Genomic DNA, 562796 nt, shown 5'->3' with positions numbered 1-562796 from the left:
TAACTCAAGCCAGGACAGGTTCCTGCTCTGCCCAGCCGTTTCTCTGACTCAGTGATTCTTAAGGAGTTACTACCATGGTTTGACTTGAGCTCTTAATGACCAGGCTCTCTTCTCTGTCAAATTCACCACTCATGCAGTACTTGCATGAGTATACAGTGTATGTTGCAAGAAAAAGATATATGTGAGGAAGTGTCTATAGTACACAGAGCCTCTCGGGTATGCCTTCTGGGTATGCCTTCTGTTTACCCTCTGCATGGTAGATGGAGAATAAGTACCGTATTTTCTGGCGTATAAGACAACCGGACGTATAAGACGATCGGACGTATAAGATGATCCCCTAACTTTACAGTTAAAACATAGGTTCAAAGGTTATACTGTAATAGACTTCCTCTCTGACGCTGGCCAATCTGAGCAGCCTTTTGACAGTGTAGATTCGGGTCCAAAACATTGTCTAATTTGCATGCATAAAAAGCCTGCTTGGATTGGCTGAGTTAGAGAGGCAGTTCGAACAGCCTTGCAGTGATTGGTGCAGAATCGAGTTGGAAAATTTGTTTCATGGCAATATCCAGACGGATTTTGTTTAGCAGCATGTCAAAACATTTTTCGGAATATACTCGGCGTATAAGATGAACCCTGATTTTCGGTTCACTTTTTTTTTTTCGTTTTAAAAGTCGTCTTATACGCTGGAAAATATGGTAGCAGGAATGAAACAAGGTGGCTATTGTTTTAAGACTTCATTTGGTTTTGACTTTTTTTTGGTTTTGAGGCCACATCTGGAAGTACCCATGTGTTACTTCTGGCTCTGCACTCAGAAATTGCTCCTGGTAAGTTCAGGGGACCATATATGATGCCGGGGATTAAACCTGGGTTGGTCGCGTGCAAGACAAATATCCTACCTGCTGTGCTATTGCTCTAGCCCCTACGAAGCATGCACTTGGGTTATTGAACTGATTGTCTCTTTGACACCCTCCCCCCACTAAGCCTATGGGCCTCTGTATTCCCAGGGGACTCCTACTTAGGTGCCAAGCCTCCTAAGGCTACTGTCAAGTCAGCTTTGTTAACATGAATTGAAATAGACTCATCAACTCTTGCCTTCCCTACTCTTTTCTTCATACCCATGTATCAGCTCCCACAATGAATTTGCATATATTGTTTCAAGTAACTAAAGGGATATGCACAAGGTGTTTGAAACAAAAATAATGAGAAAATTCGATCTCAGAAAGCCCCACCTCTATTCTTGGTTTTTGTTTGGGGGCTACATCTGATGGTGTTCAGGATCCACTCCTGGCTCTATACTCCAGGACCATATCTACATGATGGTGTTAGGGATGGAACTGGGTGTTGTCAGGAAATGCAAGGCAAGTTCCTAAAACCTTGTGCTATCTCTCCAATCCGTAATTCTCCTTGATCATCAGAGATGTTAGTATGTGGAAAGTGCAACTTTTTGTTATCACTTTCTGCTTCCTTATGTCTTTCTGGAAAAGATTTCTAGTCCTTTTAGAAGCCCACTCTTGCAATCCTGTAGTTGTTTAAGAAATTATTTCTGGGGGCCCGTAGAGATAGCACAGCGGCGTTTGCCTTGCAAGCAGCAGATCCAGGACCTAAGATGGTTGGTTCGAATCCAGGCGTCCCACATGGTCCCCCGTGCCTGCCAGGAGCTATTTCTGAGCAGACAGCCAGGAGTAACCCCTGAGCACCGCCGGGTGTGGCCCAAAAACCAAGAACCAAAAAAAAAAAAAAAAGAAATTATTTCTGGACCTAGGAACGTAGCTCAGTGTAGAGTGCCTGCCTTGTAGGCACTATCCCACATGCTGAGGGGCATGTATGCCCGAGTGCCTTGTAGGCACTGCCCCACATGATCCTTGAGGCACTGGGAACTCACTGTCATTTTTGATTTCAGAGCAACAACTAATTGTGACTTCGCCACCAGTGAGCACAGTAACCACAGTATGCAAGTACCACAATGTGTAACTCCCTGGTTAGCAAAACTACAACAGGAAGGGACGAAAAAATCTTTTCAGTTAAGAAATGTGGATTTTCTTTTAAAATTATTTTTACATCTATATATTAAAATTTTAATCACTGTGAATTACTGTGTTCCAAAGTTATTCATTATTAATAAGTTTCAAGCACACAATGTTCCAACACCAACCCCTTCACCAGTGTTCACTTCTCTCTATCAACGTTCCCAGTCCTCCCCACCAAAAAGTCTGCCCTTGTGGCAGGCACTTTCCCCCTTCTCCTAAGTCTTAGTGTTCCCTTCACTAGCTTATCCCTTCAGCCCTATCCCTGTGACAAGCTTCCCACTGAAGCATAATTCTGCTTTGTAAACATGTATGCTCTCTTTTTCTCTTATCTCTCCTTCCTTCCTTCCTTCCTTCCTTCCTTCCTTCCTTCCTTCCTTCCTTCCTTCCTTCCTTCCTTCCTTCCTTCCTTCCTTCCTTCCTTCCTTCCTTCCTTCCTTCCTTCCTTCCTTCCTTCCTTCCTTCCTTCCTTCCTTCCTTCCTTCCTTCCTTCCTTCCTTCCTTCCTTCCTTCCTTCCTGCCCAGTGATTCCTAGGGCTTACTGCTAACTCTGCTCTCTGTCAACCTCCCTGGTGGAACTTACAGGACCTTATGTTGTGCTGCAGCTCAAATCAACTAGGCCCCTTAGCAAGGCAAGTGTCTTAATCTCTATGCTATCTCTCCAGTCCAATAAACATTTCTGAAGAGTTTATGATTTTCCAGAGATTATGATAGGTAGTTTGATGTAAATGTTTCATCAGACCAAAGTCCTTAACTTTAACCCCAAATAGATTTGAGTTAGTAATACTATGATCAAGGCAATTCTTAGTTGAACCCTGGAAGTGAACACTATGCAGTGAAGAACACTAGATTCAATCCAGAGATCTGAATTCTTGTCAGATCTCTGTCATTAACTAGTTGAATAATGATAATTATACTACTAGTAGTATCATTTTATTGCATTTTTATGTTAGGCATTGTGCTAAGTGCTTTATGTAGATTCTCTGATTTAATCCCCACAATAAGAATGGATGGAAATACTATTAGTATTCTCATTTCAGAGAGGAAAAGGAAAGTTACAGTGAGTAAAATGTCCAGTTACCCACTATTATGACTTTCCAGACAGTCTATGAAAGTCAGTGCACCTCTTGTGGCTTTCTTTTCTTTCCTGATATAAAATGAAAATGTATTAGAATGACCTCAAGCATCTTTTCCTAGCACTAGTATTTGATTTCCTAGGATTTCAATGACCTTTTGACCTTAGGCTGCCCTGAACTTCCACTTCTCACACAGATAAATTTGGTCCTGGAACTCCTGAAGAAGATTCATATAATATTCATAAAACATCATCCCTCATATATGAAGCTTACTTCCACTGACCCTGGAACTTCCTCTACGTTCAGAAATCGCCCCCGGCAGGCTCGGGGGACCATATGAGATGCCGGGATTCGAACCACTGTCCTTCTGCGTGAAAGGCAAACACCTTACCTCCATGCTATCTCTCTGGCCCCAATTTCCTCTTTTTATGAGGGGTTCATACCCAGCTGTGTTCAGGGCTTCCTCCTGTCTCTGTGTGTTTGCTCTTGGTGGCGTTCAAGGAACATTGCTGTGCTGGGGATTGAACCACGGTCAGTCACATTCAGGGTTGAAGCCTTATCCCCTATACTATCCAGACCAAGGATATGTGAATCCCTTGGAATTCTTCTGGTAAGATATTATTTAATAATTTCAAATACATAAAAAAGCCTTTATTTTAAAGTTATATGAAAACAATGGCATGATACTTTATGTACTACATCTTCATAATATTGTGTAAAGTACAATAAGTAATAGAATACTACAAAACTGCAATCAGGGTTTACTCCTGGTGGTACTTGGGGGTTATATGCAAGACAAGTGCCATACCCACTGTATTATCAATATGGCACGATTTTTCTTTATATTTTTGCTGTTTACTATGAGTGTGTTCAACTTTTAAAGTAGAGAAAAGGCTTGATTTGAAACCCCATTTACTCCTGCAAATATACAAATGTTCTACAATGATAGAAATGGAATATCAAAACTTTACAAAGAGGGCAGGAGCGGTGGTGCAAGTGGTAAGGCGTCTGCCTTGCCCTTGCTAGCCTAGGATGAATCACAGTTCGATTCCCTGGAGTCCCATATGGTCCCCCAAGCCAGGAACAATTTCTGAGCACATAGCCAGGAGTAATCCCTGAGCGTCACCAGGTGTGGCCCAAAAACCAACCAAACAAACAAACCCCACCAAAACAAAAAAAAATTTTAGAAAGAAAAAAACTCAATATGATGATTTTACAGTAAATGAATATTTTGCAGTTGTCAGGGAAAATAAAATTAAACAATTCTTGTCACCAGCAGACACACAGATGGTCTGGAATGATTGTACAGCAGGTAGGGTACCTACCTGACTTGCATGTGACCAACCAGGGCTTGGTTCCCAGTACCACACATGGTCTCCTGAGTCCCTCAGGAATGATCCTTGAGTTCAAAATCAGGAGTAAGGTCTGAGCACAGCTGAGTGTGACCCAATAGCAAACCAAAAAAGGAAAGAAAAGAAGACACACAATAAATCCTCACGAGAGATAGAGATTTTGCTGTCACTAAATTACTTTTCCTCCCAATTGAAAAGACAGAATTACAGTAAAGAAACATTTTGAAAAAGCAAAATATTTATAATCCCATTGTCCTAATACAATTTTTCTCTTTGCCCATCAACCTATAATCTTTGTAAATGGATTCAAATAATTTTAGAAAATTATAGCTAGGGTCTATATACCAATTTGTGTTCTGTCTTATTTCAATTAACATATTTTAAACATTTTCATATCTTATATTTCAAAACTAATTGATTTTTGCTTTGGGCCACACCCAAATGTACTTAGATGTTACTCTTTTTTATTTTTGGGGGGGGGCACACCCGGTGACACTCAGGGGTTACTCCTGGCTATTCTCTCAGAAATCGCTCCTGGCTTGGGGGACCATACGGGATGCTGGGGACCGAACCAAGGACCATTCTGGGTCAGCCGCGTGCAAAGCAAACGCTTACCGCCATGCCACAGCTTCGGCCCCATATGTTATTCTTTTTTTTAAGGGTTTACTCTTTATTTTTCTCTCAGGTATTAATTACTCATGCAGGGTTTGGAGGACCATACGGAGTGCATGAATCAAAACCAGGTGAACCATATGAAAGTCAGTGTCCTACCCACTGTACTATCTTTCCAGCACTTGAATTTTAAGGTTTATTTTTGCCACACCTGGTGGTGCTCAGGGGTTATTCCTGGCTCTGTACACAGGAATTATGCTGGAGTGCTTGGTGAACTGTATGGGATACCAAGGATCAAATCGGGATCAGCCTGCATGAAAGACAAGGACTCTACCACTGTTTTATCACTTTAGACCCAACATTAAAGCATTTTTGTAGGGGGTGAGCTAATATGGTTTAGGCATGTAACCTTCTGGTGTTCTAACTTGATCTGAGGAAACAACTTAAAATGCTGCCTAAAGGGGTGGATGGATAGAATATCCCTTATAATATATTACATAAATATCTTTTATCATAGTCAGATTTTTGACAGGAACTTAGAGGCTGACCACACCAATTTTCTAAGAAAGGCCAGAATTATTGATACATTTGGTTGTTGACTGAAGCTGCATCCATATGTTCTGTAAGTCAGATGAACAGGTGGTTGGGTGACAGGGTTGACATTCTGGCTTGAAAGTTGAGAAGCCTGACCAGTGGTGTTGCCAGCATGGAAATTTACTTCACATTCCCATGGAGGTAGAGTGCAAGTGCTGCCAGATTTTTCTTCTGAAGCAGCTTTTGTAGCTAAGTTCAATGCCACAGAGGAGTAATTTATGGTCTAAACCATTTTCAAAGTTCATATATCAGGTGACTTGGCATATAAATATTTTAGTGGAATTTCAGCTTTTAGGAGATACAGGGCCCCAGTGTGCCTGCTAGTATGAATTGGCTACAGAATGAGATTTTATGTTGATCATTTGAATTTTGGAGACTGTCACCAAGGAGGACAATTTTTTTATTTTTGTTTTTGGTCTGCACCTAATGATGCTTAGGGGTTACTTCTGGCTCTGCACTCAAGAATCACTGCTGGTGTGCTCAGAAGACTATGTAGGGTGCCAGGAAATTGAACCTAGGTGGGCTACGTACAAGGGTAATTGCCCTACCTGGTGTGCCATTGCTCCAGCCCAGGAGGACAATTTTTTTTACATAAATGATGTTAGCTGTTATTTCTAGCACTAACTTATACAACAAACTAATGGCCTTTTAAGAACTATACCTAAGGGGCCCAGGTATTGGTTCAACTGGAACTTGTCTATCTTGTAAGAATAAGACTGAAGTTCAGAACTCTTTACTCTGTGCCCTCCTGCGAGTTCTGTGTTCATCCTCAACAACCCATAAAGTCCCCTGAACCCACCAGTAGTGATCTCTAAGCTCAGAGCCAGGAGTAATCCCTGAGCACAATTGGGTGTGGATCCCAAACCAAAACCAACTGAGCAAAAAGCATGCTGTACCATGACCACGAGTGAGTGAGTACCAAAACGGAAGCGTGCACCTCTTGCAAGCACTGTGTTCCAGTAGTCCAATTCATGGGGAGCATATGTGTGAGTAAGACTGGTACATAACTATTCTATCTTCCCACGGCAAGTCCTATAACCAAACAACCATAACAAGAAGATTGCAAGTCTCAGTGAGCACAGGTACTAAATGTTTAACTTCTGGTCAACAGCACAATCAAGTGTGGGGGCCCCACAATCAGATGCAGGGAGATGTGCTTCCCCTCACCCTCACCTCCACAGCACAATAAAAAAAAATAACATGGGCAAGGCAGGGGAAAAAAGGTCTACATATAAGGGAAAAAGGAAAAATAAAAGAAAAAGTGCCAGCTATAGAGACAGTCTAGGGGTATGAATAAAACTGGGAACTCTGGTATAAGGAAATAGATATTAATGGAGAGATTGGTGTTGAAACACTGTAGGCCCGAGAGTTAATCATGAATAACTTTGTAATTCATAGTTATTCAATAAAAACAAAACTCTGCACCAAGGCCTGAGAGTGCAGTGGGCAATGTGGGTAAAGTGCTTATCTTGCATGTAGCTGACCTGGATTCAGTTTCAGCACCCCATGTAGTCCTCTTCCCAGCTTGTCAGGAATAATCCCTGAATGCAGAGCCAGGAGTAAGCCCTAAATACTACCAAGTATGTCTCAAAAACCAAATCAGGGGCCGGAGAGATAGCATGGAGGTAAGGCGTTTGCCTCTCATGCAGGAGGTCATCGGTTCGAATCCCGGCGTCCCATATATGGTCCTCCCGTGCCTGCCAGGAGCAATTTCTGAGCCTGGAGCCAGGAATAACCCCTGAGCACTGCCGGGTGTGACCCAAAAACCACAAAAAAAAAAAAAAAACCAAATCAAACACACAGAAAAGATATATGCCCAACATGTGATAAGACTTAGTCAGAAGCCTATATGGTTCCACGAGCTCACCAGGAGTGAGTTCTTATTTCAGAGCTGGGAATAACTCCTGAGCATGATCAGGTGTGGCTCAAAAGCAAAGCAAAGAAAGTTTTGTGTAAGTATATAGATAATTAACAATGTTAATACAAAAATTGAAAAATAAAACAAGCAAAAATGTTTTATTTTATTAATATCATAGTCATGAAACAAGTAAAAGGTGGGGCCAGAGTGATAGCATAGTGGGTTTGCCTTGCATGCGGATGACCTGGGTTTAATTCCTGGCGTTCCACATGGTTCCCCAAGTCTGCCAGGAGTGATTCCTAAGTGAAGAGACAGAAAGTAATCCCTGAGTGCTGCCGAGTGTGGCCCCCCAAACAAAAACAATAAAAAAAATTAGAGAAAGGGGCACAGGGCAGCTCAGTTGTGAAGTACCTGATTCATTGTCATGGAGCTTTGTGTGCTCAATTCTTGGCACATGCCCAGTGTTATCCCTGGTAGCACAACAAAGTGTGTTATCTCCAGTAAGCACCATAAACAATTATTTGAGCACACAACGAAGTGTTTGTGTGTGTGTGTGTGTGTGTGAGAGAGAGAGAGAGAGAGAGAGAGAGAGAGAGAGAACCCTGGTTATTGCAATTACAGTGACAAAGGGAAAGCAAGGGTGAGTATAATAAAACTAGAGCATGAGAAAAAAATTATATATAGTGCAACTATCTTTAGGGTTTCACATTTCTCTTATTTCCACTGTCTTTTACATACTTATATTGTATATGTGTAAAGTCCCGCTTTAATCATTGTGATTAGAAAAAATACATGAGTATTATTTCCATTAAAACATCAATAACATTGGGAGCCTGAGTGATAGCACAAGCAGTAAGGCATTTGCCTTGCACACGGCCAACCTGGGACAGACCCAATTTTGATCCCCTGCATCCCATATGCTTCCCTGAACCTGCTAGGAGCAATTTCTGAGCTCAGAGCCAGGAGTATCCGGAGTTCGACCCGTGTGGCCCCAAACAAAACAAAACAAAAAACCAATAACATTGGAGGCTGTAGCTCTCTGTTAGAATACAAATCTCTAGTGTGAAGCCTTAGCTTCATTCCCTAGCATTCTCCCAACAATAAAGTAGAATTTAGAACACTAGTGAAAACCATTAGAAACTTTAGAAAGAGCAAAAATTCCTTTTGTTCCCTCATATTATTCACCATTACCTCTTCCCTGAAGTTGACATTGTCATGAATTTGATATATATTTTCAGATGTTTTAGAGTACATTCTGAATATAATAATAATAATTATTATTATAATATAATATTATAATATACAATGTTATATATAATATTGCATATATATAGGTTTTGGGGCCACATCTGGTGACGCTCAGGGGTTACTCCTGGCTATGCGCTCAGAAATCACTCCTGGCTTGGGGGACCATATGGGACTCTGGGAGAGTCCTAGGTCCATCCTAGGTCCGTCCTAGGTCAGCCACATGCAAGGCAAATGCCCTACCTCTGCACTACCACTCTATATATACTATATATTTTTTCCTTTTTATTTGTTCTTTTTAATTTTTTGTTTATATAATATATTTTATAGAAAAATTAAAACATTGTATACTTTTCTGTGTAATATGTGATTGCATTAAGCAAGTGTTCTTCCATATAAAAGTGTTTTTGAGATCTAACCTTATTGATGCATCTAATTCATTCCTTTTCATTCTTTATTATAATGTCAAGAAGGCTAATAAGTGTGCTAAATTACTTTTCAAAGTAATTTATGAATACAGACAGGCAAAGATACAATATATACAACTATGAATACAGACAGGCAAAGATACAATCTGAAGTAAAAAAAAATAAAATAAGTCACTTTACAAAGAGAGGGAAAGATGCCTAGTCCCCAGACCACTACCCTATGAGTCTAGACTCACGGTGCTATCCAATAGAACATTCTCTGTTGAAAACACTGACCTATTGTACATACAAAATGTCACCAGGCAATTAAGGAACTGAAGTTTCCATTTAATTTCAATTTACTGAATATGGCTAGTGGCTTTTATATTAGATAGTATTAGACTTGAGCACACGGCAATGGGAGGGGAATCTTTTATGCTACATGGGGAGCTCTAAAATAATTCCATCTACCTTTTAAAAGTCAATAGATGAAGCTCAGGTTTTGATTGAGTCCAAATACATGTTCTTCCTTTAAGCTTAAGTGTCCTTGTTCCTGGTTTCCGGATGGGTTCGATGCATTATCATCCAGAAAAGCCAAGGTTACAGAAAGCCTGTCTTTCTGGGAAATGATTATACTCAAGCCTCATAGAAATTTAGTTCTAATTCAAACGCCCTCACTTGACATTTAATAAACTAAAATCCTCCATCAGTCATCCATTAGTTTGCTAAAAGCTTTATGGATAACACAAGTAGTACACAAAAGCTACATAATAATATAAAAATCTTGCAAAAATGGTATTGGCAGTAAGCCAGCTTTGTTCAGTTAGTTGGGTTGTATGTCACAAATGAGGTTCAGATCCAGAGAAAACTAATTGATGTTCTTATTTTCCAAAAATGCATTTTGGACTTCTGAATCCCCACCCAGATCTCCTTTATAATCAGAAGGTTCCTCCTGAATGTCCCATATAGCCTGCTAAATTTCTAGCTCACATGAGCGTGTGGTTATGCAATTTACTCAAAGTTGGCTCCAAAATGACCAGATCTAGTGTCCAGTTGATCTTCCTTGGCAGCATTGGGGAGATAGAGCAGCATATGTGAGCTGAGGAAATTCAAAGACTGCATCTGGGAGAAATGTTGAGGCACAAGGGAAAAATATATGGATTCATAATATTTAACAATAAAATAACAATGAAAGACATTCTTGCAATAATAATTTTCAGACACAAAAGAGAAAAGAGCTGGAAGTTCCAGCTCACCTCAGGAAGCTCACCACAAAGAGTGATGAGTTTAGTTAGAGAAGTAACTACATTTTGAACTGTCCTAATAATGAGAATGTATGAGGGAAATGGAAAGCCTGTCTAGAGTACAGGCAGGGGTCGGTTGGGGAGGAGGGAGACTTGGGTCATTGGTGATGGGAATGTTGCACTGGTGATGGGGGGTGTTATTTACATGACTGAAACCCAAACACAATCATGTATGTAATCAAGGTGTTTAAATAAAATAAAAAAAAACAATAAATAACAAAAAATGCTATGTCTAATATGAAAGCGTTTCTTGTTATCTGGGTGCTGATTTATAAAAGCATACCTACAATGTTGTCTTTTCCTCCCTTTTCTCAATTCCTATGTTTTTTAAATGTTTATGTTTCTCTGATCTCTTTGCTTTGTTTCTTTCTCCTATCTCTGGCAGTTTTCACTGCTGATTCCCTTTTTCTTTTCCTGAGGCCAGTCTTAGAGCATCCTTGGACAAGGTCATGCTTTCAGTTAATCTATAAGTGGTATCAGCCCATTAAAGATAAAAGTTAAAGAGAAAGAAGGCTCAAACATAGTTCTTTTTAAAGTGTAATTGTGGTCTGGTATCACATGGATTTTTACCTACTTGAATCTTTATTTTTATTATTATTGTTATTTAGAAATGGGCACAATAAAGATATTATTGTACTGCTAGGATAATATTTCTATGTTTAATTTTAACTTTATTTTAAAAAGTATACATTTTTGTACTGTGGTACCTTTCTGCTGTGGTTGACACAATCAAGACTCACATAGACTTGGTTTTAATGTACCAGAGATGACACACTTTCTTGTGTCTTCAAGGGTTCAAAATGGCAGTGCCCTTGGGATAGGACTGAGAGCACTTAGGATGGTACTTGAAGCTGGAATTAGCTGTCTCATGCTTGTAAAATAGGAATTATGCCACTGAGCTATTCCATATAGTTTGTTTTTTAGATAATATTTTTATTGAAATAACATTGCATTATAATGTATTGCAATACTTAAAATTAACATATGTATGAACTACAATACACTCACCACTAGATTTCTAATTTTATGCAATTGTCTCCTGAGACTTTCATTTTCTTTTCTTTGAGAGGGGTTTTGAGTTTGGAGGCCATAACTGTCAGTGTTCAGGGTCTATTCCTGGCTCTGTGCTTAGGGATCATGCCTGGGAGTGCTCGGGGATCACGTGAGAAGCCAGGGATTAAATTTGGGTCAGCTCTGTACAAGGCAAACATCTTAACCCTCATATTATCACTCTAGCCCCTTCTGAGACTTTCATTTTCTTTCCTCTTTCTTTCTTTCTTTCTTTCTTTCTTTCTTTCTTTCTTTCTTTCTTTCTTTCTTTCTTTCTTTCTTTTTTTCGTGTGTTTGTTTCTTGCTTTGTTGGTTTCTTTGTTTATTTGTTTCTTTCTTTCTTTCTTTCTTTCTTTCTTTCTTTCTTTCTTTCTTTCTTTCTTTCTTTCTTTCTTTCTTTCTTTCTTTCTTTCTTTCTTTCTTTCTTTCTTTCTTTCTTTCTTTCTTTCTTTCTTTCTTTCTTTCTTTCTTCCTTTCTTTCTTTCTTTCTCCTTCCTTCCTTCCTTCCTTCCTTCCTTCCTTCCTTCCTTCCTTCCTTCCTTCCTTCCTTCCTTCCTTCCTTCCTTCCTTCCTTCCTTCCTTCCTTCCTTCCTTCCTTCCTTCCTTCCTTCCTTCCTTCCTTCCTTCCTTCCTTCTTTTTTCCAACTAGAGTCTCACACATGTGAAGTGTGAGATCTATCCCTGAATCACAGCCTAGACCCTGCTGAAATTTTCTATTCTATTATGTATTTATTTATTTTTACATTCTATTTTAGATGATACAGACTTTATTTTATATTAGTTTTTTATATTAATACTTTATTTAAGGACTATGATTATAAACATGTTTGTAGTTTGTTTCAGTTATAGAAAAGAACACCCCCCCTTGGGGCCTGCGCAGTAGCGCTAGAGGTAAGGTGTCTGCTTTGCCAGCGCTAGCCTAGGACAGACCGCGGTTCGATCCCCCGGTGTCCCATATGGTCCCCCAAGCCAGGAGCGACTTCTGAGAGCATAGCCAGGAGTAACCCCTGAGCATCACCGGGTGTGGCCCAAAAACCAGAAAAAAGAAAAAAGAAAAGAAAAGAACACCCCCCCTTCACCAGTGCAACATTCCCACCAACAATACCCCCTTTTCCCTCCTCCCCCACCATCTGCCTATATTCTAGACAGGCATTATATTTTTCTCACTCATTACCATTGTCATGATAATTGTTAGTGTAATTATTTCTCTAACTGCACTCACCACTATTTGTGGTAAGCTTCATATCAAGGACTGGTCCTTCCAGTCCTTATCTCTAAAGTTTCTGGGTATTATTACACTAATGTCTTTTCTTTTCTTTTATTGTTATTGTTATTATTATTATTATTATTATTATTATTTGGGTTTTTGGGCCACATCCGGTGATGCTCAGGAGTTACTCCTGGCTATGAGCTCAGAAATCGGTCCTGGCTTGGGGGAATATATGGGACACCAGAGGGTGAAACCACCATCTGTCCTAGGTCAGGGTGTGCAAGGCAAATTCTCTACTTCTACACCAGCCCCTTCTCTTATTTTTCTTTCTTTCTTTCTTTCTTTTCTTTTTTTTTTTTTTTTTTTTTGGTTTTTGGGTCACACCCGGCAGCGCTCAGGGGTTACTCCTGGCTTCATGCTCAGAAATTGCTCCTGGCAGGCTCTGGGGACCATATGGGACGCCGGGATTCGAACCGATGACCTGCATGAAAGGCAAACGCCTTACCTCCATGCTATCTCTCCGGCCCCCTCTTATTTTTCTTAAATCACATAGATGAGTGATACTATTCTGTATCTATCTCTCTCCCTCTGACTTATTTCACTCAGCACGATAGTTTTCATACTCATCTATATATAGGAAAATTTTATGACTTCATTTTTCCTGATGGCTATACAGTAATTCATTGTGTATATGTACCACAGTTTCTTTAGCCACTCATCTCTTGTCAGACATCTGGGTTGTTTTCAGATTCTGGCTATTGTAAATAGTGCTTCAATGAATATAGGTGTGCAAAAAGTGTATTTGTATTGAGTTTTTGTGTTCCTAGGGCATATCCATAGGAGTGATATAGCTGGATCATATGGGAGCACAATTTTCATTTTTTTGAGGAATCTCCATATCGCTTTCCATAAAAGTTGGACTACACAGCATTCTTACCAGCAGTGAATGAGAGTTCCTTTCTCCCCACATCCCTGTCAGCACTGATTGTTCTTGTGGTTTTGTTGTTGTTGCTGCTGCTGTTTTTTGTGATGTGTGTAATTCTTGTGGTGTGAGATGGTACCTCATTGTTGTTTTGGTTTGTATCTCCCTGATGATTAGTAATGAGGAGTACTTTTTCATGTGCCTTTTGGCCATTTGTATTTCTTCTTTGAGGAAGTGTCTGTTCATTTCTTCTCCCCACTTTCTGATAAGGCTAGATTTCTTTTCTTATTAAGTCTGTCAGTACATTTTATATCTTAGATATCAGCCCCTTATCTGATAAGTATTGGGTGAATAGTTTCTCCATTCTTTGGGTGGTGTTTATATTCTAGTCACTATTTTCTTTGATGTGCACAAGCTTCTCAGTTTAATATAGTCTCATTTGTTTATCTCTGTTGCCACTTGTTTGGGGTTTGATTTCTGGTGATGGTGTAGAAAATCATGGTTATTTCCATATATGTTATCCAATGTTCAGGGGTAAATGGTCAATGTCTGATCTTCTGAACCAAATCGCTATGTCAAATGTTCAGGGTGTAAAGCCTCACTGCATTATAAAATTTATGTATTCCTATCTCTATTAGATAAGTGTTGCAATTCAGCCCCTGAAGAGGTTGACTGATGGAGGGATGGAGGATGAGGTCTTTCCCCTCCAGCTTGGAGCACTAGTCTGGACCCTGTTCAGCCAGTGGTTCTGAGGTGAAGCGGCGGGTAAACAGCTCACAGACAGTCAGGCTTGTGGAAATATTAGCTTTATTCGGTGGACAAGACTGAAGTCCAAAGCCTAGCCTCAGTTCCAGCTAAAAGCCCCTCGCCTTCCACAGACCCTTGTTTTTATCCCCCAGAATCAGGTACCACCCAAAGGTGGGATCAGATAACACCCAATGGTGGAAGCAGAATCAGTTACCACCCTAGGGTGGGGGCAGAATGCCAGGTCACACCCTACGGTAGGGCACAATCACTGATCAGGGTAGGGTCAGTAACATAATAATCCCATAAAATGTTTACATACACAACAATTCCCCCGTTTGGTCCGGAGAGATAGTATGAAAATAAGGCGTTTGCCTTTCATGCAGAAGGTCATTGGTTCGAATCCCGGTATCTGCCAGGAGCGATTTCTGAGCGTGGAGCCAGGAGTAACTCCTGAGCGCTGCCAGGTGTGACCCAAAAACCTAATACCAAAAACCACCACCACCACCACCACCAACAACAACAACAAATAAAGAAAAGGTGCTTCTTCTCACCTGCTACACAACCTTTCTGGCGTCTCTTCGAAGATCTATGTACGTCTTAGATTTATCTTCTCAGGAGCTTGTATTTGATTCCTTGATACATGTTTCTGGTTTTAGACACCCTGTATTTAGGTTAGAAGTTTTTCTTTACATTTTCCTGTGATGTGCTTATGCAAACAGCCGCTCTTTTATTATTGACTAGTTTTTCCTTTAATAATTGTAGACAATATTGTTTGTTTACTAAAAACAAACGGGGGAATTGTGTATGCAAACATTTTATGGGATTATTATGTTACTGACCCTACCCTGATCGGTGATTGTGCCCTACCGTAGGGTGTGACCTGGCATTCTGCCCCCACCCTAGGGTGGTAACTGATTCTGCTTCCACCATTGGGTGTTATCTGATCCCACCATTGGGTGGTACCTGATTCTGGGGGATAAAAACAAGGGTCTGTGGAAGGCGAGGGGCTTTTAGCTGGAACTGAGGCTAGGCTTTGGACTTCAGTCTTGTCCACCGAATAAAGCTAATATTTCCACAAGCCTGACTGTCTGCGAGCTGTTTACCTGCTGCTTCACCTCAGAACTGCCGGCTGAACAGGGTCCAGACTAGTGCTCCGAGCTGGAGGGGAAAGACCTCATCCTCCATCCCTCCATCAGTCAACCTCTTCAGGGGCTGACTTGAAACAGATAAGAACTTGTTTGCAAACATAAGATTCCTTTTTTAATGTGCCTATGCAAAAAAGAAACAATGCTACAAGGTATTACTGGTATGGAGATAAAGGTAACAAGCCCAACAGTCCCCATAACCTGGTTCTAACATGAACTCTAAACACTAGAATAATTTATCTACTAGAATTCCCTACTAAACAGATCCCCCAAAATGGAGGAAATTGCAGCTACATACAATATTAAATAAGGGTTATACATACTAAGGAAATACATTTAAAGAAATATTTAAAGGATATATATATATATCCTCTTTACATCTTTTGAAATAGACTGGGAGGGGAAGGAAAATCTGGAGCACAGCTTCAGCCTGTGATTTGGTCTTGTGAAGTCTAAAAAATGTTTCCCAGCAGTCACATATCAGGAAATATTCTCGAGCAAGGGGCTTCTCAGAAACAGACTCTGGTAGCAAGCAAAAGTCCACAATGAAAAGAGATGGGGAAAAAGAGCCACCTAGAGCAAATCAGTAGCAACAGGCTATCAACTTCTTCTCAGGCTGAGAATCTACCTTTTCACTTTGGGAGCTGATTGGTAGCTGGCTGGGGTGGAGAGAATATTCCGCTTTGTGTGGAGTTAAGAACTCAGGGTAAAAAGGTTTAAATGGGGGAGTTAACAGATGTGGGATGAAAGTGTGAAGGGCTAGAAAACAATTTGTAAGATGGTAAGCTAAGGGGGAAGGAATGAGATAGGGAAGAGCTAGAAAAGAATTTATAAGATGGTAAGCAAAGGGGGGAAAGAAGGGTTCTATAATATGGAGGGAAGGACAATGTATATCATAGACTTTTATATATTACAGATGGACATTAGACAGACATTTAGATGGCCAACATATACACTCATGTGCACATATAGACAGACACTGAGGACTGATCCATGGTTACAGTTGAAAAGCTGACCCAGGTGAAATGGACAGAATGCTTAAAAATTATAAAGCCTGCAAGTCAGATGGAAAGGATTTCCATTTTCTAGGCCAATAATGATCAGTGAGGGTAAACTTTACTGAAGAAACGCTTAGTGAGTTAGATTGTGTATAGAGCATTCTTTAAAAAAACATAATTTTCAAGTCTAGAAAACTAAGTGATATGGCAATGACACTGTAAGAGGAGTATATACCATGAAACATCATCTAGCAGGTCTCGAGCATTCAGTTTTCTTTCGTAAAAGAAATCTAAAATTGGGGTTGGTAAGGTGTCTGCCTTGCAAGCACTAGCCAAGCAAGGACCGTGGTTTGATCCCCAGAGTCCCATATGGTCCCCCCAAGCCAGGGGCGATTTCTGAGCACTTAGCCAGGAGTAACCCCTGAGCATCAAACAGGTATGGCCCAAAAACAAATACAAGAAATCTAAAATTATGAGCATTATGGTATATTAAATTCTGAACATTTATGGTAAACTACCTACAACTGAAAACAGATTGCAATAACATATTCAATGAATGAGCTCTGTAACAGGAGTTTATGGCATGCAGTTGCATATTCCATTGCTATCTGTGGACATAAACATTAGATTATATTAACAGGTATAATAGAGTAGAAAATAAATAAATTAGAATTTTTGTCTTGACATTATCATAATGAGCCCTGTTTTCTGAGTCTAATATAGTATAGCATTGCAATGTGAAACTGGGATGACCAACCTATATCTCTAAGTACCACTGTAAACAAAAAAGATCAAGGAGTTATTATAAACGTAGTAAAATTAAGACATTAAAATTACTGATAGTGAGCACTGTAGTGGAAGTCCATGGCTTCCAAATGCATTCTGCACCCATTTCTGTGGATAAAAGCATTAGAATATTATTATAGATATCTATAAAGATCAGTTGATTGGGGGCAGGAGCGGTGGCACAAGTGGTAAGGCATCTGCCTTGCTCGTGCTAGCCTAGGACAGACCGCGGTTCGATCCCACTGCATCCCATATGGTCCCCCAAGCCAGGAGCGATTTCTGAGCGCATAGCCAGAAGTAACCCCTGAGCGTCACTGTGTGTGGCCCCAAACAAAACAAAAAAGATCAGTTGATTGAACACCTACTCAAACTAAACAGCCATATCCATTCTTGATGAGAGAGTTTAATCTATTGACATTTATGGAAGTTATTGACAGAAAGAGCTGTTGTGCCATCATCAATAATTCTTTTAAATATTTTGCTGGTCCCTCATTGAGTGCATATATGTTTAGGAGTGTGATTTCTTCCTGTTTTATATATCCCTTGATTATTAAGAAATATCTATCTTTTTCCCCTATAACTTTTTTAAGTCTAAGGTTTGTGTCATCTGCTATTAATATGGCTATCCCTGCTTTTTAGGGAGTTATTTGCTTGGATGATTGTCCTCCAAACTTTGATTTTGCATCTTTTTTCTGATGTGTTTCTTGTTGGCAGCAGAATGTTGGTTCACTTTTTGATCCATTTTGCCACTCTGTGTCTCTTTTTTTTTTTTTTTTTTTTTGGTTTTTTTTTTTTGGGCCACACCCGGTGATGCTCAGGGATTACTCCTGGCTATGCGCTCAGAAGTCGCTCCTGGCTTGGGGGACCATATGGGACACCGGGGGATCGAACCGCGGTCCATCCTAGGCCAGCGCAGGCAAGGCAGGCACCTTACCTCTAGCACCACCGCCCGGCCCCACACTCTGTGTCTCTTAACTGGCACTTTTGGTCCATTGATATTGAAAGAGATAATTGTCATTAGATTTAGTGTCATCTTTGTGTATGAGTTTGGTGTGTCTTTTTTGTCTGTCTTGTCTTAGAGTAGACATTTTAGTTCATCTTTTAAGGTTGGTTTTGATTCTAAGCTATTGTTTATCCATGAAGCTATGTGTACTTCCTTCAAACATGAAAGTGAGTCTAGCTGGGTGCAGTATTTTAGGTGAAACATTCATTTGTTTGAGTTTTTTCACTATATCCCACCACTTCCTTCTGGCCTTGAGGGTTTCTGCTGTAAAGCTTAAGGACACTCCTTTGACCATAATTTCTCTTTTTGATCTTGCTGCTTTTAGTATTCTATATCTATCGGTGAGACTGATCATTGTGACTAGGATGTGAATTGGGTTGCTTTTTTTCTGTATGTCTTTTAGCTGGTACTCTTTGGGCATGCATGTTTGGTTGCATGCACTATTTAGCTCTGGGAGTTTCTTTGAAGTAATTTCCTTGACTGTTGATTATTTCTGGGTCTCTGGGATTCCAATGATTATTTTGTTGTTTCTGTTGAAATTATCAAAGACTTCTATTTTCATCTGTTTACATTCTTTGAGGATTTTATCCACTGTCTAATCATTTGTTTTAAGGCTCGTTTTTGCTATTTTGTTTTATCTTTGGACCACATCCGGCAGTGCTCAGGGGTTACTCCTAGCTCTGTGCTCAGAAATGGCTCCTGGTAGATTTGGGAGACCATATGGAAAGCCAGGAATAGAATCACCGACCATCCTGGGTCGGCTGCATGCAAGGCAATGCCCTACCACTGCACTATCTCTCCAGCCTCTTGTTTTAAGGCTCTTTTTCAATCTCTTTTGTTTTATGGAGTTGTTATGCTTCTCATCTTCCAGCTCACTGATTCTAGCCTCAGCTGCTGTTACTCTGTTTGAGAGGCTTTCCATTGAAGTTTTCATTTAATCTATTGAGTTTTTCAGACCTGTTATTTTAGTTTGGAGTTTTCCGATTTCGATCTTCATATCCTCTTTTTTTTGTTTGTTTGTTTTTGGGTCACACCCGGCAGTGCTCCGGGGTTACTCCTGGCTGTCTGCTCAGAAATAGCTCCTGGCAGGCACGGGGGACCATATGGGACCCTGGGATTCAAACCAACCACTTTTGGTCCTGGATCAGCTGCTTGCAAGGCAAACGCCTCTGTGCTATCTTTCCAGGCCCCTTCATAGCCTCTTGATTCTTTTGTTTTGTTTCGTTTTGTTTTTGGGGGTCATGCCTGGCAGCGCTCAGGGGTTACTCGTGACTCTAGGCTCAGAAATCTCTCCTGGCAGACTGAGGGGACCATATGGGATGCCGTATTCAAACCACCGTTCTTCTGTGTCTAAGGCAAATGCCCTACTGCTGTGCTATCTCTCCAGCCCCTTGATTCTTTTTTGGGTTCTGTTCAGCTTGATCTTTTCTTTCTTTGAGTTCTATGAGCAATTTCCATATTTCTTCTCTAAACTCCTTATCTGAGAGGCTAAGTAGGTGATTGGCACTTTTCGGGTAATCAGAGCTGCCATCTTCATTCTCCATGGATGGTGTTGGCCTACATTGTTTCCCCATTATTGCACCTGTAGTGTGGTGTTTTTTGTGTGTTGTGCTATGGTTCATTGACTAGGAGATGTTTGCGGCACGGAGTGAAGCAGAGATATCCTGGCCGGGATACTCTGGCTACACCTTTGGGCAGTGACAGCTCACCTTCGATCATGTAGCTTCCACGGATATTTCTAGGTGGGGTTGGTCCCCAAACCTGCAACAGCAGGTCAGGACAGCAGCAGCAGCTTGTAAGGTATTTAGTGGCAATCAGGCTCCCTACATTCCATTTTAAACTTCTAAAAAAGTTCTCCCTGCACTCTTATAACAGTAAACATGTTTATTATTGAAATACATACATTTTTGTTTTGTTTTAGGGTCATATCCTGAAGTGTTCAAGGGTTACTCCTGGCTTAGTGATTGAGGATTTCTCCTGGAGGTGTTTGGTGGATTATGAAGTGTATTGAGGCATGTACTATTTCAGCCTTGGAGCTGTATACTCAGCCCCCAATGTACTCTTGCCAGTAAAAACTACAATTCATATTTTGCTGTTTTTCTCTATGATACTATTTTCCCCTTCTTTATAGACTAGAAATGTTTTTGCAATCACAATCTGTATATAATTTTGTGGGTTTTGTGTATTTCTACCCACTCAACATATAAGAATATTTTCATATGATTACATGGGTCCATAAATTAAAGTGTAGTACCTGTATAATATTCTATCAGTTGGATTATGCACTTTAGCAATTTCTATATATTAGCCAATTTTTCTTGGAATGGTATTAAAATAGAAAGTTACAGAAGCATTAATTGCTATGTTAAGCACATATAGATCATACTAGAAAAAGTAATTGCCTCTATTTTCATAGAAAAATGGTAGGTCAAAGAACGTTATGGGGTGTTTTTTGAGAAGGTGACTCCTGGGGAGACCACTCAATTCTGGGATTTAGTTCAGGGACTTGAGCATGCATTCATCTATCTACCCACTCCTATAAGCTTCAGTATTTCATGTAATAGATTTTTCCATAAAATCTAAGAGTATTTTTTTTTTTGGTTTTCGGGTCACACCTGGTGACTCTTCGGGGTTACTCCTGGCTCTGTACTCAGAAATCATCCCTGGCAGGCTTGGGGGACTATATGGGATGCCAGGATTCGAACTGCCATCCATCCTGTGTTGGTTTCATTCAAGGCGAATGCCTTACCGCTGTGCTATCGCTCTGGCCCCAGAATCTAAGAGTATTTTTGTAGTGAATATTTTATACATATATATGTATATATATATATATATATATATATATATATATATATATATATATATATATAGGTTTTGGGTCCACACATGGTGGTGATAAGGGGTTACTCCTAGCTCTCTGCACTCAGAAATCACTCCTGGCAGGCTGGGGGATCAATATGGGATGCCCGGGATTGAACTCGGGTTGATCTCAGGATGGCTGCATACAAGGCAAATATTCTACCCGCTATGCTTTTGCTTCAGATCCAATTGTAGTTAATCTTAAAAATCAAATTCTCATTTCACCTTGTCAGTGGGTTCTTGAAAATTGTAACTTTAGGTAAAATAAAAACATATAATGAGGGGCCGGGCGGTGGCGCTGGAGGTAAGGTGCCTGCCTTACCTGCGCTAGCCTTGGACGGACCGCGGTTCGATCCCCCGGCGTCCCATATGGTCCCCCAAGCCAGGAGCGACTTCTGAGCGCATAGCCAGGAGTAACCCCTGAGCGTCACCGGGTGTGGCCCAAAAACCAAAAACCAAAAAAAAAAAAAAAAAAAAAAAAAAAAAAAAAAACATATAATGAGGTCAGGTCCTCAGACCACATCATTTTTGTTGAACATACGTTGGAGCATTTCCTTTCCTATTAACATTATAAAGTAACCATGTTGAATAGAATAATGTTATTTTAGAACTGGCTGTATTAGTACCAGAACCTCCCTCTCCATGATAACAGTCTGTTCTGAAATGAGTCTTTCCTTTATTTAATAAGTAATACTTGAGTATTTAGTACATGGAAGTAGCTATAAATATACCAAATAAGAAAAATATGGACTAGAGAGATAGCATAGAATTTAAGGCACATGCATCGAACTCTTGTCCCCTGAAAATTGCCAGAATATCACCCTCAAGGCTCAGAGCACAACTAGGAATGGCCATGGAGATCCCTGTGAACCGTATAGGGGACTTGGTGGTCCCTGAAACTTGCAGGACACAAACAGCAGTCTGGCAGCTTTTTGGTTTTGCCTATTTCTCTTTTTTTAGAGTCACATCTAGTAGTTTCTGAGGCTTCTTCTGGTACAGTATTTGGGTTATTTCTGGTGGTTCTTAGGACCATGAAATATCAGAGATTGAACTTCCAGCACCAGAATGCAAAGTTTGCCCTCCAGCCAATTGAATTTTCTCCCTTGGCTTACCTCCTGTGACTTTTTAAAGTCCCAAGATGAGAATTTCTAACTTAATTTTAGTTGAGTAGTCATGCAGTTATAAAAGTAGGAAACTGCTGATGGCTGAGCAGTAACTGAACCTTCAGGCCTACAAGGCATGATTGAGTAACTTCAGAAGTAGTTCCCAGGGTCTCTGAGTACTGCTTTTAGTTCCCCTGCCCAGCATACCAAATAAACAAGTGAAAATGGGAAATATGCATCATGCTGTTTATTTCAATTTCTAACTTTCTTTCAATATCTGCTTGCTCTTCTTTACCCTACAAAGCATTAGGAGGGAGTCTGTGTATGTTGTATCAAAAGTTGAAGGTTATTTATTAAGAAGCTGTGACATAAAATAAAATGAATTTATTTCCTTTTTTCTTTACCTAGTGGTGCTTAGGGTTACTCCTGGCTCTAGGCTCTGGGTTTGTTTCCAGAGGTGCTTGTGTGTGTCGGGGGGACATGTAATGCCAGGGATTGAACCTGCCCTCCTACATTCAAAATGTGTTAATTTCATTGAGCTATCTTTCCAGCCCCTTTCTTTTTTTTTTAATTTTTTTTATTTTGAATTATGAGAACAAAAGATGCAAAGAAAGAGGACAAGGTAAAGTTACAGTGGAAGGACAATCACCCATAACATAATTCTCAGAAGAAGTCCCCTTGCTGATATCTTAACTTTGAACTTTCAGCCAAAGAAAGTTAAGATAAATAAAAACAAAATCCATGTGCAATTACTTTGTCCCTCAAGTCCCCAGATTGCAGCACATTATAATATTTCTTAACAGCACACAAGGCAATCTAAAGCCATCAAACTTACGTAACTCCTTAAACATTAGAGGCATAGTATTTTTTACATTTCCATGTACGTGCATATTAGCTTAAGTTAACCTCAAATTTTAAGTGGGTGCGTTTTAAGGATTAGAGTCAAAGGAGCACAGTAAAAACGGTGTTAGAGTGGCAATTGTTGTTTGCATAGGCCCACCAAAATATGAGAGGCATGGAAAGGAATAACCTTGTCCAGCCCCTTTCTTTCCTTTTTTTTGATGGGGTGCTGGGAATCAAATTAGGGGCTTCATGCATGCTCTACTACTAAGGCAAGTGCTCTATTATTTAGTGACCCCTGCTCTTGACTTAACAATCTGCCTGTATTATCACTAATGTTCTCTTCCTCTTCTTTTTCTTATTTTCCTTCTCATTCTCCTCCTTTTTATTTGTGAGCCACCCCAGTTGTTCTCAGGACTTATTCCTCTAAGTGCTTGAAGAACTATATGCATTATCTGAAATAGAACCTAGGTTGGCTTCATACAAGGCAAATGTTCAACCTTTGGTGCGATTTCTACAGTCCCACCCACATTCTCTTCTTGACCAGAGAAAATAAAAGGCTGCTTAAAAATGATTTAATCACCATGGTTACAGAGATGTTCATAGTTGGGGTTCAGTCATAGAATATACACCACCCTTCACCAGTACAACTTTTTCATCACCATTGCCCTCATTTCAATCCCCCAATTTCCAGCCTGTCTCTGGAACAGTCATTCTGCTTCTCTCTCACTATCAGGATTGAATGAGAGTTTTTTCTCCCAGCATTTACACCAGTGCTGATTGTTCTTGTTCTTTGTGATGTGTGCCAGTCTCTGTGGCATGAGATGGTACGTTATAGTTGTTTTAATTTACATCTCTCTGATGACTTGTGAAGTAGAGCATTTTTTCATGTGCTTTTTGGCAATCTGTATTTTTCTTTAAGGAAATGTCTGTTCATTTATTATCCCCATTTTTAATGGGGTTAGATTTTTTCTTGTTAATCTCTGTCAGTACTTTGTATATCTTAAACATTAGCCACTTGTCAAATGGGTATTGGGTGAAGTTTCTCCTATTCAGTGGGTAAAAAGACTGATTTTTCTTTATTTTCACCCTGCCCTCTACAGGCTAACTTTTACAGTTTTTTTCCTATCCTCTCTTACCTTTGGTTGAAGCTAAAATATATTCTATTCATTTAGTTACTTAGCAAAAAGGCATTGAGCACAGCATTGTGCTAGTCATTGAAGTAACTAGAGTAAGCAACAATAGACTTGACTTCACAGAGTCTGTCTTTTTAAGGTGCTCAAAAGTCAAGCTTTCAAATAACTAGATCCAATCATTTTTACTCAGTTTTATCCTTGCTTATTTATTGCTCCTTTTATTGTTACTTCTTTCTTTCTTGTTTTGCTTTTGGGTCACAACTGGCAGTGCTCAGGTGTTACTCCTGGTTCTATACTCAGTTATTACTCCTGGTACTTGGGAGACGTATGGGATGTTGTTGTTTGAACACGGGTCAGCTGCATGCAAGGCAAATGCCCAGTCCACTATCCTATCACTGATTCTCTTAACCAATTTCTCCAATCTTACTGTCTTTTACTCTCATATTTCAAGTTTTTGTCTTTTTCATTTTTCATCCTTTTCCCTTAGTGGTTTTCTCAGTCTTAGTATTTGGATCACCATTTCCATGTGCAAGTGTGTTTTAAGCCTTGACTTATTTTCTGAGATGGGAGTTTAATTTCAGCACTTGTCTTCCTCTGGCTGTCCTAACATTCACATTAACAATAACACTTATATAATAATATGTAGTCAAAACATAACCTATGTTCTTGTCTCTAACGTTACTCTTCATCCTGTGCTTCTTTAGTTCATTGATTCCTGATACTGGAAACTTATTACAGAAGAGCTTCATCAGGGCAGTTATGAAGGGTGGATGGTTTGACATTCAGGGAGTTTGGAAGTTCCTTCCAATCCTGTGCTCCTTTTATATTTTTAGCATAATTTTGCCTTTTCTTCCAAGAATCTCATGGTCAAATAGTGAAAAACAACAACAAAACAATGAGTGATAACTGGTCTTAATCTCACACGCAGTGTACATTGTAGTGAGAGATACTAAAGGTTGAAGATTTTGGGGTTGGGCAGAGGACAAAGGGCTGGAAAACTCACCTTGCATGAAGGAGGTCTAGGTTTGATTCCCTATACAATTATCTCCACAGCACCATTAGGAGTAAACTCAAATCACCTCAGGAGTAGCTCCTGAGTACCCCTAGGTGGGTCCAAAAGAAAACAAAACCAAGAAACAAACACAAAACAAAAAATAAGTTGAAACTTTGTCTTGTTTCATTTCTTTCCCCACAGTCCCATTCTCTTCATATTGTAGAAACCTTTAAAGACTTTTTGAATAAATTTGTAATTAATATTGATGCATATCGTGTTCACAGTGAATGCATAGTTCTTTACTAAATGTTACAGAGGTTAATCAAGTTTGATGTAGTTACTGATCTTTTTTTGGTCAGTTGACCAACAAATATTTACCGGAGGCCTATTATTTGCAGTACACCGTGCTAGGCATTACGGATGATAGAAGATGCAAGAGAAAAAGAAGTCATAATTTCTTCCCTTAGGGGGTTTACAGTTAGGTTGGTAAGATGAGACAGAAATGCACACAAGAATTAATAATTAAGAATGTGAATTCTTATTTTTTTAAATGTGAATTCTTTGAATGTTTAAAATTCTTAATTCTATCTAAGAATTCAAATCCTGGGCAGGGGAGGTAGTTTTAAAAGCTGAGTGTATGCTTAGCAAGCATGAAGTCTAGGTTCCATTCCTGCACTGAATGACTCCTGTGTACCATCAGGACTGACTCTAACCACTGCCCTTGTATTAGCCACTAAGACTCCTGGAATGGCACCCAAACAACAACTTAAAGGAATGTGAATCATAAGGGCTGGGAGATAGTATAAAAGTTAGGGAACATGCCTTATATGTTCCAGACCCCAGTTAAATCCCTGGCACCATATGGCACCCAGGCACCAAGGCAAAAGTTGTATAGTACAGTGGGTAAGACGAATGACTTAGGATCTATTTCCCAGCACCCATATGTTCCCCTAAAACCCACCAGGAGTCATCCCTAAACACAAATCCAGGAATAAACCCTGAGCACAGCTGAGTGTGGCCCAAAATTTACAAGAAAAATATGACTCTCCAAGGACTTTAAAGTGGCCCTGGTGATTCCTGGAAGAAATAACACAACCTATTGAATTCTTGCATTAAACTGTTTGGCCTGGTTGGCTGAGAATTACCAGGACTTGTCCCTAGGGCCTCTGAACACCATTTGGGTCTCCCAAATGCAAGCCATGAACCAAATGAACATTACAAGCAATAAGTTTTCAAGAAAAAGTAAAGCACAGATTCTTATAAGCTAGACTGAGATTGAGGCTTTGTGGAGGAGGTGGGGCTTGCTCTATGTTATGAAGTATGAGCAGAAATCAAATAGGATTGAAGTTATCATAGATACTAAGATAAAGTTTAATGTAAAATGTTTCAGACTAAAGACCAAAGATATGAAGAATATCTAGTCACGCTGGAGAGATAGTAAAGTGGGTCTGGCATTTTCTTTGTACATGGCTGACACTAGTTAGATCCCTGGAGTCACGTATGATTCCCCAAATATTGTCAGGAATGATCCCTGAGCACAAATTCAGGAATGAACTCAGAGAACCATTAGTTGTGTACCTGACCAATAACATCTATTCAAGTATAGGGAGCTAACACCAGAATGTTACTGGATAGTTAGTAATGTTCTGCACCTTTCCACTGTACACATTTTTGGTGGGCACACCCGGAGGCACTCAGGGTTAATCTTGGCTCTGCTTATTTCCTGTATGTTTAAAAAAACTTTAAGAGGTGGATTAAAAGTCCCAGGCCTAAGACCTGAGCAATAGCACAGCCAGCAGATAGAGTATACCTTACACATGGCATACTTGTGTTGATTCTTGGCATCCTATATGGTCCCCTGAGCCCGCCAGGAGTGATTTCTGAGCACAAAGCCAGGAGTAGCCCCTGAGAACCAGCAGGTGTGGCCCAAACAACAACAACAACAACAACAACAACACAAATTCCAAGCTCTAAAACAAGACAGATATATCTGGCTAATCAAATCTTGGCTATTACTGTTCTACTTTTTTGCTGTGTGATTTAGTCAGGTTGCTAAAACTATCTTGTATTTTTGGTCTAGAACCTATGTCATAGGATTGTTGTAGAAATTAATCTAAAATAAAAGGTGTTGGGGCCAGAGCAATAGCGCAGCGGTAGGGTGTTTGCCTTGCACGTGGCTGACCCAGGATGGACCTCGGATCTGTCCCTGAGTCCCACATAGTCTCCCAAGCCAGGAGCAATTTCTGAGTGCATAACCAGGAGTAGTCCTTGAGTGTCACCGAGTGTAGCCCCAAAACAAACCAACCAACCAAACAAACAAAAATGAAATATAAGATTTTGGGGCCAGGGTGATAGCTCAAAGTGTTATGCGGGATATGCATATGCAGTGCATATGCAGGATCTTCAGGTTCTATTTCTAGCACTCCAATCACTGTTGGGAGAGAACCCAGAGCACTGAAGGGCATGATCCATCTCTCCCCCTGCTCCGAAAATACAAAGTGCTTTAAAGAGTACCTACACCATAATAAGTGTTCAATAAATGTTAACTTTCACTAAGGGAAGAAGGCAAATTAATTGAAATATTATTATCTTCCTATTTTTTATTGTTCTGTTTGCTTTTGGAAAACACTCAAAAGTATTCAAGAATTACTCTTGGCAGTGCTTGGGGGAACAATATGTGGTATCAGCGATGAAAGCTTTCCAACCATTATGTACTCTCTCCAGATTCTTCCTAGGTTTTACTCTTCCTAGGTAATTTATTGTATAATTAATATCTGACTGAAAGCTAGTGACCCAATTCGTGTCATCCACAGTGTTTCTCAACTTCTATTTTGACCATGGCCCTCTTAAGACCTTGTTTCCATTCAGTGGCCCCCTGTCCTACCAGTTGATTCCCTAGTATCATGCTATGATCCCCCATACTTATGCAACTCTCACCTGTGGCCCCCTTGGACTATCCTGGGAGAAAACAGGGCCATATGGGTTTGATCCTCAGTTGATAAATGCTGATCTAATGGATTAAATCTTTAGCAATAAAGATAAACATGCACAGATGATCCCAAACTTAGGCAATACTACTTTCTTCCAGATTTCCCTCACCCCTATGAAACCTAAAGATACTTAAGTATACAAGTTGAATAGTAAAGGACACTTTATCAGTTAAGAGAGGGAACTGACAACTTTCAAAAGAGGATTATTATTAGGGAGGTACAAGATAAAATTAGGGTAGAATAAATTTCAACAAGAGGAGAAATCACTAATGGTTGTGAGCAGCTGGATAAGTGTGTTTCTAAAGAGAATTGGGCTTCATGGAAAAAGTTAAGATCCCAGAAAGAATCCTCATTCCTTGGCATATATCTATACTTATACACACATATTCCACTATGCTGTTTTGACTTTCCTCATTGCACTGTCTTCACTCCCAAGCCCTGTACGATTACTCCCTACTTGCAATTGTACACTCTCTTGTTTTCCTCCAAACACCTCAACTTTCAGGGGATTTTGGTTTTCTATTTCCTTGAACAGTCCAAATAGATGCTAGAAAGATTTTGTCAGTATGCTTGCATAACACTGAATTAAAAATTATGCAATATCCTTTGGGGAAAAACTAAGGGCAGAAAGAAGAATATGGGTCTGTTTAAGGTACAGTATTGCTTGTGGGTCAGAGTATGAAGTAGTAAGATTTCTTCCAATTTAAATATCATAAATTTCTGTCATGCCTCCCTTTCTACTTTAGCCTTCATTTTAATATGGTTCAAAGTGAAACATGTTCAAAGTGAAACATGTTCAAAATGAACATGGTTAAAGAAACCCAATAGAGAAAAACAGTTTTGTTCTTATCAGGTACTGATGCCACCTGTTTGCCAAGACCCATTCAATTATTGTTTCATTGGGGGTTGCTTGATATCACATTCAGCAATGTTTAGGTCTTGGTCCCAAATCAGTCCAGAGGGGTTGATCCTGGAAATGCTGAGAAAAGCATATTTTGTGCTGGGAATTGAACAAGGGTTGGCCACATTCAAGGTAAGTAAGTACCTTACCTTGCTGTATTCTTTGGCCTCTTTTGTTTTGCTTTAAAAACTTTTATTTTCAGTGCGTAATAGTTGAGGTACCAAGAATAATTACTTTGTAACATCACTTAGTAAATGTGAAATTCTGTGCTTCTCCTGAAGAGTATAAAGGTCTCTGTGTGTGGGAGGCACAGCTATCCCTAATACTCTACTGAAACTCTAGAGTTTTTGACAATTTACGTAATTGTCAAATCTAGTGGCCGTTTCTAAGGATTTTTAAACTTGGTCATTTTGTATTAAACATTGTTAACTACTTATTCTTTTTGTAGACATGTTTTATCCCTCTGTATTAACATCACTATTGAGTAATCTCTGTCCTTAGAAAATTATATTATTATTTTTTCTTTGTTTTTTTTTGTTTTTTGTTTTTTTTTTGGGCCACACCCAGCGTTGCTCAGGGGTTATTCCTGGCTGTCTGCTCAGAAATAGCTCCTGGCAGGCACGGGGGACCATATGGGACACCGGGATTCGAACCAACCACCTTTGGTCCTGGATCAGCTGTTTGCAAGGCAAACGCCGCTGTGCTATCTCTCCGGGCCCTTTTTTTCTTTGTTTAAGGTCCTTACCAGTGGAGATTACTCCTGGCTCACTGCTTGAGAAGTCATTCTTGGTGGTACTTGTGGGAACTAATGGGGATCAAATCTGTATCTTCTGCACACAAAGCATACTCAGTTTGTTGAGCTATCTCTCCTGTCCTAGAAATTTGTTTTAAATGTATACATAGAAGTCAATTTGGCCATTCACATATGAGATCACGTTTTATAATACACATGGCTAAGATACCAATTTTACAAAACATAATTCATTATTTTCATTTTAGTGGAGAGTTTGGGCCTCATTCAGTGGGTGTTTGGGAGACACTGCTGGGGTGTTTTAGGGATCATATTTGGTGTGGGGGATCAAGCTGGGGTCAGCTGCATGCAAGGCAACTGCTTTAGTCTCTTACTACCACGCCAGCCCTAGAATCCATTGTGCTTTTGTAAAGCTTGTCAAATAATTCAAATTGACAAATTAGAAAAAGTGAGTACAAAAATATTTCATTGTGGTGCCAGAGATCTAACCCAGTGTCTCATACATACATGGCTGCACTCTTCCTCTGAGCCACATCCTCAACCTAAAACTTTTACTATTAAAAGCTAGGTTACAAGACTGAAGAGATAGTGCAGTGGGAAGGGCACTTGTCTTGCTTGCAATCAATCTAGGTTTGATCCCTGGGATCCCCTATGGTCCTCAATGTACTGTCAGGAGTGATTCCTGAGTGTACAGAGCCAGGAGTGACGCTTGAGCATTGCTGGCTATGAATCAAAAACTAAAAACAAACAAAAACAAACAAACAAGGTTACATAGTTACTTAGGTTACATAGCTACCAGATTGGGGGGGGGCACACCTGGCTGTGCTTAGGGTTTACTTCTGGATATGAGCTCAAAAATAGCTCCTGGCAGGCTCAGGGGACCATATGGGATTCAGGGAATTGAACCTGAGTCGATCCTGGGTTGGCCACATTACCATATTTTCCTTTGAATAAGTTATAAAAGTGAGGAATCAGAAAGATAGTTCATGAGTATTCAGAGAATGTGCCCCAGATACACAATGAATTAATTTTTGAGAAAGGGGCAAGAAATGCAAAATGGAGCAAGGAAAGCCTCTTCAACAAGTGGTGTTGGCACAACTGGTCAGCCACTTGCAAAAAAGTGGACTCAGACCTCTATCTAACACCATTCACAAAGGTCAAATCCAAATGGATTAAAGACCTTGATATCAGACCCCAAACCATAAGGTACATAGAACAATATGTAGGAAAAACACTCCATGACATTGAGACTAAAGGCATCTTCAAGGAGGAAACAGCACACTCCAAACAAATGGAAGCAGAGATAAACAGATGGGACTATATTAATCTTAAAAGCGTCTGCACCTCAAAGGAAATAGTGCCTAAGATACAAAAGCTACCCACCGAATGGGAGAAACTATTCACCCAATACCCAATCAGATGAGGGGCTAATATAAAAAATATACAAGGTACAGACAGAACTTAACAAGAAAAAAACATTTAACCCCATCAAAAATGGGGAGAAGAAATGAACAGACAATTCCTCAAAGAAGAAATACAGATGGCCAAAAGGCACATGAAAAATGGTCTCATCACTAATCATCAGGAAGATGCAAATCAAAAGCAGGGATGTGGAAAGAAAGAACTCTCATTCACTGCTGGTGGGAATGCTGTCTAATCCAACTTTTATGGAAAACACTATGGAGATTCCTCAAAAGACTGGAAATTGAGCTCCCATATAATCCAGATATACCTCTCCTATGAATATACCCTTGGAACACAAAAACATAATTCAAAAATGCCTTCCTCACACCTATATTCATTGTAGTGCTATTAACAATAGCCAGACTTTGGAAACAACCAATATGCCCTTCAAAAGATAAATGGCTAAAGAAACTGTGGTATATATATATATATATATATATATATATACATATATACATATATATATATATATACAAAGGAATATTATACAGCCATCAGGGGAGATGAAATTATGACATTTTCCTATACATAGATTATGCTGAGTGAAATAAATTAGAGGGAGAGAGATAGACACAGAATAGTCTCACTCATCTATGGGTTTTAGAAAAAATAAATGATATTATTGTAATAATACCCAGAGACAACAGAGATGACGACTGAAAAGACTGGCTCTCAATATGAAGCTCACTACATAGATAGTGAGTTTAATTAGAGAGATGACTACACTATCATGACAATGTTAATGAGTGAGAGAAGTAGAATGCCTGTCTCAAATACAGGCAGGGGGTGTAAAAGGAAGGATATGGGGGCATTGGTGTTGGGAATGTTGCACTGGTAAAGGGGGGATATTATTTTTATGATTGAAACCCAACTACAATCATGTGTGTAATAAAAAAAAAGATAGTTCAGGGGCTGCAGCAGTGACGTAAGCACGTGCTAGCCTAGGATGGATCACGGTTCTATCCTCCAGCATCCCATATGATCCCACAAGCCAGGAGCGATTTCTGAGTGCATATCCAGGAGTAACCCCTGGCATCACTGGGTGTGGCCCAAAAATCAAAACCAAAACAAACAAACCAACAAAATATAGTTCAGTGGTCTGGAGCACATGCATTGCATACGGGAGGTTTAGATTCAACCTCCATAACCACACAGTCCCTTGAGCACTAGTAGGTGTCATACTTGAACTCAGAGCTGTGAGTAGCCCCCACAAGTCCCAAATAAATAAAAATTATTGGAAGTGAATTTTTAGGCAATAGTTTGGTAAACAATATTTAGATATTTACATCAAGAAAAATAATGGCCAGTGCAATAATATGGCAGATGGGATGGGGAGTTACTTGCCTTGCAAGTGGCTGACCCAGGTTCAATCTGTGAGCCTTAGTAAGAGTGATCCCTGAGCACAGGGCCAGAGGTAAGCTCTCCCTGAGCACTACAGGGTATAGCTGAAAAACAAAAAAAGGTTTTAATATATAAAAATAAAATAAAAATGAAAGGAGATGAAAAGTTAGTTCAGAGATTAAGGTAGATGCCTCTCATGTACTCAAAACTGGTTTCATTCCTGAGCACAGCTGGGTGTGTTTCTGAATGCCTTGAGCACTGGCAGCATAGGAGGAATAGTCCCTGGCACTATAGAGCCAGAACAGCATCACATTCTCGGGCTGTCACACTGTATTGTTAGCTTGGTGGGTAGAGAATTGTTGACAGAGACCCCCTGATCACTGCTTGGAAAGCCCAAAAGAAAAAAGAAAACAAAATAAAAAGCTACTCTCCCTGACTCCTGGTCTTCAGTTATGCTCTCCAGAGACAAGTACTACAAGCTTCTTAAGTTCAGCTTTTTTTTTAAATTTATGAACCATGGCTGGCTACTGTAACTTATTTGAAAATCTTCTGTCCTTACTTATTTACATTTCCCCCCTCCATTTCATGTGTTGACCTCCTCAAATGTCTATTTCTAACTCTGTCACACTCTGCCACACCTTTCACTTCCAGTACTTTCAGAAACTGTGCTGGACATCTGAGAATCCTAAGGATAGCCCAGATTTCTCTAAGCTGAATTTATTGTCTACCCCCAAATTTTACTGTTATTTCTGTAATTTTAACTTAATCAGTGGTACAGGTATCCACTTAGTATTCAGCAATATATACCTACCTAAACCCATTGGTTCCATCTTCCTAAATTCAGGGATCTACTTAAACTCAGTCACCTACTTAAGTTAGAAACCTAGAAGTAGATTTAAATGACTTTTCTCTACCTTCAAAAAGTAATAATATCATGAATGATTGCTATTGGAATATATTCTATTTCATTTTATTCATACAGAAGTACTGGAGGGAGCTTTTATTTTTATTGATTCTATTTCACAGATGAGGAAAACTATTTGGATAACTTGCTTACATTTATATACCTAGGAATAAGTGTTTTAAACCAGGTAGCTTCAGATCATGGCCCATATGCATATGCCTTATATTATAGCTAATCAGCGTTTATTTATGTGTGTATTTATATAGCTATTTATTTTTGTTTGGGGGCCACAAATGGTGGTATTCAGGGCTACTCCAGGCTTAGTGCTCAAGGTTTGCTCCTGGTGGTGCTCAGGGCATCATGCAGTCCTGGAATCAGATCTCCTAAATTCAAAGCATGTAGTTCTGTCTGGTTCATAACTTGTATATATTTCATTTTAATTCCTCAACTGAAGTCCTATTTCTTCTTTTTTATACTTTTCCACCATCACCACCTTATTATAAGTCTTATTGTCATGCTAAAGTAAAATATATCTTTCACATTGCCATTAAATAATTATTCTAAAATACAACCTCATAATGCCTTTTACCTATTGAGCACCCTTCAGTGGTTTACTATCACCGATATCATAAAGCCAGAGATTGGATATTTAATATAAAAGAATTGTCCTTGTGGTCCATTTCTAGTCAGCCTGTTTTGCTAAGAACTTTATTACACAATTTGAATTAATGATAATTTCATAAAAATACATTGATGATTCTTAATGACTGCACACACACCTGCACAACATTTTTCTATTTCCACTCCTATTTTTTATGTCTGAGAAATCCAGAAGTATTCCTCTATAGGAAGCTTTCCCCAAGACTTATTCTGTGTTTGTCACATTACATTAGTTTTGTTTGTTTCCCTTTCTACAATGTAGGCAGAGACTCTTCTTATTCAACTCTAGATCTTTAGTGGTTAGCATGATGTGTATCACATAAGTAGTTGCTTAATAGATATATTTAAGTTGCAAAATTCTAGGCCTTATACTCTAAAGAATTTCAGGCATCAGAGATATCGCAAATGCTTTTTTAAGATTTTTATTGCAGTTCTAGAAGTCAACTCAGGGTCTCCACACGTTGAAAACAATTTTACTACTGAATAAATTCTCAGGCCTCAGAAATACTTTCTTGAGCAGTAAAGAGAAGGTGCAGGGTGAAGAAAAGGTGACTCAAACTACACCTAATGGGGGGAGCATAAGCCTTCACGTGGATTATGTGTGTGTATGTTTAAGGTTTTTTGAATTCTAGGTCATACCCGGTTGTGCTAAGGGGCTATATACAGTGCTAGGGATAGAACTCAGGTCAACTGAATGCAAAGCAAGAGCCTTAACCACTGTATAGTCTCTGAGGCCCCATCATTTATAAATTACACAAATACTAGTATTTCTAGAGGTGTTCTCCTTTAGACATGCATTCTGTCTCCATTGAGGATTGCAAGCAACTTCAGAGCATGCCGAGTCTGGAATTCTGCCAGGGAGCAAAACGAAGTAAACAGCTTCAATTTGCTGAGAAATGTAATCTATGAGAACATCTAGATCTAGCCTTTATGGGCAACAAGCAGAGGAGGAACTTATGTCCCAATTTTCCTGAAACGTGCAAACGAGAAATCATCTTCATCTACTGTATTTTCGCTGCTTTTGGGGGCACCGGGTGACGCTCACTGGGTGCTTAGCTGTGTGTGTGTCAAGACTTAACACTCTCCGTGAGCTGTACAAGCGGCTGAGCTGCACTCTAGGTACTGATATTGTGGGAATTCCACTTTTGGGAGAGACCACCCTTGTATTTTCGTGCAGAACACCAATTCACATTCACCGGGCTTCAGTCTATCACAGTTAGTTTGCGGGGCAGTGCGCATTCTGGACGGATATAAAGTATAAGACCATTTCTTGAATTGACATCAGTGAGATGCGGAGATCGCCAGTATGAGCTTTCCAGAATATTGGGTGGGGAGTATTGGCGATACAGATTCCGGGGTGGCCCTGAACACCATCCGGAAGCCTGAAATAAACTGCTCGGCCGAGGGCTCACCGCTCCCTGCTGGGACGTGATGCCGAGTGCAGGGTTCCCGGCCAGCGTAGCCTGCGCGTGCGCGTGCGTGCCGGGCGCATGCGCAGCAGCGCGGCCTCGGGGTTGGCTGCTGATTTTTTGCCAGCGGGAGGGGTCGCGCGCGCGCTCCTGCTTGCAACCTCGGTCCTCCCACCCCCTTTCCCCCCATCCCGGTCTCTTAGGAAAGATGTCGGACACAGCCGTAGCGGACACTCGCCGCTTGAACTCGAAGCCGCAGGACCTGACCGACGCTTACGGACCGCCAAGTAACTTCCTGGAGATAGATATCTTTAATCCGCAGACGGTGGGCTTGGGCCGGGCGCGCTTCACCTCCTATGAGGTTCGCATGCGGGTGAGTTGGAGCTTGCGGGAGACAGCCGAGGGAGGATCGGGGATCGGGTGGCAGCTCGGGGTGGCTGTGCGGAGGCGGCGGGGGTGGGGAAAGGCGGCCCCTGGGGTGGCTAACGGCGGGGTCGTGGGGGGGGGTACGGGCTTACTAGATTTGGGGAGAAGGCTCCAGATGCAGCGGTGGCTCGAGGACATGGCACGCTCGGGGGGACACAGGTCTGGGCCGAGCAAAAGCAGGTGAGCCGAAGTGAAGCTGCTTGGCTGGGGAGGATGGAAATATTAAGAGCGAGGGATTCACGGAAATAGCAACCAGGACTAGGGCGCCAGAAGGAAGAAAGGGAGAGTTGAAGGCTGGGGGATGGAAAGCCAAGGCATTAGGTCGCTGGTGGCTCTAACTGAACTAGATTGGGAGAAGTTAGTCCGAAGAGGGTGGCGAGCAGCCCGCCGCCACCCACTCCCCTTCTCCCAAATGAGGTCTCCCGAGGATGCTGGAGTTCAGCAAAGCCTGGATTCAAAGGTAGATGGGTGCCAGGAGAGACAGAGGGCTTGGCAGAACAGACCTAAGACAGTTCCCTTCAGTCCTAGTGCTTCCCTGATTTGTCTATAGTTATCCTAGAAGGTCAGACATGTTTCATGCTTAAGATTTCACATGCTATGTATCTTCTGGTGAAACCTGGCTTTGTACTGACTTGGCACTGGTCAGTCCTGCTCTTTCATCCTGTGTGTTTTCTTTGGATTGGATTTGAAGTGTTCCCAATTGGAATTTGATTATTTATGGATTCTCACTTGTTTTTTTTCTGTCTGTGAATAAGCTTTTGCCTTTTTAGGTCTCGAAGAACTTTTTTGGATCCACAGTCTGGTCTACAGTTACTTCAATATATATAACATTCAGAGCTGCTTCCAGTAGAACTTCCTTCCAACGTGCACCACATAGGACTATATTGTCAAATTCTTAGTCCACAACACAGGGATGGGATGGGATGTACAGATTATATAATTAATAGTTTCTATTGCTCCAGTCAGTGATTACAGGCAAAAACGTTTGAGAGTTGTTTTCTTTTTCTTTGTTTTTGGCCACACCCAGTGGCACCCAGAGGTTACTCTTGGGTCTCCACTTATAGATTACTCCTGGCAGGCTCGGGGGAGACCATATGGGATGTTAGGCATCGAACCTGGGTTGGCCCTGCCCACGGTGCTAACACTGAGCCCTTGAGAATCTTGTTCTAGAGCTCCTGTGGATTTTTTAGACGATTGGGTCAGAATCTTGTTATTTAAACAGTAGTTGAATATTGTATTTGTGGTTTTTTAGAATGAATGAATGAATGAGAAGAGTTGTGATCTCTTACCTGAGCTTTGAAATTGAATTGATAACTGATTATCAAATTCTAGATATATATCCAAATGGAAAAAGAGAAGTGGATAGTGATTATCTAAAGATGACAAAGGGAGAACAGAGGTACTCAGTGACTTTAATACATGCTTTATATTTAGAAGGCCTGAGTTTGATCCTCAGCACTGCATGGATCCTCCACCCCAGCATTTCTGGGTGTTTTCCTCAACAAACAAAAATCCCTCAAAATATGATAAAAGCTGAGAACTCTCAGGGGTACAGAATTTAATTACCTAAGACTTGTAGCCATAATTTGTTTCGTTAGACTTTGCTATGGGGGTTTGGAAGCACTGTCTTGAAGTATAACCAGAGATTCTTTTTTATTTTTTAATATAAAATCTTTATTTAAGCACCATGATTACAACCATGATTGTAGTTGGGTGTCAGTAATAAACAGAATATTTCCCTTTCATCAGTGCAACATTCCCACCACCAATGCACCCCTCCCTCCTTCCCACACCCTGCCTGTATTTGACACAGGCATTCTAATTCTCTCACTCACAAAGATTGTCATGATAGTTGTTAGTGTAGTTATTTCCCTAACTGCACTCACTGCTCTTTGTGGTGAGCTTCATATTGTGAGCTGGTCCTTCTGGCCCTCATCTCTATTGTCTCTGGGCATTATTACAATAATGTTCTTAATTTTTCTTAAAACGCATAGATGAGTGAGACTATTCTGTGTCTACCTCTCTCCCTCTGACTTATTTCACTCAGCATAATAGATTCCATGTCCATCCACATATAGGAAAATTTCATGACTTCATCTTTCCTGATGGCTGCATAATATTCAATTGTGTATATGTACCACAATTTCTTAGCCATTCATCTGTAGAAGGGCATTTTGGTTGTTTCCAGATTCTGGCGATAGTAAATAGTGCTGCAATGAATATAGGTGTGAGGAAGGGATTTTTAAATTGTATTTTTGTGTTCCTAGGGAGTTTTTTTGGTGTGTGTGTTCCCTAGGAGTGGTATAGCTGAATCATATGGGAGCTCAATTTCCAGTTTTTGGAGAAATCTCCATATTGTTTTCCAAAAAGGTTGGATTAGATGGCCTTCCCACCAGCAGTGAATAAGAGTTCCTTTCTCTCCACATCCCTGCCAGCACTGATTGTTCTTGTTCTTTGTGAAGTGTGCCAGTCCTAACCAGAGATTCTTAGGAATTATGATGTATCAATACTTCAGACATTTTTTTCAGCCCCCCCCCCACTTCAGTCCTTTTTTTGTGTGGTTTTTGGGCCACACCTGGTGGCGCTCAGAGGTTATTCCTGGGTCTGTGCTCAGAAATCACTCCTGGGAGTTTTGGGGTACCACATGGAATGCCAGGGATTGAAACCTGGTGGGCCGCATGCAAGGCAAACACCCTATACACTGTGCAATTGCTTTGGCCCTACTTCAGACATTCTGATAACATCTGGGATGGTTCATTTAGTGCTTCCAGTGTGCCATGAATTGAACTAAAGTTTAATTTTGAGTCCTTATAAAAACCTCCATTTTGCGCAAGAATGATAGTACAGTGGGTAGGACCTTTGCATTGCATGCAACTGACCTGGGTTCAATCCCCCGGTATTCCAAATGGTCTTGTGAGCTTGCAGGAGTGATTTCTGAGCGCAGATCCAGAAGTAACACAAGTGCTGCCAGGTGTGGTTCAGTCCCACCCTCCAAAAAAACCCCAACTCCCCAAACCTCCATTTTACAGATAAGACATGGAAAAGGAAAGCAATTTAAATAATTTCATTCTTGAAATTTATAGTCATGCAGACCATGAAATATACTGTCAGTTCCAGGGCTGGCCTTTGAACTCAGGTCTGACTCCAAAGCTCAAAATAGACCTCCCATTATGTTTGAGTATTTCTGCTAACTCTTAAGAGTAATTTTTTGAGGTTCTAGGGATTGGATTTGTGGATGTAAGGGATGCACTATGCCAGTGGGCCACATCACTAGCACATTTTGGTAAAACTTAGTTGCAAAATTTTAGCATGTACTTTTTTTTCTACCCACTAAGCTTTTCCCTTGTACTTACTACAATTTCTATGTAAATTTAGAGTTGGTAGCAGTTCCTAGTTCTTTGGGTTTGACTTAACTTGCTTTCTTTATATTAATTCATATGGCTATATAAGCTCTCATTAAATCCTGGATTGGGAAAATTTCATAAATTTGTTGTGTTATATTAATTTTTTGGGCCATATATGTTAGCGATCAAGGCTTACTCTTAGCTCTCTGGTCTGGGATCACTCCTGGAGATGCTCAGGGACCATATGAAGTGTTAGGGATTAAACCCAGGTCAGTTACATGCAAGGCAGTTGTCTTACCTACTGTATTATATTGCTGGCCCCTTATATTTATTTTGGTTTTGGGGTCACACCCAGCAGCACTCAGGGGTTACTCCTGGCTCTACGCTCAGAAATAGCTCTTGGCAGGCTTGGAGGAGCATATTGGATGCCAGGATTCGAATCACTGTCCTTCTGCATGCAAGGCAAATGCCCTACCTCCATACTATCTCTCCAGCCTCATGCCCCTTACATTTTTAAAATGATTGATCATATAGCCTTTATTAGGTGCTTAAGACACAGGTGTACTTTACTACTTAGGTATTATATGTGGTAGAAGGGTATGACACTGACTTTATTTCTTTGTTTAATAAATATTTCTGAATTTGTTCTCTTTTCATCTCACTGAAGAAAGAATCTCCCTTCAAGAAATGTGTCTCCAAGATAGTCTCACTCATCTATAGGTTTTAAGAAAAATTAAAGACATTACTGTAATAAGGCCCAGAGACAATAGAATTAAGGGTTGGAAGGCCAGAAGGACTGGCTCACTATTTGAGGCTCACCACAAAGAGTGGTAAACGCTATTAGGGAAATAACTACATTAACAACTAGCATGACAATGTTAAAGAATGAGAGAAGTAGAATGCCTATCATGAATACAGGCAGGGGCGGGGGAGGAGAGGGCATTGGTGGTGGGAATGTTAAACTGGTAAAGGGGGGTATTCTGTTTATGACTGAAACCCAACTACAGACATGCTTGTAATCATGGTGCTTAAATAAAGATTTATATATCAAAAATGTATCTGGAGAAGTGTCATGGTGACATCACATGATGTGTATGGAACTTTTCAAGTGTCACTTGTCCTCTCTTGAACAAAGCTTGAAGTTGGATTATTTCTCAACTTTTTCTTGACTTTGTGTAGATCACTGCCAAAGGCTTCTATATTCTATACAGTTCTGTCTTCATATGATTTGTAGGTAGGAGCTGGAAGATTATTTTAGTATATCTAGCTGCTTCCTTGAATGGCTCAGCACTGTGATAGCAGCCTGTTGTTCTGTGGGAGATAAGGAAAGAATAGAATTTTTGGAAATCAAGCCAGAGTGGTGGCACAAGGGGTAAAGACGTCTACCTTGCCCACGCTAGCCTAGAATGGACTGTGGTTCGATCCCCTGGCATCCCATTTGGTCCCCCAAGCCAGGAGCAATTTTTTGAGTGCATAGCCAGGAGTAACCCCTGAGCATCACTGAGTGTGGCCCAAAAACTGAAAAAAAAAAAAGAATTTTTGTGAATCAAGGAAGAAGTCTACATACAAAATGTCAGTTGGTAGTTTAGTTGTCTTGGAAGAATCTACTTAGCCTCTTTTGTTTTTGTTTTTATTCTGGTGACTTTTGTAAGACCTACTAGTTAAAGATCAGTTGTTAGGGGGAATCACAGAATTTCTAATAAACTCTGGTGGAAACCTAAAATCACATGACACTGAAGAGCTTTTTTCCTTGTAGGATTATTTGTCCCCTGTTTTATTGAGAGATCATTGGTAAGTTTGAGACATATAGTATTGATTTGATTTGATGCCTTATTTTTTGCAGGATTCTAAGGCTATTCTCTCTAAAGTTTTATTTATTTTGATTTTTGTTTTTGGGCCATACCTGGTGACACTCAGGGGTTACTCCTGGATCTGTGCTCAGAAATCACTCCTGGTAGGCTTGAGGAACCATATGGGATGCCAAGGATTGAACCTGGGTCAGCTGCATGCAAGGCAAATGTCCTATCGACTGTGTTCTCACTCCAGTGCCTATAATGCTTTATTTTCAAAAGTTGATTCTTGTACATGCACAAAATTCAAAAGATACTAAAAAAGATAATAAAAGGTCAAATAAAAGGTATTCCTTCCCTCTTCCCCTTCTTTTTTTTTCGGGTCACACCCGTTTGATGCTCAGGGGTTACTCCTGGCTAAGCGCTCAGACCGCGATCTTTCCTTGGCTAGTGCTTGCAAGGCAGACAACCTTACCTCTAGCACCATCTCGCCGGCCCATCCCCTCATCTTCCCCTTCTAAGGCAGTGGTTTTCTTACTAGTGATGACCTGCAATTGTAAAAATGTTAAAAATAAAAAAATAACAGTAATTTCTTAAAAGAAACCACCATTTCTAGTTTCTTGCTTTAAATTTATTTTTAGTCCACAACAGGTGGCGCCCAAGGGTTGCTCTTGGCTCTGCACTCAGAAATCACTTCTGGCAGGCTTGGGGAATCATATTGAGTGCTGGGGATGGAAGACAGGTCGGCTGCGTGCAAGTCAAATGCCCTACCTGCTGTGCTACCACTCTGGCCCCTGGATTTTAATTATTTTGTGTAGGGATTATTAATGGCTTTTACTCAGGGATCAATCCTGGCAGGGCTCTGAGGACCATATTTAGTTCCTGGGATAAAAACTAGATCAGGTACATGCAAGGCAAGTACCTTATCCACTATTCTATCTCTCTGACTCCCACCTTGATGTGCTATGGGCTTATTCCTGGCAGTTTGAGGGATTATTTTGGGCTACTGGGGATTGAACCTTATGTGCAATGCAAATTCTCTAACTGCTGTAATATTTCTCTGGTCCCTTGTTTTTGTTTTGAAGGTCACATCTGGTGGTCTCAGGCTTAATTTTGACTATGCACTCAGGGATCACTCCTAGTAGGGTTCAGGGAGCCATATAGTATGATAGGGATTAGACCCAGCTTGGCTACATGCAAGGCAAGTGCCATACTCTTTTTTTTTTTGGTTTTTGGGCCACACCCAGTGACACTCAGGGGTTACTCCTGGCTGTGTGCTCGGGGGACCATATGGGACACCAGGGGATCAAAGAGGTCCTCCTAGGTCAGCCACATGTAAGGCAAATGCCCTACTGCTGCACCAGCACTCTGTGACATACTCTTAGTATTACCTCTCCCCCTCAAGTTTCTTACTTTTTATTTCTCTTTAGATTTAGTTCATACATTTTTACTTTATATCATCTTCCTCCACATTAGCCCATTGATTTTCCTTGGACTAATGATACTGGGTAGAGTTGTAACTGATAAAAGTTGGCTTATAAGTTGTTGGGTTTTTTTTGATGACGTATACCTATAATTGTGTGTTGAGAAGACAATTTCTAGACTTGAGAACTACAAAGCAAATGTAGTGAGGATTGTATATGCTAAGACTTGAACTCAGGGATTTTACACATGGAGGAGATGCTTTACCACGGAGTCACACTCCCAGTGTCAAGTTTAAAATGTGAAAATATGCACATGATAAACTCAAATTATATAATCAAAAATCTTATCCTGGGACTGGAGCATTAGCACTGTGGGTTGGGCATTTGTGTTGCACACCAGTGACCTGGGTTCCATCCCTAGCATGCCATGGGATCCCCTGAGCCTGTCAAGAGTGATTTCTGAGCACAGAGTCAGGAGTAACCCCTGAGCACTGCTGAGGGTGGCTTCCAAAAAACAAAAACAAAAAAGAAAACTCTTATTTCCAGTCCATTCCAGTCATATTTGAATTATTTATTTATTTGGTTGTTGGTTTTTTGGCCACACCCGGAAACGCTCAGGGGTTACTCTTGGCTATGCGCTCAGAAATCGCTCCTGGCTTGGGGGGCGAATATGGGATGCCAGGGGATCGAATCGTGGTCCATCCTAGGCTAGCGCAGGCAAGGCAGACGTCTTATCGCTCCGCGATAAGCTCCACTCTGGCCCATCTTTGAATTTTTTAGTCATTATTAACAGTACCTAGTCATGAATATAAAATTATACCCTTATATATCTTTTTAAACCAAAGAAAAAAAGCTATATTTATTGTTTTATATCTTTTTTTAAAAAGAAAATAGAGATCTCCCTTGTGGCACTTGGGAGCCTGCAGAACTATACCTGGTACTGGGGAGCAGGCTAGTATTCAGTGTAAGGGACTGAACTTGTGGCCTTGTGAATACAAAACATACATTCCACCCTTTTGAGTTACTTCCTTAGCCCACAGTTAAGTACTTGACTTTAATGTTTGCTATATTTTTATATTGGCACAAATATTCCATGTTTTTCATGGTTGTGTGGTACACGGTTTCATGTTTGTTTAGGTTGTATGGTATAGCATATGATAATTTATTTAGTTAGTTTTCTATTGGTAGAAATTTATTATTACAAATAATTAAAATGCAATGAAAACCCTGTTTAAGTATTTTTGTGCAACTGCAAGTTTTTTGTAGGATAAATTCTAAGTAACAAGTCTGAAAATTCTTTAATTAATTAATTAATTGGGGTTTTTTTTTTTGGTTTTTGGGCCACACCCAGCAGTGCTCAGGGATTATTCCTGACCCTGCACTCAGAAATTACTTCTGGCAGGCTTGGGGAACCATGTGGGATACTGGGGATCAAACCCGGGTTGGTTATGTGCAAGGCAAATTCCCTACCCGTTGTCTATTGCTCCAGCTCCACAAGTAGCACACTTTTATTCACCAGTTTAGAAGATTGGATGTGGTATGGAATGATATTCATCCAGGTATTTTCAAAGTATTATAAAGGCATTGCCCATAGGAGCTAATATGGTTATAACAGGTAGCTCCCTTAGACTGAATATTATGTCTTATTCTTTCTTCCCTACAGACAAATCTACCTATCTTCAAGCTAAAGGAGTCATGTGTACGGCGACGCTATAGTGATTTTGAGTGGCTCAAAAATGAGCTGGAGCGTGACAGTAAGGTATAGCTCCCTTTTCTGTGTGGAACCCTTGGAGATGATCTCGGTAGTCTGAGAGGACATAAGATAAATCTACAAAATCTTGGGGGCTAGAGCTATAGTACAGTGGGTAGGGCATTTGCCTTGAATGCTGTAAATCTGGGTGTGATCCTTGATATCCCATATGATCCCTTGAGCACTATCAGGGGTGATTGCTGAGTACAGAGCCAGCAGTAAACTCTGGGGGGTCAGAGCCATGGTGCAAGCCTTAAGGCGTCTGCCTTGCGTGCGCTAGCCTAGGACGGACTGCGGTTCGATCCTCCGGCATCCTATATGGTCCCCAAGCCAGGAGCAATTTCTGAGCGTATAGCCAGGAGTAACCCCTGAGCATCACCAGGGGTGGCCCAAAACAAAACAAAAAAAAAGAGGTAAGCTCTGAGCACAGCTGGGTATACTCCTCCCAACAAAACTACTCAAAATCTATAAAATCTTGAAGGCAGTGGAGAATTGAACACATTTTATGTAGCTAAACTCAGTTTATTGCATCTGGCTGATACCTGTTGGACCTGATTGGTGATACCCTTTGAAACTGAAACTGAAACTGAAAATTAGTTTATTAAACTTTCTATCTAGTAAAGTCTTAGCACTGTATTAAAAATGGAAGGTCTGGTATCAGGAAAGACCTATGTAAGTTCTTGGATGGTAGGGTTGTTAGAGGAAATTGAAGAATGTTTGGAGACTTTCCTTTGTGGGGACACTCTCAAGTAGTGCTCATGGGGCCTGACTTGTCCCAGTTTCGTTAAATCTAGTGATGCAGGGCTACTTGGACCCATTGATGCTGTGGGTTAGCAGGCCCATATCCTGCAGTACCAGTGAAGGAATGAGTGGTCTGGGGATTGAACTCAGAACCTTACACTTGCTGACATATGTGCCATCCCTTTGAACTATCTCTACATATCCTTATACCTTTATGCTGATATGATAAACCTTTCTTCTCACAAAAATAGAGCTGTATTAATTATTGACCCATGCCATCAGTTCTTATGGTCTTATGGTCAACACAAGATAGGATGAAACCTGTATTTATAAGTAAATAGGGTATACAGTACTTTACCAGTTTATTTGTTCTTTTTCTTCACTCATGTGGTTGATAATTTCTTTCCTATAGATTGTAGTACCACCACTACCTGGGAAAGCCTTGAAACGACAGCTCCCTTTTCGAGGAGACGAAGGCATCTTTGAGGAGTCCTTCATTGAAGAAAGGAGGCAGGGTCTTGAACAATTTATTAACAAGTAAGCCAAGTTTCTGGGGCCTTTTGCACTACTTGTGCTGATTTTCCTCTTTGGTAGTGATGTGGTAGGCTGATATGGATAGTAAAACTCGTTCCTTTTTAGAAGGATTCTGAACTTATTCCTCGGGGTCTGAGAAAATCCTGCATGTTAGATGTGTCTAGAAATTTCCCAACTTCTCTGCTCAGCCTCCAAAAAACTAGGGTTTGAGGTGGAGCACTTGCCTTGTACGTGGCTGACTCAGGTTCAGTATCCCCTTATATGGTCCCCTGAGCCCATCAGGAGTGATCCCTAAGTGTAAGCCAACAATCAGCACTGAGTGTCATTGGATAGCCTAAAAACAAAAATCAAACAAACACTAGGGCTGAAGAAATGCGTTGAGGCTGCCTTCTATTTATCTTGAAGTTTGGAGCTGATTTTGTGTTTCCTCTCCTGTTCCTCCCTCCAAGCCCCTGTGTATTTTTTCTGATACCTAGTACTACCAATAACTCTCTTGATCTTTTTATAGAATTGCTGGGCACCCATTGGCTCAGAACGAACGCTGTCTACACATGTTCCTACAGGAGGAGGCAATTGACAGAAACTATGTCCCCGGGAAGGTGCGCCAGTAGGAGGCCCTCTCACCGTTTGCCCTCTACTTTCCTGCTGAAATGACACTGATTTTTACACTAAGCCTCTCTTTCTCTTTGATCTGAAGTTGGCTGCCCATCCCCTGGCCAGATAGACTTTCTGGCATTGTGCTTCTTGATACCTGACTACACCGTAAACATTCTCCTAGGATCCTCTTCTCTGAGGAGAGGTGGGAAGCTACAGGCAGATGTCCTTTTAGGGGGGTGGGGGTAGGGGTGGGATATTGGACTGAAAGGTAATTTCTTGGGCATTTAATCCATGCCAGAGGGCTAACTTAGTGGGTTGATGTCTTGTGCTGATGAGGCACTTGAGTGCATACTGATGCTGCAAGTCCCGGGGATTTTTCTTACATTTAGATTTAACCAGGAACATTAAGCAGGGAACAACTCTGCCTTTCCTACCTGCATGTACTTTTTCCTTTTGGGGAAGGTGGTAGAGACCCAGAAGCTGTCCTTCTTTGCTCTAGTTTTGCTCCCAGTTTTCTCAACTATTAATTTTGTTGCTGTCTCCTCCCTATGGCTATAATCCTAGAATCAAAGCAGTCTGTTGTGAGGATCAAGTGTGTGGTTTTCTGGTTTCTGCTTCAGAGTCAGAAAAAAGTTATAGGGCAGTAGGGAAACTATGGTCTTCTAGTCTGTCCCCTTTCTGGTGCCCCATTCTGGCTTCCAAATTTTGCTCATCAGCAGGGAATGAGTATGGGCTTGCAGTTCTCCCTTCTCAAGTCATCACTACTTTAGGGATAGCTTTGCAGGTTTGGTGCTCTCTGCAGAGTGAGAGTAGATAATTTTCTAGGTACTTTCTAGTGGCAGGGGATCACCACACTCTTCTTTCCATTTTTCCTCTTCCCTGTGCCATTTAGTTGCTTTTGCCACAGAACAAAAGCATATTAGCAATTCACATAGTTTCTAACTTGTCCAAAGAACTTTGAGCTATTAGATGAGGCTCAGGGGCAAGTGTTTCTGCCTTCCCCAACTGGATCACAGGGTTACTGAACTGACTACACTTGTTTCACTTGGATCGCCAACATTCTTCTCAGAAGCTGAGCTAAAGTTAGCAACTAGGTATTCCAAATTTTAGAGTCAGGAGCAGCTTCTTAATGCTGGGCTGCTCTCTTGCATGTTGATGGGATGGGAGCAAGTTAGTTCTGATATCAGGTGAAAAGTGGGGATTCTTTGCTTAGATTCCCTATTACTTTAAGATTGGAGATCTCTAAACATGCCCTGGGAAAAAGGATTGCCCACACTGAGAAGAACCTGTTGGAGAGACTAAAATTGGATTTTCATAGAATTTTGACTTCATCTAAATGTTGCATTTCCTGAAACAGATCGGTTTCAGATCTCCAGTTGCTGAGCCTGTGCAAGAGAGGCTCTTTTCCCTTTTCTATGTCCACAATGTTGGTATAGTTGCTGCCTTTTTTATTTGTATCTTCTGTTACTGATTTTTCATAGGTTTCTTCTTTGTGCACAGATTCTGAGAGCCCGAGTCCCCATTTCTGCTGTATATATATCCTACTTTGGGGGCTTTTATTTGGCAAACTGTTCATTCTTCTGTCAGACAATATCATATTCAACTCTGTTCATATTAAACCACTGTGAAATAAGTCTCTTGTTTGCCTCCTTCAGTTCATTTATTAATTTTTAGAATCTATGATTTGCTGGGTAATGGGCAGAAATCATACAGTGTTTTTTTTTTAATTTTTTAAATTTTAATTATGACAACAAAGATGCAAAGAAAGAGGACAGGGTAAAGTTACAGTGGAAGCCCAATCACCCATAAACAGAATTCTCGGTAGTCCCATCGATGATATCCCAGCCTTGAACTTTCAGCCAAAGAAAATTAAGAAAAACAAAACTGAACCCATGTACAATACAATTACTGTCCCTCAAATCCCCAGTTGTAGTACATACTATTTCTTAGCAGCACACAATATAATCTAAAGACATTAGACTTATGTAACTCCTTAAACATTGAGGGCAAAGTACATTTCTCTAGTTCCATGCACATGCTTACTAGTTTAAGTTAACCTCAAAAGTTTTAGTGGGTTGTTTTTCTTAAGGATTGGAGTCAAGGGAACATAGTAAAAAACGGTATTAAAGTGGCATTTGTTTGCATAGGCCCACCAAAACATAAGGGACATGGAAAGACAAATTATGGTCTAGGGGCTGGAGAGATAGCATGGAGGTAAAGCGTTTGCCTTTCATGCAAGAGGTCATCGGTTCGAATCCCAGCGTCCCATATGGTCCCCCATGCCTGCCAGGAGCAATTTCTGAGCATGGAGCCAGGAGTAACCCCTGAGCACTGCCGGGTGTGACCCAAAAACCACAAAAAAAAATTATGGTCTAAATACAAGGAGACCCTACCCCTGAAGTTTCCTGGCACAGGACTGACTCTAGGCTCCAGGCAAACTAGTTTGTCCAATTCAAGTCATCGTCTGTAGTGGCAATACACCTCCATTCCTCACGTAGTCTCTGTTGTTGGTATCATGCTTCTGTATTAAAGATCCTGGAGTCTGCATATCCCATATTGCAGTCAGGATGGTGCAGAGCATCCTCTCGTTTCACCTCACACTTAAGGGGCACTAGAGAGAACCATGTCCTGTAGAGCAGGTCATTGTTGTTGTCAAGTCTTCTCAGTGTAAACGGAAGTCTCTTTTAGGAGGCATACAGTGTTTTTAATTAATAAGTTTTTCACTTAAAAATGTAAAATGGGGGCCGGGTAGGTGGCGCTGGAGGTAAGGTGACTGCCTTGCAAGCGCTAGCCAAGGAAGGACCGCGGTTCGATCCCCCGGCGTCCCATATGGTCCCCCCAAGCCAGGGGCGATTTCTGAGCACATAGCCAGGAGTAACCCCTGAGCGTCAAACGGGTGTGGCCCAAAAACCAAAAAAAAAAAAAAAAAAAAAAAAAAAAAAAAAAAAAAAAAAAAAAAAATGTAAAATGGGGGCCAGAGCGATAGCACAGCGGTAGGACATTTGCCTTGTATGCAGCCAACACAGGATGGATGGTGGTTCAAATCCCGGGATCCCATATGGTCCCCGAGTCTTCCAGGAGCGATATCTGAGCGCAGAGCCAAGAGTAACCCCTGAGTGATGCCGGGTGTGACCCCCCAAAAAAGAAAAAAAATGTAAAATGGGGCCTTAGAGATATGATGGGGGTAAGGTGCTTGTTGTGCAGGCAGCCAAACCAGATTTGGTCCTTAGTACCATGGTATGTCCCACTGACCTTTCCTGGGAGTTATCCCTGAATATAGCCAGGAGTAAGGCCTGCACACACTGTTGGGTGGGGTACCAAAAATAATAAAAATTTAGGGGACCAAAGCAGTAGCACAATAGTTAGGGTGATTTTCTTACACATGGCCAGCCAGAGTTCAATCCCTAGCATCCCTATATGTCCCCTTGAGCCTGCCAGAAGTAATTTCTGAAAGCAGAACCTGGAGTAATGCCTGAGCACCACTGGGTGTGGCCCAAAATCTAAAAAAAAAAAAAGAAGATTCCTAGGACTCCTAGCTGCCTGTAGCAGTATTTACCTATCCTTAAAACTTACAACCGATTTTGTTTCAGAGGTAATGTATAGTTATTTGCAGGAAGTAGCCATTAGAGGCTCAGTATCTACATGTGGTTTGGGTCAGAGTTAGTAGATTTGGTTTTTAGGTTTGTGGATTTGTGCTAAGTTGGTGGAATATATTTATAGTTTGTGTATGCACATGCTATATATGTACATAAACGTGTGGGCAAGGGTTTATTCAATAACACCACCTACAAACACTTTCTCTTTCATGGAATTTTTTACCTCAGTTGAGGCATTTTCCCATTTTCAAATATATTTGATGCACGTAGAAAGGTGGGTGAACTCAAGTTGGGCTAGATATTTTCATCTGACCACTTTGTTCTGAAATGGCTTCCTACACAAAGTGGGTTTTGAGAAAGGATTGGAATGAGGAAGGGGGAGTTGTGTCACTTGGAGAGGCAATACTAGTTTCAATTTTACAGCTAAATATGGAAAAAAAAATCACAGAAGGTGATTTAATCAAAATATAAATTAGTGTGACTTTATAAAACAAACAGGTCTAAGAAGAGTAGGCTGAATTGAGGAATTTAAGAGCTTTTCATAGTTCAAGAATTAGAAGGCAAAAGATATCTGAGGGACTATAGATATCTGAGGGAAGAGTAGCTGTTTCTGTGGAATAAGAAAAAGTTAATAGAAATGTAACATTCATGGAAAACCTTGTTAGAGAATGGATTAGAGACTAGAGGAAGCTATATAATAAAATGTCAACATAATTTTGGGCAATTACATTCATTTAATAAGTACTATTATTAGCCTTTAGTGTGCCCAGCCTTATGCTAAAATCTGGGAGTGGTATGATAATCATGCAAATAAAATACATTATTTTGGAGGGAGTACTAGGTATTGAATCCAGTCCCTTTCACGTGAAGTGTGTGCTCCACGGAGACATATGCCTGGCCCCCTAAAATAAAATATTACCTGGGCAGAGAGAATGCTCATGATATAAAGTGTGATTCCATGTTTGTGATCTCTGATACTGCCTTCGTGTACAGGGCCCAGTCCAATACCTCTGCTGTTTGGAACCCCTGGGATAGCCGGTCCACCAAAACTAGGTGTATGTGAGCACAACTAATGTATGTGATGGTTTGTGAGCAGCACAACTGAAGAAGTGGCCATTTTAGCAAGCATGTGACTCCAGGTGAACACGTGTGAGTAGCATAGTGTTTCTCAGTGAGCACCATCATCAAAACGTGTATGAGCACCAGTACTAAAGGAGTTCCAAGCCCAGGAGAGCGCACATCTAAGCACCAAAACTACAAATGAACTATGCAAACACCAAAGTCAAGTATGTATAATTTATTTATTGCAACAGTAGCAACTGTGTACATATGCATTTGTGTGTACATATATATAATGTTTTGTTTCGTTTCGTTTGACGCTCAGGGGTTACTCCTGGCTATGCGCTCAGAAATCATTCCTGGCTTGGGGGGACCATATGGGACGCCATGGGATCGAACCTTTACTCATAGTACAGAAATAGCTTAGCTTCACACTGGGATCTTGGGTGATAGAGGTTAGCTAAACATTTGTATATAATTGCTAGCATTCCAAAGAATTTTACATTCCAGAAATGCCTGATCTACCCTCTGACCCATTCTCTTAGATGAATAATTGAGCTAGCTAAGGTCAGAGAGGTGGATAACATTTAAACTTGGAATTTCTGTTTGATGAGATATCCTGGGTGAAAGAATTCTGTGTTGAAATATATGCTGTAATAATTGAAATAAAATTGCTTTTTGCTGTGAAAGTGTAGATCTTCAGAAAATGGATATTTATTTTATCCTTAAGGGCTATTGAGCCACTTTGGTCATAGAGAAAGTAATAGTTCTAATTTTTTTTCCTCACTGGGCTCTTTTTATTTTAAATCTCTCTGAGGTCCTTAACATGTCATTAAGTTAGAGTGAAAAATTGGTACTATTTAATTATAGCCTGAAGGTTAGGTAGTTATTAGTCCATTTATACATCACAGTATTCTAGTTTACTTTTAAATTTTGAACACTGACTTTTTTTTTAGCTGTGGTTATCTGCCACTACCCCATCCTCCACATATCGGGGTTTTTTTTTTGCCTTATTTTCTTTCTTCAATTTGTCATCTATTCCTTTGAGAACAGAAAACAACCCTAACAAAATAGACATATTTAGGGTTAATTATTTACATTACAAAAAGGATTCTTAAAATCATGGCAGGGGTCCTTTAAATGGGTGCTTCCTATGGTGGTTTTAAGTATTAGTACTTAGAATATAGTAAATACTTAAGTATTAGTATTAGTATATAGTACTGTTACTTGACACAGAAACAAGAGACAGGAGTAAGAGGCATTGCCAGTCAGACTGAGTAAAACAATAGTTGTAAAATTCATAAAGATTTTCCTTTTTTTTTTTTTTTTTGGTTTTTGGGCCACACCCGGCGTTGCTCAGGGTTACTCCTGGCTGTCTGCTCAGAAATAGCTCCTGGCAGGCACGGGGGACCATATGGGACACCGGGACTCGAACCAACCACCTTTGGTCCTGGATCGGCTGCTTGCAAGGCAAACACCGCTGTGCTATCTCTCCGGGACCATTCATAAAGATTTTCTCATGTCATCAGAATGAAGACTTCTAGATGATTTGAAAAGTAAAGTACTTGGGTTCTGGAGCAGACTATGTCATTAGTTGGCTAGAACATCTGAAGCAATTTGCTTCATCATCACTTTGAGCCCCTCTTTTCTGTTTTGTTTTGTGTGGCTACATCCAGTGAGGCTCAGGGGTTGTTCCAGGTGCAGTGATTTGGGGGGGGTGTGGTCACTCCTGGAAATGCTTAGGGAAGTATGCTTTCCTGTGATTCAAACGTAGGACTCTTGTATGTAAAGCATGTGTTTACTCCTTTGACCTATTTCCTCCATCCCATTTTTGTTTTTAATGGGGGATACATCTGGCTGTGTTCAGGGTTTACTCCTGGCTCTGCCCAAAGATTACCCCTGGTTGTTCTCAGTGCTACCAGGAATGGAGCTTGGATCAACACAAGGCAACTTTATCTGTTTTACTACTTTCTCTGGTATCCAGTATTTGTTTGGGATCACACCTTGCCTTCAAGGACTACTCAGTGGTGCTCCTTTGAACCATGTCCCTGTAAACCCATTTTCTCAATGATAAAAGTGGGGAATTTGACTAAATATTACCTGAGTTATTTTAAATTCTAATTGTTTTGATTTTCCATCCTTGTCAGTTGAGTAAATTTTGGAGGTGATGCCACTAAAAAGACACAAGTAAACTTTTTGTTTGTTTTGGGCCACACCCATTAATGCTCAGGGTTTATTCCTGATCCTCAGGGATCACTCCTGGTGGGCTCAGAAGATCATATAGGATCCCAGGGATAAAACCTGGGTTGGCCACATGCAAGATAAGCAGTTTACACACTGAAACTATTGCTTTGACCCTAATAAAAGCAAAATTTTTACCCCTGTGATGGAGTTTACTGAAGAGTTCTGTTTTCTTTCTCCAGAAGAATGAGTCTTATAGCTGAAATTTAAAAATAAACATCAACTCATACTTATATGGAATTATTCTTATTTGAAATATATAAATTAAAATTTAATTGTCCTGATATAAAAATTCCTTATTTATTTATATTTATTTATTTTATTTGGGGGGGGTTGGGGAGTCACACCTGGCAGTGCTCAGGGGTTACTCCTGGCTCTATTCTCAGAAATTGCTCTGACAGGCTTGGGGGACCATATGGTATGCCGGGATTCGAATCACCTTCCTTCTGCATGCAAGGCAAACGCCTTACCTCAATGCTATTTCTCTGGTCCCTTAAAAATGCCTTTTTATTAATAGTTTTTGGAGAGGGGTTTTGTGGTGCTCAAGGACTATTCATGTCTCAGTACCAGGAATCACATCCAGGCCTCTTGCATGCAAAACTTGTACTTTTGCTGTTTCAGCTATCTCCCTGGCCCTTGTTAACATTTTACATTGTGTTCAAATTAAAAGGTGTTTAATGTTAGCTTACAATAGTCAAATCACAAATGTGTAAAAAGTGAAAAATTTCTAAGCTGGGGAGATAGTACAGCAGGTATGGAACTTGGCTTGTATGTGGCCAACCCAAGGTCCACCAAGTACTGCCAGGAGCCATTCTTGGGCATCTCCAGCAAAACAAAACAAAAACAGTGAAATGTCCTGATTTCTTTTCTCCTTATTCATTTTTTCAAGTATAACCTAATTTTGCATGTGTCTTATATGGCCTTTTTTCTCTACACAAATATGCATAATGTATACATTCATACCATCATATATGTATGGCAGTGCTTGGGGACCATATGTGGTGCTGTTAATTAAACTAAGGTTGGCTGCAAGCAAGGCAAGCTCCCTACACCTGTACTATCTTTCTGGCCTCTGCATATTTTCTTTAAACAAAGAGATATATTATGTGTTATATAGGTTTTTAAAAAAATATTTTGGAAAAAAAATATTTTGGACCATCCCTAGCAGTGCTCAGGAATTACTCCTGGTGGTACTCAAAGGACCATAATAATTTGTTAGGGATTAAAACTTGGTCAGCCATATGCAAGGAAAGTGTTCCCTTTGCTATATGTTATGTGCTTTGCAATTTAACTTTGTTTTGGTTTTTGAGCCACATCTCATGCTGTTCAGAGTTAACTACTGGTTCTACTCTCAGGGATCATTCCTGGTGGGACTCTGAGGAATATATGGGGTATATGAGGTGTCACCCCACCCCCATTATTCCTGTAACCTTACCTGCTAATAAGACCTGCTCATTTCTGGTAAGGGTCTTTGGTAGGTAACAAAAGGGAGGAGGGGATTGAGAGGATTTGGAAGATGGATGGAGAAAGAAGCAGCAAGAGGAGGAGATGGCTGAAAAGGGTAGAATGCAGGGCCAATAATGAAAGGTTTAGAGGCCACACATGTGGTGGCTAGGGCCGTGAATAAAGCTGATATTTTCTGAAGCCTGACTGCGTGTGAGTTTTCTACCTGCCGCTATCCTGAAACTTGCAGACCCACCAGCTGGAGGGAGTTGGAGACACGTGGCCTGGGTTGGAAGAGAAAGGCCCCTCCATCACATCCACCACCATCCAGCCCAATTCAAGGGCTATTATTCTACATGGGGTGCTGGGGGTTGAACCCAGGTTAATTGTGTGCAAGGAAAATGCTCTACCCACTATACATATTATCATTCTGGCCTAATAACTTACTTTTCTTTTTTTTTTTGGTTTTTGGGCCACACCCGGCGGTACTCAGGGGTTACTCCTGGCTGTCTGCTCAGAAATAGCTCCTGGCAGGCACGGGGGACCATATGGGACACCGGGATTCGAACCAACCACCTTAGGTCCTGGATCGGCTGCTTGCAAGGCAAACGCCGCTATGCTATCTCTCCGGGCCCCTAATAACTTACTTTTATACTTTGAAATGTATAAGGGACTTCTCACAGAACTTGGAAATAAAAATAATGGTATATTTCTTAGTATGGATGTATCACTCTATATGTGTATATGCAATACACAATTTTTTTGGGGGGGGGCCACACTCGGTGGTGCTCAGAGGTTACTCCTGGCTATCTGCTCAGAAGTAATTCCTGGCAGGCACGGGGGACCATATGGGACTCCAGGATTCGAACCAACGATCTTGGGTCCTGGATCGGCTGCTTGCAAGGCAAAACCGCTGTGCTATCTCTCCGGCCCCATAATACACATTTGTTTTGGTGCCACACCTGGTGGTTCTAGGGGTGATTCCTGGCTCTGCACTCAAGAATAACTCCTGATGATGCTCAGGGATCGTATGTGTTACTGGGGATTGAACCCAGGTGGGTCACATACAAGGCATACTCCCTACTTGTTATGCTATTGCTACAGCTCCATATAAATCCTTTTTATATTCTTGAATCCTCATTTAAAATATTATTTTTGGTTTTTGAACCATATCAGCAGTGCTCAGGGGGTATGTGGTTCAGGAGATGGAACTTGGGCCTCCTGCATGTGAAGCATGTATTTAGCTTATGGAGCTACATCCTATATTTCTCTAGTGTTGGTTTAGGTACCACTCTCTCTAGGAAACTTTCTGGGAACCTTCAACTCTGGCATATGTGACTCTGATTCCCACTGCCCTCAAACGCTACTAGCAGATATCACATTCTATTTCAATAGCTTCATACTTACTTCCATTTTATCCTGACAGCCCCCCTATTTGACAGGAACTATATTTGTGTTGCCTAACTTTGTTTCTGTCCCCATCTCAGTACCTGTTGTATCCTAGTTCTGGAGTATGTAGTCATCAGAAGGATTCAGCCTTAGCGTTGGAGTGATAGTACATGGGTAGGACACTTGCCTTGCATGTGGCCTATCAGAATTCGATCCTGTGCATCTCTTATGGTCCACTGAGCCTGCTAGAAGTAATTTCTGAGTGCAAAGCCGGGAATAATTAGTGAGCACAGCAGGGTGTGCCTTAAAATATCAAACCAAAAACAAAAAAGGTGGGCTAATATGTAAGATGTACAAGGTACTAACAGAACTTAACAAAAAAAAAACATCTAACCCCATCAAAAAATGGAGAGAAGAAATGAACAGACACTTCCTCAAAGAAGAAATACAAATGCTCAAAAGGCACATAAAAATGCTTCACATCACTAATCGTCAGGAAGATACAAATCAAAAACAATAATGAGATATCATCTCATGCCACAGAGACTGGCACACATCACAAAGAACAAGAACAACCAGTTCTGGTGGTGATGTGGAGAGAAAGGAACTCTCATTCACTGGTAGTGGGAATGCCTTCTAGTCCAGCCTTTATGGAAATCAATATGTAGTTTCCTCAAAAAACTGGAAATTGAGCTCCCATATGATCCAGCTATACCACTCTTAGGGATATACCCTAGAAACACAAACAATACAAAAATGCCTTCTGCACATCTATATTAATTTCAATAGCCAGACTTGGAAACAACCCAGTTGCCTGATAACAAATGAGTAGCTAAAGAAACTGGTACATATACGCAATGGAATACTATGCAGCCATCGGAAAAAATGAAGTCATGAAATTTTCCTGTATGCGGATGGACATGGAAACTATTAGGCTGAGTGAAATAAGTCAGAGGGAGGTAGATAGGCACAGGGTAGTCTCAATCATCTATGAGATTTAAGAAAAGTAAAAGACATTATTGTAATAATTCCCAGAGACAATAGAGATGAGGGCTGGAAGGACTGGCCCATGATATGAAGGTTACCACAAAGAGTGTGAGTGCAGTTAGAGAAATAACTACACTAACAACTATCATGACAATGATGAGAGGAATAGACTGCCTGTCTCTAATACAGACAGGTGATGGGGGAAGAGTGAGAAGGGGGCATTGGTGGTGGGAAGGTTGCACTGGTGAAGGTTTTTTTTTATAACTGAAACCCAACTACAAACATGTTTTAATCATTGTGCTTAAAGATATTAAAACAAACAAACAAAACAAAACAAGATTGAGTCTCGGAACACAAACATGTTCATCTTGGCATTTGATTCAGTATCTTTTGGCATTTTAGGTTCTCAGTATGTATCATTAACATAAAAAGAAGGAAAATGAAAGACAAATGAAATAGTGCCTGCATGTAAATACTTTCAAATATCCAAGCTACATGATTCTTAATTTCTCCATTGCCACATTATAATGCCAACTTTCTCATTCAAGGAGTAAACAATAGATGTTTGAAGCATCAATAATTATACTCACTGTGAACAAGAATATATATTTGGTTATTGCTCATACCCAGCAGCTCTCAGGTTACTCTGCACTCAGAAATTACTCCTAGCAGGCCCAGGGGACCATATGGGATATCATGGATTGAACCTTGGCTAACAGTGTGTAAAGCAAACACCCTATCCACTGTGCTAATATTACATCTCATACACGCACATTTTATATATATGTTTGGGTTACACCTTGTGATGTTTAGGGTTTCCTCCTGGCAATGCTTGGGGACCATATAGGATGCTGTTATTCATTGAGGGAGATTTGTCCTTGATCCTCCATCACCCACTTACAAATAATGCAATATATAGCCTTGCTGATATGTTTATTTTTGTCAGATTTTGAGAGATGAAACTGTTGTATTAAATGTAATGTGCATTTTACATTGTATTATTATTTTTAAATTTTATTTTTTAGCTATATCTAGCAGTGCTCAAATGTTACTCCTAATGTTGCTCCAAATGTTATTTCTGGAGTAATGAATCACTCTTGGTGGGCTCAGGAAACCATATAGTATCCTGGGATTAAACCCAGGTCAGCCATATGCAAGGTACATGCCCTATCTGCTGTTCAAATTTTGGACAGCATTTTATTTTATTTCCCCCAATATATATATGGTTTTTGGGTCACACCCGGCCACGCTCAGGGGTTATTCCTGGCTCTGCGCTCAGAAATCATATGGGATGCTGGGAATCAAACCAGGGTCCATCCTGTGTTGACTGAATGCAAGGCAAACACACTACCAGTGTACTGTCACTCTGACCCCTTTTACATATATATATATTTGTTGTTTGTTTTTTTTATGTTTTGGGGGGGTCGTAACAGGCAGAGCTAGGGGTTACTCCTGGCTCTATGCTCAGAAATCGCCCCTGGCAGGCACAGGGGACCATATGGGATGATGGGATTCGAACCACCGTCCTTCTGCATGAAAGGCAAACAAACGCCTTACCTCCATTCCATCTCTCCAGCCCCTTATATTTTTATAGATACTATTAAGTTGCATTTTTTTTGTTTTTTTGGGTCATACCCAGCAGTGCTCAGGGGTTAATCCTGGCTCCACGCTCAGAAATCACTCCTGGCAGGCTCGGGAGACCATATGGGATGCCGGGATTCGAACCATGACCTTCTGCATGAAAGGCAAACGCCTTACCTCCATGCTATCTCCCCGGCCCCCTAAGTTGCATTTTTAAAGAGTAGTGCTACAGCAGATAAGTCTGTTTCTTCACCAAAAGTAGAAATGCCTCTTTCCCCACAAAATTTCTTTGCCCAAAATAATAATAAAATTGATAGTTATCAAAACTATTCAGATAAAATGGTATTTCTCAGGTTTTTTGGGGGGGTCACACCTGGCAGCTCTCAGGGGTTACTCCTGGCTCCACGCTCAGAAATCACTCCTGGCAGGCTTGGTGGACCATATGGGATACCAGGATTCAAACCACCATCCTTCTGCATGCAATGCAAATGCCCTACCTCCATGCTTTCTCTTCGGCCCATATTTCTCAGTTTTAATTTACATTTCCTAGCACATTAATCATAATGATGACACTCTCAGGTTGTAAATAGTATATATATTTTATTCTAGTTTTTCTAAAAGCAGTGCTTATTGATAATTGAGAATCACTACCTTTCCTCATTGTTGATAAACCAATGCTTAACTAAAAACCAAATCTTAAATTTTTTCTAGGTTCCTTTTTACCTGACTTATGAAAAAATTATGCAATTAACTAGGTGTCAAAACAATATTTTCTGAGAATGCTTAGCATTTCCCTCAGGTTGATACTATTTGCATTCAAGTCCAGAGCAGTACTGACAACTCTACATACTCATCTGACCTAAAAGCCAAACTCCTTTGAAATTCAAGGAAATACTTTGACCCAGGTCACCTCCCCTTCAGATTGAACCTTCCTTTAGGTCTTTCTCCTAGATTTTAAACTTAGATTCCAGGTTGGGAAAGGACAAGGACAAGAGACTAGATTCAGGAGACTGAAATAGGAGCTAACCCAGGAGTCATCTATATTCAGATGACTGGAAAAGAAAGTCTGGGTTTTTCTGATAGATTGTTCACAAGTCTATCAGAAATAAGCTTGGAGTCTGTTTGGTGGTACTCAATAAGTTCATCAGCTAAGCGACCTTCGCCAACAAGGATTGAGGCAGGGAAGGAAAGAAAGCATTGTTGCCAGGTAAGCAACCCTCTCCACCAAGGACTGTAGTAGAAAAGGGAGTCTGGTGGTGCCCGGAAAGTGCCAGGTAAGTGATCAACTCCACCAATAATAAGGCAGAAAGGGGAGTCTGTTGGCACTGGAAAGCATCACCATCTAAGCAAACCCACCGGCGAGGACAGGGTCAGAGAAGCATGGCCATGGAGCAAACATAAGCGAATCCCATAATGACACATAGAAAATACCACACTGCAACAATGAAAATGGGGAAACAATGCAGGTCTCCACTATGCTTAGAGAATAAAGATCCTATCTTGTGATGACCTGAAAAGTACAAACAACCTATTTAGCCACTCAGATAAGGCGTGACTTAAAGAAGAAATATGGAGGATGTTCATAGAACTCAAAGAAACTATGGCACAAACTAAAAGAAACAAATAATAATAAGAAATGAAAGAATAAATAAAAACACTTCAAACTGAAATAACAGGACTGAAATGGTTGGTAGGCAAAATTAAAACCTCACTAGAAAGCCTCTTCAACAGAGTAAAAGAAGCTGAGGAGAAAATCATTGAGCTAGAAGATGAGATGCATAACAACTCCATATAACAGAAGAGGTGGGAAAGAGCCTTAAAACAAATGGTTAGGCAATTGAAAAAAATCCTCAAAGAATGTGAACAGACAAAAATAAAATTATTTGATAAACTGAACAAAAACAACATAAAAATCATTGGAATCCTGGAGACCCAGGAAGAAAATCCCTATGAAGAATCAACAGTCAAGGATTTGCAGAGAAACGCCTACAGCCAAAGAGTGCATGCAACCAAGTCCTGCATGCCCAAAGAGTACTAGCCAAAAGAGATCCAAAGCAAAGCACTCCAAGACACATCCTAGTCACTACAATGGATCCCACAGATAAGGATAGAATATTGAAAGCAGCAGATCAAAAAGGGAAATTGCATTCAAAAGAATATCTTTAAGATTTACAACAGATTTGTCAGAAGAAACCCTCAAGGCTCAAAAGCAGTGGTAGGATATAGTGACAAATGAAATGTATGCTTTGCCAAAAGTACTTTACATAGCCAGATGTACATTCAGGTTTGAAGGTAGGATACACAGCTTCATGGATAAATAACAGCTCAAAATTCTACAGATTCAAACCAGCCTTAAAAGATGAATTGAAGGGGTCGGTGAGGTGGCACTAGAGGTAAGGTGTCTGCCTTGCAAGCGCTAGCCAAGGAAGGACAGCGGTTCAATCCCCTGGTGTCCCATATGGTCCCCCCAAGCCAGGGGCAATTTCTGAGTGCTTAGCCAGGAGTAACCCCTGAGCATCAAGCGGGTGTGGCCGAAAAAAAAAAGATGAACTGAAAGGTCTACTTTAAGACAAGTCATACACACGAAATTCTTATAAAAAGATTACACTAAATTCCATGACAATTATTTCTCTCAATGTTTTTAATTGTCTTTATTTAAACACCGTGATTACAAATATGATTGTAGTTTTATGATAACAGTCATATAAAGAACACCCCCCTTCACCAGTGCAAGATTCCCACCACCAATTTCCCAGATCTCCCTCCTCCCCACCCCACCCACACCTGTACTCAAGACAGGCTTTCTATTTCCCTCATTCATTCATTCATTCACATTGTTATGATAGTTTTCAGTGTAGTTATTTCTCTAACTGCACTCATCACTCTATGTGTTGAGCTTCATGTCATGAGCTGCACCTACATGGGAAGATGGGGGGAAATAAGGGTTGGGACTGAGGCAGTAAAAGATTAGATATGAGCTTTGTAGGGCAGTATCAAGGTCAAAATACAAATTGGATATTATGCATATATAAAATATATGCATACAATACTATCAATAGGAGACCAAGGAGAAAAAATTTTCAGTGACTGTCCCAACATAAACCAACATAAACCAGTGCTAGAACGACCCATCCTCCTCTCAAAGCGCATTCCCATTACTGTAGGGAGAGGTAGGGGGGAAGCCTGATGACTTCTATAGAGCCCACCTGGACCAGCGCCCAGGGAAGGCCTGGAGTCAGGGGAAAAAGAGAGGGATGGATGGGGGCCTGCCAAGCATCCCAGCATTCCTCAGGCTAGGGAGAAGGCCTCCGGCATGGGGACTCCCAAAACCCATACCTGGGAAGAGCTGACCTCCAGAATCAAAAGGGAAACCAGAAGCCAGATATTTGCCCACCCTCCTCCTCGGGCACCTCCCCCCTGGAGTACAGAAGGAGGAGGGAAGCCTGAGGACACCTAAGAATCCACCTGAACCCACTTCTGGCCATCTGAGCTGGCACCCTGGGAGGGCCTGGAGTCCAGGGAAAAAAAGAGGGGGATGGCTGGGGGCCTGCCAAGCCTCCCAGCACTCCCCAGGCTAGGGAGAAAGCCTCCGGCATGGGGCCTCCACAAACCCCATACCTGGCACGAGCTGGCCTCCAGAATCACAGAGGAAACCGGAAGCCAGAGATCTGGTCGCCCTCCTCCCCATGCACCTCCCCCCTGGAGTATGGAGGTAGGGGGAAGCCTGAGGACCCCCAAAGAGTTCACTTGAACCCACTTCTGGCCATCTGAGCTGGCACCCAGGGAAGGCCTGGAGTCAGGGAAAAAAGACAAGGACAGCTGGGGGGCCTGCCAAGCCTCCCAGCACTCCCCAGGCTAGGGAGAGGGCCTCCGGCATGGGGCCTCCCCAAACCCCATACCTGGCAAGAGCTGGTCTTCAGACTCAAAGTATTTCTCTCAATGTTAGTGAACTAAATTCACCAGTTAAGAGACACAGAGTGGCAAAATGGATCAAAAAGCTGAATCCGAGAAACCCCACATGCCAGGAGTTTTGTCTGTCTTGCACTGGTGTGTGGTGGGCACTGGGTTGGACAGCTAGCCAAAGACCACCCGGACTGCCAACTAGTCCGGGAGGCCAGATTCCCCCACGCCAGAATGGTCTTCATGGCCAGATCTGGTGACCTGGGCTCTGGGGCTGGGATGGGGTGGAGGAAAACTCCTCCCCCTATGCATTCACAAACTGCAGAGGTGAGAGCTGGGCTCAGAGACCCCACATGCCAGGAGTTATGTCTGTCTTGCACTGGTATGTGATGGGCACTGGGTTGGACAACTAGCCAAAGACCCCCCCCCGAACTGCCAATTAGTCCAGGGGGCCAGAGTCCCCCATGCCAGAATGGTCTTCATGGCCAGATCTGGTAACCTGGGCCCTGGGGGCTGGGATGGGAGGGAGGAAAACTCCTCCCCCTCTGCATTCACAAACTGCAGAGGAGAGAGCTGGGCTTAGAGACCCCACATGCCAGGTGTTCTGGCCGTCTTGCACTGGTATGTGGTGGGCACTGGGTTGGACAGCTAGCCAAAGACCCCCCGGACTGCCAATTAGTCCAGGGGGCCAGAGTCCCCCATGCCAGAATGGTCTTCATGGCCAGATCTGGTAACCTGGGCCCTGGGGGCTGGGATGGGATGGAGGAAAACTCCTCCCCCTATGCATTCACAAACTGCAGTGGGAAGAGCTGGGCTCAGAGACCCCACATGCCAGTTCAGCTAGCCAAAGGAAAATTTCCTTATCCATAGCAGACCCCCTGCAGCAGTGTCTTTTCTTACTGATAACCATTTTCAAATACCCTTTTTAACATTGTCCAAAAATACTCTAATTCTTGACTACTTATAGGAAAGGAAATGGAATACCCTATATATGGAGGATAGCACTCAAATAGATCTCTGAATCAATATCTATTTGAACGTTACTTTCTATACAGTTGTGCAACCTCCCGTGGGAGACCCCCGACCCGCGGGGGTGTGGAAATGAAGGTTGCTAGTTATTAGTGGGTTCACCGGAGCAGAACCGACCTTTAAAGAAGAACTAGAGAAATTAGTAAGAGAAGCCTTCAAGACAACGCATGCTGTTCAAAAAGGGAAGTTTATTGTTGGGGGATCAGCTTTTAAGGGCTGAAACACGTCAGAAGGTGTTACAAGTTTTCCACCAATCACAGTTACAAGCATTCATTAGCATAAACTGGGGCAGGTAATAGGGAGGGGCAAAGAGGTAGACCTGAGCACGTTTTTCTAGAAGGCATAAGATTCAAACAGAGTTCTATAAATTATACTCAACAAGCATAAATAGAACCTCAGCTGTAATCTTAATAACGTTTTGCTAACACAAAGGCAAGTTGCTCTATATCTTTCTTTCTGGCTGGATGTATTGGGCTGCTTTGAATTACTTTATTTGTCTATTTCCTTTGTTCTCAAGGCATAGGCGCCTTTGGTCACGTGGGTGACCAGATTAGGAATTACTGAGGTGTCTTATGTTCTAGGTTTTATCAGCTAGGCTCCCCACAGTTCCCCCTTTACTGTAATAATAAAAGAAGAAGAGCAAAATGGGTGGAGTCGCCTGTCTTAGGTTATTTGGTGGGCTTCCAGTTCTGGACATGGCAACAAGAGACCAAATTAAAAGTTTTTGCGCGCAAAATATAAGGAATGCCATGTTTGCACCCAGACACTGGCACCAAACTATCCCTGTCATGGGCATCTCCACAGCCAGGAGCAGAGCAAGCAGGGGCGTTTAGCCAGATACTCAAAACTCCTTAAAGCTCAGAGGTATATCCAAGGCTTCAAGTCCTTCGGGGTGCATTTAAGAGAGCCACTGATATTGGACCTATACTGAACATTAGGGCAATCTCAGTAACCGGAGTTTTAACAAACTTGTGAGGCGACAGAATGCCTAGGGGCCAAAGGAAAAAATAGCAAAAAGCCAATGAAAGGACCGAATTAGGCAGCAGCTTAGACAGCCAGATGAGGTAGAGGACCAATTTTTATATCAGGACTCATCTTAATCCTTCTGTCTATTTCTATCCTCTAGAATTTCTTCCACAAGTCTAATGTTATCTCTAGCTAAGCCAAGTTTATTTTAAAAAGCAACATTTTACTCTAAGGATGACACAAATTTCCCCCTCCCTCAAAAAAATGTCAAATTTAAACCACGGCAGTTTTTCTGCTCTAATACTGCTAGGGATTCAACAGTTAAGTAGTGTAAACTTTTTTTAAGTTTGTAAACATTTTTAACAACAGTTATAAGGCATTAACAGATTCTAGAGTATGAACCAATGAATAAATTTTTGCGCTCACACCAGTAACACCCAGGCCTCTCAATAAGGCTGGGGTGAAGGCAATGTCTGTTTTTATACTGCAGTGGGAGAGACACAAGGTTATATTTAAGAGGTAATAAGGCAATTTTTGATCTAACAGTCAATTTAGGCATTAAAACAACCAAAACACAGTAGTCCTAGGACTAAAGAAACAAATGTAAAACAATGGGGGAGATAAAGCAGTGAAACAGGCAAAAAACGATGAATTGGGGGCAATTATGAACTGAAAGGAGAAATCAACGACAAGAATTTGATTACAATTTTCAATAGGGGGAATCATATTGGGTACCAAGGGGCAAAGTTCAAGTCCCACCACTAGTTTTAAAGTTAAGCCATGTTGTTGAAGCTTCATACTGCATCGCAGAAGGTTGGTGTCCTTGGTGAAGTGAGGCAGTTCAAGGCAGCAATTTAGGATGGTGAGGTGGGTGAGTAGCAGGTACCGAAGGCGTCTGGGCGGAGGCGTTGATCATGACAAGGATGAGCTGAGAAGAGGAGGGGGGTCCGGAGGACAGCATGGGCTGGAAGGGTGGGGAAGCAGGCAGAGTTCTGAAGAGCTCGGGGCGTGGGAGAGGTTGAGCTGACATTCACGGATGCCAGAAGATCGCCGGATGCCCAAGGTTCTTTGTAGGATCCAATTTTATGAGACACTGTAATCCAATTCGTGTTGGCGGTGGTTGCACAACTCCAAAATTTTCAAACAAAAAATACTTGAGCGATTGCCGCACTTGGAATGAAGTGCGATCACGGTGGTGTCCGGGACAAGCATAAAGGGGACAGTGAAAAAAAAATTCTCTAAAGGTAGGCAGGTCACAGCGGGGGACGCTGGCTCTCTCGTCAAGGTGGTTATCGCCAGTGTGTCCCGGGGAATGGGTGAACGGGCCAGGTCATGGCAAAAATTGATTGGGGGTGGCTCACTCTTCCTCAGCACCCATGGCGAGGGCACAAAGGGCTACTTAAGGATGGGTCAGGGGGTGGAGTGGAGTGGGATGGGTGGGAGGGGAGTTGGCTATGTCTCCAGCACCATTGTAGAACTAAAAGTCAAAAGGGGAGGGGAAGGAACCAGGGGTGTTGTCATCGTCTTGCAAGGGAGAGTCAAGAGGAGCGCGGAGAGGGAGAGTTTTTGAGGTGCTGCGGCAAGGATTGTCAGCTAGTGGTGTCCTTGGGGAAGAGTCGTCATGAGCGGCACCTGAAAGGGAAACAGAAGAATCCTCAGGGGCGTTACCCCTGGGAGGGTTATGGAGTTTGACCAGCCTATCTGGAAGCCAGCGGGTTTCAGAGGTGGTTGGGTTGTGAACACAGGCGTGACCTTTGCCCCATATGAGAACAGGGTGTGGGCCAAGCCATTGTCCTGTACGGACATCTTTCCAAAGCACTTGCTGAAAATCCTCACGAGTGGAGGGGTGCCAGAGTCGATCAGCCGCTGAATGGCCGCTGGAATCCAAGGAGAGAAAATTGAGCACGAAGAGTGCATGATTCAAAAGCAGGCGGTGTTTGCCTTTGCGAGAGTACAAATTCTCGCTTTCTGAAGTGAGTTTAAAAAGTTGTCCTCTCTGACTGCCAAGGCTTTACCTTAAACTATTCATCTATACAATGTATATAGCCCCTCTTATACATTGCTGTTCCACACCCAGAGACTCTTCTACTCTCCTATATCCCAACCCGGATTTGTTATCTCCTCCTTATTTAACCCTCTTTTTCCTCAGTTCTTAACTCGTTAGGCACCAAAACCGATCTCCTTCACCAACAAACCACCATCCAGCTCCTCAATGAAAGACACCCTCTCGATCCCCCATCTCGTGTCTCAGCAAGAAACCACAACCAACACGCCTGCTGACTCAAGCCTGTGACCCCTCTCACCCCCATCAAATTGTGGACTGATGCATGATACCAGAATCAGCTGCAGCAAAACTCCCAGCTCAAGGACATTATAGGACTCTAAAATGCCACAATTCATATCTTAAACTCTAGACCAAAATCTGTGATACAAAAAAGTGCCTTGGCTTTCACTCCCCACAAGAATATCTCAGAAGACCTAATTGGAAGGCCTATATTGCCTATGTAAGCTTAATACCTTTATAATAATGCATCTTAAGATATGTATTCCTAAACATACAGATAGCCTCCCCCATCACTTTCTTTTTTCAAAACCTTTTTTTTCCTTTTTTTTCTTCTCAATTTACCTTTTTATCTCAGTTTTATCTATTTGCTCTATTTTTATATGCATATTTTCTTTATCCTCACCAGTTTTGATGCTGCTTGGTACAAAAACCAAGAAAATATTTTGCCTGGGATAAAAGCTCAGACCACACCAAAGATACTGTATGTGTAGCCTGTCAATACAAAAGGACACCATATGTTTTTGTATAGACACAGTAAATAAGGGGAAATCATGGACTCAGACACAAGATCTTATCTTCTAAGGATAAGAACTCACACTTTTTACACAAGGGTGCCTCCCATCCTGGACATATGTCATGTGGATACAACTCAGTGTCCACGAGATCAGACACTGTTAGTTCAATCTCAAACCCCAGATCCCAGATGTAGAACTGAAACAAGCCCCTGCGACAACACCAGGAACTAAGCTCCATTGGGAGATATACTTGTGCTAGTGTTAATATGACAACGAGGACAGCAAGGAAATGACAACTTGACCTAAGACCAGGAGGTCCTATCACATCACCTAACACTAAGTGGAAATCAGAAGATGTATCGTCCTTTGAACTATGAAAAATAAGAGCACTAACTACAAAAAACTGACTTTGACAACCCTGACTGGGCAGAACTTACCTTGAGACCATTAAGGAAAACCCTACCCTAGGCTATAGCCCAGGTCTCTCACAAAAATCAAGATATCTTAGTACAGAGGCCCAATTCTGGCAACAGAGACTGAGCAGAACATTTGGAACCATAATTTCCTAGACTTTGCCTTAGGGAACTAGCAAAAACTTGGAGCACATGATACAGAAACCTGAACACACCAACAATGTCTGATTTTTTTATTTAAACACCTTGATTACATACATAATTGTGTTTGGGTTTCAGTCATAAAAGGAACACCACCCATCACCAGTGCAACATTCCCATCACCCATGTCCCAAATCTCCCTCCTCCCCACCCGACCCCAGCCTGTACTCTAAACAGGCTCTGCATTTCCCTCATACATTCTCAATATTAGGACAGTTCAAAATGTAGTTATTTCTCTAACTAAACTCATCACTCTTTGTGGTGAGCTTCCTGAGGTGAGCTGGAACTTCCAGCTCTTTTCTCTTTTGTGTCTGAAATTTATTATTGCAAGAATGTCTTTCATTTTTCCTAAAACCCATAGATGAGTGAGACCATTCTGCGTTTTTTTCTCTCTCTGACTTATTTCACTCAGCATAATAGATTCTGTGTACATCCATGTATAGGAAAATTTCATGACTTCATCTCTCCTGACAGCTGCATAATATTCCATTGTGTATATGTACCACAGTTTCTTTAGCCATTCGTCTGTTGAAGGGTATCTTGGTTGTTTCCAGAGTCTTGCTATGGTAATAGTGCTGCAATGAATATAGGTGTAAGGAAGGGATTTTTGTATTGTATTTTTGTGTTCTTAGGGTATATTCCTAGGAGTGGTATAGCTGGATCGTATGGGAGCTCGATTTCCAGTTTTTGGAGGAATTTCCATATTGCTTTCCATAAAGGTTGAACTAGACGGCATTCCCACCAGCAGTGGATAAGGGTTCCTTTCTCTCCACATCCCCGCCAGCACTGTTTGTTCTCATTCTTTGTGATGTGTGCCATTCTCTGTGGTGTGAGGTGGTATCTCATCGTTGTTTTAATTTGCATCTCCCTGATGATTAGTGATGTGGAGCATTTCTTCATGTGTCTTTTGGCCACTTGTATTTCTTCTTTGTCAAAGTGTCTGTTCATTTCTTCTCCCCATTTTTTTTATGGGATTAGATGTTTTTTTCTTGTAAATTTCTGTCAGTGCCTTGTATATTTTAGAGATTAGCCCCTTATCTGATGGGTATTGGGTGAATAGTTTCTCCCACTCCGTGGGTGGCTCTTGTATCCTGGGCACCATTTCCTTTGAGGTGCAGAAGCTTCTCAACTTAATATACTCCATTCTGTTAATCTCTGCTTTCACTTGCTTGGAGAGTGCAGTTTCCTCCTTGAAGATGCCTGTAGTCTTAATGTCCTGGAGAGTTTTGCCTATGTGTTGTTCTATATATCTTATGGTTTAGGGTCTGATATCAAGGTCTTCAATCCATTTGGATTTTACCTTCGTACATGATGTTAGCTGGGAGTCTAAGTTTAATTTTTTGCAAGTGGCTAGCCAGTTGTGCCAACACCACTTGTTGAAGAGGCTTTCCTTGCTCCATTTAGGATTTCCTGCTCCTTTATCAAAAATTAGGTGATTGTATGTCTGGGGAACATTTTCTGAGTATTCAAGCCTATTCCACTGATCTGAGGGTCTGTCCTTATTCCAATACCATGCTGTTTTGATAACTATTGCTTTGTAGTAAAGTTTAAAGTTGGGGAAAGTCATTCCTCCCATATTCTTTTTCCCAATGATTGCTTTAGCTATTCTAGGGTGTTTATTGTTCCAAACAAATTTCAAAAGTGTCTGATCCACTTCTTTGAAGAATGTCATGGGTATCTTTAGAGGGATAGCGTTGAATATGTATTATGCCTTGGGGAGTATGGCCATTTTGATGATGTTAATCCTGCCAATCCATGAGCAGGGTATGTGTTTCCATTTCCGCGTGTCCTCTCTTATTTCTTGGAGCAGAGTTTTATAGTTTTCTTTGTATAGGTTCTTCACATTTTTAGTCAAGTTGATTCCAAGATATTTGAGTTTGTGTGGCACTATGGTGAATGGGGTTGTTTTCTTAATGTCCATTTCTTCCTTATTACTATTGGTGTATAGAAAGGCCATTGATTTTTGTGTGTTAATTTTGTAGCCTGCCACCTTGCTATATGAGTCTATTGTTTCTAGAAGCTTTTTGGTAGAGTCTTTAGGGTTTTCTAAGTAGAGCATCATGTCATCTGCAAACAGTGAGAGCTTGACTTCTTCCTTTCCTATCTGGATTCCCTTGATATATTTTTCTTGCCTAATCGCTATAGCAAATACTTCCAGTGCTATGTTGAATAGGAGTGGTGAGAGAGGACAGCCTTGTCTTGTGCCAGAATTTAGAGGGAAGGCTTTTAGGTTTTCTCCATTGAGGATAATATTTGCCACTGGCTTGTGGTAGATGGCCTTAACTATATTGAGAAAGGTTCCTTCCATTCCCATCTTGCTGAGAGTTTTGATCAAGAATGGGTGTTGGACCTTATCAAATGCTTTCTCTGCATCTATTGATATGATCATGTGGTTTTTATTTTTCTTGTTGTTGATGTTGTGTATTATGTTGATAGACTTACGGATGTTAAACCATCCTTGCATTCCTGGGATGAAACATACTTGATCGTAGTGGATGATCTTCTTAATGAAGTATTGAATCCTATTTGCCCGGATTTTGTTGAGGATCTTTGCATCTGCATTCATCAGCGATATTGGTCTGTAATTTTCTTTTTTGTTAGCATCTCTGTCTGGTTTAGGTATCAGTGTGAGGTTGGCTTCATAAAAGCTATTTGGGAGTGTTTCCATTTGTTCAATTTCATGAAAGAGTTGCCAGGATTGGTAGTAGTTCCTCTTGGAAAGTTTGAAAGAATTCATTAGTGAATCCATCTGGGCCTGGGCTTTTGTTTTTTGAGCAGACTTTGATTACCATTTTTATTTCATCAATGGTGATGGGGGTGTTTAGATATGCTACATCCTCTTCTTTCAACCGTGGAAGATTATAAGAGTCCAAGAATTTATCCATTTCTTCCATGTTCTCATTTTTAGTGGCATAGAGTTTTTCAAAGTAGTTTCTGATTACCCTTTGAATCTCTGTCATATCAGTAGTGATCTCTCCTTTTTCATTCCTAATACGAGTTATCAAGTTTCTCTCTCTCTTTCTTTGTTAGGTTTGCCAGTGGTCTATCAATATTGTTTATTTTTTCGAAGAACCAACTTCTGCTTTCGTTGATCTTTCGGACTGTTTTTCGGGTTTCCACTTCGTTGATTTCTGCTCTCAGCCTTGTTATTTCCTTCTGTCTTCCTATTTTTGGGTCCTTTTGTTGAGTACTTTCTAGTTCTATTAGCTGTGTCATTAAGCTACTCAGGTAAGCTCCTTCTTCCTTCCTGATGTGTGCTTGCAAAGCTATAAATTTTCCTCTCAGTACTGCTTTTGCTGTGTCCCATAAGTTCTGATAGTTTGTGTCTTTATTGTCATTTGTTTCCAGGAAACTTTTGATTTCCTCCTTGATTTCATCTCGGACCCACTGGTTATTGAGTATGAGGCTGTTTAACTTCCAGGTGTTAAAGTTTTTCTTCTGAGTCCCTTTGGAATTCACAAATAATTCAGAGCCTTGTGGTCAGCGAAGGTAGTCTGCAAAATTTCTATACTCTTGATATTATGGAGGTATGTTTTATGTGCCAGCATGTAGTCTATCCTGGAGAATGTCCCATGTACATTGGAGAAGAATGTGTATCCAGGTTTCTGGGGATGGAGTGTCCTATATATATCCACTAGGCCTCTTTCTTCCATTTCTCTCCTCAGGTCTAGTATATTCTTGTTGGGTTTCAGTCTGGTTGACCTATCCAGTGCTGACAAAGCAGTGTTGAGGTCCCCCACAATTATTGTGTTGTTATTGATATTGTTTTTCAGATTTGTCAACAGTTGTTTTAAATATTTTGCTGGCCCCTCATTTGGTGCATATATGTTTAGGAGAGTTATTTCTTCCTGCTCTGTATACCCCTTGATTAATATAAAATGTCCATCTTTGTCCCTTACAACCTTCCTGAGTATAAAGTTTGCATTATCTGATATTAGTATGGCCACTCCAGCTTTTTTATGGGTGTTGTTTGCTTGGATAATTTTTCTCCAGCCTTTTATTTTGAGTCTATGTTTGTTCTGACTATTCAGGTGCGTTTCTTGTAGGCAGCAGAAGGTTGGATTGAGTTTTTTGATCCATTTAGCCACTCTGTGTCTCTTAACTGGTGCATTTAGTCCATTGATGTTGAGAGAAAGAATTGTCCTGGGATTTAATGCCATCTTTATATCGAAATTTGGTGTATCTTTTGGTTAGTCTTGTTTTAAATTAGGTCTTTCAGTTTTTCTCTTAAGACTGGTTTTGAGTCTGTAAAGTTTCTGAGCTGTTTTTTGTCTGTGAAACCATGTATTCTTCTGTCAAACCGGAAAGTGAGTTTTGCTGGGTACAGTATTCTAGGTGAAGCATTCATTTCATTCAGTCTTGTCACAATATCCCACCACTGCTTTCTGGCATTGAGTGTTTCTGGTGACAGGTCTGCTGTAAATCTCAAGGATGCTTGCTTGAATGTAATTTCCCCTTTTGATCTTGCTGTTTTCAGAATTCTGTCTCTATCTGTGGGATTTGTCATTGTGACTAGGATGTGTCTTGGGGTGGTTTTTCTTGGGTCTCTTTTGGTTGGTACTCTTCGAGCATGCAGGATTTGATCACATATATTTTTTAGCTCTGGAAGTTTCTCTTTAATGATGTTCTTGACCATTGATTCTTCCTGGAAATTTTCTTCCTGGGTCTCTGGGACTCCAATGATTCTTAAGTTGTTTCTGTTGATCTTATCATAGACTTCTATTTTCATCTGTTCCCATTCTTTGACTAATTTTTCCATTGTCTGTTCATTTGCTTTAAGTTTTTTTTCCAATCTCTCCTGCTGTATGGAATTGTTATGTATCTCATCTTCCACAGCACTAAGTCTATTCTCAGCTTCTGATACCCTGTCCCAGAGCTTATCCATTTTGTCATTCACTTCCTTTACTGATTTTTTCAGGCCTGTTAGTTGACATGTTATTTCAGTTTGGTGTTTTGTGATTTCTGTCTTCATATTTTCTTGATTCTTATTAGTGTTCTGTTCCACTCTATCCATGGTTTCTTTGAGGTCTTTGAGCATCTTCCATATTGCTACTCTAAAGTCCTTATCTGAGAGGTTGATTAGTTGGTTGGTCATTATCTGGTCATCAGAATTGTCATCTTCATTCTCTATGTCTGATGCTGTCCTGCGTTGTTTCCCCATTGTCATACTTGTATTGTGGGTTTTTCTACGTGTTGTGGTGGTATTCATTGGTTATATGATGCAGGCAGCACACTTCTCTGGCTCCGCCCTTTCTGGATGGGCCGACTTGCCTCCAAGGTAGGGGAGTCCTCCGTGGATGAAGCCTCACACAGGATCAAATCTTAGGCCCGAGCACGCAGCAGAGATGACAGTCTGGAGAGAAATTCTTGCTTCTGTGATCCAACACAGTTCTTAGTGTGGTTTTTTTTCTTCTTGTGATGGTGTTCTTTTTTTAGAAAGAGCGCACGGCTGCGTAGCGTAGTGGAGCTAAGTGCCTTCTGGAGCCTCTTTTCCACCCACTCTCAAGAGGTTCACGCAACAGGATAGTAGAGAGACACACACAGGCAGCACTCAAGGTTTTTCACAGTCGGGCCCCACTGGACAGGCATAGTTTTCACTCGCTTGCTGGGAAGCTTCAGAATGCTGTATTTTTGGGGTTCGCTTCCCAGGACTCTGAGGAGAGCTTCAAGAATTCAGAAAAGACAGGACAGGGCTCCCTTCAGGTCCTCTGTTTCCTCAGAAGAAGCACAGCAGGGTGGAGACTCTGCAGGTAGAGCAATTCGCACTCTGCCTGGAAACCCCTACATCCAGCCATTTCTTACTCACTCACTTGCTGGGTAGCTTCAGTTTTTTTGGGGTTCACTTCCCAGGGCTCTGAGGTGAGCTTCCAGAGTTCAGGAAAGACAGAGAAGAGTAGGACAGGGCTCCCTTCAGGTCCTCAGTTTCATCAGAAGGAGCACAGCCGGGTGGAGACTCTGCAGGTAGAGCAATTCGCACTCTGCCGGGAAACCCCTGCATCCAGCCATTTCTTACTCACTCACTTGCTGGGTAGCTTCAGTTTTTTTGGGGTTCACTTCCCAGGGCTCTGAGGTGAGCTTCCAGAGTTCAGGAAAGATAGAGAAGAGTAGGACAGGGCTCCCTTCAGGTCCTCAGTTTCCTCAGAAAGAGCACAGCTGGGTGGAGACTCTGCAGGTAGAGCAATTCGCACTCTGCCTGGATACCCCCACATCCAGCCATTTCTTACTCACTCACTTGCTGGGTAGCTTCAGTTTTTTTTTGGGTTCGCTTCCCAGGGCTCTGAGGTGAGCTTCCAGAGTTCAGGAACGACAGAGAAGAGTAGGACAGGGCTCCCTTCAGGTCCTCAGTTTCCTCAGAAGGAGCACAGCCGGGTGGAGACTCTGCAGGTAGAGCAATCAGCACTCTGCCTGGAAACCCCCACATCCAGCCATTTCTTACTCACTCACTGGCTCGCTGGCTAGTTTCCGAAAGTAGTTTTTTTGGGGTTCGCTTCCCAGGGCTCTGAGGTGAGCTTCCAGAGTTCAGGAAAGGCTGAGCAGAGTAGGACAGGGCTCCCTTCAGGTCCTCAGTTTCCTCAGAAGAAGCACAGCCGGGTGGAGACTCTGCAGGTAGAGCAATCAGCACTCTGCCTGGAAACCCCCACATCCAGCCATTTCTTACTCACTCACTTGCTGGGTAGCTTCAGTTTTTTCTGGGTTCGCTTCCCAGGGCTCTGAGGTGAGCTTCCAGAGTTCAGGAAAGATAGAGAAGAGTAGGACAGGGCTCCCTTCAGGTCCTCAGTTTCCTCAGAAGAAGCACAGCCGGGTGGAGACTCTGCAGGTAGAGCAATCAGCACTCTGCCTGGAAACCCCCACATGCAGCCATTTCTTACTCACTCACTGGCTCGCTGGCTAGCTTCCGAAAGTAGTTTTTTTGGATTTCGCTTCCCAGGGCTCTGAGGAGAGCTTCCAGAGTTCAGGAAAGACAGAGAAGAATAGGACAGGGCTCCCTTCAGGTCCTCAGTTTCCTCAGAAGAAGCACAGCTGGGTGGAGATTCTGCAGGTAGAGCAATCAGCACTCTGCCTGGATACCCCCACATCCAGCCATTTCTTACTCACTCACTTGCTGGGTAGCTTCAGTTTTTTTTTGGGTTCGCTTCCCAGGGCTCTGAGGTGAGCTTCCAGAGTTCAGGAACGACAGAGAAGAGTAGGACAGGGCTCCCTTCAGGTCCTCAGTTTCCTCAGAAGAAGCACAGCCAGGTGGAGACTCTGCAGGTAGAGCAATCAGCACTCTGCCTGGAAACCCCCACATGCAGCCATTTTTTACTCACTCACTGGCTCGCTGGCTAGCTTCCGAAAGTAGTTTTTTTGGAGTTCGCTTCCCAGGGCTCTGAGGAGAGCTTCCAGAGTTCAGGAAAGACAGAGAAGAATAGGACAGGGCTCCCTTCAGGTCCTCAGTTTCCTCAGAAGAAGCACAGCCGGGTGGAGACTCTGCAGGTAGAGCAATCAGCACTCTGCCTGGATACCCCCACATCCAGCCATTTCTTACTCACTCACTTGCTGGGTAGCTTCAGTTTTTTTTTGGGTTCGCTTCCCAGGGCTCTGAGGTGAGCTTCCAGAGTTCAGGAGAGACAGAGAAGAGTAGGACAGGGCTCCCTTCAGGTCCTCAGTTTCCTCAGAAGAAGCACAGCCGGGTGGAGACTCTGCAGGTAGAGCAATCAGCACTCTGCCTGGAAACCCCCACATGCAGCCATTTCTTACTCACTCACTGGCTCGCTGGCTAGCTTCCGAAAGTAGTTTTTTTGGAGTTCGCTTCCCAGGGCTCTGAGGAGAGCTTCCAGAGTTCAGGAAAGACTGAGCAGAGTAGGACAGGGCTCCCTTCAGGTCCTCAGTTTCCTCAGAAGAAGCACAGCCAGGTGGAGACTCTGCAGGTAGAGCAATCAGCACTCTGCCTGGAAACCCCCACATGCAGCCATTTATTACTCACTCCCAATGTCTGATTTTTATATTATTTTTCTTCTCTTTTTTTTTCCACTTTTTTCTTTTTTTCACTCTTGTGGATATTATTCGGTGATTTTTTCATTTTTTTTTAGTAGTTGATACCAATTTTTTCTTCTCTTTTCCTTTACCTTTTTATCTGAAACAGAATAGCATAACTTGAATCATTCATCCTCATAAATTGAGGGGGGAAAGGATACCAGGACCAGTCATATGAAAATGTAGTATAAATAAAAAATGACCAGACTGGAACACCAAACAGAATAGATACCCAATCTATAACAAGCTGTAAAGTGGAGACCAGTTACACTAGTATTCTAGTGTAGGGGGGTAAAGGAAGGAGATATGGGAGACATGCTGGGAACAGGATTGGAGGGAGGACAACATTGGTGGTGGGAATGCCCTTCATTCATTGTCACCATGTACCATAAATAATTCTGTGTAATGCACTTCAGTCACAATAAAAATTGAAAAAAAAAAGAAATAAAAAAGAAAAGCTGAATCCAACATTTTGCTGCCTACAAGAAACATCTGAATAGTTAGAACAAACATAGACTCAAAAATCAAAGGTTGGAGAAAAATCATCCAAGCAAAAAAGTCCCTTAAAAAGACTGAAGAGGCCATACTAATTTCAGATTACACAAACTTTAGACTTGAAAATATTATAAGGGACAGAGACGGACATTTCTTAATAATCAAGAGGTATGTACAACAAGAAGAAATTACACTCCTAAACATAAACACACCCAATGAGGGACTAGCATAATATTTAAAACAATTGTTGACAAGTTTTAAGGAAGACATAATGACAACACAATAACAGTGGGAGATTTCACCACCCTGTCACCCCATGATAGGTCAACCAGGCCAAAACCTAACAAGAATATACTGGCTCTGAAGGGTGAAATAAAAGAGTGGCTTAGTGTATATATATATATATATATATATATATATATATATATATATATATATATATATATATATATACACACACACACACACATATATAGGGCTCTTCATCCCCAGAAAACTGGATACACATTCTTCTCCAATGCCCATGGGTAATTCTCCAAGATAGACTACATACTGGCCTGTAAAACATACCTTCATAATATCAAGAATATATAAATTGTATTAACTACCTTCTAAGATTATAATGCACTGAAATTAGAAGTGAATAACAAACAGATACAGAGGAAAAACTTTAAAATCTGGACATTTAACAGCTCACTTACTGGACAACCAGTGGGTCAGAGACGAAATAAAAATGTTCCTGTAAACAAATGAGAATGAAGACATCAACTGTCAGAATTTGTGGGACACAGCAAAAGCAGTAATAAGAGAAAATTTTATATACTGCCCTGTGTCCTGAACCTCTGCTGAGTGGGCCGAGAAGGGCCCAGCAAAATCGCTTTCCGAGAGTTGCTTGGGGCTGGAAAACAAAGGAACACGAAGTCTCAGAGTGAAAACCGGCAATAGAGATAACTGGCAGAAAGGCAGGCCCTCTGTCTGTATTGTCAGCCTGGAGAATTCTGCCCCTGTTGAGTGGTTACAAACTGCAAAAGAATGTGAGTGTCGCCTGTGCATGTTTTTCTACTGTCCTGTGTCCTGATCCTCTCCTCAGTGGGCCAAGAAGGGCCCAGCAAAATTGCTCTTTTAGATGCTACAGAGGAGCATGGCTGCTTCACTTTGCATCTGTGTGCTCTTTCTGACAAATGAAAACCACCACAACATGCAGAAAAAATCACACTACAAGTGTGACAATGGGGATATCTCGCAGGCAAACACCATGCACAGAGAATGAAGATGATAGCTGTGATGAGACAAAAAAATCAACCATCTGATTAACTTCTCAGATAAGGAGTTTAGAATAGAAATAGGGAGAATCCTCATGGAAATCAAAGAAAATATAGCTCTAACTGAACAGAACACAAAGACAGAAATCAGAAAACTCCAAACTGAAATAACAGATCTGAAAAACACGGTAGCTGAACTGAAAAACTTAGTTGACAGCCTCTCCATCAGGGTAACAACAGCCAAGAACAAAATCAATGAACTGGAAGATCAAATGCAGAACAACTCTTGACAGCAGAAGAGATTAGAAAAGAACCTTAAGGCAAATGATCATACAATGGAAAAAGTACTCAAAGAATGTGAACAGATGGAAATATAAGTCTTTGATAAACTCAACAGAAACAACATAAGAATCGGAGTCCCAGAGGCCCAGGAAGGGGATACACAGGAAGAATCAACAGTCAAAGACATCATCACAGAGAAACTCCCAGAGCTAAAGATTGTATGCAATCAAATCCTTCATGCCTGAAGAGTACCAGCTAAGTGACTCAAAGAAAAACACCCCAAGACACATCCTAGTCACAATGACGAATCCTACAGATAGAGATAGAATACTGAAAGCAGCAAAATCAAAAAGGGAAATTACATTCAAAGGAGCATCCATAAGATTTACAGCAGACATGTCACAAGGCCAGAAGAGAGTGGTGAGCTATTGTGACAAGACTGAATAAAATGGAGGCTTCACCTAGAATACTACACCCAGCTCGACTCAGGTTTAGATTTGAAGGAAGGACACATACATTCAAGGATAAAAAACAATTCAAAAACTTCACAAATGCAAAACCAGCCTTAAAGGAAAAACTGAAAGGTCTACTTTAAGACAAGAGAGACCAACAAACACACCAACTTATACACAAAGATGACATTAAATCAATCCTATGACAATCATCTCCCTCAATGTCAATGAACTAAATGCACCAGTTAAGAGACACAGAGTGGCGAAATGGATCAAAAAGATGAATCCAACCTCTGCTGCCTTCAAGAAATACACCTGAATAGTCAGAACAAACATAGACTCAAAATCAAAGGCTAGAGGAAAATCATCCAAGGAAACAACACCCTTAAAAAAACTGAGGTGTCCATGTCAATATCTGATGATACCAACTTTAGACTCAGAAAAGTTGTAAGGGTCAAAGATGGACACTTCATACTAATCAAAGGATATGTGAAACAGGAAGAAATCACACTACGAAACATATACGCACCCAATGAGAGACCAGCAAATTATTTAATACAATTATTGACAATCTTGAAAGAAGACATCAATAATAACACAATAATTGTGGGAGACTTCAACACAGCCCTGTCAACACTTGATAGATCAACTAGCCCTGAAAAGAGAAAAGGAAGAAACAGGACTAGTATGTATGTATATATAAACATATATATACATATATACATATATATACATATACATACATATATATGACACTCCATCCCCAGAAACCTGGATATACATTCTTCTTTAGTGTACATGGGTTATTCTCCAGGATAGATCATATGCTGGCACATATAACATACCTCCATAATATCATAGAATATCATAGGATAGAAATATTGCAGGCTACCTCTGCTAAGCAGAAGGCTCTGAAATTAGATATGAACCACAAAGGGACACAAAAGAAATAATTTGACACCTGGAAATTATCCTTAATGGAGAAAAACTAAAAGCCCTCCCTCTAAATTCTGGTACAAGACAAGGCTGTCCTCTCTCACCACGCCTCTTCAATATAGGACTGGAAGTACTTGCTATAGCGATTAGGTAAAATAAAGATATCAAGTGCATCCAGATAGGAAAGGAAGAATTCAAGCTCTCACTGTTTTCAGATGACAAGATACTCAACTTAGAAAATACTAAAGACTCTACCAAAAAGCTTCTAGAAGCAAGAGATTCATATTCATATGTCAGGCTACTAAATTAACACACAGAAATCAATGGAATTTTTATACAACAATAATGATGGGGAAGAAATGAATATTAAGAAGGCAATCCCATTCACATTAGTGCCACACAAACTCAAATATCTTGAAGTCAACATGACCAAAGACGTGAAGGACCTATATAAAGAAAAGTATAAAACCCTGCTCTGAGAAATAAGAGAGGACACGTGGAAATGGAAACACATACCATGCTCATGGAATGATTAACATCATTAAAATGGCAATACTCCCCAAAGCCTTGTACAGATTTAATGCAATCCCTCTAAAGATACCATTGACATTCTTCAAAGAAGTGGATCAAACACTTTTGAAATTCATTTGGAACAATAAACACCCATGAATAGCTAAAGGAATATTCGGGAAAAGGAATAAGGGAGGCATTACTTTCCCAAATTTTAAACTGTATTACAAAAAATTAGAATATACAAGGCACTGACAGAACTTTACAAGAAAAAAACATCTAACCCCATCAAAAAATGGGGAGAAGAAATGAACAGACACTTTGACAAAGAAGAAATACACATGGCCAAAAGACACATGAAAAAATGTTCCACATCACTAATCATCAGGGAGATGCAAATCAAAACAACGATGAGATACCACCTCACACCCCAGAGAATGGCACACATCACAAAGAATGAAAATCAACAGTGTTGGCGGGGATGTGGAGAGAAAGGAACTCTTATCCACTGCTGGTGGGAATGCCGTCTAGTTCAACCTTTATGGAAAGCGATATGGAGATTCCTCCAAAAACTGGAAATCGAGCTCCCATACGATCCAGATATACCACTCCTAGGAATATACCCTAGGAACACAAAAATACAATACAAAAACCCCTTCCTTACACCTATATTCATTGCAGCACTATTTACCATAGCAAGACTCTGGAAACAACCAAGATGCCCTTCAACAGACGAATGGCTAAAGAAACTGTGGTACATATACACAATGGAATATTATGCAGCTGTCAGGAGAGATGAAGTCATGAAATTTTCCTATACATGGATGTACACGGAATCTATTATGCTGAGTGAAATAAGTCAGAGAGAGAGAGAAAAACGCAGAATGGTCTCACTCATCTATGGGTTTTAAGAAAAATGAAAGACATTCTTGCAATAATAATTTTCAGACACAAAAGAGAAAAGAGCTGGAAGTTCCAGCTCACCTCAGGAAGCTCACCACAAAGAGTGATGAGTTTAGTTAGGGAAATAACTACATTTTGAACTGTCCTAATAATGAGAATGTATGAGGAAAATGGAGAGCCTGTCTAGAGTACAGGCGGGGGTCGGGTGGGGCGAAGGGAGACTTGGGACATTGGTGATGGGAATGTTGCACTGGTGATGGGTGGTGTTCTTTACATGACTGAAACCCAAACACAACCATGTATGTAATAAAGGTGTTTAAATAAATTTATAAAAACAAAAGAAGTAACCCCTAAGCATTAAACAGGTGTGGCCCGAAAAAAAAAAAGAAATATTGATTACTAACCCCTCTTGGATTTATATTGCATATTTATTATAAAGGCAAAAGTTTCAGAAGTTATACAATCAAGAATACTTTTAATTTATTTCACTAGGATTACTCTTTCTGTTTTTTGCCAAAAGAACTTTTATAGCAAATCAATTTGTTTTTTTTCTCTCGAATCATAGTGTGAAAGTATTGATCTAGACCAATTTTTAAAACTTTATTTATTAATTTATTGTTTGGTTGTTGGGCCATACCTGCTGGTGCTCAGGGATTGGTTACTCATGGCTCTGCACTCAGAAATTGCTCCTGGCAGGCTGGAGGACCATATGGCTGCCTGGAATCTAACAGGGTCCCTCCCAGATTAGCCATATGTAAGGCAAATGCCGTACCGCTGTGCTATCTCTCCGGACCGATTTTTAATCTAACATTTTTAAAATTATGTTTCTATATTTTAGACACTGTGCTTTACAGATTTGTTCATAATATAGTTATTTCTAGCATTATATATTCCAACAACAATCTTACGATCAATGTAACATTTCCTCCACATTAGACATGAGATTTCCAATCTCCCCCAAACTGTGCTCCTTGTTAGATACAAATAATTTAATTATATTTCTTGGTACAACAAAATGGTAATGGAATTATATAAAATAATCATAGAAAATAATTTTATTAAAAGAAAATTTGTTAAAATTATCATAGCTCACAAGGGGTGCTATGTATGTCATTGTCAGTTGAACATTCTGCTGTTGATTTTATTTGTTGAGGTTAAGTGGTTTCTATGAAAATTTCCCTTTGGGAAATTTATATTAAAATTATGGGTGTATCATGTAGCCACATAAATGGCTGCATAGCCCATCCATTTGAGGATCTGTGGAACTGGGCTGATGAGCTCATGTGGTGATAGAAGTGATTTATAGGGGCCTTCTAAAGAACCCCAGTGTAATTAACTGCAAGGCCAGTATTTCAATGAGTTTTTCCTGCTAGTTTATCCTCTATTTTGAAAATTACAAGAGCATATGTAGTTGAATGCTTGCACAGTTATGGTGGAAGGCTAATGATAGTGAGCACGACTGCTAAGGACTTCTGAAAGTACAAAGGAATCGCAAGAGGTGGCTCAGCATGTTTCCCAAGGCTCCTGGAGATGTCAGCCACAAAGTCAGCAATCCTGTAAAATACTTGGAAAGATTATATTTTAACATTTCATATTTTTAAAATCATGGACTATTCTTGTTTGTACTTTCCAAAACTAAACTCTTCTAAGTTTATTTATTTATACATCTTGCTTTAAAATCTATTTTCCATATCACCAGATCTAGGGCATATTTATGCATATATATAAATGAAATTAGTATTCATTTGAGATTCTTTGAGATTTCATGAATGACATTTTATTCTATTGGTCAAGCTTCAGCTATACCTTTTACAGTCAAATTTCTACACTTCAGTTTACTCATAATAGAAAGAGGAAGGTAAGCACATAAACTAAGGTTTTTTCTCTCTATGAAACTACATTAAACAAAACAAATAAATTTTTTCTTACACTTATATAATTTTGTGGGATATTTTGTATTTAATAATAAATATTCTGTAATGCATTTTAAAAACAAACATACTTTAGAAATGATAAGAATATGTTATGGCAACAAGTGCATTGTATATTGATACAACTTTAATTCCAGAGCCCCAAAGCACATCTGAAATAAAATAAGAAAACTGAAAAAAAAATTAGTTGTTAAAACAGCATGGTATTGGAATAAAGACAGATCCTTAGATCAGTGGAATAGGCTTGAGTAGTAAGAGAATGTCCCCAGCATACAATCACATAATGTTTGATAAAAGGGCAAGAAATCCTAAATGGAGCAAGGAAAGCCTCTTTAACAGGTGGTTTTGACACAACTGGTTAGCCACTTGAAATAAGTGAACTTAGACTCTTAGCTAACACCATGAATGAAGGTAAAATCCAAATGGATTAAAGACCTTGATATCAGACCCAAAACCGTAAGGTATATAGAACAACATGTAGGTAAAACACTCTATGGCATTGAGACTAAATGCATCTTTAAGGAGGAAACAGCACTCTCCAAACAAGTGGAAGTAGAGATAAACAGATGGGAATATATTAAGCTGAGAAGCTTCTGCACCTTGAAGAAAATAGTTCCCAGGATACAAGAGCCACCCACTGAGTGGGAGAAATTATTCACCCAATACCAATCAGATAAGGGGCTAATATCCTAAATATGCAAGACACTGGCTGAACTCACAAGAAGTAAACATATAATCCCAACAAAAATGCGAAGAAAAAAATGAACAGACAATTTCTCAAGGAAGAAATACAAATGGCAAAAGACACATGAAAAGATGGTCCACTTCACTAATCATCAGGGAGATGCAAATCAAAACAACAATGAGGTACCATCTCTCTCCATAGAGACTGGCACACATCACAATGAACAAGAACAATCAGTTCTGGTGGGGATGTGGAGAGAAAGGAACTCTCATTCACTGCTGGTAGGAATGCCGTCTAGTCCAGCCTTTATGGAAAATTATATGGAGATTCCTCAAAAAACTAGAAATTGAGCTCCCATATGAACCAGCTATACTACTCCTAGGGATATACCCTAGGAACACAAAAATACAATTTAAAATCCCTTCCTCACACCAATATTCTTTGCAGTGTTATTTACAATAGCCAAACTATGGAAACAACCAAGATGCCCTTCAACAGATGAATGGATAAAGAATCTGTTATACATATACACAATGGAATATTATGCAGCCGTCAGAAGAGATGAAGTCATGAAATTTTCCTATTCATGGATGTACATGGAATCTATTGTGCTGAGTGAAATAAGTCAGAAGAGAAGAGATAGACACAGAATAGTATCACTTATCTATGGGTTTTAAGAAAAATAAAAGACACTTTTTGTAATATTTCTCAGAGACTATAGAGATGAGGGCTGGAAGGTCCAGCTCACGATATGAAGCTCACCACAAAGAGTGGTAAGTGCAATTAGAGAAATAACTAAACTGACAAATAACATAACAATGTGAACAAATGAGGGAAGTTGGAAGCCTTTCTCAAATACAGGCCTGGGGGAAGGGATGTGGGAGATTTCTGGCACTGTTGATGGGGTGGGTGTTCTTTATATGACTAAAATCCAACTACAGTCATGTTTTTAATCAAATTGTATAAATAAATATATTATTAAAAAGGATGATCCTTTGAATATAATTTCCCTTTTTGACTTTTCTGCTTTTAGTATTCTATTCCTATCTGTGGGATTTGTCATTGTGACTAGGATTTGTCTTTTGATGCTTTTCTTTGGTTCTCTTTTAGCTGGTACTCTTTGGGCATGCAGTATTTGGTTGCATGCCATCTTTAGCTCTGGGATTTTCTCTCTAATGATGTTCTTGACTAGTGATTCTACCTGGGGATTTTCTTCCTGTGTCTATGGGACTCCATTGATTCTTTTTTAATTATTTTATTTATTTTTTGTTATTTATTTAGTTATTCAAATTGACCCGTATTGATCTAAATTTTGTGTTTGTTTTTGTTTTTAAATAATTTTTATTGTGATCAAAGGTGAATAACGATTCTTTTTTTTTTTTTTTTGGTTTTTGGGTCACACCCGGTGGTGCTCAGGGGTTACTCCTGGCTGTCTGCTCAGAAATAGCTCCTGGCAGGCACGGGGGACCATATGGGACACCGGGATTCGAACCAACCACCTTTGGTCCTGGATTGGCTGCTTGCAAGGCAAACGCCGCTGTGCTATCTCTTCGGGCCCGAATAACGATTCTTTCACAGTAATATTTAAGGTACATGGTGACAATAAATCAGACCCAATCCTACCACTAGGGTTGTCCTCACTCCACCCCTTTTCACAGCATGTGTCCCATATCTCTCTCCTTGGGCCCCCGGAGTGCTAGTGTAACTGTTTCTCTCTGTTTATAGCTTGTTGTAGATAGGGTATCGGTTCTGTTGTTTTTTACTTTGGGTTTGGTGTTTATGTCTGGTCATTTTTTATTTCCACTCAATGTTCATACAGCTGTTTGGTCCTGGTACCATTCATTTGTATTTTCTCCCTCAATTCATGATACAGAACAAGATGATTCATGTTGTATGGTTCTACTGGAAGAAGGCAAAAAAAAACATAACAGAAAACAACAACAAACAGTAAAGAAAAACCCCAGTAACTGCCAAAAGAAGAAAAAACACCCAGGAACCAACAATAAAACCACCAAATAATAACCTCAAGAGTAAAAAGGAAAGAAAAGAATGAAAAAAAAAGAAAAAGAGAAAATGAAAAAAATATATAAAAGAAAAAACTAAGAAATGAGTGCTGGTGTGGCAAGGTTTTGTGTTTCTTTTTCTTTCATAGGCACAGTAAGTATTGGGGACATAAGAAAGGGAATTCCCGGGGCCGGCGAGGTGGTGCTAGAGATAAGGTGTATGCCTTGCAAGCGCTAGCCAAGGAAAGAACCACGGTTCGATCCCCCGGTGTCCCATATGGTCCCCCCAAGCCAGGGGCAATTTCTGAGTGCGTAGCCAGGAGTAAACCCTGAGCATCTAACGGGTGTGGCCCCCCCCCAAAAAAAAAGGAATTCCCTTGGCCTAAAAGATTCAGGATTTCTCTGCCCTTGAAGCATACTGCCATGGGAACAACTATTGGCTCCATACATGCTCATTACCACACAACAAAGTCTTTTTATGGTGCCAGGAAATTTCCCCTCAGTTGTAATGATAAAATCAGGCCTCTGTAGCTAGAAATCTTTGTTACTTGCACAGGTAATAGGACAAAGTCTAGGATGGATTCCTTTTTTCTGGTTCTAGAAGTTCTGTTCCATCATTATTGTAATCAGTCTTCTGTAATAAGTGGTCTTGGTTTCTGCTCAAATCTTAAAATAGATTCTTAGGATAGAGTCTTCATTCTGGTTCCAGAAGTTCTGCTCAGTCTCAGTTGTAAAAGTAGGACCTCTGGAAACAGAGATCTTAATTTTTGTACAAGTTCTAGGCTAAAACCTAGGGTAGGGTCTTTCTTATTGGTCCCAGGATAAGTTCTACCAAGTCATGTTTGTCAAATTCAGTCTTCTGTAACTCTTGGTTTTTGCGCAGATCAAAGGACGACATGTCTTCTGATTTCATCTTACTGTTAGGTGATGAGATAGGACAATCTATTCTTAGATAAGTTGCTTGCTGTTTCCTCATTGTCAGGATGTCATATCACAACTGGCACAAGTTAGTGCCAGAGCGATATTGGGAATTTCCTAGGGGGAGTGTGGTTCCTGGTGTTGTTGCAGGAAACTATATTGGTTCTACGTCTGGAATCTGGGGTCAGGGTTGGACGATCACTGTCCAATCTAATGGAGTCTAAGTTGGGTCCATATGACACATGTTCAGGGTGGGAGGTGCTCCTGTATTATAAAAAGTATTAGTTCTTATTCCTAGAAGATCTTGTTTCTGTTAATAAGGTTTCCGCTTTTTTACTGTGCCTATACAAAAGCGTATGGTATCATATTATATTGCTGGTGCATTTCGGGGGTAAGAATGACAGGCTACACAATCTCTGTGCCCTGGGTTTGACCTGAGCTTTTATCCCAGGCAAGACTTTTTCTTCTAGGTTTTTGTACCAAGCAGAATCAAAACAGATGAAATTACAGAATATATACCCATATAAAATAGAAGAAAGAAATTAAAATGAATTAAAAAGTAATTAAAGAAAAAAGTGATGGAGGCTACCTTTATGTTTGGGAATAAACACTCTAAGAGGCATTATTATAGAGATATTAAACATACAAAGGAAATATAGGCATCCCAATTAACTCTTTTGAGATATTCTTGTAGGGGGTGAAATCCAAGGCACTTTTTCATCACACAGCATGATCTTGTTGTGTTTGAGAAATGATTTGCAGCATTAAGGGATCGGGTAGTGTCCTTGAGCTGGGGTGTCCTTCTGAAGTTGAATCCAGTACCATTCAACAGTCTACATTTGGCAGAGTGACAAGGGCCACATAGCATGACTGAGCAGTTGTGTTGGTTGTAGTTTCTTGCCAGGGCATGAGATGTGGAAGGGACTCCAATGATTCTTGTGTTGTTTCTGTTGAACTTGTCAAGGACTTCTATTTTCATCTGTTCATGTTCTTTGAGTATTTTACATTGTTTGAACCTTTGCTTTAAAGTTCTTTTCCAGTCTCTTCTACTGTATGGAGTTGGTCTGCATATCATCTTCCAGCTCGCTGATTCTGTCCTCAGCTACTGTTACTCTCTTGGAGAAGCTTTCCACTGAGTTTTTTATTTCATCTACCTTTGGTAGGGTCTTTAGTGGTTTCTAAATATAGTATTATGTCATCTGCAAACAGTGAGAGCTTACTTCTTCCTTTCCTATCTAGATATACTTGATATCTTTTTCTTGCCTAATCGCTATAGCAAGTACTTCCAATACTATGTTGAGTAAGATTTGTGAGAGAGGACAGCCTTGTCTCATACCAGAACTTAGAGAAAATGCTTTTAGTTTCTATCCATTGAGGAAAATTTTTTGTCATTGGTTTGTGGTAGATGGCCTTAACTATATTTTTTTCTTTTTTTTTAATTTTTAATTTACTTCTCAGGGGAGAGCGTGCACGCAGTCCCCCACTACCATAAATTATGCAGTCGAGTTTCCCACATTTGGGGAAATCACAGGGGTCAGCACACCCAGAGTGCAATGGGCGAGCCTCACTCTGGGGAAACCACCTTCGTGATCATGGAATCGACCCTGCCAGGTAAGTATGGTCTTAACTATATTGAGAAAGGTTTCTTTCATTCCCATCTTGCTGAGAGTTTTTAATCAAGAATGGGTGTTCAACCTTATCAAATGCCTTTTCTGCATATATTGATATGATCATGTGGTTTTTATTTTTCTTATTGTTGATGTTGTGTATTATATTGATAGATTTACGGTTGTTAAACCATCCTTGCATTCCTTGGATGAAACCTACCTGATCGTAGTGAATGACCTTCCTGATGAGTCATTGGATCTTATTTGCCAGGATTTTGTTGAGGATCTTTGCATTTCTGTTCATCAGAAATATTGGTCTACAATTTTCTTTTTTGGCCAGCATCTCTGTCTGGTTTTGGTATCAAGGTAATGTTGGCTTCATAAAAACTATTTGGAAGTGTTCCCGTTTTTTTCAATTTCATGAAAGAGCCTGACAAGAATTGGTAGTAGTTCCTCTTGAAAGATTTGAAAAAATTCATTAGTGAATTCATCTGGGCCTGGGCTTTTGTTTTTGGGTAGACATTTGATTACCGTTTTAATCCTCAATAGTGTTGGTGTGTTTAGATATGCTAAATCCTCTTTATTCAACCCTTGAAGATTTTAGGAGTTTAAGAATTAATGAATTTCTTCCAGGTTTTCATGTTTTGTAGCATAGAGGTTCTCAAAGTAGTCTCTGATTACTCTTTGAATCTCTGCAATATCTGTAGTGATTGCCCCTTTTTATATCTAATGCAGATTATCAAGTTTCTCTCTCTTTCTTTGTGAGTTTTGCCAGTGGTCTATCATTCTTGTTTATTCTTTTTCAAAGAACCAACTTCTGCTTTCGTTGATCTTTCGGATTGTTTTTTGGGTTTCCACTTCATTGATTTCTGCTCTAAGCATTGTTATTTTCTTCTGTCTTCCTATTCTTGGTTCCATTTGTTAATCATTTTCTAATTTTATAAGCTGCATCATTAAGCTATTCAGGTATGCTCCTTCTTCCTTCTGGATGTTGTTTGCAAAGCTATAAATTTTCCTCTCAGTATCCCTTTTGCTGTGTTCCATAGATTCTGATAGTTTGTGTCTTCATTGTCATTTGTTTTCAGAAAAGTTTTGATTTCCTCTTCAATTTCATCTCAGACCCACTGATTGTTCAGTAGTAGTCTGTTTAATTTCCAGGCATTAAAGTTTTTCTGTGTCTTTTAATTGGTGCATTTAGTTCATTGACATTGGGAGAGATAATTGTCATGGGATTTAGTGTCATCTTTATGTCGAATTTGGTGTATCTGTTGGTCTGTCTTGTATTTTTTTTGTTTTGTACACACCCAGCAGTGCTCTGTGGCTCTGTGCTCAGAAGTCACCCCTGGTAGGCTCGTGGGATCATATGGGATGCCGAGATTCGAACTTCTGTCCATCCTGTGTTGGTTGCATGCAAGGAAAATGCCCTACTGCTGCGCTTTCACTCCAGCCTCGATCTTTCTTGTCTTAAAGTAGACCTTTCTGGTTTTTATTTAAGGATGGTTTTAAATCTGTAATATTTTCTGAGTTGTTGTTTATCCCTGAAGGTTTGTATACTTCTTTCAAACCTAACCATCAGTCTATGTGCTGAATTCTAGGCAAAGCATTTATTTCATTGAGTTTTGTCACTCTATCTCACCACTGCCTTCTGTCCTTGAGGGTTTCTTTGAATAGGTCTGCTGTAAATCTTAAGGATACTCCTTGTTGTGTATGTAAATATTTTGGGGGATTACTATGTTATTCACCCTAAACTGATTGGTGATTGTGCCCTACCCTAGGGTGTGACCTGGCATTCTGCCCCCACCCTAGGGTAGTACCTGATTCTGCTTCCACCATTGGTTGGTATCTGATCCCACCATTGGGTTGTACCTGACTCTGGGGGATAAAAGCAGGGGTCTGTGGAAGGCGGGGGCTTTTTGGCTGGAACTGAAGCTGAGTCTTTGGACTTCAGTCTTGTCCACCGAATAAAGCAAATATTTCCTCGAGCCTGACTGTCTGCGAGCTGTTTACCCACCATTTCACCTCAGAACCGTCGGCTAGACAGGGTGGCAGACGCGTGCTCCGAGCTGGAAGAGAAAGGCTTCATCCTCCATCCCACCATCAGTCAACTTCTTCAGGGGCTGACTTGCAACACTCCTTTGAGTGTAATTTCTCATTTTGATCTTGCTGCTTTCAGTATTCTATTCCTATCTATGGGATTCTTCTTTGCAACTAGGATGTGTCTTGGGGTGCTTTTTTTGGGTCTCTTTTAGCTGGTACTCTTTGGGCATGCAGGTTTTGGCTGCATGCACTTCTTATCTGGGAGTTTCTCAGTAATGATGTCCTTGACTGTTTTTCTTCCTGGGCATTTTCTTTCTAGGTCTTTGTATTCCAATGATTCTTAAGTTGTTTCTGTTGAGCTTACCAAACACTTCTATTTTTTAAATTTTTTAAAAAATTCAGTAGCAATTATATTTCTGAAAATTATTGCATCACCAATGAACTCATTAAAGCAATAGCAGAAGGTTTAAGTAATCTCTTCTTTTTTTAAGGATAAGAGTTAATGAAATGCATGAAAAAAGGCTGAGAGTGACAATTGTTGCTTTTTACATAGGCCCAGCAAAATATGGGGGAAATATGGGGAAAACAGAAAGAAAAAGCCTTGGCCCAAATATAGGGAATCCTTACTCCTGAAGTATTCTGGCATAAGACCAACACTAGGCTCCAGGCATACTAGGTTGTCCTACTCCTGAGTAGGATTTTTCACAAATCACTGTTGTTGGTGTTGGGTTTCTGTAGTTAGAGATACTGTGCATATCCTACATCGAAGTTAGGGTGTTGTGGAGCGTCCTCTAGTTTCACCTCATCATTAGAGGGCAATGAAGAGAGACCTGCCCTGAAAGAAGGTTTTGCTGTTGCTAAGTCATCTGGGTGTTAAAAGGGCCCTCTTTTTTTTTTTGTTTTTCGGGCCACACCCGTTTGCTGCTCAGGGGTTACTTCTGGCTAAGCGCTCAGAAATTGCCCCTGGCTTTGGGGGGGACCATATGGGACGCCGGGGGATCGAACCGCGGTCCTTCCTTGGCTAGCACTTGCAAGGCAGACACCTTACCTCTAGCGCCACCTTGCCAGCCCCAAAAGGGCCCTCTTTGAAGTAAGTTGATGCCAGGGCAGCGGTAGGGTCTTCCCTGGTAGAAGTTTGCTTCCTGGTGATGGTATAGACAACCATGGTTGTTTCTGTAGATGGTATCCATCTTTCAGGGGTAAATGGACAAATCCATTTTTCTGAAGCCTAAGCCATGTCATTATGACAATGTTCAGGATGTAAGGCCCCACTGCATTGACAAAGTTTCTGTATTACTATCTCTATTAGATAAAACTTATTTGCATATGTAGTATTTTCCCATTTTAATGTACCTATGCAAAAAAGGAACAGTGCCACAAGGTATTATTGGTGCATATAGGGGCTGAGGGAACAAGTTCAACAATCCCCATAACTTGGTTCTAACATGAACTCTAAACAGAGAGACTTTTCTACCAGAATTTCTTATTAAGCATATCACAAAAAATAAACAATGGGGAGAAATTGTCACTATATAAGAGAATATTCAATAATGGTTATACCTGTTACAGGAACACATCTAACATATTCAAAGGAGATATACGTGTCCCTTTTCACTCTTTAGATAGACGGGAGGGTATGTGTGTAAAATCCGGAGCACCACTTTGATCTGTGATTTGGCCTTGATAGAAACGTCTGAGAAATGGCTCCCAGCAGTCCCATATCAGAAAATGCCTTCAATTGAGGAGTCTTCTTAGAAACTGAGTCTGGTAGCAAGCAAAGGTCCACAGTGAAGGGAGGTGGAGGAAAAGGACATCGTTGGGAGTAATCAATAACAACAGAGTATTGGTTTCTTCTCAGGCTGAGAGTCTATCTTTTCACTTCGGGTGCTGGTTGGCAGCTGGATGGAGTGGGGATAATAATCTGCTTCATGAGAAAATGAGGGTTAGATGTGGAATAATAGCAGGTGGGAGTGAGGAAGTGAAGGACTAGAAAGGAGCTTGTAAGGTGGTGGGCAAAGTGGGGAAGGACAGTATGCATTATGTATATTGCAAACGTACATTAAACAGACATAGGTATGGCGGACCTGCATGCTCATGCACATATATCATCAGGAACTAAGGATTGACCCAAGGGTTACAGTTGAAAAGCTGACCCATATGGAAAAGGACAGAATGCTTAAAAAATAAAATAAAATAAAGCTGGAAAACCTGATATGAAGGTTTTTTATTTTCTAGGCCAGTCATGCGTGGTGAGGGTAGACTATACTGAAGAGAGGCTTCATGGATTAGATTGTTTATAGGGCCTTTCTAAAAGGAATCATAGTATTTGAGTCTTGAAAGTTAAATGATATGGTAATAAGCATTTATGTGAAGTCAATACCATGAAATAGACATATATCACAGAGGACATTGGACAGACATAGGTATGGCAAACACATATACTCATGCACTTATATTGGCATACCCTGGGGATAAATCCATTGGTTACAGTTGAAAAATTGACCCAGAGCAGTGATAAAGGATGCCTTTTTTAAAAGGAAAAAGGTAAATAAGATAAGATAAAATAAAATAAAATAAAAAGAAAAGAAAAGAAAGAATATATATTAAGCCAGCTAGTATGGTGTAATTGTTTTCCATTTTCTAGACCAATTGTGGTTAGTGATAGTAAACTTTACTGAAGAAATGCTTCATGAATTATATGTATATAGAGCATTAAAAAAACAATCAAAATTTTCAAGTTTAGAAAGCTAAGTGATATGGTAGTAGGCTCTTTATGTGGAGTTTCTACCATGAAATACTGTCCAGTGGGTCTTAAACATATTGTTTCATTTCCTAAAAACATTCTGAGATTTTGAGTCCTATGATATCCTATTAAATTTTCTATATTTTAAACAATAGGGCACTAGCCCCCACATGGTTTTCAGAATGGAGAATGGTGGGAAGGAAAGTTGCTGGTGACTTCCCCAAGCCCGACCCTCTTGTGCTGGGTGGGAGTTGGGGAAGGCCTGGGGTCCTCTTTAAACTCCTCTCCAGCACCTACCTCGTTGGACCCCTGGGCGAGCACCCAGCAATGGCCCTAGAGTCCAGGAGGAAGGAGAGGGAAGACCGTTGGAGGCAGCAGGAGACCCGAAGCCCCCCTTAAGCTGGATAGAAGGCATTCAGCATGTGGCCTCTCTGCTCCCCATGCTGGAAAAATCCTCTGGCTTCCAGAACAGAAGAGTTTGACAGTGAGCTGGGAGCCAGAAGTTCGCCAGTCTCTTCCCCAACCCCACCCATCTTGTGCTGGGTGGGGGTTGAGGAAGGTCTGGGGTCTTCTTTAAACTCCTCTCCATCATCCATCTCACTGTCCCTTTGGGCAGGTGCCCAGGGATGGTCCTAGAGTCCGGGAGGGAGGACCGTTGGTGGCAGCAGGATCCCCACAGCCCTCTTAAGCTTGATAGATGGCATTCAGCATGCAGCCTCTCTGCTCCGCGTGCCGGCAAAATCCTCTGGCTCCCAAAGCAGAAGAGTTCAGCAGTGAGCTGGAAGCTGGAAGTTTGGCAGTAAGCTGGGAGCTGGAAGTTCGCCAGCCTCTTTCCTAAGACTGCCCCTCTTGTTCTGGGTGGGGGTTGGGGAAGGCCTGGGTCCCCTTTAAACTTCTCCCTGGCACTCATCTCACTGGCACCCTGGGTGGGCGCCCAGGGATGGCCCCAGAATCTGAGAGGAAGGAGAGGGAAGATTGTTGGGGGCAGGAGGAGCCCCACATCCCCCCCCTGAAGCTTGGTAGAAGGCATTCGGCATATAGTCTCTTCACTCCCCATGCCAGCAAAAGCCTCTGGATCCCAGAACAGAAAAAACCAAAGACTTCTATTTTTGTCTCTTCCCATTCTTTGAGTTTTTTTCCATTGTCTGATCATCTGCTTTATGGCTCTTTTCCAATCTATTCTGTTGTACGGAGTTGTTATGCATCTCATCTTCCAGCTCTGTCTTCAGCTGCTATTACTCTTTTGGAGAGGCTTTCCTGTGAGGTTTTCACTTTGCCTACCAAGTTTTCGGTCTTTATGTTTCAGTTTGAAGTTTTCTAATTTCTATTTGTATATCCTCTTGGTTCTTATTTGTGTTTTGTTCAGCTATCTATGCTTTTTTTTGAGTTCTATGTACATTCTTTATATTTCTTCTCTAATTCCTCTTCAAAAGGCTAAATAAGTGTTTGGAACTTTTTGGGTCATCAGAGTTGACATCATCTTTCTCTATGCCTGGTGTTCTCCTATATTTTTTCTCCATGTCATGCTTCTAGTATGATATTTTCTACATATTGTGCTGGGGTTTGTTGGCTAGAAGATGTGTGCAGCTGCAAAGCATATTGAAGAGGACTTTCTCTTCTGTCTCCAACCTTCATGGGCAGATAGCCTACCTCTGGTGAAGCACCCTTAGGTGATGTTCTTTGATGTCATGCCCTCAGGAGCTTTTCTGAATTGGGTGGATCTCGGTTGTTTCACACAGCATAGCAGACACTGTTGAGAATATCTTCTGTTTCTACTATAATAAATTTTTCCCATAAATCTCACTTATCCCGCCACTATAAGTAAAGCCATTTGGCTTGAAAATAGCCATTGATGCTATTCTCTTGAGAATTAGTTCGTGTATTTCTTTAACATGTATATTATTTGTTGTTTATTATGTAGCTACAGCTTTACCACTTTAGATTTGCCTGTAGAAATTTCTTAGAAGTTTGTATAGATAGTACACTTGGAGTTTTGAATTATTTATTGATAAATAAATAAGTTATTGGAATGATTTGGTTTGTTCTGCCCCAATGTTATTCTGTGGCACAGTTCTTTTTACATGGGCAAATTAAAATTGAAAAAAATATGAGATACTAATAGAAGTTATTATCTAATAGGGATGAGAACTCAGTAATTTCTTGTTATATGGGTCTACCACCCAGAATCTTTGACATAGTGACATAGTGACTAAGGCTCTAGTCATTCTCAGTATTGAGAAAAGTTCAGGAGATGGTTGGGAGACTCCCTCCTACTAGGATACTACAGAGGATGAGAGATCCAAAGCCACCTTACTGCTTATAATATTGACTTGATCTTTGCATCATTACATTGATCAAGCCTGGGTAACTCTGATGTGACAAGGGAACAATAAAGACAGATTGGCCTAGGGAAATTGAAGGTGGACCTCAATCCAGTTTTTTTCATTTTGGACAAGGGATGCTGAAATTTTTGCAATGCCCAAAGGCATTCTGCAGAGGATGTTGGTTCTCAACCTAGTTTTTGTTCTTTGGGGCTGGTCTCTCTAACATGCATGTCCCTCCTTGGTTACTGACTGTGTTTAGAAAGCTGGCTCTTAACCCAGTTTTGTCCTTTTGAGCAGAAAGCATTCAGTTTCATGTCACTCACCCTCTGCTGCAGAGGGAGTTGGTCCTCAATCCTATTTTCATTCAATTGTGTGTGGGTCTATCACCTGTGTGTCTCTCCTGGGGTTTTGGATGCTGCATATGTAGTTGGTCCTCAATCCAGTTTTTGTTCTTTTATTTAGAAGTCACACACTTTCTTCTCATTCCTGGAGTTCCTGCTGTCATGGAGGAGCAGTCCTCAAAAAATTTTTGGGCAGTGGGCACTCATCTGTGCATCACTCTTGGTTTTCTGGCTGACAAGTTAGTTATTAGTATTATAAACAGTTTTTTTTTCTATTTGGGGCATGGGGCACTCACCTCTGATGTACTCCTGGGGTTATGGTTATCATGAAGGGAACTGACCATTAATGCATTTTTTGTCATTTTGAGCTGGGGGCATTTATCTGCTCATGTATCTTGGGGTTTTGGCAGCTGTGGAGAGAGTTGGCACTCAAAACATATTTTGTCCTTTTGGGTGGGGCGATATCTTCGCATCACTTAAGGGGCTATGGCATAAAGAGCCATCCCTCAATCAAAATTTTGTCATTTGGGTGTGGAGCACTTACCCTCATGTCACTCCTCGGGTTACAACTGCCACTGAATCAACTGTAATACAATACACTCCCCCCCACAGTATACTTTTTGTCCTTGTGGGCAGGGGACACTCACCTGAGCTTCACTCTTGAGGTTTATACTGCCATACAGGAGTTGTTTTTAAATCATTTTTTCTGTTTTGGCAACTTTTCCCACTTGTGGGTCCTGGTTGCTGTGAGGGACTTGGTCTTCAATCCAGTTTGGTGATGGATGCTCACTTTTATTTTACTCGTAGTGGTTCTGGCTGATGAGGAGAGAGGTGTCCCTCAAACGAGTTTTTATTTTGGGGGCAGGTATGCTCATATATGTGTTACCTCTAAGATACTGGTTTCCACAGAGGTAGCCAGTCATCAATTTAGATTTTGTCTTTTTACATATTGGATCTCACCTCTGCCTCTCTCCTGGGCTTCCTTCTGCCATAGTTGTCTATACCGAATGTACCAACTATATCCAAATTTTGTCTGGGTATAGGTTACTCACCTACATGTCACTCCTTTGGTTCCCTCTGCCACAAAGGGAGTTACAATTCAATCCAGTTTTTGTCTTTTTGGGTATAGGACACTCACCATCACATCACTCTTATGGCTCTGGCTGCATCAGAGGGAGTTGGCTTTCTAATTTGTTTTTGTCCTTTTGGGATGAGAGACCTGCACAGTGCTTTTGAGTATCTGGCTTCCATGGACGAAGATGGTACTTAATACAATTTTGTCCTCTTGGATGGGCAGTGCTTATAAGCACATGAATTACAGGGGTTCCAGCTGTCACGGAAAGATCTGGCATTAGTTTATGACCACTTGGGCTGGATCCCTCACCTGTGCATTCATCCTGGGTTTCGTTTCTGGATGCCAGAGAAAGTATTTTTTAGTGGTGGGGGCACAGCCTTAAATAATTCTTGGGGTTTTGGCACCTGGGGAGGGATTTGGTCCTCAACTTAGTTGTTGATAATTTGGTTGGGGGACACTGACCTGTGTGTCACACCTGGGTTTTCTAGCTACTGCAGAAATAATTGTTTCTTAAACCATATTTTGTCCTTTGCAAATGGGAATATTCACATGTGTATCACTCATGGGAGTTCTGGCTGCTCTGGAGGAAGTTGGTCCTCAACCCATTTGTTGTCATTTTATGCATTGCACACCCATCTGAACATCAACCTGGGGTTCTTGGTGCCAAATAATTAGCTGGCCCTAAACTCAGTTTTGTCTTTGTGGGCAGGAACACTCAACTTCTTGTTAATTATGAGATTCCTGCTGACACAGAGAACGTGTTTTTCAGAAGAGTTTTGTCATTTGGGGGGGCGCTCAACTAGGTAACACTCCTGGGGGTCTGACTGCTGTGGTAGGAATTGGCTCTCAACCCAACTTTTGTTCTTTTGGGCAGGCCCTCTCACCTGCTCATCACATATGCAGGTTCTGGCTGATGCAGAGGGATAGGCTTCTACCATGTTATTGTTTGGGTGTTTCACACTCACATAGGTGTCACTCATGAGGTCAGATTATATATTTTAAGTGTGGCAATACAGGGCATTTACGAAAACAATGCAGGTCACAACCTCTTTTTATATCCACTCAAGGACCTCCTTGCTCAAGACAAAGACTTAATAAACCAGTCTAAGGAAATTAGGTCAGAGTCCAGTCCCTGGCCCCTCAAAATCAGGGAACCTATTATCAATATTTCAGCTTTCTATCCCAAAGCCAGAGAAGCTGCAGTTTAAGCTCATTAAAGCCTGCAATGTGGGAAGCTGTGGTTTAGATAATCCTTACCCAGAGGACTTGACCCTCATTCCAACTCAAAGCTCTTATAAGAATAGTTCTGGCATAACAGGGCCACTCCTCCAAGGAACTGTGATGGTGATTTTAGGAAGAAGCAGTTTAACGCTCAGAGGAATAGTAATTCACTTGAGAATTATAGATTCTGACCATGGAGGGGAAATAATAGTTCTTGTTTCAATACCCACAGTCTGGACCTTTAAGAAAGGTAAAAAAAAATATAGTTCAATTTTTATTACTTCCTTATGTTATGCCTAGAAAATTAGAACAAATCAGGAAAGGATAGCTTTGCATTGATAGCTTGCACCGCAAAGCTTAAAGAGGAAAATCCAATGTTAACTATTGAAATTCAGGACAGACGGGGCCGGAGAGATAGCATGGAGGTAAGGCATTTGCCTTTCATGCAGAAGGTCATTGGTTCGAATCCTGGTATCCCATATGGTCCCCCAAGCCTGCCAGGAGCGATTTCTGAACATTGATCCAGGAGTAACCCCTGAGCACTGCCGGGTGTGACCCAAAACAAAACAAAACAAAACAAGAAAGCCAGGACAGAAAATTTGAAAGTATATTTGAATCAGGGGCAGAAGTGTCTGTGATTTCTTTAAGTGACTGGCCCCCAGGCAATCTCCACCCACGAAGGGGGAGTCCGATTTCTGCTGTCGGCCTTGGCAAAAAGAAGACATTTTAAAATGGCCACTGATTATTTGCACCTGCTTGCTTTCCTGTCCTATGAGTGTCTCCAGGATGCAGCTGTGAAATCCCCAAGTGAAAAATTCTCTGCCCACATCAACGAGGTAGGCAGTCTCCCTCCACAAGGGATAGCCTTATTCCTGCCATGTGTCTTGGCAAAAAGGAGACATTTTAAAATGGCAGCTGCTTGCTTTGCACCTGCTTGCATTCCTGTCCCCAGCTGGCTTCTGGGATGCAGCTGTGAAAGCCCCAGAGAAAAAAGTCTACATCAATGTCATCACGGTACATGTTATCCACCCACAAAGGGTGGATCCAGAGAGCATAGCTGCTGTTTCACTTCATGGCCATGCGCATCTTCTAGACACCATGCACATCTTCTAGACAATGAACCTCACCGTACCAAGTAAATAAACTAACACTACAAGCATGACAATGGGGAGAAAATGCAGGCCAACACCATGCATAGAGAATGAAGATGGCATCTCTGATGAACCAAGAAGTGCCAAACACCAAGTTATCCTCTCAGATAACGAGTTTAGAGAAGAAATATGGGGGATGTTCATAGAACTCAAAAAAAAAAAAAGCATATATCGAACTGAACAGATTACAAAGATAGAACTCAGAAAACTCTAAACTAAAATAACAGATCTGAAAACCTCACTGGAAAGCCTCTTCAATAGTGTAAAAGCAGCTGAGGACAGAATCAGTAAGCTGGAAGGTGAGATGCATAACAAATCCATACAATAGAAGAGATTGGAAAAGAACCTTAAAGCAAATGATCATACAATGAAAAATACTTAAAAATGTGAACAGAAGAAAATAGAATATTTGATAAACTCAACAGAAACAATGTAAGAATTATTGGAATCCTAGAGAACCAGGAAAAAAATTCCCAGGAAGAATCAACAGTCAAGGATATCATTGTAGAGAAGCTTCAAGAGCTAAAGAGTGCATACAACCAAATCCTTCATGCCCAAAGAGTACCAGTGAAAAGAGACTCAAAGAAAAGCAACCCAAAACACATCCTAATCACAATGAAAAATCCCACAGATAGGAATAGAGTACTGAAAGCAGCAAGATCAAAAAGAGAAATTGCATTCAAAGGAGCATTTTTAAGATTAACAGTAGATGGAGAGAATGCCATTTAGTCCAGCTTTTATGGAAAACAATATAAAGATTCCTCAGGGGCGGGAGAGATAGCATGGAGGTAAGGCATTTGCCTTTCATGCAGGAGGTCATCGGTTCGAATCCCAGCGCCCCATATGGTCCCCCGTGCTCAGGAGCAATTTCTGAGCCTGGAGCCAGGAATAACCCCTGAGCACTGCCGGGTGTGACCCACAAAAAAAAAAAAAAAGATTCCTCAAAAAACTAGAAATTGAACTCCCATATGATCCAGCTATACCACGCCTAGGGATATACCCTAGGAACACAAAAATGCTTTTGGAAAATCCCATCTTCACACATATATTCATTGAACACTATTTACAATAGCCAGACTCTGGAAGCAACCAAGATGCCCTTCATCAGATGAATGGCAAAAGAAGTTTTGGTGCATATACACCATGGAATATTATGAAGCCATCAGGAGAGATTAAGTCATGAAATTTTCCTATACATGGATGTACATGGAATCTATTATGTTGAGTGAAATATGTCTGAGGGAGAGAGATAGACACAGAATAGTCTAACTAATCTATTCTTTTTAAGAAAATAAAATACATTTTAATAATGTCCAGAGACAATAGAGATGTGGGATGGAAGGACTGGCTTATGATATGAAGCTTACTAAAAAGAGTGGTGAGTGCAGTTAAAAAAATAACTACACTGACAACTATGGTAACAAAGTTAATGAGAGAAGTAGAATGCCTGTCTTGTTGGGGACATTGATAAGGGAAATGTTGCACTGGTGAGGGAGCATGTTCTTTTTGTTTTTGTTTTTGTTTTTTGTTTTTTTGGGCCACACCCATTTGATGCTCAGGATTACCCCTGGCTAAGTGCTCAGAAATCTCCCCTGGCTTGGGGGACCATATGGGAAGCCGGGGGATCGAACCGCGGGTGGTCCTTCCTTGGCTAGCGCTCGCAAGGCAGACACCTTACCTCTAGCGCCACCTTGCCGGCCCCCGGGGGCATGTTCTTTTTATGAATAAAACTCAACTACATTTATGTTTGCAATAAGGTGCTTGAATAACGATATTTATTTATGCAAACTACTTAAAAGTTAAATAAATAAAAAGATTCATAGCAGAACTGTCACAAGAAATTCTCAAGGTCAGAAGGTAGCAGTGGAATATAGTGACAAAACTCAATGAAATGAATGCTTCTCCTAAAATACTGCACCCAGACAGACTCACTTTCAGGTTTGAAGGTAGTATACATAGCTTCACAGATAAAAAACAGCTCATAAACTTTACAGACTCAGAACCAACATTAAAATAAAAAATATAAGGACTAATTTAAGAGAAGACAGACCAACAGGCATAACAAATTTCTACACAAATATGACACTAAATACAATGACAATTATCTCTCTCAATGTCAATAGACTAAATGCACAGTTAAGAAATACAGGGTTGCAAAATGGATCAAAAAGCTGAATTCCCACATTCTGCTGCATACAGGAAACACATCTGAGTAGTCAGAACAAACATAGACTCAAAATCAAAGGTTGGAGGTAAATCATCCAAGCAAACCATAAAATCATATCAATGGATCCAGTGAAAGCATTCAATAAGGTTCAACACACATTCTTAATAAAAAAAACCTTTAATCTAGATGTGAATGGAAGAAACTTTTCTCAGTATAGTCAAGGCCATCTACAATAAGCTAATGGCAAACAACATTCTCAATGGAGATAAATTAAAAATCCTCTAAAATTTGGTACAAGACAAAGCTACCCCCTTTCACCACTCCTATTCAACATAATGCTGGAATTTCTTTTTTTTGTCCCCCAATTTACAATACAGACCAGGCAAAGGGCCTGTGTTGAGGTGTATATAAGGTGCATTTACTGTACCTCCTCTTTCTATACAGTCAGTGTAAAGAACACAGCCTGTGGTAAGAATTGGGAGGCCTTATCTTTTTTTTAATTATATATATATATATATATAATCCTTCACAAGTGCAACATTCCCATGACCAATATCCCAAGTGTCCTTCCTCCGCATTCCAGAGGTGTGGGATGCTGGAATTTCTTTTCTTTTTTTTTGGGGGGGGGCACACCTGGCGGTGCTCAAGGGTTACTCCTGGCTGTCTGCTCAGAAATAGCTCCTGGCAAGCACGGGGGACCATATGGGACACCGGGATTCAAACCAACCACCTTTGGTCCTGGATCGGCTGCTTGCAAGGCAAACGCCGCTGTGCTATCTCTCCGGGCCCAGGATGCTGGAATTTCTTGCCATAGTGATTGCACAAGAAAATATCATTGGCATCCAAATAGGAAAGGAAGAAGTCAAACTCTCAGTGTTTGCATAAGACATGATACTATATTTAGAAAACCTTAAAGACTCTACCAAAAAGTTTCTAAAAACAATAGATTCATATAGCAAAGTGGCAGGGTACAAAATTAATACGCAAATGTCAATGGCCTTCTTGTACACCAATAATGATAGTGAAAAAATGGATATTAAAAACAACAATCCCAGTCAGTTTAGTGTCACAGAAACTCAAATACCTTGGAGTCAACTTAACTAAAGAGGTGAAGGACCTATACAAAGAAAACTACAAAACCCTGCTTCAAAAATAAAAGAAGACACAAGGAAATGGAGACACATACTCTACTTATGTTTTGAGAGGATTAACATCATTAAAATGTCAATACTCCCCAAAGCATTGTATAGATTTTATGCACTCCCACTAAGGATGCCCATCACATTCTTCAAGATGGATCAAACAAAACTGAAACTAATCTGTAACAATAAACACCTGCGAATAGCTAGAACAATTCTTTAGAAAAGGAACATGGGAGGCATCACTTTCCCTTATTTTAAATATTAATACAAAGCAATAGTAATTAAAACAGCATGGTATTTGAATAAAGACAGACACTCTGATCAGTGGAACTGACTAGAGTATTCAGAGTATTTCCCAGACATACAATCAATTAATTTTTGATAAAGGAGCAAGGCATGTAAAATGGAGCAAGGAAAGACTCTTCAAGTGGTTTTGGGAAAATGGTCAGCCATATGCACAAAAGCAAACTCAGCTCTCAATCTAACACCATTCACAAAGATCAAATCTAAATGCATTAAAGAGTTTGATATCATACTTGAAACCATATAGTATATAGAACAACATGTAGTTAAAACATTTCATGACATTGAGACCAAAGTCATCTTCAAGGACGAAAAAGCACTATTCAGACAAGTGGAAGTGGAAATAAACAGATGAAACTATATTAAGCTGAGAAGCTTCTGCACCTCAAAGAAAATAGTAGGGGCCGGGTGGTGGCGCTGGAGGTAAGGTGCCTGCCTTGCCTGCGCTAGCCTAGTACGGACCGCAGTTCGATCCCCCGGCATCCCATATGGTCCCCTAAGAAGCCAGGAGCAACTTCTGAGCGCATAGCCAGGAGTAACCCCTGAGCGTCACAGGGTGTGGCCCAAAAACCAAAAAAAAAAAAAAAAAAAAGAAAATAGTAGGATAAAAAAAAGCTACCCACAGAATGTGAGAAACTATTTACCCAATACCCATCAGATAAGGGGCTAAGATATATATATATATATATATATATATATATATATATGATATACAAAGTACTGACAGAACTTAACAAGAAAAATACATATAACCCCCATCAAAAATGGGAGAAGAAATTAATAGACACTTCCTCAAAGAAGAAATACAAATGACCAAAAGGCACATAAAAAATTGTCCCACCCTAATATTCATCAGGGAGGTGCAAATCAAAACAATAATGAGGTACCACCTCATGCCACAGAGACTAGTACACATCACAAAGAACAAGAACAATCAGTGCTGGTGAAGATGTGGAGAGAAATTAACTCTCATTCTCTTCTGGTGGGAATACTACCTCGTCCAGCTTTTATGGAAAACAATATGGTGATTCCTCCAAAAATTGAAAATTGAGCTCCGATATTATCTAGCCATATCACTCATTGGGATATACCCCAGGAAAGCAATAATACAATACAAAAATGCCTTCCTCACGCCTGTATTCATTGAAGCTCTATTTACAATAGCCAGAACCTGAAAACAACCAAGATGCCCTTCAAGCGATGAATGGCTAAATAAACTGTGGTACATATACACCATGTAAGGCAGCCACCAGGAGAAATGAAGTCACGAAATTTTTATACATGGATGGACATGGAAATTATTATTTTTCCGTTTTTTTTTTATTTTGACTTAGAGAAAGGAAGAGAGGGAAGATGGGAGGGAAGGAGAGAAGGAGAGAAGAAAGAGGAAAAGAAGGAGGGAGGAAAGAAAGAAATGAAGAAGTAACAAGGAAGAAGAAATGAAAAGTGAGGGAAGGAGGAAAGGAAGGAGGGAGGAAAGAGGGAAAGAGAAAGAAGGAAGGAGGAATGGAGAGAAGGAGGAAGAAGGGTGGGCATGAAGGAGGTAGGGAAGGAGGGAGGGAAGCGACATGGAAATTATTATTCTGAGTGTAATAAGTCAGAGGGAGAGAGATATACACAGAATAATCTGACTCATTTATGGGTTTTAAGAGAAATAAAAGACGTTATTGTAATAATGCCCAAAGACAATATAGATGAGGGCTGGAAGGACCAGCTCATGATATGAAGCTCACCACAAAGAGTGAGTTAGAGAAATAACTACACTGAAATCTATGGTGACAATGTCAATGAATGATAGAATTAGAATGACTGTCTCAAATATAGACATGGTGAGGAGGTGGTTGTGGTCATTGTTAATGAAAAATTGCACTGGTGAAAGGGTGTGTTCTTTTTTATGACTGAAATCCAACTACAATAAGGTTTGAAATTATGGTTCTTAGATAAAGATATTATTTATATTTTTTAAAAAAGAGATTTTCCCCTGAATTGGACCCTACCATAAAAACAAAACAGTTTGAAAGTAATAGGAGGGGTCTTGCCAGCAAATTTTGTTCTTCAGAGTGTTAAGTATTTGAAGTGAATAGGACCAGAAATTGAAAGATGATATTAACGCTTTATGTAGCTCTGGTTTCTTTGAATCTATGAGGACGTGATTTGCATGAGCAATGGAAAACAGAATATCACATTTCTCGCATAAATACCTCCAAATATGTTAATTCAGAGGCTTCACCTTTTTAATTGGGGCTACTTTGTTAAAGCACCCAGAATCTATTCCAATTTAATGGAAAGCTAATGTTCTAGTCTGGATTCACCAGTAGTCCAGCCACAGCACAAAATTAGAGGCTATTTGAAGCTTAGTAGATGAACAGGTTTGGCTGGGACACATTAAAACCTTTTTTATATTTGTAATTCTCCAATATTTATTATTAAGAAACCATCAGGAGTTGGAGACTTTTAACTGAATTAAGATCTGAAAATTCTCAGATGGTTTTAATGGGTAAGATGCAGAATGTCTTGCCTTCACCAGTAGTCATTCCAAGAGACCTGACTTTAATAGTAATTGAATTAAATGAAAGTTTTATATTTTTCTATCTCCAAAAGAAAGAAAAAGACCTGCCTTTTCAGTTCCTTTTCTTAATAACAAGGCCCCTATGCAGCAATTTTAATGGATAGTTTTGCCTCAGGGCATGGCAGATTCACCCACCAGTGTCAGTATTTTGTTGATGCAGTTTTATGCCCAGCTCATAAAAAGTTTCCCCATGTATATTTGGTTTATTATATGGATGACATCTTATTGCCGGCTCAGTCTCACAAGGAATTGCAATGTGTTTATGAATTTGTCATCAGCTGCTTGCAGGGTTCTGCTTTAACAATAGCCTGAGAAAAAATACAGACTTAACTTCAATTTCAATACTTGGTCTTTGTATTAAAGTGTACTTCAGTGTGTCCTCAAAAGATTTCTTTTTAAAAGAAAAATCTAAGGACTCTTAATGACTTTCAAAAACTCTTAGATGATATAAATTGGATCCTTTCCTCCCTTGGGATTTCAAACTTAGAACTCACCAACTTATTTAGTACTTTAGAAGAAAATCTGGATTTAAATAGTCCCAGGTGTTTAACATAAAAGGCACAACAGGAATTAGATTTTCTCTTGGACTGGCTCCAAAAGTCCTATCTTTTCAGGTTCATACCTAGAGAGGTGTGGCTTTTAATTTTTGCAAGGCATCATTCCCCTACAGGTAATATTGCTCAGCTGTCTGAGCCTCTAGAATGGGTTTACTTACACAACAAGCAAATTTGCGCATTTGTGCCCTATTTGGAATTAATCTCCACAATTATCATTAAGGCAAGGTTCAGAACAATTTCCTTGTTAACATTTGATCTGGAAATAATAGTCCTGCTGATTCCAGAAAAGGAAATAGAATGTATATTACCTCTTAGTGAGCCCCTTCAATAAGCACTATCTAATTTTTCAGGAGAAGTTTCCACCCATTATCCTTCTGGAAATTCCTGTGACTTATTTAAAAGGACACACTCGTAATTTTACTTTTATCTGCTCCTCCCCTATGCCTAACACTCTTGTATTTTACATTGATTGGTCTTTATCAGGAAAAGGCAGACAGAAAAGGCCCTTCTCTGACCACAACAGTGCATACTAATTACAAGTCTGTTTAACAAGTAGAATTTGCTACTTTAAATTATTTATTATCAAAAAAATTATTTATTATCACATGTTTCAGAGCTGTGCAGTGTAGCATACGATTCAGCTTACATAGTAGGATTGTTTCCATGCATAATAACTGCCTCTTTAAATGCTCATAACCCAGTTATTTAAGATTCGCTCCAGAAATTACAAGCCCTTCTTCAAAAAGTTCTGAGACAATATTTATCACTCATATAAGAGCCCACTCTGGCCTCCCTTAGATGATGGCTGTAGGGAATGAAATTGCTTATTTTGTCCATGCCAATATTTAAGTCATCTGTAGAAGAACAAATGCCTATCGTTTGCATGTCCACTATCATATTCTATGGAAGTGAGCCAGATAAATAGTTGATACATGTGCCATTTGTGCACCTTTGAATAATAGAACAAATGTTGCTGTGGCCAACCCCCGAGGTATACAGACTAATGAATTGTGGCAAATAGTTATTACACTTGTTGAATTTTTTTTTCAAAGAAACCCTATCTTCATGTGGTGGTATGTACATATTCCCATTTTATATGGGGAGTTCTAGTGACTTCAGAATAAGATAAAGCACTTTGCACCTTCATTTTTCAGTGCCTTTCTGTTATGGGAGTCCCCCAATCCATAAAGACAAATAATGGCCTAGCCTACATCAGTAAAACTTTTCAATCAATTTGTAAAAAATGGCAAATCAAACACATCACTGGAATCTCATATAATCCACAAGGACAAGCCAAAGTTGAAAGAGCACACAGACAGTTGTATATGAAAACATTTCCATAAGATTATTCTTTGCCTGTTATTCCACCTTGACCTTACAGGGGAGGCGCTGTTAAGAATGGAATAAATAGTTTGGGAGCGAGGTGTTCAGCGTCTTTTGGGAGAGTTTGCTGAGTGGCTCAGGTGTTTTTTTGGAGCTAGCAGCAGACTGACAAAGTACTCTCTTTGCCCAACCTTTTACCCCTTGACCCTCCTGTCTGTGTGGATTATTTGCTGTGGATAAATATTACCAAGATCTCCCCCCAAAAGGGGAGAAAGGGATGGGAATCAATTTCTCATTCTGGGAGCTTTTTGAGGATACACAAATAACAAATAAAGGAGTAAACAGGATCCCACAAGTGGGGCCACAATAGACCTCTAAAAATTCAATCATTAAAGTATAGAAAAATAGGCATGCCACGCACAGACATTTTGTCCTTAATGTTATTTTCACTAAATTTCTTAAATTTACCCCAAAAATAACTTTATACAGTTGCAGAAAAACACTTTAAAGATGTTTAGGTGCAAAATACAATTAATTCATTTATTTGGGTAAAAATTGTTAATAAACAAATTGCTGGTAATCTCATTCAAGGAAAAGAATATGCTTATGTTTCTACAAATGGAAACCCCACCAAGAAACTTTGGGTCCCACTACTCCTTGTCATAATTAGCATTCTCACAAATGAAAAAAACTCAAACACAAATGCATGATAAGAGTGTAAACCTGGGGCCAGCCTGGTGGCGCTAGAGGTAAGGTGCCTGCCTTGCCTGTGCTAGCCTAGGACAGACTGAGGTTTGATCCCCAGGCGTCCCATATGGTCCCCCAAGCAGGCGCGATTTCTGAGCTCATAGCCAGGAGTAACCCCTGAGCATCAGCGGGTGTGGCCTAAAAACCAAAAAAAAAGTGTAAACCTTACCTCAGAAACAACACAGATTATTCAAAAAATGCTGGCAGGAAACAAACAGTGACTTCAACAAGTAACCAAAATAATAAGCTGACACAATACTATGAGACAGAGACTATTGGTAGTGGAAATGACTAGTTTCAGAATCTTAATGCAGTAAATTAGGGAACTGGCCCTGCTCTCACTGGACTTTATATCTTAGGAAATATGTGTTACATGAATTTAGTGCTGCAATGCCTGCATAGTATTCCCAGTTTGACCGGTTACTTTTACTAGAACCATTATAAGAAGGGAATTAACAAGTTAAATCCATTGAGACATAAAGGCAAGGTGGCAGAAGAGTTTTGGTAAGAATATTAAAGTCTTATAGGAAGGGCAACACAAGTATATCAACCCAAAGAACATTAAGAAGACCACTAGAAAGATAATCAGTTTGCAGGAGACAGTCAACAGGATCCACATGAACTACTTCTATTCTTGATGGAGGGTCTTCATCAGGACTTGAACAAAGCTGATATACAGAATAGACATGTAGAGGAAAATAGATCATCTTGTTGACTTAAAAGCTGTTAAACAACCTTGGCAGGGACACAGCAGTTTAATGAGTCTATTATTGTTACACTTTTCCAAGGCTAGATTAAATCTACAACTCAATACCTCATCTACTTCCAGAGAGGACAATATTGGTGGTGGGATTACTCCTGACTTAATGTCACTATGTACCTAAAACGTTACTATGAACGATTTGTAATCCACTGTGGTCAAAATAATAATTATTAAAAAATTGAAGACTTGCTTTTTTTTATATTTAGACTAAAGTAATGCCTGTCCAGTTTTATCTACTATTCGTTGGATGCTATATAAAATACATTTTAAATATGGACAACTCTCACTAGCTTCATACCTTCCACATTTAGTTATGCCTCATCTTGAAAAACAAATAATTATACAGGACTGGTGTTGCTAATTGTCTTACTCTAGAAAAAGTGAGGAAAGTACATTAATTCCTCCATTTCACCATATTGGAAGATGGTTCCTATAGCCCAAGAGTGATTCATAAGAAATCTACCTTTCCTAAGGTAATTGGAGGAGGTGGGTAGGAAATTGGAACTTAAGAACATACGGCTGAGAGATAGTACAATAGGTAAAGCACCATCTTTGCACATGGGTGACTTGGGTTCAATTCACAACACCAAATATAGTCTCCCAATCTCTGTATATATGATCTCTTGAGCACAGTCAATAATAAAGTCTTAGTATAACCAGGTATGGCTCCAGAGAGTTTGCAAGAGAGCACATGGTCTTTCATTGTTCTCATTGCAATATTGTGTTTTATAAAATGTACATTTTACATGGGTTTTCATCTGGTATTCTCTTCCTCATGAATTACTTTGCATGTTGTTTGAAATAAACTATTTTAAAATTTAAAAAAAAAATTGGAGATTAACAGCTGTGCTTTTAATACATTAGAATTTCTTCTTCTATGATGGCAAGGAATGAAAAAAAAGACAGATCTATGTGGACTTTCCTTTAGAAAACCTTGATTTATCTCAGGACATTATAGACTCTAAGAACAAACAAGAAGAATACAAATTATTCTCTGCTTTGAATCACTATGGTGAAATGGAAAAGGGTAATTGCAAAGCCTATTGTAAAAAAATACAGCAAGAAAATGGTTTAAGTTTGTTGACCAAGCAATTTTAGAAATAGCTAACTCATTTATATAATCTCCAGTGGCCTATATTCCTTTTTATATTTCAAAGAAACTTGCTGCTATGAATATAGCTGTTTAAATTAGCGGATGTTTAACTAAATGCTCTTTAAAGAAGTCTATAATAATGTTCTAACGTTTTTACCAACAGAAAAACAGCTGCAGGATGTGGACTCCCACTATAAAGCTCATTATTAGAATGTTTAAGTATCTTAATTTGTTTACACTAATCTTAATGCTTCTGATAATAATGATTCATGCAGCTATAGTTTGGATACCCTAGTTTCACATTACAATGATAATTTCTGTTGATCTAATTCATTGCTCATTGTAATGTCTTAAAAATATTTTGGGGGGCACACCCGGTGACACTCAGGGATTACTCCTGGCTATGGGCTCAGAAATCGCTCTTGGCATGGGGACCATATGGGACACCAGGGGATTGAGCCGCGTTCCATCCTGGGTCAGCTATGTACAAGGCAAACACCCTTCTGCTCCACCATCGCTCCAGCCCCTAAACAAATACTTTAAATCATTCATTTTCTATTTTATTTTATCTGACTCTATCTTTTTTTTTTTTTTTTTATTTAAACACCTTGATTACATACATGATTGTGTTTGGGTTTCAGTCATAAAAGGAACACCACCCATCACCAGTGCAACATTCCCATCACCCAAGTCCCAAATCACCCTCCTCCCCATCCAACCCCCGCCTGTACCCTAAACAGGCTCTACATTTCCCTCATACATTCTCAATATTAGGACAGTTCAAAATGTAGTTATTTCTCTAACTAAACTCATCACTCTTTGTGGTGAGCTTCCTGAGGTGAGCTGGAACTTCCAGCTCTTTTCTCTTTTGTGTCTGAAAATTATTATTACAAGGGTGTCTTTCATTTTTCTTAAAACCCATAGATGAGTGAGACCATTCTGCGTTTTTCTCTCTCTCTCTGACTTATTTCACTCAGCATAATAGATTCCATGTACATCCATGTATAGGAAAATTTCATGACTTCATCTCTCCTGACAGCTGCATAATATTCCATTGTGTATATGTACCACAGTTTCTTTAGCCATTCATCTGTTGAAGGGCATCTTGGTTGTTTCCAGAGTCTTGCTATGGTAAATAGAGCTGCAATGAATATAGGTGTAAGGAAGGGGTTTTTGTATTGTATTTTTGTGTTCCTAGGGTATATTCCTAGGAGTGGTATAGCTGGATCGTATGGGAGCTCGATTTCCAGTTTTTGGAGGAATCTCCATATCGCTTTCCATAAAGGTTGAACTAGACAGCATTCCCACCAGCAGTGGATAAGAGTTCCTTTCTCTCCACATCCCCGCCAACACTGTTTATTCTCATTCTTTGTGATGTGTGCCATTCTCTGGGGTGTGAGGTGGTATCTCATCGTTGTTTTGATTTGCATCTCCCTGATGATTAGTGATGTGGAACATTTTTTCATGTGTCTTTTGGCCATGCGTATTTCTTCTTTGTCAAAGTGTCTGTTCATTTCTTCTCCCCATTTTTTGATGGGGTTAGATGTTTTTTTCTTGTAAAGTTCTGTCAGTGCCTTGTATATTTTGGAGATTAGCCCCTTATCTGATGGGTATTGGGTGAATAGTTTCTCCCACTCAGTGGGTGGCTCTTGTATCCTGGGCACTATTTCCTTTGAGGTGCAGAAGCTTCTCAGCTTAATATATTCCCATCTGTTAATCTCTGCTTTCACTTGCTTGGAGAGTGCAGTTTCCTCCTTGAAGATGCCTGTAATGTCCTGTAGTGTTTTGCCTATGTGCTGTTCTATATATCTTATGGTTTTGGGGCTGATATCGAGGTCTTTAATCCATTTGGATTTTACCTTTGTACATGATGTTAGCTGGGGGTCTAAGTTTAATTTTTTGCAAGTGGCTATCCAATTGTGCCAACACCACTTGTTGAAGAGGCTTTCCCTGCTCCATTTAGGATTTCCTGCTCCTTTATCAAAAATTAGATGGTTGTATCTCTGGGGAACATTTTCTGAGTATTCAAGCCTATTCCACTGATCTGAGGACCTATCCTTATTCCAATACCATGCTGTTTTGATAACTGTTGCTTTGTAGTACAGTTTAAAGTTGGGAAAAGTAATTCCTCCCATATTCTTTTTCCCAATGATTGCTTTAGCTATTCGAGGGTGTTTATTGTTCCAAATGAATTTCAAAAGTGTCTGATCCACTTCTTTGAAGAATGTCATGGGTATCTTTAGAGGGATGGCATTAAATCTGTATAATGCCTTGGGGAGTATTGACATTTTGATGATGTTAATCCTGCCAATCCATGAGCAGGGTATGTGTTTCCATTTCCGTGTGTCCTCTCTTATTTCTTGGAGCAGAGTTTTATAGTTTTCTTTGTATAGGTCCTTCACATATTTAGTCAAGTTGATTCCAAGATATTTGAGTTTGTGTGGTACTATTGTGAATGGGGTTGTTTTCTTAATGTCCATTTCATCCTTATTACTATCGGTATATAGAAAGGCCATTGATTTTTGTGTGTTAATTTTGTAGCCTGCCACCTTGCTATATGAGTCTATTGTTTCTAGAAGCTTTTTGATAGAGTCTTTAGGGTTTTCTAAGTAGAGTATCATGTCATCTGCAAACAGTGAGAGCTTGACTTCTTCCTTTCCTATCTGGATTCCCTTGATATCCTTTTCTTGCCTAATCGCTATAGCAAGTACTTCCAGTGCTATGTTGAATAGGAGTGGTGAGAGAGGACAGCCTTGTCTTGTGCCAGAATTTAGAGGGAAGGCTTTCAGTTTTTCTCTATTGAGGATAATATTTGCCACTGGCTTGTGGTAGATGGCCTTCACTATATTGAGAAAGGTTCCCTCCATTCCCATCTTGCTGAGAGTTTTGATCAAGAATGGGTGTTGGACCTTATCAAATGCTTTCTCTGCATCTATTGATATGATCATGTGGTTTTTATTTTTCTTGTTATTGATGTTGTGTATTATGTTGATAGATTTACGGATGTTAAACCAGCCTTGCATTCCTGGGATGAAACCTACTTGATCGTAGTGGATGATCTTCTTAATGAGGCATTGAATCCTATTTGCCAGGATTTTGTTGAGGATCTTTGCATCTGCATTCATCAGTGATATTGGTCTGTAATTTTCTTTTTTGGTAGCGTCTCTGTCTGGTTTAGGTATCAAGGTGATGTTGGCTTCATAAAAGCTATTTGGAAGTGTTTCTGTTTGTTCAATTTCATGAAAGAGTCTTGCCAAGATTGGCAGTAGTTCCTCTTGGAAAGTTTGATAGAATTCATTAGTGAATCCATCTGGACCTGGGCTTTTGTTTTTCGGCAGACATTTGATTACTGTTTTAATTTCATCAATGGTGATGGGGGTGTTTAGATATGCTACATCCTCTTCCTTCAACCGTGGAAGATTATAAGAGTCCAAGAATTTATCCATTTCTTCCAGGTTCTCATTTTTAGTGGCGTAGAGTTTTTCAAAGTAGTTTCTGATTACCCTTTGAATCTCTGTCATATCAGTAGTGATCTCTCCTTTTTCATTCCTGATACGAGTTATCAAGTTTCTCTCTCTCTCTTTCTTTGTTAGGTTTGCCAGTGGTCTATCAATCTTGTTTATTTTTTCAAAGAACCAACTTCTGCTTTCGTTGATCTTTCGGATTGTTTTTTGAGTTTCCACTTCGTTGATTTCTGCTCTCAGCTTTGTTATTTCCTTCTGTCTTCCTGTTCTTGGGTCCTTTTGTTGAGCATTTTCTAGTTCTATTAGCTGTGTCATTAAGCTACTCAGGTACGCTCCTTCTTCCTTCCTGATGTGTGCTTGTAAAGCTATAAATTTTCCTCTCAGTACTGCTTTTGCTGTGTCCCATAAGTTCTGAGAGTTTGTGTCTTTATTGTCATTTGTTTCCAAGAACCTTTTTATTTCCTCCTTGATTTCATCTCGGACCCACTGGTTATTGAGCATGAGGCTGTTTAACTTCCAGGTGTTAAAGTGTTTCTTCTGAGTCCCTTTGGAGTTCACAAATAATTTCAGAGCCTTGTGGTCAGCGAAGGTAATCTGCAAAATTTCTATCCTCTTGATCTTATGGAGGTATGTTTTATGTGCCAGCATGTAGTCTATCCTGGAGAATGTCCCATGTACATTGGAGAAGAATGTGTATCCAGGTTTCTGGGGATGGAGTGTCCTATATATATCCACTAGGCCTCTTTCTTCCATTTCTCTCCTCAGGTCTAGTATATTCTTGTTGGGTTTCAGTCTGGTTGACCTGTCCAGTGTTGACAAAGCCGTGTTTAGGTCCCCCACAATTATTGTGTTGTTGTTGATATTATTTTTCAGATTTGTCAACAGTTGTATTAAATATTTTGCTGGCCCCTCATTCGGTGCATATATGTTTAGGAGAGTGAATTCTTCCTGCTCTACGTACCCCTTGATTAATATAAAATGTCCGTCTTTGTCCCTTACAACCTTCCTGAGTATAAAGTTTGCATTATCTGATATTAGTATGGCCACTCCAGCTTTTTTATGGGTGTTGTTTGCTTGGATAACTTTTCTCCAGCCTTTTATTTTGAGTCTATGTTTGTTCTGACTATTCAGGTGCGTTTCTTGTAGGCAGCAGAAGGTTGGATTGAGTTTTTTGATCCATTTAGCCACTCTGTGTCTCTTAACTGGTGCATTTAGTCCATTGACGTTGAGAGAAAGTATTGTCCTGGGATTTAACGCCATCTTTATTTCAAAATTTGGTGTGTCTTTTGGGTAGTCTTGTCTTAGATTAGGTCTTTCAGTTTTTCTCTTAAGACTGGTTTTGTGTCTGTGAAGTTTCTGAGCTGTTTTTTGTCTGTGAAACCATGTATTCTTCCATCAAACCGGAAAGTGAGTTTTGCTGGGTATAGTATTCTGGGTGAAGCATTCATTTCATTCAGTCTTGTCACAATATCCCACCACTGCTTTCTGGCATTGAGCGTTTCTGGTGACAGGTCTGCTGTAAATCTCAGGGAAGCTTGCTTGAACATGATTTCCCCTTTTGATCTTGCTGTTTTCAGAATTCTGTCTCTATCTGTGGGATTTGTCATTGTGACTAGGATGTGTCTTGGGGTGGTTTTTCTGGGGTCTCTTTTGGTTGATACTCTTCGGGCATGCAGGATTTGATCACATATATTCTTTAGCTCTGGAAGTTTCTCTTTAATGATGTTCTTGACCATTGATTCTTCCTGGAAATTTTCTTCCTGGGTCTCTGGGACTCCAATGATTCTTAAGTTGTTTCTGTTGATCTTATCATAGACTTCTATTTTCGTCTGTTCCCATTCTTTGACTAATTTTTCCATTGTCTGCTCATTTGCTTTAAGTTTTTTGTCCAATCTCTCCTGCTGTATGGAATTGTTATGTATCTCATCTTCCACAGCACCAAGTCTATTCTCAGCTTCTGATACCCTGTCCCAGAGCTTATCCATTTTGTCATTCACTTCGTTTACTGAGTTTTTCAGGCCTGTTAGTTGACATGTTATTTCAGTTTGGAGTTTTGTCATTTCTGCCTTCATATTTTCTTGGTTCTTATTAGTGTTCTGTTCAACTCGATCCATGGTTTCTTGGAGTCTGTTGAGCACCTTCCATATTGCTAGTCTAAAGTCCTTATCTGAGAGGTTGATTAGTTGTTCAGTCATTATCTGGTCCTCAGAATTGTCATCTTCATTCTCTATGTCTGATGCTGGCCTGCGCTGTTTCCCCATTGTCACATTTGTATTGTGGGTTTTTCTACGTGTTGTAGTGGTATTCATTGTCTATATGATGTAGGCAGCACACTCCTCTGGCTCCTCCCTTTCTGGATGGGCTGACTTGCCTCTAAGGGAGGGGAGTCCTCCGTGGATGAAGCCTCACACTGGGTCAAATCTTAGGCCCGAGCATGTAACAGAGAAGACAGTCCAGAGAGAAATGTTTGCTTCTGTGATATAGCGCCGTTCTTAGTGTGATTTTTCCTTCTTGTTGCAATGGAGTTCTTTCCTTAGAAAGAGTGCACGGCCGCGTAGCGAAGCGGAGCCGTGCTTCTCTGAGCCTCTTTTTGCCCCACTCACAAGAGTTTCACGCAAGAGGACAGTAGACAGACATAGACAGTTCACACTCACAGTCTTTCACAGCTGAGCCCCACTGGGCCGGTGTACTTTCGCGGATTTTCCCCGCCTGGTGTCACACACAGGGAGCCAGCTTTTGCCTGACTCTATCTTTTAATATTTCTCTCTACAGATATCCTTGGACAAAATATCTGAAAGTCATAGACTCTTTTTACAGTGCTTGTCATCATATCACTTAGTATTCTAATCATAAATATTATGATTGTTTTAAGAATGTTCTCTGCATGTTCTAAATCATTAAGCCCTTTCCAGCAAAGTTTCCCTCCATCAATGCTGATTACACCAAAGAAGTAGAAAACTTTTTCCACCTGACTCGTTTTATATTTTAAAGTGCTTTGACTCATTCTACCTGGTTCAATTTTTCTATGGATCGATCCTTTTGTCCCTCTAGGTGTGAGTGTGTGCGTGGTGGCTACCTCTATGTTTAATATTTATCCGTATTATACGTAATGTTCGTTTATATTGTATTTAGCTCTTCCTTCTTGTATATGACCATTTATTTTTCCAGGGAAGAAGATGATGACACTGCTGCCACAGCAGTCATACTGGCCCATGATACCACTCTGATATGTTATTAGGGTATATAAATCAACACAGCTGAACTTGCTGTGGACTGCTCATTGCATGGAAAGTGGGACTGAGGCAGCACCATTGGCATGTGAACTGCTCATGATCTTCTTCAGTAGTTCACCCACAAGAAGGTCTCCTGCTCTATGTCATCACTCTGGCTGCTGTTGCTGTTGGAGTCAGTAGAGTGTTTGAACTGCGAGTTATCCTCAAAGAAGACATGCACACCACTGTTACTGATGTATTCTCGGTGGTCAATTTTTACTACTTCATTTCACCAAAGACTGTTGCTCACAACTGGTATTATTGAGAGATCTTCAGATCTAAGACATTTCCTGGTCTGTGAATGCTGTGAACCATTTTTCCAGACTCCACAAGACTGCATTGCAGACTGCTTTTGGGATTCAGAATTTATCTAGTCTCCTCACCTATCTCAAAAACTTAGGGTATATGTATAACCTCTTTGTACACTTCTTAAGTGTACCTCTTTAACATGTGTATATTCTATTGTGTATTCTGCTTTCCCTTTTTGCGGGGTCCTAGAGCCCCCCAAAGGGGCCCGGCCAGCGGGAAGAGGCTGGGGAAGCTCTCTGACGTCCGCACCTTTATTTTGCTGAGTTAAAAGAACAACCACACCTGTAAAAAATCTGAGAGAGGTTAGTAAAGAAGACCCCAGGCGAAGTTCCAGTCAGAGGCAAAATTTATTGGGTTCAGCAACTCTTATATAGAGGAGGAGAAATGGGCAGGAAAAAGAACATGTCAATCATACTTTTTGGCGGGAAGGTTTTTAGAACAAAGGGCAGTAAAATATTCAGAAGGGATGGAGACCTTATGTCTCCAAAGTGGGATCTGCAGCCGCTTATCTGGGCTAACATCAGTTTGTGAAGGGGGCAGGTTTTTGAAGGTAGCTATTAACTCCGGAAAGAAGCTAAAGGGAGTGGTCTAGATCTGGATTTAGCATTGGGGGTGTTCACTTTTCCTTTGGCTTCAAAGAAAAAATCTCCTTCAGCTGTGAAATACCTTTCCTGTTAGTCCAACAGCTTACAGCAAAATCAGCAGATGGGCAGCCTTAGGTAAAGGCTGCATAAAAGACAGAAGACAGAAAAATTGATCCTCTGACAGGATACTGTCTCCAACATCTCCCCCTTTCTCTTCTAATAAAAGAAGGAAAGTCGTGCGTGGGTGGAAGACCCTGTCTTAGGCGTGCAGGGTTTGACCAGGTCGGACATGGCCATCAGCCGCATTTAAAATGATGGCTACGGACGCGGTGGGTGTGCACGGAGGTCCGAATTATACGCCGTAGCCTTTTGGGGCCATTCCCTAACTGGGACCCTACTAATCCCGTCGTAGGCATCTCCACAGCCGAGAGCACAAAGACCGGAGCGAGCTCCGTCTGTTAGCGATGCGCTCAATCTCCTGGAAACTTAGTGGCTGGAGGGGCGGCTTGGTGACTATAGCCAAGTTTTCACAGGAAGCACGTGGGGCTAGTTGGCAGTGAACCTGAACAGAGGTTTTTTCCTTATCATCTGCCAGATTTTTAACAAGGTCCGTGAGTTTGCGTAGAGCCCATGGGCCAAGGGAAAGGAGCAGCATGAGGCTAATGAGGGGTCCCAAAACAGTGGACAGTATAGTGTGAAGCCAAGGAGAAGAGAAAAACCAGCCCTGGTACCAACTTTGTTCTTGATTAAAATGGCTCAGAAATTCATTCATACCATCACCAATGTGTTGAACACTGTTCCTAACTAGTCCAGTCTTGTCTTTGAAAATACAACATTGTTCCTTAAGGGCTACACAGACTCCCCCTTCTTTCATAAGGGCAAAATCTAAAGCACGGCGATTTTGAAGGACAACATCAGCAAGGGAACTAACTGTGTCAGTGAGAAATTGTAAACTGGTTTTGATTTCATTAACATCTTGTTCTACTGCCTGAGTAAGGAGACGAAAGTTGGATTGAGAGGAGACAAGAGAGTAGATTCCTGTGCCAGCGCCGGTAGCGCCAACAGCAAGAAGAACTGCAAGTGAAACAGTGATAAAGGGCTCACGACGTCGGCGGGAGAGGGATGGAAATGAGAAGGAATTGAGAGATGTACCAGAAGAGGGAAAGATATGTTCAGAGTGAATGGTGATTTTTGGAATGAGAATAACAAGAATGCAATAGTCATGAGAGAGGAGAAAAGAAGAGCGAATGACAAAGGGAGTAAGGCCAGAGGCACAGGCAAAGTAAGTGTCATTGGGTGCTAGCAGATAAGTGTCAGAAGAGGAAGAATTGGAGATAGTCACAGTATAGTTGCACACATCTAGCAGCTGGCTAGGGAGCAAGGAGTCAGCAGGCTTGATGCAAAGTCCAGAGCCTACGACTTGACCGACTGTAATGCCATGTTGGGGATGTGTGTTCCAGCGTAGACGGGAGGGGTCTGAGGTAGATGAGAGGTTGCCAAAAACAGCAACACCTTCATAGAAAGGAGGTTGAGGAGAGAAACAAAGCCAACAGCGTTCATAAGCAGGATCTGTAAGGGCAATAGCAGAAGCATTCATAAGGTTGAGAATAACTTGAGAGGATGGAGTGGGACCGGAGGGCAAAGTGAGTTGACGAAGAGAAGCAGAGGTAGAGGGGGGAGAGGGAGGAGGGGAAGGAATTCGAAAAGGGGTACCTAGATTGGGGTGAAAAAAGGCATTGGGGCCTACAACGAGGGGACGAGAGACCGGCAACTGTTTAAGCAAACGAAGGGAGAAAAGAAGACCATGATCGGTACCCTGAATGTAAAGTCTGAGACCCCATTGTACAGCTTGAGTCCAGTGATGTTTGCGGCCAGCGGCAGTGAAGTTGATGAGGATGGGGTTGCACCAGCCACGGGTGGCCGAGGAAGCATCGCAGTCCAGATGAGGCAGAGGGGGGCGTGAAACAGTGATGAAGTCCCAGGAGGAAGAGGGATGCCAGTAGGCAGTGCCAGTGGTTTCGCAGCCCCAGGAGGCGCAGAAATACTGTTCATGAAATCCGCATTTGACGTCATCGTAGCGGGGACGATGATGGCCAGGGCAGACGTAAAAGGTGGTGGTAGGGTGGCTCAGAATGTCTCTGCGGATGACGGAGTTACAGCCTCCAGCGGCAGGGGCGTAGTAGTCGTAGTGGTCGACAGCATGGGGTTGAGGTAGGCGAAAAGCGGAGGTGCCCCAGAACGAGCTCGCACCCATGGCGAGGGCACAAAGGTCGACTTGCAGGACAGGCCAAGGAATGGAGGTGGAGAGGATGGAGGTTTGATTGGCGACGTCACCAGCCTCATTGATGATCTGCCAGGTATAATTGAAGACTCGATAGCGGTCATTGGTTTGGGCTGGGCAGGCGGTGGGGAGCAGGAGCAACAACAGCAACAAGAGGACGGACATGTTCAGCGTTGATTTCAGGGACATCAGCAGCAGCATCAACGGGGTCGGGTTCTGGAAGAGAAGGGGGAATGGGGTTCTCAGGGCTAGGGGCCCTGGGCGGATTATAATGTTTGACCAGCCGGTCTGGAAGCCAGCGGGTATCACCAGTGTCTGTGTTATGGACACAAGCATGGCCTTTGCCCCAGATGAGAACTGGGTGGGGCCCTTTCCAGAGTCCCGATCGAACATCTTTCCAGAGGACAGACTGGAAACCATCGGCAGTGTGTGGATGCCAATATCGATCAGCCGCCGAGCGGCTTTGAGGATCTAGAGACAAGAAATTGAGCACAAAAAGTGCATGGGCAAGCAGAAGGCGGTGCTTGCCTCGGCGAGCGTACAAGGTTTCACTTTCGCCTGCGAGCTTAAAGAGCATATTTTTCAAGGTTTGATTAGCTCGCTCAACAATGCCTTGACCCTGGGGGTTAAAGGCTATTCCCGTTTTGTGCTTAATGCCAAATTTAGCACAAAAGTCTTGAAATTTTTTGCCAACATACCCAGGGCCATTGTCTGTTTTAAGAATTTTGGGCACTGCTAGAGTGGTGAAGCAGTGAAGCATGTGGGCGATGACATCAGCAGAAGATTCTCCAGTATGTAAGGAGGCACAAATAAAACCACTAAAGGTATCAACAGTGACATGAATATATTTGAGCTTGCCAAATGCTGAGAAATGCGTGACATCCATTTGCCAAAGTTCACCGGGCACTATGCCACGGGGGTTAACTCCAACGTGAGGTTCAGGGAGAAGAGAAAGACAGGATTTACAGGAGCGAACAATTTCTCGGGCTTGTTCGCGAGTGATAGCATATTTAAGACGTAGAGTTTGAGCATTGAGGTGGTGGAGGCGATGAGCGAGAGAAGCTTGCTGCAAAGGGGATTGTGAGGAGGGAGGAGTAGGGTTGGAAAGGAGGATGGAGACGGAGGAGGGGGTACGGGAGGCAGCATCAACAAGAGCGTTGCCAAGAGTCAGAGGACCGGGCAGACCTGAGTGTGCTCGAATGTGGGACACATAAAATGGATTGGAGCGTTGTAAAATAAGCTGTTGTATATTAGAGAAAAGGGTGAAGGCGGGAGTGGAGGGTTTAATGAAAGGCACTGTTTCTAAAAGGGGGAGAGAGGATGCAATGTAATGGCTATCTGTATATAGGTTAAAGGCCTGAGGGACAGAGAGAAAGACTTGATGCACGGCCTCTAGTTCAACAAGTTGGGCAGAGTTGTGGGTGGTTGGTATAGTTTTTTGGTTGCCATCAACTGAAAAGGCAGCCGTCCCGGTAGAGCTCCCATCTGTAAAGACAAGGGAGGCAGTGGAGATGGGTTGATGTTTAGTAATTTTTGGGAAAACAACAGGATGCTGGTTAAGAAAGTGTAAAAGTTTGTCGGCTGGCATGTGTGTGGAAAGGTCGCCTTGAAAGTAAGTGAGAAAAAGGAGCCAGGCTTGGTCCTGGTTTGCAAGCCAGGATAACTGTTGTGTAGAGTATGGGAGAATGATGAGATCAGGATGTTTAGCAAAAAGTTTGAGAGAGATATCGCATCCTTGGTGCAGAAGTTGAAGAATAGAAGAAGGGTATGTAGAAAGAACTTTAGAAGGGGAGGAAGGAAGATGAACCCAATAAAGGGGGGCAGTTTGCCAGAGAACTGCAGTGGGTGTAAAGGCAGTGGAACAGACAATGAGCTGCAGGGGGATAGAGGGGTCATAGTAGGTAATGAATTGGTTCTGAATGGCATGATCAACAAGAGTGAGTGCATCACGAGCTTCCTCAGTAAGCGAACGGGGGCTAGAGGGGTTGGAGTCTCCTTGGAGGATGTCAAAAAGGGGTTTAAGATTTCCTGTGGTGAGCTTAAGATAGGGGCGAAGCCAGTTAATGTCACCAAGGAGCCGTTGGAAATCATTAAGTGTCTTGAGGTGCTGGGTACGAATTTGCACCTTCTGTGTTTTCACTTGGGAGGGCAGAAGTTCAAAGCCTAAAAATAGCTGGGGTGGAGACACCTGGACTTTATCTTCTGAAATATTAAAGCCTTTGGAGGATAAAAGAGAAATGAGATCAGAAGAGGCAGAGCGTAGGAGAGATTCATCTGCACAAGCGAGAAGGATGTCGTCCATATAGTGCAAGATATAGAGGGAGGGGTGCAAGGTGCGAAAGGGGTCAATGAAGGAAGCAACATATCTTTGACAGAGGGTTGGACTGTTGGTCATTCCTTGAGGCAGGACTGTCCACTGGAAACGAGGACAAGGACCTGCGCAGTTAGAAACTGGGAGGGAGAAGGCAAAGCGTTTGCAATCATCAGGATGAAGAGGAATGGAAAAAAAACAATCTTTGAGATCAATAACCATTTTAAAAGTGTTAGAGGGAATGGCGGACGGTACTGGAAGGCCTGCCTGAGTGGCTCCCATGGGGACCATAGTCTTATTAATAGCTCTTAGGTCATGGAGAAGGCGCCACTTGCCGGACTTTTTGCGAATTACAAAAATGGGTGTATTCCAGGGGGAGGTGGAAGGTTCTAAATGACCAGCTTCAAGCTGTTCCTTTACAAGTGCTGAAGCAGCCTGTAGCTTTTCAGCGGAGAGTGGCCATTGCCCTATCCACACAGGTGTGTCGGCGTGCCATGTGATTTTTTCCGCCGGGGGTGCCGGTGTGGAGCTAACTGACATGGAGTACACAGAGTGGTAACCAAGCCCTTGGCGGCCGGGATTGGGTGTTGGCTGAATAGGCTTAGGGATGCCTTGTAAATTTTTTCCCAGGCCTTTGGAAGGCGTATAGCCTTGATGCATCATTTGGGACAGAGCAGCAGGGTTTCTGCATTTGACAATATAAACTCCCATTTGCTCCATAATGTCTCGACCCCACAAATTAATGGGCAGGTCTGGGATAATGTATGGGCGGACAAGGCCAGTGTCCCCATCTTCATCTTGCCAGACCAATTTATTGGCACTGATGAGGACTTGCTTTACTGTACCTGCGACTCCAGAGACAGCGTCAAAGGAGGCAGTCGTGGGCCAATCGGGAGGCCAGCTAGCTGGAGAGAAGCAGGTGGTGTCCGCTCCAGAGTCAAGAAGGCCCGTGAAGGGCATGCCCTCAATTGTAATCACAAGTGGGGGTCTAATTTTACACATGGCACGAACCCAAAATATGTCAGAGGAGCCGGGATCTGAGTTGCCACGGATTTCGGGGAGAGAAGGCAAAGTGGCATTGAGGGGGAGCGGAAGGGCTTGCGCTATACGCTGCCCAGGCAGTACTTGGACAGGGTAATAGGGGGCGACTGCGAGAAGTATAATTTCTCCAGTATAATCATTGTCTACTATGGAAGGTTGTATGATTAGACCTCTGATAGTCATGGATGCACGCCCAATAATCATAAAGAAATGTCCGGGTGGTGGCGGACCAAAAACACCTGTGGGAATCTGACAAACACCATGCTCAGGGGTTAATACGTGTGGGGAGGCGGGGTACAGGTCCAGTCCTGCGCTCCCCGGGGTTGCCCTGATAAGGGAGGCTGCTGAGGTGGGAGCATTGAGGGGGGGACTAGTGGCTGATGCTGGCAAGGCTGCTGTTGCTGCTGGTAATATGCCTGGGGAGCTGGGGTGGGTTGGACCGGCTGGCTGGGCTCCGAAGCCGGAACAAAGCGTTGAAATTGACGGCTCGGGGCCCGGAGCTGGCCCCTGGTGGATTTTCCCTGACCCGAAAGGCGGTGGTTAGGCTGCAGGGGATTGCCATCTATGTCTTTAACGGCATGGCACTCCGCCACCCAATGGCGGCCACGGCGGCAGCGTGGACAAAATGGAGGACGGGGTGTAGCTGTACCTGTCTGCATGACAGGGGCTAAGCGCTGAGGGCATTGAGAGGCAAAATGTCCAGGTTGTCCACACGAATAACAGACTTTGCCTGAGGATTGGTTTTGTATGACAGCCATAGCATGGGCAACTCGGTGGGCAAAGGGATCAACATCACGACAAAGGTCGATCATATCATGTATGGTTTTGTTAGCCATGCGTCCCTTTAAGAGGGCTTTGCAAGAAGCATTGGCATTCTCATAAGCGAGCTGTCTGACTAGAGTATTTGTCATTTCAGAGGGAGAGGAGCCTGCAATTCTCTCAACGGCCTCTAGGAGGCGACTGATGAACGCATTATAGGGTTCATCTGGTCCCTGTGTGATTTGGCCAAGCGGGGCGTTTGCATCGCCTTCCTTGGGCAAAGCTCGCCACGCTTTCATAGCGGCAAAACCTGTGTTTATTAAATAATCAAGGGGCAATGAGCGTTGTTGCTGTGCAGAGTCATACGGGGGAGAGCCGGAGAGCATAAGCCGACATGTTTTATCTCCCCGAGATAGATCTCGACAGGTTTTATAAAAGTCAGTCTCCCAGAGCAAGTACTGCTTACGCGGGAGTGCATTGGAGACAACACGTTTCCATTCATAGGGCAAAAGGGCACCACCATTTCCCAGCGATTCAAGACAAGATATAGTATAGGAGGCTTGGGCACCGTAATTCTTAACTGCTTGAAGCAGTTCATTGAGGTCCCTTTTATTAATAGCCTCGTAACGGAAATTTATCTCACCCTCCGGAGGTCTGTTGTTGCTGGGTTGGGCTTCCTCTCCGTCCGAATCTGAGTGTTGAGAGCCCGAATCCATCGCCACTTCTGCTTGAGCTTGAGCCGCGGCTTCCGCGGCCGCTTGCGCCTCGCGCTCACGCCGCACCCGCGCGCGGGTGCGGGGGCCTGCGGGCGGCGGGGGGGGGGGGCGGTAAGTGTGGAGCGGTGGGGGTTGTTGAGAGGGGGGTGGAGGAAGGCTTTCTCCATTAGGAAGGAGAACAGGGAAAAAGGATTGTGAAGTTGGATTTATTTTATGGACTTCATGAGCTAGTTGGGAGATCATGGAGGTAATTGTGGTGAGCTGAGTGTCTAGGGCGGAAGGAGGAGGAGGCAGAGATGAAAGACATGGGGGGGCAGGGACAGCGTAAGGTGGAGGTTTTGTAGTGGAAGAATCTTGGCAGAGAGCTGCTTTCTCCCTTGGGGCTAGAGCGTCTGTCCGGTCGGGTTGCTGGGGCGGAGCTGAAGCCAGGGAGGGATAGAGGCGGGAGATGCCGGAAAGGTCTCTGAGAGCAGTTTGTAGCATAGAGGCAAGGGAAGGGTTAATCGTTTCAGGCATCGCCGCAGTGGCGGCGGGAGCTAAAGAGGAGGGAGATAAGAGTTGGGATAGGGAATTCGAGCGGGTGGCAGGCCTGGAACACTCACGGGAAACTTGCTCGAGATGCGTTTCGGCAGCGCAAACAATTTCTTTGGCATTTTCCTCAGTATTTTTAGCTACAATGATGTCACGCAGCAGGCTCCAGTATTGTAATACAATTTTCTCTGTTTCGGGTTCCTTGTTAACCGTAAAATGAGCACTCAGTTCGTTTCCTATTTTGTCCCAAGTGGACGCAACAATTTCTGGACAGGTAATCACGAACCACGGACATACATTATGAATATATATTAAGAAATTACAAATATCTTTTTTGGTAACCTCTACGTGTCTGTTTTTTAACTCAGACTGTATCTCTTTAATGAATTTAAGCTCGGTACTTAGCGTGACACCCATGGCGTTTTCACTGGGTGAAGCCCCCAAAAGCCAATTAAGGGGCGGCGAGGGGGACGACGAAAATACTGCAGTTTATTTTGATCAAGGGCTGACTGTTTATACGCTTACCTTGGTGAGGTCCTTTTTTGCGTTTTACAAAACAGCTCCGGACTCGCCCGGCTCTCTTGGTCGTCCGAGTGTGGTGGTCTTCGAGCCCAGCGTTGGGCGCCAAAATGCGGGGTCCTAGAGCCCCCCAAAGGGGCCCGGCCAGCGGGAAGAGGCTGGGGAAGCTCTCTGACGTCCGCACCTTTATTTTGCTGAGTTAAAAGAACAACCACACCTGTAAAAAATCTGAGAGAGGTTAGTAAAGAAGACCCCAGGCGAAGTTCCGGTCAGAGGCAAAATTTATTGGGTTCAGCAACTCTTATATAGAGGAGGAGAAATGGGCAGGAAAAAGAACATGTCAATCATACTTTTTGGCGGGAAGGTTTTTAGAACAAAGGGCAGTAAAATATTCAGAAGGGATGGAGACCTTATGTCTCCAAAGTGGGATCTGCAGCCGCTTATCTGGGCTAACATCAGTTTGTGAAGGGGGCAGGTTTTTGAAGGTAGCTATTAACTCCGGAAAGAAGCTAAAGGGAGTGGTCTAGATCTGGATTTAGCATTGGGGGTGTTCACTTTTCCTTTGGCTTCAAAGAAAAAATCTCCTTCAGCTGTGAAATACCTTTCCTGTTAGTCCAACAGCTTACAGCAAAATCAGCAGATGGGCAGCCTTAGGTAAAGGCTGCATAAAAGACAGAAGACAGAAAAATTGATCCTCTGACAGGATACTGTCTCCAACACCTTTTTATTTAAATTTGCTAGTAGAAATTCTTAGAAGAAAGTAGAGATAGCTCCCATGAAGTCTTTGTGCCTTTGATAAAAACCAGGATAGGAATTGTTGCTTTATTATCTTCCCCTTAGGCCGCAATAGTATTCTGTGGCACTGTTTCTTTTGCATAAGCACATTAAAATCAGAAACTATTAGAAACTAAGATGAATTATTATCTATTAGGGATTAGGACTCAATAATCTCTTGCTACAGGGAGCTTTCCACTCTGAACATTTGCCTTAGTGACTTGACTTGGACATCAGCCGTTTTACTCTGAACCTTGGGTCCAGCATGTTTCTCTGAACCCACACCAGGAATTGACCATCTACTAGTACAGACCCTGTATCTGCACCAACTGGCCAGAGTCTGGTCTCTCCTCTCAAAATCTAGAAAATTTCTGGAAATTGGAATCTCTTTTAACCCTGAGGAGGGATGTGACAAACCTCCTTCTAATAAGACACTCCTACAGAGGATGAGAGTCTCAAGACCACCTTCCGGCTCAAACTGTGTTTGAGGAGAACCTTTTCTGGGAACTTGAAGAAGGACTATGGGGATAGACAGATTGGTGTGCCTAACGCCTGCAGGATACTTCATGGGTAGGAATACCCTGTTTTTAGGCCAATTTTTTATGTTTTCCCAACTTTTGCTGCACCTATGCAAAATATTGCCAACCTTTATCTTTAGAGGAATATGCCATAATCTTAGTATCATGGGTTGTGAATTATTTTTTTCTATAAAGTCAATTAGGGGGAGATGTTGGTTTACTGGTTCTACCCTAATCAATATTCTTACTCCACCCTAGGGTGTAATTTGGTTATGGGATATTGGGTTATTCCCTACATGGTTTCTCTCTCCCTAGAGTGTGGCCTGATTCTTGTCAATAAAAGCAGGAGTCTGAGGAAGGCATGGCTCATTCTTCGGTCTTCTTCCACTAAGCTGCTTTCCTTCTTTTCTTGGGGGGGCACACCCAGTGATGCTCAGAAATTGCTTCTGGCTCGGGGAACCATATGGGACACTGGGGGATCCAACCATGGTCTGTCCTAGGTTAGCCACATGCAAGGCAAATGCTCTGCCGCTTGTGCCACACCTCCATCCCTGAAGCTGTGTTCCTTCTTACAAACAGAAAGCTTGGGTGGTTGAATTTTTTGCTTGAGTGCTGGATTTTCTGGATTCATTCTTGTACCTCTTCACTGTGTGGATTATTTTCTGTGTCAACATTTGCTTCCAGATCTGCATTTTGGAGCCCAAGGCTCCACTAACAAGATGGCTGTCACATAGGTGTGAAACCTGGGTTTCTGCTGCCAAGCTGGTCCTCAACCTAGTTTTTGTCCTTTGTCCAGAGAACACTCAACTGCATATCATTCTTGGGATTCTGGCTGCTGTGGAGGGAGCTGTCTCTCAAATCATTTTTTTTCCTTTTGGGTGGGAGAGCTCAACTTTGCTTCACACCAGGAATCCTTCTGTTGTGGAGAATGTTGGTTCTCAAACCAGTTTTTGTACTTTGGTTAGCAGGCTCTCACATACACATCACTCCTGGTGTCACAGAGAGAGATGGCCCTCAACCAATTTTTTTCCAAAAGGGCGAGGTCACTCACATGAAAATCACTCCTGATTTTATGACTGTCAGAATGGAGCTGACTCTTAACTCAATTTTTGCCCTTCTAAACAGGGAGAACTCACCTGCTCTCACTCTAGTGGCTTTAGTAACCACAGAGGGAGTTGTTTTTCAACCGAGTTTTTTTTTTATCCTTTTGGGTGAGGGTGCTCTCACCTGAACATAAACCACAGGGATTCTCACTGCTGTGGAAAGATTTGTTTTTCAACCCATTTTTTGTCCTTTTGGGCGGGATGCTCTTACCTGAACCACATTCAAGGTGATACTGGCTGCACATAGAAAGCTGGGCACCAACCCAGATTTTGTCCAGTTTTGCAGGGGGTGCTCACCATCACATCACTCCTTTTCTTATATTTTCTGTTAATGAGCTAACTTTCAAATCAATTTTTGTCCTTCTATGGAGGGGCACTCATCATACCTGGGGTTCTGGCTGCCATATAGGGAGTTTCTTCTCAACCCAGGTTTTTGTTGTTGTTTGTTTGTTTGTTTTTGCTTTGGTCAGAGGTCTTTCAACTGTGTGTCTCTCCCAGGGTTTCATCTGCTGTGAAGTATATTGATCGTCAACCCAGATTTTATTCTTTTGGGAGGGAGTCACTCACCAGACTTCATTCCTAGGGTTCCTGCTGTTGTGGATGGATTTGCTCCTCATCCCAGGGAGGCACTCACCTGGATGTCTCTCCTGGGGATCTTTCTGCCATGAAAGGAGTTTCTCTTTTACCTACTTTTTGTCCTTTTCGGAGGGGGCACTCACCATCATGTCACTAGAGATTCCTTCTTCAGAGATTACTTCTTCAGAAGTTCATTATTAACCCAGGTTTTATCCTTTTGGGTGTGGGTCATTTATCTGCATTTCACACATGCTGGATCTGACTGCCTAGGAGGAAACTGGTCCTTTATCCAGTTTTTGTCCTTTTGGGCAGTGTGCACTCACCTTCACATCATTGCTGGGGTTTTGCCTGCTGTGGAGAGAGGTGGGCTTCAACCCATTTTTATAATTTTGGATTGTAGGCACTCACCTGCACATCACTCCTGGTGTTCTGGCTATCAATGAGTGAGCTGGCCCTAAAAAACAAGTTTTTGTCCTTTTATGTGAACGTCCCTCATTACTTCTGGGATTCCTGGTGCGATGGAAAGGTAAGAACTCAATAGAATTTTTTCTTTTGGTCAAGGGGTGATTAATTTTTATATCTTCTGAGGTTCCAGCTTCTGCATTAGGAGTTTGTTCACAAACCAGTTTGTGTCTTTTTTGGGAGCATCACTCTCACCTTTGCCTCGTTACTCCAGTTCTAGCTACCAAGTGGGTAGTGGGTCCTCAAACCAGTTTTTGTACTTTTGGGAGGGGGCACTCACTCACATGCTTTTCCAGATGCCATTGAGAAAATTGTCCCTCAACCCAGCTTTTGTCCTTTTGGGTGATGGACACTCACCTTCACTTCGACCCTGTGGATATGGTTGAAGCTGATGCAGCTGGCCTTCAACCCACTTTTTGTCTTTCTGTGCGTGGAGCACTCTCCTATGAGTCACTTCTGGGATTCTGTATGAAATGGAGGGAGTTGTTCTTCAACCTTTTTATTTCCTTTTGGCAGGGTCACCAGTTGAGTGCCATACATGAATTTGCCAGCTGACTTGGAGGGAGCTGGCCCTCAACCCAATCTTTATTCATTAGAATGGTACACCTGGGGTTCTGGCTGCAACAGAGTGAGTTGGCCCTCTAGTTTTTGTCTTTGACCAGAGGGTGCTCAACTTTGTATTACTCCTGGGGTTCATAATGTGATGCAAGGTGCTGTTCCTCATCCCAGTTCTTGTCATTTTGGACAGGAGATACTCATCTGCACATCACACATGGGGTGTCTAGGTGCCATGGAGGAATATGGCTCTCAACACGTGGGGGGCACTCATATGCATGTTAATCGAGGGTGTTCTGGCTGCTGCAGGGTGAATTTGTTCTCAACCCACTTTTGTCTTTTTTCATGGTGGGCATTCACATGCTTATCAATACTGAAATTCCTACTGCAACTTAGGGAGTTCATTCTCAACCCATTTTTGTATCCCATTTTTGTAGATTAAGTTGTGGGGTGCTCACCTGACATCATTCAGGTTTTATCTGACCTACAAGGAGAAAACTGGCACTCAACCCAGTTTTTTTTTCCTTTTGGCTGGAGGGCACTTAACTGTGAATCATTCCTGTGTTTTTTGCTAACATGTAGGGTTTTGATCATCATCAATTTTTCTCCTTTTGAGTAGAGGTCGCTTATGTGCAGGTGTCTGTATGCTGTGAAAGGAGCTGGTCTTCCACCCAGTTTTGGTCTTTTGGGTGAGGGAACTCAACTACATGTCACAATTGTGAATCCTGCTGATGCAAAGGAAGTTGATCGTGGGGCCGGGCGGTGGCGCTGGAGGTAAGGTGCCTGCCTTGCCTGCGCTAGCCTAGGACGGACCGCGGTTCGATCCCCCGGCGTCCCATATGGTCCCCCAAGAAGCCAGGAGCAACTTCTGAGCGCATAGCCAGGAGTAACCCCTGAGCGTCACAGGGTGTGGCCCAAAAACCAAAAAAAAAAAAAAAAAAGGAAGTTGATCGAGCCAATTTTTGTATTTTGGGACAGAGGCCACTCACCTGCACATCATTCCTGGGGTTCTGGGTGCCACTGGGGAAGATGATCCTTAATTAAAGTTTTATACTTTTTGGAAATGAAGATAACTGCAATTCAGTCATGGATTTCCAACTGCCATAATAAAGTTGTTTGTCAACTGTTTTTGTCCTGAATGGGGATACTCACTTGCTTGTCACACCATGAGTTCCTGCTGCTGTGGAAGGAGTTGGTCTTTAATCCAGTTATTTTTCCTTTGGGGTGGGGTGTTCTCACCTGCACATCACAGCTGGAATTCTGACTGCCCTGGAAGGAGTTGGTTCTCAACACATTTTTGGTTCTTTTAGGTGAAGTGGGCTAAACTTCCCTCACTTGTGTGAGTTCTGGTTAACACAGGAGCTGGTTGAAACCAGTTTTTGATCTTTTGGGTAGGAGATACTCACCTTCGCATCACTCATATGTTCTTTTTGGTGTAGAGCGAGCTGCTCTCCAACCCAGTCTTTGTTAATTGGTGCTGGAGCACTCACCCACACAATAATCCTGGGATTCCAATTGCTGTTGAGGAAGATGTCACTTAACCGAGTTTTGTTCTTTTTTCCTTCCTTCCTTCCTTCCTTCCTTCCTTCCTTCCTTCCTTTCTATTTTTTTGTTGTTTTGGGTCACATCCAGTGATACTCAGGGGTTACTCCTGGCTATGTGCTCCTGGCTTGGGGACCATATGGGATGCTGGGGATCAAACCAAGGTCCATCCTGGGCCAGCCTCATGCAAGGCAAATGCCCTACCACTGTGCTATCTCTCTGGCTCAGTTTTTGTCATTTTTATTGAGGTGTTGATTTGCACATCACTCCTCAGGTTCCAGCTGCATAGAGGAATCTGGCCTTCAACTCAGTTTTTGTCTTTTTGGACAAAGGGTAATCACCGGCATGTCTCTCCTGGGGTTCCAGCTGCCATGAAAAGATTTGTAACTCAACCCAGTTTTTGTTTTTTTGTTCATGGGGTGCTCATCTTCACAATTACAACTGGGGAACCTTCCATTAAGGAAGTTGGTTCCCAAACCAGTTTTATTACCTTTAGGCAGTGGGCACTCACCAGGGGTTCTTTCTGCTATGGACAGAATTGGCCTCAACCTAGATTTTGTCCATTTTGGGTGCATTGTGCACAGCTGTGTGTTATAGCTAGGGTTCAGAATTTAGTTGAGGAAGATGACCCTCAGGCCATCTTTTTGGTGGTGGTCTCTCACCTGCACTAATTCCTGGGGTTCCAACTGCTGTGAAGAGAGTTGTTCATCAACAAAGTTTTAAAATTTTGGATAGGGGAAACTCCCTTGTACATCCCTAATGGCTGGTGTGTCTGCCATATTAGGAGTTGTTCTTTAACCTAACTGTTGTCTTTTTTGGTGGGGTGCACTCACCATCTCATAACTCATAGGGTTTCTCCTGCTAAGAGGGATAAGTGCTCAAGCTAGTTTTGTCCTTTTGTTCAGGGTGCACTCACTTGCACATCTCTTAGCTTTTCTGGCTACTGAGGTAGGAGTTGGTACTCAACATTTTTTCTCCCTTTGTACAGGGGTACTTAACTTTGTATCACACCTGGGAAACCTGTTGCCTTGAAAGGAGTTGGTTTTCTGTTGTCCCACCTGTGGGGTCCCGTTTACTCCTTTCTTGGTTATTTGTGTATCCTCAATGAGCTCCCAGAATGAGAAATTGATTCCCATCTCCTAGTCCTCTTCTAGAGGGATATCTTGTTAATATTTATCCGCAGCAAATAATCCACACCAACAGGAGGGATAAAGGGTAAAAGATTGGGCGAAGAGAATCCTTCGTTCGCCTGCTGCAAGCTCCAAAAAACACCTGGAGCCAGCCAGAAAACTCTCCAAAAGACCCTGAACACGTCGCTCCCCAACTATTTATTCGGCTCTCAACCGCGCCCCCACCTGGAAGGTCAAGGTGGGACAACAGGCAAAGAATAATCTTATGAAAATATTTTCATATACAACAGTTTTCAACCCAGTTTTTGTGCTTTGGGGAATGGAGTGCTTACATGGGAGTCAATTCTGGGTTTTCATCTGCTGTAGAGGGAGATTGCAATCAATCTATTTTTTTTGTCCTTTTTGTTGGAGCTCTCAAATGCACTTTTGGGGTTTCAAGAGCAGTGGAGAGAGTTGTTTCTCAATCCAATGTTTGTCTTTTTTTGGTTTGGGCACACACAATTCACTTCTTGGGCTTCAGAAGTTGGGTAATGACTTAGTACTCAACCCAATTATTGGCATTTTGGGTGAGGGATACTCACCTGTGCTTCACTCCTGGGGGGTAAGCTGCAGAGGTGGGAGTGGGACTTCAACTCACATTTTGTCCTTTTCTAATGGAGGTGCTCACCTGCTCACAGAGGTTCCTGATGCCACAGAATTAGTTGGTACTCAATGCAGTTTTGTATAGTATTGCATGGGGAGCTCACATGTCTGAAATTAAAATGTTCTATATAAACACCTTTGAATAGCTAAAGCACTCCTTGGGAAAAGGTATATGGGAGGCATTACTTTCCCCAACTTTAAACTGTATTACAAAGCAATAGTCATCAAAACAGCATGATGTTGGAATAAAGACAGACCCTAGGATCAGTGGAATAGGCTTGAGTACTCAGAGAATGTTCCCCAGACATACAATCAATAAATCCAAAATGGAGCAAGGAAAGCCTCTTCAACAAGTGGTGTTGGCACAACTGTTTAGCCACTTGCAAAAAATTGAACTTAGACCCCTGCTAACATCATGTACGTAGGTAAAATCCAAATGGATTAAAGACCTCAATATCAGACCTGAAACCATAAGGTATATAGAACAACACGTAGGTAAAACACTCCATGACATTGAGACTAAAGGCATATTCAAGGAGGAAACTGCACTCTTCAAACAAGTGAAAGCAGAAATTAACAGATAGGAATATATTAAGCTGAGAAGCTTCTGCACCTCAAAGTAAATAGTGCCCAGGATACAAGAGCCACCACTGAGTGGGAGAAACTATTCACTCAATACCCATCAGATAAGCGGCTAATCTCTAAAATATAGAAGGAACTGACAGAACTTTACAAGAAAAAACATGTAATTCCATCAAAAAATGGGGAGAAGAAATGGACAGACAATTTGACAAAAAATAAATACAAATGGCCAATGGCACATGAAAAAATGCTCCACAGAACTAATCATCAGGGATATGCAAATCAAAACAACTATGAGAGATTGGCACACATCACAAAGAATGAAAACAAGCAGTGTTGCTGGGGATGTAGAGAAAAAGGAACTCTTATCCACTGCTGGTGGGAATGCCATCGAGTCCAATCTTTTTGGAAAGCAATATGGAGAAATAGACACAGAATAGTCTCACTCATCTACAGGTTTTAAGAAAAATTAAAGACATTATTACAATAATGCCCAGAGACAATAGAGATGAGGGCTGGAAAGACCAGCTCACAATATAAACCTCACCACAAAGAGTGGTGATTGCAGTTAGGGAAATAACTATACTAACAACTAGCATGACACCACTTGGCATATACCCCTGAAACATTAATTTGAAAGGATATGGGTACCTATATTCACTGCAGTGATTAGTACAATAGCCAAGATATGGAAACAGCCCAATTGCTCAATGAGGGATGAGTGAGTCAGGAATTTGTGGTATATATATATATATATATACATATATAAACAGTATAATACTGTGAAGAAAGCACACAATCATACAATTTGCCATGCATGAACATAATTAGAGGGTATCATGTTAATTGAAGTCAGTCAGAATAGAAGGGATAGGAACTGGCGTGATAACACAGTGATAGTGTGTTTGCCTTGTATGCAGTCAACCTGAGATGGACCCGGGTATGATCCTCAGCATCCCATAGATTCCCCTGAGCCTTCCAGGAGAATTTCTGAGAGCAAAGTCAGAAGTAGTCCCTGAGTACTGCTGGATGTGGCCCCAAAACAAATAGAATTTAAAGAAAAAAATGAATAGATACAAAATGATCTCTTTCATATGTGATACATCAAGGTACACAGTAAGAAAGCAAAAAAAAAAGAACAATTAAATAAAACAAAATGGAATTTGAAGGACAGAAATATGTTGCATGAGTAATTGAAAGAAAGGGGCCTTCCATAACGTGGGGGGAAATGTACTCTGGTGAAAGATGTGGTTTTAGATTTATATTCACATAAAATTATCATTAGAATATTATAAATCACAGCACTAAGGTCATAAATTTGTTCAGGGGCTATTTGTAAGTTTAAATGCATTTAGTGCACTTAGAATAATGCCTGGAAAAAGCATGACCTGTTGGCTGTTGTAATGATGACAAAAATTCGGTGGGCATCTATTATGAAAAACTACACTCAGTTAAGCTAGAGAACACAGAAGAAATTGACAGATTTAGGGAAAAAACTATCTCCAAATATTTAATGAGGATAAAGTGGAAAGCCTAAACAGGCCAGTTACAAGTAAAGACATTGAAATGGTAATTAAGAAACTCCCAAAAATCAGAAGGCCAGGACCAGATGAATTTACAGGTGAACTTTATCAAGCATTCAGAGAAGAATTATTACCATTGATACATAGACTCCCCCAAAATATCAAAGATACAGGAACCCTCCCAAATACCTTCTATGAAGCTAATATCACTCTTATTTCCAAAGCTGACAAAGATACTACCAAGAAAGAAAACTACAGACCAATCTCACTAATAAACATGGATGCAAAAATCCTTAAAAAAAATTTTAGCAGGGGCTGGAGAGATAGCATGGAGGTAAGGTGTTTGCCTTTCATGCAGGAGGTCATCGGTTCAAATCCTGGTGCCCCATATGGTCCCCCGTGCCTGCCAGGAGCAATTTCTGAGCCTGGAGCCAGGAATAACCCCTGAGCACTGCCGGGTGTGACCCAAAAAAAAAAACAAAAACAAAAAAAAAAAAACAAAAAAAAAACTTAGCAAACCAAATCCAGCAACATCATGACCAAGTGGATTTCATCCCAGGGATTCAAGGATAGCTCAGTATAGGCAAATCAATATCATACACCACATCAGTTAAAGGAAGAATAAAAACCACATGATCATATCAATTAATGCAGAGAAAGCATTTGACAAAATCCAACACCTATTCATCATGAAAACTTTCAACAACATAGGTGGAAATGGAATATGATCCCCCAAGTCTGCCAGGAGTGATTTCTAAGTGGAGAGCCAGGAGTAACCCCTGAGCACTGCTGGGTGTGACCCAAAAACAAACAAAAAAAGGAACTTTTTCCAGACAGTAACAGCTATCTATGAAAATCCCACTAAGGTCTGGCATGAGGCAAGGATGTCCACTATCTCCACTCTTATTCAACACAGTATTAGAAGGCCTAGCAATAGAAACCAGACAAGAGAAGGAAATCAAAGGAATCCTAAATGAAATATATATTAAAGACCATAAAGAGTCCACAAAAAAGCTCCTATAAACTATAAACCAATACAGTAAAGTGGCCAGCCAGAAAGTCAATACAATAAAGACAGTTGCTTTCCTTTACACAAATAATGACTCAGAGAAGAAAGAGATCAAAGAGGCTATTCCATTTAAAATTGGGTCCAAAGGGGCCGGAGAGATAGCATGGAGGTAAGGTGTTTTGCCTTTCATGCAGAAGGTCGGTGGTTCAAATCCTGGCATCCCATATGGTTCTTCGAGCCTGCCAGGAGCGATTTCTGAGCATAGAGCCAGGAGTAACCCCTGAGCACTGCTGGGTGTGACTCAAAAACAAAAAACAAAAAACAAACTAAAAATTTTATACAACTCAGTCTCCACCAGATTGCACAGTGTTAGTTCAATTTCAAACCCCAGATCCCAGACATAGAACTGAAACAGCTCCCTGCAACAACACCAGGAACTAAGCTCTATTGGAAGATTTACTTGTGCCAGTGTTAGCATGAAGAGGACAGCGAGGAAATGATAACTTGACCTAAGACCAGGAGGTCCTATCACATCACCTAACACTAAGTGGAAATCAGATGTATCATTCTTTGAACTATGACAAATAAGAGCACTAACTACAGAAAACTGACTTTGACAACCGTGACTGGGCAGAACTTACCTTGGGACCAATAAGGAAAACCATACCCTAGGCTGTAGTCCAGGACTCTTAAAAAATCAAGATTTCTTAGTACAGAGGCACAATTTTGACAACAGAGACTGAGCAGAACCTTTGGAACCATAATTTACTAGACTTCAGCTTAGGGACCGAGCAAAAACCTGGAGCACATGATACAGAAGACTGAACACACCAACAATGATATAACAGAACCTCTAGAACCGTAAAGACTATCCTAGACCCTGTCCTAGGACCTGCGCAAATACCAAGATTGCTTGCTACAGTGGCCTGATTTTTCTCATCCACAACTGAGAGGAGTTTCCTGACACCACAAAAGAAACCCTGGGACATGGCAATGAGTATGTATGGAGCCAGTGGTTGTTCCCATGACAGTATGCTTCAAGAGTGAAAAAACCCTGAATCTCTTAGCCCACGGGAATTTACATCCTTCCCCAATACTTACTGTGCCTATGCAAAAAAAAAAGTGGAGGGAACACCAAACCCTGCCACTCCAGCATTCCTTTTTATTGTTTAGTTTTGTTTTGTTTGTTTTAGATATTATTTCCCTTCTCTTTTTTGTTCTACTTTTTTCTTCTCTTTCACTCTTGTGGATATTATTTGGTGATTTTTTTTTGGCTGGGTGAATTTTTTGGGGTAGCTGATACCAATTTTTTCTTCTCTTTTCCTTAACCTTTTTATCTTCAACAGAATCGCATAACTTGAATCATTCTGCCTCATAAATTGAGGGGGGAATAATGATACCAGGACCAGTCATATGAACATGTACTGTAAATAAAAATGACCAGACTGGAACACCAAACCCAAAGTCAAAGACAACAGAATAGATACCCAATCTACAACAAGCTGTAAAGTGGAGACCAGTTACACTAGTATTCTGGGGGGAGGGTAATGGAGGGAAATATGGGAGACATGATGGGAACTGGAGTGGAGGGAGGACAGCATTGGTGGTGGGAATGCCCTTCATTCATTGTCACCATGTACCGTAAATAATTCTGTGTAATGCACTTCAGTCACAATAAAAAATCTTTAAAAATTGGGTTCAAAGCTATCAAGTACCTAGGAATCAACATAACAAGAGAGGTGTGACTCAGAGGAGAAAGAGATCAAAGAGGCTATTCCATTTAAAATAGGGTAAAAATATCAACTACCTAGGAATCAACATAACAAGAGAAGTGAGAGACCCATATAAAAAAAACTTCAAAAAATTCATAAAGATATCAAAGAAGACCTAAGAAAATAGAAGAATATTTCATACTCATGGATTTGAAGAATAAATATCAAAATGACCTCATCTTAACTAATATAGATTCAATGCAGTTCCTATTTAAATTCAGACAATATTCTTCAAGAACTTAGAACAATCAATTATAAAGTTTTTGTGGAACCACAGAAGACCTAGGATAGACAAATCAACACTGAAAAAACCTGGAAGATATCTTGTTACATAATTTGAAGCTCTACTACAAAGCCATAGTGATCAAAACAGCATGGTATTGGAACAGAAACAGATTTTCAGACCAATGGATCAGAATAGAATAGCCAGTCACAAACCCCCAAGCATGTGGTCAACTAATCTTTGACAAGGGAGCCAAGAAATATAAAAGACAGTCTCTGTAATAAATGGCATTTGAACAATTGGATAACTATGTGTAAGAAATTAAAAATCAATCCACATCTCTTACCTAACACCAAAGTCAATTCAAAGTGGATTAAATACCTTGGGATTAGACACAAATCCATAAAGTTCATTGAGGAAAATGTTCATTGAGGCAGAACACTGCAAGATGTAGGCTTTCAAGTAGTCTTCAATGATAATATGCCAATGGCAAGAGCTATAGCATCAAACATAAATAAATGGGACTAAATAAAACTTAGAAGGCATCTAACTAAATGGGAGAAAAATTTTGTACTCAACACATAAGATAAAGGTGATATCTAGCATATAAAAAGTACTCATAAAGGCTAACTCCACAAGACCCAAAAACTATCAAAAATGAGAGGATATTAACAGGCACTTCTTTGAGGAAGACAATAAGATAGCCAACAGATACATGAAAAATGTTCATCATCACTTATCCTTAGGGAAATCCAAATGAAAGAAACTGGCCTAGTAGATACATATAGGGCACTCCAACCCCAGATATCAACAACAATGCAATATCATCTTACACCAGTGAAGATGGCATATATCAAAGATATTAGGAACATCCGGACTCACTTTCAGGTTTGATGGAAGTATACATAGCTTCACGGATAAAAACAACTCAGAAACTTTACAGACTCAAAATCAGCCTTAAAATAAAAATTGATAGGTCAACTTGAAGACAATACAGAACAACAGTCACACCAAACTTCTACACAAATATGGTACTAAATCCCATGACAATTATCTCTCTCAATGTCAATGGACCTGTTAAGAGAAACAGAGTGGTAAATGGATCAAAAAGCTGAATAAGGGGAGTCTAGCAGCATGGGGAGGCCTTCTTAACCAGGTGGGGTGTGGGACTTGGGTAACCCCAGCACCCCTCTACTGCCTTGCTCCAGATCTCCAGGGCTTCCCCGGGCCACATGCCTGGGCAAGCCGGTGAGTTGGGCCCCTTGGTGGAGCTTGAAGTTACCCTAGGCTTCCCCCCATTATCCATTTGGCTCCTTAGGGAGGGTCTGGGTGGGGCTCCAAACTTCTGGCCTCCCAGCTTCTTGAAGGATCTCTCCCCTTCCTGGGAGCAGGGAGTCTAGCAGCATGGGGTTCGGCAGGCCTCCGCCATGCCGGAGGCCTTCTTAACCAGGCCTAGGGGGGGTGAGGGACTTGGGTAACCCCAGCACCCCTCTACCGCCTTGCTCCAGATCTCCAGGGCTTCCCCGGGCCACAAGCCTGAGCAAGCCGGTGAATTGGGCCCCTTGGCGGAGCTTCTTGAAGTCACTGGTAATCTCTTTCCAGTCTATATTTTCAAAATCACACACGGGCTAGTACTCACTATCATTGAATTATGTTTTTATGTATGCAGAATGTCCATTTTGTACTCTGCCCTTTTGCATACCCCTACAAAAGATCGGCTTACGGCCATGTCCGACCTGGTCAAACCCTGTAGCCTAAGACATGGCTACTCCACCCACTCACAACCTTCCTTCTTTTATTAGAAGAGAAAGGGGGAATGTTTCTCTTTAACTTCCTTAACCCCTATCATCATTACTCCTCATTTACCCTTTCTAACTTAAGTACTGTAGAGTCCTAAGTCACAGAACAAAGTGGTGCCCTGGAGTTAACACCCATCCAACTATTCCAAAAGGCATAAAAAGGACACGTATGTCTTTTCAACATTTTATGGGTGTTTTCTTTGACGGCTATAACTTTTGCTGAATATTTTTTTATACAGTGATGATTCCCCCCCCTTTTTTATCTTCTCTTTGTGAACTTCTCAATATGGAATTTGGTGTGAAAGAATCCCTCAGTTTAATGCTTATGTTTGAACCAAGTCATGGGTATTTTTGGACGTGATCTTATGCCCCCATATACTCAGATAATGCCACGTGGCTTTATTTCTTGTTTGCTTAGGCACACTAAAATGGGAAAATACTATACATACCAATAAGTTCTTATCTAATAGAGATGGGAACACACAAATCTTGTAGTGCAATGGGACCTTACACCCTGAACATTGACATAAAGACCTGGCACAGGCCTCAGAAGAATGGACATTCTCCATTCACCCCTGATCTAGAGAAGACATCTACAAAACATCCAAGGTTGTCTATAACATCACCTGGAGGCAATCCTCTACCAGGGAAGACCCTACAGCTGCTCTGGCATTGATCTACTCAAAAGAGACTTCCCTTAACACTGAGAAGACTTAACAAGAACAATGACCTGCTTACTGGACAGGGATTGCTGTATTGTCCCTTAATTGTGAGGTGAAACTATAGGATACTCCACACCAGCCTGACTTCAATGTAGGATGTGCAGATTCCAGGATCTTTAATACAGAAACCTGATGGCAACAATAGGACTGTGTGAAAAATAAAACTGTATTGGCACTACAATGACTTGGATTGAATAAACTAGTTTGCCTGGAGCCTAGAGTTGGTCTTATGCCAGGAAACTTCAGGGGTAGTGGTCTCCTTGTATTTAGACCAAGGCTATTCCTTTCTATGACCCCCATATTTTGGTGGGCCTATGCAAACAATATTTGCCACTCTAACACCGTTTTTACTGTGCCCTTTTGACTAACCCTTAAAAAAAACCTCTTAAACTTTTGATGTTAACTTAAACTAATATGTATGTGCATGAATATATAAAAAAACTATGCCTTCGAAGTTAAGGAGTCACACAAATCTCATGGCTTTAGGTTGCTTTGTGTACTGCTAAGAAATGTTATAATGTACTACAATCTGGGGACTTGTGGACAAAGTAATTGTACATGGGTTCTGCCTTATTTTTCTTAATGTTTTTTTGACTGAAAGTTAAATATTTATGCGTCAGCAACGGGATTTCTTTTGAGAACTCTGTTTATGGGCAATTGTTCTTTCACTGTAACTTTACCTTGTCCTCTTTGCAACATTGTTCTCATAATTAAAAATTAAAAATTAAAACAAAGCTGAATAAAAACTTTACTGCGGGCCTGGAGAGATATCACCACGGAGTTTGCCTTGCAAGCAGCCGATCCAGGACCAAAGGTGGTTGGTTCGAATCCCAGTGTCCCATATGGTCCCTCGTGCCGGCCAGGAGCTATTTCTGAGCAGACAGCCAGGAGTAACACCTGAGCACTGCCGGGTGTGGCCCAAAAACCAAAAAAGAAAAAAAAAGAAAAAAAAACTTTACTACCTACAAGAAACACATCTGAATAGTCAGAACAAACATAGACTCAAAATCAAAGGCTGGAGAAAAAACATTCTAGCAAACAACTCCCTTAAAAAAGCTGGAGTGCTCATATTAATATCAGATAACACAGACTTTAGACTCAGAAAAGTTATAAGGGACAAAGATGACATTTCATACTAATCAAAAGATATGTACAACAGGAAGAAATCACACTCTTAAATATATGTCACTCAATGAGGGATCAGCAAAATATTTAATGGTTGACAAATCTGAAAGAAGATATCAATAGCAACACAAAAATTGTGGGAGACCTCAACACTCTCTGTCACCCCTTGATATGTCAACCTATCTCTGAAAAGAGAAATGGAAGAATGTGACCTGGTAGATACATATAGGGCACTCCAACCCCAGAAACCTGGATATACACTTTTCTCCAATGCACATGGCTCATTCTCCATGAAACATATCTCCATAAAGTCAAGAGCATATAAATTGTACAGACTGCCTTCTCAGATCATAAGGCATTGAAATTAGAAGCATAGTACAAAGGAACACAGAAGAAAAACTTTAACACCTGGAAATTAAACAGCACATTAGATGAAATCAAAGAGGAAATTAAAACATTCCTGAAAAACAAATGACAATGAAGACACAAATTATCAGAATTTATGGGACAAAAAGCTGTACTAAAAGAAAACTTTATAGCTTTGCAAGCACACATCATGAAGGAAAAATGGGCCTACATATATAGCTTAATGACACAGCTTATGAAATTAGATAATTATGAAGAAAAAGAACCAAAATATGTAGGCAGAAGAAAATAACAAAACTTAGAGCAAAAATCAATGAAGTGCAAATAAAAAATCAATCAATAAAAGCAAAAATTGGTTCTTTGAAAACATAAACCAGCTTTATAAACCACTAGCAAAACCCAAAGAAACAGAGAGAGAAACTTAATAAAAACAAATTAGATATGAAAAGGTAGAGATCACTACAGATAATGCAGAGATTCAAAGCGTAATCAGAGGCTAATTTGAGAAACTATATGCCACAAAACATGAGAACCAGGAAGAAATGAGTAAAATTTTAGTTTTTTGTTTGTTTTGGGGAGGCACACCAGGGTATGCTCAGGGATTACTTCTGGCTCTGCACTCAGAAATCTCTCCTGCTTGGGGGACCATATGGGACACCAGGGGATTGAACCATAGTCCGTCCTAGGTTAGCTGCATGCAAGGCAAACACCCTACTGCTGTGCCACCGCTCAGGCCCCAAAATGGAAAAAAAATTGGATTGTTATAATCTTCCATGATTAAAAAAGGACGATTTAGCATATATAAGCAGACCCATCACTACTGACAAAATTAAATGGTAATCAAAAGTCTCCCCCCAAATAAAAGCCCAGGCCCAGATGGATTCACTAATAAATTGTTTTTTTGGGTTTTTTTTTTTTTTTGGTTTTTGGGCCACACCCGGTAACGCTCAGGGGTTACTCCTGGCCATGTGCTCAGAAGTTGCTCCTGGCTTGGGGGACCATATGGGACACCGGGGGATCGAACCGCGGTCCGTCCAAGGCTAGCGCAGGCAAGGCAGGCACCTTACCTTTAGCGCCACCGCCCGGCCCTTCACTAATAAATTGTTTCAAACCTTTCAAGAGGAACTACTACCAATCCTTTTCAGGCTCTTTTATGAAATTGAATCAGGAACACACCCAAATAGTTTTTTATGAAGCTAACAACATCCTGATACCAAAACCAGACATAGATCCTGCGAAAGGAAGGAAGGAAGGAAGGAAGGAAGGAAGGAAGGAAGGAAGGAAGGAAGAAAGAAAGAAAGAAAGAAAGAAAGAAAGAAAGAAAGAAAGAAAGAAAGAAAGAAAGAAAGAAAGAAAGAAAGAAAGAAAGAAAGAAAGAGAGAGAGAGAGAAAGGAGGGAGAAGGAAAGAAAAGAGGGAGGAAGGAAGGAAGGAAAGGAGGGAGGGAGGAAGGAAGGAAGGAAGGAAGGAAGAACTGGGGCACTAAAAAAAAAGAAAAAAAAGAAAAAGAAAAGACATTTTTGCAATAATCCTCAGAGACAAAAGAGAGGAGGGCTGGAAGGTCCATCTCACGACATGAAGCTCACCACAAAGAGTGATGAATGCAGTTAGAGAAATAGCTACATTGAGAACTATCATAACAATGTGAATGAATGAGGGAAGTAGAAAGCCTGTCTAGAGTATAGGCAGGGAGGGGTGGGGAGGAGGCAGATTTGGGACATTGGTGATGGGAATGTTGCCCTGGTGAAAGGGGGGGGTGTTCTTTACATGACTGAAACCCAACCACAATCATGTTTGTAATCAAGGTGTTTAAATAAAGAAATTAATTTAAAAAAGAAAGAAAGAAAGAAATAAAGAAAGAAAGAAAGAAAGAAGAAAGAAAGAGAGAGAAAGAAAGAAAGAAAGAAAGAAAGAAAGAAAGAAAGAAAGAAAGAAAGAAAGAAAGAAAGAAAGAAAGAAAGAAAGAAAGAAAGAAAGAAAGAAAGAAAGAAAGAAAGAGAAAGAAAGAAGAAAGAAAGAAAGAAAGAAAGAAAGAAAGAAAGAAAGAAAGAAAGAAAGAAAGAAAGAAAGAAAGAAAGAAAGAAAGAAAGAAAGAAAGAAAGAAAGAAGGAAGGAAGGAAAGAAGGAAGGAAGAAAAAGAAAGGAAGGAAGAAAGAAAGAAAGAGAGAAAGAAAGAAAACTACAGATCAATATCCATGATGAATACAGATGCAAAGATTCTGAACAAAATACTGGCAAAATGACAATGTTAAAGAACGAGAGAAGTAGAATTTCTGTCGCAAATACAGGGGTGGGGAAGGTGGGGTCATTGGTGGTGGAATGTTGCACTGGTGTAAGGGGGTATTCTGTTTATTACTGAAACCCAACTACAAACATGCTTGTAATCATGGTGCTTAAATGAAAATTTATATATAAAAAAAGAATCTACCTTGTGTTCACAAAAAGTGACTAATTTGAGCTATGCATTTATATATACATTCCACACCATTCAATAAATAAAGATTATCATATAAAGATTTACCTCAAAAAACAAAAAACAAACAAAATTTTGGCAAATAGGAACCAGCACCTCATCAAGAAAGTAATACACCATGACCAAGTAGGTTTCATTCCAGAAATGCAAGGATGGTTTAACATAATACACCAGATCAACAAAAAGAAAAATAAAACTCATATGATTATATCAATAGATGAAGAGAAAGTATTAGATAAGGTTCAACATCCATTCTTGATAAAAATTCTCATCAAGATGGGAATGGAAGGAACTTTTCTCAACACAGTCATGGCCACTACAACAAGCCAATGGCAAATATTATTCTCAATGGAGATAAACTAAAAGCCTTTCCTCTAAAATCTGGTACAAGACAAGGCTGCCCTCTCTCACCTCTCCGATTCAACATAGTGATGGAAGATCTTGCCATATCGATTAGGCAAGAAAAAGATATCAAGTGCATCCACTAAGGAAAGGAAGAATTCAAGCTCTCACTGTTTTCAGATGATATGTTACTATATTTGGAAAACCCTAAAGACCTAAAGACTCTACCAGAAAGCTTCTAGAAATACTAGATTCATATATCAAAATGTCAGAGTACACAATTAACAAGCAAAAATCAATGGCGTTCTTGTACACCAATAATGATAGAGAAAAAGGAAACATTAAAAAAATACATTCAGGGCCGGGCGGTGGCGCTGGAGGTAAGGTGCCTGCCTTGCCTGCGCTAGCCTAGGACGGACCGCGGTTCGATCCCCCGGCATCCCATATGGTCCCCCAAGAAGCCAGGAGCAACTTCTGAGCGCATAGCCAGGAGTAACCCCTGAGCGTCACAGGGTGTGACCCAAAAACCAAAAAAAAAAAAAAAATACATTCAGGGCCGGCCTTGGTGGCGCTAGAGGTAAGGTTCCTGCCTTGCCTGTGTTAGCCTAGGATGAACCTAGGTTCGATCCCCCCGGCGTCCCATATGGTCCCCCAAGCCATGCGCGATTTCTGAGCTCATAGCCAGGAGTAACCCCTGAGCATCACCGGGTGTGGCCCAAAAACCAAAAAAAAAAAAAATACCATTCACATTAGTGTCACACAAACTAAAATACCTTGGAATCTACTTAACTAAAGAGGTGAAGGACCTATACAAAGAAACTAAAAAAATCGCTGCTTCAAAAAATAAAAGAGGACACTTGGAAATGAAGACACACGCCCTGCTCATGGATTGAAAGGAAAAACATCATTAAAATGTCAATATTCCCCAAAGCATTATACAGATTTAATACAACCCCTCTAAGGATACTCATGACTTTCTTCAAAGAAGTGGATCAAGATTTGGGACATTGGTGATGGAAATGTTGCACTGGTGATGGGTGGTGTTCTTTACATGACTGAAACCCAAACACAATCATGTATGTAATCAAGGTGTTCAAATAAAAAAAAAGAAGTGGATCAAACAAACCTGAAATTTATTTGGAACAATAATCACTCACGAATAGCTAGAGCAACACTTGAGGAAAGGAATGTGGGGGGGGGGGGGATATTACTGTCCTCAACATTAAATTGTATTTCAAAGCTATAGTCATTAAAACAGCATGGTATTGGGATAACAACAGACCCTCAGAATAGACTTGAGTATTCACAGAATAGAATTTTCACCAGACATCCAATCAATTAATCTTTGATTAAGGGGAAAGAAAAGCAAAATGAAGCAAAGAAAGCCTCTAAATAAGTGGTGTTGGGGAAAATGGTCAGCCACTGGAAAAAAAAGTGAACTCAGACCTCCATCTAACACCCTACACAAAGTTCAAATGCAAATGGATTAAAGACCTTGATATCAGCCCCTAAACTTTCAGGAGTAATGAATTTTTCTATACATGGATAGAAAACTGTCATGCTGAGTGAAATAAGCCAGAGAGAGAGAGAGAGAGAGAGAAAATAATCTCACTCATATATGGGTTTTTAGAAAAATAAAAGACATTATTGTAATAATGCCCAGAGATGAGGGCCTGAAGGACCAGTTCACGATATGAAGCTCACCACAAAGAGTGGTGAGTGCAGTTAGAAAAATAACTACACTAACAACTATTATGACAATGGTAATGACTGTGAGAAATATAATGCCTGTCTCAAATACAGGAAGTGGGTGTGAGAGGAGGGAGATGGAGGGCATTGATTGTGGAAATGTTGCACTGGTGAAGGAGGGTGTTCTTTTTGTGACTAAAACCCAACTACATCCATGTTTGTAATCATGGTGCTTAAATAAAGATATTATTAAAATACTGGAAAAGATCTCTGTTGGCAGGAATGTGGTGAGAAAGGAACTACCCTCTATTGCTGGTGGGAATGCTGCCTGTAGAAAAAAATATGAAGTTTTTACTAAACTCAAAATTGAGCTGCCATATGACCCAGCAATCCTTTTGGGTATCTATTCCCATGACAGAAAAACATTCATCCAAAAATGTATGCAAATAGCTATTCATTGTAGCACTTAGTAAAATAGCTAAGATTTGGATAAACCTAGATGTCCAACAACAGATGAGTGAATCATGAATATGTGCTACATATGTACAATGGAATACTACATAGCTGTAAGGAATGATGTAATCATGCAATTTTCAGCAACATGGATAGAACTAGAAGATATTATGTTAAATGAAGTAAGCCATAAAAAGAATAATAAATACAGGGGCCAGAGAGATAGCATGGAGGTAGGGCGTTTGCCTTGCATACAGAAGAATGGTGGTTTGAATCCCGGTATCCCATATGGTCCCCCGAGCCTGCCAGGAGATATTTCTGAGCATAGAGCCAGGAGTAACCCCTGAGCGCTGCCAGGTGTGACTCAAAAACCAAAAGAAAGAAAGAAAGAAAGAAAGAAAGAAAGAAAGAAAGAAAGAAAGAAAGAAAGAAAGAAAGAAAGAAAGAAAGAAAGAAAGAAAGAAAGAAAGAAAGAAAGAAAGAAAGAAAGAAAGAAAGAAAGAAAGAAAGAAAGAAAGAAAGAAAGAAAGAAAGAAAAAAGAATACAGTATAAAAACACTTATATGTGGTATTTAGAATAACTGCACGAAGCAACACATTTATCTAATTGATAGTTGCCTTGAACACAATTAGCTCCATAGTATAGCTAGAAGAAAACGAACTGAGTAAAAGAGGAATAACATAAACATTTATATTATTTTCTGTACTTCAGAGAGACCTTCATTTCTTTTGTTTAGATTGAACAGATGTCCAATCAACTGCTCTTTATAGATATCTATAATAATGTTCTAATGCTTTTATTCACAGAAACTGGTACAGAATGTGCTTAGAAGATATGTACTTCCACTACAGTGCTCACTATCAGAATTTTAGTGTCTTAATTTTATTTTTATGGCTATATTTGTTTTTATTTTATTGAATGATATGAGAAAACATAAAATAAAAAAATAAAATGTTATTAATTAGAAAGATTGGGGCCACTGGAAGGCTCAAAGTGGATGCTTAGGGATAAAACCCAGTTCAACCACTTGCAAAGAAAGTGTCCTACCCACTCTACAATGAATCACTCCAGACAGTCCCTAAAATGGAGTTTAAAAAACACAATTTTGGCAGGGAAATGTGTATTTTATTTTCTATATTTTTAACTTTTATATTAAAGGAAACCACTGCTCTTGTGAAGCCTGAAAATAATACTGCTACTGATTGAAATCCTGTATCTACTATAGCTGGTGGGAATGCTGACTACTCTAGCTTCTATGGAAAACAACATGGAGGGGCCGGAGCAGTGGCACAGGGGTAAGGCTTCTGTCTTGCCCGCGCTAGCCTAGGATGGACCATGGTTCGATCCCCTAGTGTTCCCCAAGCTAGGGGCAATTTCTGAGCTCATAGCAAGGAGTAACCCCTGAGCATCACCAGGTGTGCCCCCCCAAAAAAGAAAAACAATATGGAGATTCCTCAAAAAACTGAAAATTGAGCTCCCATATGATCCAGCTATACCACTCCTAGAGATATACCTAGGAACACAAAAACGCAATACAAAAACCCTCTCATTGGAGCACTATTTATAATACCCAGACTCTGGAAACAACCAAGATGCCCTTCAACAGATGAATGGCTAAAAGAGACTGTGGTACATATACACAATGGAATATTATGCAGTCATCATGAGAGATGAAGTCATGAAATTTTCATATATGTGGATGAACATGGAAACTATTATGCTGAGTAAAATAAGTCAGAGGGAGAGAGACACACAGAATAGTCTCACTTATTTATAGGTTTTAAGAAAAATAAAAGACATTATTGTAATAACGCCCAGTGATGAGGGTCGGAAGGACCAGCTCATGATATAAAGCTCACCACAAGAGTGGTGAGTGTAGTTAGAGAAATAACTACACTAACAACTACCATGTCAATGTTAAGGAGTGAGAGAAGTAAAATGCCTGTCTCAAATGCAGGCAGAGACTGGGGAGGAGGGTGATGGGGGGCATTGGTGGTGGGAATTTTGCACTGGTGAAGGGGGTGTTCTTTTTATGACTGAAACCCAACTACAATCATGGGGTTTAAATAAAGATATTATTTAAGAAATAAATTTATTCAGGCAAAAATAACAAATAAATAATTTGTAATACCAATAAAATAAAATAAAAAGATATCATGTATCTAATAAAAATTTTATATTGAAATTGAGTTGTAAAAGTTTCTTATATAGCTTTTAAATGCACTTCAAAGTTATTTTGCTTTAGGCCGCCATGCTTTTAAGCTGGTTGTGTGTGTGTATGTGTAAATTTCCCAAGTTTATAAAAAGCAAAATAACGTGGCAATATTAAAAAAAAGTGTGCAGAAGTTAGCAACATAGATCTTTGTGGGTGGTAATTTTTAAAGATGCCATGTATTTTTTAATATTTGTGGGTTTTTAACAGTTGTTTTATTAGATGTGAGCATGCAAAAGTATATCGCTTATTTTTATACATACAGATATACACTAATTCATACAAGTTGTGAGAATATTAGAGCATGAATAGTAGATCACCTGGGATCAAATCTAGGTATGGATACATATAGTTATCTGCTCTAATTGAACCAGATCCCTAGCCTCCTCCTCCTTTCTTTTCTCTTCTTCATTTTTCTTTCGTTCTTTCTCCTCCTCTTCCTCTTTTCATCTTTCCCTTCTTTTCCTCTTCTCTCCTTTCTCCTCTTTCTCTTCTTTTTCTTCTTCTTTTCCTTTTCTCTTACTCTACATCAGGGGTCTTAAACTCGTGGTCCGCGGGCCATTTGCAGCCCTCTGTACAACATTTTGTGGCCCGCGGCTTGCCTTCAAATATCACAGTATTCGCGATTATTCACTTACCGAATAATCGCAATAAAAATCACATTAGTAAGGAAAAAAATCGCATTAAACATTCGCATACCCCGAGCAGTTCCATTCAGAGTATGCAAATGTTTAATGCTATTTTTTGCGATTTTTTATTACTAATGTGATTTCTTATTGCGAATATTAGGTAAGTGAATAATTGCAAATACTTTGCGCCTATCGCAGACATCATTTCCACTGCTCCTTCCCGCTGTCCCTTGCATTACCTGAGGCGTAAGGGAGAGAAGTTTATTACAGAATTAGATTTTGTTATACCTTCATCATGACTTCATCAAAGCCTGCAGTGAAGAGAAAGATTGATGATGAGCAAAAACAATTTCAGGAAATGTGGGAGACACAGTATTTCTTTGTTGAGCACAGGGGCATCCCCACATGTCTTATTTGCTCAGCAAAAGTTGCAGTGCACAAGAAATACAACTTGAAATGCCATTATTCAACTAAACATGCTGAGGAATGTGCAAAATATCAAGGAAATGAGAGAGCCAAGCGGGTTGCCAGTCTTAAAGCATGTTTAATGAGGCAACAAGATTTCTTCAAGAAAGCAACCAAAGAGAATGTTGCATCAGTTGAAGCTAGTTACATGGTTAGTGAGATGATTGCTAAGGCAGGGAAACCATTCACAGAAGGAGAGTTTGTTAAAAAATGCATGTTACAGGCTGCAAATATTATCTATCCGGAAAAGAAAGGCCAGTTTAGCAAAATCAGCCTTTCTGCCAACACGGTGGCAGAGTGTATTTCTGACATGTCAAGTGACATTTATCAACTGTGTGAGAAAGCCAAATGTTTTGATGCATACTCAGATGCTCTTGATGAGGGCACAGATATAACAGACACTGAACAGCTCACAATTTATGCCCGTGGTGTTGATTGCAATTTTGAATTGACAGAGGAGCTGCTCACAGTAATTCCAATGCATGGCCAGACCACCATTGAGATATTTTGGCATCTGTGTGATGCCATTGAGAATGCAGGTTTGCCATGGAAGAGGTTTGTTGGAATAACAACCAATGGAGCGCCATCGATGACAGGGAGAAAAAATGGACTGGTGGTACTCGTTCAAAAAAAACTTGAAGAGGAAGGTGTAGAGAAGGCCATTGCTCTTCACTGCATTATCCATCAGCAGGCCCTTTGCAGTAAATGCCTGCCATGTGACAATGTGATGTCTGTTGTTGTGAAATGCATCAACCAAATCAGATCCAGGGGCTTAAAGCACAGGAGGTTCTGTGCTTTTTTAGAGGAAATGGAGTCAGAATATGGAGATGTGCTCTATTTCACCGAGGTATGTTGGCTTAGCAGTGGAAATGTCCTGAAAAGATTTTTTGAGTTGGGAGAAGAAGTGAAAGCCTTCATGGAGAAGGATGGGAATGCTGTTTCTGAGTTGAGTGATCACAAATGGCTCATGGACTTAGCTTTTCTTGTTGACATCACACATAAGCTGAATGTACTAAACAAGATGTTACAAGGCCCGGGGCAGCTTATCAGTGCTGCCTATGACAACGTGAGAGCATTCTTCACAAAACTTGTGTTATAGAAATCCCAGCTCTCTCAGACAAACCTCTGCCATTTCCCAGCATGCAAGAAACTTGTGGATGCAGGCATACCATTCAGTGATGAGAAATATGTTGATGCTATTTTTAAGCTAGAGAAGGAATTTGATCACAGACTTGCAGACTTCAAAAAGCACAGAGCCACTTTCCAAATTTTTGTGAACCCCTTTTCCTTTGATGTGCAAAATGCCCCTCCTGTGCTTCAAATGGAGCTCATTGTCCTGCAATGCAACTCTGATCTCAAAGCCATGTTCAGGGAAATTAGTGGAAAAGCAGACATGCATGGGCAATTTTTGAGAGAATTGCCCCCCCCAGCTTCCCTGAGCTTTCCGGAATGTTCAAGCGCACCATGTGCCTTCTTGGGAGCACATATTTGTTTGAAAAGTTATTCTCCACATTGAACTTCAATAAGTCAAAGTACAGGTCTAGACTTAATGATGATCATCTTCAAGCCATACTGAGGGTCTCAACTGCTTCCTCTCTAAAGCCAAATGTGGTTCAGACTTGTGAGAAGAAGCGCTGTCAAGTCTCTAGCAGCAAGGAATAGGCAAAAGATGCCATGTTCAGAAGAATTGTTCATGATCTTAGCTCAATGTTCTATTCATGTTCAGAAGAAATAATTAAAACTGTCAATAATGACGTTTGAAGACCTTTTTTGTAAAATTCCTTATGCGGCCCTGCCTCACCCCAACTTTGCCTCTTGCGGCCCCCAGGTAAATTGAATTTGAGATCCCTGCTCTACATCTTCCCCTTCGTTATTCACTTCTTCCCCTTCTTCTTCCTCATTTTATCACTTTTTATCCTCATTTTATCCAACTCCTCTTATTATAATTATCTTCCTGGGACTCCAATGATTCCTATATTGTTTCTGTTGTTTATCAAAGACTTATATTTTCATCTGTTCACATTCTTTGAGTAGTTTATCCATTGTGTGATCATTTGCTTTATGGTTCTTGTCCAATCTCCTCTGCTATATGAAGTTGTTCTGTGTCTCATCCTCTGGCTCACTGACCCCGTCCTCAGCTATTACTCTTTTGGAGAGGCTTTCCATTGAGGTATTCAATTCATCTACTGAGTTTTTCAGACATGTTATTTCAATATAAAGTTTTCTGATTTCTATCTTCATATCCTCTTGATTATTATTTTGTGTTCCATTTAACTCAATCTAACTCAATTCTTTGAGCTCCATGAACATCCTCCACATTTCTTCTCTAAATACCGTATGTGAGAGGATAACTAGCTGGTTGGTACTTTAAGGGTCATCAGAGCTGCCATCTTCATTCTCTGTACATGGGGTTGTCCTGCAGTGGTTTCTCATGGCCACTCTTCTAGTGTGTTTTTTAATGTGCTGTGGTGGGGTTCATCAGTTAGAACAGGGGTCTTCAAACTACGGCCTGCGGGCCACATGTGGCCCACAGAGGAGTCTGATCCAGCCCGCCAGCAGTGAGCGCTGTTTGGTTGCCAAGATACCTGCCAGCATATACACTCAGTGTCACAGTTTCTCAGGGGCGACGTCAACCGCCTCTGCCCACAGCGTGTTATGTGTTGGGAGGGTGGGCGTGAGGGTGGTATTGGAAGGAACACTGATGCGCCCTTGCGCCTGGCTCGCATGTTGCTGATGACATCACTGGAGGGCACCGGATGCTGCATGGCGAAGAGTACCACATGTGGGTGACTATATGATGTAAAAAGGCGCCTGCTCCACCCCCAGGCAACGTGGTGTCTGTGTGCTGTGCCTGCCTATCAGTGAGGTTTTCCTCCACTTCCTCCACTGCCAAAGGTCAGTCAAAAGTGCCATAGAAATAAATTTTTGCCAGATGGGGGGTTCTGCCCGATTGGGCTGTGGGTGACTCATATGAAAATTCCCCTTTAGGGGTGGTGAGGCGTTCAGTGCTGAAATCAAAGTTAGTGGGTGGGTGGTGGTTGGGAGGTTAGGGATTCGGTGCTGAATTGCCCATGTGGAAAATTAGGGGTTCGATGCTGAAGCATTTTAAAGGGTTACATTGAAAATTTTATATGCATTTTGCAATTCCTTTTCAGTGTTCACATGCTGATTCTGAACATACCAATTTGGGCATTATATAGGGAGATATAACTGAACTATCAGGGACTGAGCTGGTCTGCTTAGAAAAGCCTGCAAGGAGTAAGTGTTCACATCAGGGACTAATGGGGGTTCATACACTGTGTGTATATATACACACATTTGTATTTCACTAATATCAGTTTGGAATCCCTAGGAAACAATGGTGTCAAGAAAAAGAAAAATTGATGCTGAGTGTAGGATATTCAAAGAACAGTGGACTTATGATTACTTTTTTATGCGGTACAAAGAAAAAGCTGTGTGTCTGATATGCCAGAATATAGTTGCTGTGCTCAAAGAATACAATTTGCGACGCCACTATCAAACTCAACATAAAGATAAATATAATTGTTTGGTTGGAGGAGAAAAGATAAAATATTACAACTGAAACATACACTGACAACTCAGCAAAATACTTTTGTGAAGCAGAAGCAGTTAAATACTTCCTCACTGCGGGCAAGTTTTCAAGTTGCCAAGCTAATAGCGCACAATGGCAAACCATTTGTGGAGGGAGAATTTGTTAAAGAATGCCTTATTTCTGTTGCCAAAGAGATGTGTCCAGAGAAGGCCGATTTATTTAGTACAGTGAGCCTTTCAGGAGTTACAATGACACGAAGGATTGAAGAAATGGGAGAAAATTTGCTGCTCCATTTGCAAAACTCTGCAAAGAAACTTTGCTATTTTTCCTTGGCACTTGACGAAAGCAATGATGTTCGTGATTCTGCCCAACTTCTCATTTATATGCGTGGGACAAATGAGTATTTTGAAGTCACAGAAGAGCTTGCTGCACTGCAAAGTATCAAAGGTACAACCACAGGAGTGGATATATTTGAAAAGGTTTGCCAAACTGTGAATGGTTTGAAGCTGGACTGGGTTAAACTAGTCAGTGTAACAACTGATGGTGCTCCTAGCATGGTGGGGTCTAGGAAAGGAGTAATTGCTCACATTACACAAGAGATGGACAAACATAACCATCCTCATCCAATTGCCATACACTGCCTCATCCACCAACAAGTGCTGTGTTGTAAATCACTAAAGTGGAACTTTGTTATGAAAATTGTGGTATCTTGTATTAATTACATTGGAACTCATGCACTAAACCACAGACAATTTCAGGAATTTCTATTTGAGGTAAATGTTGCCCATGAAGATGTTCTGTACTACACAGAAGACCATTGGCTGAGTAAAGGAAGAGTTTTGAAACGTTTCTATGACTTACTTCCGCAGATTACAGCTTTTCTACTTTCAAAGAACCAAGAAGTACCAGAGCTCAATGATGCAGAATGGAAATGGCACCTTGCCTTTCTGACAGATATAACAGAGCTACTCAACAGTTTCAATCTGCAACTTCAAGGCAAGGGGAAGCTCATCTGTGATATGGTATCGCATGTGAAAGCATTTGAAGTAAAATTAGGCCTTCTCATCAAACAAGTACAGGAGGAAAACTTCAGTCATCTCCCAACAACTCAAAACCTGTCAGCGGACAAACCATTGGTTGCATTCCCAAAGGAAACATGTCTGGCTTCACTAGAATTGTTGCAAAAAGAGTTTCAATTTAGATTCAAAGAGCTTCATCTCCATGAACAGGACATACAGCTTTTTCGTAACCCATTTTCTGTTGAGATTGAAAATGTCCTTACAATTTACAAAATGGAACTGGCTGAACTGCAGTATTGTAACTCTCTGAAAGACGCATTTAAGTCAAGTAACCTTTTGAATTCCTATGCATCTCTCCCCTCTGAGACATATCCAAATATCAGGAACCATGCACTCAAAATGGTAACCATCTTTGGTAGCACTTATGCCTGTGAACAGACTTTTTCAAGAATGAAACATCTGAAATCTCCAACCAGATCAAGATTAACTGATGCCCACTTGCATCACTTGTTACAGCTGGCAGTGACAAATATGGAACCAGACATTGACCATCTCACTAGCCAAAAGCAGGCCCACAATTCCCGTTGAAATACTGGTGCGTGATCTGTTTATTTATAAATGGTTTTCATTTTACTTATATAAGATATGTGCAGTGTGAGTAGGAATTAGTAGCTCATATAGTCCGGCCCTCCAGCTCTCTAAGGGACTGTAATCTGGCCCCACTTTAAAAAGTTTGAAGACCCCTGGGTTAGAAGATTCTCTGCTTCACTCCGTGGCTGTGCTCCTCTGGCTCCACCCATATTGGGTGGGTACAGCTTACCGGGTTTGGGCCCTAAAGAGACTATGTTGGCTGGTGTCTTCTTGGCTGCCTCAAGCAGAATAACAGGCAGGTAGCAAGGCAGCAGTTCTTTACACTGGCACTCTTGTGCCCAAACACATGGCAGGAATCAGCACCCACCTTTATTGAGTGGGAGAGCCTACTGGGTTTGGGTCCTGAAGAGATTATGTTGCCTGGGAACTTCTTGGCTGACTAATGGAGAAAAGCAGGCAGGGAGCATGCAGTAGTCCTTTATAATGACTCTCTTGTGCCCAAACACATGGCAGAAACCAGCACCCACCTTTATTGGGTGGGGAAAGCCTACAGGGTTTGGGCCCTGAAAAGATTTTGTTGGCTGGCATTTTCTTGGCTGCTGCATGCAGAAAATCAGGTAGGGAACAAGTCAGTAGTCTTTTGTAATGGCTCTCTTGTGCCTAAACACATGGCAGGAATCAGCACCCACCTTTATTGGATGGGGACAGCCTACCGGGTTTGAGCCCTGAAGAGATTTTGTTGGCTGGCGTCCTCTTGGCTGCCTCATGCAGAGAAGCAAGCAGCAGGTGGTAATATTTATTAAACAGATGGAAAGAAGTATTTAAAGTAATATTTTCTATGACTACTAATCATGTAAAAGATAATTAAAATTTTAAATTATGATAAGAATTCTAAGAATTGACTTGATCTATATTTAATCTTTGAAAGGATATAAAAAGTATATAAAACTGAATATGCCGTTCTTTTGATAGTTCACTTATGTCTCCTTAAAAATAGCATTTTTTGTATCTTACATTAAAAATTTAGGTTTAGGACTTTATATATTATCAATATTAAAAATAAGAAAATTATAACTGAGTTAGTTAAATATACTTTGTTTTTATTATTTTCCCACGTTAACTGTATCATGTCTATGACAACACCCACACCAAATATTTCTAGGGAGTTATTCCTCTCAAAACAAGGATTTCTTTAGGAGGGCTTTACCTACATGTTGTTCTATGTACCTCATGGTTTTGGGTCTTGTATAAAGGTCTCTAATCCATTTAGATTTGACCAATGTGCCTGGTGTTAGATGGAGATTTGAGTTTACTTTTTTTCATATGGTTGACGAGTTTTCCCAACACCACTTATTGAAGAGGCTTTCCTTGCTCCATTTTGCATTTCTTGGCCCTTTATCAAATATTAATTGTATGTCTGAAGATTCTCTGAATACTCAAGTCTATTCCACTAATCTGAGGGTCTGTCTTTATTCCAATACCATATTTTTAATATCATCTTTAATTAAGCACCCTGATCACATACACCATTTTAGTTGCGTTTCAGTAAAAAAGAACACACTCCATCACCAATGTCCCCAATCTTCCTCTTCCCCCATCCCCTGCCTGTATTTGAGACAGGCATTCTACTTCTCTCACTTATTGATATTGTCACCATAGTTGTCAATGTAGTTTTTTTCTCTACACTCTTTGTGGTGTATTTTATATCCTAAAACAGTCCTTCCTGCCCTCATCTCTATTGTCTCTGGGCATTATTACAGTAATGTGTTTTTTTTGTTTTTCTTAAAACCCATAGAGGAGTGAGACTATTTTGTGCCTATCTCTCTCCCTCTGACTTTTTTGACTCAGCACAATAGATTCCATATATATTCATGTATAGGACAATTTCATGACATCTCTCCTGATGGCTGCATAAGATTCCATTGTGCATATGTACCAAAGTTTCTTTAGCCATTCATCTGTTGAAGGGCATTTTAGTTGTTTCCAGAGTCTGGCTATTGTAAATAGTACTGAGATGAATATAGGTGTGAGGAAGGCATTTTTAAATTGTATTTTTGTGTTCCTAAGGTATTTCCTTTGGAGTGGTATAGCTGGATCATATGGGAGTTCAATTTCTAGTTTTTTTTGAGGAATATCCATATTGTTTTCCATAAAAGCTGGACTAAACAGCATGCCCATCAGCAATGAATGATAGTTTCTTTCTCTCCACATCCCCTCCAGCACTTATTGTTCTTGTTCTTTGTGATATGTGCCAGTCTCTGTGGCATGAGATGGTACCTTGTTGTTGTTTTAATTTGCATCTCCCTGATGATTAGTGATGTGGAGCATTTTTTCATGTGCCTTTTGGCCATTTGTATTTCTTTTTCGAGGAAGTGTCTGCTCATTTATTCTCCCCATTTTTGATGAGGTTAGATAGTTCTATCAGTATTTTGTATATTTTCAATATTAGCCCCTTATCTGATGGGTATCGCATGAATAGTTTCTCCCATTCTGTGGTGGCTTTTGTATCCTAAGCACTATTTCCTTTGAGGTGCAGAAGCTTCTTAGGTTATATAGTCCCATCCGTTTATTTCTGCTTACACTTGTTTGGAGAGTGCTATTTTCTCTTTATAGATGCCTATAGTTTTAATGTCATGGAGTGTTTTACCTACATGTTTTGTATACCTTATGGTTTCAGGTCTGATGCAGCTTTATATTTTCTCCTAGACTGCTTGATGCTGGATCCCCAAAGAACTCCCAGAACGGGAAAGAGATTCCCATTCCCCTATCCCCTGGGGCGGGATGTGATCTTGGTAATATTTATCTAAGGCAAATAATCCACACAGACAGGAGGGTAAAAAGGCAAGAAGGTCAGACGCAGAATCCTTTGCCAGCCTGCTAGCAGCTCCAAAGGGCCAGAGCCTGTCAGCTAACTCCTCAAAAGACCCTAATCTCCTAGCTCAACACCTATTTATTAGGATCTAAACAGCGCCCCCCACCTGGAAGGTCATAGGTAAGAAAGCAGGCAAACGGATATTGAAGAGAAATATTATAAAGGCTTCCATATATTTAACAGTCTGATATCAAGGTCTTTTATCCATTTGGGTTTGACCGTTGTGCATGGTGTTTACACAAGCCAAGAAAGGTCCCAGTGGACATAATCTCTTCAAGTCTCTGTAAAAGTTAGGCTGACTCCACCCATGAAGGATGGAAGCTGATTCCTGCCTTGTGTTTGGGCACAAAAAGATATAAGGTCGCTGCTTTGCTCCCTGCTCGATGTCTTTCTTCTTTCTTTCTTTCTTTCTTTCTTCTTTCTTTCTTTCTTTCTTTCTTTCTTTCTTTCTTTCTTTCTTTCTTTCTTTCTTTCTTTCTTTCTTTCTTTCTTTCTTTCTTTCTTTCTTTCCTTCTTTTTTCTTCTTTCTTTCTTTCTTTCTTCTTTCTTTCTTTCTTTCTTTCTTTCTTTCTTTCTTTCTTTCTTTCTTTCTTTCTTTCTTTCTTTCTTTCTTTCTGTTTCTTTCTTTCTTTCCTTTCTTTCTTTCATTTCTTTCTTTCTTTCTTTCTTTCTTTCTTTCTTTCTTTCTTTCTTTCTTTCTTTCTTTCTTTCTTTCTTTCTTTCTTTCTTTCTTTCTTTTTTTTTTTTTTTGGTTTTTTGGCCACACCCAGTAACGCTCAGGGGTTACTCCTGGCTATGTGCTCAGAAGTTGCTCCTGGCTTGGGGGACCATATGGGACACCGGGGGATCGAACCGCGGTCCGTCCAAGGTTAGCGCAGGCAAGGCAGGCACCTTACCTTTAGCGCCACCGCCCGGCCCCTCTTTCTTTCTTTCTTTCTTTCTTTCTTTCTTTCTTTCTTTCTTTCTTTCTTTCTTTCTTTCTTTCTTTCTTTCTTTCTTTCTTTCTTTCTTTCTTTCTTTCTTTTTCTCTCTCTCTCTTTCTTTCTTTCTTTCCTTCCTTCCTTCCTTCCTTCCTTCCTTTCTTTCTCTTTCTTTCTTTCTTTCTTTCTTTCTTTCTTTCTTTCTTTCTTTCTTTCTTTCTTTCTTTCTTTCTTTCTTTCTTTCTTTCTCTCTTTCTTTCTTTCTTTCTTTCTTCCTTCCTTCTTTCTTCTTTCTTTCTTTCTTTGTTTTCTCTCTCTTTCTTTTTTCCTTCCTTCCTTCCTTCCTTCTCTTTCTTTCTTTCTTTCTTTCTTTCTTTTTCTTTCTTTCTTTTCTCTCTCTTCCTTCCTTCCTTCTTTCTTTCTTTCTTTCTTTCTTTCTCTTTCTTTCTTTCTCTTTCTTTCTTTCTTTCTTTGTTTCTTTCTCTCTTTCTTTCTTTCTTTCTTTCTTCCTTCTTCCTTCCTTCCTTCTTCCTTCCTTCCTCTTTCTTTCTTTCTTTCTTCCTTCCTTTCTTCTTCCTTCCTCCTTCCTTCCTTCCTTTCTTTCTTTCTTCTTTCTTTCTTTTCTCTCTTCCTTCCTTCCTTCTTTTCTTTCTTTCTTTCTTTCTTTCTTTCTTTCTTTCTTTCTTTCTTTCTTTCTTTCTTTCTTTCTTTCTTTCTTTCTTTCTTTCTTTCTTTCTTTCTTTCTTTTTTTTCTTTCTTTCTTTGCATGAGGCAGCCAAGAAAGACCACAGCAGACACAATCTCTGTAGGGCCTAGCACAAGCCAAGAAAGGCCCCAGAGACATAAGCTCTTCAAGGTTCTGCACAAGGTAGACTGACTCTGCCCACAAAAAAGACAGAAAGGGAGATAGCATGGAGGTAAGGTGTTTCCCTTGCATGCAGAAGGAAGGTGGTTCAAATCCTAGCATCCCATATGGCCCCCTGAGCCTACCAGGAGCAATTTCTGAGCATAGAGCCAGGAGTAACCCTTGAGTGCTACTGGATGTGACCCCCCAAACGAACAAACAAAAAGGACATAAAGGACGCTGCTTTGCTCCCTGTCTGTTTTTCTGTTTTTCTGCATGAGGCAGCCAAAAAAGGCCCCAGCAGACATAATCTGTTCAGGACCCAGCATAAGCCAAGAAATGCCCCAGCGGACATAATCTCTTCAGGGCTCTGAAAAAAAGTAGGCTGACTGCACCCACACATCCTCTAGCATCCGCACACATCCTCTAGTCCATGAATCCCACCACAACACGTAATAAAATCCATGCTACAAGCATGTCAATGAGAAAACAATGCAGGACATCATGCATAGAGGATGAAGGTAGCAGCTCTGATGACCCAAAAAGTACCAACCACCTAGTTAGCCTTTCAGATAAGAGTTTAGAGTAGAAATATGGAGGATGTTCATAGAACTCAAAGCATAGATCGAACTGAACAGACCACAAAGATAGAAATCAAATAACTCCAAACTCAAATAACAGGACTAAAAAACTCAGTAGATGAAATGAAAACCTCAATAGAAAGCCTCTCCAACAGTAACAGCAGCTGAGGACAGATGAAATGCAAAATAACTCCATACAGCAGAAGAGATTGGAATCTTAATATGTCTATAATGATCTGTTGATCTTTTTGTCCACAGTGGTACTTGGAGATAGAGACTAGTTAGCTTAGTTTCGCATTGCAGTGCTATATAATATTAGACTCAAAAAACAGTGCTCATTAAGATAATGTCTTAACAAAACTTCTAATCTATTATTGTCCATTTGATTACACCTGCTAATATGATCTGTTTATGTCCACAGATAACAATAGAATATGCAACTGCATGCCATAAACTCCTGCTACAGTACTCATTCATTGAGTATGTTTTGTAATCTATTTTCAATTTTAGGTAGTTTAGTTTACCACTATACCACAATGCTCATGAGTTAAGTTTGCTTTCAGGGAAGGAACCTGGATGCTCAAGACCCTCTAGAGTCTAGACAATACTTCATGGTGTAGACTCCTCTTACAGTGCTCATTACAATATTGTTAACTTTCTAGACTTGAAAATTATGATTCTTTTAAGAATGCTCTATACACAATCTAACCTAGGAAGCCTTTCTTCAGTCAAGTTTATCCTCACCAATAATGATTTGCCTAGAAAATGGAAACCTTTACATCTGACTTGATGGTTTTATATTTTCTAAGTGTTCTGACCCATTCCTCCTGGGTCAGCTTTTCAACTGTAACCCATATCCTCAGTGTCTATGTCTGTATGACTGTGTGTTGGCCACCTGAATGTCTCTGTCTGTAATATACATAATATTGTCCTTCCCTGTTTTATATAACCTTTCTTTATATAACCCTTCTTCCCCCTTCCACTTACCACTTTACAAATCCTTTCTAACCCTTCACTCTCTCACCCCAGATCTGTTATTTCTCCTGTTTAACCATTTTTACCTCAGTTCATAACTCCTTAAGAACCGGAACGTTTTCCTCACCCCAACAAGCTGCCAAACAGCTCCCAAAGCTAAAAGACAGATTTCCAGCCTGCCTTGCCTCAGCCTGAGAAGCTGCCACCTCTGCTGCTGCTGATTTGCTCTCAGCAGCCCCTTTTCTCCTACCTTCCTTCTCTGTTGACTTGTTCGCTACCAGATTCAGTTTTTGAGAAACCTTCCAGCTCAAAGACATTTTCTGATTTTTGACTGCTGGGAGCCATTTTTAGAATTCACAAGACCATGTTGCAGGCTGAAGCTGTGCTCTAGATTTTACCTCCCCCCCAAGACTATTTCAAAATAGTTAAAGAGGTTGTGTATATTTCCTTCGTATATTTCTTTAGGTGTGTTTCCTTATGTAGAGGTAGTTTTCCCCATTCCTTTTCTTGGGATCTGTTTAGTAGGACATTCTAGTAGATGTATTTCTCTTGGGCTATGAATTCATGTTAGATACAGGTTGTAGGAATTGTTTGGCTTATTATTTTTACCCCCATGTGCACCAGTAATATCATGTGGCATTGTTTCTTTTTGTATAGGCACATTAAAATGGGGAAATCTTACCTACAGAAAGCTTTTATCTAAAAGGGGTAGGAACTCAAAATTTTAGATTGCAGGGGGGGCATTCACTCTACACATTTGTCACAGTGATTTGACGTAGGCTTCAGTTGATTGGACATTGGCTATTTCTTCCAGAACCTTGGATCCCATCTTTGGAACCGTCGCAGTTTTCTGCACCAGGACCAGGAATCCAACTTCTAGCAGGGAAGGCCCTAATGCTGCCCTGGCACCGAATTGCTCCAGAGTGGAACTTGGAAACAGCTACAATTTGCTTTCAGGGTAGGATTCCCTGCATTGCCACCTAGTGGTGAGATGAAACCAGAAAACACTTCATGATACTAACTTCGACACAGGATCTGTGCAAAAAACAGGATCTCTAAATACAAAAACCTGACTGTGACAAGAATGATTGAGAAGAACTTTTACTGAGACCACAAAGAAAGTCTTTGGGGTTAGACAACTTAGTATGCCTGAAACCTGCAGTTGGTTGGTCTTATGGCAGAATACTTCATGAATAGGGTCTGCTTTTTAGGCCAAAGGTTTTTCCTTTCTATTTTCCCCAACTTTTTCTTCTTTTTTTTCTTATCTTTTAAATAGATTCTCCCAACTTTTTAATAGAACCTTGGGACATGGTTTACATTGTTTTACCACATATTTATGCATTTTTCTATAAAACTAAGAAGGAAAAAAGAAAGGCTGGGGGCCACAGGCCAAGTAGTCTCAGGTGCATTGGTGGAGGAAAAAATAAGGACAGAATTAAATAACCACGCCAAAGTCAACAATAGAATCAAGAGACCTAAACTTCAACAGCCTAAACTTAAATGGCCTGTTATACTGGCAGGCCAGGGCGGCAAAGGATGATAGAATAGGATGTGCTCTGGGTTCATTGGTAGAGGGAAGTCGACACTGGTGGTGGGAATGCCCTGATTTACTATATATCTGAAACTCAACTATGAAGCACTTTGTAGATCACAATGGTTTCAATAAAATATACTTTTAAAAATTCTGTGGGCATATAATAGAGCACAAGTAAGAGACTAGTTAGTGCAACCTATGGGGTAGAAGGGAAGAGGTGAGCCAAGAAAGGTAGCAGAGGAGGGAAAGTCTTAAGTGGTGTGGAGTAGTATTAATTAAATAATAATTAATAAGCAAGATAAGGTAATGAAGATGGGGTGAAAGAAAGGGCATTTTAAGTTACAAAATCCATGTGAGTAAAAACACAAACAAAGTTTGGGAGATAGCTCAAAGTGCTGGAATACTTTGCCTGTGGGAGCTGTGGGTTGCTTCTCAACATCGCATGGTCTTCTAGTGTGGCCTAAAACAAAAACAAATGATAAAAAAAGGACAAGATCTGATGGTAGATATGCCATTGTAAACTGTTAGGACATCTTCCTTATAGAAATCTCCAGGCTGTCTGGAGGTTCAGGATATGTTGTGTCAAATTCTGTCAGCTACTCAGGGGATAACTGTAACAATAGGGAAATCAGTCAAGAGAACATTTTCTGAAAGCTCTTCACTAGAGTGTGCATCTACTTCCATGTCTTTTAATTTTGTTTTGCTTGTCCCTCACCTGGAACCTTAGACAGCTAATGGAGCAGTGAGGATCACCTCAGCTCAGTTACCAGGAATTAAGCCCAAAGCCTCAAGTTCTTTCTCACTAAGGATCCCTGTCAAGATAGCACAAGGTTTGAAATTTCAGTCTTGCATTTTACAGGCAAGCACTTAAACATATTGGTGCTAGCTTGTCATTTGTGTTAATTGACATTCAAATGTAAGCTACCAGTCATACATTCCAGCATCAACATGTTAAATCCTTAAGCCACTTCTCATGCATATCCAGTCCTTCAGAGTAAACTTGCTACTCTGTAAGTGTGTTGGTGAAATAGCATGAATGGAATCCATGAGTGGGTAAGAGGATCCAGTGTGAAAATCACCAGGTGTCGAACTGCAACAAAGGGCTCAGGTCTGATGAGTCTAGTGATATGCAGACCTCATTGAAGAAGAAACTTATTCTCCAGTATGCTCCCTAAAAAGAAACTCAGGTGTTTGGGACCCAGTTCTGTAATTTCTACATATAATGGGGAGAAAGGGCTTTTGAAGAAATTGATTTTCTTGTTTTGTTGGGAGAGGCACGCCCAGACATGCTCAGAAATTATTCTTGGCTGTGTGCTCAGGAATCTCTTTGCAGTGCTTGAAGAACTGCATCTGGTGCTGGAGATCTAACCTTATTTGGCCATGTGCAAGATATCTTAACTGATGTACAAATTTTCTGGCCCCTTCTGGGGAAATAGGAATTGAAGTTTTGGAAGCTATTTGCAGAGATAATAGAATGTTCCAGAGAAACTATTTTGCGGAGTGAAATAAGTCAGAGGGAGAGAGATAGACACAGAATAGTCTCACTGATCTATAGGTTTTAAGAAACATAAAAAGTATTATTGTGATAATGCCCAGAGACAGTAGATATGAGGGCTGGAAGGACCCACTCAGGAAATGAAACTCACCACAAAGAGTGGTGAGTGCAGTTAGTCAAATAACTACACTATCAACTATCATGACAATGTTAATGAGTGAGAGAAGTAGAATGCTTGTCTCAAATACAGGCAGGGATGGGGGAGGAGAAAGTTGGGAGGGCATTGGTGGTGGGAATGTTGTACTAGTGAAGGAGGGTGTCTTTTTTATGACTACAATCATGTTTGCTTAAATATATTATTTAAAAATGTTCCAAAGACACCATAGTGAGGTGGCAAAAGAATTTGGAGAATCAGAGGTCAGAGATATAGTACAGTAAATCCTTATACTTGTCTTGCATGCAGTTAGCCAAGGTTCCACTGCATATGGTCCCCAGAACCCCTCCAGGATTCATCTCTGAGCTAGGAGTATGTTGTGGCATAAAGTCTTGGGTAGGCAAAGGGAAGGACAAAAGGGAATAGTTCAGTAAAGCCATAGACATACAGATGGCACTTTTAAATTCAACATTCATTTGTGGCTCATTTGAGAAATCAAAGAGCTCTCTCAGCACTCACAATATAATTTACATAAAGTTCTCTAAACCATGGGCTTCCAGGTGGTAAGCCAAATATGTAGTCTTCTTGGAGAGAGTTCCTGTCCTTTAGTAACTTTCTGCTTAACTTTTGCATCTCTGTTCAGTCCCATCCTTTTTTGGCTTGACCTTGACCCCCTCAAGTCATTCCTCTTTGTGACATAAGAACAGAGGAAGAGAGTCAGAAGCATGTTGGTGATGAACAGGTACAGTAACTTTGTACATCAATACCATTTGAACACTATTGTAACCATCTTAACCAGTAAGAAAAAATTCAATAATTCTTTTAAAAAAAACCCTCCCAATCTTTCCATCTTAGTTGCTTTCATTCCCAGAGTTCACTTCTGCTTCTTTAAAAAAAAAACCCTCCCAATCTTTCCATCTTAGTTGCTTTCATTCCCAGAGTTCACTTCTGCTTCCCTACTTGGTTTAGCATTGAACATCAACTCTTACTCTAGTGCAGATAGTTTACTTTCAAAAAAGATGGGATATATTCATTCAGTGAGGTATAGTCACATCAATGTTTCTTTCATTAGCTAATTTCTAAAAGCAAGTTCACCTAATTCTACTGTTACCCACTGTATCTGAACAAGCATATTATAATAGGCATAAATATTTGCTTGTGAATGTTTTAAAGTCTGTTAGTAATGAAGAAAAGGAGATTTTACTAGCTGTGCTAGCTGCAGAAGAACTTGGAGGATCCCAGGTTTTATTCCTGGACAGTTGGGATCTAGACTTCAGACCATAATCATCTCAAAGATCAGGGGTTCCTGACCCCAGTGTTCAAATTGCTTGGTATCAGCCCATTCCATAACTGGATTTTCTTTTTTTTTAATATAACTTTTATTTTGATCATAGTGGCTTACATATTGTTGACAATAATATTTTAGGTACATATTTACATAAAATCAGGGGGGATTCTCATCACCAAATTGTCCTCCCTACACCTCTGTTTTTGTCCTACCTCCCATATCCTCTTCTCTCACCCCCAGGGCTGCTAGAATATGTGGTCCCCTCTGTATCTAGCCTACTACTTAGTAGTCTTGCACCTGTTTGGTCTTGGTGCCTCCCTTATTTCCCCCTCTAACTGGGAGGCAGGACTAGGTAGTTCAAGTTGTGTGGTTTTGTTTGAAGAAAAAAATAATAAACTTGGGTAAGAGTCTAATATGCCGAAAATGGGCGGAATCCTTCTAGAGGCTCTCATCATCGATTTGAGAGATGAAGGAGAAAAAGAAGGTGAAACACTCCACCAGTACAAAAAGAAGTGTCAAATATCCAGTGAGGACTTCAAAAATAACAATAAGCACCACACACACATACACACACACACAAAACATGCCATGGTCTTGAAATAAGAAACATGGCATAGCACATAAAGAAGGAAAAGAAAGGAAGAGAAAACTATAATAAGTATAACTGGGGACAACACTTTCAATAATCACCCCCAAACAGAGAAATCGACCAAAAATAGATAGGTAAATAAAAATAATAATAAATGAAGATAAAAAATATATAAAAAATAACAAAGGTTTTGTGCTTTTTTTTTTGTTTTGTTTTTTCCTGCCCTGGCACAGTAAATATTGGGGTCATTCAAAAAGGAATTCACTTGACCTAAGAGATATGGGGTTTCTCCGTCCTTGGAGTATATTGTCACGGGATATAACTGGATTTTCTTAAGTGGCAGATCCTCTAAGGGGGAACACAGCTATGAAGACAGCCTTAACTCAGGATAATTAGCCAGTCCTTCATTCACTTTGCTCTTAGAGACCTGAGACATTGTACAAGACTGTAGGTACTTACCTTGCATGTTGCCAACCCCACTTCAATCCCCAGCACCTTCTAGGGTTTCCAAATCTCACCAAGAGGGAATATTGAGCAGAGTCATATGTAACTCTTTTTTTTTTTTTGGTTTTTGGGCCACACCCGGTGACGCTCAGGGGTTACTCCTGGCTATGCGCTCAGAAGTCGCTCCTGGCTTGGGGGACCATATGGGACGCCGGGGGATCGAACCGAGGTCCGTCCTAGGTTAGCGCAGGCAAGGCGGGCACCTTACCTCCAGCGCCACCGCCCGGCCCCTTTTTTTTTTTTTTTTTTTGGTTTTTGGGCCACACCCGGTGACGCTCAGGGGTTACTCCTGGCTATGCGCTCAGAGTCGCTCCTGGCTTGGGGGATCATATGGGACACCGGGGGATCGAACCGCGGTCCGTCCTAGGCTAGCGCAGGTAAGGCAGGCACCTTACCTTTAGCGCCACCGCCCAGCCCCTCATATGTAACTCTTAAGCACCATAAGTTTAGCCTCAAAAGCATTCATTTTGCACTTAGGATCTAAATTTCTTCTACCTTCCATTGTTGTGCCCCTTTCTAATAATTCAGATAATGTAGTGAAAAAATATACCATAAACCTTTAGATAACACCAACAGCCCATGCATATTCAGGCTATTTTTTTCTTCCATCTTTTCTCTTGACCTTGATTCTGGCCATTCTTCTGTAGTCTTCTTCACACAGTGATGGCAAGCATGTCCCACCAGCATATCTCTAAGTGTGCAGCTTCCTCTCTTCCCAGGGCTGCAGCAAATATGGCCAATGAGGCCCCTCCCACTTTTTCCTATAGTAAGTTTGCTGCTTGCTAGGTGATGGTCATGGGAATGATTGCATACAGACCAGCTTCTCTCTTACCATTCTTATTACTCAGTTTTCACTGTTTCAGCAGGTATTTTTGCTGCAGCAGGAAGGCACCTCCCATCTTATGTACCTTTGTGGAAATGTCAGTATTTCAGTACCAATGATGTAGATATCTCTCTCTGTCTCTGTCTCTCTCACACACAAATGGTTCTATGGGAAGCAGTTCTGAGGGTTGTATTAGAAGACTGAACAGTTCTGTAATTTCTATGTGTAATGGAGAAAGAAAGGCTTTTGAATAAATTGACTGTTTTGTTTATTTGGGGAGGTATACCCAGACATACTTAGAGATTACTCCTGGCTATGTGCTCAGGAATAACTCTTAGCAGTGCTTGGAGAACTCTATCTTTCACAAAGGACCCGCTTCATTAACAGGTATCTAGAACAAGCCAGTAGCACACAAGTTTTAGTCTGTGGATTGTCATTTGAGATTCTTGGGATTCATCCCCTAAACAAAGGTTTGTTATATTCCCCCCCCCCTGCTTCTGGCACCTGGCCCTCCCTTCTGAACAATAGTCCAAGAAAGTCTCTGAGTCACAGTTCATTGCAACTATCCTTTATTAAAAAATATATGTCTCCTTGGAAGGAACACTTGTAAACCAACTAGTGTCATGCTTACTTTGAGTCTTTACTTCACTGGGAGGGGGAGAAGGTGGAGCATCAGTCAGACATCATTTAGTTAAAATCCAAGAAATTGGCACTCCCTGAACACCCCTCCTTACCATGTTTATAATCAGTAATCACTGTACCCTCTTTGCCTTCAATTCAGTGTACTGTCCACATAATTCTATTGCCCTCTAGCCTCATTGTGGGCCTCACACTTCACAGTTAGCCTCTGTGTTAGAGGCTGTTAGAACTGCTGACACGTTTCCTGAATTTGGCTAGTAGTGTTCCTAGTGATTTCTATACGGCATCATTTGCTCTGGTCTATGGAGTGGGCTAGTACTCATCAGAACAACCCTGGGGCCAAGTCTGCCATGCTCTTCTTCCCACTCATGCCTCTCCTGTGTCTTGGAAGCAGGAGATTTGTGGCAGCCTTTAAGGAGCTACCTGCATCTATGCAGGGAGAAGAACTCTAACCACAATCACTGCCATCAGACTCTTGGAAAAAGCAACAAGATTTCACATCTCACTAGTACGTGAATCTTACACAGTTTCACAGTTCAAATTGGCAGCAATAAAATCTACTTTCTTCTGAAGAAACATGAAGCTTGCAGCTGAGAGTGAGGTGGTTCAGGTAGGGCATATAAAGCAGCTGTAAAAAAAAACCCAAATCAAATTTCACACCATGAAGCTGGCCGAGCCCCACTGTTGTCCTTTTGTCCTGGCAGAGCTGGAGGTAATGACTTCCTGTTCCTTCTACAGACAGGGTCCTAGGAAGGTCCTCAGCTGAGCACAGGGCATTTGGCAGCTGAGTGAAGGAATACACTGTGATATAGAGTGCCAGCTTCTGCGCTCCGTCCTCACAGACTCTCATGCCACTTTGGCTAGCTAAATGGCCAAGCCTGGGTCACCTACTCTATCACAAACAAGGCCTGGTGCCTCTAACATCATGAGCCTTTAGAACACTGTCAAGCTGAATTCTACGCATTCACTTAAACAGTAAAAGGAAAATTTGGAATCATGAAAAGGCTGACACAGTAGCACAACATGGTTTTGGTTTAACAGCAGCTTAAAACATGAACAAAAAGGAAACCTCTCATGCAGACACACCAGGTGGCATGAAACATAGGCAACTGAATATGGAACACTGTTAGTCATTCTCTCTTTTGCCACACACAGGACTGACTATACCTCAAGGGCAGCAGCTGCTTGAGAGTCAAGTCTCCAACCCTCTGTCCCCTTTACCCAAAAAAAGTTCTTTTGTGAAAACCTCTGGCTATCCTCCCCTCCTTGAGAAAATGCCAGCTCTAAAGAGAATGATCAAATGCAAGTGCCCTTGATAAATCTATAGCACTTATTATAATTTTCAATCCCTCTCCAACCAGTTGGGGTATAAGATGCCATCTGGAATATGAAAATTAAAACATTTCTCTAAATACACAGTACCATTGACAAAGTCTCCAAAGATTTTCTAGACCAAATGTGTGTGCATATATATATTATATGAGAGTGTATAATATATATAATAATTTCTATATATATTATATAAATTATATATATAAATAAGATACCTTCTACCGTATTTATGTTGCACCATTCAGAACTGCAAGATAGCAATACAAATAGGCAGAAATGCCCAGGAGCATCTCCTCACATGGTGCACAGAGCTCACTTCCCAAACCATGTAGCTGTCTGGAATTTGTCTTGCCATCAGTCCGCCTCTCTTCTCTTCACTTCTTGGATTAGATGAAAACAATGACTCAGATGGATTTGCACCTGTGCTAGCGCTTGGGAAAAGTTCATGCAGGAATGGGCACAGTCAAAGGACGAGTGAGATGGCATCATCCCAAAAGTAAAGTGAAACAAAACAGAATTTTTTTTAAAAAAGAACAGGACTAGAAAACTCAATTTTTGACATATCTAAAAAGGGGGCAGAACAGTAGTCATTTGTTCTTCCAATGGGACAGGAATGAAGAGGGAGGAGGGAAAAGAGACTTGTTTTCTTCTGTGAACAATAGAATAGTTGGATGGGGAATCTTCAGAGTTTTTCAGGGGATGGGACCCAAATGTAGTGCCCAGACTGGTCCTCAATGATTTGTTTGATTTTGTTATAAATCTCTTCCAGTGAGTCACCCTGTACAATGGCTAAAGTGAAGAAGAAAACAGAATTATTACTATGATTCAATGCAATCCCCAATTCCCCATCAATCAGCCTATCTTGACAATCCTAGGGCTTAGTCCTCATCTATCTGTTTCATTGTCTGCTGCCTGGAAGCCTCACATACAAGGAAGCCTCGCAAGGGCTCCAAGTTTAGGAGTTGAAGTCAGTAAGGTGACACAGTAAGAGAGACTAAATATCAGTGTATAGAAAAGTGTGTTGTTAAAATGCTGTTCTCCAAGTATCCACCTCTGTATTCTAGGTATGGCAGCTCATCTTATTCTTGGTCAATATGAAACCAGCAGCCACTACTAATTCTACAGCAGCCTTAGCCTGACTAGAAGATTTGGAAAAACTTACACGCAATGAAAGAGCTGAAAGCCACAATTTCTAAGAAGGGGCAGTGCTCTAGGGGTCAATACATCTGTCTATGCCAAAGGTTAACCTGAACAAAGACTTGGGTACCAAGAATAAAGTGAGCTCCACCTAGAGTGCACAGTATACATGCAGTAGTGTAATACTTCCAAATTCCATAATAGCAACAGCCGGATTAGATGAGAAAGTAGTACAGAAACCAAGTAAGCTCAATAAACAAAAACAATAACACAGAAGGCTGAAATAGCAACAGTAAACCCTCAAACAATGTTTTCAATGATCCCATTGTGAGACATAACAATTTTCACAAATGTTCTTTTACTGAGCTACTTTTCTTTTCATTCCAATAGCTATTTTGTTGTAACAAGCAAAATAAAGTAAATTATTCTGTGCCTGCCAAAGGGACAGATTTGGAGGGGTGGGAAAGTGAAGTGTGGACAGTGGTGAGGAGAAAGTCATACTGGTTGTGGGATTGTGACGGAACATCGAATGCCTGAAATAAGTGTAGAATGAACAACTCTGTAAGCCATATTGTTAAATAAAGTTAAAAAGGGAGCTTCAGAGTTCTGGTAATAGTCCTTTCATTGGGGAACCTGGACCTGGTAGCTAGAGTCTGCTCCATTGTGACCTCAAATTTTCACTGCATTTTAAAAGGTAAGCCATATATCAGTCAGAAATATTCCCAGCTATTTAGGAACTGACCATCTAAAGTAGGTGACCACATAAAAGCATGCACATATTTGCACACACTGACAAACAACTTAGAATCACACCAACAAATCATGGAGAATAAAGGTTTATTCACTACCCAGAACAGGTGAGGCTGAGGGTCAAATGAGGGATGGATTATTAGGAAGGAAAAGAATAATGTAATAGGAAGCATCAGTAATATCTTGGGACACAGAGACAAAATAAACAAACCTATCAAAGGCTGCAGTGTTCAGTGACAGTGGAGTTTGCTATAAACTGGATAAAGTGTTCTGGCAGAAAAGAACTTTACTTTGGAAACAGTGAAGCTCAGAAGTTCAAAGCAACAAGAAACATGCAATGTAGCTAATCCTCTTTCAGACTCACATACTTGGGTGTCTAGCAGGTCCCCATAACTGGGGTGGAGTAGCAGGGAATTCTTACCTGTGAAGTACTCTCCAAACTCCTGCTCCAGCTTCATGGCTTTGTCATAGATCTTATTTGCTTGTTCGTATGTCTGCCTTCGGTTCATTTCCCTGCCAAAGCCACAGCAGAAAATATTACCAAATTCCAAACTGTATTTTTATTTGTCTAAAGAATTGTTCCAGGATCCCTGAAGAGTTGCTACTCTGCCCTCTCTGGAGTACTGTGGCCCAGAGCTCAGCTCCTTCCCTCAGATCTTCCAGATTCACTAGCCCAACCACAATACAAGCAATGGCTCAGAAGGCAATGTTGCCAACCTGAGCTAGGACCCAGACTTTAATTTCTGTCTGGTCTTGTCCATGCCCAACAAATCATTTGATTATACATTTCCTTTACAGGGCCTTCTCCTAGCTTGGAGTACCTTGATCATGGCCAACACTTACATAAGCGCTTCAATGGACTTGGGCTTGATGAAAATGGCAATAGGGTAAAGTTGTGCTTGCTGCAGCCTCTTGATAGCATTGCCAGAAACATCTAAGATGCAGTGCTTGCCCTGAAAAATTAGAGACTTGCATCAGCACCACACACCTGTAAACACAACCTTAAGGAGATACAATGGTGACCCAAGCATTCATTTAGGAGTATGGGGGACCCATAGCCACCCAGGGATGTAGAAGATTCTACCCCTAAGGGATTGTGGCTCAATATTTTGCTCCTACAACCCAGAAAAGGTCAGGTCTATAGAGGGGTCCCTATGTAGGTAAGTAATGTTCCAGGTTAGAAACCCATGCAACAGCTATGGCATTGGTCAATGGCACTACCAAGCAGGCCTGGAGTTTAGCAATCGAGACTCCAAGCAAAACAAAGCCAGGAGTATTTAGCAGAGCTATTTAACAGAGCCATCTAATCTTATATGCTTACCCTCTCTGCAACTGCCCGCACTGACTGTATGCTGGTTCCATAAAGATTATCATTGAATTGACCAGCCTCAATGAACTTGTTGTCCTGAATGTCCTTCTCCATCTGTTCCCTAGACACTACAAAGTGGTAGTCTTGCCCATCCACCTCATTATCACGTCGAGGCCGTGTAGTATCTGTGGGAAAGAAAGCACTGTATGGTCAGTATTATGACCTGTCTGTCCCAAGGCAAATGAGCTGACTTTCTTCTCTACTCCTGGAACACAGATGGGGCCACTACAAATTTTTCCAGCTCAGGGGGAAAAGCTTATGGGAAAATTTCTGTTTTGCCTATTTTATTTCTGACTGCCTGTCTCTCTTCTCTCTTTCTTTTATTTCTTTTCTCTCTTCTCCCTCTCATACATACAGAGCCATTTACTTTAGTTTAAACAGGATTAGGAAGGTGAGTTTTCCTGGGCTATAGCTTAACAGAGGATGCCAAATGGAACATGGAGGTCAATGACCCTCACAAGCTATCCATCTGGACTCATAAATACTGGGCCAACCCCAGTCTATCTACACACTACCAATCCTAACCTCTCAAACTTCTCTCAAAGGAAGCCAGCAGTCTAAAATTAGTTCTTAAGTTCTCATGGCTCCAGCAGTTTAGCAGAAATATGTGGTGGGCCTTAGAGTCTTTTCACAAAGCAACAGAATGATGATTCCCAGGGCCCCAATAGCTTTCCTTCCAAAGCCCTCCCAAGAACTTACGTGGCACACAGGACCCAAATTTATGTGGGAACTCCGAGATGAGGTCATCATTGACTCGGTCTTTCATTGGGCCCAGAATGATGACAGGCCTTGCATAGTGAACTGCATAAGGAGAGCACAAAACCAATGAGCAAGGTTCCCACCAGAGTACCTCTTCTGCCTCCAAGTCTTCCATGTACTTGGGAATCTGCAGCTACCATGTAGACAGGCAAGAGTGACCCCGGAATATTCTCAAGCTTTTAACTACATAGATATCAAAGAGCCATTTATCTGAGATATCTAAGTGCAGGGTTTAATAAAAAGCAATAGCACCGCCACCCTTCCATTCAATTCAAGAAAAATCCCTCCATTAACAGAGAGTTCAACAAGATTTGTTTAGAGCATCTATCAAAGAGGGGTTCAGGGGTGAGGACCTCTCTTTTAGCAACAACACCACCCATGAAAATCTGCATTTTCCATCCTGGTACATCTGTCTAGTTTTCAGAAAGCAATCCGGCAGCTAGCAAAGGTGTAACAAGGGACACACCCTGGGTGGCCTCCTCCCATTCTCTATCTCACTAGGAAGAAGTAGAAGAGAAGGTAGCACCCTCGGGCTGGTGGTGTACCAGCCCAGCTTTCCTGCTGCTAAGGCTCTGCGCCACAGTCAACAGCTGCTGTGCAGTCATCACCAGGAGACAGGCCTAAAGGTAAGATCCTCGGAAGAGGGCTTACTTTCTTGCCGTGTCACTGGCTCATATGATAAAATAGCATCCTCTTGTCCCTCTGTAACAAGAAAAGGAAACATGTTAGCACCTGATAATCTTCCTGCCTATGTCCTTCTCTCCCTATCCTTAGTCCTAGCTCTTAGAGAAAGCAGCTCTGTCATAGTAGACTTCCTAACTCTTATAACATTTCTGCTTCCCACTAGCAAGAAAGGGAGTGTAGGGAGCCTTTAACCACCTCTGAGTCAATGGAGAGAATTGAGAATACTCTTCTTCAGAAAAATATGGCAAAGCATAGAGCTAAGACTCGGAGGCCATGAAACCACAACCCCTCCTTGCCTATGCCATTCCAAGTTTCTCAAGAATCATTTTTATAGGCAATGTTCAACTGTGCTAACGCAATCTGCAAGGATTCACAGGTAAGCTCCCAATAATTGAGATTCAATGACCATGTAACATCATCTGTAGGCAAGGAATTCAAGTGAGACCCCAAAGCAGTGGCCCTTTTATTCTAACTTGGACTTTTAATAATCTGCTTATTCTTTCTTCACTAGAGGCATCCAGAAAAATACCACACAGCTGGACTAAGGTCCCAGTGAGCCCTGAGAGCAACAGTGTACTCTGCTTTCTCTTGGGCACAGCAGAACAACAACACCTCTTCCACACAATCATGAGTTTTTCTTAAGCACCAAGTCACTTGATGCTGTGGGTGTGGAGGAACCGAAAAAGCCTTGGGGAAGCAATATCAGGGAAGAGATCAATATTTGCACTGAGCCTATAATGCCTGCTCATAGGCTTACTTAGAGCCTAGCCAGTGCTCCGAAAGTTCCAGGGCTTTGATCTGTGGCTTTTCCAGTTGGCTCTCAGGTTCTCAGAAAGAATATGGAGCAGCGACCCACTTGCGTCCCTCTAGCTAAATAGCAAGGTCACCAAGTCTTAATAACCCAGGTCCTGGTGACCTGGAAAAGTAACCATTGACAATATCCCAGAGAGCCATCTTTCTTTTGATCTCTATGTAAATCTATCCAACTGACTCTACATACAGCCCACAGAGCTATGGTAGAGATGTTTCTGTCAGTAGCTTATCCTTCTTAGGGCCCAGGGATGTTTTAAGTCAGGATCTGTCCAAAAATTTTAGGGTTTATGCTTTTCTCTAATTCACAACCTAGACCCCTTCCCCATCCTGCAAAAAAAGAAGGTCAAAATGGCCACAGCATTTCCAGGGTCTCCAAGTGTACATGGCTAAAAGAAGCACCAGTCTCTGAACAGAAATGGAAGCTGTGTGTCACTGGCATGAGTATGGTTGGGAAATGTGGTGGAGCTACACATCATGGGGGTGAATGACACACACTTACTGGAACTGCTTTCGCTGTCACTGGTGTTGGATGTCACTCCCTCTGCAAGCCAACAAGAAAGAGACTCTGATTCAGAACACTCCACTGAGAGGTCACACACAGCATACAACACAAATACTACAGGAACAAAAACACTGAGCTACCAAAAGTCAGACCCCAGAAGGCCTGCCAAAACCTGGGCATCAACTGGGAGGCACCACTCTAACCCTAAGGACCTCACCACCTCAAACTTATTCCCAGAGCCCTGCCTGCCAGGTTACTCCCTGCATATTACAAATTACTTTGTAGGCAGCATGCTTTTTGGATGAAAAAAAATGACTGGTGTCAGAGTGATAGTACAGTGGGTAAGGTGCTTGCCTTGCATGCAGTCGACTCAGGTTTGATCCAAGCAGTGCATATGGTCCCCTGAGCCTTGCCAGTAGTAAATGCTGAGTGCAGAGCCAGAAGTGAATCCTGAGCATGGTTGAATATGGCCCAAACTCCCCCCACTTCCCTCCCAAAAAGACTGGTTTCTAAATTCTAGCTCAAAATGCATTTCCCAAGGCCAACAAAATAAAAGGAAAGACAGGGACAATAGTCAAGTCCAGGACCAAGCTGCTGAATTTCGTCCCTAGAAAAAACCCATGAGGCACACAATCATATGTTGCTTCAGAATGATGAGGCAAAGCCCTCTGCTACAACTCGTTGGGCCAGGCCTCTGTAGTGAGAGTCCTCCACCAACCAGATGACAGGCACAGCAAAACACAGAGAGACAAATACTCAACCAAGCAAAGGCACTTGGAGGACAAAACTGTAGGACTATGACAACTTCTGTGTGCTGGAGGAGCACTTATAAGAAGGCCCCAGACACTTTCTGGCCCTAACGAAGCATAGTGTCCCCAAAATGACAAGTAGATGAATATGAGATGTGGACAAGCCATCAAAGGATAAATATGCTGCTTGTTTCAGCCAAGATGCCACTGAACCAGACCGTGAAATGCTGTGGCCCCAATCCTGCCTCCAGAAAGGACTGGCTGTCAGGACTGTTTCTGAGCAATTCTCTAAGGAAGCTGATTCTACCTTCATGCCTTTAGCCCATATTGAAAAACAAAATACTATGACAGTCTAGAACCTCCACATTTGTGCATGTACAGAGGGACACTGAGGTCATAGATCTCTTTACTTTTCACCCTGGAATGATTTTCCAGGGAAGAACGATTAGCCAAAATTTTGTGCAGCTAAAGCAAAAACATATCTAGTCCTGACATTGCTGGGTTCCATCTCTCTACACTATTTCCCCCATTCCAGTTTAGTCCAAACAAGGCTCTGTGGGAAGGTAAGATTCTTGAACCTGCTGGTACAGCCAGCAGGTTGGGCAAAAGGTTTCAATGTATCCTTGTCCCTAGTTAGAGAAATGGAAGCAGCCCATTTTTAAAGCCTATTTCTTTAGTGCTCTGTCACTGGAGAACTATCTAATCAACTGGCTCTCCTTACCTTAACAAAAGGCTAGGGGGATCACCCCTATAATAATTCTTGTTTATCTTACTGTGATATGGGATATGAAGATGACTCCCCAATCCTTCAAGGCACACAAGGAAACAGGTTTCAATGGAGATCCCAAGCAAATGAGGGACATTCAGAAACACTTCAATGTTTCTCCTGCTATGGTGTTTGAGTTCCCACCAACACTGCCCACCACCCTGCCCATTACCTTCACCCATGTCCTCTACACCTGCAGCCCCAGCATCTCCAATTATGCCCAAAATACAGTGAATGGTATATACATTTGACTTACTCAGGTTCTTTACTCCATAATATTCGTCACTTAACCCAGGAAAGTCCTGATTCCACAGACAGCAAGGGCAAGAAGGGAAGGAGGGGAGAGGGAGGGAAAGAATCAGGAACAAGAGAAAAAAACGGAGCAAAAAAGACAAGGGGAAGGAAGAATACAGAGTCAGGTAAATATTAGTGACAGAAGTATGAAAACCTACAAAGACCTAGAACTATAATGAGGTTAAGAACTTTGTTACAGAAAGAATGTCCCAGGTCAGCTAAGCTCCTTGGACTTAATTCTGCTTTAATCAGTTGCTAGTAGTCTTTGTAGGGGCCACTCTTTCTGAAGTATTCTATTGATTGATGGGACAGGTGATTTTTCAATACTTAGAGCACCTGCCTTGGAGCAGTTAAATTAAATTTGCACTTCATTGTAGTAGGGTCTGTCTCTCTGCCTTGCCCTTGATATCACCACTTCCCTCAGAAGGTACAAGAAAGAGTAAACATCTTTGTGTCATATGTCAGCAGACAAAATTATTATCCCCAGGTGCATTTGCCTAGTTCTGGTTCACTCTATCCAAACTCTTCTGGTCAGGCTCCATGCACTCTGAGGTGTTTCTATCAGTGTTGACCCAAGTGGGGTAGGCCACAAGTGTTCAACCATCTCACATCCAATGAGCTTACCAGCTCTTGTCATACACTGGACCATGGAGCAGCAATTGGAACCACTACGGTGGACCAGTGGTTTTCAGTCTGGCCAGGGTCCACAGACCAGCAGTTGAAAAGCACTGGTATAAACCATAGAGAATAAACTGAGCTTCTGGAAAATATGCACTGGGCACTTCCAATTTTTACCCAAGATGTGTACCTATAACCCCTCCAGACCACTGAACACAGAACTCTCTCCAGGTTGGAGTCAGCACAGAGATTTTAGAACTTATTTGGTGGACAGAGCAGCTGTTACCTCAGGTTTCTGATTCAAAATATTTCCTACTGCTGATGAGCAGAACCAGATGTATCTCGTACTTCTTACACAGCTACCTCAGAATAGTGATCCTTAACTTCCACCTATGTGAAGGCACCCTTGTTTTATAAGCTATTACCCCAGAGAACAGTACCATGGTCAAGTGCCAGGCTGGCCTAGGAATAAAGATATTCCCTATTTGAACGTGTAATTCTTCTGTGAATCCTAAAAACCCAAGACCTCTATTGGTGAAATAGAAAAGAAGTGTACAATTCTTCACGAGAGAGAAATATTTCATCACACACCTAAGCTGGTCTTTAAGGTTAAATTTAACATTGGAGTCATATAGAGACTATTTCTCAGAATTCAATTGGTTCCTTACATTTAATTTGGCATACTTTTACAATCTTTTCTACAAAATCAACTTTGTGTTTCTTAGCAAGTCTTCCTTTGAAAATGCTGAGTAACCCTCTCTCCTTCCATGTCAATTCCTTTCAGCAGGAAAGCGTTGATGCGGCAAACTGGCTCTGTTGTCATTTCTGGGACAACAGTGAGTTATAGAACTATGTTCATGTCCTGTGTCCATATGCACAAATACATGGTTCCAGAAGCATATTCAACTTCAAGTATCCAGAGAAGAATAGGTTCTTCTCCAAACATAATGAATGAAGTGAAGAGAAAGAAAACACAAGAGGAAGAAGCCAGGAGAGCATCATCAAGTCCTCAACCTTGCAACCCATTCTTCTAAACCACACATGGTAGCTGAGAGCTCTTCAGCACCACCATTGTAGTTCTCAGTCTGGAACTCTCAATAGCAGAGCCAGGATCTTTCAGTAGGGCTGGCCTTGTCAATACATTAATTTCTGAGCCTCCACCAATCTTTCAGAGTGAGGAGATAAATAAAAAGATTCAATATCTCCCTACACAGATCAACTTTTACCAGCTAAGCTAATGTACATGCATTCACATGCACATGTGGGACACACACACACACATACACACACACGCTTTCCCCATATTCTTATAAGGAAAGGCACAAATGAGGAGAGGGTGAAGTTGTGGGTGGTCTGCTCTCTTGACCCTGCTGCTACTTACGTTCCTGTATGCTGCTCTCCTGGGCCATGTTTTCTTTGCTCTTATAAAATGGAAACTTTCGAGAGAGGCGGAAACTCTTTTTACGTTTCGTTTTGATCGACTGTGAAAGAACATGAAGATGGGTGGGAAAGGACAGGAAAAAAAATAGAACAATGGATTTTATAGCATGCAAGAAAACACAAAAATGGAGACAATGGTGTACTAAATCAAAGACTGTTTATCACGAATGAAGTCTATGAGAATAAATGAAGATTGATGTGAAAGGAAAATTATGTTTACAGAAAAATGCAGGGATGTTAGAAGTGCTGACCTATTCCAGACTCATAGCACTCATTGTAAAGGGGAAAAGGTCCTGGAGCTTCTAGGACACATGCCCTAAGAAGCCACTGATACATCTACTTCAAGTATCTCATCCCTCTACAGTCACAGGAGTATTTTTGCAGGAGTGTTTTCATCTGTGAAGTTTATAGAAGAAAAGAGGAAATGAAGAGCACCTCATGCTTCATTTGGTCTGAAGGAAAGTTGAAGCTCTGAGGCTGGACTTTCCGGTTGGATGGTGAGGCCAGGATACACTTGGTGTCCCCAATCTCCAACAGGGTTGTGACCAAGGAGACACATACAAGTGGTTTTGTGAGACCTGAACAAGTCAGCCTTCCAGAAAGTCCAAAATATCTTCAAGAGCCAGTTATCAGGAGGCAAGAAGAACAGACTGGCCATATATTTTGAGTATCCTAAAAAGTAGTCAGCATTCTTCTATGACAGAGTCAGGTCCCTAAGAAAGCAACATTCTCTTTGCTCTCCAGTTCTTTTATCCAACAGACTCCAAGTTTATTATTCTCTGCACAAATTTGCTGACTTTTTTAGGAATCCCCACTTACCCTATTAGACTCAATCATCCCCGTCCTGGCATGGAATTTCACTGTTTTCAATCGAGCTCTCTCTTTCTTTTCCACCCTGTTTTAGAGTCAAAAAGAAGTGCTGTTACTGCCAATACATGGTCTCAGCTAAGGATGTGTTATTTTAATATATAGAAACAGTCCATGTGTGTTGGGAGAGGCCTTTCTCAACACTGTGCCTCCTGGCCCCTCAGCCTTGGGGTCTGAAGATTGCAGGGTGACTGACAGTGGGGAAACTCACAAAGCAGTCAGATGAAGTTCCAGGAGTCATCCTGCTTTTGTCATGGTCCTAACTCCCATGTTCATTTCCTTACATGGCTTCAATGCTAAGCCTTTTCCAAGCAGCCACTTTTCTGCTCCTTCTCTGGCTCTCTCTGACCCTCTCTTCCTTTCAGCTGCTCTGCAAACTTCCTTGCTGACTGACTCTCTTTGCTGACTCTCCTTGCTGATTCTCTTTGCTGATTCTTTTTTCTGATTCTCTCTTCTCTAACTCTCCTTCCTATCCCTCTCTTCCCCCAAGCAGACTCCTCTTCCTGCCCATTCCAGGTGTGGGTGGTTCTGATCATTCCGGTACTTTCTATCCAAAAGGAAACAATACTAGAGAGAGGAAGGAAAAAAAATTCTTAGGATAGTGACAACTCACCTCTTCTTACTGGGGATCACACCAATTTGTTCACTTTCTCCATGTGGGGTTACCAGTCTTGCCTGCCACCATTCATCATCAGAAGCATTAATAACATGCAAGATGTCACCATAGGAGAAGCTGAGTCCCTGGCTTGGCAGGCAGCTGTCTCGAGTCCGGTCATAATCAAACAGAGCCCTGAAACAGAGAGAAATGAAGTGATTGTCCTATCCACCCCTAAATGCCAGAGGAATGTTACCTGGGAAAAATGGCAGAAAGCAAACCAAATAGTAACGACCTAGTGACCTCACAGCAGATCAAAAGGTATTTTCCTAAACTATCCTTCTCTGATTGTGGAAAAGGTAGAGACCAACATGATTGTAGATGGAAGTCAGAGGAAATACAAGTGGAAATAAGGTGGGGCAAATTTTAGAAGCTCTTTAATATCAGCCCTCAAGAGTTGAAAGTAGAGAAATGATATTAATCCATCTTCATATACAATGAAATAATGTGTGTGGGGTAAATAAATGAAAAAATTAAACCATTATTACACTACAATCTTTCAGAATCCACTAGTGGGGCTGGAAAGATAGTACAGTGGGTAAGGTGCTTACTTTGCATGCGGCTAAACCCAGTTCAAATCCCAGCACCATATATAGTACCCCCCAGATCAATGCCAGGCATGATTGAAAGCTGTTGGGTGTAGTCTCAAAAGAGAACAAATGAACAAACAAAAACTAGAATCCATTGGTGATTCTGGCTCTAGTGAAGCTGGCTCTTTAAAAAAAAAAGAACTCTTTTCTCAGGGTACAAATTTATCTGCATGAAAGTTTTCTCATCCACTTGATCTCTTTTTATATGGAGTCACCACAAATGGGTGATTTCAGTAAAAAGTCTGTAACCAGGTTTTACTTCCAATCTAGGTTCTAACTCTCTTCATAGTTTCTGTATAAACCTTTGCACTCACAGCCCAGTGAATTTCCCAGAACTAGCTCCAAGACTTACGACTTCTGTCTGCAAGATGGTAGTCTGTAGATCAGCTGGAAGCTGCAAAGTAAAGCAGACTATTTCCTCTACATTACCAAATTAAATGAATAAATCAGAGAGTGTGGCAAATGAAATACCTATCTACTTGTAAACTTCTTGAAATAGAATCCTTAAAAATATCAGTTCCAGGGGCCGGAGAGATAGCATGGAGGTAAAAGCGTTTGCCTTGCATGCAAAAGGATGGTGGTTCAAATCCTGGCATCCCACATGGTCCCCCGAACCTGCCAGGGGCGATTTCTGAGCATAGAGCCAGGAGTAACCCTAAGCGCTGCTGGTGTGACCCAAAAACAAAAACAAAAACAAGACCAAAAAAAATATCAGTTCCAGGGGCCGGAGCAATAGTACAGCACATAGCGTGTTTACCTTACATGCAGCCAACCCAAATTCAATCCCCAGCATCCCATATGGTCCCATGAGCCTGCCAGGAGAGATTTCTGAGCAAAACCAGGAGTAATCCTTGAGCACCACCAGTTGTGGCCAAAAACAACAAAAAATCAGTCGCAGGCAATTTAAAAATGAAAATACCCGCCAATGCACATGAGACCCCTTACCTATCTCTCCTCATTTCATATGTTGTTCTCCTCCTCAACTCAATTTCTTTCCTTCTCCTTATTATATTCTGGGGCCTAAAGTGTTTTTGACAACCCCCATTTAAGCCACTGAATTTCTTCATGCAGTTATTCTAAATACTACATATAAGTGATATGATCCTGTATTTATCGTTCTTCTGGCTTCATTTAACATAATATCTTCCAGTTACATTCATGTGGCAGCGAAATTCATAATTGCATCTTTCCTTATAGCTATGCAATATTCTAAATATATGTGTACCACATCTTCATGATAGACTCCTCTGTTGTTGGACATCTACAGTGACTCCAACTCTTAGCTATTGTACTGAGTTCTGGGATGTTGACACGTGGTGAAACTGGTCCTGAAACATTATATGCCTTAAACCCAACTATAAGTAATTTTTTTAAATCACATTGTTAAATTAAAAAAATTTAAAATGGGGCTCGGAGAGATAGCACAGCAGTGTTTGCCTTGCAATAAGCAGCCAATCCAGGATCAAAGGTGGTTGGTTCAAATCCCGGTGTCCCATATGATCCCCCGTGCCTGCCAGGAGCTATTTCTGAACAGACATCCAGGAGTAACCCCTGAACACCGCCGGGTATGGCCCAAAAACCAAAAAAAAAAAAAAAAAAAAAAAAAAGAAAGAAAATGCCCAAATTCTGACAAATCCTTTTATTTCCTCCAATTTGCCAATTATAGCAGTAAGAAGACAGGCAGAGAATGAGAGGTTCAGGAAAAGGTCAGTTGACCAGGTTCATTCATTCCTAGCTCGGTACAACAAAATCAAGTCTGAATCTATGTGTACTGCATAAAACACTGTTTCCATCTTCCTAAACAGTGTTATACAACATTTTTTCAGTTTGAAAAAGAAGCAATATTGTGAATGTCCTCATGATTGTGGATAATGATGTGCATCCACGCATTTTCCTTAGTTTTACCTCAGATGAGCCAACCATGTCCAACTCTTAAGCAGAAATATTTCTTAGCCAGGTACACATAAATATATTTAAAAGATGACAGCTATACTTAGAATCTTGAATCAATTTTCTTAGAATGCATCACTAATAATCTGTAACTTACAGCATTTTAATGGGGTGACAGTTTGGGTGGGATAGAAGATTATTCAAACTCAAAATCTATGACACAAATGATAATCATTTTGATCAAAAACAGAGATTGTCTAAGCTTATAATTTTTACTTTTTTGTGGTTTTTGGGTCACACCCGGCAGTGCTCAGGAGTTATTCCTGGCTCCAGGCTCAGAAATTGCTCCTGGCAGGCACGGGGGACCATATGGGGTGTCAGGATTTGAACCAATGACCTTTTGTATGAAAGGCAAATGCCTTACCTCCATGCTATCTCTCCAGCCCCCTAATTTTTACTTTTATAAGGACAGTAACCATATTTGTCTTATCATTATAACTTAAAGGCAAGTAGAAAGTGACCCTAACAAAGAAGTTATGCACAATACATATTTATTAAATTTTTGAAAAACTGTTTCCTAAAGCAAGGCATATTTTCTTCTAAGAAGATGCACACATCTTAGTGATCTAAGTGATAATGAAAAACAATAAATGTTATTATGTGCTTCAAATATGAAAATAATTGCAGTAAGGAAATCAACAGAACTGGAATTAAATGCAAATTAATTAGTGTTGGGAAGGAAGGGAGGGAGGAAGGGAGGGAGGAAGGGAGGGAGAAAAGGAGAAAAAAGGAAGGGAGGAAGGAAGGGAGGGAAGAAAGGAGAAAAGGAAGAAAGGGAGGGAGGAGGAGAGGAAGGGAGGAGGGGAAGAAGGGAGGAGGAAAAAAGGAGGAAGGAAGAAAGGAAGCAAGGGAGGAAGGGAGGAAAAAAGGAAAGGAGGGAGGGAGAAGGAGAGGGGGAAGGGGGAAGAACGGAGGGAGGGAGAGAGAAAGGAAGGAAGGGAGAAAGGGAGGGAGGAAGGAAGATGGTAAAATGGATTAAGAGATTAGCATATGGCCCTAGAAGAGTAGAATGGTGAGTTCATTGTTTAAAGTTTAAAATACAAAAGGGGATATCCAATATACATTTTCATACCAAAGTAGCAATAGCCATAGGAGAATGAAGTGCATATGGAAAAGTTGATGCAAACTTAATTTCTTTATGTTAGGACTTCAATATATATATATTGGTTTTGGGGCCACACCCGGTGACGCTCAGGGGTTACACTTGGCTATGCGCTCAGAAATCACTCCTGACTTGGGGACCATATGGGACACCACGGGATTGAACCCAGGTCCATCCTAGGCTAGTGCGGTCAAGGTAGATACCTTACCCCTTGCGCCACTGCACTGGCCCCTAGGAATTCAATTATTAAAAACATTTAAACATCTGAGAGATGTTTTACTTTGGATTTTATTGAGGCCACACTTGATGGTGCTAGAGGTTAATCTGATCCCAGTGTTGAGAAACAGTGAAGTTCTAGGGATGTAGAACTTAAGTTATCTCCTATTACCCAGAATCCAAGATTTAAAACTAATATGTTGGGACAGATACACAATACATGGGTTAAGGTGTTGCCTTACATATGGCTGATCACAATTCTATCCCTTGTATAATTTCCATCCTCCAAGAACTACTGGGTATTACTCAATGCCTCCCTCCACCAATAAAAGACTTAAAAATGAATATAATTTGCTAGTTTACCTCTGAGATGAGTTTCAGGTACCTTTCAATATTAAAATGCATGTAAGACAAACAATAAAAAATAAACACAGATCACAGCCAAGAAGAATAATGCTAACAGCTACCACTACAGACTGAAAATGACAATGCTTCATTTTTTTAAGCCATGTAACCAAATACTCCTTACAACTTCCAAAAACTGTAAGTCAATTTAAAAAGAAAGTGGGTAAATTTATATATCAAACCCCTAGTGAATCACTTACTTCAGATTGTGAAACTTGCAAAAGTTAACAGCCGCCATACCTGAGTTGTTTTGAACAAAGACAATTCCCATCTAAAAGCCAAAATTAGAACTGCCCAAAATTAGGGTGATGTATATATGTATATATATGTATGTATGTATGTATGTATGTATGTATGTATGTATGTATGTATGTATTATGTATGTCACAGCCTGTCAGGATATCCTAAATGTCATGAGTTGTTTATTTCAGGTATGTTCAGAAAGAGCAATTTTACCTCAGAAGGGGCATTTCTTGGATGGGTTGTAAATAAGAGATAAGGAAAACAACTCATGAGAAAGGGGAGCAATTAAGACACCCTCATAAGTTAGATGTTTCAAACCTCTACAAGTAATCTATGATACCCTAACCTCTGTGACCACTCTATACATCAGTGAGGTAGGAATGTGGCTTCCTGGCACTTGAGTAAAAGGTATATAAAGTATATGCGAAAGTCTGTTGGGATCTAAGGTCTCTTTGGCTTGGGATCCTCAGTACTAAGCTATCTAATGAACTTTCTATTACTTAACTATCTCTGATGTCTTTTTTTCTCTGTGGTTCTGGCCTAACTAGATGAGGAGCATGCATGGTTCCAAATTACTTCAAAAACAAGACAATTTTTCAATAATTACCAAGACTAACTAAATTTTGTGTAATGAGTATATGAATGAGAAATACTCATTGAACAAAATGAATTTTTATTAAACTCTCATTTGGAGGCAGCGGCATATTTGTTTTTATTAAAATTTATCTTTAATTGAGGCAACATTTTTACAATAGTGTAAATGTTTATATGCTTTAGGGATACAATATTACCATACCATACCCATCACCAAAAAGCAAATATACTACTATCATTGTCCATAAGACCCTTTCAACATATTCCCGGCCCACTTGGAAAATTCAATTTTGTGCTCAGTCTAAAGTCTTGTCTTTATTGGTCATTGTCCACTTTCATTGATCACTGTATACTCCTTGGCTTTGTTTCTTTATATACCACATAAGGGATTCAGATAATATTTTTCTTTCTCATCCTGATATTTAACTTAAAATGATACCCTCTAGTTCTGTCCATGTTGTCACTAAAGTAAGAAGTTCATGTTATAGTTGACTAAGCATTGCAACTTATATATGTCTTTCTGTACATCTACCACAACTTCTTTATCTACCTGTTTATCCTTGGGTACATAAGTTGTTTCCAGATCTTGACTACTGTAAATTCAGAATGGATTAATACTTGATATTCTGAACTACATCTCAGTTAAAAATGTATTTGAAAAAAATTTCTCTCCCATCAGTCATAAATGCAAGTTGAGAAAAGCTTTACAGAATATTGGAGCCATAGAAGATAGCTCACTGCCTTCATATCTAATTAATAAAATTCCAGCACCAATATTTACTGAAAATTGGTCTTCTACACCAGGCTAAATATTCCCACCTATTTTGTAATAATTTTTATGTGTTCCAAATTCATAATGATCCATTTTCTTTTCTAAGTAAACTTTACTGCAATAAAAAGGGGAAGATTACTAAAGGTAATATAGAAATTCAAAGGGTAATCGGAGACTACTTTGAGAAATTCTACCACAAAACAAAAGAACCTGGAAGAAATTGATAAATTCTTGGACACTTATAACATCACAAGATTAAATTAAAGTGATCTAGCATATCTGAACAGATCTATCACGATCGAATAATTTAAAATAGTAATCAAAAGTCTTCCCAAAAACAAAAGCCCAGGCCCAGATGGATGATTCAATAATGAATTCTTTCAAATCTTTCAAGAGAACCAACTACCAACCAAACCTTTTTAAGGTCTTCTCAGAAAATGAAGAAATATAAATACTCCTAAATAGTTTTCACAAAGCTGACATCACCCTGATACCAAAAGCAGAGATGTCACAAAAAGAGAACTACAGACCAGTATCCCTGATAAACATAGATGCAAAGACCCTGAACAAAATCCTAGAAAATAGGATCCAACACCTAATCAAGAAGGTCATACACCATGACCAAGTAGGTTTCACTCCAGAGATGCAAGGATGGTTTAACATATAAAAATCAATCAATGTAATACACTGTTGTTTAAATATAAATTAATAAGTCTTAGAGTTGCTGTGGTGAGGCCTTTCTCTGTTCGACCTGGCACCTGCAGCCCCTTTGCCTGGCAGGTCTGTATGTTGCAGGGTGAAGGCGGAGAAATGCACAAAGCAGTGAGATGACATTTCAGGAATAATCCAACTTTATTACAAGGCCCCAACCACCATGTGCCACATGGCTTCTAAGATAAGCAGCCTCGTTTCTGCTGCCTCCTATCTTAGCTGTGCCTGCTCTCTCTCTACTCCTCCCCTCCAGCCTCTCTATTATCCTCTATCCCAAACAACAGATGCTCCCAGGAGTGGGTGGGACTAACTACCCAGGAAAGATTAGCATATGGCATTGGGGGAAGGGAAACAATCCACCATATCAACAAAAGGAAATATTAAAACTATATGATCATATAAATAGATGCAGAAAAATTATTTGATAAGGTTCAATACCCATTCATGATAAAAACTCTTAACATATGGAATGAGAGGAACTTTTCTGAATATAGTCAAGGTCATTTACCACAAGCCCATGATAAATATACTCAATGGAGATAAATTGAAAGCCTTTTCTCTAAAATCTGGCACAAGACAAGGCTGCCCCATCTTGCCACTGCTATTCAACATAGTACTGGAAGTACTTGCCATGACAATTAGACAAGAAAAAGATATCAAGGGCATCTAGATAAGAAAGGAAAATGTCAAACCTACACTGTTTGCAGATGACATGATACTATATTTAGAAAACCCTAAAGACTCTACCAAAAAGCTTCTAAAACAATAGATTTGTATGACAAAGTGGCAGGCTACAAAATTAACATGCAAAAATCAATGGTCTTCTTATACATAAATAATGATAGAAAATAAATAGACATTAAAAACAATCCCATTCACAATAACAGAAACTCAAATACACTGGAGTCAACTTGACTAAAGAGGTGAAGAACCTATACAAAGAAAAGTACAAAACACTGCTTCTAGAAATAAAATAGGACATAGGAAATAAAACATATACCCTGCTCATGGATTGGGAGGATTAACTCATTACAATGGCAAAGCATTGTACAGATTTAATGCAATTTCTCTAAGGATACCCATGACAGTCATCAAAGAAGTAGATCAAATACTCCTGAAATTCATTTGGAACTATAAGTACTCAAGAATAGCTAAAGCAACCCTTAGGAAAAAGATGGAAGGCGTCATTTTCCCAAACTTCAAAGTGTATTACAAAGCAATAGTCTATAAAACAGCATGGTACTGGAATAAAACCAGACTCTCAGATCAATGGAACAGACTTGAGTATTTAGAAAATGAACTTCAGACATACAATCAATTAATCTTTGATAAAGGAGCAAGAAATGCAAAATGGAGCAAGGAAAGCCTCTTCAAAAAGTGGTGCTGGGAAAACTAGTCAGCCACATGCAAAAACATTCTTATAACGAGCACTGTAATTAGAGTCTATCCTATCCAAATTCCATTTCCATAGACTTCCGTGGATAAAAACATTAGAACATTTTTGATGACATAATTTGAAAATAAGATGCTAAATAATATACATAATCAAGCATTACACAATTGGAAAAATTCACTAAGATAGCTGAGAACTATCTTTAAAAATTAAAAATTTAAAAAATAACATTAAGCAGGCCCGGAGAGATAGCACAGCGGTGTTTGCCTTGCAAGCAGCCAATCCAGGACCAAAGGTGGTTGGTTCGAATCCCAGTGTCCCATATGGTCCCCCGTGCCTGCCAGGAGCTATTTCTGAGCAGCCAGGAGTAACCCCTGAGCACTGCCGGGTGTGGCCCAAAAAACAAAAAACAACAACAAAAAAGTAACATTAAGCATTTCCCTGGAACTATGCAAACTAATATTAAACTATTAGAGTTAGATACATTAAGAGCTTTATTTTTATTTTTATTTTTTTGGGTTTTTGGAAAATAATAATTCTTTTTTTTTTTTTTTTTGGTTTTTGGGCCACACCTGGCGGTGCTCAGGGGTTACTCCTGGCTATCTGCTCAGAAATAGCTCCTGGCAGGCAGGGGGGACCATATGGGACACCGGGATTCGAACCAGCCACCTTTGGTCCTGGATCCGCTGCTTGCAAGGCAACCGCCACTGTGCTATCTCTCCGGGCCCAGCTATTAAGATCTTTAAAGGTAGAACACACAGTTTAACCAGCAATATAGTAACTGATATAAATAAGATCAAAAGTGCAATTTAGTGTAAAGTTAATTTTTTTCAAAGTGACCCAGGCGCAGGAGGTTTTGAAAGCAGCTTCTCAGTTGGGCTTTGGCTGGGCTTGGTTTCTTCATCTTCACCTTCTGTGCTAGGCTGTCTGGTAGGATATACACTAGGAACACAAAAAAGACAATACAAAATGCCCTCTACACTCCTATGTTCATTGCAGTACAATTTACAATCACCAGAAACAACCCAGGTACCTCACAACAGTTGAGTGGCTAAGGAAACAGTGGTATATCTACACAATGGAATACTATTCAGCTGTTAGGAAAAATGAAGTCATTAAATTTTCTGTACATGGACGGGCATGGAGATTATTATGCTGAATGAAATGAGTCAGAGGGAGAGAGATAGATATAGTCTCACTAGGGGCCGGTGAGGTGGCGCTAGAGGTAAGGTGTCTGCCTTGCAAGTGGTAGCCAAGGAAGGACCGTGGTTCGATCCCCTGGAGTGTAATATGGTCCCCCCAAGCCAGGGGCAATTTCTGAGAGCTTAGTCAGGAGTAACCCCTGAGCATCAAACAGGTGTGGCTCAAAAAACAAAAGCAAAAGCAACAACAAGAATAGTCTCACTCATCTGTGGGATTTAAAAGAAATAAAAGTCAGTATGGTGATAATACCCAGAGACAACAGAAATGAACGCCAGTAGGACAAGCCCATGATATGAAGCTTACTGCAAAGAATTGTTGAGCGCAGTTAGAGAAATAACTATATCTTCAATTATCGTGAAAATAATAGTGAGAGAAAGAAATAAAATGCCTGTCGTGAAGACAGGCAGAGGTTGCGGGAAGAGGAAAATGGGGAACATTAGTGGTGGGATAGTTACACTGATAAAGGGTGGTATACATTTTATGATTAAAACCCAACTACAGGGGCCGGGAAGGTGGCACTCAAGGTAAAGTGTCTGCCTTGCAAGCGCTAGCATAGGACTGACCGCGGTTCGATCCCCCGGTGTCCCATATGGTCCCCCCAAGCCAGGAGCGATTTTTGAGCGCATAGCCAGGAGTAACCCCTGAGCGTCAAACAGGTGTGGCACAAAAACCAAAAAAAAAAAAAAAAAAACCAACTACAAACATTTTTGTAACCATAGTGCTTAAATAAATTATTTTAAATAAATAAATATAAATAAATAAATAAATAAATAAATAAATTTTACTTGTTCAATTAAAGTTTTACTGGAACAAGAACTAAAATATGTCCTTGTATCTGATAAAAAAAAACCATGCTCAGAAATGCCATTCTCATTAAGAATTGGTCAACTCTCCAATCATGGTCAACTCTCAGATCAGGACTTAAATCACAGGAAAATTACATGATGTCAAAATCATATTAATTTTCAAGAGGGGGACCAGAGCAATAGTCTTGTATGTGACAGACTCAGCAGAATCTCCAGCAATTCCATATGGTCCTCTATCCTGCCAGGAGTTATTCCTGAGCACAGAGCCAGGAGAGTAGTGCCAGGTGTGACATGTGGCTCATAAAAGAGAGATAGAAACTAATTGTCTACTTTGCTATATTATGTCATGGGCTGGAGAGACAGTACAGAGGTTAAGGTATATGCATTTCAATGCAGCCAATTTTAGTATGAGAATCGATCTTAAATCTCTGACATGCAAATGGTCCAGAGAACATCCAGGTGTCACTCCTGAGTACAGAGCGAGGAGTAACCTCTAAGCAACTAGTGTGGCCAACCCCCTCCACCAAAATAAAACAAAAGAAAATACCTTTAGTCTATTAAATACGCACTGCATCTACTTTATTGGGGGCTATTGTGTTCAATAGCTTGACAACCCAAAAGCAAAACAAGACTATGGCCTTGTATATAGTGCTTTCTTACTGAGCATGTTGTAATGAAATGGATAATGATAGAACAAACTAAGACCTAAAATAATTCAGAGCAAGCATAGATCATATCAAATTGAAAAAATCTGTGAGAATGTATAAACCTTTAAACCAGTTCTCAAAAAAGGTTCAAAATTTCAGGATGTAGGGCCAGATTAATAGCACAGTGGTAGGTCATTTGTCTTGCATGCAGCTGACCAGGGACAGACCCAGGTTTGATCTCCAGCAACCCATATGGTCCTCTCAGCCTGTCAGGAGAGATTTCTGAGTTCAGAGCCAGGAGTAACCCAGGAGGGCCTCTGGGTGTGGTCTAAAAATCAAAAAAAAAATCAGCATGTAGAGTTGGGAAGAGGTCTTTAGGCTAGAGTATGTAGGAACAAGGGATGGGACACAAGCGTCCCTAGTGTATGTCAGGATCAGCACCATACCCACATTTATCTGAGCCACAGACACCTCAGGCATACTGGGGCTTGTCTGTGGATAACCTGCAGTCCAACTAACAAGTTTCATATTCATATAGTAGACCTCTGGCATAGGCTCTCATTTCTTTGTTTTTCTTTTCCATCATCACCAGCAACTTTCAAATGACATTATTTTAGATAATAACACTGCAACATAAAATATCTCAGCCAGAGAGAGTACACCTTTTAAACCACATGTGTTGTACACAACCAACCCAGGCTCAATCTCCAGCATCACATAAGATCCCAGCCAGAAGTAATCTCTGAGCACAGATTCAGGAATACACCCTGAGCACAGCTAAATGTTATCACCTCAAGATAAAAAACAAAAACATATGTAAATTAGACCTTAATAAAATTGAAAGGCTATTGACTATTTACTTAAGAAGCACAAAAATCTGGTCAAGTACCAAATCTGGTCAAGAGTACCAAGCTCTCTTAGGAACAACCTGGAAATCCAATAACGTGACCAGGATGAGCATCTATTATCAATACCTCAGATTAGGTCTAGTAAGGGATAAAAGCTTTATCTTTAATATGGACATGTGCTCCTGTCCTCTTTTCATCCTCAGAGCAAGAACTAGAGAAAGTCAGGGCAAGGCATTTGAAATCAAACTAAGACTAAAATCTTACACAGGTAAGATCCAGATGTCACAGACACAATCCTTTAAAGCCTCTGACTCAAAAAGAGTCAAGCAAGAAAAAAGAAAGCAACAGATATTTGTCTCTAGACAACAAAAGAAATCCTATAATTAATCATTTGGGCCCCAGCCCTGTGTATGAACTTATAATGCCAACATGGTATGTTGGGAAATCAAGAAGCTAACAGAAACCCCTATTCTTGCCATGTATAGATTAAAACAATTTTTGGAAGATTCAGGTTAATGACTGGAAGGAAATATTTGGTTAGGAGAGAAAAAATCTTACAGAACTGTAACTATTAACTGTGTAAGATCACTGTGAGCGAACTACATGAAAAAATATTGGTAGACAAGGTACGGTGCTCAGAGGTAGAGTGCCTGCCTTGCATGCGTGAGGCCCTGGGTTTGATTCCTGATGCACACAGAGAGAAATATTTATTAATCTGCAATGTGTTCCTCTTCAGTTATGGCCCTCGTAAAAAAGAAAACCAGATAATGGGTTTTCCTGCAACGTCTACAACCTTATGGCTAGGCCAAAAATAAATTCTGATTTACAAAAGCAGAAAGTAAAGCATGAATCCCAGGGAAAAGGTGGCATATCATAGAAAACTGAAAGTGGGAAACAAAGTCTTCTGGGGCCAAGTTACACCAGCACAAAAAGAAGTTTCTCATCTTTGAAACAGTGGGATTACTGATACAAGTACTCTGGGGATTTGCCTAATCTTCCTTTCATTGGGGACCTCATTTTCAGCTAGAAAAGCAAGACTATGAGACTAGAGTGATAGCAGGTACGGCATTTGCCTTGCACTTAACTGACCTGGGTTTGATCCCACATGATACCTGAACCTGCCAGGAATAATTTCTGAGCACAGAGCCAGGAGTAACACATGAGCACCACCAGGTGTGCCCCAAAACTAAAATAACAAAAAAAATTAAAAAGAAAATTTTAAGAAAAGAGAAAAAAAAAGCAGGGATATTATCAGCTCAAAGAAAACAGGTCATCAGACAAAAATCTTTGCAGTTCAGGTACCAAAGAGATTGTACAATGGGTAGGGCACAAAAAGTAGGGTACTTGTGTTGCATGAAAGCAACCCAGGATGCATCCCCAGCATAGATTATGGTCTTCCTGAGTCCTCCAGGAATGATCTGTAAGCAACTAGTCAATAGTCCTGAGCACTTTGGACTGCTATATGTGGTTTGCAGTTCAGATCCTAAATTCTAAGGTTTGGGTCTCAAGGAGCCAATGCAATCATTAAAAACCTGACCTTACCATGTCTTCCTGGTAAGCAAGAATGCAAAGAAACTGTCAAGGAGCTAGGAAGCTAATCAAGTAAGTTTCAGATAGAACTTCAGCAATACCTCCTCATAGGAAAGTGGCTGTTTCCTCCTCACTCAGTTCGCTTGTATTCTTCTATATATTATGCTGTGGCCCTAGCCATCTGTCTAGTGGGAGGCTTTGTCCCCGTGTGTTCAACAGCTCCTCTTAAGCCTATTCCGTCACACCTACTTCTGTGACCCTTGTACCCTCCCAGCTTCCTTATTACAAACTCTTATCTGTACCCTTTCTTTATATGGTCTATTTCTTGCTACTATATTGCTCTGAAAACTAATGTCATGTCATATGATTGGGAAAGCCTGGACAGGGGCTGGGGATACACAGGACAATTTCTTAGTCATATCCAAATGACAGTCTTCGAGTACTTAGGGTCTAGATACAATGCTGGGATCAGAGAGACAGTACAGCAGATAAGACATCAGATATGGGGGTCGGGAAGGTGGCACTAAAGGTAAGGTGTCTGCCTTGCAAGCGCTATCGTAGGACGGACCGCGGTTCGATCCCCCGGTGTCCCATATGGTCCCCCCAAGCCAGGGGCGATTTCTGAGCGCATAGCCAGGAGTAACCCCTGAGCATCAAACGGGTGTGGCCCAAAAAACAAAAAACAAAACAAAACAAAAAAGACATCAGATATGTTTCCCCAAGTATTGCTAGAAGCCCTGATTAAGCACTGCTGGGTGTAATCAAAAAATAAATAAATAAACAAATATAGTTCTCTTGTTTGGTCAGTTCTATGGGCTGAATGCATGTATGTATGTCTCCCATTCAAATTCATAAATTAAAGTCCTAATCCCTGTGTGGAGGCAGGCCCCCAGGAGTTAGGGTCATATGAGGTCATAAGGAGGAAGCAATCATCCAGATTACTGTCATTCAAGAAAAACAAAAGATGGAAAAAGGGGGGGGGGGCGATAGCACAGCAGTAGGGCATTTGCCTTGCATGCTGCCAACCTGAGACAAACCCAGGTTCGATCCTTGGACTCCTGAGCCTGCCAGGAGCGATTTCTGAGCACAGGACCAGTAGTAAGCCCTGAATTCCACTGGACGTGGCCCAAACACCAAAATAAAAAAATAAAGAAGAAAAAAAGCGAGGAAGGAAGGAAGGAAGGAAGGAAGGAAGGAAGGAAGGAAGGAAGGAAGGAAGGAAGGAAGGAAGGAAGGAAGGAAGGAAGGAAGGAAGGAGGAAAGGAAGAAAGAAGGAAGGAAGGAAGAAAGGAAGAAAGAAAGAGAGAGGAAGGAAAGAAAGAAAGAAAGAAAGAAAGAAAGAAAGAAAGAAAGAAAGAAAGAAAGAAAGAAAGAAAGAAAGAAAGAAAGAAAGAAAGAAAGAAAGAAAGAAAGAAAGAAGGAAGGAAGGAAGGAAGGAAGGAAGGAAGGAAGGAAGGAAGGAAGGAAGGAAGGAAGGAAGGAAGAAAGAAAGAAAGAAAGAAGGAAAGAAAGAAAGGAAGGAAGGAAGGAAGGAAGGAAGGAAGAAAGAAAGAAAGAAAGAAGGAAAGAAAGAAAGAAAGAAAGAAAGAAAGAAAGAAAGAAAGAAAGAAAGAAAGAAAGAAAGAAAGGAAGGAAGGAAGGAAGGAAGGAAGGAAGGAAGGAAGGAAGGAAAGAAGGAAGGAAGGAAGAGAGAAAGAAAGAAAGAAAGAAAGAAAGAAAGAAAGAAAGAAAGAAGGAAGGAAGGAAGGAAGGAAGGAAGGAAGGAAGGAAGGAAGGAAGGAAGGAAGGAAGGAAGGAAGGAAGGAAGGAAGGAAGGAAGGAAGGAAGGAAGGAAGGAAGGAAGGAAGGAAGAAGAAAGAAAGAAAGAAAGAAAGAAAGAAAGAAAGAAAGAAAGAAAGAAAGAAAGAAAGAAAGAAAGAAAGAAAGAAAGAAAGAAAGAAAGAAAAGAAAGAAAGAAAGAAAGAAAGAAAGAAAGAAGATGGATCTCTCCTCTCAACAAACCCCATCTCTTTCTTCTTTCCTTGTGACACCATATCACACAGCAAGAAGGCAGTCAGAAGGGATACCTCATTAGAACCCAAATCTACCAGCACCTACATTTTTGATTTCTCAATCTTCGGCACTAATAGGGTGCCCAATCTGTTTTGATTTTTTAAAGCAGACCAAGTTGAAACAGTCATAAAATACCACTAAAAAGACACAAATTTTTTGAAAACTCAGCAGCCTTGTTCATCTGAAGCCTAAACAGAAAGCAATAAAGCAGCAGTCACAAATCACCCATGGATTAGTAAGAGTGTTAAAATTTTCCATCATTTTCTTAAAAGCATTCTAAAAGATGCAAGTTGAGTACTCAAGTAGACACAAGACAGCCATCACAAGAGAAACACGAGTAACCAGCAGTGGGCCGAAGAGATAGCATGGAGATAAGGCCTTGCATGTGGAAGGATGGTGGTTCGAATCCCAGCATCCCATATGGGCCCCCCCGAGCTTGCCAGGAGCAATTTCTGAGTGTAAAGTCAGAAGTAACCCCTGAGCACTGCCAGGTGTGACTCCAAAACAAAAACAAAAACAAAAAAGAGTAACCAGCAGTGAGTCAGGCCACCTTGGCATACTTTAAAAGTAAGAACAGGGAAATGAAATATTTTCTTAGACTTCAATGCCACAGGCTTGAGAGGGCAACTATGAAGCTACAGAAACATTCAAAGACCAACCAGCCTCAAGTGTATAGACCACTTGAGGTTTGAAGCATCAATAGATAACTGGACTAGCACAGAGGTTTATTCATTTTAAATATCTACTACTATCATTTTAACACTATATTATTTGTGGGAATAAGCTTTCAGAGGACAGAAATTCCTTTACTCCTTCTACACTCTACATCATGCCACCTTATTTAAATGTGTCCAAACTGTTTGTCCTGTGCTTCATTACTTACATTTTTCTGTTTGTTTAGAGGCTATAACCAGCAATGCTCGGGGTTACTCCAGATTCTGCATTCAGAATTACTCCTGAAGGTGTTCACGGGAACCATATGGGATGTGAAGAGTCAAAACTTGATTGTCCATGTGCAAGGTAAGTGCCTTATCTACTGTATTATCCCTCTGGCCCTGTGCTTCACTGTTTTCTGTGTGGCATGAATTCAAATAAGCATAAGGTTCAGTTGCTCAAGTTAAACCAAATTAAATGTCTATTGTGACATCTAAAAAATATTTTTCAGCATTCTGATGGTTTGTTAAAACATTTCCCCCAAATCTGTTAAATACAAATCAATAAAAGATATAATCTGTATTTTACCAGCATAAAATACAATAAAATCTGTAGTGAACCAGCATTGCATCTTGTTTCTTTAGTTGTAGGTCATACTCTATGCAGGGGTCCTCAAACTTTTTAAACAGGGGGCCAGTTCACTGTCCCTCAGACCATTGGAGGGTCTAATTATAAAAAACAAAACTGATGAACAAATTCTTATGCACACTGCATATATCTTATTTTGCAATGAAGAAATAAAACAGATACAAATACAATATGTGGCCCACGGGCCATAGTTTGAGGACCACTGCATGGTGATTGAGGGGGTCTCACTCTTGATGGTACTTGTAGTGCTTGGCCTTCTGTTTCCATCCCTTTGAGTCATCTCCAAGTCCAAAAGCTGATTGTTATCAGCAGGTTTTGGAAATACTAAAAGAATCATGCTTTAATTAGGTTAAAATTCTAGTTGTGGAACTTCTTTTTGTTCGTTTGTTCTGGGACTACACCTAGCTTGCTCTGGGCTCTTCACTCAAAATCACTCCTGGTAGGGCTCGGGCAACTACATGGGATGCCTGAGATCAAATCTGGGTTGCCCATATGCACAGCAAGTGTTCTATCTTATATATTTCTTCCCTATATATCTGCATTATAACAAATATTAGAACAAATCTAACAAATCTGTCAGAACAAATCTATTTTTCACATGAGAGGGTGATGCAATTAATAGATTTAAAAAGTAAGGGAATCCACTTTGAATATTACCTGTCCAAGGTCCTGAGAAGACAATTTAATGGCTGTGTCCAGAAAATTAGTTCTGGAGCTCAGAAAAGAGAACAGCAATACCATCTCAAAATTTTCTTGATCCATGGGGCTGGAGCGATAGCATAGCGGTAATGCCTTGCATGCGGCTGACCTAGGACAGACCTGGGTTCAATCTCCAGCATCCCGTATGGTCCCCCAAGCCAGGAGCAATTTCTGAGCACATAGCCAGGAATAACCCTTGAGTATCACCGGATGTGGCCAAAAAAAAGGGGCCCGAAGAGATAGCACAGCGGTATTTGCCTTGCAAGTAGCCGATCCAGGACCAAAGGTGGTTGGTTCGAATCACGGTGTCCCATATGGTCCCCCATGCCTGCCAGGAGCTATTTCTGAGCAGACAGCCAGGAGTAACCCCTGAGCACCGCTGGGTGTGGCCCAAAAAACAAAAACAAAACCAAAAAAAATTTTTCCTGATCCTGGCCCTCTTCTGACCTTATTTCCTTCCTGTGTCTACTCCACTCCCCTGTCCCATCCTACCATTTGGCTCCCATTTATACAAGTTACATCTGTGACCACCTGAATATCCTGGGGACTCATAGGGAGCCATATGATCCCCAGTTGAGAAACACTGATATGTACACAGGATTAAAACTTATGAAAATTAATTATACTACCACTTTAGGAGGCTGAACTGATGAGTGATATTAAGTAATAGTTAATGGAAGAAAGAGGATCTAGGGACTGGAGAGTTAGTACACAGAGTATGACACTGGCCTTGCACACAGCTGACCCAGGTTTGATTCCTAGCATTCTCTATGATTCCCTGAGTCCACCAGAAGTGATCCCTGAGTGCAGAGCCAGAAATAAGCCCTGACAACCACTAGGTTTGGCCCAAACTAAACAGAAAAGAATCTATAAAAAATCTGGGTAATTCATGAAAAAATAAAGTGACATCATCAGTGATGAATTTCATAATTCATCTTCAGCTTCTCCTTTGCTTACAAACATAACACCACACTAAAAAAAGTAGATGATCACTTCCTTTCCCACCAAAGGTGAAGTGATTAAGAAATATGAAATAGCAAAATGAAACCAGAGAGATAGCACAAAAGTTAAAGCACCTGCCTTTAACAAAGTTAATCCAGGTTCAATCCCCAGCATCACATATGGACCATCAAGCCCTGCCAATGATCCCTGAACTCAGAATCAGGATTATATCCTGAGAACCACCAGATATGTTCTAAGAAACAAAATAACAGCAGACTACAGATATATAGTACAAGGCTTAAGGTGCTTGATTTCCAATGCAGCTAACTCTGCTTCAATACCTGCCACTGCCATTCCCTACTTAAGTATTACCAGGGGTCACTGAGCACAGAGCCAGAAAAAAACCTGAATACATCTAGGAATGTCCCCTAAATCCATCAATACATAAGTAGTTATAGAAAACAAAGTAACTTCAACCTAGGTGTTCAAACATGTTTCTCCAAATAAGGCCCCTTGTATAGTCAGTCCCCTTCTGAAGAGTAACCAGAGTAAAGAATTTCCTCTTTCGGGACAGGGGCAACAGAGAGGGTGTTTGCTTTGCATATGGTCAACACAGGTATGCTTTTTGACACCTCAAATGGTCCCTTGTGCACCAGCAGAAATGACACCTGAGTGCTGAGACAGGAGTTAGCCCTGAGCACTGTAAGGTGTGGCCTATACAAAATATTTCTCTTTCGCCCTGCATTTGTCTAGCTTAATCACTGATTTTTCACAAAATACTTAGTAACCTTGTAAGAAACTACTGTTTTGTGGCACATAGTTTGGCAAATGTGATGAATAATCAGGAGCAATAAAATTTGAAGGGGTTATTTGTATCAAAGTCATTTCTTTTTTTCAAAATGAAAGAAAGGCTGGAGAGAGGGCAAGGCACCTGCATTGCACGTGGCTGACCCTGGTGTGATCCACAGCACTGAATATGGCCTAAGAGCATTGCCAGATGTAGACTAAAAAGCAAAATAAAAATCCTTTCTCTAACCACTCACAGATACTAAAAACTAATCAAAAGTATTAGAAAGACAGTAAAGGGGCAAGGCTCTTGCCTTGCATGAGGCCAACCATAGTTCAATCCCCAGAGCTGACAAAAATGATTCCTGAATACAGAGCCAGGAGTAAGCCCTGAGAATCACCAGGTGTGGCCCAAAAGCCCTACCCTCCAGTCAAAAAAAGGAGATGAATATGTGATCTTGATTAAAGTTAAAGGTAGATTATGTAAACTTAAGTCTCCCCCCTCCTTTAGGTAAAACGGTAGACTTACCACCTCCTTCTTTTTCAGGACCAGATCGGAGGGTGTTCCAGGTCTTCTAGCCCAGGTGCTAATGTCCCATTCCCCCTGCCCAGGCAGGGAAGGCTCTAACACAGGATAGGCTGAGTGGGGAAATCTAAAAATAAAGCTCTCCACAGAAATTGTCTTGCCTAAAGAGCTTCCCACGCACACTGGAGCACCACAGCTGCGGGGGCTGAAAGTACAGAACGGAACAAATCTGACCAAGTCACGTAAGTATTACCCTTTTGGGAGGAGTGATAAAGCACATTTCAGATTTTCCCCAAGAGTCTAGACTGTAGTTCTGGAGCAATGTTTTACTGACACAAAACAGTAAATGGAAAAAAATACTGACAGAGACTAGTTCAATCTTCCTTCCATGCTTAGCCCTTCACAACAGGAGCTGAGTACAAAACTGAAAGAAAGCTACTCCTAACACAAGAAGTGAAGTTCAGTATTTAGTTTTTATTTATTTATTTATTATTTATTTTGGGTTTTTTATGGTCACACCTGGCAGATCTCAGGGGTTACTCCAGGCTCTACACTCAGAAACCGCCCCTGGCAGGCTCAGGGGACCATATGGGATGCCAGGATTCGAACCGCCGTCCTTCCACATGCAAGGCAAACACCTTACCTCCATGCTATCTCTCCGGCCCAAGCATTTAGTTTTTAAATAAACCAAGAAATGTTCTCAAGGGATTTTAGGCTCAATGCTAGACTACGAGGGCCAGAAAATATAGTATAGGAGATAAGGTGCTTGCCTTGCATGGGGCCCACCCTGGTCCAAATCTGGGTACCACATATGGTTCCCAAGCACAAACAGGGGTTACTCCTGAGCAAACCAAGTATAGCTCCTAAGTACTGCTGGGTGTGGCCCAAAAACAAACCAAAAAAAGAGGCTGGGCTCCCTAAGTTCTTCTCCTTGCAGTAGGGCAAGAAACTGTCTACTCCTAGTAACAGCTAAGTAAAACAGAGTAAAGATATCAGCTAGCAAATGAGAAAAATGGCAATTTGCAAGCACATGTGTTCACATATCATCATCTCAAATCCAAAAGCCAGCAGTTATCCCTTTGCCAAGCAGTTAGTTGACCTCCATCCCTCAAGCAGGTATCCAAGGCCATTAGAAAAAAAGTTCAACCCACGAGTTTGATAGTATCCCATACCTAAGCTAACATACAAATGCATCGCCTCTGGCTCTAAAGAGTAATTCTACCACATTATTAACTAAGGATTTCAACTGTGTATTTCATACAGTACCTTTTCAGCAAACTATTGCTTTGTCAAGAAGCAAGAAATCATACCAAAATTCTACCAAGAGGGGTAAAGAGTTAGCACAACGTGTAGGGTAGAAAACCCCAGTTAGATTTCTGGCAGCCCAAATGGTCCCTGGATTTGAGAATCCCAAATGCAGAGCCAGAAGCACCACCTGAGTACCAACAGGTATGGCAAAAATATCCACCAAAATTCTACTAGGAATCCAAACTTCTCAGTTAGCAATAAAGTTTATACTCTGACCTAACAAAGAATTACAACATGACTCAAAGTTCAGAAACTCACCTTTGAACATTAACTCCAAATAGCTTTCACAGCAATACACTCCATGATATATATTTGTTCCTTCCATCCCTTCTTCCTGAGGAAAGTCCACCATCCTGTCCCATTATTCAGACAGCAGACCAGAGCAGTGGAGAGTAAGGCAACACAGTAATAAATTAAAGGACAGGGCCCGGAGAGATAGCACAGCGGTGTTTGCCTTGCAAGCAGCCGATCCAGGACCAAAGGTGGTTGGTTCGAATCCCGGTGTCCCATATGGTCCCCCATGCCTGCTAGGAGCTACTTCTGAGCAGACAGCCAGAAGTAACCCCTGAGCATCGCCGGGTGTGGCCCAAAAACCAAAAAAAATAAATAAATCAAAGGACAGAACGTAGCAACCCATCATTCTTTGGTCCCTGATAAATGACCATTGTTGTATTGGAAATATAGCTCAATGGTCTGAGCACCAAGCTTCACATGAGAAAGCCCCGCACTCAAGCTAGGTGACTCCATAGCTCCAAGCACTGCTAAGTGTGACAAAAAAAGAGAAGAAGAAAAAAGAGCTAGAGGGCCAATGTGACAGTACAGCGGGTAGAGCATTTGTCTTGCACACGCTAGCCCAAGTTTGATCCCCAGCACTGCATATGGTCCCACAAGCTCCTCTCCCTCAAGTGACCTCTAAGTGTAGAAGCAGGAGTAAGACCTGAACACCTCCAGGTGTGGCCCAAGAACAAATAAAATAAAAAGAGAGAAGAGAGACAGACAGAGATCTTTGTACCAGAACATAATGATAGCTGCTCTGCTTGTATACAAATCGTGGTGTCTATTATGCATAAGTGGATAGAAGATAGCCAAGTTTTTCCCTCAGATCACATTTTGCAACCAAAGCACTTTGAACACTTGAGTGCTATTTGATTGCTGACTAGCAACAATCACCCAACAGTCTTTTACTATTAGAGCAAACTGAAATTTTCCCATACTGAGTCATTTGTGAGCTTAAAGGAAGATGCCAGCTTATAAAAGGGAAGAGAGATGGGGCCGGAGAGATAGCATGGAGGTAAGGTGTTTGCCTTTCATGCAGGAGGTTATCGGTTCAAACCCCGGCATCCCACATGGTCCCCCGTGCCTGCCAGGAGCAATTTCTGAGCCTGGAGCCAGGAATAACCCCTGAGCACTGCCGGGTGTGACCCAAAAACCACACAAAAAATAAAAATAAATAAAAGGGAAGAGATGCTGACCATTAAAGTATACAACATCAGCATACAGTGTTAAGTGTTGCTTTAGTATTGGGAGTACACATTAAGGAAGATCCACCATCCTGTCCCATTATTCAGACAGCAGACCAGAGCAGTGGAGAGTAAGGCAACATAGTAATAAATCAAAGGACAGAATGTAGCAATCCATCATTCTTTGGTCCCTGATAAATGACCATTGTTGTGTTGGAAATATAGCTCAATGGGCTGAGCACCATGCTTCACATGAGAAAGCCCCACACTCAAGCTAGGTGACCCTAGCTTGACTTAAACAAGAAGAGCTGGTTGGCACAGAGCTCTACCCCCTTCCTTCCCACAGCACAAGGTCTGGAGTTAAACATGTAACTTACCGAACATACAAAGACCTCTTCTCACTTGTTCGGAGGGACCCAGACCCAGAGCTCATACTGCTGTTCATCATTTGTTCTCGCAAGTCATGTATCTTTGATTCAAAGCGACTGTACTCTGTCAGGGAGACAATGACAAGAATAATGAACTCAAGGAGCCACACCAAGTCTGCAGACCAGTGGCCCAGGAGACAAGAGGCCACTGGGCTCCCAAATAATCCAGTTAACCTTTGCTTTCATAATTAAAATCCCTCCTCCACAGACAGAAACATACTTCTTCCCCCAGAAATATTATGCCTGAAAAAGGAGATGTTTGGGTATATCAAACAGGGTGAGGCCTTTATCTGCCTTAAAGGTTCACCAAGCCTTAAAAACAACTGTAAATACATTCAACTGCACCTTTCATAAATCTCTGAAGCAGGCATTAAGGAGAACAGATGAGAAAGAAAACTTTTCCCAAAAGTAGATATCAAAGAACAGATGACTTGAAGACACAGGATGGGGACTGAAAAGGACCTGCAGCCATTATATTACTGTAAAGCAAGAAAGACAATTTGTTTCTAGATGAATTTCATATGAAGGGGGTGGTGGTGGGAGGGTAATTAAAATCTAATACAAAGATAAAAAGTTAACCAATCAAAAACCTCACAATCAGATGAGCTCACAAAGTTTTTGTGAGTTATGTCCCTTTTAATAGTTTCTTTTGCTTCACTAACAATTAAAGTAAAACATAAATATGCCCAAATAGTCTTGCTGACACCTCTTGCCAAAATCATATCATCTCTAGGTCCTCAATCTATGCCCAGCTTCTGGAAAAGTGGCTACAAATTTAATTTAGAAAAATATGATATCTTGGGGGTGGGCCTGATAAGTTTTCCCCTAAAACATAAACATTAGCACTCCTGCAAACTAATGTTCCCCCATAAATTAAAAAAATACGTATGTAAAAATCTGATTCAGAAATCTGATTCAGAAGATGAACTCTACACACACAATTATAAAAATATATTTTCCTAGGGCTTCTTTGCTATAATTCTCCTAAGCTATAGTATTCATATTGAATACATATATTTATTCACCATTTTAGATCTATAATTGCCTCATAAAAATGAATGATAGCTGAGGCAAGGTTGTACAAAATGGCAGAGACAGGTATTCTTCATTCTAACAAGCTGATATTAAAGAAAGCCAAAATTTACACGCAAGTTTGATGGTTGGAGAAATGTTTTAAACATAAATACATTTTCAGGGGCAAAAATTTCTACAGGAATATTTCATGAACCACAAGAGGTAGCATAAAGTATCCCTAATGAGTATGTAAACTCTACAGGCTGAAAACAAAATACCTGTTCCAACATCTGACATGACCACTCCCTTTCCTCAGTAAAGAAACCTGGCCATCAGCTAGGTAAAAGGGAAATATTAAAAAGTCTAAGGGGGTGGGGCCGGAGAGATAGCATGGAGGTAAGGCGTTTGACTTGCGTGAAGAAGGACATCGGTTTGAATCCCGGCATCCCATACGGTTCCCCGAGCCTGCCAGGGGCGATTTTTGAGCGTAGAGCCAGGACTGGCCCCTGAGCGCTGCTGGGTGTGACCCCCCCCCAAAAAAAAGGTATAAAGGGGAGGAAATAGAGTTCTAACTTAGGCAAATAACCTCTTCTCAACAATTTTTTTTTTGTACCAGTGAAACCAACTGTCAAATTCATGTGTTCTTTCATGGTGCATTGATATTAGGTGATTTTTTCTTTTTTTTTTTCCTTTTCTTTTTTTTTTTTTTTTTGGTTTTTGGCAGCGCTCAGGGGCTACTCCTGGCTCTATGCTCAGAAATCGCCCCTGGAAGGCTCGAGGGACCATATGGGACGCCAGGATTCGAACCACCAACGTCCTTTTGCATGCAAGGCAAACGCCTTACCGTTGTGCTATCTCTCCGGCGCCAGGTGATTTATTTTTAATTATCAACTCCAGGGTCTGAAATCCAACAGGAAGCAGTTACTTCCCTAACTTATCCATTAATAATGCCAGGGAGAAGGGGAAAGACAGCAGCTGGACAATGTCCCTGTTCTGAGTTAGAAGGCAACATATCTCTTTCCTTCCTGGGAGCCGAGCCGGGAGGTCCTGCCAGCATGGCGTTTGGCAGCCCTCCGCCATGCCAAAGGCTGCTTTAACCAGGCCTAGGAAGGGGGTGGGGGACATGGGTCACCCCAGCAGCCCCCTACCTCCTTCCTCCGGTACTCCAGGGCTTTGCCTGGCCACATGGCGGGGCAAACCAGCGAGGTGGGTCCCTTGGAGGAGTTTATTGGTGTTCCTAGGCTTGCCCCATTTCCCTCCCACCTCCAAAGGGAGGGCCTGGGGGAGGGGGCTCCGACCTCCCAGCCTTCAAGCTCGGGAAGGACCTCTTTCCTTCCTGGGAGCTGAGCCGGGAGATCCTGCCAGCATGGCATTTGGCAGCCCTCTGCCATGTCAAAGGCTGCTTTAACCAGGCCTAGGAAGGGGGTGCGGGACATTGGTCACAATAGGTTCTGGCATTAGTACTTATCAGGGAAGTTTCCTTATTAAACCTGTCCATTGAGAAACCGCGCCTAGCACCCGCGCGGAACATTATAAGAAATATATGGATATCATTGTGTTTCATCTGCTAGTCATTTTCTGAACATTGTCCATGTGCTCCTTTTATTCCTTTACTCTCTCACTCCTATCTCTTATTACCACACATCTAACCATCTTCTGTACTAATGATTTTTGTTTTGGCCAAGGTGGATTACATATCTTTCACAGTAATTTTTGGGTGGAGTCTGAAGCTTCAGCAGGCAATGCGTCACAGCAAGGTTTCATGCTGTAGGCTTTTTGGCCAAGATAAGGTGAAGATGCAGCCTCGGTTGCCCCCCACAACCTTCTCCCTCCTTCCTCCCCATCCCAGGGTAATTCCTGGGCACCTGCGCAGGGTCCCAGCAAGTCGGTTCCAGTGAGGTGCAATTTAAAAGAGACCCCAGGTTTCCTTGCTCATGCAAGGGGCTGGGAGGGGACTGCTGAACTCTCAACTTCTAGCAATTAGGAAGCAAAAGCCTCTTGGGGAGTCAGAAGCTTCAGCAGGCAACAAGTAGAGGACATGGCTCCATGCTCTCTTCGTTTGTCCAATCACAGACCAAAGTAGTGTCTCAGAAGCACCCCCCTCCCTCTTGACTATTTCTAAAACATGAAAAGGGTCACGCGTATCTCCTTTGTATATCTCAGATATATTCCCTTAACATCTATAACTCTTGGGGCCGGGAAGGTGGCGCTGGAGGTAAGGTGTCTGCCTTGCAAGTGCTAGCGTAGGATGGACCGTGGTTCGATCCCCCGGTGTCCCATATGGTCCCCCCAAGCCAGGAGCGACTTCTGAGTGCATAGCCAGGAGTAACCTCTGAGCATCAAACGGGTGTGGCCCAAAAAACCAAAAAAAAAAACAAAAAACATCTATAACTCTTTTTGAATATCCTCATATAGTGACAATTTTGCCCACTGGATTTGTTATTTGATTGTTTGATTTTCCCCCTTTGAGATCTGTTTTATAAGCAATACTGGTAGAAGAGTATCTCTGTATAGATTTCGTGTTTGTACCAAGTTATGGGGAATGTTGGACTTTATTCGTCAGCCCCCAGATGCATCAACAATATCTTGTGGCATTGCTTCTCTTTTGCATAGGCACATTAAAATGGGGAATAATACATATGCAAAGAAGTTCTTATCTAATAGAGATGGGGACACAAATTTGGTAATGTAATTAGGCCTTTTACCCTGAACATTGGCATAATGATTTGGCTCAGGCCTCAGAAGAATGGGCATCGCCCATACACACCTGAACAATGGACACCTTCTATGGAAACAACCACAATTGTCTTTAACATTACCAGGATCCAAGCCTCTACCAAGGAAGACCTACCACTGCTTTGGCAGTGACTTACTCCAAAGAGTGCTCCCAACACCCAGACGACTCAGCAACAGTCTGCACGCAGGGCAGATCACTCCACATTTAATGGTATGCTGAAACTAGAGGATGCTCCACATCAGCCTGGCATCGATGAAAGAAATGCATAGAATCCAGAGTCTTTAAATATAAGAATCTGATACCAACAACAGCTAAAGTGTGAAAAAGTTTCACCGGGACCTTGAGAATGACTGGAGTTGGACGGACTGGTTTGCCTGGAACCCAGAGTCTGTCTTATGCCAATAAACTGAGGTGAGGCCTTTTTAGTAATTAGGTCAAGGATTTTTTTTTATTTTCCCCATTTTTCTGGACCTATGCGAACAATGGCGATTGCTACTATCACACCTTTATTTTTTTTTTTACTTTTATCCTTTAAGGAAAAAAAATACAACTTACTGAACTTAAAAACAATTGTAGTAGAATGCCTGTCTCGAATACAGGCAGGGGATGGAAAGGGGGAAGGGGGTAATGTTACACTGGTGAAGGGGGGTGTTCTGGTTATGACTGTAACCCAAATATAATCATGTTACTTAAAAAATATATTAAAAAAAAGAATGAATGAGGGAACTGGAAAACTTGTCTAGAGTACAGGTGGGGGGGTGGGATGGAGGGAGATATGGGACATTGGTGGTGGGAATGTTGCACTGGAGATGGGGGGTGTTCTTTACATGACTGAAACCTAATCACAATCATATTTGTAATCAAGATGTTTAAATAAATAAAAATATTAAAAAAAAGAAGGCAACATATCAGCATCAATAAAGTACCCAATCTAAAGGTGGAGGGCAATGACCAGTGTCACACAAAATCTGCACTTACCAAGACAGAAGCAATGGGGCTCAGCCCTCAACCATGACCCTCTACGTAATTCCTTCATGATTTAATTCCATATTCACTGGCTAACAGGAGACCTGGGTAGGAAAATATTTCTAACCAGCAATGCCTTACTTAGGGAAGATTAAGTTTAAGGTAGAAAGAGACACTGATCCATGGATGGAAAATATATCAAATCAAACCTTATGCCATGTTCTTTCTCTCGCATTTGTTTATATATTCCCTTCTTTGGAACTGTCTTTTCCATCGAACTTCAACTTAACAGCAGTTAGGGCAGCTGTTTAGATTCTTTAAAAAATACTTTAAAAGGAGCAGGAGCGATAGTACATTTGCCTTGCATGCGGCCAACCAAGGAACCCTAGTATCCCATATGGTCCCCCAAGCCTGCCAGGAGTGATTTCTGGGCTTAGAGCCAGGAGTAACCCCTGAGCACCGGTGGGTGTGACCCTAAAACAAAAAATAAAACTTAACCAATATTGGAGGGGGTGTAGAGACCTGGGAAAGGGAGTGGGCAAGTGAAAGAGGGACCCTGGGGCAATGGTAAAAGGAAACCGGGACAGTTGGTGAGATGGGGATGATACTGGAATGTTGTACTGAAGAAAATCTATCATTGACAGTATTGCAAAATTGTAAGTCATGTGGCTAAAATTTAAATTATTTCTCTTTTTGGGGGGTGGTCACACCCGGCACTGCTCAGGGGTCACTCCTAGCTCTACACTCAGAAATCGCCCGTCAGGTACAGGGGACCATATGGGATGCCAGGATTCGAACCACCGTCCTTCTGCATGTATGGCAAATGCTTTACCTTCATGCTATCTCTCTGGCCCCCAAATTTAAATTAGTTCTAAAAAAACCCCAACAACTACCAAGCCACCTGTTCCCTCAAAGCTCCTAATCCATGGTTGATAACACTGGGCCAAAAAGCACCCTTAGGGCCTGGGGATGTGGCTTGCTGATGAATCACAAATCTTGAATGTGAAGGACTTGGTTTGGATGGATCCCTGACACTGTACATACATGCACACTCAAAAAATAGAATTCAGAAAAAATATAGCATTATAGATTTAAGGATTCCATTTTATTTTCTACATGCTACTAAGATGTAAAAGCTATTAAACTGTCTTTCATTTATTTTCCCCTAGACTCCAGGCCTCTAATTTTTTTACTTATAGAGTTATCTAATATCCAAAAGGCACAGAGTTTCCTCTGAATAAATGACTGTTGAGTAAATAAATTAGAAACTGGTCCCAAGTCAAAGCTTCTGTTCTCAAGCTAATAAACCATATGATTTATTTAAGTGAATGTAGTCAGCTACAAGTTCTACTGAGAACTTGGAAAGACAGTTAAGATATAGTCTAATTTAAATTGTTCCCAAGGTTAAGTTTGGAAGCAGTCCGGATCCATGCTTTTCATATATCCTTTTGAATTGGGGTATCTGGCTAACAGATTTTGTATATAACAAGCAAAAAATAATTCTTACAAAAACTGCTTAGAAAGGTCTTAAAAGAAACAGCACTGCACCTGAATATTAGAGGCCTACTTTTCTAAGAACAAAAGCTTCACTTAAGGACCCAGGGCTCAATAGTGGTAAAGTTCCTGATTTGCATGTAATAGTTTGTAAGTTGGACATCCCCAGACTGCCCCACATTAAAAGTTCTTTCCCCACAAAATGTATATTAAAAGCATGTGAGGGACAGAGTGATATGATAGTATAGAAGGTATGGTGTTTGCTTTGCACACAGCTGACCCAGATTCAGTTCCCAGTACCCCAAATGGTCCCCCAAATCCACCAGGAATGAACCCTGAGCACAGAGACAGAATTAAGCTTAGAGCAATGCTGGGTGTGGCTCCAAAACAAAAACCTAAAACCATATGAGGCTGGAAAACTAATAGTGTGCATACTTTGTAAGCAGCCTATCTGGGTTTGATCCCCAGCACCTCATATAGTTCCTTGATCCCTGCAAAAAGTAATCCCTAAACTCAGAGCCAAAAGCAAGCCTTGAGCACAACTAGGTGTGGTCAAAAGTGCCTCTGGGGGCCAGGCGGTGGCACTAGAGGTAAGGTGCCTGCGCTAGCTTTAGACGGAGATCATGGTTCGATCCCCCAAGCCAGGAGCGACTTCTGAGTGCATAGCCAGGAGTAACCCCTGAGCGTCACCGGGTGTGCCCCCCCCCAAAAAAAAAAACAAAAAAAATGCCTCTGAATTCTAAAACCTCATAATTAGCCATGATCCCTCGCTTCTCCCTTTCCATGTACTAAATTATCTCTGAAAAAGTATCTCCTTGGCCAAAGTCACTGCCTAGGATGCTCAACTAAACATCATTGAACCCAAAGGTCTCATTTCAATAGGTTACCTTACAGCTCCTGGCAGTACTGGGGGAGAAGGTTCACCAGACCCGCATCCAGTGATGTAGGACTGAACTCAATGTTATTTATAATTTAAGTCATTTTCAGAACTTTTTATAGGCTATTTTAAATTTTGCTTTGTTTGGGAGCCACTCCTGTTCTGTTTCCAGCTAAAGGCTTGAGGTGTCACTCCCAGCAGTGAAAGGAGACTATGCAATGCTGGGGATCAAACTCAACTTCCAGCATGGATATATATTATTTCCAACCTCAGGATCAAATGAAAGAAATAGCACTTATTAAAATCTCAAATCTATAGGGGCTGGAGAGATAGAACAGTGGGTAAGGCACTTGTTTTGAATGCATGCAATCCCAGCATCCTTTGTAATCTTTGGCATTGCCAGGAGTAATTTCTGAGTGCAAAGCTAGGAGGAGCCCCTGGGCTTCACCAGTTTTGATTCCTCCCTCCCAAAACACAAAACCTCAGGTCTAAGGCTGGAGCCATACTGTAGTGGTTAAAGTGCTTGCCTTGCATGCAGACTCATATGGTCCCAATAGTGATCCTTTAGTGCAGAGCCAGGAGTATGACTGAGTGCTGCCAGGAGTGATCCAAAAAACAAAAAAAATCTCAAGTCTACATACACTGTGTTTTATTCAACTTTTTAAATTCAGAATAACGATTTCAGATATCCAAAAGTGAATCACCCTGTCTCCTTGGTTGTCAAATAGAAGAGAGAAAGGAAGTCCTAAGGAGATAGAACAGTGGTTAAGATACTTGCTTTGCGGAAACTACACCTGCCCAGTGGGGACCGACTGTGAAAAATTGTGAATGCTGCCTGTGTGTGTCTGTCTACTGTCCTCTTGCATGAACCTCTTGGGAGTGGGCCGAAAAGAGGTTCCTGCAGAGCACTTTGGCTCAGCTTCGCTACCCGGCCTTGCGCTCTTTCTAATAAAAAAAACACCATCGCAACAAGAAGAAAAAAATCACACTAAGAACTGTGCTGGATCACTGAAGCCCAGCATTTCTCTCCGGACTGTTTTCTCTGCTGCGTACTAGGGCCTAAGATTTGATCCTGTGTGAGGCTTCACCCACAGAGGACTCCCCTCCCTTGAAGGCAAGTCAACCCATCCAGAAAGGGCGGAGCCAGAGGAGTGTGGCTGCCTGCATCATTTAGCCAATGAATACCACCACAACACGTAGAAAAACCCACAATACAAGTGTGACAATAGGGAAACAATGCAGGCCAGCATCAGACATAGAGAATGAAGATGACAATTCTGATGACCAGATAATGACCAACCAACTAATCAACCTCTCAGATAAGGACTTTAGATTAGCAATATTGAAGATGCTCAATGAACTCAAAAACACCATGGATCGAGTTGAACACAACACTAATAAGAACCAAGAAAATATGAAGACAGAAATCACAAAACTCCAAACTGAAATAACATGTCAACTAACAGGCCTGAAGAAGTCAGTAAACGAAGTGAATGACAAAATGGATAAGTTCTGGGACAGGGTATCAGAAGCTGAGAATAGACTTGGTGCTGTGGAAGATGAGATACATAACAATTCCATACAGCAGGAGAGATTGGAAAAAAAACTTAAAGGAAATGAACAGACAATGGAAAAATTAGTCAAAGAATGGGAACAGATGAAAATAGAAGTCTACGATAAGCTCAACAGAAACAATTTAAGAATCATTGGAGTCCCAGAGACCCAGGAAGAAAATTTCCAGGAAGAATCAACAATCAAGAACATCATTAAAGAGAAACTACCAGAGCTAAAGAATATATATGATCAAATCCTGCATGTTCGAAGAGTACCAACCAAAAGAGACCCCAGAAAAAATACCTCAAGACACATCCTAGTCACAATGACGAATCCCACAGAAAGAGACAGAATTATGAAAAACGTAAGATCAAAAAGGGAAATTACATTCAAGGGAGCATCCTTAAGATTTACAGCAGACCTGTCACCAGAAACACTCAAGGCCAGAAAGTAGTGGTGGGATATTGTGACAAGACAGAATGAAATGAATGCTTCACCTAGAATACTGTACGCAGCAAAACTCACTTTCCGGTTTGACAGAAAAATACATGGTTTCACAGACAAAAAACAGCTCAGAAACTTTACAGACTCAAAACCAGTCTTAAGAGAAAAACTGAAAGACCTAATTTAAGACAAGACTAACCAAAAGACACACCAAGTTTCAATATAAAGATGGCATTAAATCCCAGGACAATTCTTTCTCTCAACATCAATGGACTAAATGCAACAGTTAAGAGAGACAGAGTGGCTAAATGGATCAAAAAACTCAATCCAACCTTCTGCTGCCTACAAGAAACGCACCTGAATAGCCAGAACAAACATAGACTCAAAATAAAAGGCTGGAGAAAAATCATCCAAGCAAACAACACCCATAAAAAAGCTGGAGTGGCCATACTAATATCAGATAATGCAAACTTTATACTCAGGAAGGTTGTAAGGGACAAAGATGGACATTTTATATTAATCAAGGGGTATGTAGAGCAGGAAGAAATAACTCTCCTAAACATATATGCACCAAATGAGGGGCCAGCAAAATTTTTTTTTTTGGTTTTTGGGCCACACCCTGTGACGCTCAGGGGTTACTCCTGGCTATGCGCTCAGAAGTTGTTCCTGGCTTCTTGGGGGACCATATGGGACGCCGGGGGATCGAACTGCGGTCCGTCCTAGGCTAGCGCAGGCAAGGCAGGCACCTTACCTCCAGCGCCACCGCCCGGCCCACCAGCAAAATATTTAATACGACTGTTGACAAATCTGAAAAATAATATCAATAACAACACAATAATTGTGGGGGACTTCAAAACAGCTTTGTCAACACTGGATAGGTCAACCAGACTGAAACCCAACAAGAATATACTAGACCTGAAAAGAAAAATGGAAGAAAGAGGCCTACTGGATATATATAGGACACTCCATCCCCAGAAACCTGGATGCACATTCTTCTCCAGTGTACATGGGTCATTCCCCAGGACAGACTACATGCTGTCACATAAAACATACCTCCATAATATCAAGAAGATAGAAATTTTGCAGACTACCTTCGCTGACCACAAGGCTCTGAAATTATTTGTGAATTCCAAAGGGACACAGAAGAAAAACTTTAACACCTGAAAGTTAAACAGCCTCATACTGAATAACCAGTGGGTCGGAGATGAAATCAAGGATGAAATCAAAAGGTTCCTGGAAACAAATGACAATAAAGACACAAACTATCAGAACTTATGGGGCATAGCAAATGCAGTACTGAGAAGAAAATTTATAGCTTTGCAAGCACACATCAGGAAGGAAGAAGGAGCTTACCTGAGTAGCTTAATGACACAGCTAATAGAACTAGAAAGTGCTCAAAAAAAGGACCCAAAAATAGGGAGACAGAAGGAAATAACAAAGCTGAGAGCAGAAATCAACGAAGTGGAAACACAAAAAACAATCCGAAAGATCAACGAAAGCAGAAGTTGGTTCTTTGAAAAAATAAACAAGATTGATAGACCACTGGCAAAACTAACAAAGAAAGGGAGAGAGAGAAACTTGATAACTCGTAGTAGGAATGAAAAAGGAGAGATCACTACTGATATGACAGAGATTCAAAGGGTAATCAGAAACTACTTTGAGAAACTCTACGCCACTAAAATGAGAACCTGGAAGAAATGGATAAATTCTTGGACTCTTATCATCTTCCACGGTTGAAGGAAGAGTATGTAGCATATCTAAACACCCCCATCACTATTGATGAAATTAAAGCGGTAATCAAATGTCTGCCGATAAACAAAAGCCCAGGCCCAGATGGATTCACTAATGAATTCTTTGAAACTTTCCAATCCTGGCAAGACTCTTTAATGAAATTGAAGAAACGGAAACAATTCCAAATAGCTTTTATGATGCCAACATCACCTTGATACCTAAACCAGACAGAGTTGCTACCAAAAAGAAAATTAAAGACCAATATTGCTAATGAATACAGATGCAACGATCCTCAACAAAATCCTGGCAAATAGGATTCAATGCCTCATTAAGAAGATTATCCACTACGATCAAGTAGGTTTCATCCCAGGAATGCAAGGATGGTTTAACATCCGTAAATCTATCAACATAATACACAACATCAACAACAAGAAAAATAAAAACCACATGATCATACCAATAGATGCAGAGAAAGCATTTGATAAGGTCCAACACCCATTCTTGATCAAAACACTCAGCAAGATAGGAATGGAAGGAACCTTTCTCAATATAGTTAAGGCCATCTACCACAAGCCAGTGGCAAATATTATCCTCAATAGAGAAAAACTAAAAGCCTTTCCTCTAAATTCTGGAACAAGACAAGGCTGTCCTCTCTCACCACTCCTATTCAACATAGCACTGGAAGTGCTTGCTATAGCGATTAGGCAAGAAAAAGATATCAATGGAATCCAGATAGGAAAGGAAGAAGTCAAGCTCTCACTGTTTGCAGATGACATGATACTCTAGTTAGAAAACCCGAAAGACTCTACCAAAAAGCTTCTAGAAACAATACACTCATATAGCAAGGTGGCAGGCTATAAAATTAACACACAAAAATCAATGGCCTTTCTATACACCAATAGTAATAAGGAAGAAATGGACATTAAGAAAACAACCCCATTCACAATAGTGCCACACAAACGCAAATATCTTGGAATCAACTTGACTAAAAATGTGAAGGACCTATACAAAGAAAACTATAAAACTCTGCTCCAAGAAATAAAAGAGGTTACGCGGAAATGGAAACACATACCCTGCTCATGAATTGGCAGGATTAACATCATCAAAATGGCAATACTCCCCAAGGCATTATACAGATTTAATGTGATCCCTCTAAAGATACCCATGACATTCTTCAAAGAAGTGTATCAGGCACTTTTGAAATTCGTTTGGAACAATAAACACCCTGGAATAGCTAAAGCAATCATTGGGAAAAAGAATATCGAAGGAATTACTTTCCCCAACTTTAAACTTTACTACAAAGCAATAGTTATCAAAACAGCATGGTATTGGAATAAGGACAGGACCTCAGATCAGTGGAATAGGCTTGAATACTCAGAGAATGTTCCCCAGACATACAATCACCTAATTTTTGATAAAGGAGCAAGAAATCCTAAATGGAGCAAAGAAAGCCTCTTCAACAAGTGTTGTTGGCACAACTGGCTAGCCACTTGCAAAAAATTGAACTTAGACCCCCAGCTAACATCATGTACGAAGGTAAAATCCAAATGGATTAAAGACCTCAATATCAGACCCAAATCCATAAGATATATAGAACAACACATAGGAAAAACACTCCAGAGCATTGAGACTACAGGCATATTCAAGGAGGAAACTGCACTCTCCAAGCAAGTGAAAGCAGAGATTAACAGATGGGAATATATTAAGCTGAGAAGCTTCTGCACCTCAAAGAAAATAGTGCCCAGGATACAAGAGCCACACACTGAGTGGGAGAAACTATTCACCTAATACCCATCAGATAAGGGGCTAATCTCTAAAATATACAAGGCACTGACAGAAAATTACAAGATAAAACCATCTAATCCCTTCAAAAAATGGGGAGAAGAAATGGACAGACACTTTGACAAAGAAGAAATACAAATGGCCAAAAGACACATGAAAAAATGCTCCACTTCACTAATCATCAGGGAGATGCAAATCAAAACAACGATGAGATACCACCTCACACCCCAGAGAATGGCACACATCACAAAGAATGAGAATAAACTGTTGGCGGGGATGTGGAGAGAAAGGAACTCTTATCCACTGCTGGTGGGAATGCCGTCTAGTTCAACCTTTATGGAAAGCAATATGGAGATTCCTCCAAAAACTGGAAATCGAGCTCCCATACGATCCAGCTATACCACTCCTAGGAATATACCCTAGGAACATAAAAATACAATACAAAAACCCCTTCCTTACACCTATATTCATTGCAGCACTATTTACCATAGCAAGACTATGGAAACAATCAAGATGCCCTTCAACAGACGAATGGCTAAAGAAACTGTGGTACATATACACAATGGAATATTATGCAGCTGTCAGGAGAGATGAAGTCATGAAATTTTCCTATACATGGATGTACACGGAATCTATTATGCTGAGTGAAATAAGTCAGAGAGAGAGAAAAAAACGCAGAATGGTCTCACTCATCTATGGGTTTTAAGAAAAATGAAAGACATTCTTGCAATAATAATTTTCAGACACAAAAGAGAAAAGAGCTGGAAGTTCCAGCTCACCTCAGGAAGCTCACCACAAAGAGTGATGAGTTTAGTTAGAGAAATAACTACATTTTGAACTGTCCTAATAATGAGAATGTATGAAGGAAATGGAAAGCCTGTCTAGAGTACAGGCGGGGGTCGGAGGGAGATTTGGGACATTGGTGATGGGAATGTTGCACTTGTGATGTGTGGTGTTCTTTACATGACTGAAACCTAAACACAATCATGTATGTAATCAAGGTATTTAAATAAAATATTAAAAAAAGACATAAAAAATTGTAAAAAAAAAAAAAAAAAGACACTTGCTTTGCAAGTGGCCAACCCAGGTTTGATTCCCTACACTACTTGAGTACCACCACTGGGAATAATCCCAAAGAACATAGACAAGGTACCTCTAGTCTGTCTGCAAAATCAATGAGAGGGCGTGCAAGAAGAAAAGAGAAGCACAATTAGAAATGAGCATTTAAAACAGAAATTCTCTTGAGACCAGCGAGGTGGCGCTAGAGGTAAGGTGTCTGCCTTGCAAGCACTAGCCAAGGAAGGACTGCGGTTCGATTTCCCTGGCGTCCCATATGGTCCTCCCAAGCCAGGAGCAATTTCTGAGCGCTTAGTCAGGAGTAACCCCTGAGCATCAAATGGTGTGGCCCGAAAAAAAAAAAAAAAAAAAAGAACACACACACACACACACACACACACACACACACACAAACAGAAATTCTCATGGATCACATAGGGTACCTCAGAAAAATCATGATTTATTGGTTATTTTATTTGTTTGAATTTGGGTGTGGGAGGCAAACACAGAAGTACTCAGGCTTTACTCCGGCAATACTCCTGTCTATGCACTCAGAAATCACTCCTGGCAGGAGTGTGTTATCACCCACTGTGATATTACTTCTGCCCCTGGTGTCTTTTTTTAATGGTTTGAGGCCACCTCCTGCAGGGCTTACTCTGTCTCTGAGGTCAGGGATCACTCTTGATAGGACTCTGGGGATCATAAGCAGTGCCAGGGATCAAACCAGGGTAGGCAGTATGCAAAGGAAAGATTTGAACTTTTCCCCAGATACACTGACTCTACCTACTAAGTAGGCCCAGGATTCAGCATTTTGAATAAATATCAAGGTTATTCTGATGCTCAGTAAAATTGAAAACTGCTAGGCTTCACTTGCAAAATTGAGTAACTACAGATAAAAGATAAAGTAACCAACAGTGTGTCTCAAAAAGGAACGTAGGACAATGGGTGTTGGAAAGTTCCTCCAAAAAATTGACAATACTAATAAAATAGCAATTTACAATGGAAACAAAGATGCTACAAAGGGCTCTTTTCAATGTGCCTACCTAGACAATGAGTTTACAAGTTTTGATGTTTGGTCCTTCCAGTAATCCTACATGAAACTTCATGTCTGAAGGTCTCTCCTGAAAGCACTTAAAGGACCATGGGAAATCAGGACTTCTACATTTCAAGCACACACTATAGTCCTTTGTGCTATCTCTCCAATCCTAGTCTTAATTATGAGTAGTTATTTTTAATTATGAGAGTGCCACATAAAATTTAAATCTCATTTTCTCTTAGACATTCTTCTATTGTTTCCCCAGCACTCTCCTTTAAGTAACTGTAAAATTTTAGTGCATTTTTCTAGATGCGCTTCCATGTTCATGCTGTTTAAATATCCATACTCACAACACATGGATTTATAAGCACCTCCTTTGTTCATTTTGATTATGTCATGAAAATCCATCCAGGTCTGTGTGCAGAGATTTATCTTATTCTACTTAATAACTTTATTATATTCTATATAAACAGACCATAGTTTATTCGGTCATATGTTATATATGGAGCCCCAGGCTCCAAAACAGGATCTGAGACACAGATATTTAAAATAAAATAAAATAACAGTGACGAGATGGTCGTAAGTGCAAGGGGTCACTAAACAGGTAGGTTGTTAAGCGAGGAGTATCTGTATATACATCTTTAAGGCACATTCACTAATTTATTTATTTAAACATCCACTAATTTAAACAGCTGCATTCATACCAGCAAGTTTTTTTTTTTTTTTTGGTTTTTGGGCCACACCCGGCAATGCTCAGAGGTTACTCCTGGCTGTCTGCTCAGAAATAGCTCCTGGCAGGCACGGGGGACCATATGGGACACCGGGATTCGAACCAACCACCTTTGGTCCTGGATCGGCTGCTTGCAAGGTAAACGCCGCTGTGCTATCTCTCCGGGCCCACCAGCAAGTTTTTTAAAGTATAAAAAAGAATATAAGATGCTGAAGATTTTGTAACAAACAAGTTAGCTATTTCTGAAATTTCTTGATCATCAAATTTAAACCAAAATTAAAATGTCCGTGGGTGGCATGATCTTTTTAAAATATTCTGTGCAATGACCCTTTCCATTTCACCATAATGGTTTAAAACAGAGAATAATTTGTATTCTTCATAGTTGTTCTTAGAGTCCATAGTGTACTGTGATAGATCAAGGATGTTTTTAAAGAAATGTCTACGTAGGTCTATAGTTTTTTTATCTTCTTGCCGTCATAGAAGAAGCGTTTCAAATGTATTAAGAGCACAGGTAGTAGTTTTCAAATTTCTGTCCTTTTTAAGGAATCCTGCTGTGTGTCACAGTGGTTGCAATAAACCCTATTATTGTATTTTAGTTCTTTAAAAACACTTTAAGGCAATCTTACAACCTGCATTTGTCTGCAGATGTCAAAGAAAAGATAAATGAGTAATGATCTCTGATGTCTGAGATTCTTGGTGACACATGAGGCATTGAATTGTAAATTTAAGCTAGTTTTGGGAAAGTGTAGCAATAATAGTCTCATTAAACTGCTGAGTCCCTGCAAAGCTAGTTTTATAGCTTTTGAGTCAACAAGTTCATCTCTATTTTCCTCTATATGTCTGTTCTGCTTATCAGCTTTGCTCAAGTCCTGATGAAACCCCACCCCACCAAGAACAGAAGTAGTTCATGGGGATCCTGTTGACTGTCTCCTGCATTCTGACTATATATCCAATGGTAATCTTAAAGTTTTTAAGGTTAATATGCCTGTACTCTCCTGCCCATAAGACCTTTATAATCTTACCAAACTCTTCTGCCACCTTGCCTTTATGTCCCAATGGATATGACTTGTTAATGTCCTTATAATAGTTCTGGTAAAAAGTAATCATTCAAACTGGGAATATTATACAGGCATTGTGGCACTGAGTTCATGTAACAAATGTTTCCTAAATTATGAAGTCTGATGAGAGCAGAGCCAGTTCTGTCATATACAGTATTGAGATTTTGAAACTAGTCATTTCCACTCCCAATAGTCTCTTCCTCATAGTGTGGTGTCAGCTAATTATCCCATTTACCTGTTGAGATCACAGTATGTTTCCTGCTCACATTTTTTAAATAATCTGTGTTGGTTTTGAGGGAAGGTTTATACTTTTATCATGCACTTGTGTCTAAATTTTTTCATTTATGAGAATCCTGCTTCAGACAAGGCATAGTGGGACCCAAAGTTTCTTAACAGGGTTGCCATTTGCAAAATATAAGCTTATCCTTTTCCTTGAATGAGGAGATTAATAGCAATCCATTCATTATCCATTTTTACTTAAATAGGTGAATTGTTTTTGTACCTGAACATTTTTTTTGGTTTTTGGGTCACACCCGGCAGCGTTCAGAGGTTACTCCTGGCACTATGTTCAAAAAATCGCCCCTGGCAGGCACAGGGGACCATATGGGATGCTGAAATTCGAACCACCATCCTTCTGCCTTATCTCCATGCTATCTCTCCAGCCCCAGCATGATCTTTCTATATATTTTAATAGTTGAGTTTTGAGAAATCTGTGAGTTATTTCAACTATGGCTTGTCCTTGTGGGTTACATGGAAAGCAAGTGATATGTTTGATTTGCCATCCTTACAAAATGATTAAAAAGTTTTACTGGTATAGTCCGGGCAATTGTCTGGACTACAGACAAACTGTAGTCCAATCTCCCAATTTACAAATTGGAAGATGCTCATAACAGAAAAGCAACATGATGGGTTCTTTTGGGGGGGGGGGTTTGGGGGGGTCACATCCAATGGCACACAGGGGTTACTCCTGGCTCCGCACTCATAAATTACTCCTGGCTGGCTTGGGGGACAATATGGAATGCCAGGATTTGAACCAATATCCATCCTGAATCAGCTGCATGCAAGGCAACCTGGTGGGTTCTTAATAATAAATACTGGAGACTTCCAATTAGAAAAAGAGGTTTCACAACCATGGTTGTTTGTAACATCACCAAGAAGCAAAGCTCTATCAGGGAAGACCCAACCACTGCTCTGGCATCGACTTACTCCAAAGAGGGTTCTCTTAACATTCAGATGACTTAGAAACTGAACAACAGGGCCCGGGGAGATGGCATAGCGGCATTTGCCTTGCAAGCAGCCAATCCAGGACCAAAGGTGGTTGGTTTGAATCCCGGTGTCCCATATAGTCCCCCGTGACTGCCAGGAGCTATTTCTGAGCAGACAGCCAGGAGTGACCCCTGAGCACTGCCGGGTGTGCCCCCCCCCCAAAAAAAGAAAAACAGGGGCCGGAGAGATAGCACGGAGGTAAGGCGTTTGCCTTTCATGCAGGAGGTCATCAGTTTGAATCCCGGCATCCCATATGGTCCCCCGTGCCTGCCAGGAGCAATTTCTGAGCCTGGAGCCAGGAATAACCCCTGAGCACTGCCGGGTGTGACCCAAAAACCACAAAAAAAGAAAAAAGAAAAAGAAAGAAACCGAACAACAACCTGCTTTCAGGGCCGGGCTCTCTGCATTGACAAAAAATTTTTACTGGAACCACAGAGAATGACTCAGAGGTTGGACAACCTAGTATGCCTGGAGCCCAGAGTTGATCTTTTTTTTTTTTTTTTTTTTTTTTTTTTTTTTTTGGTTTTTGGGCCACACCCATTTGAAGCTCAGAGGTTACTCCTGGCTATGCGCTCAGAAATCGCCCCCGGCCTGGAGGACCATATGGGACACCAGGGATCGAACGCGGTCTGTCCTACGCTAGCGCTTGCAAGGCAGACACCTTATCTCCAGCGCCACCTTCCCGGCCCCCCAGAGTTGATCTTATGCTAGAAAACTTCAGGGGTAAGATCTCCTTGTATTTAGGCCAAGGCTTTTGCTTTCCATTTCCCCCATATTTTGCTGGGCCTATGCAAACAACAATTGCCACTCTCACACCATTTTTAATGTATTTCTTTAAGTCTTATCCTTAGAAAAAGAAGAGTGTACTAAACCTTCTGATAGTGCTGTAATGAATTCATTGGTGATTCAACAGTTTTCAAAAATATACTTGCTAGGGACCTTACACCCTGAACATTGACATAACGACCTGGCACAGACCTCAGAAGAAAGGGCATTTCCCTGAACCAGGGAAGCCATCCACAAAACATCCAGGCTGGTCTATAGCATCACCTGGAAGCAATCCTCTACCAAGGAAGACTCTACACTGCTCAGACATTGTCCTGCTCAAAAGAGACTTCTATTAACACTGAGAAGACTTAACAACAACAACGACCTGCTTACAGGACAGGGCTCCCTGCATTGCCCTTTGATTGTGAGGTGAAACCAGAGGACACTCCACATCCTGACTTCAATATTGGATATACAGATACCAGGATCTTTAATACAGAAGCTTGATACCAACAACAGAGACTGTGTGAAAAATATAAGTGTGTTGGCACTACAGACAATGTCTTGGATTGGACGATCTAGCTTGCCTGGAGCCTAGAATTGGTCTTGTGCCAGGAACCCTCAGGGGTCGGGTCTTTTTGTATTTAGGCCAAGGTTATTTCTTTCCATGTCCCTCATATTTTGGTGGGCCTATGCAAACAACAATTGCCACTCTAACACCATTTTTGCTGTGCTCCTTTGACTCTAATCCTTAAAAAGAACCCAGTTAAGATTTGAGGTTAACTTAAGCTAATATGCATGAATATGGAAATGTAAAAAAAAATGCTATGCCTGTAATGTTTAAGGAGTTATGTAAGTTTTATGGCTTTAGATTGCCTTGTGTGCTGTTAAGAAATATTATAGTGTGTTACAATCTTAATGTTCTTTGGATGAAATTTCAAAGTTGGGATATCAGCAAGGGGACTTCTGAGAATTATGTTATGTATTGTCCTTCCACTGTAACTTTACCTTGTCCTCTTTCTTTGCATCCTTGTTCTCATAATTAAAAATAAAAAATTAAAAAAAATATACTTGCTACTGAACTTTTTCTTCTTTCCTTTCTCTTACATCTCTTTAGATTTTCTTTCAATTTTCTTTTCTTTTTTTTTTCTTTTTGTGGTTTCTGGGTCACACCTGGCAGTGCTCAAGGGTTACTTCTGGCTTTATGCTCAGAAATCACTCCTGGGCCGGGCGGTGGCGCTGGAGGTAAGGTGCCTGCCTTACAAGCGCTAGCCAAGGAACGGACAGCGGTTCGATCCCCCGGCGTCCCATATGGTTCCCCCAAGCCAGGGGCGATTTCTGAGCACATAGCCAGGAGTAACCCCTGAGCGTCAAACGGGTGTGGCCCAAAAACCAAAAAAAAAAAAAAAAAAAAAAAAAAGAAATCACTCCTGGCAGGCTCAGGGGACCATATGGGATGTTGGGATTTGAACCACTGACCTTCTGCATGAAAGGCAAACGCCTTACCTCCATGCTACCTGACCGGCCCCACAATTTTCTATTTTTTTCTTAATAACTTTGCTTTTGGTCTTCCTGAAACAAATGTATTGTGATCAGTTATGTCAACTATGTGATGCATTTTCTTTAAATAAATTTAATAAAATAAAAAAAGGTTTCTATGTGTCCCAGCCTCAACTGTTCATTTACTAAATTTCTAAGTGCCTCTAATTTTGTGCTGTGGATGGGCCACTGGAGAATCAAGATTGGAACATTGAATTTTCATTTAATGGGAATGGGCTCTGAGTGCTTTAACCCAGTAGCCCCAATTAAAAAGGCGAAACCTCTGAATTAACATACTGGGAGGTGTTTTGGTGATGGATGTGATATTCTGCTCATTGCTTATGCAAATCATGTCCCTATAGGTTCAATGAAACTGGAGTTACATAAGATATGAATATCGCTTATTGCCTTTCCAGTCCTATGCACTTCAAATACCTAGCACTCTGGAGAACAGAATTTGGAGAGAAGACTGCTCCTATACCTTCCAAACTGTTTTGAATTTCTTTAAGGATCCAATTTCAGGGCCAATCTCTTAAAAAAAAACACAGATACATCTGCTACAGAATCAAGCATACCTTCAAATTTTCTGCCCTGAATTTCAAGAGTTAACATTAGATTTTCCTCTTTAAGCTTAGCAGTGAAAGCTATAAATTCAGAAGACTCCTTCCTGATATGTTCTGATTTTCCAGGCATAAAATATAAGTAATAAAATTTGAGCTATATTTTCACCTTTCTTAAAGATCCAGACTGTGGGTACTGAAACAAGAATTATTATTTCAGGGCCAGAGAGATAGCACAGCAGTGTTTGACTTGCAAGCAGCCGACCCAGGACCTAAGGTGACTGGTTCGAATCCCAGCGACCCATATGGTCCCCCATGCCTGCCAGGAGCTATTTCTGATCACATAGCCAGAAGTAACCCCTGAGCACCACCAAGTGTGGCTCAAAAATCAAAAAAAAAAAGAATTATTATTTTCCCTCCATGGTCAGAATCTATAATCCCCAGGTGAATTACCTATTCCTTTGAGTGTTATACTGCTTCTTCCTAAAATCATCCCGACGATCCCTGGAGGGAGTGACCCTGTTATGTCAGACCTAATCTTATAAGGACATTGAGCTGGAAGGATGGTCAAGTCCTCCAGGCAGGGAATATCTATACCACAATTTCCTGAGTGGCAGGTTTTCATGACCTCAAACAGGAGTTCTCTTGGACTGGGAAGTTGAACTATTGGTGAAAATGTTCCCTGATTTTGAGGGGCCAGCGACTGGCCGCTGACCCAGTTTCCTGAGAATGTTGATTATTGTCTTGGTCTCAAGGGGTTGGGTCCTTGAGATGGTACAAAAGAGAGGTTATGACCTGCATTGTTTTTGTACATTCTCCATATTGCCACACTTAAAGCATATGACCTGTCTTTGTGATATAGGCTTTGGAACCCTCCCCCAGTTGCTAGGAAGACAGTTAGGTACTGGATGACAGTCACTTGCCTAGTGAAATCCCTTCCTACACCACGGTCAATGACCAGGTGGTTTCCTTGGATGACAGCCACTGATCTGGTTTCCTGAAGTTTGCATTTGAATCACATGTTGTTAGAGGTGCAGGGCTGGGGGTGGAGGAGGATTATTTTAAGACCCAGCATTTCTACAAGCATGTAGAAATCCCATGACATCTTTTCTATCCCTCATAGGGCATAAGATAGTCTGAGAAGCATTGTCAAAGGCTAAACTTTTCATCAGGAGATTTTGAATATGTCTAAGTTGCCTTTTAATTGCCTCTGTCAATTTCCTCACAACTTCTGTATATTGCTCTGTATCTCCCTGAATAATTTCTGTATAGCTACCCTTAAACTCAGTATCTGAGTCAATCTTTTCCCAAGCTTTCAATGCAAGTTCCCTGACAAGCTTTAAAACAGCATGGGGTAGTCTTGCCTGCCTATTTTTGTGTACTGTCCTTCTCCTATAAGCACTTTGTAAGATAATGTGACTCCTGCCACCGTCCTTTCAGAGAGATCTAGTGTATTGATTTTACTCTTAGAATTTTTTCAAACCACATTTTCTATTGTAAACATTGAGAAGCACTGGAATAGGTCTTTGCTACAGTGTTAAAGTCCTGTTGGGTCGAACACCCACTATCACTCCAGGTACCAACATATTTAACACAAAATGAAGAAAGAGAACCATGCTCTGAGCACATTTCTTAAATGTACCAAGGTAATCCATATACAAACTCTCATAGTTTAAAACTTTATTATTTTCCTGATGGGGAAAATTTATTTCTGAAACTGTGTTATTACTAATTTCCCTAAGAACTATCTCTTGTTGGGGAGGCAGGTTTGGTCTATGCTCTCTAAAATGCTGAAGTGGAGGGTGGGTGGGTGAGAATCCTATAGATCCACCTTCTGATTGGGCCATTTCAATATCCTTTGATTAACTTTGTAAGCCAGTATCATCAATTAAAACAGTCCAGAGCTCTACAGTCCTAGCGCCAGTAGGGACAGCAGAAAATGAACCTCATGGCTTTGGGCTTGGCTACATGTGGTCATTGGAAATGTCTTTCCAATATTTGGCTTTATAGGTCTTTCAAAACTGGTAGAAAATGCTTCAGAAACTCTTAGAGTAAGGTTAGAAATATCAGCCCATGCTTCGGTTAATTTAAACATGAGTTTAAAGAATTCAGCCCAAATATTTTGATTCTCACGATACATACAAAATGAAAAAAAAAAAAACAAACAAACAAGGAAAGCCACTACTAATGCAATTTACATGAGATGCCATGATCCTTCAACCAAAGCCCAAGTAAATGACATCACACTGAACCAAAAGTTGTAAGCTTAAAACCCCAGAATGATGAAATCCACCTGAGAATCAACAAATTTAACATCTCACCAGACTGTGGCAGCGTCTCTTTTTAATTCCCTGTTACAGTTTCAGGTTCAACTTCAGGCAACATCTATAAGTGGATCCCCATGTTCCGAAACAAGAATCTGACGAGATACGGGTCTGGAAGCAAATGTTGATGCAGGAAATAATCCACACAGTGAAAAGGTACAAGAAAGAGTTTAGGTCACAGGGGTCTCAAACTCAATTTACCTGGGGGCCACAGGAGGCAAAGTTGGGGTGATCCTTGAGTGCAAAGTCAATAGTAAGCCTTGAACATTGGGGGGTGTGACTCAAACAACTAAAACAAAACAAAACAAAAAAAGATTCCTCTGAGGTAGGGCCACAAAAGGTTGTACGGAGGGCCGTAAACAGCCCACGGGCCGTGAGTTTGAAACCCCTGGTTTAGGAAATCCAACACTCAAGTCAGGAATCCCACCACAAGAGCCTTCTGCTCCTAAGAAGGAAAGCAGCTTAGTGGAGGAAAATTGAAGAATGAGCCTTCCTAAGCCTCCTGATTTCATTGACAAGAACCAGGCCACAGCATATGGTGGAAGAGGAATACCAAATTGGAAATAATCCAATAATCCCCTCACTAGAACACAGGTTGGAGTTTTACTACTGATTAAGGATAGATCACTAAACCAACAATATACCAACTTGTGGCCAGAGAAATAGTACAGGGGCACTGAGCACAGTCTCATTCCAATATCACACATACAACTAGAGTGCCCATTTCACTCCACCAATATCCCAAATACCCCTCCTATCTTCATCCAACCAGATATGCCCAGTTTTGCAGGCTCTTCAATTATATTGCCTCTGGCCATTTTTGGCTTCCTTATATATTTCTTTATATCCCACATATGAGAGCCCATTCATTTTCTGTCTGACTGCTCAACATAATACCTTCTAGTTCAATCTCATCTCAAGCTTTATGTGAATATGTTTTTGAAAAACAGTGTGATGTAACCATAATGTGAAGCCCCTTTCCCCCTATTTGTGTTAGTTTACTTAAAAATGGGTCATAAATAATAAAAATAAATAAAAATGAGGCCGGCGTGGTGGCGCTAGAGGTAAGGTGTCTGCCTTGTCAGTGCTAGCCTAGGACGGACCGCGGTTCAATCCCCTGGTGTCCCATATGGTCCCCCAAGCCAGGAGCGACTTCTGAGCGCATAGCCAGGAGTAACCCCTGAGCGTCACTGGGTGTGGCCCAAAAATCATAAAAAAATCAAAATAAATTAAAAATGGGTACAACAATTATGTAGTAAGTAAAGGCAGTCTTCCTCTCAAAGAGCTGGATTTGTGGTACATGAATAATGACTTCTAAATAATCACTTGGCATTTCTGCATTTGCTAACTTCATCAAAAACCTTCCTGTCACAGTAAACAGCACACCCTTTTCCCTGCACACAACAGTGATTCCTAATTGCTTCTTCAATCCCTCATTTTTTTTTACTCTCTCTTTCTGTTTCATACTGCCTTACTGATTATTTTGTCTTTTTATTTTCTCCTATTTTGTCCTTGTATTCAGTCACATCTCTTCTCTGGATCATTGCTATATAGCCTTAACTGGTCTTCTGCTCCTAGGCTTTCAAAATGTTAATAAGTTTAGATCTTTGTTTCTTTTTGGGCTACATCTAATGGAGCTCAGTGCTTCTCCTGGCTCTGTGCTCAGATATCACTTAAGGTGGAGCTTGGGATATTATACCATGATTGAATCCAGTTTGGCTGTAGCAAACTAAGTGCCCTACTTAATGCACTACCTCTTCAGCCCTCAGTTTATATTCTTTTTGCAAAGTCTCCCTAAAATTTCCATTCATGTCTGTAAATGACACTGTTCAAGTCAGATCCCAAGATGCAGAAGTCACTAGTGAGGTGTGATCCCAGGCAAGTAAAGCACTCAAAAGAAGCTAGCCACTTCAGGAAAATATTGTAGGTGGGAAATGAATATTTATATTAGAGGAGAGTAGGGTGTGGACACTGTGTTAGACAATCAGGTAGGATGTGAGAGGGGATTAAAACAGGGTGTGTACTTCTGTGTTTGGTGGAGACAGGGTAAGGAGATTAGGGAAAGCAGGGTGTGTGCTCTGGTGTTAAAACAGGGTGTGTGCTTAAGTATTGTATTAAATATTAAAAAGAATCCTTTATGGTGGTGGATGATGGTGGATGGATGGTGGGGCCTTTCTCAGGCAAGACAGACGCCTGCACCTCCTTTCAGTCAGTGGGTCTGTAGGTATCAGGATGATGGCGAGGAAATGATCCACAGGCAGTCAGTAGAAGTCAGGAGACATAAAGCTTTATTATAAGGCTCTAACCACCATGTTTGTTTGTTTGTTTGTTTGTTTTGTCACACCCCGCTGCTCAGGAGTTAATCCTGGCTCTGCACTCAGAAATCGCTCCAGGCAGGCTCGGGGAATTTGAACAGCCCTTCAGATTTGAACAGCCCTTCAGCTGCATGCAAGGCAAACGCCCTACAGCTGTGCCTATCTCTCAGGCTCCACCATGTGCATATCTTACATGGCTTCTCATGGGTTTTTTTTTGGGGGGGGGCCAGGGGTTACTCCTGGCTGTCTGCTCAGAAATAGCTCCTGGCAGGCACGGGGGACCATATGGGACACCGGGATTCGAACCAACCACCTTTGGTCCTGGATCGGCTGCTTGCAAGGCAAACGCAGCTGTGCTATCTCTCTGGGCCCCTCCGCTAACCTTTTAAGCAGCCTCCAGCATCTATCCAGTCCTCCTCTCTTCATCCAGCCTCCTTCTCCTCTCCACCCCTCCACTAGGCCCCTTTAATTAACAACCACAGACCCCTCCCAAGAGTGGGTGGGCCTGGCCATCAGATAAGATTAGCATTAGGCCTGAGGAGGGGTAACACTTAAGTGATTAGCTACAATATCCTCCACTATAAGTACATCCAATAATTCCTCTAATAATTTAAAAGCAGTAAGGAAGTTTAATGTCATAAATGAATTTTCAAAAAGTGAAATAACTATTTTGCCATTTCCAGACAATCTATCTCATCTCTTGTGAAATATCTTTTGAAGTAACTTGTTTGGAATTCTTATACACAGCTTGTTCATTCTTTTAGACTCTTCTGGAATTTCTACCCTAGTTGACATTAAACATCCTTTGTGTTGTTTGCCACCTTTTTATACCAGGTGTTTTATTGACTCACTTTTTTTATTCCAACATTTATCCTGTGAGAGCTATTGGATATGTAAGGACAATGAAAACAGTTCCTAGGACCATAGGAACTCAACCGAGTGAGTGCATTATTTGGCCCCTAGGAACAGAATTAGAAGTAGCCCCCACCACTGCCAAATTATGACATCCAAAATAACCAAAAAATCCCTAGAAATTACAATCAAGGAACAAACAACTATTTCATTACAATTTTAATTACAATTGGACAGTTGCTGGGAACAAAGTGCTAAGAGAGATTTAAAGGATAACCTCACCTACTGATGTGGTCAACACTGGTGAGTTATTAAAGTTTTTCCATAGAAAATAATATTTAAGTTGAGCCTTTTTTGGGGGGCACATCTGCCAGTATTGAGATATGGACTGGTGACACCCTATGCACTGTGTTATTGCTCCAGCCCATTAAGCTGAGCCTTTAAGAAGCTATGGGCCAGAACAATAGTACAGCAGGTAGGGTGTCACGTCACAGCTTGCTTATGACTGGCCAGGATTCATTCCCTGGCTTCTCATATGCAGCAATTCCTGAAGAGAGCTGGGAGTAACCCCTGAACATCACCAGGTGTGGCCCAAATACGAAACAAAACAAAACAACAAAGCTTATGGGGTGAGTGAGAACTATAAAAGAAGATAAAAACATATAAGTGTGTAAAATGTGTGGATCACAGTGCAAAGGGTATTAGCAGGCAAGACTAAGAAGTTAGTCAGGGGTTATCTAATACTTATGGTATCTTACGCACTATGATAGAGGGTTTTTGCTTTCATAATAGATGTAATGAGGGAAAACTCATTAAAAGATTAAGTAAATTATATTACCAGGGGTGTGTGTATATATTAGTTTGACTACTGTGGGGATGAAATGTAGTTTCTCATATGTAGTAATAAGTAGTAATAAGTTTCTTGAAAACAGAGGATTAAGCTTTCTTTTTGTTTAACGCAAGTTTCAAATGCAAGTAGCCCCCGTTTTTGCAGCATCAAAACAATCAAGCCCACTCAGCCCCGTCAAAACACGTTCAAAGTTATTAAATTCTCTAATGATTATTAGTGTCTGATTACGCCTTATTTTACCAAAAACAAAGTTCATCCCTAGTTTATTTGTATCTGTTTGTTTACAACTTAGTTTCACCCAAAACAAAGGTTGTCTTATATGTAAACCTGGGTGGTACAGGCTCAGGATAGCTGCCCCACCTTGGGATGATCTCTCTTCTCAATAAAAACGGTAGTTCTGGCAGGCAGTCGGTGCTCCATACTAGGTAGAAGCCAGCCAGACTACATGTGTTTCACCCTGAAACTGGTTTGGATTATTTCTTGTGCAACCCTGATTCACATTAGTTCACCTGGGCTTGGAGATATCGTGCATGAGATGATTTTACAATTAGTGAGTTGAGGGTCAAATCTTCTGCCAGTTGGTTCTAACTGGTCTCTAAAGCAATATAAAATATAACTTCAGTTTAAATAAGCCAAAGCTAGTGAGTTTCGTAAAGTGCTTATCTTGAACACTACCAAATGAAGCTCAGTAACCCCATATAATGTTTTCAGTTATCCCCAGAAGCCCATTTGGTCTCCCAAACCCACCAGGAGTAATCCCTGAGCACCTTCAGGTGTGGCCTAAAAACAAAAACAAAGAGCTGGGAATACCTGGGACAGGTTTCCCTTCCACTAAATAAGAAAAGGAGGACTGTAGCAATAAGAGAGAGAGGGCTGGAGCAATAGTAGTACAATTGGTAGTGGACTTGCCTTGCACAAGGTTAACCCAGGTTCAACCCTAGGCACCCATATGATACTCAGATGTGATGCCTGGGCACAGAGCCAGAAAAAAGCCCTAAAACAAGCAAACAAATAAGAGGAGAGGTGATGGAAGAATTGGAGGCCAGGGGCCGGAGAGATAGCATGGAGGTAAGTCGTGTTTGCCTTTTATGCAGGAGGTCATCAGTTTGAATCCTGGCGTCCCATATGGTCCCCCCGTGCCTGCCAGGAGCAATTTCTGAGCATGGAGCCAGGAATAACCCCTGAGCACTGCCGGGTGTGACCCAAAAACCACAAAAAAAAAGAATTGGAGGCCAGATTATACCAATTTTAGCAAGGGCCAGAAAGACAGTACAATGAGCAGGACTCTTGCCTTGTATGTAGCTGACACCATTTAATTTCTTGGAACTGCACGTGGACTCCCAAGCATTGCCAGGAATGATCCCTGAGCACAGAGCCAGGACAAAGCCCTAGTGAGCACAGCTGGGTGCGACCTCCCCAATAAAAAATAAAACTAAACTGAAAAGAACTTGAGAAAATTTTTCTTAGTTTACTATATGAACCAATGTTAATTGTTTAAATGGTGAAGTATTATAAACTATGCCAGAGTGCTGGATTATGACTCAGAGTTTAAAAACTTGCCTGAAAGTGTAAGGCCTTGGGTTCAATTACTGGTTCTGCAAAAAAAAAGTAAAAATGAACCAAAAATAAGTAGAAGGTAGAGATTATTCTGAAATTATAGAATGGATGACAAAAAGATAACAAAAAACCCGGAAGTTATTGTAACCTCAGAGGCTTGACAGTTAGTAGGAGGCAATGGAGGACAGAAGAAAGAGATACATAAAAAGAAACTAGGGGTAAAAGGGACACTTTTTTATTTGAAGCAGTGATTTACAATACTGCTAATGACAGGATTTCATGCAATCAATGTTCAAACACATCCTTCACTAGAGTGTCCACTTCCCCCTACCATTGTTGCAGCATTCCCTCCCAATTGTCCCCTGTGCCAAACCTAGAAATTATAATTCAGTTATGTAAATCAGTTCTCAGGTTCTGGTTATTTTTTTTACCATTTTTATTCCCATATTGTTTCTTTATATCCAACATATGTAGAAGAGATACCATATATATCTAATTTTCTCCAGTATATCAACCATAGTAGAGAATGTTCTCTAAATTCAACATAAGTACTCTCTTCTCCAGTCTAAATATAGTTACTTTCTTAACAATTCTTCATCTATCGTGTTTTCCAGAACCTCAGTAACCTCTTCCTTTTTAAGATCTAGAGTTTGTGATGATGTCATTTCCATTACAAATCTATAAGCATAACTTGTTTCTTTTTTAATGTTTAGCATGAATCCGTACCCCTGTTGACTCAACAAAATTTTATTTAGTTTCTATGTTTCTATACAAATCTTTGAAAAGACAAGCTTCATCTCTAAAATTTTCAGGTTGTGGGTTCTCAAAACTAATGTAAGATAAAAGATTACAAACTTTCTTCAGGGGCAGAGCCATTACAGCTGATGAGACAGTTGCTTTGGCCAAGTTTTAAATAAAGGCAAATGCTGAAATCTTTTGTTGTTGTTGTTTTGGGTCACACATTGGCGGCACTTGGGGGTTCTCCTGGCTCTGCACTCAGAAATTGCTCCTGGCAGCATGGGTGACCATATGGGATGCCAGGAATCGAACCAGAATCCGTCCTGTGTTGGCTGCGTGAAAGCAAACGCCTCACCGCTGTGCTATTGCTCCGGCCTCAAATGCTGAAACCTTAACCCCACAAATCCCTCATTTGTCATTGCTGAGTTGTCCCAAGTTCAAAGTAATCACCATCATTAAAATGTACAGAACTCTTGTGAAAATGAATTTACAATCTCATGAGACTTAGATTTTATAGGAATATAATTTAAATATGTAGGCATATAAGACATACCTAAAATCTATACTATTCTAAAATAATTTAATAATAGAAGTAAATAATCAATAAAGTATAAAGCACAAATGTTTGATTCTATTGTTAATAAAAGAAATGCAATTTGAATACCATAACCAATAAAATTTGCAAGTATCTAAAAACCATTAGAATAAATGGTAATGGGTAAATTGGAAGGATACAAAAATAAATATAGAGACCAAAGCAATAGTACAGAGATTAACGCATTATCATTGTATGTTTCCAACCTGAGCTCAATTCCCTGAACTCCTTTTTTTTTTTTTTTTTTTTTTTTTTGGTTTTTGGGTCACACCCGGCAGCGCCCAGGGGTTACTCCTGGCTCTATGCTCAGAACTTGCTCCTGGCAGGCTCGGGGGACCATATGGGATGCCAGGATTTGAACCACCAACCTTCTGTATGCAAGGCAATTGCCTTACCTCCGTGCTATCTCTCTGGCCCCTCCCTGAAGCACTGCCAGGAGTGACCCCTGAGCCCAGAGCCAGGAGTAATCTCTGAGCATAGCTAGTATGATCCAAATATCCTAAAAAGGTCAATTTACAAAAATTTGTTACATTTTGGGGGGAGGTAAGGATTGGGCTAGTGACACCCAGGGCTTACTCTCAACTCTGTGCTTAGATATACTTAGTGCCAAAGATAGAAACAGGGTTGAAATAGATAAGCCAAGCATCTTAGCAACTGTGTTATCTCACAAGTCCTTTGTATTTCTATAAGCAAAAATAAATACATTTTTCTATTTTCTTTTTTTTTTTTTTTTTTTTTTTTTTTTTTTTTTTTTTGGTTTTTGGGCCACACCCGTTTGATGCTCAGGGGTTACTCCTGGCTATGAGCTCAGAAATCGCCCCTGGCTTCGGGGAACCATATGGGACGCCGGGGGATCGAACCGCGGTCGGGTCCGTCCTACGCTAGCGCTTGCAAGGCAGACACCTTACCTCTAGCGCCACCTTCCCGGCCCCACATTATTCTATTTTCACTTAATAATTTTAATTGAATCACCACGAGATACACAGTTACAAAGTTGTTCATGACTGAGTTTCAGTCATACAGTTTCCCAAGGGCATTACTTTCACCATGGCATTTTGCCCCTAGGTCAGTTCATCAACCAGCAACAGCTAAAACCCTAGAAGGTCCTGGTTATATTCTGAAAGGCCCCGCTCCAGGTCCCAAAACCTCAAAGTTAGAAAAGCATGCTCAGAATCAAGCCATTTAACACCAGGTCAGGACACCCTCCTCCAAAAGCACACATTTTTTCACTTCATCCTATCTCACAGAGAAGATAAATTGACATTCTAAATCTAGTCACCTATTCTAACAATAACACACAATAAAATACCTTGATGCAAAAATCAGAACGGGAAGGCAATGCAGAGCCTCAACATACTTATTGAATAAAGATGGTGGCCTTGAAGACTTAGCCAGTAATTACTAGTAATATGACCCATCTGATAAAGACTTCAGAAAGGAAATGTTGAAGAGCTCAAAGAAAAAAATCTAAAGGACATCCAATAAAACACAAGAGAGTATATGAGTAGAAATGATAAGAATATAAACAAAAGTGACAGAATTAAATAATTTGGTAGGGTAAGAAAATCACTGGAAAAAATCAGCAGCAGAGTAACCATAGTTGAAGAAAAACATCAGAGAGCTGCAGGATATGATGCAGACAACCTAAAGATAACCTCTAGACAACAGCATAAGATGGAAAAAAAGACTCAAAATAAATGAACAATAAACAAGAAAACTCTGGAATGAATTCAAAAGGAACAACATATGAATCAACAGGGTCCCAGAGGGAAACAAAGGCAACCTTGATAAAGAGGGTCAAAGATATCACTGCAAGAGAAGTGCTCAAAACTGGAGAACACATGCACCCAGATCCAGAAGACCCAAAAGGTACTAGCTGAAAGAGATTCAAATAAAAATACTCCAAGACACATACTAATAAGAATGACAGCAATTATGAAGATGTAATTCTGAAAGCAGCAACATTTAAAATTTTTCATACAAATAGTACAGAGGTAAGATGCTTGTCTTGCATGTAGCTGACCCAGGTTGATCCCTGGCATCCATATGGTCAGAGCACTACCGGGAGTAATCCCTGAGTAGCCAGTAGTCCCAGAGCACTGACAGGTACGGCTGAAGGGAGGGGAAGAAAAGAAATTACATAAAAGGAGTGCTAATAATATTCACAGCATTTTTATTATACAAGACTACAGCTTTGAAGAGAATGGTAAGAGAGTTTATAAAAACTCAACAAGGGGTCAGTAACATAGTAGAGCTGGTAGGGTGCTTGACTTGAAAGCCACCAACCTGGGTTCAATCATGGCATCCCATATGGTCTACTCAGCACTGCCAGAAGTGATTCCTGAATGTGGAGTCATGACTAACCCTTGACCACAGCTGGGTGTGGTTGAAAACCAACAGCAATAACCAAAAAAAAAAAACCTTGAGTGGAATGAATGCCTCAGTAAGAATACTTTATCCAGCCAGACTCTCATTCAGATTTGAAAGAAATATACAGAACTTCATGAATAAACAACAATTGAGGGGGCCGGAGAGATAGCATGGAGGTAAGGCGTTTGCCTTTCATGCAGGAGGTCATCGGTTCGAATCCCAGCGCCCCATATGGTCCCCTGTGCCTGCCAGGAGCAATTTCTGAGCCTGGAGCCAGGAATAACCCCTGAGCACTGCCAGGTGTGACCCAAAAACCAAAAAAAAAAAAAACAATTGAGAAACTTCAAAGACTGGAAAACATCTTTTTTTTGTGGTTTTTGGGTCACACCCGGCAGTGCTCAGGGGTTATTCCTGGCTCCATGCTCAGAAATTGCTCCTGGCAGGCATGGGGAACCATATGGGATGCCGGGATTCGAACCGATGACCTTCTACATCAAAGGCAAACGTCTTACCTCCATGCTATCTCTCCGGCCCTGGAAAACATCTTTACATGAAATAAAGGGACTATTTTAAGACAAGACAAATCTCATAACTACACTATTACTCAGCAAAGAAACACTGGATTTAAAGGCAGAAATGGAAGAGAGGAGCATAGTAGATATATACAGAGATTATAAATTCCCCAAAGGAGAATACACTTCTACAATGCACACAAAACATTCTCCATGATAGACCACATGCTGGGCCACAAAGCATACCTCCATGTTGATGTATGGCAGTTGGACTTGGACATGCCCCTTGATATCCCCACTGTAATGACATTGAACCTGTATATGCCCCCTGAACACACCCCTTTGTCATGCTGGGTATAAAAGGAAAAGCTTGATCTTTGCAGGGGGGGGCAGAATAGTGACCAGAACAGTGTCACAGAATAGTGACAGAACAAAAGTGCTGGCTTTTGAGGGTGTGGGGGGCATGGAGATAAAGCATCAGAAAGATGCTGCCTGTTGCTTTGTATCTATTCCTTTTTCTTTCTTGTACCAGAGCTTCTACACTACCCCCAACCCCCACTCCACTCCACCAAATCTGGAGGGTGAATTTCCATCTATATCTCCCTGTCTCCCAGAAGCCCCCAGGCAGCAGTGGCTGACTGCAGACTTCAGAAGGAATAAAAAAAAGTATAGTTTCCATCTCTCCATCTCTCTCTCTGTCTCTCTCTCTACCTTACTCCCTCCCTCCCTCCCCCAGATGGGCGGTACCAACTACATGTTGGTATTCCTGGGTGGGCACGAGGCCCCACCTGGAAGCCTTGGGCCTGTACAGCCCTGCAGTCCTGGCAGCTTTGGCCATTGCAAATGGCGCCCTTAACAGGTCAAGTGAAACCTGAACCCTGGTTTCTACAAGGATTTCAGAAAAACAAAGAAAAAAGTATAAGTAAAAAAAATGAAATGTTGAAAAGAGAAATCGAATGAATGAAAAAGAGAGAAATGAATGTAAGAGAGAAAAAGTGATTAAAAAAGAGAAATTGAGGGCCAGAGAGATAGCCTGGAGATAAGGTGTCTGCCTTCCAGGCAGGACAGTGGTTCGAATCCCGGCATCCTATATGGTCCCCTGTGCCTGCCAGGGGTGATTTCTGAGTGTAGAGCCAGGAGGAACCCCTGAGTGCTGCCGGGTGTGACCCAAAAAACAAAAAAAAAGAGAGAGAAATTGAGAAAAAGAGAACAATAGATTTATTATATAGATTAAAAAAGATTTAGACACAGAAAAATGAAGTGAAAATGAGCAAAAACGTTTTGTTACATAGAGAGAAAACAGAGTTAGACAAAAAAGACGAAAGAAAATGAGCAAAGGAGATTGTTTTTACAAGACCAGTGCTCGAGCTGGCCACTGTTTTTTAGAGAGAAATATAGTTAGACACAGAAACAAAGAAAATTTTCAAATAGAAGATATTTTTGTTTGTTTTTGTTTTTTGTTTTGGGGCCACACCCATTGATGCTCACAGGTTACTCATGGCTATGCGCTCAGAAATCATTCCTGGCTTGGGGGGACCATATGGTACACCAGGGGATCGAACCATGATCCGTCCTAGGCTAGTGCTTACAAGGTAGACGCCTTACCTCTAGCGCCATCACTCTGGCCCCTCAAATAGAAAATATTTGCCCCACAGATAGAAAAACAGATGGATAGATGGATAGATAGATATAGAAATAGATAGATAGAAATGGAAAGTGAAAAACTCTGATAACCCTACAAGCATCTCCTATCAGCAGGAAGCAGCTAGAAAGAATTCCTCTCCCTTTTACCCTAAAGGATTGGAGTTTTTCACTTTCATAGACTAGGCATAGGTTTGATAAAAAGTTACAAAGTTTGTTTCTTTTTTTAATTTTCTTTTTTATTTTTGGGTCATACCCGGTGGCACTCAGGGGACATTTCTGGCTCTGCGCTCAGAAATCGCTCTGGGCAGGCTCAAACCCGGGTCCATCCAAATTTGGCTGCGTGCAAGGCAAACACCCTACTGCTGTGCTATCGCTGTGGCCCAGTTAATATTTGTTTCTTAAATACTATTTCATTTCTTCCCTACATCTGCCTCTTGGCTTTGGAGCTTTTAAATGAACTATCAAGAAGAGACATGTAACTGACAAACACTATGGCTTTTGCAAAGACCATCACCTGACTTAACTCTACTGACCACTGGGATAACTCCATATAATTAAAAAAACCCACATAACATAAAAGGTGAAATGTTGATGTATAGCAGTTGAACTTGGACATACCCCTTGGATAGCCCCACAGTTGACCCTGTACACACCCCCTGGACACGCCTCTTGGACACACCTGCTTGTCATGCCTGGTATAAAGGGAAAAACTTGGACCTTTGCAGGGAGGGGCACCTAGGATAGTAACCATAGCAGCGCCTGTTGATCCTAGAGGGAGCCAGAGATAAAGCATAAGAGCAATGAGGGGTGGTGGGGAAAAAAAAGAGCAATGGTACCTGCCTTGTATTTGTTCCTTTCTCTTTCTTTTTTGAACCCACCTCTGACTAGTGAATTTCCATCTCTCTCTCTCTCTCTCTCTCAGAAGGGTGGTCACTACATGTTGCCCTTTTCTGGGTGGGCACAAGGCCCCACCTGTGAGCCTTTCAGCACCGGACCCTGGCAGCGTTGGGCCTCTACAGCCTGCAGTCCCACAACCCTGGCAGCCGTAGGCCTTTGGACCTGCATAAAGTCAAAGGGATAGAAATTGTATCAACTACCTTCTCAGACCACTATGCTATAAAATAGAAATAGAAGTTAACCACAGAGAAACAGAGAAATAACTCAAACACACAGAAGTTAAGCTACTGAACAAACAGTGAGTCAGAGAAGAAATCAAAAGGTTCCTGGAAATCATCAAGAATTTATGGGACAGAGCAAAACCAAAGTTAAAAGAAAAATTCCAGGGGCCGGAGAGATAGCATGGAGGTAAGGCGTTTGCCTTTTATGCAGAAGGTCGGTTGTTCGAATCCTGCCATCCCATATGGTCCTCTGAGCCTGCCAGGAGCAATTTCTGAGCATAGAGCCAGGAGTAACTCCTGAGCGCTGCCAGGTGTGACCCATAAACCAAAAGAAAAAAAAAAGAAAAGAAAAATTCCTAGCTGTGCAAGTATCATTAGAAGGAAGAAATGATGTATAAAATAACCTACTATGACAGCTCAAGAAACTGGAAAATGAAAAACATAAAGAGCCTAAAGCAGGCAGGAGAAAAGAAATTATAAAACTAAGAGTAGAAATTAAAGAAATTAAAAGATTAATAATACCAATAAGTGATTCTTTGAAAAATAAACAAATTTGATAAACCACTAGCAAGACTCACAGACAATCCTAACCAATCTGAAATGAAAAGATGTCATAACAGATATTAACAGAAATTCAGAAGATCAGATATTACTTTGAAAATCTTTATGCCATGAAATGAAAGGAACTAAAAGAAATGGATACATTCTTAGGCTCCTTTAACTACCCAAGGCTGAACCAAGATGATTTGGAATACCAGAATAGACCTATCACTATCAAGAAAATTAATATGACAATCAAAAGTCTTCCCAAAAACAAAAGCCTAGGCCCAGATAGATTTAGTAGTGAGTTCTTTCAAACCTTTATAGAAGACCTTCAGCCAACACTTTTCTGTCTCTTTCAGAAAATAAAAAAAGAAAAGAAACACTAACAAACTATTTCTATGAAGCAAACTTTATCCTGATACCAAAAGCTGGCAAAGACAGCACAAAAAAGGAAAATTACAAACCAATATCCATGATGAATATAAATGCTAAGATCTTCAACAACATATTAACTAATCAAATCAAATAACTCATCAGAAAGATCTTAAACCATGATTAAGTGGGATGCATTCTAGGGATGAAAGGATAGTCTAACATACACAAGTCAATCAACATAATATACTATATCAATACAAGAAAAATAAAAGTAATGTGATAACATCAATAGATGTAGAGAAAACATTTGATAAGATCGTGTAGAGAAGGCAATTGACAAGATCATTTATTATTTTTAAAAACTCAATAAAATAAGAATTAAAGGCACTTTCCTCACATAGTCAAAGCTATCTACCACAAATACATTATAATCAATTGGGAAAAATGGAAAAAATTAATATTCTTCCTTCCAAGTTCAGGCACAAGACATGATTGCACACTCTCACCATTTATATTCTATATAGTATTGGATGCACTTGCCATAGGAATTAACAAGAAAAATTAAGGGCATCTGGAGAGGAAAGGAAGAAGTTAATCTCTCACTGTTTACAGATGGCTTGATACATATCTAGAAAACCCTAAGGATTCTACTAAAAAGTTTAGAAAAGATTTGTAAAGTGGCAGGCTACAAAATTAAGATGTAAAAGTCCAAGGATTTGGCCCCGGAGAGATAGCACACCCTTGCAAGCAGCCGATCCAGGACCAAAGGTGGTTGGTTCGAATCCCGGTGTCCCATATGGTCCCCTGTGCCTGCCAGGAGCTATTTCTGAGCAGACAGCCAGGAGTAACCCCTGAGCATCGCCGGGTGTGGCTCAAAAACCAAAAAAAAAAAAAAAAGTCCAAGGATTTTCTATATGCAAATAATGAAATGGCAGAGAGAGAAATTTCAAAAGATCCAGTGGCCACAGCTATAGGTAGGACAATTGCCTTGTACACTAATGGCCTATATTTAATTTTACACATCCCATATTGTCCCCCAAGCAATATCAGGAATAAATCCTGAGCTTAAAGGAATAATCTCTGAACACTGCTAGGTATAGATCAAATTCCCCAAAAAATCAAATTCAAAATTGCCCTTCAGAAAATAAAATACCTAGAAGTCAACTTAACTAAAAAGGTGAAAGACTTATCCATTAAAATTACAAAACACTACTTCAACAAATAAAAGAGGAAATTAGGAAATAATCATATCCCCACTGAGGTTTAACATCATTAAAATGGCAATACTCCCCAGAGCATTATAAAGATTCAAGGCAATAAGGATACCCAGGGCATTTTTTCTCTCAAAGAAACAGAGCAAATAGGGGCCGGAGAGATAGCATGGAGGTAAGGCGTTTGCCTTTCATGCAGGAGGTCATCGGTTCAAATCCTGGCATCCCATATGGTCCCCCGTGCCTACCAGGAGCAATTTCTGAGCCTGGAGCCAGGAATAACCCCTGAGGAAGGAAGGAAGGAAGGAAGGAAGGAAGGAAGGAAGGAAGGAAGGAAGGAAGGAAGGAAGGAAGGAAGGAAGGAAGGAAGGAAGGAAGGAAGGAAGGAAGGAAGGAAGGAAGGAAGGAAGGAAGGAAGGAAGGAAGGAAGGAAGGAAGGAAGGAAGGAAGGAAGGAAGGAAGGAAGGAAGGAAGGAAGGAAGGAAGGAAGGAAGGAAGGAAGGAAGGAAGGAAGGAAGGAAGGAAGGAAGGAAGGAAGGAAGGAAGAAAGGAAGAAGGAAGAAAGGAAGAAAGAAGAAAGAAAGAAAGAAAGAAAGGAAGAAAGAAAGAAAGAAAGAAAGAAAGAAAGAAAGAAAGAAAGAAAGAAAGAAAGAAAGAAAGAAAGAAAGAAAGAAAGAAAGAAAGAAAGAAAGAAAGAAAGAAAGAAAGAAAGAAAGAAAGAAAGAAAGAAAGAGCAAATACTCTGGAAATTTGTAAAGAACAATAAACACTTCTGAATATCTACAGCAATCCTTGGGTAAAAGAAATGGGCGGTATCACATCCACCAAATTCAAACACTATTATTAAAAAGAAATAATTAAAACAACATAAGGGAATAAAGGCATACTCTCAGATCAATGGAAGAGAACAGAAAACTCAGAAACATATCTCAAATATACAGTCAATCTTTAATAAAGGAGCAAAAAATACGGAGTGGAATAGGAAAGCATCTTCAATAAGTGAGACTGGGAAAATTAGTAGGCCAAATGTAATAAAAATAAACTCTTGGGGCCGGAGAGATAGTACAGTGGTGTTTGCCTTGCAAGTAGCCGATCCAAGACCTAAGGTGGTTGGTTCGAATCCCAGCGTCCCATATGGTCCCCCATACCTTCCAGGAGCTATTTCTGAGCAAATAGCAAGGAGTAACCCCAGAGCATCGCTGGGTGTGGCCCCAAAACAAAACAAAACAAAAAAACCTCAGATTTCTTTTTAATGATGTGGACAAAAGTTAAATCAAGTTAGATTAAAGACCTAGATATCAGGTCTATTAATTACATTGAGGAAAATACTGGTAGAACTCTCAATGACATCAAAGCTAGAGGTATATTTTCTTTACTGTTTTGGGGACACACTCAACAATGATCAGGGGTTATTCCTGACTCTGCACTTAGGAATCACTCCTGAAAATCTTGGGATATAATATGGGATCCCAGGACTTGAACCTGGGTCCCTCACATGCAAAGCAAGCATCATACCTACTGTACTAACACTCTGGCCCTTCAGGCATCTTTAAGGATAAAACACCACTGAACACACAGGTAGGAGCAAAGAAAAACAAATGAGGCTTCTACAAATCAAAAGACAGCCCACGGACTAGAAGAAATTATTTTCCACCACTCATCTGACAAAAAGTTATTATCCAAGACATAAGCACTGGTTGAACTCTAAAAGAAAACCATCTAATCCTATCGAAAATGGGGAGAAGTCATGAACGGGAACTTCTTCAAAGAAATACAAATGACCAAAAACCATATGAAAACAATGCTCTCTATCATTAATCAGGGAAATGCAAATCAAACAATGAGATATTGCCTCAAACCACAGAGACTTCACTTACCAAAATAACAGCGATCAGCATGGACAAGGATGCAGGGCAAAGGGACACTCATTCACTACTGATGGGAATGTTGGCTGATCTACCCATTCTAGAAGATGAGTTGATCTTCTATATGGCCCAGTAATTACACTGATGGGAATAGATCCTACGAAAATGGAATATAGAACCACAAGCCCCTCAAATAACCACAGCAATTCTGAGAATAGAGAAAATGGAGGGGGTCGAGCCACAGAGATAGTACAGCAGATAAGGCTTGCCATGTTGTCTAAGCCTTGTATATTGCCAACTGGGGGTAGATTCCTGGCACCAGGAGTGATCTCTGAGAGCAGGGCCAACAGTAAGCCTTGTACACTTCCATGTATGGCCCAAACCCCACACTCCAAAGTATTACATGCTGACTTCAATGTATTCTACAAAGCAGTGTGAAATTGGAACAAAACAGACACACAAATTAAGAGAACAGAACTGAAAGCCCATAAATTAGCTGATATACATTGTACAACAGCCTACCCCCACTCCAAAAATAGCCAAGAACATAGGTTGTAGAGATAGTATAGCATGTGGCCAACTCAAGTTTGATACCTGGCACCCCATATGGTTCTACAAGCCAAACCTGGAATGATCCTAGAATACAGACCCAGAAGGAAGTCCTGAGCACAGCCAAGCGTGGCCTCTCAAAAAAAAAAGAGTGGTGAGTGCATTTAGGGAAATAACTACACTAACAACTATGCTGACAGTTTTAATGAGTAAGAGACGAATGCCTGCCTCGAATACAGGCAGGGGTTGAGAAGGAGGGAGGGGGGGCATTGGTGGTGGGAATGTTGCACTGGTGAGGGGGAAATCTGTTTATGACTAAAACCCAACTACAATCATGCTTGTCATCATGGTGCTTAAATAAAAATTGTATATAAGGGGCCGGAGAGATAGCATGGAGGTAAGACATTTGCCTTGCATGCAGAAGGACGGTGGTTCGAATCCCGGCATCCCATATGCTCCCGAGCCTGCCAGGAGTGATTTCTGAGCATAGAGCCAGGAGTAACCCTTGAGTGCTGCCGGGTATGACCCAAACCCCACCCAAAAAAGATTGTATATAAAAAATAAGAATTTGGGGCCGGAGAGATAGAATGGGGTAAGGCATTTGCCTTTCATGCAGAAGGATGGTGGTTCGAATCCCGGCATCCCATATGGTCCCCCGTGCCTGCCACGGGCGATTTCTGAGCATAGAGCCAGGAGTAAGCCCTGAGTGCTACCAGGTGTGACCCAAAAACCAAAAAATAAATAACATAAAATAAAAAATAAATAAATAAAAATAAGAATTAGAAAAGAGGAATGACTAACATTTCAAAACTAGAATATTTTAAAGTATAGAAAAATTAAATCCAGGAAAATAGGGACAAAGAGGTAGCAAAATTAAAAGTATAAATTAATATGAACACCAAATATATCAAAATATAAATTTACACATCTGAAAATCATTGGGCCAGGGAGATGACTCAAAAGGCAGGAGTGCGTTCTTGGGTTCAGTCTACTGCAAGACCAAACTGCAGAGCTCCAAGTTATCCCCAAGCAGCCAAGATATATATCTGATGTATTGCACGTGTGGCAAAAATTTCCAAACATACAAAATATGTAAGATAAGTACATGAATGATAGATAAAATGAATCGTTTTACAAATAAAAATAATTTTGTTCCTAAAATTTTTTTAATGTGCCTCTTAAAAATAAAGATTTCTTTTAAAGTGTGGGAAGAAGGCTCAGTGTTTTGCATGTAGGAGGCCTGAATTTGATTTGTGGCACCACAATTATCAGGAGTGGATCCCAAGTGCAGCATTACCAGGAGTGGATCCCAAGTGCAAAGCATGAAATGGCTCTTGTTATGGTGCCACCCTCCCAAATTGTTTAAGATTAAAAAGAATAAAAAAGTCATTGCATATGGGGCCGGCGAGGTACACTAGAAGTAAGGTGTCTGCCTTGCAAGCGCTAGCCAAGGAAGGAGCGTGATTCGATCCCCCGGTGTCCCATATGGTCCCCCCCAAGCCAGGGGCAATTTCTCTGTGCTTGGGAGTCATTTCTGGTGGTGCTTAGGGACCATAGGGTACCAGTCCTCCTTCATGCAAACTATGAGCTCAGCTCCATTAAAGTATGGAGGTATCTTTTTGGTCCTGCTCTTTTTTGCTGGGGTGGTGGGGTTATTGCACATCCAGTGGTATTTAGGGCTTACTTTTGACAGTGCTTAAGGGATCCTATATGATGCTAGGGATCAAACCCATGCTTGCCACATTCAAGGCAAGGGCACTATCCACTATACTATCTCTCCAGTCTCTGCTCACTTATATTAATGATTTAATTTTATCTAGTGGAAAATTCCCAAAATATTTGGAGAATGTTTTTCAAAAGGTATTTGTTATTTAAATATAAATTGACAGTCCACGTGTGTTGGGAGGGGGGTGGTGAGGCCTGCCCCTATGGCCTGGCGGGTCTGAAGGTTGCAGGGTGACAGCGGAGAAATTCAGAAAGCAGTTAGATGAAGTTCCAGGAGTCAGCCAGCTTTATTTCACAGTCCCAACCGCCATGTACATTTCCTCACGTGGCTTCTATGCTAACCTTTTCCTAGCAGCCACTTCTCTGCTCCTCTCTAGCTCTCTCTGCCTGTCTTCCTTTCAGCTGCTAACTGACTCTCTTTGCTGACTCTAACTCTCTTTCTTATCCCCTCTCTCCCCCAGGTAGACTCTTCTACCCATCTACTCCAGGTGTGGGTGGTTCTGATCATTCTGGTGAGATAAATAAGAATTTGGGGGAGGGCATACCCACAGATATTTAAATTCAATAAGAAGTAAACAAAGGTCCATTTCAAGAGGATGTAAGTTTAATCATGTAAAAGGACATTATCATTATTAGTTCGAGAATTTGATTCAGTATGTGTACTATAGGAATCTTAAAATTTTGGGGAACCATGGGGCCAGAGCATTGGCCAGTGGTAGGGCATTTGCCTTGCAAGCGGCTGACCTAGGACAGAACACGATTCGATCCCCAGCATTCCATGTGGTCCCCCAGCCAGGAGAGATTTCTGAGCACACAGCCAGGAGTACCCCCTGAGCATCACCATGTGTGGCCCAAAAACCAAAAAAAATTTGGGGGGGGGAACCAGGGGCTTGAGCAATAGCACAGCAGTAGGGCATCTGCCTTGCATCCAGCCAACCTGGGACAAACCCTGGTTCAATTCCTGTTATCCCATATGTTCCCCTGAGACTGCCAGAAGTGATTTTTGAGTGAAAAGCCAGGAGTAACCCCTAAGCGATGCTGGGTGTGGCCCTAAAAAAAATTGAGGGAAACTTGTAAGTTCATTTTATTTTCACTTATCTAACGTAAGATTTGAGTTAGAAAAACACTAGAAATCATTTTACATAGTCTTTTCATTTAACATACCAGAAAAAGTTTGGTGGGCCAGAAAGATAGCATAGCAGGTAAAGCACTTGGTTAGGGTTCACAAATACCTGACTAGGTTCAAATTCCATGCATCAGATATACGGTCCCTAAAGATATATGGTCCCCTCACTACTCTATGCAAGAGCCAAGAGTAAGCCCTGAGCACAGCTAGTTGTGCCTCACATACACAAACTCACAAAACCTGAAGCATGGGCAGATGTGGGTCAGTGTTAGAACACATGTGGAAGGCCCTGGGTTTGATCTCAAGCACCAAAAGAGAGAAATTAAACTAGTACCAGATTATTTAACTAAAGATTAAAGTCATAACAAGAATTCAGGGCCTATGTCCCTGGTCAAAAATAAGTCCCATAAGATCTAGTTCACAGACACATACACACTCTATAGAGAAATATAGTGGTATATTAGTAAAAAAAATTTTTTTCTAAGGATCACTTTAGCAGAGTTCTAGAGGTCCAGAGCCATTGCTGTCAACGATAAGCATGATAGTTGATACAATGCTGCTCAGCCCAATATGCTGAGCAAAGCCATGCCCAAAATCCTGAGGTGGGAGGTATGGCAAGCATGCAGTGCTTGAGATGGGATAAAACTCAAGGCCTCCTGAATGTTAGGCATGTGCTCTACCACCTGAGCTATATTCCAGTACCCATATGTATATCCTTAATATAAAGTGAGCAAAAGCAGGACTTTGGGGCCCGGAGAGATAGCATAGCGGCGCTTGCCTTGCAAGCAGCCGATCCAGGACCAAAGGTGGTTGGTTCGAATCCCGGTGTCCCATATGGTCCCCCGTGCCTGCCAGGAGCTATTTCTGAGCAGACAGCCAGGAATAACCCCTGAGCATTGCCGGGTGTGGCCCAAAAAAACCAAAAAAAAAAAAAAAAAAAAAGCAGGACTTTGAAACCTTAAGGATGATTATTATACTAGTCCTGTATCTCTAAAGCAGTTTCTCTATTGTGGATTATAAAAACCAAAGCTTTAAACAAAACAACAGGTAGGGGCCAGTGAGATAACATGGAGGTAGGGCATTTGCCTTGCATGCAGAAGGACGGTGGTTCAAATCCCGGCATCCCATATGGTCCCCTGAGCCTGCCAGGAGCAATTTCTGAGCATAGAGCCAGGAGTAACCCCTGAGCGCTGCTGGGTGTGACCCCAAACCACCCCCCAAAAAACAAAAAAAACAGAAGCAATACATTTAAAAAGAAATCCTGGGCTGGAAAGATAGCATGGACGTAGGGCATTTGCCTTGCATGCAGAAGGATAGTGGTTCGAATCCCAGCATCCCATATGGTCCCTCAAGCCTGTCAGCAGTGATTTCTGAGCAAAGAGCCAGGAGTAACCCCTAAGCGCTGCCAGGTATGACCAAAAAACCAAAAAAGAAAAAAGAAAATAAAAAGAAATCCTATACCTATGTGAAAGAAATTAAAGATCAATCCAAATATCACACCTTACACAAAAGTCAATTTAAAGTGGATCAAAGGCCTTGAGATTAGACAGGAATTCATAATATCCACTGAGGAAAAAACAGGCAGAATACTCCAAGACTTAGATCTCAAAGAAGTCTCTGATGATTGGGGCCGGAGCAATAGCACAGCATTAAGGCATTTGCCTTGCACGTGGCCAACACATAATGGACCATGGTTCGAATCCCGGCATCCAATATGGTCCCCTGAGCCTGCCAGGAGTGACTTCTGAGCACAGAGTCAGGAATAACCCCTGAGCACCACCAAGTGTAACCACCCCCAAAAGAAGTCTCTAATGATAGGATGCCAATGGTAAGAGCTATAGCAACAAACCTCAATAGATGGTACGACATCAAACTAAAAACTCCTATGGCAAAAAAAAACAGGCCAAAATTAAAACATAGCTATAACTGAGTGGGAGAAATTAGCACCCCACATTAGATAAAGGTTTGATATTTAGGATATATAAAATAAAAAGATTAACTCCACAAAACTAAAAAACCATCAAAAAAGGGAGAGGAAACTAACAGACACTTCTCTGAGGAAGACCACAAGCACTGAATCAATGCTCATCAACAGGGCCAGAGTGATTTACAGCAGGTAGGGTGTTTGCCTTGCATATAGCCTACTTGGGTTTAATCATTGGCATCCCATATTGTCCCTCAAGCCTGCCAGAAAAATCTTCTGAATGCAGAGCCAGAAGTAAATCCTGAGTACCACCAGGTGTGGTCCAAAACCAAAAATAAAATATGCATCATCACTTATCATTAGGAAAATCCAAATCAAGACACCAATGAGATATCATTTTACACCAGTGAAAATGGCACATATAAAAAAAACTGAGAATAATTTGTGTTAGAAGGTTTATGGTGAGAAAGGAACTCTCATCCACTGCTGTTGGTAATGTTGCCAGTCCAACCCCTATGGAAACCAGTATGAACAGTTCTCAGTACACTAAGAATCAATCTACAAAATGACCCAGCAATTCCACTTTTGGGTATCTATCCCTAGGACAGAAAAACACTGACCCAAACATATAGATACATACCACAATTCATTGTAGCACTCAGTACAATAGCTAAGAGATCTAATCAACTTAGATGTCCAACAACAGACAATTGGATCATGAAGATATGGTACATATGTAAGGGAAGTAAGGAATGATATAGTCATGCAATTTGCAGCAAATGGATGGAACAGAAAGATATTTTAAATGAAGAAAGCCAAAAGAAGAGTAAATACAGAATAATATCACTTATATGTGGTATAACTGCATAAAGTAACACAATGGTCTAAATGAGAGTTTTCTTGAGCATTCTTGGCCCAGCACAGTGAGGAGAAGAAAAGAAATCAAGTGGAGGATGAAAAACACAAATATGAAATAATGGAGGTCAGGGGCCAAGTGGTCTCAGATGTATTGGCGGTGTTAAAAAGGACAGAACTAAACATCCAAGGAAAAGTCAGCAATGAAATCATGAAATCCAAACAATCAAAAGTTAAAATGAGCCTGTTATACTAGCAGGCTGGGGGCAAGATAGTAGCATGGGATGCATTCTGGCAACATTGGTGGAGGCAGGTCGAAATTGGTGGTGGGATTGGACCTGAAACATTGTATTCTGAAACCCAACTATGAAGAACTTTGTAAATCATGTTTTTGATAAAATATTTTTAAAAATCCTAAAATATTGATGACTAAATGAAAATAATTTTATTATAATTTATTATTCAAATATTTCTACCCTGTCTTGAGTACTGATGTGTTACAAATACAGAAGTTACTAGTATTTTGTCTCAAACCATCTAATAAAGTTAAGAAAGCACCTGTCTAGCTAGATCCAAAACACTTTGTGAACTCTACATCCTTCAGCTACAAGGAAGACAGAAATACCGTATCCTTAGGCTACATGAAAAACACAAGCCCAATATAAACATACACTACCACAAATGAAATTCAGTCTCAAGAAATACTAAAGTTTTTGTTCTTATTTTTTGGTTTGTTTTTGGGTCACACCCGGTGAGGCTCAGCCGTTACTCTGGCTATGCACTCAGAAATTGCTCCTGGCATGCACGGGAGACCATACAAGATGCCGGGATTCAAACCACTATCTGCCGTGGATCGGCAGCATGCAAGGCAAATGCCATATGGCTGTGCTATCTCTCCGGCTCCAAGTTTTTGTTCTTATAAGCTTACACAAAACAGGATAGCTCAAAAAGACAGCAGGAGCCAGAGAGAATACATAAGGTAAGGTGCTTGCTTACCTTGCACACAGCCAACACAGGTTTGACCCCTGGTACCACATAGGGTACCCCAATCCCTATCAAGAGTTATTCCTGGGCCCGGAGAGATAGCACAGCGGTGTTTGCCTTGCAAGCAGCCAATCCAGGACCAAAGGTGGTTGGTTTGAATCCCGGTGTCCCATATGGTCCCCCGTGCCTGCCAGGAGCTATTTCTGAGCAGACAGCCAGGAGTAACTCCTGAGCAACGCCGGGTGTGGCCCAAAAACCAAAAAAAAAAGATTTATTCCTTACTACAACCATGTATGGCCCAAAATCATAAATGAAATGAAATAAGGGACTGGAGTGATAGTACAGGGTATGCAGTTCTTGTCTTGGAAGTGGCTGACATGGGTTTGATTACCAGCACCACAAATTGTTCCCTGAATACTGAAGAAGTGATTCCTGAACACAGAACCAGATGTATAACTAATAAATAAATGAAGAATGCAGTCACTCTGGAATACCTGGAAATTCCTCAAATAATATTCAATTACCTTAAGACATGACAATTCCATTCCTATAGACATATATATATACATATATATATATAGAGAGAGAGAGAGAGAGAAATATACATAATATACAGCAGGTAGTGCTTGCCTTGAAGATAGCTGACACAAATTCAATCTGTTATCCCAAATGTTCCCTAAGTCTCACCAGGGGTGATCTCTGAGCTTAAAACTAGGAGTAAGCTCTGAGTACTTTTAGGTGTGACCAAAAATCAAAAAGAAAAACAAAAGAAAAAGAAATATAAAAAAAAAGAAAAAGAAAAAGAAATATGACTAGAGGCTGGAAGGATAGAACAGCAGGTAAGGTGCTTGCCTTGCATGCAGTTAACCTGAGTTCTGTTCCCAGCATCTCATATGGGCCCTCAATCACTGCCAGCAGTAACCCCTGAGCATTGCTGAGTATGGCTCAATAACCATAACCACCACCACCAACAACAACAACAAAAACTAAATCAAAACACAACTCAGCCATAAACGTTCACAGTAGCAGTATTTATAATAGTCAAAAGATATAAAAAGCAGGGGTCGGAGAGATAGCATGGAGGTAGGGTATTTGCCTTGCAGGCAGAAGGACGGTGGTTTGAATCCTGGCATCCCATATGGTCCCCCGAGCCTGCCAGGAGCGATTTCTGAGCACAGAGCCATGAATAACCCCTGTGCAATGCTGGGTGAGACCCAAAAACAAAACAAGAAAAGATAGAAAAATCAAATATGCATCAACTGAAGAATGGATAAATAAAATGTGGCACAATCATGAGATAAACTATTACTCAGCCTTAGAAGGAAATACTATGAGTAAATCTTGAAAACATTATGCTACAAGAGAAGGCCATGATTCCATTTACTTGAACTTGTCAGAAAGGCTAACTTTGTAGAAACAGAAAGTAAATTCGTGTTTGTCTAGACAGGCTAGGAGAGATTAAAGAATGTCAGTGGTGGGGCCGGGCAGTGGCGCTAGAGGTAAGGTGCCTGCCTTGCCTGCGCTAGCGTTGGATAGACCGAGGTTCGATCCCCCGGCGTCCCATATGGTCCCCCAAGCCAGGAGCGACTTCTGAGCGCATAGCCAGGAGTAACCCCTGAGCGTCACCGGGTGTGACCCAAAAACCAAAAAAAAAAAAAAAGAATGTCAGTGGTAAGGGGACAGTGCTTCTTTCTGGAGTGAGGAAATATTCTAAATTGATTGTGGTGATATACGTACCATTCTAAACATTCTAAAAACCACTGAATCGTATACAGTAAATGAGTGATTTCAGGAAATATGAAAAGGCTAATTTTTAATGTGGGCCCTATCATTTGTATCAAGTCACCATTTCTAGCAAAATCTGTCTTCACTTAGCCCTTAAACAGTTCAAGGACACGGTGATAAAAGTAAAATGCTATCTATCATCCTACTTCCTTTTAATCATCTGAGTAACAATCTAGTATGAACACTTGCTCTCTCAGGTTTCAAGTCAATTTGCACAGAGTGCAAATCACAACAGGGAACCAAGCAAAGAAAAATGAAATGGAACACTATAAGTACACAAATAATGATACACACACCATTAGACATCAGGGAGATATAAATATAAACCACAATGACATAGCATTTCAATTCTACCAGTACAGCTAAAACAAACAAACATAAAAGCTCACATTGGGACCAGGGAGGTAGTACAAAGGGCTAGAATCCCTGTTTTACATTCTGAGACCCAAATTTGGTCCCTAGCACCTCCTGGTTGTTCGAGCACATCACTGTGAACGACTGCTGAATACTGACTGAATACAGGTACAGAACAACTTCCTACATTGACTGACATTAACCTGGAAGTTCAGATTCTACTCTGAATGCAAAAGGGTTTTCCAGAAAATTGCAAGTTGGATTTACAAAACTGATACAGCTCCTCCTAACACCGCCAAAAATGACTGACCAGGGCTATCCAGACTACGGGAAAAAAAGGAAGCTCAGGGCTGGAACGATAGTACAAAGGGTATGGCTTGGCTAACCAGATTTGATCCTAGGAATCCTATATGATACTCTAAGCACAGCTGGAAGTGATCCCTGAGCAGAAAGTCAGAAGATCTGAGCACTGGCTGGTGCACGCATCCTCCCAAAAAAAACCCTAGAATATGGAACCCTCACACAGCTGATGGGAATGTAAAATGAAATCTTTTTTATGAAAAACAGCCTCAAAAGGTTAAATTAGCCAACTGTCTCTCAGGTCATCTCTGGTTTGTCTGCAGAGAGAGCCTCTGGATCCTCCCACCCAAAGCAGCCAGTGCCACCTCCAAATACTTCCCCCAATCTGCATACACGTCCCACCACCACTCCTGACCTCCCTGCCCTCTCTCACCCCAGCTCAGGTTTGTCTGCAAAGGGAACCTCTGGTCCCTCCTATCAACCCTCCTCTTCCCAAAGACATTTCAATCTATATCAGATATTTCCATGCAGAATAGACCTAGCACTTCTTTCACTTAGAAAATATACAACTCAAAACTCAGTTGAAAAAACAATGAATTAGTTGGTAATATTTTTTTATCATACTTAAACCTTGCGTGTTTAAGAAAATAACCTTGGGGACGAAGAGATAGCATGGAGGTAAGGCGTTTGCCTTTCATGCAGGAGGTCATAGGTTCGAATCCCAGTGTCCCATATAGTCCCCCGTGCCTGCCAGGAGCAATTTCTGAGCACTGCCGGGTGGGACCCAAACACCACCAAAAAAATAAATAAATAACCTCTAGGGCCCAGAGCTATAGCGCAGCGGTGGGGTGTTGCCTTGCACGCGGCAGACCAGGACGGAACTCAGTTAGCTCCCCGGAGTTCCATATGGTCCTCCAAGCCACAAGCAATTTCTGAGCACATAGCCAGGAGTAACCCCTGAGTGTCACATGGTGTGCCCCCAGAAAAAAGAAAAAAGAAAATAATCTCTAAAGCAGATTTATCTCTAGCCACTTTTTTTGTTTGTTTGTTTGGCTGGCCACACTGTGCAGGACTCAACAATTATTCCTGACTCTCCACACAGAAATCACTTCTGGCAGGCTCGGGGAACATATGGGATGCTGGGAACTGAAACCGGGTCTGTAGGGCACATGCAAGGCAAATATGCTATCTCTCCAGACACCAATCTAGCCAATTTTTAAACAATAGATTCAATGGGGCCAGAGCAGTAGCGCAAGTGGTAGGGCATTTGCCTTGCACGTGCTAACCTAGGACCGACTGCGGTTAGATTCCCTGGCATTGCATATAGTCTCCCAAGCCAGGAGCAATTTCTGAGCATAGACCCAAGAGTAAACCCCTGAGCATCAACGGGTGTGGCCCAAAATCCAAAAAAAAAAAAAAAGCAAAAACAATAGATCACTTTCTTTTATTTAATAATTTCTTTATTTAAGCACCATGGTCACAATATGTTCATAATTTGTTTCAGTCATAAAAAAATCTTTCCTACCACCATTGTCCCCTATTTCCCTCATCCCCCATTCCCTGCCTGTCTTTGAGATAGGCACTGTATTTCTCTTTCTATTATTGTCCTGGTGGCTGTTAGTGTAGCTATTTCTCTAACTGAATTTTCCACTCTTTCTTGTAAGCTTCATATCATGGGCTGGTCCTGCCAGCCCTCATCTCTATTGTGTCTGGGTATTATCATTATACTGTCGTTTATTTTTCTTAAATTCCACAGATGAGTGAGACTATACTGTGTCTATCTCCTTCTGAATTTTCTTATTCAGCATAATAGTCTCCATGTCCATCAATGTATAGGCAAATTACATTATTTCATTTTTCCTAACAGCTGTGTAGTATTCCATTGTGTGATGTACCACAGTTTCTTTAGCCATTCATCTATTGTTGGGCATCTGTGTTGTTTCCAGATTCTGGCTATTGAAAATAGCGCTGCAGGGGCCGGAGAGTTAGCCTGGAGGTAAGGCATCTGCCTTCCATGTGGAAGGATGGTGGTTCGAATCCCATATGGTCCCCTGTGCCTGCCAGGGGCGATTTCTGAGCATATGACCAGGAGTAACCCCTGAGCGCTGGTGGGTGTGACCCCCTCCAAAAACAAAAACAAAAACAAACAAAAAAGTGGGGCCAGAGAGATAGCATGGAGGTAAGGTGTTTGCCTTTCATGCAGAAGGTCGATGGTTCGAATCCCAGCATCCCATATGGTCCCCTGTGCCTGCCAGGGGCGATTTCTGAGCATAGAGCCAGGAGTAGCCCTTGATCGCTGCCAGGTGTGACCCAAAAACCAAACTAAAACAAAAAAAAGCACTGCAATGAACATAGGAGTGTAGCGGTTGGACTAGACAGAATTCCCACAAGCAGTGAATGAGAGTTCCTTTCTCCCCACATTCATGCCAGCAGTGTTTGTTCTTGTACTTTGTGCTATGTGCCAGTCTCTGTGGTGTAAAATTATTTTTTGATTTGCATCTCACTAATTATTAATGATGTGAAGCATTTTTTCATGTGACTCTTGGACATCTGTATTTCTTCTTTGAAGATATACCTGTTCATTAATTCTCCCCATTTCTGATGGGTTAGATGATTTTTCTTGTTAAATTTTGTTAGTACCTTGTATATCTTAGATATTAGCCCTTTATCTGATGAGTATTGGGTGAACAATTTCTCCTACTGAGTGGGTGAACTTTTTACCTAGTTGCTATTTCCTTTTAAGTGCAGAAGCTTCTTCGTTTAATGTAGTCCTGTTGGTTTATCCCTACTTCCACTTGTTTAGACAGTGGTGTTTCTTCCTTGAAGATGCTTTTGTTTTCCAATTCATAGAGTATTTTGCCTATATTTACTTCCATATCCCATATAGTTTCAGATCTGATATCAAGGTCTTTAATCCAATTTGATTTGAACTCTGTGCATGGTGTTAGACAGACATCCCAGTTTTTTTTCTGCATATGGCTGACCATTTTCCCAACACCACTTGTTGAAGAGTCTTTTCTTGCTCCAGTTTGTGTTTCTTGCACCTTTGTCAAATATTAATTGATTGTATGTCTGGGGATCATTCTCTGAATACTCAAGTCTATTCCATTGATATGAGAGTCTGTCTTTATTACAGTGTCATGCTGCTTTAATGATTATTGCTTTGCGGTACAATTTAAATTTGGGGAAAGGAAAACCTTCCATCTTATTTTTCCATAAGAGTTGCTTTAGCAGGGCCCGGAGAGATAGCACAGCGGTGTTTGCCTTGCAAGCAGCCGATCCAGGACCAAAGGTGGTTGGTTCGAATCCCGGTGTCCCATATGGTCCCCCATGCCTGCCAGGAGCTATTTCTGAGTAGACAGCCAGGAGTAACCCCTGAGCACCGCTAGGTGTGGCCCAAAAACCAAAAAAAAAAGAGTTGCTTTAGCTATTCTTGGGCATTTATTGTCCCAAATTAATTTCAGGTGTGTTTGAGCCACTTATTTGAAGAATGTAATGGGTACAACATTTGAAATTGAGTCTGTGTTTGTTCTGGCTATTCAGATGTGTTTCTTGTAGGCAGCAAAATGTTGGATTCAGTTTTTTGATCAACTTTGCCTCTCTGTCTGTTAACTGGTGCATTTAGTCCACTGACATTGATAGCATTTTCTTTTTTTGTTTTGTTTTTTTTTTTTGCTTTTTGGTCACATCCGGCAGTGCTCAGGGGCCACTCCTGGCTCTACGCTCAGAAACCGCTCCTGGCAGGTTCGGAGGCCCATATGGGATGCCGGGATTTGAATCACTATCCTTCTGCATGCAAGGCAAACACCTTACGTCCATGCTATCTCTTCGACCCCAGATAGCACTTTCTTAAACAACCTGAAACTCCAGCATTCCAACCCACTAAAAGCAAAGTACAATGGGAAAACTAAGGAAGACGACTGCAATTGGAGATATGGAGAGAACTCCTGGCAAACTTCCAAGCTCACCAAAACACCTCAGCCTTATAGAATAGGACCTAAATTCAACACTTAATGTTTCTAAAACAGAAATCAAGGAGGCACTAGCCTGCAAAATTAAGCAATCTGTGGTCGGAGAGATAGCACAGCGGTAGGGCATTTGCCTTGCATGCAGATGATCCAGGATGGGTGGTGGTTCAAATCCTGGCATCCCATATGGTCCCCTGAGCCAGCCAGGAGCGATTTCTGAGTGCAGAGCCAGAAGTAAACCCTGAGCACAGCTGGGCGTGACCCAGAAACCAAAAGAAGGAGGAGGAGGAAGAGGAGGAGAAGAAGAAGAAACGCTTTTTTAAAAAGTAATCTATAGATGAACAATTCAACCAACTCAAAGAACTCTTTCAGAAGATGAGAAAATCCAGGCAAATGGAATTGAAGGAATTAAAAATCATGTTAGTTATCCACATAGCACAAGAATTACACAAGTGGATAATCGCATAAACTTAATTACAAATTACAAGCCAGTACTGATAAAGAAACCAAAAAAGAAAGAAGAGACAAAACAATGGAATAAAATATAAGGCAAGTAATGAACAAAAAACAAAAGAAATCATCTCTGAATTATAGGAATACCAGTAGGGGTGGAAAAATGGAAAGGGGAAAAACAAGTAATGTGGGAGTTAATAGCAGAGAACTTTCCCACTCTCTGGAAAAAGGTTGCTGTACAAATCCAAGAGACAAAAAGAGTGCTAAACATAATAGACCCTAACCAGAACAACACCAAGACATAAAGTAAACCCAGTGGCAAAAAAACAAAGAGAGATGTACTCTTTAATGCAGTAAGGGAGAAGAAAAACCTTAAATATAAAGAAAAGAACATAAGATACAAAACAGATCTCACATTTGAAGTAATGCAGGCAAGAACAGTTTGGAATGAAATATTCAAACTACTAAATGAATGAAATTTTCAACCTAAAGTCCACTACCCAGCAAACCTCTCATATGTGAGAGATAAAAACATTCTTAGACAAAAAAAGAATGTACAATATTCACACTAACAAACTACTTAAAGATCAATTATATAAGCCAAATACCTAATTGTAACAGCAACAATCTTACAAAATATAATGGCACAACAAAGTTTTCTATCAATAGTTTCCACAAATGGCAATGGACTAAACTCTCACATCAAAGGCACAGAGTCACAGATTGGATCAGGAAACACAACTCTACCATCTGCTTAGTGCAGGAAACACACTTAAAATTTCAGGATAGACACAGGCTCAGAGTAAAAGGGTGGAAACAATTATATAAGCTAATGGAAAACAAAAAAAGCTGGGACAGCCATACTTATCTTGGACCATATTGCATTCAACCTCAAGAAAGTACTTAGAAACAAGGGTGGAGACTATTATTAATCAGGGGAGCAATAGGCAAATAAGTACTAACAACATTTATGCATCATATGTAGAGTCAGCAAAATATGTAAGGATTTGCTAACAAAACTAGAGAAACATATGGTCAGAAAACATGATAGTATTGGGATATTTCAACACATCACAATTGCCACTGCACAGATTCACTATGCAGAACACTAGCAAAGACATAAAAGCAGAGAAACTAGAAGTAATGAAGCTACTAGATATAGGGCCATTTATACTCAAAAAGCTGAATACAGACCCTTCTCAAGTGCACATAGAACCTTCTCTAGTACATACCACATTTTAGGACACAAGTCTAACTTACATAAAGTCACAAATATAAGAAATTAGGGGCTGGAGAGATAGCACAGCGGTGTTTGCCTTGCAAGCAGCTGATCCAGGACCTAAGGTGGTTGGTTCGAATCCCGGCATCCCATATGGTCCCCCATGCCTGCCAGGAGCTATTTCTGAGCAGACAGCCAGGAGTAACCCCTGAGCACTGCCAGGTTTGGCCCAAAAAAACAAAAAGAAAAAGAAAAAAAGAGAAATTATACCAAGTACCCTATCAGACCACAATGCCATAGAGATTAAGATTGACTATAATAGGGGGCCGGGAAGGTGGCGCTAGAGGTAAGGTGTCTGCCTTGCAAGCGCTAGCCAAGGAACGGACCACGGTTCAATCCCCCGGCGTCCCATATGGTCCCCCCAAGCCAGGGGCAATTTCTGAGCACATAGCCAGGAGTAACCCCTGAGCGTCAAACGGGTGTGGCCCAAAAACCAAAAAAAAAAAAAAAAAAAAAAAAAAAAAAAAAAAAAAAGATTGACTATAATAGAGAAAATCTAACACCTGGAGACTAAAAGACATGATGCTCAACAACAGTAAAATCAAAGAGAAAATCACAGGAAAAAATAAAGATTCCTTTAGACTAGTAATAATGAAGAAACAAATTACCAAATCTATGGGACACAGCAAAAGCAGTAATTAGGGGGAAACTCAGAGCAAGCACTAAGGCCTCCTTTTGAAAAGAAAAAGACAAAATCAACAACATAAAGGCACATCTTAAATATCTGGAAAACCAACAACAAAGGAACCCAAATACAAGCAGAAGAAAAGAAATAATAAAAAGCAGAGCAGAAATCAACAATATAGAAACAAAGAAAATAAAATGAAGAATTGATGAAACCAGGAACTGTTGTTTTGTTTTGTTTTTTCAGAAAATAAACAAGATAGACAAATCTTAGCAACACTCACAAGGAAAAAGAGGGAAAATACTCAAATCAGATTAGAAAGGAAAGGGGAGAGATTACAACAGAATCCCAAGAAATCCAAGACATCATGAGAGCTTATTATGAACTAATGTACTCTGTTAAGCTACAGACCAGAGTAGTCAGATTTCTGAAAAAATATCTCACAATACTGAGTGAGGAGGAAGTAGAAAGACTAAAGAGGCCAATCATAAGGAAACTGAAACTGTAAGTAAGAAACTCTCTGAGAATAAAAGTCCAGGACCAGATGAATTTACAGGTGAATTTTATCAAGCATTCAGAGAAGAGTTACTACCATTGATCCTTAGACGCCTCCAAAATATCAAAAAGACAGGAAGCCTCCCTAATGCCTTCTATGAAGCTAATATCACACTGATTCCCAAAGCTGACAAATATACCACCAATAAAGAAAACTACAGACCAATCTCATTAATAAATATGGATGCAAAATTCTTAACAAAATCTTAACAAACTGAATCCAACAACACATCAAAAAGATTAGACCTCATGACCAAGTGGGTTTTATCCCAGGGATGCAAGGATAGCTTAATATATGCAAAACAATCAACATCATTCACCATATCAGTAAAAGGAAGGATACAAACCACATGATCATATCAATCAATACAGAGAAAGCATTTGACAAAATCCAACACCCATTCATAATGAAAATCTTTAGCAAAATAGGTGTGAATGGAACCTTCCTCAAGACAGTAACAGCTATCTATAAAAATCTGTAAAAATCCCACAGCGAGCATTCTTCCTAATGGCAAAAACTGTCAAAAAATGTCTAGTGTCTTCACTCTTATTCAACATAGTATTAGAAGGCCCAGCAATAGAAATAAAACAAGAGGGGGCTGGTGAGATAGCACAGCAGTAGTGCATTTGCCTTGCATGCCGCTGATCCAGGACAGATAGTGGTTCAATTCCCGACATTCCGTATGGTCGTCCATGCCTGCCAGGAGTGATTTCTGAGCACAGAGCCAGGAGTAACCCCTGAGCACCGCCAGGTGTGATCCAAAACACAAACCCCCCCCCAAAAAAGAGGAAAAAATCAAAGGAATACAAATCAGAAAAAGGGAAGTAAAACTATTTCTATTTGCAGATAACATGATGATATACATTGAAGACCCTAAAGAGTCCACAAAAAAGCTCCTAGAAACAATAAACCAATACAGTAAAGCGGCCAGCCATAAAGTCAATACACAAAAGACAGTTGCAATCATTTATGCCAATAACGATTCAGAGGAGAAAGAGATCAAAGAGACTGTCCCATTTAAAAAAGTCCAAAACTGGGGCCGTAGAGATAGCACAGCAGTAAGGCTCAGACGCAGAAGGACAGTGATTTGAAGGACGGTGATTCAAATCCTGGCGTCCCATATGGTCCCCCAAGCCTGCCAGGAGCGATTTCTGAGCATAGAGTCAGGAGTAGCCCCTGAGCACTGCCGGGTGTGACCCAAAAAAAAAAAAAAAGTCCAAAACTATCAAGCACCTAGGAATCAACCTAACAAGAGAGGTAAGAGAGCTATATCAAGAAAACTTCAAAACACTTCAGAAAGAAATTGAAGACCTAAGGAAATGGAAGAACATTCCATGCTCATGGATTGGAAGTATAAATATCATTTAAATGACCTTCTTACTATCTAGATTCAATGCAGTCCCTATTCAAATGTGGACAACATTCTTCAAGGATTTAGAATAATGATCAATTATAAAGCTTATTTGGGACCAGAAAAGACCTAGGATATCTAAATCCACATTGAAAAACAAGGAAACTGGGAGACATCTTTTTACCTAATTTGAAGCTCTACTACAAAGCCATAGTGACCAAAACAACATAATATTGGAACAAAGACAAACTTTCAGACCTATGGGTCAGAATAGAATATCCAGTGACGGGGCCGAAGAGATAGCATGGAGGTAAGGCGTTTGCCTTTCATGCAGGAGGTTATCAGTTCGAATCCTGGTGTCCCATATGGTTCCCTGTGCCTGCCAGGAGCAATTTCTGAGCCTGAAGCCAGGAATAACCCCTGAGCACTGCTGGGTCTGACCCAAAAATCACAAAAAAAAGAATATCCAGTGACAAATCCCCAACTAATTGTACTAATTGTCAACTAATCTTTGACAAAAAAGCCAAGAATTTGAAATGGAATAAAGACAATCTCTTCAACAAATGGTGTTGAAACAACTGGATAACCATGTGTAAGAAATTAAAGATTGAACCATATCTCACACCTTACACAAAAGTTAATTCAAAGTGGATTAAAGACCTTGAGATTAGACGCTAATCTATAATGGTCATTCAGGAAAACACAGGCAGAACATTCCAAGACCTCAAAGAATTCTTCAATGACAGGATGCCAATAGCAAGAGCTATAGCATCAAATCTAAATAAATGGGAATATATCAAACTAAAGTTTCTGTATGGCAAAAGAAACATAGACTAAAATTAAATGAAAAGATAGCTAAATGGGGTCGGAGAGATAACATGAAGGTAGTGAGTTTGCCTTGCATGCAGGACAGTGGTTTGAATCCCGGCATCCCATGTGGTCCCTTGAGCCTGCCAGGAGCGATTTCTGAGCATAGAGCCAGGAGTAAACCCTGAGCGCTGCCGGGTATGACCCAAAAACAAACAAACAAAAAAAAGATAGCTAACTGACTGGGAAAATATTTTCACTCAACACATCAGATAAAGGTTTTGTATATCTAGGATCTACAAAATACTCACAAAGATTAACTCCACCAAACCTAAAAACCCCATCAAAAATGAGGAGAGCCACATGAAAAAATGTTCATCATTACTTATTATTAGGAAAATCCAAATCAAGACACCAATGAGATATCATTTTACACCAGTGAAGATGACAAATATCAAAAATACTGGGAATAATTTGTGTTGGAGGGTTTATGGTGAGAAAAGAACTCTTATCCACTACTGCTGGTAATGTTGCTGGGTCCAATCCCTATGGAAACAAATATGGAAGGTTCTCAGTAAACTAAGAATCAATTTACTATATGATCCAGCAATTTCACTTTTGGGGTATCTATTCCCAGGACAGAAAAAACACTGACCCAAATAGATGTATGCATACATCATTGCAGCACTCAGTACAATAGCTAAAAAATCTAATCAACCTAGATGTCCAACAACAGACAAGTGGATCATGAAGATATTGTACATATATACAATAGAATACTACATAGCTGTAAGGAATGATGCAATCATCAATTTGCAGCAACATGATTGGAGTGGAAAGCTATTATGTTAAATGAAGTAAGCCAAAAGAAGAAGAAATACAGAATAATATCACTTATATGTGGTATTTAGAATAACTGCATAAAGAAACACAATGGTCTAAAATGGTAGTTGCCTTAAACACCTTTGGCTCCAGAGAATAGTAAGAAGGAAAGAAACTGAGTGGAAGAGGAGAAACAAAAATATAAAAGTCCAGGTACCAGGGGCCAAGTGGTCTCAGGTGCACTGGTAGTGTTAAAAAGGGACAGGTTGGTTCGAATCCCGGTGTCCCATATGGTCCCCCATGCCTGCCAGGAGCTATTTCCGAGCAGACAGCCAGGAATGACCCCTGAGCACTGCTGGGTGTGGCCCAAAAACAAAAAAAAAGGGACAAAACTAAATATTCAAGCCAAAGGCAACAACAATGAAGGCATGAGACCCAAACTTTAACAATTTAAACTTAAAATGTTTCTGTTATACTGGCAGACTGGGATGCAAAAAGGTGTGGTATGGGATGCACCTGGGAAACATTGATCGAGGAACACTGACACTGGTAGTGTGATTGTCCCTGATTCATTATATATCTAAAACACAGCTATAAAGGACTTTGTAAATCACAATGGTATCAATAAGATTAAAATTAAAAAGGTTAAATATAAAGTTGCTGGGCCGAAGAGATAGCACAGCGGTAGGGCATTTACCTTGCATGCAGCCGATTCAGGACTGACGGTGGTTTGAATCCTGGCATTCCACATGGTCCCCCAAGCCTGCCAGGAGCGATTTCTGAGCCCAGAGCCCAGAGTAACTACTGAGTGCCACTGGGTGTGATAAAAATAAAATAAAAGTTTCTGTATAATCCAGTAGTGTGTATACACTCAAGAGAAAGAAAACTCGTGCCATACAAAACATTCATATATACACATACATATACACATACATATATATTCAAAAAATATTATTCCATTAGCCAAGAATTGGAAGCATCCAAAATTTTCATCAACTGATAAGCAAAGTATTTTAATTAGTAAGACTAATAGAATACAATTAGTAGAATATTATTCACTCATAGCAATGAATCATTATACATGCTAGAACAGTGAATCTTGAAACAAGTGAAAAGTGCAGATCACAACAGCCCAAATATGTGTACACAAACTGTCCAAAATTGGCAGATCTAGAGAGAAAACTAAATTGCTGTTTACCTAGCATTGAGGCCGAGAAGCAACACCTAAAATTAAGTAGTTTCTTTTTGGAGGGAGTGAAAATGTTCAAAATAAATTGCTGTTCCAGAAGTATCAAAGTAGGTAGAAGTGGCTCACATGTTCTCTTCTATGGTAAGGGGTAGCTACAGTCTAATATTAAGAGCTGTGTCTCCCTAATTCTGAGAAAATATGACATTCCCTTACTGGATATGTGCCTTTATGTCATTCAACTTCTCTATTCTTAACTTCATTTTTTTTTTTTTGGTTTTTGGGCCACACCTGGCATTGCTCAGGGGTTACTCCTGGCTGTCTGCTCAGAAATAGCTCCTGGCAGACACGGGGGACCATATGGGACACCGGGATTCGAACCAACCACCTTTGGTCCTTTGGTCCTGCAAGGCAAACGCCACTGTGCTATCTCTCCGGGCCCCTTTATTTTTTATCGGCAAAATGGAGATCTGACCTATCCTATAGGTATCTCCTTAAGATTGTTTATGAAGTAATGAAAAACAGAAAGATACTCAATAATTCAATTCAAGGAACTATATGCAAAACTTTGAACTAGGTGCAGAACACAATGAATTCAATATTAGTTGTCTTCAAATTGTTCAGTGTTGAATGTCCCTATGTTAGCCTTCTCTTAGGATGATATAGAAGTTTCCAGACTGATTTTCTGCCTTGATAAGCCTTCACCTCGTGTTCTCAAGAAAGATCATGCTGCTCAGGTAGCAGCTATGTTTACTTTCTTCATTCTTAAGCAGGAGACAGGATAAACCATTTGCATGTTACACGGGAAATATCCTTTTTATGTTTTCATATTATCACCAAAAATACTTAACTCTTCCAGAATTTACCTAAAGATGTGTCATGATGAAAGTGTGCTTTATCAGCACTTTAAAATATATAAACATAAATAAATAAACATGAAAACACTTATGCTTTCTTAATCCCTGAACCTTTAATTTGTCTAGATTCACACTCCCATTGAAAAGAATGACCACAGAGGATCAGTTCCCAGTTTAATTTCCTTGTGAATCAAATTCTGGCTTACTCTTTGTTTAGAGCTTCAAATTCTACTCAAAAATACAAAAGCTTTCCAAAAAATACTAGCTGGGTTTACTGAGACTGATACAAAATAACTAGAAGGGGAAAGTAGAAGATAGGCTTCTAAATCAAAATGTAACAGAAAGCCCACCCTTCCTTTGGTAGAGCAATTCCTAAGTCACAGAAAAACATTTTTCATTTTAGAATATATTGGAAAAGGGTCTTTGCCAAAAGCTAGCTGCTTAGAATTTTTTTTTAATTTATGGACCACACCCAACAGCTCTCAGGGTTTTCCTGGCTCTGTGCTCAGAAATTATTTCTGACAGGCTAGGGGAGACCATATGGGATGCTGGAGATTAAACCTGGGTTGGCCTCATGCAAGGCGAATGAATGCCTCACCCACTGTACTATCTCTATGGCCCACAGTTTAGATTTTTTACTTGAATTTTAAGTAGAATTATACATATCCAGAATAGCACACTATTTTTAGCTAATAGCTAAGATTGCTGTGTCCACAACAGTTTTAAAGCAAACAGGAGTAAAACTATTAAACAGCATCTTTCACTATGGTACTATATCACTTCTAGTTCTGTTTTAATATTTTCTGAAGCTTCACTATAAAAATAATTGCAAAGTACCCATGTTAGTCACAATAGAAAGTTCAAATAGACACCATTTCAATACATTATCATAGGTTTAAGCCACATCAATTTGGCAGAGTACATATATACAAGCTTGAGGTTAGAACATTCTCACCGAACATTCCCACCAAACAGCCATCCAGCCTTTGTATGTGGAAGATAGAGGAAGCAATAGTTCTAAGTGTATCACCCTTCCAATGTTCATATACTTTCTATGTATATTAAAGGTATATTAAAATGTCATGAAACTTGACTGTGATCTGGATGTAAAATGCTGAGAATAAATGAAAAACCATAGATTTATATACGAAAACAGGTGAACTGTGTGGTAGTGTGTTATATCTCAATTAACCTGTTTTAAACTAAAAAGGGAGAAAATGTGTTCTTAGTCTGTGCTAATTAATTAGTCAAAGCTGTTTTCAAGCTATCCTTCCAAATATCTAGCTAAAGTCTACACTGGATAACTGTCTAATGGCTGTTTAGGATATCTATTTAGGATGTCGAGCTAAAAGCTTTACTGAATTTAGGAAAATCACACTAGCCTGCACCCTCCACATACCTCTTTTGCTAGTCTTCTGTGGTTTTTCTGGCTCCTTTTCTGTTGTTCCTGTGCTCTACCTAGGTCTTAAGGTCCCGGGTATTCCCAAGCATGATTTGTCTCAAATCAGTGGCCTCAGGATGAGACTGATTATTGACCCTCAGCAACTTTCTTATCATGACCTTCAGCAAGTCAGTCCCTAGCAATCCTGTTGCTGATCTGATCTAAACAATAAAGGTTTGAAGAACCTTGTGATTTTTTCAGCTCTTAAATTCTGTGTTGAAAAAAATCCAATAATGATTATTCACTTAGCCAGTAACATGTGCTGTCTTTGCCATTTAGCCAACAGACATATATTTGGATTATTCATTTTGTAAATACCCACATGATGCAATCTTCCAAAGCACAGTATTTCAGATATTTATGAAATGAGCAATATGAAGTCCTTCTTTTAAAAACTAGCTGTTTATTAAAGAAAATTAGAGTGAAGCACAGAATGCTTTAGAGCCCCTCTGCACCTGTCTCTAAGGTCTCATTTTTTTGAACGAGAAAAAAAAAGCTTATGCATGTTAGGGTCTTGATGGATTTTCCAAAGCAAAGATGGAAGTGGCAGAACCTTTAAAACAGAGGTAGAACTAAAACCGACGAGGAGGAAAAAGGCTTGTTTAGCGAGTGATATAAAGATCTCATATATGAGTGTCTCCACAAAGCTTATAAGCTCTCAGAAACATGCACAGAGCCATGAACATCGCAGAAATCTCTCCACCCTGCACAACTTGCCACTTTTTATGAAAACCGGTTACATTTCCCCCAACAAGTTCTCACAGAAGTATGTAGTCAACCGTTTCTACCAAATTTCTAGTATTGTTTCCATGTGCACATCAGAACAAAACCGAAAGAATCCGTCATTTTCTCTTACACAAACGCGCACGTGCGCGCGGGCGCACGCACACGCGCGCACACACACACACACGCGCACACACACACACACACACACACACACACACACACACAGTCGCGCGCAAAATGTAAAAGAAACCATTTTCTTCCGCAGAGCCTCTATTTTTCTAAGTTGTGGGGCTTCCGTGAATAAATGTTGGTGGTAACTAAAAATCAGATGGCTTGCTTTACTGAGAAGTAAACGGAGCACATACGGAAAAGCAATCACCCTACGGTAAGTTTCTTGCTATTGATCTGAACACAAAACGAGGAAATAAATGACCCCAAGCGTTCCTTTACATCGCTCTCTCCCATTTATTACCTGAGTGTCCCCACATTTCAGTCCCCTCAAAAGAACATAGTCCGAAGGGGGGGGCAAGCCCCTCTTCTATTTGTTCAGCCTCTTGGCCTGAGTCCAGAACAAGAGTTGGGGTGAAGGAGTGAGGAAAGGACTGAGCTAGGTGCTTCCATTTCTTTCCCCTTTCATACCCAGCTCCCAGCCTTTCCTTCGGGTCAGGGAATCAGAGCACCTGTAAGGGGGGCTCCCCTGCCCCGAGGGACAAAGACCTTCCAGGCAGGGGACAGAAAACGTGCAAAGAACCCGAAAGCCCTCGCAAACAAAAGGGGGAGCGAGGAGCCTGCGTGCCAGCGTGCCCAGAGGTGGCCACATTTCGCGAGTTGCTGTGTGCGTGCGGAGGGTGGAGGATATCGAAGAGTCCTCTAAGGTTAGGGATTCGAGAGCTGCTGGAATGCAGCTGCACGCAGGAAGGAGGCTGAAAGGAGGAGTGAGGCCCTACTGAAAGCGGGGGGCACAGTACCTGGGTGGAAGAGGTGACGGTCAGACCAGGCCCCCCGAGAAGGGCGAGAGGTGCCCGGCCCGACCTTGTGCAGGTGCTTCCAAGCCAAGCGCCGCGCGGGCGGAGGGCACGAGGTGCAGGGATTCGCGGGCGCGAGCAGAACTGGGGGTGCAGTGTTGGGAAAACAGCCTAAGAGCAGAACTAGAGAAAGGCGAGGGGGAGGGACTCCGAGGGGACCTGAACCTCCGTCCGCCCACCTCACCTGGAGCCCGGTCGGAGTCAGTGCTGGGGGCTGAGAAAGCGCCAGCTCGGTGGCCCCCGGGTTCCGCGGAGCGACCACCGGCACAAAGCGGGGTCGCGCGGGAGGAGGGGCCGGAGCGCAGGAGAAGGCTGATGCGCGCCAGGGGGGAGGCGGGGCGGCCGCAACTCTCCGGCGGGGTCAGGGGGCGGGGCCTGGGGGGAGGCCACTGTGCTCGGGCCGCCAATGGCCACGCGCGCCGGTCCCAGGCGGAGAGCTCACCTCGGCACCTGGGCCTCGGCCGGCTCCCGCCAATCAAGAGTCTTGATTTGCATACTCCGCCCCGCCCATCCACATCACTCCGGGACAGCTCTCAAATATCACAAAAGGACGCAACCTCCCAACACACACACAGCCAGGGAGGGGAGAGGGTGCACTACTGATACCCTACCTCTAGGGCCTAGCGACACCTTTTCAGCTTGCTTGTTAGTCTTTCACTAGCACCCTGATATAGGGAGGGGACTGAATATTATAAATGTCTGGTCCAAACTCTTAAGAGATCTGGTCTGTTCTCCCTGAGGCCTTCTAACCAAAATTAAAGGCTCCAGCACCAAATTTTTAGTCCACCTCTGAGCCCTGCACCTCAGCCAGCCCCTTCTGTTTTTCTATTTGCTCCAATCTTCTGTAAGCTGCAGCCCACTACTGGCCTTCTGCTGCATTGTAGCCCTAGTGGGCTGGCTCTGAGAGGCCAGGCTGCCCCTTTCTCGAAAGGGAGGAGCGATGAGGAAAGATTATTTCATTAGGGCAGAAAGGATCTGATATAATTTCTTATGACGCCAAAAGCTCAACACTGCACAAAACTAAACTCCCCATATCATCTCTCACCACCTTGTTTCTCCTACCTTCAGGTCTGTACTGGGCCACAATAGTGACTGACTGACCAGCCCGTTTCAGAGCAGCTGCAGCCTGCTCATGTGTTGCATTCCTCAAGTTCACGCCATTCACCTGTCCAAAGAAAGGCACAATGAGTCACCCCCAAAACAAAAAGCAGTGGTAGCAGTTAGGAGAGGGAGATGAGTAACCCCACCGGAGGCATGGACCAATCTCTCTCAATATCCCATCCTTGTCCCCAAGAAAGACCAAAGGATAGAGCTACCATGTAATATTGATTTTTTTTAAATTTTATTTATTTATTTTTGGTTTTTGGGTCACACCTGGCAGCGCGCAGGGGTTACTCCTGGCTCCACGCTCAGAAATCGCTCCTGGCAGGCTCGGGGGACCATATGGGATGCCGGATTCGAAACAATGACCTTCTCCATGAAAGGCCTTACCTCCATGCTATCTCTCCAACCCCATAATATTTATCTTTGTAGGAGTCAAATGCCAAGCAAGATTACATCCCAGAGACACTCATTTCTCCTCAAAAATCTCTTGTCTAGTTGGTCCCATCTTCCTCATTAAAGGCATATATAAAGAATTTCTCTTCTTCAGTTCTTAGTCTTTGCTCTGTGGCAAGAAGCGTTGCTTAAAAGAAGCCACATTTTCCTTTTCCCCCCTTTGGACTACCACAGTCCCCATTCTCCCACCTTTCTTTTGTCTCCTCACCGATAAGATCCTGTCTCCCCTGCGCAACTCCCCACTCAGGTCAGCTGGGCCTCCTGCCAGAATGAAAGAGACAAAAATGCCTTCTCCATCCTCTCCTCCTACAATGTTGAAGCCTAGGCCTGTGGAGCCTTTGTGCAGGATGATCTTGCGAGGCTCTCTGGTGGGAAAGAAATGGTAAAATAAGGATAATATAGGTATAATCTATTTTGCCTGTGAAGGTCAACCAGGAACAAGGAACATATTGCTTTAGAACAGAGGTTACCAACTTATTTGCCTTACTGACCCCTTTTCAGAAGAAAATAATTTCATATTTCCTGTATACCTTTCTTCTTTAAGCAAGCAAAGCACCCTCCCAAACTGTATTTGAAGATAAAAAGTCCCCTAGATAATTCTAGCCCCCCACAGAACAGTATCACTCTTTGGAAAACTTCTCTACAAGGATCTGGGTCCCCCAGCTTGATACCTTTTATCTCCTGAAAGCTACTCAGCTATTATTTCCTGCCACATGCCAAGTTTGTCCCTTTTTCCTATCTTTTTCCTATGTTAACTTCCTGTGTGGTGATCCACTAATTTCTCAGACCAACAAATCCATAGAGTCTTGGGCTCTAGAGAACATGCCTTAGAACCTATTCACTAGTCCGCTTTGTCTCCACCTTCTGTTCTCCCGATCAGTGAGATGAGCACTGGATCATATGGAGGGGAAATATTTCAGAGCACCAAAATCACCATGGGTTTGAGTGCTCTTACCATAAAAAACTAAGCATACTGAGACCCAAAGATAGTCCAGTGTATAAGGCACTTGCCTAGCACAGGACTGACAGAGTTCAATCCCTGAGCACATAAGCACTGCTGGGTATGGCCTCAAAACTGAAAACAAACAAAAATGGGAATACTTGGAGCGATAGTAAAGTGGTCGGGTGTTTGCCTTGCACATGGCCAATCCAGGACTGACCTAGGTTAGATCCCCAGCATCTCATATGGTCCCATATGGTCCCCCAAGCCAGGAGTAATTTCTGAGTGCATAGCTAGGAATAACCCCTGAACGTCACAGGGTGTGGCCCAAAAAGCAAAAAAAAAAAATGGGGATACTTTATACATGCTCCTCTGAAGTCTCAAAATGCCACTCAGTAACTTTGATCTCTCTCTTCCTCCACAACAGACTTAGTCACCAACTACCACTGTTATGTGGGCGACCAGAATAAAGAGATTTCAGTCCCCCAAAGGAGCTTGGGGGCCAAAGATGAGGAAATAAGTCCAGGAAAACACTGACTACAATCAATTATATATCTGAGAACCCACGGTTAAAACAGTCACAGAGTCAATTGAAAAGAGGAACAGTCATTTATGTCCATACAACTGACTCCCACCTCACTTTCCCCAGCTGGCTGCCTTCCCTTTCAACATCTTTCATCAAAAAAGCTCCAAGTCCAATAACCCTCCTTTCATGCTGACAATGCCTGGTATGAGAAACCCTCCCTGAGTAGCTGATGTTTTGGCTGGCAACCTTCCTCTCCTCCTACCTGGCATCCCCTCCAGGCTGCAGGGAGCGGAACGGCCAGGCCCAATGCTGCGACGCTCTTCTCCAAGCTGAAGCTGAGGCTGAGCCCAAACCCAGGGCCAAGCCAGAGCCCGAGAACTTGTGTGCCCTCTCCATGGCTCCTCCAGCTCTCCCCTAACTGGCCTACCCTTCCAGCTCCAATACAATTGAACTGGGCCCCACCCCACAAACCTGTCCCCTAGAACCCAGGCCGGCCCAACCAGTTCCACTGCTGCTGCTGATGCCACCACAATGAGCCTGGGCGGATCCCTGTGAAGTCAACCTACCGGGTTTCCCACCTGCAGCTGAATTGTGGCACTTTGCTATAATATGGGGTAACTATAGCAGTTGAGGGGGACAACCATGGTCTCGGGGCAAGAAATCCCTGTAGTCACCATTGCCTCATCTCTTTAGAGCCACATACTTGGCACTAACTCCTTGATGGTAGAACTTGCCCCTATACCTGCCATTGCATCTCCCTAGGACTCCAAGTGATTAGAGAGAGTAAGAAGTCCCCAAGATGAAAACACTGAGCAATTTTCTTTTCTATACCACAAGATGGCCTATAGTCACCCACAACCAGATTACCTTCCTCCACATTCCTAGAATAGTTGAAGGAGGGAGAAATCTTACCTGGTAAAGTCCTCCTCAGCCAGCATGTGTCGGGGGATAGGAGAGTAACATGCTGGTGGAACTTGAGGAGGAGCAGGGTAGCTGACCTTGCTCTCCACAGCCCCAAGATAACCCAGGTTGGAATTATGGCTTATGTGGTTGTCAGCCAAGGAAGTGAAAGCTGGAAGAAAGGAACATTTTGGAGAGCCTTCCATGCATGAACCCTACCCCTTACCCCACACTCCAACTTATATACAAAGAAAGCCAGGGATGCTTATTCCTCAGGTTACCTCCCCACTCCACCCCCAGGGTTCCTCCTGCATAGTCTCTTCTAAATCCTGAAGACCCTGTGAGTCTTAGAAAGAGCTATTCAGTCTACAAAGAACATGATTAGAAGTGTAACTAATAATAATCCCTTCACATCTATATAGCTTAATACAGTCTTCCAAGGGTTTTCTCATTCATGATCTCATTTAATCCTGCAGCAATCTTATGAAAAAAGGCAGCATATATATTTTTAGCTCCTTTTATCAGAGAAAACAAAAAAGGAATATGTCTAAGGTCACCCCCACTGTAAGGGACAGAGTTGGGATTTGAACTCAGAGCTCCTGAGCACTAGTTCTCTAATTGTTCTCTCCCTCTCTTGCTTGCTCTTACTCTCTTTCTCTCCTGTTCTCTTCCCTCTCTTTCTCTCTCACCACTGCCTCCTCTCTGCCTCTAATCTCCATCACCTCTTTTCTCCTCTCTGTCTGTCTCCCTTCTGGAGTATGAACTTTTCCAGAAACCAAAGGGGAAGGAGCTTCAGTCTCGAGGCAGGTGTCGGGGGATCTGGATACGTACTGCTGGAGTAGTCAGGGGGCGCATACATGTCATTGAGGTTGAGGCTGCCTGGCTTGGCCACCTTCAGATAGACCATATCAGATGTATTCTTCAGGGAGGCCACAGCTTCCTCATGTCTCACATCCTGCAGATTGGTGTTGTTTACCTAGAAGAGCAGAAGCCTTGGGGCTAGCACATAGAAGACCAGCAGATATCACATGGTACTCTGAGCTGTGCCCTTTCTATGAAATTCAACCATGCTTTAATGAAAGTCCAAGAACACTGCAGCAAGGATCGGGCGAGTCATGGAAATAACAGAGAGCTAGTGCCATTCTATCTAGGAACACACAACTTAGATATGTCCTCAACATACCCTGTGATACATAATTTCTGAGGACAGGTCAGGTGGAGTGAGCGGCTGCTGGTGCTCTACCTCCCACCCTGCCATTTGGGCCAGCTCACCGCCAGCAGTCTATCCCCGATCTGTAGGCGTCCATCCTTCTGAGCAGCACCTCCTTCAATGATCTTGGTGATGTAGATGCTGTTGTCTCCTGGGATGTGCTGGTTGCCAATGCCCCCAGCAATGCTGAACCCCAAACCTGGGAGGAGTTGACAGGCAGAGGGAAAGGGCTATAAGGAAGAGTCAGTTCATTCATCCAATCTCAAGCCCACACACATGCTACCCAAACCCCAGATGTTCCTCCCAGGTACACGAAACTACTAGGCTGTCAGCCCAAGGTCAGTGAAGGTGAACACGTAAAGTTGAGAAAGAAAGATAAAGAGAGAATTGGGAACTCTGGGAAGAAGTTAAGTCATTGCTGTCCTTTGATTAGGGGACAGCCAGGGGACTCTGGCCAGACCACAGAAACACAGAGGGCAATACCTTTAGGTCCTTTGAGCAGGTTGACCTCCATGATGGTTTCAGGTGGGGGTTGTCGCCTCCGTACCACCAATCGCACCACTGGGCCTGCCTCCTTCAGTGCCTCCACAGCCCGGCTGTGTACCACCTCTGATACGTCTACCTCATTCACTCGTAGTACACAGTCATTCACCCTATGGCGGAAGCCCAAAACACATGACACAGCCCTGTAGTGTCCCCACCTCTTCCTTCACTTCCCCTGCCCCTCTTCCTCCCTCCACCCTGACAGGTGACCTGCCTCCTCTTGTCACCCTGTTATGCCTACTTGGCCCCATCTTGGCCCCAGAAATGCTCCCAGGCCACCTTACCCCAGTCTTCCATCCATGGCAGCTGCTCCACCAGGGATGATCTTAGTAATAAAGATGCCTGGGTCATCAGGGACATGGGGGTTGTCAATGCCACCTGCAATGCTGAAGCCCAGGCCAGAGTTGCCCTGAAGATGGCGGGCGGTGAGGCAAAGAAGAAAGATGGTGAGGCACACAAGGAAAGGTTCTAGACAACCCTTCTCTTCCAATCCCCGAGAGCTGGTTCGCCAGACCTTAGAAAGAGTCGTGGCTGGTTCAAGTGCATTAATCAAAGCCTGTCAGTTTCTCAACCTACTCTAACCATTGTGGTGGGCAGGCCTCATCAAAGATATCTGCTCCCCAAATACTCAGGCTCCAGTAACAAAGGTCAATTAATGTTTGTACATTGCACGACTGATTGATGTCATTCTGCAGCCTCAGTGGGTGCTATTTCCCCAAGGCAGGATCCCATCAACAACACCATTATGAGTCTAAGACAGAGACTCATGTTCTTCACCTCCAGTGGCTTGAACCCTCAAATCCTCACCAGTTCACTCACCCGTTCAAGTACTATCTCCTCATACTTGAACATGCCATCGCTGCCATTCACCTAGAGAAAGACACAAAAAGTTTTCTAAGTGTCTACTCTCCTCCAAGCTGCTTGTTCTACCTGGTCCTCACAACTCCATAATAAAAGTGCCCAAATGAACTGAGGATACCTCTTGGCAACAGAAAGAGTTAGAATGATCTTGACCACAACACTTCCTTCCAGTTGCTTGCACTGTATCAGGGCAAACCCAGCTGCTCATAGAAGCCATATTGTTGTCCAAACTGAGTTGGCCAATGAGGTACTCACCAAGCAGTTTGACTCCAGGGCCTTGGTGTTCAGGGTTGACATGAGGGGCATGGAAAAATGGATTTGGCAGACAAGTCATGCCACACTAAACATCTGAGTCACTCTCTCCCTGACTTGGAGATCACACTGCCAAAGCTAGAAAAACAGTAAGACATATCAACCAATCCTTCTTTTCTATTCCAGAAGGTAACACTGAAGCCTAATGAGGAAAAATATTGAGCCTATGAGCAAAATGGGAAACTAGTGGCAGAGTAAAGGGAAGAGCCTGGAACTCCAGGGGCTATTTTATATGTGTGGTATCAGGGATAGAACTCAAATAGTCACACATAAAAATCAAGTGCTTTACTGCTGAACCTCATCCATGGGCCCTCCAGGTGCTCTTCTGATTAACACAATCTACTGACAGTTAGGCCACTCATCCCCTTTCCCTTAAAGAACTCGTGGGAAAAAAGTGGAAGTTGTCTCCTTCAGAGGAGCCCATGTAATCTCATTTTTCATTCCTTCCCTGTTTCCATTAACCAGTTTCCCAAAAGGATAGAAGGAGCTAAAGTCCTATTCCATGTTCTTTATTCATTTTTGCTCCTTTTATGGGTTTAAGAGTTACAACTGGCAGTTCTCTGGGTAACAGGTGATCTTGAGGTCTAAAGTGGGGTTCCAGAATAAACAACATGTACGCCAATCCTTTGGGTTATCACCCAAATTCATTTTCTTCCAGGATGACTTTGATTCTGAGCTTTTCATTTACACCACTGAAAGAGCTAGATAAAATCTAGTTAGGAGTCAAAGCAAATTCAGAGAAAGGACAGGGTCAGAGTGGAGAAGATTCCTCAAAGGGGGGAGATTGACAGGCAATAATCTGACTTTCTTTCTTTCTTTCTTTCTTTCTTTCTTTCTTTCTTTCTTTCTTTCTTTCTTTCTTCTTTCTTTCTTTCTTTCTTTCTTTCTTTCTTTCTTTCTTTCTTTCTTTCTTTCTTTCTTTCTTTCTTTCTTTCTTTCTTTCTTTCTTTCTTTCTTTCTTTCTTTCTTTCTTTCTTTTTCATTTTGGGTCATACTTAGTGGTACTTATAGTTTACTCCTGGAAGGTTGAATACAGGTTGGCCAAGTGCAAGGTAAGTGCACTACCTGCTATACATACACTCCTGCCCCCACTCTGGCCTTTCAATTTGCTATATCTATGGAGCAAGGAATGGTTGGAAACTGGCTGGTCTGACCAACCGACAGAGATGGCTTCTCAGACAGGGATCTAGTTTAGTGGTGACTACTGACAAGTAAAACTAATTCCAGAGGGGTACTAATTAATTCTGGGGGCTGGAGCAGTAGTGCAGTGGGCAGGGAGCTTGTCTTGCATGCAGCTGACTTGAGTTCAATCCTGGATATCCGATGTGGTTCTCCAAGCACCACTGAGAGTGATTCCTGAGTGCAGAAGTTTGCTAATTTTAAACCTCTAACTCCTACTCAATCCCTAGAATGGAGGGTCCTTCTGGACTATTTCTTTAGGCATTTTGTGTTGCTCCTTTCCTGACCTCTGACCTCCCACTCAGGAGAAGAGAGCTGGAAACCCAGGTTAGAGACTCATTTACAGACCCTGTCCTACTGCTCCCCTCCCAACTCTACCCCACACAGCTTGTGTTCTATAGACTGAGAATAATGGGAGAAAACTGGATTGGGTAGGGGTGAATGATTACTCCTTTCTGAGCCTGGCCATAAGATTTTCCACTCCACAGCCTCTACAGCCCTAGTTGTTAGTGGAATAACTGTACCTGCAACTACATTCTGCTACCTAGTCCCAGGAAAAATAAGCAGTGACTCTTTAGGACCCCCAAAACAATACAATTTTATAAAGTAGCACTTAACAGACATAGAGGCAGAAAGACAGCATGCAGCCCTTGCATCTGCTGTACTGGGGGTACCCACATGTTATAAATTAGGTTTTAATCCTATCTGCAGTAAAATCTAGAGACCACCCCAGCTGTCATAATCCACCCTCCAATCTCCCACTGCCTCCCTCCACACTTTCAGGAACCCTGATCCCATGGTCAGGAGCTATCCACAAATCAGTGTACGCAAAGAAACCCTAGCCAACTGACCAGCCTCAAGATTGTCACTTGTCTTCCAGCTAAGCAAGACAAGCCTGAGAGAGTGTTTGCAAAGGTAGTGGCCCAAGACAGAAGGAGAAAGGAGAAAGAAAACTCACTGGTGAGGTAAGGGGCAAGGGATAGGGGAAGCAATAAGTGTGGACAGACAGAAAGTCAGGGCTCCTCTTGTCAGGAAGCCCCTACCTTTGCTTCTGAGTATGTCCTATTCCCAGCGGACAGAGACAGCCAGAATGATCACCAGCTTAGAACATTTAGTGCCTGCCCTCAACAACAAAGCCTTCTCCTCCTCTCTTCCTACCCTGGGGGCTGCAGACTCAAAGAAGTGAACAGGCCCTCCACCATGCATGCCAGGAAGCTGGCTCTTCTGGCCCAGCCTCCATTTTGCTGCTTCTCCCACGGATGCTCCTTCCATTTTCTAAACTGGCAGTTTAGGCTGAGAGTGGAAGCCGGAGTTATGTTCAGCACCCAAGGTTTCACAAGCTTGCCAAGTCAGGTCTGAGGGGGTAAGTTCTCTTGTAGATGGGGGGTCAAGGGTGACATGTCCCAATAGGTCCAGTTCCTGCACCATGCCCCTTGCCTCACTCCAGGCACTCTGCCTGTTCCTAACCAGGAAAGCTTGATTTCGTCCACCCACGTATACACACACCCCTAAGTGCACACACACACACACACACACACACACACACACACACACACACACACACACACACACACTTTCAGAACTGCTTGGACAAAAGATTCCATCCTATGGAGCCTCTCAGACTTGTTTGGGATGTGGATCTAGCCTTTTCTACCTCCCCTTCCTTGACTGTCAAGGGCTTCTCACCAGGGACTCCATAGATACACACATGCAGGCACATGCTTATATATACATATATATACATACACATGTATCCACATGCACAGGCAAACACAGTCATCCCTGCAGCTTCATCTACAGAGACACCTTCGTATTCAGAAAAAATATGTGCTCATATCTCTCTGCATGTTCATGTGCACATTCACACACAAAGGGACTGGGACTAGAGAGAGGCTCATTGCAGCGATGGTTGAGGGTTGAAGCTCAACAAGCTGGGCTCCTGGGCTTCTCCAGAGAGATGGACAAGAAAGAACTCCATTGCCTTTCTCGACACACCTCAACATACACACACATGTCCCCCCTACGCAAAGCACCCGTCCCCCTCCTCCCCTCCTGTGGAGACACACCATGCACAGCCCCCGCAAAACCTCCCGCCTCTACCAGACAGAGACACTGTTAAACCCTTGCACTGAGACAAACCCAATTCTCCCCCACAGGAAAATGTGCCCCTCCACCATGCCGTCAACCCCTGACACACACAGCTTCTCTCAAGCCATTCCAAATGGAAACCCCTACCCCAATTAGACACACAGAGAAGCACAAAATTTCCACCAAAATCCATCTTGGCCCTGCTGCAGTGCTGGGACTCGGGATCCAGTGGGTAAGAGCCCCCAAGAAACCCTTGCCTGTACTCCAAGCCTCTAGGCCCCCAATCCAGCCCCTGTGGGCTTCCCCACAGCCCCACAACCTTCTGCTGGTCCATACCTGCTCATACCAGTCCCGGTTGGTACAGGTGCATTCAGGCCACCAGCTGGGGCCGCTGCCGTTGAGTTTGGGGTTGCTCTTGCCTGGGACTGACTTGGGGGGCACTGGCCCCACATCCCGGCCAGTGGGGATGAGCTTGGCCTTGCTCCGGGAGGTCGGGGTGGCACCCGCCTGCGAGGGCAGGGTCTGCGAGCTGTAGCCCCCATAACCTGTGCTGGCTCCGTTGCCTCCATTTGGCCCATAAGGATCAGGCACCTGCCAGTCCCCATAGCCCGGAGGCTCAAGGCGTCGCAGGGCGGCCAGGCGGGTCACCTCGTAGCACTCGGGGCACTTGCAGCAGTGCTGGTGCTTGTGCATAGCACTGCTCCCCACGGCCCGGATCCCCCAGCCCACGCCGCTTTCCACACCACCACCGCTGGGCTCCCTGGCACACTCGCACTGCTCGGACCAGGAAGGAGGGGGCACCCGTGGGGGCGCCCTGGCAGAGCGGGGCCTGGGACCGGGCGGGCGTCCAGGGGCCTCGGCCCCCACGCTGCCCCTCACCCATGGCTCCCCCTCCAGCACTGGCGGCTCCGTGTCGCCCGTCTTGGCTCCTGGACCAAGGCCCAGCTGCAAAGGAGAAGTGGGAGCCTGAGCAGAGACTGGGTGCTGCAAGCAGCGCTCCTCCACTGGTCCCCAGGAAGGATCTGAGTGGAGTCAAGAGCATCACTCCCTGGCTCCCAGCTCAGTTGATTCCAGCCAATCAGCGCGCAGCGTTAGGCAGTGGTGGTGGTGGTGGCGGCGGCAGCAGCGACAAGAATGCTAAACAGCTGCTCCTTAAAGGCACAGAGGCAGTGGATCCCCAAAACTTATCTCCAGCTCTCAAGATCTCTGGGCTACAGTCAACATTTAGGTAGGGACAGGGTCACAAACAGGTCCAACATCTGATCACATGCCCCACCTTCCCGCTGTCTTCACGAGCTCTGCCCTTCTTTCAAGAAGGAGTTGCAGAGAGATGCTTATTGGGTCCGTGGGGTTTGCCACCAGAAGTAAAAGACTTGGGGAGGCAGAATGGATTGAATGGACACTAGAGCCGGTCGAGGGGGGAGTGTTCACTCCTAACAGGGGGATCACAAAAAGCAGGCAGCTTAGGCGGCTGCACTCCTGGAAGGGCCTCCTTCTCAAGATTATTGTTCTGACAGACTCTAGGCCTCGAGGTGACCACAACCTCACCCTTGGCCTGCTTCTTGCAACAGTGAGGGATGAATGCCTAGAACTAGCAGAAAAGCCCTTATCCCTAGACTCCAATCTCCTGTCTCCTCTACCCCCCCAACACACTCTCCCCCATGGTTACTTTGGGAAATGAGCTGCAAGACACCAAGAGGAAAGACAGTCCAGGGATGGAGGGAAGGCAAGAAGAGATCTGAAATTGTAACCATTTGATAGTCTGAGAAAGAATTCAGAACACTTGTCCAAGGCTCTGTCCTTAGTAACCCCAGTTCAACCTGTTAGAGAATGGAGGAAGAGTGCATTCTGGAAAAATAATCTCTATTTATGGTCTGGCTTTATCATTAGCTACTAGTCATGTCTTCTAAAAAACCTAGCACTTTACAGGGAAACACCAAAACGGCCATGGTGATACTATTATGTTTTGCTTTTACCAAAGAAAAAGTGAGACTCAGTTATTAACACGGCTTCTTGAATCATCTGGAAATTTTGGCATCCACCAGCAACTCCTGAGCCCTTGCTGTGAACCCCTCTAACTCTATTACCATTGTCTCTTCAAAGTTCTCTCCAAAAAATTCTCTCATATGACCACAATATTATTATGATATGTAATAATAATAATTTCACATCAATTAATATAATTTAATGTCCAGTTTATATTTAAACTTTACATTTTTAAAACAACAAAGTATCTCACCTTGTGTTTGTATCTTTCTTTTTCTTTTTTGTGGTGTTAGGAATACAATTTAGTTCATTTTTGATCCACTTTTAATCAAAAACAGCCTAAATAGCTGCTCTTGTTCTAGAGCAATACCACAGCAGGTACAGGGCTGGAGCGGTGGCACAAGTGGTAGGGCATTTGCCTTGCACGCACTGACCTAGGATGGACGGCGTTTGATCCCCCAGAGTCCCAAGGGATTTCTGAGTGCATAGCCAGTAGTAACACCCTGAGTGTCACTGGGTGTGGCCCCAAAACAACAACAACAACAACAACAAAAACAAGCACAGTAGGTAGGGCATTTGCCTTGCATGTGGACAACTCAGGTTCCATCTCCAGCTCCATGTGCCCCCACAAACCTGCCAAGAATAATTTCTGACTACAGAGGCCCAAGTAACTCCTGAGCACCACTGGGTGTGTCCCCAAAACAAAAAGAAACAATAAGCTTCTAGATATAGGGCCTGAGCAATAGCACAGTGGGTAGAGTGTTTCATTTGTATTCAGTTCAATCACATATGATCCCCTGAGCCTGACATTTCTTTTATTTATTTATTTATTTGTTTGTTTGTTTGTTTGTTTTTGTTTTTTTGGGTCACACCCGGCAGCACTCAGGGGTTACTTCTGGCTCTATGCTCAGAAATCACTCCTGGCAGACTCGGGGGACCATATGGAATGCCGGGATTTGAACCAATGGCCTTCTGCATGAAAGGCAAACACCTTACCTCCATGCTATCTCTCTGGCCCCAGCCTGACATTTCTTAGCTCAGAGCCAGGAGTAATGCCTGAGTGAAATTGGGTGTGGCCCCTAAACAAAACAAAACAAAAAAATTCCAGCTTGGATCTTTTTAATTAATTAATTTATTTATTTATTTGGGTTTTCGGCCACACCTGGTGATGCTCAGGGGGTTACTCCTGGCTAGGCGCTCAGAAATCGCTCCTGGCTTGGGGGGCCATATGGGATGCCAGGCGATCAAACCACGGTCCATTCTAGGCTAGCACATGCAAGGCAGAGGGCTTACTGCTTGTGCCATCTCTCCGGCCCCATAGCCTAAATCTTTAAAAAAATTTTTTGGGGGGAAGAGGCACAGAGACAGTACAGGGGCTAAGTTTCTTGTATGAAGCTGACTGGTTTTGATCCCTGGGCAACTACCACATATGGTCCCTCAAGCACTGCCAAGAGAGACCCCTTGAGCACAGAGCCTGGAGTTAAGCCCTGAGGACAGTGTGTCCTCCAAAATAAAAAATTAAAGTATTTTTTCTTGAAAGAAAATTTCTTATGTATTATGGGGTCCAGAGAGATAGCACAGCAGCGTTTGCCTTGCAAGCAACCGATCCAGGACCAAAGGTGGTTGGTTCGAATCCCGGTGTCCCATATGGTCCCCCGTGCCTGCCAGGAGCTATTTCTGAGCAGACAGCCAGGAGTAACCCCTGAGCACCGCCGGGTGTGGCCCAAAAACAAAAGAAAAAAAAAACAAAGAAAATTTCTTATGTAATACAAAGAAGCACCCATTACCTTTCACCAAGTTTACTTCATTGATTACATCTTACATAATTATAATATAGTATCAAAACCAAGAAATTGACCAATACATGGATGTACAGTTTTGTCATTTTTTATATATTTATTTATTTATTTATTGTTTTGGGGTCTACACACAGCTGCGCTCAAGGATTACTCTGGCTTTGCATTCAGAAATCACTCCTAGCCAGTTCTGGGTTATATGGGATACCAGGGATTGATCCCAGGTTGGCCACATGCAAGGCAAATGCCCTACCCACTGTACTATCACTTCGGCCTCCATGTTCTGTCATTTTAATACACTAGAGATTCCTGAAATGACCACTATAGTCAAGATTAAAAAACTGGGGAATGAGGGCTGGAGCGATAATACAGAAGGTAGGGCAATTGCTTGGCAATAAGACAACCCAGGCTAGATCTTCAGCATTGCATTTGGGCCGCGGATCACTGTTAGAAGTGATCCCTGAGCACAGAGCCAGGAGCAAGTCTTGGTCACTGCTGGTTGACCTACATTTTTTAAATAGATATAAGGTGTGGAGGAATGTTAGAGACTTAGGGACTTAGACTACTTGTCGTGCAATTGTATGGCCAAACTCAAATCCGGGGCATTCCACATGCTCTGAGTATGATCCTATCAGGTCTGTTGTTTGATCCTGGCAATACTGTTGTCTGCCATTCCAACATTAGAAGAAATTTCTTGCTATGCCACAGCCAAATGTATTTGTTACCACAAAAGGGATTCAACCCTCAGTGAGCATCTCCACAAAAAGGGATGTACATGGGTGGTACAACGGGTCAGCCACTTCCTTACATGCCACCGACTCTAGTTTGATCCCTGGCACCACACATGGTCCCTAGAGGCCTACTGAGACTTTGAACAGAGTTATGAAACACCCTGAGCACCACTGGGTGTGACTCATAAATTAGGGAAAAAAGGAAAGTATAATTACCATGGTCAGGACAAGTGACGTCTAATGAGCACCATAACTCTTATTTATGTACATCAACCAAGAATGCACATACAAACCTGAGGTTCTTTCAATTATTTTGGTCTATTTTCTATCATTATTCACACTGGGAAATTTCTAGTGCTCTGTTTTTAACTTTCTTTGTTCTATCCATTCTGGAAATGAGTCCATCCCCATCCACTGAGTTTTTTTAGTTTGGTTACTGTGTTCTTCTGTTATAAATGTCTATTTTATTTTTCACCATATTATCTATTTTTTTTGCTGACAATCTTTTTGTTTTTGTTTTATGGACCACATGTGGTGGTGCTCAGGGGTTATTCCTGGCTCTGCATTCAGAAATCACACATGTTGGTCTTCAGGGAACCATGTGGTATGCCAGAGATTGAATTCAAGTCAGCCTCATAGGGCAAGGCAAGTTGCCCTACCCTGTGGCCCCCAAATATTTTTTAATTTTCTTTTAACCTTATTTATAATATCTCATTGAAGTCTCTGTATATGTGTTTTGGGGCCACTCCCAGGGGTGCCCTGGAGTACATACGGCTGTCTTTAAGGATAGTCCTGACTCTGTCATGGCAGTGTTTGGGTAACCAGGAGATGCCATGAATTGAACCTGGACATTTCACATGCAAAGAATCCGTTTAGCCCTTTGATGAATCTTTTTGTTCCCATTTATTGTAGTGCCACAGATAAAACACAAGGCTTCAGTAATGCACTTATGCAAAGTAAGTGCTCTACCACTGAGCAACATTCCCAACCTGAAGCATCTTTTTTATGGTGGTCATTTTATTATATATATATGTATGTGTATATATGTATGTATATGCATATACATATGTGCATATACATATATACATATAAATATATGTATACATATGTGTATGCATATGTATCTATCTTGGGGCCATATCTGGTTGTTCTCAGGACTTACTCATTGCTCTGTTCTCAGGGATCACATCTGACAGGGCTCAAGGGACCATATGTGGTGCTTAGGATGAAACCAAGATCAGTCTTATCCTTAGTACTATCTCTTCAACCCCAATGTTGGCCATTTTAGAAACCTTATCAGGTCATTAAAATTCTTCTGTAATCTCAACATTTGCATCTGTTTATTGTATCTTTCAGGTGGGGGTTCTTCAGATTCACAGTATGAGTGTTTTTTTGAGTCACACCCAGCAGCGCTCAGGGGTTATTCCTGACTCCATGCTCATAAATCGCCCCTGGCAGGCACAGGGTACCTTATGGGATGCCGGGATTTGAACCAATGACCTTCTGCATGAAAGGCAAACGCCTTACCTCCATGCTATATCTCTGGCCCCAGTATGAGTGTTTTTGTTTTGTTTTGTTTTGTTTTGTTTTTTTGGTCACACCTGGCAGCGCTCAGGGGTTACTTACTCCTGGCTTCACGCTCAGAAATTGCTCCTGGCAGGCTCAGGGGACCATATGGGATGCCGGAATTCGAACCAATGACCTTCTGCATGAAAGGCAAATGCCTTACCTCCATGCTATCTCTTCGGCTCCAGTATGAGTGTTTTTTTTTTTTATCATTCATAGTATGAGTGATTTCATCCTATACATTTTGAAATATTATTTTTCTAGGAGACTGAATTTGATTTAAATATTTTGGTCTTGGTAAGGCTTTTTGGACACTTTTTCTTTAGAAGAAGGGGACATAACATACACATTTATCTCCAAGGAGGGGTATACGTTGAAGTTCTTGCCTTTGTCTCAGGTGATAGCCAAATTGGGGTTTCCTTCCTTACTGCTGGCAGGAATAGAAGTTCCAGATCATGACTTGTCCTTCAATAACACCTGAGAGTGGTTGAATTGTTTCTTTCCTGTTCTGCTTGGGTGCAGGTGAAGCTGCATGTGGAATATCCCTTTACAAATCCCCAAGATTTTGATGGTTCCTTATTTAAAATAGTCTAGGTGTTTAAAATAATATAGTGGGGTCGGAGCAGTGGCGCAAGCCATAAGGCGCCTGCCTTGTGCACTCTAGCCTAGGATGGACCGCGGTTTGATCCCCTGGCATCCCATATGGTCCCCCAAGCCATGGGTGATTTCTGAGCACATGGCCAGAAGTAACCCCTGAGCATCACTGGCTGTGACCAAAACAAACAAACAAATGAACAAAAAAGATAACAGAGTAGCAAACTGCACCCAGGAAAGAATAGAATAGACAAGACAAGACAAGACAAGAATAAACAAGGAAATTGTCCTGACTTTATACTTTATACTTTTTTCCTGCTGATTGGCTATGTGAAATATGACAGCCTCTGCTCTTATGTACCTGTTAAATTTTGTTTGGTGTGCTTATTAACTCCCCTTTTTTAAAATAAATACAACTGTGAAGGATTTGTTATTCTTATTAACTCTCCTTAATGTTTATGTCAACTTATATAGCTCACATGTTGGGTACAAGTGAAGAGAGAGCAATATTTCGGTAAATAAATAACCTTCCTGTGAAATCACTAATGCTGCTCAAGTGAACCTAAAGCTTGGAAAGTCCTTGTCTGTTTATTTGTCTCATTTTGTATGATAGACACTGCTGGACAGAGGTCAAAGGTGCTAAGCCAATTGACTTATTGTGATAAATTACAAAAGCAGAGGGTGCTAGAGAACTGGGGTATGGAAGGAAGAAGAAAAGAGCAACAGCAAAGGCCTCTCCACTAGGCCTAGTTTTGTCACTCTGCTGCCACTGTATGGGAAGGAAGGTGAGCTTTACTCTCCAGCCTTCTCTGACACCATGGTGGCACCTAGAGATAGAGTGTGGGTTTCTATTGAAATTGCTAGAGTATATGGGGCTGCAGTATTTTCTGTGCCATTGGTTATAGTCGAGTGGATATTGTCTAAGAAATTTCTATCTGAATTTCCCATTTCTTGATCTTTGAACAAGAAAAACCAAGCTATTCTTGAAATATGTCATTGTTTTTCATTTGGTAGCCACCAACAGTACTCAGGGATCACTCCTGGCAGTGTTTAGGGGACCACATACAGTGTCCAGGATATGAGTCAGTGTTGACCACATATAAAGCCTTAACCCCTGGATTATATCACCAGTCCCTCCTTGACACTTTTTTCCTTTGTGCCCATTGACATGTTTAGGTGGCTGACTCTCTAGCACCCGGTATGGATTATATGAAACAAGAAAACCTAAGTAATTCACTCTCACATATTTAGGTCACTGGAGTTTCTAGTCAGTTTCTGTTCCTTTTATCCTTATAGTATTAAGGTTTTTCCTAAAATATGATGTTCAGGAGCCCATCAGAGAACAAAATATAGTGAATAAGTTGCTTGCCTTGGATGTGGCAGAGCCCAGTTTTACTAATCCCCAGTACCATCTGGATCCCCAGTACTATTAAAGCAATCCAGTAACCTGTGAGCACTGCCATTGTGACCTGAAAACATAATAATAATAATACTAATAATAGTGATAAATAAAAAATAATGTGCAGGGTTTTAACTGTCCTTATTTAGTTAGAAAAATACAAAGAAGTCTATTTTGAGTTGAAAACTAAAAGTGTTTATCACTTAAAAATAATTAATGAGGACCGGAGAGATAATGCAGCAAATAAAGTATACCACATGAGGTCCAGTGAGCCTCAGCAGGAGAGATCCCTGAACTCATAGCCTGTAGTATGCCCTGTGCACTGCCAAGTGCCCCAAAACGAAAACTAATAAAAATGGTGTTATCTCTAGGAAGGGGCACACCTGGTGATACTCAGGGGTTACTCCTGGCTCTGTATTTTAGGAATCATACTTCAGTGGTGCTTGGGAGATCATGTAGGATTCCAGGAAATGAACCTTAGTCAGATACATGTTAGGCAAGTGTCCTACCTATTTATTATTTTGGCCCCAGTTTATCTCTTTGAAGATTACACATTAGATTTTTCTTAGAATATTCTACAATTTGGATTTGTATGGCTTTTCCCTCATGGTATAGTATTATTTATCTAATTCAGTGGTTCTCAAACTATGGCCCGCGGGCCACATATTGTATTTATATCTGTTTTGTTTCTTTATTGCAAAATAAGATATATGCAGTGTGCATAAGAATTCGTTCATAAGTTTTGTTTTTACTATAGTCAGACCCCTCCAATGGTCTGAGCGACAGTGAACTGGCCCCTTGTTTAAAAAGTTCGAGGACCCCTGATCTAATTCTTCTATATTCTATACTATAAATTAGAAATTAGAATACAGACCATATAAAATAGGTTGCCCATGTGAATGAAAAACATTTAAGCAAAGAGTTGGACCAGGAAGTAAAAGAAGTGAACCATAGGAGTGAGGAGATGATTCAAAGGGATGGAGTAGATGTTTTTCATGAGGGAGGGTGTGGATTTGATCCTCAACACCTTTTGGTCTCTCAAACACTGTGGGAATAGATAGCACTGGGAATAGAATTCAAGCATTGCTGGATTTGGACACAAAACCACAATCCCTCAAAAAAAAAGTGAGCCATGCAAAAAAATATGCCCAGTAATCAGAGAGACAGTATAAAGGTCCTAGGTATGAAATGTACCTGACTTGTTTAAGAACAGCAAGGATGACCAAGTAGCTTGAACAGAATGATGGGAGGAGTATTGGGGTGGTTAGACAAGAAATTTTGTAGAAGGCTATGTGTAGGGTCTTGTAGGCCATTGTAAAAGTTTTTGAGAATGAAAATAATGTTTCACTTATCTTGTCCTCCCAAGTATACTAACAGGAATATAATATGTATGCTGAACCTTTAGACTTCAGAGGATCAGCCCACAGGAGAATTTATTGGGTCACTCTGGTATCAACCAGCCCTTTTAAAAATAGACGTCCCCATTCTTTTCTACATAAATTGTTTTTTGTGACCATGAAGGTGCCATGGTTCTTTAGGACACAGATTGCCATTTTCCAACTTGCCAACTTGTTGTTAATAAAGCTTTCTTTATCTACCATATTGGCTCTTGACCGATGACTCCCTCAAGAGGCAGAGAAATGAGCCTTCATGGCTATAGAAAAAAGGATGATTCAAAGACAAATTTCACAAAAGAAATGATGGTTAGTTTAGTTTTGAAGGGTAAATCAATGTTCATTAGGTAAAGAAAAGAGAAATATTTTCATTTTTGTGGGGTTTTGGTCAGGGTGTACACACCCAGTGATACATAAGTATTATTCCTGGCTCTGTGATCAGTAATTACACCTGACAGTGCTCAGAGTATGTGGTGCCAGGATTATTATTATTATTTTTTTTTTTTGGTTTTTGGGTCACACCCGGCACTCCAGAGTTTCTCCTGGCTCTGCACTCAGAAGTCACTCCTGGCTGGCTCAGGGGACCATATGGGACGCTGGGATTTGAATCGTGGTCCATCCTGTGTTGGCCTCATGAAAGGCAAATGCCTTATCGCTGTGCTATCACTCCAACCTCACGGGGAATTTAATATATCTTGACATCATACAGGACAAGTGCCTTAATCACTGTGCTATCATTCCAACCCTAGTTTTCTTTCCTATATTCTTTTTCTTGTTTGTTTTTTTTGGGTCACACCCGGCAGCGCTAAGGGGTTACTCCTGGTTCTATGCTCAGAAATCACTCCGGGCAGGCTTGGGGACCATATGGGATGCCGGGATTCGAACCACCATCCTTCTGCGTCTAAGGCGAATGCCTTACCGCTGTGCTATCTCTCCGGCCCCATCTTTCCTATATTCTTTTTTTTTTTTTTTTTGGTTTTTGGGCCACACCCAGCGTTGCTCAGGGGTTACTCCTGGCTGTCTGCTCAGAAATAGCTCCTGGCAGGCACGGGGGACCATATGGGACACCGGGATTTGAACCAACCACCTTTGGTCCTGGATCGGCTGCTTGCAAGGCAAACGCCACTGTGCTATCTCTCCGGGCCCTCTTTCCTATATTCTTAAACCCTGGAACATAGTTGTTCCAATCCAGTCTTATCCATTGTTACTAGCTGTGTAATCTGGCACATTAATTTATTTCTCTGAGCTTCAATTTTTTTTTTTGGTTTTGGGGTCACACCCGGCAGTGCTCAGGGGTTACTCCTGGCTCCGCGCTCAGAAATCACTTCTGGCAGGCTCGGGGGACCATATGGAACGCCGGGATTCGAACCGATGACCTTCTGCATGAAAGGCAAAAGCCTTACCTCCATGCTATCTCTACGGCCCCTCTGAGCTTCAATTTTAGTGAAATAGAAATAATTCATAAAGTTTTGAGAAAATTTAATGAAAATATTTAGCATGTCACCTGGTATATGATAGTTTAAAGATAATTATTGTTGTTGAATGACTCAGGAACTTAACATCATTTATACGCTCAGCACTTTGCAAATAGAAAATGCTAGATTATTTTCATACGCCCCATCTTTGTTCTCTCTCTCTGTCTCTCTCTCCTCTCTCTCTCTCAATCTCTCTCTCTGTCCATGCACACACACGTGGTCCCCAGAAGCAGATTTCCTCTTCTTTCTGCTCTCTGTTCTCTCTGTTCTCTCTGTTCTCTCTGTTCTCTCTGTTCTCTCTCTCTCTCTCTCTCTCTCTCTCTCTCTCTCTCTCTCTCTCTTTCTCTCTCCCCCCCCCATGCACACACAGACACACATGGTCCCCTCAAGCGGATTTCCTCTCCTTTCTCTTTCTCTTCTCTGTCCTCTCTCATCTCTCTTTTTCACTTTTTAATGGGTCTCAGTAAAATCCCTTTTGATTTCTTGTGAGCTGCTTCTCACCTCCATAGACCTTCTAGAAGAGACGTCAGCAACCCCGAGATGCCTTTTATTCCCCTCCCAAAATCCTGAGGCTCCCAGGGAGGCAAGCGCCCCCTTCAGACCGAAAGCAGCACCATGCCACTGCATGTGGTAATGGTTGCTTGGCAACTGGAGGCCTGTGCTGAGACTAAAACAAATGAGGAAATAGAAGGGATTTGGGAAGAGAGACCATTTCTCTTCCCATTCATCTCTCCAGATAGGATTTGGATGGCGCAGCCCAATGCGATCTGATAACCTGGGCTGGGCAGAGGGAAGTGTATGGGAGGCTTCATTTGTCTATCCTGGTCTCTGTGTGAGGAAGAACAATGGTAGTTGCCCCAAAGCTTTCTGGTTTTACCTGGGGGCAGAGACCTCAGTTGCTGAAGGCAGGATCTTTGGGAAGGGGAGCTGATATGGATGTATGATCTGGTTAAGTAGAATTTCTAGTAAATTTAGTGTGATTGGTACCATTTTGGTGATTAGCCCAGTAAGCAGGCAATATTTTCCCACCATTCTCAGTGTGTCAGTTATAAATCCTTACTTGTGTTTATTGTTTTTGGGCCATGCCAGCAGTGCTCAGGGGCTACTCCTGGATCTTCATTCAGGAATTACTCATGGCAGTAAAGTGCCAGAGATCGAACCCAGGTTGACTGCATGCAAGGCAATCACCCAACTGTACTATCTCTCCAACCCCATGAAATCTTTACTTTAGTTCATAAAACAATAAAAGGCCTGGATCGGAGAGATAGTATAGGAAATAGGGCACTTGTGGCCATGTGCCTCGCCTTGGTTCAATCCCCAGCTCCACCTACATTCCTCTATCCCTGCCAAGGATCACTCCTGAACACAGAACCAGGAATATCCTGTGAGAACCACTCGATGTGGCTCAATACTCCAAATATATCTGAATCAAAAAGCCACACATTAACATCAACATATACAGGATCATTCATACTTCCAGGAAGACAATTTTCTCTGGCTTCCCTGAATTGGGTTTCTTTCCCCCTTTTGGTGGGGTATCAGTTCTCAGGTATACCCCCAGTGTTCAGGAAACGTGGTGCTGAGGATGACATCCGGGCCTCTTGCATACAAAACATGCACTCTACCTCCTTCAGCTCTCTCCCTGGTCTCCATATTAGGTTTCTTTACAGCGTAGAAAGAGATCCTGCGGTCTCTTGATCCACGCCTAGAACAGAACCCTGAAAGAGGGAAAGAAGGAAAAACAATAGGAGGGGCTAAACACACTTCAGTTGCTCCCTAATGTTGTGTCTGGTTTAAAACGGACACATTCCTTAGTTTGCAGCTCCTCTGTTGGGAGGCTGAAGCACCCTGTCCTTGATAAGAGACTTCGTAGAGCAGAATTCCACAACCCTCTCTCTGGGTGGCCCAGAAGTAAAGCCAGGCAGCCACAGCTGAGGCAGTAATAACCCCTCCCCTCGATACTCCCTTTTTCCCCTTCAGCTGTTACCACAGAAGCTTCCTCATGGCCAACTTAGGGGAGCTCTGTGCCCAGGGTCACCTTGTAGGCTTTCCCTCAAGAGTTCTAAGGTGAGAAGGTAGAGGCAGCCAGAAAACCTTGTAGGCTTTCCCTCAAATAGTTCTGAGGTAGGAAGGTACCAGTGGGGAGTTATAGACAGCCAGAGAGCATCTGATCCAGCCAGTGCTCCAGAGGGCATCAGGATGGGGAGGCTCCTTACTCAGCATGTGCCCAAACTGAAGTGGGTCGGGGCTTTGCCTGTGTTCTATTAATAGCTACCCCCCAGCCCAGCCTGCTAGCCCCAAAACCGAAGCCAGGAGCTGTGAGTCAGCGGCTGAAAATAGCAGAACCCCAATGAGCAGCTCCTCCTAGCCCCCACGCCTTCAAGTTTCTGTCAGTCTCCAGAACCTCAGTGAGGGGAAAGGCACCAGTTCTCTGGGCAAGAGAGTAGGGCTTTGCGGCTGCAGGATCTGGTAGTCAAAGTCTCCAAGACTAGGGGGTGTTGGTGCTGAAGGACTAGAGTTCTGGCTTTCTAGAGGGGTCTGGATGCAGAGGTGGGCGGAGAAAACCTAGGAGCTGGGAGGTTGTCCCTTCAGCAGCTGGAAACCCTGAGTTGTCAGGGTTAGATCAGGAAGAGAGGGAGAGGCCTTAGAGGTGCCAGCAACTGGGGGGAGGGGGTGTGTAGAAAAGTGTGGATGGCAGAAAGAACATGCTGAGAGCAGGCAGTATCTAATAGCTAGGCGCCCCACAATTGCGAACTACAGTAGGCCTGACGGAAGAGCGGGATTGGGAATAGAGGCAAGTAAGACTATGTAGCTGGCAAAGAAAAGGTGGTGTGTGAAGGAGACCTAGGAGGTGGCGGGGCCAGAGGCCGGCAGAAGCCAGAAACTAGATAGTGGTCGTCCTTTTGTCCCCAGAGCGCCTCGGGTCTCCGGTTGCATCTCCGTCTGTGCCCCCAACTCCCCACCCAACCCCCCCACACTGCTCCAGCTGCAGGTCAGGTATGTTGCTGTGGCAGAGAGGAGGTGTTGGTATTTGCAAGGCTGTGCATGGCGGGGGAAGGGTGCAAAAGAAGGGAAGGGGCGGTATTCAGGAGGAAGGTGGGGGCGGGAACATGAATTCAAACGCAATCCGCCAAGCCTTGACGCCGGAAGTTGCCAGGGCCATTCTGGGAAATGTAGTTCCTCAAGTCGCCTCGCAACCAAGCCAAGCTGGCAGCACGTGTTGAGGGACGGCGGGGTGGGGGGTGGGAAGCGCATGCTCGCCAGAACCGAGCTGAGAACCTAGCCTCCAGACTTTGCCGGTGCCTTTATTCGGTTTTCTCTTTGTGTGGAAACACAACCCGGGGCTAGTGGGGAATTATAGAGTGAGCCACTGAGCTCTCTTCTATATCACACCTTTTAAAATACAATTTGGGGGGGGGTTAGGTCACACCCAGCAGCGCTCAGGGGTTACTCCTGGCTCCATGCTTAGAAATCACTCCTGGCGGGCCGGAGAGATAGCACAGCGGCGTTTGCCTCGCAAGCAGCCGATCCAGGACCAAAGGTGGTTGGTTCTAATCCCGGTGTCCCATATGGTCCCCCGTGCCTGTCAGGAGCTAATTCTGAGCAGACAGCCACGAGTAACCCCTGAGCACCGCCGGGTGTGGCCCAAAAACCAAAAAAAAAAAATCACTCCTGGCATGCTCGGGGGATATATGGGATGCCGGGTTTTGAACCGATGACCTTCTCATGGAAGGCAAACGCCTTACCTCCATGCTATCTCTCCGGCCCTTAAATACAAGTTGTTTTTTTTTTTTTTTTTTTGGTTTTTGGGCCACACCCGGCGGTGCTCAGGGGTTACTCCTGGCTGTCTGCTCAGAAATAGCTCCTGGCAGGCACGGGGGACCATATGGGACACCGGGATTCGAACCGACCACCTTTGGTCTTGGATCGGCTGCTTGCAAGGCAAACGCCGCTGTGCTATCTCTCCGGGCCCTTAAATACAAGTTTTAAATCAGTTTTTAAATCAATGACTTAGTCCCTCGTCTTTTGCTACCATACTCCTCATCCTAAACCAGCACTGCATTGATCCCTTTAGCTGCTAAGTTCAGGGTTTCATGAGCAGCAAATGCACTGGGGAAGTTGCTTCTCAAGGGGCTGGTGGGGTCTGCAACCTGACTAGGAAAAGGGAAACCAAGAGGATATCGGACCATGCCCTCAGAATCCTGAGTTAAATACACCAGTCGCTAAGCAGTGCTAGAAAGGAAGGTTTTAACAAATAACATCACAGTGACGACCAAAGTGGCTCGCCCCTTGGAGGAGATGGCCACCAGATGGAGCTACAACGCAAGTCTGCACAGTGAGACTTGGCCACGTGGAACAGTCCCCCTTCCCTCCTCACCCCGCCCCCGTGACACCTCCTCTCCTCTCGTATTCAATGCCCTACAGGTACACCTCCTCCCACCCCCAACCCACACATCTCCCTAAAGTCAACAACGTGTTATATACAGCCCTAAATATGTCTTCTGCCCAGCACTGGTACTGAAAAGATTAGACAGGGGCTGGAGCAATAGCACAGTGGGTAGATGTTTGCCTTGCATGCAACCAAACCCCGGGTTCAATTCCCAGGAACCATATGGTCCCCCAAGCCTGCCAGGCGTGATTTTTGAACGCAGAGCCAAGAGTAACCCTAGCGCCTCTGAGTGTGGCCCAGAAACAAACAAAAAGAAAAGATTAGATTGTGATAAAATGAGAATTACATTCATTGAATAACCACAAACCAACAGATTAACACCCAATACACAGGAATCAAATTTTCTCAGAAGAAAATGCTGAGCATAGATAAAATGCACCTGTAGGCATGGAATTACATGGATAGATGGGATCTTCCATCCCTCTTCCAGCCTCTGGTTAGAAACACAGTTAAATTGTGGCTTGGGGAAGATAGTGAATGGAGGATTGGTGTGTCCATCATTTTACAGTTGTCCATTTTTCATCATCTTCAATCATTGTTCCAAGCCGTCCCATACCCGACACACTCATGGCTTTCACAAAATAACACTTGCATACAGGTTTGAAACATTATCTTGGCAATCACCTTTTCACTTATTTTGTTGTAGTTAGTTTCAATTGAGAAGCTTCTTATGCGTCACTGTCTTCTTCAGGTAAAACTATCTCAAAGAGAGCAGATTCCAGTTAAACATACAACATGCGGCCCATATGAGTAGAGGGCCCTCAGAAGGTCAGAAACTCCTATTGACAAACTCTCCTGAACCCTAACTCCACCAACCTAAACATCCCAGTCATTCTCCCTTTCTTGCTATTGACCAATGCAGACAACCTTTGCTTTTTGGCTGGTTAGGGCAAGATTAGGACATTCACTCCATCATGAAATGGTTGACCCTGGTCAGCAGTACTGTAGTTTCTAAGCCTGGATTTGGAGGAAAAAGGAAGGACATTATGTGGATTCAGCACAGGGAAGACTAGAAGGGGAGAAAAATTAAGGAAAACAAAAACATTCTTACCAGTTCTATCTCTCTCCTTAGCACATCTCCTGTAGGGAGAAAGTTCCCATGATTAGTTCAGCTGTCTTCAAACATAACCTTTTATTTTTATTTATTTTTATAAAATCTTTATTTAAGCATCATGATTATAAGCACGATTGTAGTTGGGTATCAGTCGTGAACAGAATACCCCCTTCACCAGTGCAACATTACCACCACCAATGTCCCCCCCTCACTCCTCCTCCACCCCTGCCTGTATTCGAGATAGGCATTCTATTTCTCTCAATCATTGACGTTATCATGAGAGTTGTTAGTGTATTTATTTTCCTAACTGCACTCACAACTCTTTGTGGTGAGCTTCATATTGTGAGCCGGTTCTTCTGACCCTCATCTCTATTGTTTCTGGGCATTATTACAATAATGTCCTTAATTTTTCTTTTTTTGTTGTTTTTTGGGGGGGTCACACCCAGCAGTGCTCAGGAGTTACTCCTGGCTCTATGCTCAGAAATCGCTTCTGGCAGGCTCGGGGGGCCATATGGGATGCCGGGATTCAAACCACTGTCCTTATGCATGCAAGACAAACACCTTGCCTACATGCTATCCCTCCGGGCCACTTTGATTTTTCTTTTTTTTTTTTTTTTTTTTTTGGTTTTTGGGCCACACCCGGCTTTGCTCAGGGGTTACTCCTGGCTGTCTGCTCAGAAATAGCTCCTGGCAGGCACGGGGGACCATATGGGACACCGGGATTCGAACCAACCACCTTTGGTCCTGGATCGGCTGCTTGCAGGGCAAACACAGCTGTGCTATCTCTCCGGGCCCACCTTAATTTTTCTTAAAACCCATAGATGAGAGAGACTATTCTATGTGTGTCTCTCTCTGACTTATTTCACTCAGCATAATAGATTCCATGTACATCCACATATAGAAATATTTCATGACTTCATCTCTCCTGATGACTGCATAATATTCATTGTGTATATGTACCAAAGTTTCTTTAACCATTCATCTATTGAAGGGCATCATGGTTGTTTCCAGAGTCTGGCTATTGTATATAGCGCTGCAATGAATATCGGTGTGAGGAAAGAATTTTTGAATTGTATTTTTGTGTTCCTAGACCTAGGGTATATCCCTAGGAGTGGTATAGCTGGATCATATGGGAGCTCAATTTCCAATTTTTTGAAGAATCTCCATATTCAAACATAACCTTTTTTGGGGGGGGGCACACCCGGCGGTGCTCAGGAGTCACTCCTGGCTATCTGCTCAGAAATAGCTCCTGGCAGGCATGGGGGACCATATGGGACACCAGGATTTGAACCAACCACCTTTGGTCCTGGATCAGCTGCTTGCAAGGCAAACACCGCTGTGCTATCTCTCTGGGCCCCAAACATAAGCTTTTAATTGCAGGTTTAAGCATTTCCTAGGTTCAAACCAATTTTGTTTGTTTATGGTGATCAGGGGGTACTCCTGGCTCTGTGCTCAGAAATCACTCCTGGGGCCGGGCGGTGGCGCTAAAGGTAAGGTGCCTGCCTTGCCTGCGCTAACCTTGGACGGACCGCGGTTCGATCCCCCGGTGTCCCATATGGTCCCCCAAGCCAGGAGCAACTTCTGAGCACATAGCCAGGAGTAACCCCTGAGCATTACTGGGTGTGGCCCAAAAACCAAAAAAAAAAAAAAAAAAAAAAAAAAAAAAAAAAAAAAGAAATCACTCCTAAAAGCCTTGGGGTACCATGTGGGATGCCACGTGCAAGGCAAATGCCCTACCCTCTGTACTATCACTCCAGCCCCTTAAGCCAGTTTTAATGGAGATGTCTGAGGAACTCAAAGAAGCAAAGCACACTGGAGCCAGAGGGATAGCACAGCAGTGGGGCATTTGCCTTGCGTGCAGCTGACCCAGCACAGGCCCGGGTTCGATTCCCGGGCTCCCATACAGTCCCCTGAGCCTGCCAGGAGTGATTTCTGAGGGCAGAGACAGGTGTAACCCCAGAGCGCCACAGGGTGTGGCCCAAAAACAAAAAAAAGAAAGAAAAGAAAAGAAAAGAAAAGAAAAGAAAAAAGAAAAGAAAAGAAAAGAAAAGAAACAAAGTATACTGAAGTCCAAAGCACTCCCCAAACACTGGCAGCTACCATGTGAGTGTGAACTGGAACCATGGTAGACAGAATGCCTAAAGAACTGAGCCCCTGCCCCCAACACTCACCCTTGGAGGAGGAAGGTCCACAAAAGCAGAAAAGTGGAGACACAATTAGTAACAATCCACATCATTAGGTAAGTTTTAGGTGGCTGTAGGAATAGGAAAAGTCCTTGTTAGCCAGTTTCAAAGGTAGTACAAAAGGGGAAATAAGGGAGGGAACAGGTTAGGGAGCCATAGGTATGGGAGAACAGGGGAAGGCTAGGGACAGCCCCAAAGTCCTCACAATAAGCCAGACAGGAAAATGCAACTGCTGCAAAAGTTGGCAGTCATTGGTGGTGACTGAATCCACTCCAGCACACCAGATTATCGAGAAGAGCCAAGCCTTGTTTACTACAAATAGGTTCACTGAAACATTATCTTGGTGCAGAGTCCTGTGGAGGTGGAAAAGAAATGGGAACACCCAGAATCATGTGTCAAAAGAAATGAGAGGCAACTCCTTAACTGGGCTTAACTCTGCAATGTTACTGTCAAAGACCAATGTGCCCCACCTTTGTTTCACAACCTGAGTGAAAATGATCTTATCTGTTTCACTGAACTTTGTAACCTAGTGGCTGTGCTTTCTGGGGCCACACAAATGGATTCCCCTGTTATACCATTTCTGAGGACCCGGAACAATGACTATGTTATGCTGTATCTTATATTGCCCAGGCCCCAATGGTTCCTAACACCAGAACATTGAGGATCTGGGGCATTATTCTCTTTAACACTGGATTTCTCTAATCTGGCCTCAGTATAGTTTATTCATATTTTTTCAAAGTATGGGCCTCAGTCAAACATATCTCAGATGGGCTTGAACCATCCTTGAGCAGAGCCAAATTCCTCCTGCTTCTGGGTATGCTGCCTACATGAAGGCATGAGTGTCAGAATCCAGTTAACCTTAAGCAATGTTCCTTGCCATTGATGACTCATTATGCATACAGTTCCATTGAACTCTAGTCTTTTACACATGTTCTTGTCCATGCCAGTGTCTCTTCTTTTCCCTTTTTACACATGAGCTTATGGAGGTTCTCAAATATAGGAATCTATATCTACCCCTGCTGCACTTCATTTAGAACAAATGTCATAGACCTTGCAGATCCCAAATTTATTCTTAGTGTGTTCATTATCAATTCATGTCTTCTTGAAAATTAATCAACAGTTGATTGCAGTTTGTAGGGACTGCTCAGAGGACAAAATGTTGTTGGAGATAGAACTGTGGATGGCTGTATGCAAGGCAAGTGCCTTATTTTCTGTACTATCTTTCCACACCTCAGTCCATATTTTCTTTTTGCACAAAGACATTGAAAGAGAAATTTACAATCATGTGTTTGGAAGTCCATGTGTTATCTTCTGAGGCACAAACTTCTATCTGGGCTTCTTTCACCTCACCTCCCTAGCCGCTAGTCACCTAGCTCTATATTTTGTTGCATGCACCTCTTGAGTTTAGAATGAAAAACTAAATTTCTTTTTATATCCAATTTGGCCTTTGCCTTCCTCTCTAATCTTTTGCCTTTTCCTTGCTCACTCAGCTACTGTACCTGTTCTGTAACTTCCAATTGTTATCATACTATATGTAACCTCTTAGGCCTCAGCTCAAATACCACCTCTACAACTACTCTTCCTAATGTGGTTGAAGACCCTGACTCTCAGCTGCAATCACTCCTACTGTATTTCCCTGATTTATTTGGTCATATCACTTATTTTTTCAATTTGCATATATTTCATTCAGGAATTTATGAATGACTTCTTTGATTCACATACCCGATGCCTGCAATACATCACATTCAAGGCATAAGATATTTGATCAAGAGTTTGTTGCATGACTAAATGAATGAGTTATTTTGCTACAATGATGCTTCCCTACCATTAAACCTTATGCTCCCCCCTTGGATCTTTTCGATTGGCACTTACTTTATATCCAAGTATGGCAATTCTTGATAGGGTAGGTTGAGAAACAGGGTTGCCTCAGTTCTGTTGCCTCTACGTTGTCCATATATCTGGCGCATTTGGGGTGCTCGTTGTTGGACATTAGCTCGATCTTCATCTGGTAGCCAAAGGACCTGTGGTTCAGGGAGATTGGACATGATTCTGGGAAAGGTCTGACCAGGGACAGGGATAGAAAGTTTGGGGGTTATTTCAGTTGGGGTAGGGCCCTGGGAGTAAGAGCAACCACTATAGCCCAGAGAAGGGGACGAATGCAAAAGAAGGTAACTTAGGGTTCTAGATATATCACCATGGCTTGGGGCACCCTTGACCTCAGCACAGTTTCTAACGTCTGGTTCACAAAAGTGTTGTAGTATGTGTGGTTTCGTGGAGGACGGCGCAAGTCAAACATGATCGAAAGGTTGAGAGCGTCAGCTTCTTTCAGTAGCTCTTCCAGTGTTGGTATTGTCTGATTCCCAGCCTCTATCTGATCATGGACTGATAACTGCTTGGCTTCCCAGAAGGGGTTTCTCTATAAGAAAGGCAAGATTATTTCAAGCCCTCTAGGGTATCTATTCATGCACACCATCTTCACTCATTTTCCCACTAGGTGTCCGTTTTCACCTGCCAGGGTCTTTCTCCAAACTGTGACCTTCTTCAAGACCCTTGGTGGGGGGCTGAAGCGATAGCACAGCGGTAAGGCATTTGTCTTGCATGCGGCCAAAACAGGATGGAGCCCAGTTCAAATCCTGGCATTCCATATGGTCCCCTGAGCCTGCCAGGAGTGACTTCTGAGGGCAGAGCCAGGAGTAATCCCTGAGCTCCACTGGGTGTGGCCCAAACTCCCCCCCACCCAAAGATGACTTTACTCTGAGATCACCCTCCTAATTTCTTAACTTCTCTTCTGTGGCACTCAGGGATTACTAGCTCTGCACTCAGAAATCACTCCTTAAAAATAAAGTTTAATTATTTGAAGAAAAAAGAAAGAAAGAAATCACTCCTGGCAGGTTCGGGGGACCATATGGGATGCTGGGATTTGAACCAGGGTCTGTCCTGTGTTGGCCACATGCAAGGCAAACGCCCTACTGCTGTGCTATCTCTCCGGCCTATATTTCTGGTTTTAACCCCAATTCCTCATGCCCTGTCTGGTGGTACATCCTTACCTGGGACTAGCCCCAGACTAAATAACCTTACCAGAACTTTCAATTATTTCCTACCCCACTGGCCCTATATATCCAAAACTCAGACTATGTTCTGTAGTTTATCCTTATTTTTTTGTGGGGGGGCACACTTAGCTGTGCTCAGGGGTTACTCCTGGCTCTCTGCTAAGAAATTGCTCCTGGCAGGCACTGGGGACCATATGGGATGCTGGGATTCGAACCACTGTTGGTTCTGGGTTGGCCGCTTGCAAGGCAAATGCCCAACTGCTGTTCTGTCTCTCCAGCCCCCTGTAGTTTATTTCCTTTTTTACACATAGAATTTGTGGTTGGGGGGCCAGAGAGATAGCATGGAGGTAAGGCATTTGCCTTTCATGCAGGAGGTCATCGGTTCGAATCCCGGCACCCCATATGGTCCCCCGTGCCTGCCAGGAGCAATTTCTGAGCCTGGAGCCAGGAATAACCCCTGAGCACTGCCGGGTGTGACCCAAAAACCACAAAAAAAAAAAAAAAGAATTTGTGGTTGGGGGTGCTGAAGCCTTGCCATGACAAAACATGACACATGCAATGTTGGCACATAGTCCTGTTTTTTGCATCAATTGCCACTTGGACATCTTTTTATGCTGTTCTCAGTTTGCTCCCTCTCCCATCCTTTCTATTTCCAAATTCAGAAACTCTAAAAGGAGAGTTGTAATTATTGAATAGCCTTAATTTCTACTCAGAAACCATGGAAAAGTTTGCTACCACTTTTTTTTTTTGGTTTTTGGGTCACACCCAGCAGTGCTCAGGGGTTACTCTTGGCTCTATGCTCAGAAATCGCTCCTGGCAGGCTCAGGGGACCATATGGTATGCCAGAATTTGAACCACCGTCCTTCTGCATGCAAGGCAAGAGCCCCACCTAATGCTATCTCTCTGGCCCCTGCTACCACTTTTTAAGTATTTATTGTACTCCAGGCAGTGTTAGTAGTACTCTGTGCAATTTGATTTATATATTCCTTCCAATAATCCTACTAAGTAGATATTATTCAAATTTCTATGTTTTAGATGAGGAAAAGAAAATAGAGAGAGAATAAGGAATGTTGGCTAGGGGCAGAGAGAAAGCACAGACATGGGGTGTTTGCCTTGCACATAACCAATCCAGGATGGATGGTGGTTCTAATTCTGGCATCCAAAATGGTCCTCCATGCCTGGCAGGAGTGATTTATGAGTACAGAGCCAGGGGTACCCCAGAGCACCGCCGGGTGTGACCCAAAAAGGGAAAATAAGGGAATGTTGCCCAGGTTCAAAGAGCTAATAAGGGATAGAGTTAAGATTAAAATTCAGTGTCTGGATAGATAATACAGTGAGCAGGGAGCCCTCCTTGCATGCAGCTGACCTGGGTTAGATCCTCAGCACCACATGATCCCTTTCATCCCACTAGGAGTAATCCCTGAATTTAGAGACAGGAGTAAGTCCCGAGCATTATCTATTGTGACCCCCAAACAAAAACAGACCAAAAAATTCAAATCTAGGGTCAGGGATATGGCTCCACAGTAAAGCACGTGTCTAGCTTGTATGAGTACTTGGTTTAACCTTCAAGTAAGATTCACTGGGCAGGGCCCGGAGAGATAGCACAGCGGCGTTTGCCTTGAAAGCAGCCAATCCGGGACCAAAGGTGGTTGGTTCAAATCCCGGTGTCCCATATGGTCCCCCCGTGCCTGCCAGGAGCTATTTCTGAGCAGACAGCCAGGAGTATCCCCTGAGCACCGCCGGGTGTGGCCCAAAAACCAAAAAAAAAAAAAAAAAGATTCACTGGGCTGAATTACAGGAGTTAAGGCACTTTCCTTGCAATGGAGCCAACCCTAGTTAAATTCTTTGGACTACATGATCTAGTGAGAATCACCAGGAGTGACTTCAAAACATTGATATTGGAGTAGCTCTCAGCACTACTAGGTGTTGTCAAACCCCTTACCAAAGATTCATATTCATACATCCCTTGTTCTTAATCATTCTTATATATAATCAATTAGTTAAAGGGGCAGAATCAAGGTGCTAAATAATGTATAGTGATTGTATATGTGTGGACACAAGAATGTCTACATATGTAGTTCTGTGTATATATGGATTATATGACCAACTATCAATGGTGACTATCTCAAGGAGTTGGATTATGGGATACTTTGTCATTTGTTATTTATAATTTATTTTTATTTAATGAAAAAAGCAAGGAAGGGACATGTATTAATGTTTGAAGCAGTACAGTGTTCAGGGTTTGGTCCTGGCAGTGGTGCTCAGGGAAATATGCACTGCTGAGAACAGGATCTGGGGCTCTTGCATGCAAAGCATGAATTTTGGCCTTCAAGTCTCATGCATTACTTTTGCAATTACAAAAAAATGGAGGGGGCTAGAGTGATAGCACAGCAGGTAGGGCATTTGCCTTGCACATAGCTAACCTGGGATGAACCCAGGTTTGATCCCTGGCATCCCATATGGTTCCCAGAGCCTGCCAGGAGCAATTTCTGAGCACAGAGCCAGGAGTAACCTTTGAGCACTGCTGGGTGTGCCCTCCCAAAAAAAGGGAATAAAAGAAAAAGAGAGAAAATGGAGCCTAATAAGTAAAATATCCTTTCCATATTTTTCCATCATTAATGGGTGAGTCTGCACTTGTGGCCATCAGAGATTGGTCCTTTGCCCTCCTGGCCAGCTTCTCCTCCCCTTCCCTTCCTCCCTCTTTTCTTCTTCCTCCTACTCCTCCCCCTCCTCTTCCCCCTCCCCCTCCTCCTCTTCCTTCTCTTCCTGTTGTTGGGCCAGAATTTTTCCTTTTGCTTTGGAGGCCAGACTTGGCAGTGCTCAGAGGTTATTCTGGGCTCTGTGCTCAGGGGACCATATGGGATGCTGGGTATCAAATTGGGGTCAGCCGCATGCAAGGCAAATGCCTTCGCTGCAGTGCTATCACTCAGGATCCTCTTATTTTTTAAATTTAATAAATTGGGAAGGGTGCAGGAGATAGTACATGCTGCCAAAGCAGATTCAATCCCCTACACTCCATAAGGTACCCCAAATCCCACTAGGAGTATCCTTAAGTGCAGACCTAGGAGTAATCTCTTAGGACCACCAAATATAGTCCTAAAACCCAAAGAAATGTTTTAAATTTTTGTGTTTTTTTAAGGGCTTTGGGTCACACCCTGTGGTGCTCCTGGCTTACTCCTGGCTCTGCACTCAGGGACCATAAGTAGTACTGGGGAGTGAACCCTGGTCATATGCACACAAGCCCCAGTTTGAACTCCCCTTCTTACATTAATTTGATCCACCATTTCTATGGCACTACATTTTGTTCTCCAGGAATACTTTTTCATTTTTCAGGGTTTTAAATATGCTCTAGGATATCTGTTTCTGCCCAGTATATCTCAAAATCACTCTCACTTCATATGCTGCTTAGGCATATCACACCTCCACATCCTCTCCCTACATCCACACTGCCAGTGACTTTTCTCTTTCCCTACCAAAGAAAGTGTTATCACGCTATTATGCTGATAGCCTGTTGCTTAGGAGGAAAGATGAGAATGAAGAATTGTATCTTGTTACCCAGCACGTGGCTCAGCAAATGCCATATTTATCAATGAAATCAGCTCTGAGTGCCTCTTCCCTGAAGGGACCTCACCTCTAGAAACCAGGTCCCAGCATTGAGTCTCTTCAGTTCAGCACAGGAGAAGTCGCTGCTGTGGGTGGTAGTTCGGGTTGGAAATACAGAGGCCACATTTGTGGTCCTGCGCAGGTGCTCATCATGCATGAGGAAGGGAACTCCATCAGAGCTGAAGGCACAAGAGGTTTCAGAGGTCCAAGCTCTGAGATTGCTCATCATTGCCAGAACCTCTGACTCTTGACTTTTTGTCCTCCCAGCTTCCCTCACCTGACCATCACGTCAGTCTCAAACACAGTAGCTCCACATTCTGCAGTCTTCCGTAGAGACATCAGGGTGTTCTCGGGGGCCAGCTGGGAAGGAGGATTATAAACAAAGGATCAGAGATGAGCATTTAAAATTGAGAACCCACAGGCCTGGTTTCCACAACCCTATACTGCCATCATTCTGTCTACACTCACCATGGGGGCCCCTCGGTGTCCCACCAGCCCAGGTTTGGGGGGTAATTTTCTGGGTTCCATGATACAGGGTGAGGTGATACATAGGGGAGCCAGGTAGATGGCCAAGGAAATTCCAAAAAATATGAGCAGTAGCAAACACTTTAGACCTGTGGGAATTGGAAGAACAGGCTATGAGAGAGGGATACAAATGAGCTCTAGAGGTGCAAAGCAGCGTTAATGGAGGCAAGAGACCAAGTGGCAGGAGACAAAAACATGTGCAGCTATTGGTAGGGTGTGTGTGTGTGTGTAGGGACAAAGCTGGCACCTCTTCTCTGGATGCGGTAGTAGGTATCAGCCACAGGCCAAGCCAGGAAGGTGATTCCTGCAACTGCTCCAATATGAAGGAATGGGGCTGTGGCCTGTGAATAAGAGATGGTCAGGAGAGATCTGCTTTCTAATGTACCCTACCCACCCTCCACCTCATACCCAGTTTTTAGAGCTCAGAGCAATGTGCAGTCTGGGGACACCAGGGGAAAATCTATATTCTGCCGGAAAAACTCCCACCTAGACATGAGTTTGACCACTTACCTGCAGTGACAAATGTAAGCTATACCATTCCTGTCTCCATTGAAAGTTCAGTCCCATAAGACCAGTAGCCACAAGAAGCAAAATAAGCAGCAGCAACACCTGAGAGCCACAGATGAATGGGAGACCTTGGCAACCTGGGCTCATGACTCTACCCCCAATTTAGGCATATAGAGATATTTTCTTTTATAGATGCATCTGATTTTCTTCTTCCATTCATAAATATTGGGGCTGGAGATTTAATACAGCAGGTAGGAAGCTTGCTTTGTACACAGCCAACCCCAGGATCTATCCCCAGCATTGCATATGGTCCCCAACACCTCCAAGAATGATCACTGAGTATAGAGTCAGGGCACAGCCCTGGGCACAGCCAGGTGTACCCCTAAACCAAATCAAACCAAACTACAACAAAACAAACTAAATACCCCAAAGCTTTAGACCTGAAGTTCATGTGAAAGAAAGAATTGTGTGGTCTTCTGTCAACTAGCCAAGTATGGAGTTAGTGCTCCCCTCCCATCCCCACTGTACCTTATGGACACTGTGAAGATGTAGAGGCTGGCCACAGAGTCTCAGGAACAAGGCTAGGAGCTGGAGGCAGAGGGGCAGGAATAATGACATACCGAGAGGCCACTGAGTGAAGAGCACAGTACAATACCACCCCTAAAAACATCTCTTCCCTCAGTGGCCAGAATAGACTTGAACAGTAAGGAAAGGATGATTTGATAGTTAGACTTCTGTAACCCACCAACAGCAAGGATGCATATGTAACCAGCAGAGAGATGGTCAGCAGGAATGCCAGGGACCAATCCATCCAGTGTCCCCAGTGGTGGAATAGGAATCTGTGGAGGCATAAAGGGAGGTGTCTGAGGTGGGACAAGCTTACTACCAGTGGCCTAAGGGGTGTTGGTGGGTGGTGGATCTTGGTGGAAAATGGAAAGGAAGTGAGGGAAACCCTTCCTTGAGCTTGGGACTCAAAGGAGTGGGAAGACTTCAAGGAATACTTTCCTGAAGGGGTTGGGGAGTGGGAGAACTGGGAAGGGCTGGGCACCCAGCCCTGATCACCCAGGGGTTCTGGGCTGGGGAGGAGGTTGCCAAAGAAGGGAGGGGGGGAATGACACACTCATTGAAGTTGTGCAGGTCATTGAGAAGGATGAGCCCGATGTACAGCCAGCCCAGGGAGAGGAGGAAGGTGAGGAAGAGCAGGCCAAACCAGAAACAGTCACACTGCAAAGGGCAGGAGAGAAGCTCACGGCTGGTGCCTAATTCCAATTCGTATCCCAATGGATGGCAGCTCAAGGTGGGGGAGGGCGCTCACTGCCAGGTGTGGGATTGTGCTGCTTTACAGGCAACTCTTCTGTACTGGCGGGAGATTTTTCTTTCTGAGGAGAGAAAGCCCCTCCCCCAGCTGCCTCTGAGCACTTTGTGTTCCAAACCCTCTAACCAGGCTCTGCCTCAATCTTCCAGCTCCCTCCCATCCCTACTCCACCTTGCTGGTTTGCATTCTGTCTTTGGGGCACTTCTTCCAGCGGCAGCTATAGAGGCAGTGGAGGCAGCGGGCCCACGTGGAACTGGAGCCGGGGTACTCAGCCATGTTGAGGGCCTGAGGGAAGATACACTAGCCATCAAGGCCCCTGACAGAAGGCATACTCCAGTTTCCTTCTTCATGTCTCTGAGGAGCCCCAAAGAGGAGCCCTGCTCACTAATGTTCAATGGTGGACCTTGAATGTCAGATTGTTTTTGTTTTTAGGTCACACCTGGTGATGCTCAGGGGTTACTACTGGCTATGCATTCAGAAATCGCTCCTGGCTTGGGAACATCGGGGGATCTAACCGCAGTCCATCCTAGGTCAGCCGTTTACAAAGCAAAAGCCCTACTGCTGTGCCACAACCCTGGCCCCAAATATCAGATTTGATTAAGTGGCAGAGGGGGAGGAGAAGACTGGAAGATGTCTAGAAGGCCAGTAGAGCATTCATGGGCTTCTCTGCTGGCTGGAGGTATGCCTCCCCCCCAACTCTACCCCATTTAACTATGTCTTACCCTGAGCAGAGGACTGAAGTGCTTGCCTGGGTTGGGGACTTGGAGAGACTGCCCAAAGTGGGGAAACGATTCAGCAAATCGATGAGTTTTCTGACTCAAGAAACTAAAGGATCAAGAAGCGAAGCAGCTTCTAGTTCTGACCCAGGGGCCAAGAGAAGCAGAGTAAACTGTCATGTTGCTATGGCTACAGAGATTGCAGACATCACAAAACCTAGGCAGGAAGTTTCTCAATCTTCACCTTGGTGGGAAGGTCGGTAGGAGTGACTGCAAATAAGAGGAAAACTCAGGGGAGCAGGTTGCCTGGGTTACAACTAATTTTCTAAAGAAAGCTTTTCTGTCAGTACACACATTGGAAATCCAATCAAGTCATGTCAGTTCTGTCCCTTACTAGTCACCTGTCCAGACACGTCTCCCCAGAAACTCATTCCTGGTTTTATCCTGTTTCAGGGGTCCTGCCCTCTGAGTTCACTTTGGTGAAAGTGTAACATATGTGGGCCAAAGGTGTGTGGTTGTCATGGAGCAGGATATCCCTATATTCTGTACTTTGGTTTCAGTTGAGTACCTGTTGGCTTACAGATCTCAACCTGGGCTGACTACAAGAGATTCTATGTACTAGGCATGCCATAAGTATCAGCATGTGGGTTTCTAGAGGACTTTTGAGTTTCTAGGGGTGTCCCTGAATTTGCCTAAAGTGTGTGATCTCGGGGCCGGAGAGATAGCATGGAGGTAGGGCGTTTGCCTTTCATGCAGGAGGTCATCGGTTCGAATCCTGGCGCCCCATATGGTCCCCTGTGCCTGCCAGGCTCAATTTCTGAGCCTGGAGCCAGAAATAACCCCTGAGCACTGCCGGGTGTGACCCAAAAACCACACACACACACAAAAAGTGTGTGATCTCCAGAGGCATGAGGTCTTATGGTGGGTTCTTCCTACAGGTTGTGGAGTCTCGGAGTTGCACAGTGACAGAACCCCTGAAACAGGATCCCTGAGGGTATAGCTACTCCTAAAATTGCTTTCATTAGCCAGTCCTTGCCTTGGGAAAAGAGAGATTTTAGGGTAGGGAATGAAGAGGTAGGGGATTGGAACTAGAGGAAGGAACACTCTTCCCTTCCTGAGCTCCCTCCCTGGGAAAAAGGTATCCCAAAGGGATATAGGACCCTGATTGTTCCCTTCTCAATGGGGAGCTGCAGTGGCCTATCCTGGGCCCTCCCCATGCTACCCACCTCCCCTCACTCACTTCTGCCTTTGGAGCACAAACTGTGCCTTCCAGAAGCTATCTGTAGAATGAGATCCGGAGCTGAGCAATCTGCAAATCCCACTCAAGGGTCCTGAGTCTGGGTACTGCTCAGGCCCTGGCTGGGCCCAGGCTCTGCAGGCTGGAGTCTATCCCCAATCACCTCCCCCATCCCTGTAGACCCCTACCTCTTCCCAGCTCACACTTTTTTCAGCGGCTGGCAGCTCCACTCTGATCTCTGCTTCGCACTGTACTGCTGCTTCCCAGATTTTCTCCGAGTTGCTTGCCTCCTCCTTCTTCCTGTCCTTAGCTCAGCCTCACCGGTCAAACAGGTGGCACTGTTGCCATCTACAGGAAGCCCTGCAGGTCCTCTCCATGCAGGTCTGCAGCTGCTCCAAGGCCAGTGCCCAGTGGGAAGATGGGAGGGAGGGGGGTGGGGGAGCAGAGCTGCTGCTTTACTCACAGTCATCAGGGGGCCCTGTGGAAAGGAATTCCTTTGTACAGACTTTCTCATCCCTGTCCCTCCCCCAGCTCCCCTCTCAGCCACTGCGTGGGTATTGTCTTGGCTCAGGGAGGCAAGAGCTAAGGGCACGGGAGGGCAGTGGGAGGGGAACTGGCAGAGGCAATCCTACAACTTTGTAACTTAGCAGGGAGAAGAGGCCCTCTCCGTACCATAAGGCATTTTATGTATATATAACTAGCAATGTGTGTTTGAGTGTGTGTATGAGTTTAAGTTAGCATCTACGCTCAAGGTCCCTGGGAGGACAGCCTTGATTTTTCCCTTTTGGGATTCTGATGTTCACTTTTTAAAAACTTCATTATTTATGCCGATGTTCACTTTTCTAAGGAAGGTACAACTCGAAGAGGCAGAGTGGCAAGCAGTTTTCTGGGCAGCAGGTAATCCTATGTCTGGACCAGGGGTTCTTTTTTTTCCCTAATAGTATCTTTATTTAAGCACCATGGTTACATACATGTTTGTAATTGGGTTTCAGTAATAAAAAGTACACCCCCTTCACCAGTGCAACCTTCTTCCCACCAATGCCCCCATCTCCCTTCTCCCCTACCCCGTCTTGTATTCCAGACAGGCATTCTATTTCTTTTCTTTTTTTTTTTTTTTTGGTTTTTGGGTCACACTCGGCGGTGCTCAGAGGTTACTCCTGGCTGTCTGCTCAGAAATAGCTCCTGGCAGGCATGGGGGACCATATGGGACACCGGGATTCGAACCAACCACCTTTGGTCCTGGATCAGCTGCTTGCAAGGCAAATGCCGCTGTGCTATCTCTCCGGGCCCCAGGCTTTCTATTTCTCTCACTCTTTACCATTGTCATATTTGTCAGTGTAGTTATTTCTCTAATTGTGCTCACCACTCTTTGTGGTAAGCTTATTATAATGGGCTGGTCTTTCTGGCCCTCATCTCTATTGTCTCTAGGTATTATCGTCATACTGTTTTATTTTTCTGGACAAGGGGTTTTTAAGGGAGTTGTGGATCCTCGGTTTCATTAGCAGCCTTCCCCTCCCCCACTAGCCCAGACTGGAGCTGCTCCTTCCCAGGAGCTGAACTGAGGCGTCATTCCTGCCCAAGGCAGTGGAAGACTCTTTAAGAATCATTTAAGGTATGTTTCTACGATGCTAGGGTCAGTGTAAGAGGCTTTTGGGAAGAACAAATACAAGATGCTGTGACATGATCAGCAAGACAGTTAGTTGGCAGGTTATAATCAGTTTAATGTTAAAACACATGGCTTTACGGGGCTGTGGGCTGAGTTCTGATTTGATTCGTCTACCACTATTTTGGCTAATGCAGTGGCATGAAGTAGATTTGGAAAGGCTGTTTTCTCTGGAAATACTCATCCCCCCTGCCTCTATGCCCTGTGTAGCCCCCCCCCCACAAAGCACTGGCTTTGGAACAGTGGGAAAGAAGACTCTCTAGGCCGAGGTGCTCTCTACTCCCCCTGGCTTTCTTATTGTCTCCAGAAGCTCTACTTGGCAGTAGTAGAGGTTCTTTTGCAACCTCCACATTAAAATGCAAAGAGAAGCAGGGCTGCTTGCTGGCAGGAGGCCAAAAGGAACTAGTAGGTCACCTACTCCTCTTGCAGGCTTCTAGCTAGCATGCTATATTTTAATTTCCTTTGCTTGGGAATTCCTCGTGAAACACTGTTGGCTGTGTGGAGCTGAATTGCGGGGAGTCTCTTGAGAGAGGTAGGGATTGGCATTTAGAATACAAATACAGACCAGAGTTTGCATATTTAGAAAGATGAAAGGTCAGCTGGAAGGTATTCCAAGGCTGCTCCTCACTTTAGCTTTAAGCAGACTGAGAATCCTGATTTTTAGTAAGAAGAAATAGCACTCATCCCTCTTTTCAAATTAGAAAGCAGGCAGATTGTGCTGCAGTGAGGTCCGATACTCATGCTATGGCAATCAACTCCGGCGCTGCTCAGGAATTACTCCTAGCTCTGTGCTCAGAGGTCGCTCCTGGCAGGCTCAGGGGACCATATGGGATGCTGGGATTTGAGCTGGGTCTGTCCTGTGTTGGCCCCGTGTAAGGCAACTTTGAAAGCAACTTTTTTTTTTGGTTTTTGGGCCACACCCGGCGGTGCTCAGGGGTTACTCCTGGCTGTCTGCTCAGAAATAGCTCCTGGCAGGCACGGGGGACCATATGGGACACCGGGATTCGAACCAACCACCTTTGGTCCTGGATCGGCTGCTTGCAAGGCAAATGCCGCTGTGCTATCTCTCCGGGCCCTGAAAGCAACCTTTTTTTGGTGGTTTTTGGGTCCACCCGGCAGAGCTCAGGGGTTATTCCTGGCTCCATGCTCAGACATTGCTCCTGGCAGGCACAGGGGACCATATGGGACGCCGGGATTCAAACTGATAACCTTCTGCATGAAAGGCAAATGCCTTACCTCCATGCTATCTCTCCGGCCCCAAAAGCAACTCTTAATATTGGAAAGACAGTGCCAAAATGGCTTGGTCTTAACCAAAGTCATTATTAAATGTGCTTTGCATGAACTGAGCATCATGTTGTCTATTGCTGAGTCTTGCATGGGGCACAACACATTTGACACATAGATCTTGCAATCTAGTAACAATATGAGATCTAATGTATGTTTTTTGTCAAAGATTCTATTTCTGATACAATTACTAAGACAGATGAAAAATGCTCTACATCACTAATCATCAGGGAGATGCAAATCAAAACAACCATGAGTTATCATCTCACATCACATCACAGAGACTGGCACACATCACAAAGAACAAGAACAACTGGTGCTGGCATAGATGTGGGGAAAAAGGGACTCTCATTCACTGTTGGTGGGAATGTAGACTGGTCCAACCTTTTTGGAAAATAATATGGAGATTCCTTAAAAACTAGAAATTGAGTTTCCATATTATCCAGCAATACCAATATATAACTTAGGAACCCAAAACACACAATGCAGAAAAGCCCTCTGCATTCCTATGTTCATTGCAGCATTCTTTTTTTTCTTTTCTTTTTTTTTTTTGGTTTTTGGGCCACACCTGGCAACGCTCAGGGGTTACTCCTGGCTATGTGCTCAGAAGTCGCTCCTGGCTTGGGGGACCATATGGGACACCGGGGGATCGAACCACGGTCCGTCCAAGGCTAGCGCAGGCAAGGCAGGCACCTTACCTTTAGCGCCACCGCCCGGCCCCCAATTGCAGCATTCTTATCAATAGCCAGAATCTGGAAACAACTCAAGTCCATGAGAAACCATGGAATATTATTCCAATATTACACAATGGAATATTATGCAGCTGTGTTAGGAAAAAAAGAAGTTACAAAATCTGCTTATATAAGGATAGAGATGGAAAATATCATGCTGAGTGAAATGACTCAAAGAAAGAGGAACAATCAAAATTATTGTATTCATTTGCAGGATATTTAAAAACATAGTATGAGAGTAATACCTAAATACAACAGAAATGATGGAGGTGAAGTACAGTTAAGATTGAAAAAAGGAATAAAAAGAGAGCATGGGGCTGAAGTGATAGTACAGTGGGTAGGTTATTTGCCTTTCATGAGGCCAACCCAGGTTTGATCCCTGGTATCAGATGTGGTACCCCTAGCCTGCCAAGAGTGATTCCTGAGTGCAGAGCTACTAAGGCTAGCAAACACTGAGCACTGCTGGGTGTGGCCCACAAAACAAACAAAAATTTCCTCCATGATAAGCTTCTCTTACCTCTATTGTGACTTTCTGGATTAAGAGTCATAAAAATCCCAGTTTTCAGGTCACACATTGGATACAATATGGATCAGCACCAAGCCCTAACACTCATTTTATTAGTTCATTTATCTTCTTTAATCTTGGTCTCGTGAAAAGTAAAGCATGGATATATCTAGGTTGAACTTTGTTGGTTTGTTTTTAGTTTTAGGGCCACACCTACTGGTACTCAGGGCTTACTCTTGTTTCTATCTTTACTGGAGAGGCTCTGGGGACAATATGATGGAACTCAGGTTGGCCATGTTCAAGATGAGCACCCTGCCCATTGTACTATTGGTCCAGCACAAGGCTGGACATTTGTGGGGAACAAATTAAACTGTGCCAGGCACATGGAATAATGTGGTTTCTCCCAAATCTGGAGTGTTCCCAGGTGCTACAGTACACTGGACTTGCTGGCACTACTCTAATTTCCTAAGGCAGCAAAGTAGCATGCAGATACAAATAGTGTTTCCAACCCCCTTGGGAATAATGAGGATCCTAGGCACAGGCGCTTGCAGTACTCCTTAATAGTTTACCTGGGAGCTAAGGGATCCAAGTTAACATTTTATTTCTCTTTGAAGTACAAAAAGATATTTCTAAACAGTAGATAGTTGACAATTTATTTAATTAACATTTTAAAAGATTTCACTTGCTTCAGCAAGCAATAGCTAAGACAACCGAAAGAACAGTTAAAGCATTTATCTATAGACAGTCAAGAAAAAGAAAGATCCCCTTCAACCCTATTACTGAGGTGGGGAGAAAGATGAGCACCAAACCTCCATCTTAGGGAGGAAGCTGAGACTACTTATAGATAAGAAAGTTTCAGCCTCAACCCTGCCTAGGGATACCCCTAAAATGCTCACAAGAAAGTCTGATTTAACTGGGGATTCACTCCCACTAGTCAACAGTTGGCCTTTCTTCAGTAAGCTGTTAAGCACATTTCTGGTGAAGAGAACAGTAGTCTGGGGCTATAGACTGAGTGTCAAATATCATGCAGGTTCCATCTCTTTCAGTGATATTCAGTCTCTTTTCTTCCCATGTAAGAAACCTGACATCATAGAAATAATTAAAAGCTCCTTCTGGCTATAATCTGAAAGCCACTCCAAAATCACTCTTGGACCGAGATGAGAAGTCTAGATTCAGTGGGTCTCTTGGACAGTAGGGGAATTGCCGGAGAAGAAGCTGGTATTGCTGGCCAGAGCACGCTTCTTTCTCTTGCCTGGAGCTTTATTTTCTTGGGCTTCTGTTGCTGTGTTGTTAGATTCTGGGAGGTCAATGTAAGAGGCAGCTGGAGCTGTCTCTTTTAACAAACTCTGCTCTTCCACGTCACACATCTCCTTCAGGTTCTATAAAGGACAGAGACAGACAGGTATCATTCCATCTTGTTTTTTTCTCTTTGGTTTTTGGGCTGTACTAAGTGGTGTTCAAGGCTTACTCCTGGTGGTGTTCAGACTATATGGAATATATGCAGAATATTGAAATGAGACTTGCCATGTACAATGCAAACACCCTGTACTGTTTCTCCAGGTCCTATTATTCCATCTTGGGTAAGGGCAGCTCAGTCCTGCCAATATAAATGCTCAGCATATCCCCATCATTGAAGGTGTCTAAGACTGCTCTAGCCTATGCTTTATTGCCTCTTCCCCTCTTCTTCCCACTGTTTTCTTTCATGATCAATGTAGAGAGGGATGCTAATGCAGCTGGAAATGCTTGTCTTTCACTGCACCTACATTGCTAGTGGTAGTGGCACAGATGCTGCTGAAGAAGCTTAATCCTGGGGTGACCTCTGTGGGATCCTCCAGTTTGATGGTGCTTTCGGAATCCTGGGTTTGCTCAGCAGAGCCCAAGCTATCCTGAGAATCAAGCATACAGATATATTAGAAATATAACAACCAGAGTTCTGAGGCAGGCAGGCAGTGAGGCCCTCTCCATGGTAATGAGTGCTTAGGACTAATAAAAGTTCTTGAGAGTAATAAAATCATGAGATGCCTGAACTTAAGTTGCTAACAGCATTACTGCTAGGACCTACCTTGTGGATACTGTAGCTAAGATCTGAGAAGTCTTTTACTTAGAGACACTGCAGGCATAGAGAAGTCTGGACCCTTTCCTGAGAGAAGCTTCAGGAGAAAAAAAAAGGCCAGGAAAGGAATGTCAAATAAGATTCTTGGGGCCGGAGCAGTGGTGCAAGCAATAGGCCTTGCATGTGCTAACTTAGGACGGACCACGGTTCAATCCCCTGGCATCCCATATGGTGCCCTAAGCCAGGAGCGATTTCTGAGGGTATAGCCAGGATTAATCCCTGAGTGTCACCAGGTGTGGCCCCAAAACAAAACAACAACAAAAAAGATTCTTCTCCCTGGCAATGAACTCTTATCTAGGTAGAAAGCCTCATATGGGGAGGTTGGGAAACCCTAAAAAAGACAACTTAGAACAAAGGAACTGCAGACATGTGTGCTGCCAGCTCATGCTCATGGTGCCTCCAAGGTCATCTCCCCTCTTGAGATGTGTATTTTCATACTTTTTTTAAACAATTTTATTATTTTTTTTTGGGCCACATCCGTTTGATGCTCAGGGGTTACTCCTGGCTAAGCACTCAGAAATTGCCCCTGGCTTGGGGGGACCATATGGGACTCCGGGGGATCGAACAGCGGTTCTTCCTTGGCTAGTGATTGCAAGGCAGACACCTTACCTCTAGTGCCACCTCTCCGGCACCATACTTTCATACTTTAACACTGGGATGTGTATGTATACTGGGACTCCTCTCTATCTTGAGAAGCCCCTGCTCTCTACTGAGCATGTTACTCTTAATTTCCCTTACTTTGCTCCCTTCCTCAGATTTTCAAAATAAAGCTACTTCACTGCTAGTCTTCTCCTGAAATTCTGTTCTAAGAGAAAGGTGATTTACCTGAAAGGCCTGAGTAAGGTCTAGGACTGACTTTCCTGCAAAGAGCAATTTCTTGCTCCAGCCAGAGTTATGTCTTCATGAGAAATCTAGTGGTAGGAATCAAGTCTTGTACTGGGCAGAGCAAGAGGGCATTAGTATAGCTTTACAGCTGCCTAGTGGGTCTGGCAGGACATGAGGTCTGTGCTGGATAGAGGCTAACTGCAGACTTTATCAGTCCTATAATTCCCCAGTTGCTCCCAAGGTGGCAGAAGAGGACAGCCAGAAAGCAGTAATTTCTTTCTAGGGGCTGCTGCCTCTCTCTCCCCACTTCATTTAAGTCACCTGGGGATCTCCCACCTGCATCAGTTCCAAACTCATTCTGTTTTCCTTCAAGCAGGATGGGGTGCCACCTCTCTCAGTATAAGTGATCTTAAGGAGGATTGATTTAGAGAAGTTACAGTGTTTCATGCAGCTCAGAGGGCAAAAATGGGTGGCTCAGTAGAACAGGACAGACACATAATGAGGCAAAGTTCCAAACAATAAATTTGGGTCATTTCTTTGTATATTCTTTTCTCTCACTAGGCTGCAGTTGGTCTTTTAGCAGCCCTAAGGGCGCTGTCTAAGGTAGACTTCCTGTTAGAGAAAAACTGAGGCCAGGAGAAAGATAACATATAACAGAACAGAACCAAGAGGCAGGATACCTGGCATCAAATCACAGTAATCATGAGTGCATCACTAAACTTATCTCTAGGCCTTAGTAAATAGGAAGCACTGGAAACACTGGAAGCACTGGAAAAATTGTGATTCTTTTCAAGTGAAATGATAAAAGAAAGGATTTGAAAACAAGAAAAGATGGGGGCCAAAGAGACAGTATAGCAGGTAAAGCACTTGCCTTGCATGAGACCAACCTTGGTTTGATTCCCAGTACCACATAGAGTCCCTTCAGTACCAAGAATGATCCCAGAGTACAGAGGTAGGCATAAACCATGAAAACTTCCAGATGTGCTCCCCAAAACCCAAAACACACACATACAAGAGCAAGTACTTTGATTGTGGTGGTAACAGATATGTAGATCACATGCAAGGCAAGTGGTAGCCATCTCTCCAGCTCCTAACATTCTTATTTAGCCCTATCTCTAGTTTGCCACCTTAGTCCTCTAATGCCTAGCTACCTGCCTGATAAGTTTCTCTGTTCATCTGTAGAAAAAAATTCATGAGTAATCATTAGCCGAAAGCTTGCTAGAATTACTGTTTATTATGTAGAAATCTATGGTACTGGGATTTCTGCCTCCAGCAAAGACAGGTTTATGTAAGCATGAGAAGCTGGTTTGCTTGGTGTTGCCCTTCTTTGGGATAATTGTTATTTTCCTGGGAGCAAAACAAAGGAGGATAGCTACAGTTCCCTTGGTTCAAATCAGTGACCAAGTTCTCGTGTATCTTTTCCCAGACCATGGAATAGCAGGTTCCCATGGAGAAGGTCTAAGTAATTCATGCCTCAAGATGCCAGAAGGATTAACTTCCTTCTTGAAACTGGCAACTGTGCACATCACGTGGGTTCCTACTCTTGATTCATACCTGTGAATGTCTGTTTTTCTGTTTCTAGTTTATGCCTCAGAAAAAAACCCACTTTACAGCCCAAGTTGCAGGAGGTTAAGAGGAGGAAGGGGAAGATCAGATTCCTTAAAAATCTCCTGTGTGTGTGGGAGGAGAGGGCCTAGGAGAAAGGAAGGACTGAGGATCAAAATATCTCTTTCTAGTTGCAAAGGGAAGAGAAAGAATGGCAGGAAGAAATGTGCAGAAACTTCAGATTGCAGAATGGAAGAAGAGGGTGGAAACTAGTGGTGGGGAATAGCAGTTATCCTACCTTGCTTTGCTGCCGGTTCCTACATTTTGTGGAGTCACAGCTACAATCTACACTGCAGTCCGACTTCTGTTTCCTGCATCCACACTGCCTGTTCCCACACCAGCCCTTGCAGAAACACTGCAAAAACAGATTTATAGACAATACAGAAAGGGTTAGAAAACTGAATACAGAAAGGGTTAGAAAACTGATTTGAGGGCCCGGAGAGATAGCACAGCGGTGTTTGCCTTGCAAACAGCCGACCCAGGACCAAAGGTGGTTGGTTCGAATTCCGGTGTCCCATATGGTCCCCCGTGCCTGCCAGGAGCTATTTCTGAGCAGACAGCCAGGAGTAACTCCTGAGCACTGCCGGGTGTGACCCCCCCCCAAAAAAAGAAAACTGATTTGAAGGGTTTTCTTTATTTGCAATAAACCCCCCCCAAAACCAAAGTACTATTAACTCTACCAAGCTCCCATCTCCTTAGTCCTTTCAACTTTAGTAAATCAATGATCACCAAGAATCATCATGAAATTTGTCATGTCAGACAAATCTGCTTTCTCTTGGGGATAGTAAACTTTAAAGACAGATAAGAAGGGGACTAAGCGATATTTATAATGGGTAGGGTATTGCCTTGCATGTGGCTGAAAGGGTTTGATTCCTGGCAGCCCATATGGTCCCAAGGCCACTAGAAATAATTCTTGAGTGAAGAGCCAGGAATAATCACTGAGCACTGGAAGATGTTTCCCCCAAATAAAACACAAAACAAAACAATGATAGATAAGAGGGATATAACAATAATGCAAGAAAATTAAGTCATTTTATAGGCAAAACAAAGAACTCAAAGCCTGATGGTGGTAGAATTAGACATATTTTTTAAAAGAAAATTGATAAGGTTTTTTATTATTTTTGTGTGGTTTTTGAATCACACTTGGCAGTGCTCAGGGGTTATTCCTGGCTCCATGCTCAGAAATTGCTCCTGGCAGGCACGGGGGATCATATGGGATGCTGGGATTCGAACCGATGACCTTCTACATGAAAGGCAAACACCTTACCTCCATGCTATCTCTCCGGCCCCAGAATTAAACATATTTAAGGACTAATGATATTCTTAGATTATATCAGCTGTACTTTCCATAACACTTTAATCATCCCATATTTTAATAAATCATCAATATAAAATCATTTACATTTCTATAGCACCATACAGCTTTCAGAGTACTTTCATATATATATATGAAAATACATATATATATATATATATATATATATGAAATACAAAATCTCATTTGAATCTCATAACTGGTCTACAAGGTAGACATAATATATCAGCTGTAATAATGAAATAAAACTGGAAGGATGATTAATAATAATAAACTGGAAGGTATTAAAATAAAATTCAATCATATTGCAAGGAAGTAAAACTATTCATTAAAATTAGAAACAGGGGGCCGGAGAGATAGCATAGTGGTAGGGCAAGGGCATTTGCTTTGCACGTGGCTGACTCTGGATGGACCTAAGTTTGATCCCCGGCATCATATGGCCTCCCAGCCTGCCAAGGGCGATTTCTGAGTACAGAGCCAGGAGTAACCCCTGAGCATCCAGAAAACACAATCAATCAATCAGTCAATCAAGTTTTAGGGCTGGAGAGATAGCACAGCGATAGGGCAGTTGCCTTGCATGCAGCCAACCCATGACAGATGGTGGTTCAAATCCTGACATTCCATGTGGTCCCCCAAGCCAGCCAGGAGTGATTTCTGAGCGCAGAGCCAGGAGTAACCCCTGAGTGTCACCAGGTGTGACCCCCAAAACAAAAACAAAACAAAAAATATTAGAAACAGGGGCCAGAGTGACAGCACAGCAGGGAGGGAATTTGCTTTGCATGTAGCCAACACAGGTTTTATTCTCGACATTCTGTATGGCTCCCCTAAGCCTGCCAGGAGTGATTCCTGAGTGCAGAGTCAGGAGTAACTCCAGAGCATCGCTGGGTGTGGCCTAATAAAAAAACAGAATGCAAAGTTACAACAGGATAAAAGTTATAAGCTTGGTGTTTTGGTTCCCATCCAAATCTATATACAATAGATCTGGCTTAAGTGTAGTTAGGCAGAAATTGGAAATTCAGAAGTCACGGCATCAAAGTGCCCCATTTGAAACACTGCATTCTATTTTAGGCGGGGCATGTAGTGTTGTTCCCAGGATTCATAACATACAATTTAAAAAATCCACACATGGGGGGCTGGAGAGATAGCACAGCGGTAAGGCGTTTGCCTTAGACGCAGAAGGATGGTGGTTCGGTGGTTCGAATCCCTGCATCCCATATGGTCCCCCGAGCCTGCCAGGAGCAATTTCTGAGCCTGGAGCCAGGAGTAACCTCTGAGCGCTGCTGGGTGTGACAAAAAAAATCCACACATGGGGCTGGAGCGATAGCACAGCAGGTAGGGAGTTTGCCTTGCATAAGGCCAACCTGGGTTTGATACCCAGCATCCCATATGGCCCTCTGAGGCTTCAGGCGTAATTTCTGAGTAACCCTGAGTGCCTCCGGGTGTGGCCCCAAAACAACAACAAAAAAATCCACGCATGTTCCAAAATCCAACTTAAGCTATTTTACTGCTTCTCCATGTATATCTTTAGTTTTTATAAGAAAAAAAAGAAATCATCTTCTACATTGTTAAAAGTTATATAATTAGTATTTTATAGTTAAAATAATTTTAATTCTATGAACATGCCATAATTCATACATTCTCATAGTTATATTATGACATATACCCCACACTTACCAACAAGGCTGTAATAAAAGTAAATGACACTAATGTGTTACAGTCACTGTTATGAGTATTTTCCACATATTAAAAACATCTAAATGAAGATATTAAGTAGATACAGGTGATCATCATTATAAGAACTTATGTTCTTTGTTTTTGGTTTTTGGGCCATACCTGGCGATGCTCAGGGGTTACTCCTGGCTCTGTGCTCAGAAATCGCTCCTGGCAGGCTATGGGGACCATATGGGATGCTGGGGATCAAACCTAGGTCTGTCCTAGGTTGGCCGCATGCAGGGCAAACACCCTACTATTGTGCTATCTCTCTGGTCCCAAGAACTGATGTTTTAAGAGAAATGGTGGAAGAAAGCAGGACAGTTTGGCTTGTAAAAAATTAAGTGGCAGAACTCAACAGAGTGAGTTGAGTGATAAGAAGACAACTCAGGGGCTGAAGAGATAGCACGAAGGTAAGGCATTTGCCTTGCATGCAGAAGGACAGTGGTTCAAATCCTGGCATCCCATATGGTCCCCCATGCCTGTCAGGAGCGATTTCTTTTTTTTTTTTCGGGCCACACCCTTTCGATGCTCAGGGGTTACTCCTGGCTAAGCGCTCAGAAATTGCCCCTGGCTTGGGGAGACCATATGGGACACCGGGGGAACGAACCGTGGTCCTTCCTTGGCTAGTGCTTGCAAGGCAGACACCTTACCTCTAGCGCCATCTCGCCGGCCCCCTGTCAGGAGCGATTTCTTTTCTTTTCTTTTTTTTTGTTTTTTTGGGCCACACCCGGCGGTGCTCAGGGGTTACTCCTGGCTGTCTGCTCAGAAATAGCTCCTGGCAGGCACGGGGAACCATATGGGACACCGGGATTCGAACCAACCACCTTTGGTCCTGGATTGGCTGCTTGCAAGGCAAACGCCGCTGTGCTATCTCTCCAGGCCCAGGAGCGATTTCTGAGCATAGAGCCAGGAGTAACCCCTGAGCACTGCTGGATGTGACCCCCGCAAAAAAACCCAAAATAGCAAAAAGAAAACAAAAAAAGAAGACAATTCAGCAACCACTTTAAGACTGAATTGTTATATGAAGCTGTTCTCTCTCTCCATCTCTGAAGATCTGTTTATCCTGGGATAATAGTTTCTATATAATTTTTGGTGGGGTGGTACTCTACATATAAAGAAGCTCTCTATGTAACTCCTGACCCCAGAACCTGAGTGGGCTATCTAGAATGATATGCAAGCATTTAACCTTTAAACATAATATTCAAACTCTGAACATAATTTTCACTTCCTATACCCCATTCAAATTTTTCCAAGTTAAATATATCTAGTTCTCAATGAAACATGAGTTTCCATGAATCCCCACCACCTTAATTATACATCAATTTGTCCAAGTTCCTCTTTGTGATATCTTGAAATGAACATAACTTTCTAGATGTAGCATGAAGATTATTGAGACAAATGCTTCCCGTGTAATGGATATATCAGTCCTATTAATGAGGCCTGGCCTATTAAGATCATCACCTCTTTCTGTAGTTTTGAGTCTAAAAGAAGTTTTTTGATTACGAGAATAACAAATTACACTTTATAAAAGATAGTATTTCTTCATGGGCATATGCCAATTTACTAAACCAGTTCCCAAAGTTAGATATACTGGGACAGTGGTTTATTTTCTGTTTGTTTTGGTTTTGAGCCATACCTAGTGGTGTTCAAGGCTTGCTACTGGTTCTGCACTCCGGGTTCACTCCTGGCAGGCTTGGGGGACCATATGTGACGGTTGAGATCGTAAACTGTGTATAATACCCACCGTATTATTGTCTGGTTCCTGGAATTTTTTTCCTTTGTTTTTGTTTTTTGGGTCATACCCAGTGATGCTTATGGGTTACTCCTGGCTCTGTGCTCAGAAATTGCTCTTGGCAAGCAAGGGGGACCATATGAGATACTGGGATTCAAATCAACCTCCGTCCTGGATCAGCCGCATGCAAGGCAAAATGCCCTATCGCTGTACCATCTCTCCGGCCCCTGTGCTTTATTTGCACACTAGGAGTTTCCTCATTGATGCTCATGGGTCTGGGAGACACTATGTCAATACTCAACCCAATGGTGTGGGCTTGACTGTTTGATGCTTGGCTGTTGGTGAGAAGCTTCTTGGGTTTGTTATGCACAGCAGACCTCTCCTACTGCACTGCTCACAGAATGTTCCCGGAGGTGCAGAGGGTGGAGGGAATATGGGGCCCTAGGAGCTGAACATCTCTACACTAGCTTCTTTAGTGTTATTTTAATATAGTCACTGTGAAATTACAAAGTTATTCATGACTAGGTTTCAGGTATACAATGTTTCAACACTAATGCCTTCACCATTGTCCACTTTCCACCACCAATGCTCCCCCTTCTCACCCCCCCCCCGGGCTCCATTTGCCTTCTATCAGTCTGCTTCGACAAGAGGCACTTTTTTTTTTTTGGTTTTTGGGCCACACCCGGTGACACTCAGGGGTTACTCCTGGCTATGAGCTCAGAAGTCACTCCTGGCTTGGGGGGACCATATGGGATGCCGGGGGATCGAACCGCGGTCCATCCTACGCTAGCGCTTGCAAGGCAGACACCTTACCTCTAGCGCCACCTTCCCAGCCCCAAGAGGCACTTTTTAAATATAAATTTTTGCACGGTGGTTTACAGTACTGCTATGGATACACTAGCCTTTTCAGCCAGCCCTTCCCTAAGATTGTTTTGAAAAATAGAAGCCATGTTACAGTGAAAAACCCAGTAAATAGATATACCGTATTTCCCGGTGTATAAGACCACCTGGGTGTATAAGACGACCGCCTAATTTACAGTTAAAACATAGGGTTAGGCCTTTATTCGCTGTATAAGACAGTGTTGCAACTGTATGTAACACAGTGAGCTAATCACAGCAAGCAAAGGTTCAAAGGTTATACTATAATAGACTTCCTCTCTGACTCTGGCCAATCTGAGCAGACTTTTCACAGTGTAGATTTGGGTCCAGAACATTGTATAATTTGCATGCATAAAAAGCCTGCTTGGATTGGCTGAGTTAGAGAGGCGGTCCGAGCAACCTTGCAGTGATTGGTGCAGCATGGAGTTGGAAAATTTGTTTCGTGGCAATATCCAGACGATTTTCGTTTAGCAGCATATCGAAACCTTTTCGGGATATACTCGGCGTATAAGATGACCCCCGATTTTCAGTTGACTTTTTTGTTTCAAAAGTCACCTTATATGCCGGAAAATATGGTAATCTAAATCCTTTAAATACAACCTAATTCAATACAGTGATTGGCAAGGACCCACAACCTACCTATTCTCTACCTGAGGATAAGTTATCCCATTCTGCACTACAGTCATTTTGGTTGCTATTCTAGAAATGTAGCTCATTCTTGAACCCAAAAGTTTACATTTGCCATTCTTTTTGCTAAAATGTTCCTATCCTGATCTACTTCTTCACTTTGTTTAGAGCTAAGGATCTTTAACTCATAGAGGCCTTTCCCAAGCATTTGCAAATTCTTTCCTTACACATCATTCTCTTTATTCTATTTTATAATTTTCTTTTATCATCATCTAAAATTGTATTTTATTTTTTTTTGTGAAGAGAAACTTCTCTTCACAAGAATATATTCAGTTTCACTAGGGCAGGGATCTTCTACAAACGGAATGCTACAGGTGCTGAAAAATTGATGTTGATTGAATAAGTCTTTTTATATACCAATGAATATTTCTATAATATAAATTTCAATGCATATGGTTATTGGGCTATAGGATAGAAACTTAGAAAATTAAGTTATAGGCTTGATTCCTGGCACCATAAAGGTCCCCTGACCAACCAGGAGCAACCCCCAAGCAATGGCCAGGAATAGCTGAAGTGGGTATTGTACATGGCCCAATTTATGAATTTATACTACCACTAATGTGCCAAAAAACATCTATCAGTTTTTATGCCATTTCTAGTACATCCAACTTCCATCCACCTATAATCTCAGTTCTGATATCAAGAGTCCAAAGATTTGTTCTCATTTGTCATTTTTCATTCCATTTATTTCTTTATATACCTACCATATGCATGAAATCATACAGTATTTGTTCTTCTGCTTAGTTTGCCTAATACGACACCCTCTACTTCCATCCAGGATGAAGAAAAAGGTAGAATTTCCTCTTCATTATGATAAATACCATTGCATATGGGTATACACAATAATTTCTTTAACCACTGATCTACTGGGTTATTCACCATTTAGGGCTATCCAGACCTTGGCTACCATAACAGTATTGTAATAAAAAATGCCTACACAAATTAAATGTTTTTGTGTTCTTGGGGTTGCATATGGTAGTTCTGGTTTAAATATTTTGTCTCCATACAGTATTCTAGAGAGGCCAAATCAGACAACAGTTCCACCAACAGTGAATGAACTTTTTAACCACATTCTCAGTGGTGAGAGGTGAAAGTTTACTGTTATTTTGATTTTTATTTCCCTAATGACTAGTGTCAAAAAACACATTTTCTCTGGTTATTGGGCCATGCCTGGTGACGCTCAGGGGTTACTCCTGGCTATGTGCTTAGAAATCGAGCCTGGCTTGGGGACCATATGGGATGCTGGGGGATCGAACTGTGGTCCATCCCAGATCAGCTGTGTGCACAGCAAACACCCTACTGCTGTGCCACCACTTGGGCCCCGAAAAACACATTTTCATATACCTTCTGGCCACCTTTGTGTCTTTTTGAGAAAGTGTTTATTCATCTCCACTCTCTATATATTTTGGGAGGGTTTTGGTTCACACCCAGCAGCGTTCAGGGGTTACTCCTGGCTCTACGCTCAGAAATCACTCCTGGCAGGCTCAGGGGACCATATGGGATGCCAGGATTTGAAACACCGTCCTTCTGCATGCAAAGTAAATGCTCTACCTCCATGCTATCTCTCTGGCCCCTCCACTCTATATTTTTAATAGTGTTGTTTGCCTGAGTTATGTGCATGCTTTCTTATTTTGGATATAGTCCCTTTGTTAGATATATATAGTATGTAAATATATTTTCCCATTTGATAGGCTTTACATATATACATGTACGTGCAAGCATATGTGTGTATTTTGTTTTTTGGGCCACAACTGGTGGTACTCCTGACTCTGCACTCAGAAATAACTTCTGGCAGCCTCAGGGACCATATGGGATGCCAGGGATCAAACTCAGGTCAGCTACATGCAAGGTAATCACTCCAGCCCCTATATTTTAATGTTATCCATACTGTCTTTCACAGTGAACAAAGTTTTTTGGTTTGCTATAGTCACATTTGTTCATGTCTGCTTTTTTCCCCCCACCAGATGGAATCAAATTATTGAAGACCTCTAAAGTTAGTATCATGGAGTATTAGGTTACACCTTATTTTACCCAAAACAGTGATCATCTACTTGTAAGCCTGGGTGCAACTGGCTTAGGATAGCCTGAGCTATCTGTACTTACTGCCCCACCCAGGGGTGTTCTTTGTACTCAATAAAAAATGATAATTCTGGCAGGCAGATGGCTCTCCATACAAGATAAAAGACTGCCAGACTACACCTCCAGCCTGGTTTGGATTATTTCATGCGCAACCCTGCTTTAGACTCATCACCTGCGCTTGGAGATACGGGACATGGGGTTATTTTACAATGGAGAATTCTGCCAATGTTTTCCTTGGTATATTTTATGTATATGGATATAATATTGAGGTCTTTATACCATTTTGGAATTTTTATGTAGTATGAAATGGGGCTTGAATTCATTTCCACCAACATTTGTTGAAAATTATTTCAGGGTATTGTTTGGTTGTGTTGCTTTAGGGCCACACCCTGTACAGGGAGGTGTGTTCCCTGTAGTGCTTGGGGAAGCATGTGGTACTAGGTATTAAAACCCATGGGCGCCACATATAAGTCACATCCCAAGTTCAGCTTCAGGATATTTTTAGGGTAATTTTTGGTGTGTGTATATTTTGGGGATCAAGTCCAGGTCTCGTGCATGCAAGGTACATGTTCTAAAGCTAAACCGTATTCCCAACGCAGGATAAGCACATTTTTGTTTTGGGTCCCTAATTGGCAGTTCTGGCATTACTCCTGGTTCTGTGCTAGGTTGCTTATGGTGGTGCTTGGGAGACGACATGGCACTGCAGATGAAACTTAGAGCTCCTATATGTGAAGCCTGTATTCAGCCTGTTCAACTATTTCTCCAACCTGATAGAAACATTTTTAAAATTTGGGCCACAAATGGCAGTGCTTAAGACTTATTGCTGGTCCTATACTCAGGAATCATTTCTAACAGGTATTAGGGGTAATGGTGATCGAATCCAAGTTCTATGCAAGTAGAGCATCCTACCTGCTTGCTCCTACCCTCTAATAGAATATTTGAAGGTTTTTTATTATATATTTCAAGTTGTCTCCCAGGAAGGCATACTAATTTACATTCTTTGTGGCAACAGAAAGAAATACTTAGTCAACCTTGATAACACTGCATATTGTAATAAAAAAAACTTTGCTTCTGGGGCTGGAGCAATAGTACAGTGGATAGGGTGCTTGCCTTGCACAAAATCAATCTGGGTTTGATCCTTAGCATTCCCTATGGTCCCCTGTGCTCTGACAGGTATAATTCCTGAGTGCAGAGCCTAGAGTATAACCCCTAGGCATTGCAGGGTGTCGCCCCAAACAAAACATTTTGCTTCTTTAACAGGTTGAAAGACAGTTCTATGACACGTCATTGAGATACCTCACCAGGATGACACCAATCCATTGATAGTTATAGGCTGAGTATGGTCTTTTACTCATTTACGAATTCATCTAAATACCTCAGAAACCTTCTTACCATGTCAGTGTGTCTCTATTTTATCCAAAGGAATACGAAAGCACACCTGAAAGTCTGTCAGAAGGGAGATTAATACATAGCTAAGATCCACTGGTGTAATTTATAGGATGGCACATTTTTTTTTAGGATGGCACATTTTATGTCAACAAGAAACAACTTTCTTTTTTTTTTTTTTTTTGGTTTTTGGGCCACACCAAGTAACGCTCAGGAGTTACTCCTGGCTATGCACTCAGAAGTTGCTCCTGGCTTGGGGGACCATATGGGACACCGGGGGATCGAACCGCGGTCCGTCCAAGGCTAGCGCAGGCAAGGCAGGCACCTTACCTCCAGCGCCACCGCCCGGCCCCAAGAAACAACTTTCTATCTATTAATGGAGGACAATGCACTATCATGTGAGATGTTGTGCTTTCTCCTATTAGAAATCTGCAAGTAAATAGAGGACAGATAAACACCTGCTACTGGTATTATAGAATAGTCATAACACACATAATAGGTATATTCATATAAATATGTCATATAAATATGTGTCAGTGCGATTGCTGTGTGATTGTTGGCAACACACCATTATGTCCCAACTGCACTGCTATAAACAACTGTGTTAGAGAGATTATTTAGAGTTAAAAGCAGAGCTGAAAAGACTTCTGGGGTTTCTACAAGTTGGTCATTCTCAATCCTAACTTCTCATCAGAAATCTTTGGGGGAGCTTTTCTAAAAGGCTAGGTCTGGGGCCAGAGTGATAGCACAGTGGTAAGGTGCTTGCCTGGCACAGAGCAACCTGGGACGAACCTGGGTTCAATCCCTGGCATCCCATATGTTCCCCCGAGCCTGCTAGGAGTGATTTCTGAGTGCAGATCCAGGAGTAACCTCTGTAAGTTGCTGGGTATGACCCCAAAACCAAATAAGAAAAAGGTCAGGTCCTACCTCAGACCAATTAAGTCAGAATATCTGGGGGTGGGGCTCAATAAGGATTGAGAACTATTACTTTAAAGTCTAATATTCTCCCAATGATTTAAAATGTATAAAAACCATATCTCAGAATAATAAGAGTAATAATGAATGATATTTTTTGGCCACATCGAGTGATGCTTAGGGGTTACTCCTGGCTCTGCGCTCAGAAATTGCTCCTGGCTCGGGGACCATATGGAATGCTGGGGATCAAACCAAGGTCTGTCCTGGGTCACCCACGTGCAAGGCAAACGCCCTACTGCTGTGCTATCTAATAGCTGTGCCAGCCTCTAATAAATTATTTTTAAACAAAGAATACCAGGCTGAGAATTAGGAGATTAGGCTCCTCCTCCTATATATATATATTTTTAGTTTTTGGGTCACACCCGGCAGCGCTCAGGGGACCATATGGGATGCCGGGATTTGAACCACCGACCTTATTCATGAAAGGCAAACACCTTACCTCCATGCTATCTCTCCGGCTCCCCTACTCCTATATTTAACATATGGTATGATCATGGACAAATTACTCTACTCAAGGACATCTCCATTCTTATATTACTAAAGTAAAAAAAAGGGGTAGAGAATGGAGAAAAGTATGAGTGAAGGTTTGGGAGAGAGTATGCTTGCATTTTTACAGGAATAGATGCACAACCAGACATTTAAGATCCAAGAAAGTGAGGGAAAAGAACCATTCAGCATCACTGTGAACCAGGAGATGAATAAAAATATTTTCCAGAAGTCAGAAAAGTATTGATCCAAATTAATACTGGTAAAACACCAATCACTATATTTCTAGCTGTGATTGTCATTTCTTTTGGCCAAATGACAATGCCATCACAACTTCTAGTTCTTACTTGATTTTTTGTGGTGCTGTGGCTTTATAGGACTCAGCTCTCCATAGGGTACAATATTAGTTAATGAACCCAAGCCCACTTACAGAAGTCTAGCAAGGTCCATTTGTAAACTGCTTATTTAATGCAAAAAAAAAATAGTTGAAGGGAGTAGAAAACTGGTACCTAGGAAGTTGATGCTTTGACATAAAATATCCAGATTTGATAATTTCATAGGACTGTCATTGGGTAAATAAAGTATACTTCAAAGTCATTCTGTTCCTAACTTTGGGTGTATGATCTTAATTATTAGCCCTTTCTTTCCCTTTGTCCCTTAGTCCAGTGAGCAAATCATTCTTATGTGAGGAAGATAAAGTTCCCCACTGAGCTTCTGGGATGATTAAAAAATTTTTTTTGGAATGCTGTCTTAATGTCATGAACATGGTGTGGTAGAAAGAGATAAATTAGAGTTTTGTAATATTTGTTTCCAATCCAGACTTCTACCTGGTTTTATGTTTTATGACAAGGTCATATCTCCCCTGTGGGTATCAGATCCATCTGTAAAACGAAAATAAATATCTCATGGAACCCTTGTGTTGATTTAAAAACATACAAGAGAATGGTTTATATACCACAGAATTCTATAAAAAAAGTGAAGAATCGGGGCCGGAGTGTTGATCTGGGTTTGATCCCCGACGTCCCATATGGTCCCCCAAACCAGGATCGATTTCTGAGTGCAGAGCCAGGAGTAACCCCTGAGCGTCACTGAGTGTGGCCCAAAAATAATACAAAACAAAACAAAAAGTGAAGAATCACCTTCAAATCAGCCTCAGTAAAATGGTATAGAACATTACTACCTATTCATATTGCTAAGTATCTGAAAATACAAGGGGAGCCCCTTTTGTAAATGCAGGTAGGCCTTTCTATTTATCTCAACTTCCACACAGAGCTAATAAACAAGTATACCTTAATGGAGTCCGTATCTATGAATGAGATCGGAGGTTCATGTATAACCCCACTGGCAGTGAAGACTAAAGATTAGAACCCCTACGAAAGATGAAAACTGCCTCTTACCACTTGGATGTTTTTCTTGGACACCTTAACTAATTTGGTTGGCGTCCATTCTTCATCATTATCAGTCTCACGATCATTGACCTCAGGCTCATTTACAGAGTACTCTGGATTATATTTTAGGTCCTCAACGTTCATACTTTGTTCCAGAAACTTCTCTTTAAAACGTGACGGTCTTGGCTTTGAAAAGAAAAAAAGGTTTAGAATGGTTATTTAAAAAATTATAAAATATCGTGCTCGCTTCGGCAGCACATATACTAAAATTGGAACGATACAGAGAAGATTAGCATGGCCCCTGCGCAAGGATGACACGCAAATTCGTGAAGCGTTCCATATTTAAAAAAATTTATAAAATATCAATAATAACAAAATCAAATGGATCTCCTTCTAGTAACTGCTGCCAACTAAATTCTCAGAGCAGGTAAGGTATTTGTCTTGCATGTGGCTGACCCAGGTTTTATCCATGGCATCCCATATGGTCCCCTGAGCATGCCAGGAGTGATTTCTGAACACAGAGCCAAGAGTAATCTTTGAGTGACACTGGGTATGGCCCAAAAACAAAATCAAATACAAATAAAACATTTCAAAGAAGAGATTTATTTGTGGTTTTTGGGTCACACCCGGCAGTGTTCAGGGGTTATTCCTGGCTCCAGGCTCAGAAATTGCTCCTGGAAGGCACGGGGGGGACCATATGGGACGCTGGGATTCGAACCGATGACCTCCTGTATGAAAGGCAAACGGCTTACCTCCATGCTATCTCTCTGGCCCCCAAATAAGAGATTTTAGATTCCCTCAATTACACCCCTCTTAGAATTTTTGTTTGCTTTTGGGCCACACCTGGCGGTGCTCAGGGGTTTCTCCTGGCTCTGTGTTCAGAAATCATTTCTGGCAGTCTCGGGGGTCCATATGGGATGTTGAGGGAATAAACCCAGTTTGGCCATGTGCAAGGCAAATGCCCTGTCACTGTCCTATCGCTCCAGCCCCCAGTTAGAAATTTTGTTTTAGTCTTTGGCCTTAAGTCTTTGAAAAGATTGAAGACTGGAGAGACAGTGTCTGAGACATCTGAGTGAGGAAGAATAGACTCATACTGCTATAAGATTCTTTGGATGGGGGCTGGAGAGAGAACACAGCGGCGTTTGCCTTGCAAGCAGCCGATCCAGGACCTAAGGTGGTTGGTTCGAATCCTGGCGTCCCATGTGGTCCCCGTGCCTGCCGGGGCTATTTCTCAGCAGATAGCCAGGAGTAACCTCTGAGCACCACCGGGTGTGGCCCCAAAACAAAAATAAAAACAAAAAGATTCTTTGGATGGACTACTCTTTCTTCTTGCTCTCCTTTTCTCAGTTGTTTATAAGGCCTATACATTGTCAAAAATTAATCTTTTGGGAAAGGAGAATGCCTACTTTTCCTAATATCATACTATAGTCTTATCTGGGAGCCAATGAAAATCAAAACACTAGAATTTGGGGATTTTAACTCTAGGTCTCTTATTAAAGGCACTTTTAGGGTAGTAGAGTACATTGGGCAAAGAGATAAGGTACTGCACACTGTACTGCATAAGGCCCCTTCAACACTGCCAGGAACAATGTCTGAGTATAGTCAAGATTAAGCACTGCGGGCTGGAACGATAGCACAGTGGTAGGGCATTTGCCTTCCCTGTGGCAGACCCAGATGGACCTGTGTTCAAAACCCAGCATCCCATATGATTCCCTGAGCCTGACAGGAGTGATTTCTGAGTGCAGAGCCAGGAGTAACTCTTGAGCGATGCCAGGTGTGGCCCACCCCAAAATGTTTAAGCACTGAGCACAGTAGGGTACACCCCAAACAAAACAAAAACAAAGCAAAAAACCCAAAACTGAAAGAAAAAATAAAATGAAACAAAATAAGATTTTAGCACCTTCATCTCAAATGTGGGCTAAGTCACATATCACATTAAATAAGCCATTTACCTTAGGTGGGATATATTCGAAAGAAGAATCTCGAGATAAAAGGGTATCCTGAGAAAGATGAGGTTTCTGTTTGCTGACAACTTGGAGAAGGGCCAGTTCCTGTTTGAAAGAAGTGATAAAGGTGTATAATGAAAACCAATTTCTGAGTGTTTATGGCTAAATTATAAATATTGTAGACTTAAGGTAACTCAATATTAAACCTAGCAAATTTAAAGCCATAGTAAAGTGAGGCAGATATCAGTAGAGAGGAGGGCTAGCTTTATAACATCAGTCTTATATGCAAGAAACCAAGACACTTAAAATGTGCTGAATTGGGGGCGGAGCGGTAGCAGAAGTGGTAGGGCATTTGCCTAGCACACACTAATCTAGGATGGATCTCGGTTCGATCCCCCAGTGTGCTCAAAGCCAGAAGCGGTTTCTGAGTGCACAGCCAGAAGTAACCCCTGAGTGTCACTGGGTGTGGCCAAAAAAAAATGCTGAATTGATGGCTCAATGGCTGGAATGCCTGCTTTGCAATGCAGAAAGCCCTGGAATCACACAGTCCCTTGAGCACTACACAGTGTGCCTTCAAAGCAAAAACAAAACAAAAACAAACAAACAAAAACATCCCATGGGGGCCTGGAGAGATAGCACAGCGGCGTTTGCCTTGCAAGCAGCCGATCCAAGGACAAAAGGTGGTTGGTTCGAATCCCGGTGTCCCATATGGTCTCCCGTGCCTGCCAGGAGCTATTTCTGAGCAGACAGCCAGGAGGAACCCCTGAACACTGCCGGGTGTGGCTCAAAAACAAACAACAACAAAAACATCCCATGGAAACTCAGTAATATAGACCTTATAAAATAGATCCAACTCATCATACTCAGGAACATTCTGACTTCAGTTGTATCAGGGCTTTCCAAGTCTTATTAAGTGGGTAGCAAGAGGTATTACCTGCTTCATGGCTTCATTTTCTTGGAGAAGCTGCTGATTTCGTGTATATTCTTCTTGCATCTTCTCAATTTCTTCATCCTATTTCCAGTTAGTGGGAGTGATAGGTGGGGTTATTTTGGGCACTACATGAGGGCTACTAAATAACTCACAGAGATAAAAACACAGTGCTTACAAACTGCTGGCAGCAAATGGTTTTTGCACAGCATGTACTGGCACCCAGAATAATGCCAGAATTCCAACACTTCCTTGGTATCTAGAATGCCACTTCTATTCTAATACTCCAAGCATTACGAACAGCACTTGGAATCGTGGGCTCCACTATATAAACCCTCGTTATTTCTCTCGATTTTCTTTTTTTCTTTTGGTCACACCTGGCGGTGCTCAAAGGTTACTCCTGGCTCGGTGCTCAGAAATCGCTGCTGGCAGGCCTGGGGGAACCACATGGGATGCTGGGTTTCGAACCACCATCCATCCTGAATCAGCTGCAAGCAAGGCAAACACCCTACTGCTGTGCAATCTCTCTGGCCCCATTTCTCTCTAGTTCGTTTTCTTTTCTTGCCAAACCTGGTGGCACACAGGGGTTACGCCTGGTTCTGCACTCAGAAATACCTCCTGGCTTGAGGAACCATATGGATGCCAGGGATGGAACCGGCATCTGTCCTGGGTCAGCAGCGGGCAAGGCAAACACCCTACCACTGTGATACCACTCTGGCACCCATTTCTCTCTATTTTCTACCCTCACAAGTCTTCTTTACATTCAGATTAAGAAATCCCCATAAAGAAGTCTCTGAAGACTACAGGCAATTCTTTTAAATTCTTTTCAAGACCAAACAGTTTATTTGCTATGTTAATATGTTTAAATAAACTTAGGGGTACTACAGATCACTGGATTAAGGACTACAACCTTAACTAGTTTGGTTTTGTTTTTGGTAAGAGATGGAAACCCTAAAAGAAAACAAGCCCATTGTCACTAAAAAAGATTAAACGTTGGATAAAATAGTGTTACAACCTGCTACTGAAGTGTGTGAAAATCCAGCTTCTGTAAGAAGTGTAGACTCCAGGCATTTAAGAACAGGATAAAGAAGAGGCAACTGAATGACACTGTGATTTTTACTTTCTAAACTCTAGAGCCTGAGCTTCAGGATTGAAGCAAATAATCAAGATATTTCAATGTGTAGTATGGGGGCTGACGATACTGTTTTTTATATTTTATTTAAACACCTTGATTACATACATGATTGTGTTTGGGTTTCAGTCATGTAAAGAACACCACCCATCACCAGTGCAACGTCCCCATCACCAATGTCCCAAATCTCCCTCCTCCCCATCCGACCCCCGCCTGTACTCTAGACAGGCTTTCCTTTTCCCTCATACAGTCTCATTATTAGGACAGTTCAAAATGTAGTTATTTCTCTAACTAAACTCATCACTCTTTGTGGTGAGCTTCGTGAGGTGAGCTGGAACTTCCAGCTCTTTTGTGTCTGAAAATTATTATTGGAAGAATGTCTTTTATTTTTCTTAAAACCCATAGATGAGTGAGAAATTCTGCGTTTTTCTCTTTCTCTCTGACTTATTTCACTCAGCATAATAGATTCTGTGTACATCCATGTATAGGAAAATTTCATGACTTCATCTCTCCTGACAGCTGCATAATATTCCATTGTGTATATGTACCAGTTTCTTTAGTCATTCGTCTGCTGAAGGGCATCTTGGTTGTTTCCAGAGTCTTGCTATGGTAAATAGTGCTGCAATGAATATAGGTGTAAGGAAGAGGTTTTTGTATTGTATTTTTTGTGTTCCTAGGGTATATTCCTTGGAGTGGTATAGCTGGGTCGTATGGGAGCTCAATTTCCAGTTTTTGGAGGAATCTCCATATTGCTTTCCATAAAGGTTGAACTAGACGGCATTCCCACCAGCAGTGGATAAGAGTTCCTTTCTCTTCACATCCCCGCCAACACTGTTTATTCTCATTCTTTGTGATGTGTGCCATTCTCTGTGGTGTGAGGTGGTACCTCATAGTTGTTTTGATTTGCATCTCCCTGATGATTAGTGATGTGGAGCATTTTTTCATGTGTCTTTTGGCCATTTGTATTTCTTCTTTGTCAAAGTGTCTGTCCATTTCTTCTCCCCATTTTTTGATGGGATTAGATGTTTTTTTCTTCTAAATGTCTGTCAGTACCTTGTATATTTTGGAGATTAGCCCCTTATCTGATGGGTATTGGGTGAATAGTTTCTCCCACTCAGTGGGTGGCTCTTATATCTTGGGCACTATTTACTTTGAGGTACAGAAGCTTCTCAGCTTAATATATTCCCATCTGTTAATCTCTGCTTTTTTTTTTTTTGGTTTTTGGGCCACACCCAGCGGTGCTCAGGGTCTACTCCTGGCTGTTTGCTTAGAAATAGCTCCTGGCAGGCACGGGGGACCATATGGGACACCGGGATTCGAACCAACCACCTTTGGTCCTGAATTGGCTGCTTGCAAGGTAAACGCCGCTGTGCTATCTCTCCGAGCCCTAATCTCTGCTTTCACTTGCTTGGAGAGTACAGTTTCCTCCTTGAATATGTCTGGTCTCAATGTCCTGGAGTATTTTCCCTATGTTTTGTTCTATATATCTTATGGTTTCGGGTCTAATATCGAGGTCTTTAATCCATTTGGATTTTACCTTCGTACATGATGTTAGCTGGGGGTCTAAGTTCAATTTTTACAAGTGGCTAGCCAGTTTTGCCAACATCACTTGTTGAAGAGGCTTTCTTTACTTCATTTAGGATTTCTTGCTCCTTTATCAAAAATTAGGTGATTATATGTCTGGGGAATATTCTCTGAGTATTCAAGCCTATTCCACAGATCTGAGGGCCTGTCCTTATTCCAATACCATGCTGTTTTGATAACTATTGTTTTGTAGTAAAGTTTAAAGTTGGGGAAAGTAATTCCTCCCATATTCTTTTTCCCAATGATTGCTTTAGCTATTCTAGGGTGTTTATTGTTCCAAACGAATTTCAAAATTGCCTGATTCACTTCTTTGAAAATGTCATGGGTATCTTTAGAAGGATCACATTAAATCTGTATAATGCCTCGGGGAGTATTGCCATTTTGATGATGTTACTCCTTCCAATCCATGAGCAAGGTATGTGTTTCCATTTCCGCATGTCCTCTCTTATTTCTTGGAGCAGAGTTTTACAGTTTTCTTTGTATAGGTCCTTCACATTTTTAGTCAAGTTGATTCCAAGATATTTGAGTTTGTGTGGCACTATTGTGAATGGGGTTGTTTTCTTAATGTCTATTTCTTCCTTATTACTATTGGTGTATAGAAAGGCCATTGATTTTTGTGTGTTAATTTTGTAGCCTGCCACCTTGCTATATAAGTCTATTGTTTCTAGAAGCTTTTTCGTAGAGAATTTAGGGTTTTCTTTTTTTGTTTGTTTGTTTGGTTTTGGGCCACACCCAGCGATGCTCAGGGGTTGCTCCTGGCTGTCTGCTCAGAAATAGCTCCTGGCAGGCACGGGGGACCATATGGGACACCGAGATTCGAACCAACCACCTTTGGTCCTGGATCGGCTGCTTGGAAGGCAAACGCCGCTGTGCTATCTCTCCGGGCCCGAATTTAGGGTTTTCTAAGTAGAGTATCATGTCATCTGCAAACAGTGAGAGCTTGATTTCTTCCTTTCCTATCTGGATTCCCTTGATATCTTTTTCTTGCCTAATCACTATAGCAAGTACTTCCAGTGCTATGTTGATTAGGAGTGGTGAGAGAGGACAGCCTTGTCTTGTGCCAGAATTTAGAGGGAAGGCTTTTAGTTTTTCTCCATTGAGGATAATATTTGCCACTGGCTTGTGGTAGATGACCTTAACTATATTGAGAAAGGTTCCTTCCATTCCCATCTTGCTGAGAGTTTTGATAAAGAATGGGTGTTGGATGTTATCAAATGCTTTCTTTGCATCTATTGATATGATTATGTGATCTCTATTTTTCTTGTTGTTGATGTTGTGTATTATGTTGATAGATTTACGGATGTTAAACCATCCTTGCATTCCTGGGATGAAACCTACTTGATCAGAGTGGATAATCTTCTTAATGAGGCATGGAATCCTATTTGCCAGGATTTTGTTGAGGATCTTTGCATCTGTATTCATCAGCGATATTGGTCTGTAATTTTCTTTTTTTGTAGCATCTCTGTCTGGTTTAGGTATCAAGGTGATGTTGGCTTCATAAAAGCTATTTGGAAGTGTTTCTGCTTGTTCAATTTCATGAAAGAGTCTTGCCAGGATTGGTAGTAGTTCCTCTTGGAAAGTTTGAAAGAATTCATTAGTGAATCCATCTGGGCTTGGGCTTTTGTTTTTCGGCAGACATTTGATTACCATTTTAATTTCATCAGTAGTGATGGGGGTGTTTACATATGCTACATCCTCTTCCTTCAACCGTGGAAGATTATAATAAGAGTCCAAGAATTTATCCATTTCTTCCAGGTTCTCATTTTTAGTGGCGTAGAGTTTCTCAAAGTTGTTTCTGATTACCATTTGAATCTTTGCCATATCAGTAGTGATTTCTCATTTTTCATTCCTAATACAAGTTATCAAGTTTCTCTCTCTCTCTTTCTTTGTTAGTTTTGCCAGTGGTGTATCAATCTTGTTCATTTTTTCAAAGAACCAACTTCTGCTTTCGTTGACCTTTTGGATTTTTTTTTGGGTTTCCACTTCATTGATTTCTGCTCTTAGCTTTGTTATTTCCGTCTGTGTCCCTATTTTTGGGTCCTTTTGTTCAGCGCTTTCTAGTTCTATTAGCTGTGTCATTAAGCTACTCAGGTAAGCCCTTCTTCCTTCCTGATGTGAGCTTGCAAAACTATAAATTTTCCTCAGTACTGCTTTTGCTGTGTCCCATAAATTCTGATAGTTTGCGTCTTTATTGTCATTGGTTTCCAGGAACCTTTTGATTTCCTCCTTGATTTCATCTCGGACCCACTGGATATTCAGTATGAGGATGTTTAACTTCCAGGTATTAAAGATTTTCTTCTGTGTCCCTTTGGAATTCACAAATAATTTCAGAGCCTTGTGGTCAGCGAAGGTAGTCTGCAAAATTTCTATCCTCTTGATTATGGAGGTATTATGTGCCAGCATGTAGTCTATCCTGGAGAATGTCCCATGTACATTGGAGAAGAATGTGTATCCAGGTTTCTGGGGATGGAGTGTCCTATATATATTCAGTAGGCCTCTTTCTTCCATTTCTCTTTTCAGGTCTAGTATATTCTTGTTGGTTTTCAGTCTGGTTGACCTATCCAGTGTTGACAAAGCCGTGTTGAGGTCCCCCACAATTATTGTGTTGTTATTGATATTATTTTTCAGATTCGTCAAATTAAATATTTTGCTGGCCCCTCATTCGGTGCATATATGTTTAGGAGAGTGAATTCTTCCTGCTCTACGTACCCCTTGATTAATATAAAATGTCCATCTTTGTCCCTTACAACCTTCCTGAGTATAAAATTTGCATTATCTGATATTACTATGGCCACTCCTGCTTTTTTATGGGTGTTGTTTGCTTGGATAATTTTTCTTCAGCCTTTTGAGTCTATGTTTGTTCTGACTATTCAGGTGCGTTTCTTGAAGGCAGTAGAATGTTGGATTGAGTTTTTTGATCCATTTAGCCACTCTGTGTCTCTTTACTGGTGCATTTACTCCATTGACGTTGAGATAAAGAATTGTCCTGGGATTTAACGCCATCTTTATATCGAAATTTGGTGTGTCTTTTGGTTAGTGTTTTCTTAAATTAGGTCTTTCAGTTTTTCTCTTTAGACTGGTTTTGTGTCTGTAAAGTTTCTGAGCTGTTTTTTGTCTGTGAAACCATGTATTCTTCCGTCAAACCGTAAAGTGAGTTTTGCTGGGTATAATATTCTGGGTGAAGCATTCATTTCATTCAGTCTTGTCACAATATCCCACCACTGCTTTCTGGCATTGAGTGTTTCTGGTGACAGGTCTGCTGTAAATCTCAAGGATGCTTGCTTGAACATAATTTCCCCTTTTGATCTTGTTTTCAGAATTCTGTCTCTATCTGTGGGATTTGTCATTGTGACTAGGATGTGTCTTGGGGTGGTTTTTCTGGGGTCTCTTTTGGTTGGTACTCTTCGAGCATGCAGGATTTGATCACATATATTCTTTAGCTCTGGAAATTTCTCTTTAGTGATGTTCTTGACTGTTGATTCTTCCTGGAAATTTTCTTCCTGGGTCTCTGGGACTCCAATGATTCTTAAGTTGTTTTTGTTGAGCTTATCATAGACTTCTATTTTCATCTGTTCCCATACTTTGACTAATTTTTCCATTGTCTGTTCCCATTGTCTCTCCCACTGTATGGAATTTTTATTTATCTCATCTTCCACAGCACCAAGTCTATTCTCAGCTTCTGTTACCCTGTCCCAGAGCTTACCCATTTTGTCATTCACTTTGTTTACTGAGTTTTTCAGGCCTGTTAGTTGACATGTTATTTCAGTTTGGAGTTTTGTGTTTTCTGTCTTCATATTTTCTTGGTTCATATTAGTGTTCTGTTCACCTCGATCCATGGTTTCTTTGATTTCTTTGAACATCTTCCATATTGCTTGTCTAAAGTCCTTATCACAGAGGTTGATTAGTTGTTTGGTCATTATCTGGTCATCAGAATTGTCATCTTCATTCTCTATGTCTGATGCTGGCCTGTGTTGTTTCCCCATTGTCACACTTGTATTGTGGGTTTTTCTACGTGTTGTGGTGGTATTCATTGGCTAAATGATGTATGCAGCCACACTCCTTGGCTCCGCCCTTTCTGGATGGGTTGATTTGCCTCCAAGGGAGGGGAGTCCTCCTTGGATGAAGCCTCACACAGGATCAAATCTTAGGCCCGAGCACGCAGCAGAGAAGACAGTCCGGAGAGAAATGCTGGGCTTCAGTGTTCCAGCACAGTTCTTAGTGTGATTTTTTTCTTCTTGTTGCAATTGTGTTCTATCTTTAGAAAGAGCGCACACAGGCAGCACTCGCAATTTTTCACAGTCGGGCCCCACTGGGCAGGTATAGTTTCGTAGATTTTCCCAGCTTCAGCTGGCGATATTGTATAGTGGGCACAGCACTTTCCTTGCAAGCAGCAGACATGGATTTGATTTTAGGCACTCTATATGGTCCCAATGAGCACCTCTAGAAAAGATCTTGAATGCAGAGACAGGAGTAAGCCCTGAGCACTGCTGTTTTGTAGCCCAAAACACCAACCCCCCCAAGTAAACAAAACAAAATACACGCCAAAGCTCAAGGTGTAGTATGGAGTATATACAGTCATTTTTATGCCTCAGAGTTCTACAAGGGACTACATTCAAAATATCCTACATTAATAAAATTATGTTAGAGGTCAGTAGATGTTATCATCATGGCAGACTTTTCCCTAGTAAAAGTCTGTCAGGCCTGGGGAACATATCTCTGACCACTGCCTTATCATCCTACCTGATACTTCATTGTGCTCAGCAACTGTTTTTCCTTTATAATGATGGACTCCTCTAACTTCTTCTCTGTTACTTTGCTTTGCTGCAGCTGACTGAGAAGGTACAGCACCTAGAAAAGACCAAAGGAATAATAGCAAGCAAAACACTGTCTATATCAATCTGTGACCCAGGTAATTCCTCTATCATATAACATAACTGCTCTAAACCATGTATTTCAGTCACACTGCTTTATCAGCACGGAAATTTTGGTATGAAAGTGGAAGCTAAGAGCCCCTTTCATAAGTACATATAAAGTCAGACAAGTTATTTATCTGTTTCAGATTTTTTTTTGGTCACACCCGGCAGCGCTTAGGGGTTACTCCTGGCTCTATGCTCAGAAATCACTCCTGGCAGGCTCGGGGGAACACATGGAATGCCGGGATTCGAACCACTGTCCTTCTGCATGCAAGGCAAATACCCTACTTCTATGCTATCTCTCCGGCCCCGAGTGTTTCAGATATCTTATTCGCAAACTTTGGAAAAAACCTGGTATTTTGAAAGACATTTCATGCCTCCTACTGGTTTTTCAAATTAATAGTAAAAAGCAATCACATTCTTGAGGCTGGGGTAATATTACAGTGGGTAGTACATTTGCCTTGCATGCAGTCGATCTGGGTTCAATTTCCAGCATTCTATATAGTCCTCTTAGCCTGCCAGGAGTGATTCCTGAGTGCAGAGCCAGGAGTAAGCACAGAGCACTGTGGGGTGCAGTCCAAAACAAAGAAAAAAAGGCAATTGGTTTATAGGAGAGCTTCTTGGCTTGAAAAATTTTTACCTTTTCTTGGTGCTGTTGCTCCACTTTGACCAGCTCTGCCTGTAAATCTGTCTGTATTTCAGCAAAATGATTTCGTTCTTCAAACAGCATCTTCTGCATGTCGGCACAGCTGGCCTTGTTCTGTTTCAAGCTGCTTTCAAGTTTGCTGATCTGTATTTTGGAGGAAACCAGCTGCAAGGGATAAAAGAAGATCAATTTATTTGGAAAAAGGTCAACTTTCTCTCATTCATTAGGCAGGAAATGTTAACTTTTCTGAAAATGAGAAAATTTCTTCTAAGTCCATTCTTATATTTTATATGTCATATAGATTATATCAAATCTTGAATTAACAAGAGTAATTACCCAATAAAGAGCCTGTATTTCTGTTAAGAAATCATTGTTATAAAGAAATTTAACCTCTTGCTATACTCAAGGCAGAATAAACCCAACACCAATTGTCTAATTCCAAACTCTGATATTTAATAAGTTCTTCTTAAATTTATTTATTTATTTGGAATGGGGTCTGAGCCACATCCAAAAGTGATTGTAAACTATTCTTTTTTTAATAAATAATATCTTTATTTAAGCACCATGGTTAAAACATGTTCATAGTTGTGTTTCAGTCATTAAATGAACACCCTCTTCACCAGTGCAACTTTCCCACCACCAATGTTCCCCATTACATTCCTTCCCCACCCGTGCCTATCTTTAAAACAGGCATTCTGTTTCTATTTCACTAACACCGTCATTATAGTTGTTAGTGTAGTTATTTCTCTAACTGCACTCACCACTCTGTGGTAAGCTTCATAACATAAGCTGGTCCTTCTGGTGCTCATCTCTATTGTCTCTGGGTATTATTAACATACTTTCATTTTTCTAAAATCCCACAAATGAGTGAGATTATCATGTGTCTCTCTCCGTCTGACTTATTTCACTCAGCATAATAGTCTACATGTCCATCCATGTATAGGTAAATTTCATTACTTCATTTTTCCTAATAGTTGCAAAGTATTCCATTGTGTATATGTACCGCAGTTTCTTTAGCCACTCACCTGTTGTCGAGTACCTGAGTTTTTTTTTTTTTTTGTATTTTTGGGTCACACCTGATATCTCTCAGGGATTATTTCCAGCTCTGCACTCAGAAATTGCTCCTGGCAGGCACAGGGGACCATATGGGATGCCAGAATTCAAACCACTGTCTGTCCTGAATCGGCTGTGTGGAAGGCAAACAACCTATCACCACACTATCTCTTAGACCCCTTCTGGGTTGTTTTGTATTGTGTTTTTGTGTTCCTAGATTTATCTCTAGGAATTGTATTACTAAATCATATGGGAGTTCAATTTTCAGTTTTTGAGGAATAGCCATATTGTTTTCCAGAAAGGCTAAACTAGACAGCATTCCACCAGCAGTGAGAGTTCCTTTCTCCCGATATCGCCACCAGCACAGATTGTTCTTGTTCTTTGTGATGTGTGCCAGTCTCTGAATGTGAGAGAATATCTCATTGTTCTGATTTGCATCTTGCTGAATTAGTGATGTAGAGCATTTTTTCATGTGCTTTTAGGCCATCTGTATTTCTTCTTTGAGGAAATGTCTATTCATTTATTCTGTCCATTTTTTGATGGGGTTAGCTTTTTACTTGTTGAGTTCTGTCAGTACCTTGTATATCTTAGATATTATCCCCTTATCTGATGAGTATTGGGTGAATAGTTTCTTCTATTCCGTGGTGGCCTTTGATATCCTAGTCACTGTTTCCTTTGAGTTGCAGAAGCTTCTCAGTTTAATGTAGAGCCATTTATTTATCTGTTTCCTCTTGAAGACACCTTTAGCCTAAATATCATGGAGTGTTTTGCCTATGTTTTCTTCTATAGACCTTATAGTTTCGGATCTGATACCAAGGTCTTAAATCCGTTTTGATTTGATCTTTGTACATGGTTAGATAGAGGTCCGAGTTGGCATTTTTGCATGTGGCTGACCAGTAGTCCCAACTCCACTTGCTGAAGAGGCTTTCCTTGCTTCATTTTGTGTTTCTTGCCCCTTTATCAAAGATTAGCTGATTGTATGTCTGGGGGAACAGTATCTGAGTATTCAAATCTATTCCATTGATTTGATGATCTTTATTCCAGTATCATGATGTTTTTCTTTTTGATTTTTGGGTCACACCCAGCAGCGCTCAGGGGTTATTCCTGGAAGACCCTGGGGATCATATGGGATGCTGGGATTCGAACCATCGACCTTCTGCATGCAAAGCAAACGCCTTACCTCCATGCTACCTCCCCGGCCCCCGTATCATGATGTTTTAATGACCATCTCTTTGTAATATAAGGCATCTTTATAAGATGCCTCCCATCTTTTTTCCTAAGGGTTGCTTTAGGTATTCGTGGGCATTTATTGTTTCAAATGAGTTTCAGGAGTATTTGAGCCACTTCTTTGAAGAATGTCATGGGTATCCTTAGAGGGATTACGTTAAATCTGTACAATGCTCTGGGAGTACTGCCATTTTAATGATGCTAATTCTTCTGATTCATGAACAGGGTATGTCTCCAATTTCTTGTGTCCTCTTTTCTTTCTTCTTTCCTTTTTTTTGTTTTTTTGGGCCATACCTGGGGTTACTCCTGGCTCTGCACTCAAAAATTGCTCTTGGGGGCCCAGAGATAACACAGTGGTGCTTGCCTTGCAAGCAGCCAATCCAGAACCTAAGGTGGTTGGTTTGAATCCCAGTGTCCCCCATGCCTGCCAGGAGCTATTTCTGAGCAGACAGCCAGGAGTAACCCCTGAGCACTGCCGGGTGTGACCCAAAAACCAAAAAAAAATTGCTCTTGGCAGGCTTGGGGGCCATATGGGATGTTGGGAACTGAACCTGGGTTGGTCCCATGTTGGCAGCTTAGAAGGCAAGTGCCCTGCCACTTTTTATTTCTTGAAGCAGTGTTTTGTAGTTTTCTTTGTGTAGATCCTTCACCTCTTTAGCTAAGTTGACTTCAAGGTATTTGAATATCTGTGGCATTATTATCAATGGGATTGTTTTTTAAATGTCTATTTCATCTCTATCATTATTTGTATATAAGAAAGCCATTGATTTTTGTATGTTAAATTTTGTACCCTGCCACTTTAAATCTATTGTTTCTAGGAGCTTTTTGGTAGTCTATAGGGTTTTCTAAATATAGTATCAAGTCATCTGCAACAGGGAGAGCTTGACTTCTTTTCTTATCTGGATGCCCTTGATATCTTTTTCTTGCCTAACTGCTATGGCAAGTACTCCCAGAACTATCTTGAATATGAGTGGTGAAATTGGGCAGCCTTGTCTTCAGCCAAATGTTAGGGGAAAGGCTTTCAGTTTTTCTCCATTGAGTATAATATTTGTCATGGGTTTGTGATAAATTGCCTTGACTATACTGAGAAAAGTTCCTTCCATTCCTATCTTGAGCGATTTTATCATGAATATGCGTTGGACTTTATCAAATGCTTTCGTTATATCTATTGATGATCATATGATTTTTTGTTGATATGGTGTATTACGCTGATTGATTTGTGTATGTTAAACCATCCTTGCATCTCTAGAATGAAATCTACTTGGTCATGGTGTAGAAACTTCTTGATGAGGTTGAGGTGTTTGATTCTATTCATCTGGCATATTGGTCTGTAGCTCTCTTTTTTGGTGGCATCTCTGCTTTTGGTATCAGAGTGATGTTAGCTTCATAGAAACTATCTCAGAATGTATGTTTCTTCAAATATTTGGAGGAGCCTGAAAAGGATTGGTAATAGGTCTTCTAGAATGGTCAGAAAGAATTTGTTAGTGAATCTATCTGGGTTTGGACTTTTGTTTTGGGGGTTTTTCTGATCACCATTTTAATTTCCTTAATAGTGATGGGTCTGAGCTCAGATATACTAGATCATCTTGGTTTCAATTTATGAGGTTATAAGTGTCCATGAATTTATCCATTTCTTCTAGGTTCTCTTGTTTTGTGGCAAAGAGTTTCTCAAAGTAGTCTGATTACCCTTTGAATTTCAGTAGTCCCTTTTCTTTTTTTTTAGGGCTTTAGGGTCTTTTATTTCCTTTTTTGGGGGGGGCACACCCGTTTGATGTTCGGGGGTTACTCCTAGCTAAGCGCTCAGAAATTGCCCCTGGCTTGGGGGGACCATACGGGACGCTGGGGGATTGAACCGCAGTCCTTCCTTGGCTAGTGCTTGCAAGGCAGACACCTTACCTCTAGCGCCACCTCACTGGCCCCTGGGTCTTTTATTTTTAACTGCATAAAAGGAAGAAAGAATTCAAGAAAGGAAGATGAGCCCGCCAACTGCCCCTGACACTTCCACCCCCTCCACCTCGCCATTCTCACCTTTTTCATTTCTAATTTGGTTTACTAAGTTTCTCTCCCTTTCTTTTTGATTTTTGTGAGTTTCTCTGTGAGTTTCTTTGTGAGTTTATCGATCTTGTTTACTTTTCCAAGAATTAACTTTTTTTTCATTGATCTTCTAGGTTGTTTTTTTGGATTTCCAACCATTTATTTCTGGTCTAAGCTTTATTATTTTCTTCTGTATGCCTATTTTTGGTGTATTTGTTGGTCACTTTCTAATTTTATGAGTTGTGACATTATTATGTAGGTCCCTTCTTCCTTCCTGATGAGTGCTTGCAAAGCTATAAATTTTCCTTAGTACCGCTTTTGCTATGTTCCAAAAATTCTGATATATTTTGCTGTCCCACAAATTCTGTCTTGGTTCCCGTTTGTTTCAAAGAATCTTTTGATTTTCTCTTTGATTACCTCTCTTACCCACTGGTTGTTAAGTAATCGACTGTTTAATTTCCAGGTGTTAAAAGTTTTCCTCTGTGTCTGTAATTCACATCTAATTTCAGTGTACCTTAAAGGTAGTTCGTACAATATCTATCCTCTTTATGTAGTTGTTTTACATAACTAAATATGTATTATGTATGTATGTATTACATAACTAAATATGCATGTATTACATATGTATGTATTACATAACTAAATATGTAAACTAGACCATGTTTTAGAGAATGACCATGTGCATTGGAAAAGAATGTATCCAGCTTTCTAGGGATGGAGAGCCCTGTACGTATCTATTAGGTCACTTTTTCCATTTCTCTTTTAAGAGCTAGTATATTCTTGTTAGGTTTCAGCCTGATTGGCCTATCAAATAGTGACAGGGTGGTGTTGAGATCTCTTACTATTATTGTGCTGCAATTATTATCTTCCTTAAAATGTCCATATCTGTCCCTTATGAATTTTTTTAAGTCTAAAGTCCGTGTTATCTGATATTAATATGGCTACTCCAGCCTTTTGAAGGGAGTTGTTTACTTCGATGATTGTTCTCCAATCTTTGATTTCAGTCTATATTTGTTCTGACTATTACAGCAGTATAAAAATATCAATAAGTGCCAAAGAGGCAATACAGAGGAAGGATGCTTGCCTTGCATGTAGTCATCCTGAGCATAAACACTGGTGTTTGTGATTGATGTTATTATTTAGATCTGGGCTATAGTGAATATAAAAGCTGTCAAAATAAGACATAAATCTAGCCTGAAGATTCAGATATGCAATCGCAGCTGTCTTAATCTATGAATTCTGATTCTGAAATAGTATATAAGTACTCATGAGGGTATATCTTTTGGGTTTTCTTTTAAACTAAGGAAGAACTGGAGCTGGAGAGAGAGTATAAGGGTTAAAGCACTTGCCTTGCATGCATCTGACCCCTTTGACTTGGTTTCCTGGGCACTTCCATGAGGAGCCCTAGAGCATAATCAGGAATTGTTCGACATCAATGTGGGTACCATCCTGAGCCACCAGTGGCAACTGGACCTACATCGCCTTGAGCGAAGCCCACGAATTACACATCAACAGAGGTTAGCAAACCCTGCCCCAAAGAGCAGAGCCACAGGAGTGCAGTCACTGAGTGGAGCATTAGCCCCATAACTCACCTGTTACCCACACATGGGGTGATCCTATTCTTCTCAATAAAGACCTCAGGTCAGGAGACTTCTTCCAGTTTTGGTCCCATAGCTAGCAGACCGATACCCTTTTGCCTGCTTGCAGATAGCTTGTGGTGGAAATATATGAACCCATTTAATCTCCCTAACCTGTGTGGATTATTTCCTATGTTGGCATTGCTTCGAGACCTGTGTTCCCCCTGGATAGAGGTATGAGGCTTCCACTACAGCCCTGCAAGAGGCTGACCAGAGTTCAATCCCTGTCACCCCATATCTGGCCTTCTGAGCCAGTCAAGACTAATTCCTTTTTTTTGTCACACCCAGCAGCACTCAGGAGTTACTCCTGGCTCTATGCTCAGAAATCGCTCCTGGCAGGCTCAGGGGAACATATGGGATGTCGGGATTTGAACCACAAATCTTCTGCATGCAAGGCAAACACCCAACCTCCATGCTATATCTCTGGCCCCAGGAGTAATTCTTGAGTGAAGACCTAGGAATAACACTTGACCACTGCCAGGTGTGGTCCAATAATTAAATCAAAAGACTAATATCAGTTTCTTTCCATGGAAATTGACATTAACTTTTACAGTACTCCATCTTACTCAGTTTATCAAGTTAGACTCTGAATTGCTGGTAGGAAGAGTAATGGTTACCTCTCCAATTAAATATTTCAGTGCACACTTGGCCTCTGGAATGGTAGCAATAGTCTCCCAGCGGTGCTTTGGTCTATCTTCACTTTCTGCATCCAACAGTTTCTGCTGTAGGTCAGCAATCTGAGCACTCCTGCAAAGACAGAGAAAAGTCCTTAGTTTCAACATCAAGGGGCAAGGAAGAGCTCATTTAATTTACTTAATGGAAGTATCATTTAAAGATCATGTAAATAAGGATTAAGTCATCTGATTAAAGGTTTTAAATCATGTGTCCTGCTACAAGATGGAGTCTTGTAGCATTGATTTCTTACAAGATGAAGTCTTGTAGCATTTTTGAAATAACTAAGTCACAGAGTAGAGAGTTTGGAAACAATGATTCTTTTTTAAGAATTTTGTTGTAGTATGTCAAGTATAATTTGATTTCATTTTTGGGGGGTTTGGGTCACACCTGGTGGTGCTCAGGGGTTACTCCTAGCTTTATGCTCAGAAATCGCTCCTGGCAGGCTCAGGGAACCATATGGGATGCCGGGATTTGAACCACCGTCCTTCTGCCTGCAAGGCAAACGCCTTGCCTCCATGCTATCTCTCCGGCCCCTATAATTTGATTTCAACTGAGTGTAGTGAGACAATATAAGTTCAGATATCGATACAGTAGCTAGGCAAGACTAAGAGTCAGGTTGGATACCTGAAGAAAATAATCCCCAAAGACAAATAGAAGATGTTTGATAGAATCAAAGAACTGATATCTATTGTGGGGTTATGAGACCTTTTGGTTTTTTGTCTAGGTCAAACCTGGCTGTGCTCAGGACTTAGTCCTGGCTCACAGGTCAATCTTGGCAGGGACTCAGGGAAGCATTAATGGTTCTGAGACTTGAACCAGCAAGGCAAGCAATTTATCCACTTTACTTCCTCTTGAATCAGAGACTACATTTTATTTTTACCTTTTAGGTAAAAATGCTAAAGGTAAAAACTTTTAGGTAAAAAGTGCTAAAGCTGACATACAAAATTACTATAATCCAATATCAACAACATGCTTGTGAATGTCACCAGTGTTTCTATGCCAACTCATTATTTTTCAATAAGAATTATAATCTAAGGTTTGTCATTGTTTGATAGTATTCCCTTGTTTTCTGTTTAGATTCTATCATCCACTCCTTTATCTCCCCCACTCTTATTTTGTTTTTACGTGATAACTTCCACTTCCATCCAACTTGCTGTGAACTATATTATTTCTTTCTTTCTTTCTTTTCTTTCTTTCTTTCTTTCTTTTTTTTTTTTTTTGGTTTTTGGGCCACACCCGGTGACTCTCAGGGGTTACTCCTGGTTATGCGCTCAGAAGTTGCTCCTGGCATGGGGGGGACCATATGGGACGCTGGGGAATCGAACCGTGGTCCGTCCTAGGCTAGCGCTGGCAAAGCAGACACCTTACCTCTAGCGCCACCGCACGGGCCCCTATTTCATAATTTCTTACAGGCGCATATTATTCCACTGTATAATAAATATATCAATCATAATTTCTTTAAAAAATAACACTTTTGGGGCCGGGCGGTGGCGCTGGAGGTAAGGTGCCTGCCTTGCCTGCGCTAGCCTAGGACGGACCGAGGTTCGATCCCCCGGTGTCCCATATGGTCCCCCAAGAAGCCAGGAGCAACTTCTGAGCGCATAGCCAGGAGTAACCCCTGAGCGTCACAGGGTGTGGCCCAAAAAAAAAAAAAAAAAAAAAAAAAAAAAAAAATAACACTTTTACGTAAAGAACCGTGATTTGCATAGTTATTGATAACTGAGTTTTAGGCATGTAACATTTCAATACTAATTTCACCACCAGCATCAATTCCCATTTATCAGTGCTCTCATACTCCACACATTCCTCTGCCCCACATCCTGGTTGCCACTGTGAGAGGCTCATTATAGTGTTTGGTGGTTTCAGATTAGATATTTTGTCTTCAGTGTTGCTGAATCTGTGTTTTGGATTTATAGCTATGCCACTCTCTTAAATTACCAGTATAACTGAAGGCTAGAACCCTGTTCCCCCATTATTTCCCTTTTATTTTTTGAGTCACACCTGGCAGCGCTCAAAGGTTACTCCTGGCTCTATGCTCAGAAATTGCTCGGATCGGGGGACCATATGGGATGCCGGGATTTGAACCACTGTCTTTCTGCATGCAAGGCAAACGCCTTACCTCCATGCTATCTCTCCGGCCCATATTTTCCTTTCTTATCGTTTTCCTTCCCACCTTGATTTCTTTACTCTTCTCACTGTCTCCTACTTAAGTCCTGGGGTTAAGGGATATCTAGGCATCCTCCATTGCTTCATCTAGTTTAGGGCTCTCAAACTCAATTTACCTAGGGGCCACAGGAGGCAAAGTCAGGGTGATCCTTGAGTGCATAGTCAGTAGTAAGCCTTGAATATTGGGGGGTGTGACCCAAACAACTAAAACAAAACAAAACAATAAAGATTCCTCTAGAGCAGGGCCACAAAATGTTGTATGGAGGGCCATTTGCGGCCCGTGGGCTGCGAGTTTGAGACCCCTGAGTTATTTTAAATACTACAGATAAGTGAGATCATCCTGTATTTGTCTTTCTTCTTTTAGATTACTTTACTCAACATGGGATCTTGTAATTTCAATGAGGTTACAGAAAATTGTATGACTTTATTGTTCCTTGCAGCTGCATAGTATTTTATTGGTTATATATACCACAGTTTCTTTACCTACACATCTGGGTTGTTGTAAAAAACTATGCTGAAATGCTGCCACAGGATTGAGAAGTCTAAGACTAAATACAATACATACAGCTTCCAGATACTTTATTTTTTATTTTATTTATTTTTTTGGGTCACACCCAGTGGCGCTCAGGGGTTACTCCAGAGACTGACCCCCAGGCACATGATTTATTAGTCTTTGATAAAGGGGCACAAATATGATGTGGGGCAAGGAAAGCCTATTCAACAAAGTATTGGGAAAACTGGTCAACTACATACAAAAATGAACCCAGACCTCTTTTTAACACTGTGCTCAGAAATCAAATCAAAATGTTTTAAAGAACTTGACCTGAAACCATAAGAGGAACACTTAGGCAGAGCACTCCATGACATTGACGCTAAAGGCATATTCAAGGGTGAAATAGAACTGGCAAGCAAATGGCAGCAAAGATAAACAAATGGGACATTAAACTGAGAAACTTCTGCACCTCAAAGGGAATGATGACTAGGATACAAAGACAACCCACAGAATGGGAGAAACTATTCACCCAATATCTATCTGCTGAAGGGTCAATATTCAAGACATATAAGGCACTGGGAAAGCTTAGCAAGAAAAACATCTAACTCCATCCAAAAATGGGGAGAAGAAATGAACAGACATTTCCTCAACAAAGAGATTCAGATGGCCAAAAGACACATGAAAACATGTTACACATCACTAATCATTAAAGAGATGCAAATTAAAACAACAATGAGATATGATCTCATACAGCAGAGACTGACACACATCACAAAGAACAAGAACAACCTGTGCTGGTGCAGGTGCGGTAGATAGGGTCTCTCATTCACTGCTAGTAGGAATGCTGAGTAGCTCTACTTTTGAGAAAACAATAGGATACTCTTCAAAAAACTAGAAATTGAGCTTTCATATGACCCCTCAATTCCACTCCTAGGAATATACCCTAGGAGCATAAAAACACCACACAGAAAAATCCTCTATATCCCTATGGTCATCACAGCACTACTCACAATAGTTAGAATCTAGAACTTTGGTCAGCTGTGTGCAAGGCAAGTGCCCTACTGGCCTTACTATATATCTCTAGCCCCAAGGAAGGAAATTTTCTTCAAACAAACAATACAAAAAGCCACATTCACTTTACTGTGATGACTGAGAGATACACACTTTAGTTGTGGTGCTGGCACTACTAATGTTTGCTGGCAGTAGCACTATTAGTTTAATTGCTCATGCATAGCCTGGTTTGAATCCTTGCCAGAGGTGGTACACCCTAGCTGCCATGCGCCCCAAACAGAAATACTGGGATTGTGGTTGGCAATGATAGGGGGAACAGTGCCAGGCACCAAACTAAATATTTCATGCATGCAAGACAGGTGCTCTTGCCACTAGGTTTTCTCTGGGCACTAAGAATCATAGTTTTTCAAATAATTGTTGAAATTGTTCTTTTAGACAACATCAAACCCCCTAAAGTTAAAAAGTTAGTTTTAAAGTTCCTTAAAATGGTAGTTTGGAACACTGGTGGAGGGAGGTCGATACTGGTGGTGAAAATGATGCTAAAACATTTTATGTCTAAAATGTTTTTATTCAACTATGAGTAACTTTGTAAATCACCATATTTTAAATAAAAAGTCAAGTTAGTTGAAATGTGGAATCTGAATTCATTATTAACAAGGATTTCTTAATCTATATTTTTGTTTTTGGGCCTTACCCACCACTGTTCAGGGCTTACTCCTGGCTCTGAACATAGGAATCCCTCCTACTCAGGGTACCATATGGAATACCAGAGATCAAATCCAGGTGCCCTACCCACTGTACTATTAATTGTTTTTTTTTTCGGGCCACACCCGTTTGATGCTCAGGGGTTACTCCTGGCTATGCGCTCAGAAATTGCCCCTGGCTTGGGGGGACCATATGGGGTGCCGGGGGATCGAACTGTGGTCCTTTCCTTGGCTAGCGCTTGCAAGGCAGACAACTTACCTCTAGCGCCACCTCGCTGGCCCCCTATTAATTGTTTTGACCCATAAACTTTTCTTACATTTTTCTCGGGGGGGGGGGGCACAACCGGCAGTGCTCAGCTGTTACTCCTGGCTCTGTGTGCAGAAATCACCCGACAGACTTGGGGGATCACATGGGATGCTAGGATTCAAACCCAGGTCTGTCCCGGGTCGGCTGCTTGCAAGGCAAACTCCTTACCAGTGTGCAATTGCTCCAGACCCATTTTACTTTTATATTAAAGACAATTGATCTCTATTGCAATCTGAATGAAGTGTTCATGCATACGTGTTTATACAACATGACATTTTGACAATACCGAGTCATGCAAAACATTTAAATATGAACACATTTTATTTACAATACAAACAGTATGATTGTTAGTATTACTACTTGGTATCATCAGAAAAGTTAAGAAAATTTATTGCGTTCACTGGCTTATACCAATTTTCCAAAATACTAATTTTTGCTTGAAGATTAGATTTTTTCCCTTCTGTGACAAACACTATCAGTTGTTTTTCTTGAAGTGAAAACTCACTCAAGTTTTTTGAGAAAATGTCTACCAAGTACGCAGCTCTGAAAAACTGTAATTTTTCTGTCAGTTGTTCTTTCAAGTAAAATGATGTTCCATGAGAAAGGGGAACCATTGTGTTCACAACTCAAGCATTAAGGAGGCTGGAGGGATGGCCGACCTGGGAGGGACCCGGCTTGATTCCCAGTGTCCCGTGTGGTCCCCCAGCCTGCCAGGGGCGATTTCTGGATGTAGAGCCAGGTGTGACCCCTAAGCGCTGCTGGGTGTGACCCAGGAACTAGTCAATCCGTCAATCCGTCAGTAAGTCAATCAGTCAGTCAATCAATCAATCAAGTTAAAAAAGCACAATTCAAGCATTCACACAAATGCTTTTCTCCCAGACAACTATTATACCTCAACATGCCACAGAGTAATTTATGTATTCTTCCCATTCTAATACACAGCTTTTTTCTTTTTGTGTGTGTGTTTTTTGGGTCACACCTGGCAGTGCTCAGTGGTTACTCCTGGCTCCATGCTCAGAAATTGCTCCTGGCAGGCACGGGGGACCATAAGGGACACCGGGATTTGAACTGATGAACTTCTGCATGAAAGGCAAACACCTTACCTCCATGCTATATCTCCGGCCCCAGAAAGGTTTTTTAAAAGATCTCAGGGACAAAAGAAAATTATGGTTGTGAGCATGGTAAGTTTCTCCAGTCCCTGAAGGTGGCAAGCAACTGGCTCATGGTCCATTAACCTGAAGGCGGCAAATGACCTGCATTGGTGGTCCTAAAGAAGACCAGCAGGAGAGCTGACCAGTGGTGTGGCTCTAGTTAACGAACCCAAATATTTCACTGCAAGTAAAATGGATGTCTCCACTATAATGGAAAGCATAATCCAGATGTGTCTTTTGGCTTTCCTGCCTAATTTTCCCCAAGAAATAATTCAGCCAGAAGGCCCATCAGTGGAAGCCAATCATAACCCCTGCGTGGATTACTGGCTATATTTCTGACATAGCTGTGACATTATTTATCTCTTTACTTTTATTTATTTGGCTTTGCCTCCCTTGCTAAATTACAGATATTCGGCCTCAGTTATCCTGCAATCTTATAGAAATTTTCAGCACCAAGACTGCTAAATTCCCCGCTGGCTAGTATATTTGCAACTCAAAGGTTGAGCCAAGCCAGTTCCCAGAAACTTGCTTTTTCCTGCTCTCAGCTTCATGGTGCTAACAATAGCTTCTGCCTTTCTTAAATTCTTCTTTCCGGAGACTGCGAACTTCTTGCAAACCAGAACACCTCCGTCTCATGTTTCGCCTTACCTCTAGCAGTGCTCTTTCTCAACTACATCAAGTAGTTATTTGATATGTAGATTCTAGGGTCTGGTACCATTGTGTTGTCCCTCCTAACGATCCTCTGCCCTTTGTTTCCCTGAAAATACCTTGCATACCAGAGTTGTGCTTAAAAATGTCATCAGCTGGGGCCAGAGAGATAGCATGGAGGTAAGGCGTTTGCCTTTCATGCAGGAGGTCATCGGTTTGAATCCCGGCATCCCATATGGTCCCCTGTGCCTGCCAGGAGCAATTTCTGAGCCTGGAGCCAGGAATAACCCCTGAGCACTGCCGGGTGTGACCCAAAAACCAAAAAAAAAAAAAAAAGCCATCAGCTGAAAAGTAAAGTTTGTCTCTCATCTCATAGATGTGGGTTCCCATACTTTGTGTGGTCTCAATTATTTCATATTTCATATCCGTCCACTTGTGTTACCTGTTTTCCTCCATGAAGTACTATGACCCACGAGAACTGCTGAGACGCAACATGTCTGCAGCACAAATACCATGTGTAGAAAACACCACACTGCAAAGAACACAATGGGGAAAAATGCAGAACACTACCATACTTAGAGAATTATGATGGTAGTTCTGTAGACCCATAAAGTGCAGATCAGCAATATATCCTCTCTGATATACTTTACAGAGTAAATATGGAGAATGCTCAAAGAACTAAAAAAACTAATGAAATGAACCTAAAGAACCACAAGAAGAATCACAAGGATATGAAAGTAGAAATAGGAAAACTCCAAACTGAAATAACAGGACTGAAAAATTTGGTAGGTGAAATGAAAACCTCACTGAAAAGCCTCCAGCAGAGTAACAGTGGCTGAAGATAGAACCATTGAGCTAGAAGATGAGATGCATAACATCTCCATACAACAGAAGAGGTTAGAAAGAGGACTAACAACAAATGATCAACAACTGGAATAATCCTCAAAGAAGATGAACAGATGAAAACAGAAGTCTGGGATAAACTAAACAAAACAACATAAGAATCATTGGAGTCTCAGAGGTCCATGAAAAAAAATCCCCACGAGGAATCAATTGTCTAGGACTGTGGTCAGCAACCTGTGGCTCGTGAGCCACATGTGGCTCTTTTTACTATTAATTTGGCTCTTCTGTGTGCCAGGCGGCTGCTGCAGGAGTCAGGACTCTGCTCCTAGCCTCTGTCAGTGCGCGCCCTGTGTGGCTCTCAAAATAAAATTTAATCCTGGTTTTGGCAAGATTTGGCTCAGTTGAAAAAAAAGGTTGCCAACCACTGGTCTAGGACATTGAAAAGAAACTCCCAGAGCTAAAGAGTGCGTGCAACCAAATTCTGCACGCCCAAAGAGTACCAGCTAAAAGAGATCCAAAAAAAAGCACCCCAAAACACATCCTAGTCACAGTGACAAATAATGTCAAATACTGACAAATACTGATAGGGATAGAATACCAACAGCAGAAGATCAAAAAAGAAAATTACATGCACTGAACTACAGGGTATCACATTAAGCAAAATAAGCTGGGAAGAATACTGCATGATTTTATTCATCTATGAATAACAGAGAGATAAAACAATGAAATAAACAGTACATTATAATAAAAAGATTACAAAGCTTATAAACAAAATGTGAGGGTAGCAGTAGGGGAAAGAAAAAAATCACACTGGAGATAATACAGGGCTAGTAGTGGAGTTACGTGGGCAAATGGTGATGGATAGGTGAAATAACTTAGTAAATTCTATATTGATATATAGAATTTAACGTTATTATAAGTTAAATTAAAATATATAAATTGTGACTCCCTTTAATTTTTCACTAATAAAGCTTTAAAAAGTAAGGTTTTTAAATGTTTTTTTTCTTATTTTTGGGCCACCTTCAGTGGTGTTCAGGGAGGTAATTTCTAGTACTTCACTCAGAAATCACTCATGGCAAACTTGAGGGAACATTAGAGATACCAGGAATTGAATGTGGTTCGACTGCATATAAGGCCAACACTGTACCATTTCTTTGATCCTTTTGAAAATATTTTGTTTTGGGGGCCACACCTGGCAGTGCTCAGGGGTTACTCCTGGCTCTGGTGCTCAGAAATTGCTCCTAGCAGGCTTGGGGAACCACATGGGATGCTGGGAATTGAACCTGGGTCCATCCTGGGTCAGCTGCGTGCAAGGCAAATGCCCTAACGCTGTGCTATTGTTCCGGCCCCTGAAATGTTTCTAAAGTAATTTTATACAGTGAGAAAAGTACACTGGATAGGGTCTTGCCTTGCACTCAGCATACCTGAGTTTGATCCCTAGCACCACACATGGCCCCCTGAGTACCAACAGGAATGATTCCTGAGACCAGAGCCAGGAATAAGGAATAAGCCTTGAGCACTGCTGGATGTGGCTCAAAAAAAAGCCATAAAAATAATTTATTGAAAGTACATAAATATTTTAAAGTTAAAAACTGTTAAATTAAAAATTGCCTTAGTAATTTTGGTATAGGAACCAGGCCAGCTCCACAGTGGTTTAAAATATTTTACAGGTGTTGGGTGACCATCAATATAAACCAACATAGGCATATGATAACCACTGAAAATCTAAATTGTATCCTTCACCATACAAATGACCCTTGAAAATAAAGATTTCTGAGTCACTAAAGTCACTATTTTGATTCTAGGCATCAGTTTTACAGTGCCTGAGAGATAAACCCATTACCTGAGTTCCATTTCAGTCTCTAGGCTTTCAATCTGCTTTGTGATGGAATCCTCTGATGCAGAAACTGGATGACACTGATCAGCACGTGAGAAAGTACGCCTCTGTGAGGGTGAGAAAGTAAATGAAATGAAACTAATTCTCAAAAGTCGGGAGAAACTATAGCTTGTGAGTTACATGTGGCCCACCAAGGACATTTATTGTTCCACCAGGTGCTTTTGCCTCTGCTGCCTGTCCTGCTTAGCAGCCAACTTGTTTCATGCCTGCAGTATACATGTGTGGGATTTATGCTGCACTCTTCTATTTCTTTCTCTCTGTCTCTCGATTCCTCCTCTCGGTCTTGGCAGGGTCCTCACACTATGGCCCATCAAAAGCAGGCTCCTAGTTCTCAATGAAATACAGTTAAATTCGTTGATTCAACTTTATTTGTTCTTCATTTTAAATACTGTATTTGTTCCCACTTTTATAAACTTCAAAATAATATATGTGCAGTGTGCATAGGAATTTGTTCATCGTTTTGTTTAAATTATACTCCAGCCCTCCAATGGCCTGAGGGACAGTGAACTGGCCTCCTTTGTAAAAGTTTGAAGACCCCTGCTCTAGCAGGAGGGCAAAGACTAGTTTCAGAGGATACTCACCCTGAATTTAGGAGGGAGACTCTCCCCTGATTCCTTTTTCTCTTTAAGTTGAGCCACATCCTCAGCAAGAATTTTCCTATCTTCAAGAAGGTCATTCAGATGGCGTTTGGCTTCTTCGGTACTGACCAGAACCTCAATTTCATTTCCAAGCCAATTCTAGAAGAGAAGTGATATGTGGGTGAGACATGAAAACTCTTTAATTCATGACTATATTTCATACCAGATTTTATCTTACTTCAACCAGAGCCCAAGTAACTAGAAGTGAGACTTTCATTTTTGCCTAATCTCACCAAAAATTCCAATAGTACTTGAAGAATAATGAACATGGCACCTACACTTTCCAATGGAGAGGAGAACCTGGACCAAGCTTATCCATTTTCCTTCATTCCTGGGGTTGCTAAAAGTATGGAAAGATTAGAATTCAGGGGTTCACTGTTGACTATGCCACACTCATCACCAAAGCACCAAAACCTTCTACCATTGTTTATATGACCCTTCCTTTGTCACTCAGTGAAAAAATTGATATTTTAAGATAAAATTTTATACAAATCTATCTTTAAATCTAGATTTTAACACTATATTTAGATTACACATATCCTTTTTTTTGTTTTTTGGGCCACACCCGGCGGTGCTCAGGGGTTACTCGTGGCTGTCTGCTCAGAAATAGCTCCTAGCAGGCACGGGGGACCATATGGGACACCGGGATTTGAACCAACCACCGTTGGTCCTGGATCGGCTGCTTGCAAGGCAAACGCCGCTGTGCTATCTCTCTGGGCCCAACACATATCTATACTTTCTGCTAATTTTTAGAATTTACAATGAGCTAAATTTTTTGGAAATAGTTATTAAATACATGCCAAACAGATAATTAAATAAACTCCTATGTAGAAAAACTGAACACTCTGATGATACTTGATTATTTAGATTTTGAATCCCAGATGAAATTGAATATATATAAAGGATTCACATAACTCAAAAACAGAAAAAAAGACCCCCAATCAAAAGAGATGGGGTGAAGGCTGGAGAGTTAGCTCAAAGGGCTGAGTGGATGCACAGCATGAGGGAGACACAAGTTTAATTCCTCAAACCAGCATAAGAACCAATAGTAGCAACTAAACACTATTAGGTATAGCTCCTCCCAGGGGTGTATACTGGGTGTATTCCCTCTTCCCACTCAAATAAAAGATGGAATGGCTGAAAAGACATTTCTGCAGTGGGGCCAGAGTAATAGTACAGTGGGAAGGGAACTTGTTAGCACGTGGTGACCTGGATTCAATCCCTGTGTGCAGCAGAGTAAGTCCTGAGCACTGCCAGGTGTGGTCCAATCAATCCACTCTCAAAAGAAGACACAGAGATGGCCAATAAAAAACCTCTGATTATCAGGGAAATGCAAATTAAAATTGCAATGAGATATCTTATACCACTGATAATGGCCTAAATTAAAAAGGTGAAGGCCAGGGGCAGGAGTGATAGCATTTGCCTTGCACATGGCCAACCTGGGACAGACCTGAGTTCGATCTCCAGCATCCCATATGGTTCCCCTAGCCTGCCAGGAGCAATTTCTGAGCACAGAGCCAGTGGCACTGAACGCCCTGGGTGTTGCCGAAAAACAAAACAAACAGCAAACAACAAAAAAGGTGAAGGCCATAGCTAGAGGGACAGTACAGAGATCGAATTGCACGATCAATACTGAGCACCAGTTAAAATTCCCTAAGTATGGTCAGAAATGACCCCTAAGTACAGAACCAGAGTAGCATTTGAGAACTACTGAGTGTGGCCCAAAGCAGCCTCCCCCCACCAAGACCCAAAGACCAAGGCCAGAAACAATAAATGCTGGGTGAAGACATAAGAGAAAAAAGAAACTATGGGCTGGAGCGATAGCACAATGGGTAGGGCGTTTGCCTTCCACGCAGCTGACCTGGGTTCAATCCCCAGCATCATCTCACATGGTCCTCTGAGCCTGCCAGGAGTAACTTCTGAGTGCAGAGCCAGGAGTAACTCTGAGTACTGCTGGGTGCACCCCCCAAAATAGAAAGAAACCAGTATTCAAAGTCAATGAGAATGTAATTTGGTTTAGCCTCAATAGAAAATAAAGAATTTATGAAAATTACAAATACAATTACCATATGACCTAACAATTCTATTCCTTAATGGTCCAAGAACAATAGAATATTAAATAAAAAAGACTGCTTCATTGTGATACCACAATAGACAATATCTGGACTAACAAAACTGCTCAGTATTACGTGGCTAAGAACACAAAGATATATAAAAATGTGTGTGTGCGTGTGTGCATGCGTATGCATATATATACATATTTGCTATAAAATAAAATCTGTTTTTGCTAAGGTTTCATTGCCCCTTGAAGTCCAATAAAATGAGAGACAGGTAGAAATGGCTTTACTCTATATACAGTAGAATGTTGGAAGATGGTAAACTCATGTCCTCCAAGCAAACACCTGGTCTACATGGGGTTTTAATAGGGAAAGAACAGAGAAGAAAAGATTAGCTACAGATCAGCACCTAAAGAAAGCAAATAAGTAGAGAAGGGTAAACTGAAGTTAGTATGTCCTTATCTTTATGCTTTAGGACAAGGATAGTTGTCCTAGTCTAACACTGATCTTTGGGCCAAGTTTCGGGACCTTTCACCATTTTCTTACATGGTCAGGGATGAAATAAAATTAGCAATGCTCAAGATTTACTCCTGATTCTGTACTCAGAGATCCATGTCATGCTTGGAATTGAATGGGGGTTGGTTACATGAAAAACAAGACCCTCAATCCCTGTAAATGTCTCTCAGTCCCTATGGTGCTATTTTATTTTCTAAAATTATAGAAAATACAAAACAAGTCAGGGCTGGAGTACTAGTACAGAGGGTGGGATATTTGCCTTATACATGGCCGACCTGGGTTCAATCTCCACCATCCCATACGTTCCCCCAAACACCATGAGGTGTAATTTCTGAGCCCTGAGTGCAGAGCCAGGGATAACTTCTAAGCATCATTGGGATTTTTTTTTTTTTTTTTGGTTTTTGGGCCACACCCGGTGACGCTCAGGGGTTACTCCTGGCTATGTGCTCAGAAGTCGCTCCTGGCTTGGGGGACCATATGGGACTCCGGGGATCAAACCACGGTCCTGATCCTTGGCTAGCGCTTGCAAGGCAGACACCTTACCTCTAGCGCCACCTCGCCGGCCCCGCATCATTGGGATTTAAAGCAAAATAAATGAAAGAAGAACAAGTCTAAAATGACTCAATATAGATTAACCGTTACCTAAAGTTGGGGGATAGAGTAAACATGAGAGGGCAGAGATAGATTAAAAGGAGTACAAAGAAAGTTTTGGCTCTGATGGACACTAATATTATCTTGATTGGTAATGACTACACAGGCTGTATCTGTGGCAAGACTTATTAAATTATACATATCAAATATGTAGGGATTATTTAATGTTAATTACAACTAAACAACACTACTGATAAAAACAGAGGGCCAAAGAAATTGTTCAGGAGTTAAGGTATGTGTTTTGACTGTACCCAATCCCAGTCTGATCCCCTGCACCATATGGTTCCCTGAACTTCACCCATCTTTGGGTCCTCGTACTGAACCATAGACTGAGTTGGCAGAGAAGCACTGGACCCTAGGATCCCTGAGCAGTACAGCACATTAACCCCTCCACAGTAACATAAAGTTATAAAGCACACTGCAATAAAAACATAAACAGAGTTCAATGGGTTGTAGTACATATAAGAGACACAGGGTCTATATGAGACACCATAGTCATGCAAGCACATCAAGATGCAGACTAAATTCCAATCAACCAAACAAAAACAAAAACAGGACCTCAGTGAGAACAGGGATACTGGGGGATTCATTCACATTTTGAACAATCATTCAAAGATTTCTTTTTGGTTTTGAGACCAAACCCAACTGTGTTCAGGGCTTATTCCTGGTACTGCTCAGAGGATATAATGCAATACCAGGGACCCAGGTTGGCTGCATGCAAGGCATTTACCTTATCTGCTGTGAAATCTGTCTGTCCCTCAAATATATTTTTTGGCCATCTATGTAGATCCTCAGGTGTTACTCCAGGTTCTGCACTCAGGAATCACTCCTAGCAGTGCTCAAGAATCATAATGAATATTGGGAAAAGAAACTCAGGTTGGCCTCATGCAAAGCAAATGTCCTGCCTTCTGTACTATCCCTTTGGCCCCCTCAAATATATTCTTTATCTTTATGAAAAAGGCTTATATTAAATGTTATAATGTACTACAATCTGGGGACTTGAGGGACAAAGTAATTGTGCATGGGTTTTGTCTTATTTTTCTTAATGCTCTTTGGCTGAAAGTTCAAAATTAAGGTATCAGCAAGGGGATTTCTTCTGAGAATTCTGTTTATGGGTGATTGTCTTCCCACAGTAACTTCACTTGTCCTTTCTTTGCATATTTGATCTCATAATAAAAAATATAAAAAAGGCTTTTAAACATAGAATTTCATATTCAGTAGTGTTTACTTTTCTAAATAAAATATATTTCCCCCTACACTCAATGTACACAAGAGAAATAGCAATTCAACCATACCTTCATTCGAGCAGCAGTACCTTCCCTCCCACGGCTCTGAGTCTCTTTGTGTTTATTTGCCACCTCCTGTTGTTTCTGAAGAGCATCCTTAAGACGCTTGTTGGCTGCTGCTGCCTAAACATAAACAGCTCATAGTAATGCAGAATTTAATGATAAAAAAGAACATCATCATTCCTGTATGTTTGTAAAGGAAAAGTTCAATTGGTTTGAGTTCCTATATGACCTGAATTTGTAAATCTTCCATGTACATAATAACTGTAAAAATTACTCTTTAGAGCCCAAGGTAGACAAACATTTCAAGAAAAAACTTCACAATAGAAGTACCCAGAAATATCACCGATCAAAATTACCCTGAATTTTTTTTGAAAGAGTAAGAAATCTTATTTGAACAGTTATATTTTGTCCATTTAAAATTTGTTCATAGTTCATGACAAATAAACAAGATTTAATACTTAGGAATTACTGGCCGACATAGTTAGCATTGGCTTCTCAGAACATGGGTTCATTGAATAGATAGACTACTTTCTCAGCATATAAACACTTGGCCCAACAGATGGAATTTCTTACCTCCTCAGTTTTACGTCTGAGCACATTAGACTGTTTCTGGAAATTTCTTTCAAGTTTGAGAAGTTCATATTGCCTCTTACGATCCTGAAAAGAAAAAAAGTCAAATTTCTTTAAAATTTTTAGGACATACCTAGCAGTGCTCAGGAGGCTATTCCTAACTGTGGTACATCATAGTGATGTTCAGGATTGAATCAGGGTTGTCCTGCATATAAGGACAAGTCCCTTGGTCAGTATACTGTCTCTCTGGTCCTTGCTGCATTATTTACAACATATAAAATATGAAGTAACAAGTTCTCATTCATAGAAAATTGGATAAAAAACTATGTTATCTTTATTTTGGGGTCAGACCTGGTCATGCTCAGGGTTTACTCCTGGCTCCAAAGTCAGAGATCACCCTGTCAGTCTCATTGGACCATGAGGTTCTGGGGTTGGTTGTATGAAAGGCAAGTGTCTTTCCTGTTGTACAATCACTTTGCTCCAAGAACTTGTGGTATATTTTGTACCATAGAATTCACTACAAAGGGGCTGGGTAGGTGGCGCTGGAGGTAAGGTGTCTGCCTTGCAAGCGCTAGCCAAGGAAGGACCTCGGTTCGATCCCCCGGCGTCCCATATGGTCCCCCCAAGCCAGGGGCGATTTCTGAGCACATAGCCAGGAGTAACCCCTGAGCATCAAACGGGTGTGGCCCAAAAACCAAAAAAAAAAAAAAAAAAAAAAAAAAAGAATTCACTACAAAAAGAAGAAATTACGCCATTTGAAACCAAATGAACAAAGAGAAGGAGCACAAGGGATGTGATGCAAAATAAGGAAAAAAACCTAGTATTTGGATGATTTCCTCATTTTATATAGACATATAAAATAGATAAATAAAACAAGGCCAAATAAAAATTAAAGAAAAGAAAAACCAATAAAATTGACAGTACAACTAAAGTTACCTGAAATGGGATATTAATATAGACTATTACTAAAACAGAAAACAATTATAATAATTGCAAATCCTTATGATAAGAATGAACTGGACAAAGGTTTTTCAAATCTAGAGAAACTGTGTTCTTTTCTGAAAACATATTTTCTCCTCTCACACATTAACTAAACTTCTTTAAATAAAGACTATTTTTGCTTCACTAAAATAGATGTTTATCAAAAAATTAGATTTTAAATGTCTAGTCAGCTAGGTAAAATAAAACCATACAATATAACTAAAGAATCTTTCAATGGTACAGTCATTATGGAAAACAGAACAGAAGCTTCTCAACAAAGTAAAAGTAGAACTGCCACATGATCCAACATTTCTAGTATTGGGCATATAGTCAAAGGAATTAAATCACAGTTTTTAACAGACACTTGCATTTACTTATAGTAACTAAGATATAGGGGAAAAGTAAATGTTTATGTTTGCTGAGAGATGAATGTATTTAACCCCCCAATATTTTTCTTAAAATTATTTATTTATTCATTGATTGGTTTCTGGGCCACACCCAGCAAAGCTGAGAGGTCCTTTTGGCTCTGCACTCAGAAATCACCCCTGGCAGGCTCGGGGATCATATGGGATGCCGAGAATCAAATAGGGTCCTTTCCAGGTCGGCCACATGTAAGGCAAAAAGCTCTACTGCTGTGCTGCCTCTCCAGCCCCATTTCTTTTTTCTTTTTTTTTTAAATTTTTATTTTGATCATAGTGGTTTACATAGTGTTGACAATAATATTTTAGGTACATATTTACATAAAATCAGGGGGGATTCCCATCACCAAATTGTCCTCCCTACACCTCCGTTTCTGTCCTACCTCCCATTTCCTCTTCCCTCACCCTAGGTTGGCTAGAATATGTGGTCCCCTCTGTATCTAACCCACAACTTAGTAGTCTTGCACCTGTTTGGTCTTGATGCCTCCCTTAGTTCCCCCTCTAACTGGAGGCAGGACTAGCTAGTTCAAGTTGCGTGGTTTTGTTTGAAAAAGAGAAAAGAATAAACTGGGGTAAGGGTCTAATACCCTGAAACTGGGCGGAATCCTTCTAGAGGCTCTCATCATCGATTTGAGAGATGGAGAAAAAGAAGGTGAAACACTCCACCAGTACCAAAAGAAGTGTCAAATATCCAGTGAGGGCTCGAGCTATATCGATAAGCACCACAAAACAACAACAACAAAAAAACAGGCAAACAAACAAACAAAAAAAGCAAAACAAACAAAAAACAAACAAAAACAAACAAACGAAAAAAACACGCCATGGTCTTGAAATGAGAAACATGGCATAGCACATAACGAAAGAAAAGAAAGGCAGAGAAAATATAAGTATGATTGGGGACAATTTCAATACTCACTCCCAAACAGAGAAATCGCCCAAAATAGATAGGTGAATAAAAATAATAATAACAATAATAAATGGAGGTAAAAAAAATATATAGATAATAACCAAGGTTTTGTGCTTTTTGTATTTTTATTTTTTCCCTCCTGCCCTGGCACAGTAAATATTGGGGTCATTTGAAAAGGAATTCACTTGGCCTAAGAGATATGGGGTTTCTCCGTCCTTGGAGCATACTGTCATAGGATCAACACTAGACTTTGCTCAGGAACCTTTACTCTCCCGGTGGTGTTTTTTTTTTTTTTTTTTTTTTTTTGGTGTGTGTAAGACTTCTGTTCTGTGTTTAGAGGTCTCAGTATCTGCACAGATCCTGAGGTGGGACTTATGATGAAGTCAGTCTTTGTGGTTCTAGAGGTTCTGTTACCTCCGTGTTTTAATCCATCTTCTGTGGTTGGTGATCTTGGTCTTTGCACTGATCCTAGGGTGGCACCTAGGATAGCGTCTTTCTTTGTGCTTCCAAAAGCCCCGTTCCGTTACAATTTTCTCTGCCGGACCTTTGGGACTGGGGATCCTGATTATTGTGCAGGTCATAGTTCAAACCCTAAACTAGGGCTTTTTTTTTTTTTTTTGGTCCCAAGATGTATACCGTCTGGTCGTAGTTCTAGCAGCCAGTCATCTATAAATCACGATCTTGGCTTTTGGACCTACCAAAGGGTGCCAAGACTTCTGGTTTTGTCTTGTCGTTAGCTGGTAAGGTAGGTTAATCTGCTCTAAGGTCAGGATGTTCGCATTTTCCTCATTGTCAGGATATCATGTTAGAGTTGGCCCTTGTTGTTGACCCCGCAGTATTAAGGCTGTCCCGGCTGAGATTTGTTTCTTGCCGCTGTTGTGAAGAACTGTGCCGTTTCTATGTTCCAGCCCCATTTCTTAATGAGATGTGAATATATTGGAAAAAATGGGTTGTTAGGTGTTTTTGTTTGTGTGAAAATCACAGAAATGCAGGAGGAAGGCTGGTGCGGGTCTCAACAACTTTACTACAGTTACAAAGTCTCTTATAAGAATTAAGAATTTAGACTAGGGGCCGGCGAGGTGGCGCTAGAGGTAAGGTGTCTGCCTTACAAGCGCTAGCCAAGGAAAGGACCACGGTTCGATCCCCCGGTGTCCCATATGGTCCCCCCAAGCCAGGGGCAATTTCTGAGCGTGTAGCCAGGAGTAACCCCTGAGCATCTAACGGGTGTGGCCCAAAAAACCAAAAAAAAAAAAAAAAAAAAAAAAAAAGAATTTAGACTAGGGCCCGGAGAGATAGCACAGTGGTGTTTGCCTTGCAAGCAGTGGATCCATGACCTAAGGTGGTTGGTTTGAATCCCGGTGTCCCATATGGTCCCCCGTGCCTGCCAGGAGCTATTTCTGAGCAGACAGCCAGGAGCAATCCCTGAGCACCACCGGGTATGGCCAAAAAAACAAAAACAAAAAAAAAGATATGTGTAATCTAAATATAGTGTTAAATCTAGATTTAAAGATAGATTTGTATAAAATTTTATCTTAAAATATCAAGGAACCTTTTTCAATATAGTTCAGGCCATCTACCACAAGCCAGAGGCAAATATTGTCCTCAGTGGAGAAAAACTGAAAGCCTTTCCTCTAAATTCTGGCACAAGACAAGGCTGTCATCTCTCACCACTCCTAGTCAACATAGCACTGGAAGTACTTGCTATAGCGATTAGGCAAGAAAAAGATATCAAGTGAATCCAGATAGGAAAGGAAGAAGTCAAGCTCTTGCTGTTTGCAGATGACATGATACTCTACTTAGAAAACCCTAAATTCTCTACGAAAAAGCTTCTAGAAACAATAGACTCATATAGCAAGGTGGCAGGTTACAAAATTAACACACAAAAATCAATGGCCTTTCTATACACCAATAGTAATAAGGAAGAAATAGACATTAAGAAAACAACCCCGGGGCCAGAGAGATAGCATGGAGGTAAGGTGTTTGCCTTTCATGCAGGAGGTCATCGGTTCGAATCCCAACGCCCCATATGGTCCCCTGTGCCTGCCAGGAGCAATTTCTGAGCCTGGAGCCAGAAATAACCCCTGAGCACTGCCGGGTGTGACCCAAAAATCACAAAAAAAAAAAAAGAAAACAACCCCATTCACAATAGTGCCACACAAACTCAAATATCTTAGAATCAACTTGACTAAAATGTGAAGGACCTATAGAAAGAAAATTATAAAACTCTGCTCCAAGAAATAAGAGAGGACACGTGGAAATGGAAGCACATACCCTGCTCATGGATTGGCAGGATTAACATCATTAAAATGGCAATACTCCCCCAAGCATTGTACAGATTTAATGCGATCCCTCTAAAGATACCCATATTCTTCAAAGAAGTGGATCAGGCACTTTTGAAATTCATTTGGAACAATAAACACCCTCGAATAGCTAAAGCAATCATTGGGAAAAAGAATATGGGAGGAATTACTTTCCCCAACTTTGTTTTTTTTTGTTTTGTTTTTGGGCCACACCCTGCATTGCTCAGGGGTTACTCCTGGCTGTCTGCTCAGAAATAGCTCCTGGCAGGCACGGGGGACCATATGGGATACCGGGATTTGAACCAACCACCTTTGGTCCTGGATCGGCTGCTTGCAAGGCAAACGCCGCTGTGCTATCTCTCCAGGCCCGTTTTCCCCAACTTTAAACTTTACTACAAAGCAATAGTTATCAAAACATCATGGTATTGTAATAAAGACAGGCCCTCAGATCAGTGGAATAGGCTTGAATACTCTGAGAATGTTCCCCAGACATACAATCACCTAATTTTTTTGTGGTTTTTGGGTCACACCCGGCAGTGCTCAGGGGTTATTCCTGGCTCCATGCTCAAAAATTGCTCCTGGCAGGCATGGGGGACCATATGGGACGCCGGGATTCGAACTGATGACCTTCTGCATGAAAGGCAAACGCCTTACCTTCATGCTATCTCTCTGGCCCCACAATCACCTAATTTTTGATAAAGGAGCAAGAAATCCTAAATGGAGCAAAGATAGCCACTTGCAAAAAATTGAACTTAGACCCCCAGCTAACATCATGTTAAATCCAAATGGATTAAAGACCTCGCTATCAGACCCGAAACCATAAGATATATAGAATAACACGTAGGTAAAATCATATTAAATCCAAATGGATTAAAGACCTCGACATCAGACCCAAAACCATAAGATATATAGAACAACAAATAGCTAACATCATGTTAAATACAAATGGATTAAAGACCTCGATATCAGACCTGAAACCATAAGATATATAGAACAACACATAGGCAAAACACTCCAGGACATTGAGACTAAAGGCATCTTCAAATAGGAAACTGCACTCATCAAACAAGTGAAAGCAGAGATTAACAGATGGGAATATATTAAACTGAGAAGCTTTTGCACCTCAAAAGAAATAGTGCCCAGGATACAAGAGCCCCCCACTGAGTGGGAAAAACTATTCACCCAATACCCATCAGACAAGGGGTTAATCTCTAAAATATACAAGGCACTGACAGAAATTTACAAGAAAAAAACATCTAATCCCGTCAAAAAATGGGGAGAAGAATGGACAGACACGTTGACAAAGAAGAAATACTAATGGCCAAAAGACACATGAAAAAATGCTCCACAATACTAATCATCAGGGAGATGCAAATCAAAACAAGTGTGGGGTACCACCTCACACTCCAGAAATTGGCACACATCACAAAGAATGAGAACAAGCAGTGTTGGTGGGGATGTGGAGAGAAAGGAACTCTTATCCACTGCTGGTGGGAATGCCATCTAGTTCAACCTTTATGGAAAGCAATATGGAGATTCCTCCAAAAACTGGAAATCGAGTTCCCATACGACCCAGCTATACCACTCCTAGGAATATACCCTAGGAACATAAAAATACAATACAAAAATCCCTTCCTTACACCTATATTCATTTCGGAACTATTTACCATAGCAAGATGCTGGAAACAGCCAAGATACCCTTCAACAGATGAGTGGCTAAAGAAACTGTGGTACATATACACAATGGAATATTATGCAGCTGTCAGGAGAGATGAAGTCATGAAATTCTTCTATACATGGACGTACATGGAATCTATTATGCTGAGTGAAATAATTCAGAGAGAGAAAGACGCAGAATGGTCTCACTCATCTATGGGTTTTAAGAAAAATGAAAGACATTCTTGCAATAATAACTTTCAGACACAAAAGAGAAAAGAGCTGGAAGTTATAGCTCACCTCATGAAGCTCACCAGAAACAGGGATGAGTTTAGTTAGAGAAATAAGAACGTTTTGAACTATCCTAATAATGAGAATGTACGAGGGAAATAGAAAGCCTGTCTAGAGTACAGGTGGGGTTTGGTTGGGGAGGAGGGAGATTTGGGACATTGGTGATGGGAATGCTGCACTGGTGATGGGTGGTGTTCTTTACATGACTGAAACCCAAACACAATCATGTAGGTAATAAAGTTGTTTAAATAATTAAAAAAAGAAAAAAGCAAAGAAAAAAACACTGTATGGTTTCATTTATATATGGGAAAAACTGAACCTACAAAGTCAGAGAGTACAACAGCACAGGGTGGGAAAAAGAGGAAAAGGTTGATTGAGATCTGCTGATAAATGATTTCATGTATTCTAACTATACTGACAGTGGTAACTATATAAAATAATGAATGTGTTGATACCAGAAAATGTAAAATTTCCAAGTTTATTCTTTTTTCAAAATTCTTTACATTACTCTGGGTACTTTCATTTTCTTTTAAAAAAATTTTATTGAGACCATTGTGAATTACAAGTCCTTCATTGTTGTATTTTAGGCATATAGGTTGATCAGAGAAGAGTAAGTAATTATTAAGTAATTATTAGTTACTTACTCGCTCTTTCAACTGTATTACTTCTCTGTCTTTTTGATGCTTCCATTGTCTAAACTTCTCACCATCCTCTTTCATCTGACGCATTAACTGTACGCGCTGGCTTTTCATCATCTAAAGAACAAATACAAGTATTAGTTTTCTATTTTATTTTAGGCTGATGTACAGCTGGATAAACTAATGAGAGAAAACTTATAGCTAAATTGGATTGGACAAACTAGTTTACCTGGAGCCTAGAGTTGGTCTTATGCCGGGAAACTTCAGGGGTACGGTCTCCTTGTATTTAGGCCAATGGTTTTCCTTTCCATGTCCCTCATATTTTGGTGGGCCAATGCAAACAATAATTGGCACTCTAACACCATTTTTACTGTGCTCCTTTGACTCTAATCCTTAAAAAAGCAACCTACTTAAACTTTTGAGGTTAACTTAATTGTCAGTACACATAACCCATAATCACCTCTTTGCAGGTGTCAGGAACTTAACATTCAATATATTCCAATTTTTCCAAAATGCTTGTGAAATCATTTCACATGATTATGGAAGTGGTCACTCACAAAATATTAAGATGATTTTTGCCCTTTGGGTTCAGAGAATTTAACAAACTACGCATGTCATGTAAGATTTGAGGTAACTACCAGCACATTCTGCAAAAGGGACATTTGTTTCACTTGTCAAATATTTACTACTATTCAATCACTTTACAGCTTTTGATAATAATGGATTACAGTGAAGAAAATCATGACAGATGACATTAATTTAGCATGCACACTCTAAGAAACAAGCACATATTTCTATACTTAAAGAGATTATATTTTTAAGTTACTCCTGAGCACTGCAAAAAACCAATCAATCGTTTTTTTTTGTTTTTGTTTTTGGGCCACACCCAGCAGTGCTCAGGGGTTACTCCTGGCTATCTGGTCAGAAATAGCTCCTGGCAGGCATGGGGGACCATATGGGATGTCGGGATTCTAACCAACCACCTTCGGTCCTGGACCGGCTGCTTGCAAGGCAAACGCCGCTGTGCTATCTCTCTGGCCCTAATCAATCGTTTTTTTTAAAAATGTACACAGCATTAAATACAGTTCTAAGTTCATTTTTTTTTTGGGGGGGGGGGTTGGGTCACATCCTGTGGCGCTCATGGATTGCTCTTGGCTCTGCGTTCAGAAATCACTCCTGACAGGCTTGGAGGACCATATGGGATGCCGGGATTCAAACCACCATCCGTTTTCATGCAAGGCAAAGGCCCTACCTCCATGCTATCTCTCTGGCCAAGGAATGAATCTATTTGGTCATGGTGTATTATCTTCTTGATGAATTGTTAGATTATGTTTGCGGGTATTTGGTTGAGTAACTGTACATCAATGCTCATTAAGGATACTAGCCTGTAATTCTTTAGTTGATGTTGTTGTTTCTCTGTCTGCTTTTGGTATCAGGGTGATGTTAGTTTCATAGAAATTCTTTGGGAGTATTTGTTTCTTCAATGTCCTGAAAGAGCCTGTGAAGGTTTGCCAGTAGGTCCTCTTTAAGTATCTGTAGTGATAACCTCCTTTCATTTCTGATTTGGGTTTATTAAGTTTCTCTCACTTTTTTTTTTAATTTTTGGGCCACACACCATATGGGATGCAGGGGGAATCAAACCGCTGTTCATCCTAGGTTAGAGCTTCCAAGGCAAACGACCTACCATTTGTGCCACCACTCGGCCCCATCTCTCTATCAATTTCTTTTTTTTTGGTTTTTGGGCCACACCTGGCGTTGCTCAGGGGTTACTCCTGGCTGTCTGCTCAGAAATAGCTCCTGGCAGGCACGGGGACCATATGGGACACCGGGATTCGAACCAACTGTGCTATCTCTCTGGGCCCTCTCTATCACTTTCTTATGAGGTTTATCATACTTGTTCATTTTTTCAAAGAAAGAACTCTTGTTTTCATTGATCTTTTGGGTGTCTAGTTCATTAATTTTTCCTTTAAGTTTTATTACCTTCTTCCTGCTTGCCTTTCAGCTAATTTTGTTGGTAAGTTTCCAATTTATTTTTTTTCTGTTTTTTTTTTGGGGGGGGGCACACCGGGTGACGCTCAGGGGTTACTTCTGGCTATGCGCTCAGAAGTCGCTCCTGGCTTGGGGAACCATATGGGATGCTGGGGGATCAACTGCGGTCCATCCTAGGCTAGTGCTGGCAAGGCAGATGCCTTACTGCTCCATGCCACAGCTCTAGCCCCCAGTTTCCAATTTCTTAAGCTGCACCATTAAGTTATTTATGTAGGCCGTTCTTCTTTCCCATTGAATGCTTGCAAAATTGTAAATTTCTCTCTTAATATCACCTTTGCTGTATTCCACACATTCTGATAATTTGTGTCTTCATTCTCATTTCTTTCCAAGAATCTTTTGATTTCCTCTCTGCTCCATTGACTGTTCAGTAGTGAGTTGTTTAATTTCCAGGTTTTCAAGCTATTTATCCATTTGTTTGTAATTCCTTTCTATTTTCGGTACATCGTTGTCTGAGAAGATAGTTAATATAATTTCTATCCTCTTGATTTTCACTGTTTTCTGACCTGAAAATATCTCTATCGTATAATTCTAAATGAAACAGTTGTGTTTTGAGTTTTAACAAAGAAAATGCAAATGAGAGTTTATTACCCTTATTTCCTGATTCAATTTGGAGACAGTATGCTCTGTGGATTCCTTCAGTTTCAGAAGTTTGGACTGTTCATTTAATTTCTTCTTCAGCTCAGCTATTTGACCCTCTAATTCCTGGAGATGTTTACGGCGGCGCTCACTTAACCTAAACACAGATGTGGGGAAAATGAATATTACTGGCAGCTAAGCATGGTTTTAAAAAACATAATATTGGACTCATTGGCTTGTAATTATTATAAATAAATTATAATTATAAATAAAATATAAAAACAATGCTTCAATTAATAGTAACTTAATACAAAGAGTATAATTGTGTTTTGGTGCAACAATGCAATTGCCTCAATACACAAATCCCTCAAAACTCTATGTCAAAAGGATTGTTCTCTGAAAACCTCTCACTTCAGTTTAGCTGCAAAGAATATCTCTGATTCTTACACAAACTGAAACAGAAAGAAAACGAACATTCACCATGACTATTAAGAACCCAAGTTGCGGGGCTGGAGTGATAGCACAGTGGTAGGCCATTTGCCTTGCACAAACTTCAGTCCCTGGCATTGCATACAGCCCCAGAGACTGCCAGGAATTATTTCTGAGAGCAGAGGCAAGAGTAACCTGACGGCTGCTTGGCATGACCATAAAACCCATAACCCAATGCCACCCTAAAAAAAAAGAACCCAACTTTTTTTTTTTTTTTTTTTTTTGTGGTTTTTGGGTCACACCCGGCAGTGCTCAGGGGTTATTCCTGGCTCCAGGCTCAGAAATTGCTCCTGGCAGGCACGGGGGACCATATGGGGCGCCGGGATTCGAACCGATGACCTCCTGCATGAAAGGCAAACGCCTTACCTCCATGCTATCTCTCCGGCCCCCAACTTTTAAACTCAATACTTTAACATCAAAAGAGCCACAAAGTGAAAAGAAAGTAGGATAGTCAATAAAACCCATATCTGAAGAAAATGGAGGACATTTTGATTATCTGTCTTGGTTTTACTCCTAATTAGGTGGTGTCTAGATGTAGTCTTGTTTTTAGCCTGTACAGTAATCTAGTCACAGTTATTTATCATTAAGTGCTGAGACAAGCAATCTGATCAAAGCTTTCCTTGACCTGAACAGATATTGCCTGCATCAAAACATCTGCGCAATTAATGTCTAAGGAATTTATTTGGCTACTCATGTTAAGTTGTACACAGAATTCTTTAACTATCATCATGAGAATTAAAAATACCCAAAATAAACGTTTTTAAAATTTAGATATATTATCCTTACTAAATTGAAATACTATGAGGATAAGAAATGAGTCTTCATCAGTTGAAGAATGAATGTGCAGATATTCTGCATACAGAATATGCATTACTACTCTACAATAAAAAGAAATAAACTGGTAGAATGTGTAACAATATGGTTTACTCTCACACTGTTATGGAGGGAGGGATTAGAAAGAGGAAAATAAGGTACCTTATTACAGAGGTACATATTACCTCTGAGGTACCATATTATAGCCCTAATTTGCATAAGTGATCTGTTTGATCATTCTTCTTTATTTGGATGAGTTTAGGTGACATATGATATGCCCATATAATGCCACGTGCTATCTGATTGTCATCCTGCAATAAACCCTGATTTACATATAAAAAAAAGAAATGAGTCTTTCACTGCATTCCCTCTAAGGCTACTCACACAGTGGGGGCTTATATATATTAACTTTATTCTTACTTGGCTTGATTGATATCCTTCTTTGCTGTCTGAAGTTCAAGTACCAATTCTTCCTTTTCTTTTTGCAGATTGATAACTTCCAATTCTAGATTTTTAATATTATCCTGAAAAATAGTATTGGTAAGAAAGAAAGTATTACAACTGCTTCTACCTTCTGTATCTTAATAACCATGCATTCAACCATATCTCTTCATTTGTATGCTAAAACATTTGTATTTGACTTGATAAAGTTTAAATTTATTTGGTAGAAAAAATATGAACTTGAAATCCAAAGCCATGGAATTTAAATCTCAAGTTCAGACTTATTATGTACATGCCTTAAGGAAAGTTACTTATGTATTTTAATCTAGTTTTATGCAAAATAGTTATTTTATATCCATCCTAAGGCTAATATTCTATTTCATTACAAGTTCTGTTTATAAAAGAAAAAAGTACTAAAAAGTTCTGTGTCCAAGACTGGCTCTTTCTTTGTGCCTGGGAACTTGGAATTTTGTTGGATTTTTGCCATTTGCTAGCCTATTATATTGAGGCACTGTATTTAATTGGTATAAACAATATGGTTTTTCCTGTATACATCTGTTCTGGAAGTCTAGAACTATGACTTCTGGAGATTTGAGAGATAGTACAAGGGATAAGGCTTTTACCACACATGCAACTGACCCCTGCTTTATCACCAGCACAGCATATGGTTACCCAGTACCATCAGGGGTCATACACTCCAGGGTATGTTTCATTGTTTCTACCTCTTTCCCCTCAAAAATAATGACCTTGGGTAAAAGTCCTGATCCTTCACTCAAAGGGACTTCTTGAGACAAAATACTTCACATAATTTGGAATAGTACCTCTCTTAGGGAAAAAGGCCTGATTTCCTTCAGACTTTTTTTCATGATCTTGCTTATTTTTCTCTGCATTGTTTCACTATTACAAATCTTAGCTATGACTTTAACTATGTGATAGACCCTGTGAATCTTCCTCATTGGGGTACTTAGAGGTTGTCTTGGAAATCCCCAAGAGTTTTCTGATCTGTGCAAAAACATAACAATAACACTTACCTTAGAGCATACATTGGTAAGATGAAATAAGAAAAAAGTTAAAACATAAACTGTAAATGGCTGCACAAACATTTTTACATTCAGAATTTCCAACATATATATTCCATAGCATTTAGGAAATTCAAGAAACAAATTCAGCATGCATTTAGAAAATAAGATACTGAAGTTTGATAGTTTGCAAGATTGTGAAAATTCAGTGAACTAATAACTTCCTATTCTCATAATTGAAAAAAAATAAAGGTCACACTGGAGGAATAAATCTCTGGCAGTTAAAATTATATATACATTTTAGACCAGTATTAAAATGATATGCAAAGAAACTTAGGCAGGTTAGGTGGGACTTTAATAGAGAATCTTTCTGAATAGGGAAGACCTGTGTTTTTTTTTTCTTCTTGGTTTTTGGGCCACACCCGGCGGTACTCAGGGGTTACTCCTGGCTGTCTGCTCAGAAATAGCTCCTGGAAGGCACAGGGGACCATATGGGACACTGGGATTTGAACCAACCACCTTAGGTCCTGGATCAGCTGCTTGCAAGGCAAACACTGCTGTGCTATCTCTCCGGGCCCAAGACCTGCTTTTTAATGCTGAACTACTTCTATATACTTTAAAAATAACCTTATTGCATTATAGCTACCCTAAACATTTAAACTCTTCCAAATATTATGTATATATATATAAATAATAAATGAAAGTATTATTCAAAATAGTCCAGAAAATAAATATAAAGGTAAATTCCTTTTGATTATGCACTATTGCCAATAATCTAGTCTCTTCTCCAGAGAGAACTAGAGAACAATTACAAATATGGTTCAGATTTACCAAACATATTTTTTATAAAATCCACATAGTATATATCTGGACATAGGCATAGCTCGAACATTTATACAGATATATGCATATCTAGAATACATGTGTATATAATTAACATAATATTGTGGAATATATTTAAAATACAGGCATATAAATGAAGATATAACAGACAGATAATGTAGGGGCAATATCTATTGTGTATATGTAGGGGCAATACCTATTGGTGCTAAGGGGTCCCTCCTGACTTGCATGAGGGTCTCTTCCAATGGTACTAAAGATAAAATGCGGTCTCCTGTATACAAATATATAATAAATGTATATAGGGCCCGGAGAGATAGCACAGCGGTGTTTGCCTTGCAAGCAGCCGATCCAGGACCAAAGGTGGTTGGTTCGAATCCCAGTGTCCCATATGGTCCCCCGTGCCTGCCAGGAACTATTTCTGAGCACACAGCCAGGAGTAACCCCTGAGCACCGCTGGGTGTGACCCAAAAACAAAACAAAACAAAACAAAATAAATGTATATAATGTGCCCTAACACATTGTATTTCTTTTCTTTCTTTTTTTTTTTTTGTGATTTTTGGGCCACACCCGGTAATGCTCAGGGGTTACTCCTGGCTATGTGCTCAGAAGTTGCTCCTGGCTTGGGGGACCATATGGGACACCGGGGGATCGAACCGCGGTCCGTCCAAGGCTAGCGCAGGCAAGGCAGGCACCTTACCTTTAGCGCCACCGCCCGGCCCCCACACATTGTATTTCTAGCTTGAAAACTTGCCTTTCAAAATATTATTGGGGCTGGAGAGATAGTGTAGCAGTAGGGTGTTTGCCCTGCATGCTGCCAACCCCGGCCCGAGCTGGGTTCGACTCCTAGCATCCCACATGATCCCGAGCTTGCCAGGATCGATTTCTGAGCATAGAACCAGGAGTAACTCCTGAGCACCACCAGGTGTAGCTCAAAACCAAAAAAAATCATTATTCTTGAAGTACCATGGTCGTTGAGTTTGGTGTAATAAGTTAATGCACTGGGGGGGGGGGACTTAAAAAATAAGTTAATGCACTGCTAGCATTAAATGACCAAAATGCCTCCATTATTGTCGTTAAGACACTTTTAGTATGCTCTTCTGCAACCCCCTCCTCCCACTTGGTAACCTTAGTTCTCTTGCCAGATTACAAGGGTTTGTTTACACTGGATACTGTTTGTTCCCTTGCTTTGTTATTTTAAGTGTCCAGGAAGAATGAGATCATTTAACATTTATATTTCTCTCTATGACCTTGTTTAAATAGTTAATGTCTAGTTCCAACTAGTAGCATAAGATAAGATTTCATCTTTATTTCTGAGTAGAATTCCATTACTCTTTTATTTGGGGGGAGGGCTGGGCCATACCTGGCAACACTCAGGGGTTACCCTGGCTCAGAGCTCAGAAATCACTCCTGGCTTGAGGTACTATATGGGATGCCAGGGATTGAATCTGGGTCTGTCCTGGGTCAGCTGCATGCAAGGCAAATGCCCTACTGCTGTGCTACCACTCGGGCCCTCCATTGCATTTTTAACCATAATCAATTCTTTATCTAATCATCTATCACAGCACTGGATTTTTTTACAGTTCTTAGCTATAGTAAACAGTACTGTGATGAACAAAGGTGTTCATTTATATTGTGAAGTTAATATTCATGGGATAGATGCAAAGGAGAGGGAATCATGGGAGTAATACTTCAAATATTTTGAAAATTCTCCATGCTACTTCTGTTTGTTTTATTTTTGGGCCATACCCAGCGGTACTCAGGGTACTCCCTGGCCTGGCTCTCCTGGCTCTGTGTTCAGAAATCACTCTTGGAAGGCTCAGGAGACCATGGGATGCTGAGGATAGACCCCATGCCCATCCCTATTCAGCCGTTTGCAAGGCAAATGTGCTATCATTCTATCCCCTCCATGCTATTTTCTACCAACAGTGAATGAGGGTTCCATTTATATCATATCCCACCAGACCTGATGTTTCTTTTCCCTCCCTCCCTCCCTCCCTCCCTCCCTCCCTCCCTCCCTCCCTCCCTCCCTCCCTCCCTCCCTCCCTCCTTTCCTTTCCTTTCCTTTCCTTTCCTTTCCTTTCCTTTCCTTTCCTTTCCCTTCCTTCCTTCCTTCCTTCCTTCCTTCCTTCCTTCCTTCCTTCCTTCCCTCCCTCCCTCCCTCCCTCCCTCCCTCCCTCCCTCCCTCCCTCCCTCACTCCTTTCTTCCTTCCTTCCTTCTTTTTTTTTTTTTTGGTTTTTGGGCCACACCCAGTAACACTCAGGGGTTACTCCTGGCTATGTGCTCAGAAGTTGCTCCTGGCTTGGGGGACCATATGGGACACCGGGGGATCGAACCGCGGTCCGTCCAAGGTTAGCGCAGGCAAGGCAGGCACCTTACCTTTAGCGCCACCGCCCGGCCCCCTTCCTTCTTTCTTGTTTTGTTTTTTTTTTTGGGCCACACCAAGCAGAGTTCAGAGATTACTCCTGGCTCTGTGCTCAGAAATTGCTACTGCATAGTTGTTTAAATATGCATTTTAGGGGCTGGAGAGATAGCATGGGAGGTAAGGCATTTGCCTTCATGCAGAAGGATGGTGGTTCGAATCCCAACATCCCATATGGTCCCCTGTGCCTGCCAGGGGTGGTTTCTGAGCATAGAGCCAGGAGTAACCAACCCCTGAGCGCTGCCAGGTGTGACCCAAAAACCAAAAAAAAAAAAAAAAAAACAAAACAAAAAAAAAAACCCATTTGCATTCTATGACAATAAATGACAATGAACTTTTTTTTATATCTTAGTATTTATTCAGCTCTTTGCTCAATTTATTTTTAAATTGAGTTGCATTTGTGCTCAGGGGTTACTCCTGGCTCTATGCTCAGAAATCTCTCCTGGCAGGCTTGGGGGACCATATGGGATGTCGGGATTCGAACCACCGTCCTTCTGGATACAAGGCAAATGCCTTATCTCCATGCTATCTCTCCAGCCCCCACATTTTTTTAAGTTTTGTGAGTGATTTAACTCACTTGAATATTACTGTTTTGTCTTATGTATGGTGTGTAAACAGTTTCTCACATTAGTTAGAATGTTTTTTATTTTGCCCAATTGTTTTTGCAATTTTTTATTTGATTTTATTTGATTTTACTTTTGCTTATTTAATTCGCCAAATGGTGTTGAATTGTAAAAGACTTCTTTGAAGTAAAAATCATAGGGTTCAATGTTTTCCTCAATGAATTTAATAGACTAGAATCTGATATTGAGGTCTTTCTTCATTTAGGCCCACACCCAGCAATGTTCAGGGGTTACTCTTGGCTCTGTACTCAGAAATTACTCCTGACAGGCTCAGGAGACCATATAGGATGCTGGGGATCGATCATAGGTCAGCTGTATGCAAGGCATGTTGGTGTTAGCAGCTCCACCACACAGAATGGCTAGCCAAGATGGTGGCTTCCCCCTCCAGCTTTCCCAGGGAGTCTTCATTGGGAAAACAAAGTGAAAACCGGCTAACACCAGCAAGGCAAATACCTTATCCACTGTGCTATTGCTCCATCCAGTAATATCACTTTCAAGTAATGTGTTTGTAGGGGCTGGAGTGATAGTATAGCAGGTAGGACATTTGCCTTGCACTTAGCCAACCTAGCTTCAGTCCATCATTCCACATGCTCCCTGAAGCCCACCAGGAGTGATTCCTGAGCAGAGTCAGGGTGTAACCTCTGCGCACTGCCAGGTATGCCTCTCCAAAACAAACAAAATGTTAAGTATTTGTGTGTTTTTGGTATTAGAATGTTAGTCGCATAGGAGCTATTAGAATAAATTTGTTTTATTGATTATGTTGAAGAATAAGAAACAGTTAATTTTTCATATTTGAAGGTTTGGTAGAAATGACTAGGTTTGATAGAACTAGTGAAGGACTAGTGAAGAGTTAATTGAAGCTACTAGTAAACCAATTTGGTAAAACTCACTAGTGCAAAAATGGCATGAATTGAGTTGACACGGTGACACATGGGCTATTGCATACCACTGCAATACATGGGCAGTGACATACGTGTATGGTAATTCACAGACTACTGCAAGCAAAAGAGTGATGCATGAGCTGCCACTGGGCTTATATTTTGGGCAATTTTTATTTTTGTTTTAATTTCCAGTAATACATCTATTTAGGTTTCCTACATCCTCTGTCTTGGGAAGTTGTATGAGTCTAAATGATTTTTTTCTATTTTTTCTAGATTATTGAATTTAGTGGCACTGTGTTTTTTCCAAAGTAATTTCTTAATAATCTTTTTGTCTTGATTTTTATTTTGTGGATTTCAAGTAAGTTTTTTAAGTTCCTTCTTTCCTTCTACTTACTTTAGATTTCACTTGTTTTTCTTTCTCTAGTCTTGAGATTTAAGGTTAGATTATTTAAGCATTATCTTGTTCCTAATGTAAGCTTCTGATAGCTGATATATTCATTCTCTTGTTTCTGGGAATCCTTTGATTTCCAATTTTGTTTAAGGTCCTAAATGTTTGAACTTTTCTCAGGTTTCCTTTTATGGATAAGTTCTATCTTTATAGCACTATGCTCTGAAGGACCTAGATATTTCTATGTTCATAAATTTATGGACCCTTGTCTTCAAAAAGTACTTATTTGTTCTCAAAGATTAATGTATATAATTGCAAACAAATATATGGCTGATCTTTATTTCTTTTTGCCTCAATAAAATATTTTTTTCCTTTTAGGCCATGCCAGCTATGCCCAGGGGCTATACCAAGCCTGTTGTTCTACAAACTATGCAGAGCCAGAGAGCAATCTTGGGCTTCCTGTATGTAAAACATGCAGTCTAGTCCTTTGAGCTATCTTCCCCACCCAACAGAAAAAAATTCTTGTCCATCCATGTTAGGGCAGAGAGAAGTGAAAAGAATAGGGTACCTATTTTCAATTTTAATAGATATTGCCCCATTGGAACCTGAGCAGCTCACGAGAAATCCATTTTATAGAGATTTTTAATAATTATTTTAATTTAGTTACTGTGAAGTCATAGAGTTATTTATAAATAAGTTTCAGGCATTAATGTTTTAACACTAGTGTCTATTTCCCTTTACCAATGCCTCCCACCCCCATCTGCCTCTCACTTACCAGTCTGCCTAATTTTCAACAGGATTTAGGTATCTGACTGATAAATATGAATGGACAAAGTTAACAGGAAATTTGAGGAAAGGACATCTAAACGCAGGAAAGAAAGGAATTTGGAGGAAACAGGCAAAACATCAAGAAAAATAAAACCTGATAAAAAACAAAAATGAAGGCTACAAAAAGAACAATTAGAAGATTAACAATTAAAATCTTTTTTTTTGTTTTTGTTTTTGGGTCACACCCAGAACGCCCAGGGGTTACTGCTGGCTCTATGCTCAGAAATCGCCCCTGGCAGGCACAGGGGACCATATGGGATACAGGGATTCGAACCACTGTCCTTCTGCATTGAAGGCAAACGCCTTACCTCCATGCTATCTCGCCGGCCCCAACAATTAAAATCTTAATCGTTACCCTGCTAAGATTAAAATCTTAGAAAATAATAGGGAAATTAAAAATTCACCAAAGGGATAGGATAAAATATTTCACAAAGCAGATTGAAAACATAAAGAAATAAGATAGAGCAGAATGATAGTACAGCAGGTAGGGTGCATAAGCCCAATTTGGATTTGAACTCCAGCATCCCATATAGTCCCCTGCACTCCATCAGTTTCAGAGTTCAGAGTCAGGAGGAATCCCTGAGCAATACCAGGCATGGTCCAAAACCCTTTGAAAAACAACAACCAAAACCAAACAACATTCCCCCTCAAAAAAACACCACATAATAGGAAGGAAGAGATAAGAGGAATAGAGACTGATAGATTCAATGTCTGATGAAGATTGATACAAGAAATGATTGAGGGGATTATTAAAGTAATAATAAATGAAAACTTACTCAAGAAAAGAATTCACATTTCTAGAGGTCAGTACAACAGTATAGCAGGTAGGGCTGTTGTTAACTTGCATGTTTCTGACTTGAGTGCAGAGCCAGGAGGAAGCCCTGAGAACTGTTGAGTGTGGCACCCCCACAACAGAAAAAAAAACCTCGCAAGCTTCTATATTAAGTGAACTACACACACTGCTAAAAAAAAACGTACAAAAGCATGTATTGTAAATTTAACAACAGAAAAAGTTTAAGTTTCTAGTGGGAGAAAATATAGATCAAATAAGAAGAATCAAAAATTATAAAGGCTATCTTAATATCACAATGGAGCAAAGCCTCCAAATTCAGGAAAAATTATTTTAACTGTAAAATTTAACCAACTGTCAAATCCTAAACCCAAAGGAACAAATATTATCATCATCATGACAATGAGGAAGAGAACAATAATAGCAAGATGGTTTGCGCATCAAGGCCATATTCTCCCTTGAACACATATCTCTCCTGCTTGTTTCTATGTCTCTTTGCTTACTTTTTACACTCTGGAGAAACCTGCATTCTCTCCTGAACATATACTTTCTCACTTGTCTCTCATATCTTTATAATTATGTAAGCTTTGTTCAGTAAAACTCCTCTGGTTTTACACACATAAAAAAGAATAAAACAAACAAAAACAAGAAAATCAAACTATTTTCAAGCACTTATGAGTTAAACATATTTTCTTTGATGTCTACTTTCTCAGAAATCTACTGGATCTGTGTCCACCAAAACAAAAGGGTATATACCAAAGGGCTGGATTCGCAGTAGAATAAGGCATTTCCTTACATGTGGCTGACCTGGATTTTTATACCTGGCATCCCATATGCCTCCCCACACACCACCAGGAATAATTCCTTAGTGTAGAGGTAGTAATAACCCCTGAGTATGCTGGATGTGGCTCCCAAACAAAAACAAATAAAGGGTATACCAAGAAATAGTATAATACAAAACCTGTTTCAACAGGTCCTCACCTGTTGAGACAAGAAAGGTAAAGCAAATGCCCAGGATGATGGTCCTGGGGTGAGAGAGTAGACAGAGAAAACAAACAGAAGATTCTAGAGGGTTGTTTTCTAAAATGAAACAGATTGATATATTATGTGGCATGCTCAATTTATATTGACAGTAATTTCAAAGTTCTGCTCAGAAGCTTAGAGACAAATCATAAATAAATACATAAAAGATTAAATAAATAAAAAAGTGAGACTCACCACAGGAAATAAAAGTTATGCAAGAATATAACACAGTATAACAAATTACATATTATACTATGTGGCTCAGCTGGAAAAACTATTATTTGTTAATATTTGTTTTTGTTCAGTAAGTCATTTGCCAGACAAGTGTCTTAACCCTATTCTACTATTTCTCTGAGCCCTGAAATCTATTTAAATGATCATTTGAACACTGTTAAATACTGTCAGTAAAAATTATTATATAAACATTTTGAAAGACAGGGGTGAGACAGTATGCCTGGGTGGTTATATATAAGAACTGCAGCTTCATCTTCCATATCTGGGAAGTCAACTGATAAAGTATTAAAATTTTAATTGAATTGTATTATCAATTCTCACCAAGCAATTTAGAGGTAAACTTCAAAATCAAGAGATTAAATAACAGAATAAGCCTAGGCAGTAGAGGAAGTGGTATCATGGTAGAAGACTGCTTTAATTTTTCTTAGTACTATAATACTTTACTTTAGAAATGTATATACATAGGTTTGTTAGATATATATATTAAAAGTAAGGGAATATGTCAAAACTCTACTGAAAATTTAGTTACTACTTTGGAAGCAACTTTTACATTTGGGAGAAAAGGGTGAAAATGATTTAAGAGTCAGAGAGGTTGTATGTAAGAGCTTGCCTGCATGCAACCAACCCTGGTTGAATCCTTGGCACCCACAAAAGGCTCACGGAGTACTTGTAGAAATGATCTCTAGGCTCAAAGCCAGGAGTAACCTCTAAGTACCACATGATATGACCAAAAATATTTTAAAAGAAATGAGGAGAAACACTTCTTTCACAATTAAAGCTTAGGGGAGTCTGTGGTAGAAATGCACTAGTAATATAGAAACTTCTCAATATAACATATGTAGAGGATTCTGAAGATGCAAGGATGTAGATAGTTGTGAAATCAACTCAACCTTCTATGTATCAGACCTGAGGCTTTATCTCTGGAAATATTGGCTATAAGAGACAATGAGGTCTACAACAAAGGTTAATTTTGGGGTAACCTGAAAGCGAAAGAACAGCCATTAAGTAAACATTAGAAAGGCTACTTAGAAAACTACATAAAAAGTTTGTAAATCATGTGATACCCATTACAAGGCTCTTCATATTTCACTCTATAACTCAAACCAAGTAAGGAAAGCGTCTTTATTAGAACCCTGGCAGTTATTAGAAAAAAATTCTCCACAAGCCAGGTCACACTTATTATAACATTATCAAACTACTTATTAAATAAGTGATGCAGCACATATAAAATTAAACAGAATAAAATTACAGGTTTACTATACTAAATATATCTACATTTTAAAACAAACAGTATAATTCTAGTTGTACCTGGAATATTATTTTGTCTTTTTGTCACAAAAATGCTACGCTATTTTATTCCCCAGCTCAATTATGTAGATATGGTTTATATGAACAACTGATCCCCTCGTAAATATTTTACCTGGTACTGGAACTGAATGGGCTGTAGTTGGTTATCATTCTGAGTAATCTTCCTGGCTAGGGCTTCTTTTAGTGCAAGGGCTTTATTTAACTCAACAAGTTCCTTAGACATCTGGGCTTGACGTAGAGCATGCTGAGTGATGAAAATATCGGAAGATCTATTTGTCTGTGGACTGTTATCCTCTTGCTGGAAAAGATTAGGAAAATGATATTAAAAAGAGCAACAGCAGTTCCTTAAGGACTGCTTCATTAAGTATCACATCAATATCTCCATTAACAGTACTTTGTATTCTTTAACTGTGACTTTTTACCTAACATTTGCTTTAAACATCTAAAATAAATTGAGCTAGCACATTTCCCTTCTTTACAGGCAACTTATGTTTGACATACTTAAACGGATTCTTCGATAGCAAGCTAAGATTACTAATCTTGCCAACATTTCTTTTTTTTTTTGTTTTTTTGGGCCACACCCGGCGGTGCTCAGGGGTTATTCCTGGCTGTCTGCTCAGAAATAGCTCCTGGCAGGCACGGGGGACCATAAGGGACACCAGGATTCGATCCAACCACCTTTGGTGCTGGATTGGCTGCTTGCAAGGCAAACGCCACTGTGCTATCTCTCCGGGCCCCAACATTTCTTATTTTATCTCATTCTAAGGGGTACTTAGAGAAAATAGGGCCATGAAACTGACATTCTGGATGGTAGTAATGAAGAAGATGCTTCATTCATACCTGATCTAGATCTTAACTCTCATCTTTCAAAATATAAAAATTATTGACTTATTATGATAATTATTAAATTATTATGCTTGTTTTAGGGTAAAATGCTGCTTCAGGCAAACCACTGTTCAGTCTTTCATTTTCACTTTGCTCTATAATCTTTAATCAATATCTAATATTTATCCTTGCAAATTGAACATTCAAAATGATTCTTTTCGTTTTTAACTTAGAACTCTTACCTATCCTATCCACAGAAAAAGTCTATGGTGAGGGAAAAAAAACCTCTTTCCATTTCTTTTGTAATGCTTGTTGATTTTGTCAAACAATTTCTTAATTTCCGAGCCTCCTTATTTGAACATGTTAGATAGCTGATGGTGAATACCAGTGTGTAAAAAGAAATCAGTAAGCCAGAATACAAGTATAGAATATTATATTCCTGAAGAGACGTCCAAAACTAAACAGTTTTACTATTAAAAACAGATATTAGCTAAGACCTATTGGAGAAAGATTTTATTCAAGATAAAAATTTACAAAGCTACGATCCAAACAAAAGATTTTGTAGATTTTTCAGGGCATTCTATGGAGAATGATAGCAATCAGGGATTCTTGTCTTTGGCTGAGTGGTAAATGGAAGAAAATAGGATAGTTAAAAGTTCAAAGTTTTGGCAGTTGCCATGTTTGAACCAGACCATCTCTATAGATTCTCTTTTTAGCTCGAATAAGAGGTAAACCAGGCATCAAAATAGGTCTCTCACTTCCTGTTAGGCTGATTGCTAGGTACTTGATAATTTTGGACACTATTTTAAATGGGACAGCTTCTTTTATCTTTTTCCCCTCTAGTCGTTATTTGTATAAAGGAGTGCAACTATATTTTGTGTACTGACTCCGTAGCTAGCCATTTAGGGTCTTTAATGTATATCATCATGTCATCAAATAGAGATAGTTTAACTTCCTCGTTTTCAATTTGGATTCCTTTGATTTTCTTCTCTTGCCTGATTCCTATTGCTAGGACTTCTAATACTATGTTGAATAAGAGTGGAGATAAGGACATCCTTGCCTAGTGTCTTACATTAGTGGAAATGCATTCAATTTTTCATTATTAAAAATGTTAGCTATGGGCTTTCCATAGAAAGTTGTTCTATCTTGAGCAAAGTTCCTTCCATACCTATTTTGTTGAGAATTTTAATCATGAATGGGTATTGGATCTTGTTAAATGCTTTGTCTGATCCATTGATAGATCATGTGGTTTTTATTCTCCTTTTACTAATGTAGTGCATGACGTTGCTTGATTTGCATATATTGAACCATCCTTGCACCCTGATGAAACCCAGTTGGTCATAATGTATAATCTTTTCAAGTGTTGTTGGATTCAGTTTGCTATGATTTTATTAAAGATTTTTGCATCAATGCTCATAAGTGATTGATCATAAGCATTGATCTGTAGGTTTCTTTCTTGGTAGTATCTCTGTCAGCTTTGAGGATGAGTGTAATGTTAGCTATGTTTTTTTTAAATAACTTTGCTTTCAGTTATGTGGAAACAAATGTGTTTTGATCAATTATGTCAACTATATGAACCATTTTCTTTGAATAAATATGAAAAGTTCAAAGTTCTACACACTAATGGGCTGTTACTTACAGATTCTGACTCTTCTACTGTATCCATAGTGGTAGTCATGCAAGCAAAATTTTCATCCTGCAATAACAAAGATGTTTCAATTAATAACAGATTTTGAAGTTCACTAGTTTTCAAAAAATTTCCCCAAGGTATAGAGATGATATATTTATTATTTTGCTTTTGCATGGCAGTGCTCAGGGGACCATATGGTGTTGTGCATGTAAACATTTTATGGGATTATTATGTTACTGTTACCTGATCGGTGATTGTGCCCTACCCTAGGGTGTGACCTGGCATTCTGCCCCCACCCTAGGGTGCTACCTGATTCTGCTTCCACCATTGGGTGGTATCTGATCCCACCATTGGGTGGTATCTGATTCTGGGGGATAAAAACAGGGGTCTGTGGAAGGTGGGGGGCTTTTGGCTGGAACTGATGCCGAGGCTTTGGACTTCACTCTTGTCCACCGAATAAAGCTAACATTTCCACAAGCCTGACTGTCTGCGAGCTCTTTACCCGCCGCTTCACCTCAGAACCACCGGCTGAACAGGGTGGCAGACGCGTGCTCCGAGCTGGAGGGGAAAGACCTCATCCTCCATCCCTCCATCAGTCAACCTCTTCAGGGGCTGACTTGCAACAATATAGTATGCTGGGGATAAAATCTGTATTAGAAGAATACTATTTTTTGGCCCTATAGGTATTAAAGGGCTATAACTATTTTGTTGTCAAATGCCTATGTTTCCATTTTCATCCCTCAAAATCAGCCTTCCTTATAATAGATTGTGCAGTTTTTGCAAAGAAATAAGCTTATTTGGTAATATTTAATGTACCTCTCTTGCTATGTTCAGAGATCTCTGGTCCAAAAGGGCACCAAAAATGCTCCACCCAAAAATGCTCCACATTGCTAATCAGAGAGATGCAAATCAAAACAACAATAAGATATAATTTCAGGGGCCAGAGAGATAGCTTGGAGGTAGCACGTTTGCTTTGTATGCACAAGGACAGTGGTTCGAATCCCGGCATCCCATATGGTCCCCCAAGCCTGCCAGTGGTGATTTCTGAGCGTAGAGCCAGGAGTAACCCCTGAGCACTGTCAGGTGGACCCCCCAAAAATAGACATAATTTCACACCACAGAGAATGACACACATCACAAAGAACAAGACCAACCAGTGTTATCGTGGATGTGGGGAGAAAGCACCATTTACTTCTAGTGGGAATGGCCGTCTAGTACAGCCTTTTTGAAAAACAGTATGGATATTCCTTTAAAAACTGGAAATTGAGGGGGCCAGAGTGATAATACAATAGTAGGGCATTTGCCTTGCATGTGGCCAACAAGGAAAGCACCTGGGTTCAATTCCCAGCATCCCATATGATCCCCCAAGTTTACCAGGAGTGATTTCTGAGTGAAGAGTCAGGAGTAAACCCTGAACAACACTGGGTGTGCCCTCCCCCCAAAATCCTGGAAATTGATCTTCCTTATGATCCAGCAATAACACTCTTCGGAATATGATGTAAGAACACAAATACACAATACGAAAATGCCCTCTGCACCCCTATGTTCATTGCAGCACTATTTACAATAGCCCAAATCTAGAAACAACCCAAGTACCTGACAACAGATGAGTGGCTAAAGAAACTGGTATATCTATATAATGGAATACTATGCAGCCCTTAAAAATGAAATCATAAAATTTTCTTATACATGTATGGACATGGAGACTATTGTGCTGAGTGATATTAGTAAGAGGGAGAAGGATAAACACAGAATAATCTCACTTATCAGTGTAATATAAGGAAAATAAAAGTATGGACATGCTATCCATAGACAACAGAGATGAGGATTAGGCAGACCAATCCATGGTAAGAAGCTTGCCACAAAGTACGGAGAATGCAGTTAGAGTAGAGAAGGGTCTACCATGAAAGTGACATGCATGGCATCCCTTCATTAACAGTAGTGCAAACCAGTGTCAAAGAAGAAAAGAGTGAAGTAAAATGACTGCTCCAGAAGTAGGTGGGGGAGAGTACAAGAGATGGAAAAGGGCATTATGGAGGATGAGAGGGAAACTTGAATTTGGTGGTGTGAAATGAACACTGAAGGTTGTTGTACATTGTATGACTTAACTCAATCATGATCAACTTATCTATGAAAAATAATGTAGCATGAACAACCTTGTAACCATGGTGTTTAAGTATAAAAAAGAAAAAAGAGATCTCTGGGCCAGAGTAAAACAGTCACTTTGATATGTAAAAGGCTTTACTTTTATGTTTTGGTTTGGAAGCCACACCTGGAGGGGCTTTGGTAGAATCAGGGGAGCATGTGGTACCAGGGATTTAAGCTTCTGTATGCAAAGCAAATGCTTCAGCACTTTGAGTTATCACTCTGTCATTCCTTCACCCTCCACAGATCAAAGTTTAACCCATTTTAAAGATTCTACATTTTATTTTTGATAAAAGGATTTGAACCTAGGGCCTCACACTTTAATAACCGAGTCACATATCTGACTCCTCAACCTTTTGATTTATGCTATTACTACTGATTCCATCTCAAATATCAAGTTGTTAGTGAACATACCTATTCAATTATAGATATAACAAAGATAATGTATCAGAAACGTGAGTAAAATGAGGTTATTTTTTCTTTATTAGTAAGTCAAATCTAGTCTACTTTAGAATACTCAAGAACTGGGACCGGAGAAGTGGCGCTAGAGGTAAGGCATCTGCCTTGCAAGCGCTAGCTAGGACAGACCACAGTTCAATCCCCTGGTGTCCCATATGCCCCCCCCCAACCAGGGGCGATTTCTGAGTGCATTGCCAGGAGTAACCCTTGAGCATCAAACAGGTGTGGTTCCCCCAAAGAACAACTTATGAAAAATTATCAGGCAGTTATCAAGTTAAAATTGCACCAAAGTTACTGGGCAAGAATCAGGAAAACTGGAAAAGCTTCCAACCAAAATTTTCAAAGCAGTTAACAACAACAACAACAAACTCCAAGAACTGCTGCCTGAGCCAGACCAGAAAAATATGCTGCCCTGTTTACTCTGGGGAGTAAAGCTCCCCCAGAGATCTCCTTGGCAGTAAGGGGCCACTGAGAGCAAAGTGGAAAAGACTCACTCACAGACTAAAAACAACTATATTTAAGCAGGGCAGAAATGCACCTGAGTAGTTGACAAAAATTGTAACCCTGAAGACCCGGTTAGTAACAATCACCAATATAATCTCTCTGAAAAGAACTTCAAAGTGGAAATGCTTATGAAGATGAACAAACTGAAAGAAACCATGAAACAGATGCCATGAGTCACACTCAATCCTGCTTTCATTCAGGGAGTTACCCAGGGTTCAGGTGTTTCGAGCACACTGACTAAATTGAACATCTGAGCCACTAAATTACTTTCTATTGCTGTTAGCAGAATATTTGGCAAGGTTTTTTGTCTTTGTTTTTGTTTTTGTTTTGGGGCCACACTCAATGACGTTCAGGGATCACTCCTGGCTATGCGCAGAGGGACCATATGGGACGCCGGGGATCAAACTGCAGTCTGCTAGTGCTGGCAAGACAGACACCTCATCGCTTGCGCCACGGCTCGGCCCCATATCTTGCAAGGTTTTATAGTTAGTAGAAGAACTGGTTTCAAACCAAGGTCTGTCTAGCTGTGAAATTCAGATTCTCAGTTACTATAGTCTGTTAAATGAACTGTTACCCCCCCCCAAAAAAAAAAAAACAAACAAACAAAAAATACACTCAGAAATCGCTCTCAGCAGGCTCGGGTAACCATATGGGATGCCGGGAATTAAACCATGGTCTGTCCGGGTTTGGCCACGTACAAGGCTTATCTACCACTGTGGTCTCTCTCCAGCCCATACATCATCAAATTTCAAAAAACATCTCTAGTCAAGAACTATAATAAATAACAAGGTTATATAGATCATAACTTCTTTTATTTTGTTTATGTGTCACACATGGCTATGTGACATGGCTTATTCCAGGCTTTGTGCTCAGGTATCATTCCTGGAGCAGTTTGGGAGACCATATGTGGTGCCAAGAATTGAATCCAGGTCGACAACATTTAAGGCAAGAACAATGTACTGTCTATAAAGCCTGAATTTTTTTTGGGGGGGTCCACACCTGGTGGCGCTCAGGGGTTACTCCAGGTTATGTTGTCAGAAGTCACTCCTGACAGGCTCGGGTAACCATATAGGATGCCGGAATTCGAACTGGTGTCTGCCCTGTGCTGGCTGCGTGCAAGGCAAATGCCTTACCACTGTGCTATCTCTCCAGCCCCCTCTAAAGCCTGTTAACTTCTTAAGTAACCACTAACCTTTAACAAAATATGATCTCAATTAAAAAAGCATATATAGATACACCAAAATATATATACATATACACAGCAGTATATTTATACATCTATCTAATCTTACATAGACACACATCAAAAGATAAAAATAGACTTTTTAGAATGATAGTAAAAGTTTATTTGGAAAGAAAACAATCACCCCTCCCTAGTCTACCCACAACTACTACAATTGTTCTAAAAGTAAACTAAAATGGAAATATATATCAGAACAATCGTTCAAATTACTTTATTACAGGCTATGAAACAGAGCTATGGTACTTCCAGTTTTTTGTAAGCTATGTATTAGAATCCAGCTCATGTAAGATCAGGGTATGTTACAGGCCTCTTACTAAGTTAGTCTATGTTAAAGAGAAAGCAAATCAATAACAGCTGCTCCAGTTATCCAGACAATTTTGCAATACTATGTTGCTGCTTCCAGTGTTTGATGAGAAGAATTGAAATATTAATGTATCACTACATGTACATGGAGAGTATTCTACTATAACAAATTTAGTATTCAGGTCATATCCAATGATCCATGGTCTTTATCTTTAAATAGCCCATCAAAGGTATAGAGTCAGACAAATTAGTGTGCATCAAGAAAAAAAAAAGCAATATGCCTATATACACTGCTTCTACTTGTCTTACCGATAGCTGGGTAATGACTTGCTGTAGGTTACGAATTGTCTCTACATTTTCTTTCAGTTCCTGGCTTTCCAAAGTCCCCATTAGTTTATGAAGATCTACTTTGCAGCTGAAATTCCAAGCAAAGGAACCAATTGGGTTAATCACACTGTGAAAAATGGAAGATCCATGATTATACACTAAAGGGGTATAGGTGCTACCAAACGCTGGGGAGGAAACTTACGCTGCATGTTTCCTGATCTCTTCTAGCTTGGCGTTCATTTTTTCATTCGCCTGTTCTGTCTGCAACAAAGACCCAGGATATCATCAATGGCAATGCCTGGCAGTATCACCTAATTATGCCCTCTCACCTATGTATTAATATCTAGGTAAGAGAGGTTGCAACTTTGCTATAAAAGAATTTATTGGTTATTTAGTGGAAATATGTTTTAACAAAGTGGTAACATGTACTAGTAAAAAATCAGAACATTTGTGTCTATGCTTGCCATAAATGTCAAATTATAGGGTGAATTGTAAAGGTTTGATTCTGTAGGGAGTTTTGCAACTGGGCGAAATAGATGAGGGCCAATATTTCCTGACAACCTACTGCCTGTTTGCAAAACAAAAACTAAAAAATAGACACTTATTAATAAAAATAAACTACTTGAATTGCTCTGAGAAACAGTTACAAAATTGCTCATGATTGAATTTCAGTGATACAATGCCCAACACCCATCTCTTCACCAGTGCATATTTTCTATCACCAATGCTCCCAGTTTCCCTCCCCCTTTCCCTTGGTAATCCTCCTTGCCTTCCCTACTGACTGCCTCTGTGGCAGACATTTTTCTTCTCTCTGTGTCTCCCCTTTTTGGGACTGTGGTTTGCAATATTATTACTGAAGGGGTATCATGCATATCTCTTTATCTCTTTTCTGTTTTTTTTTTTTGTGTGTGCCACATCCAGCAGCCTCAGGGGTTACTCCTAAACCACTTGAAACAACCTCCTAAACTACACTATTCCCTAGCCTCAGAATAAGATCATTTAAAAAAACATAAAAAGGCTTCACACTGCAGATTTTTACAAGCTCTGTTACCTGATATGGTAGGCTCCTTTACGTGCAAAGGAAAGCAAGAGGCAAAAGAATGATGGCAGAAAAGCAAACAGTACAATACAACTATATTGGCAAAGGGAATTTATAGTTTCCATTTTATTTTCGGTTCAGCATCTGTAAGATGGTGGGTGCTACAACAAATTTGGAATGGACAATTTATATAGGACAATTGGTTGTACTTTTTAAGACATTCTGACAGAACTTCAAGAATAAACCCATTGGGCAGTCAGTCACTGTAACAATCTTATAACGGGCAGATGGTCAAGCCAGTAGAATAACAAGATTAGGGCCTGGAGAGATAGCACAGCGACATTTGCCTTGCAAGCAGACGATCCAGGACCAAAGGTGGTTGGTTCGAATCCCGGTGTCCCATATGGTCCCCCATGCCTGCCAGGAGCTATTTCTGAGCAGACAGCCAGGAGTAACCCCTGAGCACTGCCGGGTGTGGCCCACCCCCCTCAAAAAAAAGAATAACAAGATTAGGTTATGTTAGCCACACTCACATAGATGTGAAACACATCTTCTAGAATCACTTCAAAGGTATAAAATGCAGTTCTAGAAGTAGAAAACTGTATATAAAAATTTACTAGATTCGGGGCCGGTGAGGTGGCGCTAGAGATAAGGTGTCTGCCTTGCAAGCGCTAGCCAAGGAAGGACTGAGGTTCGATCTCCCGGCGTGTCATATGGTCCCCCAAACCAGGGGCAATTTCTGAGCGCTTAGCCAGGAGTAACCCCTGAGCATCAAACGGGTGTGGCCCAAAAAACCAAAAAAAAAAAAAAAAAAAAAAAACCTACTAGATTTCATTTCGACCATATGCTAGTAAAGAACAGTGCAATACTCATGAAATTTGGCAACTTTTTTGTTTGTTTGTTTGTTTTTGTTTTTGGGCTATACCCAGTGACACTCAGAGGTTACTCCTGGCTATGCGCTCAGAAATTGCTCCTGGCTGGGGGACCATATGGGACACTGGGGGATCGAACCCAGGTCCATACTAGGCTAGCATGGGCAAGGCAGACACCTTATCGCTTGTGCCACTGCTCCAGCCCTGGATTTTGCAACCTTTAAAGAAATTTTTACGTAGTTTACCCTTCTCTGATGACAATGAATAGCAACACATGAAGATGTAAAACTTAACAGTTGTTCAATTACTTTTTGGTGGAAACTACTTTCTCTTCTGGCAACAGTTGTGTTATCAAATTATAGGTATACTACTAGAAAACCATTAGTGACAAAATCAGTACACGTTGATTCGAGGAGGTTATTATCAGACAGGTAATAGGATACAGAATTGATGTAGTAAGTTACAAAGTGATTAATTACCTAAAAACTAACCATTTGTGTAAGAAATTAAAATTAATTTCTCAGATGTTCTGTCTCATCCTGTTAGGCTAATATATGAATGCAACATTGGAAGAGGAGATATAGGATATAAAGCCCGAATAAAAATTACTTAGTATTATGGATAAAGGTTAGGCAGGACTTGAGATGATAAATAAACTTGGTTCTATCCTCTCTGGTATTTTTGAGTATTTGGGGAGGACTGCACCAAGCAGAATTTAGAAACTACTAACAGCTCAATGCTCCGGAAGGGTCATAAAATTCTAGGGACTGAACCTGAGGCTCCAGCATGCAAAGCATACATTCCAGTCTTCTGAACCACCCCTTCAGACCTGAGTAAATTTATCTTAAAATGTAATTCAATAACAAAAGTTAAAAGATAAATAAAATTTGAACTATGGGATCAAGGATGTAGCTCAGTGGTAGAGTGTATAATAAGTACGAACTAAATTTAATAACCAAAAAGAGATCTGTATAAATTATTTGTAGTATATATAAAAATGTTCACTACACAATTTTTTAAATTTTTCTGTCTATTTGATTATAAGATAATAAATTTAACTCAAATGGGTTTCCTGGGGGACATGACAATACTAATCAATTTCTTCCCATATAGTATATCTATGCATGTTAAAAATAATTTTAGAATCAAAAGCTAGTAAATATTTAAATTGTTAATGTTAGTTTAGGGTCCTCACCAAAATGATCCTCTCCAGCATCTGGGCTGTCTGACCAGCTGCATCACTTAAACCACGACTTAATTTTTCATTCTCTTCTGACAGGGACTGATTCTTTACCATCAATGATTGTAGATTTTCTGATGGCTCCACACTAAAATGTAAAGTATTAGAAAAATGCTTAACAAATGCCACCTAAATCAAAGGTGAATAAAAATATAACTGATAGGTCATTAGGGTGGGGGAGATTAACTTAAAATTAACCTCCCAAGTAGTCTATACTCCCAATTACATAGTAGATTGGATGAAAAAGAAACATGCTTCAAATACTTTAATGGTTTAGAACAAGTCTTCTATTTTTTCCATTTATCACTCTTTCACTGAGAATTTTTTTTTTTTTTTTTTTTTTTTTTTTTTTTTTTTTGGTTTTTTTGGGCCACACCCGGTAACGCTCAGGGGTTACTCCTGGCTATGCGCTCAGAAGTCGCTCCTGGCTTGGGGGACCATATGGGACGCCGGGGGATCGAACCGCGGTCCGTCTCCTAGGCTAGCGCAGGTAAGGCAGGCACCTTACCTCCAGCGCCACCGCCCGGCCCCACTGAGAATTTTTTTACACAATTTCATGTATATAGGTATAGAAATAAAACTGGTACTGATTAATAAATCATGAAGAAAAGATATATGAAGGAATAAAAATAAGTTACTGGAGTAAGTCATATAAAGAAATTTATTTTAAAACAAATTTATTTATTTGTTTTGGTTTTGGGTCATATCCAGTGGTGCTTAGAAATTACTCCTGGCTGCAGGCACTCAGGGTTCATTCCTGGTAAGAATTGGGGGGCCCTAAGGGGTGTCAGGAATAGAATCCAGGTACAATTTAGCCACTGTATCTATTATGCTTCTGCTCTGATCCTAAAACAAATTTTAATTTTTATTGGTTCTGAGGCCACATCCTATTATTCTCAAGAGTTACTCCTGGCTCTGCACTAAGGAATCACTTTTAAGGGGGCTTGTGGAACCATATGGGATCGAACCCAAGTCAACTATATGCAAGACAAGTGCTCTACTCATTGTACTATCTCTCCAACCCTAAAAATAACTTTTTTTTTTTTTGGTTTTTGGGTCACACCCAGCAGCAGTCAGGGGTTACTCCTGGCTTCATGCTCAGAAATCGCTCCTGGCCGGCTCGGGGGACCATATGGGACGCCGGGATTCGAACCGATGACCTTCTGCATGAAAGGCAAATGCCTTACCCTCCATGCTATCTCTCCGGCCCTAAAAATAACTTTTAAAATCCTACATGACCCCATAGAGCCACAATTTACTGTTATGAACATCAGTTCAGGAGCCATAAAGATAGTACAAGGATTAATGTGCTTGCCTTGCAGGCACAGGTTCAAACCCTAGCATCTCATATTTTCTCCCAAATACCAACAGGAGTGATCTCTGACCAAAGAGCAAGGAGTAAACCATAAGCATGGTGGGGTGTGACCCAAAAGAACAAAAATGGAAAGAGCTTAGGTTTAGAACAGAGGCTCCCAAACTGATTCAGCATACTCCCTCCTTTATTAGTAAAAAATTACTCAGCACCTCTAGTCCTAAAAATTTACCATGAGGCTGGAAAGATAGTGCTGGGTTGACATTGGTTAGGTTATCAGTATCACATGTTTCCATCAATACTACCAGTAGTGATCCCTGAGTAAAAAGCCAGGATTAAGCCCTGAGCAACACTGGTTTGTGACCTCAAAACAAAAAGAGTCTACCTTCTTTAAGCCAAGAAACAAAGTACCATCCCAAATGCATCTAAAGGTACCACTACCTCCTAGCTTGTTTAGTGCCACTACCTAGAGATGTAGCAATATCATTTACATTGGGGAAAACTGGGTTAGATGCTAACAACAGAGTCTGAAAAAATTACCTTATCAAATTATCACTGATTTAAAATTTTGTGAAATTCCAAACTAGATCAATATATATGTATATGTATATATGCACATATATATATTTGTGTGTAACTATCTCCACAATAGAAAAGAGAGATATAGCTCAAATATGAGATAAAAAAAGACATAGTATGGGAATAACAAATGGTCAAATTCATCAGAACTAAAGGTTTTGTCAGTGGAACTTAGCTTATATAGGAGTAGGGTAGAGTAGGTGCAAGTGGCTCCTGAAGAAGCAGGCTCTCTGGTGATGTATGTGGTATTGAAATGATATATAAAACTGTTTTTAGACTTACTACTTTTGTGTTACCCCCACCCCCCCAAATAATAAAAATAGCTCCTATCAGGGCTGGAGAGATAGCATGGAGGTAAGGCATTTGCCTTGCATGCAGAAGGTCAGTAGTTCGAATTCCGGCATTCTATATGGTCCCCCAAGCCTGCCAGGAGCGATTTCTGAGCATAGAGCCAGGGGTAACTCCTGAGTGCTGCCAGGTGTGACCCAAAAACCAAAAATAAATAAATAAAAATTAAAAAAATAGCTCCTATCAATCAGTTGGATATGATAGCTATATTTTTAATATTTGAAGTCCCTCAATACTATTTTTCATAGTGGTCACACCATTTTACAATTGATCCTGTAATGTACAAAGGATCCAAGTTTCACACAACCATGCCAACCTGAGACTGTTTTATTTTTTGAGATAACAAATATCCTAATATGTGTTAGGTAATATTGCATTGTGGTTGTTGGTTTTGATTTCACTTTAATTTCTCCAAATTTAACTTTATTTACTTTTTTGTTTGTTTTGGCCAAACCCTGATGTGTTCAGGGCTTAGTTCTAGCTCTGCTCTCAAGGATCACACCTGCTATATGAGTGCCTGTTATCAAACCTGGTTCAGAAGTGGGTAAAACAAGTATCTTATCTGTTATACTATCACTCTGCCATTTGCTTATCTATTTTTGTATAACTCTGTCTTATGGGTTCATGTTTTTCTTATACCCTTTACATATCCAAAAATATAAACAATAAAAACCAAGATGTGTGGAGAACCCAAAGTGGAATAGAAACAGTAATTCTCAGAAATGGTGGATCATCTAATCCCCAAAGCAAAAAACAAAAAACAAACAAACAAAAAAAACAAAACAAAAACCTAAGGAAATGCTGCAAACTAGTTCATAAAGTTGTTTCTCCGGCCAGAGGAATACTGAAGTCGGTAGGATGCTTGTCCTGAAGGAGGTGATCATTCAATCCTTGGCAACCCTGATTATGTCAGGAATAATTACTGAACGCATAGCCAGGAGTAACCCTAGAGCCCTTGAGTATTGCCAAGTATTGCCCTTAAAGCAAAAAAAAAGTGATTCTCTCAGGGTAGGAATTCTGAAATCATTTTATGTATAGAATAGAATTGAAGAATAGTAAACAGTTTGCAAATAATGAGAACTGGTTTCTTGCTTGGGAAATTTTTATAAAAAAGTTGGGAGAGGGGCTGGAGTGATAGTGCAGCAGTAGAACATTTGCCTTGCATGCGGCCAACCCTGGATGGACCTGGGTTCAATTCCTGGCATCACATTATGGTCTCCCGAGCCTACCAGGAGCAATTTCTGAATGGAGAACCAGGAATAATCAATCCCTGAGCTTCACTAGGTGTAATCAAAGAACCAAAAAAAAAAAAGAAGTTGGAAGAAGTAATTAAAAAAGGAGAGGAGTCAAATAGGGAACAGAAGTACCAGTATCAATTATAATTTGGCAGTGCTCAGGGGTTACTCCTGGCTCTATGCTCAGAAATCGCTCCTGGCAGGCTCAGGGGACCATAAGGGATGCTGGGATTGAACCACCGTCCCTCTGCATGCAAGGCAAATGCCTTATCTCCATGCTATCTCTCTGGCCCCAAATTATAATTTTTAATAGAAAATTTTGTCTGTAGATCTGAATTTGCGTGGGAGAAGGCGTGACTGAGTAAAGTCCTTGGGACACTGGTAGGAGGAAGTGGGAAATCTGGTGACTGATGTGATGGCGAAAAGACATATAGATAAAATAAAATTAACAGTACTGTAAATACTGGTATTTCAATAAAAATGGTAAAACTATATTGATAGTTATAGAAGTATTGTATGGATGTGTGTTCTTATACCTACAGCCTAATTTCTAGCTCTTCTACCTGGTCATAAGTCTACAAGTAGTGGCACCAAAATAATACTTTGCACTATAACCTGAGAGTCTCAATCTGGTTCCTAAACACAATTTTATATAATACAAGAAACCAAGTGTCCTAAATTATGAGATTGATTGCAGAACTGAGGAAGTTCATACTGGCAGAGAATGTCTTATAGTAACGCTTAAAAACTTTAGTACATGTTAAAGAACTCTAAATGGAAAAAGGGAGAATTTCAAAAACAAAACAAAGGACAGCGCTGATATTTACCCAGAATAAACACCATGAGTCTATATGGGAATACATAATAACCATAGAATATCTTCAAGAGACATTTCTTCCCCATAGGAGAATTCCATTAATAAACTTCTGAAGAAAGAATTCATGCTGTATCTACGAAATCTAGATAACTAGCTGAGTTCCAAAGATAACTGAGTTCTAAATGGTCAGCAAGTTTTATAACAGACACACCTTACCACCAAGTGCTACCCAGAAACTTTAGTATATTAGGAGAAAATAACATCTTCTATAATACACACTTAAATTAATCTATGACTCTTACATTATATTTCCAGGTAGTGTACCACCATGAGCTTGTAGCAATAAGACTTGTAGCTGTTGAACCTAGAAAAAGCAAAAAAAAAAAACCCATTCAGTTTTCACCCAAAAGTTACTTAATCCCTTATCAGTGAAACCATCAAACTCAGTGCTAATGTAATTTTAATTGTAGCCTAAAATTTAAGGTATTAATAATAGTATTAGGGTGATTAGCAATTATTAAAAATTAGCATTTACAATCATCTAGTACTCAGAAGATATGTGGTTCCTTTGACTTAAGCCTTTAAATGAGGTTGTTTGTTTTTGGGCCATACCTAGCGGTGTTTAGGGGTTGCTCCTGGCTCTGAACTCAGAAATTGCTCCTGGCTTGAAGACCATATGGGATGCCGGGGATTGAACCAGAGTCTGTCCTGGGTCAGCCGTGTGCAAGACAAATGCCCTACTGCTGTGCTTCCACTCCAACCCCTCCTTTAACTGAGTTTTAACTGTGCAACAATTAAAAAAGTCACTCAATAGTGGATTAAGCAGTGTAGAAGGAATGTAAGATGAAGCTTTCATTGTGTATTTCTCAAGTTTTCAATCTAGCTGATGAAGATAAGCCAAACCATGAAATAGTAATAAATGATATAGGAATCAAGTAAAGTTAACTCTACAGTTGTGAGAAACAGAAATATGAACATGAGGGGCCAGCGAGGTAGCGCTCGAGGTAAGGTGTCTGCCTTACAAGCACTAGCCAAGGAAAGACCGTGGTTCAATCCCCTGGCGTCCCATTTGGTCCCCCCAAGCCAGGGGCAATTTCTGAGTGCTTAGCCAGGAGTAACCCCTGAGCATCAAACGGGTGTGGCCCGTAAAACCAAAAAAAAAAAAAAAAAAAAAAAAAGAAATATGAACATGGGTCGAGGGAGGTAGGGGTTGGGAGGGAAAACAGGTCACATCAGTGACGGAAGGGTGAACTGGTGAAGGATCATGTACACTGTATGACTGAAACCCAACAATGAACAATTTTGTAACCACAGTGCTTAAATAAAGCAATTAATAAAAACAAATAGAGGGAGGCTTCAGAATACAGACCTTAAACCAGTGTACACATGAAACCATCCTCCCCCAATCTTTAGATCTCAACTTCCTTGCCAACAGATGAATCTTTTATTTGTCATCCCTGTTCTATTACATATATCTTCAACTTGCCCCTTTCTATGAAATCCTTCTTATTGTGGTCAAGTCTGTCTTTCCCACCTTAAAATAAATGCAGCTTCTCCTATCTTGCTAACTCTTTAGGCTAATTTAATTCCTTCAAAATTGAAGTTGGAAGGAAATAACAGACTGCCACTATTTCCTTTTGCTCATCTTTTACATGCTTTTCAATCTACTGCTTCTTTTAAATTTGGAGACAATAATTATTTTACTTAAATTTTATTTTAATAAAGAGTTGTGACTGGGGCCATAGAGATAGCACAGCAATAGGGTGTTTGCCTTGAACATGGCCAACCCAGGACAGAAGGTGGTTCAATTTCTGGCATTCCGTATGGTCTCCCGAGCCAGCCAGGAGCAATTTCTGAGTGCAGAGCTAGGAATAACCCCTGAGCACTGCTGGGTATAACACAAAAACCAAAAAGAAAAAGAAAAGAAAGAATTGTGACTTATAAAGTATTGATATCTGAGTTTGAGTTTTAGCCATAGTATCCTATCATCAATCCCATCACCAGTATCAACTTACCTTTATCAGTGTTCTTAAATCCCCTTCAATTCACAATCAGAAGCTCAACACAAAGAGTGGTGAACTCTTTTAGGAAAATAACTATACTAACAACTAGCATGACAATGTTAAAGAATGAGAGAAGTAGAATGCCTGTCACAAATACAGGCAGGGGTGGGGGAAAGGGATCATTGGTGGTGGGGTATTCTGTTTATAACTGAAACCCAACTACAAACATGCTAGTAATCATGGTGCTTAAATAAAGATTTGTATTAAGAAAAAAAAAGAAAAGCCAACGTGGGGGGATCCCCTTCAACCTACCCTGCAGTCTGCCACTTTGACAAGTACTTTAATCTATTCTAATCTGATTTTTGTCAATAACATCCATTCCACTGAAATAAGTTTTACTGAAAATATCACCAATACTATATCACAATACTGTAAATTCATTTCCCTGTAGTCATTAATTTGACTAGTATTACTTAATTTATCAACATCTTACTTTTCTGTTTTCCTTCTACTCATCTACATCTTCTTGTATTATCTTAGTTCATTCTTTTTGTGTTGGTGAAATAAGACAGTTTTAATTGGATTAACTTATTTAGAAAGATGTTAGAAGTGGAGCCGGAGCAATTGCACAGCTGTGGGACTTTGCCTTGCACGTTGCTGATCCAGGATGGACCTTGTATCAATCCCTAGCATCCCATATGGTCCCCCAAGTCAGGAGTAATGTCTGAGCACATAGCCAGGAGTAACTTCTGAGTGTCACCGGGTATGCCCCATCCAAAGGAAAGATGCGAGAAGAAAGAAGAATACATGTTCAAGGGGGGATGCATATAAAAGCAACCAATGACAGAGACAAGGAAGACGTGTTCTAGGGAGAACACGGGTTTGAAAAACAAGCCTAAAATAGTTCATTCTTGTCCTATTTATTTTTCGGTTTTGGTGGTGCTCAGGGGATACTCCCAGCTTACTCTGGGCTGTGCTCAGGGGGACAATGTGATACTAGGAATTCAACCTGGGCCTCCCACATGCAAAACATGTACTCTAGCCAGTTGGTCTAGCTCTCTTCCCACTACTTGTCTTTTAAATGATAAAGTTCTTCAAAACTCTTTGTCAATATTATTTCATAATCTAGACTTAATGTCTTATCTCTGCTTATTGTCTTTTTTTGGAGGGGTCACAACAGGCAGAGCTCAGGGGTTACTCCTGGCTCTGTGCTCAGAAATCACCCCTGGCAGGCACAGGGGACCATATAAGATGCTGGGATTTGAACCACTGTTGCCTTTAGAAATTGGTAACACCCAACTCCCTGGGTTTGAGCCATTATTACCTCTAACTTGAATCACTGTAGCAACTTCTTTTTGGGGGGACACAACCAGTTGTATACAGGTCTTACTTTTGGATCTGTGCTTGGGGAATCAGAAGTGGATCCAGGGATAAAAATTGGGTAAGCTTCATGCAAGTCAAGCACCTTAGCCACTGTACTACTATCTCTTAGGACTTGTAGTAACTTTTTAATGACCTCTACGAATCTATTTTTGTTCTTTCATAAAACATTTCCAAACCATCTTTATTGTTTATTTAAATTCAAAACACCCAAAACGAAATTAACTTTCCTCCTTACCTCTCTTGCCTCATATATTACTGACCATGTTTTCTTTATTAGGCACCTTCAATGGCACCACTCTATATTAAATAGGACAAGTATGTCAAGGGGAGATACTTTAAGATTTTCCCAAACTAATAATACTTAATTGGAATAATATCTATTAAAGAAGCCAAGAAAAATAAAGTTTACCACTCACAAACTAAGATTTTATTCCAATAAATTAAATTTCTCATACCTGTTGCTTCAGATGATTAATTTCAGCTCTCTGGGGATCAATATTTACAACAGGTTTGTTCTTGATTTTTCTTGCCCTGTCGGCGTAGCGAAGTGTGTTTAATGTTTCCTCTAGATTGGAGTCAGCAGGACTCACACATGCTATCATAAGAGTATGACTATTACCTCCTAGAGAATCTGAAAAAGAATAATGGAAGAAAATATAATCAAATAAGTATTATGAAATAAAGCCGCCCAGTGAGTGAGTTGGTGACTTTAAAATTATATCTATAAAGAAAAACAATGTTTAAATATCTACAAAGTTCTTATATGGTAACAATAAAACCATTAATATTTATTCTTTTTTATTTTTGTTTTGTGTCAAACCTGGCATGCTAAGGGATGGGTTTGGGGGAAACACATGGGTGGCTGTGAATCAAATCTGAGTTAGATACATGCAATGGCAAATGCCCTACCTAGAGCCCCAAATACTCTCAGGTTTTTGTTAGATTTTTGTTTTGGGGTTATACCCAGTGGAGTTCAGGGCTTACTCCTGGCTCTGTGCTAAGGGATAACTCCTAACAGAACTAAGGGGACCAAATGGGGTGCTGGAGATCGAACCTGGGTCAGCAATATGCAAGGCAAATGCTCCGCCTGCTATGCTATCACTCTGGTCCAACTTTTCTGGTGTTGGAGATGATATTACTTAGAATCCCACGCATAAATTTCATTCTTTAGAAAGATTGAGATTTCAGCTAAAACTCATATCAAAATATGAACCGGGGGCCAAGGAGATAGCATAAGTGGTAGAGTACATGCTTCATATGTACTAAGCTAAGTTTGATCTATGGGCACTGCATGTACTGGATATGTATCCCGTTTAACAAAACAATACAAGGTGGAGCTGGAGTGAGAGGACAGTGGGTAGGGCACTGGTTGCTCTGTACGCAGTTTGGGACCTGGGTTTGATCTCAGCATCCCATATAGCTCCCTGAGCGTGCCCAGGTATAATTCCTGAGCTCAATGCCAGGAATAAGCCCTGAGCATCAAAGGTTGTATCTCAACACACACACACAAAACAAAACAAAACAAAACAAAACAAAACAAAACAAAACAGGGGCTGGAGAGATAGTATAGCAGGTAAAGGGCTTACCTTGCATGTGACAGACCAGGTTCAATCCCTAGCATCCTACATGGTCCCCCGTGAACAGCCAGGAGTTAATTCCTGAGTATGGCCAGGTGTGCAACAACAAAACAAAACAAAATAATAAAAAAATCCACAAGTGGGGCCTGGCATACGTAATTAGGAGTTACTTTTCAAATGAACTGTTCATAGGATTCCTTCTAAGGGCATTTTTTAGGGGGGAACCACACCCAGTGATGCTCAGGGATTACTCCTGGCTATGTGCTCAGAAATCGCTCCTGGCTTGGGGGATCATATGAGATGCTGAGGGATCAAACCGTGGTCCGTCCTAGGTTAGCACAAGCAAGGCAGAAGCCCTACTGCTTATCCACCCCTCCGGCCCAAAGGACATTTTTTGATGATAATAATAAATACTTTAATTATTGGGGCCGAAGAGATAGCATGAAGGTAAGGCATTAGATAATGCAGAAGGAGGGTGGCTCGAATCCCGGCATCCCATATGGTCCCCTGAGCCTGCCAGGAGCAATTTTTGAGCATAGAGCCAGGAATAATCCCTGAGCGCTGCCGGGTGTGACCCCTCCAAAAAATCCTTTAATTATAAATGTTCTCATATAGAAAGTAATGGGCTAAAATGTCAAGGTGCACACAAAGAAAAGATCCATCAATGTGAGACATTCTTCAAGCATGAAAACACAGATGGATTCCAAGAAAAGACTGGGAAACATATAACCAAGAGAATTTACCTTCAGAAATTCCAAATGGTTCATATTGTAATTCCTTTTATTTTCTGAATTCTGAAGTTCCCCATGGCTTAAATCTCACACTTTTATAAAAATTTACTATTTCATGTAAACCAAAGGGCACTTTTAATGTTATGGGGGAACTCTGCTTCTAATTAAGTAACAGTAACAAGAGTTCATTATCAGATACAAATTACTAAATATATTTGGCATTCTACAGGTATCTTTACCCTCAAAATCATAAATAAGACCTCTTTCCATTATCTTTAAAGTTTACTGCCAACAGGTTTCTCCTGTATTTATCAAATATATAACCCTATATATGATTAACCTAAATATCTGGCTTTTACCTCTTCTACCATTGCTTTCTCAGCACTATCATTTTAAATTACCTTTATTTTAAGAGGCACTTTGGTCTTACCTTGAAGCAGTCTTGTCAACTTGGAATCTCTGTAGGGTACAAAGCCACTTTTTTTGTCATCTCCAAGAGCACTTATTACATTTCCCAAGCACAGGAGACCTCGGTTAATATTAATACCTAATATCAGAAAACAAAATATAATTTGCCTGGTAAAGCATCTAACATAAACATACATTTATCTTGAGAAAGAGGAAAGGAATAAAAATCCTATGAACCCATTGAATCATCAATCTCAAGGAAAATTTATTTTTTGTTTTTGGGCCACACCCAGTGTTGCTAAGGGGTTACTCCTGGCTCTACACTCAGAAATCGCTCCTGGCAGGCTCAGGGGACAATATGGGATTCTGGGGATGGAACCCAAGTCAGCCACGTGCAAGGCAAATGTCCTACCTTGCTGTGTTGTCACTGTGGCCTCTCAAGGAAAATTTTTTATCTGTTCACTTTTCTGAGAGGACCTCTTTGAATAGAATTCAAATGACAAAGGTCCAAATGTTAGATAAGCACAATTGTGTCTGGTGGTACTTCTTTTCTTTTTTCCAAGGAGATAAATAACATCACTATGATAACAACTATTTTACAGTCATTTACTTTTTACATTCATTATTACACTTAAGGCTTAAATTAAGGTTATGAAATTAGATAAACAACTCTTCATTAGCATATTACTATTACTGTCATTCTCATTTTACAATTAAGAAAATTAATATAGGTTTAGGGATATGGCTTCGCAGAAAAGTACATGTTTTGCATGTATGAGATCTGGGTTCATTCTCTGACATTATTAAAAATGAGAATACAGGGGGCCGGGCGGTGGCGCTAAAGGTAAGGTGCCTGCCTTGCCTGCGCTAGCCTTGGACGGACCGTGGTTCGATCCCCCGGTGTCCCATATGGTCCCCCAAGCCAGGAGCAACTTCTGAGCACATAGCCAGGAGTAACCCCTGAGCGTTACCGGGTGTGGCCCAAAAACCAAAAACCAAAAAAAAAAAAAAACCCACAAAAAAAATGAGAATACAAATTAAGCAAGAAGGTTAAATCAATGGTTCAAGAAGTACTGCTAGTTTGCAGATGCACAAGTTGTAAATTGCTAATCTACTTTATTCCACTTAGAACAATGTTGACAAACAAACATTTGTCAACCCTTTAGTAGTAGAACCTGGTCTGCAGGTATAAAAAAGATTACAAACCACTGAGTTAAAAGTGGTAAATAGGGGGCTGGAGAGGTGGCGCTAGAGGTAAGGTGTCTACCTTGCAAGCGCTAGCTTAGGACAGACCCTGGTTCGATTCCTGGCGTCCCATATGGTCCTCCTAAGCCAGGAGCAATTTCTGAGTGCATAGCCAGGAGTAACCCCTGAGGGTCAAATGGGTGTGGCCCAAAAACAAAAAAAAAGTGGTAAATAGGGGTGGAGTGATAGCACAGTGGGTAAAGCACTTGCCTTGCACGAGGCCAAGTGATGATTGAACCCTGGCATCCCAAATGGTCCCCTGAGTCTCTCAGGAATGACTCCTGAGAACAAAGGCAGGACTAATCTCATAGTGCCATCCACCAGGGATGGCCCCCAAACTAAAAAAGTGGTAAGTAGTGGGATTTCAGTCCTATCCTCTATTATTCCATGCTATAATCAGCTTTCTTCCTGTTGCCTCAAAAAGTGTAAAGATGGGTCTGGAGAGATAGCATGGAGATAAGGCGTTTGCCTTACATGCAGAAGTGGTTCGAATCCCGGCATCCCATATGGTCCCCTGAGCCTGCCAGGAGCGATTTCTGAGCCTAGAGCCAGGAGTAAGCAAAACAAACAAACAAACAAATAAAAGTGTAAAAATTCTTTTCCACTTCTTTGATTCCAGTATTTGTTTTTAAAACATTGCAAAAAAAGCCTGAAACTTCTGTAAGGCCTGTGATCTTCCCTTGGTTACATTTACTAAGAAAATTCTATGTAGTGCACATAATTAAAATTACATGAGTTTTTTTTTGTGTATCAGATAGATCTAAGTTCTAATTCTGGCTCTCTAATTGACTAGCTATAAGACTTCGGATAAGTTCTTCTATAAAATGAAGTAAATCTACCTACTTTATTGGGCTGTAGTAGGAAATTATGTTAAGTTACTTTATACAAAAAAGGTTAAATGATAAATGATATTATTAACATACTTTCAGTTATTTAGACTTTAAACTCCCTTATAAACTGAAGTAAGATTCTAAATTCTAAAGTTCTTTTTTTTGGGGGGGGGGCACACCCGGCATTGCTCAGGGGTTACTACTCCTGGCTGTCTTGCTCAGAAATAGCTCCAGGCAGGCACGGGGGACCATATGGGACACTGGGATTCAAACTAACCACCTTTGGTCCTGGATCGGCTGCTTGCAAGGCAAATGCCACTGTGCTATCTCTCCGGGCCCTAAAGTTCTTTTCTTACTGCATCCTCCTATTCATTTTTCTTAACCCTTAATTGTGACTAACTTACTGACCCTTTCAGATACTTCCAGTATACAAGAGTATAGTCTCTTGGACTTTAAACTACCTATTATTTACTCTATTGTTTACCATTTGTTTTCTCAAGCACTCACCTTCTGCTTTACAGAACAAGATGACTTTTAGTCATAGGTTAGACCAACTCTGTGTGTGACATTTCGCCAACAGCATTGCCAAAGAATGTCAAAAATATTTGGTGTACTAAATTCATCCCTCATAAAACATGCTATCTGACTATATGTTTATTTGAAAATCTTTCTTTCCTACTTCACCCAAAACAGCTATCCTAGAAGCTTGTGATCTTCAAGACAAAATTTACTTTCACTTTATTAGCATATGATTTCAACAAATATACTAAAGATAAAAATTATTCTTAATATCTTTATAATATTTCCTCTTATAACCTCATGGTCGTTGCTATACTTCTTAATCTTTCTTGTTTAGAAATATAACATAACCACTTTCATATTCCCCTTTTCTCATGTTAATGCTTTAAGTCTCTATTTTTCTTTGAAACCCTAAATCTTTTAAACTTTTCCCACTCTCTTGGACTTTGATTTTAGTTTCTTCACCAATTCCCTTATTTCAGTCTATATACATGCTCATCTCTCTATATTAAACAAAAACAATTCTCTTAAGCACCCCTCTCTTCCTTCCTTCCTTCCTTCCTTCCTTCCTTCCTTCCTTCCTTCCTTCCTTCCTTCCTTCCTTCCTTCCTTCCTTCCTTCCTTCCTCCCTCCCTCCCTCCCTCCCTCCCTCCCTCCCTCCCTCCCTCCCTTCCTTCCTCAATCACAAAGGATATTTTTCAGGGCAACTTATCTTACACCAGTGGTTCTCAAATAGTGGGGCATACCCCCCAGGGGGGTGCGAGGCTCCGTAAAGGGGGGCATGTTTGACCTTGGCAAACCTTAATAAAGATACTATTTACAGTCGCACGGGGGGCTCAAAAAGTCCTGGGGGGGGCATGACAAAAAATAATTGAGAAGCACTATCTTACACAGAATGTGAAGGCAAGCCCACTGACAATGATCAAAACTGATTCTCAACCATGCTCAATTGTCCCACTTCCTCTTAGCAAAAGATAACACTGCCATATTGATAGCACATATCCCAAAGTTTTTTAAACTGGCTGAGCAAAATTTTTATCTCTAGCTTCATAAAGGAACAATGACAAAGTAAGTCTGATTATTTATTTATTTATTTCTCTATTTATTTATTTATTACAGTGCCTGAGATTAAACTCAGAGCCTCACACAGGTATGGCAAGTGCTTTGCCACAAAGGAAAATAAAATAATTCTAGAGAGACTGAATCAATAGTACAACAGCAGATAGGTTTGACTCCTAGCACCCCATATAGTTCCTAGAGCCCTGCCTGGAGTTATTCCTGAGAAAAGAGCAAGAAGTAAACCCTGAGTGTCACTGGAGTTGGCCCAAAAATAAACAAAAAATTTTAAATGAACCTGGCTACTATAATCTAAGCAAGAGTTATAGACTTAAGAATAAAGAGTGTGTTTTTCTCCTCTACAAAAAGCTGGAGCTTTTTATAGACTCAATAACACTGAAAACAAGACCTCTAAAGCTTCAACCATCAAACTTTATAATGTGCCTATCAAGGTGGCAGTCAGGGATGATGAAGCATATAAACACTGGTGGAGGGGAGTGGACACTGGAAGTGGGATTGGTGTTGAAGTATTATAAGCCTACTTGTTGCCCCATTTTTGGGTCCTGTTTACTCCTTTGTTGGTTGATTGTGTATCTGCAAAGAGCTCCAAGATTGAGAAATTGACTTCCATCCTCTTCTCCCCTTTTGGGGGGAGATCTTGGTAATATTTATCAGCAGCAAATAATCCACACAGACAGGAGGGTTAAGGGGTAAAAGGTTGGGGGAAGAGAGTTTTGTCAGCCTGCTGCTAGCTCCAAAACACACCTTGAGCCAGCACTCCAACTCTGGCAAAAGACCCTGAAAAACCTCACTCCCAAACTATTTATTCGGCTCTCAATAGCGCCCCCGCCTGGAGGGTCAAGGTGGGACAACAGGCAAAGAATAATCATATGGAATTATTTTCATATAAAACACCTACTAAAATTCAACTATGAATAACTGTAAAGTATGGTTCTTTAACCATATAAAAATTAAAAAGAAGAAAATTGAAAACTTTAAAGTAAAGAAGGGAAATGTACAAAAATCATTAAAAACAGGATTTAGGGCTCTGGAGTGATATAGCACAGCTGACCTGGGACAAACCAGGGTTCAATCCCTGGAATCCAAATGGTTCCCGAACTGCCAGGAGTGATTCTGAGTGCAGAGCCAGGAGTAACCCCTGAGTGCTGCCAGGTGTGTCCCCAAAACAAAAGCAAACAAAAAACACAAACCAAGCAACCCAGGATTTTGTTTCCTGTTATTAAGAGATTAAAACAAGTTCTTGTTGCAAAGGTATGCAATTAAATCCTTTGTTGGATGTTTGTGAATCCCCAGATAGTTCCCAGAATGAGAAATTGATTCCCATCCCCTTGTCCCCTTTTGGGGGGAGATCTTGGTAATATTTATCCACAGCAAATAATCCACACAGACAGGAGGGTTAAGGGGTAAAAGGTTGGGTGAAGAGAATCCTTGGTCAGCCTGCTCCAGCTCTGGCAAAAAAAAACCCCTGCACACCTCCTCCTAAAGCTATTTATTCAACTTCCACAGCGCCCCCACCTGGAAGGTCAAGGTGAGGCAACAGGCAAAGAATAATCTTACGGAAACATTTTCATATACAACCATTAAAAGAATAATCTTATGGAAATATTTTCATATGCAACAGTTTTCTCTCATTTGAGGCTCCAACAGGGATGTTCAGAGCAGATTCTTGGCTCTGTACTCAAGGGTCCTTCCTGGCAATGCTGGGCATATGCCTGGTGCTGGAGATTAACCCTGTATTTGCCACAAGCAAGGCAAAGAGTCCTACCTGCTGTACTTTTTCTCCAGATCCCAAAACAATTTCTCAACTTGTATCAAATACAATTTCTAAAGACTAGAGGGAATACATTTTACAGAAACTTTGTAATCAATAATGGCTATAAAGCTGGAGCAATAGCAGAACTTACAGGGTGTTTGTCTTGCACATGGACAACATGGGTTCAATCCCTGACATTCCATATGGTACCCTAAACCTGCCAGGAGTGATTTCTGTGCAAAGAGTCACTCCTGAGCACCACTAGTGTGGCTCAAAAATCAATAAAAAGGCTATAGAAAAAACATTTTTCTAGATAAAATTATGTTTACAATAGTATAATATATGCTTTTATGTCTAAGTCCCTGGTTTCAATCACTGGATAAAATCATAGAAATAATCCTTTACATCTATGGATAGTTACTTTATGGCAAATAAGCCAATGATGTAAAACGAAGAAACGAAAGCCTACAGCGGTGCTGGAAAAATTGGCTCGCCACATAAAAAAGAATGAAATTAAATAACTATCTTACAATATGCAAAAATCCAACTCATAATGGATTAAAGATTGAAGATCTTAGACCTGAATCTATAAAATATAAAGACAAAAACATAGACAAAACAGATCATAAGAGTGTCTCCTTAAGTAGACACTACAATAGTAGTTTCTTTAGTGATTCAAAACTACTGGCAAGGAAAACAAAAACAATGCTTAATAAATAGGATCACATCAAAATGTCTGTAATCGGGCCCAGAGAGATAGCACAGCAGCGTTTGCCTTGCAAGCAGCCGATCCAAGGACCAAAGGTGGCTGGTTCAAATCCCGGTGTCCCATATGGTCCCCCGTGCCTGCCAGGAGCTATTTCTGAGCAGACAGCCAGGAGTGACCCCTGAGCACTGCCGGGTGTGGTTCAAAAACCAAAACAAAAGTCTGTAATCATGGTGCTTAAATAAAGACATTATTTAAATAAAATATAATAAAATATAAAATATCTAATAATATAAAATAACTAATATAATAAAATAAATATATTATTTAAAAGAAAGAAAAGCTGTGCTCAGAAAAACATTACCATTAAAACAAAAAGACAAGGCCAGAGAGATTGCACAGTGGTAGGGCATTTGCCTTGCACACAGCTGACCATAGGACGAAATGTCCCATATGATCCCCCAAGCCAGGAGCCATTTCTGAGAACACAGCCAGGAGTAACCCCTGAACATCACCGGGTGTGGCCCCAAAACAGACAAACAAAGAAAACCCAAAAGACATCCTCCTGAATGGCAGAAAAGATTTGCACACCATACATCTGGAAAAGGGCTAATATCCAAGACATAAAACATTCACTAAATTTAATAAAAGCAATGCCATAAAATATAGAAAAAAAGTGAACAGACATTACTCTAAAGAACATATACAGATGGCCTACAGGCACATGAAAAACACACTCATCACTAATCATCTGGGAAATGCAATTCAAAATGACAATGAGATATCAATCTACCTCAGTGAGAAAGGACTATATAAAAAGCACTTGAGGGGACTGTGAAAAATTGTGAGTGCTGCTTGTGTGTGTCTGTCTACTGTCCTGTTGCATGAACCTCTTGGGAGTGGGCCAAAAAGAGGCTCCAGAAAACTTGCTCTCCCAGAGGCCAATTCTAGGGCAGGAACGCCAAGGAACTACTCCATAAAGTGAAAACCGGCTGTAAGCAGTACATTGCAGAAGCCAGGTCCCCTGTTTGTGAAGTTAGGCTGGGAAAATCCACAAAACTACGCCTGCCCAATGGGGCCTGATTGTGAAAAATTGTGAGTGCTGCCTGTGTGTGTCTGTTTACTGTCCTATTACGTGAACCTCTTGGGAGTGGGCCGAAAAGAGGCTCCAGCAGAGCACTTTGGCTCAGCTTAGCTAAGTGGCCGTGCGCTCTTTCTAATAAAAGAACACCATCGCAACAAAAAGAAAAAATCACACTAAGAACTGTGCTGGATCACTGAAGCCAGGCATTTCTCTCCAGACTGTCTTCTCTGCTGCGTGATAGGGCCTAAGATTTGATCCTGTGTGAGGCTTCACCCACAGAGGACTCCCCTCCCTTGGAGGCAAGTCAACCGATCCAGAAAGGGCGGAGCCAGAGGAGTGTGGCTGCCTGCATCATTTAGCCAATGTATACCACCACAACACATAGAAAAACCCACAATACAAGTGTAACAATGGGGAAACAACGCAGGCCAGCATCAGACATAGAGAATGAAGATGATAATTCTGATGACCAGATAATGACCAACCAACTAATCAACCTCTCAGATAAGGACTTTAGACTAGCAATATGGAAGATGCTCAACGAACTCAAAAAAACCATGGATCGAGTTGAACAGAACATTAATAAGAACCAAGAAAATATGAAGACAGAAATCACAAAACTCCAAACTGAAATAACATGTCAACTAACAGGCCTGAAAAACTCAGTAAACGAAGTGAATGACAAAATGGACAAGTTCTGGGACAGAGTATCAGAAGCTGAGAATAGACTTGGTGCTGTGGAAGATGAGATAAATAACAATTCGATACAGCGGGAGAGATTGGAAAAAAAACTTAAAGCAAATGAGCAGACAATGGAAAAATTAGTCAAAGAATGGGAACAGATGAAAATAGAAGTCTATGATAAGCTCAACAGAAACAACTTAAGAATCATTGGAGTCCCAAGACCCAGGAAGAAAATTTCCAGGAAGAATCAACGGTCAAGAACATCATTAAAGAGAAACTTCCAGAGCTAAAGAATATATGTGATCAAATCCTGCATGCTCGAAGACTACCAACCAAAAGAGACCCCAGAAAAAATACCCCAAGACACATCCTACTCACAATGATGAATCCCACAGATAGAGACAGACGTCTGAAAACAGCAAGATCAAAAAGGGAAATTACATTCAAGGGAGCATCCTTGAGGTTTACAGCAGACCTGTCACCAGAAACACTCAAGGCCAGAAAGCAGTGGTGGGATATTGTGACAAGACTGAATGAAATGAATGCTTCACCTAGAATACTGTACCCAGCAAAACTCACTTTCCGGTTTGACGGAAGAATACATGGTTTCAGACAAAAAACAGCTCAGAAACTTTACAGACTCAAAACCAGTCTTAAGAGAAAAACTGAAAGACCTAATTTAAAACAAGACTAACCAAAAGACACACCAAATTTTGATATAAAGATGGCATTAAATCCCAGGACAATTCTTTCTCTCAACGTCAATGGACTAAATTCACCAGTTAAGAGACACAGAGTGGCTAAATGGATCAAAAAAGAAACTCAATTCAACCTTCTGCTGCCTATAAGAAACGCATCTGAATAGTCAGAACAAACATAGACTAAAAATAAAAGGCTGGAGAAAAATTATTCAAACAACACCCATAAAAAAGCTGGAGTGGTCATACTAATATCAGATAATGCAAACTTTATACTCAGGAAGGTGGTAAGGGACAAAGATGGACATTTTATATTAATAAAGTGATACGTACAGCAGGAAGAAATAACTCTCCTAAACATATATGCACCGAATGAAGGGACAGCAAAATATTTAATAAAATTGTTGACAAATCTGAAAAATAATATCAATAACAACACAATAATTGTGGGGGACCTCAACATGGCTTTGTAAACACTGGATAGGTCAACCAGATGAAACCCAACAAGAATATACTAGACCTGAAAAGAGAAATGGAAGAAAGAGGCCTAGTGGATATATATAGGACACTCCATCCCCAGAAACCTGGATACACATTCTTCTCCAATGTACATGGGACATTCTCCAGGATAGACTACATAATGGCACATAAAACATACCTCCATAATAACAAGAGGATAGAAATTTTGCAGACTACCTTCGCTGACCACAAGGCTCTGAAATTATTTGTGAATTCCAGAGGGACACAGAAGAAAAATTTTAACACCTGGAAGTTAAACAGTCTCATACTGAATAACCAGTGGGTCGGAGATGAAATCAAGGAGGAAATCAAAAGGTTCCTGGAAACCAATGACAATAAAGACACAAACTACCAGAACTTATGGGACACAGCAAAAGCAGTACTAAGAGGAAAATTTATAGCTTTGCAAGCACACATCAGGAAGGAAGAAGGGGCATACCTGAATAGCTTAATGACACAGATAATAGAACTAGAAAGTGCTCAACAAAAGGACCCAAAAATAGGGAGACAAAAGGAAGTAACAAAGTTGAGCAGAAATCAACAAGTGGAAACCCAAAAAACAATCCGAAAGATCAAGTAAAGCAGAAGTTGGTTCTTTAAAAAAATAAACAAGATTGACAGACCACCGGCAAAACTAACAAAGAAAGACAGAGAGAGAAACTTGATAATTCATATATGGAATGAAAAAGGAGAGATTACTATTGATGTGACAGAGATTCAAAGGGTAATCAGAAACTACTTTGAGAAGCTCTACGCCACTAAAAATGAGAACCTGGAAGAAATGGATAAATTCTTGGACTCTTATAATCTTCCACGGTTGAAGGAAGAGGATGTAGCATATCTAAACACCTCCATCACTATTGATGAAATTAAAACGGTAATCAAATGTCTGCCCAAAAACAAAAGCCCAGGCCCTGATGGATTCACTAATGAATTCTTTCAAACTTTCCAAGAGAAACTACTATCAATCCTGGCAAGACTCTTTCATGAAATTGAAAAAACAGAAACACTTCCAAATAGCTTTTATGAAGCCAACATCACCTTGCTACCTAAACCAGACAGAGATGCTACGAAAAAAGATAATTACAGACCAATATTGCCGATGAATGCAGATGTAAAGATCCTCAACAAAATCCTGGGAAATAGGATTCAATGCCTCATTAAGAAGATTATCCACTACGATCAAGTAGATTTCATCCCAGGAATGCAAGGATGGTTTAACATCCGTAAATCTATCAACATAATACACAACACCAACAACAAGAAAAATAGAAATCACATGATCATATCAATAGATGCAAAGAAAGCATTTGATAACGTCCAACACCCATTCTTGATCAAAACTCTCAGCAAGATGGGAATGGAAGGAACCTTTATCATTATAGTTAAGGCCATCTACCACAAGCCAGTGTCAAATATTATCCTCAATTGACAAAAACTAAAAGTCTTCCCTCTAAATTCTGGCACAAGACAAGGCTGTCCTCTCTCACCACTCCTATTCAACATAGCACTGGAAGTACTCGCTATAGTGATTAGGCAAGAAAAGGATATCAAGGGAATCCAGATATAAAAGGAAGAAGTCAAGCTCTCACTGTTTGCAGATGACATGATACTCTACTTAGAAAACCCTAAAGACTCTACCAAGAAGCTTCTAGAAACAATAGACTCATATAGCAAGGTGGCAGGCTACAAAATTAACACACAAAAATCAATGGCCTTTCTATACACCAATAGTAATAAGGAAGAAATGGACATTAAGAAAACAACCCCATTCACAATAGTGCCACACAAACTCATATATCTTGGAATCAACTTGACTGAAAATGTGAAGGACCTATACAAAGAAAACTATAAAACTCTGCTCCAAGAAATAAGAGAGGAAACGTGGAAATGGAAGCATATACCCTGCTCATGGATTGGCAGGATTAATATAATCAAAATGGCAATAATTCCCAAGGCATTATACAGATTTAATACGATCCCTCTAAAGATACCCATGGCATTCTTCAAAGAAGTGGATCAGGCACTTTCGAAATCCGTTTGGAACAATAAACACCCTCGAATAGCTAAAGCAATCATTGGGAAAAAGAATATGGGAGGAATTACTTTCCCCAACTTTAAACTGTACTACAAAGCGATAGTTATCAAAACAGCATGGTATTGGAATAAGGACAGGTCCTCAGACATTGGAATAGACTTGAATACTCAGAAAATGTTCCCCAGACATACAATCACCTAATGCTTGATAAAGGAGCAAGAAATCCTAAATGGAGCAAAGAAAGCCTCTTCAACAAGTGCTGTTGGCACAACTGGCTAGCCACTTGCAAAAAACTGAACTAGACCCCCAGCTAACATCATGTACGAAGGTTAAATCCAAATGGATGAAAGACCTCGATATCAGACCCGAAACCATAAGATACATAGAACAACACATAGGCAAAACACTCCAGGACATTGAGACTAAAGGCATATTCAAGGAGGAAACTGCACTCTCCAAGCAAGTGAAAGCAGAGATTAACAGATGGGAATATATTAAGCTGAGAAGCTTCTGAACCTCAAAGGAAATAGCGCCCAGGATACAAGAGCCACCTACTGCGTGAGAGAAACTATTCACACAATACCCATCAGATAAGGGGCTAATCCCCAAAATATACAAGGCACTGACAGAAATTTACAAGAAAAAGCATCTAATCCCATCAAAAAATGGGGAGAAGAAATGGACAGACACTTTGACAAAGAAGAAATACAAATGGCCAAAAGACAAATGAAAAAATGCTCCACATCACTAATCATCAGGGAGATGCAAATCAAAACAACTATGAGGTACCACCTCTCACCACAGAGAATGGCACACATCACAAAGAATGAGAATAAACAGTGTTGGCGGGGATGTGGAGAGAAAGGAACTCTTATCCACTGCTGGTGGGAATGCCATCTAGTTCAACCTTTATGGAAAGCGATATGGAGATTCCTCCAAAAACTGGAAATCGAGCTCCCATACGATCCAGCTATACCACTCCTAGGAATATACCCTAGGAACACAAAAATACAATACAAAAACCCCTTCCTTATACCTATATTCATTGCAGCACTATTTACCATAGCAAGACTCTGGAAACAACCAAGATGCCCTTCAACAGACGAATGGCTAAAGAAACTGTGGTACATATACACAATGGAATATTATGCAGCTGTCAGGAGAGATGAAGTCATGAAATTTTCCTAGACATGGATGTACACGGAATCTATTATGCTGAGTGAAATAAGTCAGAGAGAAAAATGCAGAATGGTCTCACTCATCTATGGGTTTTAAGAAAAATGAAAGACATTCTTGCAATAATAATTTTCAGACACAAAAGAGAAAAGAGCTGGAAGTTCCAGCTCACCTCAGGAAGCTCACCACAAAGATTGACAAGTTTAGTTAGAGAATAACTACATTTTGAACTGTCCTAATAATGAGAATGTATGAGGGAAAAGGAAAGCGTGTCTAGAGTACAGGCAGGGGTCGGGTGGGGAGGAGGGCGATTTGGGACATTGGTGATGGGAACGTTGCACTGATGATGGGCTGTGTTACTTACATGACTGAAACCCAAACACAATCATGTATGTAATCAAGGTGTTTAAATAAAATATATAAAAAATAAAGATGTTTAAATAAAAAAAGAAAATAAATCACTTGAGGGCCTAACTCATTTCTGTAGTTGTCTGACCAGTATGCAAAAGGGGAGAAATCAAAGTGTATTCTGGGTATGTTGGTTTATGCCCCCACCTAGCACCTCAAGTTGCCCGAGTGGGTATCTCACTTTGCAGGAACAGAGTGGTCTGCTCTTTAGGAGATCATAACTCTTTATAAAAAAAACACACACAATTTCTTTCTTAATACACCTCTATTACCAGATCCAATGTACTGTCCTCCCAAGCGCAGAGAAAAGACATTTTATTCTTCTGGTTCCAATCATGTTCTCTCTTTTCATATTTACAGACTGACAGCTCTGAAACCCAACAAATTCACTGCCTGGGCTACATTAAAATTAAGAGAGCTTGAGACTTTTACCCTTTAGACAGGTAGGGTATACAGTCCATTTGTTCAGGGATAAAGAAATTACAGAAGATTGAATTTCACCCACTGACCCCTTAAAATATTTTAAGATAGTGAAATCTCTAGGGGGAATATGAGGCAGGCTGTCAGGCAGGCAAGAAAGAGCTTCTTAAGGGAATGAATTCTTGAAATTTAATAAAACCAAGAGCGGGGCCAGAATGATAGCACAGTGGCAGGGCATTTGCTTTGCACGCTGCTGACCCAGGACGAACCCAGATTTGATCCCGAGCATCCCATATAGTCCTCTGAGCCTGCCAGGAGCTATTTCTGAGTGCAGAGCCAGGAATACCCTGAGCACTGACAGGTGTGGCCCAAAAACCACCACCACCACCACCACCACCACCACCAACAACAACAACAACAAAAACCCAACAAAACAACAAAAAACTACCAATAAATCAAATAAAACCGAAATCCAGTATTTGGAGGAGTTAGATGCTTATCAATGGCAAAGTAAATCCTCCAAATACTGGCTCTTGGTTTTATTTGATTTATTTTATTGATAAGCATCTCACTTGGTGCAGCAGGCCTAGAGAAGACTGGATCCTGAAAAAGAGAATCTAGCAGGAACAAAGGCCAGGAATAGAATGTCAAAAAGACCATCAACTATCCCCAATCCTTCTCACATGGTAACCACCCTAGCATCAGGATTCTTGCCTAGGTAGAAAGCCTCAAATGTGGCAAGTTGGGAGAAACCAAGTCATCTTGGAACAAAGGAAGGGCACATATGTGTTGTCTGGGTACTTGGTACCCTCAAACACATGTCACCTTCATCTCACCTCTTGAGATGTATACTTTCATGCTGGGATGTATATGAGCATATTACTCTCTTATCTTCTCCCTCCCCTTTCTCAGAAACTCCAAATAAAACCTGTTTTGAACTTTAAAAAAGTTCTAAAATAAATTTTATAGTAAAGTGATAGCTACAAAATTAATATACAAAAATCCATGGCTTTTTATACACAAATAATTAAAAAGAAAATATTTTAATATTTCATTCACAATTGTGCCTCATTAAATCAAGCTCAGAATCAACTAAAGAGGTGAAAGACCACAGGCCCGGAGAGATAGCACAGCAGCGTTTGCCTTGCAAGCAGCCGATCCAGGACCAAAGGTGGTTGGTTCAAATCCCGGTGTCCCATATGGTCCCCATGCCTGCCAGGAGCTATTTCTGAGCAGACAGCCAGGAGTCGCCCCTGAGCACCGCCGGGTGTGGCCCAAAAACCAAAAAAAAAAAAAAAAAAAAAAAAAAGAGGTGAAAGACCAAAACAACCACAATAAAAAAAACAACAACTAGAAAACATTACTTCAAGAAATAAGAGGACATGAGGAAATGGAAACAACCCCACTCCTGTATTTGGAGAATTACCGTTAAAATGGCAGGGTTTCCCAAAACACTGAACAGAATCAATGCAGTTCCTATAAGGATGATTGCAGGGGATGGGGGGGGGGCATTGTTTGTTTGTTTTGGGGCCACAGGTGTTATTCCTGACTGCACTCAAATTATTCCTGGTGATTCTCAAGGAACCATATGGGATGTCAGGGAAGAAACCTAGGTCAGCTGAATGCAAAACAAACTCTCCAACCACTGTACTATCACTCTGACTCCTTTCCCCAGTATTATCCCAGGAATGTTAATAACTGGCACCATACAATGTGAAACTAGCCTCAGTGTTCATCAATAGGAGCATGGGATCATAAATAAAATGATGAATCTATATAATATATGGACATGAAAAAGAACATGATGGAACAACCTCTAATACATCACGTAGTAGAGAAAATAAAGGGCATGTACAACATATTACACAGCATGTCTCCCTTTTGTATAGAAAAAAATTATAGGTATGTGGTCTAGACTTGGGAAAAAAGAATAACCTTTCACTTCTTTTTTTTTTTGTTTTTTTGGGCCACACCCATTTGATGCTCAGGGGCTACTCCTGGCTAAGCACTCAGAAATTGCCCCTGGCTTGGGGGGACCATATAGGATGCCGGGGGATCGAACCGTGGTCCTTCCTTGGCTAGAGCTGGCAAGGCAGACACCTTACCGCTAGCGCCACCTCGCCAGCTCCAGAATAACCTTTCATTTAGCTGCACTTTAAAAACACTTCATTTTGAAATAATAGCAAATATAAAGAAATTGCAAAAAATAGAGAAAGTCTTGTGCACCTTTCACCAAGATCCACCCCCATGCTGATACCTTACATAACTATTGTACAAAAATACCCCTAGAAATTAACATTGGGGGCCCGTAGAGATAGCACAGCGGTGTTTGCCTTGCAACCAGCCGATCCAGGACCAAAGGTGGTTGATTCGAATCTCGGTGTCCCATATGGTCCCCCATGCCTGCCAGGAGCTATTTCTGAGCACACAGCCAGGAGTAACCCCTGAGCACCGCCGGGTGTGACCCAAAAACCAAAAAAAAAAAGAAAAGAAATTAACATTGGCACAATTACCAGAGATTCAGATATCACCCATTTTTACTTGCATAGTGTACATATGCATTTATGTGTAATGTTATTAAATATATAACCTCATGTAAACACCATCAAATTCATTTGTTCTATTACCACAAGGTTCTATCACTCCCTTCTCCCCAAATCCCTATCTTGACATTAATCTAACAACAAATGTTTGCCCTCAAAATATTTTTTTTTGTTTTTGGGCCACACCCAGTGGCGCTCAGGGTTTACTCCTAGCTCTGCACTCAGAAATGACTCCTGGCAGGCTGGGTTGGGTTGGTACATATGAGATGCCAGAGATTGAACCCAGTTAGGCCATGTGCAAACCGAATACCCTACCCGCTGTGCAATTGCTCCAGCCCCGACTAATATCCCTGACTAATTTTTTTCTTTTTAGTGACACATGACAGTGACACAAGCTTACTTCTGGCTTAGGGATCTCAGCTGAGGACAATGTGTAGTGCCAGAGATCAATCCTGGCTTGGCCACATACAAGGCAAGTAAGCATCTAACCAGCTATAATATATCTCTGGCCCCTCTCCCTAATCATTTTATTCCAACAATGTCAATAAATGCATCTTGTACTTTTTTAGAGTAGTCTTTCCCCACCCCATATACTCACTCATCAAAGTTGTTGCCTATATTAATAAATTAAATTTTTAGTTCTGAGAATTATTAAGTGAAAGAGATGTATAATAGTTTAATCATTCATTTGCTAAATTTTTGGTGATTAGAAATAGAGAAGTTACATACAAATTTATATTGCTTGATGTTTTTATTCCCTTTGGTTTTTGGGGCCACACCTGGCTGTGCTCAGGGAACAACTCCTGGCAGTTCTTGAGGGAACATAGGTATTGCCAATAATTTGAACTGCTGCGCACAAGGTAAATATCTTATCTCCTGCACTATATCTCCAGCCTGTTTACAATTTTTGCATGAACATGAACATGCCTAACAATATAAATGAAATACCCTTCAATAAGCACATTCTTAGCTTTATAAGAAATTATTGAAATATTTTTAAGAGGGCTGGTAATTTTGTAATAGTTCCACTATCAATGGTACACTAAATTTACCCAACTCCTTTCCAGTATTTACTAGACTACTTAGGGTGGTGGTGAGATGGGGTATGAAAAATGTGCCAAGCAAAAAAAAATCTAGGCTAGAACATAAACTAAATACCAATATGGGCAGATGAAATGAATCTGAGAAAGAATCCTCAAAAAGAGAAAATTTAGGAGAGTAATGTCAGAGCAAATGACGAACCAAAAAAAAAAAAAAAAAAAAGGAACAGCATGTCAAATACTGCAGACTCATACAAGAGAAGGACAAAAAAGTCTAATAGATTCAAATTGTTCAGGCCATTGAGAAACCTTAGCAGGAATAGCTCTAGTGAGATGAAGCCAAAGCTGGCAAACAAAACAAAATATACCATACAATAGCAGGATAAAGGGAAAAGGGGAGAGAATAATAGTCAGAGGATGAAGAATTTAATTTTGTTTAAAAATTGGAGAAGTGTATTATATATATTAAGAATATATATGAATAACTTAATTTTGATTAAAAATTGGAGAAGCGCATCAATGAGTTCAATATACAAGAGGAACAGGTACTGTGTACTGTACTGAACCAGGTTTTAAAGCAGTAGGGAGAATAATAACTTGCAGAGTTATTATTCAATACAACAGTACCGAGATCTGCAACAAGAATGCTGTTTGGAAAACAGTGACTGCTATGGCTGAAGAACAATGTCTTTCTTTGGCACCACAGAATTAAGAGGAGAAAAAGTATTATTAGGTTATGACATAGTTACAAAAGGCAACAAGGCAACACTATAAACTCAAAATTTAGGGTGGATCTTGAAAGGAAGATAAATTATAGACAGTCTGAATGGGGAGGCATTCTGGGAGAGAACAGAGGATGATTATGAGGAATGTGCACAAGAGTCAGAATTAGCAGAGCATGCTGTGGAGGCGTGGAGCTGGATGAGGCAGGAAAGTTGAGAAAAGAAGTGAGGAGGTAGGATGAGATCAGACTAAAAAGGATCTAGAAGGCCTATCTATGGTTATAGACGTCATTCTGTATGTCGTGATGTGCCATTTAAAATGGATGTACCATGTAGAGTGGTATATTATTTATTTTGGCATTGGGGCCATACCTAGCTATGTTCAGAGCTGACTCCTGGCTTTACACTCAGGGATCACTCCTGGTAGGGCTTGGGGGACCATATTGGATGCTGGGGATCAAAACTAGGTTGGCCATGTGCAAGACAAGTGTTCTACCTATGTACTATCTCTCCGGCCCCACTAAATATATCCCCCCAAGCCCGCCAAGAATGATTCCTGAGTGAACAGTCAGGAGTAACTCTTGAGCACTACTGGGTGTGGCTCATCCATACCCAAATCTATGTATTCTAGTTTTTCATGGTTTGTTCAGTTTGTAAAAATTCAGCTAATGATACTAGTTTTGTATGTGTGTATGTCTGTATATACAAAATTTGGACATAGAAAATATTTCAGATTCTAAGACTAGAAAAATATGTCATGTCATTTCTACAAGTATAATTATTGAAATGTTAAAGTATCAAATAAATGATGAAATGTGTACACAGAGTTGGAGGACTTTATTTGACTTATTAGGATACAGTTCTCAGAAAAAGGCCAAGGCACATTTAAGCATCTGCATATTTAAGACTGAAGGAGCAATGCTCATAGTATTAAAGGATAAAAGTTTTAATAAGTAAGGGTGAGACAACTGAGTTTTTGTTTGTTTTTGGTCACACCCAGGGATGCTCAGGGGTTACCTCTTTCTCTGCACTTAGAAATCACTATGGCAGTGCTCAGGGAACCATAGTGGATACCATGGATTGAACTTGCATAAGCCAGAGAAAAACTCCTTACCTGCTGTACTATCACACTGGCCCTAGGAGTAAATTTTATATAGAAAAACAAAATTGGAATCACATTACTATATGGATTAATAATTAAATGTAGAAACTGTCAAAAATAAGATACAGTTTAAATAATACAAAGTATTTTCAAAACCTTGAGCTATTGAGGAAGAAAATATTTGCAAAACATACACCGTTACGAGTTTTGTAATAACTCAACATTGGGGCTGGAGTGGTGGCATAGCGGTAGGGCGTTTGCTTTGCACGCGGCTGACCTTGACCGAGGTTCGATTCCTCAGCGTCCCATTTGTTTTGTTTTTGTTTTTTTGGGGGGGGTTTTGGGCCACACCCGGCGGTGCTCAGGGGTTACTCCTGGCTGTCTGCTCAGAAATAGCTCCTGGCAGGCACGGGGGATCATATGGGACACCGGGATTCGAACCAACCACCTTAGGTCCTGGATCGGCTACTTGCAAGGCAAATGCTGCTGTGCTATCTCTCCGGGCCCTCAGCGTCCCATTTGATCCGTCAAGCTAGGAGCGATTTCTGGGAGTAACCCCTATGTGTCACAGGGTGTGGCCCCAAACCAAAATCAATCGATCAATAAATAAAATAATTGAACATCAACTAGAATCTATTGTATATAAAAACTACTTTAAAAATCAGTAATAGGGCTGGAGAGACAGTGCAGCAGTAGGGTGTTTGCCTTGCATGTGGCCAACCTGGAGAGAGATCCAGTTCAATTTCCGGCATCCTAGATGGTCCCCCAGCCTACCAGGGGCGATTTCTGAGTGCAAGGCCAGGAGTGATCCTTGAGCACCGCTGGGTGTGGCCCCCAAACCAACCAATCAATAAATAAGTCTAAAAAAATAAAATAAAAATCAGTAATAAAGAGGCACAATAGAAAATGGTCAAGACTAGAACAAGCAATTTACTAATTTTGACCATTTGTTTTTGGGCTGCACCAGCAAAACTCAGAAACCTGTCTCTGCACTCAGAAATTATATGGGATGTCAGGTATTGAATCCAGGTTGGACATGTGCAAGGCAAACAACTTGCTTGTACTAGAACAAGTGTTTTAAAGAAAACACACATGAGCAATAAATATAGAAAAACGATGAATTTCTTTAGTCACAGAGACAATGGAAATAAAACCTCAGTTAGAGGTTTATCACTTCTTTCACCCTCCACTAGATTGGTCAAAGTTTAGAATTCTGACAAAAAAGTGCTGGAAAATGTGAACACGGGCTCTCATACATTGGGAAACTTCAGAAAGTAGTTGGGTATATATGTACCCTACAACCTAGTGATTCTAAATCTGGGCATATACCCTAGAAAAATTCTATATAGAAATAGTGAAATATAATAGCAAAATAAAATCCCAGGACTTGTCTTCCACATGGCCATCCTCAGTTCAGTTATAGTCACTGAACACGACAAGAACTGCTGGGTGTGGCCTCAAAACCAACCAAACAAAACAATGGAAATAACAAAAATAGTGATACAGTTAAGCATGGAATACTATACAAAATCAGAAGTAAAGCAATAAGGTACATTCAATAAAGACAAAAATCTTTCCCAAGGCAGCGCCGCAGGAGCCTCAGTGGGCCCCGGATAGTAGGTTCCCTGCCGTCCCTGCAGGTGGTCCGCTCGACTGAGGAACCGGGGTGTGGTCAGAAAGGCGGCTGCCCCCTTGCCCATAGCTCATTGCATGGCCCCTGGTGCTAAACCATTCATAGACGACCAGCTTCTGGGTCAGGGTTTCGTACGTAGCAGAGCAGCTCCCTGGCTGCAATATTGAAAGTCAGCCCTCGACACAAGGGTTTATATTTAAATTATTAATTTTAAAAATTAAGAAAAAAACTTTCCCACGGTGTTGAATGGAAGATTCCAAATATACAAGATTACATATATTATGATTTCACTGGTAAAATTTATAATTTGACAAAACTATACACAGAGGTGTCATGACAAGGAAAGCAAAATTCCAGAAATCAAGAGGGAAAAGAGGGTGTCATAACCTGAAAGGTATACACACATGGTGATGGAAGTGCTTTGTTTTGCAACTTCAGTGGTAGTTTCATGAGATGTCACTTGATAATTATTTACTGAATTATATTTCATGTCATTTTCTGTACATATACCCTATTTCACCAAAAAAGTATGAATCGCATGTGCAAAGAATTGTAAATTTTATTCATTTTGGAGCCTCACCCAGCCGAATCTAGGGCTTCCTACTCGCTCTGAACTCAGGGATCAGGGGCCCATATATGGTGCCAAGAATTGAATCCAGGTTGCCTCATGCAAGGCAAACACCTTGCTGTACTATCACTTTAATGTAAATTTTTAAAGGATCTTGATTCCAAAAGGAAGATGATAGGAAATTTGTTAATGGAAGATTGGTACTAAAGAATTTGCATTCATATGTTCATCAAAATACATATACAGGGTTTATAGTAGAATTAAATGGAATATAAATATGAATAAAATATAAATGGAAGTTGCCAAAAGGCCTATTCAGCTATAGAAAAGATAATAAAGTAGAGCACATTCATTAAAAGGATATATACTGTAATGCAAATGAATGAATTAGCTTACATACATTAATAAAGATGAGTCTGACAAGCATTGTGTTGAGTTAGGTTTACCAGATTTAGCAAATCAAGAAAATACAGGATGTCCAGTTAAATTTAAATTTAAGATAATGGATGAATCATTTTTAATTTAGGTATGTTACTTGAAAAAATGATTCATCAGTTATATGAAATTCAGGTTTATTTGGGCATCCTGTATTTTCTCTGGAGATTTATACTGAATGAAAGAAGTCAGACAGAGTTCACTGTTGGTGAAAACTACTAACTGGAAGTAGATCTAATTAATACTTCAGGGAAACCTGTAATATTTTCTTGATCTGGGTGCTAGTTACCTGATGTATTCACTCTGTGAACATTCATAAAATTGTATGACTTGCACACTTTTCTGTATATATGTTATGCTTTAATTCAATAACATTACATCTGTCATCATCTGTAAACCACTTATAATCTATTGGCAGTGATCTATGTTTAATATTCAAGATCCAACAGAAAAGGATAAATTTAATAAGAAATGTACAGTAACCACAAAAACTAAAGGAAAATGCCTTGAGTGGTTAAATTAATCCAGAATATAAATGGCATATATGTGATTATATATACTTATATAAAATAATGCTCAACTTCACTAATTATATAAATAAAAATAAGATAATTTCCACTTAAAATTGGCAATAACAGTAGTTAAATGAGAAAACTTTGAAAAAGTTGGGCTGGAGTGATAATACAGTAGGTAAGTGCTTAATTTGCCTGGAGTAGATCCATGTGCAATCCCTGGTACTACATACAGGGCCTTAAACCAGAAGTGATTCCTAATCACAGAGCCATAAACAAGTTGTGAGTACTGCCAGGTGAACTGCCTCCAAAATAAAAGTTAAATTGATGCCTTTACAAAATTTGGTAGTATATATATTTGGAGGTAGGGATTTTGCCACACCTAGTGGTACTCAGGACTACTCCTAACTCTCTGCTCATTCCTCACAGTGTCCAAGATCAAACTGGGGCACAAAATATGTAATGCATAGTATGTACAAGGAAAGTGCCTTTCATCTGAATGGTCTCTCCAACTCCTGTCCTTACTTTAAAATGCATACTTTTATTGGTTATTTTGAAGATCTTAAAGATTTTTCAATTTAATTACTTGATATTTTAATTTCTAATCATTTTATACTGTTCATGTGTACATTTGCCTAAATCATAAGGCTCCACTTTTAAATAATACTTTGAAATAAGATTTCACTAGTTATTGACAGAACTTTACAAGAAAACAAATCTAATCCCATCAAAAATGGAGAGAAGACATGAACACTTTGACAAAAAAGAAATACAAATGGCCAAAAGGCACTTGAAAAATAGGTCTACATCACTAGTCATCAGGGAGATGCAAATTAAAACAACTATGAAGTACTATCTCACACCACAGAGATTGATACACATCACTAGAATGAGAACAAGCAGTGCTGGCAGGGATGTGGAGAGAGAGGAACTCTTATTCACTGCTGGTGGGAATGCCATCTAGTCCAACCTTTATGGAAAGCGATATGAAGATTCCTTCAAAAACTGGAAATTGAGCTCCCATACGATCCAGCTATACTGCTCCTAGGAATATACCATACCATAGGAAAACAAAAATACAATACAAAAATCCCTTCCTCACACCAATATTCATTGCAGCGCTATTTACAACAGCCAGACTCTGGAAACAGCTAAGATGCCCTTCAACAGATGAATGGCTAAAGAAACTGTGGTACATATACACAATGGAATATTATGCAGCCATAAGAAGAGATGAAGTTATGAAATTTTCCTATGCATGGATGTACATGGAATCTATTATGCTGAGTGAAATAAGGCAGAGGGAGAGAGATAGATGCAGAATAGTCTCACTCATCTATGGGTTTTAAGAAAAATAAAAGACATTCTTACAATAATTTTTAGAGACAAAAGAGAGGAAGGCTGGAAGTTCCAGCTCACTATATGAAGCTCACCACGAAGAGCAATGAGTTTAGTTAGAGAAATAACTACACTGAGAACTATCCTAACAATGTGAATGAATGAGGGAAGTAGAAAGCTTGTCTAGAGTACAGGCAGGGGTGGGGTGGAGAGGAGGGAGATTTGGGACATTGGTGATGGGAATGTTGCACTGGTGAAGGGGGGTGTAATTTACATGACTGAATCCCAACCACAATCATGTTTGTAATCAAGGTGTTTAAATTAAAATATTAATTAAAAAATTTCACTAGTTATAAGATGCTACTATAGGGCAAAAAAAAGTGAAATTAGAAAGTATATATATATATATATATATTTTTTTTTTTGTGTGGTTTTTGGGTCACACCCAGCAGTGCTCAGGGGTTACTCCTGGCTCCATGCTCAGAAATTGCTCCTGGCAGGCACGGGGGACCATATGGGACGCCGGGATTTGAACTGATGACCTCCTGCATGAAAGGCAAACACCTTACCTCCATGCTATCTCTCCGGCCCCGAAAGTATATATTTTATTTAAGTTTATTTATTAGGCATTGAAAATCATTCTGAATGTATAAGCCAACAAATCATTGAACATAATGTATCTAGAAAATAAAAATGTGTGGGGTCGAAGAGACAGCATAGAGGTAGGGCATTTGCCCTGCATGCAGAAGGACAGTGGTTCGAATCCCAGCATCCCATATGGTCTCCCGAGCCTGCTAGGATCGATTTCTAAGCGTAGAGCCAGGAGTGACTCCTGAGCACTACCGGGTGTGACCCAAAAACCAAAAAAAAAAAAAAGGAAAGAAAAGAAAAGAAAAGAAATGCGGAATACTTTTGATTAAAAAACTATGTACGCGGGGCCGGGAAGGTGGCGCTAGAGGTAAGGTGTCTGCCTTGCAAGTGCTAGCATAGGACGGACCGCAGTTCGATCCCCCGGCGTCCCATATGGTCCCCCCAAGCCAGGGGCGATTTCTGAGCGCATAGCCAGGAGTAACCCCTGAGCATCAAACGGGTGTGGCCCCAAAACTAAAAAAAAAACAACAAAAAACTATGTACAGTTCGGGGGCCGAAGAGATAGCACAGCGGCATTTGCCTTGCAAGCAGTGACCCAGGACCTAAGGTGGTTGGTTTGAATCCTGGTGTCCCATATGGTCGTATCCCCCCCCCCCCGTGCCTGTCAGGAGCTATTTCTGAGTAGATAGCCAGCAGTAACCTCTGAGTGGCGCTGGGTGTGGCCCACAAACCAAACCAAACCAAACAAAACAAAACAAAAATTATGTCAGGGCAAACACCTTATTTCCTGTACTAGCTCTAGACCAGGTAGTATATAAACACATATAGATGTTTGGGAGTTGATAAGGTTAGTTAAATCAGGATTCCTTCTATTTCCAGGGGAAACAATTACTCTTATTCAGTTTTCTCATCCATCTATTCTGTTCTTGAGCCATAAGTATGGAGGTGAGCCAAGAGAGTGAGGTTGTAAGATAGTTCTGACACTTGAGAGAATGGAGTGATGCAGGGTTTTTCATCGTGTAACAGCTAAGAACCTTAGCCTAAGGTTAAGGTTATGCCAAAAGGCCTGCAGTTTGATGTAGTAGAACCAAAGTGCTGGTTTGAAACATAACTTCCAGTGAAAGTTTGACTTAGTGGAGGAACCTCGGTATTGCCTATGTAACTGAGTATTCCAAGTTTCCCTGACCTATGAGTGCTAAGAGGAAACTAATGAATTGGGTTGGATTCTCTCTAATTTGACAAGAAACAGGATCACAGAGGTCTTGATGTCTCCCAAGAGTGTGATAAGTTGACTGAAAACATGCCTGTAGCCACAATGTTGACTCAGGTAAAAACAATTAAGAATTTTCTTGGGTCTGAGCGATAGTACAGTATAGGTAGGGCATTTGCCTTGCACAAGGCTGACTTGGGTTAGATCCCTGACATCCCACATGGTACCCTGAGTCTGACAGGTGTGATTCCTAAGCACTCAGAAATCGCTCCTGGTTTGGGGGACCATATGGGACACCGGGGCAGTCTGTTCTAGACTAATGCGGGGCAAGGCAAATGCCTTATCACTTGCACCACCGCTCTGGCCCCTAACTGATACATTTTTATACCAAAAAAAGTTGGGGCTGGTGAGGTGGCGTTAGAGGTGCCTTGTAAGCACTAGCCAAGGAAGGACCACGGTTTGATCCCCCGGCGTCCCATATGGTCCCCCCAAGCCAGGGGCAATTTCTGAGCTGTTAGCCAGGAGTAACCCCTGAGCATCAAACCGGTGTGGCCCGAAAAACCAAAAAAAAAAAAGTAAGACTTGTTTTAATAAAGCTTTAAACAATGGATTAGAGATAGTACAGTGAGTGAGTAAAGCCTGCACAAAGTTAATCTGGGTTCAGTCCCCAGTACTAAATGGTCCCCCAAGAACTACCAGCAGTAATCCCCAAGGCAGAAGTAATTCCTGAGGAATCCCAGGTGTGGCTCCCAAAACAAAAACAAACAACAAATTCAAACAGAGCTATATGTATAAAATTGAATGACTCACAATGTTGAGGCAAGAAATAAATCAGTAACTATAGAACACACTTTGAACCACTGAGAAACAAGAAAAATACCACTCCTCTGGAGCAATACTACAGTGAGTAGGATAATTGCCTTGCATGCACTACTCTGGCTTTGATTCCCAGCACCACATATAATTTCCCAAGTACAGCCAAGAGTGTTCCTTGAGCACTGAGCCAGGGCAAGTCCTGAGCACCACAGGGTACAGTGTACGTATCGGTACACCAACAGGTACAAAATTAAAACAAAACAAAACAAAACAAAAACAACCCAAAAAACCACTCTATATTAAGGGATATAAGAAATTACTGATAAAGGCTAATACCACATTCAGAATGGTAATGTGGTTTTCAGTAGGTAAATTTACCTATTGATGTAATGTAACCTATCCTAATTCCTTAACACTGAAAATAGCATTGCTCTGGCAAAGATTACCAAAAATCTCAATGACTGATCCATTTCTCTGATGCCTGAGTCCATTTTAAAGCATTTACAATGGAATCCCTTTTCCCCTAGAAACTCATTTTTATCCTTTAGTAGTATCTCTTCAATCTCGTTATAAGCTCCTTTATTATTAACTCTCAAAATATGAGTGCTTTTCACTAATATTTAGTGTTGGCTCTCTCATTACTTAGTTGTTCTATACACAAATGTCCCTATACAACAACACCACAGATTCTACGTTATTTATTTCCATCCAGGTGCTGCTTTTAACCTTTAGTTCAGAACTCATTTTTCTTCCTGAACATCCATATAAACATTTCAAATGTAACACATCTAAAATCAAACCCATTATCTTTCCCACCGCTATCATTTATTGTAATGGCACCAAATGCCATATTTTCACCCAGGGAAAGAGGATATGAAGCAAGAATCATGCAGGAAAAATTATGCAGGAAATAATCTAAAGAATACACATGGCTGAATAGAAATCTGTCTTGTCAAGCAGAGAGAGCTTCGTGCCAGAACTGCCATTTTTGTTGAGTACAGAGACCACCCCTGGCCTGGGTAGTATGGACAGAAGGCTTATCCTGAGCCAGTCCCACCCAGGTTTGCTTTGAGATATGTATAATATGACAAGTAGGAACATCATTATTTTGTGTGAAACCAAATTGTAAATAAAGAAATACAAAGAAACCAGGGTTAATCTTTATTCTGGATAAAACCAAGTTTTAAGTTGTAAATGAACAAGTTATATATACATATTTTCCATTTTTCTCAGAAGTTTGAATTTAGCTAATAACATAACACTTGATCTAAGACCCAAGCATGACTCTGTAAGTTTGTGTCACACAAATATAATCTGATACTTGATTAGAGATCATTCCTCCACCCCTACATAATGATGTAAAACAAAACCCTGAAGAGCAATAGCGAACCTGACATTACTTCAGAGGACTAATAGTAACTTTCTTAGCTCTCTGTAAATGAAACATGATTCCCTTGGATGGAGGGGGTGGTTCCTGACTCTGGGAATGACAATATGTTAGCTAAAGAAAATGAATTCTTCTGGTATATAACTCACAATCCTATAAGCTTTCTCCACTTTCAAAATGTTGTTCAATGTTAATAAGCAATCTAGCAAGCTCCTAGACTCAAGGCCAGTTGAGCTTATGTAAATATCATTAGGGTCCCTATAATCCTCATTAACCATCACTCAGAACAAGGAAAAATAGAGAAGATATTATTAAAAGGATGTTATTATCCAAGACATATATGCAAATATAACATATGTCTTCTGATGGAAACACATTTAAAATTAATTTTAATTTAAAAATTGGTAAATCCCTAACAAAATAGCTAAAACATCTTGGATCAGATGAATTTTAATCAAGGGAACTATATACTTTCAAATGACAATACTAAAGCTATATAAATCACTGATATTTGAAGAATCATGGAGTATATATGATCTTCCAAATGACTAAGAAGATATGTAATGTTAATTTGGGGAGGGGGGATAAAATTTCATGTTGGGGTGATAGAGGTAGTATGGCACTTGCTGCCTTGCATGTGGCCAATCAAGTTTCAATCCCCACCATTCTATATGCTTTCCTGAGCTCTGCCAGGTGTGATCTCTAAAAAGACCCAGGAGTAAACTCTGAGCACCTCCAAGTGTGGTTAAAAAAATTAATTTCATTATATACAAAACAGTAATTTTGATATAAGTTGATTACTACAGGGAAGAATGTTAGAGAGGATTGTTAAATCCTGAGACCCTAAACCTATAGCCAGCCACAATAAGCATGTATAATCTTATAAGGTGAGAATAAGCAGTTGTCAAACCCCATTTTTGAAGAAGGGGCCAGCACAGTATGTTCTCACCAAGATGGCCCAAGATGTAGGCTAGTGCCCCTCAGGAACACCAAAAGAACAATGTTCCCATCAATATGACCAGCCATGGCAAAAATAGTTAAACAAGGGGCCTGTGTGGTGGCGCTAGAGGTAAGGTGTCTGCCTTGCCAGCGCTAGCCTAGAACGGACTGTGGTTCGATCCCCCGGCGTCCCATATGGTCCCCCCTAGCCAGGGGCAATGTCTGAACGCTTAGCAAGGAGTAACCCCAGAGCATCACCGGGTGTGGCCCAAAAACCAAAAAAAAATAGTTAAACAATAAGAGGATAAGGTCATGACATAGGTTCCAAAAAAACCTACAAAGTGTGTTTAGAATAGATAGCTGGTGGCAGCTTGACAAGTAAGTGAATGTTAAGATTGTAACCATATATATACTGCTTGATATTTGATTTGGGGTCCTTGTCAAAGGTCCACTGCGTTGGATGGGCAAGGACCCCAGCTAGCTGAAAATTAAACCTCCTTTTGCTATTACATTATCAAGGCTGGTTTCTGAGTTCCGCGCCATGGAGAAGCTTGATTCTGGACCTAACAATGACTTTCAAGGAATTATAAATGAAAAAAAATTAGAAGCCAGCTTGAATTAGTAAATTCACTAATCCTTATTTCTTTTTGAACTATTAGTTGGTAACTATGAGAAATATGATAGGCACAGTGTAGCTGGACTTGAGCAAGGCATTTGACAAAACAATTTTATTTTTGCTTTTTGGGCCATACTTGGTGATACTCAGGAGTTACTCCTGGCTCTACACTCATAAATAGTGCCTGACAGGCTTGGGGGCCATATGGGATGCTTGTGATCAAACCCAGGTCCATCCTGGTTCAGCTGCATGCAAGGCAAATGCCCTACTGCTGTGTTATCACTCTGGCCCTAACAAACTTTTTTAAAAAGAGAAACAATCCGTTTAATTCTCTTTTTTCTGTTTTGGGACCACACCTGGCGATGTTCAGGGGTTACCCTGGCTCTGCGCTCAGAAATCACTTCTGACAGGCTCGGGGGACCATATGGGATGCCTGGGATTGAACCAAGGACTGTCCCGGGTCAGCAGCATGCAAGGCAAATGCCTCACCCGCTGTGCTATCATTCCGGCACCAGAATCTGGTTAATTTTTTAAGAAAGATTTTTTTTTGGTTTTTAGGTCACACCTGGTGGTGTTCAGGGGTTACTCCTGGCTGTCTGCTCAGAAATAGCTCCTGGCAGGCATGGGGGACCATATGGGACACTGGGATTCGAACCAACCACCTTTGGTCCTGGATCGGCTGCTTGCAAGGCAAACACCGCTGTGCATCTCTCCAGGTGGGCCCAATTTTTTAAGAAAGATTAATAATTGCTTGAAGAATCATTCCCAAAGTATAAATATCACAAAGTTATTATGCTGAAGCTTATAAGTGACATTTGGGAAGAATAATAAAAACTTGAGAGGATAAAATCAGGATCATAATTTTATTATAAGTAGTAGTAATCTACTACTTATAATAGTAAATAGTAGTGGTAAACAAAATGAAACTAAAACTAAAACTTGCCTCTACCAGGTAAAATCAAACCAAAGGCCAGATCCAAATCTCATACCTATATCTGAAAATGACATAATAAAAAAAAAGTGTTTCAGGGCCAGAGCAATGACACAGTGGTAGGGTGTTTGCCTTGCACGCGGCTGGCCTAGGACAAACCACAGTTCAATCCTCCGGCGTCCCATATGGTCCCCCAAGTCAGGAGCAATTTCTGAGTGCATAGCCGGGAATAACCCCTGAGTATCACTGGGTATAGCTCAAAAACCAAAATAAAAAAGTTTCACCTTACCCAAATCAACCTCAAACTTGAATTGTACTACTGAAATGTGATGTGAAATATCCCAATCAAAAATAAGCTGAAATATCCCATTATAAAGCACAATGCCAATAAATCTTAAGCTACGACTGTGCTCTTAATTACACTCACCCTCCTTTAAACGGTCTCCTTCAGCTTTAGTTTTTTTCTGTCTTTCTGATCCAGCAAGGTCTACTAAATGAAGCTTGGAGCGAAAGCTGCTATTCCTATAATAATGAGAGGAAGAACCAAGTTAAAATGGTATACAAGCTTAAGGTTAGCACAGTATAAAAGCTGACCTGATGACCTTTGTTTTATTTCAAGTCAAAATGGCTTCATTAATTATAGTTCCCAGAGTATACTGCTTTGTCAAGTCAATAAAAGAAAGCAGGCTTTAGTAGGAATGTTATTTAAAAAACCTTTGACCCCTTGAGCAGAAGAGACAGTAAAAACAAGAGATAAAACACTTGCTTCCCATGAGACCCATCTCATTGTGATTTCCAGGTACCATAAATTGTCCTCTGAGTATAGTCACATAGTGCTCTGAACACAAAGGCAGGAATAGCCTTTGAGAAACACAGGGTATGGAATATCTTGCCCCCTCCCCAAAAGAAAAACCCTTAAAATTGCAGCTTACATGTCATTTTTCTTCCTTTGCTCTATGGAGATGGTAAAGATGGCATGGGATCGGGATGACTGAGAGTTCATAGCTGTGGAGGCCACAGTCCTTGAGTTGTTTCCCTGCTCCAAACAGGAAACAGTATCCAGTGCAACAAAAACAGTCTTCTCTGTGAGACCCACAATCTAATTAAGAGAAGAAAATTTCTTATGATTCACACTTCAAATGCTCGATCAGAAATACAGTTTGAGGGATACAAAATAAAGCAGCTATGATACATATACGCAATGGAATACTACTCAGCTAAAAGTAAAGATGATTTGTAGCTATGCAAATGAGGGATCTAGAGTATCATGCTGAATGAAGTTAGTTAGAAGGAAGACAGATAAGAATGATCTTCATTTATATGTGACATATAAATCACATAGTAAAGAAACAAAAAATACTTAAAGATAATAGAAACTGAGAACTTGCTTTGAATAGTAAAGCAAGTTTTTAAACTTATAAAGCAAGTATCTTTGCAAGTATACTTGCAAGGAGAGTGGAAGATTATGATAGCAGGGGTGGGAGGGACATATGACACTGTCAGATGGTGGGGGGAAGCTGACACTCCATGCCATTATCAATATTGGAAATCATAGTGCCTAAAATAAAATGAAAAAAAAAAATCACTACTAAAGGGCCAGAGTGGGTAGCACAGCTGGCTGGACGTTTGCCTTGCAAGAAGTCACCTTGAGTTCAATCGCCAACATCCCATATAGTCCCCAAGCCCACCAGGAGTGATTCCTGAGCGTAGAGTCAGGGCCCCGTTGGATGTGACCCCAAAATAACAACAACAAAACAGTATAAGAAATATAGTAGTGGTTAAAAATAAAAATAATGCCTGAACTAGGAAGATGGTTCAATGAACTGAGTACATATTTTGCAGGCAGGACGTCTGAATTGGATATCTTTATCCAATTTCCAGCATGGCATGATCAGCAAGCACAAAGACAAGGAGTGGCCCCAGAAAAACACTGGATGTGGCTTAATAGCTGTCACCAAAAATAATGCCTCAGCAAATCTCAATACATGGTCATGGTGATGAGAAATATTTTAACTATCAATTCCACAACTACTGCAAACCATAGTCTCCGATTTTCCCACAAGAACTTCTAAAACAAGAATGAGAAGTCCATATTAGAAAGGATCTTAAAAAAGAAAAGATAGAGATCTTAGTACAGTATATCACAAACAGGTGCCTTAGTTTTCATTCTATAAGACACACCTGACCATAAGACACACATACTTCTTTAGACGAGGAAAACAAGGAAAAAATACTATAAAACAAATGGTGCAATACAAGATGCTGTCAGGAGACTGCAGCTGGGGACAACCAACCTGCGAGGCTGAAGTATATTTACAATACACCAGTCCACAACTGGTTAAACACATTTACCTAACCTTTTTTTTGGGGGGGGGCAGGGTTTGGGTCACACCCGGCAGCGCTCAGGGGACCATATGGGATGTCAGGATTCGAACCACTGTCCTTCTGCATACAAGGCAAACATCCTGCCTCCATGCTATTTCTCCTGCCCCTTAATTTTCTGATATAAAAAAATAGGTAGGTAGGGCCAGCCCCTAATTTCCTGATTAAAAAAAATAGGTAGCTTGGGCCAGAGAGATAGCATGGAGGTAGTGCATTTGCCTTGCATGCAGAAGGACGTTGGTTCGAATCCCAGCATCCCATATGGTCCCCGGAGCCTGCCAGGAGCAATTTCTGAGCATAGAGCCAGGAGTAAGTCCTGAGCGGCACTGGGTGTGACCCAAAAACAAAAACAACAAAAAAAGAAAATCAAAAAATAAATTTTAAAATACTTTTTTGTTAGTATAAAGATAATAAAAGTCGCAGCAACGATCAAATAGTCTTAAACGAAAGCTCTCTATATGTGACGGTGAAAGTGCCTTAACCTGATTGCTCGTACTATGTGGTATGCCTGTGCAAAAAAGGGGGTACAACGCTGCGGATGTCAAATGGTTAGTATATGCTTTCCTCCCCTGCACTCAGGCTTCAGCTCCAGGTGGCATTTGCTCCATTAGACACACAGACATTTCCCACCAACTTTTTTTTTTTGGGGGGGCTGTCTTATGACACAAAAAAATACAGTAAGTGCCTTCCAGGGAGCACCAAGTAAAAGTAAATTCTGACAATAAGAGCAATCCAAAGAGTCACAGTAATTCTTGCTACTTTCTTCTCTTTGTGATTATTATTTACCCTGTGTACCTCAAATCTGTTTTATACTACATTTCACTAGGGTAAAGGACATGGTACAGATTCAACTAGATTAAGAAGAAAAATAGGGTCCTAGGTACTATGTCTACCTGCAAGAATTAGTACAAATTAAGGGGCCGGAGCAGTAGCGCAGCAGTAGGGCTCTTTTCTTGCATACGGCTGACCTAGGATGACAGACCTAGGTTCGATCCCCGGTATCCCATATGGTTCCCCAAGCCAGGAGCGATTTCTCAGCGTATAGCCAGGAGTAACCCCAAAGCATCACCAGATGTGGCCCAAAAACAAAACAAACAAACAAACAAAAAAGAATTTGTACAAGTTAAAAATCTCTTAAGCCTCTCAATATCAAGCTATATAATAAAGTCTCTTCTAGCCCTAATATGCTATGATTTTATCACTGTACAACTACCAAATCTCATTTGTGGTCCTAATTTCTTATATTTTATTTCTTTTTCTTTTGACTTTTTTTTTTTTGGTTTTTGGGCCACACCCGGTGATGCTCAGGGGTTACTCCTTGCTGTCTGCTCAGAAATAGCTCCTGGCAGGCACGGGCGACCATATGGGACACCGGGATTCGAACCAACCACCTTTGGTCCTGGATCAGCTGCTTGCAAGGCAAACACCGCTGTGCTATCTCTCCGGGCCCTTTATATTTTATTTCTAATTCACTGCTACTTACAAACTGAAACCAGTAAATTCTATATATCAAATTAATCTTCTTCCTTCTATAATATTTCACTACTTTTCTATTTCTTTTTTTTTTTCAGAAGGGAGAGAGCATAGTTGGGTTATATTATACTCTGCAGCATTGGAGGTGGGAGCTCGTCCTATAGCTCTGTCTTGGGGGAGAAAACAGTGCTGGGAATTGAATCAGAGATCATCGCATGCAAGGGAAGTTCTTTACCACTTGTTCTATCTCTTCTGTCTCTTCTGTTTCTTTTTTTTTTTTTTTTTTTGGTTTTTGGGCCACACCCGGTGATGCACAGGGGTTACTCCTGGCTATGTGCTCAGAAGTCGCTCCTGGCTTGGGGGACCATATGGGACGCCGGGGGATCGAACCGTGGTCCGTCCTAGGCTAGCGCAGGCAAGGCAGGAACCTTACCTCTAGCGCCACGGCCCGGCCCCTCTTCTGTTTCTTTTATCTCTATATAAATAACCTAAGTTCACTGTCAACCTCTATTTCTTTTTTTTTTTTTTTTTTTTGGTTTTTGGGTCACACCCAGCAGCACTCAGGGGTTACTCCTGGTTCTACAATCAGAAATTGCTCCTGGCAGGCTCAGGGGACTATAAGGGATGCTGGGATTCGAACTACCGTCCTTCTGCATGAAAGGCAAATGCTCCACCTCCATGCTGTCTCTCCGGCCAAAACCTCTCCTATTTCTATAGAGCTCATCTATCACTAATTCCTACTCTTTTTTTTGTTTTGTTTTGTTTTTGGGTCACACCCATCAGCACTCAGTGTTTATTCCTGGCTCTATGCTCAGAAATCACTCCTGGCACACTTGGGGGACCATTTGGGATGCTGGAATTCGAATCACCGACCTCTGCATGCAAGGCAAATGCATTACTTCCACGCTTTCTCTCCGGCCCCAATTCCTACTCTTTTTAATCCAGTACATATTTTCCTTTCTGCATCTTCTTGCCTAGTCCAGATCCATCTTCCTTCATGCTTAAAATATAAGGTTTCTCCAAATGACCTTCCTCATACTTTTCCTTTCCAAACCATTTGTTTAATCTTTCTAAAATCCTACCTCCTAAAATATCACCAAACTAGACAGATTTGAGATGTAAACACAGAAGATAAAAACATGAAAATAATTTATTTGGGAATGGTAGATCTTCCAATTTTCTCCCTAGACAGAGCAAACATTCTGTTTTTTCCTTAAACAAAGCTCATGTAATGATTTCCTCCTAAACAGAGTATATATTTTGTTTTTCCCTTAAACAGTGATTTTATCCTGTTCTTCGCTTTTTCCTCCTAATCTGATTGGCCAAGACATATAAATATCCCATCACACCTAAAATAAAAGGTTATTGGGAGTTATTCCCTGTGAAGTGGCTCATGGTTTTGAATCTGTAAGTTCTCTACTTGCCTGGGATCTGACTTCACCAGCCTCACAATAAACCCTTGATCCCCTTGATGTACAGAGCTCTCCATATACTAGTCCCTCAATAAAGGGATAATAAGATGATGAAGAAATGATGATAATGTAAATGAAAATCAAGGACCAATAATTTACAATGTTTTGACTGTAATGTTTCGGAGACTATATGTTGCCAAAGAACACTATCTCAAGTATCAGCAATTCTCCAACACTGCAGCAACAGCCTTTTTGCTGACTTGCAGGAAATTTCTGCGATTTGCACTAGCCAATGTACTGGCACTTATTGATCACTGCTTCAGATCAATGATTGGGTCTGGTCAGAATTAAGGAGGCATATTTGCAAGGACAAGGGCTTTGATGGAAGCTGATCACTTCAATCAGGAACTAAGGTGTAGGAAGCTCTCTCTGGTAAAAATAGCTAAGAATGTCCTTACCAGCTCAGTCAGGGAATAATCAGTGGCTGTCCTCATCTCCCTAAAAGTCCTCAGAATTGTTATCTAAAGAGTAGTGCTGAGCCCGGAGAGATAGCATCACGATGTTTGCCTTGCAAGCAGCCGATGCAGGACTTAAGGTGGTTGGTTCAAATCCCAGTGTCCCATATGGTCCCCCATGCCTGCCAGGAGCTATTTCTGAGCAGACAGCCAGGAGTCACCCCTGAGCACCGCCGAGTGTGGCCCAAAAAAACAAAAACAAAAAAAAAGAGTAGTGCCATATTATTGGGTCCACTTTGACTTCATTTTCCATGAGAGGATGTGAATTCTCACAAGGGAAGTTGTTATTCAGACCTCAACAAATTAGTGCCTTTGAGTTCAGCAGGGAACAATAATTAAATTACTGAAATATGTGTTCACTAGATATCAAGTGAAAATTGATTTCCAACCTTTAATTCTGGCTTCACTGAATTATTAGGGAGAACAGTAGTAACTACAATTGTTCATTGCACCCCTCACTGTAGACTGTTGCTTGCTACTGGATTCGGCTCTGGAGAGACCCTCAGCCAAAGAACATTACCTGATCCCTGACTTCTGTGAATCATTTCTCAGACTTCACAACACCATGGTGTGGGATAAACATGTGCTACGGATTTTATCCCCCCAGACTAACTCAAAGATTTAAAGGGGATATCTATATTTTTGTAAGGTTCTGTACATGTATTTCCGTAATAGTTATAATTCTTAGTATTTATTTCCATATGTAGAGGTGGTTTCCCTCATCCCTTTTTGGGATCTGCCTAGTAAAAATTCTAGGAGAAAAGTCTTCTGTGGGTTCCAAGCTCAGGTTAAAACCAGTTTATAGAGATTGTTTAGCTTGTTATTTTTAAACCCATATGCACCAGTAGTATTGTATGGCATTGTTCCTTTCTCCGTAGGTACCCAAAAGAGGGGAAATATTATGTATACAAAGAAGTTCTTATCTAATAGGGATAAGAACTCATAAATTTTATAGTGCAGGGGCACCTTTCACTTTGAACATTTATCATGGGGCCCGACTTAGGCCTCAATTAATCGGACATTGATTGTCCATCCCCAAGCATCAGATCCCAAACCAGCACAGTTTTCTGCACCAGCACCATGAATCAAACTTCCCCTGGAGGAGACCCTAATGCTGCCCTAGCACCAACTAGCTCCAAGGTAGGTTCATATGACACCCTGATGAAGAGGAAACAGCAACAGCTTGCTCCAAGGTCAGGTTTCTCGCCTCACCACCTAACAGTGAAATGAATTCATACTCTGTAACACCCTGGCCTCGAACTACGATCTGTGCAAAAACCAAGATATCTAATTACAGAAGACTGGCTATGACAACTGTGACCGAGTAAAACTTTTCCTGGTGCCATAAAGAAAGACATTGGGGTTGAACAGTTAGCATGCCCGATGCCTGCAATTAGTCTTATGACAGTATTCTTCATGGGTAGAGACATCCTGTTTCTTTTAGGCCGAAGGTATTTTCTTTCTAATATCCCCAACGCTTATTGCACCAATGCAGAAAAAAAAAGTAGCCTGCCATACCTACCCCCACTTTTCTTTTTAATTTTATTTATATTTTCTAGATAGGGGCACCCGCCTTTTTCATAGAACCTTGGAACATATATTATTTTGTTTTACCTCATATTTCTACATCTTTCTACAAATTGAGAAAAAAAAGAAGAAAAGTGGATGAGGCCCAGGAGCCAAGTTTGATTCCCGGCATCCCAGATGGTCCCCCAGCCTGCCAGAGGCGATTTCTGGGTGTGTTCAGGAGTAACCCCTGAGCACTGCTGGGTGTGGCCCAAAAACCAATCAATCAAGTAATCAATAAATAAAGTTAAAAAATTATAATACCTGAAACATTAAAATGTTCATAGATGTTTAAAACCATAGAGTGAGGGTAGGACAACAGGAGGGTAACTGGGGAGTTTGGTGGGAAGGAAATAAGCACTGCTGTTGGAACACTGTATGACCAAAACCCATATATTGACAACATTTTAACTCTACTTCACAGTGATTTAACAACAATTTAAAATAAAATAAAACCTGAAAGAAAAAACAGTGGCAAATAGGGGAAGGGAAGTCTAATGCTCAACATTTTCTTGAAAAACATCAAATGAAGAATTGGTACAATGCATTTGTGGGATATAAAAAAGATAGTATAGTAATAATATCCAAAGAAAAAAGAGACAGAGCAAGGAGGACCAGTCCATGGTAGGAATTTTGTCACAAAGAGCAGAAGAGTGGAGTTAGGGAAGAGAAGGGACCACCATGACTATGATAATTGGAAATGATGCCTCTAGACAGAAATGGGTGCTGAAAGAAGATAGTGATATGCATGTCTCTTAACTAACAATATTGCAAACAACAGTGTCTATTGAAAAAAAGGAGAGAGAGAGGAAAAGAAAAGAGAGAAGAAAAATATCTGCTATTGAGGTAGGCAGGGGAGAGGGAGAGAGGTAAACTAGGGACACTAGTGGTGGGAAATGTGTACTGGTGAAGGGATAGGTGTCAGACATTATATGACTGAAACACAATCATGAACAGCTTTATAACTATCTCACAGTGATTCAATTAAAGAATTTATCATGAAGTAATCCAGAAGGATAGAGAATGATACCACTTATAGGTAGCATTAGAAGCATGAAGAAATGCAATGGTTTAAATGGGGCTGTCAAGAACACTCTAAGCCCCAGTATAGTGAGAAGGAAAGAAACTGAGTAGAGGAGAAACACAAATGTGAAAAGATGGGGGCTGAGGGGAATAAGGTGCATTAGTGGTCTTAAGAAAGAACAGGGGCCAGAGAGATAGCATGGTGGTAGGGCATTTGCCTTGCATGCAGAAAGTTGGTGGTTCGAACCCCAGCATCCCATATGGTCCCTCAAGCCTGCCAGGAGCGATTTCTGAGCATGGAGCCAGGAATAACCCCTGAGCACTGCTGGGTGTGACCCAAAAACCACAAAAAAAGCAAAACAAAAAATTTTATGGGGGCCGGCAAGGTAGCGCTAGAGGTAAGGTGTCTGCCTTGCAAGCGCTAGCCAAGGAAGGACTGTGGTTCGATCCCCGGGCGTTCCATATGGTCCCCCCAAGCTAGGGGCAATTTCTGAGCGCTTAGGCAGAAGTAACCCCTGAGCATCAAACCGGTGTGGCCTGAAAAAAAAAAGAAAAACAAAAAAATGCTTAACAGACAAGAAAGGACAGGGGCCAGAGAGATAGCATGGTGGTAGGGCATTTGCCTTGCATGCAGAAAGTTGGTGGTTCGAATCCCGGCATCCCATATGGACCTGCAAGCCTGCCAGGAGCGATTTCTGAGCATGGAGCCAGGAGTAACCCCTGAGCTCTTCTGGGTGTGACTCAAAAACCAAAAACCGGGCCCGGAGAGATAGCACAGTGGTGTTTGCCTTGCAAGCAGCCAATCCAGGACCAGAGGTGGTTAGTTCGAATCCTGGTGTCCCATATGGTCCCCCATGCCTGCCAGGAGCTATTTCTGAGTAGACAGCCAGGAGTAACCCCTGAGTACCACCGGGTGTGGCCCAAAAACAAAACAAAAAAACAAAAACAAAAACCAAAAAAAATAAAAAAAGAAAAAGAAAGAAAAGATAAAGAATTAGACAGTAGGGGAAAAAGAAAGGACAGAACTAAATATCCAAGTCAGAGTCAACAACAATAAATCATGAGACTCAAACTTTTAACAATCAAAATAAAAAATGGGTCTGTTATGTTGGCAGGCTGGGGGGTAGGAAGAGGCGTTAGCATGGGATGGACTCTGGGAACATTGGTGAAAAGAGGTTGACACTGGTGGTGGGATTTCTCCTGAAACTTTATATATATATGAAACCCAACTATGAATAACTTTGTAAATAAAATATTTTAAATAAAAATTTAAATAATGTATTCATTAAAAATAAAATAAAATGATACTAAAAATAATTGGAGCAATAGTACAGGGAGTAGAGCGTTTGCCTTGCATGTAGCTAACCTGGGTTCATTCCCTGGCACTCCAAATGGCCCTTGAATCTGCCAGGTTTAATCCCTGACTACAGTTCTAGAATTAAACCCTGAGTATCACTAGGTATGGGCCCAAAACAAGCAAATAAATAACATCAAATGAGAGACAAATGCACCTTTATGCCTTCTTTAGGATCCTCCCGTATATTTATCTGAGGTGCTTTCTCACGCGATGAGCAAAGAAGATCCAAAATTTCTTCATTGTAAATCTGGTATTGTTAAAAACAAAGTGGCAAAAGCAAGATATTATCAACATTGTTAATCTCCAGGTAATAAAATCATTGAAAGGTTTATCATTAAAAAGTACATTACAAAATTATACTTTATATTCAATGTGTATTACACATACATTTAAGTGAAAAACTTTCACACTGCACATAACCATTTGATATTTCATGAATTCAAGCATTATTTCTAACAAAAAAGGAAATGACTCCCTTAAAACGAGAGAGAGAAGGGCCGGAGAGATAGCATGGAGGTAGAGCATGTGCCTTGCATGCAGAAGGACGGTGGTTCGAATCCTGGCATCCCATATGGTCCTCCTAACCTGCCAGGAGCAATTTCTGAGTGTAGAGCCAGAGTGACCCTTGAGTGCTGCTGGGTGTGACCCAAAAACCAAATAAAATAAAATGAGAGAAATAGCAAGCATAGTAAAAACAACAACAACAACAACAACAAAAACTCTCCTCTATCCAGATATTGTGATAAGTGTTATGACAGGAATAATCTTCACTAAGTTTGTTAAAATGTTCATAGGTCTTTCATAGGTGGAAGTAAGAAACAAAAAGGAGAACTAACAACCAACACTTTAAGTACTTAGAACAGTATTCAATAAATATCCCGTTTGTTATTATTATTGTTATTTAATACCATGTCTCAAGTTATCTTGTTTGCTTTGGTTAAAACAAGAGAATTAAAAGGCTAATTTTTTTCTTTTTAAAAGGACCATAACAAAGCCCCCTAACTACCAGAAATTATGCAGACAGAAACCCTATAGCTGAGAAAATTGCAGAGGTCAGCACATCCAGGGTACAATGTACCAGCCTTATCCCGCTATGGAAATCAACTAGTTAATTTACTAGAAACCATAACTTCCCAAAAGTGTTTTTGGTATCATGAAATCAAATATATCTAGTTAATCAAACTGAATGCCCATATACTCTAGAATGAAAACTCTCACATGAACAGGAATTTTTTTTAAAAAATCTGTGTTTAGTGTGCTAATGAAATAAGGACAGACTCTCTGACCAATGGGTTAGAACAGAATATCCAAAACAAACCCCAATAAATATGGTCAGCTAAGTTTTGATATAGAGCTGAAAGCCTGAAATGGAATAAAGACAGCCTCTGCAACAAAAGTATTGGGAAAACTGGATAACAACAAAAGGTATATTAAAGCTGAATCCATATCCCATACCTTATACTATCCCATACTATACCTGGAACTACACAAACTGAAGTTTCTGTATAGCAAACTAAACATGGGCTAAAACGAAAAGACAGCTGAATGAAAGATAACATTTGCACTCAATATGACAAATAAAGAAAGTGTTGATATCCAGGATAGACAAAATACTCTGAAACAAAAAATCTAAAAACTCCATAAAATGGGGAGAGAAAATGCACAGACACTTCTCTGAGGAAGCCAAATTGCCAACAAGCACAGGAAAATGATAATTATCTCTTACTTTTAGAGAAATCTAACTCAAGATGACAATGAAATATCATCTTATACCAGTAAAAATAGCACATATTAAAAATACTTGGAACAATCTGTGTTGGTGGAGATGTAGTGAAAAAGGAATTCTCATCCACTGCTGGTGGAAATGTTGTCTGCTCCAAACCCTATGGAAAACTGTATGAAGGGTTCTGAGTAAATTCAGAACCGAGCTGTCATACAATTCAGCAATTATACTTTTGGGTATCAATCCCAGGATAGAAAAAGGTTCATTCAAAAGACATATGCAAACCATTACTCACTGCAGCACTCAGCACATTAACTGAGATTTGGAATCAAACTAGATGTTCAATGACAGATAAATGGATCATGAAGATGTGGTATATATACATAAAGGAACACTATCAGATATAAGGAATGAGAAAATTATACAATATAAATGGAACTGGAAGATACTATGCTAAATGAAGTAAGCCAAAAATATAAACACAGGACAATACTTACATGTGATATTTAGAATAATTGGATGAGGGAATGCTATGGTTTAAAAGGAAATGCCTAGATCACACTTGGACCGTGAATAAAAAGATAGGTAAAGAAATCAAGTGGGCAGTGGATAGAAGTAACAAAATGAGCATCTTACCAAGACTCCTATATAGATTCAATACAATCCTATTCAAATTCAGACAACATTCTTCAAAGTCTTTGAACAATCAATTATAAAATTTGTGTGGAAACATAAAAGACCTAGAACAGCCAAATCAATACTGAAAAACAAGGAACTGGGAGGCATCTCATTACTTATTTCAAAGCTTTATTACAAAGCCAAAGAAATCAAAACAGAATGGTATTGGAACAGAGACAGATTTTCAGACCAATAGGTTAGAATTGTTTACCCAGTGACAATCCCCCAAATATATGGTCAAATAATCTTTGACAAAGGAGCCAATAATTTGAGATGAAATAAAGATAGTCTCTTCTACAAATGGTTGTGGAACAATTGGATAACCACGTATAAGAAATTATTGGGGCCCGGAGAGATAGCACAGCGGTGTTTGCCTTGCAAGCAGCCGATCCAGGACCAAAGGTGGTTGGTTCGAATCCCGGTGTCCCATATGGTCCCCTGAGCCTGCCAGGAGCTATTTCTGAGCAGACAGCCAGGAGTAACCCCTGAGCACCGCCGGGTGTGACCCAAAAAACCAAAAAAAAAAAAAAAAAAAAAAAGAAATTATTGATTGATCCATATCTCATACCTTACACAAAGGTTAATTCAAACTGGATTAAAGACCTTGTGATGAGATCCAAATCCACAAAGTTCACTGAGGAAAACATAGACAGAACACTCCAAGATTTAGATATCAAAGAAGTCTTTGATGATAGGATGCCAATGGCAAGAGCTATAGCATCAAACCTGAATAAATGGGACAACATCAAACTAAAGTTTTTGTATGGCAAAAGAAACACGGGCTAAAATTAGAAGTTAACTGAATGGGATAAAATTTTGCATGAAACACATCAGATAAAGGTTATATATAAAAGTTGACATCTAGGATATACAAAATACTCACAAAGGTTAACTCTGCAAAACCTAAAAACCCCATCATAAAGTAGGGAAAGAAGGGGCCGGAGTGGCAGTACAGCGGTAGGGCGTTTGCCTTGCACGCAGTCCACCTAGGACAGGCGGTGGTTTGAATCCCAGAACCCCATATGGTCCCCTGTGCCTGCTAGGAGCGATTTTTGAGCACTGAGCCAGGAGTAACCCCTGAGCACCACTGGGTGTGACCCAAAATCCCCCCTCAAAAGCACTTAAAATAGATATAAATTACAAGCAGAAATGGAGGAATAATTTGAAAACCTGGAAATAAAACAGTTTACTACTGCACACTGAAAGTAAGCAGGCGGTAGGGAATAATAAAACTTAGAGCAGAAATTAATGAACTAGACACCCAATAAACAATTCATTATATCAATGAAAGCAAGATCTGGTTCTCTGAAAAAATAAACAAGATTGATAAACCATTAGCAAGGCTCACAAAGAAAGGGAGAGAGAAAAATAAGCAGAATCAGAAAAGAAAGGAGGAGGTCACTATAGACACTATAGAAATTCAAAGTGCAATCAGACTACTTTTAGAATCATTCTGCCACAAAATAAGAGAATCTGGAAGAAATAGATACATTTTTGGACTCCTACAACCTTTCAAGTTTGAACCAAGATGATTTGAAATACCTGAACAGACCTATCACTATTGAGAAAATGAAAGGTTAATAAAAGGCTTCCCTAACTCAGAATCCCAGGATTTACTAGTGAAATATTTCCAACCTACTGCCAATCCTCTTCAAGCTCTTCCAGAAAATTGAAAACAATAGAAACATTCCTAAATAGTTCCTATGAAGCCAAAATACCCTGATACCAAAAGCAGACAAAAAAAAACCACCACACACACAAAAAAAGAATTATAAGCCCATCTCCTGAAGAACATAGATTCAAAGATCATCAATAAAATACTAGCAAAGAGATTCCAAACCTTATTAAGAAATTTATTCAACATGACCAAGCAGGATTCATTCCAGGGATGCAAGTATTGTTTAACACACACAAGTCAATCAATAGATTACACAATATCAATAAAAGTAAAACAAAAACCATATGATCATATCAATAGATGCTTAGATAAGCATTTGACAAGTCCAGCACCCATTCATGATTAAAAACTCTCAATAAGGGGCCGGCGAGGTGGTACTAGCCAAGGATCAGGACCACGGCCCCCGGCGTCCCATATGGTCCCCCCAAGCCAGGAGCAATTTCTGAGCACTTAGCCAGGAGTAACCCCTGAGATTCAAACGGGTGTGGGCCAAAAACCCACACACAAAAAAACCAAAAAACCTCTCAATAAGGGGCTGGAGCGATAGTGCAATGGTAGGCCATTTGTCTTGTAAGTGGCTGACCCAGGACGAACCTCAGTTCTATCCCTAGTGTCCCATATGGTCCCCCAAGCTAGGAGTGAATTCTGAGTGCATAACCAGGAGCCTAAGCATTACCAGGTCTGGCTTCTCCCAAAACAAAACAAAACAAAACAAAACAGAACAAAAACCTCTCAATAAGACAGAAATTGAAAGAACTTTTCTCAATATTGTCAAAGCCGGGCCCGGAGAGATAGCACAGCGGTGTTTGCCTTGCAAGCAGCCGATCCAGGGCCTAAGGTGGTTGGTTCGAATCGCAGTGTCCCATATGGTCCCCCGTACCTGCCAGGAGCTATTTCTGAGCAGACAGCCAGGAGTAACCCCCGAGCACCGCCGGGTGTGGCCCAAAAACCAAAAAAAAATATTGTCAAAGCCATTTATCACAAATCCGTTGCAAACATAATACTCAATGGGGAAAAAAGAAAGCTGGGACTAGAGCAATAGCACCATGGGGAGGGTTCTTGCCTTTGACCTGGCCAACCTGAGTTCAATCCTGGCATCCCATATGGTCCCCTGGTCACTGCTAGGAATGATGCTTGAGCATAGAGCCAGGAGTAACTGGAGTGCTGCTGGGTGTGGCCCCAAAACCAAACCAGCTAACCAAACAAACAAATAAATCAACAAAAACCCTAAAAGCCTTCCACTAAGATCTGGCACAAGAAAGTTGCTCTTTCTTGCCACTTCTATTCAATATAGTACTGGAATTACTTGCTGTAGCAATTAGACAATAAAAAAGATATAAAGGGCATCCAGACAGGAAAGGAAGAAGTGAAGCTCTCACTATTTGCAGATGACATGATATACTATATATAGAAAATCCTAAAGACTAAAAGAAAAGTTTATAGAAACAATAAACCTGTATAAAATTCATGGCTTTCCTATATACAAATAATGAAAAAGAAAAAGAAATTAAAAAACATTCCATTAAGAATTGTGCCTCAGAAAATCAAGTTCCTTGGAGTCGACTTATATACAGATGTGAAAGAGCTATATAAAGAAAATTACAAAACATTGCTACAAGAAATAAGATAAGGAAATGGAGACATATTCCCTGCTCATGGATTGAGAGGATTAACCAAAGTAAAATGTCAATACTTCCTAAAGTATTGTATAGATTTAATGCAATCCCTATAAAAATTCCCATGACATTTTTTACAAAATGTAGATCAGAGACTTATGAAGTTCATGAAAAGAAACATTCATAAATAGCTAAAGCAATTCTTGCCCCAAAAAATAGATGGGAGGAATCACTTTCCTCAACTTAAAACTGTACTATAAAGAGGTAGTTATTAAAAAAGCATGGTATTTACAATTGTCTATAACATTACCAGGATCCAAAACTCTAACAGGGAAGACCTACCACTGCTCTGGCATTGACTTACTCTCAACACCCAGACAACTCAGCAACAGCCTGCTTGCAGGGCAGATCGCTCCGCATCTAATGGTGTCTCAAACTCGTGGCCCTCCATACAACATTTGGTGGCTCTGCCCTAGAGGAATCTTTTTTTGTTTTGTTTTGTTTTAGTTGTTTGGGTCACACCACCCAATGTTCAAGGCTTACTACTGACTTTGCATTCAAGGATTATCCCGACTTTGCCTCCTACGGCCCCCAGGTAAATTGAGTTTGAGACCCCTGATTGATGCTCCACATCAGCCTGACTTCGATGAAAGAAATGCATAGAATCCACAATCTTTAAATATAGGAACCTGATACCAACAACAGCTAAAGTGTGAAAAAGTTTCACGGGGATCACGGAGAATGACTCAGGTTGGACGGACTGATATGCCTGGAGCCCAGAGTTGGTCTTATGCCAATAAACTTCGGGTGTGAGGCCTTCTTGTAATCAGGCCAAGGATTTTTTTTTCCGTTTTCCCCATATTTTTCTGGGCCTATACAAACAATGGCTATTACCACTGTCTCACCTTTACTATTTTTTTAACCTTTAAGAAAAATAACAATTTACTGAACTTAAAAACAAATAACTGTAGTAGAATGCCTGCCTCGAATACAGGCAGGGGATGGGAAGGGGGAGTGGGAAGGTTACACTAGTGAAGGGGGGTGTTCTGTTTGTGACTATAACCCAACTATAATCATGTTACTTAAATAAAAAATATATTTTAAAAAGCATGGTATTGGAATAAAGAAAGATCTATATATCAAGTGAATAGACTTGAATATCCAGAGATAGAAGCACAGATTTATGAACAATTAGATTTTGATACAGGAGCAAGAAATACAAAGTGGAACAAGGAAAGCCTGTTCAACAAGTGGTGCTGGGAAACCTTGTCAACTGCTTAATACCATGCATTAAGGTCAAATCAAAATGGATTGTTACAAACCTTGATACCTGACCTGAAACCATAAAGGAAAATGTAGGCTGAATACTCCATGACACTGAAGCTCAAGGAAGAAACACCACTGGCCAAGCAAGTGAAAGCAAAGATACTCAAATGGGACTACATTAAACTCAGAAGCTTTTGTGCCTGAAAGGAAATAGTGACTAGGATAAAAGACTATACACAGAATGGGAGAAACTATTCACCCAATTAACTTATCAGATAAGGTATTAATTTCTTACATATCCAATGATTGAAATTTACAAGAAAAAAATCTAACCCCATCAAAAATGGTGGAGAAAAATGAACAGATATTTCCCTAAAGACAAAACAGAGATGGCCAAATGGCACATGAAAAAAATGTTCTTCAACATAAGGGAGATGCAAATCAAAACAACAATGAGATACCATCTCACATCAGAGACTAGCACACATGTGGGGAAAAAGGGACTCTCATTCACTGCTGGTATGAATGCAGACTGGTCCAGCCTTTTTAGAAAACAATATGGACATTCCTCAAAAAGCTAAAAATTGAGCTTCCACATGACCCAGCAATATCATTCCTAAAGTATACATACCCCAGAAACACAAAATCACAATACAAAAATGCCCTCTTCACTCCTATGTTCAGTGCAGCACTATTTACAATAGCCAGAATCTGAAATCAATCCAGGTGCCCAACAACAGATGCGTAGCAATAGAAACTGTGGTGCATATACACAATGAAATACTGTGCAGCTACTAGGAAAAATAAAGTCATGAAATTTGCTTACACAGGGATGGACATGGAGACTATTATGTTGAGTGAAATGAGGAGAGAGAAAGGGGTAGACAGAATTATCTCACTCATTTGTGCGATATAAAAAATGAGATAGTATGATAACAATACTGATATTTATTCACTGTTATAACCCACAAACCTATGCATAGGTGATCTGAAAGGCCTATTGAATTAATATATTCGAACATACTTACTCAATCAGCTTATCCAATTTTTAAATTATTATTCATGAAGCACCCATCAATATTATCACATTAGCCTCAAACCACTTATGGGAAATAAAAAATTGACAAACTAAAGAAAATCAGTAATAGAGGCCAAACTGAAATCAATAAACTTCTATCACTATGTCTTATAGAGCAATGTAACACCTCAAATAATCAGATTATGCGACAACATAGAAAGAATAACTGATGCACCTGATAGTAAGTTTTCTCTATCAATTTGCTATAATGCAAATTGCTAATTTGAGTTTGGCTATGAAAATTTGACTTAGATGCCTGCCCACTGATTAGCTTGAATTCAAGACAAAGATAAAACATTTACCTCTAAGTATGACACTTTCAGGAAAAATTCAAAGTCACTCCTTTGATCAATTTCTTTGAAAAGTAGTTGTATTACCCGTGGAATAATTCCAACTGTTGATTCATTCACTTGTTCTGCAGTGAATGTGCTTCCCATTGAATAGGTTTTTCCAGAGCCAGTCTGTCCATAAGCAAGGACAGTAGCATTGTAACCTGGTAAAATAGAAGACACAAGCATAGTAGTGCATAAACACATAAAAACTGAATCAATATACTGTTTTCTTCAGCATGTATTTGTAACAAAATTTACATTACTCTCTTAAGATTGGGTCTTACAGGATTTGCAGGAATAACGAAGTTTTATGGGTGCCATGATAATCAAAAGAAAAAAAACTGGGGCCCGGAGAGATAGCACAGCGGCGTTTGCCTTGCAAGCAGCCGATCCAGGACCTAAGGTGGTTGGTTTGAATCCCGGTGTCTCATATGGTCCCCCGTGCCTGCCAGGAGCTATTTCTGAGCAGACAGCCAGGAGTAACCCCTGAGCAATGCCGGGTGTGGCCCAAAAACAAAAAACAAAAAAACAAAAAAAAACTAACTCCAGAACTGATGTCCCTCCTGATAGCACTTAAAAGCTTTGGGGTCTCCCTTTCTGAGTAATTTAAATCATGGGTATTAAATAAAAGCCTTAGAAGCAACATAAATAACAGGGATTCCAGTATACATTCAATTAATAGAATCTTCATTTCACAAGACAACAAATGTTGCTTTGGGCAGTGAGAGGATCTAAATTTTCAGATGATATCTGAACTTTATTATTAGGCTCTCACAGAACTATTATCAAGAATAATTCAACCAAGGAACCAGAGCAATAGCACAACAGGTAGGGCATTTGCCTTGCATGTGACCAACCCGAGTGAGGATTGATACTTGGGCATCTCATATGGTTCCTTAAGTCCACTAAGAAAAATTCTTGAGTGACCACTGCCAGTGTAGTTAAAAAAAAACAATAAAAGAATAATTCAGAATTGTCTTTGCTTTGAAATACTATAAATATATAAATTTTTTGTATATAGTTTATAGAAATAAGATCAGTTAAAAATAATTGTCAGGAGACTGGAGAGATAGTACAGGTGCTAAGGTGCTTGCCTCGCATGTGATCAATCAGGGTTCAATCCCTACCATCTATATCCCTTGAGCTCCATCAGGAGTGATTCCTGAGTGCAGAGCCCTAAGTATTTCCAGGTGTGACCCAAAAACCAAAACCCCCAAAAATTGTTAGGCTTAAGTAGTATAAGAAAAGAATAAATGGTTATACATTATTAATATTGATATTTAATAAGATAAAAATCTTTTCGTGCAATTTTTGCAAGTGTCTGGCCACAATAGATCTTAGGAGTACTACAGAATACTAGGGACCAAACCTGGGGTTCCTGCATGAAAAGTGATAAAGCACTCTAAGCTATGTTTGTAGCTCATGTCTGTAGCTATCAAGAACTAGAAGCATGACACTAAGAAAAAACTATAAATGCAAAATTATTTGAAGGTGGAAGAAACATGATCTCAGGGAAATCTGTCACTTATTGGAGTGGTAATAGACATGGTTTTTTTATTTTGGTTTTTGGGTCACACCTAGCAGCACTCAGGGGTTACTCCTGGCTCTATGCTCAGAAATCGCTCCTGGCAGGCTCAGGGGACCATATGGGATGCCGGGATTCGAACCACCGACCTTCTGCATGCAAGGCAAATGCCTTATCTCCATGCTATCTTTCCGGCCCCAATAGACATGTTAAAAGGAATGTATTACTTAGGGCCCAGAACTTGTCTTAGAGGTAGAATACCTACCCAGTCTGTGTGTGTCCCATGAGTTGAATCTCTGCAATGTTCCCAAGTCATTGAGCACTGCTGGTTTGGTCCAGGTGCAGCACTGCCAGTACAATCTCTGTTGTCACAGTATAGCCAGAACACCCCACACAACCCCACACCAATAATCACAACATAATCATGTGTGAAAATATTGTAGCTAAAGTGTGTGTAACCTGTGGTGTTCCGTGACCAACGGTGCAGCCTCTAGACTGCAGCACTAACAATGGGAAGGGAAAGAAAGACAAAGGAATACAGACAAACTTTCTCTGTTAAATGAACATCAGTGTTCACATCAACACTATTTTTGGGGCCAGAGAGATAGCATGAAGGTAGTGCTGATGTTCTGAAAGACATGATGTTATACTGAAATTTTCACTGTAACTGACTACTAGTATCACCTGGCATAACTTTAGAGCATGAGAGTAACATTCCATTACCTTCTTCAAAACCAAGATAGTGGGTAAAACAAATTTCCGCACTTTCTACAAACTATTCAGGGCTCTGTAGTATTAGGGTTTGTGTGTGAAGCAGGTACTGCTTGAGTTAGCTGAAAGTACTACCGTAGTTTTGCCTTTTAACCAAGGGCAGTGTTAACCAAAAACATATAGATTAGTGTGAATAAATCCATGCTCCATAATCTCACAGGGTTGGTTCCTCTGGTCTTCTGGGCTGCCAGTGAAATACCACTACTCTGATTGTGGAGCCAAATGCCCACCCATGTGCCGGGGACAGTGCCAGGGTAGCACATCTATCAAATAATAAGGCAAGTGTCCTAAGGTGAGCTCAGGGAGGACAGAAACCTCCCAAGAAGCAGAAGGGCAAAAGCTCACTTGATCCTGATTTTCAGTATGACTAGAGACCATAAGAGCGGGATATCATGATCCTTCTGACCTTTGGGGTTTTAAGCAGGAAGTATTAGAAGGTACCACAGGAATAACTGGCTTGTGGTGGCCAAACACTCATAGTGACATCGCTCTTGTTTTGTTTTGTTTTTGGGCCACACTGGTTTGATGCTCAGGGGTTACTCCTGGCTAAGCGCTCAGAAATTGCCCCTTGCTTGGGGGGACCATATGGGACGCTGGAGGATTGAACCGCAGTCCTTCCTTGGCTAACGCTTGCAAGGCAGACACCTTACTTCTAGTACCACCTCGCTGGCCCCAGTGACATCGCTTTTTGATCCTTCAGTGTTGGCTCTTCTATCATTGTGAAGCAGAAATCACCAAGCATTGGATTGTTCACCCACTAACAGGAAACATGAGCCAGATTTAAACCATTGTGAGACAGGTTAGTTTTACCCTACTGATGATGTGTTGCCATGGTAATCCTGCTCAGTGTGAGAGGAACCAGAGGTTCAGACATTTGGTGTATGTGCTTGGCTGAGGAGCCAGTGAGTCAAAGCTACCATCTGTGGAGTTATGACTGAATGCCTCTAAGTCAGAATCCGACCCAGGCGGAACAATCCAGCAGAGTGGCAGGAGCCTTGGTGGGCCCTGGATAGCTGTCCCCGCTGTCTCTGCCCACGGGCTATGCCTTCTAGCCATCCCTTGCCTCACTTCAGGACCAAGGTCCAGTGAGGAGAGCCGCTCACCTCAGACCCCCTTACCCCTGGCATAACTTAAGTTTGTAGCGAACCTGGTTGTAAACTGTTCACAGGTGACCTGCTTCTGGGTCAAGGTTTCATACAGAGCAGAGCACTTCCCTTGCTGCAATCTATTGAAAGTAAGCTCTAGACACAAATGTATGTTTGTTTTATTTGTTTTTGGACCACACCAGGCAATGCTCAGGGATTACTCCTGTTTCTGTGCTCAGAAACTACTCCTGATGGGATTGAGGGACCCTAAGGAATGCCAGGGTTCATGAAATCTGGGTCAGCTGTGGGCTCAGCAAACACCCTCCCCACTGTGCTATTGCTCTGGACCCCTCCTAGGTCTGTATTCAAAAATCACTCCTGGTGGTACTCAGAGGAATACTGGATGCTGGGGTTTGAACCCAGGTCGGCTGCATGCAAGACAAGCACCCTACTTGCTGTGGGTCTTTCATATGTAAAAGAGAAAGCCATCATTATTAAGGCCAATATGGCTATATTGTTTAGGATGAAGGCTGGTTAATTCAACAGATTAAAATCCCTTTCTACAGGGCCAGAGCGATAGCACAGCGGTGAGGCGTTTGCCTTGAAAGCAGCTAATAAGGACAGGCATGGGTTTGATTCCCAGCATTCCATATGGTCCCCGAGCTTGCCAGGGGCGATTTCTGAGCACAGAGCCAGGAGTAACCCTACGAGCCACCAGGTGTGCCCCCCCCCCAAAAAAAAAGAATCTCTTTCTATTTTGTTTCCTCTAAAACTGTATTTTAGTTCTCAATTTCTCAAATTAAAAATATGAAATTAGGGGGCCAGAGAGATAGCACAGCGGCATTTGCCTTGCAAGCAGCCGATCTAGGACCTAAAGTGGTTGATTCCAATCCCGGCATCCCATATGGTCCCTGTGCCTGCCTGGAGCTATTTCTGAGCAGACAGCCAGGAGTAACCCCTGAGCACGGCCGGGTGTGGCCCAAAAAGCAAAAAAAAAAAAAAAAAAAAAAAAAAAGAATATAAAATTAGGAGCTGGAGTGGTAGCACAGTGGTAGGGCATTTGCCTTTCATGTGGTTGAGCCAGGATGGACACCGTTTCAATTGCTGGATCCCATATGGTCCCCAGTGCCAGGAACAATTTCTGAGTACAGAGCCAGGAGTAATCTGAGTGCCGCCAGGCGTGGTCCCCACAAAAAATGAAATAGTGTTGTGTAGTGATATGAAGATATATTCTAAGAAAGATGACTAGATGGCAAAGGTTCTAGAAAACAGATTGTTTCAGAAATACTTTATTTTGGTTTGTTTTGAGGCCACATCGAGCAATTCTCAGAGGTGACCTGGCTCTGTGCTCAGGAATTACTCTGGTATGAGATGCTGGGGATCAAAAGAGGGTCTGAGGACTGGAAGGCACACACCCTACTCACTGTCCTATCACTCTATATTTCACTATATATATATCACTATATTTCCAAAATATTTTAAAGGAACTGAACAATGGTTATTTAGATTTAGATTAATATGATGTTTCACCACATATGTAATTAAAAATTATTACTTTAAGTAAAAAATCCTATCAGATAACATCTTAATAAGATGACCTAAATAAATGGAGATCAGAGGACAGTAAAGTGACAGGGTACTTGCCTTGTGTATGGTGAATCTGGTTTGATCCCTGGTATCCCATATGGTCCCCTGAGCTCCACCAGAGGCAATTCCTGAGTACAGAGCCAGGAGAAACCCCTGAGCATTGCTGGGTGTGGCCCAAAACCCAAAAGGATTCTAAATAACATCAAAAGTAGTGGAACAATCAAAATATTTTTAGTATGTTAGGATTCAATGAGAATAACAGATCACCACTTCTGTGACATCACTGTTGAAAACAACCTAAATTTAGGTCATAAACACCGAAAAAATTGAGAAACATTCAATAAAATAACTGGCTTATAATCTTGAAAAGTGTCCTCTTCATTAGAATTAAAAAGAAAAAGTCCTGGACCTGTATCAATAAGTATAGCAGGTAGGCACTTGCCTTGTATACAGCCAGCCTGGTACCTCAGATGGGACCCTGAACACAGAGATATCAGTAAGCCCTGAGCACTGCTGGATGTGCCTCCATCAAAAAATAATACAAGAGGCCTATATGTTAGAATAAAGGTGGCTACAAATGGCAGCATAATAAAATACAACCTGTGACTCTGTACACAATCCTTTTGCTCTAAATAACATTAAAACAATTGGTGAAACTTGAATGGGTTTAGAAACTAGACAGTAGTAATACAGCAATGCTAATTCGAAGATTTTTATGATTACATTGTGTTTATTTTGTGTTGTGTATGGGACAAACTCCTTGTTTGTAGGAAATATACACTAAATTATAGGGAGGAATCAGGTCCACACTCAACTTGCTCAAGAAACAGATTTTATAATTTTCTCCTAATATTTCTCTAAGTTTGCTTTAAATTTAAATTGTTGAAGAAAATTTTCAATGTAGAACTAGAGATATAGTACAGAGGGTAAAGTATTCATAGGTATTGCCCATGATCACAGAGCCAGGAGTAGCTCCCAACTACCTCTGGGTATGATCCAAACTCACCCTAACCCCTGAAAATTTCTCAATGTGCACCAAGATATGAATAATAGTCACTGTACTGCTAATAATCAGTGGTACACTATATAAAACTACAATGCTAAATTAGTGTTGTACACTGTAATAGAATAATAGATGCCTCTCAGACACTGCTTTTTTTCAGAATTGTATGGTCTTCAAAAACATAAAATTGAGCACAGTATTTAGGGACTTGAAGAAAGACAACCAGGAAATAGTGTACATACCATTAAAGAGTTGTCATCCAGGTTCCCTATGCTGTGAATTTCACTTCAAATCCATTACTGTAGTTGGTTTTCTGTGTGAAGCCACAGAACTGCTTACTACATACATATTTTTACTTTAATTTTTTTTCTTCAAAATCCACATTTGAAGGCTGGAGTGATAGCACAGCGGTAGGGCATTTGCCTTGCACACAAACTGGAACAGATGCAGGTTCAATCCCTGGCAACTCATATGGTCCCCCAAGCCTGCCAGGAGGGATTTCTGAGTGCAGAGCCAGGAATAACTCCCTGAGCGCTGCCGGTGTGGCCAGACAACCCCTCCAAATCCACATTTGAAATATTTCCTATGTACAATTGTGCATGTAGTCATCTATTTCCACTCTTGCCCCTGAATTTTGAACTTTTCCAAAGCTCTTAAGCTATATTCTTCTGCATGTTTTTCAGTGCCTGGGTCCCCAATAAGATGATCACCAGCTGTTTCCATAATAAAACTTAAGAGACTAACCCCAAAAGTATGTTCAGGTCAAATATAAGAACCACAGAAAGGACAGAAAATGTAGACAAATGACACTGGGTCAGATCTTAGGCTGTAAGCACTTTTGAAGGCAGGACTCATGCTTCACACACTCCTGTATCTAAGCATAATCTCTGATAAAGTATATGCTCTGGAACAGTCTTAAGAATGAAAATATTTACCTCTAAATATGTCTTTGATGAGTGGCGCAACGGCTGTATTGAAGACTTCTTCCTGTTCAGTTGTGGGGTCAAACACAAAATCGTAGGTAAAAGATTTGTCAGTGCCAACAACCACCTGGGAAGACGAAACAAGAAATGAGAAAAAAGAGGCTGTAAGGCCCCAACATTGCAGATCGGGTCTGGCTGGGAACAGGCCCTGGGCTCGGTTACCCACCTGGGGTTCCCCGGGTACGAAGGAAAGGCACATCTGGCAGCCCTCGCTAATCTCTTTGGAGACCAGAGGGCGACATCGCAGGGCTACTTTGACGGGAATCCCCTTCACGTCTTCCTTCATGATCCAGCTTCAGCAAGGCCTCTGCGGGGTGCGGGCGGGGGAGGCAGAGGAGGAGTCTGCAGGCCAAGGGGGAAGTCAAAACCGGCTGCGGTCGAATGTGGGGGGATCGCGGCAGTGGCGAGTCCGGGCGGTGGCGAGCTATGGAATCGAGCGCTCGCAGTTTCCTCTCCCAGCTGAATCGCAGCGTCAGGACTCACTTTCCTCGACTCGGCCACGGCCGGCCAGCTCGGCGCTCCCACGCCGAAGAAAGCGGAACGGCACTGAAATGCAAACGAGCTAGCGACCTGGAAAAGAGAGGCTAGGAGCGAAGAAGCTCCCACCCCTTCACTCCCAGAAAGAAGGCGCCTCTGCCTAGTCTCCCGACGTCGCGACGCGAACCTAGATTTTAACCGCCAAGTTTTAAATGAGCCCCAGAGCAGCCGGCCAATCGGAGCGCGGGCGACCTGGAGGCGGGACACGCACAAGGCAGCGTGCACAGGAAGAAGCGCTGGGAAAGGGCGGGACGTGCCTGACGCACGCACTCCGCCCCTGGGCGGCATCGGAATATCCGGTTCCGGCTCTGGTTCCCAGCTCGAATTCGCTGGGAGCGAGCGACCTGTGGGCCGGTGGAGCTTTGCGGACCGAAGACTTGAGAGTTTTGCCGCTTGTTGGCCACTGAAGTCAGGCAGACGACAGGGTAGAGACTGAAAGGTAGTGAAAGGTGGCGCCGGGGACTCCCACCATTACGGATTAATAGGCACTGTGGGGTTTACCTTGCCCACCACACCTGTATATACCTGTGAATACTTTTATTCCTATGAATAATTGGAGCCAGCATTTTTTGGGACTTCTACAGTAGATCTTTTTAGACTTAGTCCTGATTTCCATTTCTGTTTTTGGTTGGTTTGTTTTGGGGCCACACCCGGAGGTGCTCAGGGATTACTCCTGGCTCTGCGCTCATAAATCGCTCCTGGCAGGCTCGGGGGACTATATGGGAGGCCGGGGATTGAACCCTGGGTCAGCCACATGCAAGCCAAGCGCCCTACCTTTGTGCTATCACTCCAGCCCCAAGATTTCATTTTCTGTAGAAGGAAAACAGGAGTATCTGTTTCGCAGGATTGTTGTGAGAAAACAATCTATAGAATATCTGAAATTTTTAGTGTCCAGGAGTTCAGCAGTTTATCTTCTTTTTGTTGGTTTTTTTGGAAGGAGGGCAAGCACACCCAGCAATTACCAGGGGTTACTCCTAGCTCTGTGCTCAGGAATCACTCCTGGAAGCCTCTGGGGACTATATGGGATGCCAAGCATTAAACCTGGGTTGGCCGCGTGCCAAGAAAGCACCCAACCCCTGTACTAGCTCTCCAGCCCCCAGAGGGTTTTTTTTTGTTTGTTTTTTTTTTCTTATAATGTCTTTTTCATCTGCAAATCTGGAAATGGGCTGGATTTATAGACAGTCTTGGGATGGACTGAAGCTGTCCGATTTCAACCATTTTTGTCTGCATTATTGATTGACTAACCTTCCTTGTCAGGGCCCTATCCGAGATGGATGGCCGGATTCCTTATGATGACTATCCAGTGGTTTTCCTGCCTGCTTATGAGAATCCTCCAGCATGGATTCCTCCTCATGAGGTAGGAACACTCCCAGGGGTCTCAAACTAAATTTACCTGGGGGCCGCAGGAGGCAAAGTCAGGGTGATCCTTGAGTGCAAAGTCAGTAGTAAGCCTTGAACATTGGGGGGTGTGACCCAAACAACTAAAACAAAACAAAACAAAAAAGATTCCTCTAGGGCAGGGCTACAAAATGTTGTATGGAGGAGTTTGAGACCCCTGCCTAGGAAAGAGTTTTTGTCCTGGTTACTGAGTTGATAAAGGTAGGAGAATTCCGGATTTTGAAAACTCATTGGAATGTGAATCTTGGCCCTTGTTTGCGTTATATCATATAGTCAAGACTATTGGGAGCTTTTTAAGGAATCCTCCTACCAGAGACTATTCAGCCCAGAGAATTCTGAAAATTCAGGAACCCACTATCCTTTTTATTGTGGTAAAGAAGTAGAGTGCTTTGGGCTATTTGCATGTCCCATGTTACCCATGTGAACAGTATTATCTGTTGTACTTAAACTCAGCCTATGCCTTTAGAGTGATGTATTTGCTTTTCAAGTGGAGTAGGTAAAGTCTTAGTCTAACAGTGAGCTCTCTCTTACAGAGGATATACCACCCAGACTACAATAATGAATTGACTCAGTTTCTACCTCGAATTGTCACACTGAAGAAGCCCCCTGGAGCTCAGGTGTGTTTATAGAAAAATTATAGTTTTCTTTATTTTGGGGGGACACACCTGGCAGTATTATTTGGCTCTCCTGGTGTGGTGCTCTGAAGTTGCTCCTGATGGTGCAGGGAGACCATGTAGGTATTGTGGCCCCAATTGTTCCTATTCTAGTGTAGATATGTACATACCAAGCCAAGAAGTTGTGAAAGGTTGGGAGATGAATTGGGAAGTAAGGGAACTTTTCCTCTTATGAGAGTAAAAGCTGAAATGCTACTTACATAACTAATGACTTCTCTCTGAGAGACATATAATACTAGATATTCCTGTGTTCCCTCTCTATATTAACTCCCCATTCTATATTCTCTTAACAGTTGGGATTTAACATCCGTGGAGGAAAGGCATCTCAGTTGGGCATCTTCATCTCCAAGGTGCGTGTACCTAATAGGCAAAATGGATAGCTACTTATTTTTGTTAAGTTATTAAATTGCTGAATTCTGATTTCCTGCAGTCTAGATGAGGGATGATTCAGTAGACACAGAAGTGCATAGTGGGACATCCTTTACTGCGTGAAACTTTCCACCTGGCAATCTATCTTCCATATATATTCTTTTTTTCTGCATTTCATTTGGGCCACACCCATTGGTGCTCAGGCATTACTCCTTGCTCTGCACTCAGAAATCCCTCCTGGCCAGCTCAGGGGACCACATGGGATTCCAGGGATCGAACCCAGGTCGGCCACTTGCAAGGCAAATGCCTATCCATCGTGCTATTATTCTTGCCCTCCCTATATACTCTTGAGTTCTATCTTTGTCTCGCTCACATTCATTCCACTTGCAGGCTTGGAAATGATCACACAACAACCACATATATTATTTCCTTACCAATAGGTGATTCCTGACTCTGATGCACATCGAGCAGGACTTCAGGAAGGAGACCAAGTTCTAGCTGTGAATGATGTGGATTTCCAAGATATTGAACACAGCAAGGTGAGTATAGCACATGGACTGTGGTAAGTCAACAAGCCATCCCAGATGAAACAGATCGGATATGTTTAGCTTTATCTCTAACTTGATAACTACTCTTTTCTGATGAAGTAGACAAGAAGGAAGGTGCTTTTTATAATACAGAAGGTTTTAGTGACAAACTCCATTCCATTGTTAGCATTCTTTACTAGATCATGCCTCTTCATTTGTACCAGATGCTATGTTTTTTACAGGCTGTTGATATCCTGAAGACAGCCCGAGAAATAAGCATGCGTGTTCGCTTCTTTCCCTACAGTAAGTATTGTGTATTATCCCTCGTCATTAATTATCTGGAAGGACTCTGGATAGGAAATTTGTAACTACTGATTGCAATTCTCACAAATTGAAAATGGGGAGTTAGGAACACAGACTTGAAAATAACCTGGTTTCCCACTCCTTTTCTTTTTCTTCCTCACAGATTATCATCGCCAAAAAGAAAGGACTGTGCACTAGCATTGAAACCTTCAGCCTTCCACATGGAATCTTCTAGAACAAGCTAGCTTGACCCTGGGGAACACTCAGGAAACTACTCTCAGTCTCTCCATTATATAGTTGAATGGGGAGGTTGGGAAACAGTGAAGCCCTTATACTAAGATAACTAAATAATTTCATTACCCAAACTATACCGCACTTTTTATTCCCTAGTTTTTATTGTGGGTGAACCATACCTAGCCATGCTGGTGTCTATTTCTGATTCTGTGTTCAGCTGAGATACTTACATGGTCCTAGGGATCAACTCAGGGTCAGCAATAATGGCCACATACAAGGCAAATGCTTTAACTCCTAATCCTTCCCCCATCCCCTAGTGTTGTTGTTTTGGATCCACACCCAGCTGTGTTAAAGACTACTTCTGACTCTGTTCAGGGATCACTCCTAGGGAATTCAAGGAACCTTATGGGGTGTCCAGGATCAAATCCAGGTTGGCTGTGTGCAAGGCAAGCACAGACCCACTCTACACTCTCGCTGGGCCTATTCCCTGTTTTTCAAAGTGAGCTTTATTTCCTGAAACAGGAATAAGGGTGATGAGAGCTAAGTATGCTCCAGCCTGTGGAGAACCCTGCTAGAAAAGGCAACAGATAGTTATTGAACACCATCTGTTAGGCAATTACATATACCTTATTTTTCATACCATAAGATACACTTTTTCCCCAACAAAAGATGGGGGGAAATGTCTGTGCATCTTATGGAGTGAATGCCTCCTGGAGCTGAAGCCTGAGTGCAGGGGAGGAGAACATATACTTATCACTTGACATCCGCAGTGTTACACCCCTTTTTCTGTGCAGGCATACCACATAGTATGAGCACTTTCACCGTCACATATAGAGTTTCATTTAAGATTATTTGATCGCTACTACGACTTTTATTTTTTCATATTAACAAAAAAGTATTTTTATTTTTTTATTTTCTGATATTAAAAAAAGTTAGGTAAATGTGTTTAACCAGCTGTGGACCAGCATATTATAAATATACTTCAATATATTTCAGCCTCGCAGGCTGATTGTTCTCAGCCACCATCTCCTGACAGTGTCTTGCGTTGCACCATTTGCTTTAGAATATTTTTTCCTTGTTTTCCTTGTCTTAAAACTATCTGCCTCTTATGGTCAGGTATGTCTTATAGAGTGAAAAATATGGTATGTTATTAGTTTCAATAGAGTATAAAAATTAGTTTTGGGGGTCAGAGAGATAATAGCAGTAGGGCATTTGCCTTGCACGTGTCCAATCCAGGATGGATGGTGGTTCAAATCCCAGCATCCGATATAGTCCCCTTTCTGCCAGGAGTGATTTCTGAGCTCAGGGCCAGGAGTAACTCCTGATTGCTGCCAGTGTGACCTAACCCCCCCCCAAAAAAAGAAATTAGTTTTTTTTAAGAATCTTGGGACCTAACATCAAATCTGATCATACTTTTCTTTCTTTTGATTGTTGGATTACTCCTAGCTCAGCACTAAGGGATCAATCCTCATAGGGATCAGGAGACCATATGTGTTGCCAGAAACCAAACCTTGGTCATGTCCATGCAAGGCAGGTGCCTTACTGTACTATTAATCCAGCCCAAGCCTCAATATCTTATCTCAACTTTATCCCAACTTTATACTACTAGTCTTTAACATGCTTGGAGGACTATGAATTACCCTCTTGCTCCTATCCTTTACTCCCTGTAGTAAAACCCAATGCTGAGGAAACTGACTTTCAAATGACATTGGGTATAACATGCTATTGAGACAAAAGTTAAACGCTCTCATTAATAGTTCTTCTGTAGGTCAAAAGAGGCAATTTAAGAAGGAACATAGTAACTCAGTTGAAAGTAATCGCAACACTAGACAGTCTTCACAACTATCTGCTCAGATCAATTGGGAAGCTCAAAATCCATAGCTACAGTATAATGGGAGAATGGGAAAGGAATATTAGAGGAACTAGTGCCTACCCCCATGAGCTTAGAAGATTTCTCTTCAAAGCGAACTATTGTAGTTTTCTCTTCTCTTTTTACAGATTCTTTGATTGAATATAAACTGTAATGGAGAAGTTTAGATGTATTTCTTTTCAGGGGCAGCAGTAAGAAAGTTTGTTTTTAGCTTTTAGGTTGTAAGGTACTGCGAACTTCTCCATTTCCATCTTCCAATAACCTACTATATTTCAATTTCTTAGTTGCCAATTCAGTTTTGAGGATTTAGTCATGTTCAAAATTCCTTTTCAGATTTGAAGTTTTTCTTGTTTTTGGTTGAGGGGGAACAGCTGGTTATGGTCAGGGCTCACTCCTGGCAGGACACAGGAGACCATATAGGGTACCTGGAAGAAAACACATGTTGGCTCTATGTAGGGCAGATACCCTATAAGCTGTACTATCATGTTGGCCTCAAGATTTGAAGTTTTATGAGGTAGGGGATAAATGTACCCATGATAACAATCTTAAATTTTCTTTCAAATAATTCTGGGAAGGTTGGAGATCCATGCATCTCAAGCTGAGATGTATAGTCTCATCTCTCCCCTTTGAAAACACCTGTTTTCTCTCTTGAACACTTTTCTCTCTCTCGCTCGCTCACCATACTTCTCTTAAATAAAACTTTTTTTTCAATAAAAAGAAAGAATTTTGGGAAACTTAAATATTTATTTTCAGGCTCTTTCATAGAGAAAGATTTTATTTGTCTGAGTCAAGCACCCTACCTGCTGTACTTTCTCTCTGGCCCCAAGTACTAATATCTCTTATGAACAGAACTGGAAATAGAATTAGTTTAGCTATTTCTTTTTCATTTTTGGAGGGAAGGGTGGGAGCTGAGGATTACTCCTGACTTTGTGGTCAAGGACTATTACTACTGGGGTTTGGGAGACTGAGGTGCCAGGAATTGAACCAGAGGCAGCTGCAAGTGCCTTATCTCCTGTAGTATCTCTCCAGCCCATAATGTAGCTATTTTTAATGCTTGCTGGGAAATCTTCCATTTCTATACTTCTCTATTGCCCTCTGTAACTAACAGAAGACACTATAGGCTTCTACAAGTGTATTTTTAATTTGGGGGGGGGTTGGGCCGCACCCTGTGATGCTTAGGGGTTACTCCTGGCTATACGCTCAGAAATTGATCCTGGCTTGGGGACCATATGGGATGCCAGGGGATTGAACCATGGTCCATCCTAGGCTAGTACCAACAAAGCAGATAGATGCCTTACCACTGCGCCACTGCTCTGGCCCCTCTACAAATGTATTTTGTGATGTAAATTAGGTAATTACTGAGTCTTCTGATGTTGAGGATAAGAAGCCCTATGTATAACAGGTTTTTCCCCTAAAGGAATATTTTTTATTAAATTACCATGAAATAGTTCAAAGTTCATGATAGTAACGTTTCAGTCATACAATGTTCCAATACCCACTCCTTTACCAGAGTTTATTTCTCACCACCAGTTTCCCCACCCTCAGTTACCCTCTACAATCTACCCTCACAGCCTACCTCTCTGAAGATATTTTTCTTTTCCTTTCCCCCACTTTTTCCTTTTATGCACTATGATTTGCAATTTTGTTACTGAAGGGGTATCATATTTTATTTCCTTTCAATTCCCAGTTCTTGTCCATAGGTATCATTTTCAACTATTATTGTCATAGTGGGCCCTTTTCTGTCCAAAGTGTACTTCCCCCCACCATTTCTATAGCTTTTGATATTATTTTCAAGCTGTTTTGGGGGGTGGTCCTCACCTAGTGGTGCTCAGGCGTTACTCCTTAGTGAAGAGCCAGGAGAAATGATATAGGACTGAGGATCAAACCCAGGTCAGCCACATGCAAGGGAAGCCCTGTTCAAACCCTCAGCTGTCTTTTTTAATATCCTGCAAATGATAAAGACAATTCTATAATGCAGAATTGTTATCTGCAGTCCTATGTTCATTGCAGCGTGATTCACAAAGGCCAGAGAATAACTGAAAATAATAACTCAACTGCCCCCAAACAGATGAGTGAATAAGGAAATTATACTATATCAACACAGTAGAATACTATGCAGCTGTTAGGAAAATGAAGTCATAAAACTTGACTATACATAGAGACATGGTGATTATCATGCTGAGTGAAATGAGTCACAGGGATAAGAGGTAACAAGTTTTAAAGGAATCATTAAAACCTAGTCAAGATACAAGCTTGAAACCATCTAAGAATGCAGCTTGCCTTAGCCCTAAATTTGATCTCATTCTAAGACACTTGAATGGTCTAGGACGGTCATCAGCATAATGCAATTGCATTGTGGAAATAATAGGTACAGTATGGGAGAACGCACAAAATAAACTGAGTAAAAGACCAATCTTTTGTTGCAGTTGTAAATAAGAGAACAGGATAATAATAGGTCTTACAAGAACTTTCCACTCAGCACCTATGGAATGCAACAAGGAAAAATAGCAGTTTCTGATAGGGGAGAGGACTAGTACTTAAAAACATAAGTGGCATAAGTTGATCACATTGGGCAGATACTACCTTAGCAATCAGTAGGAGTAACAGCATTTGATGCCTGGTGCACTGGTCTCCAATTGAATATAAACTGCACTGAATGAGTTAAAGTTGACTAGGAAAGATGACTAGAGTTCAATTTCAACTCTCCGGTGAAACTTAGGAGCTAAAGAATTCTAATCTTAGGATCTCATTCCCCTAAAGGCAAATACTGAGCTAAAGTGTATTCAGTTAAGTGGCCAATGTACTCATAAATTTTCGTGGCATGGGACATGCTTAACATCTCTTTTGAGAAAATAGTCTATAGGGCTAGATGGGCGCAGACATGGCAACCTAGTTCATCTTTTGGCCCCTTCCCCAATAGCCAAGTCAAAAATACCCCTGGAGCTCTGAAAGAAAAATTGGAGGGCATGTGGTAAGGAATGAACAAGTTTAAGAGAAAAGGGGTGGGGCCGTGCGGTGGCGCTAAAGGTAAGGTGCCTACCTTGCCTGCGCTAGCCTTGGACGGACCGCGGTTTGATCCCCCGGTGTCCCATATGGTCCCCCAAGCCAGGAGCAACTTCTGAGCACATAGCCAGGAGTAACCCATGAGCATTACTGGGTGTGGCCCAAAAATAAAAAAAAAGAGAGAGAAAAGGGTAATTGGGGCAGGAAAAAGGAAAAATAGAAGACTGCTTGCAAGAGAACAGGGAGGTACAGGAAGGGAAAGGAAAGCTGGAAAAGTTAAACTATGTTTCCTCTGCATTACTAAAAAGTACACTGTAGTGGAGCTCTTTACATGTTTTCATGTCATAAAATACTAGTGAGATAGCTAAGGAACTTGGCCTCTTGTTTTGGGGCAACACTCAGCAGTTCTCAGGGGTTACTCCTGGCTCTGCTTAGGAATCACTCCTGGCAGGCTTGGGGACCACATGGGATTCTGGGGATCGAACCAGGTCGACCATGTGCAAGACAAACATCCTACCCACTGTGCTATCGCTCTGGCCCCTGGCCTCACATTTTCTATTACCTAACCACTTCTGTAGTAAGCAGGAGGAGGAAGGAGATAAGAAGCTGAAGCTTAGATAAAGGGTTCTTCAGTTCCCTGAAGTAATATATCTTGTTACTCATCCTTCCTTTCTAACAGCCCCTATACATATCCCTTGTAACCTAGGGATGCAATCTGCCTCTTTATATACAGTTGCAATCCAAACTGTCAATCCCACAGCCATGAGATCAGAACTGCATGGTTACAGCCCTCAGGATCAGTTTCTGAGTCTATCTGAGCTGAATCTGTCACTATGAGGTGGCTTTTGGATGCATTAGACTCGGCAGCTTGACATCAACAACACTACAAGAATCCCAAGGCAAGTTACATATTCCCTGTCAAGTCTATTTTCTGGGGGCCGGTGAGGTGGCACTAGAGGGAAGGTGTCTGCCTTACAAGCGCTAGCCAAGGATCAGAACCGCGGTTCGATCCCCCAGCGTCCCATATAGTCCCCCCAAGCCAGGGGCAATTTCTGAGCGCTTAGCCAGGAGTAATCCCTGAGCATCAAACGGGTGTGGCCCGAAAAACCAAAAAAAAAAGTCTATTTTCTGAACCCCTCTCCTTGTGTTTCATCCCTTAGACTCTAAGGCTTAGAGGTTCGACTACTGTCTTTACTCAGTTCTTTGGTTGCCTTTCTCTGTATCCTTTCCCTTGTCCCTTTGTTTACCTTCTTACCAATCTCTTACCAGACTGTTACATTCTCTAGGCTGTTGCGAATAAAATGACTCCCTAAAATTAGAAATGGGGGGCTGAGGAGATAGCACAGAGATCAGGAGTGCACACTTTGTATATACAAGATCATAATTTTATTTTTTATATATATAATTTGATTCTTAACGCCACATGCCCTCCTGGAGCTTTCTGATAGGCAGACACTTGAGAGGCTTGGGAAACACTTGAGTAACACCTGTGGTGGACCTGGTGACCTGTGGCACCACAGGGCTTGAGCATATTGTCTTCTTTTTGTTTGTTCAGGTGGGCACACAGCCAGTGGTGCTCAGGTATTACTCCTGGCTCTACATAGAGACCACTCCTGGTGATGTTCAGAAGTCAAATGACCAATTATTAAAAAAGATTATCAATGAAAGTGGCAACTTGATTTTACTTAAGAATGAGATCATTAGAGGCCGCAGTAACAGCAGCTGATCTGGGATGAACCCGCTTTTGATTCCTGGCATCGCATATGGTCCCCTGAGCCTGCCAGGAGTGATTTCTGAGTGAAGAACCAGAAGTAACTCCTGAGCGCTGCCGGGTGTAACCCCCTCCATGAGATCATTACCCTACTCAGCTGAGTGTGAGGGTTTTTTTTTTGTTTGTTTTGATTTTGGTTTTGGTTTTGGTTTTGTTGTTTGGGTCACACCCGGTGACGCTCAGGGGTTACTCCTGGCTGTGTGATTAGAAATCGCTCCTGGTTCGGGGATCAACCGAGGTCCTCCCTAGGCTAGTGCACGCAAGGCACTCCCTGCGTTACCGCTTTGGCCCCCGAAAGTGAGTTTTTGGAAGGGACAATGGTGTGCTCACTGAGCTCCCAAGTTTGAGAATCTGAGAATCTGGTCTTGAAAGTGGTATGGGGATCAACTTGATTGAGTCAATGCAGCTAGAAGAAAAGCACATTGGAAACAGACGCTGTCCAGACAAACCCTGAATCCCCACTCACTTTCTACAGAATATAATCAGGTTAACTCTTATTTTGTAGGATACCAGCCTTTACTACAGCTTTTAGTTGATTCCAATACTAAGACTAGAACTAGAGGTAATAGTATTCACTGGTGTGTGACTGGAGGACTTGGGGGGTAGTCATTAATTCAAGCCCCTAGTCCATTTCTGTACCATGTGTTTTCTCCTGGGTTCTAAGGTCTCTTACTCAAGGAGAATAGTTCCTCTTCCTAAAATCCAATTTTACCAAGTCACCCTCTGTTCAAGAGCTTATCTTACACTGTTTAGCTTCAATGATTCTTAAAAATTGGCTCCACCATGCCTCTCTTTTTCTGCCCTAATTCTCTAAGGCCTGGGATATGACATACTAGTGGTCGGCAACCTTTTTTTTTCAACTGAGCCAAATCTCGCCAAAACCAAGATTGAAATTTATTTTGAGAGCCACACAGAGCGTGTACTGACAGAGGCTAGGAGCAGAGTTCTGAGTCCTGGAGCGACCGCCTGGCACACAGAAGAGCCAAACTAAAAGTGTAAAGAGCCACAGGTTGCCAACCAGTGAGACAAATTTGTCCTCGGTGTTCAGAACATGCCACATGGATACAGACCTTCTAGCCCTTACCCATGCTGTACCCCTATGAAATTTGTTTCTGTTGCTACCTAGATCCTACATGCTCTTCAAGATATAGTTCATTCTATTTTCTGTAGGAAGCCCATTCACTCCATGCTGTCTTTCTTATGTTGAATTTCTAATTTGAATATCATGTAGAAACCATTAGATTTCATTTATGTTCCTCTTTACTCCACATCTAGACCATAAATTGGCTTAAGACAGAAACTACTTTCTTTTCTTAAATTTTGGTTCATACCTGATTGTGCGAGGGCTTACCCCAGTTGTTCTTAGGGCTTACTCATACTCATACACAGATATTGCTCCTGATTAGCTTAGGGATTTATATGGGGTACTATATGCTATACTACTCTGGCCCCCAGCAGAAACTATCTTAAACCTTCTTTGTATCCTCTCACATTGTTTAGCATTGTCATGAGCATGCTCAATAAAAACCCACTGATAAATATGGTCAAAATAAAAATTATAAAATAAAAAATATATAATAAATGACCCCAGACTGTAAAAAAAACCCACTGATAAATAAGACGGAAAGTTATATGATATTACGAGAATCTGTTACTTTGGGTATCTGTCCCTTTACAAAATAATGCTGCTAGGATTATTCATATAGATGTTTTTAATTATTTTATTTCTGGTACAATAACTACATGATCGATAAGATCTGAGGAGAGGCAGTCTTCATAAATGATGGTAGGTGGTTATTGGTGTAACCAAACACTGAGGTCCTCAAATTCATAGGACAGAAGTAATTGAAATATATTTTCATCAAATTATGTCTAATTTCTAATGTACTAGTAATTATTTCCAGTCCTGTCTCCATTGGAATAGTTTTTAAAGTATGAGATCAGTAAGACATAATAGAATGTTTCATCTCTGCTACTTATTATCTACTCAAGCTTGGATAAGCTCTTTTTTTTCTTTTCTTTCTTTTTCTTTCTCTTTATCTTTCTCTCACTCTTTCTCTTGCTTTCTCTCTTTCACTTTTTGTTTCTTTCCCTCCCTTCCTTCCTTTCTCCCCCTTCCTTCCTTCCTTCCTTCCTTCCTTCCTTCCTTCCTTCCTTCCTTCCTTTCTTTCTTTCTTTCTTTCTTTCTTTCTTTCTTTCTTTCTTTCTTTCTTTCTTTCTTTCTTTCTTCCTTCCTTCCTTCCTTCCTTCCTTCTTTCTTTCTTTCTTTCTTTCTTTCTTTCTTTCTTTCTTTCTTTCTTTCTTTCTTTCTTTCTTTCTTTCTTTCTTTCTTTCTTCCTCCCTTCCTTTCCCTTCCCTTCCTTCCTTTCTTTCTTCCTTCCTTCCTTTCTTTCTTCCTTCCTTTCTTTCTTCCTTCCTTCCTTCCTTCCTTCCTTTCTTTCTTCCTTCCTTCCTTCCTTCCTTCCTTCCTTCCTTCCTTCCTTCCTTCCTTCCTTCCTTCCTTCCTTCCTTCCTTCCTTCCTTCCTTCCTTCCTTCCTTCCTTTTTCTCCCTCTCACAGCCGGCAATGCTCAGGGGTTACTTTTAGCTCTGCAGGGAATCAAACCCTGGTTTATCCCAGGCCATCACTGTGTAAGGCAAACACTTTACTGCTGTGCTATCACTCTGTCCTCCCAAACTATTTGTTTCTGAGTTTTAGGGTCTTAAATGTAAATGGAATAAGAATATCTATACATTCTACTGTAATGTGTAATACTTTGGAAGATAAAACATAGTCCATATGTAAAGCTTTTGCAAGTAGCACTTAAGCCTAGAGCAATCTTGAAAAATTGCCCTAGGGATATTTTAAATCATGGGTTTCCTTACACAGAACTGTTTTTATTGCATGAAGGCTGGATTGGAATAGAAAATGGAAATCCGGGGTTACATTTGAGTTTACATTATACCACATATTGCTTGACGTTACCATGTATATCCAGGCACTGGTTCTGATTATGACAGCCAGCAGCAGCAGCAGCAGCAGCAGCAGCAGCAGTAGTAGTAGTAGTAGTAGTAGTAGTAGTAGTAGTAGTAGTAGTAGTAGTAGTACTTCAAAGCTCTTAGAGAAGATAAATTTAGCATATACTGTCTCTGCAACAATATTTACTTATTTTTATTTCAATTAAAATATTTAAACCATTGTGATTTACAAAGTTATCCATAACTGGGTTTCAAACATACAATGTTTCAGGACCAATCCTGCTATCATTGTTAATCTCCCTGCACCAGTGTTCCTAGATTCCATCCCCTGATACTACCCCCTGCCCCTAGCCTGCCAGGATAACAGCCCATTTCTTATTTTGGTTGTTAAAGTTTGGGTCTAATGATTTCATTGTTACATTGTTGTTGACTCTGGCTTGGATATGTCCTTTGCACTTGAGACCCGTTGGCCTAATCCCCCATACTTTCATATTTATGTTTCTCTTCTTCCACTCAATTTATTTCTTTCTCACTATACTCTGGGACCAAGAGTGTTCTCAGCAGCTCTCATTTAATATTTCTTCATGCTGTCATTCTAAATACCACCACATATAAGTGATATTATTCTGTATTTATCCTTCTTCTGGCTTTCATCATTAAACAAAATATCTTCTAGTTCCATTCATGTTGGAGAAAATTGCATGATTGCATCATTCATTACAGCTTTATAGTATTCCATTGTATATATGTGCATCTTCATGATCCATTAATCAGTTGTTGGACATTTAGGTTTATTCCAACTCTTAGATATGTTACTGAGTGCTGCAATGAATAGCAGTGAGAATATATTATTTTAGATCAGTGTTTTGGTGTTCTGGGGATAGATACCCCAAAGTAGCATTGCTGGGTCACATGATAAATCGATTCTATTTGTTTTTTTTTTGTTTTTGTTTTTGTTTTTTGTTTTTTTGGTTTTTGAGTCACACCTGGCAGCGCCCAGGGGTTACTCCTGGCTCTATGCTCAGAAATTGCTCCTGGCAGGCACGGGGGACCATATGGGATGCCGGGATTCAAACCACCATTCTTCTGCATGCAAGGCAAATGCCCTACCTCCATGCTATCTCTCCAGCCCATAGTAGATCAATTCTTAGTTTACTGAGAACCCTCCGTATTATTTTCCAGAGGGTGGACCAGGCAGCATTTCCGTGAGTGGTGCATTAGAGTTCCTTTCTCACCATATCCCCACCAACAGAGATTGTTCCCAGTATTTTTGATTGAACTTTATATATTCAGGTCTAATCTCACGATCTTTTATCCACTTTGAAATGACTTTTGTTTAAGGTGGATTAATCTTTAATTTCTTACATGTGGTTACCCATATATCCCAATGTCATTTGTTGAAGAGACTGTCTTTATTCCATTTCATATTGGATCATTGGTCAAAGATGTATGACCCATACACTTGGGGGGTTGTAGAAATGCCCCTTGTACCATATCATTCTGTATTCATCTGAACAAACTTCAGACACGCCTGTCTTCAGTCTGATATCACCAAGGCTTTTTGGAATGAGTGTAGGTACCCTTCCCCATAGCCTGTAGCATTCTTCTTCTGGGAAGCCTGACAGCTGTAACCACACCCACAACACAGTCACATGTTCCATCTGGGCTAATGCCATAGACTTACTCTTTTCTCAAATGAGAAGTAAACTGAGCCATGAAAGATCATGAGTACACTGGCCTACGCAGTATAAGCTGGACATCTCAGGCCAAGCTCCTACCCTGCTGAAGCCTCACCTGAAGTCTATCACCCAGAACGCCTATTTTCCATCTAACCCTGCCTTATCACCTCCACAATTCCCTTCTTGGTCACCAATCTGAACAAACTTTAGGTATGCCAGTCTTTGGGCTGATATCACCAGGGCTTTTGGAGTGAGTGAGGGTATCCCTCACCTGTATCTTCCTTCTTCTGGGAATACTGGCAGCTGTAACCATGTCCACAAATGCAGTTATCATGTTCAAACTGGGCCAGCTCCATAGACTCACTCTTTTCTCGAATGAGATTTAAACCAAGCCATGAAAAATCATGCCACACAGTGGAAAGCTGGCCATCTCAGGAGGAGAGAGCATGCCAAGCCTTTGCCCCACCAAAGCCAAACCTGCTGCCTCCATCACCCAAAATCACTGTTTTTCCAGATGGCCCTGCCTCATTATCCCTTTATGATTCCCTTCAGGGACACAAATCTGACCAAACTTTGGATACACTGTATTGGGGCTTATCACCAGTACATGTCCCTAAAATAACAGTATAAGTAACAGTGCTAGAATTTCTGGACAACTTTGTTTGATGCCGTCATCCGTATAAGAACACACCAATTTAACAGAATAAAAAACTAATATCAAGAGCTTACAAAACCTTCTAATGTATTTATGATTTCAATGGAGATACAATAATTTATACAAATATGAAACTGAGAGGTATCTCATTACCTAACTTTAAGCTTTACTATAAATCCATAGTGATAAAAAGAGCACGGGTATTGGAAGAAAGACAGACTTTCAGACCAAAACGTTAGAATAAAATATTCAGTTAACAAACTAGATTTAGAACTTAGAATAACAAACTGGAATAGAATATCCTGCTAACAAACCCCTGTTAGGTTACACGGTTTTTTAAAAATCTAAAATAAAGATCATTTCTGGTATCTTTGTATCTGTTCTTTTACAACTTGGTTTCACCCAAAACAAAGATTATTTTACATGTTTCAAGGAAATGTGGGAGTGACTGACTCAGGATAGCCAATGAACTGTGATGACAGTTCAGGCAGGCAGCTCACTTTCAACATAAAGTAAAAGATTGCCAGGCTACACATGTTTTACCCTCAACCTGGTTTGAATTATTTCATGCGGTAAAATTGTATGAGGGTGATGAGGCAGGGCTATTGGAAAAACTGTGGTTCTGGGTGATGGAGGCAGCAGGCATGGTTTCCGTAGGACTGGGGGCTTGGCCCGCCCTTTCCTCCCTAGATGACCAGCTTTTTACTTCATGAACCAGTGTACCCATGATTTTTCAGAGCTGTTTTTACACCTTGTTCGAGAAACAAGTGAGTCTATGGAGTCTATGGAGTGGTTCAAGCATGACTTCTAATTCTTTAAGCATTCTGAAGTGTTCATGATACCAATCTCTCACTTCTTTTTTGTTAGGTTGGTTCCTAGGTACTTGAATGTTTCTGTCACTGTTTTTTTTTTGAGCCATTATTTATATAAAGGAATACAACTGTCTTTTGTGTATTGACTTTGTAGCCAGCCACTTTGCTGTATTGGTTTATTGTTTCTAGGAGCTATTTTTGTGGACTGTTTAGGATCTTCAATGTTTATCATCATGTCATCTGCAAATATAGATAGTTTGACTTCCTCTTTTCCAATTTGGATTCATTTGGTATCCTTCTCTTTTCTGATTGCTGTAGCTAGGACTTCTAATACTATGATGAATAAGAGTGGAGATGATGGATATCCTTGCCTTGTGCCTGACCTCAATAAGAATGCTTTCAGTTTCTCACTATTAAGAATAATGTTGGCTACGGGCTTTTTATAGATAGCTGTTACTATTTCGAGGAAGGTTCCTACCATTCCTAATTTTTTTTTGTTTTTGGGCCACACCCGGCAGTGCTCAGGGGTTACTCCTGGCTGTCTGCTCAGAAATAGCTCCTGGCAGGCACGGGGGACCATATGGGACACCGGGATTCGAACCAACCACCTTAGGTCCTGGATAGGCTGATTGCAAGGCAAACGCCGCTGTGCTATCTCTCCGGGCCCACCATTTCTATTTTACTGAGAGTTTTAATTATGAATGGGTATTAGATCTGCCATCATTTTTTCTATGTATTGATTATATGATTGTATAATTTTTAAATTTTATTTATTTTTATTTAAAAACCATAATTTCAAGGTTATTCACAATACAGTTTTTTCCACAGATAAAGTTGTTCACGATTGAGTTATAGTCATACAATGTATAATGACCATGAGGAGTGCACATTTTCCACTAACAATGTCCTATTTCCCCTGCACACTCCCTGATAACCTTTCCTTTTCCTGTACCTGGGCATATATTTTCTCGTTATTTTTTTTCTTGCCTGACTGCTTTGGCAAGACTTCAGTACTATATTGAATATAAGTGGTGAATGACTTCAACCTTGTCTTGTGCCATATCTTCGCGGAAAGACCTTAAGGTTTTTCTCCATTGAGTGTAATATTTGCCATGGACTTGTGGTAAATGGACTTGACTATATTGAGAGAAGTTCCATTCTCATCTCATTGAAAGTTTAAATCAAGAATGGGTGTTGGATCTTTTCAAATGCTTTCCCTGAATATATTAATATATGATTTTTACTTTTCTTTTTGTTGATATGGTATAACACATTGATTTACATGTGTATGTTAAACCATCCTTGCACCCCTGGAATGCATCCTACTTGGTTATAGTGTATAATCTTCTTAATGAGCCATAAGGATTCTATTTTCAGTATTTTGTTGAGAAATTTTACATTTGTGTGCATTCTTAAGGTGATGAACTCCCCCTTTTATGTTTTTAAACAATAATTAAGTTGGTTTGTTAAGCACAAAAATAGAGAAGGTCTAGATAAGTCATGTTAGATTGTCTTCCTCTAGAAACTGGAACCCTAAATCAGAGCTTACAGAAAAGTGTTAAAAAGTGGCTTCTATTTTGCATAGGCACAGTAAAAAGCTGGGGAAAAGTAATTTAGTGGCAAGTAATATGGTGAGAAAATTTTAAGCCAGTATTTGTAGGAGCTAATTTCTATGAATCACTGCTAGTGAGGGTAGATTTGGCTGTAGAAGCATGATAGGTCAGACTGTGTATACAACATTCTCAAAACAATCAACTTTTCTAAATTCTGTCTTAATCTACATCACAACTTTTTTCATAGGCTTCTATGTACATAAAAATTAGAACCTTTCGGGGCCGGGCGGTGGCGCTAAAGGTAAGGTGCCTGCCTTGCCTGCGCTAGCCTCGGACGGACCGCGGTTCGATCCCCCGGCGTCCCATATGGTCCCCCAAGCCAGGAGCGACTTCTGAGCGCATAGCCAGGAGTAACCCCTGAGCGTCACCGGGTGTGGCCCAAAAACCAAAAAAAAAAAAAATTAGAACCTTTCAAATTAAGATATACTTAGTTTGAAAACAAGTTCCTAAACATTCTTACACCTAGCACTATAACATGAGTCTAGACCATCCAAATTCCTTTTCCATAGACTTCTGTGAACAAAAACATTAGAACATTTTTGCAGACATACTTAATTTGAGAATAATTTGCTAAATTATATACACAGTCAAGTATCATAGTAATTGGGAAATATTCACTAGGATAACCAAGAACCATTAAAAATTCAACAACCGTTTGCATTTCCCCAGAACTATGAAAACTAATATAAAAGCACTAGAGTTGGATACATAACTTTTTCCAGTGGGACTTAGAACAGAAGAGTAGCTTTTAATATCTATACTTGTAGAACACACAATTTAACCAGCAATATATTGATCGATGCAAATAGGGTCAAGAGATTAACATGGAAGAAATTTAATTTTTGGAGGTGCAGGAGGTGCTGAAAGCAGCTTATCCTCTATTGGGCTTTGGCTGGGTTTGGATTCTCCATCTCTACCTTCTTTGATAGGTTGCATGAGGTCACTTGGTATGGAAAGGCTTTCCGTATCTGGTCTAGAATCTGAGTGTGGTTGTGGTGGTGGGAACCGGCTTATCTTCTTGCTGTTGGTCTCCCTCTAATGTGGCTTTTTATTTAGCCTATACCCCATCGGTGACTTTGATAAGCTCCTGCAGGTTGGGGGAGCAAGATCCTCACACAAAATGTCTTTGATAGAAGAAAGTGAATGGGCATGGGCATCTGTGATGCTGCCTAGAGTCTTCAGCTCTCTCCTCTTTACTGACTGCTTCTGTCCTGCCTGGGTGGACCTCTGCTACCATGAGTGGTAGGGCAGCTGAGTGAGATTGGGGGAAGCATCAGCAGAACCTGTGTGAGTTCGGAGCATATCAGCTACCTTTTCCTGTCACTCCACGAGGTCTGGAATAATTAATAGCTTTTGGACCCCTCTTCCCTTTCATGACATAAACTCCACCCTCTGCTACATACATAGAAAATTCCTGGGATAGTTTTTCTTAATAGCTTCCCAATGAATGATAACACCTTTTTTGGTGTCAATTCTGTTGATAAATCTATAACCAATGTGGACATTGAACCATCTGACAGTACCCAGGACTTGGATTGCTGGGGTGTGGGTGTATCTTTGGTTGAGCCATTTCATACTCTGCAGAGATGGCAGGCAGCTCATTATCCTTGGGAGAACCTAGAATCTAGAATTTCTCTGGTTTAGTGCCCATAGTTAATGATACATTATAAGCCCTGGAAAGGCCTTTAGATTGAGAACTCATCATCATTGGAAAGACACCCTTCCCCTTTAGGGTCATGTGCAAGGGAAAACCTCTAGGGAGCCTGGTACGTACAGTGCAGAGTGAGAAATTTAGGTAAATAGACCAGAGAAACAAGAAGCCATTCAGAACAGGGGCCATGTGCACCAATGTTCCAGTGAGAGGTACAGTGCATTCAGTCCAGCTCGAAGGGGCTGTCATGGTGATTATCCACCAGAGGGTCAATTCATTCATCATCATTGGGGGTCTTCTAGGGTCCCTGGGTCCCTGGGCTCAGTTGTAAATGACACTAGTGAAGTCATATCCCAAGACGTAGAAGTCACTGGTGAGGTCAGATCCCCATATGTAAAGTACTCACAAAGAAGCACCAACCAACCACTTTAGGAGAGTAACTAAGTTTATTGTAGGTGGGAAATGGGTATTTATATTATGGTGTGGACTCTGTCAGCCAATCATATAGATTATGACAGGGGACTAAAACAGGGTGTGTGCTTCTGTGTTTATGGAAGTCAGGGTCATGGGATTAGGGAAAGCAGGGTATGTACTCTGGGTTTTAAAGCAGGTGTGTACTTAAGGTAATTAGCTACAGCTGATGTTGATTGGGTCTTAATAACTAGCATCTATAGTCACAACTTGAGGTGGAGTTCTGCATCTCTCTCCTATTGTAATCTTTGTAGTGTAGTTCTGTTTTTTATGTGTTGTTGTGTGGCTCCTTAACTAGAAGAAATGTTAACCTTGGAGACAAGAAGAGTGCCACACCCTTGGCTGGGCTCACACACCTCAGTTCAATTCAAAATGACACTCTTTTTTAAGTTCAATCTCTGCCAATATGCTTTGACTAGGATCAGCCACCTCAGTTCAACTTAAATCAGTGCTTTTTTTTTCCTTCCAAATTCTGCCCACAGCCCACAGCTGCTCTCACCGCTATGTCAATAGTCTGTTTTTCCCCTCCAACTACACTATTGGGTGGACTCACATAGCCCATTCAAATTTTACTCCAATCTCTGCCCACAATGTATATTTGCTCCCACTGCTATGATCTTAGCTGGGATTACCCATCTCAGTTCAATTCAAAAGGGTGCAAATTTTAGTCCAAACTGCCCACAGCTAACAGCCTTTCCACAGCTATGCTCTAGCCTGGGCACACCCACCTAAATTCAGTTCAACATGGCACATTTTTGGACCAAACTTCACAAAGAGCCCATAGCCTTTCTCACTGTATGCTCTTGACTGGGTCACACACATCACTTCAATTATAAATGCCAGATATTTTAGTACAAACTCTGCCCACAGACACTCCTGCCACTATACACTTGGTTGAGCTCACCCACCTTGTTTAAATTCAAAGTGGTACTTTTATTTAGTCCAAACTTTCTCTACAGTCTCAACTGCTCCAGCCACTGCTGGTCAAGGGCTACACTCTTGGCAGGGATCAACCTCCTCAGTTAAATTCAAAATATTGCTTTTTTTTAGTCCAAGCTCTGCCCACCGCCCACGGACACTCCTGCTGTAACATTCTGGTCAGGGCTCAAACACTTTATTTCTTTTCAAAATCGCGAATTTTTTATTCTAAACTGTACATAGCCAATCCTACCACTATGTTATTGGGTGGTCTCACACATCTCTATTCATTTCAAAATGACTCTCCCTTTAGTCCAGACTTTGCCAACAGTGAACAGCCTTCCCTTCCTCTATGCTTCTGGTTCGTCTCACACACCTCAGTTTAATTCTAAGTGGTGCTTTTTGTAGTCCAAATTGCCCATGGATGCTCTTGTCAATATGCTCATGGCTGAGCTCACTCACCTCAGTGCAACTGAAAATGGTGCTTTATTTTAGTCCAAATGCTGACCACAGACCAGAGAAGTTCCCTCTGCTGTTGGTCAACAGTCCATTTTTGTTTGGTTTTTCTCTTGGCTAATCTTGGCTTGGTTCACTCACCTCAGTTCAATTCAAAATGGTAATTTTTTAGTTCAAGTTCTGCTCACACTCTACAGACACTCCCACCCTAATCTTTTGGTTAGGCTCACCCACGTCAGTAAAATTCAAAATGGTGCTTTTTTTAGTCCAAACTCTGCTGCTCCCACTGCTGTTTGTCAACAGTCCTTTTCCCCCCTCATAACTATGCTCTGACTTATCTCAATCAATTCAATTAAATTCAAAATAGACCATATTTTTTCTTACTATATCTTGGGGTCTGGTTGAATTAGAGAACTTTTTTGAATCCTCTTGAGGAGAGTGGATACACGGGCGGCAAAATATGAAGGAAAAATGAGAGCACACAAAGTGTGTGGAGAAACAGTGTTCTGTTTAATATCCAGACTAGGTTTTTTATGGGGTATATTGCCATTGTGTGTGTGTGTATATATATATATATATATATATAATGTATATATATTGTATATATGCATATATAGTATATGCTTACAATTACAAAGCATGGCTTAACAATAAAATAATACATCAGGCTAGGGAGTTACAAACCTTAGCATAGAATACAGTTCAGTTAGGAGCCCAGAGGATAAAAGGAAGGGAAATTTTAACATCTCAAAGTAGTTCCTCTAGGTCCAGACCCTAGGTGTCATACTGATGTAAATTAAGAGATTAGCAAGAAGCCAGGTTTCCTTATAACATTTCCTTTTCCTAACCTAAGGGAAGGTTTTTAGATCTAGGGGATTCTAACAAATGACTAACTTCCTAAGGTCTGATTTTGAAAGAGATAAATAAACTTATATGAAAGGGGCACAGAATCTATACCTAGTAAAATTCAATAGCCCAATGCTATCATGGCCAAACCTTTTGGGAGTTTATATTAGTTATCAGGTATTCAAAATGTCCAAGGGAAGTCCCTGAAGAAAAGCAATCTTTTCTGTTACAAACTTCTATGGCATTCAAAGACAAGGAAAAAAAGAAATTGTTTTTGATGCTGAGTCTTCTAGGTATTTTGTCTGTAAATACACAACAGAAGGGAGAATTAATTTTAAACCAAAATAAATGTGAAGGAAATATAATGTCAGTACCATAACATGAATCTCAAAAATAACTCTGAGGAATTTCACCAACTCTCCACGTTGTGTTTCCACAGCGGGCCTTTTGGTGAAGATCCCTTGGGAGTAAACAAATAGCTATCCATGCTAGGAATGACTTTTGGTGGGCCTTCTGTTTATTCCACTAATTGAAATATAGAAATTCCTATTAATGGTGCAGACACTATGTTTTTATCTTTCCTTTTACTGTTGTGTTGTCTGATGTTGATTAATTTGCAAATATACAGAAGATCCTTGCATCCCCAGGATAAAACACACTTGGACATGGTGCATAAATTTTTGTTATGCTGTTGATTCAGTTTGCTAAGATTTTGTTGAGAATTTTTGCATCACTGTTCATCAGTGAGATTGGTCTTTCATTTTCTTTATGGTAGTTTCTGTCAGCTTTGGTAATCAGCATAATGTTTGCTTTATAGAAGATATTATGGAGGGTTATCTTCTCAATATTTTGGGAAAGTCTAAGAAGCATGGTAGTAACTCTTCTCTAAATGTTTAAAAAAACTCATCGTAGAGCCATCTGGTCCTGAGTTTTACTTTTTGGGAGATTCTCTTTTTTTTTCGAGGGGGCAGTTCACACCCGGCAGCGCTCAGGGGTCACTCCTGGCTCTATGCTCAGAAATCGCTCATGGGAGGCCCAGGGGACCATATGGGATGCTGGGATTCCAACCACCATACTTCTGCATGCAAGACAAATGCCCTATCTCCGTGCTATCTCTCCGCCCCGGGAGATTCTTTTTTTTTTTTTTTTTGGTCGCACCCGGCAGTGTTCAGGGGTTACTCCTGGCTCTCTGCTCAGAAATTGCTCCTGGCAGGCACGGGGCACCATATGGGATGCTGGGATTCGAACCACTGTCCTTCTGCATGCAAGGCAAATGCCTTACTTCTATGCTATCTCTCCGGTCCCCCTTTTTGGAGATTCTTTTCTTTTAATAAAATCTTTATTTAAGCACCATGATTACAAGCATGATTGTAGTTGGGTTTCAGTGATAAATAGAACACCCCACTTAACCAGTGCAACATTCCCACCACCCCATCTCCCTCCTTCCCAACCCCTGCCTGTATTTCAGACAGGCATTCTACTTCTCTCACTATTCTAGATTGTCATGATAGTTGTTATTGTAGTTATTTCCCTAATTGCACTCACCATTCTTTGTGGTGAGCTTCATATTGTGAGCTGGTCCTTCTGGCCCTCATCTCTATTGTCTCTGAACATTACAATAATGTCCTTAATTTTTCTTAAAACAGATGAGTGAGGAGGAAATTTTTGAATTGTATTTTTGTATTCTTAGGGTATACAAAAATTGGCATTCAAAGACAATTCTGGGTTTCCTGAGTCCAAAGCTATTGCTACTTAGTTACTAAAGCCACATAATTCTAGCCTAACCTGCTCTGGACCATGAAGATCCCAGATTTTAATCCTCTCTACCCTTTCAGCCTTCTGGTCTCCACTTGATTGTCACTGCCAGTGTTTCACAAAGTGATTGATACTGCCCCATGGTGGAATATTAGAACAATTCAGGGGGGCTGTACTAGAGTGAAGTCAAGCCCCACCCAGAAGCCATTGCTGAAGCTGTGTAAGCAGAGTTAAGCCGGAAACAGCAAAACAGGAAGGAGCCTGTCTGCTGCCACTGATCACCACTCAGCTGGATTATATGAGAGTTCACTTTTTCAGTTTTTGTATTTGTGGGTCAGCTGCGTCATCGCTCTGGCCACTATTTATCTTTTCTTAATGCAATTATTTCTTTTCTTTTTTAAATATCTTTATTTAGACATCTTGATTACAAACATGATTGCAGTTGGGTTTCAGTCATGTAAAGAACATCCCCATTCACTAGTGCAACATTCCCATCACCAATGTCCCAAATCTTCCTCCTCCCAAACCCCCCACCTGCTTGAGACAGACTTTCTACTTCCCTCATTCATTCGCATTGTTATGATAGCTCTCAATGTAGTTATTTCTCTAACTGCACTCATCACTCTTTGTGGTGAGCTTCATGTCATAAGCTGGACCTTCCAGCATTCATCTCTTTTGTCTCTGAGAATTATTGCAAAAATATCTTTTATTTGTTTTTAAAACTCATAGATGTGTGAGACTATTCTGCGTTTATCTCTCTTCCTCTGACTTATTTCACTCAGCATAATAGATTCCATGTATATCCACCTATAGAAGAATTTCATTTCTCCTGACGGCTGCATAATATTCCATTGTGTACATGTACCACAGTTATTTTAGTCATTCATCTGTTGAAGGATGTCTTGGTCGTTTTCAGAGTCTGGCTATTGTAAATAGTGATGCAATGATTATAGGTGTGAGGAGGAAAATTTTTAATTGTATTTTTGTATTCCTAGGGTATATCCTTAGGAGTAGTATAGCTGGATCATATGGGAGTTCAATTTTCAGTTTTTTGAGGAATCTCCATATTGTTTTCCATAAAGGCTGGACTAGATGGCATTCCCACCAGCAGTGAATAAGAATTTCTTTCTCTCCATATCCCTGCCAGCACTGATTGTTCTTGTTCTTTGTGATGTGTGCCAGTGTCTGTGGTGTGAGATGGTACCTCATTGTTTTGATTTGCATCTCCCTCATGATTAGTGATGTGGAGCATTTTCCATGTGCCTTTTGGCCATTTGTATTTCTTCTTTGACAAAGTGTCTGTTCATTTCTTCCACCCATTTTTTGATGGGGTTAGATGATTTTTTTGGTTAAGTTCTGTCAGTAGCTTGTATATTTTGGATATTAGCCCCTTATCTGATGAGTATGGATGAATAGTTTCTCTCATTCTGTGGGTGTCTTTTGTATCCTAGGCAATATTTCCTTTGAGATGCAGAAGCTTCTCAGCTTAATATAGTCCCATCTGTTTATCTCTGCTTCCACTTGTTTGGAGAGTGCTGTTTCCTCCTTGAAGATGCCTTTAGTCTCAATGTCATGGAGTGTTTTACCTACGTGTTGTTCTATATATCTTATGGTTTTGGGCCTGATATCAAGGTCTTTAATACATTTGGATTTGACCTTTGTGCATGGTGTTAGATGGAGGTCTGGGTTGTTCTCTTTTTTTGCAAGTGGCTAGCCAGTTGTGCCAGCACCACTTGTTGAAGAGGCTTTCCTTGCTCCATTTTGGATTTTTGCCCCTTTATCAAAGATTAGTTGATTGTATGCCTACAGAACATTCTCTGAATACTCAAGTCTATTCAGCTGATCTGAGAATCTGTCTTTATTCCAATACCATGCTGTTTTTTGTTTGTTTGTTTGTTTTGTGGTTTTTGAGTCACACCCAGCAGTGCTCAGGGTTTTTTCCTGGCTCTGTGCTCAGAAATTGCTCCTGGCATGCATGGGGGACCATATGGGATGGCGGGATTCGAACTGATGACCTTCTGCATGAAAGGTAAACACCTTACCTCCATGCTATCTCTCCGGCCCCACCATGCTGTTTTTAATAACTATTGCCTTGTAATACAATTTAAAATTGGGGAAAGTAATGCCTCCTATATTCCTTTTCCCAATGATTGCTTTAGCTATTCGTGGGTGTTTATTGTTCTAAATGAATTTCAGTAATGTTTGGTCCACTTCTTTGAAGAATGTCATTGGTATCTTTAGATGGATTGCATTAAATCTGTACAATGCTTTGGGGAGTATTGTCATTTTAATGATATTAGTCTTGCCAATCCATGAGCAGAGTATATGTCTCCATTTTCTTGTGTCCTCTCTTATTTCTTGAAGCAGGTTAACATCTTAGATATTAGCTCCTTAGCTGCTGGATAATGAGTGAATAGCTCCTTCAATTGTGTGGGTGGCCTTTGTATCCTAATCATTGTTTACTTTGAGGTACTGATAGATCATAACAAGAAAAAACATCTAACTCCATTAACAATGGGGAAAATGTACTGACAATTCCTCAAAGAAGAACTACAAATGGCTAAAAGACATATGAAAAAATGCTCCACATCACTAATCATCAGGGAAATGCAAATAAAAAAATGAGGTACCGTCTGATGCCACAGAGACTGGTACACATCAAAAAAGAACAAGAACTACCAGTGTTGGTAGGGATGTGGGTAGAAAATAACTCTTATTCACTGCTGGTGGGAATGTCTTGTAGTTTAGTCTTTATGAAAAACAATATGGAGATTCTCAAAAAGCTGGAAATTGAGCTCACATATGATCCAGCTATACCACTCCAAGGAATATACCCTACAAACACAAGAATACAATACAAAAATGCATTCTGTATACTCTATTCATTGCAGTGATATTTACAATAGCCAGAATCTGGAAACAATCCAGATTTTCCACAACAGATGAGTGACTAAAGAAACTGTGGTACATTTACACAGTGGAATACTATGCAGCTGTCAGAAAAATGAAGCCATGAAAATTTTCTAAATATGGATGGACATGAAAACTATTATACTGAGTGAAATAAATCACAGGGAGACACAAAATAGTCTCAGTCAATTATGGGTTTGAAGAAAATAAAGGACATTATTGTAGTAATACCCAGAGACAATAGGGATGAGGCTGGAAGGACTGGCCCATGGTATGAAGCTTACCACAAAGGGTGGTGAGTACAGTTAGGGAAATAACTACACTGACAACTATCATGACAATGGTATTGAGTGAGACACATAGAATGCCTGTCTAGAATACAGGCAGAGGGTGGGTAAGTAGGGAGTTGGGGGGCATTGGTGGTGGGAATGTTGCACTGGCTATGGGAAGTGTTCTTTTTTATAACTGAAACACAAATATAAACATTTGTAATCATGGTTCTTAAATAAGGATATTAAAAATATAAATCAATTTTGGAAGAAAGATGGAAAGGGAAGTAATGGGGATCCAGTGTCTGGGCTTCAGTTGTGTTGGTGATATGGGTGAATGGTATAGCTATAAATACAAAACAAAGATTCAACAACACTTTAACATGAGCTCCAAGCTTTTGTGTGTGTGTGTGTGTGTGTGTGTGTGTGTGTTTTGGTCACACCCAGTAGTGCTCAGGGGTTATTCCTGGCTCTGTGCTCAGAAATCACCCCTGGCAGGCACGGGGGACCATATGGGATGCCGGGATTTGAACTGCCGTCCTTCTGCATGGAAGGCAAACACTTTACCTTCATGCTATCTCGCTGGCCCCATGAGCTCTAAGCTTTAACGACCAAACTTAGTAATATTCTTGCCAAGGTGGCAGGCAGACAGTGGTGGATGGGTTTTCTGTGTAAAACGATGGTTAAGGGAGCACTGGTGATGGTTTTTGGCAGCTGTTCTGTGACTGATGTTGATATATGCCTAAAACCACTATCAATAGCTTGTTACAACACAGGTTTTTAATGAGATGAAAATATTTATATGTCTGAAACTCAACTATGAATAAATAAAATCACAATCTTTAAAATAATGTAACTTATTTAATTTTACTTCAAGACTGGTTTTATTCCCGCAAATTTCTTAAGTTGTTGTGTGTTTTGAAAGCTTTGTTCCATCAAATATATGATATTCTAGCAGGTAGACTATTCTAGGTGTCCTGTTAATTTCGTTGATATTTTGTACTATATTCCTCCATTCTCTTGAAACTCATAGTTTCACTTGATAGATCTTCTGTGAATTATATGGGATTTCCTTTTTATGTAAGTTCCCTTTTCTTATCTTACTGTTGTCAATATTTTATCTCTGTCTTTGCTGTTGTCATTCTGAGCAAAGTGTATCTTAATTTTTTTCAATTTGAGTCTGTTTTTTGGGGGAAGTTGCCTATATCCCTCAATTCAAAGAAGTTTTTATTCATGATTTCTTTAACTATAGTATCTTTATTAATTTTCCTGTTCTCAGTAATTCCAATGACTCTTATATTGTTCCTCTGGAACTCATCTTATAGTCTTCCACTATGTTCTTTATTTCTTTTCTGATTTATTTCCCTCTCCTATTGTTTTTTATGCATACCATACCTCATCTTAAAGATCACTGATTCCCCCCCTCCAGGTTCTGTTATTCTGTGCTCATACCTTCTGTTTACCTTTATATATTACCTATCATAATCTTTATTTATATTGTAGTTTTCTCATTTCGACACTCATAGTTTTATGTGCTTTGTTTACTACATGTGCCATAATTTTTTAAATCTCATTAAACATCTTAACCTGAATGTCTCTTAATTCTGAATATATACAGAACTGTTTTGTTTGAACTTTTCATGTTACTGTTTCCTCATTGAACTGGTGGGATTTTATGTGTCTTACTTATTGTTTTTCTTGTGTTTGTGTGTTTGCACTGTGCCAACCAAGGGTGAATATTTGTAGTTAGTACTTTTGGGGAGATATTGAGATATTAATATATGGAATGTTCCTGTCCTTCCTTGCCTATGTCTACTTTCACCCAGTGACTGTGAAATTTGATGAGGTTCAAAAGATGTGGCTGTTTTCATAAAAATGATTGGGCTAGTATTTTATTTAATCAGTTGGAGGCAACACCAGAGAGTACTTAGTTACTTATAATAATTATGTGCTTGTGATCCATTCTGGTGAATGTATATAATGTTTGTGACAGAACTGGAGTCAGCTGTATGCAAGGCAATTGTGTTAATCTGTGTACTATATCTCTGATGCTTTTTCAAAAATAAAGCATTGTCATTTGCTCCAACATTGAATTGGATAGGGAATAATGCCAAAGGACTAGCTGTAACTATAAAATCCTAGAGTTATTAGTTTCTCAAAACCTCAACAGACCAACAGTCTTTTTTTTTTTTGGTTTTTGGGTCACACCCAGCGTTGCTCAGGGGTTACTCCTGGCTGTCTGCTCAGAAATAGCTCCTGGCAGGCAAGGGGGACCATATGGGACACCGGGATTCGAACCAACCACCTTTGGTCCTGGATTGGCTGCTTGCAAGGCAAACACTGCTGTGCTATCTCTCCGGGCCCAGACCAACAGTCTTTTGCCCAATGATTTTATTCCCACATTTTGGAGAAGGTCCAGGAGGTAGCCTCAAATATACATGGTTTGGAGGGACTCTATATTCTGTGCTGATATCCTGGTCCTCTAGTCTGCCTCTGTACTGTGTAGGCCTCAAGGCTTTTTACACATGCCTGATGTGAGATAGAACCTACATTCCAGCATGCTTTCAGATAGTCCATAACATCTTCTCTCTCCCTAATTGGGTGCAAAATTATTTGGCAGTCCTTGTTGGCATTTTCGAAGGCCAACTGCATTGTTAGATGTTGCTGCATCACTTTTCCTCTCACTTGTCTTTGCAAAGAATTTGTTAATTTTCTTATAAATTGGGTATAAGGCTCTGTGACTTCCTGGAAGATATTTGGGTATCTTCCCTTTTATTTGGCAGCTCTATGAAACCTCACTCATTTGCCCAATGCTATCTCTCAGACATGTAACAGAATGGCATGAGGCAGGGTAACTTGATTTTTGTTTTTCTCATTTTCTCATTCACCTATCAATCAGCGTGTCATACATCATTTGGACATTGCACAGTCTACTGCCATATGACCTGGGGGCTGTTTTTGTATTGGCCTCATCATTCTACCACATTCTCCACTGAAAGTACAGAGAATTAGGGCCTTGGTCCATGAAGGGATTGTGGCTTTCATCCAGAGGATTATAATTTTGATACCCCAGCGGATCATTACTCACTGCCTGTTCCAGGCACTAAATGTCTGTGCTGGAACAGTAGGAGAGGCAGCAAAATGTAGCCGGAGTCCAGCAAGCAGTTTTTCCATCAATTCATCATTGACCATTCAGTCAAAACAATCCTGAAGTGGCAACGGTAGCTAGGGGTACTTATGGCTGACCAGGGGCCATAAGACTGTTTCCTTGGATACGGGAGCACCCGCCCTGACAACGCGGGGGACTGTAAGGTTGAGCCTGTGGCCTTTGTGACTCTCCTCTTACTGCCGGGGCCTGTGCGGCCTGCTCGTCTCTGGCCAGTCGCTGCCGCAGCCTCCATTTCCCACCCCTCCTTGCCACACATACGGTCCCACCCATCATGGATCCAGGCAATGGAGGAGGCGGTGGAAGCAGCGACTCGGCGCACAACTGCTGGGACCAGGTGAACATGGACTTGCCCGGGCCAGGCTCCTCAGTGGCGGCCCCCGAGGCCCAGCGGGAGCACCCAAGCGTGGCCTTCAGCCGCCAACTCAATGTCCACGCCAAGCCCTTCGTGCCCAACTTCCACACCGGTGAGTTCATGCCCAACTTATACGCCACTGAGTTCGTGCCCAACTCTCACACCACCGAGTTTGTGCCCAACTTACACGCTGCCGAGTTCGTGCCCAACTCACACACCACCGAGTTTGTGCCCAACTTACACGCCACCGAGTTCGTGCCCAACTTACACACCTCCGAGTTTGTGCCCAACTTACACGCCACTGAGTTCGTGCCCAACTTACACACCACCGAGTTCGTGCCCAACTTCCACACCACTGAGTTCGTGCCCAACTTACACGCCGCAGAGTTCGTGCCCAACTTACACGCTGCCGAGTTCGTGCCCAACTTACACGCCGCAGAGTTCGTGCCCAACTTACACGCTGCCGAGTTTGTGCCCAACTTACACGCTGCCGAGTTCGTGTCCAACTTACACGCCACCGAGTTCGTGCCTAACTTACACGCTGCCGAGTTTGTGCCCAACTTACACGCTGCCGAGTTTGTGCCCAACTTACATGCCACCGAGTTCGTGCCCAACTTACACGCTGCCGAGTTTGTGCCCAACTTACACGCAGCTGAGTTCATGCCCAATGTCCACGCTGCCGAGTTCGTGCCCTCCTTCCTGAAGAGCCTAGTGCTCCCCTCCGCGGGCACCCACCATCACCACGCAGCAGTGGGCAGCGACAAGGAAGGTCCCATGGCACCCGGGGACCCTTCTCAAGAGGAGCCGCCATTGTGTGAAAGTTCAAATTCAGCTGGTAGCATGGAGCTTTCAGAAACGTCCTCAAAAGAATCAACGGAGCATAAAGAAGAAATCAGTGAAGTGGAGCTGAGAAGCGGTGGTTCTTCAGGAGATGCGATGCCACCAGAGGAAAATGCCCAGGACATTATGGAGGAGGAAGAGGAGATTCTCAAACCCAAATCTGTGGTTGTCCAGCCAGGCGCTTCCAAAAAGGAACATGTAAACGTGGTCTTCATTGGTCATGTTGATGCAGGCAAGTCTACCATTGGAGGACAGATAATGTATTTGACTGGAATGGTTGATAAAAGGACACTTGAGAAATATGAAAGAGAAGCAAAAGAGAAGAACAGAGAAAGTTGGTACTTGTCCTGGGCCTTAGACACAAACCAGGAAGAAAGAGACAAGGGTAAAACAGTTGAAGTTGGTCGCGCCTATTTTGAGACAGAAAAGAAACATTTCACAATTCTAGATGCCCCTGGCCACAAGAGCTTTGTCCCCAACATGATTGGAGGTGCATCCCAGGCAGATTTGGCAGTGCTGGTCATTTCTGCCCGCAAAGGAGAGTTTGAAACTGGATTTGAGAAAGGAGGGCAGACTAAAGAACATGCCATGCTGGTGAAGACGGCAGGAGTCAAACACCTCATTGTGCTCATTAACAAGATGGACGACCCCACTGTGAATTGGAGCAATGAGAGATATGAAGATTGTAAAGAGAAACTCGTGCCATTTTTGAAGAAAATTGGCTTCAACTCCAAAAAGGATATACACTTCATGCCGTGCTCGGGGTTGACGGGAGCAAACCTGAAGGAGCAGTCAGATTTCTGTCCCTGGTACAGTGGATTACCATTTATTTCGTATCTTGATAACTTACCAAATTTCAACAGATCAGTTGATGGACCAATCAGGCTGCCAGTTGTGGATAAGTTCAAGGATATGGGCACTGTGGTTTTGGGGAAGCTCGAATCCGGATCTATTTGTAAAGGCCAGCATCTTGTCATGATGCCAAACAAGCACAACGTCGAAGTTCTTGGAATTCTTTCTGACGATGTAGAAACAGACTCGGTAGCCCCCGGCGAAAACCTCAAGATCAGGCTGAAAGGAATCGAGGAGGAGGAGATTCTTCCAGGCTTCATACTTTGTGACCCCAATAAGCTCTGTCATTCTGGGCGCACGTTTGATGCACAGATAGTGATCATAGAGCACAAGTCCATCATCTGCCCAGGCTACAATGCCGTGCTGCACATTCACACCTGCATAGAGGAAGTCGAGATCACAGCCTTAATCTGCTTGGTAGACAAAAAGTCAGGAGAAAAGAGCAAGACTCGACCTCGTTTTGTGAAGCAAGATCAAGTGTGCATCGTGCGTTTAAGAACAGCTGGGACCATTTGCCTTGAGACCTACAAGGATTTCCCTCAGATGGGGCGCTTCACCCTAAGAGATGAGGGTAAGACCATTGCAATTGGAAAAGTTCTGAAACTGGTTCCAGAGAAAGACTAAGTATTTTCTTGGTGACCCTGCACAATACTGTGAGGAATATTGACTGCAAATGCCTACTTAACATTGCTTTCTCTTTTTGCCCATTGACAAACTTCTCCCCATAATTTGCAAAGAGAAAATTCACAGCAAAAGTCTACATTATGTCAGCTTCCTCATATTGAGAGCTTGCTATGCCACTGTTGAAGTTTCCCCAAGATTTCCCCCCACTCCTTTCTCCCCTCCAATTCTGTTTCCTTTGATAGATTTGGCCATAGCTTTGTGAGTGATGTGGACAGAATTGCTTGTGATGATGAAATCCTATTGGAGTTTAAAATTTTCCATTTTCTCTTTAGGCATCCTTCTCATTCCTCATTCAGTGTTTGTGCACACATTTCAGAAACAACTACCAGGTTAATAAAATATTCAATTTGAAACTCTTCGGCAAAAAAATAGATTCTGTTTCCTTATTATATAATAAATGTATCACATTGACAAAATATTCATTGGAGGGTAACTTTAGGTATGAGGTAGGAGGAGATAAGGTAAACTCTGTACATTGTATTCAATTTTTGTATAAATGTAAGACTGGTTGAAAATGCAACATCCACACTGGTGGGCTCAGGCTGTGCCAGATAACCTTGGATAACTTAGATGACTGAACACCGAAAGATAATCATCTTAACATTCTAGTTCATTTTACTGCCCCTTCCTTTAAATGGAATGCTAAGTTCCCATCCCCCTTTGTTAAAAGACTATTAAAAATATAAAAATAATTTAAAAATATAAAAATGTTTCAGCATTCTCTGGAATGTTTAAGGAGACTCCTATCATACTCTAGACATTCTCACCTTTCTTTTTCATTAATTTTTCTTACTTCTCTTAAATAAAATCTCTGAATTTGATCACAAAATTAAACAAATAATTAAAAAAATCAATTTCATTAATTAAAAAATTATACCCCCCAGAAAAAATCTAGGCACTTGGAGTTGACCTTATTTTAATTTAATTTTAATTTAATTTAATTTAATTGACCATATTTTAACTTTTCATGATGAGCGTGATAGTTGCCAGATACTCTTAAATTACATGCATTGCCTCATTTTCTCAGCCTAATTTCTCCTTCCTTCCTTTCTTCCTTCCTTCCTTCCTCCCTTCCTCCCTCCCTCCTTCCTTCCTTCCTTCCTCACTATTCCTTTCTTCATCTTCCTTTTTTCCTTCTCTCCCTTCTCTGCCTTCTCTTCCCTCCTCTCCCCTTTCCTCTTCTTCACTTCTCTTCACTCCCCTTTCCTTTCCTTATCTTCCTTATTTCTCCTTTCTACTCATCTCCCCTTCTTTCCTTTGTCCATCTTTCTTTTCCTCCTACCCTTCTTTTCCGCTTCCCTTCACTCCCTTTCTTCTCCCATTTTTCTCCCCTTCCCCTTGTCCTTCCCCACACTTTTCTTCCTTACTAAGTGAAATCTATGCATTTTATTGTTTTCATTTTGTAGTTCCCAAGAGTACAGAAAACATTGTAGAGAAACCATCAAGAGATTGTTGAAGATATAGAGAAATCAAAATATTTCTAAATATCACCTTTAAGAGGTCACGAGAGGGAAAACTAGAAAAATTAAAGGGGTAGAGGAATATAAGTCTACCAGCAATAGTGTTATCCATATATCTTATTTATATAGGGGAAATAAATTAATGTTTCATTATAGTTTATATGAGATGGTTACAGTTGTGTTTAAGTATTGCTATACAAAATTACTGCAACTTCCAATATGAAGATTTCTCAAAATATTAAACACTATGCAACTCAGAGTCCCACTTTTTGGCATCTACACCAAAAAATATTAGTTAGAAAAATATATGTAGGGGCCAGAGCGGTGGCCAAGCAGTAAGGCGTCTGCCTTGCATGCACCAACCTAGGAAAGACCTCGGTTGGATCCCCTGGCGACCCATATGGTCCCCCAAGCCAGGAGCAATTTTTGAGCTCATAGCTAGTAGCAACCCATGAGTGTCATCAGGTCTGGCCCAAAAACCAAAAAAGAAAGAAAAAAAAAAGAAAAATATATACATCTATGTTTATTGTCACACTCAATGTAAAAGTCAGGATGAAGGAAACAACCCAAATGTCCAATGCAAATTGGATAAACTAAATTCTACATGTTAATGAAATACCCAATTGGGTGAGTGATACAAGAAAGAAAATGTATAAGACTTAGATTATGGATGTGGTGATCATTCAACAAAATATTATTAAGCCTTTCATTCACTCAATGATCTTTGAATGCCTACTATGTAAAGGTACCTATTTTCTTAACTCATGATCTGTTGATTTGATCAACTTTTTTATTTTATCAACTTTTAACTTTATTTACATTCAAAGTCTTTTTGTCAAAAGGACATTAAATTTGGAGAAATACTCAGAAAATATATTATAACCTTGTTGAGAAGGACCTGGAAAATACTGGTTGCTTATATTCAGGGGACACTGAGTATGTGTGGAAGAACTGGAAGAACAAAAACACAAATGAATATAATTATAGTCTTTGGAAGGTACTATAACCTCAGTAGAAAGAGAACATATGAGTATGAGAAAAATTTGGTCATTAGAATGAATCATAACTCCTTTAACATGTTTATAGTGATGTAACCCTAATTTTAATATAAATTATAAGTTAAATCTTGAGTTGATTTTAAAATTGGGGAGCATAGAAAGAAAAAGAATTCAAAAGATAGGGAAGAGGGGAAGTGGCTTTAGTAGTAAGCCTTGAGGGGAAACGTTTGCATTTTGGGAAATGAACACAAAAAGGAAACAGAAAGGAGTCAGGAGGAACATTCAGCGGATTAGGAGTTCCAGAGTAATGCTATGTCATGGAATGCGGCAAAGAATTTCATAGAACACAATAATGTCTTCTGCCAACTTTTCATATGACACAAAGTCAATTCTGAATATGAGAAATGGTTGGAAAAGGGCCTTTCCTGAAGCAACCACTGGGTGGCAGTGGTGGTTACAACGGCCGATACAGTGGTAGCCAAGGCCTAGTCCACAAGACATCTTCAGGCATTGACTCAGGCCTCGCTTCTCTAACCAAGTAGACACTGGAGCATTCCCTTGTGTCTACACCCATATGTGGGTATATATTTTTATTCAAGTCACGTCTTCTCTTCTGGCAAGGCTAATTTCATCCCTGAAAGCAAAGTAATGATAAAAATGAAAATTTGCATCATTTTATGATTTATAGAGTATTTTCACATCTGTTAAAGAAGACAATATCTAGGAAACTCTATGTAAAGTAAGATTTAAAAAACTGAATGTATGATGGAAATGTGGGCCAGGGAGATAGCTGAATCACATAGTTTGCACGCAGGAGCAGAGGTTCTACCTGAGTTGTTTTTATTAGCCAGAATTTAATATGAATCAACTCAGGGGTAGGGTGCTGTGCTAATTAACTCAGAAAAGGTGAGAGGAGAAAAGAAAAAGTAATGATTTTACAGGTATTTATAATTTTACAGATGACAAAAGAAAAGGTAATAAAGATTGTAAAAGGAATAGATCAATCACTGATAAAGGAAGTATAAATATTAATATATAAAATTAATAAAATTATAGTCACATGAATGTAAAAAATCATGTAGAAAAAATAAAAATAGTCAACAAGAAGCAAAACTGTTCTTTTGGAAAGGGTAAAATTTAAGTGCAATCAATACCCAATAGGACATATACACATTGTTATATTTGATCACCACTGAAAGTGGCCAAAACCAAATTTTTAAATAGTTAAACAAAAGGAAAAATAGAGATGAGCAATGGTGTAGTATTATGATATATTTTGTACCACTGAACTGTATATAAAAAGATGATCAAAATGGTATGTTTATGTGATGTATTTTATAATAAAGAAAACTGGAAAATTAAAATATTCAGGAAACTGAAAAATTGGTTTAATTTACCATTTTATTGTGAGGTTACTAAGGTACAAACTCAGAGTCACACAATTAATATATACAAAAATCTACTTTGCATCCACCACCATGGCTTCTTTACCCAGTTTGGCCATAACCATATCATTTCCCTTCTGGTAATAGTAGTCTATTGTCAAAATATAAGTTTGTTTTTGTTTCGTTTCATTTGTTCATTTATTTATTTTATTAAATCACAGTAAAATTCAGAATTAAAAAGTTATTGATAGCTGAGTTTTAGTCATACAATATTTCAACATCCATAACTTTACCACTGTTTATTTCCAGTCACCAATTTCCACTTTTCTCCTTGCACCAACTGTGTGTGCTTTGTGCTTAACATGAAGAAGTAGCAATGTGTATATGTCCTATTGCGCTTAAATTTTAACCTTTCCAAAAGAACAGTTTTGCTTCTCGTTGACTCTTTTTATATTTTTCTACATTATTTTTTATATTCGTGCAATAATAATTTTATTAAATTTATATTTTAATATTTATACTTCCTTTATCAGTGATTGATCTATTTGTTTTGCAATCTTTATTACCTTTTCTTTTGTCATCTGTAAAATTATAGATACCTGTAAAATCGCTACTTTTTCTTTTCTCCTCTCACTTTTTCTGAGTTAATTAGCACAGCACCCTTAATTATGACAAACTTACCCTCAGGTGCTTTATGTTAAATTCTGGCTAATAAAAATAGCTCAGCAGGAGAAGCAGAGGTAGAGCAGGACAACATGTAGAAGAGAACAGAACAGCATGGAGAACAGCAAATAGAACAGCAAGAAAGCAAGAGTCTAGAGGCTGTTTTATCCCCAGGGCATTTTTGCACCTTCTTTCGGGACACCATTTCTTTCTTTCTCCTGTGACACCCTTTGCTGCTCACCTGTCCATCCCAGGATTGGCATGAATATGAACATGGCGAATACCAAAAACTGCAGACCACTGAAAGCAAGCTGCAGGCAGCAACCTCCAACCCCCTGAAAACCAACCAACCAGTTAGCCCCAGAATTCCCCCCACACTTTTCCAGTAATTTTTTTCATATGTATATTTTCTTGAGTTAGTTCTTACTTCCCTTTAGTTTAGAGAAGTTCTTTTAATGTTAGATAAGATTGTTTGTCTTGGAAACTCCTAACCTCTCTTCCAATTCTGAATATTGTCAGATATGCCCTTCTTGGCTAGAATTTTTTTCCTTTGAACACCTTGAGAATGTCTTGTGACTCTCTTATGATCTTTAAAGTTTTTGTTGAAAAGTCTTGTGATAGATTTGTGAGTTTTATTTGTATATGAGAAATGGGTTTTTGTCTTGCTTTTCATACCATTTTATTAACTCCTGTCATTTTAATTACAATATATTTTGTTGTGGATCTATTTGGGTTCCTCTTATGTGGAACTCTGGGCTTCCTATACCTGGACATCTACTTCTTTTTCGATTTTGAAGAAGTTTGTGATCACTATTTTCTAAAATATATTTTTGTCCTTTGCTCATTTTCTGGAACACTTATATTATAAATATCATTTCTCTGGTATTTCAGAGACCTCCTAATTTACCATGATTCTTTTTTATTTGTTTTGGGCTACACTAACAATGCTTAGAAGTCATGCTCAGGGAACCATATGGGGTGCCAGGGATCAAACTTGGCCTAATACACTTTTACTTATTTTTTAAATTTTGATGCCCCCTCTGGGTCAGGTCTATTTCATTATCTCCCAGTTCACTTATATGTATCTCTGCTTCATTGCAACTGCTATGAAACACTTCTATTGTATTTTAATTCTATTCTATTCTTCGGCACTATAACTTCTATTTGGGTCTCCCTTACATTTTGTAAGTTATTAGTTCTTCCTTCCCAAATTTACTTTTTTTTTTGTTTTTGTTTTTGGGCCACACCCGGTGACGCTCAGGGGTTACTCCTAGCTATGTGTTCAGAAATCGCTCCTGGCTTGGGGGGACCATATGGGATGCCAGGGATCAGACCGCAGTCCTTCCTAGGCTAGTGCTTGCAAGGCAGACATCTTACCTCTAGTGCCGCCGCTCCAGCCCCTTCTCTCCCAAATTTAATGAGCATATATATATAAGCAGTGCTTTGAACTCTTTATCTGGTAGTTTCCTTCCTTCTTTTTTTTCTTCCTTCCCTCCTTCCTTCCCCTTCCTTCCCTCCCCCCTTCTTTTCCTCTCTCCTTCCTTCCCTCCCTCCTTCCCTTCCCCTTCCTTTCTTCCCTCCTTCCTTCCCCTTCTCTTCCCTTCCCCCTTCCTCCCCTCTCTCCTTCCTTCCCTCCCTCCTTCTCTCCTTCCCTCCCTCCCTCCCTCCTTCCTTCCTTCCTTTTCTTTTTTTGGTTTTTGCATTTTGGAGGGACACACCTGGCAGTTCTCAGGATTTAATCTTAGCTCTGTGCTTAGGATTCACTTCTGGGATGTTGGAGATCAAACTGTGTCAGCTGTATGCAAGGCTAGCACCCTACTCATTGTACTAACTCTACGGTCTTGTTTACCTTTATTTCTTTTCTTTCCTTTTTTTTTTTTGGTTTTTGGGTCACACCCAGCAGTGCTCAGGGGTTACTTCTGGCTCTACGCTCAGAAATAGTGCCTGGCAGGCTCAGGGGATCATATGGGACGCTGGGATTCGAACCACTGTCCTTCTGCATGCAGGGCAAACGCCCTACCTCTATGCTATCTCTCCGCCTTCCCTTTTATTTCTTTAAAAAGTCTTTTTTGGGAGCTTTCTTTTGCCCTTTCATTTGTGACTTGTTTTTCTGCCTTCCCATGCTGCCTGATCGAGTGTGTTTACCTCTATATATATTGAAATATGTGTGCAAATATGTGTGATAGCTCATGGAGTTCAGGAGCAAAGTTCCCTGGATGTACCTGTCTATGGTCATATTGTAGTTCCAGTGTAGGAGCTATTGGCTCAGCTCTTCTATGTCATATGGTTGGACTATGTGACTGTCATTTGTTGAGTAGGTGGTGCCAGCAACCCAGCCCACTCTCAGCCTTCTGCCACTGATGTGTAAGAGAATAGAGCTGCTGTCATATTTGGGCTATGCATGAAGCTTGTGACCTGATGCAGGCAGCTGGTAACCTGGAATAGGCTTATGACACAGTTCTCAGACACAGCTATGATGTACCTCTAAGGCCTGTAATAAGCATCTTGAAAATTATAGGCTAAAATATCTGCTGATCTTTTTCCACATCTGATCTCATTTAGCTTTCTTTATCTTTGTCAACAATGACTTTGTTATTCCAGTTGCTTAAGGTAGAAAACTTGGGATCATTCTTTACTTGTCTTTCTGGTATCATTTGCATGAATAGTTATTGCCTATACTTTCAAAAATTTACCTGAGTTTGGTCACATTTAGCACCTCCAACATCTTCATAAATAATAGCTTCTGAACTAGTCCTCCTTCTGTACTCAGAGGTCTTCAGTCAATGCTCAACAAATACCCAATTAATGTTCTTATAGAATGTAAATCAGATAATATTCCCTTATAAATCCTTGGTCTCTTACAATTCACCAAAAGAAAAGGCCAAGGTTTTCTCTAAAATTTCATGTTCTCCCTCGAACATGTATTTTACTTGTTTGTTTTGTTGCTTGATATTTCCACTTTGCAGAGGCCCCTTTTCTTTCTTGAACACATATTTTCCCTCTCTCCTCTTATATCTTTCTAAGCAAGTTTTGTTCAGTAAAAATTACCTTGCTTGGGGCCAGAGCGGTGGTGCTAGAGGTAAGGCGTCTGGCTTGCCAGAGCTAGCCTAGGATGGACTGCGGTTCTATCCGCCATTGTCCCATATGGTCCCTCCAAGCCAGGACCGATTTCTGAGTGCATAGCCAGGAGTAACCCCTGAGTGTTACCGGGTGTGGACCCCCCCCAAAAAAAAACCAAAAAAAATTACCTAGCTTCACTAAAAAAATCTTACAATGAAATCTTACAATAGTCTCCAAGTACCTTCATGATTTGGTCCCTCCAAAACTATCTAAACTTATCTTTGCATTCTTCCTTCCACAAAATCAATTGTATTTATTCCCAAATCCCCAAAAGTCATCTTAATACTTAAAATAACAATCTTTCCTTTCCCCTTTCCTTCTTTATCTATTCTTCCATCTTCAACTTTTTTACATAACAGTGATTATAATCTATATATTTTACTTGTGAATGTTGCTATTTTTTCTTTCCACTAGTATATAAACTCCATCAGAGTGGGAGTTCTTTAATCACTAACAGTAATTTACCACTGTCTAAAATTGAACAAAGCACAATGCTTGTCAATAAATATGTGTTTATCCTTTCCTGGATTGTGATCAATGACTTAGGGAGGCAACAAAATACATGATGCTAGAGATGAACTCAAAGACAAACCTATCTGCACCTACATTTTGAGGGGGACAAACCAGTGGTGCTCAGAGTTTAACCTGGCACTGTGCTCAAGAATCACTGCTGAGAGTGCTCAAGGAAGTTGGGGATCGAACCAGGTCAATAGTATGCAAGGCAAGTGTTCTCAGTGCTATACTAATTCTCCAGCCTTCTAGGTTCAAATCTTGACTGTAACTCTTTTCTTTGTTATTTGGTCACACCCAAAAGTACTCAGTGATTACTTCTGGCTCATGCTCAGGGGTCATTCCTGGCAGTGTTCAAGGGGGGCCTTTCAGGTGCCAGAGATTAAACCTGGTTCTGTTATGTGCAAGGCAAATACCCTTTCTACTTGTGTTCCCTACTCTAGCTCCTTGGTCCTATGTCTAATTAGAAAAATACTTAGACTCTTTGTACTTTATTTTTATCATAAACAAAGTAGAGACAATAATTATAGGCATTTCATAGTCTGTGGTAAATATAGAGTCCTTAGAAAAATTCCTTTTCCGAGAATTGGGTTGCTTCTAGCCATGCTCAGGGCTAATTCCTGTTCTCACTCAGGGATCAATCACACCTGGTAGTGCTCAGTGGACCATATGTGGTGCCAGAGATTGAATCCGGATAAACCACATGCAAAACAAGTGCCTTACCTGCTATGATATCACTTCAGCATAGAATACTTCCTTTCTGTAAAAGTTTCTTGCTATAAGGCACTTACATAAGTGCTATATAATCATTTGTTATGATTATATAGATATGAGCTTAAGATTTTTTAAATTTTTTATTTAATAGTAGTTTAGATTTTAAAACTATCTTTCTTTCTTTCTCTCTTTCTTTCTTTCTTTCTTTCTTCTTTCTTCTTTCTTTCTTTTCTTTCTTTCTTTCTTCTTTCTTTCTTTCTTTCTTTCTTTCTTTTCTTTCTTTCTTTCTTTCTTTCTTCTTTCTTTCTCTCTCTCTCTCTCTCTCTCTCTCTCTCTCTCTCTCTTCTTTCTTTCTTTTTCTTTCTTTCTTTCTTTCTTTCTTTCTTTCTTTCTTTCTTTTCTTTCTTTCTTTTCTTTCTTTCTTTCTTTCTTTCTTTCTTTCTTTCTTCTTTCTTTCTTTCTTTCTTTCTTTCTTTCTTTCTTTCTTTTTCTTTCTTTCTTTCTTTCTTTTTTCTCTTTCTTTCCTACTTTCTTTCATTTCATTTTTGGGCCACACCCAGTGGTGCTCAGGAGTTATTTCTGGCTCTGTGCTCAGAAATTATCCTGGCAGGCTCTGCGGGGATTGACCTCGGATCAGCCATATACAAGCAAAGGCCCTGCCCACTGTGCTATTGCTCTAGCATGAGATATTATAACTCAATATGTTATTTTACACTAGACTCTTTGTTAACATTTATTTCTCAATGATTTTGCCCACTATAGATTCTATGATCTTCCTGCAGTTTCGGTTGCTTTTGTGGACACTTTCTTCATTTATAAATTTAAACCTTTCCTAGTATACTTTCTCCTACAACCAGGCAAAAACTGTTAGATACTAATCTTATTAGGCTCCAGTTTTCTGTTCTATTCAGTGAATGGGTTGGACTAGATAATCTAGCTCTGACTAGATTACTACTGGGACTGGATGAGTTGGGAGGAGGAAAAAGCCCCACCTCCAACCGCACCTCCCTGGATATTCCCTCGGGCTAACAAAGAGAAGGGTGACAGTCATCTGGGCTCAGCTTCAAGAGGACCAGGTAGGAAACATGCCAAGTTCTTTGGGTAAGGGTGGTAATGGGATTTTTGGATTTGACTAGTCTGGGGGTAGGAGTCAGAGGTAACAAGCATAGTGGCATAGACACCTGTCTGTGTGAGCAGTGATGGAGGCACTATGCATAAAGATGCTTTCTTTACAGATACACTGCTGACATAACAAGCTAGGAGACTATTTGTGTCTGAGAATCTTCCCACATTAGATACTCCTGGTAGCTAGACTTTTATTCTCTTAACATAGACAGACTCTAAAGAGCAAAATCAGTAGCAGAATGAAAATATCCCTAACCCACTGACAGCCTTTCTGAATTCCAGCACTGTCTGCTGAAGTGCCCAACCCCTGACCCCCGACCCCTCGGTTCAACCTGAGTTGTACCTACATACACATCTCTTAATTCTGCTAATACTTTGATACTTCATCCATTGCCTTTCCATTGTCAGCTTTTTATACCCCACAAAGTCAGGGCCAGGGAACAAGAATCATACAATCACTCTCACATTTGCACCTTCCACCTCTAGGGGGACCATGGCCAGTGCAAAGTCCTTGCTGTCTGCAAGCATAAGTCCCACCCCAGATTCTGGCAACACTGACGTGGAACATGACTGTTGGTTTAACGAGGATTTCAAGTTCATCTTGCTTCCTGTGAGCTATGCAGTTGTGTTTGTGTTGGGCCTAGTTCTCAATGCCCCAGCACTCTGGCTCTTCCTCTTTCGTCTCCGACCCTGGGATGCAACAGCCACTTATATGTTCCATTTGGCCTTATCAGACACTTTGTATGTGTTGTCATTGCCCACTCTCATTTATTATTATGCAGCCCAAAATCACTGGCCCTTTGGCACTGGGGTATGCAAGTTTATTCGCTTTCTATTCTATTGGAACCTCTACAACAGTGTTATTTTCCTCACCTGCATCAGTGTGCACCGCTACTTGGGCATCTGCCACCCACTGAGGGCACTGCGCTGGGGACGTCCACGCCTGGCAAGTCTTCTCTGCCTGGGAGTTTGGTTGGTAGTAGCTGGCTGTCTTGTACCTAACCTGTTCTTTGTAACAACCAGTACCAAAAATAATACCATCCTGTGTCATGATACCACTCGGCCAGAAGAATTTGACCACTATGTTCACTTCAGCTCAGCCATAATGGGGCTGCTTTTTGGTGTGCCCTGCCTGGTGATTCTTATCTGTTATGGGCGCATGGCTCAGCGCCTGTATCAGCCGTTGCCAGGGGCTGCTCAGTCGTCTTCTCGTCTTCGATCTCTCCGCACCATTGCTGTGGTCCTGACTGTCTTTGCAATCTGCTTTGTGCCTTTCCACATCACCCGCACCATTTACTATGTGGCAAGGCTGTTGGAAGCTGACTGCCGAGTGTTGAACATTGTCAATGTGGTATATAAGGTGACTCGACCTCTAGCCAGTGCCAATAGCTGCCTGGATCCTGTGCTCTACCTGCTCACGGGGGATAAATATCGACGTCAACTCAGTCTTCTTTGTTGTGGTGGTGTGACCCAGCCACCGAAAGCGGCTTCTTCTCTGGCACTTGTGTCTCGACCTGATGATAGCAGCTGCAGATGGTCAACTCCTCCACACGACAGCAATTGTTCTACCCCTGAGATAAATAAACCATAGCTTTGGAAACCTAGATGCAGGAGAAAAGGGGTGAGTTTAAGATAGAGGTGAGGAAACCTAATAGTGACATTTGATTTGACTGCTTCCTTTTCCAGATTCTGGAGAGAGACCTGCACTCTGAGAATTAGTGGAATATGAGAAAACAATGAGTGACACTGTATATCAGAAACTCTCCAATTTCTCCTTTTTTTAATTAAATTCAGTGGTAAATACTCCTATAAACTTCGTTCTTATTGTTAATTTCCCCTTCCTGAGGGCATTTGTTTTGTTTCTTGATCTGATAAGGAATCCTGGAAATTTTTCTAGTTCTCTTCCTTTCTCTTTTTTTTTACGCTTATCCTTGTGTGCATGTTTTTTTTTTCATCCAAACCAGAACACTCAACTGGAGAGGTTGTGAAGCTAGGATAATTTCAGGACTGGCTCAACTGACAGTAAAAACAGAATCAGGAAGTCAGGCACTATCTTATCTTATATGGCCTGAAAGACAATTCCAGAACTTTTAAATAGAATAGCAAATTTTGGAAGGGCCAGGTCTGAAGACAACAGCCTGAGGAGCCCATAAATTAGGTAATCTAGTGTAAGAGCTTTCCTACTTCAAGCTGCTGGAAAATGGGGTTATAAAGGAAAAACCCACAAGAGAGACCATCTATTACAGAAAACTGGTTGCCAAAAATTCTGAGTAGTTGACATTTAAGTGTTAAAATTAAGTGTAAATTTTCCCTCTATCTTCTTCTGCAAAGGTTGATAGAAATGTCTTAACTCTTTATAATTTCCTATGCATAGTTTCACGAAAGCAGTGATTTTAAGAATGATTTAAGAACAGCATTTTTAAACTTTTTTTCTCTGTAACAGGCATTGGTCACTGTTGCATTTCCCACATTGTCACTTAATTTCTGACATCACTGTTATTCCCCTTTGGACTGATCTAGTCTATCTTCAATCCTTGGAATTTTTCTCTATTACGTAGATGTCAAGGATGTGACACACACATATATGTATAAATATATATGTATATATATATTTATATAACACCCAAATCCATTTCTTGGTTTCTCCTTAAAGATAGTATAGTCTTGCCTAGTGAATTACTGAACTAGGGCATAATCTCAGCAACTCTGAATGCCATATTTAATGGTAATGTTGAATTTTAGCCATGAGGTAGAATTAAAGTTCTTTTCTCCTTTGCAAAGTCCTATTACTTTCTTATAGAATGAGGACACTTAGAAGCCTTAGGAAGTCAGGGCCTGAGCTGATATTAGTCTTTGAAAGGGAAGCATTTTTAACATTTCAACTACAGTTTATGAGAGGAAACTTGGATAGATCAGACTGAAAGAGAGGAACAGTTGTGTCCATGATCATGACATATTTTCTGGCACTAAGGAGTAGAGCAGGTTTGTACAGAGTTTGAGGTGGTGACAGGAATTGACATCCAAAGCTGGCTCTATCTTTTCTTAAGCACTGTCCTAGATAAATGATAAATTAGCCATCAGCTCTTTCAGATCAAATTTTAGGACTTTGAGGCTAGGTTCAGGTACTAGGATTAGAATAGCTCTCATGAATTTTCCTACCTGTTCACTCCTGCTAGAACCATTTTAGTGCTTACAATAGGGATATAGAAGTGGAATGGAACTTAGGGAAATCAACTCCTCCAAGTCCTGGGAAGCATGAGTTTGGGGAAAATTGTTAATGAGATGGGCGGGCTCATACTTTTAGGCACTCTGCCTTTGTTGTTTCTATGATCACACTTTGTTGTGCTCAGAGCTAACTTTCTGACTCTGTGCTCAGGGGAGCATATTTGATGCCAGGGGTTGAAATCAGGTCATCTACATGCAAGTTCTTTATCTGTTGTATTATCTTTCTAGTCTCTAGGAGTCCACTCGAAATTACCTTCCAGTCTGTTGACTTTCTGAATTTATAGCCTTCATTTTATATTGTTTGTTGGCTTATAGGAGTCTCTTAGAATTAGTAATATTGGGACTGATGTGCAGCAAAATAAAGTTTTAATGCCCCTGAACACCTCTTTTTATTCTTTAAGATATTCCCATTTTTCCTTAGATATCCAGGTCTTACCTGGTACTTAAGACCTCTTTCATTTGGAATAAGTGAACTGAAGTTCTTGCTTGTCTCCTAGTCTCAGTACCACTGCCCAAACTATTTAATATTTCATTGCTCAACTATAGTCTTCCTCTTATTCCTGTGGCCATTATTTCCCTTTTTATCATTTATTCTGCCACCACCTACTTCTAGTGGGCTTGCTCTATCATGACTAGCCCAGATTTCTCTGTAACTTTGATATATTTAACTTCCATTTGTTTATTTATTTTTTTACTTTGAGGAGTCACACCAGTAGTCTGTACTCAGGGATTATTCTAGACAAGATTTGGGGGACCAAAGTTTGGGATGATAAGAGATCAAACCCAGGTCAGCCATGGCCCAGGCAAACACCCTACCAGTGTAATATTGCTGTGGCCAAAATTGCATGTTTATTTTTGATCCATTGCCAGATTTTGGGGGGTTGCTACTTTAGAACTTTAACCATCATTCCTCTTAGTCTGCTGAGTTCCTAGTGACCATTAAAGAGTGAATGTTTTCTGCACTTCCAAAATACTCAAAACTCTAGCTTCATCTTACCTTATCTATGTTTTTTTTAAGTCTATGATTTATTAAGAGTTATCTTGTTTAGGGCCAGAGAAATAGCTCAAAAATCTGAAGTACATGCTTTTCATACAGGAATCCTGGGTTTGATACTTCACATGGCATGGTCCTTCATCACTGCCATGAGGGAGGTCAGGGAAAACAAAATAAAACAAAAATACCCCCTAAACTTTGCCTGGTATTCTGAGGATAGCTTAGTTTGTACTGTGCCTGTCTTTCAAGTGTGAGGCATCATCTCACAGTTTAAGTGGGTTCTGGTGGTACTGCCATTTGGGATTCCTGGTATCAGAATGGAAAGTATGATCTCTAGCATATGCCAGCTAAGAGTGTATGAGCACCAGGTTTACAAAAAAAAGCTCATCTCTTACAAAGCTGAGACTTATAACTTCTACTTAACTCATGATAACTCAACTTAATACTGTCTTTTTCCATTTCTTCCTTACAGTCATAGAATAAGATTTTATTCTCTTTATTTTTATTTAGAACATTTTATCATTTTGATCTTTTACATAATTGATTTTATCGATGTTTAAAATTACAATCAAACAAAAAATTTACACTTACAATTTGAATCTACTGTCCATTATCATTACATTTCTACTCATCTTACTCATATCATTGCAAAATTTATTTTAAAAATTACAATAAACCAGGGCAGAGTGATAGCACAGTGGTAGGGTGTTTGCCTTGCATGCTGCCAACCTGGGACTGACCTGGGTTTGATACCTGGCATCCCATTAGGTATCCTGAGCCTGCCAGGAACAATTTCTGAGTGCAGAGCCAGGAGTAACCCCTGGGTACAGCTGGATGTGGCACCCAAAACAGTTACAATAAACCTCATTTTCTCAAGACAGTCACCCTTTGATTCCCTGAATCTGATTTTCTTCAATGGTTACTTTTCTGTATCCAGAATTATACATATTACCTCACAAGCATAACCTACATCTTATTTGTCTACCTACATCTTATTTGGCTTATCTAGTTAACTTGTCATTCTTTTAAAATATAACCACTTGTAGGGCCGGAGAGATAGCACAGCGGTGTTTGCCTTGCAAGCAGCTGACCCAGACCTAAGATGATTATATTTTAGTTTTTGGGCCACACCTAGTGGCGCTCAGGGGTTACTCCTGGCTATCTGCTCAGAAATAGCTCCTGGCAGGCGCGGGGGACCATATGGGACACCGGGATTCGAACCAATCACCTTAGGTTCTGGATCTGCTTGCAAGGCAAACGCCGCTGTGCTATCTTTCCGGGCCCATCTACTTGAAAAATTTTAAGAGGCCACTACAATAAGTAGGATTTGCCTTTCACAAAGCTAACCCAGATTTGATCCCTGATGTTCCATATGGTCCTGCAACCCCACCAGTAGTGATCCCTGAGAATAGAGCCAGGAGTAAGTCCTCTGCAGCATTGGGTGTGGCCCAATATTTTTTCAGTAAGAACATAAAAAAATCACAATGATGGACTGGGTGAATAGGGCACTTGCCTTCATGTGACCAGTCTGAGTTTGATCTTCAGTATTCCATATGGTATCCCAAATACTGCTAGAAGTGATCATGACTAAAGAGCTGGACTGAGCCTGGAGCACTGCTAGGCGTGGCCAAAAAAGAAAAAAAACCCAAAAAGGAAAAAAGTCACCATGACAACACTAAAGGATAATTAAAAGAAAACAAACATTGGGGCCCGGAGAGATAGCACAGCGGTGTTTGCCTTGCAAGCAGACAATTCAGGACCAAAGGTGGTTGGTTCGAATCTCGGTGTCCCATATGGTCCCCTGTGCCTGCCAGGAGCTATTTCTGAGCAGACAGCCAGGAGTAACCCCTGAGCACCACCGGGTGTGGCCCAAAAACAACAACAACAACAAAACAAAACAAAACAAAAAAAAGAAAACAAACATTCACTATTTCCAAACCCTGTTGCAAGTCTTTCCTATGGAACATTTCAATGCTCCCATAAAAATTATATCCATCTGGGGCCGGAGCCATAGCACAGCGGTAAGGCGTTTGCCTTGCACACGGCCAATACAAGATGGATCCCGGTTCGAATTGTGGCATCCCATACTGTCCCCGGAGCCTGCCACAAGAGACTTCTGAGCTCAGAGCCGAGTAACTGGTGAGCGCCGCCGGGCGTGACCAAAACAAAAGCAAAAACAAAAAAGGGGCCGGAGTGGCGGCACAAGCGATAAGGCTAGCCTAGGAAGAACCGTGGTTCGATCTCCCGACTTCCCATATGGTCCCCCAAGCCAGGAGCGATTTCTGAGCACATAGCCAGGAGTAACCCCTGAGCATCACTGGGAGTGGCCTCAAAACAAACAAAAAAAACCCCACCAAAACCAAAAAATTATATCCATTAGTATATTCTAATTTATTTCACCATTCCCAGAGTATTAGATATTGAAGTATTTTGAATGTTTTTGTGCTTTGAGCATATTAATAAGTATTACTTGTTCTTTGTATTCTGTTCCTAGGACAAGTTCCCAGATGTGGGATAACCAGATGTTTTCATGCATCTTGATTTCCAAAAAGACTGCACAAATATCCAATGCCACAAAGACGAGTATTTCAGATTACGTTAGATTCTATTGTTAGACTTTATTATAAATCTTTATGGTAACTCAGATATTAATTTGTTAATTTCACTTTTTGATTTCTCACAAGATTAAAGAATTTCCTATGTGTTTGCCATATGTATTTTCTATGTGTAAGCCTTCTTATAATTCAAATGCTTTTTACTTAACAAACATTTTAATTCTCTTTCATATTTAATAGAAAATTTCTTCCATTTATTATACCTTTCTCATTGTTTTATCCCCTCACTTTATAATTAATCTCCTTGATAAAATAATTTTATTATTTCCTTTATTTCTCATTTGCTGCCTGCCTGTTCTTTTACTCTCTTAGGGAGTAAAATTTGTAAAATCGGTCACAGTCATAGGGGATAGGGGTTGTTTAATCTCTCCATCCCTTTTGACCTTTGATTTTCTTTTGGAAAGACCATATATGGATTGAATATAATCCAGTTGACTCAGTTATTGAGAATACTTTGGAGATTGTCCAGAACCTAGGCACAACTCCCTATGAACATACTCACTTTATACAGGAGGAAACCAATCTAGAGAGATGATTTAGTTAAATTAGTGACAGAGTGGGAACATTAGGTCCCAAGATCCCTGAATCCCAAAGATACAACTATTATGTCTGATCAACTCAATTCAGAGCCCTACCTTTCTCCAAAGTTATACTACCTCTATTGCTTTAATTTGTCTACTTCACAATTTTACTTGACTATTTCATTATTACTTCCCACCAAAATGTCAAAAACAAAACTCCTTGAACCAATTTCCCTGCATCTTGCTCATTTCTATTTATAGAATTTTCTTTTTTTAAAGTCATCTAAGAATTCTCAGATAATCTTCATGGTCTGATATATATTATTGCATCATGTCCATTACAATTGGCTTTTTTATGATTATTTTTGTTTTTTGGGGGGGCACATCTGGTGGTGCTCAGGGGTTATTTCTGGCTTTGCACTCAGAAATTGCTCCTGGAAGGTTCAGAAGACCATATGGGATGTCAGGGATTGAACCCGAGTTGGTCCTGGGTTCGCTGCATGCAAGGCAAATGCCCTATCACTGTGCTATCTCTTCAGCCCTTCCCTTATAATTCTAATGTTACTATTATCATGCCAGATATTGCCATTTTATTCACGATTGACTGAAAAACATCCTAACTCTACATTCTTTTCTTCAGGTTTCCTTCACATAGACACATCCTATTACATTTTTCCAGTTTAATCAGATTAACCAGTTCATACACTGCTTTTCAATTTATTCCCTAATTAAAAAACCCTTTCATGTTTCTTTATTGTCTATAGAACAAGTAGAAATATTTTTATGCAAAAGTTAAGACTATTCAATCTTTTATTTCTATCCCCAGTAAAAGTCTCTTCTCTCTAGATAAATTAATAATTTCACTTATATGCCTTTTCTTGTGTACCTTTATTCTTCCACCTGCCCCAACTTTTTCTCTCACTATCATTTTTTTCAGGCCATATCTGTTTGATGCTCAGGGGTTACTCCTGGCTACATGCTCAGAAATTGCCCCTGGCGTGGGGGGACCTTATGGGACGCCAGGGGATGGAACCACGGTCCTTCCTTGGCTAGCGCTTGCAAGGCAGACACCTTACCTCTAGTGCCACCTCGCCGGACCCCTCACTATCATTTTTATACTCAATTTATAAAGCCAAGTATAAGACCTGTTTCCTTGTTGAAACTTCTCTGCCAACTGACCCATAGTTGGTCACTCCCATGGTAATTATTGTTTATATTAATAATTTAGCACATTTAATGTCTTTTGACACAGTTTAATTATACTATCTTGAATTCTCATTTAATTATTTAAATCTGCTCTCTTTTGAATTCCTGGCTATAAATGTATCAAAGGTTTTGTAATAGAAAACAAAGAACATAAAACTGAAAATCAGGAAATTCGAGTTTGAATCCTGCTTGTGAAAATGGGGCTCAAATGGGTGAGTCATTCTGATTCTCTGAGTTACAGCTTCATTATTTGTAAAATAAGGATCATAAATTTTACCTTTAAATATTTCTTCAGATTGTGGTGAGCCAGGCAATGTAGTTCAGTGGTATATATAAGGACCTCAATTTGAATCCCAGATTAAAAAATCCAATTGTGGGTAATAATTTGTAAATCTACAAAGCTAAGCAAATATAAGTGGTTGTTACTATGTAATCCCATTTGTCATGTTTAATAAATATTTGAAGAGTGATTACATGCTGATAACTCAGTTCAATGTTTCTTCTCCTAGGTTTATTTTCATGTTAAAAGGCCACAGGAAACTTGAACATAAAGATCAAGGGGCATATTAGGGTAAGGAATGATAGGAAGGGCATTGAAAATATTTTTAAGGAAAGTAGGTCTAACTATTATTAGGGTAAAGAAAGATAGGAAGGGCATTGAAAATATTTTGAAGGAAAGTAGGTCTAACTATTATCTCTCATCTACTACTACACTAGCTGCTCAGTACTTGACTTATGTGTGAGAATAACATGTGAAAAGCAGGGAAGATGGTATATTTAAACTTTTACATTACTCACATTTTCTCTTTCTTATTATGCAGTTTCCAACTGCTTTTTGTTTTGTTTTGAGATATAATTGGTGGTGATCAGGACTTACTCTTGCCTTTGTGCTCAGGCACAAATACCTGGTGGTGTTTGTGGGACCATATGTATGGGGCTCTGAGTATCAAATCTAAGTCAGCTATATGCAAGGAAAGTACCTTGCTATACTATCTCCAGTCCCTCCAACTGTTAAGCTGACTGTTTCACCTATTAAATTTTACTGAACTAATGAGAGTCAGGACTTTTCTTAAGGGAGCTGATGAAGATTAGTAATGAGAGTCATTTTAGTGACATTACTATATTTAGTTTTGAATCCTTGAGCATACCACTAGCATACCAATCTTAGATATGCTACTTAAACTTTCTGAGATTCAGTTTCACCACTTCTGGAAGTGCAGTCTGTAGGGAGCATGGAGTAGAGAGGTTGTAGCAATGAGAGAGAGTGAGCCATGGAGAGATAGTTCAGTAGATAAAGTTCTTACTTTTGTGCAGCCTACTCAAGTTCAATCCCTGTACCCCCTATTGTCACCTGAGCTATACCAGGACTGATTCATAAGTGCAGAACAAGTAGTAAGTCTTGAGCAAGACTAAAAGCATTAAAAAAGAGAAGAAGAGAGAATGAGAGTGCTACTACTCTTCTTGACCTCACCGGTAATGTAAAAGTCCAGGTAGGACAGGAACAGTACAAGTTTAACTTGATCACTTACATTGTGTAGCACTAAGAACCTACCAGCTCTCACAAGGTAGCAGTCAAATAAGCCAATGGAAAATATTACTCAATGGATAAAAACTGAAAGCTTTTCCATAACATCTGGCACAGGCAAGGCTGCCCTCTCTTGCCACACCTATTCAACATACTACTGGAAGTACTTGCCATAGCAATTAGGCAAAAATATATCAAGGGAGTACAGATAAGAAAGGAAGATGTCAAGCTCTCACTGTTTGCAGATGACAGGATATTATATTTAGAAAAGACTATCAAAAGCTTCTACAAACAATAGATTTGTGTATAAAGTGGCAGGCTACAAATTTAAGACTCAAAAATCCATGGTGTTTTTATATACAAATAATTAAAGAGAAGAAAAGGACTTTACAGAAACAATCCCATTCACAATTGTGCCTCAGAAAATCAAGTATCTTGGAGTCAACTTAAGTAAAGAAGTGAAGGACATGTACAAAGAAAACTATAAAACTTTGCTTCAAGCAATAAAAGAGGACAAAAAAATGAAGACATATACCTAGTTCATGGATTGGGAGGATTAACATAATTAAAATAGCAATAATCCCCAAAGCATTGTACATATTTAATGCAAGTCCTCTAAAAATACCAATGACATTATTCAAAGAAGTGGAAAAAACACCCCTGAATTTCATTTGGAACAATAAAAGGACAAGAATAGCTAAAGCAACACTTAGGGAAAAAAAGATGAGGGCATCACTTTCCCCAACTTTAAATTGTACTAGAAAGCAATATTCATTAAAACAGCATGGTACTGCATAAAGACAGACTCTCAGATCAATAAAAAAGACTTGAGTATTCAGAGAATGACCCAAGACAATCAATTATTCCTTGGCAAAGGAGCAAGCAATGCAAAATGGAGCAAGGAAAGTCTCTTCAACAAGTGCTGTTGGGACAACTGGTTAGCCACATGCAAAAAAGCAAATGCGGAACTTTATCTAACACCATGGAGAAAATACAAAGTATATCCCAAAGCAGAATCCCAATTTCCCAGAATGAGGAAAGAAAATGAAGGTAATATCTGTAGGCGCATCTCAGAAGGGGAGTTGCAGGTAGTGCATACTCACCTCTTTCTTTGCCAGGTTAGTTTATATAGTTTCTTCAAACTGCTACCTCTTTTTCCAGGGAGTCAAGCTATTTCTTTTCCTAGGAAGCCCTCTTGGACTTGGCCTGGAAGTCTCATTGACTCATTGAAAGTCTCATTGATGTTTCAGGCTCATGAGATGGGGTTTTGTGCGAAAGCCCTCTTAGATTTTCAACAGTTTTTCCAGCATACATTACAAAGTGACCCCTATCATCTGACCTCCCACCTGCACTGCCAGGAGTGATTTCAGAGGACAGAGCTGAAAGTAAGAACTCAGTGTATATCTGTTGTGACTCCCCAAACAAACAAGCAAACAACAACAAAGAGTCTTATCAGGACTCATTTACTGCATATCCAAAAAGGCCCAAACTTTTCATTTGGGAGCTTAAAACAGAATAATTTATTTGTGTTGTATTCTCTCTGTTCCAGAAAACTGTTTGGTAGACAGGACCATGGTAGAGTATTTGTTCCAGGGGGCTCTGTAGAGTGATTGTTTGGGGATTCTCCTTGAGAATGAAAGCTTTGGAGACACCACTGCACCAGATATGGGAATGGATAGCACAAAGAGAGGCAACATTCTTTCATGATTAGTGATTCCTAATTGGGCTTGACCTTGAGCTACCCCTCCTCCCTCACTAGAGTTCTGGTTAAAGAAGTTAAACTAGGTCACACCGGACTGTTCTGGGCTTACTTTTGATTATGCTCTGGGTTCACTCCTGGCTGGTTTCAAGGGACCACATATGATATCAGGCTGCCAGATGCTAATTAGAAATGACAGGAACTAGGGGCCAGAGAGATAGCATGGAGGGTAAGGTGTTTGCCTTTCATGCAGAAGGTCATTGGTTCGAATCCCGGCGTCCCATATGGTCCCCCGAGCCTGCCAGGAGTGATTTCTGAGCATAGAGCCAGGAGTAACCCCTGAGCGATGCTGGGTGTGACCCAAAAACCAAAAAAAAAAAGAAAGAAAGAAATGAAAGGAACTGGGAACGTTGCTGGTGGATGGAGAGTGTGCACCGGTGAAGAGATGATGTTGAAACATTAAATTCAGTGTCCAGATGTTTCAGAATCCAAAATGGAGGAAAATGTGCATGAAAGTGGAACATTGAAAAGAAAAAATATATAATTTAGCATTGGTGATATAATGGTAACATACAGGGCTCAAGGAATAAAAGCTTTCTTTCCTAGAATAAAAAATGAAGATAAGCTATATTGTTTGAGGGTTACTTCTAAGTCCCATTGTTCAGGCTCCTCACTTACTACTCATCATCCTTGGCTATATAAGCATTGTTGGTAGGGATAAACTGTCTCAGGTCATCAGCCTGGAGAAACATCATGGATGGGGGCTGGGGGAAAACACATCCTCTATCCCTGAATGCACTGGGAGGAGGAAGTTTATTCTTGCCAGCCAACAGTGTCAGAATACATTGTACATCTTATTTTAATTTTATTACTTCCCAAAACTCACTACCAAGAACTTTTCTACCTGTCTAAAACTACCTGCCTGATTCCACTGAGTATATCTATTTCAGCAAGGTTATTGTGACCAGCCAATAGATGAATAAATATAACTTACAGTTATCATGATGGGAAACACCTTTCAATACTTTTCAACTGTAGTTTTAGATTGGATCTGGTGCTAATTAGAAATCAAAGTTAAGACCTCAAATGATAAATTAAGAAGGAGAAGACTAAAAACTGAGAAGTGATCATACTGATAAACTGGGAGGAAACTCACATTGAAGAAGAAGAAATTGTAATTAGTGGGAAGGACACACCTGGAGGTGCTCACAGCCTACTTCTGGTACTGTGCTCAAGGGATCACTCCGGAAGGGTTCTGGAGGACCAGATAGGTTGCTGAATATTAAACCAGGATCAGATGTGTTCAAGGTAAGCACTTTTATTTCTCTAGTCAAGGAAAAAAATGTTTTTTTAAAAAAGATATTTTAGGAGGCAGAGAGATAGCACAGTGGTAGGGCATTTGTCGGGTGTACCCAAAAACAAAACAAAAAATAAAAATAAAAAGTGCTTTTTAAGTTAATTTTTTTGTCCTTTATTTTTTTATTTTTTTAAATTTATTTAAACACCTTAATTACATACATGATTGTGTTTGGGTTTCAGTCATGTAAAGAACACCACCCATCACCAGTGCAACATTCCCATCACCAATGTCCCAAGTCTCCCTTCGCCCCACCCGACCCCCGCCTGTACTCTAGACAGGCTCTCCATTTTCCTCATACATTCTCATTATTAGGACAGTTAAAAATGTAGTTATTTCCCTAACTAAACTCATCACTCTTTGTGGTGAGCTTCCTGAGGTGAGCTGGAACTTCCAGCTCTTTTCTCTTTTGTGTCTGAAAATTATTATTACAAGGGTGTCTTTCATTTTTCTTAAAACCCATAGATGAGTGAGACCATTCTGCGTTTTTTCTCTCTCTGACTTATTTCACTCAGCATAATAGATTCCGTGTACATCCATGTATAGGAAAATTCATGACTTCATCTCTCCTGACAGCTGCATAATATTCCATTGTGTATATGTACCACAGTTTCTTTAGCCATTCGTCTGTTGAAGGGCATCTTGGTTGTTTCCAGAGTCTTGCTATGGTAAATAGTGCTGCAATGAATATAGGTGTAAGGAAGGGGTTTTTGTATTGTATTTTTGTGTTCCTAGGGTATATTCCTAGGAGTGGTATAGGTGGATCCTATGGGAGCTCGATTTCCAGTTTTTGGAGGAATCTCCATATCGCTTTCCATAAAGGTTGAACTAGATGGCATTCCCACCAGCAGTGGATAAGAGTTCCTTTCTCTCCACATCCCCGCCAACACTGTTTATTCTCATTCTTTGTGATGTGTGCCATTCTCTGGGGTGTGAGGTGGTATCTCATCGTTGTTTTGATTTGCATCTCCCTGATGATTAGTGATGTGGAACATTTTTTCATGTGTCTTTTGGCCATGTGTATTTCTTCTTTGTCAAAGTGTCTGTTCATTTCTTCTCCCCATTTTTTTGATGGGATTAGATGTTTTTTTCTTGTAAAGTTCTGTCAGTGCCTTGTATATTTTGGAGATTAGCCCCTTATCTGATGGGTATTGGGTGAATAGTTTCTCCCACTCAGTGGGTGGCTCTTGTATCCTGGGCACTATTTCCTTTGAGGTGCAGAAGCTTCTCAGCTTAATATATTCCCATCTGTTAATCTCTGCTTTCACTTGCTTGGAGAGTGCAGTTTCCTCCTTGAAGATGCCTGTAATGTCCTGGAGTGTTTTGCCTATGTGCTGTTCTATATATCTTATGGTTTGGGGGCTGATATCGAGGTCTTTAATCCATTTGAATTTTACCTTCGTACATGATGTTAGCTGGGGGTCTAAGTTCAATTTTTTGCAAGTGGCTATCCAATTGTGCCAACACCACTTGTTGAAGAGGCTTTCCCTGCTCCATTTAGGATTTCCTGCTCCTTTATCAAAAATTAGGTGGTTGTATGTCTGGGGAACATTTTCTGAGTATTCAAGCCTATTCCACTGATCTGAGGACCTATCCTTATTCCAATACCATGCTGTTTTGATAACTGTTGCTTTGTAGTACAGTTTAAAGTTGGGGAAAGTAATTCCTCCCATATTCTTTTTCCCAATGATTGCTTTAGCTATTCTAGGGTGTTTATTGTTCCAAATGAATTTCAAAAGTGTCTGATCCACTTCTTTGAAGAATGTCATGGGTATCTTTAGAGGGATGGCATTAAATCTGTATAATGCCTTGGGGAGTATTGCCATTTTGATGATGTTAATCCTGCCAATCCATGAGCAGGGTATGCGTTTCCATTTCCGTGTGTCCTCTCTTATTTCTTGGAGCAGAGTTTTATAATTTTCTTTGTATAGGTCCTTCACATATTTAGTCAAGTAGATTCCAAGATATTTGAGTTTGTGTGGCACTATTGTGAATGTGGTTGTTTTCTTAATGTCCATTTCTTCTTTATAACTATTGGTGTATAGAAAGGCCATTGATTTTTGTGTGTTAATTTTGTAGCCTGCCACCAATATGAGTCTATTGATTCTAGAAGCTTTTTGGTAGAGTCTTTAGGGTTTTCTAAGTAGAGTATCATGTCATCTGCAAACAGTGAGAGCTTGACTTCTTCCTTTCCTATCTGGATTCCCTTGATATCTTTTTCTTGCCTAATCGCTATAGCAAGTACTTCCAGTGCTATGTTGAATAGGAGTGGTGAGAGAGGACAGCCTTGTCTTGTGCCAGAATTTAGAGGGAAGGCTTTCAGTTTTTCTCCATTGAGGATAATATTTGCCACTGGCTTGTGGTAGATGGCCTTCACTATATTGAAGAAAGGTTCCCTCCATTCCCATCTTGCTGAGAGTTTTGATCAAGAATGGGTGTTGGACCTTATCAAATGCTTTCTCTGCATCTATTGATATGAGCATGTGGTTTTTATTTTTCTTGTTATTGATGTTGTGTATTATGTTGATAGATTTACGGATGTTAAACCAGCCTTGCATTCCTGGGATGAAACCTACTTGATCGTAATGAATGATCTTTTTAACGAGGCATTGAATCCTATTTGCCAGGATTTTGTTGAGGATCTTTGCATCTGCATTCATCAGTGATATTGGTCTGTAATTTTCTTTTTTGGAGCGTCTCTGTCTGGTTTAGGTATCAAGGTGATGTTGGCTTCATAAAAGCTATTTGGAAGTGTTTCTGTTTGTTCAATTTCATGAAAGAGTCTTGCCAAGATTGGCAGTAGTTCCTCTTGGAAAGTTTGATAGAATTCATTAGTGAATCCATCTGGACCTGGGCTTTTGTTTTTTTGGCAGACATTTGATTACTGTTTTAATTTCATCAATGGTGATGGGGGTGTTTAGATATGCTACATCCTCTTCCTTCAACCGTGGCAGATTATAAGAGTCCAAGAATTTATCCATTTCTTCCAGGTTCTCATTTTTAGTGGCGTAGAGTTTTTCAAAGTAGTTTCTGATTACCCTTTGAATCTCTGTCATATCAGTAGTGATCTCTCCTTTTTCATTCCTGATACGAGTTATCAAGTTTCTCTCTCTCTCTTTCTTTGTTAGGTTTGCCAGTGGCCTATCAATCTTGTTTATTTTTTCAAAGAACCAACTTCTGCTTTCGTGATCTTTCAAATTGTTTTTTGAGTTTCCACTTCGTTGATTTCTGCTCTCAGCTTTGTTATTTCCTTCTGTCTTCCTATTCTTGGGTCCTTTTGTTGAGCATTTTCTAGTTCTATTAGCTGTGTCATTAAGCTACTCAGGTAAGCTCCTTCTTCCTTCCGATGTGTGCTTGCAAAGGTATAAATTTTCCTCTCAGTACTGCTTTTGCTGTGTCCCATAAGTTCTGATAGTTTGTGTCTTTATTGTCATTTGTTTCCAGGAACCTTTTTATTTCCTCCTTGATTTCATCTCAGACCCACTGGTTATTGAGCATGAGGCTGTTTAACTTCCAGGTGTTAAAGTGTTTCTTCTGAGTCCCTTTGGAGTTCACAAATAATTTCAGAGCCTTGTGGTCAGCGAAGGTAGTCTACAAAATTTCTATCCTCTTCATCTTATGGAGGTATGTTTTATGTGCTAACATGTAGTCTATCCTGGAGAATGTCCCATGTACATTGGAGAAGAATGTGTATCCAGGTTTCTGGGGATGGAGTGTCCTATATATATCCACTAGGCCTCTTTCTTCCATTTCTCTCCTCAGGTCTAGTATATTCTTGTTGGGTTTCAGTCTGGTTGACCTATCCAGTGTTGACAAAGCCGTGTTCAGTTCCCCCACAATTATTGTGTTGTTGTTGATATTATTTTTCAGATTTGTCAACAGTTGTATTAAATATTTTGCTGGCCCCTCATTCGGTGCATATATGTTTAGGAGAGTGAATTCTTCCTGCTCTACGTACCCCTTGATTAATATAAAATGTCCATCTTTGTCCCTTACAACCTTCCTGAGTATAAAGTTTGCATTATCTGATATTAGTATGGCCACTCCAGCTTTTTTATGGGTGTTGTTTGCTTGGATAATTTTTCTCCAGCCTTTTATTTTGAGTCTATGTTTGTTCTGACTATTCAGGTGCATTTCTTGTAGGCAGCAGAATGTTGGATTGAGTTTTTTGATCCATTTAGCCACTCTGTGTCTCTTAACTGGTGCATTTAGTCCATTGACGTTGAAAGAATTGTCCTGGGATTTAACGCCATCTTTATTTCAAAATTTGGTGTGTCTTTTGGGTAGTCTTGTCTTAGATTAGGTCTTTCAGTTTTTCTCTTAAGACTGGTTTTGTGTCTGTGAAGTTTCTGAGCTGTTTTTTGTCTGTGAAGCCATGTATTCTTCCGTCAAACCGGAAAGTGAGTTTTGGTGGGTATAGTATTCTGGGTGAAGCATTCATTTCATTCAGTCTTGTCACAATACCCCACCACTGCTTTCTGGCATTGAGTGTTTCTGGTGACAGTTCTGCTGTAAATCTCAGGGAAGCTTGCTTGAACGTGATTTCCCCTTTTGATCTTGCTGTTTTCAGAATTCTGTCTCTATCTGTGGGATTTGTCATTGTGACTAGGATGTGTCTTGGGGTGGTTTTTCTGGGGTCTCTTTTGGTTGGTACTCTTCGGGCATGCAGGATTTGATCACATATATTCTTTAGCTCTGGAAGTTTCTCTTTAATGATGTTCTTGATTGTTGATTCTTCCTGGAAATTTTCTTCCTTGGTCTCTGGGACTCCAATGATTCTTAAGTTGTTTCTGTTGATCTTATCATAGACTTCTATTTTCATCTGTTCCCATTCTTTGACTAATTTTTCCATTGTCTGCTCATTTGCTTTAAGTTTTTTGTCCAATCTCTCCTGCTGCATGGAATTGTTATGTATCTCATCTTCCACAGCACCAAGTCTATTCTCAGCTTCTGACACCCTGTCCCAGAGCTTATCCATTTTGTCATTCACTTTGTTTACTGACTTTTTCAGTCCTGTTAGTTGACATGTTATTTCAGTTTGGAGTTTTGTGATTTCTGTCTTCATATTTTCTTGGTTCTTATTAGTGTTCTGTTCAACTCGATCCATGGTTTCTTGGAGTCCGTTGAGCATCTTCCATATTGCTAGTCTAAAGTCCTTATCTGAGAGGTTGATTAGTTGGTTGGTCATTATCTGGTCCTCAGAATTTTCATCTTTATTCTCTATGTCTGATGCTGGCCTGCGTTGTTTCCCCATTGTCACACTTGTATTGTGGGTTTTTTCTACGTGTTGTGGTGGTATTCATTGTCTATATGATGCAGGCAGCACACTCCTCTGGCTCCTCCCTTTCTGGATGGGCTGACTTGCCTCTAAGGGAGGGGAGTCCTCCGTGGATGAAGCCTCACACTGGGTCAAATCTTAGGCCCGAGCATGCAACAGAGAAGACAGTCTGGAGAGAAATGTTTGCTTCTGTGATATAGAGCCGTTCTTAGTGTGATTTTTCCTTCTTGTTGCAATGGAGTTCTTTCCTTAGAAAGAGTGCACGGCCGCTCCGCTTCGCTACGCGGCCGTGCTCCGCTGGAGCCTCTTTTTGCCCCACTCACAAGAGTTTCACGCAAGAGGACAGTAGACAGACATAGACAGGTCACACTCACAGTTTTTCACAGTTGGGCCCCACTGGGCTGGTGTACTTTCGCGGATTTTCCCCGCCTGGTGTCACACACAGGGAGCCGGCTTTTGCAAAGCTTAGCCGGTTTTCATGCTCTGTAGTCCCTCCCTGAAAATGGCATTTGGGCGAGCGAGGTTTCTGGAGCCTCTTTTTGCCCCACTCGCAAGAGTTTCACGCAAGAGAACAGTAGACAGACATAGACAGGTCACACTCACAGTTTTTTCACAGTTGGGCCCCACTGGGCCGGTGTACTTTCGCGGATTTTCCCCGCCTGGTGTCACACACAGGGAGCCGGCTTTTGCAAAGCTTAGCCGGTTTTCATGCTCTGTAGTCCCTCCCTGAAAATGGCGTCTGGGCGAGCGAGGTTTCTGGAGCCTCTTTTTGCCCCACTCGCAAGAGTTTCACGCAAGAGGACAGTAGACAGACATAGACAGGTCACACTCACAGTTTTTCACAGTTGGGCCCCACTGGGCCGGTGTACTTTCGCGGATTTTCCCCGCCTGGTGTCACACACAGGGAGCCGGCTTTTGCAAAGCTTAGCCGGTTTTCATGCTCTGTAGTCCCTCCCTCTCAAGTTTATTTTTTAAAAAAAAGAATTTTTGAGCAGAAGAAAAATGTGAAATGTTAAGTCCTATGGGAACTCAGGGAGGATAAGACTTTCAAAAAAATAAGCAAATATTTGACTTCCTGCCAACCTGGATTTCTGTATGTAAAACATGCTAGCCAATAAATTAATTAAAAGAAGTTTATCTTAAGCAGCTTTTGTAACCATAATCTGTTTACATACATTTATACTCCTCATTTTTTAGTTCCTAAGTGCCTTTCTTTCTAACAATTTTATAATAACTAGTTTGACAGTTGCCTGCTTTAGAGCTGACATGACCTGTGACTAAAAACTATAAAAATACTTGAGGACAACAAGAATGGTATCTTGGTATATGAAAGCAGATATATTTAGGTTACAGAATGGGAAGAAAAATTATTCTTTTTTGAGTCAGAATTGTAAGTTATTAAAATGTTTCTTTTTTGGGTCACACCCGGCAGCGTTCAGGGGTTACTCCTAGCTCTGCGCTCAAAAATCACTCCTGGCAGGCTCTGTGGACCATATGGGATGCCAGAGTTAAACCACCAGTCCTGAATCTGCTGCATGCAAGGCAAATGCCCTACCTCTGTGCTATCTCTCCAGCCTCATAAAATATAGGAATTCTTTAAAGAAATAGGTGATGGCTTCTTTCTAGATGTTACTGTTGTGAACCAAAGAAGTGCCATCACAGTTTGGGTCTGAAACTAGGATAACAAAATGGAAACCATGCCTACCTAAAGTCACCTAACAACTGTTGTTGAAAATGAAATATAAATGATGAAATTGAAATATATTAATAATGCTTCTGTTTCTGTGCTTCTGCTCACTGGATTTGTTTAAAGTTTAACTAGATTCCCAAAGCCTGAGCAATGGACAGGACATACCAAGTCAGCCAGGCCTCAAACCTTGGGCAAAGGTCAGAACCTAGGCAACTAAGGATGTCTTACCTGTATCACTTATTAAACTAGGCATTGTCCTAGGTATACCATGAGACAAACATGAAAATAGTTAAAGGGGCAATAAGCGGATATACATGGAATGCTGGTGTGATAGGAGAGAATACTACTTATAGTTAAAGTTTGAAGGAATTATTGTTTCAAAATTGCTGCTTGATGATTTATTGAATGACATATGTAAAGTTTCAGAAACCCTATAAAGGTTGTAATAACTAGCACTCAGGGTTCACAGATCAGCCAACTTCATCAGGAGACTCTCGGACCACTGGGGCACCCAGGTATTAATAAAATCCCAATGGTATTGGCATCACCAATTGGCAGTCTCTGTCTATCTGGGTTTGGGGTTGATGGGCAACCCTTTGGCTTCTCTGACTCTAACACTGTAAAATTCGGAAAGACAAATAAGATATATGTTTAAGGAAAACTTATATGTTAAGTAATATTAAACTTATGTTAGAGAAAAACTTATATTTTAAGTAAGTTAAGAAGAATAATTGATCTTTGTCATACTCCTGGTAATTCTAACATCCTGGTTAATCAAAGACTGCATTGGGGATCCAAGAAGAATGAACCCTAGATGTGAGTAAAATGTAATCTTTGAGATAAGAATTTAATATTCACAAGGCTAGAATAATAACACAGTGGATAGAGTGCTTCCTTTGCAGGTGACTGATCCTGGTGCCCCATATGGTCTCCCAAACACTGCCAAAATTCCTGAGTGCAGAGCCTGGAGAAACTCTGAACATCACTGGGTGTGGTTCCAAAACAAACCAAAAAAAAAAAAAAGAGAGAGAGATTTTAACATTCTGAGTGAAGCAGTAGGCAAGGAAGGGGCCCCCATGACAGTGGGTTTTTAGATTCTAATAAGTTCTTATGACATAATAAAACCAAGAGGTGGAATTTGAAAAGTGACTGTTGTCCCTAGAGCTAAGGCTAACATAACAGGACACACCCTGTGGATACTGTAACTAAGGTCTGATAAGAGAAACTACAGCAGGAACAAAGGCCAGGCAGGAAAGGAAGATCAAAGAAGACAACTGATCTCAATCCTCCCCACCCCTGGCAACCACAACAGGGCTCTACTGGGGCAGTTTGGGAAAACCCTATATAAACCACTTGAAACTAAGGAGATGTGCACATGTGCTCCCTGGGCCCATGCACATGGTGTTTGCATGCACATGTCTTCCACATCTTCTCTCTTGAGATGTGTACTTTCCCACTTTCATGCTGAGTTGTATACCATGGCTCTCACCACCTTTGGAGAAACATGAATTCTTCCTTGACCATATTACTTATCTTATACCTCCCCTTCCTCAGTGCCATTTTTTTCTTTTTTGGTTTTTGGGCCACACCTGGTGACACTCAGGGGTTACTCCTGGCCATGCGCTCAGAAGTTGCTCTTGGGTTGGGGGACCATATGGGTTGCTGGGGGATCGAACCATGATCCGTCCAAGGCTAGTGCAGGCAAGGCAGACACCTTACCTCTAGCGCCACCGCCCGGCCTCTCCTCAGTGCCTTCTAATAAAACTTTATTTTTATAAAGCTTTTAAAAGTTTATTTATTTATTTATTTATTTTTGTAATTTTTATTTTGACCAAGTGGATTACATATTTTTCACAGTGATATTTTAGGTACATATTAACATTGAATCAGGGGATTACCATCACCAAAGTTGTCCTCCCTTCACCCCCATTCCCAGCTTGCATCCCATATCCCTCTCCCTTACCCCCCGGGCTGCTAGTATAAGCGGTCCCCTCTGTGTCTAGCTTGTAGATTGGGCATCGATTCTTTTGTCATTGGCTTTGGGTTTGGTGTTAAAGTCCGATCATTTTTATTATTACTTAGTGGTCTTACAACTGCTTGGTCTTGGTACCCTCCATTCTTTATTTTTATAAAGTTTTTAAAAGCTTTTTTAAAAAAAGTATTTTTAAACTTTTATAAAGTTTTTATAAAAATTTACTTTACTACTGATCTTCCTATGATATTCTTTCCTGTGAGGGAAGTTTATGGCCCAAAAAGTGTGAGTAAGATCTAGGACTGACTCTCCTTTCCTGCATGAGCAATTCCTTGTTCCTGTCTGAGCCCATGGTTCCCCCATGTTTCCCATGCCAAACAGATCAAGATGCAGTGAAAGCCTATGGTGGGACTTGAGTTCCATGCCATGAAGTGACTCATCACAGACTTTATTGGTTCTAGATCTCCCCCTCTGTTCCCAGGTGGCAGAGGTGGAAAGAGAAAGTGGCAGATTCTCATATCAAGGCTGCTTGCCACCTCTCTCTCCATTTAATTTAAGTTGCCTGGGACTTCCACCAGCATCAAGGGGCTGAAGAGAGCACATTGGTTTAATGCCTTATATATTGAACCTTAACTTCACATATACTCCCCAAAGCATCACCAGGAGTGATACTTGAAGACAGCCAGGAACAAATCGTAAATATAAGTACAACTGGGTGTGTTCCCTCCCTTCAAAAATAATTTATTATTTAGATTAGAATATACATTAAAAGTATTTCAGGTCAGTTGTTAGGAGTCTAACAGAGGAAGCTGGAAATATGAATTGGATGGGTATTTCTTATTCCTATGTTTTAGGGCATGTTTTCTCCTTTCAAAATAGCTCCTTTGAGCAAAATCACTATTTCCAATAAAATATATATATACTGATATTTGTAAATTTCATTGTTTTTTTATTACTTCAATAACACTTTTTCTCCAATGTGGATAAAATGTTTCTGTACCCACTGATTCTTTGTGGGTTTGTGGCAGTTTTTTTTTTATTTCTTTTTTTTTTAATTTTTATTTTGATCATAATGGCGTACATATCTTTCAGAGAGAGAAATTCCAATGTATATGTAGTTGGAACAGGCAGGATATTCCAGTCGAAGATAAAGTCACATTAAAGTAAACTATTTGTCTTTTGCAGGCTTATGGCAATGACTAACATTCAGGCAGTGTTAGATGAAAATTTATAAAATAGATATTATAATAACTCAGATATGTGATAGATGCCTGTTAAGCCTTTCTCTGCCCCGCCTTCTTGATCCTCCCTTGATCTGGTATTTCACCGTGAGGCATCAACAGCCTGCTGCCATCAGCCAACGCTCCTCCTAAGAGGAACTTGACATATTTGGCTAAGAAATGAACTTCTGCTTGCTCCTCCCAAGGTTCTCACCTTTTCTTTTGAAAAAGGACAAGTTCGCCGTCTGATTGGACATTGCGTTTAAACCTGGAATAGGGATAGGCCTAAGATTCCTTGAACCTATAAAAGACACCTCCCTAGATTACCTGGGGCTTCCAGTTTCAGTCCACATGGCTGTCCCCGGAGCCCCAGAGCTCTTGGAATAAACCCGCTTTGCTTTTGCATTCTCTGAAGTATGTTTCGTGGTCTTTAATGAGGTAATGGGGTTTCCTGGACCTTGGGCTCCCCACTTGGGCCTCGGTGCTGTCCGGAATCGTGGATTTCCCCAAGCCCTAGGCTTCTTGGTCCCTTTAGTTTTTGGGCCACACCCGGCGGTGCTCAGGGGTGACTCCTGGCTGTCTGCTCAGAAATAGCTCCTGGCAGGCACGGGGGACCATATGGGACACCGGGATTCGAACCAACCACCTTTGGTCCTGGATCGACTGCTTGCAAGGCAAACACCGCTGCGCTATTTCTTCGGGCCCCCCTTTATATTTTTTACCTGCTCTTCTCTCCATGTCCTGCCTCATACCTACTACCCACTGCTAGGGGCAGGATTTGGAGTGTCAAGGCTTTGTTCTGGGCCCTGCTTATTTGTTCTTTAACTCTTTTCTGAAATTATTCACACATCAAAATGAAAAACAGTGAGGCATGTAATCTATTTCTAGTGACTCAGATCAAAAGAGAGGAAGCACTCCACACATACCACTGTGAGACCTCAGCATTTATGATCTAAGAAAGATGACTGGCAGGTAGATGACTGTGGGCTTGCGTACATTACATAGCAGTACCTTAGAGCTATCCCTCTATTGAGACTAATTGTCACTCTAAGACAACCTGATTTGGGACTGTTTTTCTCTTAATTTCTATAATAAAAATTTCCCAAACATAAAACAGAAAATTCCACAATTTTTCATTGAGGTGTTCATATTTTAGGTTCATATTAACAGCAATTAACACTTTGTCACGTTTTGATTCATCCATCTTCCCACTCAACATTTTTAGTAGGGGGCACACCCAGTAGTTCTCAGGGTTTTCTACTGGCTCTGAAATTAGGTCTCCTGGCTTGGCTTAGGGGGGGGCTATAAATAGTGCAAGAGATTGAACCTTGGCAAGACACATGCAAGGCAAGATCCCTACCTCCCTACTATAACTTCAGTACCCCACTCATATTCTATTGGATTTAAATTGTAATTACATAATTTCATTCCTAAGTATTTCAATATCTGCTACAAAATATGAATATTTTATTTCATAATTATAATGTCATTGTTATTCTAAGCACATTTAATAATTTTTGTTTTATATGCAGTCCCTATTTCAACATCTTCTCATTACTTTATTTAAACACCATGTTTACAAAATTGTTTAAGATTGAGTTTTAATCATACAATGTACACCACTGGTGTATATTTCTCACCACCAATGTCCCCAGTTTTCCTCCCACCCTTCCTTCTGCTTCACTCTGGGGCAGACATTTTACTTCTCACTCTTTTCCTTTTATTTCATTTTAGACACTCTGATTTGCTCCACTGTTAATGAAGGGGTACCATGCATATCACTTTTTCTCCTTTAAGTCTTGTCTTCCCTAACTGCACTGCTCCACTATTTATGGCAAGCTTCCTAACATGATCTGGTCCTCCTGGCTATCAGATCTAAATATTGTTATTATATTATCTTTTTTATATCCCACAAATAAATGTGATCATTCTATGGCTATCCTTCTCCCTCTGACTCATTTCACTCAGCATAATACTCTCCTTATCTATACATATATAAGCGAATTTCATCACTTCATTTTCCCTAACAGCAGTGTAGTATTCCATTGTGAAGATGTATAGGAGTGTCTTTATCCACTCTTCTGATCTTGGGCACTTAGGTTATTTCTAGATTTTGGCTATTATGAATAGTGTGTTTTGATAAACATAGGAATTCAGAGGTCTTTTCTGTATTGTGTCTGGTATTTTTAGGATATATCCCTACGATTGTTATTGCTGGATAATATAGAAGCTAACTTACTAGTTTTTTGTAAAATATCCACATTGTGAAATATCTGTTTTTTAGAGCTGGCTTATTGAAATCAGGAGTCATAATATGTCCATTGATTGGATTTGGATATGTTAACTCAAGTTTCTTATATATGTCTTTTTCTAATTTTTGTTATAAAAGAAAATATAGATATAATTATACCTGGTTATTAATTATCAGAAGGTAACATCTTGTTATTACCGCTGAGCAAAAGAAATTAAGAAATTTCTCACACAACCTGGAGATTCTCAGCTTACTGATCTTTAACACAACTCTGCCTTCTTTTTTTTTTTTGTGGTTTTTGGGTCACACCCGGCAGTGCTCAGGGGTTATTCCTGGCTCCAGGCTCAGAAATTGCTCCTGGCAGGCACGGGGGACCATATGGGATGCTGGGATTCGAACCAATGTCCTCCTGCATAAAAGACAAACGCCTTACCTCCATGCTATCTCTCCGGCCCCCTGCCTTCTTTTTTTTATTAAATTTATTTATTTTTATAATATCTTTATTTAAACACCTTGATTACAAATATGATTGTAGTTGGGTTTCAGTAAAGAATACCTCCCCTCATCAGTGCAATAGTCCCATCATCAATGTCCCAAATCTCTCTCTACCCCACACTACCCCTACCTGTACTCTAGACAGGCTCTCTACTTTCCACATTCATTCACATTGTTATGATAATTCTCAATGCTGTTATTTCTCTAACTGCACTCATCACTCTTTGTGGTGAGCTTTATGTCATGAGCTGAACCTTCCAGCCCTCATCTCTTTTGTCTCTGAGAATTATTGCAAAAGTATCTTGTTTTTCTTAAAACCCATAGATGAGTGAGACTATACTGCATCTCTCTCTCTCTCTCTCTCTGGCTTATTTCATTCAGCATAATAGATTCCATGTACATTCATGTACAGGAAAATTTCATGACTTCATCTCTTCTGATGGCTGCATAATATTCCATTGTGTATATGTACCACAGTTTCTTTAGCCATTCATCTGTTGAAGGGCATCTTGGTTGTTTCCAGAGTCTGGCTATTGTAAATAGTGCTGCAATGAATATAGGTGTGAGGAAGAAATTTTTGTATTGTATTTTTGTATACCTGGGGCCGCGATGGTGAACCTATGACACACGAAGGCCTTGCAGCTGGCATACAGGAAGGTCCACAATTAATAAGTTTATAAAATTTATAAAGAGTTTTTAGATACTAAAATCTTGTTATTAAGGTTTAATTGACGTGCTGGCACTTTGAGAAAATTCTTTGGTTTTGTGTGGCAGTTTGGGCACTAGGGATCAAAAAGGTTAGCCATCACTACCCTAGGGTATATACCTAGGAGTGATATAGCTCGATCATAGCGAGCTCAATTTCCAGTTTTTTTGAGGAATCTCCATATTGCTTTCCATAAAGATTAGACTAGAGGGCATTCCCACCAGCAGTGAATAAGAGTTCTTTTCTCTTCACATCCCCGCCAGCACTGCTTGTTCTCATTCTTTGTGATGTATGCCAATTTCTGTGGCATGAAATGGTACCTCATAGTTCTTTTAATTTGCATCTCCCTGATGATTAGTGACATGGAGCATTTTTTTTTTCATGTGACTTTTGGCCATTTGTATTTATTCTTTGACAAAGTGTCTGTCCATTTCTTCTCTCCATTATCCATTGAAGACTGTTATTTGTAGTAAGCCAGCCTCCTCAGACCTCAGCAAAAGTTTCCATATTCTAGGAGGGTAGTGTGGAGCCTGGTTGCTAGGTGAATACTTAATATAGGTAAAAATGGAATGAGGGAAACAATTCCATCATTCCTTTCTTTAATACCCATCTTTTTCTCATTTTTTTGAGGGTAGTGGCCATATTCAACTGTGCTCAGGGATAACCTAAGTCAGAGATCAGGTGATATAAGCAGTGCTAGGGATTAAACAAGCATTTGTGTCATGCAAGGCAAGTTCCTACCTATTATACTATGTATATGGACTCTAATATTTATCTCTAACCTTCCAGTAATGCTATGCTCATAGAAGCAAACAAAGTTGAGGGCTTTTTTTTCATTATCTATTTGTTTGTTTGTTTTTGGGTCACACCCGGCAGTGCTCAGGGATTACCCCTGGCTCTACACTCAGAAATCACTCCTGGCAGGCTTGGGGGACCATATGTGATGCCAGGATTTGAACCACCATCCTTCTGCATGCAAGGCAAACGCCCTACCTCCATGCTATCTCTCTGGCTCCAGGGCTTTTTATATATATTTGGTTTTTGGGCCACACCCGGCAGTGCTCAGGGGCTACTCCTGGCTGTCTGCTCAGAAATAGCTACTGGCAGGCACGGAGGACCATATGGGACACCGGGATTCGAACCAACCACCTTTGGTCCTGGATCGGCTGCTTGCAAGGCAAACGCTGCTGTGCTATCTCTCTGGCCCCTTTTTTATATTTTTGTATTTGTATTTGTTTTGCTTTTTTGATGGAGTCTCCATCCAAAAATCTGTGCTCAGGTGTCCCTCCCAGAGTTTCTTACAACCGAACTGGTGGTTCAGTGTGCAAGTCCAAGGATGTGGTACTACTTGAGACTTGTGGTAACAGGATCAACTTGGTATTGCTAGGGATCACCTATGACTGTACTAATAATGTTTGAACCAGGACAGGACACATGCAAGGTATGCCCTTTAACTTCTTAACTTTCTTGCTCCTATGCTTTTGTTTTTTTGTACCTGAAGACTACAAGTTTTTAAAAGCTCTTGGAAGTATGTCTTACTTGTCAGTTCATCAGCCCTAATACCTGAAAAAAACCAGGTTGTCAATATTAGTCAATGAGTGGTCTAGTTTGAGGTCTGTGTTCAGGATTTCCTACAGGTAATGATATTATAGCAGCCCTATTGATGAATGTATCCTGGGAACATGAGTCGATGGACAAAGGACTATACAGAAATGAAGGATAACAGACATATAACAAAAAGGGAGAAAAAAGAAGGGACAGTACTTACCTTTGAGTTCCTTTGACAAAGGATAAAGTTATGAATACTTTCCCTCCTGGATAATTAGAGGCTTCTTTCTTTCTTTCTTTTTTCTTTCTTTCTTTCTTCTTTCTTTCTTTCTTTCTTTCTTTTCTTTCTTTCTTTCTTTCTTTCTTTCTTTCTTCTTTCTTTCTTTCTTTCTTTCTTTCTTTCTTTCTTTCTTTCTTCTTTCTTTCTTTCTTTCTTTCTTTCTTTCTTTCTTTCTTTCTTTCTTCTTTCTTTCTTTCTTCTTTCTTTCTTCTTCTTTCTTTCTTTCTTTCTTTCTTCTTTCTTTCTTTCTTTCTTTCTTTTCTTTCTTTCTTTCTTTCTTTCTTCTTTCTTTCCCTCTTCTTCTTCTTCTTCCTTCCTTCCTTCCTCCTTCCTTCCTTCCTTCCTTCCTTCCTTCCTTCCTTCCTTCCTTCCTTCCTTCCTTCTTCCTTCCTTCCTTCCTTCCTCCTTCCTTCCTTCCTTCCTTCCTTCCTCCTTCCTTCCTTCCTTCCTTCCTTCTTTCTTTCTTTCTTTCTTTCTTTTTTCTTTCTTTCTTTCCTTTCTTTCTTTCTTCTTTTTTCTTTCTTTCTTTCTTTCTTTCTTTCTTTCTCTTTCTTTCTTTCTTTCTTTCTTTCTTTTCTTTCTTTCTTTCTTTCTTTCTTTCTTTTTCTTTCTTTCTTTCTTTCTTTCTTTCTTTCTTTCTTTCTTTCTCTTTCTTTTCTTTCTTTCTTTCTTTCTTTCTTTCCTTTCTTCTTTCCTTTCTCTTCCTTCCTTCCTTCCTTTTTTCCTTTTTCTTTATCTTTCTTTCTGCCTTCTGTATTTTCTTAACAGATTTTTATGGTCTTAGAACTTCCCCTTGATTCTCTCTTTTTCTTGTAAATTATTTTTCTTATGACTTTTGTGTTAATTTTTAGTAATGCACGTCTTTGATTTTCCGCTTTTATTTTCTTATTTCTTCCCTGTGGAAAAAAGTAGGTATGTTGTTGAGAAGACACTAACTACAAAGAGTTAAATTATACATATTCTTTTCTTTTTATTTTTCCCAGCCACATTCAATGCTACTCAGGGCTTACTTCTGGTTCTGTGCTTATGACTTACTAGTAGCAGTGTTCACAGAAATATTTTTTCCTTTTAGATAAATATCTCATCCCTTGCCTTGGTGTTTTAATGTGGAGTGAGTTTGAGTCACACCTTACTCTCTTTTGGGGGTCACATATTACTCTTTCAGTTTGCTCAATCTTTTTTTAATTTAAGTCTACAGCACCCGGTATTCCCAGGTGGTCTCCCATCCAAGTACTAACCAGGTCCAACCCTGCTTAGCTTCCGAGATCAGATGAGATCGGGCATGTTCAGTGTGGTATGGCCATAGACAGTTTGCTCAATCTTTACTCTTGACTCTGTGCACAACCATCACTCCTCGTAGTGCTAGGGATAGGACGCAGTAAGAGACTGGAGATTAAACCTGCATTTATTGCTTGAAAAAAAAAAAAACATTACCTCGTAGCCTTTACTAGAAATGCCTTACTATATCGCCAGTCTTAATTTTTAGTTTAATAAAATTTCAGCCGTGATAATAGTCGTATTTAATGTACATTGAGAAACATATAATAAACTAAAACACTTTCGATGCATATTATGAAAGTATGCATCACTGAACTTCGCTGGATCTCAGATGCCAGCACCCTTCTGCCTCTCTACTCTGCTGTCCTGCATTTTCGGCCTGATTTCACCCTTGATGCGGCTCATCAGCCAGCCTGCCTTCCTGTGAACTTTCCGGGGAGTCTGCCTTCCCGTGAGCCTTCCGTGGAGGTGAGTCGACACGCCCAGAAAGGGAGGAGCCACTGAACTTCGCTGGATCTCAGATGCCAGCACCCTTCTGCCTCTCTACTCTGCTGTCCTGCATTTTTGGCCTGATTTCATCCTGGGTGTGGCCCATCTGCCAGCCTGCCTTCCTGTGAGCCTTCCGTGGAGGTGAGTCGACACGCCCAGAAAGGGAGAAGCCAGAGGAGCATGGTTGCTCCGCTCCCCTTCGCGACGGTGCACAGCATTTAGCCAATGAATACAATCACAACACGTAGAAAAACACGCAGTACTAGTGTGACAATGGGGAAACAACATGGGCCAGTGCCAGACATAGAGAATGAAGATGGCAACTCTGATGACTTGAACATGATCAACCACCTAGTCAGTCTCTCAGATAAGGAGTTTAGAGTTGCAATATGGAACATGTTCAAAGAACTCAAACAAAGTATAGAAGAGAAAACTAAAAAGAATCAGGAGAATATGAAGATAGAAATGAGAAAACTCCAAACGGAAATTTCAGATCAAATAACAGGTCTGAGAAACTCAGTAGATGAATTGAAGAAAAACATGTTTGAGATTTCCCACAGGTTAACAGCAGCTGAGGATAGAATCAGTACACTGGAAGATGAGATACATAACAATTACATACAGCAGAAGAAATTGGAAAAAAGCCTCAAAGCAAATGATCAAACAATGGAAAAATTACTCAAAGAATGGGAACAGATGAAAATAGAAGTCTATGATAAGCTCAACAGAAACAACTTAAGAATCATTGGAGTCCCAGAGACTCAGGAAGAAAATCTCCGGGAAGAATCAACAGTCAAGAACATCATTAAAGAGAAACTACCAGAGATAATGAATACATGTGATCAAATCCTGCATGCCCGAAGAGTGCCAACTAAAAGAGACCCCAGAAAAAACACCCCAAGACACATCCTAGTCACAATGACGAATCCCATAGATAGAGACAGAATTCTGAAAGCAGCAAGATCGAAAAGAGAAATTACATTTAAGGGAACATCCTTGAGATTTACTGCAGACCTGTCACCAGAAACACTCAAGGCCAGAAGGCAGTGGTGGGACATAGTGACAAAACTCAATGAAATAAATGCTTCGCCTAGAATACTGCACCCAGCAAAACTCACTTTCAGGTTTGAAGGAACAATACATAGTTTCACAGACAAACAACAGCTCAAAAACTTCACAGACTCAAAACCATTCTTAAAAGAAAAACTGAACAGCATACTTTAAGACAAGGCTTACCAACAGACACACCAAACTTTAATATAAAGATGGCACTAACTCCCAGGACAATTCTTTCTCTCAATATCAATGGACTAAATGCACCAGTTAAGAGACATAGAGTGGCTAAATGGATCAAAAACCTCAATCCAACCTTCTGCTGCCTACAAGAAACGCACCTGAATAGTCAGAACAAACATAGACTCAAAATTAAAGGCTGGAGGAAAATCATCCAAGCAAACAACACCCAAAAAAAAGCAGGAGTGGCCATACTAATATCAGATGATGCAAACTTTATACTTAGGAAAGTTGTAAGGGACAAAGATGGACATTTTGTATTAATCAAGGGATATGTACAGCAGGAAGAAATCACCCTCCTAAACATATATGCACCGAATGAGGGGCCAGCAAAATATTTAATACAACTGTTGACAAATCTGAAAAATAATATCAATAACAACACAATAATTGTGGGAGACCTCAACACGGCATTGTCAACACTAGACAGGTCAACCAGACTGAAACCCAACAAGAATATACTAGACCTGAGGAGAGAAATGGAAGTAAGAGGCCTAGTAGATATATACAGGACACTCCACCCCCAGAAGCCTGGATACACATTTTTCTCTAATGTACATGGGACATTCTCTAGGATAGACTACATGTTAGCACACAAAACATATCTCCATAATATCAAGAGGATAGAAATTTTGCAGGCTGCCTTTGCTGACCACAAAGCCCTGAAATTATATATAAACTACAAAGGGACACAGAAGAAAAATTTTAACACCTGGAAGTTAAATAGCCTCATACTGAATAATCAGTGGGTGCGAGATGAAATCAAAGAGGAAATCAAAACCTTCCTGAAAACAAATGACAATGGAGACACAATTTATCAGAACCTATGGGACACAGCAAAAGCAGTACTGAGAGGAAAATTTATAGCTTTGCAAGCACACATCAGGAAAGAAGAAGGGGCATACCTGAATAGCTTAATGACGCAGCTCATAGAATTAGAAAGTGCTCAACAAAAGGATCCAAAAATAGGGAGGCAGAAGGAAATAACAAAGCTGAGAGCAGAAATCAATGAAGTGGAAACCAGAAAAACCATCCAAAAGATCAACGAAAGCAGAAGTTGGTTCTTTGAAAAAATAAACAAGATTGATAGACCACTGGCAAAACTAACAAAGAAAGAAAGAGAGAGAAACTTGATAACTCGTATTAGGAATGAAAAAGGAGAGATCACTACTGATATGGTAGAGATTCAAAGGGTAATCAGAAACTACTTTGAGAAACTCTATGCCACTAAAAATGAAAACCTGGAAGAAATGGATAAATTTTTGGAATCTTATAATCTTCCACGATTGAATGAAGAGGATGTAGCATATCTAAACACACCCATTACTATTGAGGAAATTAAGAAAGTAATCAAATGTCTGCCCAAAAACAAAAGCCCAGGCCCAGATGGATTTACTAATGAATTCTTTCAAACCTTTCAAGAGGAACTACTACCAATCCTGGCAAGACTCTTTCATGAAATTGAAAAAACAGGAAAACTTCCAAATAGCTTTTATGAAGCCAACATTACCTTGATACCTAAACCAGACAGAGATGCTACGAAAAAAGAAAATTACAGACCAATATCGCTGATGAATGCAGATGCAAAGATCTTCAACAAAATCCTGGCAAATAGGATTCAATGCCTCATTAAGAAGATCATCCACTACGATCAAGTAGGTTTCATTCCAGGAATGCAAGGATGGTTTAACATCCGTAAATCTATCAACATAATACACAACATCAACAGCAAGAAAAATAAAAATCACATGATCATATCAATCGACGCAGAGAAAGCATTTGACAAGGTCCAACACCCATTCTTGATCAAAACTCTCAGCAAGATGGGAATGGAGGGAACCTTTCTCAATATAGTTAAGGCCATCTACCACAAGCCAGAGGCAAATATTGTCCTCAATGGAGAAAAACTGAAAGCCTTTCCTCTAAATTCTGGCACAAGACAAGGCTGTCCTCTCTCACCACTCCTATTCAACATAGCAGTGGAAGTACTCACTATAGCGATTAGGCAAGAAAAGGATATCAAGGGAATCCAGATAGGAAAGGAAGAAGTCAAGCTCTCACTGTTTGCAGATGACATGATACTCTACTTAGAAAACCCCAAAGACTCTATCAAAAAGCTTCTAGAAACAATAGACTCATATAGCAAGGTGGCAGGCTACAAAATTAACACACAAAAATCAATGGCCTTCCTATACACCAATACTAATAAGGAAGAAATGGACATTAAGAAAACAACTCCATTCACTATAGTGTCACACAAACTCAAATATCTTGGAATCAACTTGACTAAAAATGTGAAGGACCTATACAAGGAAAACTATAAAACTCTGCTCCAAGAAATAAGAGAGGACACGCGGAAATGGAAGCATATACCCTGCTCATGGATTGGCAGGATTAACATCATTAAAATGGTAATACTCCCCAAAGCACTGTACAGATTTAATGCGATCCCCCTAAAGATACCCATGACATTCTTCAAAGAAGTGGACCAGGCACTTTTGAAATTTATTTGGAACAATAAACACCCTCGAATAGCTAAAGCAATCATTGGGAAAAAGAATATGGGAGGAATTACTTTCCCCAACTTTAAACTTTACTACAAAGCAATAGTTATCAAAACAGCATGGTATTGGAATAAAGACAGGCCCTCAGATCAGTGGAATAAGCTTGAATACTCAGAGAATGTTCCCCAGACATACAATCATCTAATTTTTGATAAAGGAGCAAAAAATCCTAAATGGAACAAAGAAAGCCTCTTCAACAAGTGGTGTTGGCAAAACTGGGTAGCCACTTGCAAAAAATTGAACTTAGACCCCCAGCTAACATCATGTACGAAGGTAAAATCCAAATGGATTAAAGACCTTGATATCAGCCCCAAAACCATAAGATATATAGAACAATACGTAGGTAAAACACTCCAGGACATTGAGGCTAAAGGCATCTTCAAGGAAGAAACTGCACTCTCCAAGCAAGTGAAAGCAGAAATTAACAGATGGGAATATATTAAGCTGAGAAGCTTCTGCACCTCAAAGGAATTAGTGCCCAAGATACAAGAGCCACCCACTGAGTGGGAGAAACTATTCACCCAATACCCATCAGATAAGGGGCTAATCTCCAAAATATACAAGGCACTGACAGAACTTTACAAGAAAAAAACATCTAATCCCATAAAAAAATGGGGAGAAGAAATTAACAGACACTTTGACAAAGAAGAAATACAGATGGCCAAAAGACACATGAAAAAGTGCTCCACATCACTAATCATCAGGGAGATGCAAATCAAAACAACGATGAGATACCACCTCACACCACAGAGAATGGCACACATCACAAAGAATGAGAATAAACAGTGTTGGCGGGGATGTGGGGAGAAAGGAACTCTTATCCACTGCTGGTGGGAATGCCGTCTAGTTCAACCTTTATGGAAAGCGATATGGAGATTCCTCCAAAAACTGGAAATCGAGCTCCCATACGATCCAACTATACCACTCCTAGGAATATACCCTAGGAACACAAAAATACAATACAAAAACCCCTTCCTTACACCTATATTCATTGCAGCACTATTTACCATAGCAAGACTCTGGAAACAACCAAGATGCCCTTCAACAGACGAATGGTTAAAGAAACTGTGGTACATATACACAATGAAATATTATGCAGCTGTCAGGAGAGATGAAGTCATGAAATTTTCCTATACATGGATGTACACGGAATCTATTATGCTAAGTGAAATAAGTCAGAGAGAGAGAGAAAAACGCAGAATGGTCTCACACATTTATGGGTTTTAAGAAAAATGAAAGACATTCTTGCAATAATAACTTTCAGACACAAAAGAGAAAAGAGCTGGAAGTTCCAGCTCACCTCAGGAAGCTCATCACAAAGAGTGATGAGTTTAGTTGGATAAATAACTACATTTTGAACTGTCCTAATAATGAGAATGTATGAGGGAAATTGAGAACCTGTTTAGAGTACAGGCAGGGGTCGGGTGGGGAGGAGGGAGACTTGGGACATTGGTGATGGGAATGTTGCTCTGGTGATGGATGGTGTTAAAAAAAAAAAACCAAATGAATTTTTGAGTTATTGAGATAGACTACTTGTCACTTTTAAATTGCTTATAAATATTAAAAAAAAAAGGTTTGGCCTTTCATTATAGGACACTACCAAGCCAGTTCTAGTAAAAAAAAAAAAAAAGAAAGTATGCATCGTGGCATTTGATTAAATTCATATGTACAAGCATATTGCCTAAAGATAACTGTACTCTTAATGTCATGGAGTGTTTTACCTACATGGTTTTCTATATACCTTATGATTTAAGGTCTGATATCAAGGTCTTTAATTCATTTAGATTTGTCCTTTGTGCATGGTGTTAGATGGACATCTCAGTTAGCTTTTTTGCAAGTGGCTGACCAGTTGTCCCAACCCCATGTATTGAAGAGGCTTTCCTTGTTCCATTTTGCATGTATTGCCTCTTTATCAAATATTTATTGATTGTATGTCTGGGAACATTCTCTGATTACTCAAGTCTATTTGACTGATCAGAGGACCTGTCTTTATTACAATACCATGCTAGTTGAAGTTGGGTAAAGTGATGCCCCCTATATTTTTCCCCAAGTGTTGCTCTAGGTATTCTTGGGTGTCTATTGTTCCAAATGAATATTAGGAGTGTTTGATTCACTTATTTGAAGAATGTCATGGGTAGCCTTAGAAGGCTTATATTAAATCTCTATAATGCTTTGTGGATTATTGACAGTTTAATATTAATTTTCTCAACTCATGAGCAGGGTAGGCGTATAAATTTCCTTGTGTGCTTATTTCTTGAAGTAGGGTTTTGTAGTTTTCTTTGTATACATATTCACATCTTCAGTTAAGTTGACTCTAAAATATGTGAGTTTGTGTGAAACTAAAGTGAATGGGATTGTTCCTTAAATGTCCATTTCTTCTTTATCATTATTAATGTACAAGAAGGCCATTGATTTTTACGTGTTAATTTTGTAGCCTGCCACTTTGCTATATGAACCTATTGTTTCTAGAAGTTTTATTGGTAGAGTCTTTAGGGTTTTAATAATATAACATTGTGTCATCTATAAAGAGTGAGAGCTTGACTTTTCTATCTGGATGCACTTGATATATTTTTCTTGCCTAATCACTATGCCAAGAACTTCCAGCATTATGTTGGATAGGATTGGTGAGGAGTGGCAGACTTGTCTTGTAACAAATTTTAGAGGAAAGGCTTTTAGTTTATCTCCATTGAAAACAATATTTATTATTGGTTTGTGGTAGATGGCCTTGACTATACTGAGAAAAGTTCCGTCTGTTCCCATGTTGATGAGTTTTTTTTTCTTTATATTTTTGTTCCTTTTTCATTTTTTTCTTTTTTTCTTTAAACAACTTTATTACATACATGATTGTGTTTGGGTTTCAGTCATGTAAAGAACACCACCCATCACCAGTGCAACACTCCTATCACCAATGTCCCAAATCTTCCTCCTCTCCACCCAACCCCCGCCTGTACTCTAGACAGGCTTTCTATTTCCCTCGTACATTCTCATTATTAGGATAGTTCAAAACATAGTTATTTCTCTAACTAAACTCATCCCTGTTTGAGGTGAGCTGTTACTTCCAGCTCTTTTCCTTTTGTGTCTGAAAGTTGTTATTGCAAGAATGTCTTTCATTTTTCTTAAAACCCATAGATGAGTGGGACCATTCTGCGTTTTTCTCTCTCTCTGACATTTCACTCAGCATAATAGATTCCATGTACATCCATGTATAGGAAAATTTCATGACTTCATCTCTCCTGACGGCTGCATAATATTCCATTGTGTATATGTACTACAGTTTCTTTAGCCATTCATCTGTTGAAGGGTATCTTGGCTGTTTCCAGAGTCTTGCTATGGTAAATACTGCTGCAATGAATATAGGTGTAAGGACGGGATTTTTGTATTGTATTTTTGTGTTCCTAGGGTATATTCCTAGGAGTGGTATAGCTGGGTCATATGGGAGCTCAATTTCCAGTTTTTGGAGGAATCTTCATATCGCTTTCCATAAAGGTTAAACTAGACGGCATTCCCACCAGCAGTGGATAAGAGTTCCTTTCTCTTCACATCCCCGCCAACACTGTTTGTTCTCATTCTTTGTGATGTGTGAAATACAAATGGCCAAAAGACACATGAAAAAATGCTCCACATCAGGGAGGTTTTTTTTTTTTATCAAGAATAGGCATTGAATCTTATCGGATGATTTCTCTGCTTCTATTGATATGATAATATAGTTTTTATTTTTCTTTGTGTTGATATGTATTATGTTGGTCAATTTACTTATGTTAAATCATTCTTGCATTCCTGAAATGAAACCTACTTGGTCGTGGTGTATGACTTTTTGAATGAGTCGTTGGATTCTATTTGCCAGTATTTTGTTGAGGATCTTTTCATCTGGTGTTCATTAGGGATATAGTTATGTAGTTTTCTCTTATAGCAGGATCTCTGTCTGTTTGTGGTATCAAGGTGATGTTAGCTTCATAAAAACTATTTGGCAGTGTTCCTGATTCTTCCGTTTCATGAAAGAGCCTGAAAAGAATTGGTAATAGTTCCTCTAGAAAGGAATGAAAGAATTTGTTAGCGAATCCATCTAGGCCTTGGCTTTTGTTTTTTGGGAGACTTTGATTACCAGATTAATTTCCTCAGTAGTGATGGGTCTGTTTATATATCCTAGAATCATCCTGATTCAACCATGGAAGATTATAAGAGTCCAAGAATTTATTCATTTCTTCCACGCTCTCTTGTTTCATGGCAGCTCTCGCTCTGGTTTTGGTATCAAGGTGATGTTGGCTTCATAAAAGCTATTTGGAAGTGTACCCTATTTTTCAATTTCATGAAAGAGCCTGGCCAGGATTGGTAGTAGTTCCCCTTGAAAGGTTTAAAAGAATTCATAAGTGAATCCATCTGGGCCTGGGCTTTTGTTTTTCAGCAGACATTTGATTACCATTTTAATTTCCTCGTTGCTGATGGGGGTGTTTTGATATGCTACATCTTCCTTATTCAACTGTGGAAAGTTATAGAAGTCCAAACATTTATCCATTTCTTCCAGATTCTCATATTCAGTGGCATAGAGTTTCTCAAAGTGTTTCTGATTATCTTTTGAAGCTCTGCAGTATTTGTAGTGATCTACCCCTTTTCATTTCTAATTCAGTTTATAAGTTTCTCTCGCTTAGTTTCTTTGTGAAATTTCTAGTGGTTTATCAATCTTGTTTATTTTTTTCAAGGAACCAACTTTTGCTTTTATTGATATATCAGACGTTTTGATTTCCACTTTATTGATTTCTGCTTAAATTTTTGTTATTTTCTTCTGTCTACCTATTTTTTGTTTCTTTATTAATCATTTTCTAATTTTATAAGCTGCATCATTAAGCTTTTTATGTAGGCCGCTTCTTCATTTCTGGTCTGTACTTGTAGAACTATAATTTTTTCTCTTAGTACTGCTTTTGCTGCCCACTAATTCTGATAATATTTGTCTTCATAGTCATTTTTCCCCAAGAATCTTTTCCTGTTTTTTTTTTTTTTTTTTTTTTTTTGGTTTTTGGGTCAAACCTGGTGAAGCTCAGGGGTTACTCCTGGCTGTCTGCTCAGAAATAGCTCCTGGCAGGCACTTTCCCCAAGAATTTTTTGATTTCATCTCTGATCCAATTGTTTTTCAGTTTCGAGCTATATAATTTCCAGGTGTTAAAGTTTTAATTCTGTCTCCCTTTGTATTTCACTTCTAATTTTAGTACCTTGTGCTCTGAGAATGTAGTTTGTACAATTTCTATCTTCTTGACTTTATGGAGATATGTTTTATGGGCTAGCATGTAGTATATCTTGGAGAATTATTCATGTGAATTGGAGAAGAATGAGCATCCAGTTTTCTTTTTTTTTTTTTTGTGGTTTTTGGGTCACACCCGGCAGTGCTCAGGGGTTACTCCTGGCTCCATGCTCAGAAATTGCTCCTGGCAGGCACGGGGGACCATATGGGACGCTGGGATTCGAACCGATGACCTCTTGCATGAAAGGAAAATGCCTTACCTCCATGCTATCTCTCCAGCCCCGAGCATCCAGTTTTCTAGGGATGGATTGTCATATATATCTACTAGGCCAGTTTCTTTTATTTCTCTTTTCAGAGCTAGTATACTCTTGTTAGGTTTCAGCCTGGTTGACCTATGAAGGGGTGACAGGACAGTGTTGCGGTCTCCCAGTATTATTGTGTTGATATTGCTATCTTCTTTTATATTTGTCAACAATTGTATTAAATATATTGCTGGTCTCTCATTGGGTGCATATATATTTAGGAGTGTGATTTATTCCTGTTGTACATATCCTTTGATAGTACAAAATGTCTATCTTTATCCCTTTAAAATTTTTTGAGTCTAAAGTTTGTGTCATATAATATTAGTATGGCCACTCCAGCTTTTTTAAGGGAGCTGTTTGCATAGATGATTTTCCTCTAGACTTTGATATTGCTTTTATATTTGTTCTGACTATTCAGGTGTGTTTTTTGTAGGAAGCAGAATGTTTTCACCCTTTTAATTCATTTTGTCTCTCTGTGTTCCTTAATAGGTGCATTTAGTTAATTGATGTTGAAAGAGATAATTGTCATTGAATTTAATGTTATCTTTGTGTAGAAGTTTGATATATTTGTACATCTGTCCTGTCTTTCAATTTTTCTTTTAAGGCTGTAAAGTTTCTGAGCTGTTGTTTATCTGCAAATCTACATATACTTCCTTCAAGATTGAAATTGAGTCTGGCTGGGTGCATAATTCTTGGCAAAACATTCATTTTGTTGAGTTTTATCACTATATCTTGCCACCGCCTTCTGGCTTTGAGGGTTTCTTGTGACAGGTCTGCTGTAAATCTTAAGAATGCTTTTTTGAATGTTATTTCCGTCTTCAATCTTGTTGCCTTTTGGTTTTTGTGTCACACCCGGTAGTGCTCAGGGGCTACTCCTGGCTCTACATTCTGAAATCGCCCTCGGCAGGCTCGGGGGACCATATGGGATGACAGGATTCGAACCTCCATGCTATCTGCTATCTCTCCTGCCCCTTCTCTAAACTTTTTATTTGAAGGGCTAACTAGGTGGTTGGAACTTTTCAGTCTTCAGAGTTCCCATCTTCATTCTTTATGCATGATGTTGGCCTGCGTTGTTTCCCCATTGTCACAATTGTAGTATGTTTTTTCCCTACGTATTATGGTGGGGTTCATATGCTAGAAGATTCAGGCCACAAGCAAAGTGGAGTGGCTGTGATCCTCTGGCTCCACCCCTTTTGGGCAGTACAGCTCACCACCAGCCAACCTCCAGGTTGTACCTCCAGAAGCACCTCCAGGCAACGTTGGATGCGGAGGACCAAAGAGCAGGACACAGGAGAGTCGAGAAGGTAGTCTAGAATGGCTGTGCTCTGTACTTCAGAGCCTGCAGCAGCAACCAGCTTCATTCTTTGTGAGCAGAACAACTCACCTCTGAAAAAGCACCCCAGGGAATGATGGGCGGGGTGGTCCAAGGAGTAGGATACAGGACAGTTGAGAAGGTAGTCTAGAATGGCTGCCTGCCATGCTTCCTCAGTTCATGTTTTTTAAGCAGTATTGATTTTTGGAAAATTCCTGCTTTTATTTTTAAAGTTTATTTTTTGTTTACAAAGTTGCTCATAATACAATTGCTTTGGTCATTTAATGTTTTAACACTAATCCCACAACCAGTGTGACATTTTCTTCACCATTTTCCCAGTTGTCCATCTCCTGAAGTCTACTGCATTGGCAGACACAAAATAATTAATTTTATATGGTTTGTTATAACAAAATAGTAAGTGGAATTATCAAAAATACTCCAGTAAAAGAATGTTTGTAAAAATTGTTTACTAGGATCACAGAAAAAGACTCTGGTTTGAACAACATAGTATATCTGGGGCCTGATGTTGGTCTTATTCCAGGATGCTTCAGGGTAAGGTCTCCCTGTTTTTAGGACAAAGGTTTTTCCTTTCTATTTCTTCCATATTTTGCTGTGCATATGAAAACAACAACAACTCCCCCCACACCTTTTTATTGTACTTTTTATCTCTTATCTTTAAAAAAGAAGCTTACTAAGTCTTCTGCTATTGTAGTAATTATTTTATTGGAGATACAGTAATTTTTATATGTATACTCGCTACTAAAACTTTTCTTTTTTCTTCCATTTTTAAAGTTTTTCTTCTATTTTCTATTTTTAATAACTGCTTTCTGTCATCTTGAAACAAATGTATTATAATCAGTTATGCCACGTATGTGATGCATTTTCTTTAAATAAAAATTGTATCTCACAATGGGGTTATAAAAGTCACTGAAGATTTATTGAACTATTTTGTAGCTAGTTGAGTTTTCTGTATTATTTTTTATATTTATTTTGTTTAGTTGGTATCTGTGCTACTTTTATATCTAATTTTCTGAGCTTCTACTGGGGTGTCAGTATTGTAAATTTGGGGGTGGTTTTTTTTGGCTATATATGAGGCCATACACTCCAGAAACTCCAAGATATGTAGAATTGTGATGATTCTTGGCCAATCTCCTCCCAAGAAAGCCCCAGAACTGTGTAACTGTGAATTTTATCATCTTGTTTTGCCATCTTTTATGAAATTAGCCATGAAGATGTGAAGCTGGGGCATTTATGATGGCACAACTGTGGAATGTGAGTGTGGCTGCTGGGACTTCTGCCAATATAGGGGTGGAGAGGGAAGTTGCACACTCCCACTCTGAGAAGGCTCCCCAAACCGGTGTATCTGGGAGTTTTACTGTCTTGGCATCTCTTCAGAAATTAGTTGTGAAGCAGTGAAGCAGGACCTTTTGATGGCTGCAACTGGGGGCTGTGAGTTTAGTTGTGGGACTTCAAAAGGGCATACATGATGATATATAATTTATTTATTGATTATTTTTATTGATTTGTAGGGGCTTTTGCTATAGTCAAAATGTACATTAATGTGTTATGAATTTGGTACTACAAATGTCAATAAACCAATCAGTAGTAAGGTATAGAGGACATTCCATCTATCTTTTGAATTCCAATTCTACTTGGGTCCATATCCACATGTCATTAAATGTTTGATCAAACTCAGACAATAAACCTCTCCATGCCCCAATTTTCATCTCTTATTTGGGCTTCACATGTGTGGAATATTTAATTCATATTATTATTGTGAAAATTAAATGAATTATTATATGTAAAGTTTTGAGAATTGTGCCTGACCTGTGTTATTAAAATATGTATTTCAATAGAATGATCCTTATGATTAGAGATTTTAATTTCACTTGTTCTATGATAGATGTGAATAGTTATTAATAGCACATAGTATGTGCTTAATAATATTGGTGAATAAATTATCTTTCTCCTAGCTTATAGATGGTCTTTTCTAATTTTTTTATTTGAACACCTTGATTACATACATGATTGTGTTTGGGTTTCAGTCATGTAAAGAACACCACCCATCACCAGTGCAACATTCCCATCACCAATGTCCCAAATCTCCCTCCTCCCCACCCGACCCCCACCTGTACTCTAAACAGGCTCTCCATTTCCCTCATACATTCTTAATATTAGGACAGTTCAAAATGTAGTTATTTCTCTAACTAAACTCATCACTCTTTGTGGTGAGCTTCCTGAGGTGAGCTGGAACTTCCAGCTCTTTTCTCTTTTGTGTCTGAAAATTATTATTGCAAGAATGTCTTTCATTTTTTCTTAAAACCCATAGATGAGTGAGACCATTCTGCGTCTTTCTCTCTCTGACTTATTTCACTCAACATAATAGATTCCGTGTACATCCATGTATAGGAAAATTTCATGACTTCATTTCTCCTGACAGCTGCATAATATTCCATTGTGTATATGTTCCACAGTTTCTTTAGCCATTCATCTGTTGAAGGGCATCTTGGTTGTTTTCATAGTCTTGCTATGGTAAATAGTGCTGCAATGAATATAGGTGTAAGGAAGGGGTTTTTGTATTGTATTTTTGTGTTCCTAGGGTATATTCCTAGGAGTGGTATAGGTGGATCCTATGGGAGCTCGATTTCCAGTTTTTGGAGGAATCTCCATATCGCTTTCCATAAAGGTTGAACTAGATGGCATTCCCACCAGCAGTGGATAAGAGTTCCTTTCTCTCCACATCCCCGCCAACACTGTTTATTCTCATTCTTTGTGATGTGTGCCATTCTCTGTGGTGTGAGGTGGTATCTCATCATTGTTTTGATTTGCATCTTCCTGATGATTAGTGATGTGGAGCATTTTTTTATGTGTCTTTTGGCCATTTGTATTTCTTTTTTGTCAAAGTGTCTGTTCATTTATTCTCCCCATTTTTGATGGGATTAGATGTTTTTTTCTTGTAAAGTTCTGTCAGTGCCTTGTATATTTTGGAGATTAGCCCCTTATCTAATGGGTATTGGGTGAATAGTTTCTCCCACTCAGTGGGTGGCTCTTGTATTCTGGGCACTATTTCCTTTGAGGTGCAGAAGCTTCTCAGCTTAATATATTCCCATCTGTTAATTTCTGCTTTCACTTGCTTGGTGAGTGCAGTTTCCTCCTTGAAGATGCCTGTAGTCTCAATGTCCTGGAGTGTTTTGCCTATGTGTTGTTCTATATATCTTATGGTCTGATATCGAGGTCTTTAATCCATTTGGATTTTACCTTCGTACATGATGTTAGCTGGGGGTCTAAGTTCAATTTTTTGCAAGTGTCTAGCCAGTTGTGCCAACACCACTTGTTGAAGAGGCTTTTCCTGCTCCATTTAGGATTTCCTGCTCCTTTATTAAAAATTAGGTGATTGTATGTCTGGGTAATATTTTCTGAGTATTCAAGCCTATTCCACTGATCTGAGGGCCTGCCCTTATTCCAATACTGTGGCCCACCAGGGACCCCGACCAGTGGGTAAAGCTGAGGACCACGTCAGTAATTTGCAGTTCTCGAAGAGGATTCCAGCCTGAAATAGAAGAGGGACTGGGAAATAAAGAGACTCGAGATGAAGGGTTCCGATCAGGAGTCCATTTAATAAAGGAAAAATAGACCTTTTATAGACAATGCAAAACAAAGAGAGTAGGGATAAGGCGCAATAGGAATGGCTGTAACTTTCCACGGGAACATCTTGATTTTCCAAGGTTAATAAGATTATCATCAGTGAAGAGATCCACATTATCTTTGAGCAACAAAATACAAAATCTAATCTCAGCTTGGGCCTTTTGACCCCTGTCTTTACAAGGACATCTTGGAGCCTAGTGACTCCCTAGCTCTAGGCTATTTCTATTTCTTTGGGTCCAAGGGCAAAAAGGCCACATCTACTTGCATGCAACTTGTCACTTAAGCACTTTGGCTCAGACTTTCAGAGACTCCATTTTGATTAGTGAGAGGGCTTCTTAATTATTCCAAACAGTCCCCAACACAATACCATGCTGCTTTGATAACTATTGCTTTGTAGTAAAGTTTAAAGTTAGGGAAAGTAATTCCTCCCATATTCTTTTTCCCAATGATTGCTTTAGCTATTCTAGGGTGTTTATTGTTCCAAACGAATTTCCAAAGTGTCTGATCCACTTCTTTGAAGAATGTCATGGGAATCTTTAGAGGGATTGCATTAAATCTGTATAATGCCTTCGGGAGTATTGCCATTTTGATGATGTTAATCCTGCCAATCCATGAGCAGGGTATATGTTTGCATTTCCGCGTGTCCTCTCTTATTTCTTGGAGCAGAGTTTTATAGTTTTCTTTGTATAGGTCCTTCACATTTTTAGTCAAGTTGATTCCAAGATATTTGAGTTTGTGTGGCACTATTGGGAATGGGGTTGTTTTCTTAATGTCCATTTCTTCCTTATTAATATTGGTGTATAGAAAGGCCATTGAATTTTGTGTGTTAATTTTGTAGCCTGCCACCTTGCTATATGAGTCTCTTGTTTCTAGAAGCTTTTTGGTAGAGTCTTTTGGGTTTTCTGAGTAGAGTATCATGTCATCTGCAAACAGTGAGAGCTTGACTTCTTCCTTTCCTATCTGGATTCCCTTGATATCTTTTTCTTGCCTAATTGCTATAGCAAGTTCTTCCAGTGCTATGTTGAATAGGAGTGGTGAGAGAGGACAGCCTTGTCTTGTGCCAGAATTTAGAGGAAAGGCTTTTATTTTTTCTCCATTGAGGATAATATTTGCCACAGGCTTGTGGTAGATGGCCTTAACTATATGAGAAAGGTTCCTTCCATTCCCATCTTGCTGAGAGTTTTAATCAAGAATGGGTGTTGGACCTTATCAAATGCTTTCTCTGCATCTATTGATATGATCATGTGGTTTTTATTTTTCTTGATGTTGATGTTGTGTATGATGTTGATAGATTTATGGATGTTAAACCATCCTTGCATTCCTGGGATGATACCTACTTGATCATAGTGGATGATCTTGTTAATGAGGCATTGAATCCTATTTGCCAGGATTTTGTTGAGGATCTTTGCATTTGCATTCATCAGCGATATTGGTCTGTAATTTTCTTTTTTGGTAGCATCTCTGTCTGGTTTAGGTATCAGGGTGATGTTGGCTTCATAAAAGCTATTTGGAAGTGTTTTTGTTTGTTAAGTTTCATGAAAGAGTCTTGCCAGGATTGGTAGTAGTTCCTCTTAGAAAGTTTGAAAGGATTCATTAGTGAATCCATCTGGGCCTGGGCTTTTGTTTTTGGGCAGACATTTGATTACCGTTTTAATTTCATCAGTGGTGATGGGTGTGTTTAGATATGCTACATCATCTTCCTTCAACCGTGGAAGATTATAAGAGTCCAAGAATTTATCCATTTCTTCCAGGTTCTCATTTTTAGTGGCTTAGAGTTTCTCAAAGTAGTTTCTGATTACCCTTTGAATCTCTGTCATATCAGTAGTGATCTCTCCTTTTTCATTCCTAATACAAGTTATCAAGTTTCTCTCTCTTTATTTGCTAGATTTGCCATTGGTCTATCAATCTTGTTTATTTTTTCAAAGAACCAACTTCTGCTTTCGTTGATCTTTCGGGTTGTTTTTTGGGTTTCCACTTCGTTGATTTCTGCTCTCAGCTTTGTTTTTCCTTCTGTCTCCTTATTTTTGGGTCATTTTGTTTAGCACTTTCTAGTTCTATTAGCTGTGTCATTAAGCTACTCAGGTAAGCTCCTTCTTCCTTCCTGATGTGTGCTTGCAAAGGTATAAATTTTCCTCTCAGTACTGCTTTTGCTGTGTTCCATAAGTTCTGATGGTTTTTGCCTTTATTGTCATTTGTTTCCAGGAACCTTTTGATTTTTTCCTTGATTTCATCTCAGACCCACTGGTTATTGAGTATGAGGCTGTTTAACTTCCAGGTGTTAAAGTGTTCCTTCTGAGTCCGTTTGGAATTCACAAATAATTTCAGAGCCTTGTGGTCAGTGAAGGTAGTCTACAAAATTTCTATCCTCTTGATATTATGGAGGTATGTTTTATGTGCTAGCATGTAGTCTATCCTGGAGAATGTCCCATGTGCATTGGAGAAGAATGTGTATCCAGGTTTCTGGGGATGGAGTGTCCTATATATATCCACTAGGCCTCTTTCTTCCATTTCTCTCCTCAGGTCTAGTATATTCTTGTTGGGTTTCAGTCTGGTTGACCTATCCAGTGTTGACAAAGCCGTGTTGAGTTCCCCCACAATTATTGTGTTGTTATTGATATTATTTTTCAGATTTGTCAACAGTTGTATTAAATATTTTGCTGGCCCCTCATTCGGTGCATATATGTTTAGGAGAGTTATTTTTTCCTGCTCTACATACCCCTTGATTAATATAAAATGTCCATCTTTGTCCCTTACAACCTTCCTGAGTATAAAGTTTGCATTATCTGGTATTAGTATGGCCACTCCAGCTTTTTTTTTTTTTTTTTTTTGGTTTTTGGGCCACACCCGGTGACGCTCAGGGGTTACTCCTGGCTATGCGCTCAGAAGTCGCTCCTGGCTTGGGGGACCATATGGGATGCCGGGGGATCGAACCGCGGTCCGTCTCCTAGGCTAGCGCAGGTAAGGCAGGCACCTTACCTCCAGCGCCACCGCCCGGCCCCATCACTCCAGCTTTTTTATGGGTGTTGTTTGCTTGGATAATTTTTCTCCAGCCTTTTATTTTGAGTCTATGTTTGTTCTGACTATTCAGGTGCGTTTCTTGTAGGCAGCAGAAGGTTGGATTGAGTTTTTTGATCCACTTAGCCACTCTGTGTCTCTTAACTGGTGCATTTAGTCCATTGATGTTGAGAGAAAGAATTGTCCTGGGATTTAATACCATCTTTATAGCGAAATTTGGTGTGTCTTTTGGTTAGCCTTGTCTTAAATTAGGTCTTTCAGTTTTTCTCTTAAGACTGGTTTTGAGTCTGTAAAGTTTCTGAGCTGTTTTTTTTTGTCTGTGAAACCATGTATTCTTCCGTCAAACTGGAAAGTTAGTTTTGCTGAATGAAAGCATTCATTTCATTCAGTCTTGTCACAATATACCACCACTGCTTTCTGGCATTGAGTGTTTCTGGTGACAGGTCTGCTTTAAATCTCAAGAATGCTTGCTTGAATGTAATTTCTCCTTTTGATCTTGCTGTTTTCAGAATTCTGTCTCTATCTGTGGGATTTGTCATTGTGACTAGGATGTGTCTTGGGGTGGTTTTTCTGGGGTCTCTTTTGGTTGGTACTCTTTGAGCATGCAGGATTTGATCATATATATTCTTTAGCTTTGTAAGTATCACTTTTTGATGTTCTTGACCGCTGATTCTTCCTGGAAATTTTCTTCCTGGGTCTCTGGGACTCCAATGATTCTTATGTTTTTTCTGTTGATTTTATCATAGACTTCTATTTTCATCTGTTCCCATTCTTTGTCTAATTTTTCCATTGTCTGTTCATTTGCTTTAAGTTTTTTTTCCAATCTCTCCTGCTGTATGGAATTGTTATGTATCTCATCTTCCACAGCACCAAGTCTATTCTCAGCTTCTAATACCCTGTCTCAGAGCCTATCCATTTTGTCATTCACTTCGTTTACTGACTTTTTCAGGTCTGTTAGTTGACATGTTATTTCAGTTTGCAGTTTTGTGATTTCTGTCTTCATATTTTCTTGGTTCTTATTAGTGGTCTGTTCAACTCGATCCATGGTTTCTTTGAGTTCATTGAGGATCTTCCATATTGCTAGTCTAAAGTCCTTATCTGAGAGGTTGATTAGTTGGTTGGTCATTATCTGGTCATCAGAATTGTTATCTTTATTCTCTATGTCTGATGCTGGCCTGCGTTTTTTCCCCATTGTCACACTTGTATTGTGAGTTTTTCTATGTGTTGTGGTGGTATTCATTGTCTATATGATGCAGGCAGCACAGTCCTCTGGCTCCACCCTTTTTGGATGTGCCAACTTGCCTCTAAGGGAGTGGAGTTCTCCGTGGATGAAGCCTCACAGAGGATCAAATCTTAGGCCCGAGCACGCAGCATAGAAGACAATCTGGAGGGAAATGCTTGCTTCTGTGATATAGCACAGTTCTTAGTGTGATTTTTTCTTCTTGTTGCTATGGTGTTCTTTTCTTAGAAAGAGTGCACGGCCACGTATTGAAGCGGAGCCAAAGTGCTCTGCTGGAGCCTCTTTTTGGCCCACTCCCAAGAGGTTCATGTAACAGGATAGTAGACAGACACACACAGTTTTTCACAGTCTGGCCCCACTGGGCAGGCGTAGTTTTCACTCACTCTCTGGGCAGCTTCAGAATGCAGTATTTTGGGCATTCGCTTCCCAGGACTCTGAGGAGAGCTTCAAGAATTCAGGAAAGACAGAGAAGCACAGGACAGGGCTCCTTTCAGGTTCTCAGTTTCCTCAGAAGAAGCACAGCAGGGCGAAGACTCTGCAGGTAGAGCAATCAGCACTCTGCCTTGCAACCTCCACAGCCAGCCATTTCTTACTCACTGGTCTTTTCTAATTTTTAAAAATTTATTATATTTCAATTTTACTGTGGTTAAATTGATAAATATTTTAAGAAAAAATATTTTCTTTTGGGGGGGTGCTGGGTTTTTTTGGGGTCACTTCTGGCTTTGCACTCAGAAATTGCTCCTGGCAGGGCCAGGGGACCATATCTGTCCTGGGTTGGCTGCAAGCAAGACAAACACACTACCACTGTGCTATCTCTCAAGCCCAATAAATACTCTCTTTCTTTGTTTTGGGGACTCACCCAGTGGTGCTCAGAGATTTCTTCTGGTTCTGCACCGAGGGATCACTCCTGCTGGTCCTGGTGGACCAAATGTTTTGTTGTATATTGATTTGAGTCAACTGTATGCAAGGCATGTACCTTAAACATAGTAATATTTATAGCCCTCAGTCCTTTCTTCTTAAGATTTAGAATTTTTTTATTTTATAACTTATATTTATAAATATATTAAATAACATATTCATAACTATATTCCTTGTGTTATAAAATATTTTTCTGTATATTTCTTTTAAAGTCTAAAAGTTTTGTTCTTAAAATTATTTACGGGTTCCCCTGTGTCTTCCCAATCTAAATTGTAAACAATCCATGCCTTTATTGTATATAGCCCCTCTTATATATTATCCCTCCTCTCTCCCTCCAGATATCCTTCTACTTGTTCTCCCCGTCCTGATTCATTATACCTTTTTTATTTATCTCTCTTTACCCTCAGTTCTTAACTCATTAAGTTCCAAGTTCCATGTCTTGCCCCAATAAGCCACCACCCAGCTCCCAAAGACTGAGGACACACCCTCAGTTCCACATTTCGTGCCCTGGTAAGAAGTTGCAACCACCACTAATGCCTTCTTCTTACACATACTCCCAAGTATGGACTGTTGCATGCTACCAGATTCATCTGCAGAAGGACCCTAAGCTCAAGGACACTACCTGATTCCTTAACTGCTGCAAGCCATCACTCAAACCCAGTAAGACCAGGGTTGGGAATGAAAATGTGCCCTAGACATCACCCCCCCAGGAATATCTCAAAAAACTTAATGGATATATCTGTATTTTCCTTGTATGTTTAATACCTAAATAGTTATGCCTCTTAGTGTGTTTATTGCCAAAGGTAAAGGTAGCCTCTTCCATCCTATATTATTACTATTTTTATTTTATACATTTTAATTTCAGTTGTTTTGGTTCTTCTTGTCTGAAATTCTAGAAGAAAAAGTCTTTCTTGGAATAAAACTCAGGTCAAAGCCAGGGCACAGAAATTATACAGTGTCATCCTTACCCCCAAATACACCAGCAATAAAATATGGCAACATTCCCTTCTGCATAGGCATACTAAAAAGGGGAAAATCTTATGTATAGAAATGAGCTCTCTTATCTACTAGGGATAAGAACCCATACATTTTATAATACAGGGGCGCCTCCCACCCTGAACATTTGTCATGGGGACTCAACTTAGACTCCATGTGATTGGACAGAGACTGTCCAACCCCAAACCCCAAATCCTAACCATAGAACTGACACAGTTCCCTGCAACAGTACCAGGAATCAAGTGTCCCCCAGGGGAGTTCTTAATACCACTATGGCACCAACTTGAACTAGTTTGATACAACACCCTGACAATGAGGAAACAACTTAATCAAAGAGCAGGTTGCCCTATATCATCACCTAATAGCAATATAAAATCAGAAGAAACCCCATCCTTTGATCTGTGTAAAACCAAGATCACTCATTACAGAAGACTGACTCTGAAAACTGCGACTGAGCAGAACTTTTCCTGGAACCAATAAGAAAGACCCTAGCCTAGTATTTGGCCTAGGATTTGTACATAAAACAAGATCTCTAATTCCAGAGGTCAAATTTTGACAACTGCGACTGAGTAGAACTTCTGGAGCCATAATGAAAGACTGTATCCTAGATTTTGTCCTAGGATTTGTGCAAAACCAAGATCACCAATTACAGAAGACTGACTACAACAACCATGATGGGGCAGAACATCTAGAACCATAAAGACTCTATCCTAGACTTCATCTTATGTCCTGTGCAAATGCCAAGATCTCTAATGACAGAGAACTGTTTTTGTCAACCACAACTGAGCAGAACATTTCCTGGCACCATAAAAGGACCTTGGGGTTCATAACAAGCATGCCTGGAGCCTGTATTCATTACCATGACAGTATGCTTCAAGAGTGGAGAAACCCAATATCTCTTAAGCCAAGGGAATTCCCATCCTATTTTCCCCAATACTTACTGTGCCTATGCAAAAACAACAACAACAACAACAAAAATGAAAACAAAAACAAGACACAAAACCTTGTCATACTAGCCCTCCTTTCCCCTTTTTTCTTTCTTGTTGTTGTCTTAGTTGTTTATTGTTGCTGTTATGTTTTATTTATTGCCTGTTTTTTTCTTCCTCTTTCTTCTTTTAAATCGAATTGATAGCTCCTAGACAGACTCCTCCCACATTTCTTATTTTACCTTTTCCCAACAGAACCACAGAACTTGTATCATCTTGTTCTGTATCATATATTGAGGGAAAAAAGTTGATGGTACTAGGAGCAAACAGTCGCATGATCATTGAGTGGAAATAAAAAAATGATCACACCTAAATATCAAACCTAAAGTCAACAATAATCAAATCAAGATATCCAATCTACAACAAGCTATACACAAAGGGGATCTGTTAAACTAGCAGTCCAGAGGGCAAAAGAGGGAGGTATGGGAAGTATGGGGTGCATGCTGGGAACAGGGGTGGAGGGAGGACAACACTGGTGGTGGGAATTCACTGTCACTATGCACTTTAAATATAACTATGAAATATTTGTAACTTGTAATTCACATTGGTTACAATGAAATTTTAAAAACGTTATTTAAGTGACCTGCACGATAGCACAGTGATAGAGCCTTGCATGTGCTTGAACTGGGACAGACCTGGTTTCTATCTCTGGCATCCCATATGGTCCCCTGAGCTTGCCAGGAGTGATTTCTGAGTGCAGAGCCAGGATAACCCCTGAACACTGCTTGGTGTGGCCCAAAACAAATAAAAACAAAACAACAAAAAGAAAAATGTTTTAAAAAATAAAATTATTTAAATTTTTGGTGGAAACACAGATATATGAAAGCAGCAGGATTGATTAATTACAGAAAGTTTAATAATAATTTACAAAAGTTTATATGAAGATTTTTCTAATCAATAAATAAATCTGAAATGCATCTATTTCTCTTCTTTAAGATTATTTCTTTAAGATTTTGGTCTCCAGCCTGGTCCTCATCTCTGCTGTATCACATTTTTAGCTAAAGTCTTCTTCAAGTAAAGAAATAGTAGAAGGAGTTAAGTTAGATATATTTTATATATCATTGCTTTATTCCAAAAGTGTATAGTATTTTCCAACTGTTTTATGTTGTTTTTTAAGTATGTGGTTGCAGATGTTAAAGATTCATTTGTTCAGAAGCTTATATTGAGGGGGCCGGAGAGATAGCATGGAGGTAAGGCATTTGCCTCGCATGCAGAAGGTTGGTGTTCAAATCCCAGCATCCCATATGGTCCTCTGAGCCTGCCAGGAGCGATTTCTGAGTATAGAGCCAAGAGTAACCCCTGAGCACTGCTGGGTGTGACCCAAAAACAACAACAACAACAAAAACAACAAAAAAGAAGCTTATATTGCAAGGAGGAAAGACAAAAATACATATATAATATACTGCCAGCAGGTAATATATTCTGTAAAGTAAAATAAATCAGGGGATATGGAATTGTCTGCAATTTTAGGTAGATTTTTCCAGGGAAGACATGTGACTCTGGAATAATTCCTCATACTACTATACTGAGGAAAAGAGGAAGCAAGTCTGGAAGAGGGCTGCTGCTGGAAATAATCTAAATCAGGTTGGAGAGAGATAAAAAAGGTCTGGGAACATTTCTAGTATGTGTGCTGCTGAAGCGAGCACATCTGTGAACATTTCGACCATGTAGAGCAAGAGGGAAAAGCAGGCTGGTACTGTAGTATATATTGGAAAGATAGAACCCCCCCATGAGTGGAGAATAGGTTAGGGTGAGGAGCCTATCTAGAAGTTTTTCCCTCCTAGGTGTGTTTTTGATATGTAGAGGAAGCCATAATGATTGAGGCTGAAGTCTGACTGGTCATAACAGTATAGGTGCAGGGGTCTCCAACTCGCAGCCCTCGTTTGCGTTGTACCGTTTGCGGCCCTCGGTACAACATTTTGTGGCCCTGCCCTAGAGGAATCTTTTTTTGTTTTGTTTTTTTTTTTTTGTTTGTTTTAGTTGTTTGGGTCATACCCCACAATGTTCAAGGCTTACTACTGACTTTGCACTCAAGGATCACCCCGACTTTGCCTCCTGCGGCCCCCAGGTAAATTGAGTTTGAGACCCCTGGTATAGGGTGAAGAATGATTAGTCCAACAGCTCTCTAGGGTAAGAACCATTCCAGAGGAGTAGCAGACATAAACATATGGCCCTGAGTTAGGACCATAACTTATGAAGCAATTTATTTAAGGAACAATAAACAGATCAGTGTTACTGGCTTAGAAATAGCAACTACAGAAAAGATTGGGAAGAGTCAGAGACATAGTAATGATGTTAGCCAATTCTTTGAGGAATTATTTCCCTTTGAGTATTACTCTGTAGAAGCAAGGCCTAGGTTTGAGTCTCCTCCTTTCTGGTTAATTTTTCTTTTTTACTGTTGTCCACTTAATCTAAGAAGTTCCTTTGGATTTTGCCATTTGCAGGAGTTCTCTGGTTATGATTAGAAGGTCAAATTAAACGATCTTTGAAAGCATACCCAGGCTATTTTCTCTAACTGGAATATCTATTGTTTGCACAATATCACATGAACAATATAGTCAAGTCACTATGTCAGTTGTCTTGAAATCCAGGCACAATGCTAAGTATTAGATTAGAATACATTAATTAGGATGTAGGCTCAATTCATGTGAAAAATTTGCAGAAGATAATGCAGCTTGCATAAGATAAAGAAAAATTCTCTTTGGGGCCGGAGAGATAGCATGGAGTAAAGCGTTTGCCTTTCATGCAGAAGGATGGTGGTTTGAATCCCGGCACCCCATATAATCCCCGTGCCTGCCAAGGGCGATTTATGAGTGTAGAGCCAGGAGGTACCCTGAGTGCTGCCGGGTGTGACTCAATGACCCAAAAACAAACAAAAAAAAAAAAAAGAAAAAAAAGAAAAAGAAAAATTCACTCTGACACCATCAGGCATCTGAGCTTCTGTACAATTATACTCAATAAAGTTGTCTGAGACTCAGGCCTCTCCATCATTCAGGTGTTGCTATTACTTGAATAATCCAAGATTGTTGTCATCTGTAAAATTATAGACACCTGAAAATCACTTTGTATTTTTTTATTTCAACATTTTCTGAGCAATTAGCACAAGTACCCTTAATTATATCAACACCCACTCTCGGGTAATTTATGTTAAACTCTGGCTAATAAAAATAGCAGACAAAGCGTCCGGAGAGATAGCATGGAGGTAAGGCGTTTGCCTTTCATGCAGAAGGTCATTGGTTCGAATCCCAGCATCCCATATGATACCCCTAGCCTGCCAGGAGCGATTTCTGAGTGTAGGGCCAGGAGTAACCCCTGAGCACTTCTGGGTGTGACCCAAAAACCAAAAAAAAAAAAAAAAGGCAGACAAAGAGACAGCTAGAAGCTTAGTTGACTCAGTAAGATCCAAAAGGCAGCTCAAATCCCCTGGACAATAGGCACTCACTCCCGTGACTCCATCTGGTTTCCTGTATGACAGCCCTGCTTCCTTTCTTGTCTGTTGCTGGGTCAGTATGAACACACACACAGTGAACACTGCAATCTGCAGGTTGCTATCTCCCCAAGAAAACAGTCAAATCCTGACAGAATGTTGTCCCTGAGTGGGCACAAAAACAGAAACGTCAAAATAGTGTATGGGTAAAAAGTTTTCCAGGGTACTGGGTAAATAAAGAAACCAGTATCGCTATGGCAGCTTTTTTTTTTTTTACTGCACTGAATGTGCTATATTCTCTACAAGAGTGTCATCATCACATAACCCTTCTTCTGAGTTGTCTCATGCTGTTATGGGGTACTTACCAACATTTTTCAAGACAAATTAAATGTGGCATATTCATTAAAAATTCTCCCATGCACATGCCCCAAGAAGAGAAGAGTGCTTTTAGAGTAAAGAATTTTTACTCAAATGACTTTCATGAGGCTGTTATTAGACCTGGCAGAATAAGAGAAATTGCATTAATGATGTCTGACAAATGTCTGCAGTAATGAAGAGTAATGAAGAGTTCTTACTCAAAATACTTTTCTAAGGCCAATATTGGATCAAGCAGTATGAGTGATGCAGAGACAGAGAAATTTGTGCTGGCAATTCAAGTCTTAGGTACTGCTAAATGGTTCAATGTTCAAAATGGCTATGAATTCATGAACAGAAATGGCACCAAAGAGGATGTTTTTGTTCATTGAATATCTATTAAGATAAACAGCTCTAGGAAGTTTTTTTTGCAGTGTTGGAGATGGGGAGACTGAAGATTATATCATGAAAGGAAAGAAAGGCACAAAATCTGCTAATTAACTGGGCCAGAGGGGTGCCAATGAAAGATAGCCACTTTGCTTCCAAACGACAAATGTTCTGCAGATTTAACCTTTGGCCTCAAGCAGCTGAAGCCCCCTCAGGTGGGAAAGAACCAGGCAGTAAAGTAGAGAGTGTTGAAGACTCAGAACAGTGTTCCAGATGCCAATATCCACCATCTTTCCGCCAAAGGTGTATTGTGAGAGGCCTGAGGCCTCTAAACCAGGTGCATCCTATTGAGGCCACTGATCAAACATATATATGTGAATACGTGTATGTCTGTCTGTGTTGTATGCAAAACCATTTAATCCCTCACCTGTATCTTTTTGGATTTGTATTATTAAAGATAGAAAATTGCTGCTTACTGGGGCCAGAGCGATAGCACAGTGGTAGGACGTTTTTCTTGCACACAACTGACCCAGGACGGACCTGGGATCAATCCCCAGCATCCCATATGGTCCTCGAGCCAGGAGCGATTTCTGAGAACAGATCCAGGAATAACTCCTGATTGTCACTGGGTGTGGCCCCCCACAACAACAAAAAACCCTCAAAATTGCTGCTTACAACTGAAATGACCACATGAACTGGCTTCTTCAAGTAGATCTTAGACCAGTGATTACTATCAGCAACTGCAGGAGATCATCATCTCCCTCAATGCTCTTCACTGACAGATTACTTCAGCCAATCACTATCTAATGTTTCCCTCATTCATGCTTTTTTTTTATAAATAGAATAGGGGAAATTGTTGGCATCTATAAAATTATAAGCACCTGTAAAATTACATTTTTCTTTCAACTTTCTGATTAGCTCAAGTACCCTGAATTTCATCAACATTGACTGTCAGATGATTTATTTAAAACTCTGGCTACTAAAAGTGGCAGGGAAAGCAGCATTGAGCTAGAAGCATGGCTGGCTCAGTAAGATTAAGTGGCTTCTCAACTCTCCTGGTTGAAATGCACTTTCTCCCATGATTCCATCCGGTTTTTGTGCAACATCCCTGCTGCCTGGCCCACCAATTTCAGGGTCAACGTGAACACAAATACAGTGAATGGTACAGGCTGCTATCACCCTGGGAAACCAGTCAAGACCCATCATAAGATGGGTTATCAAATTATCTCCTCCAACTCTTGTGGCTGCTGCTTAATGATTACCCTACTTTGGATTTTTCCCAGTTAAATTATTTTTAAAGAAAAACTGAAATAAGTTTTTTAAATTATAACTCAAATAATCATAACTTTTTATTTATAACTTATATAAATAAGTTTATATATAATAAAACATTTATTATATTATTTTAGTTATAACTAAATTATAACTTTTTCATTCCTCTGGTAAAAACCAATGGTGTGTAAGGCCTTCCAACAATGAAGAGTTGATATATATAAACACTAATATGGAGTAATTTTGCAGTATATTTAAGTTAAAAAGGCAAGATACAGAAGTATAAGCAGATATGTACCCTTTGTACAAGTAAAGAATACAAATATATGTATATATACAAATACATACATACATACAAATTCATATAATTAAAAAAGGACTCTGTACAGACAAAACCTGCAAACTAAACAAGTGATTACTTATGGGAAAAGGAAAGGAACAGGTCTGGGGTTGGAATTGGAAGTCAAGGTAGCATACTGTACTATATGAATTAATAAATGTGTAGAAGGGGCTGGGCGGTGGCGCAAGAGGTAAGGTGCCTGCCTTGCCTGCGCTAGCCTTGGACGGAACACAGTTCGATCCCCCGGCGTCCCATATGGTCCCCCAAGCCAGGAACAACTTCTGAGCGCATAGCCAGGAGTAACCCCTGAGCGTTACCAGGTGTGGCCCAAAAACCAAAAATAAATAAATAAATAAATAAATAAATAAATAAATAAATAAATAAATGTGTAGAAAATTATCAACATAGAAAACCAAAACTTGGCTGCTTTTCTGCGTGAGGCAACCAAGAAGACACCAGCCAACACAACTTTTTTAGGGCGCAAACTCACCAAGAAGATGCCAGCTAGCATAATCTCTTCTGGGCCCAAACCCAGTAAGCTGTCCCTACCCAATAAAGGTGGGTGTTGACTCCTGCTGTGTGTTTGGAAACAAGAGAGCCATTATAAATGACTGCTGCTTTGCTCCATGCCTGCTTTTCTGTATGAGGAAGCCAAAAAGATGCCAGCCAACATAACTTCTTCAGGGCCCAAATCCCCACATAGTAAAAACCACACTGCAAGTGTGGCAATGGGGAAACAATGCAGGACAACTCCATGTATAAAGAATGAAGATGGCAACTCTGATGACCCAAAAAGTACCAACCAGCTAGGTATCCTCTCAGATAAAGTGTTTAGAGAAGAAATATTGAGGATGTTCATGGAGCTCAAAGAAAGCATGGATTGAATTGAATGGAACACAAATAAGAATCGAGAAGATATGAAGATCGGGGCCGGAGAGATAGCATGGAGGTAAGGCATTTGCCTTTCATGCAGAAGGCTGGTGGTTCAAATCTCAGCATCCCATATGGTCCCTGGTGCCTGCCAGGGTCGATTTCTGAGCATAGATCCAGGAGTAACCCTTGAGCGCTGCCGGGTGTGACAGAAGAATGAAGAAGAAGAAGAAGAAGAAGAAGAAGAAGAAGAAGAAGAAGGAGGAGGAGGAGGAGGAGGAGGAGGAGGAGGAGGAGGAAGAGTAGGAGGAGGAGGAAGAAGAAGGAGGAGGAGGAGGAAGAAGGAGGAGGAGGATGAAGAAGAAGGAGGAGGAGGAGGAAGAAGGAGGAGGAGGAGGAAGAAGGAGGAGGAGGAAGAAGGAGGAGGAGGAGGAAGGAGGAGGAAGGAGGAGGAGGAGGAAGAAGAAGGAGGAGGAGGAAGAAGGAGGAGGAGGAAGAAGAAGAAGAAGAAGAAAAGAAGGAAGAAGAAGAAAAGAAGAAGAAGGAGAAGAGGAGGAGAATGAGTAGGAGGAGGAAGAGAAGGAGGAAGAGGAGTAAAAGGAAGAAGAAGATATGAAGATCAAACTGAAATAACAGGTCTAAAAAACTGGGTAGATGAAATGAAAACCTCAGAGTAACAACATCTGAGGACAGAATCAGTGAGCCAGAAGATGAGATGAAGAACAACTCCACACAGCAGAAGAAATGGGAAAAGAATCTTAAAGCAAATGATCAGCCAACGAATAAACTACTCAAAGAATGTAAACAGATGAAAATAGAAGTTTTTGATAAACTCACCAGAAACAACATAGGAATCATTGGAGTACCAGAGATCCAGGAAGAAAATAATAAGAAGAGGAGATTAAGGAAAAGTGAGAAGAGGAAGAGTAGGAAGAAGGGGAGGAAGAAAAGGAAGAAGGGGATGAAGAAGAAGAGAAAGAACAATGAGAAGAAGAGTATGAAGAAAAAGGGGGAAAGAAGAGGAAGAAGAAAAAAGAGGAGGAGGAAGAAGAGGAAGAATAAGAAGAGAAAGAAGGAGGAGGAGAAAGGAAGAAGAAAATGAAGAGAAGAAAAAAGATGAACAAAGAAAAGAGAAGGAGGGGGCTAAGGATATGGTTCAATTTGTAGAGAAGATGACTTATAGGTGTCAATGCCTAGATTTGATCCCAGATGATCTCATGTTCATGCTCTAATATTCTCACAACTTGTATGAATCTGTGTATATCTGTATGTATAAAATATGTGATATACATATGCATGCTCACATCTAATAAAAGTCATAATATTTTGCATGTTGATATGGAAAATTACAATTAGAAGACCTTATGAACACTTGCATAATTATCCATTTTAGAGGCATGAATATGTGATAACTACAGGTACCTACGAAGTTGCTTTACTTCCAAAGTGAACTTAAATCTTAACCAATTTGAACTAGAAGGAATAAGTTAAAAAACATCACGAGAAAATAGCAAATTCAGAATACAAGACTTTTTACAGAATAGTAGACTTAATTTCTTCAAGAAAAAAATGTTCTGGAAAAGTGAGCCTGAGGTGAGAATATTACTTTAAATTACAGTTTATATGTGCTGGGCAGAGTCTCAATAGACTGAATACATGTTTTGCAAGTGAAAGGCCCAGGTTTGATCCCTGACGCTTCCATCATGCCATGAGCATGGTTAGAAGCAAGCCCTAAGCATGAAAGA

General features: G+C 40.9%; 7 protein-coding genes and 4 non-coding genes across 14 annotated transcripts; 5 read left to right on the top strand and 6 right to left on the bottom strand.

Moving 5' to 3' along the window:
* The first annotated feature begins 35834 nt into the window (after nucleotides 1–35834).
* SNX12 (sorting nexin 12) lies at nucleotides 35835–47431 on the top strand. The gene is made up of 4 exons (XM_049767368.1): nucleotides 35835–36058; nucleotides 44333–44428; nucleotides 45573–45697; nucleotides 46203–47431. The coding sequence occupies exons 1-4, from the start codon at nucleotides 35894–35896 to the stop codon at nucleotides 46303–46305; spliced, it is 489 nt and encodes a 162-aa protein (XP_049623325.1). The 5' UTR covers nucleotides 35835–35893; the 3' UTR covers nucleotides 46306–47431.
* Nucleotides 47432–87740: 40309 nt separating this feature from the next.
* Nucleotides 87741–87904, bottom strand: LOC125999845 (U1 spliceosomal RNA). The gene has a single exon (XR_007492309.1). It is a non-coding gene; the product is annotated as a U1 spliceosomal RNA (small nuclear RNA).
* Nucleotides 87905–101303: 13399 nt separating this feature from the next.
* LOC125999754 (small nucleolar RNA SNORA51) lies at nucleotides 101304–101436 on the bottom strand. The gene has a single exon (XR_007492227.1). It is a non-coding gene; the product is annotated as a small nucleolar RNA SNORA51 (small nucleolar RNA).
* Nucleotides 101437–168215: 66779 nt separating this feature from the next.
* DLG3 (discs large MAGUK scaffold protein 3) lies at nucleotides 168216–381923 on the bottom strand. Of its 4 annotated transcripts, none has more exons than XM_049767217.1 (20): nucleotides 278182–278844; nucleotides 274225–274275; nucleotides 273690–273814; nucleotides 273346–273515; nucleotides 272925–273061; nucleotides 272484–272628; nucleotides 271665–271824; nucleotides 269495–269651; nucleotides 268792–268894; nucleotides 203500–203614; nucleotides 180996–181172; nucleotides 180335–180410; nucleotides 179457–179556; nucleotides 175646–175687; nucleotides 174301–174351; nucleotides 173590–173691; nucleotides 172843–173015; nucleotides 172365–172474; nucleotides 171943–172034; nucleotides 168216–170423 (listed from the first exon to the last, which is right to left on the bottom strand). In XM_049767217.1, exons 1-20 carry the CDS (start codon nucleotides 278536–278538, stop codon nucleotides 170317–170319), a joined length of 2550 nt encoding a protein of 849 aa, XP_049623174.1. In that variant the 5' UTR covers nucleotides 278539–278844; the 3' UTR covers nucleotides 168216–170316. The 4 variants fall into 4 exon arrangements, with proteins under 4 accessions (XP_049623174.1, XP_049623171.1, XP_049623173.1 ...); XM_049767214.1 differs by lacking the exon at nucleotides 179457–179556 and adding an exon at nucleotides 177420–177465; XM_049767216.1 differs by lacking the exons at nucleotides 179457–179556; nucleotides 274225–274275; nucleotides 278182–278844 and adding exons at nucleotides 177420–177465; nucleotides 381920–381923 and having other exon boundaries at nucleotides 273690–273870.
* On the bottom strand, nucleotides 294111–307881 carry GDPD2 (glycerophosphodiester phosphodiesterase domain containing 2). The gene is made up of 16 exons (XM_049767410.1): nucleotides 307630–307881; nucleotides 305645–305758; nucleotides 305279–305382; nucleotides 304904–304997; nucleotides 304687–304746; nucleotides 304162–304260; nucleotides 303899–303992; nucleotides 303595–303740; nucleotides 303404–303486; nucleotides 303155–303305; nucleotides 298668–298889; nucleotides 298346–298494; nucleotides 296679–296826; nucleotides 296462–296544; nucleotides 294288–294316; nucleotides 294111–294193 (listed from the first exon to the last, which is right to left on the bottom strand). Exons 2-16 carry the CDS (start codon nucleotides 305747–305749, stop codon nucleotides 294141–294143), a joined length of 1620 nt encoding a protein of 539 aa, XP_049623367.1. The 5' UTR covers nucleotides 305750–305758; nucleotides 307630–307881; the 3' UTR covers nucleotides 294111–294140.
* On the bottom strand, nucleotides 312782–459313 carry KIF4A (kinesin family member 4A). The gene is made up of 30 exons (XM_049767403.1): nucleotides 459165–459313; nucleotides 458951–459065; nucleotides 452015–452205; nucleotides 443828–443920; nucleotides 434878–435044; nucleotides 434373–434467; nucleotides 404428–404544; nucleotides 402145–402320; nucleotides 398606–398667; nucleotides 393968–394100; nucleotides 391064–391122; nucleotides 390844–390949; nucleotides 385890–385946; nucleotides 383538–383723; nucleotides 373048–373151; nucleotides 371338–371482; nucleotides 368707–368817; nucleotides 361512–361595; nucleotides 360945–361058; nucleotides 356369–356524; nucleotides 355734–355834; nucleotides 346510–346639; nucleotides 339936–340106; nucleotides 339123–339230; nucleotides 331673–331750; nucleotides 330745–330843; nucleotides 328802–328978; nucleotides 316391–316507; nucleotides 313373–313495; nucleotides 312782–312988 (listed from the first exon to the last, which is right to left on the bottom strand). Exons 1-30 carry the CDS (start codon nucleotides 459282–459284, stop codon nucleotides 312782–312784), a joined length of 3702 nt encoding a protein of 1233 aa, XP_049623360.1. The 5' UTR covers nucleotides 459285–459313.
* On the top strand, nucleotides 329032–329138 carry LOC126000122 (U6 spliceosomal RNA). Its single transcript, XR_007492487.1, has one exon. It is a non-coding gene; the product is annotated as a U6 spliceosomal RNA (small nuclear RNA).
* A 513-nt stretch (nucleotides 459314–459826) lies between the features above and the next one.
* Nucleotides 459827–463171, top strand: PDZD11 (PDZ domain containing 11). Its single transcript, XM_049767380.1, has 7 exons — nucleotides 459827–459974; nucleotides 460793–460892; nucleotides 461467–461550; nucleotides 461901–461957; nucleotides 462417–462515; nucleotides 462746–462806; nucleotides 462970–463171. Exons 2-7 carry the CDS (start codon nucleotides 460806–460808, stop codon nucleotides 463002–463004), a joined length of 423 nt encoding a protein of 140 aa, XP_049623337.1. The 5' UTR covers nucleotides 459827–459974; nucleotides 460793–460805; the 3' UTR covers nucleotides 463005–463171.
* A 26945-nt stretch (nucleotides 463172–490116) lies between these two features.
* LOC125999190 (eukaryotic peptide chain release factor GTP-binding subunit ERF3A-like) lies at nucleotides 490117–492564 on the top strand. The gene is made up of 2 exons (XM_049767239.1): nucleotides 490117–490290; nucleotides 490855–492564. Exons 1-2 carry the CDS (start codon nucleotides 490117–490119, stop codon nucleotides 492511–492513), a joined length of 1833 nt encoding a protein of 610 aa, XP_049623196.1. The 3' UTR covers nucleotides 492514–492564.
* A 10477-nt stretch (nucleotides 492565–503041) lies between these two features.
* Nucleotides 503042–504139, top strand: P2RY4 (pyrimidinergic receptor P2Y4). Its single transcript, XM_049766909.1, has one exon. The coding sequence runs from the start codon at nucleotides 503042–503044 to the stop codon at nucleotides 504137–504139; it is 1098 nt and encodes a 365-aa protein (XP_049622866.1).
* Nucleotides 504140–532319: 28180 nt separating this feature from the next.
* On the bottom strand, nucleotides 532320–532438 carry LOC125999578 (5S ribosomal RNA). The gene has a single exon (XR_007492109.1). It is a non-coding gene; the product is annotated as a 5S ribosomal RNA (ribosomal RNA).
* Nucleotides 532439–562796: the final 30358 nt, after the last annotated feature.

This window comes from Suncus etruscus, chromosome X, assembly GCF_024139225.1.
Source record: "Suncus etruscus isolate mSunEtr1 chromosome X, mSunEtr1.pri.cur, whole genome shotgun sequence".
NCBI classification, from domain to species: domain Eukaryota; kingdom Metazoa; phylum Chordata; class Mammalia; order Eulipotyphla; family Soricidae; genus Suncus; species Suncus etruscus.
Note: the sequence above shows the minus strand (reverse complement) of the source record. Positions and strands in the feature narration are given on the sequence as shown.

What these genes read in the sequence shown, in the direction of transcription:
- PDZD11 (XM_049767380.1), top strand. Translation starts at nt 460,806, where the DNA reads ATGGATGGCCGGATTCCTTATGATGACTATCCAGTGGTTTTCCTGCCT. An exon ending in CATGGATTCCTCCTCATGAG is followed by an intron (nt 460,893 to 461,466) that starts GTAGGAACACTC and finishes TCTCTCTTACAG; the next exon opens with AGGATATACCACCCAGACTA. An exon ending in TGTTCGCTTCTTTCCCTACA is followed by an intron (nt 462,807 to 462,969) that starts GTAAGTATTGTG and finishes TCTTCCTCACAG; the next exon opens with ATTATCATCGCCAAAAAGAA.
- GDPD2 (XM_049767410.1), bottom strand. Translation starts at nt 305,749, where the DNA reads ATGGCTGAGTACCCCGGCTCCAGTTCCACGTGGGCCCGCTGCCTCCAC. An exon ending in GCTTACATTTGTCACTGCAG is followed by an intron (nt 303,993 to 304,161) that starts GTAAGTGGTCAA and finishes TCTTATTCACAG; the next exon opens with GCCACAGCCCCATTCCTTCA. An exon ending in TTGCCATACTTGGATATAAA is followed by an intron (nt 296,827 to 298,345) that starts GTAAGTGCCAAT and finishes CCACCTCCACAG; the next exon opens with GACTCTGCACCAAGATAATG.
- SNX12 (XM_049767368.1), top strand. Translation starts at nt 35,894, where the DNA reads ATGTCGGACACAGCCGTAGCGGACACTCGCCGCTTGAACTCGAAGCCG. An exon ending in AGCTGGAGCGTGACAGTAAG is followed by an intron (nt 44,429 to 45,572) that starts GTATAGCTCCCT and finishes TCTTTCCTATAG; the next exon opens with ATTGTAGTACCACCACTACC. An exon ending in CTTGAACAATTTATTAACAA is followed by an intron (nt 45,698 to 46,202) that starts GTAAGCCAAGTT and finishes ATCTTTTTATAG; the next exon opens with AATTGCTGGGCACCCATTGG.
- P2RY4 (XM_049766909.1), top strand. Translation starts at nt 503,042, where the DNA reads ATGGCCAGTGCAAAGTCCTTGCTGTCTGCAAGCATAAGTCCCACCCCA.
- DLG3 (XM_049767217.1), bottom strand. Translation starts at nt 278,538, where the DNA reads ATGCACAAGCACCAGCACTGCTGCAAGTGCCCCGAGTGCTACGAGGTG. An exon ending in ACCGGGACTGGTATGAGCAG is followed by an intron (nt 274,276 to 278,181) that starts GTATGGACCAGC and finishes GTCTTTCTCTAG; the next exon opens with GTGAATGGCAGCGATGGCAT. An exon ending in GTTTGGAGAGTACTTCACAG is followed by an intron (nt 170,424 to 171,942) that starts GTAAGAATTCCC and finishes TCTTCACTTTAG; the next exon opens with CCATTGTACAGGGTGACTCA.
- LOC125999190 (XM_049767239.1), top strand. Translation starts at nt 490,117, where the DNA reads ATGGATCCAGGCAATGGAGGAGGCGGTGGAAGCAGCGACTCGGCGCAC. An exon ending in ATGTCCACGCCAAGCCCTTC is followed by an intron (nt 490,291 to 490,854) that starts GTGCCCAACTTC and finishes CACGCAGCTGAG; the next exon opens with TTCATGCCCAATGTCCACGC.
- KIF4A (XM_049767403.1), bottom strand. Translation starts at nt 459,284, where the DNA reads ATGAAGGAAGACGTGAAGGGGATTCCCGTCAAAGTAGCCCTGCGATGT. An exon ending in TCAGACGTAAAACTGAGGAG is followed by an intron (nt 361,059 to 361,511) that starts GTAAGAAATTCC and finishes GTTTATGTTTAG; the next exon opens with GCAGCAGCAGCCAACAAGCG. An exon ending in GGAACCGGCAGCAAAGCAAG is followed by an intron (nt 313,496 to 316,390) that starts GTAGGATAACTG and finishes CTTGATTCTCAG; the next exon opens with GATAGCTTGGGCTCTGCTGA.